Source organism: Balaenoptera borealis (assembly GCF_965194805.1).
Source record: "Balaenoptera borealis genome assembly, chromosome: 10".
Lineage (NCBI taxonomy): Eukaryota > Metazoa > Chordata > Mammalia > Artiodactyla > Balaenopteridae > Balaenoptera > Balaenoptera borealis.
Window position 1 is genome coordinate 54,107,262 of NC_138874.1, and position 576,716 is coordinate 54,683,977.

At 39.0% G+C, this 576,716-nt stretch overlaps 10 protein-coding genes, 3 long non-coding RNA genes and 3 pseudogenes across 68 annotated transcripts in view; 7 read left to right on the forward strand and 9 right to left on the reverse strand.

Annotated features, from left to right (window-relative positions):
• Nucleotides 1-10,610: 10,610 nt before the first annotated feature.
• ATOH7 (atonal bHLH transcription factor 7) lies at nucleotides 10,611-34,029 on the reverse strand. The gene is made up of 2 exons (XM_082408658.1): nucleotides 29,528-34,029; nucleotides 10,611-11,642 (listed from the first exon to the last, which is right to left on the reverse strand). The coding sequence occupies exon 2, from the start codon at nucleotides 11,206-11,208 to the stop codon at nucleotides 10,750-10,752; it is 459 nt and encodes a 152-aa protein (XP_082264784.1). The 5' UTR covers nucleotides 11,209-11,642; nucleotides 29,528-34,029; the 3' UTR covers nucleotides 10,611-10,749.
• PBLD (phenazine biosynthesis like protein domain containing) lies at nucleotides 21,443-76,687 on the reverse strand. 10 transcript variants are annotated; one of them, XR_014249324.1, is made up of 13 exons: nucleotides 71,104-71,224; nucleotides 67,115-67,159; nucleotides 55,489-55,635; nucleotides 45,914-46,013; nucleotides 45,443-45,541; nucleotides 43,536-43,645; nucleotides 43,294-43,323; nucleotides 40,733-40,821; nucleotides 40,319-40,497; nucleotides 38,169-38,231; nucleotides 36,569-36,742; nucleotides 34,024-34,103; nucleotides 21,443-24,598 (listed from the first exon to the last, which is right to left on the reverse strand). XR_014249324.1 is itself a non-coding variant. In XM_082408651.1 (11 exons), the coding sequence occupies exons 3-11, from the start codon at nucleotides 55,570-55,572 to the stop codon at nucleotides 36,630-36,632; spliced, it is 867 nt and encodes a 288-aa protein (XP_082264777.1). In that variant the 5' UTR covers nucleotides 55,573-55,635; nucleotides 67,115-67,159; nucleotides 71,204-71,324; the 3' UTR covers nucleotides 35,929-36,629. The 10 variants fall into 10 exon arrangements, 8 of the variants coding, with proteins under 8 accessions (XP_082264777.1, XP_082264774.1, XP_082264778.1 ...); XR_014249323.1 differs by lacking the exon at nucleotides 34,024-34,103; XM_082408651.1 differs by lacking the exons at nucleotides 21,443-24,598; nucleotides 34,024-34,103 and having other exon boundaries at nucleotides 35,929-36,742; nucleotides 71,204-71,324.
• HNRNPH3 (heterogeneous nuclear ribonucleoprotein H3) lies at nucleotides 71,111-81,992 on the forward strand. Of its 5 annotated transcripts, none has more exons than XM_082408647.1 (10): nucleotides 71,111-71,219; nucleotides 76,694-76,828; nucleotides 77,357-77,495; nucleotides 78,009-78,193; nucleotides 78,650-78,736; nucleotides 79,023-79,138; nucleotides 80,173-80,308; nucleotides 81,046-81,141; nucleotides 81,224-81,316; nucleotides 81,692-81,992. In XM_082408647.1, the coding sequence occupies exons 2-10, from the start codon at nucleotides 76,717-76,719 to the stop codon at nucleotides 81,766-81,768; spliced, it is 1,041 nt and encodes a 346-aa protein (XP_082264773.1). In that variant the 5' UTR covers nucleotides 71,111-71,219; nucleotides 76,694-76,716; the 3' UTR covers nucleotides 81,769-81,992. The 5 variants fall into 5 exon arrangements, with proteins under 5 accessions (XP_082264773.1, XP_082264769.1, XP_082264771.1 ...); XM_082408643.1 differs by lacking the exon at nucleotides 71,111-71,219 and adding an exon at nucleotides 71,263-71,401; XM_082408645.1 differs by lacking the exon at nucleotides 71,111-71,219 and adding an exon at nucleotides 71,445-71,650.
• Nucleotides 81,993-83,232: 1,240 nt separating this feature from the next.
• RUFY2 (RUN and FYVE domain containing 2) lies at nucleotides 83,233-133,441 on the reverse strand. Of its 12 annotated transcripts, none has more exons than XM_082408639.1 (18): nucleotides 133,254-133,333; nucleotides 131,275-131,448; nucleotides 127,257-127,374; nucleotides 122,026-122,127; nucleotides 120,160-120,283; nucleotides 119,905-119,966; nucleotides 119,010-119,075; nucleotides 116,267-116,336; nucleotides 114,161-114,262; nucleotides 113,907-114,023; nucleotides 112,900-113,067; nucleotides 110,987-111,084; nucleotides 108,441-108,560; nucleotides 100,427-100,556; nucleotides 100,024-100,118; nucleotides 91,522-91,570; nucleotides 85,422-85,499; nucleotides 83,233-85,327 (listed from the first exon to the last, which is right to left on the reverse strand). In XM_082408639.1, the coding sequence occupies exons 2-18, from the start codon at nucleotides 131,402-131,404 to the stop codon at nucleotides 85,184-85,186; spliced, it is 1,773 nt and encodes a 590-aa protein (XP_082264765.1). In that variant the 5' UTR covers nucleotides 131,405-131,448; nucleotides 133,254-133,333; the 3' UTR covers nucleotides 83,233-85,183. The 12 variants fall into 12 exon arrangements, 10 of the variants coding, with proteins under 10 accessions (XP_082264765.1, XP_082264761.1, XP_082264762.1 ...); XM_082408635.1 differs by lacking the exon at nucleotides 133,254-133,333 and adding an exon at nucleotides 133,005-133,192; XM_082408636.1 differs by lacking the exon at nucleotides 133,254-133,333 and adding an exon at nucleotides 132,911-133,041 and having other exon boundaries at nucleotides 116,267-116,333.
• Nucleotides 133,442-133,539: 98 nt separating this feature from the next.
• On the forward strand, nucleotides 133,540-163,957 carry LOC309636265. The gene is made up of 3 exons (XR_014249343.1): nucleotides 133,540-133,606; nucleotides 160,446-160,519; nucleotides 163,092-163,957. It is a non-coding gene; the product is annotated as an uncharacterized lncRNA (long non-coding RNA).
• LOC309636230 (solute carrier family 25 member 16) lies at nucleotides 141,807-230,539 on the reverse strand. Of its 7 annotated transcripts, XM_082408582.1 has the most exons (28): nucleotides 230,286-230,539; nucleotides 224,459-224,551; nucleotides 219,755-219,888; nucleotides 218,967-219,030; nucleotides 208,507-208,628; nucleotides 208,192-208,258; nucleotides 203,983-204,145; nucleotides 199,650-199,718; nucleotides 184,070-184,255; nucleotides 182,931-183,114; nucleotides 179,850-179,995; nucleotides 172,132-172,263; nucleotides 167,779-167,998; nucleotides 163,969-164,086; nucleotides 162,353-162,518; nucleotides 160,719-160,913; nucleotides 158,920-159,150; nucleotides 155,945-156,061; nucleotides 155,751-155,860; nucleotides 154,978-155,087; nucleotides 154,122-154,346; nucleotides 147,765-147,958; nucleotides 147,583-147,672; nucleotides 147,294-147,498; nucleotides 145,651-145,740; nucleotides 144,875-145,057; nucleotides 142,647-142,795; nucleotides 141,807-142,009 (listed from the first exon to the last, which is right to left on the reverse strand). In XM_082408582.1, the coding sequence occupies exons 1-28, from the start codon at nucleotides 230,404-230,406 to the stop codon at nucleotides 141,943-141,945; spliced, it is 3,951 nt and encodes a 1,316-aa protein (XP_082264708.1). In that variant the 5' UTR covers nucleotides 230,407-230,539; the 3' UTR covers nucleotides 141,807-141,942. The 7 variants fall into 7 exon arrangements, 6 of the variants coding, with proteins under 6 accessions (XP_082264708.1, XP_082264710.1, XP_082264709.1 ...); XR_014249318.1 differs by lacking the exon at nucleotides 141,807-142,009 and having other exon boundaries at nucleotides 142,656-142,795; nucleotides 144,875-145,013; nucleotides 154,122-154,341; nucleotides 154,973-155,087; nucleotides 230,286-230,538; XM_082408584.1 differs by lacking the exons at nucleotides 141,807-142,009; nucleotides 142,647-142,795; nucleotides 147,294-147,498 and having other exon boundaries at nucleotides 144,878-145,013; nucleotides 154,122-154,341; nucleotides 154,973-155,087; nucleotides 230,286-230,538.
• LOC309636252 (large ribosomal subunit protein eL31 pseudogene) lies at nucleotides 208,636-219,797 on the reverse strand (annotated as a pseudogene). Its single transcript, XR_014249613.1, has 3 exons — nucleotides 219,755-219,797; nucleotides 218,967-219,030; nucleotides 208,636-213,725 (listed from the first exon to the last, which is right to left on the reverse strand). The product of XR_014249613.1 is annotated as a large ribosomal subunit protein eL31 pseudogene (transcript).
• Nucleotides 230,540-230,597: 58 nt separating the features above from the next.
• Nucleotides 230,598-378,579, forward strand: TET1 (tet methylcytosine dioxygenase 1). 10 transcript variants are annotated; one of them, XM_082408575.1, is made up of 14 exons: nucleotides 230,598-231,787; nucleotides 237,354-237,436; nucleotides 255,509-257,538; nucleotides 283,843-283,896; nucleotides 330,955-333,274; nucleotides 336,585-336,675; nucleotides 337,219-337,312; nucleotides 357,039-357,250; nucleotides 361,908-362,058; nucleotides 362,403-362,489; nucleotides 365,940-366,029; nucleotides 367,351-367,488; nucleotides 369,188-369,536; nucleotides 374,868-378,579. In XM_082408575.1, exons 3-14 carry the CDS (start codon nucleotides 255,631-255,633, stop codon nucleotides 375,878-375,880), a joined length of 6,507 nt encoding a protein of 2,168 aa, XP_082264701.1. In that variant the 5' UTR covers nucleotides 230,598-231,787; nucleotides 237,354-237,436; nucleotides 255,509-255,630; the 3' UTR covers nucleotides 375,881-378,579. The 10 variants fall into 10 exon arrangements, with proteins under 10 accessions (XP_082264701.1, XP_082264697.1, XP_082264698.1 ...); XM_082408572.1 differs by lacking the exons at nucleotides 230,598-231,787; nucleotides 237,354-237,436 and adding exons at nucleotides 247,586-248,162; nucleotides 254,469-254,640; XM_082408571.1 differs by having other exon boundaries at nucleotides 230,598-237,436.
• On the reverse strand, nucleotides 247,512-248,970 carry LOC309636269. The gene is made up of 2 exons (XR_014249347.1): nucleotides 248,762-248,970; nucleotides 247,512-247,586 (listed from the first exon to the last, which is right to left on the reverse strand). It is a non-coding gene; the product is annotated as an uncharacterized lncRNA (long non-coding RNA).
• LOC309636257 (large ribosomal subunit protein eL32 pseudogene) lies at nucleotides 320,591-321,129 on the reverse strand (annotated as a pseudogene). Its single transcript has one exon. The product of its transcript is annotated as a large ribosomal subunit protein eL32 pseudogene (transcript).
• An 8,022-nt stretch (nucleotides 378,580-386,601) lies between the features above and the next one.
• Nucleotides 386,602-439,795, forward strand: CCAR1 (cell division cycle and apoptosis regulator 1). 6 transcript variants are annotated; one of them, XM_082408596.1, is made up of 26 exons: nucleotides 386,602-387,026; nucleotides 388,446-388,571; nucleotides 396,735-396,771; nucleotides 399,397-399,569; nucleotides 399,983-400,027; nucleotides 402,375-402,407; nucleotides 404,851-405,044; nucleotides 406,606-406,720; nucleotides 406,823-407,015; nucleotides 409,569-409,698; nucleotides 409,956-410,117; nucleotides 412,734-412,959; nucleotides 413,554-413,667; nucleotides 414,212-414,378; nucleotides 415,112-415,322; nucleotides 416,143-416,226; nucleotides 418,749-418,934; nucleotides 424,148-424,339; nucleotides 427,400-427,639; nucleotides 428,022-428,133; nucleotides 435,584-435,666; nucleotides 436,073-436,219; nucleotides 437,079-437,199; nucleotides 437,431-437,616; nucleotides 438,155-438,360; nucleotides 439,449-439,795. In XM_082408596.1, exons 1-26 carry the CDS (start codon nucleotides 386,802-386,804, stop codon nucleotides 439,506-439,508), a joined length of 3,768 nt encoding a protein of 1,255 aa, XP_082264722.1. In that variant the 5' UTR covers nucleotides 386,602-386,801; the 3' UTR covers nucleotides 439,509-439,795. The 6 variants fall into 6 exon arrangements, with proteins under 6 accessions (XP_082264722.1, XP_082264723.1, XP_082264727.1 ...); XM_082408597.1 differs by lacking the exon at nucleotides 396,735-396,771 and having other exon boundaries at nucleotides 387,008-387,026; XM_082408601.1 differs by lacking the exons at nucleotides 386,602-387,026; nucleotides 396,735-396,771 and adding an exon at nucleotides 387,069-387,123.
• Nucleotides 439,796-440,672: 877 nt separating this feature from the next.
• Nucleotides 440,673-450,214, reverse strand: LOC309636268. The gene is made up of 2 exons (XR_014249346.1): nucleotides 445,142-450,214; nucleotides 440,673-444,797 (listed from the first exon to the last, which is right to left on the reverse strand). It is a non-coding gene; the product is annotated as an uncharacterized lncRNA (long non-coding RNA).
• Nucleotides 450,215-451,338: 1,124 nt separating this feature from the next.
• LOC309636248 (small ubiquitin-related modifier 2 pseudogene) lies at nucleotides 451,339-456,514 on the reverse strand (annotated as a pseudogene). The gene has a single exon. The product of its transcript is annotated as a small ubiquitin-related modifier 2 pseudogene (transcript).
• A 4,766-nt stretch (nucleotides 456,515-461,280) lies between these two features.
• On the forward strand, nucleotides 461,281-513,438 carry STOX1 (storkhead box 1). 4 transcript variants are annotated; one of them, XM_082408611.1, is made up of 4 exons: nucleotides 461,281-461,736; nucleotides 506,429-506,581; nucleotides 507,876-510,267; nucleotides 512,829-513,438. In XM_082408611.1, the coding sequence occupies exons 1-4, from the start codon at nucleotides 461,427-461,429 to the stop codon at nucleotides 512,974-512,976; spliced, it is 3,003 nt and encodes a 1,000-aa protein (XP_082264737.1). In that variant the 5' UTR covers nucleotides 461,281-461,426; the 3' UTR covers nucleotides 512,977-513,438. The 4 variants fall into 4 exon arrangements, with proteins under 4 accessions (XP_082264737.1, XP_082264738.1, XP_082264740.1 ...); XM_082408612.1 differs by having other exon boundaries at nucleotides 461,291-461,736; nucleotides 507,909-510,267; XM_082408613.1 differs by lacking the exon at nucleotides 461,281-461,736 and adding an exon at nucleotides 462,204-470,470.
• A 6,309-nt stretch (nucleotides 513,439-519,747) lies between these two features.
• Nucleotides 519,748-548,105, forward strand: DDX50 (DExD-box helicase 50). 5 transcript variants are annotated; one of them, XM_082408625.1, is made up of 15 exons: nucleotides 519,755-519,984; nucleotides 523,444-523,740; nucleotides 526,068-526,143; nucleotides 526,806-526,984; nucleotides 529,064-529,181; nucleotides 529,286-529,471; nucleotides 529,967-530,112; nucleotides 533,700-533,849; nucleotides 539,096-539,257; nucleotides 540,684-540,803; nucleotides 541,561-541,634; nucleotides 541,858-542,017; nucleotides 543,685-543,819; nucleotides 544,917-544,961; nucleotides 547,642-548,105. In XM_082408625.1, exons 1-15 carry the CDS (start codon nucleotides 519,895-519,897, stop codon nucleotides 547,900-547,902), a joined length of 2,199 nt encoding a protein of 732 aa, XP_082264751.1. In that variant the 5' UTR covers nucleotides 519,755-519,894; the 3' UTR covers nucleotides 547,903-548,105. The 5 variants fall into 5 exon arrangements, with proteins under 5 accessions (XP_082264754.1, XP_082264753.1, XP_082264751.1 ...); XM_082408629.1 differs by having other exon boundaries at nucleotides 519,764-519,984; nucleotides 523,444-523,621; XM_082408626.1 differs by lacking the exon at nucleotides 519,755-519,984 and adding an exon at nucleotides 520,010-520,809.
• Nucleotides 548,106-555,213: 7,108 nt separating this feature from the next.
• The window catches only part of DDX21 (DExD-box helicase 21), a 23,906-nt gene continuing 2,403 nt past the window's right edge, over nucleotides 555,214-576,716 (forward strand). Inside the window, exons 1-16 of one of the 2 annotated variants that reach the window (XM_082408621.1) lie at nucleotides 555,214-555,403; nucleotides 557,310-557,759; nucleotides 558,943-559,018; nucleotides 560,124-560,302; nucleotides 561,578-561,695; nucleotides 564,014-564,199; nucleotides 566,104-566,249; nucleotides 566,956-567,105; nucleotides 567,487-567,648; nucleotides 569,559-569,678; nucleotides 570,842-570,915; nucleotides 572,653-572,812; nucleotides 573,598-573,732; nucleotides 575,927-575,971; nucleotides 576,549-576,666; nucleotides 576,697-576,716. The exon at nucleotides 576,697-576,716 is cut by the window's right edge and continues 2,403 nt beyond it. In XM_082408621.1, coding sequence (XP_082264747.1) covers nucleotides 555,317-555,403; nucleotides 557,310-557,759; nucleotides 558,943-559,018; nucleotides 560,124-560,302; nucleotides 561,578-561,695; nucleotides 564,014-564,199; nucleotides 566,104-566,249; nucleotides 566,956-567,105; nucleotides 567,487-567,648; nucleotides 569,559-569,678; nucleotides 570,842-570,915; nucleotides 572,653-572,812; nucleotides 573,598-573,732; nucleotides 575,927-575,971; nucleotides 576,549-576,666; nucleotides 576,697-576,716 — 2,226 coding nt within the window. In that variant the 5' untranslated portion in view covers nucleotides 555,214-555,316. Of the gene's footprint in view, nucleotides 555,404-557,309; nucleotides 557,760-558,942; nucleotides 559,019-560,123; nucleotides 560,303-561,577; nucleotides 561,696-564,013; nucleotides 564,200-566,103; nucleotides 566,250-566,955; nucleotides 567,106-567,486; nucleotides 567,649-569,558; nucleotides 569,679-570,841; nucleotides 570,916-572,652; nucleotides 572,813-573,597; nucleotides 573,733-575,926; nucleotides 575,972-576,548 lie in introns of both variants that reach the window. The other variant, XM_082408620.1, reaches the window with a different exon arrangement.

Sequence of the window (576,716 nt, forward strand, 5' to 3'; positions counted from 1 at the left end):
GCAGAAAGCTTACAATCTAGTGGGGGAGGTAAGAAAAAAGGCATGTCAAGTGCTGCTTCTTTGGGCAAAAGTCTATTTTTTATGAAAGGGAAGTTTCTAGTACTCTTCATCCTATATTTTTCATGACTCTAAAATCATCTTAATTATTTTCAATCTTTATTTCTTAATTAAATAAAATACCATAAGTTACATCCTTAAGAAATAAAGATTTCGGCCAATTACTTAGCAGAATTATTAGACTTTTTCCTTTCTTATGTATGCAGGAACAATAGTAAAAGTATAGGCAACTGTAATGAAATTGAATGCATTCCATACAGAATGCATCCTGTAAAATATTCTGTTTCTATATTGGCTTCTATTATCAAATCTCTTTATGACCAAAGAGCATTTTCTAACTCCAGGATTGCTTCTCCGCAGTTGGACACCCAACCTCCTCATCACATCTATTAATGTAAACTCTAGACAGTTCTCCTATGAGAGGATATTCTTCATCTCTATATGTATTCACTTTCCGAATATTTTTTATCTGTTGTTTTACAGTGCTTAACACAGAACTATGATAAATATTATATTTGGCCACTAGATGGCACTGTCGAACCTAAAATATAACAAGCTTTAAAATTCCTCGAATTTGAACTTACTGGATTATGTTACAGGAAAGTTTCTGAACCTCAGCACTCTTGACATTTGGGGCCGGATAATTCGTTGTTGTGAGGGACTATCCTGCACGCTGGAGGATGTTTAGCAGCATCCTTGGCTTCTACTCACTGGATGCCAATAGCAGAGCAACCCCTCCCCAAGTTGTGGCCACCCGAAATGTCCCCAGACATTGCCACATGTTCCCCGGGAGGCAGGATCCCCTTTGTTGAGAACTACTGTGTTGAACAAATCCAAATTCTATTGGAATTCAATTACAACGAGGAATACTTATATAAGAAATTTTAGTTCTGCTGGATACGTTTGGACTCAACATATCCAAAATCAGATTCATCATCTTCCCTTTCATAAACCATTCATCATCCTAGTTTAATGATTTCTATTAATGGCACCATCACAGTCCTAGTAATCCAAATAAAGAGTATCCAAGTCATTTTTTGCTTCCTCTAATCAACTGACAAATCATGTTAATTCTAACTCGATTATTTCTTTTATATTCAGGCCTTCCTTTCTGTCCCCCTGTGGTTCCCCAGTTCAGACTTTCATTACTTTCTTAATTTCCCTCAATTTTTCTGACTTCAACCATAATAAGAGACTTCTAATTGGTCTTCCTGCCTCTAGTCCTGCTTTTTCTCCCACTCAAATCTAGCTGAGATCTCAGCATCAGATCATTCTTCCTGAAGTACTGCTCCAATCATATCATTCCCCAATTTTCGAACCCCCAGTGGCTCCCTGGAGCCAACCCAGGCCAGCTGTTCTGTCCTGTGCTATTCAAGCCTTGCTTCAATATGATCCCAAAGCTTTTCATCCATTACTCAGAAAACACACCCAGTGCACCAGCAAAGTTAACACAGGCCTCAGCTTTCCAGCCACATGGCTCTTTTTTGCCTCCCCCTGGAAGGCTTTCTCCCCAATCCCCACCTACAGAAATCTTACCTGTTCCTTAAAAGCCATCTCAAATGCTACTTTACTGCCTCTATGAAATATTTTCTGACCGCCCCCCTCCCCCAGACCCCAGTAAAATATAATTCTACTTTTTTTGAAATCTTATAGCAAGTTTCTTGAGTCTGGAAAAAGAGAAGATTAATTTGTATAGTATTTTATATAAAACACAGCCTCTATATACCTGCCTGTCTCTCCCCTTGCACTAGCCCAGTCTTGCCTGCACTAGATTTTAGCTACTTGTTAGTAAGGATTGTGTCAAAAGTTTGCCTTATACAGAGTAGGCACTCAATAAATATTTATTGACCTAAATTGAACTTTAAAATTCTATGTGAGTCAGTATGTTTCCATATAAAATGAATTGAGTCTAGAGCAGTGGTTTTTAACCTTGGCACACTAGAATCTCCTGGGGAACTTTTAAAAATCCCAATAGCCATGCCACAACCCCAAATCACTAAGTCATAAGTTCTGGGGTTCTGGCATAGGCATCAGTATTTTTAAAGCTTCCCAGGTGATTCCAACGAGCAGGTGAGATTGAGAAAAATCATTTTATTACCATGATTTGATCACAGAACTTACCCTAAGAGGTCCGAAGGGATGCAGATAGCACAGGCTGTAGCGTCGGCGTCAGTGAAGAATGTACTTCCTCCTTGTTGCACGTGCAGTGCATGTCTGGAAAGTAGAAATAAACATGCACTTTGGCCTTATGAGGCCCTGCTATTTTGCACTACACTCGTTGGACATGCAGCATTCATGAAGCCCTCAGAGAAATCTCCAAAACTGCAAAAATGGACTGGCAAAAAGAGGGAAAGTTGGTACAATCCTTCTGGCCCTTTTTTCAAAAAGCTATGGAGATCCCATAAGCACCCTTCTTTCCAAACAAGTGAAGAGCTTTTCATAACTTGGTTAGTCGTGGAAATGGGGATCAGAGGGAAAATGGAGAAAGAAAATGCAGCATGAAAACCAAACCGCCAAGCAGCTAATAGAAGAAAGACTACTTCCTCCTTTTTTGTGTCTACGTGTCCAAGCTACAGTGTCTGTGGTCCTTTCTGCTTCTATCCCCATTCCGTGTTTTTCTCCGAGATGCCCTGTGCCCCATGTTCTATAATCCCCCATGCTGTAACCCATCCCCTCTCACCCCTTCCCCACAACCTGCCAACATGCTTCATGCTCCAAAATGACCTAACTCCTGCTCCATGCATCTTGGCTTAGTGGTCAGAAGAAAGCAGTCCAATTGAACAAATCCTGAATGCCTGAGAGTCTTTTAACTTCACAGAGGAGCTGCGCTTTTAAAAGCAGTTGCTTCCTTACTTCCATCAACTTCTAATAGATGGAACTGCTGGCAAAAGGAAAAAAAAAAAATCAGGCTGGGAGGGGAGGTCTAGAAAACTGAGTCAGGCATCCAAATTATTCTGGTTGATCACAGCCTCCTCCTGTCCTCTTCCTCCCTACACACTCCCAAAGAACCTTCCAAGCTGAGATCCTGGCCTGAGTCTGTTTGTATATGGGCTATTTATAAGTTGGTTGTAAACTCAAAGGCAAATTTACTCATAATGACCTTTATTCAAGGTCCCTTCCGGGGTAACCTGGACTCAAAGTATTTCCACTTAATGGTAGAGTTGAAAATCACTGGGCCTCACCAGGAAGATGAACAGATACTTAGATTGCAATAGAGCTTGTTGAAGTCCTTTTCACCACTGATTGCCTTTTCTTGTTTTAAGTGGATCAGTATTTCAGAAAGTTAATTACTGAAGCATTGCTTGAAGAATGCCAAGCATCTTCTAAACTTTGACAATGCAGTGGTCATCAGTATGCTAAAAAAAAATTGCTACTACCATGTTTTTTAAAAAATCTGTGCGATGCAAAAAAAAAAAATGCATATTTGTTAAAAATATGTTTGCCTCCTTTTTCTGTCTAATTATATTAGTTAGCATACTTGGTGCTATAGAACCATAAACAGGCTGTTTTTTGTTAATATGTAAGTAATGGCCACTTCGAACTCCGAAGAGCAATAGCCTTGAAATTGCAAGAAATAGAGAAAGAACACACTTTTCAATCCTCTGAGAATTGTGCCATAAATGCTGAGAGTAAGCAATAAAGAAAATTGCTGTACTGTAGAGGCATATATGCTAATTTGCTAGAAGATTTAACATACAAGTGAGTAGAAAATGTTTCCCTAATAGTAAAAACTAAAATATTTCAACATTATTTGATAATAAATATTTGACAGTTGACATAAATGGGCATTTTTCTTTAAAATGCAGAAAACAGTGCTAGTTTCCAGGTTTAAAGATTGTTTTTTTGATGATGATTGAACTGATTTTTTAATGTACAGATACATACATTTGATACTTAAAAGAGATTTTTTAAATTATTCAAATTGTAAAAATTACCACATACATTAAAACCTGGTCAGATATCTCTAGAGGAACAGAAAGATAACTGGGTTTTAGTCTTCCTAAAATATCCAGCAAGTCCAATAAACTTCTCATAGAATGTTTTTTACTTTCTAAGATAAAAATTCGTTCTACCTCCTAACTGAAAACAGGGACACATTAAAATGAAACTTAAAGATGGGAAAGATGGGGGTGGCAGGGTGGGGGGTGCTTGACCAGTTTCAATTGTAAATTAATGGAGTTACAAGTATAGTTTTCTTAAAGTAAGAAGTACTTCAATACCCACTAAGAAACATGAATGATTTTCATATAATGTGGTAAGAATGAATTGCTCAATGTTCCAAAATTCCAAAGAACCTAATGTTTCTACACATATTCAGTGAGTTATCTGCAAACTGGAGACAGATTCCTATAATTTCCCCACAATTAGTGGTGCAAGAATCCAGTGAACTACATTCTAGTATTGACCATAGCAGTCACTATCAAAAGATTACTAAATGTATGTGCACACAGTATAAACAGATTTACCGTTTTTTTTTTTTTTTTTTTGGCTGCGTTGGGTCTTCGTTGCTGCGCGCGGGCTTTCTCTAGTTGTGGCAAGCGGGGGCTACTCTTCATTGCGGTGCGCGGGCTTCTCATTGTGGTTGCGGAGCACGGGCTCTAGGAGCACAGGCTTCAGTAGTTGCAGCATGCAGCCTCAGTACTTGTGGCTCACGGGCTCTAGAGCGCAAGCTCAGTAGTTGTGGCGCACAGGCTGAGCTGTTCCGCAGCATGTGGGATCTTCCCAGACCAGGGCTTGAACCCGTGTCCCCTGCATTGTCAGGCGGATTCTTAACCCCTGCACCACCAGGGAAGTCCTGTTTTACTGTATGTTTTAAGGAGAGTTAAAACCCTGAAATAATTCAAATGAGATAATTTGAGTGCAACTGTATTTTTTAACACACACTGGTTAATTAACTTTTACTTTCTCAGTATTTTGATTTCAGAGATAACCATATCCTCTTTTCTGATTAAATTTCACTTATTTTTTCCAAGCTTTAGCATTAAGTTTCATGACCTACTCTTCTCTCTCATTATCTTCCTGTGAAGATAAAAATCTATAAAATATTTAATAGCATTAGGAGAGCTCCTTATGTCTAGGAGTTCTCAGGTGAATTCCTATAGGGATTTTAATCATTCAGATGAATTTCAGATATGTTCTCTAATTTTGCTATAACTCTGGAGTCTCTGTTTCTTTATCTGTGAAATAAACAAAATATCTGAGACTTTCCCAGGATGGAGGGTAGGATAAATAAATACTTATGAAGTTTACTGTAGAGACCCTTTAAAAAAGTGATAGCAGGGGTTTATTCATTCCAAAGAAAATGGTAAAAATATTTTTCTCCAAAGTAAGTAATCTGTTTTAAAAGTTCACATTTCTTCCCGGTCCCACTACTTTGTATTTCCTGAGAAGGGTAGTACACAGTGGGAGAATTTCTTCTTCCAAGATGCTATGTGGTTGAAAAAAATCTGGAGAAAAATTAAATAAATTCAAGAAATATCCTATCTGCTTTCTACAGGCAGATTCCAGGGAAATTTATTTCAACATAGGCAGAATAGCCTAAGGGAACTCAGAGTCCTGCGTCTATGATCGAAGCTAGTGGAATGACTCCGAAGTGCACAGAGAAGTAGTAAGAGAGTCCCTGTATTCCTTTCTGGCTTACGCAGTTCAGGACAACTCCATTGTACTTCTCTAGGCTCTAATGAAGAAACGTTCCATACTAGCATGTCATTAGCCTTATGTTGAAATGAATCAACCTTAGGATAACAGATGGATATGGACCCTCAAAAATGAACATATCCTTTGGTCTCAGTTTTCAAATTCTTAGCTACGTCAAGTCTGAATTTAAACTCCATGATTCATTTCAGCCATGAGAACTGACAAAGTTCTTGTGCCCGAAGGCATGTGCACACACACACCCACACACACACACACACACCCACCCACCCACAGCTAACAATTCAATCATGGTCAAGGGACACATGCTTTTCCTTTCTCTTCCTGCATGAGTTCTTTCCACTTGAAAACACACCAGGCCCCAGAAGGCTCACAGACATGATATGCTTCCATCTCAGGAAGCTAGAGTCAACTTATTTTCTAAAGTACCTTTTTGGTTATTGAAATCCTAATGGAAGAACTATTATAGTAACCATTTTGAAATGTGTGAACTATATAAACTGTATATTTCGTCTCTATTACTAGAAAGCAATTAATGGATCTTGGCTTTTATTCCTTTCCTCTGCATCGTGCATGTTAGATATTCTTTGGAAATGAAAACCAATGATCGCTTAAGCCAAAATGTTTGTGAGCATTTACTGTGTCTTTCTCCAGGAAGTATATGGTATTGTATTCCAGTAGCCCACATCATCTCCATGACACCCGTTGCTGTTTCCTAGTTCTGCTTTCTTAAAGATTTATTGGAGGTTGTGTTTTGTTTGGAAACTTTGCAATTAGAAAAAGAAAAACTAAGAACCAGTATTTAATTCACCAGGATGTTTTAAAACGCAGTTTAGAGGATGTGATGGACTGTTCCTTTATTCATTAAATAAAATTTTATTTATTCTCAGTTAGTTATTGGGTTTGTTTTGTTTTGTGGTTTGGTCCCAGACTTTGTATGTGAGATGGGTAAGTTCTTGCTCTCAGTAGTTTTTTTTCGGCTTGGGTATTTTGGGGATACACTACCAGTTTGAAACAGCAATCCAAAAGTCCTGTGTTAATTCAATGAAACACTCTTTAAAGCTTGCACCATCTAGTATATTCATGATCAGAGAAAGGAATGGATATACATGTGAAAAGGTTGGTCATATATTTATGGTCTTATATGTGCTTTGAAATTTCTTTCACCCACAGGTAGCAAAAAGAGATATCTTTAGTGAAACCTAATCAGAGAGCAGAGCCAAATTCAGTCCAAAATAACACTTTTACTCTAAGATGGCAAAATTTAAGTAGTGAACTGAGCCTTAATTGTTGAATCCTGCAGCACTATTAACCACAACCCAAATACGTTCCCTCTGGCTCATATCCAGCAGAAATTTTAGATCTTCATTAATATAATGGTCAACTCATTAACTAAGAAACTGGGTGTAACTGGATGTTAAGAAAGATACCCTAATCCTTCTTAAGATCTGCAAATACAAAGCCTGTGACATCAATATAATCAGTTTTTGGTAATGACGTTAATGGTGTCATAGTAGATGTTGTTTAATTAAGCAGTTCTCAACCCCATCAGCCAGTTAGAATCACCGGGAGAGTACTGAAAAAATACCTATGCCTAGGCCTCACCTCAGAGCCGTTAAATCAATTCTTGAACTGGGGGCCCCAGATTTGGTATATTTTTCAAGACTCCCTACCTGAGATTCTAATGAGCAGTCTGGGTTGAGAACCACTAGCTTAGATGGCCTTTCCCATCTTGAGAGCCCCATTCATTTGTATAGGGTTCTTCAAGACTTCTGACCCTGGGGTTTGGCCTCAACCTGCAGCTGGCACCTAGGGAGAGCCCACATATAATAACTAATGGGACTCAAACCCTGCCTGTAAGTCGGTCTTCTTCTATTATTTAATATCTCTCTTAGGAGCTCTTATGGCACATATTACCGATACTATACTGTTGAAGCATTCAGCTACACACTGTTCAGGGCTGCTTATTGATTAGTACATGTGTATTCTTCTTGGCTGCCTACACAAGGACAAGGATGATGTTGAAGAAGGCAGGGTATGGGTAGATGCTTGATAACATTTGTTGATTTCTTAAGAAAAGGAAGCCCGAATAAAAGCATATTTTTGAATTTCAATATGTTCTGTTATCAAACTAGAAAGAACACAGATTTTCAAAGGTGAGACAATATAGTATACTGTAGCAACTTTTAGGTTGCTTGGTAATCTAAATTCTATTATGTATAGTAATAAATGAACCTTAACTCCACAAATATTTTACATTTGTTTTATCCAAGCTCCTAATCCATAAACCATAATGGATTCCCCAACATACAGTTTGAGGAGTTTTATCATAGATTGGATTTGATCACTGAGACCCATTTACTTTTCCCTCAAATATCTTTCAGGAAAAAAATAGTACATCAAGTGGGGTGGAAAGCTTAGGAATTTGGTAAGAGCTAAGTTGCTTCCAGAGATTTCCAAACCACGGAAATGGGCAACTAAAAGCATAACAGTTAACAGATTCCCACTCTTTTGGGGGAATGGGGACGGGGGAGAAGAGGCATAGGATTAGAATAGCATCATTTTAATTAAATTGTTTGATTTCATTAAGAAATAGACACAGACGTAGAGAACAAATGTATGGATACCAAGGGGGAAAGGGGGCGGTGGGAGGAACTGGGAGATTGGGATTGACACATATATACTATTGATACTAGGTATAAAATAGATAACTAATGAGAACATTCTGTATAGCATGTTCTCTACTTAATGTTCCCTCTTAGTTCCCTCTACTTACAGGGAACTCTACGTAATGCACTGTGGTGACCTAAATGGGAAGGAAATCCAAAAAAGAGGGGATATATGTATATGTAAAGCTGATTCGTTTTGCTGTACAGTAAAAACTAACACAACATTGTAAAGCAACAATACCCCAATAAAAATTAATTTTAAAAAAAGAAACTGCTGTTAAGTTGATAAGCAAATATATATATTGCATGTTTATCCCTGTATGGTTCTCTTTTGCAAGGTACTTACAGTCCAGAGAGAGGAATGTGCACCCTACCTAAAAAGAGGACTAACCATCTGAATACATCTGTGAGATCCTCTCTGATTAACACATTCTATTTTAGCACTGATTTTATTTCATTCTACAAACTTCAGAAACTTACTGGGGTTACTAATGACGCATTTAAAGTATAAATAAGTAGAGTATTGTGCCCAAATAGTGAGGAAGGCAGGTGCCCTTAGGATTGCCATAGCCCAGAAGGCAGGTGCCCTTAGGGTTGCCATAGCCCCCGTACCCACTGCAGAGCGGAGTAGGACCAGACAGTGGTCTGGGCATCATCACTTCTAGAGCCGTGTTGTCTGCTGGAACTACAATGTCTTCTAAGAGCTGCTGAAGTCAAGAGGTTAAACATTTTATCCTCTAATTTGCACCGAGGAAGGAAAGTCCTGAGCACACCTCAGTTTCTTATTAACAGATATCATTAGGAAAGGGAAATTCAGCGTTAGTCTCTCAATGGATTTCTAGTGATACACTTGTGATTTTGTAAGTTTTAGTTTATGGGGAAGATACTTCCGCTCACTACAAACCAAAAGGATTTTGATAATCAGGCATAATTAAGAAAGTAAAAATTTTGATGAAGACTCTGTGGATAAACGGCAAATAGGTGGCTGTGCCTTGATGTTAGGTGTTGGAACACATAATAAAAGGGTTTGGGAAATGCTGCTTTGGTGACTTGTGACAAGCTCCAAATGCATAGAGCCTTGCTTTTTCCAATTATTAGCAAGACATTCTCTCAAAAGCGTGCAGTGCTGTTGACCAAGTCGTTCTTTACATTAAGGGCTTGGTTTATTCATCCAATGGTTAAGCAAATTTATAAAAAGTAATTCAAACCAATACCACGTATATTATATTGCTCCTTTTTTGATTAGCCTTGATGGTAGTGAAGCCCTCATTGCTCAACTGGTACTGATTAAAAGAAAATCACTTCCAAAAGCCATATATATATATATATATATATATATATATATATATATATATATATATACACACACACACAAATGTATATATGCAAATATATATATTTGGGTACTTGTAAGGAATTAGTAGTTAGTAATTGGCTTAATAAGGAAAATAAAATATTAAGGAACTGTAAATCTAGTTGCTTAAAAGCTAAACATTATTTCAATTAATTTAATCTTTTTAAAAACCTTGAAAAATATATCTATATTTCCAAGTTGACAGAGAAAACTTTCAAATTAATTACTTGTACTCTCATCAGCTTGTCTTTTTTTGATGAAGTATTACAAAACAGCACTTTGCCAATTGGTGGGATTAGATTTAAACGCTCCACATCTTTACTCAGATAAGCACTCAATATCATCACCCCCCCAAACAAACAGGCCTTTAGTGCCATCAGGAAACTAGCAGGGCACTTGGCATGAAAAACAAACCCACGTTTTTATTATATTTTACAAAATCTATACTTTAATAATGTATACACAGTTTTAAAAAATACAGAGCACTCACGCCCATGTACTCTACCAAAAAAAGAAGGAAAGAAAGAAAACTTTCTACTGCTTCATGCATGGACACACAATGCACTAAGCATAACTGCATTTACAAGACAGGAAGGCAGCTCTGTATTAAGTATACACAAGTAATAGATACTGTAACTTCACCCTAACAGGACAAACCTACAAAGTTTAATAAAGTGAGGACTAAACCTGCAGTATAACCTAATCCTATTTTTCTTAAGATTGTTTTCTCTCAAGGTAGTCCAGAAAAGGGGGAGGGGGCATTACTTTCAGCAATCAAAACCATTCCAAGATCCATTAATGAAATCTACAACATACTAAGGAGGAATAAAAGAAAAGCAATAAAGTCATTGCGTCCCTAGGACTGGAGATGCGAATAAAAGTAACCTGGAAATTTGTTAATTTTATTCTAAGAATGCATCCTACGCCACCGATAGCCCGACCAGCTACTTGGGGGAAGGTTACGGCTCCAGAGCGCGGATCACTGGGCGTCTCATTCCGGCAGGGTCGCGCGTCCTAACTGGCCATCTGGAAGGGCTCGGGCTGGAAGCTGAAGAGCCTTTGGCCGTAGGGCTCGCTCTCGCCCGGCAGCTTCGCGCCCGCGAACGGAAGGTAGTGGTCTCGGCCGAAGTGCTCACAGTGGAGATTGACCCAGTCCCGCTCGGAGCCGAATCGCTCTGCCTCGGCCAGGATGCGGGTCAGAGCCATGATGTAGCTCAGCGCCATCTGCAGGGTCTCGTACTTGGACAGTTTTTTATCCTGGCCCCATTGGGGTACCACCCTGCGCAGACGGTCAAAAGCCGTGTTGAGCCCCTGCATGCGGCGGCGCTCGCGCGCGTTGGCCGCTAGGCGCCTGCGCGCCGCGCTCTCCAGCCGCCCCTCCCCGGAGCACGTGCCCGCGCACTCGGCGCCGCCCGCGCACGGGGGCGCGGCACGCGCTCCCGCCGCTGGGTTGCTGGGCTTGCAGGACTTCATTCCCCCGCTGGAAAGAGGGAGGCGCCGAGCTCTCTGGTCCGCTCAGGACCTGTGCGTGGGCTGGTGTATGGAGCCGCTCTGAAACTTGGCTCTTCTTAGCAAATAAGTCATGCACAAAACAACCGTGTGGTTCGAAGTTTGTAGTGGGAGTGCGGGGCCCCGCCTTCTGTCCTATTGGATAGCCAGATTGATGTCTCTTCACTTGCCAAAGTTTAGGGGAAATTGAGATGTGGAAGAGAAAGTCATTTTCCCAACGTGAAGTTGAAAAAGAGAAGGGAACTCTCCTGCAGCAGAATTGGTGTCGCTGGTTCGGGAAATGTCTTTCAAGTCCTCTGGGAAAGCCCGAGACTTCTTTTCTGGAAGACAAAATCTTTCCCCAAGCTCAGGAAAGGAGCGCTTCTTCCGCAGTAGCTGTCGGAGAGTGCTGGATGCACCTTTGAAGGAGGAGAATTTATAGCAGAGCGCTGAAGGAGGGAAACAGGTGGTGGCAGGTGGGCGGGCGTCCCTCGGCTTCCATCTCAGCACCTTCCTACCCTGGGAACTGCAGGGGGGAAGGGGGACGACGCACGGCAAAATCCTGACATTACAGCCTTCGTCTGTTGGAAGTTTCTCCAAAGCTATGTCCAACACTAACACACCATCTGGAGTGGCCGGGCTGTCCCCAAAAGAATAACAAGGTGGGGGTGGGCGGAGGGCTTGGTTCATCCTTTCCCATATCAGCGAGCAGCTTACATTATCAAAAACTGAACCAAGGGTTTTAAATTATTAGAAATCACTTGTGTGAATATGTTGGTCTTGAAATTTTAAGATATATAGACGTTTAGTGCCAGAAAATTTCGCTTTGTCAAGATGTGTGGCAATTTTGCACAATGCTGATTGAATGTATTCAATTGAGTATATTCATTTTATTTTAGCTATTAAGCAAGTTGGGACAAACTAGTAGGTCCTAATATTATTTCAGACCTGAAATTTTACTGTGCAAATAATTTGGCTGTTTTCTGCAGAATAATTTATCACAACATATTAAAAGATATTGATATGCTCACAGACATAGAAAATAAACTTATGGTTACCAAAGGGGATCGGGTGGGGAATAAATTAGGAGTTTGGGATTAACATACACACACTACTATATATAAAATAGATAAACAAGGACCTACTGTATAGCACAGGGAACTATATTCAATATTTTGTAGTAACCTATAATGGAAAAAAATCTGAAAAAGAATATATATATAAACTGAATCACTTTGCTGTACACCTGAAACTAACACAACATTGTAAATTAACTATACTTCAATTTAAAAAATGGTTTTAAAAAGATATTAATGTGTATGTAAAAGATGTATATTATTCTACTATATAATTGGATTGCGTGAGCTTGGATACTTAGGCAAATTCAGAATTTATACTCAATTCCCCCTGACACCGGTTTATAAATGTTTTCGGGACATATATTGAGATGATAATCACTTAATTATTTAATTTGACTTTTAAATCTAATAAAACTAATCATAATGTGCATACATATACAAAATGGGAATATCTAAGTGATTTGTGAGGTTTTAAAAAAATAATTCCTAATGGAAGACTTTTTCCCCCACCTCATAAAGCTATAAATATGTCATACTACTTGGATGTTTCAGTTGTGTCAACTGTCCTCAGGAACAATAATGAAGCATGATTTCCACTATTGATAGTGATGTGCTGATTTATAGAGAAACCATTAACTTGATTCTCTTATCTCAGCTTCTTTCTAGATCTTAAAGAAGAGTAAAGTGGCAAAGAAACCAGTTCCAAATAGATTCAAGCCAGAATCATTTCTGGATTCTTTACTAAGATCAAGTTTGTTCTTTCTCCTTTTGAAATATGGATTATGTAGGCATTATTCTCAGATATTTTTGTTTAATTAAATTATCAACAAGCTCCCACAAATCAGGAGTCTTTTAACTGTGTCTTACTTCCCTTACCATTGCTTGAGACTAAAACCCCATTGTGACTGCCCTGACTCCAAGTCCTGTCTTCCCATAAATAGTTGATTAATCCCCAGCTGAAGCAATGACAATGAAATGAAGTTGAGTAACATGAAGACAATAGAATGCAATTGGACATTAATGATCTCCAGCATGACAGATGTTGAACACAGACTTTTGCATGGAGACACTCAGCTCTATTACTCTGATTCTTAACAGTCTTGGTCAGGAACAGCAGTCCTATGACAGGAGAGACTATGTTTAGTCATCAAAATGTCAAATACATTTTTTTGAGTTTTCACGGAAATCAGCCCTACTAATGCTATTATTTCTCATGTTCATTTATCTCATCTGTTTCCCCCAAGGAGCCTCCTCTGTGCTACCCTTTGGAATATTTCCCTAAAAAACATACTGTTCTGGACACTATTGACCAAAGTGCTAATGAGATGCATGATTTTGCAGGCCATGTATTCAGGGTTGGTGAGATTATAGCCTGTGCACCAAGAGAATTGTAAACACAACTTGAAGAGAAAAAGGAAGCCCAGCAGTGTACACACCACACAGCTATATTAGAACAAACTAGCAGATATCTGTGACATGAAATTGATCCAAGGATAGACAGTATTGCTGCAATAAAGGGCCTTAGAAGGTATATAGTAATTCATTGCCCAAATGTATTCTGAAGGACAATTTATTAGTACTACAAAGATGCTTCTGGGGGAAAAGAATTCCACTGTCAAGTAAATTTGGGAAACACGTCTGCTATTTCCTGCTTAGAGTCATGAAGCAAAATTGGTATAGTAAAGTTTCTGAGAAGTCCTGGAGTAAAGAAACCTTCTGACTCCATAGTTTCCTAGACCTTCCCGAACACAGAACTCTTTCTTCCTAGAAAGGTCTTTTAACAAAGTTCCTTGAAATACACGTTTCCAAACCTGCTCTAATACCTTCCATTTATTTTATAGAGGAGGAGACTGAGATCCAGAGACTAAACATTAGGTTCAAAGGCACTGAACAACTTAGTGACTAAATTAAGAAGTCAAATCTCCTGTAGCCTCTGATTTTAGAGGTTTTAAAATTGAGATCACTTAATACAAGCCCCTCAGTTTATACTGGGACAGCTGAGATCCACTAATGACTTCCCAAAGTCAGCAGAGTCACTAGTAAAAGTTTCAGGAATAGAATTAGAAATTTTGTGCTTAAAGGACAGTGTAATTTATTTCATAACCCTAGTGTCTAGCACAGTGCATAGAAAATAACAAGTAATAAACAACCCAGCCTGAGTGGCTGAAAAAATTGTTACGTAAATGATAGATAAATGCCCATCAGAATGCGTGTATTGCCAGTGAATAACCTTTACAAATAATTTACATTCCCTCACTTTGTAAAGAACATATATTAGATCCACATTTTGAATGCAGAATTGATCCTTTCTTATCAAGAAACACATCTATAGCCATTTGAGCCATAAGAACTTGCATGTCAGACTAATTTCTACCATGTTTCTATACTGAGGGCATGATCCTACCAGGTGAATTGGCAGTTACTATATGTCTAGGGTTGGCCAGAAATCAAAACTGGCAGATGGAGATGGGAGAGAGTAGAAGATAGAAAGAGCTTACACCTGTAGGAGCAGAAAAGTAGGAGAAACATTATTTTAGCGGTTAAAGGTCAATGGCTGGAAATTACTACATTAAATGGATAGTCTAGGTTAAAGGGTAAACGTCTTAATTATCCAAAACTATAATTTTCTAAATAAAAACTCTCCAAAGAAACACACAATTAAAAGAGAGGAGAACACTTGTTCATTCTGAATTTGCAAAAAAATACGGAAAATGAGGAATGGGGTTTGCTTCTGGAGAGCATGGCAATTGGGGGACTCTGAGTACCTGAAAGACATCAGAGGTGAGCCAGCAAAAGACAAAGGAACAATGAAGTTGAGTTCCACTTATATTTCATTAAAGACCAGAAGTGCAAGGTTTTAAACATTCTTGTGATTTTATAATGTGCTATGTGTTACCAAGTGGGGAGAAAACTGCAAAAAGATTTATGTGTTTAGAGAAAGGAAGGAAGAGGCAAAGTCTTGCATCTCTGTCGCCTGCCCCTCAATGATCCAGGGAAGAGAAAACCCAGTGGAGGGAAGAAACTAAGAAGGGACAGAGACTAACAATGGGGCCAAGAGAGAGATGAATAAGACGGGAGGCCCTGTCCTAGGCCCCAGAAATGATCTCTCACCTCCAGAAAATACGGGCTCACTAAAGGGCCCCAGCTGATTCTCCAACCCCCAGCACATGCTGCTTGAGAATTCCGGCTTGGGAGTCTGATTTAGTTTCTAGTGCCAAGAACCAGAATGACTTGTAGGGTTTGGACTCTGGGTGGTAGATCTTAGCCTCCTCTTAGTGTCTGGGCTGAGCAGCATCTTTGAAGCCAGTTTTGAATCCTGGATCTCCTTTCAACTAGCTGTGTACTCTTGCACAAATCACTTCTCTGATTTCTCCATCTGCAAAGTGGAATCATAATACATACCTCGCAGGGCAGTAGTGAGCATTAAATGAGGTTTTATTAAATAAAGACCTCTGCCAGGTCCCTAAGAAAGTCACTCTTTAAATGACATCTAATACTTTACAAGTGATAATGAAAATGAATTCATCATCAGTTTCTGCAGCTTTTGACTTTAATGAATAATTTTTGAACCTTTTACACATAAAGCTACAGTTAAGGGGGAAGGGATAAACTGGGAGATTAGGACTGACATATACACACTACTATATATAAAATAGATAACTAATAAGGACCTACTGTATAGCACAGGGAACTCGACTCAATACTCTGTAATGGCCTATATGGGAAAAGAGTCTAAAAAAGAGTAGATATATGTATATGTGTAACTGATTCACTTTGCTGTACACCTGAAACTAACCACATTGTAATCAACGATATTCCAATTAAAAAAAAAAAAAAAGCTACAGTTAATCGTGATGTGAATTCCAGTTGTGTGACCTTGAGCAATTTACCTAACCTCTCTAAGCCTCTTACCTTATCTGTAAGGAGGGTTAATAATAGATCTTATAGAATTGATATGAGGATTGAGTTAGTTACTCTTTGTAAAGCACTTAGACCTATGCCTGGCATACAATTAAATGCAATACAGGTGCTTGTTTAGATAAACAAAATGACCTGTTGCAATTATCCAGATCATTTTTGTTTTATTTCCTTTCTCTTCAGTGCTTGACCCACAGAGTGAATAGGGACAGGGAGACAAGGTTAAATTCAAAGGAGTTCCTTCTGCCTTTGATACGGGAGCAATCTAAGTTTGAAGTATCAGAGGCTAAAACAACGCAGCTCAGGGCCTTACTGGGTAGCAGATTCGGTGGTTTCACTGTAGTTAGAGGTTCAATCTCACAATGACAGACACATATTTTTAAAGCATTAATTTTCAGGAGATGCTCCACTTTTCCAGTGACTGAAATGTTTGCACTCACCATCCAGGGTCCTTCCCTTCCTAGAACTGAGGTATCTGAGAAGATGAATCAATAATCATGATGTTTCTCAGACGTCCCTGGCGGTACAGAGTGGGTAAGACTCTGCACTCCCAATGTGGGGGGCCTGGGTTTGATCCCTGGTTGGGGAACTAGATCCCGCATGCATGCCGCAACTAAGAAGTCCGTGCTGCAACAAAGGCCCGGTACAGCCTAAATAAATACATTTTTTTAAAAAAAAGTAATAATCATGATGTCTCTTTTCATGAACGTAGATAGATGCATAACAAAGGGAATCAGTCTCAGGGGTGTGCTGGACTGTTCTATGGTAAATCTGGGCTGGGACCTATGTTTTTTAGAATGCCCTTCCCTGTGTGCTTCTGGGTTTGAGTTAGGCAAAAGTGAAGTTGCATGAGCTTGGGAGGCAGAAGTGAAGCCGCCATGGTCTGAAGATCCGTGTAGATTAGAGGCCGGGAGGGACAGATGCAGAGGTGCTGGTAGATTCCAGCTTGTCCTTGCTCTTCCTCAGGCTGCATCCAGTGCTCCCCCCCAACCACCGGCCCTGCTGACCAACAGCGGCCCCAGGCCCACTATCAGATGCTTCACGTGAACGCACAGAGGCGGTGGCCTCAAAGAAGCGGACTTCTGCACCAGTGCCCCCACCCAGTCTTACTCCTGCAGCTGGACATGCTTGGCTTCCAGACTCCCCTGCAAGCTCTGACTCATTCAGCCCAGCCAGGGCTGCTTAGCGACTGTTCTCTCATCCTTCAACAGCCCTTTTTGGAACTTTATGTCCCTAGCTCCTTCCCCAAGTGTGTAAGGACTCATCCTTATAATAAATTCCTTCTTCTATAATACTCACAGTGGCTCTGCTTCCCTGGTTGAACCCTGACTGATACAAGGAATCTTTCACCTGGCCACAGAAAGGCCATAGGACCTATCCCTGCACAGAGACCCTCCACACTAGTGCCCCATGGTCTATGTGTCCGCCAGAATTAGAGCCTTTGTCTCTTGGACAGTAATTACTATTTCCATCTGTTCAGCCCTGTGCCAGGCAACAGCAGGGATAAGACCGCATTTAGCCTAATGGAATTCACCATCTAGTTGTGGAGATAAGATCCAAGACACATCAAAAAAGTTGCCTGAGGGAAATTCCTGGCGGTCCAGTGGTTAGGACTTGGCACTTTCACTGCCGATGCCTCAGGTTCGATCCCTGGTCGGGATCAGGCAAGCCTTGCAGTGCAGCCAAAAAATAATTGTTATAATAATAATAATAAAGAAAAGCTTTAAAAAAAAGAAAAGAAAAAAAAAAGACTAGCCTGAGTAGTAAACCAGGGTCATGGCCCCCAAGAGGTGCACTAGATAGTCCATTAGAGTATGGGAAATGATTAGAAATTTTGCTGATATTTATTTTATCTCATTCTTTTCATTTCTGTCTCAGGGTATGTTTTATAGTGTACAAAATATAAATACATATATTTATACGTGAGTATATACCAATGCTTTTTTTTTTTTTAACTGATAGGAGCACTTGAGCAGAAAAGTTGGGACCACTGTCCTAGGCATGAGGCAGTACATAGTTAGTACAATTAGGAGCTCAGAGCAAGGAGATTTCACTGTGCTCTGGAGGAAGAAGGATTTCGGCTACCTCTCTTACTGCTGCCCGCTCAAAAGGCTACTCCTCCTCCACTGCCCACACTCACCCACAGCTTGGGGCTTCTTCACTGGTTGCTCCCCCAGCCTCAAATGCCATTTCCCCAGATCTTCCCTGGCTGGCTCCGTTGTATCACTCAGCTCCTGCTCTATCTGATGCTGTATGTCCTTAGTTGTTTGTTTAGAAACTCCAGGAATTCAGGGGCTTCCTCTGTACTGTTCCTAGCTATATCTCCAGGATCTAGAATTGTGTCTAGTACATAACAGATGCTCAAGAAATACTGGTTGAAGGAACGAAGGAAAAGAAGGGAGGAGGAAAAGGGAGATGAAAGGACCCCACACACAAAGGGAGAGTAGAAACTGTCCCCCTTAGCAACACAGCTCTTTTTCCTCCTGCTAATAGGACTCTTTAGGGGAAAACTGTGCCCTCCAAAGGCAGGGACCACAGGCCTGCTGCTTCTGTTTCTGCTCTGAAATTGTGATATCTGCTGCTTCACAGTGAGCAGGTGGCTTACTCCCCCAAAGGGTGGCTCTCATTACAATCCAGGTTTCAGGCAGTTACCTGAGTCAGCGCAGAGTAAAAGCCCAGAGGCCTCGTCAGCCCAGGCCAGCCGCTGATGCCAGCTCCCTGCCCCAAGGGGAAGCGGTTTTCTGTTGATTTGAGCTGGTGTTGCTTTTTTGTTTCCTTGTGCAGTTTCAGCAGCTTGGCTGCACAAGTTATTCTAAATGTCCCCAGGTCTTTTAATTCTGAGGTTGTGTCCCTGTCCCTCCTCACCATCGTGTTTGAGTCTTACTTTCCTGCCTCCTACTGACTTCCCCTGAGTGGGGAGCAAAAAAGAAATCATGCCTAGCTGACCAGATATCTGTACCCATCAGATTCCTAGGCTCTGTCTAAGTGGAGTCCGACATTGGTAGTCATAGGAGTATATACTCTTTTCTATTCATTTGGCAACCATATACCAATTTGTTTCATTGTTTCAAACTAATTTTCATTCATTTGTTTATTCAACAAATATGTATTGCACGTACTATGTGCTGGGTACTGTTGTAAGCCCTAGAAATAGTGTTGACCGCACCGCAAAAATCTCTACCCTCATGGATATTTAAAACTTGGTATTGTTGCTATATTCTGATGAATTTATTTTCTGTTTCTCCAGATAGGTTGTAAGTTTTTTTGAGGGAAGGGGCAAATTTTAGATATCTGGGTCTAGAGTGTTCAGTGAATACATATTTGCTGTTGTTGTTGACTGAAGGTCTTACTCAGGCTGATCTTAAGCAAAGGAAACCAATATCATCACCATAAAAAAATTAACACCTACGGGAAACACCAAATGCTTACCAGGTCTTAGTTCCTAGCCTCATCATACCTTTTGAGTAGGGACTGTTACAATCTTCATTTTGTGGCCAAGAAAACTGAGGGCTCTGGTTAAACTGAGCTACACAGCCAGTGACTAGATTTGAAACCCAGTTCTCTTTCTTCCTAGAGCCCATGCTCCGTGTTGCACTGAGTCTTGCCTAGAAGAGCTTTGATGTCAGAGAAAGAGACTTATTCATCACTGGGCCCCCAGTGCCTAGAAGGATGCCTGGCACATAGTAGACCTTCATTAAAGTGCTGTAACATGTTCACAGCACTGTGTCAGTCCCAGCAAGTCTCAGCCCTGCTAAACAGTAGGCAGTGGGGCGGGTAATTGGCAGGCACGATTAGACTATTTCTGCGAACCAAGTCTGAGGTTTCCTTGGAGCACCATCTCCCGCTACTGGTATAGAATTAGTACCTAGTGCTGAGCTTGGTGTCTGATGTGCCTGGGGGTGGATGAGAAGCTTCTAAGGACTCACTGACCTCAGCCTTCCTCTTTGGACCCTTCTGCAGCACCCTCACCCTCCACTTCCCGTCTCCCACTGTGTCACTGTATGCCCCCCTCCTTGGGTTCCTGGAGGCTGTACGACCCTCAGTCTGGTGAGTGGGGTCCCTCATTTACCATGAGCTCTCTTCTCCCAAGAACTGGTCACTTGCTCTTCTCTCAGAAGAGGACAAGGGGCCTGCTTCATCCTACACATTCTTCTGGAGCCCCAGGACCCACCACTTGATCATTTCCACATTTCGCCAAACATAAAGCCTCCTGCTTCTGCATCTCTTCGCACAATCTCAGATCCTCAGAAGTCAGTACCAAAGGAGAGGGAGCCTAAGTTGGCAATACCCCTCTGACACTGGGCTCCTGACCATCCTCCTCGCAGGCCAGTTTCACCACTGAGTCGGCTCTTCCAACTCCAGCCTTCCACTGCTTGCATGTTCACCTCCCCGCCGCTGCCTGCTCTTGAGGCTTCAGTGGACCAGACAACTGAGCACCTGACGCTTTGCCAGTCATAAAACCACTGCTGACTGCAGTGTTCGGAATACAAGTAATGCCCACAACCCTTTCCTTTCAGCTCACTTGTCCTGTTCCCCAGTGGCTAATGCCCAGTTGCCATATAATGTGTCACTCTAGGTCATCTAGGTAACTTAATTCACCCTAGCAAGTTTGCTTTGCGACTAACTGATGAACACTGAATTGGGACCCAGGTTACAGTGGTTCATGCCTCCATGCTCCCTGGTGTCATGCAGGATGCAGGTAAGTCATCTCGGATGGAAGCCAAAAGTTTACTTAACTACTTGATGACTTTAGGCCAAGAAACACCCTGGAACACAAGTTTTCTGCAGAAGCCCACTATAAGAACCTTTTACCAATTCGATCTCCCAAGTGTCTCCATACTCAAATAGGTCAGAGAAATTCCAGAGTGCTGTTTCCAACCTTCAGTGCCCCCTTTCTCCCATGCCTCACTTCACCCAGAAGATCAGCTTTATTTGTTCCCCCAAAGTATGTTTCCCAAAGTGTGTCCTGAAACTCTTACCCTTCAATAAAGAAAAGGAAATTCTGGCTTAAACAAAGGTGCACAGGCTTTACTATGATCATGGTCCTTCTCAGAATGGGAAATGCAGAGTTTCCTAAATTATGTGGCCATGGAAACTCTTCATCTCAGAGGATATCCAGAGAGCAGTACCCACAGAAAACATTTTTGGAAAATGCAACCTGAGTCCACACTCTTACATTAAGGAAAAGGCCGTCTTAAAAATATCTGTGTATTTTAAAAAAAAAAAAAATCTGTATGTCTTTACACTCAAAAGTTTAACTTGCTATTTTGAAATGAAGGAACCAACCTCTTCTCTTCTACATTCTAGGCATTCTTTTGAGTCCTGAAGATTTCTCTTATAAAGTGACTTGTGAGCATGCAGACACTCCAGGTAGTGCTGAGGGTGAGGTGGATGTGCTGGGAGGAGACTGTTGGGGCTGAGAAAACTTTCAGGGCAAAAAACTGGCCGGTGAGCAGGATGGTCAGAGATCACTGCTCAGCTGGCAGCCAGCCCAGAATTTGACCGTACATAAAGGGACCCAGGAAAGGAAGTGCCAACAGAGAGAAGGGCATTGGTGGCAGGGTAAGATTCAAACTCCAGCCTAACCCACAGTTCATTGCCCAAGGCCTGGTGGTAACACATGCCTGTGAATAACCTACCACTGTTATTTGAATGCTTCTAACTATTGTCCAATTAATCCACTAAAAAGAGATAGAAACAGAATCAGACATCGTATGCCTCCTGATGGAAAAACACAGCACCTGGTGTATCTACTAAAAAGTTTAACCTGAATCTTATTAGGCCTCCACCTCGAACAATCAATTTGCATGACCTTCAGGGGACACAGAAACATGTCAAGAGATACCACGTGGGGCGGGGGGGGCACAATCAGCAAAATCCAGAACTGAGAATCTCAGTAGGACAACTGACACATTGATAACAAGTATCCTGCATGAAGAAAAAGTGAAGCGGGAACCTAGGAAATTAGAACAAGAGGCTAGAACCATATCAACCAGGTACAATGTGTGGCTCTTGTTTGAATCCTGACTCAAACCAACTCTAAAAATGTTTATGAGACAATGAGGGAAATTTGCACACTGATTGCACATTCGATAAGGAATTACTGTTAATTATTTTCAGTGTAATAAAAATATCATGGTTACATTAAGTCCTTATATATATATATTTTTTTTAGTATTTATTTATTTGGCTGCGCCGGGTCTTAGTTGCAGCATGCAAGATCTTAGTTCCCTGACCAGGGATCGAACCCGGGCCCCCTGCATTGGGAGCACGGAGTCTTAACTGCTGGACCACCAGGGAAGACGCAAGTCCTTATATTTTAGAGATACATACTGAAATAGTCACAAATGAAATTATATAATGTGTGGGATTTGCTTCAAAATAATCTAGGACAAAGGGAAATGGGTGGAAGTATAGGTAAAACAAAATTGCCTATGAGTTAATAGTTGTTGAAGCTGAGTGATGGAGATATTATGGTTCATTATAACTGGCCTGGAAACAGGGACATAATTCAGGAATTCCCTGGAGGTCCAGTGGTTAGGACTCAGCACTTCCACTGCATGGGGCACAGGTTTGATACCTGGTCTGGGAACTAAAATCCCGCATGCCACCCTGGGGGCCAAAAAAAAAAAAAAGAAATGGGGACATAACTCATAACAGTAGCAGTGTGTGTCTTCAGGTTTCAGGTGCTGGTGGACAGCATCAGTGCCTTGGGGTCAAGGAGGTGACCCAGTTCAACCAAACCACCAAGTCTGCTTCTGAAGCTGATCCAACTCTTTTCTGGTTTTATCCAAGACCTGCCTGGAGACCCACCTAACTGCTTCCCCCTGGTCTGATCCCAGTCCCTTTACCGTGTGGGGAGGAGAGGAAGAGTGGGAGACTTAGAGAGACAAATGGAAGGCCCTAGAGTCCTCAAGCAGGGAGCTCCGTAAGCGAAGGCTCTAACTGCTAACTTATGACGTGGAAACATGAAAATTCCGGGAAGCTGGCGGAAGTTTTGGTGAATTATGTGAAGTCTAATAAGCTAAAGCAAGACCACGGATGCTCCAAGTGGCTCCTGCAGAAGTGAGGATGGGTTGTGCCGAGGGCAGCTATCTGGGTGGAGGCTGGTCATGTCTACAGGGGGAGGATGCACTCCATGGCCAGAAAAGAGCAGGAATTGAACTGGCCCTAAGAGGGATTCGTGTCTTTAGCTTTGTTACAAAGTTACCCACCCCTTGGTGACATCGTATGAAAATCTCCCTATTTGAGGGAGCTAGGAGGGAGACTTTGATCTCTTGCTCAGGGATTTTGCCCAGCTTCAAAGATGTCACTGATAAATGGACCCAACCTCACATTTGGATCCTCAGAGGAAGCCCTTTGCAGAAGATGAGACCAGAGCCTTCCTCGTCTGAATCAGTGCCCGAATGTGGATTAGAAGCATGGATCCTATGGAAGAAGCCATTTCCAGTAATAACTGTAAGAAACCCATGGCTTGCTTCACTGGATGATTCACACAGCCGAGGCTGTTTCAATTAATCACTGAAGGTAATGTTATAATTCATTTTTTTTAAATGTACTTAGCTGTACAAGTTTGTGCAGCTTAGATGAGCCTGGGGCCTTTTTTTTCAGAGATTTTAGCACTTGCAAAATTAACGCTACAGTGTCACCTATACTTGAGGAAGCGCACTTGGTCATTTTGTGTAGGCACAAATTTAAATCCCAGGTTACCAGACATAGATGTAAATCGCTTAGCCAAAGAACAGATCCAGCTGGCTAACCATCTGGCACATGCATCTCCATGCAGCCTTATAGCTCTTGTGGCTGAAGATGCCTTTTGTGGGGGAAATTTTATGTTATGATGATATTCTCAAGGTTGGAGAACCCAAAGATTCTGGATCAAACCACTTGCAAACACCACAAACTTATTGTACAAAACTTATCCCTCTCTGCTTTTTTTTTTTTTAAGTTTTCAGTAGGTAACATCACTTACGGTTCTTGCAGAAGAAAAAAAGAAAATGGAACCAGTCTTTAAGCAAAAAAGGAGATATGGAACGATATGAGGAGTAGCTCACTAAATCAAAGGAAACTTAAACAACCCATTCTCTGGCAGGACGTGAATGAAGGTGACCTGGGACCTTAGCAGCCATTGCTCTTGGCCCTGGAGCATTATCATGAGATGACTCTGCTCCAACTTGCTTGTCTATTCCAGTCAAGTTTTCAAATACCTGGGAGAGAGAAATGGACTGGCCAGCTTGTCAGGCATCTCTAGCTATGGCTAGGAAACAGTCACATGGTCACTGGGGGGCTGGTTGTGAGCTAGAAGCCACTGCAGTTTGTGTCTGTTAGAGAAAGGGGGACCCTTTCATCCTGCCCCAATGATGGGGATCCAGCAGAAACTAGATAAAGAAAAAAAGTAATCAGGCATCTCATGGAAACTGAGATTCTGGCTATAACACAGTTCTCAGCCAACCACTGCTCTCTCTTCATCTGGGAGAAATGGCCCTTCCGCTCCTGTTCTCCTCACCCAGCTCCACTCAGAAGCAGGGCTCCTCACCCCTGTTCCCTTGTTGTCTATTGCAATAAAATTGCCTCTGATGGAGGAGAGGAGAGCTTGGAGTACATGTGGCCAGGCAGGCCCATGCACCATCAGAGTGTCTGGCCCTGAAGAATGCAACCCCATCCTCAGCTACACAAAAGTTTTTCTCCCATGTGAGTAAGCACTTGATCTTGATCTCTCCATATCTCTCCTGGAAATCTTATCCAACTGTCTCCTGGGAATGATCCACCTGAGAAACACAACAGAAGTCCTTGCCATGGCTGTTGCTGAGTTCCCTGGAGTTCTGGTTCTGATAGGACTGGGGACTGGCATGAAGTGCTTCTAAAGCAACAACCCATTCATTGCAGGGTGAATCAAAATATAGTGTTATGCCTGATCTTTATCTCTTTGTTGAAAAATAAGAAAGACTCATGAATGAGAACAAGGGAGAAATGAGCAAGTTAAAGAATTCACATACAATTTTAAGACTGTGGAGTTTGAGGGTAAAATGTTAAAATTTAAGATTTTAAAACCAGCACTGCTCACTCAAGTCTTCTGTTCCTGCCTATTTTAACATGCCTATCTTGTTCATATTTGGCCGGAATTATCATTATCCTTATTGTCATTTTTAATACCCAAGATGTATTAAAAGTACATCCACGTACCAGACACTATACTAAACACTTTCACCATATTATCTTATTCCATTCTCTCAGCAGCCCAGTGAGGTGGGTACAATTATTATCCCCATTTTACAGATGAGGAATGTGAGGCCCAGAGAGGTTAAGAAACTTGCCCCAAGGTCCTTCTGCTGGTGAGTGGTGGAAACTGAATTTGTCTGACCGCAGAACATAACCTCTTAACCACCATAAAATCGGAGTCGGAACACTGATAATGATTCAATATTGCCATAGGCAGAGGAACCCACATGTCTCCCTCAGGCTGTGGTAAAGCTTTGGGGGCTTACATGTACCGCATTTGTGGTCAGACCTTTAGGGAACTGTTGACCGAAACCACCGGCCTTGGCCAGGCCCACGTGCCTGAGTTGTCTCACATCAGGAGGTCCTGATAAGGAACATGGTGCTGCCTCGAAAGCTAACCGGGAGAATTCAGGAGGAGCCAAAAGAGGGAGGAGACGACCAACCTCCCAGAGTCCTTTGCTCTGGAACCCATCTTGGCTGAGAGATGCTCGTGCCACCAGGAAGGACCCTGAGTCAAGACTATGGTCCAAGCAAGATGACTGGCCAGAGACAACCCGGAAACTAACCCCATTACCATAAACCCTGAGACTACGACCATGTAGCAGAGCAGTTCTCCTGGGTTCCCTTACCCTGCTGCTCTCTGTCCAGGCACCCCTTTCCAATAACGTCTCTTGCGTTGTCAGCTCACGTGTCTCCTTGGACAATTCATTTCGGAGTGTTAGACAACAGCCCACTCTCGGGCCCTGGAAGGGTTCCCCCTTCCTGTCACAAGACCTCCAGGTCTTGGATACATCGTGGCCTGACAGCCAGGCCCCAACACTAGCCTCTAGTAAACAGACTCTTTAATTTCGCTTATCGATGGGCAGTGAAGACATCAGACTCCATCGGAGCAATCCTGGGAGGATGCTCTGAGCTCTGCCCTGCCCATTAGGAGCTGTAAGTTTGTACAAACAACCATAAAATTAACCCCACCCGGGGAGGGGACATTGATTTCCAATTGGCATAGTTCACCAGATGCTGTTTGGTCTAAGAATTGCTTGACCTCTACTAGTGACGCCACCTGCCCTTGGCTTTGCAGGGAGTGTTCCCAGCAGGGAAGGCCACTGCACTCCTGCTTGCTGCTGGAACTTGGGCTGTAGGCGTGGCGGGCTCCCCATATGTTGCAGGGGAGAGGCCAGCCACGCCCTGGGATGGATTCGCCCTCTTATCCAACTCTGGGGCTAAAGCTACCCCCAGGAGATTACAGGCGCTCCCAGCCCCAACTAATTAAATAGGTGGCCTCCTGATGCTAAAAGGGAATGAGGGCGGAAAAACAGCCGGACCCAGAAACCACTGATGCGTGCCTAAACGGTCTCTAATGGGTCAGGGTGGTTCTATGCCTGAGACCTGGCGTTCTGTATAGTTTGTAGTTTTCAAATCTTATAGTTCAAAACGTGTGTCATAGAAGCTTTACACATTATTTAAAATAATATTTCCTATTAATGAGTATATCTTACAATTATTATTATTACACACCAATCCTTGTGTTAAAACATTGGAATAAAAGTAACTATTCAAAGACAATATTTTTTCTCATGGCACAACCTGCAGATGATTCTACTATATGATTCTACTATACAACACACACACACACACACACACACAAACACATAAAGAGGCAGCTTCTGGATTCAAAGCTAAGTGTCTGCCTAAATTACCTAAATCTAAATGTTCATGCAATTATAAGTTTAGATGAAAACTAAAATCATGGTTTGGATTAAGGAAAGAAACCTTTAGAGTTTTTCAGGAGTTCAGCCCTCAAGAGAGTTATTATTAGTTGTTCTGCTTTCCACTCTGTTTTTGCTACAAATCATTTAGAAGAGGATCTGAGATGCAAAGAGGAAGACAGTTGCAATAATAGGAAATTGGACTAAATTAAAATGATACTAAGTCACAGCACAACTTGGCCTCTTTGCCACCAACTTTTGACATTCTAATTAGGGTAAATGGTTATGCAAATCTAGTCAGTCACTCATTTCTGCCCCAGCCAGAGCGCATGTGATTGTTTAAGTGAGGACTGTTGATGGCATAATTAAAGCTCTCCTAAAAGTTAACTGGGAATTGGAGGACAGCCTCCAAAGATGCCCTAATTTGTGGGCAGCCCGGCACAGCTGTCCTTTTGTCCAGCCTGCCACCAGGACGCCTCGAGTTTCCCCATCAATATAATAGAATGTGACACTCGAGGTGTTCTCAAGCCTCAGTCCACAGGATGGAGTGGAAGACACAGACCGGCAGGAGTCTGCTGTACCCAGGGTTGCCTCCTGGGCATGTTCAGCTGAGAAAATGGGGTTTCAGGTGACCCCAAACACGAAACACAGAACACCTGGGTTTGGGGGGCATCTATGAAACATAATTAATTGGTTGTGAGTTGATAAACGTTGAAGCTGCATGATGGGTGCAAGGGGTGGGGAGTGGCAGGGAAGAAAGCCAGGAGTAGTAACTATAGTATCAATATTTGCTTTGTTTTTGTGCATGCTTGAAATTGTCCACAATAAAAAAAAATTTTTTTAATGTGTACAATACTGTTAATTAAACAAGGAGGCCGGGCTTCCCTGGTGGCACAGTGGTTGACAATCTGCCTGCCAATGCAGGGGACACGGGTTCGAGCCCTGGTCTGGGAAGATCCCACATGCCGCGGAGCAACTAGGCCCGTGAGCCAGAACTACTGAGCCTGCACGTCTGGAGCCTGTGCTCCCAACAAGAGAGGCCGCGATAGTGAGAGGCCCGCACACCGCGATGAATAGTGGCCCCCGCTAGCCACAACTAGAGAAAGCCCTCGCACAGAAACGAAGACCCAACACAGCCATAAATAAATAAATTAAATAAATAAATAAATAAAATAAAATAAAAAATATAAACAAGGAGGCCTTTCAAAATAAATTTAAAAAATAAATAAACAAGGAGGTCATTAGACTCAGGTGGTTCTCATACTTAGCTACATAAGCAAACCAAAACCTAAGCCCATAAATGCCTCAAGGGTAAAAAGTCAAAACCTAAGGACAACCAAGCACAGACAGCCAACTAGGCTTTCCCAAACGATGTTTGAGCTTAGCCAATCAAATAATATCCTTGCTCTGCTTCAAAGTCTTCTCGATAATAAAGTCTTGCCCCAGCCCCTGTCAGTGACGTGCTCCTAACCACTTCTGGTTTGGCACTGCCTGATTGGAATAGATGTTTGCTCAAATAAACTCTTAAAATTAAAAAATATGCCCCAGTTTATCTTTTTATTTTTAAATAAATTTATATATTTATTTTTGGCTGCATTGGGTCTTCGTTTCTGAACGTGGGCTTTCTCTAGTTGCGGCGAGCGGGGGCTACTCTTCGTTGCGGTGCACGGGCTTCTCATTGCCGTGGCTTCTCGTTACAGAGCACGGGCTCTAGGCGCACAGGCTTCAGTAGTTGTAGCACACGGGCTCAGTAGTTGTGGCTCGTGGGCTCTAGAGCACAGGCTCAGTAGTTGTGGCGCACGGGCTTTGTTGCTCCACGGCATGTGGTATCTTCCCGGACCAGGGCTCGAACCCATGTCCCCCGCATTGGCAGGCGGATTCTTAACCACTGTGTCACCAGGGGAGCCCCTAGTTTATCTTTTAACACTACCAAGAAATAACATTGACCATGAGGAGGAAGTTCTTAGTAGCAAAAGTCAACTTATGGTTATCCTCTTAAAGGAGGAGAGTCATAGAGCACCTACTGGTTAACATGAGTATACTGTTCTATTACTTCTTATCACATTAACAACACACCCCCACATCCCACCCTGACTCTTCCCAGTTAGGCCCCAGCTTGGAATGAAGAGCAAAGACTGAGGAGAGACCAGGAGAGAAATGGGTCCAGGTAAGAGACAGAAGAGGGGAAACCAGCTGAGAGGGTGAGAAGAGTGAGATCCCCAGGTATCCATCCAGAGGATAATTGAGAGTTGACTATGAATTAGTTCTATGTTGTTGTTGGGCTGCACCCTGCAGGCTTGCAAGCCCTGTACTTGCCCAGCTTCAAGAAAGCCTAGAGTCAGCAGCAGAGACATCTATGGTTTGATGGATGGTGGAGCTTACATGTCTGAAGCAAGGTCCTGGAGCAAGACCCCACTGTGTGCGGTGGCTGGCGGGCAAGATGGCAGCAGTCTTGGCTCCTGGGCGGTGGGGCGGGGGAGGGGAAGAGAGATCAGGTTGGCTCATTGGTTACCAGGGAAACTAGCAGAAGGGCACGCCCCTCACCGCCCCTTTGAGAAGCTATCAGGTAAAGATGGTCAGATCTAAAGATTAGAACAATTACTAGCTGGGGTCTGGGGCAAGTACATACATAGGAAGGTCAGTCATGGAAGTAGGTATAGGTGAAGCAGGCACTGGTCGAGGGGATGAACAGAGAGCAAGAGAACAGACACCTTGAGTGGCCTGGGTGGCCTAACCATACAGTAATAAAAAACCAGTACAATCCCATTTGACTTAAAAATAACTTAAGTAAACACTGCTAAATTTAAAAACTAAAAAGTACCTGATAGTCAAGGGGCAGATTCTCTCATGTTTGACAAGCTCCCCTGGCAGCCATGAGTTAAGATGCAATGGGAAAAGAAGTTGGTAGTTTCAGTCCTATGGGTGGAGGTTTTTTAAAGATGGGAGCCCCTTGGCTACAGGAATCACAATGCCAGATAGCTGCAGGCCTTGGAAATCACCTATCTTCCCCAGTGCAGAATGATGCTTTTTCTTTCTTTTAGAATTATCCACGTCTAGGGTGACAGTAATTAATGAGCTAGTAAAAAGCCTCCCCAGTCAGGCTGTGCCCAGGATTTCCTAGCTTTGTTAGGAAAACTTGAGAGAACCAGTGTGGACTAATTAATTGGTCTTCAGGTAGTAACTAAATCAAAGGTGTCTTGGGTACCCTGGGAAACCAGAGTCTCCTCCTTCTTGAGAATCAATCAGCTTAAGATTGATGAAGGGCTGCTAAGGTCAGGCTTAGAAACACAAAACCATCTGCCAATTCTCTAGGGCTGGTACCTGCAGTAGAGCAATTTTAGAAGAACAGGTGTTCACTTTTAACTTACCTTTTCTTTTCTTTTTTGCTGAAATCATGACTTTAGCTACGAAGAGCCTCCAGTTGGTTGATGAAATTCACAAACGGTCCACTGTAACTTAAAATAACCTGGCCCAAAGGTATTGTGATAACCTCAACGGTTCTTGCACAAAGTCATAAACCACTCATCCCGGGACTTCCCTGGTGGTCCAGTGGTTAAGACTCCGTGCTCCCAATGCAGGGGGCCTGGGCTTGATCCCTGGTCAGGGAACTAGATCCCACACGCCGCAACTAAGAGCCTGCATACCGCAACTAAAAAGATCCCGCACGCCAAAACGAAGATCCCGCGTGTGGCCACTAAGACCCGGCGCAGCCACATATATAAATATTAAAAAAAACCCAAAACACTCATCCCCGACAATGGCCACTCTGGCCTCTCTGGAAGAATTTGGCAGCATCAGAAAACAGTAACTACAAGGCATTGCCCCAGAACGGCTGCCATTGCCCCAGAATGGCTGCCATAGACTGAAAGTTTGTGTGTCCCCAAAATTCATATGTTGAAACTGAATCCCCAGTGTGATGGTACGTGGAGGTGGGGCCTTTGGGAAGTGCTTAGGTCATGAGGGTGGAGCCCTCATGAATCAGATTAGTGCCCTTATAAAAACAAGACACCCCAGAGAGATCCCCTGCCCCTTCCACCATGTGAGGACACGACAAGAAGATTGCCATCTATGAACCAGGAAGCAGGCTCTCAACAGACATCAAATCTGCCACTGCCTTGATCTTGGACTGCTACCTTCCAGAACCATGAGATATAAATGTTTATTGTTTATAAGCCACCTAGTCTATGGTATTTTTGTTATAGCAGCCCAAACAGATGAAGGTAAAGACTAAGCCAAGGAACACTGTTTCACTCTGAGTGTGGAACAGATCCAGTCTGGTCCACCTCCTTTGCAGAGTAGGCTTGAGAGCCCACAAAGTCCATAAAACCTGACACTTAAATGTTTCTGGTTCCTTGAAAGTATCTTCAGTAGGCTAAGAACATTTTCATAAGTTTTTGATGATGACCTATAAACACATCCATATGTTTGTTGATGATGGTTCAATGACTATATTTGTTGTTCCTCTACTTAAAAAAAAAAAAGATTCAGGGTTAACACCAAGTTTTCTTCTTTTAAATGGAGGTATTTCTTGTTCTTGCTAACCATTTATGTCTCAAATTTCCCGAGAATATGGGAAATTCCCCAAAACACTCTTGTGGTAGATCGTATTTTTCCAAAGATTGCTGCAGTCAAATATACCCCATCTCATATGCTTTTATTACAATGTGACATTAACAATCCTCCATTAAGAGGTGGGATTTGTGTCCCTGCCCCATGAGCCTGGACAGACCTTCATAAATGCCTCAACCAATAGAACGCGGCAGAAGTAAAATCATGTGACTTCCTGGTGTCATAAAAGGTGAGACAGCTTCCACTTGGCTTTCTTGGGGCCTTGGGAGCCAAGCCTACATGGAGGAAGTCCAGCTCTCCTAAACCCGCCATGGTGGAAACATCACGTGGAGAGATTATGTAGAGATAAATGTGTTCAAGGAGGCCTAACTGGGGACATCCCTGGTGGCGCAGTGGTTAAGACTCCGCACTCCCCATGCAGGGGTCCTGGTCAGGGAACTAGATCCCACATGCCTGCTGCAACTAAGAGTTTGCATGCCACAACTAAGGAGCATATGTGCCGCAACTAAGGAGCCAGCGAGCCACAACTAAGGAGCCCGCCAGCCGCAACCAAGACCTGGCACAACCAAATAAATAAATAAAATAAAATAAAAATTAAAAAAAAAAAAAAAAGGAGGCCTTACTCTTCCAGCTCTCAGCTGTTTCAACTCTCAGCTGTTTCAGCGTCCCCAACTCAGGCTCCAAACGTGTGTAAACAAGCCTTTGATGATCCCAGCCCTGCCTTTGAACCACCCCAGCTGACACCAGGTGGAGTAGAAACAAGCCTGCCCAATATGTCCCATGCAAATTCCTGGGGACCCACAGAATCTCCGAGCATACCTCTAAACTTGGGGGTAACATTATACAGGACAGTAAGCAAAGCAACCCTCTAGGGATATTCCTTGAAGTATAGCAAGGGCACTAGATTTGTAATCACATAGCCTGGTTTTGAATCCAGATCTAATCATCTCACTAGCAGAGTAAACTTAAGCAAGTCAATTTCCTTTCTGAGCATTACTTTCCTCATCTATAAAACAAGGATAATAATGACTGCCTTAATATACATCAAAACATTGGGGAGAATATTTCCACACCTATGACACATAAAAGTTCATAATAAAGAAACTGGTAACAAAATGCAATGGAAAATAAGCAAAATACATGAATAGAGAGTTCAGAGAAGATAAAATATAAGTAGCAAGTTACTGTAACAAAAGATGTTTAACTTTCCTAATCAGGTAAATGCAAAGTAAGTAATACTAAGCTATCACTTATCAGATTAGCAAAATTCTGCTGGTGGGTTGTGGTGAAAAGGATACAGTGCTCTGGCAACATGAACAGCTACAGTCTCTTTTGGAAGGGTATCTGACAATAGCTACTAAAATGAAAAACACACACATTCCTCTTTTTTTTTTGCATGTGAGATCTTATTTCCCCCACCAGGGATCGAACCCATGCCGCCTGCATTGGAAGCGCGGAGTCTTAACCACTGGACTACCAGGGAGGTCCCCCAAAATACACACATTATTCAAACCAGAAATCTCTCTCTCTCAAGTCTATCCTAAAGAAATAAAAGTACCAGGACATAGAAAATAAAATAAAGTTGCTCTCTGCAGTACAGCTTCTAATGGTAAAGCATCTGGAAATAAAATCAAAGGTCTTCAATAGGAGACTGAGGGGGTAATTCCCTGGTGGTCCAGTGGTTAAGACTCCGTGATTCCACTGCAAGGGGCACGGGTTTGATCCCTGGTCGGGGAAATAAGATATTGCATGCCGTGAGGCATAGCCAAAAATAAAAATAAAAAAAATAGGAGACTGAGGGGATTGATTGAGTAAATGGTGGAACAGCTAATAATGTTAGAACAAGCTAGAATGAGCTATAGTATGGATCTCTATAGTATAGGTCTCTAGCCACCTCTACAGTACTGCTTCCCTTGTTCAGGATCCACATTCCCAGGAGATGGTTTCTGATTTGGCTGAGCCCGAGTAGCATGCCTGCCCCCTGAGGTGCAGAGAGAGGTAGCACCTGGCCACCTTGGCTTTCTTGGAGGAAGGTGGCTAGTGCCTCCTTGACTATTCGCAATAATGTTGCATAACTCCAAACAAATAATCATAACAACAAAAAGTCAGGAAACGGCTTTAATCTATCTTGAGCTAAAAATTGAAAACAATTTTCCCATTCTTTAGCTATCCTTGAGTTTACCTGATGCCCCTTCAGCTGGACAGTCTCATTTCTTTCTCTGCTCCAACAGTACAAGGCTGTGACTCCTCTTATTGTGATTCAATACACAGGGTGTTCATGGTCTCCAAGAGTTCAGTCTCGCACTCACCTGATGCTCTCTGACACGAAGGACTGGTTTGTGGTTTTGACTGTCTCTGCTGTAAGTCCCATCCCATCAATCAATGGTCTCTGTTCAGCAAAAGCCATTTTGCATGTGTATAAAAGAGAAAATAGGCTTGAACAATCTTCCCCTTTAGTAGAATCTCACTAGAGTGTTACATACTTTTTGATATAGGGATCAACCCCTGCTGGGAAAGATTACAATATTAACTTGCAGTGAATGATTAACATTGCCAAGCCAACTCCCTAATATTGCATAAAATAAAATGTTTTGGCTCCCCTAAAAATCAGGGTTTATTCTTGCAGGTCTCAGCAACCCAACTTGTTTTGCATATGGTTGCATGTTTAATTAGTGATCCTTCTGTAAGTGTCTGCAACTAGCACCATGATGATTAATAAAATAACTCCTTTAAAGCTCCATTTAGCTAGCAGAACTGCACAATCAGGTGTAATTAATTCATCATTAATAAATCATGGCTGATTAATCTGTATATTACCAACATTTTACTGAACAGCTCCCACCTGAGCACAGCTAATTTTTCTATGCTGAACAGAACTGGAAGCTAAGAGGGAAAAAAAAAAAAACCCAGCTCCTCCAAAACTGCACTAAGCAGCAAGTATATTGGTATGGTCAAGGAGATTTTGAGATAATGCACATTTAAAGTTGTTGAGCTACAAAGGCAATTATCACTTGGGAGGGAAGAAAACAGTGGCTGAATACTAGTAGTTCTCAAACTTAAGTGTACACCCGGATCACCTGGAGAGCTTGTTAAAAACCAGACTTCCGGTCTCCATCTCCAGAGCTTCTGATTCAGTGGGTCTGGGATGGGGCCTGAGAATTTGCTTTTCTAACGAGCTCCTAGGTGGTGCAGATGCTGCTTGTCTAGGTACCACACCTGGAGAACCATAGTTCTCCCTTTCTCATACCCTGGGGATGACTCACAATCGCCATGATTCCTATGTCCTTTCTATAGGTTTTAATAGTTTAAAAAACAACAATAAAAATAGCTTACAGGGGCTTCCCTAGTGGCGCAGTGGTTGAGAATCTGCCTGCCAATGCAGGGGACACGGGTTCGAGCCCTGGTCTGGGAAGATCCCACATGCCGCGGAGAAACTAGGCCCGTGAGCCACAATTACTGAGCCTGCGCGTCTGGAGCCTGTGCTCCGCAACAAGAGACGCCGCGATAATGAGAGGCCCGCGCAACGTGATGAAGAATGGCCCCCACTTGCCATAACTAGAGAAAGCCCTCGCACAGAAACGAAGACCCAACACAGCCATAAATAAATAAATGTAAAAAAAAAAAAGCTTACAGTATTATTTATCTATCCTTGTGTTTACATGCTATCTCTTCAACTGGATTATTAGTTTAATAATTACTTTCTTTTATTTCTCTCAGCCCCCATAGAACCTAACTACTTTCAAGATGTAGAAACTCTAGACAAAACCCAGACATGCCATGTGCATTCATCTCTGAAGCCTTACTCATGCCCCAGTCTTTCGAAGCCCTGTCCTTCAACACTCCCCTGACTACGCCATAGCATTCAGTGTCTGCCATATGTAGACCCTAATCACAGACCAGTGCAAGTGCTCATTATCTTTTCATGAAAGGATGAGCCTGGTTTTCCCAGAGTCCCTTGAGAGCTCTATAAGCTTCCCCTCTAATCTCCTTTGCAGCCTGGCCCCCAGCTCTCCACCCCACCAGCTTCTAGCCCGGTGTCTTATACACAGGAGACAGCAAATTGCTTTTTACCAAGCACGTCAGATTGCTGAGCAGTAGATCTGACACATGGGCTGGGAATTCAGATCCCAGCTGGGCACCTAACTTGCAGAATACATGGGAGCCACAGCAAGGGGAATTCCCACCCCAAAAAGAACTTGGAAAGAGGCAAGATATTACTTTTCATGTTTAATTTTACTACCACTCTATCACACATACATTTTAAAAAATTTCTGGGCTTTTTAGTTATTTAGTTACATGTCCTGATTTTTAGTTATTAAACATGAGTGTGTTCCAATGGAGAAAATAACTTTTTAGGTACATTAAAATTACTCCAATCTTACCCTCCACACGCGAACTCTTTTCACTTTTCTATCTTCATGATCCATCTTTGTCTATATAAATTCGTATTCTCCACAGACACAGCATAACATTGCTAACAGTTTATACTCTACTGTGATTTTCTTTCTTGGTATTGTATCATGAAATTTTTTTTTATATTTCCTCATAGTTATTGGGTCTTTTCAATGGCTGCAAAATAGTCTGTCTGGTACACCTAAGTTTAAATGGTTTGATCTTACTCCTCATAAATTTGTTCCTCATTTTGTGATTGGTGCTCATAATCAAAGGTTACAACATTATTCTTCGTTATTGGTTACTTACATTTCAAATATACTCACAGGTAGAGCCAAAACTCCATTAGTTAATTAGTCAGGAAGCATTATTAAATTTCCATTAATATGTCTTTGTTGTTCTGTGTCTAAGGTGAGGATTAAGTAGACTACTATGCAAACTTTATTCAAAGCAGCCCCTTACATTTCTTTCTACGCGGAAAATGCTTGGTAAGTCAAGATTGCAGCATCGCGCACAAGCGCGTCTAGGCCGTTAGCGTGCCCTCTAAAACAAGAGCAGCACCTCCCTTGATGTCAACTCGTCCATCAGGACGCAGGGAAATCTTCAATTCTCCTCCCCGGCTGGAACACTGAAAGGCTAAAGAAAACATAAAACGAGTCACAAATTAAGATCATTTTCACCCTTTTTAATTAACAGGACATAGTGAGAGACCACTTATTACAAGCTCTAGAATCCTCCCAGGTCAGTTTAAAGAACACATCCCTTCAAACAAACAAAAACAAAATAAATGAACAAACCAAACACAAATACATAGACACAGAGAACAGAGGGTGGTTGCCAGAGGCGAAGGGTCAGGGAGGAGCAGGGAGATCAAAATGGGTAAAGGGGATCAACTGTATGGTGAAAGACGGAAAATAAATTTTTGGTGGTGAGCACGTTGTAGGGTATATAGAAGCAGGAATACAATGTACATGTGAAAATTATATAATGTTATACATCAATGTTACCTTAATAAAAATCAATTAATCTTAAAATTTTTTTTAAATAGAATGCATTCCTTCATCTGTGCATGGTATTGCCCAGCCCACCCCATTCTCCTGAGGACTGAGAGACCACAGACGCAATTCGATCCACAAAATACACCGCTCTACCGCTTCGCTTCCTGAGCCACTTCCTCTATTACTTCCTGTAATGCGCCAGACATACGCCACCCACAGCATCCTCCCTGGCTCTGTCTAGGAGTTAGCAAGCACATGTGAAAAGACAGAGGCTAGGACTAAAAGTCTAAGAAGACAAAGAGGGGTGCTCTTGGCCCTTCTGAAAAGGTCCCACCTTCCGAGGTCTGAATAGGACAAAGGGAGTTCTTTCCTCATTGTGGTTAGCCAGCAACCACACTTGTCAGGCAATCACGAGGCACAGCCTCAGGCTTCCTAAGCTTAGGGGAGTAATTAGGCTCACCAAGGAAAGAGAACAGCCACCGTGCTATGCCCAAATCAGGGTCACAGAGGCTTAACCATCCCACTAAGCAAGAACCTCCATCCTTTAAAGTCAAACTCCTACTTTGATTGTGTAGCCTGTACCACATACAGACTACCAGCTACGTAGTTAGTACTAGCTGTGTAAATTCCACTGGCTGCCATTTATTTTCTCTGCCTCAGGCAATATGTAAATCACTAGGAGACTTGGTTCCAAAGCAGTTTGTTTGATTTAATCTCATAACTAGCAATGGCAGTAAGGAACCTTGGTAATCATCCAGTCTCAACGTGTCTGGGCCAAAGTTATACAGCCAGTTATACAGCCAGTTAACTTTATTCAACAAACATTTATTGGGTACTTACTGTATTAGAAGTGTGTCCTTGTGCTGGGAGAGACAGAGGTGGAAGATGTTTGGGGTGGAGGATGTTTTGAGTAGAAGGTTCAGGGGGAAGGAATTCAAAACCTCTCATTTTCACGTGGTGATAGTTAACATTTTATTACATCTTCAAGTGGATAGTACATATGAGAAGGAATACTAGCTTCAAGTTAAGCAAATTTTTTAAAATTTGAGAAAGAGCTGTCCTACCGTGCATGGCTTTCTTCCCCAGTTGCTGGGACCAGTAGCTGCTGAGAACAGTATGTGCAGACCCTTAAAAGAAGTGAAAAGTTATGGTACAATCCCAAAGAAAACAGGGGCAACTCTGTGCTAAGTTCATAAACAATCAACTATCCAGTTTGACTAAACCTTAGGTGACTTAGTCAGTATGCTGGCCGTGGCCACAGCCAAGTGTGGAATTAAGGATGGAAATAGAAAGGAAGACATAGAATTTATGGATAACTCCTCCAAATGATGTATCCTATGTCTTATACTTTCTGTGTCTTATACTTTCTGAAGGCTGAATTAAACTGTAGCTTTTAATTCTTGTCTTGTCTACCAGTTCATTGTCAGCCCATGGTAGAATCAAGGTCTTCACATAAAACTGTCTACATCTTTCAAGGGAAAAATATCTCCTTCCTCTTAGGACACACATGAAAGAAAAGGTGGGAACTCTGACAAAAGGCTAAATTTCCCACCAAGTCAGCATTCACAGGTTTTCGGTGCCAGAAGAACTTTCTTTTAGTGAGGTATTTTTTCATATGATTGTGCCCTAGGTTTAGATCAGAGAATAGATATTAAAACGAAGAAACAAAATGTAAAGTAATAACTGACAGAAAAGTCTTTGGGAGAAAAAAGGATGGTTTGGAAAAGGTCTCTCCTTCAGGAAAACTTACTAATGTTATGGGGGGTCCACATAGGGTGCCCAAGTATCCCAGTATGCCTGAGACTGTCCTGGCTTTAGCACTGAAGATCCTGTATGCTGAGAAGTCCCTCAGTCTCAAGCAAACTGAAACGGCTGGTCATCGCTGTCCTTCCCACTCTAGTAAAGCATTATTACAGGGGGAAAAACTTGCCCTCTGTGGTAATTAAAATCTTTGGGAAGCAGCTGTGCAAGTGTAAGTCCACTCAGAACTTCTTTTCTATTGGGGAGGGTTGAGTTGGACCAACAGTCGTTGGGCATTTTCCTGAGTCTTTAAAAGTGCTTGCTTGCTGAGCTTTGAATTTCACATATTTTGTTCCTCAGAGTAACTAAGTCAAGGCCCTGAAACCATCCCAGCCCCTGCCACCTTACCAGAACAGGAGGCTCGCAGTCTCTGCTCAGCCTCCTATTACCCTGGCCACTATCCCATCCACCAGCCTCCTCCATCCAGCATCCCCCCTTTTGCGGCTCAGCCCATTCTTCTCAAGGAGGATGAAAGTACGAGGCTTCACTTTCATCCCTCTGCTTCTGTCTGGTAGAAGATCCTGAATACCCACGTTCCTGAACCCATCCCACCCACTTTGTGGGCAGGTCAGGGAAATGAGGAGGGGAGGAAAAAACAAAACCACTATGCTTGTCCCAATTTCCCACCAGCAGTCCAGGGCTTGATCCTTCAAAAACCAAATCTTATCTAGATCAATGATCATGCAGGCTGGTTACTGAAAAGGGACAAAAGGCTTTGGGAATGTAGTGGACATTGGCCACTGGATTTTGCAAATGGCAGCTCTAGAAGTGTTGGCTCAGGGAGCCAGTTTTGTTGTTATTATTAAAATACCTAATAGCTATTGGGCACTTACCATGTGCCAGGCACTGTGTTGGGCACTTAATATGCGTTGTGTTTACATAACCTATGAGGTATTATCCATATTTTATAGCGGGGGAACAAAAGCTTTAAAAAGTTAAGTCAGGACTTCCCTGGTGGTTCAGACTTCACCTTCCAGTGCGGGGGGTGCGGGTTCAATCCCTGGTCGAGGAGCTAAGATCCCACAGGCCTCGCGGCCAAAAAAAAAAAAACTCCAAAACATAAAAATCGAAGCAATACTGTAACAAATTCAATAAAGACTTTTTAAAAAATGGTCCACATCAAAAAAAAATCTAAAAAAAAAAAGTTAAGTCATTTGCCCAAGGTCAGCGGCTAGGAAGCTAGGATGCAAACCCAGGCTGTCTGACACTAGTTTAACCCTGCTGTACTGCCTCCTTAACTCTGTGTTTTTCACATGAGACTTCAGTGGAGGGATGGGGGAGGGGCAGGTAGGGAAACAAAGGCAGCTCAGAAACCGAACAACCTGAAAGGTCACGTGGAAGGCACATAAACAGCTACTTGTTATCCTCCTCCCTCCCCTGTTCAGCCCTCTTCAGGACTCAAGTCAAAGAGTACCTGTTACGGGGTCTTCAGCCACACCAAACCATGGAGTGAAATATCTGGAGTAAAAGTCAAACGCTTGAGTCTGCCCATCAGGCTCTCCCTTGATGGTGAGAATGAGTCCTTTCACCTTCCCCGTGTTTTCCACTTGTGGCAGATTCTGTGTGTTCACTTTCAGGCTCTCCAGAAATGACCTTGTTCATAAACGGGATGGATCAGGACAAAGCCATTCAATAGATTACCCACTACCCAGACTCTGTAAAGCAGGCCAGGATGCAGCTTGCCAAATGGCTCACCAGGAGGGGAACAAAACTCTCGCTGTGTAAATCATGGTTTGACGGAACATGGCACAGCCAGACCAAGCCAGAGCTATAAATCTGGGTGCTCGGCCATCCCCAGGGTGCTGACGAAGCCAAAAATCTTGTTTACCTGTTGTAAGTATCACTGAGCCGGACCAGGAGCTTTCGGGTATCTGGGGAATAGCGGATGTCCTGAACCAGTGTGTCACCTATGGCAGTCTATGGAGACAGACCAAAACCTCCTCAGGAATTTATGAATTTGACCCATGTTTGGAGAGCAACCTCTCATGAGCGTCTGCTCTGTGCCAGGCACACCCAACATCTCCAATCCCAGGAGTTTCAGGTCAGTTTCGGGACTCAAGGTATTGCTCAAGAAAGCCAGTTTCCTGGCAGCCAGAGACCTTGATGGGGGTTGAGTTTACCCTCTGAGTTTAGCCAAAGATAGGCACTGTTCACACGTGTTACTATGTGCCTCAACACACAACTCCTTCAAGTGGGTATTTTCCCCACAGATAAGAAGATGCAGAGAGGCCCAAGGTCACACACACACACACACACACACACACACCTTGACCCAGGTCTGAGGGGCCCTGGAGTCAAAGCTCTGAATTACTACTGTCTACTATCTGTAGAGGTGGGGGCTTCATGCCTGCCTCTTGGAGGTGTTGTGAGGATTAAATGAAATAAAATGTGGAGTTCCTGCAGCAGTAACTAGAAGCTTCCACATGGGAAGGACTCAGGGCCAGCAGTCTGATTGGAAGTGGGAACTAGGGCACTTGTCTCAATGCTGCTCTGCTTGGCAAGCTCGCTGTTCTCACGTAGACTGTATGCTACAGATCAAGAACGTAGCAACATTTTCTAGAGATACCTTGATTCACCCTTTACTGGGCTGCACATAGCCTCGTTCATATCTAGGACACTGTATGTCTGTCTTGTCTTTGCTGGCTTGGGGTGCTGAGGGAGATTATGAGGGGACAAAAGCCCCTCCGAGTCATCCTGTGGCACCACCACCAGCTGCCGGCAGAACAGACAAGAGTTACATGGTAGTTGTCTGGTTGTCACTAGGTGGCTTCAGGTTCTCTAGTCTTCTTTAGGGACTGAGGTGTTCTAGGTCCTATGGCCTAGACTCCCTCTGCCGTGGGTGATGCCTGGAATGTCTGCCTCTGTGACCACTGCTGACCAATGTCCCCCTTCTCTAGAAATGGGAACTCCTACAGCCCGATCCCATCTGCTCTCCGGGGCCTCTCAGTCTCTCTGAAGGGTCATCCAGCCCTTCTCTGCATGGATTCTTATGTCAATTTGAAAGTTTAATTCTCAGCTGAGAATCTTATTGCCAGTTTCTAGGAACACAAAATGACAATACTCACAATAAATAACCCTTCATCATCCTGATTTTACAAATGCCGACCCTGAGGCTTAGAGAGATCAGGTTAAGTTTTTTCTACCACGAACAAGGTCTACCACTGTGAATATTTTCCATTTTCTTGCCAATACGCTTTAAGTAGTTCATTTATGAATTTGGCCTGTCTCCCAAAACTCAAGCCATAGGTAGAGCTGAGTGTAAAATCAGAATCCATGATACTTGCTTATACTCTGAAAACTTGAAGCAAAACACTGAAGAGATTACAAATGCTGAGTTGAAAATTCACTGAGAAATAGCATAATACTCCATTTTGCAGAATAATTTTTCCTCATGGCTGCCCTTGGCCTGGTCCTGACCTGGGCCCTTCCTGCTCTACAGACTAAGCACCTGGCCATGCAGGGCTGCTCTGGCCTTCTGGAATCTCTGGGAGACAACTGTAGTGCCTGCTGCACTGGGTGGCAGTGAGAATTAAATGAGATAATACATTAAAACACTTAGTGCGTGGCACTGCACAGGGGAGACTCAGAAATGTTCGTTGTAATCATCGTCATCATCACCATCATCATCATCAAGCCCCATCCCCACACAGACCCCGTGAGGAGGCCGGTCTATGTATCTTGTCTTCTCTGTCGAGGTTCCCATGCTTTCCGGCTCTCTTCCATCGAAGCACAGCCCTGTCATCTCAGGCGTATTCTCCACTAAAGACATCAGGACACCGACAGCTGCCAAGCAGTTTCCACTCTTTTCTTTCACTCTCAGCCTGACACACGACAGTCTCCCCTCCCCCACCTTTCCACGGAGGCTAATCGGATAATGAAGAGTCAGGGAAAACTGGTCAACCTTCTTACTAAATAGATTCAATATTATTTTTCTTTTTTTTTTTTTTCTGGCTGTGTCAGGTCTTTGTTGCGGCATAAGGGCTTCTCTCTAGTTGTGGCACACGAGCTTCTCTCTAGTTGTGGCGTGTGGGTTTTCCCTCTCTAGTTGTGGCTCTCGGGGTCTGTAGTTTGCGCACTACGGCTCTCTCGTTGAGGCGCACAGGCTTAGTTGCCCCGAGGCATGTGGGATCTTTGTTCCCTAACCAGGGATCAAACACCCGTCCCCTGCATGGTAAGGTGGATTCTTTACCACTGGACCACCAGGGAAGTCCCTAGATTCAATATTAAAATTCAAATCTCAAATGCACAGTGCAGTATTCAACCAAGCTTAGAATGGAACACTTGTACTGGTAGAAGGCCTATGTGTTGAGATCAAATAGTACCGAATCTTTGTTCAAACGATAACAGATGATCAAATCACATGGCTCAGGTTTGATTCTTTTCACCAACCTTTATCAATTCCTCCACTTCATGGAAGTCCTAGATTGGGAAAAAAGACAAAACTACTGTAAAACAGGAAAGCTCTCAGTTTACGGCAATAATTAAAAAGAGCTGGGAATTCCCTGGCAGTCCAGTGGTTAGGACTCCATGCTCTCACTGCCGAGGGCCTGGTTCAATCCCTGGTCGGGGACCTAAGATCCCATAAGCCGTGCAGGGCGGCCAAAAGAAAAAAAAAATTAAAAAGAGCTGACCTGGGGATGGGCTGGATAAAGAGGCAGGTCCAGGACGATACCGTCCTCTTCTCTTCTGGCCTTTAGTTCCCCACTCAGAGTGACAAAGGTTAGGGTGCTATTCATGTTTTCTGGCCAAAAAAAGAATTCTATTTTGTCAACTAGAAAACTTTTTGAAAGGAATCAAGAAATAGGAAAATAAACATTGTTCTATAGTTGCATGTCTGTTTTGATCACTGTTATGTAGTCTCATTAGATTCTCTGGCAGTGTTGTCCTTTCCAGTAAAGGGCTTCCAGGTTTGGGTTACTGGGGTCCTAAGTGGAGAAAACTCTCACTGGATTCTAACCTGAGAACCAAGAACATAACTGATTGGACTTGACATCATGCTGTGCCTTTGAAAAAATTATTTAATCTCCTTAAACCTCAATTTCCTCATTAATAAAATGGGGTAATAATTAAAACTATACTAATTTCATTTTACCAATAAATTGGGGGTAATAATTAAACACAGCTCATAGGGATGCTATAATGTTTTCTAATGCAGATTTTTAACTATCCGCCTATAATACTATAGAGTTATAAACTCTACTAGTTTAAGATAAGCCAAAGGGATGACAAATAGAACATACAGGTTATGTACAACAGTCTGAGATGAACAAATCAAGCTTACAAATAAACAAACCAAACTATACATAAAATCTTGATTTAAAGATTAGATCACCAACCCTGATATAATATCCCTTCACGTTACTGATACAACTTGGGCCACTTATCTCAGTGTGGGTAACATTTTTAGTGAAAACAAAGATTTGTGACTTAATTCTTTTCTCTTCCCTAATATTTCTGTAATACTTAACCATATCTCAAAGGTGAGGAAATTCAGCACTGCTAATTAACTTTCACAGAATAAAATTTACATTCTGAAACCCAAAGTTGAATTCTTCTCATTATAATTGGTGTAAGACATCATTATTTACAAAGCATTTTCTCATCGAACCTTAGGCCCACCCTGTGGAGGACTATCAGGCCTTTCTTTGGTGCTACCACTTTGCAGTTCAACTTCTCCCTGTGTTCAATTCTGCTTTCTTTACTCCCTTAACAATACTGATGTCAAGAACACTGCCCCCAATTCTGGCACACTGGCACACATGCCAGTGTGTCTCAGAGTCTGCTTTCTGGGCAAACTTGACCTATTAACACCTTCCCTTATCAGCCCCATCTAAGTTACTCCCCCAGAGAACTTCTTTTTCCAACACCCTACTCCCCACAGTTACCCCTCTGTCGTATCATCCTGTTTATCTCCTTGTTTAACTTTCTGTTTGTTGTCTACACTTATTCATGGCTGCTTCCATCTCCACTTTTAGGACATTTCCAGGCATCTCTCTGCCCCATTCCCACAAAGCCCTGATCTTTATCTATTATACTAAGTGTAGCTGAGATGGAAACAGGTAGGATTAAGGTGCTGCATCCTCTCTTCACAGGGTAAATGTATACAGCTGGGGCTCATTAATATTTAAAGTTCAGAGTAAAAAAGCTCTTATTGTGAAATGAATTTCAATGTGGGTGGGGACCTATTTGGGGCAAAGTATGTCTTTTGGTTCCCCAATATCATATCATGTTAGACAACTATTCTGCCTTGCAAGCTCTGCTCCTGTGTTTGTCACAGAGACCAGAGAGCTCCTATTTAGAAGAAAATGGCATTCCAGGAAACAATGACCATGGCTTTCCAACATGCATGGCACATACTCTGAAAGATCAAAGTGTTATAGAAGCTTGCTGTTTTTGTTTCTGCATAATAAATCGCATGAAATAAACTTTGCAATGTCTTTATACCAGTCACTTTGGTTCACAGGAAAGAATGTGTGAGAGTTTTTTAAAATATTTGCTATTTGCTAAATGGTAAGTTCATAAAAGAAAATCACGTTACTTATTTTGTGAAACAGCACAGCTGCAGAAGCCAGGGTAGCGTGGCCACAGAGAGGAACCTCACTCACTGGTGTAAACCACCTTAATCCAAAGCAGGAACCTTCAGAGGAGAAAAAACCAAAGATAGACGAGATCATTCCCATACAAGGGGGTCGTAAACTTTTCATTTTCTTATTCTTTTCTAAATATTTCATTAGCATGATTCATCACTGAAACATGTTGTGAAAGGAGGAGCAAAGTCTAGGCAAGCCTCCTAGGGCCCCCGAGTGCTAGATCTGGAGCTGAAACACTCAAATTCACCAACCCCTGCTCCCACAGATGAAATGAGAACCAGATTAGAAGCTCCCCCTCTCCCTCCTATCTGCCTGCAAATAGTACATGGACATTTCCCTTAACTATCATTCCCCCACTGGAAAAGCAGCTTCTCGTGCCATTCAGGAATGGTTTAAAAAAAAAAAAAAAGAGTATTTACTTTGTGTAAAGTTGTCAGTTGGGTGTAGTTTTTGGATAAAAGCAGTTTCAGAGAGATTCATTTCCTTTGCAATTTTTTGATGCATGTCTTCATCCAATTTCTAAATTAGAAACAAAATGTTATTGAGACTCCAGAAACAAAAATCAGACTTCCTTGGACAGCAACTGCCACTAGTAAATAACAGTTTATTAATATTAAAAGTTATATGCCTAAAAGAAAATAATCACCAAGGAATTCAAGGCACTTTTATAAAGATGGTTTTTCAGAAATCCATGCATGCAACCATGTGAAGAGCGGTGGAGGTTAAAAGCTAGAACAGATTCTGAAAACCTACCGGCCTGGGCTACCGTTGTCAGATTATCATCTAGTCTATCTGTGAGCATGTGTTCTCTTCTAAAAATAATTTCTGCAAATGGAAACTCCACAATCTCTCTTTCCTGTTGGATGAAGAGATGTTAGGTGCCCACTCTGAGCAGGCTGGACCACTCTGCCCCCATTTACGCACAGTTCACTCCCTTTCATGAGTCAGGCCTCAGGCCAGAGGTCACCTCCTCCAGAAAGCCTTCCAGACTGCTCTGTCTCTTCCCCCGTGCTTAGACCACCTGAAATTACTTGCTATGTCCTTTTAATGTCTGTTCCCCCCACCTCTGACTCTGGCTCTATGAGAGCACCAACTGTGCTACCTTGTTTTGTCCTGGTTTGGAACAATGCTTTTATTCATCCTGGGATGGAAGGAGGTCAGTAAATATTTGCTGAGTGAATAATTATCCAGTTACCCTTCATTTTAAAAACCCTCAATATAGATATTTTTATCCACTTACAGATAAACAAATTAAACACAGAAAGTTTGTGTAATATCCTAAGAACACAATACGCCTAATAAATGGTAGAGTGATTAAGAATGTGGGCTTTGCAAATGGTAAGAACCAGTGAATCTAGAGGAAAAGTATATAGATGTTCATTCTTGAAATTTTTCTTAAGTTTTTTAATTTTTCAAAATAAAACAATTTTTTTATAGTGGGCTTTGGAAACAGACATAATTGGATTTGTATCCTGGGTCAGCTCCTAGAAACAGTGCAAGAGTGGGCAAGTCATTTCACCTCCTGGAGCCTCAGCTTCTATGCCTTTAAAGTGGGAATAATAGTACTTAGGTCAAAGGGTTATTGTGAAGACACATACATACATATACATGCATACACACACATACACACATTCCTCTTAACTCAAGGGAAAAAAATCGGCTGAAGCATGAATTTTCTTTTTGAGAATGAAAAGCAATTTTTTTTTTTTTTAAAAAGCAATTTTTTAATCAACAAAATGATCACTACTTAGATTTTGAATTCTAAAGAAATCTCAAGACATTAACTATACTCCAATAAAAAGTTATTAAAAAAAAAAGAAATCTCAAGACAAATGTATTTTTGCTTTGGCAAAACTTACTATTCTTGAGCTCCTGAAACCCATAAATAATAATTATACTTTATTCTAATAAATTCATAATTCACTTATCTGAGTTATGTAAGTTAAACACCCTTGTCTTTTAGTTGATTCAAATTCTTTTGAAACACTTTCCATATACTCATATAACATTACAGATATGTTTACCTATTACAGTTTCTGTATTGAAAAAAAAGGCATAAAACAGCCGTTGTGAAAAATCAGTCATGATTTTTAAAATATCAGCTGATGTAAAAATCCTAACAGGAGACTTACTAAGCTTTTCTTAAAGGAGCTCTGTATTAAAAATCTGTAGAGGCTCTGTAGTCCTACAGAAAGAGAAATCACTTAAGACATAGATACTTATTTTCTGAAAAAATAACACAATGGGTTTTTCTGTTTGTTTTTTACTTAACGTTTTTCTTTCAAAAGATTTAATCCAATAATGCATATAAAGTGCTCATCACAGTGCCTGATGCATAGTAAGTACTTGATAAACGTTACCTTTTTGAGTGGTTCAAAGCCAGTGCTTTAACCTGCCGCACTGCACTGCCTCCCCATAACAAGGGAGTTATTATTATCCCTTTAACAGGCTGCAGGCAAGAAAACCAATGTCTATCCGGTAAAATGGACTCCTGAAAGCAGAATCGATCATGGAGTGCCATGCTGGGCCACCAGCATCAGCACCATTCCCAAGGGAATGTGTTAGAAATGGAGAGTCTCAGGCCCTGCCCCAGACCCTTTGAATCAGAATCTCCATCTTAACCAGAAACCAGGTGAGCCGTGCGCACATTAAAGTCTGGGGAGCCCTGGTGTGTAAGATATGGTCCTGTGGTCAAGGGCCTGAGACTCTCAGTGGAGGAGTCGAGATAGATACACAAATTAGCAATGGATTTTGACATTAAGTACTCTAGGACTTTAAAGGTGAAGACTTGATGTGGACCTAGAAAAAGGGAAGATTTTGGTGAGTTGGACAGGAAAATGTGGGCAAAAAGCTTTGTATTGGGGACGCTTCTTGGGCAAATCACTTGACCTCACTTCTTTCTCCTTCTGTTAAATCTTTGACACTCTAGGATTCTGTAAGCTAAGGTAAGGAGAATTAGGATGGTAGGAATGAAGTGGAATGAGCACCTGTCACACCTCTGGGCACCTGTGGGCCTGGGGAGCGAGAAGTCCCACCTGAGTAGAGGAGGGGGTTGGGTGCTGCTGAGGCCAACAAGGCAACAATGTTCAGAAGTGAACTCAAGCGCTTCGCAGTGGCCTGTTGAATGTTCCCCATGGAAACTGGCCCACCTGCCCGTGCATATAACACCTGAGAGAAACTCAGAGCCATTTAATTCCCCAGTGCTGAGTCAGCAGTCACAGGCCTCAAAGGTGATTGATGAAGAAAAGCCTGGATTTGCCTCCTTGACTGCAGGAACCTGCAGTGCCTGCCAGTCCTTCCTGTATCTCATCTGGCCAAACTCCCTATCCTTGTCCTTCCTTTCTTTGCCTCTTGCTTCCCTTGATCTTTGGGACCAGAGTCTCTAAAAGTATTAAAGCATTTCACATTGTAGCCAAGCTCACCATCTATTGGTAATAGATTCCTCTGCAAATGGGCTTTTTTGCACATCAGCCAAAAACACACTTCACTGACCATCAACTCTTTAATCTTCTCTGCTTTGGTATATTTCACCAATTACAATCTGAATTTCTGTAAGTGCAATTTCTGCCCCAGAACACTGAAAATGCACCTGCTATTTGCCTGCGGGGCCAGAGACAATGTAGAAAGTATGACAGTAGCAGCCCTCAATGTGCACCACACGTGGCTGAATTTCTACACTGGAACCAAAGATCAAAATAATGGTGAATCATGAGAAGATTAATATTGCTTCAACTTGGAGAGCTTTAGGAAAAAAAGAATGAGACTACATTCATTCAAAATACTGAATTTTGGTTCCAATAATGTTTCCATTTTACACTACAAGCTTATTTTTAAATGTAACACATAATAGTTTCAAACCAAACCGATAACTGTTAGTTCTCTTGCTTTAATATCCATTTCCTTTTGCCAATTTCACATGAGTCAAGCTTCCAGCAGCAAAATTAGAGCCATGTTTGTTTTTCTGCCTTCCAATGTACTGCGTTGGGACACTGAGATTCCATCACTATACGGCCCGCGAAAGATTAATGATCAGAAAATCAGAGTAAAGTTTTAAAATACTCCCACCTTGTGGCAGTTTAGAAATATGACAGCCTAAACAGGACAGTCCTGCTCTGTTTATTTGTCCCTCTGCTTTCCTTCCAGCAATGGAAAAGCACTTGGATGTAGAAAGTTCTAAATCATCTAGGAAGAAATTCCTTTTGAGGAATTCCTGGCTGTCTACCATAAGCTGGACACTGTGCTAGGATCAAGATTCCTTTCGAGGCACTTGGATTTCCGATTGTAAAGTTATGTCCACACATTGCAGCACTCAAACTGCAGGCCATCTTCAGTTGCTTCCAATGGATCTTATGAATGCTTAGTCTCTCCAGCTCCATCACAAAACCCAAAGCACATACTCACTTTGCATACCCTGCCCACCCCACCCTACCAATGAGAACAAAAGATGAATAATTGTTGGCTAACTAGAACTCGTAGAAGGAAATTTTGCCATAATATCACTGATTATAATATTTTCACTTTCACTCAACAGGTATCTATTTAGTGCCTCCCATGTGCTAGGCCTTGTGTGTTGGAACAAGTCAGAATAGATTAATATCTCATGGAATGTACAGTAGTGAGAGAGACAGGCACTGAATGATTTACAACAAGAGTGATGCATGTTATCAACTGGGAAGGGGTGCCATGGGAGCACATAAAAGGAGGGGACATCTAGTCTAGTATTGAGTACAGTGGGTTAAAAGCATGGGCCCTGGGCTTCCCTGGTGGCGCAGTGGTTGAGAATCTGCCTGCCAATGCAGGGGACACAGGTTCGAGCCCTGGTCTGGGAAGATCCCACATGCTGCGGAGCAACTAGGCCCGTGAGCCACAACTACTGAGCCTTCGCGTCTGGAGCCTGTGCTCCGCAACAAGAGAGGCTGCAATAGTGAGAGGCCCGCGCACCGCGATGAAGAGTAAAAGCATGGGCCCTGCAGTCAGGCAGACCTGGGGTGGGATTCTGAAGTCAGCCATTTAACCTTCTTCTGCCTCCGTTTTCTCATCTGTAAAATGGGGATAATAATAATAAGACCTACTCATAGAGTGGTTGTGAGGGTGAAATGAAAAGAAATAGCACAGTATGCATCTGGCTGAACTTGCCTGAAGTCACTGCCCTCAAAGCTGAGAGTTATGTTCTAGAAGCCAGTGAGGATACTTGGGAAGCAGAAATTCCGACATTAACATTTCCTCTTCCTTTGCGTTGCTCTCTTCCCTCAAATAGCAAAGGAAAACACTTCAACGTCCTAGAAGAATCTTCTCTGCACTTTGCATCATTTTTCTGGGCATAAAAATGAGATATGACGTTGTAACCCTCTAGAAACCCCAGGAGCCTCTGACCCAGTATGGTCACACTGAGCCAGTGATCCTCTCTCTAAGGAAGGGCAGCAAGTTTGGAAACGGCCACTGCACATGAGTTAAAACATGGATTGAACACAGCATTGCTATACACCTGTTTTTCTTTAAATATATAGCCCACCAAGCTGTAAAAGGGGCTTTTGGTCGTCCCTAAATTTAACCAGATAAACCAGAACAGCAAGTACTTTAGGAACTAAAACTAAGCATTCCTCCTTAAAAGTGTGAAGCCAGGGACTTCCCTGGCGGTCCAGTGGTTAAGAGGTCACCTTCCAAAGCAGGGGTTGCGGGTTCGATCCCTGGTTGGGAGCTAAGATTCCCACATACCTCAGGGCCCAAAAAACCAAAACATAAAACAGAAGCAATATTGTAACAGACTCAATAAAAACTTAAAAAAAAAAAAGTGTGAAGCCGATCCTCCTTGCTGTCACTGGAAATGATTAGCAGTGTTTAAAAGAATAGAAACACACATATATGAATATTACATTTGATCCTAGCACAGTGTCCAGCTTATGGTAGACAGCCAGTAACGGCCAGTTGAATTGGGATAAATAAATATACTGGGCACACAACGAAGTTGTTTTTATGGATAATTTAAACAGGAAAACTCCAGGATAAGCCTCTCTTTAGAGAAGGTATCTTCTGAAACAATGGTTTTCAACTGGGGGCGATTTTTGATGGTCATGTCTGGGGGAGGAGGAGAGACTACTGTCATCTAGTGGGTCAAAGCCCAGGATCTGCCCAACATTTTACAATGCACATGACGGCCTCACACAATAAAGAACTTGCCAGTCCAAAATGTCAATAACACTGCTATTGAGAAGCCCTGCCCTAAAAACACACACACACTTACATACACATACATATACACACACACACACACACACACACAAAACAACAACAACAAAAACAAAAACCTTAAGGCTTTGTTAGAATATGAAGGAGAATAAATATGGCTCCTTACCTCTGTTGAGGTTATTTTCACTAAACAGTAAAGATGGTTTACAGAAAAATAAACAAAGTACCACCCCTTTTCACTACCACAGCCCTCTGACCTATTCCAATAGTTGGTCAGGAGTTCCTATAGTTTTTACACAGCTGTCATTGTAATGTATCTATTTCACTTTTTAAAATATTGTTTCTAGGGCTTCCCTGGTGGCGCAGTGGTTGAGAATCTGCCTGCCGATGCAGCGGACACGGGTTCGAGCCCTGGTCTGGGAAGATCCCACATGCCGCGGAGCAACTAGGCCCGTGAGCTACAACTACTGAGCCTGCGCGTCTGGAGCCTGTGCTCCGCAACAAGAGAGGCCGCGATAATGAGAGGCCCGTGCACCGCGATGAAGAGTGGCCCCTGCTTGCCACAACTAGAGAAAGCCCTCGCACAGAAACGAAGACCCAACAGAGCCAAAACTAAATAAATAAATAAATTTATTACAAAAAACAATTGTTTCTATACATTTTCCATGTCTCTACATCATCTTTATTGTAAAATTGTCAGGCATTTGAGAAAACCATCGATTTTTTGAAATTAAAAATTTTTTTTTCAAATGTCTGTTTCATGTTCCATTTAGCCCTTAATCTGTTTTTGCTTTCACCTAATGTACAGTGTTATAAGTTCCTCATGTGAAAATTTTTAAAATGGACTTGTCTAGAAAGGAAAACAAAACTTTAGAATATTCTAGAAGCTCTGGAAATGTTGTTACCCAGAATTTTTTCCTTTCCTTCCAGCAGTCTCTTATCAAGTATTCCACAAGCTCAAAGTACAATTACCTAGTCTTTAGTTTGTCCACCAAGTTTTTCTATAGTTAGTCTCATCTCAGTCAAATTTTAAATAATTTTAAACAAAATGAAAAAGAATATTCCTTTGCAGCCCTGCACTTAAAATCTGAAGCATTTTCTCCCCCATAAAAATCCAATGTTGTTCCATGCTCTGCATCCCCATGGGACCTGGCATGAGTCCCCATGGTACCCGGTACGTGGTCTTTCAGCCTCTGTGGTAACTATGGGAAAATGATCAGGTTTAAAAGTGTATTTCCCCTGCTAGACTCTGAGCACCTCAAGGACAGGCAAACTTACTGATCTCTATACCTCCCGTCCCTACCCTGGAGCCTGGCTCACGGTAGATGTCAACAAATATTTGTAGACTATGTAATGACAGGCTGAACACCTACTGAATTGTGGTCAGCATTATAAGGTTTAGCACTTATCTGTCTATGGTATTTTCCTGAGTTCACTTGTGTTCTCTCTAGGTGTTTCAGGTGTCCACTATCTCCAGCCATGTGTAAAAGAATCCAAGGGTGGAAACAACAGTTTATACCTCCATTTTAATTTTTATTGATTACGCATTGGGGAAAGTGCTAGATTAGCCTCCAGGAGAGCAGGATTCTTGTGTCCACAGGATAGAAAACTAGCAAACTAGTCTTTAGATATCTATTCAGTTGTCCCTGACAGGCCATCAAATTAGCCTGGTCTCACAGGTCTAAGGCACAGAAGTGAATTGAGAGACTCTTCAGAAAGCATCCCCAGATGGATCATAGACTTCATCTTCTTTTTCTTTCTTCCTTTCATACTAAAGCATATTGCTTTGAACTATGCTAAGTTTTTGGTTAAATTTTTATTTCCTAGCTTTTCCAAACATATAAATAACATGCAAAATATATCTTAATGGAGAGATAGAGAGGGGAGAGAGAGAGAGAGATCCTAAGTCTGGAGTTTAGTGACTGTACTGGAGGTAAAAAGGAGTAAATTGAGGAGTAATACTGATTCTTGTCATCTGGTGAAACTGAGTACATAAATCACTCAAAACTTTTCTAAAACTCTTCAAGAATATTACATGGGGACATGGGGCAAATGTATTAAGGCTCTTTTTTAAATTTTTAAATTTAATTTTATTTTTGGCTGCGTTGGGTCTTCGTTGCTGCACGTGGGCTTTCTCTAGTTGTGGCAAGCGGGTCTGTTCTTCGTTGCAGTGCTCGGGCTACTCATTGCGGTGGCTTTTCTTGTTGCGGAGCACAGGCTCCGGGTGCAGGGGCTTCAGTAGTTGTGGCTCGCAGGCTCTAAAGCGCAGGCTCAGTAGGTGCGGCACACGGGCTTAGTTGCTCCGCGGCATGTGGGATCTTCCCGGAGCAAGGCTCAAACCCGTGTCCCCGCATTTGCAGGCGGATTCTTAACCACTGCGCTACCAGGGGAGCCCAAGGTAAGATGAGGACTCTTGATCACCATTTCGCTGCTCCATTTGACGGAGAAAATAGGTATACCAAAGACTCAATTAAGAATATTCAGCTGTCTCAGTAAAACCTCAGCCATTCTCCATCTTGATTTACACTAGAATCACCCGAGGAGCTTTAAAGAACAGTGCTGCTTGGGTCCCACCCCCAGAGATTCTATTGTGATTGGTTGGGCATAGGAATTTTTAAAGCACATCAGGTGATTTTAATCTGCAGCCAGCTTGATGTTTGCACTCAAAGGCCCCAACTTAATAAGACTTTTTTTAATGTGTTATTTTTTTATTGGAGTATAATTGCTTTACAATGTTGTGTTAGTTTCTGCTGTACAGTGAAGTGAACCAGGTATATTTATACATATATCCCCTCCCTCTTGGACCTCCCCCACCTCACATCCCACCCATCTAGGTCATCACAGAGCACAGAGCTGAGCTCCTTGTGCTATACAGCAGGTTCCCACTAGCTATCTATTTTACACATGGTGGTGTATTTATGTCAAACTTAATCTCCCAATTCATCCCACCCTCCCCTTCCCCCCACTCCCCACCGTGTTCGCTACTTCTGCCTTTCTATTCCTGCCCTTTAAGATCATCAGTTGCTTACTGTGTTCCTGAAGTAATTTTTAGAAAATCTACTCTTGTACTAACTGCTCTGAGTGGAAGCGTACCTTGGCTTGTTTCCTAATACCCAGGTAACAACACAAAGCATCTAAGGTCAAAGAAAATTTAACTCTTCTGTTAAAACTTATCCAATTGAAGAGCCATTTTTAAAATGAGACTTTCAGTAAGCTGAGTTCTCCCTATGTTAGAGCTTAATTCCTTCTATCTTTCCACTAAATTACTTAATTCCTTGCAAAATGTCTCATCTTTGGTTCTGAAAAGAATTTCTAATTGTCTGAACTATAGGTAAGGTTAAAAATATCCAGCTAGAATCTTTTAAGCTAAATGTAGTATCAGCCATGTCCAGTCACATAAAACTCATCTAATTTCATTCTCCTCCCCATTTGGTGCTAACTAAATGAAAACACAGAGGCTACAAGGAGCTCGAGTTCTTTTTTTTTTTGGTGGGGGGGAGTCTCAACCACCAGACCACCAGGGAAATCCGCCCCCCCACTTTTTTTTTAATTGGCTCTAGTTCTTCTTTACATTCGAATCTTCATTTCTCTAGACCTAAGCATCTAGGTGTAAGCAGTCTCATCATATGATTTGGTCAAAATCAACTTGCAGACATGAACATCGCTGATACCATTTGACAAAGAACACAAACCAGAGAGGTACACAGCTAGGTGGGTCTGATTTTTTTTTTTTTTTTTTTAGGAAATACTTGGTTCTACAGGAATCTAGGATTTGAGGCACTGCACTTCAAAACAAAATACTACTTACATTTTCTAGGAGGCAAACAGCAGCAGGATTCCCATGAAATGCTTTTGCTGTGAATGCATCTACTATGAAAATAGGGAGCTTCATTTTCCTTGCAAGCTGTTTCTGCAAGCTCTCAAAATTGCTGGTAGCCTGCTTTCATGCTTGTTGCTGCAAAATATCAAAAAGTTAATGTTTTACTTGATGTACAGAAGCAACTAGCATTTTCCAGGTACAAAGTCAAGCAATTATTCTAACACACCTACATTTAAAGTGATCCTCTGATTTTAAGCCTCTAAATTGAATTTGTTTTAAAATACTGGATTAATAGAATATTTTTTTTCATAGTGTATATATACTTAACAACATAATCATATTCTTAGAGTAGCCAAAACTACATTAGGCTATGTTTTTAATGAAGTGCATGAAATTTTCAAGGGGCATATATGTTGCTTATAGTTTCCCAATGAATATTACTGCCCTTTTAAAATAATGCATTTTTTCTAATTATAAAAAATATGCCCATTATTGCTTCCCCGGTGGCGCTGTGGTTGAGAATCCTCCTGCCAATGCAGGGGACACGGGTTCGAGCCCTGGTCCGGGAAGATCCCACACGCCGCGGAGCAACTAAGCCCGTGTGCCACAACTACTGAAGCCCGTGCACCTGGAGCCTGTGCTCTGCATGAAGAGAAACCCGCGCACTGCAAAGAAGAGTAGCCCCCGCTCGCCGCAGCTGGAGAAAGCCCGTGCGCAGCAACAAAGACCCAACGCAGCCAAAAATAAATAAATTTATATATTTTTAAAATGCCCATTTTAAAAAGCTTGGAAAATCCAAAAGTGACTCATAACCATGTAAATCAGCAATAACTTTTTTTGGACTTAACATAGTCAAAGGAGCCTCATGCTTTAATTTTGTGTTATTTTATAAATCTGCAGATGGAAACTTTTTAACTCATGATATAGATTTGTTAAAATAAAGCTTTTCATTATAACACTTTCTCTTTACTGAAAACCTGTAAAATATAGAAAAGCAGGGTGGGGAGGGGATCTCCTGTATTCTCATGCCCTACAGAGAGAAATTCTGTTAAACATTCTCAGTGTTTCCTTTGCTTTACTAGAAAGCATGGGTTTTGTCACAGGCATGGAGGGATTCTTCCCTCCCAAAGTTATAGAACTTTTAAAAAATTCAGCAAATTAGGAGGTGCTTTGTTTAAATCTAAAAGAAATTAACCTATCCTAACATGTATTTCTTGTTCTCAAGATTAAGATAAATAACAGTGGGACGCCTTGCTTGTGGCCACACCTGGCACCAGCCCACTAGGCAGCTCCCAGGCCTACAGGTTTCTTTTTCTTTTCTTTGTGTTTATTATACAAGTGTTTTGCTTAACTTTCTTGCCAAATGCCTAATTTTTTCTGCCTTTTTTTTTTAGATATAATTGATGTATTACTTTCAGGTGTACAACATAATGATCTGATATTTTTATATATTGGGAAATGATCTACCACAATCATTAACTACCTAGTTAATCCATCACCATACAAAGTTACAAAAAAAGGCTTTTTTTGTGTGTGATGAAATTTTGAAGGTCTACTCTCTTAACAGCTTTCAAATATGTAATACATTATTGTTAATTATAGTCACCATGCTGTACATGACATTCCCAGGACTTATTTATTTTACAACTGGAAGTTTGTACCTTTTGACTCCCTTCAGTAACTTCAGTAAGGTTGCACCTTTTGCCCTCCAAGCAATAACATTATTAATATTTTAGATATAGTTTTTAATAATTTTTACCCTTTTAACAGTATAGTATGAGTATAAATGCTTCAAAAACATCGTTTTAATAGATTTACAATAGGCTCATGCATATGTTATAAATTTTTTAACCATTTCCCCTTTGGTGAGTATTTATTTCTAATTTTTCACTTGTAAAGATAATGTAGTGATCAAATTTTTTGACTGTAAATCTTGGCCTGCATTTCTGATTCTTTAATTATAATAGATTCCCAAAAACCAAATCCCTGGGTCAAAGTGTACAGACATCTTAACTTACACATACAGTTAAATTTATCTTCAGAAAGAGTGTATCAACTTAGCATATGAGAATGCCCCACCATTGGTGATCTGATAGATTTAAAAATACCTTGAATTTTCATTTGTGTTTCTTGGATTATTCTAACCAGACTGCAAAGAGCATAAAGTCAGAACCTCTTCTTGTTTTTCTTTGCTACTAAAATCTCAGTTTCTAGAACAGTGCCTGACACAATAAATGTTTATTGAATTAAGTAAATAATATACTGAGCGTGCATCACAACTGAACTTTCATACACTGACTGGCAAATACTTAGGGCTTCTCAACATGGTATCATCTGCCAGCCAACATTTCAGTAGCATCACCATTATTGACAGTACATTGCAGTTTGTTGATGTAATTATTTGGAAATTTTATTATAGATTGCCTTTATTATTTTAGAAAAATTGAATAGAGACCAGAAACAAATTAAAGTTCTGACAATGAAGCATAGTTTTCATAAATAGAATTGACACTGTTTCAGAAATCATAGGTCTGCCAAAAGGAGCAAGTTTTCAGCCTCATTGAACTACAGCCCCGTTGGTCTCAGCCATCAGCTATGTGTTCAATTGGATGAGAAAATTTATATTGAAAAGACTGTCTAACTTTTCTATAGAGATCATAAATTACATGTTTATGTTTTTAAAATGTTTCTTCAGATAGTCTTGTTTTCTTGCTCTAATTTGGTACAGAAAAATAAAATTCTACAACTAAGTACTTTATCAGGCTTCTAGAAATACTGCATTGTTTCTCAAGTGAAAACATTCTTTAAAGGGAAAAATTCTCCAAGACTCTAATATCCAATGTCATTTGCCTGTTTGACAACCACCCCTCTCCACCCCACCCCTCCCACACACATACTTGCACTTCTCTTTTTCTAAAAGAACTCTGGTTTTGTTTGGGGAGGCAATGCACCCGGCCCCATCAATGTATCATAAATGGTCTAAGCCAATCTGTATTATTTCATTCTCCTATGCCAGATGCTCCCTCTTCCAGATCCTCTTGCAGCTAGAGATGGCCATAGGACCCATTTAGAGCAAGATTGCTGGAGAGATTCTAGGGACAATCTTTTGCTTTCTGATAAAAGGGGCAGATGGGAAAGGAAAATGGACAGCCTCTTTTTCCCCCTCCTCTTTTTCCTGTCTTGAATATGTTGCTGATGCCTGGAAATGCAACGATCATCTTTTGACCATGAGGTGACAAATATGAAGAGGAAAAGCTAACAAACTAGGTAAGGAAGAAATAGTATAGGTTCTTTACAATGTAGTTAACCTGCTAAGTCAATGTTACACCCTCCTACTTCCAGACTTAGGTAAACAGCAAATATCCTTAAGGTTCAAACTATTGTCAGTCCATGGAGTAGCCAAAATAATGGCCGAAGTAGCCAAAGGTGTCCACATTCTAATTCCAAGAACTTGTTAATGTGCTATGTTGCATGGCAGCAGGGAATTAAGGTTGCATATGGGATTAAGGTTGCTAATCAACTGATTTTTTTTTTTTTAACATTTGAAGGCAGGACTTTTTTTTTTAATTTTATTTTTATCTTTGGCTGCATTGGGTCTTCCTTGCTACGCACGGGTTTTTTCTAGTTGTGGTGAGTGGGGGCTACTCTTCATTGCGGTGCGCGGGCTTCTCATTGTGGTGGCTTCTCTTGTTGCGGAGCATGGGCTCTAGGTGCACAGGCTTCAGTAGTTGCAGTCTGTAGTTGTGGCGCTCGGGCTCTTGGGCATGCGAGCTTCAGTAGTTGTGGCATGTGGCCTCAGTAGTTGTGGCTTGTGGGCTCTAGAGCACAGGCTCAGTAGTTGTGGCGCACGGGCTTAGTTGCTCCGCAGCACGTGGGATCTTCCCAGACCAGGGATCAAACCCGTGTCCCCTGCATTGGCAGGTGGATTCTTTTTTTATTTTTAATTTATTATTTATGGTTGTGTTGGGTCTTCGTTTCTGGGCAAGGGCTTTCTCTAGTTGTGGCAAGCGGGGCCACCCCTCATCGCGTTGCGCGGGCCTCTCACTATCGCGGCCTCTCCCGTTGCGGAGCACAGGCTCCAGACGTGCAGGCTCAGCAATTGTGGCTCATGGGCCCAGCCGCTCCGCGGCACGTGGGATCCTCCCAGACCAGGGCTCGAACCCGTGTGCCCCGCACTAGCAGGCAGACTCTCAACCACTGCGCCACCAGGGAAGCCCGGCAGGTGGACTCTTAACCACTGCACCACCAGGGAAGTTCCAACTGACCTTAAAATAAGATTATTTTGGATTATCCCAGTGGACTCAATGTCACAGGGGTCTTTAAAAGTGGGAGAGGGAGGCAGAAAAGTTCAAGGCAGTGATTTGAACATGCTGTGCTGCTGGGTTAAAGACAGAGGAAGGAGACACAAGCCAAGAAATATAGGTAGCCTCTAGAAATTGAATAAGGTAGGACTTCCCTGGTGGTCCAGTGGTTAAGAATCCGTGCTCCCAATGTAGGGGGCATGGGTTTGATCCCTGGTCAGGGAAGTTCCCCGACCCCATGCCATGGAGCATGGCCACAAAAAAAAAAAAAAAAAAATTGAACAAGGCAAGGAAACAAATTCTCCCCTAGAACCTCTAGAAGGAACAAATCTGGATTAGTTGAGGATGCCATAACAAACCACAGACTGAGTGGCTTAAACAACAGAATTTCTTTTCTCACAATCTGGAGGCTGGGAAGTCCCAGATCAAGATTGATTTTATCTCAGTGAGGCCTATTTTGGATTTGTGACCTTCAGAATTATAAAATAATAAATTTGTGTTATTGTTACTCACTAAATTTGTGATAATTTGTTATAGCAGCAATAGGAAATGAACACAATCCAGTATTCTGTTACTTGCAGCCCAGCAAAATCCTAACTGCTGCACAAATTTCCAAGAACAATAATAATAAATACTTACTGAGCACTTATTATGTGCTAGACATGGTTCTAAGAGCATTTAATCCTCAGAGCATCTCATGAGATAGATCCTTATTATAATCTCCATTTCCATTTTACAGGTGAATAAACAGAGGCTCAGAAATTTTAAGTAACTTGCCCCAGGTCACACATTTAGGCAATGACTAAATTTGAACCCAAATAGTCTAACTCCAGAGTCCATGTTGTCAACCACCATGCCTTAGAATATATCCCAGGACCAGAATTTGAGGAACTCTTACTTAAGGAACTAAAATCTTAGTTCCATGAAATTGTAAACTACCACTGCATAAGAGAAATTTTGTCTTAAGTGTTAAAATACTTTAGACCATCTTTGAAATGAAAACTCAAGAGTTTAAAAATTCTCTTAGAATTTACAGACACTCAAGAATACAAAGGACCCTGGTACAACAAACACTAAATAACTGTACTATGTATGAAAACTAAACAAGATTTCTGATTAAGTAAAAAGAGTTCTTGGTCAAGTGTGAAAATTTCTTAAGCATTTTTATTTGTTCTAGAACAGTGCTTTTCAGATTTTAGCATTCATCAGAATCACCTGTGGGGATGTATTAAAACACAAATTGCTGGACTCCATGCCCAGAATTTTTTATTTCATAAGTTTGAGGTGGGGCCCAAGAATTTACATTTCTAACAAGTTCCCAGGTAATGCTGATGCCATACTTGGAGATTCACTACAAAAAGAGCATGAAGTTTCTAACACCATAAATGTATTAAAACTGTCTTTCTAAAATGTATTTTATAAATTTAATTTTTATTCTCAAAGGGTAGAAAAAGTATTTTTATTCATTTAATTTAATTGATTAATATTCCTGTTTGTGCTCTATGGTAACCAATTATGCTTAACATAGGGTTCACATTAACAATTTAATTTTCAAAAATTACTGTGTATTTCCTAAACACCAGGCACATGCTAGATTTGGGGGATAAAATGATGAACAAGTCACTAACTCTCTGTCAAGGTATTCTCAGTCAGTGAGGAGACCAATGTAAAAATTATAAAATATAAAAGAAAAAGATATAGATACAATGCTTATGAACACAAGGAGAGAGCAATAACTCTGCCCAGGAGACAGTCAGAGGGCGCTCCAGAGATGAGGTGACATTTGAATGGGTCCAAAAACATACACAAAAAAATGTCCAGCAGTTCCATAGGGTGCGAACAGGCATCTTGGGCAGAGTGCATGGATTAATCCCAAGGTAAGCAATTCAGTATGGAAATAGATGTGGCAAGAGGATAGGAGAGGGTGGAGATAAGGCTATAAAGATCTGCTGGAGCCAATGTTCATGATTTGTTCTTTATCTTTGTGGGTTCAGAAATCCAAAGTTCAGTTCAACAGCTACTGTGTGGCAGGCAGACTCCAATGCTAGGCACCAGAGAGAGAAGAGAATCTCATGAATGAGCCATACACCTCTACCCTGAGGATCTAATCTAGAATTTATCTTTGAAGATGTCCTTTTTCTCTCTCTCTCTCTCTCTCCTTAAAATTAATTTTGGTTTCATTCCTATAAGGAAAAAGCAGGCTTAACGTCCCCCTGAATTGCTGAGAGAAAATTTGAGGCAGGTAAAGTTTGAGCAACTTGCCTTTATTTACCCAGTAAATGGGCTTGCACAAATTTTGGCATCCAGTCAAATGGCTGGTCCTCAGGTGCAGCTATCAGGCAGGGCTCTGAGCAACTATCCAGCACTGTGTTTTTCAAATGATCCAAATAATTTAAATTATCCTTCTCTAGTTTCATTGACATTCCGTTTGGACACCTAGAGTGGCTTTACATGTCCCTCAATAATGCCAAGCAAATATGCTGTTAAAAAGAAATAAATTACCCCCAGAGGGTACAAGCTCATAAACCTAAATTCATATGATTTCGAGACTTCCCTGGTGGCGCAGTGGTTAAGAATCTGCCTGCCAATGCTGGGGACACGGGGTCGATCCCTGGCCGGGGAAGATCCCACATGCTGTGGAGCATCCCATGCACCAGAATTACTGAGCCCGCATGCCACAACTACTGAAGCTCGCGTGCCTAGAGCTCGTGCTCCACAAGAGAAGCCACCGCAATGAGAAGCCCGCGCGCCGCAACGAAGAGTAGCCCCCACTCGCCGCCACTAGAGAACGCCCGCGTGCAGCAACGAAGACCCAACGCAGCCAAAAACAAATACATACATTTATAAATTCATATGATTTCTCAACTATTCATACTTCTCTTTTTTAACTCTTTAGTTTTTAATCATCAAATTAGTATATGAATATAAACTTGTTATAAACAATAAAATAGTACGGAAAAAACTAAAATCCCATTTGACAATTCCCTGTCCCACTACCTTCCCCTGAGTTCCACTGGGTTTGTTTTTGAGAACACAGTAGACACCTTCCTGAATTCTAATCTTGGTTCCATTTACCATGTAAATGTAGGGAAATCATAAACCTCCCTTGTTCAAATAGCTTAGTCATTAAACCTGCCCATGGGTATGCCTGGGAACACTGAGGCTTATTTGTCCCTCTGTAACTGTCTTAGCTTGTTTACAGTCTCCTGTGGCTACAGACAACAGAAAGTTGATTTCTGTTATTCTGTAGCTGTTAGCATAAAAGAATCCACTTAGCTTTTGCTTATGACTACTGCCTCAAAACAAGGATACTCATTAATAAATGCCAGTTTAGTTCTTTGAAAATGTAAATACTTACTAATTGAGCACTGACTGGCGTTCAAAGTGTACTTGAACACTGTCTACTTACTGGTGAAAAGAAAATGAGTATAAAAAAGAGCTACAAATTATAAGTAAAATAAGTTTTTAAATAAAAATTTGGAAGAAAATCTATTTTTAAATTAGTTTCATTTAGCTACTAAGACCATATATATATATATATATATATATATATATATATATATACACACACATACACACATACACACACACACATATATATGGCATTCAGTTACTTTGTGTTTACTTTTACCCATATTTCCTAGACTTAACAGAAGCTCTAAACACTTCCTTTGTTCAAATATTTTTAGACTCGTTCTGATTTCTTCAACTACATTTATGTTTAAATACCCACTGTTTTGGATGGAAATTTTTCACTTTTCTGTTAAAGTTTACATTTCTCATCTTATCATCATCACTTACCATTTATCAACCAAATTATTGTCCCCCCCTTCCTCTCCCCACTGGTAACCACTAGTTTGTTCTCTATATTTGTGAGTCTGATTCTTTTTTGTTATATTCACTAGTTTGTTCTATTTTTTAGATTCCACATATAAGCGATAACTTTGTCTGACTTATTTGTCTTTGTCTGATTTATTTCACTTAGCATAATACCCTCCAAGTCCACCCACATAGTTGCAAATGGCAAAACTTCATTCTTTTTTATGACTGAGTAGTATTCCATTGTATAAATATACCATATCTTCTTTATCCATTCATCTGTTGATGGACACTTAGGTGGCTTCCATATTTTGCCAATTGTAAATAATGCTGCTATGAATGCTGAGGTGCATGTATCTCTTCAAATTAGCATTTTTGGTTTTTTTCAGATACATACCCAGAAGTTGAATTGCTGAGTCATATGGTAGTTCTATTTCTAGTTTTTTGAGAAACCTCCATACTGTTTCCCACAGTGGCTGCACCAATTTACATTCCCACCAACAGTGTATGAGGGTTCCCTTTTCTCCACATCCTTGCCAACATTTGCTATTTGTATTCTTTTTGATAATAGCTATATACATATGTTCTTTATAGATATTCATATTCATATATATATAATATCTAGTTAACACAAAAGCAAGCAGTAATGGAGGAATAGAGAAACAATAAAGACATGACATATAGAAAACAAATAGCAAAATGGCAGACTTAAACCCCACCTTAATTACATTAAATGTAAATGGACTAAATTCACATCAAAGGGATTTTTTTTAAAAGACATGATCTAACTATATGCTTTCTATAAGAGACAAACTTTAAATTCAAAGACACAAATAGGTTGAAAGTAAAAAAATGGGGAAAAGATATGCCATGCAAAGTATAACCAAAAGAGAGCTGGAGTGACTATACTAATAACAAACAAAATAGACTTTAAGACAATATTTGTTACTAGAGACAAAGAATGACATTTTATAATGATAAAAGTATCAATCTATCTGGAATATATGACAGTTATAAACGTATATGCACCTAACAACAGAACCCCAAAACACATGAAGCAAAAACTGACAGAATAGAAGAAATAGACAAATCAACAATAATAGTTGGAGACTTCAATGCCTAGTTTCAATAATGGATAGAACAACTAGACAGAGGATCAACAAGAAGATTTAACAACACTGTAAACCAACTAGACCTATCAGACATCTCTAGTACACCCCACAATAGCAGTAAACAGCACATCCTTCTCAAGTGCACATGAAGCATTCTCCAAAATAGACCATATGTTAGGTAGCCCATAAAACAAGTCTCAATAAATTTAAAGGCCTGGAATCATACAAAGTGTGTCCTTCAACCACAATGGAATAAAATTACATTTTAATAACAAAAGAAAAAGGAAATTTGGGAAATGTGGAAACTAAACAACCTTCTCCAATAATAAAAGGAAGTGAAGCTCCCTGGAGAAATGGCCGATTCTAGGGCCAGGGTAAAGAAAATACCAGATGAGCCTGCAGCATCTTCTAGTACCAGAAAGTAAGGCAGTCTCAAAAAATAAAAAGGATAGGGGCATGTCAAAGGGATATAGAAGCCAATCTGAAAGTGCTCCCAGTGGCCTAAGCAAGAACAATTTGAGCAACAAAATTAGTAATGTAGTAGTAGATTATAACCCAAAGTACAAAATGAATATCCGTGAGTCTGTACTGACATATATAAAAGATGAAAGAATGAAAGAAAGAAAAACCTTACAGAATAATATCAAATAATTTATCTAGCTACTCTCTCTTCCAGGAGATGGAGTTTATTTATTTATATAAATTTATTTATTTATTTTTGGCTGCGTTGGGTCTTCGCTGCTGCACGCAGGCTTTCTCTAGTTGCAGAGAGTGGGGGCTACTCTTGGTCGACGTGCGCGGACTTCTCCTTGCAGTGGCTTCCAGGAGATGGAGTTTAAATACCCCTTTAGTGTGGGTGCACTCAGTGACTTGTTTCCAAAAGAGTAGACCATAGGAAGAGGATAAAAAGCAACTTCACAGTGGAGAAATCTGGCAAACACTACCTCACCCAGGTGATTAAAGGTAACACCATCAGTGATAAGTCATGTTGCCAGCATATACTTTTGATATGGTGTGATGGGAATGGCACTTTACTTCTGTAGTCTTCTTCCCAAGAACACATTACTCTTGTCTAATCATGGCAAAGGTATCAGAGAAATTCCAACTGAAGGATATTCTACAAAGTACTTGACTAGAGGATGCTAAGGAGAATGTTGACTAATGTAATTTAGCATCCCAGATCAGATACTGGAACACAAAAAGGATGTTACAGAAAAACGAGTGAACCCCAAATAAAGTGTGGAGTTTAGTTAATAGCAATGGACCAATGCTGGCTCATTACTTGTGACAAACGTACCATAGAATGTAAGATGTTAACAACAAAGGAAACTGAGTGAGAGGTATACAGGAACTCTTCATACTATCTTTGCAACTTTTTTGTAAACCTACAACTATTCTAAAATTTTTAAATCATTAAAAAAAACCCAAAAAAACTGAGGCCTGCCAATAACCATGTAAGGGCGCTTGGAAGCAGATCTTCCATCAGTTGAGCCTTGAGTAACTGCAGGCCCAGCTGACACTTTTTTTTTTTAAATTTATTTAATTAATTTATTATCTTTGGCCACGTTGGGTCTTCGTTGCTGTGCATGGGCTTTCTCTAGTTGCGGCGAGCGGGGGCTACTCTTCGTTGCAGTGCGTGGGCTTCTCATTGCGGTGGCTTGTCTTGTTACAGAGCACGGGCTCTAGGCGCACAGGCTTCAGTAGTTGTGGCACACAGGCTCAGTAGTTGTGGCTCACGAGCTCTAGAGCACAGGCTCAGTAGTTGTGGCTCAAGGGTTTTGTTGCTCCACGGCATGTGGGATCTTCCCGGACCAGGGCTCAAACCCGTGTCCCCTGCATTGGCAGGCGGATTCTTAACCACTGTGCCACCAGGGAAGCCCCCAGTTGACACTTCTGATTGCAGCTTTATAAGAGACCCTGAGCCAGAGGCACCCATCTAAGCTGCCCTCAGGTTTCAGACCCACAGAAACAATGAAATAATAAAAGTCTGTTGTTTTAAGCTGCTAAGTTTTAGGGTAATTTGTTAACAGCAATACTAAGTAATACAGTATGATTTCTTTTTTTCCCAGTTTTACTGACATATAATTGGCATACATTACTGTGTAAGTTTAAGGTATATAGCATAATAGTTTGACTTACATATATTCTGAGATGATTACTGCAGTAAGTTTAGTTAGCATCCATCACCTCTTATAAATACAATAAAAAGAGAAAGCAAAAAAAGAAAAATGTTTCCTTGTAATGAGAACTCTTAGGATTTACTCTCTTAACAACTTTCATACATCATATAGTAGTGTTAATTATAGCCATCATGCTGTATACTATAGTCATCATGCTGTATACTATAGTCATCATGCTGTATATTACAACCCTAGTACTTACCTTGTAAAGTATAATTTTTTTATATATAATATTCAGAAGCAGCCACTGCAAAACATAGGGACAAGATGCAGTCAATCTGTTTGAATTATATTTCTCATTATTCCTCATTGTAAGTTAATAAGTTCTCATTCCAGTTTTAACAACAGATGCTAGACCAAATTTACCTAGCCTGAGCCTATCTCCCTAAACTATCAGAATGTAAAAGCAAAATATACATTGATGAATGCCAGCTATATATCCTAGCACATATTAATTTCCTACTAGACACATCCACTTGGATTGTGTATGGCACCTCAAAATCCGTATACTCAATAGTCCTGTATTCTCTGTCAGTTACTATCCCCACCAACAAACCCTAAACCAAAAGTAACTCATCCTTGACTTTTTACTCATCCATCCACAGCTTCTCTAATCAATCACTAAATCCTGCTGATAATGGCTCCTAAATATCTCAAAGACATCCTCTTATATCTATCCCAGTACCACTGTTCTAGTTTAAGAGCTCATCATCTCTGCTGGGCCTTCTTTGCTAGACTGTGGTGAAAATTAGTTACTTAAAGTGCCTCCACCCCCGATATAACCATAGTTATTTGTACACTAAGAGGCACAGGTACATATATGAAGAAACATATTTTTATCTACCACTCAGAAGCTTAAAATCATGTGTGGGGGGAGAGGGGAATGGTCTGTTACTCTTAACGGTACAGTGTTTTCTAAGTTATCAATGTGCTTATAAAATATTAAAAGCAGTACAATAGTTTGATTTAAATTCCTTAAGTAGTTATCTTTTGTAGCTGCTTTCCCTGTTCTTCACAGCAATCCACTGGGACAGAAATAATGTTCAACACTTTTAATTATTTTCAAAAATTAGAGAAAGTGTGCTAGGTGCTTTTTTCCTTCTAAGTTGCAATTTGTTTACTTAGTGTATAATTATTCCAATTGGATGAGACCTTTTGGCTTCCCTAATCCCAGAATGAACACTAGGGTGACTTGAAGATACAAAAAAGTATCAAGAATGTAAACTGTAATTAAGTCTTGTCTTGAGAAATAATTTTGAATTATGATGGAGAAGACTACTGCTTTCTAAAGAGAGTAGATATATATGATATAAATCAAAGAACAAGCATTTCACAAAACCTTAGTAAGACAGATTTAGTGTTCAAAAGGCATTAACCACCTTAATTAGACACACTCCTAGAAACTTATTTGTGGGTTTGTTACGTTTTTAGCTTATTTGATTTTCCTGTAGACAAAAATATTGTAATCCAGTTTTTATGTTATTTCAGAATGCCAGTGGGGGTATGTGAACAACTATCTTAGCCAATTTTTAGTTAATATGCCTTCTCTCCCCCAAAAGAGTACAGTCTCTTTCAATTTCTCTTTCTTTTTTTTTCAGGCTCTGCATGGAATTTTCCTGTTCCCTTCATCCTGGTGGTATAATCAGGATCACGTGTTAGCTGTCTTGTTTTCCTCTGGGCCGTGTGGGTACTTCTATTTCCTTCTACTTTTTCATCTCTTCTCTCATTTTGGCCTCTAACAAGACACTCTGCAGGGTCCCTCTGATCTCTGTACTAATAGGAAAGCACTGAAATGACGAAAAGGAAGACAAAGAGGAAAAAAAAAAAAGCAGCTGGGAGTCCTTAGTTTTAACCATCTCTATGGAAACATTTCCACAGAGACCAATCTGGAAACAATTCAGTATGGACCACTGGAGCAATGGTGAGCCAATCTCACCAAGCCTTACAGGACTCAACTTGCAAGTGAGAATAGTTGATAGACATTTTTTTTTTGAGAAAAGTAATAAAATAGGAAGCCAAATAAAAATTAAGTTTACCCCTATATAACGTACTTTTTTTTAAACTCAAAACTTCCTACTTGCTGTAATAATAAAAAAGCCAAAGGAATGCATGTGCTAATTTCAAGTCCTTCCCAAGCATTCACATTGGCAAACAGCAGAATGCCCAATACAAAGAAATGTGGCCAAAAAAACGAAAAAACAAAGAAAGCATTGCAGTTTGGTGGTGAAAAGTCTTAAGAATGATTTTAGGATTATGGCCCGTAACAATAAAAGTATGTGGAGAGAATGCCAAACTCATTCAGGCAGTAAACAGATTGTTTGAATTCACGCAAGGGGTAAAAGGGATTACAGAATTCCATCTACCAAATCAGGTTGAAAGGCAGAAAGGATAAAGTAGTGATGTAATTTGAATCCAGGGAAGAACTCCACCTGAAGCGGGAGCTTGGAGTCTTACTAATATAGCAATTATTAGAGTAAAAAAAAAAAAAAAAAAAAGAAAGCTCCCCCGACCCCCTCACAGTGTCAGACACCAAGATATCAAGTTTCAGTCCTGTTCAAAAGTCTCCAGCCAATAAACCGTTAACTGCAGGTCTCCAGAGATGCTAACTGCAGTGTTAGTTAGAAATAACTCCAATGTGGGGACTTCCCTGGCAGTCAAGTGGTTAAGACTTCGCCTTCCAATACAGGGGGTGCGGGTTCGATCCCTGGTCAGGCAGCTAAGATCCCACGTGACTTGGGGCCAAAAATCCAAAACATAAAACAGAAACAATATTGTAACAAATTCAATACTTTAAAAATGGTCCACATCAAAAAAAAATCTTAAAAAATAGAACTCCAATTTGCCTAAAATGATGTTTGTTCCCTTAAAGGTTATTTACATCTCCAGGTAGGTACATAGTGCTTTAAGACCCTAAGCCCCTGGAGTAAAAACCACTTGGGTTTAAATCCTAGCTTCTGCCACTAGGTGTGTGACCTTGGGCAACTTTTTACATTTCTCTAGAACTCAGGCATACCATCTGTAAAATGGGGATAATAATTATTTTTCAGGGTTATAAAGAGTCAGTGAATTGAGCACAGCACCTAGCTCAAGCAAGCTCTCAATAATTGTGAGCTATCGTTATTACACTATCCAGTTTCGTTTTTCTATCTCTTGTAAATGATGACATTGTCCCTTCCCCCTTTCTCTAAGGGTTATTTTGAGGGAGTGGTCTCAAGAAAGACAGTAGGGCATTATGACCCAGACAATTCTTACTGTCGCACACTTGTCTTACGCAGGTTTGAGGATGAATTAAAGCCACGAAATGGAAGTTTCCATTATATGACGGTAACTGACCTCCTGTCTCCACCCTACACACTGTAAACCTCATGAAGGAAAAATTATTCAAGCTTCTCCACTGCTAATACCCCTTGCGCCCCCTCATCCCACTCTCGACGGGCTTCCTAGTGCCTGTAGTACCAAGTACAAAGTCTTTGGATACTGAAGGTGTACAACTTAGGTTCGTCCACATTTGCAACCTTCGGGAACATCCGTGTACTCGAACTCATTTCCTCCTCTCCCTCGCATTTGACATACGTTCCTTCGTTTGCACTTTAACTTGCATTGATCTCGGTACCAGGACTGCCCTCCACTCTTCTTACAGAAATTAGGCTTGCTTGTTTTTGGGGTTTTGTTTTTGTTTTTCCCTAAAAGCTGTCACTAGGAACCTCGGTGGTATGCGAGCCAGCACAACCAAAAATTATTTATTAGGCGTCACTGGTTCGCTCAATTTTCAAGAATGCAAAGCACTATTCAGAAAACAACCAGAAATCGGGTGCCGCAAGCGGCTGATGGGTCACTGAGATTACAAAATGGGAGACATTAAAAGCAAGAGAGAATGAGAAAGCGAGAAGAGGAAGTGAGGAGTGATCTGCAGGAAAACTTCAATCATGAACATCCCCCCCCCCGCCCCCAACGAGGCTCACGTTGGGGCGGCTGGGCCGGCAGTGCCAAAGCCAGGGGAAGGAGCCCCAGCCCGAGAACCCAAATCAGGGCCTGGTGGACACTCTTGTATCTTCCCAGCTGAGAAGCCCTACTATTTTTACCGCATAATGCAAACATGGTGGACAAGAAAAGCCCTCCCCGCGTTTGGCGGCCAAACCACGTGGCTCCGTTTCCACGCAGGTGACGCTGAGGTAAGGGCGGGGCCTTTACCGAACTTGCTCTTGGTGCGGCAGAGCAGCAGAGAACTTTTCCACACCCGGACGCCACGGTTCCTGCAACACAGGACCACTATTGCCTCTTCACATCCTACCCGAGAGAGCAGAAAGGTGACCTCTGAGGATCTGATAGTTTTATGGGAAGCAAAAAGGTGGAGTTCGCGGCCTCTTTCTTTAACTGGACTAGCTCCGAGCTCCTCTCCACCTCTCTCCCCAACAACCGGGCTTTTCACCAACGCGCAAGCGCACTTCCTGCCGTCCGCGCCAAGGCTGGGCCGACTCTCTTGTCTCGCGTGAGTGGGGCCGGCCGGTCTTCCTTGCTCTCGCTCCACCCCCTCCTCCTCGCTCGCTCTCTCCCATCCCCCCAAGCCAGTCGGTCTGCTGCGCAGCTCCCTTAGCGGTTGCCGCCGCCGGAGACGGTTGGAAGAACCGTTGTGGGAGCGCTGCACGAGGCGGGCGACTTCTCCCTGCTCACGACCGGACCTCGCGAGCACCGGAGTCGGGGTTACTGTCGCCCGACAGGGTATCTGAAGTAAAAGGGGGTAGGTTGGGCTGGTGGTTTCGAGAGCGGAGTCGGGAGAAGGACGAAAGAGCGACCGGGAGGGGGTGGGGCTGCGGGGGGGAAGTGTGGAGGTCGCCGCTCGGGGGCGGCCAGGCTGCGCCTCCCAGGCGATCTCCCACTTCAAGGAGGGCGGCCTGCCGGGGGGAGGATTTACTCAGGTGGAATTCAGTGAACGAAACCGAGCCCCGAAGTGGGGGTCATCCAGCACTTCCTCTCCTTTCCCTGCTGGTTTGGCCTCCGCCATCTTGGGTACGGCGGCGCGGCCACCTCAGCTTCCCGCCCTTCTCCTCTCTTTCTGTTTTTTGCCCCTCAGCTTCCGAAAACTGATTTAGAAGTCCGGGGGATGGTTAAAGGTCCGTGGAAGGGATGAGGGTGGGGAAGGAAGCGAGCAGGGAAAGGCCGGGCACTTGGGTGGCGGGAGGATCTGGGCCGTCGGGCGCGCTCCCGATGGAAATGGCGCCAGATGGGCCTGGCCTCCCACCGCGGCCTCCCTTCCTCCGCAGTCTCGGCTGGGCTACCTGGGCCGGCGGGACTGCGAGTGACTTCTGACGCAGATTCCCAAGATGAGAGAGGCTGGAGCTGGGGGAGGAAAGCCAATGGCGACGAAGGCGCTCAACTCCCAAATCCAGGACAAAGGAGCCAGACGGCCTCCTTTGTAATTCCGCCGCCCGGTGGCGAAGGTTTTTAAGCCAGGCTTGGCTGCCGGGCGGGGAGGGGGGGAAGGGGCGTACTCTCCCTAGCTCTTTGGTCTCTAGGGCAGCTAGATAAACGAAAAGTCTCCGGGGCGGAATAAAGGACGCTTAGCCGGCCCTTATAGTCCAGATTTGGAACTTCGAAAAGAGTACGTACTCATTTTCCAAAGGGTTTTTTTTTTCCACGCTTCTCTTAAACGTCGAAAGACTTTGTGGGTAATTGTTTTGTAAGCAGAAAAGCGGGTGACTTACCAGATAGGAATGTGAAATGGACTTATTTCAAATAGGTCGTCTGGATCCAGTGAACTGTGGAACTAGGCTTTTGGAACCTGTGGGCGGGGGTGGGATGGTTTAGCAATGGTTTTGTGTAGTTTGGCAAATATTGATTGGGTTAGAACTTAAGTAGGAGTTTTATTTTGGGGAAACGGTTGTTAAAACACAACCAGTGATGGCAAAACTGTGTGTATAGCAATTGAATTATTAAATCTCCAAGGGTTGGATTTTGTGCAGAGATTGTTTGGGCATTAAGGCCGTAGAAGTAAGATTCTTCAAAATACAGTTAGGGTTTATTTTCTTTTGGTAGCTAAGCATGTTTTCTATTTGGTGTAGGACTGTAGTAACGTTTTGACCAAGAAAATAAGCCTGCTCAACAGAAAGACAAACTGCAAGTTCAGTCATGTGATGCTGTGATGATTTTCGGTCCTTGGAACAGTCGGAGAACTGGTTCTGTAATTTTCGCTGAAGACCGTACAAAAGGGACAGGCAGCCTATTTTTCCAGCTTTAAAAACAAAAAACTCTTCCTGTTGGTGAAGATGTTTTATGATTCTTGTGGACTTTGAAAAGACAGCCCAGAGTTTCCTATACTAGTTTCCTAGTATGTGATGTAACAGTTTCCCTGATTGGATTACTCTAGAAATCTTTTTTTTCTGCCCTCTTTTTCATCTGCATCATAATCTGGAAATGCATCTAATTGCCTTTATATTTTTAATAACTGTGTTCTTCTGGTGTTCTTGGCTGAGCTGCAGTGGCTGGTAACATTGTTCTAGAGAAGAACTTGATCATTTTAGAGACCTCACCACCTTTAGGTACTAGAGGTGTCTCTAATTTTGTTTTTATTTAAAATTAATGATGGGACTTCCCTAGCGGTCCAGTGGTTAAGACGCCGCGCTCCCAATGCAGGGGGCACGGGTTCCATCTCTGGTCGGGAAACTTAAGATCCCACATGCCTCACGGTGCGGCCAAAAAAATAAAAAATTCAATTAAGGAGCAAGCACAGTGAAAGGGAAATGATGTAAAATTACCTGTTACGAATTTCATCACCACTTATTGACCAAATTTTGAAGTTCCTTCTCATTTTTTAGCAGCAGTGGACTACCATTTAGAAAGTTATTAATGCATCAAACCCTTACTGTATGTATTATACTTCGGAAAATAGTATATGCCTCTGCGTTATAAAGGAATTTTATCTCTTTTGGCCTCTGTTGCTAGATGCTTTTTCTTAACAGCTTTGGGATACAGTTCCCATATCATAGACTTCACCCATTTAAAATCACACAACATGTGGTCTTTTGTGACTGGCTTTGTTCACTTAGCATAATGTTTAGGAAATTATATTTAAAATCTCATATAGAACTGACTAAAGTTATTTTAGTATTTCAACTGCTGGTATTTTAATTGGTGCTAACACTAGGAATTCTTTAAAAAGCATTCTGATTAGCCATGACACTGTTGGAAAGAAAGGTTGAGGTGGATTATCCTGAATAATTAGGGAATGCCATTTAGGTAGTTGCCGAGACAGCTTTATTAAGGTATTAGAGCAGATTGTCTTTTTTTATGTGTTTAGAGTTCGTCTTGGTTTTGTTTTATAAATAGAATTCTAGGTTCAAATTTTGAGTTTTGAAGAGATAATAGAGTATGGCTTTCTTTATTGTGTACTCTTCATACACACGGGGTGGAGAGTCACCCTATAAAATAGTTTGTTTTCCGAATCTGCTTAATTTATCCTGATTTAAAATTGTGTTAACAGCTTGGTATTTTTTTTCTAGGCTATGTTTGTTGTTTTTATATAGGTCTCATTGATACAGGCTGATCCAAAAATCAGAACTAGTTTGCTTGCCTAGTATTTCTTGGAAAGTGCTAATACGATTTATAGTAAAGATAAGTCAGTTTCTGTCTTTTTTTTTTGGTATTTGTTCCTGAAACAGTACCTTTACATTGAAAAAAAGTAATGTTCTAAATGAAATAAAGCCACCACATCTACGGTCTTTTCACAACAGATTAGATTGGCTTTGCAAAGTTCTTAAGTTTTTCATGAGGAAGTTAACATTTGAGGTTAGAGCCTCCCCATTTTTTCCTATTCTGTTCTTAAATTCCCCTTTGTAGAAAACAGTTTTTGCCTGTTTTTGTTAAGAAAATGATAAAGATCTTCAAAATGTCTCAACTTTTTTCTCAAAGCCTACTTTCAGGGTGACTCTAGAACTATTTTTTTAATTGTCTAGCTAATCACATATCCTAGTAAACATTTCCAAAGACCCCTTTTTTTCCTCTCTCTCTCTGCTTTAGACAGTTCCTAAGGACACTTGAAAACTTAAGCCTTTGTTGACTTTGAAAAAGACTTGTAACAGTCCTTATTTCCTTTCAAGATTGAGGATGGTTTCCTCTCCTTTAAGGTTGTTATTTTGTTTGTGGGTTATTTCATTAGTTTTATAGGGCCCCTTAAAATCCAATAACAATGGCCACCATTGAATGATTGCCATGTTGCAGACCAAGCACGGATTCCTTAACAGTCCAGTGAGGTATAAGTAACCACTGCTGCACTTTACAGTTAAAAATGCAGAGGTTAAGTAGTTTGCTTAAATTAAGTAGCAAGTGAGTGGCAGACTAGGGATTCAAACCCAGGGTTTCCTTTCTCTTAAAAGTTCTTCCCACTTATTTGTGTGCATAAGAATTAGTTGTAACGTCAGATAAAAATTTGTATTCCTATTTTGAACATCTGTGTCTAGAGTGGCACTTAGGATGGGGTTTTAAAAAAACAGCGAACCAAGTACCAAATGTGATTCATGTGATTCGTATGCCAGAGGTATTTGCTTAATAACCACATTTGGATAATTTCTACGTTAGCTTATTTTAAATGCGTGGATTCTAGGGAAAAAATTTTACTCTTTTGAGATGCTACCCTTAACAGTTGCACTGATAATTAGATTGTGTGAAATTAAATATTAGTGAATACTGTTTATATGAAATATCCTCAAGCTTAAAGGAATCAAGTGAACAAACTGTTTTGTTTACAGGGGAGGAGGTGGTGAGGGAAAGGTTTGAAATATTCAGGTGAGTAGGATTCCTACAGCTGCATAGTGAAATTTATAAGATCTGGTAAGTTTCTGCAGCTGAAGGACTTCTGCATTAACCTCTTTAAAATGTTTGGGAATTTTAAAAGAAAGGGTGATTGTCTCTTGGGAAGGGAATTTGGTGGATGGGTTATTTTGCGGGGGGGGGGGGAAGGAGGGTGTCTCGTACCGTTTTTAATACTTTTTGAATGTGATTGCATTACTTTTTTAAAAGTTCTGTTTAAAGTAGTGAGTAAACTGGTTTTTAATATTACTATCTTCAATAATTTCCAAACAGGTGGCTTCAAAAAACTGTTTGAAAGCTATTCACTTTTGAGTGCCCTTTTATCTCAATTTTTAAACTCAGCCTGATTAACTCAGTAATTGTAAAACTTGCTTTTGGGGAGTGTTTAAATCAGGTTTAAACACAGATAGGAATTTTTCCCCCTTCGAAAACAATTTGGTGTGTCCAGAATTATAGTGCATCTATTAAGTTGAGACTTTTAATACCATTTTTCCAGCATCAAAGGAGAATACTCATTGTAGTTGTGACTTAGGCTCTTACTGTGAATGAATGATGGTACTATGTACAACTTTTGGGTGATTAAGTTTTAAAGAATTTGCATAACTATTCAAGTGAATAATAAAACCTGGAAAGTTTGAGATGTGAGGAAGAGGCTAGAGTTGACACTAAGATGACAGGGTGAAGAAATAGAGTTTGAAGACTGATGGTGGAATTATGTAAGTTTTCTTAAAATTGGTTAATATATTTGATCCTTAGAAATTCAGTATTTTGGGGGAGGGGGTCAGGTTTCACTGCCTTTTCCGTCTTTTGCCTACCCCCAATAGAAAGGTGTTGTACCGTTGTATTGTGACGCTGTCACTGAAGTCACTGAACCATAGTTAACATTTCCTGTTGTGCACCACTGAGAGGTGTTTCTTCAGTACCTCTGGCAAGAGTGTATTTTGATTGACTGCTTTATGTGCTTGTTTATTTTTTATAGCATTTAAATCAAACGGTATTGAGATGGATTGGGTTATGAAACATAATGGTCCAAATGACGCTAGTGATGGGACAGTACGACTTCGTGGACTGCCATTTGGTTGCAGCAAAGAGGAAATAGTTCAGTTCTTTCAAGGTACCTCTAGTATTAGTCAAAGTTTAGTTGTATTTTAATTTTATATTTCTGTTACTCAGTTTCTAATTTGTAAAACCCATTTGTTTGGGGGACTTTTTGATTTGAGTATATCTGGGTTAATGTGTTCAGTTATGAAATGTGCTCCAGTTAATATTCAATACAGAATGTGTAAAAATATATAAAACCTAACTAATACGCAATAAACTTAATTGAGAGTAATTATATGTGATGAAATGAATCATGAATTAGCATATGGAGCATAGTTAAGTTTGATTTTTTTTTTCCATGTAATATTAGGTGGGCTTTTAGAGTGTGTGTGTAATTTTAAAAGACATTGGTCGCAGAAAAATTTTTATGTAATCCAATAATATTTGAAAAAAATCTTCCTTTTATATTATGGGGTGATGGGAAAACTAAGCTTTTTTGTTTTGTTTTGTTTAGACTTGTTTTAAATATTTGATTCAGATGGGAATGTTTCAGCCTTTAACACTGTTCCCCTTGATGGGGTTATTTGTCCTTGGGTTAAAGGGTTGGAAATCGTGCCAAATGGGATAACATTGACGATGGACTACCAGGGGAGAAGCACAGGGGAGGCCTTCGTGCAGTTTGCTTCAAAGGAGATAGCAGAAAATGCTCTGGGGAAACACAAGGAAAGAATAGGGCACAGGTGGGGATGGAGAGTTTGGGATGGTGTTAAATTTTTATTTTTGGGGGTTGTGGGTCACTATTGCTTAAATGGGGGGGTAACAGTAACATTTTTCTGGGGTAGTTTAAAAGAATTGATAATTATCTAAATTTAACTTGGAAACTACAGATTTGGGTGGGGAATTAATGCTATAATAGTTTGCTTAAATTAAAATTAGATTGTTTCCATTTTTTTGTAGGATGTTGTTGATAAATGCTTTTGTATAATCACCTGTTTTCTCTAAACACCTATTACATACTAAAGGAAACAAGCTTAAAATTATATTTTGTGAATTGTTTTCAAATGATTTGTATGTAAAACTTAAATATTAATTATTTAAGTTTGTAGGTGTAAAAAATGTTAACTTTTGGTGTATTTAGGCAATTTAAATTGGGTTATATCTAGATGTAGAAAAACTTACTGCATTTTGCCCAATATTTTATTTACTCTAGTACGTTTATGCTGAAACCTGTACCTTAAACCATTTTCAAATAGGTATATTGAGATCTTCAGAAGTAGCAGGAGTGAAATCAAAGGATTTTATGATCCACCAAGAAGATTGCTGGGCCAGCGACCGGGACCATATGATAGACCAATAGGAGGAAGAGGGGGTTATTATGGAGCTGGTCGTGGAAGTATGTATGACAGAATGCGACGAGGAGGTGATGGATATGATGGTGGTATGTGTATCTAATGAACAAAGGTTCTGTTGTCATTTTCTTAATGTTCCTGACACTTTGTCAAGAAATACAGAAATGGCAGTAATTCAGTACCTACTAGGTTTTAAAACCTGTTCATGAAAAGATGGATTCCCATGGCCAGCTATGGGACTTGATTGATGCACATATTGGCACCTGGTTTACTTACACAAAAATTTTTAAAAGATTGTTACGTTTTGAAATTTTCTGTTTGGCATCAGGGTGAAAATTAATTTTGATGTCTAAATGTATCCTTTTCATATTTTTAATTTCCACCAAGTGTTAACTGCTTTTTTCATACGCACTAAGTTGGAAGTTGCAAACTTTGGGGGAGGGCAGAGTTGCCAGACTGCTTGCCACAAAACATGCTTTTGTAAACTGGATTATAAAATTTGTCTCTTCAAAGCTTATTCATGTATTTCTCCTTAAATTACACAGGTTATGGAGGTTTTGATGACTATGGTGGCTATAATAATTATGGCTATGGAAATGATGGCTTTGATGACAGAATGAGAGATGGAAGAGGTAAAATAAATATTAAAGACATAGTCATTTTTAGGTGAATTTCAGTATTTGCTTTACATGCACTTAGTGGTAATATAGGTGACTTGTATACAAAAGTCAACTCAGGCATATTTCAGTGCATTCCTGCATAGGGCTTTATACAGATGTATACTTACAGGAAAATTCTCCATTTGATATTTAGAACAACTATAAGTATTAAGATTTCTTGGGATTGTCAAAAAAAAGGGTGTAAATAGGAAAAGGTGTGTATAGGGAAGAAATAATCTTTGGAAATTTTATTCTCTAGGTATGGGAGGACATGGCTATGGTGGAGCTGGTGATGCAAGCTCAGGTTTTCATGGTGGTCATTTTGTACATATGAGGGGATTACCTTTCCGTGCAACTGAAAATGACATTGCTAATGTGAGTAATTTTAGTAATTTATTAGTGACTTTGTGCATAATCATAGTCTCTAAATTTTGAAAATTCTTTAATGTACTCATCTTTGTCTTTTTAGTTTTAATGTCAAAAAACCCTTTAATATGAAAATACATATGTCCTTATCTTCACTAGTTGATGAATATGTGTCCGTTGTGTGCCAGCCTACATAGGACTCAAGCAAGTTAAAAGCTACATTTATAAAGTCCAGTTAATAATTTCGTGAAAGACTGACGAGCAGAGAGGTGATGACTGGAAGATTATTTCCTTGTTGTGTCAAGTTTTGAAAGTGTTGTAAATATGTGACAAGTCAGTAAGTTTTAGTGGTGTGGTTTGGCTTTCTAGGCTTATGTGGTGATCAGAAATTGAACTGAAAATAATGGTAGTAGATGCTATTACTGATTTGAAACTGGTTTGTTTCACATTGGTTAGAGAATCAGCAAATTTCAGTCCGTGGGGCCAAGTCAGTCACTGAGTAGTTGTGATAGAGACCCAGTGGCCTACAAAGCTGAGGGTATTTATTTATCAACTAGCACTTAAAGAAAAATTTTGCTGTTGATCTAACTGGGAACCAATTGGACCAAGTTCCAGGTGCCTTTTGGGGTCACTTAAATCTGGTTAACTTGTGATTAGAACTAAATGATATATTTTGGGAGCTCTGCATATACAGTGGGTAGGTTTATCAAACTCCATTGTTCTGAGTCATTTAACACCCAATTTCTCTGCATATGTCAGTCCCGGGTGACTTTTTTCAAACAATTTTGAAATACCTTTCTTGGGAGTGGGCCAGGGGAGCTTACTCTTCTCCCTCTCAGTATAGTAAGGAAAATATGGCTTTTTCATTTGTTTAAGGTAAACTGTTCTCTAGCTTAGAAATGTTTTTTAAATTTAATATATCCCCTGGCTTACTTTAAAAGAGATCTCTTCTTTGCATTTGTTTTAATATACTTAAAACCAAAGTGTGTGGTAATTGGCTTTCAGTAATCTAAATAGAAAAGTAAAATAAGTGTTTTCTTTAGTTTTTCTCACCACTAAATCCAATCCGAGTGCATATTGATATTGGAGCTGATGGCAGAGCAACAGGAGAAGCAGATGTAGAGTTTGTGACACATGAAGATGCAGTAGCTGCCATGTCTAAAGATAAGAATAACATGCGTAAGTGGTATAACTTTCTCATTTGTAATTCCTCAAATGTAAGAGGTTCTGGGATCTGTAGGTAACTCTTAGTAGTCTGGGGCCTGAAACCTTGTGGCCTCTAATAAGTTCAGACTTCAGTGGCTTTCTAGGGGGCTTTCTATTGAAGTTTACTCAGACTCTTAATACTTGACAGATTATTAGAATTTAAGTTATTAAAGAGAAGAAAAATTCGTATGTTTTTTGTACTTGCCTGAGTTTCTATGCCGTTTGCAAATTCTGTTTCTTAACGTATTTGTTGATAACTTGGGTAAGTTATTCCTGCATGTCATCAAATCTGTTTTTAAGCCATTAAATTTAAACTCCCCTAGTGATTCCCAAATCTGGCCACACATCAGTCACTTGATACCTAATAAGTTGTTCCAGACCCTACCCTCAGGCTACCCTCAATATTCTAATTCAATACTATGAATGGGCCTGGAATATATTTTTAAGACGTATACCAGCAGGTTCTAAAATAATGTCAGCCCTTTTATAGATAAGGAAACTGAGGCGTCAAACACTTGTTACTTGTTCTAGCTTGAACAGTTTGAACAAAACATAGATTTTAGTCATATCTGGCCTTCACTTTGTCACTCCACTAGGAATTTGCAAGCATACTTTTTCAAGTTAATATTAGCCAGTCAACTTTTTCACACTTCTGCTGATAAATTTGATCCATCATTCCTTTCTCCCATATTACTTTTTTTCCCCTAAAGAACATCGATACATTGAACTCTTCTTGAATTCAACTCCTGGAGGCGGCTCTGGAATGGGAGGTTCTGGAATGGGAGCCTATGGCAGAGATGCAATGGGTATGTAAAGTTTTTAAAATAAGCTGACTTAGACACTTAGCAATCAGTCTCAAACTTTTCTTCTTTTTTTTTTTTCTTAAAGATAATCAGGGAGGCTATGGATCTGTTGGAAGAATGGGAATGGGGAACAATTACAGTGGAGGATATGGTACTCCTGATGGCCTGGGTGGTTATGGTAAGTGTCTGGTTACTCTTGATTCAGTTTGTGTTAGTCCCCTTATGTGGTGCAGAGTTAAAGTTCATTTTATTTACTTATTTGGTTGCACTGGGCTTTATTAGTTGCAACAGGCGGGCTCCTTAGTTGTGGTTCACCGGCTCCTTAATTGCAGCATGCATGTGGGATCTAGTTCCCTGACCAGGGATTGAACCTGGGCCCCCTCTATTGGGAGCGTGGAGTTTTACTATGCCACCAGTGAAGTCCCTTTTTGTTTTGTTTTGTTTTGTTTTGTTTTTTAATTGGAGTATAGTTGATTTACAATGTTGTATATATTTTTAATATCTTATGCATTTATATCTTCTAAACGGTTCTTAATGTCTTTTTTTTCCTAAGGCCGTGGTGGTGGAGGCAGTGGTGGTTACTATGGGCAAGGTGGCATGAGTGGAGGTGGATGGCGTGGGATGTACTGAAGCATAACCACCGATACAGAAGTCCTGACAACAGCATCTGGTCTACTAGACTTTCTTACAGATTTAATTTCTTTTGTATTTTAAGAACTTTATAATGACTGAAGGAATGTGTTTTCAAACTATTATTTGGTAAAGCAACAGATTGTGATGGGAAAATCTGTTTTCTGTAGGTTTTATTTGTTGCATACTTTGACTTAAAAAAATAAATTTTTATATTCAAACCACTGATGTTGATACTTTTTATATACTAGCTACTCCTGAGGATGTGCTGCTTTCATAAGATTTGGGTTGATGTATTTTACTATAGCTCTACAAGAAGTAGTTTAGTGTAATCTTAGAGGACAGTGGTTCACCTCTGCATAAACTACAAGTCTTAATAAGCAGACATCTAGAATAGAGCTTGGAAAATAATTAGTGTAACTCTAATTTCTCCTTGACAATACTGTAAATATAAAACCTTAAAGATGAGTTTAGATGGCTTCAGGAGTATAAATTCAGCTAATTAATTCTATATTATTCTTTTTCAAAAGTCATTTATCAGGCATAGCTCTGAAATGTTAATGATCTAAGAGGTATCTGGATATATGAATATTCATAATTGTGTTACCTGCAGATGGGAGTGTTGAAAGTTTAAATTCTAGCCCTAGATTTTAGAATAAATCCCCTCAGCACTTGACTGACGTACCAAAAAAATGTTTCCCAAAAGTGATAGTTTAAGTTCTCAAAATGTATTAGACTAAGTTAAGGTTCTCAGTGACATGAGAATTCAGTGCAAGTACAAAGATATTTACCATGGAGTATAATTAATTCTCACAGATGTATTTTCAGTTTCCAGCCCAATAGTTAAAGCATATGGTTTTTTAATAACTGTATAGATGACTACTTTAAAAAAAATGTAAGACACAAGTCCATGTCTTGAGAGTCTTGCGATTGGATTTTGCATCTGATATGTTTGGAGTTTTAGAGCCATTGTGTTAAAAAATTATATGTAGCAAGGAAAAGGTGCTTTTTTACTTTTTAATCCCTTTGATCAATATGGCTTTTTTCCAAATTGGCTAATGGATCAAAATGAAACCTGTCAATGTGAATTCAGTTACTGAACTTGTTACTTGTTTTTGCTAGAAATGTTATTAATGTAATAAATATCATTGTGGGAGATAAGAGTAATGGCGTCTGTCCTAGAATGCTTTGTGTCAGTTACTGATTATAAATCAAATTGGTAGAAGGTACTATGTCTAATTGAAGATTAGACAGAGTGACTAAGAAATGATTTCTGCTTGTTAGAAAAGGCAGCTTGATAACATATAAGTGGAGCCTATCAACTGGAGCAATGATTCATCTTACTGCCTCTACTCCCTTAATTACCTATTTAAGTACTAGGCTCATACCACTTTTTAAAAAAAGATGACGTGCTTTTATTTCCCCAGGATTACCCTATTAAAACGTACGCCTTCTAAAGTGGGCTAATTTTTCAAATCTTTTATTTGTTATATAAAATTCACATTTTAAAACTGTGTATAGAAGAATTACAATCACAATTCCTTGGCACCATGATAGCATTACTGTGGTAGTACTCCTAGATGAGGGAATGGTATGTGAAGTTCACAAAGTACAAATTGACAGCTGTGTAACAAAAAATCCAAAATTAGTAGAATGGTTTTTAGATAAAAGTCAAAACAAAATGGAGCAACTTGTATTACTGTTGTAAAAGCCTGCCTACAAAAAGCCCAAATCAATGGCGATGACATGAGTTTTGAGTGGCAAAGAATTTAAAGGGGGACTAAAAATCATGGTTTATTTGTTGAATGAAACCAGCCTTGGAATTTAAGAAAATCACATTTTAAATTTAAGCACAGTTATAAAAAACAGTATTTGAAATTTTCATTTTTGCTTATTCTTATTTTCAGCAATCATAAAAATGTTAATCCAATCCCATCAGTACAAAATAGTTCCAAGAATATAATTCATGTCTCAAATATTCCTATCAGAGCATTAAGGACCACCTATAAATCGGTGTGTCGGTTATAACTGAACACCGAAAACTGGATTAGGGAGAAGATAAATCCGAAAGTAAAATAATGGTTTCATACTTTGGCAATTTAGAAAATTAAATAATTTTAAACTTCAATGGAAGAATGTACTCTGAGGAAACAATCCTATAGAATAAGCAACCCTATCCTACCAGAGAGGGAGGTAGCCATGATTCATTAATGCTTTTAGGAGTAACGTAGATACCTATGACATGTTTAAAAGGTTCTCAGACTTAAAGTGCATGATTTAAATTAGGGTTAAAAGTGGAACCCCAAGTGGTGAGGCTGTTCAGATGGTTAATTATACAAGGGTAACTGGATTAAATTCTTGGTATGGCAGGGATTAGTGTTTATTGACGTTCATGCTTGAAATAGTTCAAGTATGAATTTAATGGCAGGGCTGAAACTACATCTTTACTCTAGGCCCTGGCTTGGAGGTGCTCAGTAAATGGTAAATATTTTATTCTGTATATATACTGTAGTAGTAGACTGCTACAGTGTAATGCTTCCTAAAAGTTACTGGAATGGAAACGTAATACAGAATTTTTTTACTCAAGACTGTCATATCAAAAGCAAAGTTTTATTGCATTTTAGATTTCTTCTTAAATGCTTAGGGGAGGATCAAATCAGCCTGTAATCCCTGCTACATTTTTTTCTGGGGAAGGGTTTATGTATGTTTTGACTTTCAAAGGGGGCTGTGAGTCCTCCCTAAGAAATGCATATGGAATTTTAACTTACTTTCAAAACAAAAAGTTGTCAGGCAAAATAATACCTCTGTAACGCACTGTTATCTGAAAGTTATCAGCAAATGTCACATTGACTTTTTTAGAGAAGGAAGGCCTTTTCTAATGCAAAATGGGCAGAGGAAGGCGGAGCAAATAAATATTGTTGAAATCTTACCAAGGTAATGAAAAATGTGTTGAAATATAAATACTTCTAAAATGTGTATCTCCAATCTTTCAGAACTGTGAAGCTTTAAAGTGCATTAAGAAAATTACAGGCACCATCAAATATCAGTTTGACAATCTGGAGAATAAAACAATCTGAAGCCCTATTTTTAAGGTCTTTACAAAATAAGGCAAATGTGTTAGCTATGCTATCTGACCTCTCAATGGCATTAAGAAAAGAGTTACATGATTACTACATCAGGAATTAGGATAAAGTTACTGTAAAGCATGCCCTATCAAATTCTTTCTGAGTTACAGTGGGGAAGGAAATGTCAAATTATACAGTTTATAATTCCCGTGAGTTGAATATGTGGAAAGTAAAACTGGTACCAATGCTGTCTGAAAGCTGCTTAAGAAGGACTGTCTGAATACGCTGTATACACGTTCATACATAACATTCATCGTAGGTACTTTTCATAAGAATTTAGTTCTGGAGTATTATGGCAAGTTAGATGAGCATCTCTGAATCAGTAATGCGTGACAGGAATCACAAACCCGTACTGGCTTTGGTGAAGAAGGCAAAGGCAGTTCGTTGTCAGAGCAAGCATTACAGAAAATTTCCCCACAGTTTCTACAGTGGTGCTATTAAATGGAAAAATCAGAGAAAAAAATTTTGAGTAAAATTAGAAGCCATATTTGCAACATAACTTTTGGACTCACTTCCTATCTCCCTTACCTTTCTCTTAGAGAGTGAGAATTCCTTTTCACAAAGTTTACAATGTGTTGCTTCTTTGTCTTTCAACCAAACCAGTCCCTAGTAGGAAAAATACAAATATTAATGCTCAAGTTGGTAACTAAAAGTTACATGTGAAAATATTTTCAACCAAGAGCATTTTATAGGAATAGATATGTAGATAAACCAAAAATGAGTCCTTTTCTTTGACAGATATACTGAAATAGTTGTAGATTTAACAAGTGTGGAATTTGCTTCAAAATAATCTGGGTGAGGAAGAACGGATGTGGGTTGAATATAAATAAAGCAAGGTTGGCCATATATTGATAAATAGTGAAACTGGGTCATGGTTCATTTTATTCTTTACAACAGAATATTTGAACATTTCCATGACAAATGTTTTTAACAAAAATCTATTATGGATAGTAATTCTCTTTAAGGAAAGAACCCTAGTATACCTACATCGTTGGAAACGCCTCACAGATTCACTGTGTGGTTTCCTTTACTCATAGAACTACCTGTTAGATCTGTGGGAAAGAACTACAAGACAGAGTTGCCAAGTAAACTATGAAAAATGTTAACAGTCAAACTTTTTATCTTAGGTATTGGCATATCCTAATGATCTGTACTGTTCTAGGGTGTGATGGCTTAGGAGTGAATATGATTTGAACCTAATACATTTTTAGAGGGTGTCAAATTCAGAATCAGGCAGAGCCATCTCCTGACCCTAAACATGGTCCTAAAGTAAATCGCTTGAGGAAATTGGATCCCAGAGATTACAGGTGGGGAATTTTGAAGTGTGTCCATATTTCACTGGAGATCAAAGAAGCCTAACTAAAAGAATTGTGGGCTGACTCACATGATAACTTCTTTTTGAGAGGGCTATTTTATCTTGAAGATTATGAGTTTGGAGGAACTAAGGTGATTGGCAGTGAAAAGAATCAGAACATGTGAAATTCCTTAAAATTTATTGACTTAAGTAACTTTGTGTTACACATAATTAAAAAAAAGAACGCTTTACACTTAAAAAAAGGAAAGAACCCTAAAGAATATCCAGTCCAAAAACACTTAAGGATAAATTTTCATTATGTGAAATGCATGAGTCTGGCATTATGTATATATATACCTTATATACAGCAAATCCACAAAATTTGAAGAGATTTTGGAAATCAGATGACTGAGTTCGTTATTTTAGGTAAGACTTCACCTTAAATTCAGTTCTACACTGCTATTAATTTCCCTCACCTCTGTAACTCACAAATTTAATAGTTACTATGTAAACTTTAGTGGCAAATATAAGTAGTGTTGAACAGGTGGAAGTTAACTTGATACCTAAAATTTCTAACTTGACCCATTCTTTCTTTGTTGTTGTTGTTGATTTAAACTGAAGACAATTATTGAATTTGGAGGGAAATTTTTGACCCATTCTTAACTAACCAAGCTCTTGGCTAGAAAAAGCATTTTTCTCCCTATGAAAGCAACTTTGTTAGGTGGTGCCCATTTTATTTCGAGAAGACCTAAGTGAAAGAGGAGTCCTCTGCTTCTGATTAATCTCATCACATCTCCCTTTCAGAAACAGCCCAGGCTAAGCTACATTGCCACTGCTTCCAAAGAACCAAGTATATCTGATTACCACTTGGGAGATGGAACAAGTGCCACTTAACAACAGTGTACCTCTAAGGCATAAGACCTTTACCAGCTAATGAGAGAAAAATCTTCCAAGCAGAAGAGCCAACAGACATTATTTCTCAAAAGCCTGAGTTGTCTTGAAAGCCTTTTCTACCTGACAGAATTCTTTGAAGAAAGTGAGACGAGGACTAAGTATTCACAGATCAAGGTCACAAGGTTAATATCAGCTGTTTTTATTTCACAGTCTTAATAACCAGCAGCTGTTATCTGATATAGCAGAGGTAAGACAAATGGTGTTGGGTTACTGCACTTCAGGCAGTCTAAGGCTCCTTAGAACACAGGATTGTAAGAAGTGAAGGTTTAAAAAAAAAAAAAGAAAGAAAGAAAAGAAAAGGGAAAACCTGAACAGCTCATATCAGACACAACAGCAGAGTCATATGACTTGAATCGTGGAATTTTTTTTTAAAGCAAGATGGGGCCGTAAAGATAATTCAGTCCAACTTGAAGATCACCATAAAAAGGAAAGTGATTTGCCAAATGTCCCAAAGCCACCTAGTGGAAGCAACTTTGCTTCCTGCCCAGCTATATTTGTAAGGGATGGAGAGCCTGATGTGAAGCAGATTTCCAAGCAGTATCATTTGGTTCAGAAGTAACCTTCTGACATCAGGGTTGAGCTTCCAACTTTATTTCCAGACTTATTTTAATTTTAATTTGACTGAACTTACCCTGCCCCTCTCCCAAAGAGAAAAGCTGTACACTGTAGGTTAAGCCTAGTGTATTAGCTGGACGGGACCTCAGAGATCAGCACCTTCAAGCTTTCATTTTACAGATAAGAAAACTTGAGACCCAGAGAGCTGAAGTAGCTTCATCAACGAAACAAAGCTGTTTACAAGCAGAGCCAAAACTAGAAGGGGGCAAGCTATTGCTCGGCAAACAAATGGCTATTTTTCTCTGCCCAGTTCCAGAATGTCAACCACCCAGCTTAAATCCTCCGAACAGGATATTAGAGGATCCTTCTCTAGAGAACGTCAACTGCCCCAGAGAGGAGTCTTGTAGGTACTAACATTGAGAAAGGATACCATCAGTTCAGTAGTTAACAGATTTCTCTATGCTTGAGGCCTACCAGTCTATTACAACCCACCCCCATCCACCTAACCAACACACACAGGGCTTCCAAGATTTTTTTTGTGCTTTTTATTGAAATTGGGAGATTATCCAACATTTGAGGAATGATTGGGGCATGAGGTACTCCAACCAAAGAACAAACCCAAGAATGGAATTCAGAAGAAACAGAAAGGCAGTAGCAAAAGAAAACTTTAAAGAAACTATAATGAATATCCCCAGAGATAAAATAACAGGATGCTATTTTAAAAAGGAAAAATGAGTGAATAAAAGCCTGCTGAGGGACTTCCCTGGTGGCACAGTGGTTAAGAATCCACCTACCAATGCAGGGGACACAGGTTCGATCCCTGGTCCGGGAAGATCCCACATGCCACGGAGCAACTAAGCCTGTGCGCCACAACTACTGAGCCTGCGCTCTAGAGCCCGTGAGCCACAACTAAGCCCGCATGCCATAACTACCGAAGCCCGTGTGCGCCTAGAGCCCGTGCTCTGCAACAAGACAAGCCACCGCAATAAGACTGCGCACCACAACTAAGAGTAGCCCCCGCTTGCCGCAACTAGAGAAAGCCCGCACACAGCAACAAAGACCCAACAGAGCCAAAAATTAATAAATTAATTAAAAAAAAAAGAGCCTGCTGAATATTTAAAATATGGTAGCAGAAATAAAAAAGTCTCACAGAAGGCTGAACCTGAATCCAACCAAGCCTTTCGATTTAATTTCCAGTTTACAGGCTTAAAAGGGGATAGAGTAACAAATTTAAGACTACTATGAACAAGCAATCAGATAAAATCTGAAATGTGAGAAACTGTAGGACAGCTGTTCCAGACCCATCAACTGGACAATAGCAAGGACCAAAAAAAAAAAAAAAAAAAAAAAAGTCACATATAAATCCATTTTCATACATATAAAAACAGGGAAGGGACTTCCCTGGTGGCGCAGTGGTTGGGAGTCCACCTGCCAATGCAGAGGACACGGGTTCGAGCCCGGGTCGGGGAAGGTCCCACATGCTGCAGAGCAGCTGGGCCCGTCTGCCACAGCTGCTGAGCCTGTGCTCTGGAGCCCGCGAGCCACAACTACTGAGCCCACGTGCTGCAACTACTGAAGCTCGTGTGCCTGGAGCCCGTGCTCCGCAACAAGAGAGGCCGCTGCAGGGAGAGGCCCACGCACTGCAATGGGGAGTGGCCCTCGCTCGCCGCGACCGGAGGGAGCCTGTGTGCAGCAACGAAGACCCAACGCAGCCATAAATAAATAAATTAATTAATTAATTTTTAAAAAAACCAACGGAAATCTGGATAATATTTTGTTAAAGCTAGACATGAATGATAAAACTATAAGAAAAACAACATAATGATTAACGAAAAATAGAGGACTGTTACTATAGGGAGGGGAATGCAATCAGGGAGCACACATGTTCTATTATAAGCTAAAACAGAGTATGCCAGTGTTTTTAAGTTATACTATATGTGTCCTCTTTTGCATATATAATATATATTTAACAGAGAAAAAATTTTACAGAGTTTAAAAAATGACAGTTGGGCAGACATCCCTACGTATCTCCTAAAAAAAGTGTGAAAGCAGAATAAAGGCATACAGATTCATAAAATCTTTATCTTCATTCACCATTTTCTAGGAGGCTACTAAAGGAAGCATTGCCTAGTGGGGATTCCCTGGCAGTCCAGTGGTCAGGACTCCGTGCTCTCACTGCAGAGGGCCAGGGTTCAATCCCTAGTCGGGGAACTAAAATCCCACAAGCCGTGTGACGTGGCCAAAAACAACCCAAAAACAGCTGAAAGAACGAATGGCAGCAAAGGGAAATGCCAGGACAAGAGTGACCAGACCAGGGACTTCCTTGGTGGCGCAGTGGTTAAGAATCTGTCTGCCAATTCAGGGGACACGAATTCAATCCCTGGTCTGGGAAGATCCCACATGCCGCGGAACAACTAAGCCCATGCGCCACAACTACTGGAGCCTGCATGCCTAGAGCCCCTGCTCCACAACAAGAGAAGCCACCGCAATGAGAAGCCCGCGCACCGCAACAAAGAGTAGCCCCCACTAGCGGCAACTAGAGAAAGCCCACGCGCAGCAACAAAGACCCAACGCAGCCAAAAATAAATAAATAAAATAAATAAATTTATTTAAAAAAAAAAAAAGAAAAAGGGTGATCAGACAAGACAGGAGCAGTAAAGCAGAGACTCCAGGAGGGATGACTCCGACAGAAAAAGAAAACTAACCAGTTACCCGATTCATTTTACCATGTGAAAACCTTTTATCAAGAAGCACTTTACAGAATTGTTTGAAAGTATAAGAAAAGTCTGATGCTCAAATACAACAAAACTTAAAGGGGCAGGTAGGGGGAGAGTAAATATTAACTCCAGAGGAAATAAAAAGTAGTTCAAGAAAGAAAATATAATTGCAATATACTACCTGGCCCAGCAAGGAACAATATTTAAATAGTCATAATAAAGAATACACAGTAAATAAATGTCACAAAAACTTTTACTTAATTATACTGGGAGGGCAGTGAAGAGAAGACAGACCAGGGTGAGAGTGAACAAAACTCCTCATCCACCATGCTGATGAGGCAATAGATAGGTCTGAATAGTACTTAAGAAATAGGGGAATAAATACAAGAAACAACTAAAGGAATTAAAAGTAACCCCCTTCTGGTGGCAGGAGCTGGGGTGGATAAGGGACAAGAGGGTGAAAACAAGAGACTGCTTCCATTTTTTTTTTTGAAGTCTTCCTAGTACAATTTGACTTTTTAAATTACTTTCATGTAACATTTTGATAAACCAAATGCGTAGCTTGTGTAGTAGGAAGCCATCTGTCACTGAAGTACTCACACAGGGACTGTATTTTCTCCTGTGTTGTAAAGAGATTCTTGCATCCAGATACATTCAGAACCATATACTAATAAACTGTACCAAATCACTTTCACATACATTAACCTACTCAATATTCAAAGCAACCCTATGCAAAATCATAAGCCAATTTCAGAAGACAAAACTGAGACTCCATGGGGATATGTGACTTGATGAAGGTCAAAAACTTTTAAGTAATAGACTAGCACAGGAATTTAAGGATTATCAAATTCAAAGGCAATTTCACTCTATCATGCCACACTTTGTAGGAAAGTGGACAAAATTATTTCCAAGGTCATTTCCAACATGAGGAATTTTAATAATGTGTTCTAGAGGTATAGGGAAGAGATGGACCCCCATCATACAAGCTCCCCATTCACTTCTTCTGCCTCTATATATCCCAGGATTCAATAATAGTACACAGGGCCTTACCTTTATTGGAGACTTTCACATATATCCATACCTTCCTACTTGAGGAAAATACACTCACCTGCAATGCTTTGTTGGCTTCTTTTATATCTTCTATTTTAAGTTTTGATCTAAAAAGATTATAAATAGGTCCAAATTTCAGTACACATTTTAAAATATAGAACATCTAGTAATTCATTAGAAAGGTATTGAATTTTCATAGGATATAAAATGGTATATACTATATTATTCTAATGATCTTCTTTGGCTAGTAGGATTATATTTAATATTTTCCTATATTTCCAAAATGTCCTAAAGCAAAAATAGTTTTGAGATTTAAAATTTGCTTTTTTAAAGAAAGAACATTGGGCTTCCCTGGTGGCGTGGTGGTTAAGAATCCGCCTGACAATGCAGGGGACACGGGTTCGAGCCCTGGTCCGGGAAGATCCCACATGCCACGGAGCAACTAAGCCTGTGAGCCACAACTACTGAGCCTGCGCACCTAGAGCCTGTGCTCCGCAACAAGAGAAGCCACCGCAATGAGAAGCCCGGGCACCGCAACAAAGGGTAGCCCCCGCTCGCCACAACTAGAGAAAGCCTGCACACAGCAACGAAGACCCAATGCAGCCAAAAATAAATAAATTTATAGGGGCTTCCCTGGTGGCGCAGTGGTTGAGAATCTGCCTGCTAATGCAGGGGACACGGGTTCGAGCCCTGGTCTGGGAAGATCCCACATGCCACGGAGCAACTAGGCCCGTGAGCCACAACGACTGAGCCTGCGCATCTGGAGCCTGTGCTCCGCAACAAGAGAAGCCACGATAGTGAGAGGCCCGCGCACCGCGATGAAGAGTGGCCCCCGCTTGCCGCAACTAGAGAAAGCCCTCGCACAGAAACGAAGACCCAACATAGCAATCAATCAATCAATCAATCAATCAAAAAAAAAAAAGCTCATTTCCTCCTCTTCCCCTTTAAAATAAATAAATAAATAAATAAATAAATTTATAAATTAAAAAAAAAAGAAAGAATATTGGTGTTTTCATGTGGTTATGACTACTAATGACAGCTATCATTTATTGTAGGCTTATGATGTACCAGACACTATGCTATAAACTTTGCATGCATAATGTCATTTAGTCTTCAAAAACACTTATAAAGATGAAAAAAGTGAGGCCTGCTGAAGTTCAGGTGGTAACTGGGGAAGCCAGAATTCAAACCCTGGTCCTCTGAGACCCCAAAGCCGACAGGTTAACCATTATGAACACTATTTCTCTAGCAGATGCAAAAGAGTGGTAAGTGAGAGTGACAGTGGAAATATTAAGGAAGATATAATTGTGATAGTTTTTCACCTCTTGAAAATACATGTTAACATACAGACTATAAGTAACAATATTTAATTATCTGTGATCCCACTACCCAGAGATGATAATCTCTAAATATCAATGAGTATGTGTATTTCAAATGGAAAAATTATTTACAGTTTCCTACATGACTTAACAATATATCCTGAAAGGATTAGAGCTACTGACTTGTTATTAACTATCTGCCACATCATTATATTAAATGGTTACATGGTATACCATGAAAAAGAATATGAAGTATGTAGTTTATATAATTATCCAGTGCTGAACTTTCAACCTGTTTCAAATTTCTTTACCACAAAATTGTTCATTAAAGTTGAAATGACCAAAACATTTGTATTACTTTTCTTAGGATAACAACTTAGAAATGAAATTACTGGATCAAAAGGTACATAACATACTAAAGTCTCTGCTACTGAAGCAGAACATTAGGAAACTTGCTTTGCCCTACAAATGCTCTTTGTTCCAAGACATAGAAACAAAGTGTTAGTCTTTTATCTGGCGCGTAATGACTCTTACAGTGGGAATAATCAATGTAAAATTACACAGTATAAAAATATTAACAGAGTAATCAAATTTTCTTGGCTGAATTCACATCTACAAAATGTATCCAAGGAAAATTGATGCTGGTGGGAATTTTGGCCAAAACAGTAACTGCTATATAGAAAAACTGAGTAAGGAATAAAGGAGCTTACTTAATGGCATTCACTACAGAAATACTTTCTATATGAAAATTTACTGGTGTTGATATATTTCTGGTTAAAATGCCTCTATTCACAAATATGGACTCTAAAAAGCTTGCCCCCTTCTGATGCAAATTGCCAAAGTACCTAAAGAAAAAGAGTATCAGTTACAGTTCCAATAAACACAATGTACAAGAACACCTTTTCCTTGTCCTAGACAAGGAACAGATGTCTATATTATTCATTTTAATTAAATTCTATTCAGAAATATGTATTTAAGTTTGTGAAAGTATTTGACCACAGCATGAAAACAGCATAGAGAAGGGTCAAAATAAAACATGAGAATGTAATAAATGTGATACAATTATGACACTATAGGAAAACATCCATAAATTATACAAGCCTCTGATAATCCTGAAACCCCTCCTTTGAGGGAAAAAAAATCTGTAAGTCTCTTTATATGGAAAGAATAGCATTTACAGAATACTACATTTGGAAGAGTCCTGGTAATTTCCTTTTTAAACTAAAAGTTTTTCTCCTTGGAATTTAAGCCTCAATGAGGATAAGGGAAAAGCTGGTTTTCCTCCTTCAGGTATTCTAAACTGTCAGTCATTATGACACAGATTAGTCTAGATTTTCTTACTTGAATATTTCATCCTAATATTTCATATGTTACATGTTTTCTTCAAATATGAATAGTTCAAGTTTATTTCATTTCTTTAATCCTCAAATTAGATAGTCTATCTACTACAATTATAACTTATTCAGAATAATAATTAACATTTAAAGCCTTTTAAGGGACTTCCCTGGTGGCGCAGTGGTTAAGAATCTGCCTGCCAATTCTTGGGACATGGGTTAAAGACCTGGTCCGGGAAGATCCCACATGCCACGGAGCAACTAAGCCTGTGAGCCACAACTACTGAGCCTGTGCTCTAGAGCCTGCGCGCCGCAACTACTGAAGCCCGTGCGCCTAGAGCCCGTGCTCCACAACAACAGAAGCCACTGCAATGAGAAGCCCACGCACAGCAATGAAGAGCAGACCCCGCTTGATGCAACTAGAGAAAGCCCGTGCAGAGCAACGAAGACCCAACGGAACCAAAAAAAAAAAAGTGCTCTTATAAAAAAATAAAATAAAAAAATAAAGCCTTTTAAAATCTACCAAAATTTCTCTTTGTAAGAATCCTTCAATAAGAAACCAATTAAGAGTAAATATTATTAAAAGTATTTTTCTAATTAAAATTAATCATTTACATTTAAAATTGCTGGTTCAGAAAGTAAGCACGGGAAAGTAACTTTCAGATCCATCCTGCTCATCTTACAGACACAAAAACTGATATTCTGCTTGCGATGAGGAAAGGCACTGTGCTAGGTGCCTTCCCATACTTATTCTGTTAATCAGAAAAAGAACCCTACATGGATTTTATAACTCTCCAATTTACAAATGGAGAAATGGGCCTAAAGTGGTTAAATAAACAGCCCTAAGTCACACAGCTGATAAACCGTAGGAGGGATACTTTATCCTGTGAGTGATATTAATGAATACTAATTTTTAAATTTAGTCACAGATTTTTTAAAAATATTTGTTTTATTTATTAATTTTATTTATTTCGTTGTGCCAGGCCTTGGTTGCAGCACATGTGCTCCTTAGTTGTGGCCAGCAGGCTCCTTAGTTGTGGCATGCGAAATCTCAGTTGTGGCATGCAGGTGGGATCTAGTTCCCCAACCAGGGATCGAACCTGAGCCCCCTGCATTGGGAGTGCCGAGTCTTAACCACTGCACCACCATGGAAGTTCCTAGTCATTGCTTGAAAATACAGATCTTGAATGGTAAGCTTAAAAACTATTTTCTGAAATATTAGTTTTCCCTTTTAACAAAATTAAATGTTTCATATTATTCTGTATGACCTTCCCCCTCCCAACCCCATTTTATTAAAAAAAAATTTTTTTTTTGACTGCACCGTGTGGCACGCAGGATCTTATTTCCCTGACCAGGGATGGAACCCGTGCCCACAGCAGTGGAAATGTGGAGTCCTAACCACTGGACCACCAGGAAATTCCAACCCCATTTTAAATAACACCCAAATGGTCTACATAAAGCCAATTCTGGTAAATTAGGAGCAAAGGTTGAAGTATTGGTCCAAACTCTGTCCCTCATCATCAACAAATTTTTCTTTTTTATTCTTGTCTGAAGGTGACTCACAGCAATGGCTAAATTAGTCATGCTGCTAATTTACCTCCAAAGGTTTATTTAGCACCTCAGAAATATCTTTTCTCTTGACATAAAGAAAAAAGACAATGAAATGTGCACACAACAAATTTTTAAAGAGATCATCAGGGAATTCCCTGGGAGTGGTCCAGTGGTTAAGACTCTGCGCTTCCACTTCAGGGGGGTGCGGGTTCGATCCCTGGTCAGGGAACTAAGATCCCACATGCGGCCGTGTGGCAAAAAAATTAAAGAGAACATCATTCTGTGTATTAGGGAAGAATTTGTTTTTGCTTAATTTCAACCTGATAACAGTCATAGGAGTAGGAGGATAAAGAGGAAGGCCAAAAGTGTTTCAGCAGATAAGCAGGTACAAATACTCTTAGGGGCCAATAGTCTCTTCTCCAGCCCTGATTAAATTCTTATCACAACAGAAGAGAACCAGAGTTGAGGAAGGATAAAATACGTTCTGACTCAAAAGTGGCCCTATCCATGTCTTAGAGACTATGGTTTCAGAAACAGTAAAGGAAAGCTAATAAATCTGAAACATAAAAATTCAAACATCAGCAAGGAAAAAACATACGTATCAAAAATGAAACTAGGGCTTCCCTGATGGCACAGTGGTTAAGAATCTGCCTGCCAATTCAGGGGACATGGGTTTGAGCCCTGGTCCAGGAAGATCCCACATGCCGTGGAGCAACTAAGCCCATGTGCAACAACTACTGAGCCTGCAGTCTAGAGCCTGCAAACCACAACTACTGAAGCCCACGCACCTAGAGCCCATGCTCCGCAACAAGAGAAGCCACCACAATGAGAAGCCCGCGCACCACAACGATGAGTAGCCCCCACTCGCTGCAACTAGAGAAAGCCCGCACGCAGCAACGAAGACCCAACGCAGCCAAAAAATAAATTAATTAATTTAAAAATATATATATATATATAAATGAAGCTAAAAGACAACAGACAAACTGGGAAAAAAAGATGTACACCTAAATAATTTACAAAGACCCCATAAGAAAAAGATGAACAATCAACCAAAAACAAAAAATGTGCAAAGGATACGAACAGGCACTTTACAGAAAATAAAATACAAATACAAATGGAACACAAATTTAGATGCTTAACCCTGTTCATAGTTAAAGAAATACAAATCAAAACACTTAAGATTTTCACCTGTCAGACTGGCAAAAACAGGCACTCTCTCCTACTACTGGAGGGGGTCTAACATCAGAGACGGTAGGTAATCTGGCACTAACAAAATCTTTTTTAATTAATTAATTTATTTTTAAAAAATAAATTTATTTATTTATTTATTTATGGCTGCATTGGGTCTTTGTTGCTGTGCGCGGCTTTCTCCAGTTGCGGTGCGCGGGCTTCTCATTGCGGTGGCTTCTCTTGTTGTGGAGCACAGGCTCTAGGCGCGCGGGCTTCAGTAGCTGTGGCTCATGGGCTCTAGAGCGCAGGCTCAGTAGTTGTGGCATACAGGCTTAGTTGCTCCATGGCATGTAGGATCTTCCAGGACCAGGGCTTGAACCTGTGTCTACTGCATTGGCAGGCGGATTCTTAACCACTACGCCATCAGGGAAGCCCCTTTTTAAATTTATTTTTATGTTTTTATTATGTAAGTCTCAGGTATATAGCATTATATTTCAAAACCTGTACACACTCCAGAGTGATCACCACCAAAAGTCTAGTTACCATCCATCGCTATAATCAAAAAATCTAAATTCTTTTGGCCAGCGATCACCTCTAGGAACTTACTCTTCAGATATACACATTAAAGTATATCAAGGGACTTCCCTGGTGGTCCAGTGGTTAGGAATCCGCCTTCCAATGCAGGGGACATGGGTTCAATCCCTGGTCGGGGAACTAAGATCCCACATGCTGTGGGGCAACTAAGCCCTCACGACGCAACTACTGAGCACGTGGGCCACAACTAGAGAGCCCACATGCTGCAACTACAGAGCCCACACGCTCTGAAGCCTGCACGCCACAACTAGAGAGCCTGTGCACTGCAACTACTGAGACCATGTGCCACAACTAGAGAGAAGCCCGCATGCTGCAATGAGGAGCCCATGCACCACAGCAGAGTATCCCGCATGCCGCAACGAAGATCCCGCCTGCCGCAACTAAGACCCAACACAGACAAAAATAAAATAAATAAATAAATATTTTAAAAAAGAAGGTATATCAAGATATATCAACACACACGTACAAGGACACAGAAGCATGTTATAAAAGAAAAAAATTATAAACAATGTCAATTAAAGCACATTCATCCTATGGAATATCTTTATGTAATGATATGAAAAAACCTCTAACTCATTCTTTTTTTTTAACTCATATTCTTAAGTAAAAAAAAAACAAACAAAAAGAACCTACCACACACACACACACACACACACACACACACACACACACACACACAGACACACACACAAACCAGCAAACTTCAAAAGAATATGCATACAGTGCAGTTACACAGGGATTAGGTATGCAGTCAGTATACAAGGGAAAAATTTAGTAGTCAAAAAAACCCTTGAAAATTACTGCTCAAAATAACATTGAGCAGTAATTTTCATGCAAACTATAATTTGAGAATCAATGAACCAGAATAAAGGAAAAAGGAAAACAACGAAATTCTGAATTCAGCTATCTGGACATCTAAATGATCATGCCTTTAACACAACTATAAAGTCTCTAGTATTGAGTGGGAGATGGGTGAAAAGTAATACACATTCCTTGTTTTACTATTCTAACCTGTTTTAATATTAAACCTTTATGATCTTAAATAAATGTACATATATTTTTTGTCGTGGGGATTGTTCACTGTTGAGTCCCTAGCACTTAGAATAGTGCCTGGCACATAGTATTTGTCGGATGAATAAATGGAAAATGAGCACCTGGTCTGGCTCAAAATGATCAATGAATGGATGCCAGATTAGAATAAAAATCTTGCTTATTGATATCACAATGCAAATTGTGCTTTGTAGAAACAAAAACATCTTTTATCTTTTTGAGAGCTGGTATTTCCTTTTTGTGGTTTTAGGGAACTACTCTTTTTTTTTTTTTTGGCTGCGCCTCACAGCACGCGGGATCTTAGTCCCCTGACCAGGGATCATACCCATGTCCCCTGCATTGGAAGCACAGAGTCTTAACCACTGGACTACCAGGGAAGTCCTAGGGAACTACTCTTTACTATGCCCTTGGTAATTGTTCTCAAGACTTCCTAATGGAATCCCAACTTTAGCAATTAAGTCTCCATTCCAGTATGATTTCTATTCAGTTTAATGATTACAAAAGATATATATGACATATATATACAGCTAATCATATCCATATATATAATGATATCCTTATATATAGATTTGTTCTGAGGTTAGCTAACTTTGGGGATTGATACTTGGGAGGAGGGAGGCAAATGTTTATTTTATACCTTTTGGTGCTCTTTGTCTTTTTTTGGCCGCGCCGCTCATGGCATGCGGGATCTTAGTTCCCTGACCAGGGATCGTACCCGCGTCCCCTGCATTGGAAGCACAGAGTCTTAACCACTGGACCGCCAGGGAAGTCCCCTTTTGGTGCTCTTTGAATTTTCTAACCATATAAAACATCAAAGGGATTTATATAGGTGATAGGCTTATGGGTCATTGTGGCTTTCTTTTACTTTTCTGTATTAAAAAAAATGACACTATTTTTTTTTTAATGTGACAGTGGTACATTCAATACTAAATTAAACCCTCCAGCGTTTACCCTAGATAGTTGACAATATGTTCAATCAGGGCACAAAGATGAAGCTAATCCAAAACACAGACCATGTGGAACAAGGAGGAAAATGTGAGAAAGACAGAACGCCGTTTCTCCTTCTTGTCTTCATAGAAACCCAGTAACACTTCATTGTGACAGAACTAACCACACTGTATGAAGTCAAGCCTCAACTCCAGACGGCATCAAACACCATTCACTTTTCACAATGCTGGCTCCTTCTCAGAACAGTCTGAAAAAGATCTCTCCAGATATTTCGAAAATTTGACTTTTGTTCTGAGAAAAATATATTAAATGAACTTCTGAATTCTCTGATTGGAAGAAATTAAACAAGAGTCTTAGATTTCATCTACTGGAAAATGTTTAGAGCTAACACTTACTATAATGAACATAACTTTAAAAAAAATCTCTCCAATCCACACCCTTATTTGTTAATCTTTAAAGTTTTTGTTTGGCTTTGTTTTTAATAGTTCATATCTTTCTATTTTATATTTAAACTTTTCTGTCTACTTGGTTTGGCACACTCATAACTTAATAAGAGTCAATGACTACTTAGTTGGAGGAAAAAAGAGAAATTACTCGCTAAGTTTGTTGCCAAGTTCTTGAAGAGCTTGCTCCTGTTCGTGATATATTTTTTTCAACTGGTGATTTTCATCCTGGAGGTGAAGGAACTCCTTCAAAACAATAAAAGACAGAAAATGCAATTTAAAAGAAACAAACTCCACACTGCATACATGCAATTAAAGGATAGGAATGTATCCTTCAGCTTTTCATAAAAAATAGCTGCTCTAAAAAAAAACAAAAAGCTGCTCTATCAACTATCAGCTATTTTCCATTCATTTAATCTCCTTACTGATATTTTTAAAGATGACCAGTATACTCTGTTTCCTTGGTATAAATGTAAATTATTATTTGATTCTCTTTTTAAATAACTTAACTGTCATCAAGATAGAATTTTTAAAGTTTTACCACCATTATTTACTTTTTTAAGACTAATGATTTGTTGGGTCTCATTTCTAAGATGAGATAAGGTGTCCTTCTCCTTTTGAAGATCTTCTTGCAAAGTTTGCCTCCATTCCTTCTCAATCTTCAGATCGGTTTCCAGTTGCACCCTTGAATGACAAATAATACAGAGAAGTTCAGTGTTATTTCTCACATGACGGTTGTATGCATTCTTCATTAACAGCATCTCTTTGGTTGATTACTTTCACCTTTGTAATGCAATTCTTCAGGTAGTTTCTTTCACAAATAGTTTTTAGAAAACAAGTTCAGTAGCACAGGGTTTTCAGATCTCAAAGTCTCAGTTAATTTGTCAATCACAAAAACCTCTTGCTAAATGACAATTTGTCATTTATTAACTCTGTATACATAAATGCTGTATAAGCATGGAAAATGCCTGGAAGGGCACACCATACTAGTAAGACCGGTTATATCTTAGAAATGGAACCATGTTCTGGGCCATGAGAAAATTTTTACCACAAACTAATGAAAAGTATTGTTCTGATATAAGGATTACAGCAACCACGAAATCAATTCAACATCAGAAACAGAAAAATCAGCCCTGGTGCCAAGTGCTACTTTGCAGATTACTGTTGGAAGCTGACCCATTACAGTACAGAGCTAAGACCAGGGAGACACTAGAGGAAAATCCACACTGCCTGAAAATGCCAGCTCACATCTGGAAGCTCTATTTCATCATTCAAACAACAGGTGCTAGCTGGAAAAACAAAAGTAGTCAACTTCTTACATTTTAGGAAACTCCCCCAAAATAATTCCAATAATTATTGCTCATAAGTAGTTGTAACAGGTGAGGTATATACTAATAATGCAATAGTTCCTAATACTATATATTTTAAATTATAATGTTATGTTATAATATTGAGAATATCACCGTATTACATTATATTAATTTTTTGTTAATGATTACTTTTGTTTCCTCATAAAGTTAGCATTTCCATCTACAGCCAAATTATTTTCAGTGAAGCAATTTTAGATTTTATAATTAAGGTTGAAGAGACAAGATACCTCAAAATGGAATTTACAAATTGTTGATAAATACCATTTCACCACAAATTTAAAAGGGATACAGAGGGACAGGTATATGCTACTAACACTGAAGTAAGCAAAGTACAGAGTGAGTGCATTGTTGAGTGGCTGCATCATCCAGAATCAGAAAAAACTGAGTGAAAAAGCAAAGGAAAAATTTTGTTTTTAAGTTATTTTAAATATATTGTCAAAACACATGTTGACCACCAAGGGCAGAAACCATGAAGGGGAAAAAAAAGGGAAAACAGAACTATATAAAAATGTAAAACGCCTAAATGAAAAAAACCACTATGAACAAAGTTTAAAAATAAACTATAGGGGCTTCCCTGGTGGCGCAGTGGTTGAGAGTCTGCCTGCCAACGCAGGGGACACGGGTTCGAGCCCTGGTCTGGGAAGATCCCGCATGCCGCGGAGCGGACTAGGCCCGTGAGCCACAACTACTGAGCCTGCGCGTCTGGAGCCTGTGCTCCGCAATGGGAGGGGCCGCGGTGGTGAGAGGCCTGCGCACCGTGATGAAGAGTGGCCCCCACTTGCCGCAACTGGAGAAAGCCCTCACACAGAAACGAAGACCCAACACAGCCATAAATAAATAAATAAATAAATAAATAAAATTAAAAAAAAAAATAAAAAATAAAAAAAAAATAAACTATAGGGCTTCCCTGGTGGCGCAGTGGTTAAGAATCCGCCTGCCAATACAAGGGACACGGGTTCAAGCCTTGGTCCGGGAAGATCCCACATGCTGCGGAGCAACTAAGCCCGTGCGCCACAACTATTGAGCCTGCGCTCTAGAGCCCGCGAGCCACAACTACTGAAGCCTGCGCGCCTAGAGCCCGTGCTCCACAACAAGAGAAGCCACCGCAATGAGAAGCCCGCACACCGCAAAGAGGAGTAGCCCCCACTAGCCACAACTAGAGAAAGCCCGTGAGCAGCAACTAAGACCCAACGCAGCCAAAAATAAATTAATTAATTTTTTAAAAACACACACAAAAAAACTATAAACTTAGAAAACATTTTCACTGTATGTGAAAAACCCACAGTAAACACATAAAGAGCTCTTATATAAATAAATATTAAGAAACTGAACACCACAGAGGAAAAACTAGAGGCTATGAACTGGCAATTCACAAAATAAAGAAATACAAAAGGCTATTACTAGTAATCAAAGATATGCAAACTCAAACAATAAAGCACAATTTTTCAGGCTAAATGATTCCTTTAGGTTAACTGAGATACGATACTGTAGACCTACAGTAACTGATATGATACAATGTCCATAATGTAGTAAATACAATAAACAAGATACTAAAGAGCATGTAGCATGATCCTCTTTCTACTGATAAAAAGCAAAAAATATCTATGCATACCCAAAAAGAGTGTTCATCAAAATGTTAGAAAAAGGTATATCCAGGGAATTCCCTGGCGGTCCAGTGGTTAGGACACCGTGCTTCCACTGCAGGGGGCTTGGGTTTGATCCCTGGTTGGGGAACCAAGGTTCCCTCATGCCACGAGCGCAGTCAAAAAAAAAAAAAGGTATATCCCATTTTTATTTTCTGCACTTTTCCCCATATTTTCTTACGTTTGGTCAACAGGATGTAATGTTTTCATAATCAGAAACCAAAAAAAGTTATTTCCATTTTAGGTGAAAAAATGGAATTTGTTTTTCTTGAACAAAGTCCCAATTGCCTATTTCTACAGAAACAGTTCCAATTTTTCTGAGACATCAGGGATCCCCTTGATCTCCAAATTGTTAACATGTTTATGCTCTACTAAAATGGCACCCGATGAGAAATGAAATTACTTTCACAGTTTCAGCAGGGACAAACATCTTCTCTCCACATCTGTACCCAAGACCTACTGAGTAGGTTAGCCCTACAGGGAAGGACCAGGTCCCTGGAGCATTATTTGGGTCATCCTTTGGGCAGGGATCAAATAAAGGCAACATTGTAGAATTAATATCAGACTTGCCTTACCTACCCTTTTGTCAAACTCTAGAAAAGTGATTCAGTAACACGGAGTACTGAAGTTTCAAGATTGTGTTCTATTGACTGGCAAAGTGTCCCAGTCTTGCTTTTCACATTTTTCCATTTCGCAGGGTACAGGGACTTAAACAACAAAACCCTTGGCACCATTAATAAACTTGATGACTTAAATGTTCTTTGTGATTTCTGTTGCCAAGGGAGTCCTGAAAGCACTTCTGTGAAAGTCTTTAAGAGAAAATGTTTGTTTGCCGAGTGGTGGGTTTTTTCTGGGGGGGGGGGGAGTGGGTGAGGGGGCATGTGTGAGTTTTAGTTTCACAATTTACAAATGACGTAAGTTTCCAACCAAGGTAATACTCCCTGGCCTAAAGCCTTATTCTATATACCAATTTCTCAAAATGTTATTTTTGTGGCAGATTTAAAAGGAACTTAATTCGGTTCTGAACAAGGTGGAGTAAACACATTTCTACCTATCCCTCCAACTAAGTACAGTTAAAATCCCTAGACATTATATATAAACAAACATAAGAATATTCTGAAAGGGGGAGAGAAGAAAGCAGACCAGCTAGGAATGCCAGAATTCAAGGAATAACATGGTGATGAGTTCCCTGAGGCTTCTTTTTGCCTTCTTTATAGCTCCAACTGGATGTTGAAGAAGCCCACAACCCACAAACAGCAATGGGCACAGACAAAAAAAGCCCCAAGAAAAGCCTACTCTCTCCTGTCAAAGAGCTAGGAAGAAGCAGCCTAGCGTGATAGAAACCTTTTCAACGATAAATGCCCTATTCCAAAAAAAAACACCAGAGGAAAAAACCATGCCCGCCCCAACCACTGTCAGCAAAAGCCAAACAGGGAGCCTAGTTTCTACCCTCACCTGGCAATAATGAGGCATGCCTCCCAATTCCCACTGTTGTAGTATCAGAGAAAGAGCCAAGTGCGGAGCCTGGACTTTTTTTACCACCACCCAGCAGTAATGAGGTATCTCTCCCCACCACCTCTACGGTATTAGTGGAAGTCACATGGAGAGCCTGGACCTTTATCCTTATGCATCAGTAACAAGGCATTTCTCACCCTCCCCACAGTGTCAGCAAACACCAAGTGGGGAGCCTAGATTTCTACCCTGGCCTGGGGTTAGTGAGGTACCTCTCTCACTCCCCTCCAAGATGGTGTCAGCAGAGACCAAGAGGGAAGCATGGACTCCACTCCCACTTGATGGTAACAAGGCACCACTCTCCCTCTCCACAGTGTCAATGGAGACTGAGTGGAAAGCACAGATTTCAATCCCTGCCCACTAGTTAGGCACCCTTCTCCATTCCATCCAGGATGGTCCTGGGCTTCTACCCCTACTTGGTATGAAGAGTCAGTGTCCACGTTCCCCTGCTGGTGTGGTTTCAGTAGAGGACTGCTAAAACATAAGATTTAAGTAAGACGCAGTCTCATAACATAGTTCCCAAAATGTCCAGAATGCAACTGAAAAATATCTGTCATACCAAGACCCAGGAAAAATCAACAGATTCCAACAGATTCCAAGTCAACAGATTCCAGGAAAAATCAACAGATGGCAACATGTCAGATAATTCAAGATGCTGGATTTAACTAACAAGAATTTTAAAGCAGCCATCATAAAAATGTTCCCATGACCAATTAAGAAAATGCTTGAGGAACCCTCCTACACTGTTGGTGGGTATGTAAATTGGTAAAACCACTATGGAGAACAGTACGGAGGTTCCTTTAAAAACTAAAAATAGAGCTACCATACGATCCTGCAATCCCACTCCTGGGCATACACCTGCAGAAAACAGTAATCCGAAAAGATACATGCACCCCAATGTTCACTGTAGCACTATTTACAATAGCCAAGACATGGAAGCAACCTAAATGTCCATCGACAGATGACTAAATAAAGATGTGTTATATTTATACAATGGAATATCAGTCAGCCATAAAATGCCATTTGCAGCAACACGGACGGACCTAGAGATTATCATACTAAGTGAAGTAAGTCAGACAGAGAAAGACAAATACCATATGATATCACTTACATGTAGAATCTAAAAAAAAATGAGATAAATGAACTTATTTACAAAACGGAAATAGAGCCACAGACATAGAAAACAAACTTATGGTTACCAAAGGGGAAAGGGGGGAGTTTGGGATTAACATATACACACTACTATACATAAAATAGATAACCAACAGGTCCCACTGTCTAGCACAGGGAAGTATACTCAATATTTTGTAATAACCTATAAGGGAAAATAATCTGAAAAAATATATAGATGTATGTATAACTGAATCACTTTGCTGTACCCCTGAAACTAACACAACACTGTAAATCAACTATAGTTCAATTAAAACAACAAAACAAAAAACTCCCAAAATGTCATTTCCTCTACCTGGAAATTCCCTCTCCTGCCCAGATAGTGACTTAGACTCCTGGGTATCATTTAAAATACAGTTTATATTTTACTTCCTCTGAAAAAAAAAGAATATGCTTGAAACAAATTAATGAATAGGAAGTTTTGAAAGGAAGAAAGGAAATTTTGGAAGGGAAGAAGAGTCAAACGGAAATCTTAGAACTGAAAAATAAAATAATCTCACTGAATGGTCTCAATAGGAGAATGAAGATGATGAGGAAAGAATGCATGAATTTCAAAACAGAACAACAGAGATTACCTGATCTGAACAACAGAAAGAAAACTGACCGAAAAAAAAAAAATAGTGTCAGGGTCCTGTGGGACTATTAAAAAAAAGATCTAACATTCATTATATCAGAGTCCCAGAAGGAGAGGAGAAAGCAGGTGGAACTGAAAAAAAATATCTGAAGAAATAATGGCTGAAATTTTTCCAGATTTGGCAAAGATAAGCCTAATGATCCAAGAAGCTGACCAAAGGCAAAAAAGGATAAATCCAAAGAAAGAATCTTGAGGGTAACTAGAGGAACAATGATTCAAATGACAGTTTACCTTTCATCAGAAACTACGAAGACCAAAAGAAAGTGGCACAACACTTTTCAAATGCTAAAAGAAAATACTGTCAACTCAGAATTTTAAGGATATTCTGAAAATATCCTTCAGAAATAAAGGTGAAATCAAGACATGAAAGAGAACTAAGGGAATTTGTTGCCAACAGACCTACCTTAGAAGAATGGCTAAATGAAGTTCTTCAGACACAAAAAAGGAAACTTGGAGCATCAGGAATGAAGAAAGAACAATAGAGAGTTTTCTAAATTATGTTTAATGGTTGAAGCACAAACTATATCATTGATGTGCTTCTCAATATTACATAGAGGAAATATTTAAGCAAATTATATTGTAAAAAAGAGAACGTAAAAAGACCTAAGTGGAGGTAAGACTTCCACACTTCCCTCAATATAGTAAAATGTTGATACCAGTGGTGAAAAGTTGCAGATATATGATACAATGTCTAGAGTAACCACTTTTAAAAATCTATACAAAGAGATACACTAAAAAATACTACAGATAAATCAAAAGCGAATTCTAAATAATGTTCAAGTAACCCATGAGAAGACAGGAAAAATAGAATAGAGGAATGAAAATACATAAAACAGCAGATTTAAGCTCTAATATATCAACAATTACACTAAATGTAAATAGGCTAAATACATCCTTAAAAGAGAGATTGGCAGAATGGATAAAAAACATGCACTATAGGAAACTTACTTCAAATATAATGATACAGATTAGGCTGAAATTAAAAAGATAGAAAATGTAAACATTAATCTTTTGTTTACTACATGAAAACATTAATCAGAAGAAAGCAGGAGTGGCTATGTTAATATGAGATAAAATAGACTTCAGAGCAAATAAAACTACCAAAGACAAAAGGCACATTATATAATGATAGAAAGGTCAATACACCAAGAAGACACAGCAATCTTAAATGTGTAGGCACCAAACAACAGAACTCAGAATACAAGAAGCAAAAACTGATAGAACTAAAAGTAGAAATATACAAATCCACAATTATAGTTGGGATATTTCAACAAATCCTCTCTTGATAACTGATAGAACTACTAGACAGAAAATCATCAAGAATAGAAAAGAACTTAAAAACACCTCAATGGATTTAAAGGTAGCTTAGCAAGTTACACATCATACATGGTATGTGATCTTGTTAATGATCTGTTAAACATAATATTGGGTTGGCCAAAAAGTTCGTTCGGGTTTTTCTGGAACATCTTACAGAAAAACACGAATGAACTTTTTGGCCAACCCAATATATAACTCTTTATTTTCTATTGTTGTTTTGCTGTTTTCTTTAATAACAAAGTGGTACATATTTATTGGGGAAAAAAATACTGATGTTTATAAAGTAAAAAGTAAAATACCCCTGTCAATTTACCATCACTCCCTTGAGATAATCATTTTCCAGAATCTGTATTCTTTAAACTCTTTTCTATGTATATGTAAATACACACATATACAGTTTTAATTTTATAAAAAATGGGATAATACTTAGCATACTGTCTGCAACTTGCTTTTTTCAACTCAGTGACATATACTGACATCTTTCCTAGCTGGTAATATATAGATCTATCATATGAAGTACTAATAAAAATGTTCTCAGAAAATATCACTTTCTTTGATAACGTAAGTTCCTTTGCGTTACAAAGGCCTATAATACTCAGTATCTAGAAACATAATGGCCATCAGATTAATGCTGAACAACAGCAAAAAGAATAAAACTCTCCTTGAGCAAGAAGATAGCAAGACAGTTGAAAGTACTCTATAAACAATAAAGGGAGCAAAAACATAAGTTTTATCACAATTATGCTTTCTAGTTTTCTTTTTTTTCTTTTTTCTTTTTTTTTTTTGGAAGGAGAACTCCACAACCTAGCCAGCATCGTTAAATAAATAAAAATATAGGTTGTCTACCATTATGTGCCAAAAAATGGGGGGGGAAGAGGGGGAAATTATGTTAATACAGGTATTTATTTCCAAATATACTCACAGCTGTTTCTCCTTTTGGGAGATTTGTTTCTGCAGACCGTCGAATTTACTCTGGCATTCTTGTAGATATTTCTTGTCCTCATCTTCAGTGTCCATTTGCGCCTTCTCTGCTTGCTGCAATCTGGTGTAATTCAAATCAACTTTGGGTAAAACTGAGGCTAGAACTAGGGTGTAAAAGGGTGAAGAAGACAAATAAAAGAAAAATGGGGAAATAGAAACATTTCTAAATGAAAACAAAGTTTGGGGGAAAACTCACAAACTCAAACGTGAAAGAGCCACACAATGTCTAGAAATTGTTTTGTGATTTTTTTCAATATAACGCATAATATACCCAGAATACTATCTTCAAATGTGCTTTATTTCTTGTTCATAATTAACAATGCAAAGCAATATAGCCTTTACCACTTATGTAAAGCATAATGAGTTAACTTTCAAAGTATGTGTGTTACTGCCTTTTTACGAAACCATGAAAAGTATAGTACTTATGTCTACACTAGGTGAAGAAGCCACATTGTTATATATTATGCTAGGATGTGTATGCTAGGAATCAAGTGTGCTACAAGGCCAAGAGCAAAGACCTGCAATTACTTCAAATAACAGTCAAGTCCTCCCTATAGAATCTTTATACATTTACTAAATTATGCCAATGTTCTGTGAGTGTGTATATGTGTGTTTTAAGATTCAAAAGAATTTATTACTAGTTGGCAACATTCTCTAGAGATCATTTTTGTTCCTCATCACTGAATTTTTTAAAGTAGCTTAAAATGTGAATTTCTTTCTTTCTGCTTTTATTTGTAAGTCATTGCTTCTCCCTGTGCTTAGCTCCACTCCCTGCCTCCTATGGCCATCTAGGATTTCTTAGATTTAACGTCACTACTTTTATAAGAAAACATCTCCCAAGTATTCAAGGGACATTAAGTCCTTGTAGGGAATCAAAAGAGAAATTTCTATTCAACTAACCAAAAAAATTACCTCTTCTTTTCTTCCTTAAAACCATGCCAATGGGGCAACCCTCACACATTTCAAAAGTATAAAGGCCACTTCCAAAAAAAAGAGAGTAAGTGTAACATTCAAGTTATCTCTAAATCTAAATTTAAATTTAAAATATTAAGATGGAGAGATGGGAGACCCAAGCTTTTCTCTAAGGGTACAGAAATGAAAATAAAAGTCAGAGTGAGGTAGGCCTTGAAGTTGTGCTATCACAGAAGAGGGCTAAGGGGAACTGGAAAATCAAGGCGCTAAAGCATAAGATGATGGCCAATCTGGGTTATAAACTATTTTAAAACATAGTAAAAAATCAGTAAAGGAGCTAGTAGGCAAAGAGTGGGCCAATGGGGAAAAAAGTGTGTGCCAACACATTGTGAAACCAAAGATTAACTTATTATTAAACAATTTTTATATTTTCCATCAAAAAGTAGCTAAAAAGGTAAAACTGCATTCGAAAATTCTGACCTTCAAAGGGTCAATACTCAAATAAGCCCTTGAGCACAAGGTATGAGGAATTTTTGGAAATCCAAGTGCACCCACTCTGCTTTATGGCAGTGTATTACCACAGCAGCTGATCAAGAAGTGTACAGGGTTCCTAATACCCTTTCAGAATACATAATAGCATAAATTCTTTTTCAGTTTAATACATTATAAAATTGTTGGTTCTCTTTTAGTCTGTTTGAATACAAGTGGTTTTCAGAAAGATATATCTTTGACCAGCTTGTACTGGTCCTGAGTGTCACTGCTGGCACATTTCACCAATGACATTGCAATTGTTCTAGTTTGAGTTAACAAATCATTGTCACTTCATAATGGAATGGACAGAAATCAAAGACAGAAAAAGGTAATAAAGATGTCCAAAATGTAAAAATGGGGATAAAGAAAACAAAAAAGAAAAAAGAAGAAAGAGGATGTCAATAAAAGAATATTCATGTCAATAAAGCATTAATAGTTATGTTTTTCATAAGTAGATTCAAAGAAAGCAATGATAAGACATATGTTGACACCAACATGACAGGTCAATGGAAATACATTACACTTTCCAACAATAAAAGTGAAAAATGCCAATATAAAACAATTCAATTTAAACAAAATTATTTCCTGGGTTAGGTTGAGGGTCCTAGCTCAAAAAAACACAACTAAACTGCCAACTCAGAAAGCTTGATTTCACATAAAGAGATGGTGAATGACAAGGGATATGACAATCAATATGCATGGAAATCAATCAGGGATAATTCCACCATGGATTTTGTTCGTTTTTCACTTTTTCAAGGCTTTTGTTTGTGTATTTGTTTTATGTAATACATTGCACCAAATGAAACTGCCGATATTAGGCCTTTCTAAAAAATCTACAAAATGGCAAGTTCAAATGAATCAGGCTAATATAAAGCAACTTGATTCCATGCAACAACCGAAACAAAAAAGGCAAAATTCTGCTGGGCTTTAAAAAAAATTCCTAATCTAAATTTTCCTAATGGTCTTTGTGGCAGGTGTCAGAGTTGAATAAAGAAAAGGGGGGTAAAGAAAGGAAAAAAGAAACTAAGACTGGAAATGCTGTACCTTTGTTCCAGCTGCCTCATGGCTGCAGTAATTTTATTGGTTTTTTCTTCTAGTCGGGCAGTTATTTCATTTTTTTCTTTCAAATCAGCTTCAGAACCCTATTTAGAAAAACATAAAAGCTACAGTGGTTTTGATTTTTAAACCTGAATATCTATAAGCTTTGTATACCATTTTGCTATGGGATTGTTACTTTGAAATGAGCAGAGTTTATTTGTAGATTAAAATACTCCTAGATGCACCCCTATGTTCATAGCAGCACTATTCACAATAGCCAAGACATGGAAACAACCTAAATGTCCATCAACAGATGAATGGATAAGGAATATGTGGTACATATATACAATGGAATACTACTCAGCCATAAAAAAGAAAGAAATAATGCCATTTGCAGCAACATGGCTGCAACCAGAGATTATCATACTAAGTGAAGTAAGCCAGAAAGAGAAAGACAAATACCATATGATATCTCTTATATGTGGAATCTAAAATATAGCACAAATGAAACTAACTACGAAACAGAAACAGACTCACATACAGAGAACAGACCTGTTGTTGCCGAGGAGGGAGGGGGAGTGGGGGAGGGATAGACTGGGAGTTTGGGGTTAGTAGATGCAACATATTACGTATAGAATGGATAAACAACAAGGTCCTACTGTATAGCACAGGGAACTATGTTCAATATCCTGGGATAAACCATAATGGAAAAAAATATAAAAAAGAATGTATATGTGTGTATAACTGAGTCACTCTGCTATACAGCAGAAATTAACACAACATTGTAAATCAACTATACTCTAATAAAAAATAAATTAAAAATAAAATAAAATAAAATACTCCTAGATATAAAGCAGTACTACTACAACTAGTCTTCATTTAAAATGTAATAAAGGGAAAATTCCCTGGTGGTCCAGTGGTTAAGACTCTGAGCTTTCACTGCCGAGGGCGCTGGTTCAATCCCTGGTTGGGAAACTAAGCTCCCACAAGCTGTGCAGCAAGGTCAAAAAAAAAAAAAGTAATAAAGGAAAAAAAAACCTCAGCCTTCAATATTTTCAGAAGATGACGGAATAAACTCGTGTAAAATATGCTATTTTTTCAAATTAAATTGTAAAGGGCTTTTGGCAACAAGTCTACTTAACAGCAATGTCACTTTATTAGACAATTTGTAACAATTATAGTAAAGCATTTCAATCAAAATTAAATCTCTTAGGACTATACTGTGTAAAGAAGTTTACAAAAATGTCTTGCACATTTTGACTGAATTTTCCCAAAAGATTTACGCTTCATCTGTTAATCTGTCAGCATTAAGAAACAAACTCAGATAGGTAATTTTTTTGTTTGTTCTTTGACATTGCTACATTTCTTCAGCTTCCATTTAGGAAAAATGTCACTGGTTTTTACTACCGACATGGCACAATTAAAATGGGCTCATCTCTTAAAAACCGAATCTTTCATACAAACATTCATTTTCAATTTATTTATTTATCTTTATTTATTTTTTTGTCTGCATCAGGTCTTAGTTGTGGCACATGGGATCTTTCGTTGTGGCACACGGGATCTTTTGTTGCGGCACACGGGATCTTTCGTTGCAGCACGCGGGATCTTTCGTTGCAGCACGTGGGCTTCTCTCTAGTTGTGGGGTACAGGTTTTCTCTTCTCTAGTTGTGACGTGCAGGCTCCAGGGCGGATGGGCTCTGCAGTTTGCGGCACACAGGCTCTTTAGTTGAGGTGCGTTAAGTATTTGTGGCGCAAGGGCTTAGCTGCCCCACTGCATGTGGGAACCTAGTTCCCCAACCAGGGAGGGAACTGCATCTCCTGCATTGGAAGGTGGATTCTTTACTACTGGACCACCAGGGAAGTCCCTCATTTTCAATTTATATAACAAGAAGTTCCAAGAATTTAAGAACATTCCTTACCTGCAGCTTTTGATACATCTCTATGTTAATTGCTTTAACTTCCTCTAGCTGTTGTCGAAGGCCTATCAGAGTATCTTGTTTCTCATGGATATCTTTCTCTAACAACTTCATGGCAAGTTCAATCTCATGTTTCATACTAACTTGTACCGCCAGCTCATTCTCCACATCCTGCAATTCAATACAGCCTCAATTCACACACTGCTTCAGGATGTCAAAGTCAGATACACAACAGTTAATGACAACAAGAAAGTTACCATTTATTATGCAGACTACTCCTTTTGAGTTATAAGCCCCACTAAAGGGAATCAACTAGGCCCTATAAGAACATTCTAAATATTTTCAAATGCACGTTTTGTTAAATGAAAGCATTTTCCACATTATGTTGACTATCACTATTTTAATGGCTAGAGAATTATGTATTCTTATGCCTCATAAACTCAGTATTAATTTTCCTTAAAGAAATGAAGTAGTCCATATCAGTAAAGGCCAAAGATAAATCAAAAATCCCATTTCACAAACAGTTTTAATTTCTTCTCTTCAAGAATTTTACATCAGAAGGATCCTAACATTAAAGACAAAGAGCAAAAGGGATGGAAAGGCTGGCAATACTCTCTTCTTGACCTGGATTGGCTACACAGGTATTTATGTTATAATCCATCAAGCTACATATTTGTATTTTTCTGTCAGTATTTCATAATTTAGACAGGTTAAAAAATAAGTTAATTTTAAATATGACTTTACTATTTGAATATTGATATCCGAATACATCATTCTATTCTATTTTTTGTAATGCTGGTCACAATCTACTCACTTCACAAACACAGACTGTAACACAGTTTAAAAACACTGTTTAAAAAACACTGACACAATGGGAGTTTAAAGAATTTGAAGGGACTAAGGGGATCAGATCGCTATCCCACACCAAGGAAGATAAGGCTGATAGAGATTTTAAGTGGTGCTTAAGGGTAAATTATCATTTTTACTAACGTAACTGTAATGTAACCTACTTGTCTTAACTGAGATTCATCTCGAAGCTGCCTTCTGGCTTCATTGTACATTTCATCTAGCCCCTGCCTAGAATGCTTATATGTTTGAAGCTCAGTTTCCACATCTACTTTGGTAACCTAGGAAGAAAACATAAAACTTGTTATTCTATAATCACTACTATTAATTAATACAGCACAGATATATCCAGTCTATGCAAAAGTCCCCAAAAGGGCTATTTCTGATGCAAGACAATCTGTCTGCAATCTATACTTACTTCTAGGTGCTGCTGTGTTTTCATTAAAATCAATTTATTTTCACTTCGTAATTGATGATTTTCTTCTTGGAGTTTAATGATATTATTCTTTGCTATTGCTAACTAAAAATAAAACAGGGGCAAGAAAAAAAGATTTTAAACATCTTTATTTATACTTGCTTTACAGGTTATGTTCATGACTATAACAACAGAAAATAAAATTCGAAAACTTGTAAAATGTCTCTCACATCTACAGAAATTTTCATAAGAAAAATGTGCTCCTATTATCCCAAGATACCAATTAAAGAAATTATACTCTTATTTCTATTTCCTTTTGTTAGCCAGGCAAATCGTATGTTAGTAGAACCATATTGCTTATCTGATTTATAATGTCCTGAATACAAAGTGCATGAGTAAGCATATGAAGAATTATATGGTAAACAGTAAGACTGTAAAGACTTGTGTAAAGACAAAAACATCTATAAGGCAAGTTCTGCTATTACTGAAAATGTAACACAGACATTCACGATAATCAAATAGGACACCCTTGTGAAATCTGGGCATGCTGAGTAACTGACGATCACAAATACGAGACAGCTCTCACCTTCAGAGTTAAATATGAATGACTAAGTGACTTGGCTCTGAAGCCTAGAATGAAAAGAGGGATCCTAGGAAAGGAAAGCAGGAACTACTCCCCAATGTTGGCTTGCAAATAAATTCATGAACACTTGGTCAGAAATGCAACTCGAACTTCACAGTGCGCCTATTATGGTCAAGAAGAGGCACAAACTAGTGAGGAGCTCTCTTTAATGGTCCCAATCTATCAAACTATCAAATGGTCCTAAACTATCAAAATGAAAATGCAGTCATGCAAACAGTCATGTGCTTCCTGGTTTGGGAAAATTAGGCCAGTTCTAAAAGAAATATGAATTTTAATTAACATGTAAAGTAGGGTTCATAGCACTAAAACAGATTTCTTCCTCTAGCCTAAATAATTCTGAAAATGGAAAGCAATAATTCTTTTTTTTTAAATTTATTTATTTTATTTTTATTATTTATTTTTGGCTGCATTGGGTCTTCGTTGCTGCGCCGGCTTTCTCTAGTTTCGGCGAGCAGGGGCTACTCTTTGTTGTGGTGCGCGGGCTTCTCACTGCGGTGGCTTCTCTTGCTGAGGAGGACGGGCTCTAGGCTCAGGGGCTCTAGAGCGCAGGCTCAGTAGTTGTGGCGCACGGGCTTAGTTGCTCCGCGGCATGTGGGATCTTCCTGGACCAGGGCTCGAACCCGTGTCCCCTGCATGGCAGGCAGACTCTTAACCACTGAGCCACCAAGGAAGTCCGGAAAGCAATAATTCTATGGTTAGATAGATTTAAAAAAAAAAAAAAAAAAAAAAAAAAACTTATCTCAAAAGCAACTTTACAAATAGTATTAAAAAGAGATCTGAAGGAGTTCCCTGGTGGCCTAGAGGTTAGGATTCGGCACTGTCACGGCTGTGGCCCGAGTTCCATCCCTGGCTGGGGAACTGAGATCCCACAAGCTGTGCGGCGTGGCCAAAATATTTTTTTTGAAGTTTTTTTAAAAAGTTAAAAAAAAAAGAGAGCTGAGATAAATTTCTGGTTCTGCAACCACCAGACAACTACTTCGACAATGCAGGAAACCAGAGCACATGGGAGGAGTTTTACAGATGGGAGGGTGGAGAAAGAGCATACATGATCATGGAGTGATGCTTGTAAGGAAAAGTAATCTGAATAGGAGAACACGGGGGACAGGATCATTTTAATGGTAATTTCTAACTATAGGTGATACAGGTCATCCAGATTAAAAAAAGAGACTCATGGTTTATTTACAGAAGAGTTGTATGCATTTCATCTTTGGGGCTCATTTCCAGAAGTTGAGTATCTCAAACAATTCACAGATTCACCTAAGAATTTGCCGGAGAATACACGGTTTCTTTAGAACTTATGATCATCAATTACAACTATACTATAAGTATTCCATCATAATGATGAAAATGTGTTTGTGTGTGTGTGTGTGTGTGCGTGCACGCTTAATGCATTCATACTTAAAATGGAAAAGGATCACCAATACTAGGTCCATGAAAGGCAATTATCCATGGCTAGGTGACAATACCTCTTCAATCAGCTTAGTATTTGACTTTTCTAAAGAGTCAACTCTTGAATGGAGACTGCTGACTGTGCTGCTGAAATTAATAAAGAAAAAACACATTCAGAATCACACAAACTCACAACGGCAAGAAAAAGTATGTTATCCTGGACTCATCATGTTGACTGACATGCACCAACTGCCCTGTCTGAATTTTTGATTGTGGGAAATTTCATTAAGTTGGAGAACTTGATCTGACTAACAGAGCAATAAAATCTGTAGCAAAAGAATAAAATTTTCTATTAAAATTCCATTTGATACTGCTCATTATATTTTTCTGTCTTCTTAGGGTCCTTCTTACATTTAACTTATAACATTTAGGAACTAAAATTCCACACAAAGATTACTAAATATTGTTAAAACTAAATTTAAAATTATTTTAGATTTAGGATGAATTTTAAATGTCCACTTTATAATTAAGTGGCTTAATGAAGCTTGTAAATAGTGGTCTTCAACACAAGCTCCATCTGTTCGCCCTCTCCACTTTCATAATAACTTAAAGACCTCCAAAGTCACCCATGGTTTGGGAAATGTGAATATGAGACACCCAGCATCAGGTATCCAATCAGCCTGCAGCTAAGCAATCACGCGTCTTTCAAGGATAGAGTCAAAAGTCAGGTTACAGTATATGAACAAATTTGTTCTGTGCATTTTTACTTAAATCGATCAAGACTGGACATTATTGTACATTTTACTGAGTCGTTTTTCAAGGCCTGCTTGATTCTACCATCTCAAACTTTCTCTAATAAAATGAAATATGCTGTATACGTTACAGTAAAATCTATAATAGATTCAACAAATTTTATACTAGCCTCAGAAATAAGTAATGGCATATTAGTTTAACTGATGAAAAAAGAAAAATGTTTTTCTACTCATATTAAATCATTTTTAAAATACAATCATTCTTAGGTAAACAACTTGAATTTTTCACAAACAGCGCAAGGGTATCCTGATGGTGATACATAATAAGTACAGGACTAGGAGATGGAAGACCAAGTTTATAGTCCCTGCTTTTCTACTTTCTAATTGTGTCACCTTCAAAGTTGTAAAACCTTTCTGAGCTTCAGTTTCCTTATCTATAAAATCAGACAATGATATTTGCCCTACTTTTATGTGAGAATCAATAAAATAATAATCAAAAAGCACTTTTAAAAACAATAAACCCTCAACAGTTGTTTTCTTTAAGTGAAGGATAATAAGTGAGTTCTATTTTTTCTGTTTTCTATACTTTTGAAATATTCTAAATGTACAAGAACTACTTTCTAAAGAGACAAACAATAAAAAATTTAATACATAAAACATACAAAAGTAAGGTACCAGTACTGCTGTAACTCAATAATACACATAATTGAAAAGGGAATGAGAAAGCTCTTCTTAACTGAATGAAATAAACTCTATAAAGATAAACAGTTGAGTAAGAATAGTAAAGAACAGACTAGTGTAAAAAGTATGCTACCCTATGTATCTCTGGAGGCATACACAAGAACCTAGTGTATTAATTACTCCCAAAGAGGGAAACCAGATGGTTGGAGATCAGGAAGGATGGAAATTTTTCATTTTATGTTCCTTTTGAAGTTCGAACCATGTGAATATATTACCTATTCCCAAATAGTGAATAAAAATTTAAAAGTAAATAAATAAGCAGTACAAGGTTGCATTCAGATATACAATCCCAGAAATACAAATTACAAAATACACATATATATGCATATATTTCCTATGATACCAATTAAAACTCCATGATAAAAAAAAAAAAAGACACTGATAAAAGATCTTTCTTCTCTAACTTCAGAGAGAAAGCAAGAGCTACAACTTATTAGTTTCTTTTTCTAAAATGGGAAAATGTTTAACTGTATTTTCTGATTGTAATGCATGTTTATTGAGTGAAACTCAGAAAATACAGAAAAGTATAAAGAAATTTAAAAATTATTCATAATATCACCCAGAGATAGCCATTTTTGAATTATTCATCTTAGTTAATGAGAACAGTCTGTTTCTAACAATGTAGTAAATATTATTCACTATACCTGTGCTATCTGGTATGGCAGCCATAAGCCACATGTGGCTTCTCTGAATTGAAATGTGCTGTAAGTGTAAAATGCACATTGAATTTTGAAGACAGTACAACAAAATATATAAAATATCTCATATTTCATGTTTTTTATTTTTTTAATGTGGTTACTAGAAATTTTAAATTACCTTTGTGACTCACATTATATTTCTACTAGACAGAACTATACTATACTATTTTACACACAGATCTCAGAAATTCTTCCCAGATAGAGTATTCACTAACAGCTTCAATGACCAGGTGACATTGTAAGGAGAAAACTTCCACCATGGAAGATGACAGTCACACTGACACGTGAAGTCCTTTGAAGTAGGAAAAATGAATTTTTGAACCACCAAAATGATACAAACTTTCACCCTATCTAGCCTTTTTTTCTCAAGGGTAGAGGGATAAGTCTGAAATTCTATTTTTAAATGTCTCTGAAGATTCTATTTAAAAATATGACTCTCATTTTCTGCTGAAAATCAATTATTTCCAATAATTCTCTGTATTCTCAATTTCCATTCACTCTCTACCCCTCAACCCCTTTTCAAAGATGTTTAGAAAAAAGGAATTAGGGTTAAGATGACCTGAAGGGGGGGGGGAACCCTAAGACAGCATCCAAAATGTACTAAGTATCCATGTGTCCATAATACTTACTTCAGTTGTCTATTTAATTCTTCAACATAATTCTTCTGGTCTAATATGGCAGCAATTTGAACATTCCTAGAGGAGGGGAAAAAGTAGCTTTGTGCTGATTGGAAAGGTATTTACTGGGTGACCAAAAACAAAAAGAAAACACAAAAGATCTAAATCATCTAAAATTGCTGTTAAACCATAATGGTAAAACAACATTATCTTGCCTTTAAAATAAAATTCAAGAATCTTTATAATCATATAGCAGCAAGCTGTGTACTAAATAACTGTAACTTTTGTTAAATAAATTACTTGCTAATATTAAACAATACCATTAGTATGTTTTTAAATTTTTCTGCATTTATTTTTTTAAGAAATATATTTGACATATAACATTGTGTAAATTTAAGGTGTACATGTTAATATAATACATTTAATATTGTGATATGATTGCCATTATGTCTTAAAATAAACTAGCATTTGTAAGCTTATGAATAATAAGCTTTCATTTCTTTTTATCACAGAAACAGAGCTGACTATTAAAATGGGTCTCCGGGGAATTCCCTGGCAGTCCAGTGGTTAGGACTCCACACTCTCAGTGCCAAGGGTCCAGGTTTGATCCCTGGTCAGGGAACTAAAATCCCATAAGCCGTGCAGCACAACCAAAAAATAAATAAATAAAAAATAAAATGGGTCTCCGAACTACTGGTATGACCAAAAGTCATACTTCAGATTAAAACCTCCTTCTAAGTGATTTTTGCTTTGTAACCCTTGTAAATGGAAGTGAAAACAAAACAAAGCAGGAACTACACAGAATAAAAGGAAATAAAAACCACATTGCAAATAGATGGACCTCATACTGATTTGTAAAGAGCTACATATAAAATACAACATGTGAAATAACTTACGAAAATCATACCTTTCTTTATTTCCAATATCTTCTTCATTCTTTAAATACATGGAAAAATCAATCACTCCAACCTAAAGTAAATAAAGTTATTCTTATTTAGAGGGTTGAAATTCTAGAAGTACCTTTAACATACAACTGACTTTCATCCCTAATTTTTCTCTAGTGTTTAACAGCACTGTTTACAACTTAGACTAATACCTGGATCAAAGAGGAACAGTACAAACTGAAAACACTCTGCATTTGGCACTAATCATTCTCACTTACTTGTGAGTCTAAATCCTCTCCCTTTACACACAGATTAGCGTCTATCACATTCAGGCCAACCAGCAGCCCAACAATTACTGCTCCTTCTTCTTCCATCATTAGTGCATGATACTCATAGAATTCACTGTGAAAATTAAAATAATAAAAATCTTAAATTACAAATTTATTTCGAAAACTAAATTTTAAAATCTCAATACCTTATTACAAGCATGGAACCAATATAAATTAGTTTATATTGGTTGAAATTAACCTTTCTATACGCAAATAACTTAAAATTTTTGAGATTTAAATGTCTATAAAGAAAACGTAAAAGAAACAGACTGAAGGAGATTAAAGAGGAAAAGGAGTTTTGAGAGACAGAAAAGAGAAGCAAACAGAGATTTAAAAAAAAAAAAAAAAGGGGCATCATTGAGGCCTGGAATGTTTGTGACTCTCAAAAGATACAGTGACTGCTGCTGATCTGATTACGATACTTTTTAGTACAGTTGAATTTTCATCCCAGGATTTATTAAGACGCTTAGGATAAAGACTAATGTGGGGAAACGAACATAAGAAACATTTCAAGTCCATTTTCAAGTCAATGCATTTGGTATATCTACTGCAAGTGCTCTTAATAGATAAGCATTAAAGATATTTATGGATATCTAGATCCCAAAAAATGTTCAAACAAGAGACTTGTGAAAGAAATAGGACAGCCTAAAAACTAAGACTTGACAACTAATACTCAGAAAACTATTTATCACTGTCTCATGCCTTCTTCAAGAAGTCCCATGTATATTACTTAATCACCTTAATTAACCTTCAGAAGAATATCGTTGAGAAATTGAAGGTATTTAAAGCATGGTCATTCTCATTTAACAAATGGGAAAACCAAGATGTACAACTGGAGTCACAAGTAAAATAAAAAACGACCACGGACTTCCCTGGTGGTCCAGTGGTAAAGAATCCGCCTTTCAGTGCAGGGGATGAGGGTTTGATCCCTGGTCGCGGAACTAAGATCCCACGTGCCGAGGGGCAACTAAGCCCACAGGCCACAACTACTAAGCCCATGTGCCTCAACTAGAGAGCCCGCGTGCTGCAAACTACAGAGCCCACGCGCTCTGGAGCCTGCACACCACAACTACAGAGCCCACATGCTCTGGAGCTCGCATGCCATAACTACAGAGAGAAAACCCACACGCCACAACTAGAGAGAAGCCCACGCGTTGCAACAAAGAGCCTAAGCACCGCAACAAAAAAGATCCCGCATTCCACAACGAAGACCCGATGGAGCCAAAAATAAAAATAAATAAATAAATTTAAAAAAAGAAAACATCAAAAAAAAAAAAAAAAGACCAGATTCTCCAAAATATCACAGAGGCACTCTAAGAGAACAAGGGCGAATAGAGGGGCTGCCATGGGCCCACTCCCTTTGAGAACTGATATCCTTGCTTTGAAAAGTCTGTCTTAAACATTTGGCCTTCAATTTAAACTGACAGTTTAACAAGCGCCCACAATACAGTCAAAGCAGTAGTTTGGACATTCAAGATCTAAAAAGAAACCTCCTGAATTAAAGCCCCAAATTCCAATACAAATTTTTATTCATAGAATTAACTGTAATTTAGGAAAAAATGAAAACTTAGAAATATGACATATAAATTTCCACCTTGTCAGCCAATAAAAATCTTACAGTATTCATTTTTTAGGCTAGTTCTTGATCCACGTTATGTCCCCACCATGCTTTTCTATCTCATTTTGCTCCTCCTTTTATTTTATGCCATCGTAATGTATTTTACATATCCTTTCATACTATATCTTCAATCCTTTTTGGGAAACAGTATATAAATGAAATAAAAAATGAAAATGAACATGATTTAATGGTAATACCTCAAGAGATCCCTTTGAATAATTAAGCAACGCAGGTAGTCAGCCATTTTTTTTTGCATGAGGGCTAATCGAAGCCACGCTCTTGCACGACCCAGGGGGGTCCTGAAAAGCAAAACCCAACAGTCAGAAAAGAGCCTCAGTGCAAAGATTATAGACTACATCTTCTACCTTTGTTGAAGTACACATTGATAAAGAAAAAAGGCAATTTATCATGGTTTTATCTTAGTTTCTAGAGCTTCAAGTCAGCTCTTTGAGCATGCAAACCAATCCCTGGGAGCTTTTTAAGTCTCTAAGATAAATCTGCACCTACAGGACATCTAGGTATCATTTTATGCCTTGGAAAAAATGACTCTCTAAATAGTGAGGATATTTCCACAAGAAATATTTTATCAGAATAGGCTTAGCCCTCTAAATATGATTCTACAAAATGCATCAATAAAGGCAATATAATGCTCTCAAAAAATAACTGATATTATATCTGAATTTTAAAAATCATGACAAAGCTAAGAAGGTATCTAGATGCTAATTAGAAAGAATCACTGCTTGCTATTTTTCAAATGTTTCTTTTATCCAGTTGTCGTTTAAAACATTAAATCTCCTCTTTAATGTGGAGGCCTGATGGGAACAGAACTTTTAAAACGAATTTGTCTGAAAGGCTGTGAACCAGGCCATTTTGCTGGATATTAGCAGTGTCTCTGGGACAGAGGGAGCACACAGCTCTTCTTAAAACTGAAGGTATCCTGCAACCTTACCAAATACATTGATTAGTTCTAGTAGTTTTCTGGTGGCATCTTTAGGATTTTCTATGTATAGTATCATGTCATCAGCAAACAGTGACAGTTTTACTTCTTCTTTTCCAATTCGTATTCCTTTTATATCTCTTCCTTCTCTGATTGCTGTGGCTAGGACTTCCAAAACTATGTTGAATAAGAGTGGTGAGAGTGGACATCCTTGTCTTGTTACTGATCTTAGAGGAAATGCTTTCAGTTTTTCACCATTGAGAATTATGTTTACCGTGGGTTTGTCGTATATGGTTTTTATTATGTTGAGGTAGGTTCCTTCTATGCCCACTTTCTGGAGAGTTTTTATCATAAATGGGTGTTGAATTCTGTCAAAAGCTTTTTCTGCATCTATCGAGATGATCTTATGGTTAACAATGAAAGATCAGAAAGAGAAACTAAGGAAACAATAAAAGAATAAAATGCCTAGGAATAAACCTACCTAAGGAGGCAAAAGACCTGTACTCAGAAAACTATAAAACACTAATGAAAGAAATCAAAGATAACATAAACAGATGGAGAGATATACCATTCTGCTAGATTGGAAGAATCAATATTGTGAAAATGACTATACTACCCAAAGCAATCTACAGGTTCAATGCAATCCCTATCAAATTACCAATGGCATTTTTCACAGAACTAGAACAAAAAATTTTACAACTTGTATGGAAACACAAAAGACCCCGACTGGCCAAAGCAATCTTGAGACAGAAAACTGGAGCTGGAGGAATCAAGCTCCCTGACTTCAGACTACACTACAAAGCTACAGTAATCAAGACAGTATGGTACTGGCACCAGAACAGAAATATAGATCAATGGAATAGGATAGAAAGCCCAGAGATAAATCCACGCACATATGGTCACTTTATCTTTGATAAAGGAGGCAAGAATATACAATGGAGAAAGGACAGCCTCTTCAATAAGTGCTGCTGGGAAAAACGGATAGATACATGTAAAAGAATGAAATTAGAACACACCATTAACACCATACGCAAAAATAAACTTAAAATGGATTAAAGAACTAAATGTAAGGCCAGACACTATAAAACTTTTAGAGGAAAACATAGGCAGAACACTCTATGACATACATCACAGCAAGATCCTTTTTGACCCACCTCCTAGAGTAAGGGAAATAAAAACAAAAATAAACAAATGGGACCTAATGAAACTTCAAAGCTTTTGCACAGCAAAGGAAACCATAAACAAGATGCAAAGACAACCCTCAGAATGGGAGAAAATATTTGCAAATGAAGCAACTGACAAAGGATTAATCTCCAAAATATACAAGCAGCTCACACAGCTCAATATCACAAAAAACAAACAATCCAATCCAAAAATGGGCAGAAGACCTAAATAGACATTTCTCCAAAGAAGCTATACAGATGGCCAGCAAATACATGAAAAGATGCTCAACATCACTAATCATGAGAGAAATGCAAATCAAAACCACAATGAGGTATTACCTCACACCGGTCAGAATGGCCATCATCAAAAAGTCTACAAACAATAAATGCTGGAAAGGGTGTGGAGAAAAGGGAACCCTCCTGCACTCTTGGTGGGAATGTAAATTGATACAGCCACTATGGAGAACAGTATGGAGGCTCCTTAAAAAAATAAAAATAGAACTACCATATGACCCAGCAATCCCACTAATGGGCATATACCCTGAGAAAACCATAATTCAAAAAGAGGCAGGTACCACAATGTTCACTGCAGCACTATTTACAATAGCCAGGACATGGAAGCAACCTAAATGTCCATCAACAGATGAAAAGATAAAGAAGATGTGGCACATATATACAATGGAATATTACTCAGCCATAAAAAGGAACGAAATTGAGTTTTTGTAGTGAGGTGGATGGACCTAGAATTTGTCATACAGAGTGAAGTAAGTCAGAAAGAGAAAACCAAACACCGTATGCTAACGCATGTATATGGAATTTTAAAAAGCAGTACGGATGAACCTAGTGGCAGGGCAGGAATAAAGATGCAGATGTAGAGAACAGACTTGAGGGCACAGAGGGGAAGGGGAAGCTGGGACAAAGTGAGAGAGTACCACTGACATATATACACTACCAAATGTAAAATGGATGGCTAGTGGGAAGCTGCTGCATAGCACAGGAAGATCAGCTGGATGCTTTGTGACCACCTAGAGGGGTGGGATAGGGAGGGTGGGAGGGAGACACAAGAGGGAGGGGATATGTGGATATATGTATACATATAGCTGATTCACTTTGTTGTACAGCAGAAACTAACACAACATTGTAAAGCATTTATACTCTAATAAAGATGTAAAAAAAAACCTGAAGGTGTTTGTGCTCAAGATGAAAACTGATTCTGTCTAGGCAAGAGATGTGCTGATGTGTACAAAGCAAAAAACAACACAGTAACTCCTTGTGGCAAACTGAACAAAACCAGCCATCTGGGGAAAGGTGACCTGTGCTCATGGTAACAGTGGCATGGTTTGCACCAAATTCTGAAGCAACCTTCCTGCTAAGGTCATTGGACACAGAATCCGTGTGATGCTATACCCCTCAAGGATTTAAACTTATTGAAAAGTAAATAAATAAAAGTGTGGATTTGTTCTCTTGCTAAAAAAAATTTAATCTCATATCTCTCTTATCCAAATTCTTATCATTAGTAAAAATAAAACCAAGTTTTACAGAATATGTATGACTTTTTTAAAGAGAAATATATCATTCACACTTTTATGTTTTCTTATGCAGAGAACATTTTGTCAGGTAATGTGGGAGGAAACTTAATCTTCACTTCAAACAGCTAACAAATTTCTTATGGCTTAGCATTTTATTTTATTTTATTTTATTTATTTATTTATTTTTATCACCCACCCACCTCAGGCTTAGCATTTTAATGAATACTATTTTTCAGAAAACATTTTTTACTTTTGTAGAGTTTGGCTTTTTAAAAACAATATGAACATGTATTTTCATATTAAAATGAAACCAAATCTTATATTTCTCTTTTTGAGAGTTAAATTCCCCTTTTCCTCTCTTTGTTAAAAATTGCTACACCTTATATACCATTATAAGAAATATGAAGTGTGAACATCACTTGCCGTTTAATTCTTAAAACTGGGTTTAAATCCTGGCTCTGCCACTTATTAACTGTAACTTCTTTGATCTTTACTTTTCACATCTATACAATTATCATGATAATAATCTCTACCCTAAGGTTGATTTAAGCGCTAAATGAGATAATTCATGTAAAACAATTATCCTGTTACCCTGATACAGTACTCAATGAATAGTAGCTATTTACTTTTATCACTCAATTAAGTACAACTTGCAAACATTTGGATGTTGTGATAACAGAAAACACTACCATATTCCCTATAACATACAAAACCCTAAATTGTAAAGCTAAGAGAAAGCAAACTGATAATCTGACAAAAAATGGTAAGCATAAAAAAAAAAGTTATCTCATTCACAAGAACTAAGATAAACCAAAGTAAGCTCTTCTATCTTAATCACACCCTGAAGAACATAAGACCTTAGCCTTAACAGCAAAAAACCTGCAAAAAATTTTCAACACTCATGAGTCACTAGCTAGAACATAAAGCTTTTAAGACATTTCGTATACAGTTTTTCCTCAGTATTTGTGGGCGATTGGTTCCAGGGCCCCCTCAGATACCAAAATCCATGGATACTCAAGTCCCTTATATAAATTGGCATAGTATTTTGCATATAACCTATGTGCATCCTCCCATACACTTTAAATCATCTCTAGATGACTTATAATACCTAATACAAAGTAAATACTATGTAAATAGCTGCCAGGGTGTGGCAAATTCAAGTTTTGCTTTTTGAAACCTTCTGAAAAAAATTTTTTTGAATATTTTTGATCCAAAGTTGGTTGTATCTGCAGATGCAAAACCCACAGATATTGAGGGCCGGCTGCACCTTCATCTAGTCAAACAGGCAGATGACAATATAGATCCCAATTTTAAGAATAAAAAAAAGTAATTTGCACAAGTCCTGTGGTACATAAATGGCTTATCAGAGAACTCAAATCTCCCGAGCCTTTGCCCTGGATTTAGCTTAAATCAGTCTTCAAATAGTACAACTGCCTACTACTGCAAACTAGCATAATACTCAGGAAACAGAAATGCATAATTGATACATCCTATCTTAAAAGAACTTGCCTATTTCCTGCAATACAATTCAGAATTTAAGTAAGTGATATAAGAGTGACTATAATGATAGCAGTATAAAAGAAACAGCACTTAATTCTTATTGAAGGGGCTAAGAAAAATTTCATAAAGGAAATGAAATTTGAGCTGAGCCATAAAGAATAAACAGAATTTTATTAGAAGAGAATGCAAGAAGGCTACATAAGGCTGCGAGAAGATAATAAACTAGACAGTGAGGTACTTCTAAGGAACAGTAAATATACTTCTACGGTGAGGGAAGAACAAGTAATAAGATTACTTACTTAAGACCAGGTAAATCCCGGACACTAGCTCCTATTTCCTCTGCTTCTGGGTACAGCTTCTCCACCAGTTCCAAAGGGCCCCATATAGTTTTGTTATAACTCAAAAATGATTTTCTTACTTTAAAAAGAAAATATAATGCATGTAACTTCAATTTACAAAACTGCAGTAACCTCATGTTAAATACTTAGTTTCAACATTTCTAACTTAACATACAATTATTCAGAGACCTTTCCTCTCTTATCACTACACAGCCCTGTTGATCAGGAGCCTTTCATCAGGATTCTGATATTCTCCCTATCAGAAATATGCACCTTGGTCATTTTTCCATATCAGAAATATGCAAGTAGGTAATTAAAGTAGAAGAACAACTAAGCTCATTCTTTTTTTTTTTTAAACTTTCTTTTTTTTTATAGATATTTATTTATTTTATTTTGCGCAGGCTTCTCGATAGCTGTGGCGCACAGGCTCAGTAGTTGCAGCGCATGGGCTCTGTAGTTGGTGGCGCGAGGGCTCCAGAGCACACGGGCTCTCTAATTGTGGTGTGCAGGCTCAGCAGTTGCAGTGCATGGGCTTAGCTGCCCTGCGGCATGTGGGATCTTAGTTCCCCGACCAGGGATTGAACCGGAGTCCCCTGCATTGCAAGACCGATTCTTAACCACTGGACCACCAGGGAAGTCCCATAGGCTCATTCTTTACCAGTACAAAAATAAGACTGGTGGCCCTAGCAGGCTGATCTTTACCGGTTTATTCAATAAACCAAGGACAAATAGTTATTTTACTTTTAAACACAAAAAATTGTGACTTTATTTTTCCTTTTATTTGAATGTGAGATTTGGGTAATATAAAACCATGAAATCACTATTTTTCCTTCTAATACTGACCAGATCTCCTGTAGATCCAGTGTGCCTATCATATGCACAACCCAAAAGCCAGCAAGATAGGCAATTTTTCCCTGGGGGAGAAAAATCAATCAGCACAACGTAGCTTTATAATGGTTGATCAAGATAGGTATTTGACTGTTAGGATATGCCTCATGATATTTTGGGAAGTAAAGGAAAATATATTCAGAAAATAGTTTAAAATGTAACTATCGTGGCCATCATTTGGCAAATTCCATTTCAGCAGGCTGGGGGAAAATAAAGACCTATGTCACTGCTATTATTTTTTTTTTAATAAAAAGGAAGTTTTTCAAAAAGCAAATTAAAACTAAAGGCCTGAGATAAGACTGTTGACTTCCTGATGTATTAAAAGAAGTATTCAGAGACTGAGAATATCAAGAGTAGGCAAAAATGTGGGGAAACAAACACATTCACTGTTGTTTGATTCATCAGTGAAGCCTTTACAGACATCAGTTGCCTATATCCTTTTACCCAATAATTCTACTCCTAGGAATTCTAAAGAAATCATAGCATGTGTGTACAAACATATATATCCAAAGATGTCCTTACAGCATAATTTTAATAATAAAAAACTGGAAACACCTTAGTGTACATTAAGAGGAAAGTAGTTAAATAAGTCATGGTATACATATACTATGAAATATTTTACAGCCATTAAAAATGTGATAAAGAAAAAAAAAATGCGATAAAGACCTCTATGTAAATGGCAAAATCTCCAAACCATACCATTGTTTTGTTTTGTTTTTTAAATAGGGAAAAAAAGAAAGTCACAGAATAATACAGCATGATTTTATTTAGAGTAAAAGAAAAAATCACCTATAATTCAATTAAAAAAAGAAAGAAAGAAAAACAGAAAAGAGCTGGAAGAATGACAAAGATTCCTTTAGAGAGATGAATGGAAGGGAATGAAGGGAAATTATGTTTTTGCTCCATGTGCTTCTATGTTGTTTGATTCATGTACAAAAAGAACATATTTCACTATTATATATAATTTTTAAAATTAGTTTAACTCTAATTAAAGAAAAAGTGGAATCTGAAAAAACAAAAACAAAAAAACCAAACTCATAGATACACAGAACAGATTGGTGGTTGCCAGGGTTGGAGGGTGGGAATGGATGAAATGAGTAAAGATGGTCAAAAGGTACAAACTTCTAGTTATAAAAGAAGTCCTGGGGATGTAATGTACATAATGACTACAGTTATTGTATTGTAGATTGTATTGTATATTAGAAAGCTGCTAAGAATAAATCTTAAAAGTTCTCATCACAAGAAAAAAAATCTTGTAACTATGTGTGGTAATGGCTGTTAACTAGGTTTATTGTGGTGATCATTTCACAATATATAAAAATATTGAATCGTGTTGTACCCATTAAACTAATATGTTATATGTCAATTATATCTCAATAAATATAAACAAATTTTAATTTTAAAATGAATACATTAATAACATCACATATAGGGTTTCTCAAATTTCAATGCCAAGGCTCCTTCTCAGTTTAAAGTACATTTTATTAAAACCATGTTTAGGTAAATCTCTTCTTTTGCTTTTTACATTTACCCTTACTCTCATGTGCCACAGTCAGAAACTCCCCCTAAGTGTGCATCAGCAGATGCATGGATAAAGAAGATGTGGTATATATACACAATGGAATATTTGCCTTAAAAAAGAATGGAATAATACCATTTGCAGCAACACGGATGGACCTAGAGATCATCATACTAAGTGAAGTAGTCAGTCAGAGAAAGACAAGTATCATATGATATCACTTATATGTGGAATCTAAAAAAATGATACAAGTGAACTTACTTACAAAAGGGAAATAGACTCAGAGACATAGAAAACAAATTTATGGTTACCAAAGGGGAAAGGGGGGGGGGGATAAATTAGGAGTTTGGGATTAAAATATACACAGTACTATACATAAAATAGATAACCAATAAGGACCTACTGTATAGCACAGGGAACTATACTCAATATCTTGTAATAACCTATAATGGAAAAGAATCTAAAGAAGAATATAGATATATAAAATATACATATATATAATATATATATAAAACTGAATCACTTTGCTGTACACCTGAAACTAACACAATATTGTAAATCAACTATATTTCAATAAAAATTTTTTTAAAAAAAGAACTTTCCAACTTACCCAGGTTTCTGGTATACCAACATAAAAGCAAGCTTCTCTTCCTTTTTAATAGTCACCTTAGTACACAACTCTTACATAGCCCTCTACACAGCTCTGATCATATGAACCAGAGATCAAAGTAGTTACTATAAGTAAAAGAACAGTAATATAATACAAACACATAAAAATAATTCAATATGAAATGTATAGATGAATACAATATCCACTGTTATCATCATTTTCAGGGAGCACTCACATTTCTACAATAACCCAATCCAGAAGACAATTTTTCTAGATATGTTTCCATGCACTAAGGAGGTTCATATTTCAACAATCAACTATTTTAATGTATTTGTTCAAGAGAGCTCAAACTAGTAATTATAGTTCATACCAGAATCACCAAGCTTAAAATTTTCTATATAACTCTATAGTTGTCCTAGAAAATGGAAATCAGCTCAGAGTATGTTGAAAACGTTTTTAAATCAAATACACTTTCTACAGGGACTTCCCTGGTTGTCTAGTGGTTAAGAATCCACCTTCCAACACAGGGGACATGGGCTCAATCCCTGGTCGGGGAGCTAAGATCTCACATGCCACAGGGCAACTAAGCCGGCGTGCCGCGACTACTGAGCCTGAGTATTCTGGAGCCCGCTCACCGCAACTAGAGAAGCCTGTGCACCGCAACAAAGAGCCGGCATGCTGCAACTAAGACCCGATGCAGCCAAATAAATAAATAAATAGTTTTTTTTTTAAACAAGAGTATACAAATACCCTTTTTACAAAACACTAACAACTAAGGATTTTCTGAAGACCACCAATTAGAAAACATAAAGTAGTAGGGTATTTTCTCCTAAAACCAACCCACCCAGTATTTTTAAAGTAACAGTAATTATGGCCTCAAAAAAAATCACATTTTCAAGGATATTTAAGATGGGAGGGGGGAGGTTCTATAGTTGGTTTTTTTAAAAAAAATCTCACAATACCTTTAAGACCATGTTTCAGACAATGTTCCATAACAACGAAGAACTGCTGCAAGGGGGGATAATCAGAATCCAAAGTGCGGCCAAAGCTTAGAGCAGATTCAATGAGTCCTTTAATACTGAGTTTAGCCATGTTTAACAAGTTTGCTCTCTCTACAGCTGTAGGGTCTTTTGTAGCTGAAAGCACAAGAAAGGAGTCCAACATCACTTGCAAGAACTGACATTGTAAACTATACAGACCCTTTCCTTCCCCTGTAAAACCAACAGTGGTTTGTTTTTCCTTGGTGGACAAGTAAGTCTTCCTAACATACACCCCTAGTTAACTTCTTTTTATGTCTCTCATGCATACCATAGAACAATGCTCACTCCAGCCAAAGTTTATGAATTATTCTCAAGATCCTGCAAATTGGCTATTCTAGGGTATTTATTTTACTTTTGTGGTACCTCTTCAGGGAGAATGAGTTTTTTTAAATCTCTCTGGAGATAAGAGTAACAGACAACATGTTTAAGGGTCTCATGCAAAGGCAGACAGCAGGAACCATCAAAGATGAATTCAAAAGCAAAAAAATGTTCAGAATAAACTGGCAATAAAATAAAAGGTAGTTAAAATTCTAAGATTCCAATATCACCCATAACAAACATGACAGGTAAATAAAATAGGGGGACACAAGAGAAGCCATTCAACTCTCACTCATTTTAACCCTCTTTCTATCTTGTCTCTTTTCATTGCAATTGTAGCTCCGTATTGCAGGACTCCTTTATATTCCCAGAGGAAATTAAAGCAGGGTCCAGTTTCACCTTAAAGTTCCCTGACCTTCCACACAGCTGATCCAGTTGAATATCAAGGTAATAGATACATTTTTTTAAAACTGATTTTACCTGATACTTTCAATTCACAAAAATTTTTCTTTCCCACAAATTTTATTCTCAGTTTTCTTATAAATTCAGATACTTCCCCATACTCTCATCACTGTTGTGACTGGCAGAAATATTTTCAGCAAACACAGATGCCAAAATGAAGTGTAAAAAAATAAAGCACTTAGTATACTGTCTTATAATCCCTGACAATTTACTAGTCCAAGTAAACCAAATGTCCGTTTTTCCTTCACTGGACAAAAAGTCCAGGGTTCCCAATGATCTAGTATTTTACTTCTGGTCACAGATAGCCAGGCGTGAAGCGTGACACTGAATCCTAAGCAACTTAAAATGCAAACAGTCACAACTGCTACGACCAAGCTAGCTAGTGGAGAATCTCCACACAAGACATCATTTCTTCAAATGTGCATCGTGGTATGACTCCCTCTTTTTTCGGGGACGAAACCAGTCGATGTTTCATAATCTGCAGCAATTCTCATTTTTCTTAACAGTGCCCATCACAATCCGTAATGTACGATGCGACAACCAGACAAAGGGCGCCTTTATAACTGCTCGAAGGTAGGTCCTGGTGGGCACCGGCAGCTCCCGAGTAGAGGAGCGTTTGCACCCCAGCCGCGCCCCGCCCGGGCTGCGGCCCCCGCACGCGCCCAAGGGCCGGTTCCCGCATCTTTCCTGTAGAACCCCTTCCCTGCCTCCCTTCCTCCCAGCCAGCAAGGCTGCCCAAGGGCTCGGGGCGCCCCCAACACCCTCACGGAGGGCTCACCCGGGGTCCTGCGAGGCATCGCTGCCCTTCTCCCGCCCTCGGCGTCTTGAACCCAAGCCCAAACCTGAGACGCTTCCCTCCGCCACCCCCAAACCTGAAAAGTCATCGCCCGTCCCCGACCCGGGAGCTGCACCCCAGCCGGCCCTGTCCTCGCTCCCTGTAAGCCGACGGACCACCAAACCTCTGCCATTAGGCCCCTGAACGGGGAAGGGGGCGGGGGGGAACGAGGGGCGGCCGCGCGTTGCCATGGCGACCGCGGGCGCCCCTGCGTCCCCGGCTGCCCCCGCCCAGGCCCAAACCCGGGTTCGGACCCCAGTCCCGACCCCGAGGCCTCCATGCCCACACCACCAGTCCTCCTGGCCTGGCCGAGCCCTCTGCCCAGCACGGAGGGCCGGGCGTCCGCTCTCGGCCTGCTCCCCTTACCCATGGCGGCGGCGGAGGCGGCGGCGGCGGCGCGGTCTCGGGCGGGGACTCCCTGGGCCCAGCCAGCAGCTCCCTTCAGGCGAGCGGCGGCCGCCACGGCGTCTGCGACCAGGCCCGCTGCGGCCCACAGCGCTCCCGGCGGCGGGAGGACGGCTGGGCGGTCCCGCGGAGCCCGAGTAGGGCGGGGGGCCGCGGAGCCTGCAGGCGGCAGGGGAGAAACCCGCCCTCTCTGAGCCACTTCGGGTCCAGCCGGAGCGGAAAGAGAAGGAAAAGGTGTGTGAGGGGGACCTCGCGTTGAGGAGAATCTCGCGTTGAGGAGGACCTTGCGTTGAGGAACAGGGGGGCGGACCCTGGTCTCACCCTGGGGGCCTCGCCGGAACGCTAGGGCTGCATTTCCAAGGGGATGCGAGTCACGTGTAAACGTTTTCCTCCACTGGGTCCAGCTGGGTTTAATCGAACACACCTGACCCCTTCCCTTCTTCACCAAGTAACTCGCAGGGGACCAAAAGAGTGTAGAAAATCTGAAGCAATTAACAGTAGGCAGAAATCTACTAAAACTGTTAGCCCAAATCACGATATTTAAACCAGTGAATCCACTGGTTTATAAAAAGCAACGAGGAATGGTCTCAGTAATTGAGGGAAAGGTGCAGAGATACAGCCAGCGTTTTCTCAGTTCAGGGAGTAAAAACTCTCGTGGTCAGATGACACTAGGTTTAAGTTATATCAATTTGGGGAAACTGAGCTATTACCTAGTTAGATCAGCAATTGTTTTGTTTTGTTTTTTTAAAGAATTTTTAAAATTTATTTAATTTATTTATTTTATTTTTTATTTTTGGCTGTGTTGGGTCTTCGTTGTTGTACGCGGGCTTTCTCTAGTTGCGGCGAGCGGGGGCCTACTCTTCGTTGTGGTGCATGGGCTTCTTATTGCTAGTGGCTTCTCTTGTTGCGGAGCACGAGCTCTAGGCATGTAGGCTTCAGTAGTTTTGGTGCACGGGCTTCAGTAGTTGTGGCGCGCAGGCTCTAGAGTGCTGGCTCAGTAGTTGTGGCTCACTGGCTTAGTTGCTCCGCGGCATGTGGGATCTTCCCGGACCAGGGCTTGAACCCGTGTCCCCTGCATTGGCAGGCGGATTCTTAACCACTGCGCCACCAGGGAAGCCCAGCAATTGTTAAAACGGTGGCCAAGTTAGAAATAGACTGATATTTCGAGAAAATGGAGCGATGTTTATCTCTTCATCATATTGGCCAGCATACAGTTCTATTACGTTTCTTTACTTCTTTTGGTTTTAAATTTTCTTTATTGTGAGATAATCATACATGGATAAAAATGTATAAAGCATATATGCATTTAAAGAATCATAAAGTGAACAGCTGGGAAAACACCACCAGATCAAGAGAGCATAGGACAGAAGAGTCATCTTCCCTGGGAGAAAGGCCTTTAGCCACAATCCCCCTAGAAGTATTAATAAATACGATTCTGACTTCTATGACAATTGTTTCCGTGCTTTTCTGCATGTTATTACCACGTAAGTATGTGCCCCTAATCAATGTAGTTTATTTTTGCCTGTTTATAAACTTTTCACAAGTGGAATAACATTACGAACATTACTTGTTTCTTTTGTTCAACATCATCCATGTCCATGAGGAGTTTCCAGGTTAGGGTGTTTTCAGGTTTACATACTTCCTGGTCCCTATGTGCAGGAGAGCCTCTAGGGCATATAAATAAGAATACAATTACTAGAAATCAGGTATGCCTTTCTTTAAATTTACTAGATAATGCCAAACTGTTTTCAAAATTTCTCATAATTTACACTCCTTTCAGCAGTGTCGTTTTTCTGTTGCTGTGTCCATTCTAATGCTTAGAATTTTGAGGATTTCTTCATTTTTTGCGTCTTGTGGGCAGGTGATTGCATGGCAGGTTTGTTTTTTATTTACCTCATTACTGATGACATTGAGCACTTTACCTATGTTTACTATTTGGAATTTCACTTTTGCAAAGAAATGGTGCCTGTTTTTCTATTGACTTACCTTTTTCTTATTGGCTTGTGCAAGTTACTTAATATTCTACATACTAATTTGATGTCAGTTATGTGTTGCCACTATCTTCTGGTTAATTTTTTTTCTCTCCTTATGGCAACCGTTGATTAAATGTAAGTTCTTAATTTTCTTGTAGTGAATTTATAGTTTATGCCTCAGTGTCTTAAGAAATCCTCCTTATTCCAAGGTCATGAAGATACTCTCTTTTAAGAATTACATAGTTTGGGGGACTTCCCTGGTGCTCCAGTGGTAAAGAATCCGCCTTCCAATGCAGGGGACGCAGGTTCGATCCCCGGTTGGGAAACTAAGATCCCACATGCCGCGGGGCAACTAAGCCCACGCACCACAACTACTGAGCTTGCACGCCTCAACTAGAGAGCCTGAGTGCCACAAACTACAGAGCCCACATGCCACAACTACAGAGCCCACACGCCCTGGAGCCCGCATGCCACAACTAGAGAAGAGAAAACCCTCACACCACAACTAGGGAGAAGCCCACGCGACCAAACGAGCACCGCAACGAGAGATCCCACATGCCACAACGAGGACCCGATGCAACCAAATAAATATTAAAAAAAAAAAATTACATAGTTTTGCCTTTAATATTTAGGCCTGTTAGTGCACCCAGAATTAATTTTAGTGATGATGTGAGATAGGGTCAAATTTCATTTCTTCAACTATCCCATCACCCTTTCCCCATTCATCTTCCATGCCCATGATCATGGAAGTGAAGGTCAGTGAGCATGTATGTGAAGGTCAGTTCCTAGGCCAAAACCTCATTTGATCTTCAGAACCACCCCATGAGGAATGAGTTATTTACCTCTTTTACAGATGAAACTAACCTCAAAGATTAAATAACTTGCCCAAAGTCACAGTACTATTAAGGAACAGAGCCAGAATCTGAACCAGTACAAAAGTAGCCTCCATTTTCATAATGTCAAAATACATCTGTGGTTTTTATAGTGTTTGAAGGAGCCTAAAACTGATGACAAGTCTAACCCCTTCCACCACCTTGCTGTTAAACACTGAAATGACTGACTTGTTCATTTTTCTCTTCTCCAAATGATGAGTAAAAAAGGAGGGATTTGTGTTCCAAGTGCATTTAGAAAAGCAAATAATATTAAGTATATATTTATTTATTTTATAAAACCATGAGAACAAAGGAAAAGAGCTTTATTTTCTGGATTGCTTTCCCTCCAGTGACTTCATAGGTAACATGTAGGAAAGAAATTTAGTTCAGTAACAGACCAGCTTTATTTAAAGCAAAAAATATTTCTTCCTTTGAGGAAGATGTTCTTAAACTCCAAAATACATATTTGCTGGATACTCTAGCCACCTTGGATTGAACAGAATTGGAATTAGTGTGTATGTTTAAAACCTATTACACTTAATAGGTTTTTTTTTTTAACATCTTTATTGGAGTATAATTGCTTTACAATGGTGTGTTAGTTTCTGCTTTATAACAAAGTGAATCAGTTATACATATACATATGTTCCCATATCTCTTCCCTCTTGCATCTCCCTCCCTCCCACCCTCCCTATCCCACCCCTCTAGGTGGTCACAAAGCACCGAGCTGATCTCCCTGTGCTATGCGGCTGCTTCCCACTAGCTATTTTACGTTTGGTAGTGTATGTATGTCCATGCCACTCTCTCACTTTGTCACAGCTTACCCTTCCCCCTCCCCGCATCCTCAAGTCCATTCTCTAGTAGGTCTGTGTCTTTATTCCCATCTTGCCACTAGGTTCTTCATGACTTTTTTTTTTTTTCCTTAGATTCCATATATATGTGTTAGCATACTGTATTTGTTTTTCTTTCTGACTTAACTTCACTCTGTATGACAGACTCTAACTCCATCCACCTCACTACAAATAACTCAATTTCATTTCTTTTTATGGCTGAGTAATATTCCATTGTATATATGTGCCACATCTTCTTTATCCATTCATCTGTTGATGGACGCTTAGGTTGCTTCCATGTCCTGGCTATTGTAAATAGAGCTGCAATGAACATTTTGGTGCATGACTCTTTTTGAATTATGGTTTTCTCAGGGTATATGCCCATTAATGGGATTGCTGGGTTGTATGGTAGTTCTATTTGTAGTTTTTTAAGGAACCTCCATACTGTTCTCCATAGTGGCTGTATCAATTTACATTCCCACCAACAGTGCAAGAGTGTTCCCTTTTCTCCACACCCTCTCCAGCATTTATTGTTTCTAGATTTTTTTGATGATGGCCATTCTGACCGGTGTGAGATGATATCTCATTGTAGTTTTGATTTGCATTTCTCTAATGATTAATGATGTTGAGCATTCTTTCATGTGTTTGTTGGCAATACTTAATAGGTTTAAACTAGAATATTAATCTGTTCTGAGCTCTTGATGTACTAAGAATCTAGGTTTTTAAACGTACAGATATAATCATGTAACAAAATACTGTTTTTTAAAAACTTATCACATACTGAAATACAGGGATGAAACTGAATGATGTCTAAAATTTGCTTTAAAACATGTCAGCAAAGAAAAAAAGGTTGAAGAAAATTGCTGCAAAATCTAACTGTTGAATATGGATGATGGGTGTATAGGAGTTCATGATACTACTTTTGTGTGTGTTTTTAAAAGTTTTATAATAATGTTTTAAAGTTCATCATAAAAAGTAAGCTAGTTAAAGCCTTAAAAATAATTTTTATGTAAAAATCTTTCATAATAAGCCAAAGCAGTATCTATACAAGAGCTGAGAGTCAGGAAAGGCAGACTTCACCCCCTGGGTCCATCTTGGTTCATACTTTCCAGGATCATGAGTCCCAATCATCCAAGGGTTAGTGGTGACTTGAGTGAAGTTGGATGGGCCTATCCTCTTAGCTACAAGCAGTCTTTTTAATGAGCAAAGCTGTCCATTGAATCTACATAGACCAGCTTGTCAAATCATGCCACAAGGTTTCCAGCTGGCCTGAGATGTGATTTGCTTACAGTAACAATTGTAATGCTTTTTTTTTTTTTTTTTGGCTGCACTGTGCGGCTTGTGGGATCTTTGTTCCCTGACCAGGGATTGAACCCCAGCCCTTGGCAGTGAAAGCGCGGAGTCCTAACCACTGGACTGCCAGGGAATTCCCAACAATTGTAATGCTTCTAAACATTTGTATAGCACCTGGAAAATGTACACAACACTGAATGGGAAACACATAGTACCTGGGAAAATGGCTGAATTACTAATCAGAACATCTGGGTTCTAACAATGACTTGCCCAGAGCCATATGCTAACGTGAAATATCTATGCTAGGTACTCTGCAGGGTTTAATTCAATTGAGAGAATATCTATGAAAATTATAAAGCATACTACATATTATTACCACTGCTAAAAAAAGCAGTAAGTGGTATAAAGCTACATATAAAGATGGAAATAATTCTTTTTGGAAGGAAAAAATATCAGGAAAGGTTTTTTGGAGAAGGTAGCGTACTAGTCTTTCAGTCTGGGTGAAGTTGCATAAATGGTATTGGAGAAATAGACAAATATAGATAGAGGATACAACAAACAAGAAAAAAGACATGTATAGGGAAGAGCAAAAATAGTATATTAGGGAATTCCCTGGCAATCCAGTGGTTAGGACTCTGCACTTTCACTGCCATGGGCCCAGGCTGGATCCCTGGTCAGGGAATTAGGATCCCACAAGCTGTGCAGTGCGGCCAGAGGAAAAAAAAAAAAAAAAAGTACATTAGAACAAATATGCAAAGAAATATTGGAGAATGACCTCCATTACAAACCACACGTTCCAAACTATTAGTGGGATATGAAAGAATGTTAGTAGGTTGCAACCAGCTTTGTTTTTTTAAATTAATTAATTATTTTTGGCTGCATTGGGTCTTCGTTGCTGCGCGCGGGCTTTCTCTAGTTGTGGCAAGCGGGAGCTACTCTTTGTTGTGGCGTGCGGGCCTCTTCATAGCGGTGGCTTCTCTTGCTGCGGAGCACGGGCTCTAGGTGCGCGGGATTCAGTAGTTGTGGCACGCGGGCTCTATAGAGCACAGACTCAGTAGTTGCGGTGCACGGGCTCAGCAGTTGTGGCTTGCGGGCTCTAGAGCACAGGTTCAGTAGTTGTGGTGCACGGGCTTAGTTGCTCCGTGGCATGTGGGATCTTCCCAGACCAGGGCTCAAACCCGTGTCCCCTGCACTGGCAGGCAGATTCTTAACCACTGCACCACCAGGGAAGGCCTGCAACCAGCTTTGTTTTTAATGGAATAGTGTAAAATATTAGGGTATATCACATATAAAAAGGGTAAATATTTTGTTAAAGTACTGTTTAAGGTGCATGCACATACATATGTTCATGCTGAGTCATGATGCAAAATGTGTTTCTCGTTGTGGGTTGTGGCAATTTTTATTCTTAAGCACCAGTCCAGATTATCATACACCAAACTACCAGTAGTTATAACTAAATGATAAGATTACAAAGAAGTTTAATTTTCTAAAATTTGTAGTGTTTGAAATTCTCACTAAAATCATGTACTACTCTATAATTAGACAGGAAAAAAAATGTAAAGAAAGAAAATTATGCCAAGACTTTTAAACTCAGAAAATGTGAGGTAGATGGTGTCCTTGACAGAAATAGAGATTACAGAGGAAGGCATTAGATGAAGATGGAAATTTACATTTTGTATGTGCTGACTCGGAAGTGCTCACAGAACTGACTCTGAAGGCAGGAGCTGGAACACAGATATAACTAGAATTCAGAAGACGTGGCGGGGTATACAGATTTGGTAAACAGCTACATAGGTGATGGTTGGAGCCAGTGACTGTCCAAGGAGGGAGAACAGGACCAGACCAAACATAGAGCTCTGGGAAAGATCTGTCTCTAGAGAGTGAGAGACGAGGAAGAAAAGAAAGGAATCAGAGGAGGCAGCAAGAGAGGTAAGGAGGCAGGAACTCTGAACTGATTTTCAGGAATGGGGCCACTGGAATGGCTACACTGTCATCACATCCTGGCTTCACACTATAAGGAAGACCTTGTCTAGGCTAATGGTGCTTTTGATCTGGACCTGCACAAAGTGACTGCCCAATAACATTAGAGACTGGTAGCCACTGCTGTCTTAGTCCTTGGCATGGATGTCATACTTAAACTGCACTATTAGCAATTTGATGGCCCAGTCTGGGTTTAACTTACAGCTCACCCCAAGCCTCCAACTCACAGCATCTTATATATAAAAGACGAATCCTAACTCTTTCAACTAAGTGGCTAGACTCTTGTAATCAAGACAGAGTCCCAAATGACAAGAAACACGGAACCCGTCCCTGGGTTCTTCTTCCACAGAGCTCTGCAGGCCACACAAATCTGTAAAGCAACCACTGATTGAACCAAAAGAATTTACATTATTCATCTCACTCCCAGGAACTGAAATTATCTTCAGTTCCTTCCTGTTATATAACTTCATGATATCTAACCAATATTTAAGCCTTATCTCTGTAAACTTCCTAGTTTTTCCTGTCTAATCCATAGTATCTCCATGATCAACTCCATCCTGTGTGTCCTTCATAAATCTCTTTATAATGTCAACACTCCTTGGTTTCAGCTTTAGAGCATTATCAGTATTTCAGTTCTCAATACTGGAAAAAATGGTGGACAACCCTGAACTTAATTATTATTTAGTATTAATAATTGACACAGTAAGATCTAACAGTAAGAAAACAATTTATTTAATAAAATCTTCAAGTAATAATTTTTTAAAAACATGTGAGGTAGAGGCAGCAATTTTTAACACACTTAACGTTCATTAAAAAGAAAAAATTTGAGAGAAATGAGAGATTTCCCTGCCAAAGATGGATACATTAAGGTTAAAATTGGTCACAATATAAGTAATCAAACACTTTGAGGCAATTGTTTTACAAAACATTTTTATACCAAAAGAGAAAATTGAGAAATGCCCTAAAACAAAGGGGCATATGAACATGAATAAGTGAAAATAGGAATACACCTTTTTAATTTGTCATCAATTCAGCAAACAAAATTTCTTCTCAAAAGAACAGTAGGAATTATTTTCTTTTACTAGAATACTGAAAAGTGAAAATAACAAGTGGGAGAGTAAGGAGAATCAGAAATTAACTAGAAATAATATATTTATCAGTGATAATTTAAAAGACTAGGTTTAAAGTGAAAACATCTCTGATAAAAAATCTAAAAGATCAAATTAATCTTGAAAATTTAGACTTAAAGATTTAAACCTCAGATTGAAAAATTCACCCCATCTTTAAAAGGTGGTAGAAATTTATCAAACTCTGGATCATACAAAAACACATTTATAATACCTATAAATTTAGACTTTTCAGTTTTGGTACACCTGTACTAAAAAAATACTATGTTAAATTTTATATGGTAATAGAACTTTATGTTTAACAAGGTTATACCAAAAAATAAATAAAACAAAAAAACTGGAACTCTGAAAGAGTATATTTACATCATTTCTTACCCTTGGGATAAAAGTTATCTTCACAGTGTAACCAGGCACTGATTTTACAGCATATCCAAATTATAAATAGGCAACAGTTGGAGAAGATCATGATGGTTTGGAAAAAGCAAGGAAAACAGTGCTTTATCTTCTTTGAAAATCACCCAATATATGACAAAGACTTTCATGTTCTCCTGATGGAAGATCAATGATGTAAAATAAATTAAGGAAGATATATTTAACACAATGTGGGATTACATAAAAACATATATGACATTATTATCTAACATTCTGTAATTTGGTTTACAGGGCTGCTAAAAAAATTTAAAGATTTTTATGGCATTCTATGGATAATAATATACTTAAGCAATATGGTTTACATATCTTAGCCTGAGACTTACATATAATTTTTTAAAGAGATGATCTATTTTTAAAATAATCTATTAATACAATATGACAAGTAATAATCTCCATTTTTAAATATAATACTTTGTCCTAGATTTTTTTTTAAAAAGGTTGTAAATTGAGGGGAGAGGAACCAGAAGGGATAACCAGTTTTCCTAGATGTATTCTAGGAAACATGCACCCTGTTCCTAGGGCAAAAAATCAAGTCCCTTTTTTTCCCCTTTCTCATTTCACAAACTATCCTTCTCCACCACCTTCATTATTTCACTTTTTGCTTAAAATTACTTCCTGTGAATTGTTTTCTCTCTTTCCTTTGCAGAATCAGATCTTTTGAAATATGCCCATGGGAAACACGAGACACTGAGTTTTAGTTTATACAAATACATAAATGAAGTACTCACAATAGCACAATCAAATGTGACCATATATAAAACAAAAAGGATATTAATTTTTCTGAGTTTAGATGATAAAGTAGTTTCCCCAAAGGAGGATAGCGGTTTAGTGAGGGCACACATCCCAGGAGAATCAGCTTATGTTTGGCTCTGGTTATAGCAACATTAAGACGTCGCCAATCTTTCAACAGTTCACCAAGCTGAAAGAAATTGTAATTTTCGTTCTTTGAGTTTTCTTATTTATTCGAGTTTTTTGAGTTTTCAAAAACGTATACTGCAAAAAAGATTCATCAACACATTTAAAATCCAGACAGTTGGAAAAACTTGCCCACAGTGCCAACTTCAAGTATCTTATCGTGGGTATGATATCCTAGCCATAATTTTAAATTATTAAATACATACAATAAAAATATATTAAAAGTTTTAAAATATTAAATATATATAATAAAGAATTGAAGTTAGGACTTCCCTGGTGGACCAGTGGTTAAGACTCCGTGCTCCCAATGCTGGGGGCCCGGGTTCGATCCCTGGTCAGGGAACTAGATCCCGCATGCCACAACTAGGAGCCCACATGCCGCAACTAAAGATCCCGCACGCAGCAACGAAGATCCCACGTGCCACAACTAAGACCCAGCACCGCCAAATAAATAAATATTTTTTTAAAAAAAAAGAATTGAAGTTATCTCCACTCAGTGTAGCATTGTTTTTTTTTTTTTAATCTATGAAACAAGCTCTCCGTTTCTTTTTTTTTTTAATTATTTTTCTTTTTTTTAAAATAGATTTTATTTATTTATTTACTTATTGGCTGCGTTGAGTCTTCCGTTGCTGTGCGCGGGCTTTCTCTAGTTGCGGCGAGTGGGGGCTACTCTTTGTTGCGGTGTGAGGGCTTCCCATTGTGGTGGCTTCTCTTGTTGCAGAGCACAGGCTCTAGGCACGCAGGCTTCAGTAGTTGTGGCACACGGGCTTAGTTGCTCCACGGCATGTGGGATCTTCCCAGACCAGGGCTCAAACCCGTGGTCCCCTGCATTGGCAGGCGGATTCTTAACCACCGCGCCACCAGGGAAGCCCCAGTGTAGCATTGTTTTTAACAGTAATAGAAACTTGGCATAGTAGAAGATTCAGAGGAGTGGTTAAATATACCGTGACCCATATATACAGTGGAAATCTATGCATCTGTAAGAACAGAATGAAATCTCTGTGTAATGACATGGAAAGATCTCCAAGCTGTTAAGTGGAAAAAGCAAAGTCCAGAATAGTGTATATATTACCTTTTGTGCAAAAAAGGAGGGAAATATGAATACTGATTCATATCTGCTTGCATATGCTTAAGGAAACCTAGACGGTTACCAAAAAACAAAACCAAACCAAAAAACCAAACGTGATTATCTGTGAGGGTAAGAACTGAGTAGAGGAACAGGGAAGAAGGGAGACTTTCTACTATGTGTATTTTATTTTATTTATTTATTTTTGGCTGCGCAGCGTGGCATGTGGGATCTTAGTTCCCTGACCAGGGATCAAACCCGCAGCCCCTGCATTGGAAGTGTGGAGTCTTAACCACTGGATGACGAGGGAAGTCCCTCTACTACGTGTATCTTAAAAACCATATGAAGGTATCGCATAGTCAAGAAAAATGAGTCAAGGAGAGATAAAAACGCAAAAAAAAAAACGAAGCCTGGAATTATCTATAAATTTGAAAGTATATCTAGGGAAGCCTATATGTTTAAAATGCTCCAAACACAATAACCAAGAGGTAGAAGCAACCCAAACGTCCACTGATGGATAAATGGATAAACAAAATGTGGTATATACATGCAGTGGAATAATATTCAGCCTTTCAAAGGAAGGAAATTCTGACACATGCTACAACATGGATGAACCCTGAGGACATTATGATAAGTGAAATAAGCCACTTACAAAAGGACAAATACCGTATGATTACACTTATATGGAAAATTCACAGAATTCATAAAATTCTGTCAAATTCTTTGTCACAGAGACAGAAAGTGATTGCCAGGGAAAGGAGAGAGTGGGAATTAGGGAATTGTTCATGGGTATAGAATTTGTTTTGCAAAATGAAAACGTTCTGGAGATGTGTTGCACACACTGTAAATATACTTAATACTTGTGAATTGTACACTAAAAGATAGTTAAGAAGGTGAATTTTATGTTATGTGTTTTTTACAATTAAAAAAGAGGAAAAAAAAAAGAGAGGTAAATAATGTCCCAAACAAATATAAAATACAAATCAGACAACAAAGCAGAAAATACAATTAACTCACAGTTCCATCTTTACTACTTCTAACAAAAGATACTAGAATGATACTTTTGTCTCTTCCTTGGTATTTGTCTACTGTATTAACTTCGACCATCCCAAGAGAAGAATGTGCCAATAAATCATTGATGACTTTTAACTGTTGCCTGTATGGTGCAATGATACCAATATCAGAGGGATTACAACCAGCCTAAACAGAAAAGAACACAATTTAAAGTGAAAAAATCCTGACTTTTGTTATTTAAGCTTTACTAAATTTATTAAATGTTTACATAATGTGCCCAATTGACGTTTACAATACATGTTCCTATCACAAGGAGTAAATACAATTATTGAATTCACTCTAAGGCTACATCCACATTTCCTGAAATGAAATAATTTCCTCAAACATTGTTCCCTTGATATTTAGAAGTTCATGGCAGTATAATGGTTTGTATGCCACCAAAACAGTGTTGCCATACCAAAAAAAGTACTTTCACTTTCTGCTATCCCTTACAACAGATGTTTCCAATTGCCAATCATACTGACTTCAGCACTAAATTGACACAATCAGAATTATCTGATGTTACAAAAAGTTATCCTAAATGGAAACTCAAAATGCCATTACTGTATAAAAAATTACATGTCTTAGATAAATGTTCTCAAAATAAAAACAATCAGGCTTCATTCCTCTTTATCTTAATAAACAAAAGTTAACTTTAGATCTAAAGTTCCTTGCATTCTAATATTCTATTACTCTGTACCTTAATATTAATTAGCCCTCAAAATTAAATTCTATGTTACCTTAATAAAAATTGAGGTCAGGAAAACAACAAGTTTGGCTTCTGTTATATTGCTGACACCTCCCTTTTCAACTTGTTCTGGTGCTGGAACCTAAATAGAAAAAATATGCATCCTGCTTGCAAAACAATCTCTGAAGTTAAGAGTACTGTCAGTACACAGGTGGCCATAGAGATGGTACTACCACATGTGGAAACAGATGAAAAATATCTTCATCTTAAAGTTGAAGGTAAAAGAATTAACAAAAATGAATGATATTAGTCACTTTCAGAAAGCCACCCAGAGGCAACCCATCTTAAACATGCTACATAGAGTTCATACTAAAATCTCTATGAAAGCCGACCATACACTGGGCTTCACAAACTTTACTGTGTTATCCCCCATTTTATAGGACTCAAAGGTCAGAAGAGATGAGTAGCCTGCCCAAGCTTCACAATAAATCGTGGCACTAGGATTCAAACTTAGATCTGGCTCTTATATCTGTGCCCTTTCCATTTTCTTGTTGATTTTTATACAAATAATGGAGCGATAAGTTTCCCCAGGTTCTACCATACCTAGTAGAACTTTCAAAGGATTGTTTTGCTCCTACATCATTCCTAAGTAACCTTGATTAATTTTATTTGGAATAAATGAAACTTATTTATTTGGAATAAATATTATTTGGAATCCTGATGCCAAGAAAGAGGAAATGTGAGTAGCAAAAAAGAATCTAAACAATCACTGGTGAGGTTAAAAAATGGTAAATTATAACTAATAAATTAGAGTTGTGGTTTATAAAAGCAGTCATTTGTGAGATCAGTTTATGTGACTAAATATCCCAGAGCCTGCCTGCCCCTAGGTGTTAATTCTTCACCCTGAAACACTAAGGCAATTTCCAAGAGAATGAAAATTCCACCATGGTACACACATGGTAAGGCCCTATTTTTAACAACCAGCTGGCTCCACCCATCTTGAATAACAAGAGATATAACTATTTTAGAATAACATGCATACATATAATTGGTCATTATATTTTTATTTGAACTTACATAGACTTCCAGATCAATAATGAGAAGCACTATATAAAACAAACTGTGCGAACATAGGGTCAAAAATTTGTTCTTAGTTCTTAGAAATAAGACTCAAGTCATTTAAAGTCCTTGTGCAGATTTTTTGTTTAATGACAGATTTGCAAAAAGATCTTTAGGTGCATACGGTGGGGGGAGGAGATATATGGGAAATCTCTGTACTTTTAGCTCAGTTTTGCTGTGGAACTAAAACTGCTCTAGAAAATAAAGTCTATTTTTTTAAAAAAGGTCTTCAAAAGGACATCAATTTATTGTATCTGCTGTCCATTTGTAAACCCAGACCTTTGACAATATCAATGCCAATTTCTTTTCGAGGAAATGTAATTATACAGTTGAGTTCACTTTCTAGCTTTCTTACTTCAAAAGTCAATTTTGACATCTATCAATCACCAGAATAAACCTCCTCCCAAAGACAGTGAGTCTATAGAAAGAAAAGATTCTTTTGTGTTAAAGTACAAGAAGTACACTAGTTTTAACTGATAAGCTCTAAGGAAGCAATCGCTACTGAAAACTGAGGAATACAAATAATAGAGCAAAAGGAGAAAAACTAAAGAAAATGTTTGTTTTTTTGTTTTTTACCTTGTCTGTGTTAAGAAAACAAACAGGATTTTTTGGCTCAAAAACTTCAACCAGCCAAGGATTTTCAGAATAATCAGCATAAAACTCCAGTTCCAGCTTTACATCTTTAAAGTTAGGTAGGTTTATCACTGCATTGGCCACTTTGTCTGATCCACACTCCAGCTTTCCTTCGTATGTCAGTTTATTACTTAAGGACATAATTTTACTAAGGGAATTACAAAATAATTTTAGTTTTAGTGATGAACACAAATACAAAAATCACTCGTAGCTGACACTGTTACACAAATACCTGTTCATTCTGTACTGCACGGTTAACTGTACGACAGCATTCTTATTCTGTTCCAGCCTCTTGAATAAGCTTTCACTCATGCCAAGAGCTCTGTCAACAAATCCAGTTCAAGCTTATCAGTGTACTGAAACTGTCCCTTAAAAAGAATCTAGTTTAAAATTGAAACCTCAACGTCTGCTTACCTTGCTTCGCAGTTCAGTACCAGGGGAGGAAGCTGCTGATGATCCCCGACCAACACAAATCTCCGTGAAAAAAAAAGTGGCCCTAGGCAAATTGGTTGGCTAATTTGAGAGGCTTCATCCACTATACAAAAATCAAAAGTTTTACGGGAAAATATGGGATGGTTTACTCCCATACATGTTGTTGCAACTATAAGCTAAAAACAAATAGGGAAAATAGATCAGTTGTTTAATATGTCTAAGAAATACACCTTGTTTTTCCCATTTTTGAAATTAAAAGATCAAAAAAGAACTCTTTGCCCCCCAAAACAGGAATCCCCCAATATTACTGCAGAAACACTTATAGCATGCAAAAAATTTTAATTTTTTACTATAAATTTTTTAAAATCAAGTTAATTTTCCAGACACTATAACAGTGCTCAAATTTTGATATTTCAAAATGGAAATCTGAAACATTCAAGAGGCAGTAAGTTAATGAATTTATTTTTATAATGTCAACCAAGACTTTACTTCTGGGAAGATGGAGTACTTTTCCCTACTCCTCCCACAAAGTACAATGAAAAACCCTGGACATTATATAAATATAAAACTATAAACATAAAGACTGAAAGGTGAAGAAAAGGTAGACCAGCTAGGAACCTTGGGACACGAGGAACACGACAGTTCCCTGGGTTTTCCTTTTGCCTCACTTATCCCAGATTTGGAGCTGATAAGACTAGGAACACAGGAATGCCAATGCATGCAGACCAAAAGAAGCTCCAACAAAAGCCAAAGGAACAGGAAAGGGATAGCCTAGCAGACAGAAAACTTATACAATAATCACTCAACTCTAGCCAAACACCACATAAAAAACCATGGCCTCAATAGAAATAAAAAAACAAAAATAAACGGGACCTAATCAAACTTATAAGCTTTTGTACAGCACAGAAAACCATAAATAAAACAAAAAGACAACCTACAGACGGGGAGAAAATATCTGCAAATGATGAGAACAACAAGGGCTTAATTTCTAAAATATACAAACAGCTTATACAACTCAATAACAAAAAAACAAACAACTCAATCAAAAAATGGGCAGAAGGAACTTCCCCGGTGGTCCAGTGGTAAAGAATCCGCCTTTCAATGCAGGGGACACTGCATTGATCCCGGGTCAGGGAACTAAGATCCCACATGCCGAGGGGCAACTAAGCCCGCACACTACAACTACTGAGCCCACGTGCCTCAACTGGAGAGCCTGCATGCCACAACTAGAAAGAAGACTGAGCGCGGCAACTAGAGAGAAGCCCACACACCACAACAAAGAGCCTGTGCGCCACAACGAAAGATCCCACATGCTGCAACAAAGATCCTGCATGTCACAACTAAGACCTGACACAGCCAAAAATAAATAAATTAATTTATTAATTTAATTTTTTAAAAAAAGAACTACATCTCCTTTATTAAAAAAAAAAAAAAAGTGGGCAGAAGACCTAAATAGACATATCTCTAAAGAAGACACAGATGGCCAACAGGCACATGAAAAGATGCTCAACATTGCTAATTATTAGAGAAACACAAATCAAAACTACAACAAGGTACCACTTCACACAGATCAGAATAGACATCATTAAAAAGTCTACAAATAACAAATAATAAATGCTAGAGAGGGTGTGGAGAAAAGGAAACCCCCCTACACCGTTGGTGGGAATGTAAATTGGTGCAGCCACTGTGGAGAACAGTATGGAGGTTCCTTTAAAAACTAAAAATAGAGTAACCATATGATCCAGCAATCCCACTCCTGGGCATATATCTGGAGAAAACTCTAATTTGAAAACATACATGTACCCCTATGTTCATCGCAGCACTATTTACAATAACCAAGACATGGAAACAACCTAAATATCCATCGAGAGATGAATGGATAAAGATGTGGTATATGTATACAATGGAATATTACTCAGCCATAAAAAAAATGAAATAATGCCATTTGCAGCAACATGGATGGATCTAGATTTCATACTAAGTGAAGTAAGCCAGAAAGAGAGAAAGACAAATATCATATGATATCATTTACATGTGGAATCTAAAAAAATGATACAAATGAAATGATTTACAAAACAGAAACAGACTCACAGACATAGAAAATAAACTTACGGTTACCAAAGGGGAAAGGGTGGCTGGAGGGATAAATTAGGAGTGTAGGATTAACAGATACGCACTACTATATATAAAACAGAGAAATAACAAGGTCCTACTGTATGCACAGGGAACTATATACAACATCCTGTAATAAACCATAAAGGAAAAGAAAAAAATAATAAAAATTTTAAAAAAACACATGTTCAATCTAATAAAAATTTTAGAAAATCTAAAAGAACAAAAACAAAAAATTATGACCTCGCCCCCCTACCAATGCCAGCAAATGTCAAGGGGGATCCTAGACTTCCACCTGCCTGAGGCTGGAATAAGGCACTCCAATACCTTACTGGGGTGGTGTCACAGAAGGTCAAGCCAGGATTTTCATCCCTCTTGGCTGGTAGTAACCCTCACCCGGCAATGTAATGGAGACCACGTGGGGAGCCTAGACTTCCTTCCACCCCTATCCAACAGTAATGAGAAGCCCGTCACCTTCTGCATTAAAAGAGGCCAAGTAGGGATCCTGGACTTCAGCTCCCAGCTGGCATACCCTCTTGCCCTACCAGGGTAGTGTTAGAGAAGCCAGCTAAAACAGAAGTTTTAAATAACACAATACAAAAATGTTCAGATTTCATCAAAAATCACTCATTATATACAGAACCAGAAATATCTCAAACTGAATGAATATAAGACAATCAATAGATGACAGTCATGTTAGAATTATATGACAAAGATTTTAAAGCAGCCATGATAAAAATGTTTCAGTGAACAATTATGAACACACTTGAATGAAAAGAAAAAGATATAAAATCTCAAGAAAATAAAAGTCTTGGCAAAGAAACAGAAGGTAAAAAGAAGAACCAAATAGAAATTTTAGAACTGAAACTAGAATAACTAGAATTTTAAAATCATGGAATAGGCTCAATAGCAAGGGACAGAGAAAAGAATCAGTGAACAAAGACATAGAAAAATAGAAATTATACAGTCTGAATAACAGACAGAAAGTAGACTGAAAAAACAAAAACTAAACAGAGGCTCATGGACCTGCAGGACATAAAGGATCCACCATTCGTGTCTTCACAGTCCTAGCAGAAAAGAAAGAGGGAGGGGCTGAAAAAGCACTAGAAGAAATCATGGCTAAAAATGTCCCAGGTTTGGCAAGAGACATTAAATCTATAGATTCAATAAGCTGGGAAAACTCCAAACATGATAGAAAAAAATCTACTACAAGACATATCATAATTAAAATTCTAAAAAGTAAAGAAAAGAAAAAATTCTGAAAAGCAGCCCAGGTAAACACCACCTTGCTATAAGGAAAAACATTCCAATTCAAAGGTCAGCGTATTTCTCATCAGAAACCATGGAAGCCAGAAGAAAGTGACAGAATATTTTCCCAGTATAAAAGAAAAGAATTACATATTTACTCAGAACTAGCAAAACTATCCTTCAGGAATGAAGGGGAAGTTGAGACATTCTCACACTGTATATCACTATACACCTATCAGAATGGCCAAGATGAAAAATAGTAACACCACCAAATGCTGACAAGAATCACTCACACTTTGCTGGTGGGAATGTAAAATGTTATAGCTTCTTTGGAAAACAGTTTGGTAGATTTTTTTAAAACTAAACATGCAACTACCAAATGACTCAGACACTGCACCCCTGAGCATTTATCCCAGAGATATGAAGACTTATGTTCACACAAAACCCTATACATGAATGTCTATAGCAGCTTTATTTGTAAGAGCCAAAAAATGGAAACAATCCAGATGTTTTCCAATGGGTGAATGGTTAAACAAATTGTGGCACATCCATACTATGGAACAATACTCACCAATAAAAAGGAGCAAACTACTGATTGATACATGTAATAATCTGAATCTACAGAGCATTAGGCTAAGTAAAAAACACCAATCCCAAAAGATTACATACTGTATGTGAAACCAAGCAGGACCTTGTGGGGCCCTCCTAGGAACAAAAGCCTTTCCGGATCCCCCATTTCTTATTTGTAGGATAAAGGCTTCAGCCTCCTCGATCTTCCCAGGGTTCCAAAGGGCATATTCAAACAGCTACTAATCAGGGAAATAGGGGATGCAGAAACAAAGGAGGAACAATCAAGAAACTATAGTGCAGGGATTAAAGAAGGATCCTGGTTCTTCCTCAAGGAATATATGTTACAAATATCTTTGAGTTCTTTTTTTTTGAAAATTTTTAGTGGAGTATAGTTGATTTACAAATGTTGTGTTAGTTTCTGCTGTATAGCAAAGTGAATCAGTTATACATATATCCACTGTTTTTTAGATTCTTTTCCCATATAGGTCATTACGAGTATTGGGTTCCCTGTGCTATACAGTAGGTCCTTATTAGTTACCTATTTTATATGTAGTAGTATGTATATGTCAATCCCATCTCCCAATTTATCCCTCCCCCGCTCCCTTGAGGTCTTCTGCAGGAAATAAGGCCGGCACCCAGGTGGAGGATGGTAACTTCAGGCTGAGCACAAGATTCCTGGAGCACCGCCCTGTTACCTCACCACCAACCAACCAGAAGAAAGATACACACCCTGCAGCCCTCACCCCAAATTTTGCCTATAAAAACTTCTCCCTGGAAAGAGTTTGAGGTTTTTGAGCACGAGCTGCCTGGTCTCCCTTCTTGGCCCTGCAATAAACATTTCTCTGCTCCAAACTCTGACGTTTCAGTTTGTTTGGCCTCACTGTGTGTCCGGCACACGAACTTTTGTTTGATAACATATATTTCCACTTATATAACATTCTTGAAGTGACAAAACTGTAGAAATGGAAAACAGAAAAGTGGTTATCAGGGGTCAAGGAATGAGTAGGCAGGAAAGAAGTGGGCATCGTTATAAAAGTGCAACGAGAGTGATCCTTGTGGTAATGGAACTATTCTGTATGTAGACTGTATCACTGTCAATATCCTTGTTGTGATATTTCACTTTAGTTTTGCAAAATGTTACTACTGGGCAAAGGGTATACATGATCTCCCTGTATTATTTCTGACAACTGTATGTGAATCTATAATTATCTCAAAATAAAAACTTTAATTAAAAAAAGTAAATCAGGGCTTCCCTGGTGGCACAGTGGTTGAGAGTCTGCCTGCTAATGCAGGGGACACGGGTTCGAGCCCTGGTCTGGGAAGATCCCACATGCCGCGGAGCAGCTGGGCCCGTAAGCCACAACTACTGAGCCTGTGCATCTGGAGCCTGTGCTCCGCAACAAGAGAGGCCGCGATAGTGAGAGGCCCGCGCACCGCGATGAAGAGTGGCCCCCGCTTGCCGCAACTAGAGAAAGCCCTCGCACAGAAACGAAGACCCAACACAGCCAAAAATAAAAAAAATAAAAACGTACATCAGACATACATCTTAGCCACTTCAAAATTTTTCAATAATTGGGATAGATATTAGACAAAAGAGTTGTAAGACAGTCTATTAAAATCTATTTTAGATAATTTTTAAGACAAAAATATCAGTTAGGACTTCCCAGTAAAAATATATACAGACATTAAATAAAAATTAGGTTCTATATCAAAGCCTAAAAATACCTATCACAAGACTATTCATATACCATTACTTCTAATTCAAACTCACTAAAAAATCCTGATTATTAGTTTTCTAGGTGTGACACTATAATATAATAAGACATACACATTTGGTCTTCCTTCTGCTTCTTGACACAGAGCTCCTAAAACCCTTGGAATTTCCTGATTGATGGGGTGAGAGGAACATCTTTCGTTATTCATAAGTCCCTTTTCATCATACCTGAGTTTATGCTAATGAACTGACTTTCTTGAGTTCTGTGAGCCATTCTAGCAAATTATAGAAAACAAGGAGGAGGACACAGGAACCCCCAGGCTGGGCACAGGAGGCTTGAACTCGCAATTGAGAACTGAAGTAGGGGGCAGTCTTGTGGGACTGAGTCCTTAACCTGTGGAGTCTGCACTAACTCCACAAAGTCAGTGTCAGAAGTGTGAGTAGACAGAAACAGAGTTTTCCTTTACTAGGATATTTTAAGCTAGAAGATGGGAGCCCTGAAGAATAAACCAGAAACCTTATTTCAGTTCAGAAGCAAAGAACAAACTATAAACTCATAAACTGGTCCTGTGGTTTATATAAATTAATCACGTGCAAATTTGGTCAATGCGATTAAATTTCCCAAAGTACCATTTCTCCCCTCATTCTGGCTACAAAAATTACTGTCAATATTATTATACAATAATTGTACTTACTTGACTATTGTAGAGTTCTTCTAGAAGAGCTAAGGATCTAATGGATTTTGATCTGCAAATATCCTCCTCTGTAAATTTCTGGATATCTGGATGTACCTTCTGAGTCTGACCCAAGCGCAAAAATCCAATTTTAAACTTTGCTAACTTCAAAAGAATATTGTCAACAGCCGAGTGTGTATAGCTGGTCAACAAAACACTAAAACCACAGGCATAGAGAATTCTTACCTAATAATGAATAAAAGAAAGGAAAACAGCATTACTTTTAACTCCCGATAATTTTTAACATCTATATTTTTTGAATAGAGTTAGAAAACTTAATAGGAAGCATATCTAAGAGCTGAGCCAAGTAACTTGTTAGAAAACTATATAGCCAAAATGTTTTATGAAAATAACATGGCATTATTATCATGTTATTAATGATATGTTAATAATATGTCATAATAGAATTGAATACAAATACACTTTGACTAGTGCCTGGCAGAGTATCAGTCAATAAATATTTGCTGCCATCATTATGATTATTCTAAGACTGCTCAGTAATTTACTGACATGAAAAAAAAATTCAAGAAAACTCTATTTCAACCGCCTCTGTACAACTTATCATTTTTAAAGGGAAGGAAAACATACATATAACAACAACAGAACGAGATTTTAGACAATCTTACATGCAAGATATCTACAAGGTGATTACAACTATTGGTAATTTAGGTTTTCTATTTCTCATGTCACTTTTAGTTTGAAATAAAGGCATTTTGACTTAAAATTCAGCCCTTTTGATATCCAGTATCACATTCTCTGAACCGAGGAGACGCTGATTTAAATATTCAGTTTCTAAGCAAAAGAATAATAACCTTACAAGAGTACATATTGTAGTTGTTTTTCCTGTTCCAGGCATACCCACGATGAGGGTGTAGTCTTTTGAAAGAAGTACCTTTTTCATGGCTTGCCTTTGAGGCTTATTCAAACCTACATTTAAATTTAAAAATAACAGGAAAAAGAGTGTTGAATTTCACTGAGCACCTTAACTATTTTACAAGAAAAGCTGACTCTATTCTAGTCTGTTCTTCAATACGTCTTTTCAAAGTAAGGAAATGTCATGGTGACAGTAAAGGTCACAGGTAAACTAATTCCAAAGAGATGCTGTCTAAAAACTGTAATTACAAGTTTATAAATTATTAAAGGACTTCCCTGGTGGCGCAGTGGTTAACAATCTGCCTGCCAATGCGGGGGACACGGGTTCAAGCCCTGGTCCGGGAAGATCCCACATGACGCCGAGCAACTAAGCCCATGCGCCACAGCTACTGACCCTGTGCTCTAGAGCTCACGAGCCACAGCTACTGAGCCCGTGTGCCACAGCTACTGAAGCCCGGGCACCTAGAGCCCATGCTCCGCAACAAGAGAAGACACAGCAATGAGAAGCCCATGCACCGCAACAAAGAGTAGCCCCCAGCTAGCCGCAGCTAGAGAAAGCCTGTGCGCAGCAACAATAGACCCAACTCAGCCAAAAATAAATAAATAAATAAATTTATTTTTTAAAAAAATTATTAAAATACTAGACTATAATATAGATTAAATTATAAATAGAACCAAGAAAAATTAATGGATGCAGACACGCTGATTATAACATACCTTTTAGAATGCAGGCAACTGTGTCCTTTGCATCATGTGGAAGAACAGAACTGAGGTAGGATATAAACTGCGGTTCGCGAAAGTCAATGATTAAATCTCGAAGTTTTTGGCTGAAAAGAAAAAAAAACTTTTTTTTTTACTCCACGTTCCTTAGGAAAGTGGAGCAAAATTCAGATTCATTTATTGTTACAAACCTGGCATAAGTATTTTCCATCAGTTTAGAAAGATTTCCTAATGGGGTATCTATATCACAATGTTTTTCTTCCTGGTCCAATCTGAACAAAGTTGATTCTGGGAGTCCTGACAAGTTCCTAAAACAGCAAACAGATGTACATGAATGTTTTTCATTTAACATAGTCAGTGGGTCCGTATAAGAAATATGCTGCTTTCTGCTAAAAGAGTAAATGATCCAGAATTGCTATTAAAATGGCTACCAGCCCCTAATACATACTTGCCAACCAAAGACAGGATGAGGCCCTGGATTGGTGGGAAAAGGGAGAAGGGGAAGGCACAAGGCACCAAAGTCAAAGCAGTTTAATAATCGGGAACCTACAACATTTGCTAACAACTCACCTGGACCTGGGCAAGTTCGACCTGGGCAATTCAGCCTGGGCTCACCACCCCAGAAGGATCCTGAGCATATGGCTCCTCCCTCCCCCAGCCTGGAGTACAGGTCTCTTTCCCGACAGCTTCTCCCACTCCTCTGTCAGCCCCTAAACCATGATGTTCCCTAGGTCCCCTCCCTGGTTCTGTGTACTCTTCTTTCTTGTCATTTTCCCTCTGGTCCCATGCCCCCACGTGGGTCTAAATCCCAACTCTACATCTTCAGGCCTGACCTCACATTCCTCTCCCACCCTGTTTCTCACCCAGGCTTCAGGTTTGGATATCCAGCAAGCAGCAAGATATTTATTTGCACTTAGTTAAAACCCAGGCTACGAAAGTTCAGTTTTTCAGAACTGAACAACTCTTTATCCCTGCTGAACCCGATCCTTCTTCTGTGGTCCTGACCTCAGTTAATGGCTCTTGCACCTACACAGCTGTCTTGATCCTTCCCTCTCCCTCACTCTCTTCCAACCCTGCATACTCGAGCAGGATCCCATGTCAGACAGTTTCACTTTCTAAATACTTCTCAAAGCCATTCCACCTTCTCTGTCAAAACTACCCTGCCCTCAATCCCCTCAAGCCTGGGCCACTACAACAGGTGCCTGACTTCTCGGCTTTCAGTTTTGCCTCCATTAATTAACTCTATGCTCCGCAGTGCGTCCACAGAAAAATGCAAATCTGATTATTATCATTCTTCTGTTTAAAACTCTTCAGTACATCTGAAAAAGTAAAGTCAAAACTTCTTAATATGGTATATAAGACCTTCTATGACCTGACCTCTCCAATCATTCCCTTCTTTATCTTTTACATTCCAGAAACTAATTATTACCTGTACTTTCCTGAACACTCCACTTCACACCATCAGGTCTTTCCACACCCTGTTCCCTCTGTTTGATATACTCCTCTCACACTGCTTCATCAGGCTAACTTATTCACCCACAGGGTGAAGATCTGGAATGACCTTTTTCACAAAGCCTTCCCTGAGCCTCCTAAAACTGGGTTAAATGCCTCTCCTCTGTGTTCCCATCAATTCAAACACTTGTCATATTAGACCAAAAACATATTTATTTATTTGTTACCCACAAGACTATGAGTTCCTCAAGGGTTTACAAAGCACCTAATACATGTTAGGTGCCAAATAAATACCTCAAAGGACTGACTGCAGGGATTCCTAAGAAACAACAGAAATATCACAGCTGATACTCCAATATCATGAAACCTAGGCTAGGACTGGTTAAGGCTTAACTAGGATTACTGATTAGCAGAGAGCAAGCCTGGACATTTCCACTGCATCCCAATTACTGATCTCCACCCACTAAGAAACGTGACGCATGCCGGCACTTAAATGCAAGAAAGGCTGGGGGTCCAGGAAGAAGGGAATATGGATATTAACGAACATGGATATTAGTTTCTACCACAAATTTTCATACCGACTTTTCTATTTACTTAATATTATTCTTTAAATTAACTCACTTTGTTTTAAGTTATACTTTATAAGTATGAAGTATTTACAACTATAAATGGAAAAAAGCATCTTCTTTAGAAAAAGGAGGGCTTCCCTGGTGGCGCAGTGGTTAAGAATCCACCTGCCAACACAGGGGACACGGGTTCGATCCTTGATCTGGGAAGATCCCACATGCCGCGAAGCAACTAAGCCCGTGCGCCACAACTACTGAGCCTGCACTCTAGAGCCCGCAAGCCACAACTGCTTAGCCCGCGTGCCACAACTACTGAAGCCTGCACACCTAGAGCCCGTGCTTCGCAACAAGAGAAGCCACCGCAATGAGAAGCCCGCACACCACAACGAAGAGTAGCCCCGGCTCGCCGCAACTAGAGAAAGCCCACACGCAGCAACAAAGACCCAACGCAGACAAAAAATAATAAAAATAATAACAATAATAATAAAATTATAAAAAATAAAATATTTTTTAAAAAAGGAGAGAATGAAATGGTGAGTGCCCGGAGTACTAAGAAGGAGAAATAAGCTTTACAGCCAACACAGGGCGTCTGTCCTGCCTGCTGTACACATGGTTGTGAGAATCTGATAAGATTAAGTCCACATTAGCACTATGGAATGGAATGTACTAAACAAAAGTTTAGCAGTTGGATAATTGCTAAATGCCACTGAACTCTACGTTTAAAATGGTTAATGGTTAATTTCATGTTATGTGAATTTTATCTAAATTTTTTTTAAAAGGCATGGAGTACTGGTACATGCCACTACATGAAGATGAACCTCAAAAACAGTATGCTAAGTGAAAAAAGCCAGTCACAAAAGACTACATATTGTATGATCCCATTTATGTGAAATGTTCAGAAGAGGCAAATCTCTAAAGACAGAAAGGGAATTGGTGGTTGCCTAGGGCAGGGGGAGTGACTACAGGATACAGGGAGTCTTTTGGGGGTGATGAATAAGCTCTAAAATTGATTTTAGTGCTGACTGCACAGCTCTGTGAATATACTAAACATCACTGAATTATACACTTTAAATGGATGAACCGTATGGTATAGGTTTACATATCAATAAAGCTTTACCCCCCCACCCAAAAAGGGAACATTTCATTACCTGTCTAATAAACAGGTTACAGTTGTCATGTTAATCTCCTTCATGTACCCCCTAGACAAAGCAAACAATGTTCTCTCTTCTCCACTTAAAATAATTCTGTCACCTGCCATTAGATTTGTGATAGGCATGGCACCATGTTTATGTTGGAAATTATGTAAATATTGTCCATCACAAACTGTCTTTACATGTTCTGTTCTAATCAGGTTCCTAATGCAGCTGCCACTCTCCTCCCTATGAAAGAGAAAGAAAAAGAGAAATTAGTTTTAAAATAATCTCTCAGGACTTCCCTGGCAGTCCAGTGGTTAAGACTCGTGCTTCCACTGTAGGGGGCACAGGTTTGATCCCTGGTCGGGGAACTAAGATCCTGCATGCATGCGACAAGGCCAAAAAAAAAAAAAAAAAAATCTCTCATCACCAGGTCTCTAGACAGGTGCGAGGGAGCACCTCCCTTGTTGCACCCACAGTCTGGGATTTGTTTTTGTTAAATATTTATTTATTTATTTAGCTGCATCAGGTCTTAATTGCGGCCTGCGGGCTTCTCTCTAGTTGTGGCGTGCGGGCTCTAGAGCACTCGGGCTTAGTTGTCCTGAGGCATGTGGGATCTTAGTTCCCAGACCAGGGATTGAACCCAAATCCCCTGCATTGGAAGGCGAATTCTTAACCACTGGACCACCAGGGAAGTCCCTGAGATTTCTGAACAACATGCATATCAGCACTGTGATTCTTGACTGACACCCCACCTCCTGTGCTGATACACATGTAACACTACAGAAGACAAATCGTAATAACCTGACTCTGAACCTGAAGTGAAGAAAGTAGTTAATGTATTTCTTTAGTGTTTACAAGAGAATTTATAATTATTGCTACTAAAACAATGGCAAGCAAATTGATAAGTCCACTGCCTCTTAGAAGTAAGCATTAAGCATTTACAATCTCTCAGGCATTACTATTATACTACAGAAGCTTCCTGGCGCGTACACTGGACGTATTGACTGTACTTATGTAGTCTATTGAAAACGACTTAAACTTTCTCCACTGTAATGGTGCCTTGTGTTAAAGTCTAGTATTAAGGAAATAACAATCTAAGGTCTAAAGTCACATTATTATCAATATTCATTCTGGAAAGAAAGAAATGGATCAAAAGCAACTAAATATTACATAAAGAAATATACTATGCAAAGATATACAAAGTTATAACTTCACAAGTAACTTGTAAAAAAACGGATCTCACAAAATACAATATTGACCCACTTTAGAAAATGTGAATCTCTACCAAAACTTACAAAAATAAAGACTTTCAAAATGCTAGTATTTAAAATATTAAGTAAAACTTCATTAATTTCCACTGTACCAATATGCTAAAATTCACCTTATGATATACTCAAGTTTATAGTCTTTTCACTGATGAAAAAGGATTTAATTTCACTAGTAATTTTTTAAGTAAGATTTCTTGAGGTTTATTTATTTACCTATTTGTGTATTTATTTATCTATTTTGGCCGTGCCACATGGCATGCGGGATCTCAGTCGTCCGCCCGACCCACCCCCCAAGGAGTGGAAGCGCAGAGTCTTAACCGCTGGACCGCCAGAGAAGTCCCGAGGTATATTTAATCTACTGAAAATAACAATGGTGCTCTACTTAGAAACAATTCACTGACAGCCATCTGGAGTTGGCATGAATATATGAAACTGCATGGCTTTAACATGCTACATAACCTGTGTTTGTCATGAATTACAAATTTCATACCGCTGGCTAATCCAAATTAGTGAAGTTTTACTGTTATTAAATGGACCACTTACATATCTGAAGCAGGCGTTAACCATATAGTTTGGTAATTTTTTGTATTATGCTTTGACTGTGACTCCAGGGTTAACATTAGACACCAAAGGCTGAAATACTCTAAGTGTTTAAGTTTTAGATGCTGGGTTTCTTCTTTTATTTTGGGCTGCATGCTGGTCGGGACTGAACTGTCATCCATCTGTTGTTCAACCGCTCTAAAGATAAAGCTCCAAGTTAGAGATGCATATGAAACATTTCACTGACTGGTTATGAAATGAGGTATTTCTAAAATAAACACACATATATGATAATCATCATAACTTATAACCACAGCCCCTAATTTTCTTTAAAAGTGATTTCAACATTTCATAAGCCAAATGGCTTTTTACAAAACAAAATGCACTAGAAACTCAATACTGCATTATTTTGCCTTGAATGACTGTTCCCCTAACAAGTGCTGACGTTTCGTTATAGTCCAGTATTCATTCCTATATGTAGCAAGTTTCGGCTTTTTGTAGGACTGCATTTCTCAAAATCCCAATATTTGTACATCCAGCTGTGTGCCACTAAGAAAGTCAACATAAAAACATGGAGAACCAGGCGGAGTATCAATTTTGCTTAATATTAATTTTGAATTTTTATATAGAAACAAATACATTATAGGATAGCATACAAAACATGGAGAGTAAAACTTAAGAGTTCAAAAATATGTGCTTGTACTATAGGCCCAGATTTCCCACAGTTCACGGTCTCTGCCATTAAGAGATCTTTTGATACGATACAGTTGACCCTTGAACAACATGGGACTGAACTCTATGGGTCCACTTATACGTGGACTTTTTTCAATAGTAAATACTACAGTACTAAATGATCTGAGGTTGGCTAAATACAGGAATGTGGAGGAACCTTGTACATGGAGGGCCACCTATAAGTTATTCTAAGATTTTCAACTGCAGGGAGGGTTGCCACCCCCAACCCCAGTGTTGTTCAAGGGTCAACTGTACTTTTAAAACTCCTTTATGTGAATTTTCAGGCTGATTTAGAACTTTGGTTCTGATTTGATCTTGTTTCCTAGTCTGAATTTACATCTAACTACCTTCTTGTTTCCTCCAAAATTCTCACTGGCTATGAAGGTGTAAATACATATGATTGCTCACAAGAAAGCTAATAAACTTCCCATATGTAGAAAAATAGACATATATAAATAAGACAAGTCTAATGAATCATATCAAAGTGTCTGGAAGAACAAATTTCCCTATTTTGAACTACAAAAGGTTTGAAATTAAAACATCAACTAGGAAAGGGAAGATTTCTTGAAATATCATTTAAGAAAAGCTGTATTCACAATGCCTATACTACATTTTTCTTAAATAGGTTCCATAAGTTCTACAATTATTTCATTTCCCCAGAAACTATATGCAGCAAGATGAAAATATTCACTTTTGGAAAAAGTTTTAAAAGCATTCTATTTCTCCAAGGAAATAGGTTTGTTATATAATATGAACTAGCTGTGTTTGTTTTTTTTTTTCTATTCCCTTTGTTTTAAATAACCAAAATGAAACCATCAATGCCAGACCAGCCAACAATGTTAAATCATTCTGAGTTGAATACTTACTTAACTGGAATTAATACTTTTGGAAGACAGTGTGTTTACCTGCTATAAAGAGCACAGTTGCCCATCTGTGAACAATATTTACAGGTCTGCTGTTCCTCAATTATTTGTGGCAAAGGAGCAAGCTTTGTCTTCTCCTCTCCAGTAGCAGATTTGTTAATACGATGAAACAAAGAAAATGCCATCTGGTTTCTTAGCCTTAATAATTCTATAAGGGAAAAAAGGATGGGTGTTTTTAAAGAATTAAGTAAAGTTTATTATATATCTTTTCCATTATATATAACTTTTAGATTCAAAAACATAAAAAAGGAAAGAACAACATTCATATTTCCCACTATACTAAAATAACCACTGATAACATTTTGGTATATCTCCTTCAATTTTTGTTCACTTGATAAGTTCTTTGATTAACCATGAATCTCATAAGTAGTAAATATTGTGAAGCTCGTGTCTTATTGGCTGAATGCTAAGGACAAATACAGCTATCCAGAGTGTCTTGAATGTAAGACAGCAAGTTTAAAATAAAGTTTTATATAGTAAAATATTTTTAATTTATTTTTTTAATGTATAGTTGATTTACAATGTTGTGTTAATTTCCACTGTACAGCAAAATGATTCAGTTATACATATATATACATTCTTTTTCATATTCTTTTCCATTATGGTTTATCACAGGATACTGAATATAGTTCCCTGTGCCATACAGTAGGACCTTATTGTTTATCCATTCTATATATAATACTTTGCATCTGCTAATCCCAAACTAAATGTCCATTGACAGATGACTACATAAAGAAGATGCGGGGCTTCCCTGGTGGCGCAGTGGTTAAGAATCCACCTGCCAATGCACGGGACACCCTGGTCCGGGAAGATCCCACATGCCGCGGAGCAACTAAGCCCGTGTGCCACAACTACTGAGCCTGCACTCTAGAGCCCACAAGCCACAACTACTGAGCCTGTGTGCCACAACTACTGAAGCCCGCGTGCCTACAGCCCATGCTCCACAACAAGAGAAGCCACTGCAATGAGAAGCCCGTGCACCACAACGAAGAGTAGCCCCCGCTCGCCACAACCAGAGAAAAGCCGGCGCACAGCAACAAAGACCCAACACAACCAAAAATAAAATAAATAAAATTAAAGAAGATGTGATACACACACACACACATTGAATACTACTCAGCCGTAAAAAAAGAATGAAATAATGCCATTTGCAGCAATGTGGATGGACCTAGAAATTATCATACTAAGTGAAGTGAGTCAGACAGAGAAAGACCAATACCATATGATATCACTTACTATGGAATCTAAAATATGACCTAAATGAGCTTATGTAGTAAAAAGGTTAATAGTGTTTTCAACTATACAGTATATTGTTCAAATTCTTTTTTTTTTTTTGGCCACGCCGCACGGCTTCCAGGATCCCAGTTTCCCGATGAGGGATTGAACCCAGGCCCTCAGCAGTGCAAGCAGGGAGCTCTAACCACTAAACTACCAGGGAGTTCCCTAAAATTCTTTTTTTTAAAAAAGTACCACAACTTACCAATTACAACCTGTTTAGGCCTAGCAATTGTCAGGTATCAATGTGTGTCACCAAAAATTGAAGGAAAAAACAAACCAACAAAACCCAGAGAAGTAAAATTGAGAGAAAACAGCTCAACCTCTTTTATCGAGATGGTTGGCAGGTACAGGATACATCTGGCCGGTCTTCAGGTAGAGAAGCAGGCCAGCCTCTGGATCAGCTCTCCTCTCTTGGCTTAGCAGTGTGTACAGAACAAGCTGTGAAAACATGGTATATTTCATCAAATAAAACTTTAACTTTCTATATTTCCATACATGTTTTTCAATCAATACATACTGTAATTTTAAAATCAAAAGGTGAATCAAGCTATTTCCATTTTGAAAATAACATGATCCAAATTTAGTAAAGGTAATACAATAAATTCAAAGTCAAATATTTAATTTCCACAAAACATAGTATATGCTTCTCAGTTTTACACAGACAAAAAAGAAATATTTAGAATTTTTCTTAGACGGTAAATAATCTCCAATAAGTTAAAGAGGGAAACTAATCAAGCTATGTTTTACATTTTGAAGTTGTCTTCAGACACTATTTTCCCTGTTTAAAATAAGTGGATTAAACACTAAAATGCATATTATTTATGTCATAGTTACTGTGACAACTAAATGAGACTAACTCTACTAACAGTTTACTGGTTTTTTTCCAGAGCAGAAGGGAGCATTAAGTGCTTTAAGTTTATGTGGCGCTCTTCAGAGAAACCATCTAAGACAAGTTAGAAGTAGCTCCTTTAGTTCATGGAAACACCTTAGCAGAAACATTTGAGCCTATGTAGCATGTGTTGGGATGTCTTCTTCTAAGCACTCCATTTGTGTTGCCTGATACAGCATAAGTAACCAAATAAAACTTTTAAAAATTAAAATGAACTCATAAATGACAGGGTGGAGCCTTGGGGCTGTGGGCCAAGAAAGTCAACCCAAACTAATGGCCATCTATGTTAAGTTTTTCCCTTCACGGGCACTGAGGCAGAAAGAGGAGGATTCTGCTTCTGGGACTTATTAAAAGGAAAAAATATCTGAAATGAAATTCCCTTCATATTATGATAAAAGGAAGACAGACTGAAATTTTACAACACTGTTATAATCCAACTATATCACAAGTGAAATAGGTTTCTGTGAGCTGGTTTAGAGATCACAGCTCCATATAATATTTTTCCTTTAGAAAATGTGTTTCAGAGGGACTTCCCTGGTGGTCCACTGGTTAAGACTCCACACTCCCAATGCAAGGGGCACCGGTTTGATCCCTGATCAGGGAACAGAGATCCCACATGCCACACAGCACAGCCAAAAAAAAAAAAAAACAAGAAAATGTTTCTAATGTCACATTACTGACTTAGAAATGAATTTTTAGAACACAATCCATTTATAAAATAAAGATCTTCCTTAACTGAAGTTAGTTTATAACATAAGCTTTTTCTGTATTACCAAAGTGAGAAGTCAAATCTCCTAAAAGGTATATGTATACATATAGCTGATTCACTTTGTTATACAGCAGAAACTAACACAACAATGTAAAGCAATTATACTACAATAAAGATGTTAAAAAATATACATATACATAACAAAAAAAAGGAAGTGATTTAAAACCTTTAATGAAAAATTATACCTGGATTTAATATTCTTTTGCTTATGCACTAGTAATTATATTCATTAAAGTTTTAATTTGAAGCAAAAAAAAAAAAAATTTCCTAAAAGGGGAAATTTATGTCTTTCCTCATCCATAATATCTATCTATCTATCTATATATCTCAATGAATGACTATAATTATTCTTTCAATATCTCCTTGTTTCTTGCACAATGAATATGCAATATGCACTCTAATATATTTGTTTGAGCCTTGCCCAAATCATTTTTCCTGTTTTTAAATATGATAAACACCACTGTATTCTTAAAAGTTCTTCTTGCAGCTTCTCTTCTTGCAAAGATAAAAGTTCCAACTGAACAAAATTAAATACAGTAATATTCTTTGCCTTGAAGGCACTATAATTTAGAGCAGTGGCCTTAGAAGAAAGGTCTTTAAATCTAGACCACTTTAGATGCTGAAATGCTTTTGTATTTCTCTTCCTTTTAGCACTCAGAAGTGATTTCAAACAAACTTGTCCTTAAAAACACAAGTAAAAATTTTCAGCCTCATGTACACAAAACACATTTCTTCAAATCTTTGACTTCAAAAATGGCTTTTCTTGGGCTTCCCTGGTGGCGCAGCGGTTAAGAATCCGCCTGCCAATTCAGGGGACATGGGTTCGAGCCCTGGTCCGGGAAGATCCCACATGCTGCAGAGCAACTAAGCCCAGGCACTACAACTACTGAGCCTGCATTCTAGGGCCCGCGAGCCACAGCTACTGAGCCCATGCACCACAACTACTGAAGCCTGCGTGCCTAGAGCCCGTGCTCCACAACAAGAGAAGCCACTGCAATGAGAAGCCTGTCGACGCAACTAGAGAAAGCCGGCGCGCAGCAATGAAGACCCAATGCAGCCAAAAATAAATAAATAAAATAAAAAATTTAAAAAATAGATTTTCTTCTATCTAGGCATGATTTTCCTTTCTCAAGAAGGCTTTAATCTAGCCAAGTCTTTGTTCATAACTTCAGCCATTTCTGTTTTACCAAAGTGAAAAATTCAAGTCTTCTGATAGGGGAAGCCTAATTTTTCCTCTACCTCCAGTATCTGTAAAACCCAATGATAGGTGAAACAACAAGGTTACCCTATTTTTCATTCCCAAATGGAAAAGCTTTTGTGAGAACCTTTGGTGTTTGGTACACAATTAAGAATGGCAAGAAAGATTTAATAAGGGAAGATCTTGTTAATCCCTGATTATACGATTCAGTACTTTGAATCTGAACCTATTTTACATAAAGTCTGCTGAAATAAAGTGTGAAATTCCATGGGCAAAAGGAAATTTAAGTTATATTACAAATGCTATGTTATTTGTTATATTATTTATTCCTTTAATACTTATTATACCATAAAAATACAATAATGTTACTACTTTTAGTTTTATCTTTGCTTATTTAAAAGTGTCTAGGGGACTTCCCTCGTGGTCCAGTGGTTGAGACACCACGCTTCCACTGCAGGGGGCTCAGGTTTGAGCCCTGGTGTGGGAACTAAGATCCCACGTGCCACGGGTACAGCCAAAATAAAATAAAATAAATTAAAAAAAAAAAATAAAAGTGTCTAGAACATACCATAGACTGCCAATGTGGAGGTTGGCAGAGGGAATGGAAATAATTAGAAAAAATAGAACTTTATGTTAATTACTTTGTTAACGCACTATAATTAATATAAATTTCAGGTCATTTTGAAGGACAACAGAAGACATATTTACCAAGGAGAAGATGATTAAGAAAACTTGAATTTAACTTAATGGTAAGATACAGTTCTATATTTCATTTTAAATAAAAATCAATATATTGGGACTTCCCTGGTGGTCCAGTGGGTAAGACTCCGCGCTCCCAACAAAGGGGGCCCAGGTTCAATCCCTGGTCGGGGAACTAGATGCCACATGTATGCCACAACTAGGAAGCCCGCATGCCGCAACTAGACATGCTGCAATGAAGATCCCACGTGCCGCAACTAAGACCCAGTGCAGCCAAAATAAATAAATAAATTTTTTTTTTAAAAAAGAACAATGGGACCTTTAAAAGAAAAATCAACATAATCGGATTAAAGGTCAGAAGTAAAAGAATAAATTTACACTGCTGTTTCCTAAAGAGTATCCTATGTAGATGTTACATGAAAACAGTAGCTCTGTGGTAAATTAGGTTTAGGAAATGCTGGGTTAAATTAAAAATTACCTGAATTAAATCAAAATATATAAAGCAACTACTTTTCAAACATATTAAAAAAATTTAAATTATTACACACTCATAATTTTCTTATTAATATTTATACCTGACTACGGTGTTCAATAGAATTTGATTCTTTGCCAGTTTTAAGTTCCAGTGGCATTATCTTATATTTCGTTTTACATCCTCGATGTATCTTCACGCCAACTGTAACATCTATTTTGCCCTTCAATCCAAACCTAGGAGACCAAATGCTTTCTTCAATATCCAGTGAGTTTATAACTTCGATATTACATGTTGAATTACCGTTACTACCATCACTTGGCCTAAAAAACAAAACATAAGAATATTTAATTAATTAGAAATATTTAACTAAAATACTTAATTGAATTGAATTAGAACACTTAGCTCATTTCTTATATGCTGGCATTGACTCTCTACTGCACGCACGGAATGTGGGGATGGGAAAGAGTCTACAGACATTTATGGCAGTGATTCTCAAAGTATGCTTCCTGGATGAGTAGCATCAGTACCACCCAGGGAATCTGCCATAAATGCAAATTCTCAGGCCCCATTCCAGACCAACAGGTGAGGCCCAGAATTTGTTTAACAAACTCTCCAAGTGATTCTGATGCACAGTCAAGTTTGAATCCTATCAGTTCTAACTCATAATTTATTTATTTATTTATTATTAATTTTTACTGGAGTATCGTTGCTTTACAATGCTGTGCTAGCCTCCACTGCACAACAAAATGAATCATCCATATACATACAGATATCCCCTCCCTTTTGGACTTCTTTCCCATTTCGGTTACCACGTGCATTAGGTGGAGTTCCCTGTGCTATACAGTATGTTCCCATCAGTTGTCTATTTTATACACAGTATGAATAATGTATATGTGTTAATCCCAGTCTCCCAATTCCTCCCACCCCACCCCTTTCCCCCTTGGTGTCCATACATTTCTTCTCTACGTCTGTGGCTCTATTTCTGCTTTGCATATAAGATCATCTGTACCATTTTTCTAGATTCCACATGTATGCGTTAATATACAATATTTGTTTTTCTCTTTCTGACTTACTTCACTCTGTATGACACTCTCTAGGTCCATCCACGTCTCTACAAATGACCCAATTTCATTCCTTTTTGTGGCTGCTAACTCATATAATTTAAATTTTCTTAATATTTATCGTCTGTCCCTTTCAGTTCATTCCCACAATAATCTTCCTAACTCAGGCCTTTATTTCCTCAAGTCTGTCTATATTACTGCAAAAGTCTCACTCCTTGGACTGCTGGAGCCACTATGACAGTCTGAATATTCTGATGTACAATTATAACACAGATTAACATATAATGGCTTGCACGTGGTTGCACCCTCGGTAACAAGGGATGTGTTTCTCCATGTAACACCATATTAACCTGAGTAAGAACGAGCTGTCTCTTCCCACTATCTATGCTGTGTGGGCCCTGATCACCCAGCGCTTCATCCCTACCCCCAACCCCACGACAACCCTCAGAGAAGCTCAGGTGCTCCTGCACTTACTCATTGTATCCTTTACTTAATCATTAAATGAATCCATCTCTGCCACTATCAATATTTAAAACTAAGTACTCAACATTGTTTTATATTACAAAAGAGGTTCTGGGCTTCCCTGGTGGCGCAGTGGTTAAGAATCCACCTGCTAATGCAGGGGACACGGGTTCGAGCCCTGGTCCGGGAAGATCCCACATTAAAAAAAAAAAAAAAAAAAAAAAGAGGTTCTGATTTTAGTATCTTACCTGTTAAATAAGCCAAGAGCACAGGAAGGAGGAAAAAAGGAATTTATGAATGTCAAAGGAGTTAGAAGAGATGAAAATAACTTTTAAAGCCTCTTGCACTTCTCTTATCTAAGATTTACTCATTTTCAAAGCAGTAAGTTATTCTGCAGAAGAAAGGTCAGATAGGAACAGTCTTTTATTTATTAATCCTATTTTATACTCAAAGCCATATAAAATACTAAATGTAATGTAAATCTTAAATGAAAAGGATAAATTTTCTAGTAATAAAACATTTTATACCATATAAAAATCAAGATTCAAAAAGTATAAGAATTCTGGCTGTCAGAATACATGATTTAGTTGACTTGTTTTGCTAATTTCATGTTATTTAGATCAGCAGCTATTTCTTAACAAATGAGAATATTTTCTAAGAAGAAGAATGCTATCTTTGGTAATTTTTTAAAAACTTTTTCAGGATGCTTCAAATATAATCTCCAGGAATATACATATACTTCTGCAATCTTTGAAGAGGACAATAGAGGAATTCAGGGAAGCCACAACTTATCAGAAATTTCTTAAATATTAATCTGTTTTCTCTGATGGATGTTATCTTATCATGACATGTATTTAAATATATGAAATAAAGCAAACTTCATTAAATATGTCAGATGTATACTTAGAAGATAGGTAATGAAACTTCTAACATTACTATTAAAATTCTTTCCCCTAGAAATAGAAGTAATGTGGTTTTAGACTTAGATCTGTAGAACAAATGACAGGTACTTTAACTTCTATGATTTTCATCAACATAATGCTGTAAAACTCCTTTGAGAGTCACCTGATAGAGAATATAAGAGGTCATGAAGATTAAGAAAATACACATTTACTACTTATGGGTGAGAAAGGTTCTGTCTTTAAATGGCTTTTAAAGGTCTCATTCTCTGCTCTAAAGTCTAAAGTTTTGTTGTTTCTTTTAAAGACTAGCTATAGGCTGCTGGGGAAACGATGCAAAGTAAAGTACAGAGAAGCGCCTCCTGCACAGACAGACACATAAAACCCCATCAGAAATAACTGAAACAAAGAAGAGTCTTACACCAAGCTACAGAGGTGAGAACACCAAGCTGGAAATCAAGAAATTCCTTATTCTAGACTCTGCTCTACCACCGGTTTTTCACATAAAACCTGGACAAGTCACACCACCTCACTGGACCTCAATTTCCTTACTGGAAATCTAAGACTGAAATCTCAAAAATCCCCTTCAGGTCAAAGATGATTCTGAATCCCAGACTTTCCTAGGCTTCCATGATAACTTCTTCCAAGCTACCAAATCCCTTGCTGGTCCACTCCAAGCCTCCTTCAATGGATTCCACCCTCTCCCTCTGTCCTTAGACACGGTTACCTCCCAGGGTTCTATGCCTCTTCTGCTGCCCTCAGCAGATTGCTGTTCTCTCTCAGCAATCCCCTCCACTTCTACATTTTCAACTACCACCAATACAATGAGTTCCTGGAGGGTTTTAGTCTCCCTGTAACACCTAGAACAATCCTGGGCACAGATGCAGCATGTAATACATGTTTGCTGAATAGATAAGTCCATAAGTTTGTGAGAATATGGCAGCTTATTAACTGCAAAAACAATAAGTAAATTTTAGCCAAAAGAGAAAATCATGCAAACAAAATGCTAAAACAACAGTGAAAGAAAAGCTAGTATCTAAAACAACCATAAGGAATTCCCTGGTGGTCCAGTGGTTAGGACTTGGCGCATTCATTGCTGTGGCCCCGGGTTCAATCCCTGGCCAGGGAACTAAGATCCCGCAAGCCATGGGCAAGACAAAAAAAAAAAAAAAAGATAAAACAAGCACAGAAATGGATATCCACAATTTTAAATCTCAAGCAAATTTAAATGACTCCAAAAGAAATAATAAGGGAGGAAAGAAAGGTAGGGAGGGAAGGTAAACAAGGATAAAGAAATAATTAGGGGGACTTCCCTGGTGGCGCAGTGGTTAGAATCCGCCTGCCAATGCAGGGACACGGGTTCAAGCGCTGGCCCTGGAAGATCCCATATTCCGCGGAGCAACTAAGCCCGTGAGCCACAACTACTGAGCCTGAGCTCTAGAGCCCGCAAGCCACAACTACTGAGCCCACGTGCCACAACTATTGAAGCTTGCACGCCTAGAGCCCATGCTCCGCAACAAGAGAAGCCACGACAATGAGAAGCCCACACACCACAACGGAGAGTAGCCCCCGCTCACTGCAACTAGAGAAAGCCCGCGCACAGCAACGAAGACCCAACACAGCCAAAAATAAATAAATAAATAAATAAATTTAAAATAAATAAATAAAAATAAATAAACATACAGCACAAATCCATGGCAATCAACACATGAGACAGTCCATATGATAGTAACACAGAGAAATATATATGAAATTAGGACAGCCCCCCCGAATATTTATAAACAGAAGATTTTATTAAAAAACCATATCTACATCCAAAAATTTTAAATTTTACTATAGTGAAAATAGAATTTTCTAACCATTAGATTTTTTTTTTTGTCCAAGAATTATACTCCGGACTGTAATTTATAAAGTAAGCAAATAAAAAGGCTAGCTGTCATAACTTGACCTCTAAAAAGCTTTAATTCAACATCTTGAATAAGATCCTGGTCTAAAGATACGAACACCATGTAAACAAAATGGGTTTCTTACAGAGAGAGCTGCATCTGAGGGAAGTCAGTTGAAGTATGTTTATGCATGAAATCTCCAGCCCATTTAGAAAATGAAGGAAGATACTCCTCTACTTCTTGTTTTATTTCATCTTGATTCAGATTTAGGCGGTACCTACCAAAGTAAGAGATATTAAATATGAAAGCTTAAATATGAAAAAAGTAAACAAGGAAAAAAACATTCAAATAAGCAACCCAAGTGGCCATCAACTAATGAATGGATAAATAAAATTTGGTATATACAATGGAATATTATTCAGCCTTGGAAAGGAAGGAAATTCTGATACATGCTACAACACAGATGAACCTTGAGGACATCAGACTAAATAAGCCAACAACAAAAGGACAAATACTGCATGACCGCTTACGTGAGGTACCTAGAATAGTCAAATTCATGGAGACAGAAAGAATGGTGACTGCCAGGGACTGAGGGAAGGGGGAGTTGTTTAATGGATATAAAGTTTCAGTCTGGGAAGATAAAAAAAGTTCTGGAGGTGGATGATGGTAGTGTTTGCACAACAATGTCAATGTACTTAATGTCACTTAACTGTACCCTTAAAAGTGGTTAAGATTGTGATTTTAATGCTATGTGTATTTTACCACACACAAAAAAATCCAAATAAGTGACATGACATCAAATTTCAGATCTGCTCCAATTCCTATCATCTCAGGTCTAATAGGTCTCAAGTTACACTTTTGGGATAAAAAAGAAACCGTAGAAGATGTTGCTCTTGAAACCCATCAATGGAAAGTAGAAAAGTAAGAGGAAAAAAGACTGTAGGAACAGAAAAGTCACATCAGCCTTACCGAATCAAAGGACAATCTATAGGAATGTTAACTTCAGTCAGAAGTCAGCAAAGACTACCAGAATCTAGTCTCAGTTTTTCAGGGTGCCCACAAGGTCAAAACTATGTCATAATAATACTACAACATTACTTGCCTTTTTTGCTCTTGTTTTCTCATGAGTACACAGTGGAGATTTCTGAGTCCACATACACACATACAATATAGCAATATAGAGAATGAAGAAGCAGATATAAGAAACCAGATGCCTTTTTTTTTTTTTTATTGGAGTATAGTTGATTTACAATGCTGTGTTAGTTTCAGGTGTACAGCAAAGTGAATCAGTTATACATATACATATATCTACTCTTTTTAGATTCTTTTCCCATATAGGCCATTACAGAGTATTGAGGAGAGTTCCCTGTGCTGTATAGTAGGTCCTTATTAGTTATCTATTTTATATATACAGGTGTCTTGTATTAAGTGATAAAATTAAAACATCTGCAGAAATGTAAAACAATGCCACTTGTCTCATTACATATTTTTTCAAAAACAGTTATTTTTCATTAGACTGTTGTTTATGTTAACATGGAATGGATTGTTACTGTTATTTTAAAATTAACCAATAAACATTTTAAAATTGTCTCAATTTTCATTTCTAGTACAGTAATTATCTATAGATATAACCCACATAAACAAAAGCTCCTTAGGGTCCTCAATAATTTTTTTAGTGTAACATGGTCCTGAGACCAAAAAGTTTTGAAAACTGCTGTCCCCTTCCCAGGATGGTTCTCCCAGCTCCTTCTGCATGTTTAAGCATCACAATCTTAATAACTACTCTGGGGTGTTAAGAGCACACGTGTTTCTGTCAGATCACACCTAGGTTTGAATCCTAACTCTTTATTAGATGTGTAACTTTGGGCGATTCACTGTTAACTGAGCCTCAGTTTCCTCATCTGTAAGGTGAGTTGATAACTACCACACAGTTAATTTGATGATTAAGTAAAACAGCCTATGTAAAGTATTAGTACTTGGCTTATGATAAGAACTCAATAAGGTATGAAGATAATAACAGTGAATACTCATATAATGCTGACTCTAGGCCAGGTACTATTCTAGGTGCTTAACATGAACACTTTCAACCCTCATTACATCTCTATGAGATACTATTATTGCCACCCCACTTTAGAGCTGAGGAAACTGAAGCTCAGAAGTTACTTCCAAAGGACACATAGCTCTAGCTTGGGAACCTAAGTTCTTAATCCCTATGCTCCCTTCTACACTGTGTTTTAATAATTTACTGCCATAATTTTCTCCCTGCAGGCCTGAGTTCACCTGAGTACTGGTATAGCCTCCAACAATCTGCAAACTCCTTTCAAAAAACACAACTTACCATTTTTCTCACCTTCTGAAGATAGCACAATATTCAACAACATATTCATCAAAATCTGAGGCTCCAGAACACTACAGATTTACCATATAATAACTCTGTAACATTTCTAATACCAAATTTAATAAGCTCCTACTTTCCTAGGTTTCTGCTACCTCTGGCTTATCAGAACTAAGAAAGCAGAGCCCTATCAGTCCTCTAGGAGAGCCAGTTCAGCAGGGAAGACAAAATTAGCAACCCTAGCTCTGCCAAAATTGCTTGTCCTGAGCAATAAACAACTTCAGGTTGAAGGCAAAGCTGAAGTATCTCAAACCAGGGAGCAACTGCTGACACCAAAGTGCCCCGAATGACCTACAGAAACACAATCAGCCCACATAAGGCAAAGGGTGTTTGTCTGAAAAAGGCTGTTTGAAATCTGGAAAACTTCCAGTGGATGAAAGATGATATAGGTGAGGACGTGGGGGAAACAAGGACCTATATATTGCCTACAGAAATGCAAAATGAATTCTGCAATATACACACATATTATATCATTAAGTTGTATACCTTAAACTAATACAATGTTATATGTCAATGATATCTCAACAAAACTGGAAAACAATGAATGGAAGAAAGAAACAGGACAATGTCTACATAGAGCAATTTGACAATATATATCAAAACTTTAAATGTATCCAGACCGTATCCTGTCCTGGAGGGAAAGAAATGCTACAAAGAACATTACTGGACAAAACTGAAATGTGGACAGTAGATCAGACACAAGTATTATAACAATGTTAAATTTCCTGAAGTTGATAACTGTTCTGTGGTTACATAAGAGAAAATCCTTATTCTTAGGAAATACACATTTAAGTATTTAAAGGTCAAAAAAACACATATACAACTTAATCTCCAGCGGTTTAGAAAAACACACACACAACAGGTAAATCTGAGTAAAGACTGTACGGATGTTCTTTGTACTACTCTTGCAACTTTTCTCTAAATTTAAAATTATTTTCAAATAAAAAGATTTTTTAACAAAAAGATACACCCCTATGTTCATAGCAGCACTACTCACAATAGCCAAGACATGAAAACAACCTAAATGTCCATCGACAGATGAATGGATAAAGATGTGGTACATATATACAATGGAATACTACTCAGCCATAAAAAAGAATGAAATAATGCCATTTGCGGCAACATGGATGCAACTAGAGATTATCATACTAAGAGAGGTAAATCAGAAAGAGACAAATGCCATATGATATCGCTTATAAGTGGAATCTAAATTATGACATAAATGAACCTATCTACAAAACAGAAACAAACTCACAAACATAGAGAATAGACTTGTGGTTGCCAAGGGGAGCAGGTTGGGGGAAGGATGGAGTGGGAGGTTGACGTAAACTCTTATAAAATGGATAAACAACAAGGTCCAACTGTATAGTACTATATTCGATATCCTGTGATAAACCATAATGGAAAAGGATATAAAAAAATATATATATATGTATAACTGAGTCACTTTGCTGTACAGCAGAAAATAATACAACATTGTAAATCAACTATACTTCAATAAAAAAATTTTTTTTAAAGATTTTTAAAATGTTTAAATGTAAATATCCTCTGGTCCGACAATTCCACTTCTAAGTATTGAGCCCAGATATATGCCTGCACAGCCATTAAAATTAAAATGTACAAAGGTATTTATTACAGCGTTGCTAATAAAAGCAAAGACTGAAATGCCAGGGGCTCTTAAATAAATTATTGTACATCCATACAATGAAACATTTTGCCACTCTTAATTCAAAATGACATAGCTCAATCAGTACTAATATGGAATAATCACCAAGTTTTTTTTTTTTTTGCCCACGTTGCCCGACTTGTAGAATCTTAGTTCCTTGACCAGGGACTGAACCCGGGTCCATGGCAGTGAAAGCACTGAATCCTAACCACTGGACCACCAGGGAACTCCCAAGATTTAATATTTATATACAATAATGTGTATGGTATGCTACCATTTATATAACAAATAATATATAAACATAAATAATCACACACACAATCACATGTAAATATTTGAAATCTCTGTGGAAGGACATACAAGAAACTGATAACAGAAGTTGCCTCTGGAGCTAGGTAGTGACTGACCAGGGATGCAGGGGTAGAAAGGACTTAATATCACTGTATACCCTCTTGTACTATTACAACAACACATGGTGTATGTGAATTTATAACCTATTTAGAAATAATAATTTACTATTAAAAAAAAAAACCCTGCACAACTGGGTAATCTTTTTCCTAAATAACCTTCGCGAACCATCCTGGAACCATTCTTCATTGTCACCATCTCCTTAGGCAGATTCTTCCTAGTGTTTTACTTTTTACAGACCAGGACTCTTCTAAGTTTCCAAACCAGTCCACACTGGTTATTTAAAGTCTTCTGCATTTAAATTCTGCCTTTTTAATTTCGAGCCAAATCACAGCAAAATGACATGTAACCACCTGCTCTTTCCTGAGACTCCAGAGATACTTAGGGTTTGGCATCTTCAAGCCTAGACTTTTATAGATATAATGAGAGGACAGAGCATGAACAGGTAAAAATCTGTTCTAAGATCTGTAATAAAGTAGAAGGGCCTATGAGAGAGGGCAGGAAAGAACTTTGGATCTGTTATTTTTAGGCTCTGGGAATTTTAAAAGGATCCTTTTGAACAGGTTTGGACAAGATTCATGAGAGAATTAGTATTTTCATAACTGAAATGAAACACATATTTTCCCTTAATGACTTAGGATATCATGATAAAAAAAAAAATAATGCAGCAAAATGGATGGAGATTACCATACTAAGTGAAGTCAGAGAAAGACAACTATCATATGATATCACTTATATGTGGAATCTAAAATATGATAGAAATGAACTTATTTAGAAAACAGAGACTCACAAACGTAGAAAACAAACTTATGATTACCAAAGGGGAAGCGGGGGCAGGGGGGCGGGGATAAATTAGAAGTTTGGATTTAGCAGATACAAACTATTATATATAAAATAGATAAACAAGGTCCTACTGTATAGCACAGGGAACTCTATTCACTATCCTGTAATAAACCATAATGGAAAAGAATATGAAAAAGAATATATAGGGACTTCCCTAGTGGCTCAGTGGTTAAGAATCCGCCTGCCAATGCAGGGGACACAGGTTCGAGCCCTGGTCTGGGAAGATCCCACATGCCACGGAGCAACTAAGCCCGTGAGCCACAACTACTGAGCCCACGTGCCACAACTACTGAAGCCTGCGTGCCTACAGCCCCCGCTCGCTGCAACTAGAGAAAGCCCACGCGCAGCAAGGAAGACCCAACGCAGCCAAAAATAAAAATTAATTAGTTAACTAATTAAAAAAAAGAATATATATGTATGTATATGTATAAATAACTGAATCACTTTGCTATACACCAGAAACTAACACAACATTGTAAATCAACTATATTTCAAAAAATATATATATATAATTCAGTGATACCCAAGGATCTGCTAAGAATACATTCCTGACACAACACTGTAAAGCAACTATACTCCAATAAAAATTAATTAAAGGGACTTCCCTGGTGGTCCAGTGGTTAAGACTCTGTGCTTCCACTGCAGGGGGCATGGGTTCGATCCCTGGTCAGGGAACTAAGTTTCCTGAAGCCGTGCTGTGCGGCCAAAAAAAAAAAAAAAAAAACAACAAAATAAAATTCTGACCTTCATAGTTCTTATATTTTTTAAAACTTTCTCCTTTCCTATACAGTAATGAAGCTATCAGCTCTCCTATTATATGACTATGAAGGTACCTTTCTCCCGCATCTTAGAAACCAGATAAGACTGTTAGATATTAATGAAAAATAACAGATGCTGAGGGCATAAGAGACATTCCATTACGTAACATGCACAAGGTTTAATACAAGGACATGAATTCTGAGCAAAGCTGCTCAAAATCCTTGTTTTCTTTCATCCTTATATTCACGTTGGGTTCTGGACTGATCAGGTTACCTGATACCTGAATACCTGTGGTGGTTTAAAATATGTCCACAAATCCTTTGACACCCCCTTCAAAAGATGGTACCTAATTCTTCTACCGTTAAGGGAGAGCTAGACTTAGTGATGAGTACTTAATGAATAAAAAAAGCAGAAGTGACATCGTAGCAATCAGAGACTAGGTTATAAAAGGCACTGTGGCTTCCTGCTCTCTTTCTTGGACCCTTCAATCTGAAGGAAGCAGATTGTGTCCCAGGACACACCAGCCAGCCCCCTAGAGAAACCCATGTGGCAAGGAACTGAGGCCTCCTGCCAACAGCCAGCTAGGAACTGAGTCCTCGCCACAACAGACATGTGAGCGAGTCATCACGGAAGCAGATGCTCCTGCCCGGGTCATGCCTTCAGATGCAGCCCACATGGGAGACCCTGAGCCAGAGCCACCCAGCTGAACTATTTCCAAATTCCTGACTGACAAAAACTATGAGATAACAGGTTAGATGCTTGTCATTTTAAGGCACTAAGTTTTGATGTGTTTTGTTTCAGGGCAATGATCCACACAATACACAACAGATCCTGGTTAGGGTGTGACAAAAAATTTTTTTTTAATTTGAAAACCAAAGTGGCAACTAAAGCAATAAGTAGAACTCTTAAGCAAAAACTTTATTATATCTATTCATATTCTGAACGCCATGCTGTGTGGTTGTGACCAAGTGACAACTTCTCTGTGCTTCCATTTCTTCCTTTATAACAGGTTGCTATCAGATTATATAAGATAGCTAAAAAGCACTTAACACAGTGCCTGACATAGGGCAGGGTTCTAAAATGTTTTTAAGACAATAGATTGTATGTCATTAGTAAATAAGTGTAGAATTATGGAACACATTTTCTCATTTAAACAGTGAAATGTAGAATTATATCTGGGAAAAGTAGGTTTGTATCAACTAGTCTGGAAAGCAAAATCACCACTAATAAAAAAATTTCTGTGAAAAAAAGATGGACTGCAGAAGGAGTCAAGAAAGAAATCGAGAGAGAGTATGCCAATCCCTCTGCAGGTAGCCACTCATAAAACGCCAATGACTAGCCATTTGTGGGTTTACATACATTATCTCCATTGTCACAAAACATCTGCAAAATAGGTATTATCACCCTTTTCAGAATCTTTCAGTAACTAGTTCAATCATAAAATTGGCAAAGCTAGAATTTGAAAGGAGGTTCATCTGACTCCCAACCCCATACAATTTTCAGGATGTCACACTGTTTCTAGAAGTAAAACAAAAAGTTCACACTCTCTGAGCGCAGCTGTGGAGTCTATTACACGTATAGAGAATATTTAGATATTTTTAGCCAGAGAATTCCTGTTCTGCAATTTCAGAAGCTCTTCACAGAATTGCAGTGGGATACTACAACCCTGAAATCTGCATTCTAGTATTATACTGATCTATATTTAATAGTCGAATAGCCAAATACCTTATAGATGCTAGGAAAGAAGTTATATAACAAAACTGTATCTATAGTTCCTCTCGTAACTACTTACATTTCCTTGAGATGCCTTATTTCTTGAACAGTTTGAAAAGCAAGTTCTTGTAGCTTTTCTGGGGCAAAACTATCACTTATTGCTTTTTGAAATACTTCATGGAGAACCGTACCAATCAGCATTTGGCGTGTGGCTGGATCAGAGCTCTACCAAAAAAAACAAAAATTATACGAACATCTTATTTCACAACGTATCAACAGATGTGATCGTACATTTATTACCTAACCTATTGAACCACCATAGCCAAAGTACACTGGTGAGACAAATGCCAAAATATGAAACAACTTTTTTTTCTGGCGAGTGAAATTATAGATGACTTTGACTCTCTTCAATTTAGAATTACCTGAATTATTTTACAAGTTATTTTTTTCAAATCAGTATATTTCCATTTTGAAAAAAATTAAAATAACTTATATGAAAAAGTTCAATGCAGTCTCAAATATTTAACATATTCATCTCTAATTTCACTTTATAATGAACCCACATAGAAAAGTCAATAAACACATAGATCATAAAGTCATGTGAGTAAAATACTCAAACATGAAACAAACTTACAGCAGAGTTTTTTTTTTTTTGGCTGCCCCACACACCTGTGGGATCTTAGTTCCCCAACCAGGGACTGAACCCAGGCCCCGGCAGTTAAAGCGCTGAGTCCTAACCACTGGACAGCCAGGGAATTCTCTACAGCAGAGATTTTTTTTTTTCAAATTTATTTTTTTTAATTAATTAATTTATTTATTTATTTTTGGCTGTGTTGGGTCTTCGTTGTTGCGCGTGGGCTTTCTCTAGTTGCTGCAAGCGGGGGCTATTATTCGTTGCAGTACGTGCGCTCCTCATTGCGGGGGCTTCTCTTGTTGCGGAGCACGGGCTCTAGGCGCACAGGCTTCAGTAGCTGTGGCTCGCGGGCTCTAGAGCACAGGCTCAGTAGTTGTGACGCACGGGTTTAGTTGCTCCGCAGCATGTGGGATCCGCCCGGACCAGGGTTCGAACCCGTGTCCCTTGCATTGGCAGGTGGATTCTTAACCACTGTGCCACCAGGGAAGTCCCCAGCAGAGATTTTTGACAAACTCTCGCCACTCAAAAAGAAACAGTAGTTTTCAATTAACTCTTTTATTAGTCTGGACTGTCCCCTTGAAACTATCAAAAAACAAGAAAAAGTCCACCAAGACACCCATCAGGAATTTTAAAAATTAATTTACAGGGAACTCTCTGTACTTTTTTTATAAGTTCTATGTGAGTCTAAAATTATTTCAAAATAAGGTTTTTAAAATATTAATATTCAGGTCTGCTTTATAACATGTGGTTAAAAGAGAAGTTAATAGTATCCCCACAATTGAAGAAAAAAGCTGATTTTAAAAAAAAAAAACTATAAATAAGTGATAACTAAGACTATTAGAAAATCTACTTAGGTATTTTTCCTTCTTTTACTCTTCTTGCTTAGCTGCATTTTTTTTTTTTTTTTTTTTTGGCTGCACTGGGTCTTCATTGCTATGCACGGGACCTCTCTAGTTGCAGCGAGCGGGGGCTACGCTTCGTTGCGGGGCGCAGGCTTCTCATTGCGGTGGCTTCTCTTGTTGCGGAGCACAGGCTCTAGGCGCGCGGGCTTCAGTAGTCGTGGCATGCAGACTCAGTAGTTGTGGCTCAAGGGCTCTAGAGCGCAGGCTCAGTAGTTGTAGCGCACGGGCTTAGTTGCTCCACGGCATGTGGGATCCTCCCGGCCCAGGGCCTGAACCCCTGTCCCCTGCATTGGCAGGCAGATTCCTAACCACTGCGCCACCAGGGAAGCCCTTAGCTGTATTTTTTGGTTTTCTACATACATAGAGACTAATTGTAGAATTAAAAGAATACCCTGGGAGGAAGAGGAAACAACAAATAAAACTCACGTTCTTCAAAAATAAATGGCATTGGGGGCTTCCCTGGTGGCGCAGTGGTTGAGAATCTGCCTGCCAATGCAGGGGACACGGGTTCGAGCCCTGGTCTGGGAAGATCCCACATGCCGCGGAGCAACTAGGCCCGTGAGCCACAACTACTGAGCCTGCGTGTCTGGAGCCTGTGCTCCGCAACAAGAGAGGCCGCGATAGTGAGAGGCCCGCGCACCGCGATGAAGAGTGGCCCCCGCTCGCCGCAACTAGAGAGAGCCCTCGCACAGAAACGAAGACCCAACACAGCCAAAAATAAATACATAAATAATTCTTTTAAAAAAATAATAAATAAATAAATAAATAAATGGCATTGGGAATTCCTTGGCGGTCCAGTGGTTAGGACTCCGTGCTCTCACTGCTGAGGGCCTGTGTTCAATCCCTGGTCAGAGAACTAAGATCCTACAAGCCGTGCAGTGCAACCAAAAGATAAAAAAGAAATGGCACTGAAACAAAGGGAGTGGGTGTAAGGCAGAATACAGATTAAAAGAAACTATGAGACATATCAACCAAACATAATATTGTTTGGATATTGATGCTAACAAACGAACTGAATAAAAAAAATATTTGATAAAAGACATTAGAGATAAAACTATTAGATTAATTTAAGGAATTACTGTTCATTTTATTGTGTATGATAAAGATACTGTGTTTATATATTTTTTTAAATCCTCAGCTTTCATTTAGTTGCAAAATAATACAATGTCTGGGAACAGCAAAATGGGTACATGGGAGTTTATTATAATCATCTCTTTGCGTATGTTTGAAACTTGCCATAATAATGTTTTTAAAAGAGACCCTCACATTTACTTTTAGTTCACTGGGAATCACATGAAGCCAAGTTTGGAAATGCCCAGATATATTAAATTAAAATTTTTATCACTTAAATTAATTATATTATTATTAGCATTAATTATTTTACAAAATGTTGAATAAGATTCAAAGGATCTTAGGGCACCTGGCCTTGAATCCCAACACTGCCACTTACTAGCTACAGTAACTTTGGGCAAGTCACTTAACTTCCTGATTTTCCCCATCAGTAAAATGCAGTTGATTAATACCACCTACTTCACAGGATTGTTGGGAGGATTAAGTAAGAGTGTAAAAGTGCTCTGTAAACTCTTAAGACCCTGTGGAAACACTGGCTGTTAATACTGTTCACCTTAAATGTTTCACTCAGGACAGCTCTTCTCATGCATCGAATACTACTGGCTATGCTTGTGCCAGAAATCAGCATGTCTGGATACAGAATCAAATATCCAAAATCTTCATCTATTATCCAAGTATCGGATATGCAGTCTCCCTCCAAATGAATGATGTCCCCTGCCTCTACTGGTACAGAGCACCTAAAAATAAAGCAAAATTAAAGTATACATAGTTTAGATTCCTACATTTAAACATATTAAGGAGGCTTCAAAAATAACTGGAGGGACTTCCCTGGTGGACCAGTGGTTAAGACTCTGTGCTCCTAATGCAGGGGGCCCGGGTTCGATTCCTGGCCAGGGAACTAGATCCCGCATACCGCAACTAAGAGCCCGCACATGGCAACGAAGATCCCACGTGCCGCAACTAAGACCCGGCGCAGCCAAATAAATAAATAAATAAATAAATATTTTAAAAAAATAAACAAATAACTGGATATCTTATGTAAAGAAATAAGTATTTCTAAATTTCTGGGTCTTGCATCATCTACTGCAAAAGCTATCAAATTATTAACAGTGTATAGCTTCAATTATGGATGAGGTTGTTCTAATAATAATTCTCTCATTCTTAAGACTTATACCTACAGCATCTATAAGCCTTGAGGCATGAAGCCAAACACAATGTACCAAGAACAAAATCTTATTTATCTAGTTCAAACCATCCAACTTGCAGCCTAGACAAAGTTAGACCTCCACCTTCTCTGCATCTCCCCTTCACCCCTCACATACCACACAATGCTTGAGAAGCAACAGCTAGAGTCTAAGGATGTTCTTATGCTGTGATTAGTTTTCCTCTTAGTGAGAACTAAATGAGTTTTAAGCTGCAGTCCCAGAAAGCACTGGGAAATAGGAAGTAGTGATTTAATAAGTCCCCTTGTACTTGATTTTCAAATGACAATAAAAATCAAGTTTTGGAATAAGGGACTTGAGATGCTGGTGTAATAGGCACAATCTTTATGCAGAATTAACTCAGGTTCATATCTACTCTCTTTATTAACAATTAAATTATTGCAACAGCCACACAAGCCCATGTGATAGTTTGTAAGACGGCACCCTTAAGACTCTGCCAGATCAACACCCAAAGTCACACAAAAATTACCAGTCATTCCTAAGGATACACAGTTCTTTATATTCTAGCGACTGCGAAGCAGTGATGATTAGGTGCTTTTCATGGTTTCCTTCTTCATTCTGTACAATATTGACTGCTAATACCAGGTACCGGTTATCCAATCCTCGGCTCAGAACTGTTTTAGAAAAGGAAGCTTCCACCTTCTTCTTCTGAAATCTAAAGCATACACATACAAAACTACTGTAGCACAAGCATGAAATAAGAAGTCATCCAATCTCTTTTATCTACAAACCAACCTTCTAGTTTTCTAGGTTTGTTTCTTCCGGAAAGCTTATCACAAGACCATTGGCTAAAAGAGGTAAAGAGAGAGAGAGCAAGGGCATAGCAGAATTCCTATTATAAAAACTTCCCAGAAGCAATGCCATTTAAAACATGCTTATGATATGGATTTTTCCAAATATAAGCTCTATGAGGAGCTCTTTGGGACATCTATGATTATGAGAACAAATGGTAAATTGAAAAATATTAGACAACAAATTCCTACCACTGGTGCAAACCTTCCCAAAGTACAAGTGAAAGGAAATGTCTAGGACACTATCCTTTTGTAAATAAAAGATGTTTGTTATGGAAAAATATAGTGTGGGTGGTTTGCTGGAAGTCTACTGTGAGCTTCATTATTATATTAATCTTTCAATTAGGAGAGTACTTAGAAATCACCTAGTCCAACCTACTACTTAATGCAGGAAATCATTCTATAAAACCTCATTGGGGATCAACTAGCCTATGCTTTGTAGAGAAAGCAAGATTAATACCTGTCACCTTAACCATTCCTTCATAGAGTAACTCAGAAATTTCTTATTTATAATGGGCAAGTCGATTTCACAATTCTTTTATCCACTGATCCTAGCCGCCTGAAAACTGCAAAATACTCTAATCTCTCCTCTAGAAAACATTAAGTCCCTCTTAAATCTTTCCAGTTTGACTGCAGTCTTTATCAGTGACAGTCCAAAGTCATCATCTCTCCAGTTATTACCCTAAAACTGTCTTTGTCACCCAACCTTTGTAACCCACCTAGGTTATATTCCTCATTCACCTACCCCACGTAGCCTCAGGCCATGAATTTCCCAAGGTCAGCTGGGACGCTTTAAGGATCTCCCAAAAGGTACTGCTGATCAAAACTCAAAGCGCAAAGATCTGTCAACAATAATTAGCCTCAATATCATTACTAATGACAATTCTACACTATGCTTGCGGGTCATTTTCCCAGATCATTTAAGTCGCTCTGAGGGTACAGATTTCTCCCTGGGATAACTTTCTCCAATTAAACATCAAGAAAAGCATCTAGCAGTTGCAATTTCCTTTTATGAAGACATTTAAGGTGGCTAGGACTACCCAAATTCAGGAAAGTGGTGATATCAAGGTTAAGAATGAACTGCTGGGTGAGGGAGAGTATTCAAGCTCTGGCCCAGGCTTGGCCCCAAAGAGAACCCTGGGAAACAGACCCCAGCTCCGGAGGCTCGTCGGGCGCCCCGAGACCTGAGCCCGGTCACTCTGCCCCAGCCCCGGTCCGCGGAGGCGCGGGTGCGGCCTCTCCCGCTCCCTTCTTTTCAAATCTCCCGCTTTGCTCCCAGACCCTTCCCCCGCTCCGCTCACAGCTCCGCCGGCGGCGCAGCCTTATCTCCGAAACTCTTCTCCATTAGCAGCTCCAGTTCGTCCACCTGCTCCATCCCGAGCACAGAGACCTCAAACTGCCGCCAGGTAAAATCAGGGGAACCTGGAGCCACACACCGGGGGAAAAGGAGCGCGAGGCCGCGTGGCGCCGCGCGCATGCGCCGACCAGCCGAGATCCCAAGTGACCTGCGCGGGCAGTCCCTCCCGCGCCCTGCGCGTAAGGCGCTTTTGCTCCTTCGCCTTGGGGTTTGGAAAACAAGGAGTCTTCGTAATCTGGCCCAGACTAAATGCTCCGGCTCGTCTGTCTCTCTCTGTCTCTGTCTCTCCCCCTCCCCCCTTCCCCTCCCTCCCTCTCTCTCGACACGCCGACCCATGTCCGACACAGCACTTAGTATGAACAAAACTGCAGTTGCCCAAAGCAAGGCGTCCCTTGTTAGCTTCTGGAATTTTTCACTCTTTGGAAAACAACCTCTCCTTTTTTTCTGGCTCAACTGAGAAAATGGAAGCTGTCAGAAAAGAACTTCCTCATCATGCCACGACTAAATCTACAAAACCACTAATATCTCCTCCCCGTTTTATAACCTCTTCCCACTTTTTCCAGCAGTGGACAAAGCGTTCCTCCTATCAATGGGCAATCCCTCTACTTCTACTTGGGATCCCAGGGCCTCCTGCATTCTCAAGGGCATTGCTTCTTCTGTTATTCCCTCATTCTCTACTATCATCAATCTGGCCCTCATTATTGGATCGCTCCCTGGCTTGTAATGCGTCCCAGTATCTCTCATCTTGAAATGATGTTACCTTGATGGAACCTTTTCTCTCTTGGCCACCCTCCTGAGGAAAACTTCTTTAAAGAATTTTTTTCAAGGCTATATCCATTTTCAACTCCTATTCACTCTCCTTTTGCTTTTAGTTTTTTGAATTAAAAATCAATTTTTTTACATACACAGAATATTAAAAACCACCTTTAAAAATAATATGCTACAGAATATTTAAAATATACAGAAATGTGGGACCTCCCTGGTGGTCCAGTGGGTAAGACTCCGAGCTCCCAATGCAGGGGGCCCAGGTTTGATCCCTGGTGGGGGAACTAGATCCCACCTGCAGGCCACAACTAAGAAGTCCTCATGCCGCAACTAATCATGCCACAACTAAACATGCAGCAACGAAGATCCCGCATGCGGCAACTAAGACCCGGAGCAGGCAAAATAAATAAATAAATAAATATTTTTTAAAATACAGAAATGTGTAAAAAATAGTGATCACTTCCTAAGGGTTTGACCCAAATTAAAAATAATCGTTATCAAAAGTTATCTTTCACATTCATGTTTATTCATATAAAATTATGAAGAAGTTATGAGCAACTTCCTGGGAAAAAAAGAATGGAAAACCCTTGCCTGTAGTAGATACAGATTTTGTACCTGTGATGCCACAATCAACTGGTTTTCCTCCAACATCACAGGCACTCCTCAATCTCCTTTACTGTCTCTTCATTTTTCTGCCCAATCTCTAAATGTTGAAAGTCCTCAGAATCTAGTTCTGAAAATTTTATTTGTCTACTAGCTCCCTAGGTTATTTCATACATTTTCATGGCTTTAAATACCATGTCTATCCTGCCAATTCTCAAATTCATTTTTACAGGCAAGGCTTTTCCTCCAAATTCAAGAGTCCAACTGCCTGCTTGACATCTATACTTGGGGGGGGGGGAGGGGGAAACTTCTTTAACATGGCCCAAATGGAAAAAAAATTTCTTTTTTTGGCCACGAGGCTTGCGGGAATCTTAGTTCCCCAAACCCAGGCCACCTGCAGTGGAAGCGCAGAGGCCTAACCACTGGACTGCCAGGGAATTCCCTGAAATAGAACTTTATATTTCCCCAAAAAACCTATTATTCTTCTCAGTAATAGCACTAACCACCCAGCAGATAAGGCCAGAAACCCAGAAATCATCCTTGATTCCTCTCTGTTACTACCCACATCCAATCCATAGGCAGACCCGTAGATTCTGCCTCTAAAACTATCTTAAATCTCTTCGTTCCTTTCCATCTCCACTGCCACTACCTAATCATTATCTCTCACATGTGCTTCCATTCTTGTCTCCCTGCAATTTATTCTTTTCCCTTTCCTAATATTTTATCATAAAAACTTTCAAATGTACAGAAAAGTTAAAAGAATTATATCATGAACACCATATACCTATCACCTAAATTTTACAATTAACATTTGCTATCTTTAGCAAATGTTATCATTCATTATCACAATGTATATCTATCTATCCATCCCTCTATCCATCCATGAATTCAAGTTTTCTTTTTAAATGCATTTCAAAATAGCAGACATCAGTGCATTTCACCCCTGAACACTTTAGCATGCACACCATTAGCTAGAGTTCAATATTTTGTCTGTGGTACTTTAAATGTTTTATGTAAATTTCATATGTGAATCGTAGAATTTACATAAAATGAAATGCACAAATCTTGTGTGTACCATTTGATGAATTTTGACAAACGTGTTTGACACCAATCCTTATTAAGATACAGAATGTTATCATCACCCCCAGAAAGTTCTCTCATACCCCTTCCCAGGCAATTCCCACATCCATCCCTATTGGAAACCCAACCACTAACCTGATTTTTTTTCACCAGAGATCTGATTTGTCTATTCTACAACTTCATATAATGAAAATCACATGGTATGTACTATTTTGTATCTGGCTTCTTTCACTCAGTATAATGTTTTTGAGATTCATCCATTTTGTTACATAAACCAGTAGTTTGTTCCTTTTTATTGCTGAATAGTACTCTACTTGGTCAGTCTCCAGTTGACAAACACCTAGATTACTTACAGTATTTTGCTATCTTGAATAAAGTGGCTACAAATATTCTTGTATACATTTTTTCACGGATGTGTGCTTCTGTTTCTCTTGAGTAAATACCTTGGGGTGATATTTCTGGGCCATGGGTAGGTTTATATTTAGGTTTAACATAAGAAACTGCCAGACCTTTATGCAAGTGGTTGTAACATTTTACACTATCACCGACGATGTTTCAGAATTCCAGTTTCTGCATATACTTGACAATATTTGATGTTATCAGTATTTTCAGTCTTAATTTGCACATCCCCATCACTAATGAAATTACTTTATCATGTGCTCAGTCATTTGTATATGCTCCTTTGTAAATGTCTGTTCGGATCCTTTGCCCAGGGATTTCCCTGGTGGTCCAGTGGTGAAGAATCCGCCTTGCAATGCAGGGGATGCGGGTTTGATTCCCGGTTAGGGAACTAAGATCCCACATGCCGCGGGGCAACTAAGCCCACGCGCTGCAACTACTGAGCTCGCGCACCTCAACTAGAGCCCACGTGCCGCAAACTACAGAGCCCACGCGCCCTGGAGCCCGCGCCACAACTAGAGAGAGAAAACCCACACGCCACAACTAGAGAGAAGCCAGAGCACCACAACGAAGAGCCCGCGTACCACAAGGAAAGATCCCGCGTGCCTCAACGAAGATCCTGCATGCCGCAACTAAGACCCGACGCAGCCAAAAATAAATAAAATAAATAAATAATAAATAGGGCTTCCTTGGTGGCGCAGTGGTTGAGAATCCACCTGCCAATGCAGGGGACACGTATTCGAGCCCTGGTCCGGGAAGATCCCACATGCCGTGGAGCAACTAAGCCCGTGTGCCACAACTACTGAGCCTGTGCTCTAGAGCCCGTGAGCCACAACTGCTGAAGCCCACGCGCCTGGAGCCCGTGCTCCGCAACAGGAGAAGCCACCACAATGAGAAGCCCATGCACCGCAATGAACAGTAGCCCCCGCTCGCGGCAACTAGAGAAAGCCTGAGCACAGCAACAAAGACCTAATGCAGCCAAAAATAAATAAAATAAAATTTAAAATAATAATAATAATAATAAATAAATCTTTAAAAAAAATCCTTTGCCCATTTTTTTCTTAACTGCATTGTCCTTTTATTATTGAGTTACAAAAAAATTTTTTTTCTTTTTCAGCTGTGCCAAACGGCATGGGATCTTAAGTCCCCGACCAGGGACTGAACTCAGGACCTCGGCAGTGAGAGCTCGAAGTCTTAACCACTGGACCACAGGGAATTCCCCAGGAATTCTTTACATAATTCTTAATAAAAGACTTGTCAGATAGGTTTTGTGAGTATTTTCTCCCCATCTGTGGCTTGCCTATTCATCTTCTTAACAAGATTGTAACCCAGCAGGACCCTATGGGGCCTTCCCCATATCCTCTGCTTTAGCTCCTCTCTGAAGTCCCTAGATAATAGTATCTGATACACATTTCCTGAGTAGTTCTATAGATGTGAAAACCCCCCACCAAATGGAAGATGTTTGTTTTGTTTTTTGGCCGCACCATGCAGCTTGTGGGATCTCAGTTCCCCGACCAGGGATTGAACCTGGGCCACAGTAGGGAAAGCCCGGCATCCTAACCACCAGACCACCAGGGAACTCCCTGGAAGGTGTTAACTACTTGATGATCACGAGCACATAGCCCCCAGGCCTGCTGGAGCCTGATTGATGATGTTAACCCCCGTGACGCCGCCCTGTTACCTCACAAGCTGATCACATACCCTGCGACCCCACCCCCTCACCAGGCCTTTAAAAATGCTTTGCTGAAACCCTTCGGGGAGTTTGGGGTTTTTAGAGCATGAGCCCTCCATCCTTCTTGTATTGGCGCCTTATAGTAAATGCTGCACTTTCCTTCATCACAACCCAGTGTCAGTAGCTTTACTGCAGTGGTGAGCAGACCCAAGTTTGGTTCGGTAACAAGATCTTTAGATATGCGTAAGTTGTAATCCTTATGAAGTCTAATTTACCCATTTTTCTTCTATGCTTTTCGCTTTCTGTGACCTGTGGAATCCTTGCCGACCCCTAGGAAGTAGAGATATTCTCCTTTGTTTTCTTCTTGAAGTTTATTGTTTTTTCATTTAGGTTTATGATCCATCTAAAATTAATTTTTGTGTGTGGTATGAGGTGGAGAATGAGTCGTGTTCCCCCCTCCCCATCCCCCCAACCATGTGCATATCCAGTTTTTCCAGTAGCACCTGTAGAAAAGACTACCCTTCCCCCATGGGATTGCTTTGGCACCTTGTTAAAAAAAATCAAATGACTATATAAGTATAGGTCCATTTCTGGCTCTCTATTCTGTTTGTGACTCCTTATGCCAGTATCACATTGTCATGATTACTACATCTTTATAGTAAGTCATACAGACAGGTACTGTATGTCTTTGTTCTTTTTAAAGACTGCTTTGGGTATTCTAGGTCCTTCACATTTCTATATAAATTTTAGAATCAGGTTGTGAATTTCTACAAAGAGCCTGTTGAAATTATGATTGAGATTACATTAGACCTAAAATCAATTTGAGAAGTATTGATTTCTTTAAAATATAGAGACTTCTAATGCATTAACCTGGTTTATCTCTCCATTTATATAGATTTTCTTTAATGTCTCTCAGCAACATTTTGTAATTGTCAGTGTAAAGCTCTTGCATAGATTTTGTTAAATTTAAGTATATATATATTTTTTATAAGTTTTTTTTAAATTTATTTATTTTATTTGCTTATTTTTTGGCTGCGTTGGGTCTTCATTGCTGCGCATGGGCTTTCTCTTGTTGTGGCGAGGGGGGCTACTCTTCTTTGCGGTGCGCGGGCTTCTCATTGTGGTGGCTTCTCTTGTTACGGAGCACGGGCTTTAGGTGCGTGGGCTTCAGTAGTTGTGGCTCACGGGCTCTAGAGCACAGGCTCAGTAGTTGTGGCGCACGGGCTTAGTTGCTCCGCGGCATGTGGGATCGTCCCGGACCAGGGCTCGAATCCGTGTCCCCTGCATTGGCAGGCGGATTCTTAACCACTGCAGCACCAGGGAAGCCCTAAGTATATTTTTTGATGCTATTTTAAATGAAATTGTTTTTCAATTGCTTCCTGCTAGTATATAGAAATACAATCTTTAAAGTTTACCTTAGGACTTTCCTGGTGGTCCAGTGGTTAAGATGCCACGCTTCCAATGCAGGGGGCACAGGTTTGATCCCTAGTCAGGGAACTAAGATCCCACATGGCACGTGGTGCGGCCAAAAAGATAAGATAAATAAAATTTACCTTATATCCTGAGACTTTGCCAGTAGTTGTTTTGTAGATTCATTAAGACTTTCTATGTAAATAATCATGTCATCTACAAATAGAGGCAGTTTTACTTCTTCCTTTCTGATCTTTATGCTCTTTATTTCACTTTCTTTCTTAAGTTCACTGGTTAAATAGAAGTTCTGACACTGGGCATCCTTGCCTTCTACTGATCTTAGCGGGAAAGCATTCAATATTTCACTATTAAATATGATGCTAGCTGTAGGTTTTTCATGAATATTTGCTATGGTTATCTAATCTATGTAAAAAACAAAAACAAACCTCCAAAACTTAGTGTCTTTAAACAACAATCTTTTTTTAATTAATTAATTTATTTATTTTTGTGGCATGTGGGATCTTAGTTCCCGAACCAGTGATCAAACCTGCGCCCCCTGCAGTGGAAGCGAGGAGCCCTAACCACTGGATCGCCAGGGAAGTCCCCAACGATAATTTTTATTGGCTTATGAATTTTCATTTTGGGCAGGGCTCTGTGAGGAAAGCTTTTCTCTGTCCATGAAGCATCAGCTGGAAGCTGGAGGATCCACTTTGAAGATGGCTTACTCAAATGGCTGGCAAGTGGAGGCTGGCTGACAGTTTCTCTACAGGGGCTGCCTGGCTTCCTCACAGCATGTTGTGAGGATTCCAAGAGCGAGCATTCCAAAAGACCAGATGGAAGCTGTTTCAGCTTTACAACGTAACTTCAGAAGTGGCACAGCATCACTTCCACCGTAGACACAAGCCCACTCAACCAGATGTAAGGGGAGGGAATGGTCTCTACCTCTTGATGGGAAGAGTGTCAATGACACGAGAAGAACATGTGAGATGAGATGTACGGTTGGAAAATTAATCTGACAAAATGCTCTATCAGATTGAGGAATGTGATTAATGTGATTAATCACATTATCCCTGATGTGATTAATTTTTTTTTTAAATGTTAGCCACTATTGATTAGCTTTTTCCTCCTAACGACATTTATTCTTTTTTAATTAATTTTTTATTTTATTTATGGCTGTGTTGGGTCTTCGTTTCTGTGCTAGGGCTTTCTCTAGTTGCGGCAAGCAGGGGCCACTCTTCATCGCGGTGCGCGGGCCTCTCACTATCGCGGCCTCTCTCGTTGCGGAGCACAGGCTCCAGACGCGCAGGCTCAGTAGTTGTGGCTCACGGGCCTAGTTGCTCCGCGGCATGTGGGATCTTCCCAGACCAGGGCTCGAACCTGTGTCCCCTGCATTGGCAGGCAGACTCTCAACCACTGCGCCACCAGGGAAGCCCGATTAATTTTTATAATGTATCAATTTTGAATTTTGCCAAGTGCTTTTTCTGCATCTATTGAAGAATCATGTGTTTTTCTCCTTTATTCTGTGAGTACAGGAAATTACACTATTGACTTAAGATTGTGAAACAACTTGGCGTTCCTAGGATAAACCCAATTTCGTCATGATACAATAAACTTTTTATGTATTGCTGGATTTGATTTGCTAATATGCTGTTAAAGATTTTTCCATCTTTGTTCCTGAAGGATACTGTTGGTAATTTTATTTTTCTGTAACAACTTGGTCAGGTTTGGGCATCAAGGTTATAGTGGCATCATAAAAGTGCTGTCTTCTGATTTCTGAAAGTTTGTATAAAATTCTTTCTTTCTTAGATGTCCAACAGAATTCACAATCTGAGCCTGGAGTTTTCTTTGTGGAAGGATTTTTGATAAATTCAGTTTCTTTAATTGGTTATGCAGATTTTGTTTCACCTACATCAGTTTTGGTTGTGATTTTCAAAGCCTCTGTCCATTTCATCTAAGTCATCAAATTCCTTAGCAAAGAGTTATTTAGAAATCCCGTATTATCTTTTTAATATCCATAGGATCCATAGTAATGTCATCTTTTTCATTATTTTTGTTTTGGCCACGCTGCATGGCTTGTGGGATCTTAGTTCCTCAACCAGGGATTGAACCCGGGCCTTCGGCAGTGAAAGCGTGGAGTCCTAACCACTGGACCACCAGGGAATTCCCCATTCTTGATACTGGTAATTTATGTTCCTTTTTAGTTATCAGTCTAGCTAAGGGGCTTACCAATTTTGTTGATCTCTTCAAAAAACCAATTTTGGGGTTTGTTATTTTCTCTATTGTCTGTTTTTAATTTTGTTGATTTCTGTTGTTGTTTTTTATTTTTTTGTTTTGTTTGTTTGTTTTGGCTGCACCGGCATGTGGAATCTTAGTTTCCCAACCGGGGATCAAACCCACGCCCCCTGCATTGGAAGCACAGAGTCAACCATTGGACAACCAGGGAATTCCCTGATTTCTGTTTTAAGTGCATATAATTGTTGATAAAGCAGAGTGATCTTTGTAAAAATATAATCAGGCAATTTTACTCCCCTACTGAAAACCTTCAAGGCTTCCCATTGCATTTAGAATAAAAGACAAAATTATTACTATATCCTATAGAGCCCTAAATACATTGATCTGCCCTTTGTCTACTTCTCCAACCTATTTATTGCTACTCCCTCACTCAGGGAGCTTCATTCACACTGGGCTTAGATCCACCACTTATTGTGTGAACCTGGGCAAGTTACTTGATATCCCTGGGTCTCAATTATCCCAACTGTAAAAAAGGAATATTTAACAGTGCCTATCTTATAGTACTGTTATAGAGTTAAGGCATCAAATAACGATATCTGACATACTTGTATAGTAATTGTATACTTAAACACTTACATCAATTCTTTGAATATGACATTGTTACAAACTAGAAATCAATGACGAACAATAAGTCATGTATATTTCCTGAGGATTTACTATGTTCCATTCCTTATTTTAAGCACTTTTGATGCCTTTGTCTATTTCTCCAACCTATTTATTGCTACTCCCTCACTCAGGGAGCTTCACTGACACTGGGCTTCTGACAATTCCTGTGTCAAACTAAACTTTTTCCTGTTTCAGAGTTTTTGTACTGTGCTGTTCCCTTCATCTGGGCCATTCTTCCCCCACAGCTCTTTGCACGACTACTTCCTTTTCATGTGTAGGCTTAAAGTTTAGCACATCAAAGAAACTTTTCCCTGACCATTCTAAAGTAGCACTCTGATCCTTACACACAACAATTATTCTCTATCATGTAATCTATTTACTTCCTTAATAAGCACTTTCCAGGAATTCCCTGGTAGTCTCATGGTTAGGGCTCTGTGCTTTCACTGTCAAGGGCTCTGCACTCAATCCCTATTCAGGGAACTAAGATCCCGCAACCCTCTTGCTGGGGGGGAGGGGGGCCGGGGAGGGGGAGCAAAAAAAAATTTCTAAAGCACTTTCCAAAAACTGTAATCATTCTATTAATTGGTTTGTATTTATTACATATTAGAGCTTTATGTGAATAGGAAGGATACTACTGTGTTGAAGTATAGCATCATGGCTAGTAGACTAGGCTGTAGGCTGAATCTTAGATCCACCACTTATTGTGTGAACCTGGGCAAGTTACTTGATATCCCTGGGTCTCAGTTATCCCAACCGTAAAAAAGGAACATTTAATAGTGCCTATCTTATAGTACTGTTATAGAGTTAAGGCATCAAAAGTGCTTAAAATAAGGAATGGAACATAGTAAATCCTCAGGAAATATACATGACTTATTATTTGTCATTGATTTCTAGTTTGTAACAATGTCATATTCAAAGAATTGATGTAAGTGTTTAAGTATACAGTTGCTATACAAGTATGTCAGATATCATTGGCCCACTCTGCAAGGCAACGCATACTGATATAATATAGGTATTATTATTTGCCATTCATCCTGGCTCAAATTAGCAACAAGACATTTCTGTCAAGAAAAAACAAATAACTTTCTTCCTAAATTGCTCTTTCCCTGAACTATTTGTGCCTCGTTTCTCTCTACCAGAACATTTTCTCCAAAAACAGGGACCAAACCTTCCTTCTGCCCATCAGTAAACATCATTGAGCAACTATTATGATGCCATACCCTGTTCTCCTTAAAGAGGATGAAGGTATGACTCTGCCCATGAAAGAACCAATTGGGAGGACAAGTAAACATGCAGTAACTAAAAAGTATGGTACATACCCTGTTAGAGAAATACCCAGTGATAGATGCTATAGGGAATCCAAATCAGACTGCAAGTACAGTTAACAGACCTCTCAAGGTATGCCCCCATAATGCCGATATAATCCGTGGCACACAATGGGTGCTGCATAAATGGATGTTGAGTAATCTGGGGGAAAATGTTGTAAGATATTATTATATATACCCACTAACCTTTCCATCTCCATACAGGCCACCATTAACAGCTAGGAATGGTACCTCACTCATCAATCCCTAAACAAAATCACTGCCCCATTCTATAGATCAGAGGGCTGTACCCAATAAAAGGCAAGGAAAGTATTACAATGGAGATCAAAACGTAAACAGTCAATATTCAAATGGAAGATAATCTGTCAAGATTCACTTTGCGTTATCAATCTGAAATAAATCAGATAAAAATACTGTCATTATTTTAAGTATTCTTCCATTATGTTTAATATTTGTGCTTCAATAATGTAAATAGTTAAAAGAGAGGAATAATTGTTGAAATATGAATAAAATTTATTTTTAATAACCTATGTATTCTGTAACATAGAATGCAAATTTTTATTTAAAAAAATATTTGCAGTCCTCTTTTATTGATAACATAACTGAGATACTTATTTTATACATTTAAATTATCTTGAGATTTGATAGCAGTATTTAGCTACAGTGTAGCTGAGAAATGAAAATATACAAAATAGTTTTAGGAACACATGTATTTTTACCTGTGGGTACACTTATAAATCATACAAAGATACACATTTATTTTAAAATAAAGACTTTGAAAATGAAACCAGTTCATATAATTTTTACCAAGTTATGACAAGAAATCTTTTATGCAAAAAAATAAAAATTGAAGCAGAAATAACACTTTCAATTTAGTTTTCTAATGTCTTAAAAATCACATCAATTCTACAAATTGCTATTTCTGAGGACAGAACTATTAACTGTTCCCCTCCCATTTTTGTCATGCTTATAATAAAACATAAAAACTACTCTAAACATAATAACTGGAATTCTTACATTTTAAACCATTTTAATATAAATGATAGCAATTCAGATCATGTTTTACATCTCTACTTAAGTTTATATTGCACTAAAATTATTTTACGTGGAAGAACTAGTTGCTGTGTCATAACATAATATCTTGGAAACATTCTTTGACATTCACATCTATATTAATGGATATTTCACAGTCCACTTAAATAAATTTTCTAGTATACATCAAATCATCTAACAAAAACAAATCTATAATGCTAACTTGTTTTGAGAGCAAAGATATTCAGTATTTACTATTACTGCCTTTGGGAAATACATTGACTTTTAAAAACACATTTAAATCACTCAGAAACTGGTAATAACATTTGAGCAATACCTGAAAATTCTTGACTTACTGATGAGTCTCTACATGGTTACTTTTTGAATACAATATTTATCAAAAAATGAAGAGAAAAAGTGTTTGTCCTTTTATCCAGCGGAGCAGAATTATGAGAAGGGAAATATTAAGAATAATACTTCAATGCTGGCTTCTAACCTATGTTTTATATAACTTAAAATTTCAGCTCTCATCATTCTGCTGCAATATAACCAAGACTGTTAATAATAATAATAACAATAACAGCAACCAACATTAGAGTCTTTGAAAATCATGATTACAATTAAAAACTTGGAATAGCATGATAAAACTAATGGCAACCTTTTGAATCCCATTTTAAGTTAGTTCTATCCAAATAAAACTTTAAAATGGTTTCAAATAACCTTACCGATTAGCCAGCATCAGCTTAGGATTTTTTTGCAATGTTCTAAGATATAACTTTTGGCGTAAAAAGTATAGTAAGCACTTTTGATTTGTGATGAATAGAAAAATCAAGTACTAAAATACCAGTGGTTCCTGTGACAGGGTAAATATCCCCCTTCAAGTAATGTTCTCCCCAAATTAAATTAACATTTTATTTTTCCCTCTGAGAGTTTAAGGAAAAGAAATAACGATATTTTTTAATTGAGGTGAAAAAACTGCTTCATAAGTTCATATGTTGTAAAAGCCACTGCCTGAGAAGGAACGCAGCGAATGTAATTAAGAGATAAACCACGATATAATCCTTTTCGAATTCCATGGTGTCCATAGACATACTTCATAGTCTCCCGCATGGTACTGAAAGAGAATGGTTAAATGATGACACCTTTATGCCCAGTCACGAAGAGACAATTTCAGGATCCATAATAGCATTTTTACAAGAAGCTAAAAATGCCATCTGAGTAGCTTTTGGAAGGCAAGTGTTAAAACAAGCTAAAGGACTTCCCTGGTGGCACAGTGGTTAAGAATCCGCCTGCCAATGCAGGGGACATGGGTTCAATCCCTGGTCTGGAAGATACCACATGCTGCGGAACAACTAAGCCCGTGCACCACAACTACTGAGCCTGCGCTCTAGAGCCCGAGAGCCACAACTACTGAAGCCCACGCACCTAGAGCCCATGCTCCGCAACAAGAGAAGCCACCGCAATGAGAAGCCCGCACACTGCAACGAAGAGTAGCCCCTGCTCGCCACAACTAGAGAAAGCCCGTGCACAGTAACAAAGAGCCAACGCAGCCAAAAATAAATAAATTAATTAATTAATTTAAAAAAAAAAAACCAAGCTAAAAATTCATAATAAAAGAGCAATTCATTCCAAACAAGTACAAGCATTATGCATAGGATTCCGGGGCTCATTAATACCATATATTTTGTTTGCATTATGTCTGTGACATTTACTAGCAACACTATTTCATAATAATATTTGAAATATTGATGTAGTCTTTTTAAAGGATATATGAGCAGTTGCCCTTTAAACTCTCAAGTTTCTGCTCACGTTCTATGCTACAATGAGCAGATGGTTATAGAACTAAAGCTTGAAGGACTATCTTTCAGATTTCATCAATAAAGACTTTCTTGTTTCAGTGTTCTTTCCTTTCAAACCAACATTTTGGGCTTTGTCTTTCTCTTTCAATATGCAATGTAGACTGAAATATTCAAAAAATCTTTTGGGTGAATGAAGGCAATTCATGGTCCTGAATAAACATTCTGCTCTTCCCCTGAGGAACAACACATCACCAATCAAACAGAATGATTCGAAATTTCTACAGATTATAGAAAACTCTAGAGCTGGGCTATGCAATAGTGGTAGCCACTAGCCACATGTGGCTACTGAGTACATGAAATGTGGAAAGTCCAAAATTGAGATGTGCTGTGAGTGTAAGATACACCCTGGATTTCAAACACTTAGTATTTTTTTTAAAAGGATGTAAAATACTGAAATGTTGAAGTGATAAATTTTAAATATATTGGTTTAAATAAAATATTTTAAAACAATTTCATCTGTTTCTTTTTATACTTTTTTAATGTGGTTAGGTTACCAGAAAATTTTAAATTACATATGTGGCTCACATCATATTTTTATTTAAAAGAGCTGCTCTAAAATTAAATTTGCTTTTTTTTTTGGCCGCAAGGCTTGTGGGATCTTAGTTCCCTGATCAAGGATCGAACCCTGGCCCCCACAGTGAAAGCACCGAGTCCTAACCACTGGACCACCAGGGAATTTCCTAAAATGAAAATTTTAATAGGAGGATTAGGACCTCATTAAATTCAGTTTACCAAAGAATACTATGGGAGATAAAATGAAAGCTCTAGACTACTAGTGAGATCACAGTCCTATCTCCCTACTTACTATACACATTACATTTCCTAAAGAAATTGAACAATGACAAATGAAGAACTTACAGGCACTTTTCAAATTCTGGAAGAACAGTTCCTAACTGCATTCGCCGACGTGTTACATCAAATGGGTAGCTAAAAAAAGAAAAAGAAGGACTTAAAAATGATTTTTAGTTTTCTACTCAGCAATTATTGAATACAAAGCCCTATGTATGCTAGGAAATAATGTGTTCCTATTCTCTTACTGTTTTGTCTAATCTGGGAGTCAGGATATAGGCATATGAATAAAATCAAATAACAATACAGAGGTCTCCTTGCCTTTGCCTAAGTGGTTCCCTTGGGTTAAATGATTCTTCTCTTTCATCACCCAATATCAAGTTCTATTTATTCCCCCAAACCAAATTAAATGCCACTTCCTGAGGAAATAGACGGGGTGCTTTCCATTGTTGTAACCCTAAGACAGGGTTTCTTAACTTTGGCACTATTGCCATTTTGGGTTGGATAATTCTTAGTTGTGGGAGCTGTCCTGGGCATTGTAGGGTGTTTAGGTAAATCCCTGGCTTCCACCCACTAGATGCCAGTAGCACACCCCCAGTTGTAACAACCAAAAATGTCTCCAGACATTAATAAACGTCCGCTAGCGGCGAAACCACCCCAGTTAAGAACCACTACCCTAAGAGTATTCAGCAAGTGCCCCTGTATACAGTAGGCCAACAAAAAATTCTCCTTAAGGGCTAAAATTAACAATACAGATAATTGCATTTAGAGGATAGAGAAAATTCTATGTGAAAAGATTGCCTCATTCTGCAACTATGTATGGTGACGAATGTTAACTAGACTTATTGTCATGGTCATTTTACCATATATACAAATATCAAATCATTATGTTATATACCAGAAACTAATATAATATTGTACATTAATTATACCTCAATTTAAAAAAAATTTTAAAGATTGCCTAAAATGAAATATACAAAAGTAATCTCTTAGGAGTGGGACCCCAGGTGATTTTTTTTTTAATTACTTTTTTGGGGCTAATGTTGACTGCTTATGTTAGGTCCTGTGCTAAGCAATTTATGTACGTTATCTCATTCCATCTTTACAACAATTGTGTGAAGTAGGTACTGTTATCTCAATATTAAGATAAGAAAATTGAGTCTTAGAGACATTTTCCATGTCATAAAGCTGCTTTCTACTTCCCTATTCAAAGCTCTTGTTTATACATATATATATACATACACACATATGTATATATACATACATATATATAATATATACATAAGTGATATGACGAAAATAATTATATACTTTTATATACATTTAAATTTACTATGAAATAATTATAATAAAAAAACCACCCATGTACCAACCAAACAGCTTAAGAAATAACATTAGTAATAGATGAAGAGCTCTATGCATCTAAGCAGCATCTCCATGAATTACCTTTTTTTTTTTTTTGGCCCTGCCTCACGGCTTGCAGGATCTTATCTCCCCAACCAAGGATCCAACACATGCCCCCCGCAGTGAAAGTGCGGGGTCCTAACCACTGGACCACCAGGGAATTCCCCTCCATGAATTATCTTTTTTCAAATTTTTAAAATATTTATTTATTTATTTTTGGCTGTGTGGGGTCTTCGTTGCTGCACGCGGGCTTTCTCTAGTTGCAGCGAGTGGGGGCTACTCTTCGTTGTGGTATACGTGCTTCTCATTGTGGTGGCTTCTCTTGTTGTGAAGCATGGGCTCTAGGTGCGTGGGCTTCAGTAGCTGTGGCACGTGGGCTCAGTAGTTGTGGCGCACAGGCTTAGTTGCTCCGCAGCATGTGGGATCTTCCCGGACCAGGGCTCGAACCCGTGTCCCCTGCATTGGCAGGCGGATTCTTAACCACTGCGCCACCAGGGAAGTCCTGAATTATCTTTTAATGGGAGGTAGAGAGAGGAAAAAACTTTATGGGGAATAAAGGGACCAAAACCCCAACCTGAAGGATTCAGTTTCCAAGCAGGAAAAGATGTGTCTGGGTGGAAGGAATTGATTAATAAAGAGAAAGTAAGAAGACAAAGTACAAGGATCAGAACTAGGGAAATAACAATGGGAAAGAAAGAAAATAACATTCTAGGTAATGTTTTTAAGCAAAAAAATGACAAAAATATTTGGATATGTACAATGTGAAAAATGATCTCAAGGTATTACCAGGACTAGAAGATTAATGGTGATCAGTAACAAATAGGAAAGTTGGGGGCCGAGGACAGACACGAAAAAGAAGACAGGAAAGCAGTATATGAATTACAGAGCTTGAACTGAGGACAGAAGTCCAGGTAGAAACATCCAAGAGCTTGCTAGAGAAGTAATGAGAGTGAGCAATGAAGATTTAAATAGAATTAGTTATCTGTACAGAGGTGACCACTGAAACCATAAAGATAGGTCAGCTATTCTGGATGTTTACGGGAAGAGCAGAGGCCCAAAGTCTGGCTAGGCCTTACAAAAATCAGCACAGATAGGTAGGAGGAGGAAGACATGAATCAGCAAGATACCTGAAAAGGGAAAGTTGCCGCAACTAAGAGTTCGCATGTCACAACTAAAGATCCCACATGCAGCACCAAAGATCCCGTGTGCCCGCAACTAAGACCCAGCGCAGCCAAATAAATAAATAAATATTAAAAACAAAAAGGAGTCAGTGGGTGTAGAATATAGCTTATGAAGTAAGTGGAAAAGAGAAGACAGATTTTAAAGATCTAAATTGGAAGTAAATAATAAAGAAAAGGGGCAGTAAAACCAAGAAGAGAATCAGAATAGCTAGAGGTGATCATGTCTCTGCAAATGAACAAGGTTCCGCAGCCATGTTTCTAAAAGTAAACTACACACTTTTTTTTTTTTTTTTAATATTTATTGATTTATTTGGCTGTGTCAGGTCTTAGTTGCGGCATGCGGGATCACTGTTGCCGCGTGCGGGATCTTTTAGTTGTGGCATTCGGAATCTTTAGCTGCAGCATGCGAACTCTTAGTTGCGGCATGTGGGATCTAGTTCCCAAACCAGGGATTGAACCCGGGCCCCCTGCATTGGGAGCACGGAGTCTTAGGCACTGGACCACCAGGGAAGTCCCTACACCTTTTTTCCTTTACTTTCAGTCTAGTATGATCTGCTCCCACACACAAGTATACTGAATCTGTCTTCACAAAAGTAATCCTTCATTGTGAAATCCGATGAATACCTTACTTTTCATTACCCATCTTACTTTGAATTTTCTTTTTCCATTGGATACTCTTTTTTGAGCCTTTGTGACACTACTATTTCCTGTTGTCTTCCTGTTTTTCAGGATACTCCTCAGTCACAGAGAGCTTCCCTTCTTCCTGTTCCTGAAAAGTTCCTGCTTCTTAGTATTCCAGCCTTTTTTTATCTCATCTATCCAATCTCTCTTGGTCTACAGAAATTCTCTAAAGCCAACTTTCCAATTACACTTTCCACCTAGTTTATCTATGTCCCTAATACACTTATATTAATATAAAACTCCCTTGCATTGCTACTGTCTTAAGAGTATAGGCTCCTTGGGACTTCCCTGGTGGCACAGCGGTTGAGAATCCGCCTGCCAATGCGGGGACACGGGTTCAAGCCCTGGTCTGGAAAGATCCCACATGCTGCGGAGCAACTAAGCCCATGTGCCACAACTACTGAGCCAGCACTCTAGAGCCTGCACGCCACAACTACTGAAGCCCGTGCACCAAAACTACTGAAGCCCATGCGCCACAACTACTGAAGCCTGAGAGCCTAGTGCCTGTGCTCCGCAACAAGAGAAGCCACCACAATGAGAAGCCCCTGCACCGCAACAAAGAGTAGCCCCGACTCGCTGCAACTAGAGAAAGCCTGCACGCAGCAACGAAGACCCAAGGCAGCCAAAAAAAAAAAAAAAAAAAAAGGAGTATAGGCTTCTTGAGGCAATACTTTTGTTTTTCCTTCAGTGAAACTCCCAATGCCTAGCATACTGACTGGCACAAAGTAGGTCTTCAAGATTTACTGCAAGAGAAGTTGTACCTACACACACACACACACACACAAACACACACACACTAAATGGCTCAAATTTCAGAAAACTCATACAGGCAAATTCATGAGGAAATATGGATGAAAACTATAGTGTTTCTTTCTAGCTTTCTTTTTCCTTTCTTTCTTTTAAAATCCACAGAAATTGAGTAGGTTCAAACTAATTTGGTCAATTTGGCACGAAGTTATTTATAATATGCTTAAAGTGCAGGCACGTTGGAAAAAATGTATTAAATTAATATTTATATTTTGCAAGGGATCCTGTGTTTTAATAATCTATTAGAAAAAATAAGACAACTAACCAATGCTAAAAATCAGTACTGGATAAATGTAATTTGATTTAATTAATTTGATGAAGAAACTTACGATATTGTCTGTGCTATTGCTCCAGCAACACCACCACAAAGTAAGTTTATGTGAGTTTTCAAAACTAAGACATTAGGATTGTCTGATGAAGGTCTGCCAAGAAGGGTAGGAGCATGGGAAAGCCCAACACTCTTTAAGGTACCAAAAGTAAAAAATGAAACACCTGAAAAACAAAATATAAATTCACCACGATGCTTAACAGAATGTGAGCTGTGAGAAGACACCATTCTTACATAATAACCAATTAACTCAAGGGACTAACTATGCATTTCCTGATTTCCAATGTTTGGCTTAATCTAAGATAAAAAGATTTAATTAATGTTTACAAATAACCTAAAGATAACAAAATTACCACCTATAAAAAATTATACATTGGTTTTTCACACCCTAACATAATGTTCAGTTCACTGAATAAAGGTAGTAGTTGAGTATAATGCCACCTTATACATGAATAGAATTGAACAGTTTTCCAAGGTTTTCCATAAGTAAAAGTTAAATTAATGATTAGTAATCTTAAGTAAATGTGACATATTTACAATAACAATGATGGTGATAATGTAAGGTAGAAGCAAGAAATTCAAAAGTGATAAAGCATTGTTATTTCAATTCAGTGTCTAATGTTGTCTTCGAGGAAGAGTTATGACAATGAGAGACTCACCAGACACATGGAATCTAATGAATATTGAATTAAGTTATTGATAATGTGCAGTTGGTGCTGGCTGAATATTTACACGATTTTATAATAAAAGGATTAAAGTCATACATTAAAAAAATTAACAGAACTCAAGTATACCTATCAACTAAACATTACTCAAGACATCTTGATATCTACTGAATTTTTAAAACATATTGAAAAAGATACTTGATTCTTAAAAACAAATAAGCACTAACAAAAATTCAGTCTAGGATAACACCTCAATATATGCATTTATTCTTTATATAAAATTCTTATGATCTTATAGTATTTTATAATGATGCTATACAACTTTAGAATATTCATAAACTTTTTTTTAAAGAAGTGGTTTTTATTTTTTAATTTTTAATTTTATTTTTATTTATTTATTTTTGGTTGCATTGGGTCTTCGTCGTTGCACGCGGGCCTTCTCTAGATGCAGCGAGTGGGGGCTACTCTTTGTCGTGGTGCGCAGGCTTCTCATCGCGCTGGCTTCTCCTGTTGCGGAGCACGGGCTCTAGGCACGCGAGCCTCAGCAGTTGTGGCACATGGGCTAAGTAGTTGTGGCTCGCGGGCTCTAGAGCACAGGCTCAGTAGTTGTGGCACACGGGCTTAGCTGCTCCACGGCATGTGGGATCCTCCCAGAGCAGGGCTCGAACCCGTGTCCCCTGCATTGGCAGGCAGATTCCCAACCACTGAGCCACCAGGGAAGTCCCCATACACTTTTATATATGGGAAATCTATTCTATAGACTTAAATACAGAAATCTTAACCACAGGAAAAGCTCACAACAAGGAAATTCATAGCAAATTAAACACAAGTAGAAAAAAAATAGAAATACCTTAATTATGCGGAATGGTATTCACTGCAATATGACACAATTAATAAAAATGTGAATAGTATTCAGAAATTTGAAAACCATTTGGGAAATGGGAAAAAATTAAGAAACAAAATTATATACATACTATAACTATGTAAAAAATGTATTTCAAAAACAAAACAAAAAAAATTAGAAAGAGAAAAAAATATAGTAAAAAAACTAAAGAGTTCTGATTCCAGCATAATGGCAGTCTAGGTACTCTGAGGAACTCTGTCATTGCAGAGCAACTGTATCCATTGCTGGGCTTACAAAAAGGAAGAGAAGGTTTCCAAGAATCCCTAGCAGCACCACCTTCCAAACATATAATATGAGGCCCACTTGGGAATTGTGGCCCATGAGAGAGGTGGAGTGACTCTACATTTTGATGGCAATAGCAGCCAGGCCATTGAGACAGATCCTGCCATTGGGCCTACAGAAGATGAAATCACTGGGTCAGAAACTCAGGGGTTAAAATCAAGTAATGGACTCATAATTAAAGACCACTCAAAAAAAGCCACAAGAAATAAAACAAACAACAAACTAACTAAATAAATAAAGACCATCAAGCATAGGAGGAAGCAAATAAACTTATATATTTATAAAATATTGGGGGGGGGGGGGTAAGGATTCAGAAAAATAAGCAAACACGAAAGGAATAAAAAGAAACGTAAAAAGAAAAACAGGGCTTCCCTGGTGGTACAGTGGTTAAGAATCCGCCTGCCAATGCAGGGGACACGGGTTCGAGCCCTGGTCCTGGAAGATCCCACACGCTGCGGAGCAGCTAAGCCCGTGCACCACAACTACTGAGCCTGCACTCTTGAGCCCGTGAACCACAACTACTGAGCCTGCGTGCCACAACTACTGAAGCCTGTGCGCCTAGAGCCCGTGCTCCACAACAAAAGAAGCCACCGCAATGAGAAGCCTGCACACTGCAAGGAAGAGTAGCCCCCGCTCGCCCCAACTAGAGAAAGCCTGCGTGTAGCAACGAAGGCCCAGTGCAGACAAAAATAAATAAATAAAACAAATAAATTTATTAAAAAGAATATAAAAAAGAAAAACAAGTGGAAATCAATAGCAAGGTAAAGAAACAAGTCCAAATATATCAATAATCACAATAACCATTAAGTATACTAACCGGCAATTAAAAGATTTTACTGACCAGATTAAAGAAATACCCAGCTATATATATATAATGATTACAAAATAAATACCTAAAACAAAAACATGACAAAGTAGAAAATGAAAGGATGAAAAAAGATATCCCAGGCAAATATTAACTTGGATCTGGGCAAAAAAAAATTATGAATGGGGGGAATTTGAACAATGACAATATACTAGATGATATTAAGAAAGTTTCATAATGGTAAGACAAATACCATATCACTTATATGTGGAATCTAAAATATGACACAAATGAACCTATCTATGAAACAGAAACAGAATCTTGGACATAGAGAACAGACTGGTGGTTGCCAAGGGGGAGGGGGCTGGGGGAGGGATGGAGCGGGAGGTTGGGGTGAGCAGATGTAAGCTTTTATATATAGAATGGATAAACAAGGTCCTACTGTCTAGCACAGAGAACTATATTCAATATCCTGTGATAAACCACAATGGAAAAGAATATATATATATAAAAAAAGAATGTTGGGCTTCCCTAGTGGTGCAGTGGTTAAGGGTCCGCCTGCCAATGCAGGGGACACGGGTTCGAGCTCTGGTCCAGGAAGATCCCACATGCCGCGGAGCAACTAAGCCCGTACGCCACAACTACTGAGCCTGCACTCTAGAGCCTGCGAGCCTCAACTACTGAAGCCCGTGCGCCTAGAGCCCGTGCTCTGTAACAAGAGAAGCCACCACAATGAGAAGCCCACGCACCGCAACGAAGAGTAGCCCCTGCTCACCGCAACTAGAGAAACCCACATGCAGCAATGAAGACCCAATGCAGCCAAAAATAAATAAATAAAATAAATAAATTTATAAAATCAGTAACGAGCCAAAATGCCAAGTATCATCACTTTTATTGACTGCTGCACTGTAGGTCCTTAGCTGGTACAGTAAGATAAGAAAAAAATAAATAGACAAATAAGGATTTGAACAGAAGTAAGAAAAATGTTGTTATTTGCACAGGATGTAATGGTCCACACAGAAAATCCAAAGCATTTACAAGTAACATGGTAGCTGGCTATCATATCAACAAGTAGAATAATGGCTAGCTATAAAATCATATAAAAATTAAATCAAGCAATAAACTGAAAATGTAATTTTCTAAAAGACACAACAAAACTTATAAGGTGTCTATGAATATATCTAACAAAAATGTCCAAGATCTGTATGCAATTTCATTCAGAATTCCAACGAGGATTTTTGTGCAACATCAAAAAATGATTCTAAAATGCACATGGAATAGCAAAATATCTACAGTCCTTACATTCCTGAAAAAAAGGAGCAAGGGACTTGTCCTACCAAATATAAAGACTTACCATAAAACTGCATTCTATTATTGTTTTAAGAAGTAGCACTACAGATCACTGGGGAAAGGAGAAATTAATCAATGACTATCTTTAGGGAGGAAAAAAAGTAATTCTGGACAGATTAGGGGCTTAAATATAAAATGCTAAACTTTAAAATCACTCCTACAAGAAAATGAAAAAACCAAGATTTTGCCAAATTTAAAACATACCTGCATATGGAGCCATTCCTAATATAGTAGGCATCAAGCCTCTGTAAAATCCAAGGAAACCACCTTCCTTTTGAGTGAAGAAAAATTAGAAGTGAAATTACACTGGGCTCATTATGATAAATGCAAAAGAACAAAAGCATACATTATACAGGAAAAATTATTCTGGACCCACACTGAAACACAGATGTGTTTTCACAATTATGATTAGTATCAGTAATTATAAGTAAAACAATAACTTTCAAAACAATGACATTCAAAACATTTGCCTAAATATAAAAGGACATGTTATAGACAAGAAAAGTAAAAATGAAATACCTTTGCATAAATTGTTTTGAATGCATGAATAATTCCCGTATAAGTGTGTTCCCCTTTCACCTGGAATGCTAGGCGTACTCTAACCATATCAAGAGGGTAAGTACAGATAACTGCTGTCATACCTGAAAAGAAAGCAGAAACTTAAATGTATAAGAATCATATATTATGTATACATATATATATATACCTTTCCTATCATTAGTAATGCTCTCAAATTATACAGTAATGATGAAAACCCAATGAAATCAAAGGTAATATTACTGACAGAATTATATCATAATATTATCAGTTGAAAAACTTGTAAGTAAAAGGGTCAGTTTGTAAAATCTTTTCAAGTTCTTCCCACTGTGAAGTTATAATAATGTTAGCACCAAAATAGTACAGTGTTAGTGGATCATGTTAGTATTTTTAAAATTCTATTACTTGTCTATTCACAGGTAAGATATCAGAAAAGAAAAACTATCTCCAAGGCACTAGGCAGGATATTTGACTTTTTCCTTATTTTCTCTAATCCTGAAATGGAGAGATGCTTAACCTACCTAAGGAATTCTTTTAAAAATAAAATAAAGGCATTTTTTAAAAAAATTCAAAGCATGGTCACTATTTTCTTTTTAAAATTTAGGTAAGGGTAATTCCCTGGTGGTCCAGTGGTTAGGACTCCGTGCTCTCACTGTCAAGGGCCTGGGTTCAATCCCTGGTCGGGGAACTAAGATCCTGCCAGCAGAGCAGCTAGGCCAAAAAAAACCCAAAACATACAGGAATTCTGAAAAATAAATAAATAAATAAAATTTACATAAATTTGTTACAGACTAAACATAATAAAAATATAAATGTCCAAGGTCATAGAAACAATTTATTTTAGGAATAAAATCTCCTGATAAACAAATTTAGTATTAAGTTCTAGATTTTCATCAATATATGATTTCAAATTCCATAAACTATCCAGGTGATTTTTTTAAAAAAATATTTATTTATTTATTTACTTATTTTTGGCTGCGTTGGGTATTCGTTGCTGCGTGCGGGCTTTCTCCAGTTGCGGTGAGCGGGACTACTCTTCGTTGCGGTGCACGGGCTTCTCATTGTGGTGGCTTCTCTTGTTGCAGAGCGTGGGCTCTAGGCGCCTGGGCTTCAGTAGTTGTGGCACATGGGCTCACTAGTTGTGGCTCGTGGGCTCTAGTGCACAGGCTCAGTAGTTGTGGCGCCTGGGCTTAGTTGCTCTGCAGCATGGGGGATCTTCCCGGACCAGGGCTCGAACCCGTGTCCCCTGCACTGGCAGGCAGATTCTCAACCACTGCGCCACCAGGGAAGTCTCCCAGCTGAATTTTTATTTGTATCTTTTTTACTGAGGTATAGTTATGTATCAGTTATGTTTAAAATTAAAAATAATCTTCTATTTTTGTAAAGTACAAAAGAAATAAATGCTCAAGGTAAAAAAATTAGAAAATATAGACAATCAAAAATTTTTAAATATATATATTCATCCCCCAGTAATAACCACCTAAATATATAATATTACAAACCTTTTATACAGGGGCATTTACACACATCTAAACACATACATACATTTAAAACATGACAATGTGTTTCCCTGGTGGCACAATGGTTAAGAATCCACCTGCCAATGCAGGGGACACTGGTTTGAGCCCTGGTCCGGGAAGATCCCACTTGCTGCAGAGCAACTAAGCCCGTGCGCCACAACTACTGAGCCTGCGCTCTTGAGCCCGTGAGCCGAACTGCTGAGCCTGTGTGCCACAACTACTGAGGCCCGCATGCCTAGAGTCCATGCTCTGCAACAACAGAAGCCACCACAATGAGAAGCCTGCACACCACAATGAAGAGTAGCCCCTGCTCGCCGCAACCACAGAAAAGCCCACGTGCAGCAACGAAGACCCAACGCAGCCAAAAATAAAATAAATAAAATAAAATAAATTTATTAAAAAAACCCCCACAATAATGGTGTAATTCTATTTCGTAGTCAATTTTTCCTGCTTTACATTATATTGTGAACATCTTTCTATGTGAGAAAAACATTACCTGGATGTACTATAATTTATTTAAACAATCCTCTTAGACATTTAGGTTGTCTCCATTATTTGCTACATGATATTTTAATAGTAAACAGTGCTTTGATGAATGTCCTTATAACTAAATATTTCATTATGGATAAATTCCTAAAATAGAATTATTAGGACAATGCATAAGGCTTTTAATAGAAATTGCCTTCCAGAATGATTGTGCTGATTTATAATGTCATCTGTTAGAATATAAGTCCTATTCCTCTAACTTATCAGAAGTATTAGATAATTATTAGACAAGTAGAATATTCAATTATTAGATAATTTTTCCAACACTGGATGGGCAAAAAAACACTCTGTGTTATTTTGGTTTCTCATATGACATTCTTTTTCTTTTTTTTTTTTTTTGGGGGGGGGGCAGTTTTATAACTTTCTTTGACAATCAGTGGTCAGTTCCCTTCCACATCAACTGTGTAGATTTCTGAAAGTGGTGACAGATTTTTGAAAGTGGTTACCTCCTTGGTACATAGGTAACCAACATATAGAGCTTGTTTGGTGAATCTTCATCATCATTATGTTTTCTGGACAACCGCACACAGATATGGTAGGGGATATTCCTCATATCTTTGGCCCAGACAGCTTTGTTAGGCATAGTGTCAATGAGCACATTGGGAGTTCTCATCTCCTTGCTGGCCAATTTCTGGATCTCTTTGAGTACCTGAGGGGCACACTCTTGAAGTCCACTCCAGGGATGTGCTTGTGAATGTTAATGGTGTATTCCCTGGTCATGACCTGGTTGGTGAGCAGATAGACGCTTCGTCTCACCACCCTTCTTTGCAGGAGCCATCCTGCCAGGCCCAGGTTGGAAAGGAAGAGCTTGAGGTATTGTCATGACTTTCTTTTTCTCTGTAGGCTTTTAACATGATAATTTCATCTTTTTATTAGTCTTACCAAATGAAAATATAATTTTTTTTGCCACAACTTTGGCCTACAATAGCATACTAGTCATATAAAAGTGGCAATTTAAGTGATTTCTGTATTCTTAACCTAATTTAACTTTTTAGTTTTAATTTTTTTTGACATTGTATTATTATTACTATCATTATTATTATTATTATTATTATTTTGGCTGTACCACATGGCTTGCGGGATCTTAGTTCCCTCTCCAGGGATCGAACCTGTGCCCCCTGCAGTGGAAGCACAGAGTCCTAACCACTGGACTGCCAAGGAATACCCAGTGTTAAATTTTTAGTATTTGTTTAATATTATTTAAATAGACCTGAGATACCTTACCCCATTTACTGAGCAAATGCTACTGTAACTTGCATCCATTTTTATTAGCCCAAACTTAAATCTATACTAATTTTCAGAGCTTCTGCCACTCTCCCAAAAATCTAAATCAGTTCGCCACTCCTTATACATGGATTAGAAAACAATGTTCTTTATGTTATTATCTAGGTATCTCTCATGGCATCTCTACCTGGGTGATTATAACATTATCTCTGAGCTAAAAATATACACAGCTAATATACTGTTAATACTTTTTTTTTTTTTAAAGATTTATTTATTGATTCATTGATTGCTATGTTGGGTCTTCGTTTCTGTGCTAGGGCTTTCTCTAGTTGTGGCAGGCGGGGGTCACTCTTCATCGCGGTGCGCGGGCCTCTCACTATCGCGGCCTCTCTTGTTGCGGAGCACAGGCTCCAGACGTGCAGGCTCAGTAGTTGTGGCTCACGGGCCTAGTTGCTCCGCGGCATGTGGGATCTTCCCAGACCAGGGCTCGAACCAGTGTCCCCTGCATTGGCAGGCAGATTCTCAACCACTGCACCACCAGGGAAGCCCACTGTTAATACTTTAATGCAAACACATGCAACCCTTCGTTCTCTTTTTCCCCCCTTAGTTCTCTCTTGAGAATGACGAAGACTCAATTCCTTTAGACAATGAGCAGAAAGTCAGTTTGAATATGTTTAATTTTAAAAGCAAGCAATACTTTGTATCAAGATTAGCCTAATGGTACTCAGAACAGGTTAGACTCATAGAAGAAATGCTGATTTACGATTAACTTATCTGTGATTTAGCTGTAAGTGATATTTTAAACCTTCCTTTTTTTAGTTTGCACATAACAATAAAGACTGTCTACTATGTGCCAAGCACACCATACCAGACACTTTACAAACACCACCTCTAATCCTCACATACCAAATACCACCAACAATACTACAAGGTAGAAAATTGAGGCTCAAAGTAGTTATGTGAGTTGACCAAATTCACAGTTTCTGTATCACAGAGTAGAATTTGAGACTAAGTTTTCTGGCTCATATCACAACATATATTGCCTTCCCTGTAATCTTCTTTTCTCAAACATTTAATTAGTACTTTCTAAACTTAAATTTTTAGTTCAGAAATTCCATCAGTTCAGTGATTAGAAATGTCAGTCCCTCATTTCAACCAATTTGATTTTGAGCTGCTCATCTGAGCCATTTGTTTTCAAGCTATTCATTTTCAAACTATTTAACTTGTTTTTTATCTATTGGTATTCAAACCAGCCATGTCTGGCAGCCAAGGCAGTGACTCTTCTAAATGGCCTCTTTGAAGCTGAATCTAAACTAATACAGTACAAATGTGATGTTCCTAAGACAAGGTTTGGCAATAATATCACATTTAAGTCACAGCAAATACCTTATTATCCAGATATTTATAAAACTACATATTTCGCAGCTTGGTTTAATTTTTTGCAGCTTGTGCTAAATATTTTGCAAGGGAAAATTTTACAAAATAAAATGAGGAGAGATTATCTATAAACTAGTTCCATGTTTATTGAAAATGGCTCATATTAAGGAGTTTAACAAATATAGAAAAGAATAAAAAGGCTGACCATTTTAAGGCTTGATCATCCCGACACAATTTGGTTGAACATCAGATTTTGCAAGGATTTGCCCAGATCATCACTATTCATTTTATTTCTTTATGCTTCTGTAAATTTTTACAACTCCCATATTTTTTTTCTACTCCCTATCTGGATCACTTTCGTCTTGCCTCTCCTATTTGTTCTCCCTGACTCCATTTATTTCTTCTTTCCTTCTCACATGCTCCAAGCCTTCTCATTGTCTTCTTACTGGTTTCAAGTGGTTTAACATGAAATAACTGAATTAACAAAGTGATTAAAACGGTAAATTGGTAGAAAATGAGGACATCCAGAAATTCCTAAAGGTAAAGGAGGCATTAGTTTAAAATCTGTAAGACCATGAGTCAGGCTGAGGAACTGGCATAACCTAATTGTACATCAGAGAATGGTAAAAATAATGCCAATGATTACTACAACGCCAAACTGATGATCTAGTTTTACAATTTTTCGGCCAGTTTACTTCACCATGTTTTTATATGGTATATTTCTTTTGAATTTGAGTAATCAAATCTTCCTAAAGAAAAACAAAACCTTTTAACCAGGATGTTTGAAACTTACAAAGTTTTTTGTTGTTGCTGTTGTTCACTATTTCTAAAAGCAACTCAGTGATTTAAATGTAACTTTAAACTTCAGAATTTAGCAAGAAGATTTTTAATAATTTTGTACTCTGATAAATCTTGAAAACTCCTTAAGATTTTAAATGTTTATTTATCCTTGGAATAAGTGGGAGGTGAGAACTATTCTTCTGATAGTCATATTTTACCCTTCACTCTAAGTATAAAATTATGAAGCCCTCTACAGGCTGGATTTAGACTTTCAGAAGCCGTAAAAGTCTAAAAGCCCTAAATACAGAAAAGATTATGACATCTTATATTGTTCAAACGAAAAACAATACTGCACTGTAAAGTAAGTTTGGGGATATCCAACTAAGTTTTTTTTTTAAACATTTATTTATTTATTTGGCTGCGCTAGGTCTTAGTTGCAGCACGCGGGATCTTTTAGTTGCAGCATGTGGGTTCTTTAGTTGCAGCATGTGGGATCTAGTTCCCTGACCAGGAATCAAACCCGGGCCCCCTGCATTGAGAGCACAGAGTTTTAGCCACTGGACCACCAGGGAAGTCCCTCCAACTAAGTTCTGATTCACTTCATGATGACTCTGTCAATGCTTTTTAAAACTACCACATCATTAAGTTCCTTTTTCTCCACACTCTCTCCAGAATTTATTATTTGTAGACTTTTTGATAATAGCCATTCTGACTGGTGTGAGGTGACACCTCATTGGGGTTTTGATTTGCATTTCTCTAATAATTAGCGATGTTCAGCATCTTTTCATTTGCCTGTTGGCCATCTGGATATCTTCTTTGGAGAAATGTCTATTTAGGTCTTCTGCCCATTTTTTTTTTTTTTAATTATTAGCATCTTTAATTAATTATTTATTTATTTATTTATTTGACTGTGTTGGGTCTTCGTTTCTGTGCGAGGGCTTCCTCTAGTTGCGGCAAGCAGGGGCCACTCTTCATCACGGTGCGCGGGCCTCTCAGTATCGCGGCCTCTCTTGTTGCGGAGCACAGGCTCCAGACGCGCAGGCTCAGTAGTTGTGGCTCATGGGCCCAGTTGCTCCGCGGCATGTGGGATCTTCCCGGACCAGGGCTCGAACCCGTGTCCCCTGCATTAGCAGGCAGATTCTCAACCACTGTGCCACCAGGGAAGCCCTGCCCATTTTTTGATTGGGTTGTTCGTTTTCTGAGGAATAAGGAATTCAAGTGGCTGGCTCAAGAAATGTAACAGGCCGCTGGCATGGAAGGTTTAATAACATTCCCCCATACTTATGGAGGACCTCAGATCTTTCAGAATGTTTTCACAGAATTCTCTACTCTGACCCTCAGAACAATTAAGAAAGAAAGAGAGTTGGGCAATCATAAGTTCTACTTTAACAAATGGATAAATGAATTATGGAAGGCTCAGATGATCTGCCCATAGTCAAAGGACATGTATGTAATGGAGGCCAGCCACGATCCCAGGCAGTAAGTGTTCTGTCCATTTGACCTCCCAGCCTTAGGCCCAGCTCTAAACTAGAGTAGACCAGAAACGGCCACAAGCAGAACTCAGCTCATTGCTTCTGGTTTCTGACAACTTCCTTCTTTTTCCTCTTCTCTATCCTGTCACTCTTAGTTTCATAGGAACTGGCAGATCAAGATTTATTTCAAACAAGTGAAACATACAGAAAGAAAGGAGAAGGCCTTCCTTAAATATACAAACCTTGATTCTCAGTCTCTAGTTTTTCCTTTTTGAATGACTGAGATTCAACATGTACTGGATTGTAGTTGTAGGATGAGGGAAAAGGTTGAAGTTCAAAAAAGCTTTAAAATAAGCTCTGTTGAAATGATCATGAAAAACATACCATTTTTAATTTTGGCAAATATAAAATTTCCAAACTTATGTTCAAAGACCACCAAAGGTACAGAAGCAAAGATACCAGATATAAATAAAATTAAGCAGAACATTTATTTCAACTGTTTAAAATCATAAAAGCAAAATGTAAATTATAATTACTTAAACATGATAATAAGAAGAGAAATATTGGTTAATGGAAGCACTAGTCTTATCTATAATAGCTAGAATTTTTTAAAACTCTTTTCTTTAAAAATTAAAATTTATACTTGAAGTTCCTTTGGTTTATTATTATTTTCTAGTGTATATTGAAACCTTGATGTTAACATGTCTTTCATTTCAGAAATATGAAGCTAAAAGCACCATTTGAACATGCTAGTCAAGAAATAATCAAGTGCACAAAAAGGAAATAATACAAAGTCTTTAGGATTTTACTCATATTCATAATCCTACTTCATCTTTCCTACAACCCTAAAAGAAAGAATTTGACCTGTCACTTATAAAATCAAATTTAAGAGACAAAAAAATTTTAAAGTGATGTAAGAAATCATAAATTTTAAGATTTGGAAACTTTACTAAAATTTTCCTTCTGTAAAATGAGAGATAATCATAGCACTTTCCTCACAGTATCTTTCTGTGACCTACATGTCAAGTACTCAAAGATTACATGGCAAGTGCTCAGGTCTGTGAAGGGTACAAAGCAAGTGAACAATACATGCTAGCTAATGTTACTCACCAGCACTGCCATGCCAGTGTAAAATACTAAAATATTTCTATAGCAGTTGACAAATAGCTGTTGCTCCAGCTTCCAAGATCTCCCGCATCATGACTCTGGTAGCCTCTCCCTCAACCAGAGCTCCCACCACCACCACATACCGTCTCCTGATCCAGCCATGAAAAAGTTAGTTGGAGGCTTTCAGAGCCTGTCCTATTTGTTAGTACCTCTACGGTTGGTTTGCTAAATATTTTAGATACTATTCCTGGTTATTTTTAATACTTATTGATCTTGGGTCAGTCTGCCAGAAGTCAAAAAGAGTTAAATAAACATTGCGTAAGGCAAAACCATGGATAAGGTAGGTCAGGTTGGACATTATAAATCTAGGTCCAAAAAAATCAACTGAAATCCTACAAACCTTGTGATAACCACATAGTTAAGATTTTGATATACCACCTTCCAATGGTCTTATTTCCATTAGCAGAAATAAAAACTGTTAACATGTTGGTTTATAACCTTGCAGATGTTTTTTTAATGAATATTTACATATGTATTTACTTTTTAAAAACCAAAATATGATATAGCATATTAAACATTCTCTTTTGTAACTTCCTTTCTTTCTACATATGATGTAAACATCCTTCTCTGTCAATAAATACAATTCTACAAATGTACAAAAAAAATCTAGTACTGGAAGTATAGAATTCTGACATGGATTTTTTTTAACCACTCTTCTATTGCTACATACTTAAATTACCTTTTGGTGTGAGAAACAAAAAAACAATGAAAATCTAACATAAAAAAAAATCAATATAAAAAAAAGTTTTAGTGGAAAACATGAATAAATGTTTTTATCTTAGAATGGGGAAGGCATTTCTCAACACAATTCAAAAAATTTTGAAGCCACAGAGGAAAAGACTAACCCATTTGGCTATGTAATACTTCTATATGGGGGGGAACTTTTGGATGATTTTTCCAAAAAAATCACAAATAAGGTTAAAAGACAAATCTAGAACTGGGAAATAAAATAATAGCAATATTTGACAGAAAAAAAAATAATGTCTTAATTCCCAAACTCATAAAAATGAATATTTAAAGAATAGAAACAATTCAAGGCTGAAAGTAAGAAATACAAATGGTCAATAAACATTTGAAAAGCTGATCAACCTTACTCATAATTAATTGCCAAATACTAAAAATTTAATAAGGCCCAGTGTTGATATGGTATGTAGGGGAAAGGGCTACTGAAAGCATTATGGAGATCAGTTGTTTGGAAAGGTTTATCAAAAATTAAATACACATATCCTCTGATAAAGTAATTTCCCTTCTGAACATTATTCTACAGATATATTCACACAAGTACAATGTGTTATTTGCAAAACAAAAATTTTAAATATCCCAAACGTCAATCAATAGGGGACTGAGTAAATAAATAATGGGCCATTTTTACCTTAGAATATAACACAGTTCTTCACAAAATTAAGAAAGATCTATGTACTGATACAGAAGAGAGTCCTAAGATAACTATAAAAGCTCTAATCCTATAGAATAGTATTGGAAAAAAGCACACGTAAGGGCTTCCCTGGTGGCGCAGTGGTTGAGAATCCACCTGCCAATGCAGGGCACATGGGTTCGAGCCCTGGTCTGGGAAGATCCCACGTGCCGCGGAGCAACTGGGCCCGTGAGCCACAACTACTGAGCCTGCGTGTCTGGAGCCTGTGCTCCGCAACGGGAGAGGCCGCGACAGTGAGAGGGCCCGCGCACCGCGATGAAGAGTGGCCCCCGCTTGCCATAACTAGAGAAAGCCCTCGCACAGAAACGAAGACCCAACACAGCCATAAATAAATAAATAAATAAATAAAAAGAATTAAATCTTAAAAAAAAAAAAAAAAAAAGCACACGTAAGAAACTGCTAATAGTGATTGCTTCTAGGGAGCAGAACTATTTTCATTGTATAGGAATATGTATTACTATAGTCATTATAATTTTTAAAAATTTTTTGAAAGAAAAAAATAAACATTTCCAGAAGGAGAACTGTCAAAGGGAACATATGATTTTCACATAGCTGTAAGTTTAGACTGCTCCTTACATCTCCTACTGTAAAACACTCTGAGTTGGGATATTAATGATTTCTTGCATAATTGAGCATAGGAAGATAACAAATGTGTGCCACTTAATCAATGTCACACATATTACCTAAAGCAAATTAAGTATTTTAATAGAAAATTAATTTGCAGAAATAAAATATACCCACGCCTGTATAGCACAGGGAACTACATTCAGTATCCTGTGATAAACCATAATGGAAAAGAATATAAAAAAAAGAATGTCTCTATGTGTATAACTGAGTCACTTTGCTGTACAGCAGAGATGGCACAACATTGTGAATCAACTCTACTTCAGTTAAAAACAAAAAATTACCCACTCCTCTTACCTGCCATGGACCCAGCCATTAATCTGTGTACATGACCAGAAACTCCCAGTTTTGTAGTAATTAACTAGAAACCAAAAACATCAAATTATGCACTTTTACAGAAGCAATCTTGCCAAATGTACTATATTACACATTGATGACCACAAATACTTAAAGTGTGAATGGGAGTAGTAGGAATAAAATGCTACTATAGACAGTGAAGTCTTGATACTGCTTACTTTTCATTTTAAGATACCCTATGATAATTTAAAAAAAATTATTCTTAAGATACCCTATGAAATTTAATTCATTAAACTCCTTTCTGTGTTAAGATGTTTGAGAGAATAAACTTTCAGTCAGCCAGAAAAGAGAAACTTAGTATGATGGGAAAAGCTGTTAACTTACAGCATTACTCAAAAACAGACTTTCACAATATGGTCTCACTAGTTTATTTAATAAGAAAATCCAAAGTTGCAATGTTCCTCTCCTACAACTGAGAAACAAAAAGCATATCAAAAAGCTATTAATATTTTATGGATTTATTATTAGCTACTTGAAGGATACTTTGGCTCTTCTTCATAAGTATGAACATAAACAATTTACTCAAAAATGACTAACAATCCTGGAACAGATAACTCCAAAACCAAGTTATATTTAAAAACTTAAACTATCACAAGCCTTAGTCTTTCAAAAAGGCATTACTTTATCCATTCATCCAAAGTAACTTTAAAGGTCAAAGCAAATGCCTTGTCAATTAAGTACGATATTCAAAGACACAAAAGAGGAAAACAAGATAAAGGTTCAAGTACCGTTTTATAATGCTCAAATGCCATAAACTGGATTGCACCATAAGGAAAAATTCGAATCATCATTGCACCATTCCCTTTATACAATCCAAGGTATCCCTCCTTTTGGGGAACAGCACGCAATGCAGAAAATACTCCTATTTTTAAAAAGATTTTTAGAAGAAAAATACTATTAAAACAGAGAAAACTACCTAAATTCAAATTTTCATGACAATCACAGATAAAAATTACTATGCCATCATTCATGATATAATTTTGCTTGAGGAATTACATGAATAGTAATTTCTGTATAACAGTTAAAGCTACTTAAAATACATCATATGTCCAAATTATGTAACTATTCCTCATGTAAAAATATAAAACATACTATAGCAAGAACAGCTACGAATTATAGTAAATTATATTTATAATTATTGTAAATTATATTAATCCCTAGCAACCTAAAAGAATATTAATAGAAATATATTCAACATCCAGATAATGCACTGCGGATGAGTATCTGGAAGGACGAAGGAAGGTTTCCCAGACTGACCCAGATACCTGTGTGGTTTGTTTACGAAAGAAGCTGCTAAATAAAAGAAACAAATAAAAAACCTACCAATTAAAAAACTATTTAAATTGGGGGGCAAATTTTCATTAGTAGTATACTTTAATTAGGAATACAGATAAACAAAGGCCTGAGTTCTGATCCGATATACTGATATGTTTATTATTCTAATAATGTCAATCACTAATCCTATTTGCAGTACAGACTTCTACATTCCATTATTAAACTATTTAAATTCCAATATTAAACTATTTAAATTCAGGTTCCTTTCCAAATTTTTCAAACAAAAATTAGATCAAACATGAAAGTAAATCACTGGGCTCATTTCGAAGTTTAGAATTCAAGTAACCTTTTGATCCCTTCGCAGAAATTAAAACTGTAGGTACTTACTAACATCTAAGAAAAGATATACTCTAAAAGCATTTTTAATAAGCAGATATCTAAGTGGACTAATAATGTATTAAAAAGAATTCTATTTGGGGAGTTCCCTGGTGGCCTAGTAATTAGGATTCCAGGCTTCCACTGCTGTGGTCCGGGGTCAATCCCTGGTCGGGGAACTGAGATGTCGCAAGCCATGTGGCGCGGCCAGGGGAAAAAAAAAAAAAATAGAATTCTACTAGATATATATATATATATATATATATATATATATATACATATATACACATACAGCTATATGTATAATATAATGTTCTTCCAAAATACATGAATAATACAACTAAATATATTCACCCCTCTCTAAAAAAATTCTATCAAAGACATCCTCTTGCTGGAAGAGAAGACTAATGATAAGCCCAGTTTAATTTTATTCAGATGTGTTTGTAATAATTTAAGGGTAATCAAACTTAGAACAGTGGCCACCTAGCAGGAACAGGAAGGCTGACGATGAGAGAGAGTACAGAGGAGGTTTCAACTGTACTGATGATGTTTATTTCTGAAGTTCTGTGCAGCTCCACATATGTTTATTATATTATTCTCTAAAACTCTTTGATTGTTACAAATATTTAAAGAGAAATCATTAGTAGAAGTGAAATAAAGTTATTTCAAAAAAAGGAAATCCAGGGACTTCCGTGGCGGTCCAGTGGTTAAGACTGCGCTTCCAGTGCAGGGGAGCACAGGTTCGATCCCTGGGCGGGGGGGGGGGAGGAACTAGGATCCCACATGCCATGGGGCCAATAAATAAATAAAATTTTTTTTAAAAAAAGGAAATCCAGGAAACAAGGAGCAGGGGAGGGGGGAGGGGGGCTGGGGAGGATACAAGAAAAGCACAATGAACAGAAAACATAAATCTATGATTGAAAAAAAAAATCTAAAACATATAAATCCTTCTATTAAAAGCCAAAGACTCTCAAATTCTGTTAAAAGGCAATGTCTAACCAAATGCTTTGCACAAAAATCTCACCTAAAACAAAATAACACAGAAAGACAAACAGAGGAAGACTGGATGTTGAATGTTTTCGAATGGCATTTAAATATCCATTGAGATAATGACGTTATTTTTCTCCTTCAACCTATAGTCTGTACTATTTTTACTTTGGGAAATTGAAATTTTCTTTATGGCATAACACTGAACCAATTTTTGCATGTGTTACAAGCATATTTGGAAAGAATATGTATTCTCCGCAGGGTGCAAAGTCCTCTTGTCTATGTTATATCAAACTTGTGTGTTATTTAGATCCTTTTCTGTATCTTTATTTTGTCAACATAGGATTACAAGGAACTAACAGTTGGTAAAATATAAGCATATGCTTGTGTATATATACATAAGCTCTGAAGGAAAATGGAAGAAAACTGTAGATGCTTGATTCTAATGAGGGGACAAGGAGGAAGACGTTTGCTTTTGTACTTTTTGAATTATGAACTTGTGAAAATATTATACATTCAAAAAATAAAAATAAATAAAATGTAAAAATAACAAAATTTAAAGGATTTTTAAAGAATCCTATTATGATTCATCTACCTGTTTTTATATCACATTGACTGTAAAAAGTTAAATGGAGTTCAAAGATTTTTAATATATTACAGGAAAAAATTCTTTACACTTGGTGCAAATCGGGGAAGAAGAAATTCTAATTATACCCCTTCCTTTTCATTTGGCCACAATAATTTTGATTCAAAATAAAAAGTAGTTTTTGATGCCTTGGAAATAACGCCATACACGTTTTAAAAGAAGCTAAAGTAAAAGTTTTATTCAGTAGCATATCTTTATCATCTTTGACTGTGAAAAATCATGTTTTTAAATTTAAGCAAAACTGAAAAACTATCTTATGCACGTAAAAAGGGAGGCACCTAGAATAAAATGCCCAACAATATTTTTAAAATAAATTAATAAGCCACTAATACTTTTCTTTTGGCTTGTATATTTTAAAGATACAGGAAACTCCATACACTACACCAATAGTTCATTGTTGCACTACAGGAATTCTGTTTCAAATTTTGCATGCCTTGTAGGGTACACTGTAACCCGTGGCATGCAGCCCTGTAGAGCGTGAAATCTAATGTGAATATGTAAACTAACGATTACAAATCAGGAAACAAAACAACATACATCAGCATGGGGAGAAGTTTAAAAGAATAAAACAATACTGCTCAGACATTCATATGCTGGGTCACTGTCAAACACCACGAGATATTGGGTAATATAATTCATCTCCTTTTCACCCTCAATTTAGACTACAAAAGAAAATCATTTCCTTCCTTTCCAGTTTTATATAATCTCTCAATAAGTTCAAAGGTCTGATTCTTTCTATACATGAGCAGTACTCTGTGAAGATATAGAATTCATTTCTGGACACTAAGATATTAGCAAAATTTTTCTTTCAATTTAAAGAATAGACTTACTTTGTATTAAAAATATTGACAGGAAAATGAGACAATAAATATAAAATCACATTTTAAAAACTCAATTGTTAAAATAATTGATTCTTATTCACTCTGTTAAATATCTTTCTCAAAAATGATGCATAGATCATGCAGAGCACACATCATTCCCATTACTGAAGCATGAAACTGTAAAGCAATGGAGTGGTATGAGTTAGTTGCCTTGACCTAACTTCTTTCTTGGTCTCTATCCACATTAAATTTTTTCTTTTAAATCTTTTTCCCTCTAATTGAAAATTTAATATATGTTCAACATGTATTACAAATTAGCTTAGAGGAAAAAAAATACCTATAATCTCACCATTGAAAATTAACCACTTAATGTTCATATTTCTCCTTCTAGCCTTTTGTCTAAACATGTTTACTTAGATAAAATGCAATATGATTAAACCATTTGCAATATTTTTTCATTTAACTAATATATTATGAACATTCTTCCTAGTCAATTAATATTCTTTTACAATTTTTTATGATTGCAAAATAGTCTATAATATGGACTTATTTATTTAAGTAATACTTATTATTTAACTTAGCCAATTCCCTATTATTAAACATTTTGGTTGGCTCTTTTTTTTTTTTTTAACCAATATAAATAATGCTTTGATTCTTGTATATACATATTTGAGCATATTTCTGATTACTTCCTTGAAACAACCTCCTAGAACTAGAATTGCAAGGCCAAAGAATATGTATCTTTTCAAGACTTTTGATGCATATTACCAAAATGCCCTCCAAAAAGGCTACAAAAAATCCTTACTCCCACCAATGATATATTAGAGTGTCCATGTTAATTATAATAGCTGATTTTTATGTTTACAAGGAACAACTAAGGGCTCGATATTTTTTTAACAATGCAAGTTTATCCATATATACTAATTGCATTGGATTCTGCTTGCCCTAAGATATCTACAACACATGCTTAAGTGTTTAAAGGAATAAACCTTATCTCTATCACTAGTTGGATTTTTTTTTTTAAATCAAGCTGAGCTATTATGTGTGTCTGTTAAGGATGTGATTTGTTAATCTCAATAAACAAATATGTAGTACTTACTTCAATGATTCAAAGATTTTAGAGTACATTAGTACCCTAAAATGATAAACATATATAACCACTATTGCAAATGAAACGATTAAAATGGATAAGAGATACATCCCTCGTAAAATCTGCCCCCAAACTTGAACTCCTTTTTGTGTCCTCTTTCCACTATAATTCACAACTAGAAACGAAGACAGCAGATGGATAACATTTTCATTTTTCTCTTTAGCATCCATTAACTCACCCAAGTGTTTGTAATGGTGATTGTGAGCTTGTAATAAAACCTTCACTCGATCCAAAGGAGCAACTGTTGTTTTGGCACAGCATCCAGCAATACCTAAAAAATTTGAAAAGATCAGGAAGAAATTCCATACCATTTCTTTCCAGATGGAAATCATTATTTAGAGGCTAGCACACCCTCTAATCTCTAATTTGATCTCCATGGGTAGAACTGCCCAGTAGCAGGGATATGTAGATGATGGGCACCCATTCTCTACAATTTAATTATTGAGCACGTCAGACTTAATAAGTTTGAAGAGTGTAAATCTGCCCCCTAATTCCTGATGAACACTGGAATCTTGCTAAATGTGGTTATGGAGACAGACACTTGGAGGGATTTACCCACCTATAAGCCTCTGTTTGAAATAACATCTTCTTCTTCTGGATGACTTCTCACTGAAATAATCAAATTTCACCCGTAAAATTCAGTCATTCATTTATCCACTCAGCAATTATGTATTTGGTCCCTACCACATGCCACTGTGCAGACATGTGGATGACAGTAAAGTGCATACATGGGCTTTAGCATAAATCAGAACCCAGGTGAGCCCTAATAGCTTGGTATGCTTTTAAGGTGACAATATATAAAGATTTTTTGCTACAGACTGTCTGTGTCCCCCCAAAGTTCATATGTTGAAAACTAATTCCTAGTGATGATATTTAGAGGTGGGAGGTGGTATTAGAGGAGGTGATTAGGACCCTCATGAACGGAATTAATGCCCTTATAAAAGAGGCCCCAGAGGGACTTCCCTGGAGGTCCAGTGGTTAAGGCTCTGTGCTTCCACTGCAGGGGGGCACGGGTTCGATCCCTGGTTGGGGAACTAGGATTCCGCAGGACGTGCGGTGCGGCCAAAAAAAAAAAAAGAGGCCCCAGAGAGATCCCTGGCCCCTTCCACCATGTAGAAACACCAGCTATGAGGAAGCAGGTCCTCCCCAGATATTTGCTGGCACCATGACCTTGGACTTCCCAGTTTCCAGAACTATGAGAAAGAAGTTTGTTGTTTATAAGTCACCCAGATTACAGTATTTTTGTTATAGTAGCCTGAACCATCTAAGACACTTTTGTAAAGTACCTTACATGTAGTAAGCACTCAACCAAATGAGTTGTTACTATTATAAAAAGGTGGACAAAAAAGTCCTTGGTGTCTTTTTTATGGTTATGTTAAGCTCTTCATCATTGCATGTTTGTTAAGGAAGGTACAAGAGGACTGGGATATTGTGAGTCTCTTTACTACTGCATCCCCAGAGACCAGTTCAGGGCCTGGCACCTAACAGGTACTCAATACCTGTTTATTGAATGAATGAAGAGTCTTACTTTACAAACTTTTAAAAATATAACACAAAATCACTCAAAATCCACACACATTTACTTAATAGCTCAGCATGTAACTGATGCTAAAATGCGTATTCTGAAATACCCAAAAATAAAATGCCTATTTATACTCAAATATTAAATCCACATATAAGTTTCTATATCAAGCTTCTCTTATCTGAACTAATGGAAATAACAGTCATGGCCACTCAAAACTGAGGATAAGCTAAAAATAATTTTCACTCGGGTACATTTGGTTTCAGAATAGTTTTTTATATTATTATCTTCCCATTCATTATGAAATAACCATATAAAAATTATTTAGAATCTGTTGAATAAGTAGGTTCCTTTAATAATATCTTTACTTGCTTATCACATCACTTTATAGCTCAATTAATCATCACAAAAGTCCACTGAGTAAGGTCAAGTAGCCTTTATCTTCATTTTGAACAGCTGAACTTAAGATATTTGCCAAAGAGGACTTCTCTGGTGGCACAGTGGTTAAGAATCCGCCTGCCAATGCAGGAGACACGGGTTCAAGCCCTGGTCCGGGAAGATCCTGCATGCTGCGGAGCAACGAAGCCCATGCGCCACAACTACTGAGCCTGCGCTCTAGAGCCCACAAGCCACAACTACTGAACCCGTATGCCGCAACTACTGAAGCCCATACGCCTAGAGCCAGTGCTCCGCAACAAGAGAAGCCACGGCAATGAGAAGACTGTGCACCACAACGAAGAGTAGCCCCCGCTCACCACAACTAGAGAAAGCCCGCATGCAGCAATGAAGACCCATTGCAGCCAAAAATAAATTAATTAATTAATTTATTTAAAAAAAAAAAAGATATTTGCCAAAGACCATTGCTAATTACCAATAAAAAACACGTATGGTTTCCTTTGTACTAGGTACTAGGCTAAGAGATTCAACTGCAGGCACTGTGCCAAGGCTTTTACAGGTACTTTCTCGTTTAATCATTACAATTACATTCTCAGGTAGGTACTCTTATTTTCCCATTTAAAGGATGGGGAAACTGAGGCAAAGGGAGGTTAAGTAACTTGCCCAATGGTATTTTCTCATATCACTTGGACTAGGAGCGCCTATAACGGTTATAAAAATCTGTGTGCAACTTTTTATACTCATTTTATCCAAACAACAAAAAACTAGAAAACCAAGCGAATTTTCACAATAGATGAAACTGGTAAATCCATACAATGCAATACTACTACTCAGTAACAAAAAGGAGCACGTTACTGATACATACACATGGATGCAACTTAAATGCATTTTGCTAAGTGAAGGAAGCCAGACTCAGAAAACTACATGTTGTATGATTACATTTATATAACATTCTGGGAAAGGCAAGACTACAGAGACAGAAAACAGATCAGTGGCTGCCAGGGGTTGGAGATGAGAGGAAAGGCATGAGTACAAAGGAAAGTGGAAATAATTGGGGGTTATGGAACTATTCTATATCTTGACTGTGGTGGTCATTACAAAACACATTTGTCAAAACTCATTCAACTGTACACACGAAAAAGGGTGAACTTTACTGTATATAAATTATACTTTAATTAACCTGATGTTTAAAAAAACTATAAAAACAAACAAAAATATTGTGCAAGGTTCTAAAAAGTACACAGCTTAATCAAGATTCCATTGCAGAGTTTCCTATACTTGCTGTCTCCAATTTCTTTCTTCCTCTTAATAGATTTTGTGTAGTAAAGTGTAAGATACATAGAGAAAAGTGCACAAATCACAAGTATGCCACTTAATGAATTACAGTAAGGTGAATACACCCACATAAAGACCACTCAGCTGGTAAATTCATTACCAGCCTCTCAGAAGTCCCTCTCCTCAAATCACTATTTGCTCCTTCTCAGAGACAACCAATCAGCCTTCTGAGTTCTAACAACATGGATTTAGTTTTGGCTGTTTTTGAACTTTATACAAATAAAATCACACAGTATACACTATATCTGGCTTCTTCTGTTCATCATTATGCTTGTGAGATTCATACACATTGTTGGTGTCGCGGGAATTTACTCATTTTCAGTGCTGCACAGTATTTCACTGTATGATTATACCATATTTTGTTGGACATTCTTTTTTTTAAAAAAAATTATTAATTTATTTATTTTTGGCTGCATTGGGTCTTAGTTGCAGCACATAGGCTCTTCGCTGCAGTGTGCAGGCTTCTCTCTAGTTGTGGCCAGAGCACGTGGGCTCTGTAGTTGCATCACGCGGGCTCTCTAGTTGTGGCGCACGGGCTCAGTAGTTGTGGAGCACGGGCTTAGTTACCCCACAGGTGGGATCCTAGTTCCCCGACCAGGGACTGAACCTGTGTCCCCTGCACTGGAAGGTGGATTCTTAACCACTGGATCACCAGAGAAGTCCCTTGTTATACATTCTAACATTGATGGACATTTGGGTTGATTCTGCTTTGGGGATATTATGAATATCACAGATAAGAGCAGAAATAGATGGGAACATATGTATATGTATAACTGATTCACTTTGTTATAAAGCAGAAACTAACACACCATTGTAAAGCAATTATACTCCAATAAAGATGTTAAAAAAAAAAAAAGAGCAGAAATAGATATGTTGGGTATATACCTAGGAGTGGAACTGCTGGATCATACAACTGCTAGATCAAGTGCAGGTATACAAATGTTCAGCTTCATAACTACCCAGCCAGTTCTCCAAAGAGGTTGTACCAATTTGCATTACCTGGTTGCTAACCTTGCCTACACATTACCAAGACTCTACTCCAATGTCTAGTCAACATCACAAAATGTAACGTGTCCAAAACTGAATTCCTGATCTCCCCCAACAACCATCATGAACGTTGTCCCAACTACAGGCTTCCCATTTCAGTCAATGACAACTTCATCCTTTCAGCTGCTCAAACCAAAATAAGTCCCCCTTGACTTCTCTTCTTTACCCATATCTAATCTGTCAGAAAATCATTTATTTTATCTATATCCAGATTATCACAATTTTTCACCACCTCCCCTGCTACTAACCTGATCCAAGCTACCATCATCTATCATCTGAATTACTGCAATAACCACCAAACTGGTCTCCCTGCTTCCATATTTACATCCCTGCAGTTATTCTCCACAGAACAGCCCAAGTAATCCTTTGGAAACATGTCATATCATGTCACTTCTCTACTAAAGACCTGCAATGGCTCCCTACTTCACTCCAAGTAAAAGTTAGAATCTTTACAGTGGTTTACAAGACCCTTCATTTCCTGCCCCCTTTAACTTTCCAATCTCCTTCCCCCATCAGCACCACCTGGCTCCAGCCACATAGGTCTCACAGCTGTTCTTTGAACCGATAAGGTCCTCCCTGACTTTGAAGACTTTGCTTTAGCTTTTCTCCCCACCTGGAAGGCTCCTTCTTAGACATCAACTTGCTAAACTCCCTCACTTTTTTAAGTTTGCTCAAGTGTGATCCTCCCAATGAGACTTATCACAAATTATCCTATTTAATACTGTACCCACGTAGCCTCTCCATTTCCTTGCCCCATTCTCCTTTTTCCTTCTTCCCATTCCATTCGTCATGTTCTAATATACTATATAACTTATTTTTTCATTTTGCTTATTGCCTTTCTCACAACAAGTCCCCAACCAATGTAAACTCTAGGATCTTTGTTTTATTCCCTAATGTACACTGAGCATGTAGCAGACACTCAAATATTCCTTGTATAAATAAATGAATGTCCCTTTTATCAGCAGAACAAAATAATTCTTAATACTATTGCAGCGTACAGATATCTTTCTACAAGTCCTCATAATGTGGAATTTTAAAAATTCCCAGCCTTTACAAATAATTAAGTGATGACAACCCAGACAGTCAACTAAGAGAGGGTAGAGACTGAAACACCTCTATATGGGAAAGCAGAAATTTCTGAGAGACAATATGAAACTTCTGGCCCGACAGTCACCCCAATAGTAGGGCTGCACCAGCTACCTGTCAAGTACCTGTGGCACAGTTTTCTAGAATCACCGGAACCAGTTTTGGTTGTAGACAGTTTTGCACAATTTCCCCGTCATCCTTAAAAAGCTGACCTCCAATGTTTATTTTCTTTTAAGCAAACAGCAAAATCCAATTCTACTCTCGGTCGTGCACAGTCTTTTTAAAAGAAAGGAGTGCCCAGCATGTTGCACTGAAACCCTGACGTCCTTTAAGGGACTCCCCTCTTTTTCCTGCTCTCCAACCCTGAAGAACTGGTGCCTGGTTCAGCCTTTCCAAGGCTCCAGCCGCTCCTCGACAGCGTGAGGCCCTTCCTCCCCAGGATCCTGCTGTCATTAGTCAAGGGATTCTTAGAGGTTACAGCGGGTCCGGGCAAACACCTGGCAGGGCGTTGGAGCAGCCAGAGTCCAAGAATGTCATCGCGGCCGCATACACCCGACCTGCCCCGGATCCCGCCCCGGGCCACTCCGTGCGCGGCCAGGTGCTCCCGGCGGAAACCCACCTCCGGCCAGGAAGGAGCGCAGCCAGTAGAAATCTCTGCGGGCAGCTGGCCCTCCGGCTCCTGCCGCCTGCGGCATCGCGGGAGGTGGCTCGGCCGCTGCCAGGGCCGCCGCCGCCGCCATCAGGACCAGGGCCGCGTTGGGAGCTTCGGTCGCCAATTTACAACCCAAGGGCCCTCGCCATGGCCAGAGCAGGCGGTGACAGGGCACCGACCGCCGCACGGCGGGACGGAACACCACGGGCGGCGCGGCGCTGGCTGATGGCGTAGGCCAGGGGCGGGGCCTGGGTCAAGGCCCGAAGCGGGAGTCGCCGGGGCTGGACGCCTCCCCCATCTCCCCAGCCTCGCCCCACATCTCTACTTCTGGCCTCGCTGTGCAGGCGTCTTCTGTTACAGGCGGAAGAAGGGAAGCATGGCCAGCGAGAAGGTCCTTCCAAAACCCACCACCTCAGAAATCTCTCCCCCATCCATCAACCCATATTGATCATCGATCGACATGTAACCGTCCATCGGGCTGCCTTCTGACCTCCCCAAAATGAACCCTTTCCAGAACCAACCTTTGGTTCCTCACTCTTTCCAGGAACTTCTGAAATTACACTGTCTCCCACCTGATCAGCTCTGCCTTCTCAGATCTTCTCGCTGAACCTCACATTCTGCCTCCCTAAACACCCCCCCCCCAACTAAGCTTCTATTCCACTCCCAACCCCTCTGCCAAAGAAATAATTGCTAAAGCAAGTTCTTCTTTCTTTGGGGCCCTATGAATTACACAAATACTTCTGCCTTGCCAGGACTTTCTGAATCTGTGCTTTGTGCTTAGCTCTCAAATTCCACCGCTTTACTCCCCACCAACTCCTAAACTCTCAGGAACCTCCCAGTTTCTTCTCCCTGACCCCGCTGTATTACAAGACTATTTTTTTCAAACCACCCCTTACCCAGCACTATTCTCTTACTGTGCGTCCCTCATCACCTCCAGCTTGAGCAAAATTCATTCCTATTCTTTGTGACCAAAGTTGTTCTGAACTTTTATCTTCTTTTTCAGAAATTACCTATTATAATTTTCGTTAATACTTACTCCAATCTTCCCTATTATTGACACTGGTCCCCACTTTCTCCTTCTATGGATATGCCTCTGCAAGGTGTTTCTAGCCGACATTTATCATTAATGATGAGTCCAGATTTCAAATTTATTTTTTCCCATGTTCCCAATATTCAATTTCTACCAGAAAATACAGACCTATATAATAATATCATTATTAATAATTTGCATGTCTAATGTGAAGAATTGAAAGCTCCCAAAAGTGGGGATGGTTGCACAACATTGTGAATGTAATTAATACTACTGAATTGTACACTTAAAAATGGTTAAAAGAAAAAAAAAATGGTTAAAAGAGTAATTTTATTTTTTATTATTATTTTTTTTTGGCCGTGCGGCTTGCGGAGTGACCGGGGATTGAACCCGTGCCCCCTGTAGTGGAAGTGCAGAGTCGTAACCACTGGACTGCCAGGTAATCCCTGAAGTATGTTTTATTACAATAAAAAAGTACAAGAACAACCTCCCTAAGGTTTTTTGTTTGTTTGTTTGTTTATTTATTTTTGGCTGAGTTGGGTCTTTTTTGCTGTGCATGGGCTTTCTCTAGTTGTGGCGAGCAGAGGCTACTCTTTGCTGTGGTGCACAGGCTTCTTGTTGCAGAGCTCAGGCTCTAGGCGCGCGGGCTTCAGTAGTTGTGGCTCACAGGCTCTAGAGCGCAGGCTCATAATTGTGGCACACGGGCTTAGTTGCTCCGCGGCATGTGGGATCTTTCCAGACCAGGGCTCGAACCTGTGTCCCCTGCATTGGCAGGCGGATTCTTAACCACTGCGCCACCAGGGAAGTCCCCAGGTTTTTTTTATGTAACAAAAAAAAGAGAAAGGTCTATGCTTTCATATTACGTAACTAGCAAAGCTGTCCCAGCTCCTAGTGCTAATGTGTATTTTTCCCCTGTCCTGTAAGCTGTACTGGTATCTCTTCTAATCCATTTCTGTTTCAAATGAGATGCACCTTACAGATTTAATTTATCACGTAATGGCCCTCAACTCCAAAACTCAATCCAGACCTAGGATGGAAAGTTTATATACATGATAACCGACAAGTCTAGTGACTTAAACATCCAATTATTTCTTCTCTACTCAGCTGGTTACAGCTAAACTACTCAACCTACAGATGTTATTACACTCACTCTCAGAGATCTTACCCAACCTCTGACTTTTAAATACCATTTATATGTAGTCATTGGGATGACTTCTAATCTCCAGCCCTTCCCACCCACTCTCCAAATCTATTGATCCATATTTCCCACATCTCCACCTGTATATCTAACTGGCATCTATTTATCATATCCAAAACAAAATTCCTCATCTTCTTTCCCAAACATACTACTCCTGCAACCTTTCCTCATTTCATTAAATCACAACTCCAACCTCAGTCCATAAACCTTGAGTAATTTCCTAATTAATCTCCCTGCTTTCTCTTGCTTCCTACTTTCGTTCCTAATATGGCAGCCAAAGCAATTCTTTAAAACCTAAAACAAATCTTGTCACACCTTATCCCCAAACCCTTCAATGGCTTCCCATATCACTTGGGGGAATTCTTAAAATGGTCTACTGGTTTCCTGTTATATCTCTGGCCTCAACTCCTAGAACTTCCTTCAGTCACACTGGCTTCTTTGTTCCTCATAAATACCTGGCATGATTCCCTCAGGGCCTCTGCACCTGCTGTTCTTTCCACCTGTACTACTTTTCCCCTAGATATTCCATGTAACTTCTTCTTTCTATACCCTTCTTCAGGTTTTCCACAAATGTAAGCTTCTCAAGGAGGCCTTTTCTGGCTGTAATATTTAAAATTACTACCCACTCCACCCTCACCCCTACCGAAACTCACTATCTCTTTTCTCTCCTTTAATTTTTTCCACAGCATTTACCAGTGCTTATAACATATATAAAATGTTTTTATTATTAGTTTCCCCCCACTAGAATGTAAGCTCCATGAAGGTAGGAATTATCTGTTTTGTTCATTTGATATGTCACTTGACTCTGAATAGATGATATACAATGGTGGCTCTACTTAAAGACCAAGCCTTTCTATGTCTGTCTTTCACTGCTAGAATAGATAGCAACTAGTGGCCAGAGGCTAAAGAAATGGAGAAAAATGAATCCCTTCCCTCAGTGAATGTACTATTTCATGGAATGAATGTGAACCTAATAGTAAAATAAATAACATACACGAATAAAAAGTAGGGATGCAGAAGAAAGACCATGTTTGTCAGAGATCATGAGGGAAGGAGGTAATTGAACAGGCTTTTGACACAGCCAAGCATGGGCCAGGGCAAACACACATACATGTATACACATGCATGCACAGGTGCACATACACACAAACACACACACACACACACACACACACACACACACAAATAAGGAAACTCAGCTTGGTCAAAGAACAAAGAATTGTCCAGTTTGCCTGTCTTAAGATTCTTGACCCCCTCTCCTTGACTCCCCAACACTTGTATGGCAGACCACTGACCAATAACATTAGAGAAATAGGTCAAGGTTATATCATGAACAGTTTCAATCTTGGGCTAAAGAGTTTAGACTTAATTTAGTGGCTAATAAGAAACTGGTGACAGCTATGTTTTGGAAGAATTAATCAGGGAGAGATGAATACAATAATTGGGAAGACAGTCACTGACAGATCTGACAGTAAAGAAGCCAGTTAGGAAGCTTTTGCAATAATCCAGGCAAGAGAGTTGGTGAGAGCATGAAAACATAATCAGAAAGAAAATGGATGGAGGAGATAGCACCTTCTGGGCTTGCTAAGGAATTAAATATGGAAGGCAAGGAATAGGATAAGTCAAAACTGATGCAAAGTTTTTTGCTAAGGTGGTTAAAAGACTTGATGGACCATTAACAGAAGAGGGAAAACAGAAAGAGGGACTGGTTTGGGACTTCCCTGGTGGTGCAGTGGTTGAGAATCTGCCTGCAAATGAAGGGAACACGGGTTCGAGCCCTGGTCCAGGAAGATCCCACATGCCACGGAGCAACTAAGCCCGTGAGCCACAACTACTGAAGCCTGTGCGCCTAGAGCCTGAGCTCTGCAACAAGAGAAGCCACCGCAATGAGGAGCATGCGCACCGCAACAAAGAGTAGCCCCCGCTCGCCGCAACCAGAGAAAGCCCACGCGCAGCAACGAAGACCCAATGCAGGCATAAATAAATAAATAAATTTTTTTTTAAAGTCTTCATTGAATTTGTTACAATACTTCTTCTGTTTTTTGTTGTTCTTTTTTTTATATAAATTTATTTATTTATTTTGGCTGCGTTGGGTCTTTGTTTCTGCGCGCAGGCTTTCTCTGTTTACGGCGAGCGGGGGCTACTCTTCGTGGCGGTGCGCAGGCTTCCCTTATTGCAGAGCACGGGCTCTAGGCACGCGGGCTTCAGTAGTTGCGGCTCACAGGCCCTAGAGCGCAGGCTCAGTAGTTGTGGCGCACGGGCTCGGTTGCTCCGCGGCATGTAGGATCTTGCCGGACGAGGGCTCGGACCCGTGTCCCCTGCATTGACAGGCGGATTCTTAACCACTGCGCCACCAGGGAAGCCCCTGCTTCTGTTTTATGTTTTGGTTTTTTGACCATGAGGCATGTGGGATCTTACCTCTCTGACCAGGGATTGAACCCGCACCCCCTGCAGTGGAAGGCGAAGTCTTAACCACGGGACCACCAGGGATGTCCCAGGCAGTTTTTTTTAAAATATGGGCAATACATGAATACCATAAAGACTGGATATAGCAATAACTACCTAAAAAGCCTTCTTTGGGGACTTGCCTGGCAATCCAGTGGTTAAGACTCCACACTCCTAATGCAGAGGGCACAGGTTCTTTCCCTGGTAGGGGAACTAAGATCCCACATGCCGTAGGGCGCGGCTTAAATAAATAAATAAATAAGTAAATGTAAAAAGCCTTCTTTGAAAGTTTCACCCAACCCCACACATACCCCGACATTTCATGAAACAGGAGTAAATCAATGTGCCTTTTATTATTATTGTTGTTGTTGTTGTTGTTGTTGTTCGCGATAGAAAAGTTTTTTTTTTTTTAATTTTTATTTATTTATGGCTGCGTTGGGTCTTCCTTTCTGTGCGAGGGCTTTCTCTAGTTGTGGCGAGCGGGGGCCACCCTTCATCGCGGTGCGCGGGCCTCTCACTATCGCGACCTCTCTTGTTGCGGAGCACAGGCTCCAGATGCACAGGCTCAGTAGTTGTGGCTCACGGGCTCAGTTGCTCCGCAGCATGTGGGATCTTCCCGGACCAGGGCTCAAACCCGCGTCCCCTGCATTGGCAGGCAGATTCTCAACCACTGCGCCACCAGGGAAGCCCAGAAAAGTCTTTTATTATATTAGTCAGGCCCCACCTGGCCTGGCCTAGACCTGGGCGCAGGAGTAGCTGAGAAGAGCCCTTCCCCCTCCCTACTATTCCAGCTTCTCTTTGTCCTGCTTCTGCTCCTCCTCCAGCACCAGGGTTCGTTCTCGCTCTTTCACCCGCTGGACACCCCAGTAGGTGACAAACAGGATGGCCAGTGTGGTCTGGGGGAACCCTGTGAGTAGCAGGCACTGGGCGACCAGCTCTGTGAACTCAAGGCTGCTCAGGCTTACAAGGTTGTACATGATGATGGCCCAGAAGTTCATGGCCCCAAAGATGGCTGAGACCCTGCGGGACATCTGCTCCCACAGAGAGGCCTCAATTTGCGCTAGGGACCCCCACTCTGCCAGTTTCTGTACCCAGAGCTCAAAGTTGAGGCCAAAGCAGTTAAGACATGACCACAGGTAGGCATTATCACAAGGCCCAAGCCACAGAGGGGTGATGGCAAATGTGGCCACATTGGCCCCCAACGCTGCAATTACCGCAGAGTGCTCCCCACCAGTGTGGTCATACATGTACCTGCAAAGCCAGTTGTTGATGCCACTGTCAAAGTGCGATTCCACGAAGACATAGAGCTGTGATGCACTTGGGAGGCTGGGGAGGGTCCAAGTGGTTGCAACGGTGTTGACGATGCTGAAGAAGATGGCCGCCTTCACCCACTCATATACCAGGTTTGAGTAGGCTAGGCCAGCCGGAGACAGGGGGTCATCCCTGCCGGGGGGGCATTACACCTCCCCCCAACCCCCACTCCGACCTGGGCCTCCCCAAATCAAGGGGAGGCTCCATTTTAATAAACATTGTCATGGACCTTAGCTATCTTTATTTTATTTTATTTATTTATTTATTTATTTATTTATTTATTTATTTATTTATTTTTGGCCACACTGTGTGGCTTGCAGGATCTTAGTTTCCCGACCAGGGATCTAGCCCGTGCCCCCTGTCATGGAAGCCCAGAGTCCTAACCACTGGACCACCAGGGAATTTCCTTAGCTATCTTTAAGTTAGGCTAGGTAGTCTCTTTTAGACCACAGATCATTAACGTTTATTTACTTATATTTACCAGGAATAAGCATCATATATCACAGATGCCTTATAATTTAAATAATTTTGGAGTCATATATAATTTATCCAATATGTAACACATGATCTTTGCTCCTTTAGTAGCATTTGTACACTCTTTTATATGGTTTGATTTTTTTTTTTTTTTTTTTTTTGGCGGAGCTTCACAGCTTGTGGGATCTCAGTTCCCCAACCAGGGATTGAACCTGGGCCACGGCAGTGAAAGCCTGGAATCCTAACCAGTAGGCCACCAGGGAACTCCCTGATTTTTTTTAAAAGCATACTTTGGTTATGTTTTGACCTTAGGTAATTAAATCTTAAGAAATTGCATAAGATAAAGATGATTCTTATTATTTTTGACTCTAGAAATAATATTAGATATGCTTAAGTTGTGCCCTCAGCTTTCCATGGCTAGTGTACAGTTGAAAAAGTTTGTGAACATGAGGTAAAGTTTAATCAGGAAAGCAGGGATTTTAGGAAACAGCTTCAGGTTTCTTTTTTATTACGGCATTAGTAATCTGGTATTCAAAAAATGAAAAGTGACATTTTTTAATCAAATCTTTTTCTACAGTCCTCCAAAGCTGTACATTAAGTTCTAACAGAGTATAGTGAAAAAGAACAGAAACATTGAATGTCTGTTTCTCTACTTAGTAGGTAAGTGATATTTTTTTCTAAATTTTATTTATTTTTTGGCTGCCTTGGATCTGCGTTGCTGTGCATGGGCTTTCTCTAGTTGCAGTGAGCGGGGGCTACTCTTCATTGTGGTGCACCGGCTTCTCATTGAGGTGGCTTCTCTTGTTGCGGAGCACGGGCTCTAGGTGCGTGGGCTTCAGTAGTTGCAGCACACGGGCTCAGTAGTTGTGGCTTGTGGGCTCTAGAGCGCGAGCTCAGCAGTTATGGCGCAGCATGGGCTTAGTTGCTCCGCAGCATGTGGGATCTTCCCAGACCAGGGCTTGAACCCGTGTCCCCTGCATTGGCAGGCAGATTCTTAAACACTGCTCCACCAGGGAGGTCCTGTAAGTGATCTTAAAGACAATAAATACCTGATATTCAGTTTCTAACCTGTAAAAATATGGGTGATCCCCCAGATATGATATGGATATCAAATAAAATCATTTAGACAAAGGACCTACCACAGTGCACAGCATATAATATGTGCTATATTCCTTTCACTTCCTTAGTATGTGCACCCCTAGACCTGCAGAACAGATCATTATTCTTTCAATCCATACATATTTACTGTCCACCTACTGTGCGCCAGGTGTTATGTTAGATGGTCAAGCTATGAAAATAAGATAAAATTCCTACAAAGACTTTTGTAAGAGAGCAAGCAGTTACAAAAAAGTAAGTATAATTTGTCAGTATCTGTCCAGTATTAGGGGTATGCATAGAGTACTATAAGGAGCAAAGAGGGAAGAGACCAGTTCTCTTGGGGTGGGGTTGTGGGGGGAAATTAAGAAGACCTAGAGAGTTGAGCTGAGCCTTGAAAAATGAGTAAGAGTTTTCTGAATTTTTCAGAAGAGGAACTACATCATCTCAGTGTAGTTACAATTAGATATAGCAATGAACTGGAAATTATTTAGAGAACTGATCTAATTTATTTTTGTTGTGGTTCATCACGTATTTCTTGTACAGGTGCTAGGCATCAAATATACAATAGTAAATAAAAACTTGGTTCCTGCACTTCAGGGAGCTTATATTCTAGTGGGAAAGAGATCTTAATCAAGTAACCACAGAAATTTATGTAAAATTTAAACTGGAATAAGTCCTTTGGGGAACTAAGTTCCCACATGCTGCACAGCGCGGCCAAAAAAAAAAAAAAAAGACCATAAAACAGGGATTGACCTAAACCAGTTTAGAGAAGCCTTCCTTAAGGAAATGATGCTTGAACCCAAAGGTGAAGAATGACTAGGGCTTAACTGAGGAAGGGAAAAAGAAAAAGCATTACAGAAAAAAGAAACAGAGCTTATGGTGGAAGAGTTTGGTGTCTTCAAGGGTCTGATCACAACTTCAAATACATTACCATGCTATGTCCTTCCAGGCTTCAGGCAGGTCACTCACATTGACAAATGTGTAAGACAATAGAGGGAGCTGCTAGACTGAAGAACTGTAAAGTGCTTGCTTTGCCTAAAATGAAACTTTTCTGCAAATGAAATTTACTGGTTTACAAGAGTGGAATTATTGGTTTGTAATTACAGAAGAAAGCCACATGAGGCTGGAGTGAGAAGAACTAGGATGTTTATCATATAAGATGAGATAGAGAAATAGGTCAAGTCTTACAGCCACTGGCAGCCTTGTAGCCCCTGTAGGAGTCTTGACATTATCCTAAAGCAATATGAAGCCAGTATTAAGCTGTGGCTTACATGGTGAGGTGTGTATTTCAAAATGATCATTCTGCTCATGGCTTGGACAATGGAATAAGGACAAAAGTGGACGTGAGCACACTATTGCAAGATATGGCAATTGGTCTAGAGTACAGGCCATGGGAGTGGAGGGAAGAAGGTGGATTTGAGACACACTGAAGTGATGAAATGGACAGAACTTGGTGATGGATTCAATTAGGGGGTGAGGAAAGGGAGATAAAGATAATTCCTAGGTTCCTGGTTTACATGACTGGATGGGGAATTCCCTGGCAGTCCAGTGGTTAGGACTCCGTGCTTCCACTGCAGGGGGCATGGGTTCGATCCCTGGTCAGGGAACTAAGATCCCACAAGCCACGTGGCGCGGCCAAAAAGAAACCCACAAAAAACACGACTGGATGGACTCACTGAGGCAGGAATCACTGGAAGAGGATCAGTTTGTTGTTGCTTTAGGGCAAAGCGGAAGGACAGGGGAGAGGATGAGTTGCTTGGTTGGGACACACTGAGTATGCGGAGGCCTCAGAGACATCCAAGAGGAAATATTAAAGAGTAGAATATATAAGGAGCAGCCCGGGCTGAAGATTTAATATTAGTAAGTCAAGCCTAAAGAGAGAGAGTGAGAACCTAGAACTCAGCCTTGAGTAACTGCAACACCTAATGGCCAGTTGGAGAATGATGAGGCGGTAAAGGAGATAGAGGGGTAGCTAGAGATGTGTGTGGGTGAGGGGATGGGGGGGTAGGATAGAAGCCAATGGAAAGGAGTGTTTTAAGAGTAATGTAGTATTGGAAACGTTGAGTTTAAGATGTCTATGAAGGATCTAAGCTGAAATATTCTGGGAATTCCCTGGCTGTCCAGTGGTTAGGACTCCGCACTTCCACTGCAAGGGGCACGGGTTCAACCCCTGGTCGGGGAACTAAAATCCCGCAGGCGCGTCCAAAAAAAAAGAAACGTCTGGAGCAATGGGATTCAGTCTAGAGAGGTAAATTTGGAAGTTTGGGGCATTTACGTTACAACTTAAAGCCATGTTTATTTAGAAAGCATAGTATAATGTGTAAAGACATTACTCAATCAACGGTAGCAATTGTTATTCACACACTTGAGCAATAATAACACTGATGGGGCTTCCCTGGTGGCGCAGTGGTTGAGAATCTGCCTGCCAATGCAGAGGACACGGGTTCGAGCCTTGGTCTGGGAAGATCCCACATGCCGCGGAGCAACTGGGCCCGTGAGCCACAACTACTGAGCCTGCGCGTCTGGAGCTTGTGCTCCGCAACAAGGGAGGCTGCGACAGTGAGGGGCCCGCGCACCGCGATGAAGAGTGGCCCCCGCTCGCCACAGCTAGAGAAAGCCCTCGCACAGAAACGAAGACCCAACACAACCAAAAATAAATAAATAAATAAACAAACTAACAAAATTAAAAAAAAAAAAAAGATTAAGAACCATTAACTTATTAATTCTCCGGATACACAATATATTAAAATAGTTCTACTTAAAAAAAAAAAAATAATAATAATAATAATAACACTGATGGATTTACTTAGTGTTTTTCTCTGAGAAGATAAAAACACTTTGGAGATATTATCCAATTGCTTCTGTCAGTCAGTATTTGACCTGTCAGCGATATTTATTGAGGGTATTATAGTACTAGGTCCTATAAAAAGATAAGACACAAAAGAAATAGAAGATATGAGTCTTACTCTTAAGCTTTCACATAGTTGGGGGAACAAAATGTTGACATATGCATTACTAATGAGCAGAGTCAAAATTACATAATCAGTGAGTACAAATTAATAAAGTTCAACACTATTCTTCATGAATGCTGAGGAGAGGTGATAATTCAGAGGTTATCTGTGTTTCGTGGGGTTGTTTAAGAACAATTTCCTGGAGGAACTGAGTTGTCAGTGGATTTTAAATAATAGAATTCTACAGATGATGAAGGCCTTAGAAACCTTTAAGACAATGATAACTATTTTTGAAATGCCTCTTATATATAAGAGGAGGGAATGGGAAAGGGACCCACAGAGTCCCAGCTTTGTGTGAGCCTGTAGTAGGTGCTTTCCATTTTCTGCCAGGTTTAAGGTATTGTGACACTGTGAAGTTTATCAAGAAATTAGCCTCATTTGTGCAAATATATAGAATTACATAATCGCAGTCACAGAGTTTAAAAAGGACCTCTGAGAGGCATTTATTTATTTATTTTTAAAATTTTTGGCTGCGTTGGGTCTTCGTTGCTGCGCATGGGCTTTCTCTAGTTGTGGCGAGCAGCGGCTACTCTTCATTGTGGCATGCAGGCTCAGTAGCTGTGGCGCACGGGCTTCGTTGCTCCGCGGCATGTGGGATCTTCCAGAACCAGGGCTCGAACCCGTGTCCCCTGCATTGGCAGGTGGATTCTCACCAACTGTGCCACCAGGGAAGTCCTCTGAGAGGCATTTAACAAAGTTTCTTGAGCTATTGGGTATCTGCTTTGTGCTAAGTCCTGAGCTAGCACTGGGAATATAAAAAAAGGAAGATAAGTCCTTTGAGAGACATACGGTTTGGTAACTGGAGTGGAGTGTGTCAGAAGTGCTATGACAGAGGTCTGGGGCTGCTGCAGAAGCAGTGTGGAGAGAGCTATGAAGCTCCTAATTCCGCCTGGGTTATTACATGAGGCTTCACAGACAAGGAGTTTTGTGAGCTGGGTTTTGAGGGATGAAGATAAGTTTGCCAGGTTGGCAAGAATGAGAATAATGTAGAGGAAGGAGAGGATGGAACCGGAGGGAGAAGGACATTCCAGGCAGACCTGTATCTGTCCCAACTTTTTCATCCCCTCTATTCACAGAGCTGGAGAAAGTATGTTTGTTAGAACAGACTCACCAGATAATCAAGACAGCTTTAAATGAATTCTCAGAGGGGAGGAAGAAAACATTCAGGAATAATTCAGTCAGTTGTTTTTAATGTGCCTACTATGTAGAGGTCACGATGTATGAAGCAACGAGAAGGAAGAATCAGCGGAGCAGGTCCCAGAATGTCTCAGGTGAAAAATGCAAAAAAAGAGTTCAGGAACACAGCACAGTTCTTCAGGGGTTAGAGATAATGGGCTGCAGTTACAGAGCAAAACCTTCAGGGCTGGGGACTTCCCTGGCGGTCCAGTGGTTAAGACTCCGTGCTTCCAATGCAGGGGGCACAAGTTGGATCCCTGGTCGGGACACTAAGATCCCACATGCCACGGGGTGAGGCCAAAAAGTTAAAACAAAACAAAACCAAAAAAAACCCCATTCATTCATGGCTGGAGAGTCAGCTTTGGAAGTCTTCGGCTGGACCAGGAGTCTCGAAGTGTTTGCAGTGCCAAGAGAGGTCTGAAGAAGGAAGCATCCAGAGAAAGAAGATGGTGAAGGCATTTTGGTTGGACTTATAGGAGGAGAACCAGGATGGCCTATAGGTGTCACAGAATTCCAGGACTGAGGAATTTCAAAATGTAGGGGGAAAAAAAGAGAATGAAGCTGTGTTGTGAATGTAATGTCAGGAGAGTAGGTCAGTGGACTCAGAAATAAACAGATGTTATAGGAACAAGAAACAGCAAGAAACAGAATTTGTCATGGAGAGAAATAGGGCTAAAGGTAGATGGGAGAGCAAGGTCAAGCAAAGGCATGACCTGGGCATGATAAACATGGACAACCCCTAGACAGCAGAGAAGAAGGTGCTAATGAAGAAGAGACTGAAGATGCTAGAAGGAAGGGCTCATTAATGTAGTAAAAACTGCTTAAATAAAGTAGCATGGAGGGACTTCCCTGGTAGTCCAGTGGTTAAAACTCTGCACTCTCAATGCAAGGGGCCCGGGTTCGATCACTTGTTGGGGAACCAAGATCCCACCTACCACAACTAAGCCTGCATGCCACAACTACTGAGCCCGGGCACTGCAACTAGAGAAGCCCGCGCATTGCAGTGAAGACCCAGCACAGCCTAAAAAAAAAAAAAAAAAAAAAGTAGCATGGAGACTAAGCTAAAGGGCACAAGATAATGAACAGCCCCATAACAGGGAAGAAACTTCAGGTAAGGAAGGAAATTGTGCTGTTGAGCAAGGGAGGGAAAGGTTAATAAGAAATCTATTGTGATCATCTTGTAATGTATAGAAATACTGTGCACCAGGAACTAACATAGTGTTGTAGGTCAATTACACTTCAAAAACAAACAAACAAACTCATAGAAAAGGAGATCAGATTTGTGGTTACCAGAAGTGGGGAGTGGGGGGAGGGGGGAGGGGGAATTGGGTGAAGGTGGTCAAAAGGTACAAACTTCCAGTTATAAGATAAATAAGTACTGGAGATATAATGTACAACATGATAAATATAACACTGCTGTACATCAAATATAAAAGTTGTTAGGAGAGTATATCTTAAGAGTTTTCATCACAAGGAAAAAATATTGTTTTTTCTTTTATTTTGTATCTATATGAGATAAAGGTTCACTAAACTTATTGTGGTCATCATTTCATGATGTATGTAAATCAAATCATTATGCTGTACACCTTAAACTTACACAGTGCTGTATGTCATTTATATTTCAATAAAACTGAAGAAGAAAAAAAGAAACCTATTTCTTGAGGACCTTTTTTTTTTTTGGCCGCAGCACTTGGCATGTGAGATCTTAGTTTCTTAGTTTCTTATTTCCCTGACCCCTGCAGTGGAAGGGCAGAGTCTTAGCCAGTGGACCGCCAGGAAAGTCCCTTGAGGGCCTCTCTTGACAGCCTGGGCTATGGGCAGCTTTGGAGGTGAGGCATAGGAAGGCTTAGAACAGGTCCCATGGCAGGAGGATACTCAAAATCTTCCAAAATAGGGATTGCTGAGGAGAAATAAAGACCTCAGGCAGATTTAGGTCTTAAGATTTCAAAGCTGGCTAAGGCTCCCACAGAATTCTGCCGCTTGCAAGCAGCAGAGAACATGAATGATGGGGATATAGAAGTCAAGTCAGGGTGCTTCCAGGTTGAGTTTGGGAGAGGTTAAGTGGACAAATGAATTAGTGGGTTGGAAAGCTTACCATTAAAGTTGCTGGACAAGGCATAAATGGAGAAAATGGCCTATCTTGTCATAGGAAGTAGGGAAGGAGTTTTCACCAAAACCATACTTGATCACACTCAAGTTCTTGATTTGATATACGGTCCTTTTGGAAGCTGACTATATTATAAAAGATCCTGTTTCATTATCATAACTAGACTATATCTTCATGCTCTACAGTTACTACGAAGGTATGCTAATTTTTCCAATTCCTTCCGAAACCAATTCTGGCAATCCCAATTTTTTTTTCTCCCTCACAGTATCAATTTGATTTCCTCTTCCACCTACTCTACTGAGGTGTCTTTTGGTTTGTACCTACCATGTATTGTATGTGTCCTGTGTATTCTTGACAATCTTTGGATTCAATTTAGAAGCTTGAGTGAGAAAAAGACCTTAAGTCTGTGTCTGCCAGTGAACTGACCAGTAAATACCAATTCCTGCAAACCTGCTCCGTGCAAATTCTCTGAGAATTCCCTTGGGTCTTTTCTACTTTAAGTTTTCCTTGCTCTCTTGGACTCCTAGCAGAATTGACTGCATTGTATCTTTTTCAATGCTGAGCTATTTTTGCAGGTTTATCTTGCCCAGCCTCCCCTGCTCTTCCAGGACCTTGTAGATTGTAGTGTCCCAGATCACCAAGAGACTATTAACGTTTTCCTACCTACTATTATATTATTTATCTATCCCTGCTCTCTTTATAGAGAATCATAAGTTTGCCTTTCTTATTTGTTTGTACCATTTATACTACTAGGAATGTGTAAGAGTTCCTCATCAACACTTAGTATTGCCAATTTAAGAAATTTTTCCAATGGAATAAAAAAGTTTTTTTTTTTGTCAGTGGAGATTATATTCCTTAGGAAAGAAACCGTGTGTGTGTGTGTGTTTGTGTGTGTGTGTGTGTGTGTGTGTGTGTGTTTGAGGGGAGTATATATTTTTCCCTAGGACACTGCCTAAGGTAATTAGTAAGCAGGGCAGCTAAGATGAAAGTACAGTTATGTATTTAGGAAGCTATATAAGCACAGTTCCAATACTCACCTTATGTGTATTTTCACATCTCTTTCCTAGAGAGGTGTTTGGAAATAAGACAGGAATTCTTGTTTTGTTATTAAGAAAGAATAGATAAGGATAGTGGGAAATTGCTTAAACATGTATTCTTTGATATTGAGGACTGGAAACAATTGCATTTTCTTTTTTTCTCCTTGGGTAGACACCTCATATTATTGTTTAGCTTCCCATGACTTGTTCAACCTTTTAGTTTCTGTTATAATTATCAGACCCCTTTTCTAACAGGTTCAGAGGGACATGACGTTGCTAGGTGCTATGTTTAAGTCTCAGATGCCAAGGTGGCTTTCAATGTCATCTACATGCTGATGACTTCCAAATTTGTTTTTCCAAGCTAAACTTCTTTTCCAAACTAAAAATTGTCTCAGACTTGGTCAGTGGGAGTTATCTATTTTTTTTTTTTTTATGGGCACTTACAGTTTCCAATTTTTTTTACCATTGTGAAATACAGTGAAATTGTTGTGTTGCCACAGACACAAACCTACCTTCAGGGCCTTTGCACTTGCTCCTTCCTAAGCATAAAATCTTCCCCGGTTTCCTTCCTTAAACTCTTTCAGATCTATTCCATGAGCTGTTCGTTGTATTTAAAATTGCAGCCTTCCCGAGCACTCCCTGTCCCCTTCTCTGCTTTTCTTCCTCTCCCTCTGACCATCACCATCTGACACACTATATGTATTCTGCTTTCTAGCCTTTTTTATTCTCCTGGCCCCGTTCCGTGATTGAATGCAAGCACCACAAGAGCAGAGGTTTCATTTTGCTCACTGCTGTTTCCCCAAAGTATGGAACTGTGCCTGGCACATGGTATGGACTCAACTAATATTTATGGAATGAAGAGAATAAACATTGCCATGGTCATTTTTTTTTTAAATTTATTTTATTTATTTCTGGCTGTGCCTGGTCTTAGTTGCGGCACATGGGATCCTCGTTGAGGCATGTGGGATCTTTCATTGTGGCGCACAGGCTTCTCTCCAGTTGTGGTGTGCAGGTTTTCTCTTCTCTAGTTGTGGCGCGCAGGCTCCAGGGCACGTGGGCTCTATAGTTTGCGGCATGCGGGCTCTATAGTTTGTGGCATACGGGCTCTCTAGTTGAGGCCCACGAGCTTAGTGGCGTGAGGGCTTACTTGCCCCAGGGCATGTGGGATCTTAGTTCCTTGCCCAGGGATCGCACCCGCGTCCCCTGCATTGTAAGGCGGATTCTTTACCACTGGACCACCAGGGAAGTCCCACCATGGACATTTTTCTACATCTTTGTGTGATTTTCCCATTTCAATACTTTTTTAAGTTAATCATTTCAATTAATTGACAAAAGCCAGGATATTGCTATTACATGATAGTCTTTCTCCTTTTGTTCTTTAAGAAAATCAAGTTTTGAGTCAAACTCTGACAAGATATTAGCAATTAGCCTTTTGGAAACATTGACTGAGAAGAGTCCCTTTTTTCAGATAAGATTTATTTTAAACACCACATTTCAAAAAAAAAACAAAAACCACATTTCTTTCTCCAATCAATGTATTTATCTGACTGTAGCACTGAAAACACTGTAGTGCAGCCATTAGTTTGTTCTGCTTGCAAACCCAGAATGTGTTCCTCCTGGGTAGGAAGCAAATTGCATTTAACTCTGTAGGCCTAGCTTCTAACTCAATAATAAGTTTGAATGAATCGATCAGTGAGAAAGGTTGAAAGTTTAGGAATCTTTCTCAAAAGAACAATCTGGTTATGCTTATTAATGCAGGTATAACAAAGAATAAAAATTATGTGCAGAATGGGGGTAGAATGGTGTGGAAGGCAATGATAGAAGGAGTCTTTCCCTTCCATTGAAGTTTGACCTGGGAGGAATGATTGTTCCATGAACAGCATTTTCCTTACCACTGTGACTCCATTGAAGATCTGGATTCCCAGATCTGTTTAATAACTGACTGCTGGAAGAAGCAACAGCCATCAAACACTTAAGGAGAAATTCAGATGCCCCAGTCAGTCTTAATTTTGGCATAATGCTACTGGTTATTGCTCCTAATGATAAAAACTTACTTCTTCCTGTGCCTTCATTTCTTCATCCATAAAGTGAATACCGCCAAAGTACGGGGGCAAATAACTAACAAAAATGTTATGACGACCTTTGCAGACATCAAGCTCTGAGTCAAGGGAACACAACCCTCCTCTGGCTTCTCTCTACGGTGTTGAGGGCAGTTTTCCATTGCTCGCGACTCAGATATGCCTCAATGGTGTCATCTCTGACCTGGCGTCCCATTAATGTACCTATAAACATTAAGTTGAGAGACCCTCAGCCCGAGAGTCCCTCGGAGAAAAGATAATGACAAGAAAACGTTGACAACGCTCTCCCTCTTCAATACTCTCCTTTGACCTCAAAAAAAAAAAAAAAAAAAAAAAAAGTCAAGAGAGAGGAGGGCCAAGGGGAGGGGTAAGGGTCGAGAGAGGAGTCCAGCTCCAGTTTGGGGAAATCCAGCTCGCGTTTTGCCGCTCGCTCAGTAGTGCAGGGTCCAGGGAAGGCAGAGCCCCAGCTTCGCTCCCTGAGGTCTGTCCTGGGGAGACAGTGCTGCTCCGGGGGGCTGACCTGGCGGGGAGTGGCAGCGCAGTCCGCTCCCGCGCCGCTTTGTGCGCGCAGCCGCTGGGCCCTCAGCTCCCGGGTCTGCCCCCCGGGACGCCCCCCTGCCCCGCCCCAGTCATGCAACTCTACCTGCCTTTCCGCTGTGGACCTTTGGGAAGCAGTCGCCCACCCCGGGGGCTCGGGCCCTGACCCTGCCAGGAGCCGGTAGGTGTTCGCCCGGGGCCCGCCCGCGCCCCTCGCGCCCGCCGGGACCCCGGGCTCCGAAGTTGTGGGGACGAGCGCAAGTTGGAAAGTTCGCCCGAGGGCTGGTGCAGGCTTGGAGCCGGGTGGACGCGCGCAGCCCTCGGAGCCTGAGGGGGCCAGTGGTGAGTTGGGGTTGGGGCAGAGGGCAGGGGTCCGGGGAGCCACACGCGGAGGCCGGAAGGCGTTGCGAGGGACAGTGCACCGCTGAGGCTGGACGTGGGCCGGGGCTCGGCGTCCGCGGGGCCGCCGGGGCCGCGGGGGTGGGCCCGCTCCCCGCGGCGACCCCCCCACCCAGGGCTGCTTGGGGCGCTTTTGTTGCGGGTGGTAAACAATGTCCCCCGGCCGGAGGACGCGGCTGCGGCGCCGGGTGGGGAGAGCTGGAGCGCCTCGAGGTAGGACCCCGGGCTCCGCTGGAAACTGGATTGGGGGGGGAGGGCAAGTGCGGCCTGGGGGGGGGGGGGATGCCTGACTGGGCCGGCGATTGATGCGCCTCGGGCTGAGGAGAGGGAAGAGTCATAGGGCAAGTTGCGGGTAGGGAACCCTGGCTGTCCCACGCTCAAGCGTACCCCCGAACAAGTTTTCTCCTTCCCCTAGGCTGATATAGGGGGCCGGTTCCCTGAGAAAACATTTGGCACTTGCCTCCTTGAGCTTTCCCGGGAGGGGGCTTCAGGGGCGTAGCTTTTGGGGTGGAGGTAGTAGGAGAGTCTTGCCAGAGGCTGACCTGGAGTTACGCTAATCCGGGAAGAAGGGAGTGGAGTAATAGAACAGTGCTCTGTCAAAATGGCCTTCTAAAAACTCTTAGGAGCGCCACTCGGTCGCCGAACGCGCTGGCTTGCCGTCGCATCAGTCCCACTAGGGCGGAATCCCGGAGCGGGCCCCAAGGGTGAGAGGTCCGCAGAGCCGGGTGCCGGGGACCGGCCGGGCGGCACGTGAGGGGCCGGGGCTGGGCTAGGTCTCTTGCCGTCTCCCCCTCACCCCTCTCTTCTCTTCCTCCCCTCCCCTCCCTCCCTCCCTCCCTCTCACCCACACTCCCAAACGATTCAGCTACTAGGGGCTACAGAAAGTGGTCGGGAAGTTGCTGGCCTGCCCCAGTACACTTTCCGCGGTAATGGAGAACACAGATTGGGCTTTTCTGACCCAATAAAAATTAATGTATCAACAAGAGAACAGATATTGCTTGAACTAGGAGTCTTTTCCCCCGCCGGCAACTCGTCCTCCTCCCAAATTAACCAGGTCGCTCCAGTGCCTCTTTCTCTCCTCGCCCGTAACACTCTCGGGCACACAATGAGCTGCATGATATATCATAGTAAGGATCAGTTTATAAAGACATGTTTGAAAAGTGTTTCAAGACCCTGAGCGAGGAAAAGATTAGGTGCACAGCCTAGTGTCGGCAGGGTGCGCTGAGCGCTGCACCCACATGAGTTGAAGGGCGGCGCTACAGGGTAGCAACCCCAGGTCCGCCCTGAACCGAAAAAGGACCATCCTTCTCCCCATCTCAACGTTAAAGAGTAAAATAAAAACGTTGGCTTCTTCCGTCCTCACTCAGGATGCCACAATGAGTATGGAAAAGGTGTTTGTGAACCAGTTAGGGCGAGAGCTTTTTAAGGCATATTAGGAATTTTGTCTACAATTAAACAAGGCGGGTGTGTAGATAAGGAGATGTTTGGGGATTGGTCAGCGTTGTTTCTAAGATCTAAAAGTCTCAGGTAACGTGACGTTGGGTGCGCTTCCTGATTTTATTGGTTTTATTGGTTTGTATTAGTTACACAGGTTAAAGCCCAAGTCCCTTGCCTCCCCAATTAAGAGATCTTAATTAGGTTGGTTGTCAATGTATGACAGTGTTTAAAACAATGTTATGATTTCAATTAAACTTCCGAATCAAGTACGAAAGTTATTAGTATACACTGTATCTCTGCAAAGATTGGTAGCTCAGATTAAGAACTCCTGGATCACCGCTTACCATTTTAATGAGGGTTAACTATGGCTCCCAGCTCTGGTCTTCCAGAATTGATCGGTTGGAGGTTTGGATCACCTCTGTCCCTGCCCTTTGTTTCTCTTCCTCCTCCAATCTTCTTTATCTTGTTCGTCCCTCCCCTCCCCCACCCTATTCTTTGCCTCTGTATTTTTCCTTCTCTGTACACTTAAGTTTCTCTTTTTCCACTCCCTCCATCTTTCTACCTTTAGTCTTCAGCATTTTGATCCCAGTTGTCTTTTTATATTCTAGCTTTATTACTATATAGTCCTTCCCCTTCCTCTACTTTTTTGCTTTTTTTTTTTTTTTCCATTTTAGACATTTTCTTTCTTCTGCTTTTTCCTCTTTTCCCAACGTGTTTTATGCTTTTCTTGTTTTTGGAATGATCATTCCATCTCCATTTAACTTGTCCCTTCCCTTTTCTGTGGCCCTTTTTGGCCTTTTTTTCTTCGCTCTCTGCAGGGCAGCAGGGGTGTTTTACATATGGAAGGAGCCTTTGACTAAATCTGCTGGCATTCTAGTGAGTTTCCCTCCACAGCCTTTCCATGTGCCGAAGGCTCTCACACTTCCTGTGGTACAAAACTATCTAGGAACAGCAAGCAGCCCGCCCACCTCCTCTTCCTTTAGAACTTAGTTGCTGGAGGAAACTAAGCCAGGTGGTGCCTTTTAAAAAGAAATGTTTTAAGTCTTGTATTTCTCAGTCAAGTGCAGTAGCCTTTAAATTCTAAGGAGCTGAATGGAGTGACTATTAAATCAGAGTTTCTTTTGCAACTAGCTCTATGTATGCAAATACCACTTTTTTGGCCACTGCTGGTGGTGGGAAGGATTGCAGTATAATTTTAAATTGACATGTGGGCTGGATGGTTACATCAGTTCAGCCACTTCCTGCCCAGGGGACTTTGGGAGATCCAGAAGGAGGAGGGGGGATGTAAGTGGGAGAGAATTTTTCTGACACGGTATTGTCGATATTGTCCTTTACAGACAACTGATACAGTTTAGGAAGTCAGCTTTTCAGTTTCTAGGCAAGGTGATCACATCAAATAATTGCTTTTTTCTTTTCTTTTTTTTCTTTTTTAAGACTCTTTAGGGAAAGGCTGACTACTTAGTAAGCTCAGATAATATTGAGGCAAAAGTCTGATCCTGTTTGTTGACCAATTTGGTTAGGTATGTTTAAATTATGTGTGAATAATTAGCAGATCCTTTCAAAGGCCCTGGGGCCTGATCTTGCCACTTCTCCACTTTCTCTGTAATCTTATATTTTCTTCTTTGGGCTGGCATCTCTTTTCATGTTTCAAATTATGAGTTGGCCCTTATCTCCTGGACAGTAATATTTGGATCTCATACACTACTCCAGTCCCCTATATCACAGGACATCTTAGGAAAAAAAAAATTTTTTTTTTTATTGTGGGTTAGGGGTCTTGGTGCCCTCTGGTGAAAAGACTAGTTAAGTAATGTTTTGCATCCCACAGTTGTTGGGAATTTTGTTTGTTTGTTTGTTTCACTTTGTTTTCTCTTCTAGGAAAACAAAAACTCACAGGATAGTGTCAATTGCATGTGGTTCCCCCTCCGGGGCCTGCTATATATGTTTGATAACAGGGACATTATTCTCTTATTTTCTCTCCAATCATGTTATCCTGTAGCAACCTCAGTAGCACTCAGACCCTTGAATATACTCTAGAGTAGAATAAAACTGATTTTGAGAAATATTGAAATGTCAGTTTTCATCAGAAATGAAAAACAGAAGTGGAATTAGTATTTAATTGTAAATGTATTTTTCTATGACTTAAACACTCTGTAGTAAATAAAAGCACAAAACAAGGAAATAAAGCATTTAATAATGTTTACAAATTAATAAGGAAAATAAATTTCATAAGATCTGTGCAGATAATTCCATGTTTAAATGTGGATCTATATAATAGAATGGACTCCTTCCCCCCTCCAGCCCCCACCCCCACCCCAGCCCTGGGGATAATTTAGTTTATTTACAAAAGGGGGTTACATTTCATCAGTGGAGCCAAGTAAAATTAAGATCTTGTGGGAGTCCTTATTTTGTTTCTGATTGTTTTTTTGGCTGGGTGGTACCCAGTGGTTTCTTCCCTGCATTTGGGTTTTTCAGGGGTCATTGGCCTCTTTCACGATCTCATAAAAAGGCTGTTACCATTCAAAGAGGCCACATCTTTCCAATCCATGTTGCTCATACCTTTTCCATTTCCTTGACAGGCTCTTTTTCAAGAGATAAGGTTTGAATAGTAAACATTATCTTAATTACAAGTCTGGATTTCTAAAGCACTTCCATTTAAAAATATAAAAGAATATATGAGACAGAGATCAATTTATAAACTACTTTCAAAAGCAGATCCCGTGACACCCTCTGGCATATTCAGATTACTTGCAACATATATGAATTTTAATTTTTATGACTAATTGCAATATTTAGATTATATGCTCTTAATAATTTTTTAGCAAGGTAATCCTGATATAAGCGATAAAGCATGTTTAGACAGATATTGTTGAATTTCTAGAGAATGGAATGGATTGTTTTTTGTTATCCGAAAAAACATCCTTATAAAGATTGCTGACTTTCTGGAGATTAGAATTGGAATGTCTTTTGTTTTCTAAAAATGCTGGTACAAAAAGCAGTGGTCTTTGGAGAAAATATCCTACAGCTTTTCACAGCCAAAGAGGTAGTGCAGCCAAACTTTTTTTTCTTTTTTTAAGAAAAGGGGGAAAGCCATAAGCTTAGATGCCAAGAACTCAAGTGGAGTATTCTCTGGCCTAGTATTTGTATTCAGCACAGGTTTATCAAAATGTTATTTTTCTTGTGGTTAATGTTATCACTAATGTCTATTTTAAAAGTCTTTCTTAAAGGCTCAATGCTTTGCCTCTAAATGTTGTTCTCTGAGATCTTTTATTATAGTGTGTGGCCTACAGCGTGTTAGATGGGAACAGAAACAAAAGAACTAGATCTTGTTTTGCAGGATATGACAGACTGAGGATTAAACTTGTTCTACAATAATGATAACTACCATTAAGCTTATGGCTAGTAATGTTTCTGATCTGGAAATTGAACCCACGTCTACCTAATTCCAAACTCCTTCTTACCTCAGATATCACAAGGATGAAACCACTACCACTAGGTTTTCCTCAGAGGAGCCCATTGATATCTCAAAACAACCTCATTTCAGATGCAGAAAACTTGACCTCCTGTTAAGCAGTTTGCTGAAGGACACAGCTGGTGACCACAGATTCAGATTCAGGGTTTTCTGATGTGACACCATCTCTAGCCACTAAAGCAACTAGTGCATCCCAGGATTACCAGGATCAGATGAGTACAACAAAAACAAAACCAAAATTTGAGAATTGGTAGAGGGCTGTCACATTTTTACTTTGCCAAGTAATAACATTAAATAAATAAGCCTATCTCCACCTTTTCACAAAAAAAGGACTTTTATTACTTTATTTATTTATTTGGCTGAGCCTTGCAGCTTGTGGAATCTTAGTTCTCCAGCCAGGGATCGAACCTGTGCCCTTTGCAGTGGAAGTGCGGAATCCTAACCACTGGACTGCCAGGGAATTCTCCACGTTTTTTAGAAAGGACATTTTAATGAGAGAAAACAGGAAAGCATGATTAAATAATAATAAATTCAACCTTATGAAAAACTTTATACGGCCTCATTTTTTTTTTTTTAATAGAAGTGTAGTTGATTTACAGTGTTGTGTTAGTTTCAGGTGTACTCAGCCTATTTTTTTTTTTTTTCTCATTTCGCCACAGACTGGTGATCACTTGGTTGCAAACTAGTTTTTGGTAACCATTCTCCTACACCAGATTTTCTTACAAATCCAGCAACCTGTCAACTGTTAAAGAATCCTCATCCAGTTTGTTGTCACACTCTTGATTCCATGATCTTTAGGAAGTCTACTGATATATATATATATATTTAATTTTATTTATTTATTTATTTATTTATGGCTGTGTTGGGTCTTCATTTCTGTGCGAGGGCTTTCTCTAGTTGCGGCAAGTGGGGGCCACTCTTCATCGCGGTGCACGGGCCTCTCACTATCGTGGCCTCTCTTGTTGCGGAGCACAGGCTCCAGACGCTCAGGCTCAGTAGTTGTGGTGCACGGGCTTAGTTGCTCCGCGGCATGTGGGATCTTCCCAGACCAGGGCTCGAACCCGTGTGCCCTGCATTGGCAGGCAGATTGTCAACCACTGCGCCACCAGGGAAGTCCTACTGATATATTTTGTATGGTGAGCTTCACTCTTCCTCATAGCTTGGTCTTATTTGGGGTCAGGGTAGGCAATCTGAGGAGACAAAAATGCAACTGATGATGACTCTTAGTCAGTCCCCTTTCATTTTCTCCTCTTTTCTTACTTTTCAAATAATAGTTGCTTATCTAGTATGCTTTACTGTTCTAATTATCTCATTTTCTCTTTATTTCCAATTTCTTTGCCTAGTCATTTATCATGAGACTTTTGGGACCTTTGGTAGAAGGGAGTTTAGAACCATCAGTCTTTGGATTAAGTTGGGTGAAAGAGGAAGGAGGGACATCATTTCTGGGTGTGGGCAGTGCCCGCCACAATGCATTCCTTATACAGAGGAGGTACTCAACAGATATTTGTTGGACCTGTGAGTCTTATTTGTAACCTAATCTGTAAATACTAACTCCCAAGAGTTTATGCTACTTTTTTTTTTTTTTTTTTTTTTATGCTACTTTTGTGTGAATGTATAAAACTCAAAATCTGTGGATGGTTAATTGGAATATGGTATTAATGTTACTGGATCTCCAAAGAGTAGAGTTTCTTGGATAATACAAGCCTCTTCTTCCTCTGGCTTTACCAGCTTTACTGTCCAACAGATGATACCTCTGCCTGTATGGTGATGTGCTTAGGAAAGAGTTTAAGAGATAACTTTTTAAGTATCCAAATTTGTAAAGATTAGGATTTGAGCTTTAAACTACATGTAACTACGATAGTTGTGGTTTCTTTTTTTTTGGTTGCATTGGGTCTTCTCTGCTGCGCGTGGGCTTTCTCTAGTTTTGGCGAGCAGGGGCTACTCTTCGTTGCGGTGCACGGGCTTCTCATTGCGGTGGCTTCTCTTGTTGTGGAGCACGGGCTCAGTTGCTCTGCAGCATGTGGGATCTTCCCAGACCAGGGCTCGAACCCGTGTCCCCTGCATTGGCAGGCGGATTCTTAGCCACTGCGCCACCAGGGAAGTCCATAATTGCGGTTTCTAATGTAAAGAAACTCCCATGCTTAGCTTATTCAAAGAACTTCATCAACTTAATCAGTTGTCACAGGAATTAAAGGAGTTTTATTTGTGAATCCAGGATTTATAGGATACTTTAGTATGTTTTATGTCTATTATATTTTTCTTTTGCAGTCAATATTCTCAGTTCCTTAATTTTAATTAATAATTGCTAGTAAATATTCTATTTCAAATGAGGGATTGCATAGGAAGAAGACTCACTCCCAATGTTTTGTCATTGTTATTTCAGACCAAAACCTCCTGCGACTGAGCACAACCATGGTGCATCCGGATTCTCCTCAGAAGTGAGACTTTCCAAAGGACCAATGACTCTGTTCCTCATGCCCTTTCAGTTTTTCCTACTCCGTAGCTATGTCTCGATCTCGCCATGCAAGGCCTTCCAAATTAGTCAGGAGGGAAGATCTAAACAAAAAGAAAAACAGCCAACTGAAGAAGGGATCTAAGCCAGCCAACAAAAATGTGGTGACAGTCAAGACTGTGAGCCCTGGAAAATTAAAGCAATTAATTCAAGAAAGAGGTGTTAAGAAAAAAACAGAACCCAAACTGCCTATGCCAGTCAGAAGCCTTCTGACAAGAGCTGGAGCAGCACGAATGAATTTGGATAGGACTGAGGTTCTTTTTCAGAACCCAGAGTCCTTAACTTGCAATGGGTTTACAATGGCTCTCCGAAGCACCTCTCTTAGCAGACGACTCTCCCAACCCCCAGCGGTCATAGCCAAACCCAAGAAAGTTCCACCTCCTAAGAATCTAGGAAAGCAACATGAGTGTGATTATAAGGTACTTACTGACATGGGAGTAAAGCATGCAGAAAGTGATTCAGTCCCAGTGCAAGACCCCTCAATCCTTCCTGATATAGAGAATCTAATTGGCATACAAAATGCATCATTAATAAAAGATGAGAGCCAAGAGACAACCCAGTCTTGGTCCCAAAGTGTGGAGGATTCCAAAATAAATCGCTCTACTCATAGTGGCCCTGCAGCAGAGGTTCTTTCTGGGTCATTGGAAGGGACACGTGGTGGTGAAGGACTATTCTCTAGAGAGACATTGAATGATATCAGTGATTCCCCTAGAATGTTTGCTCAGGACACTCTCTGTGTTCCTTTGCTCCAAAAAGCAGCCCTCAGGGTTACCTCTGAAGGAAACCCCAGCATTCAGTTAGAAGATTTGGGTTCACGAGTAGAATCTCTTAAGCTATCTGATTCTTACCTGGATCCCATCAAAAGTGAACATGATTGCTGCCCCACCTCCAGCTTTAATAAGGTTGTACCTGAATTGGACCTTAGAAACTGTTTGACTATTGGTGGGTCAATATATCCTACCTCATTAATAAAACTCCTCTTGGCAGGTTCAGAACAAGAAACCCTTGGTGCTAAACCAGATCATCAAGAGGTACTCAAATCTACCCCAGATGAACAGGAAGTTCTTGATACCACCCCTGTCCTAGGACAGGCCTTTAGTGCTGTCCCACATCAATGGGAAGTTCCTGGTGATAACCCAGTTCATGGAGAGCCTCTGGGTGAGACCCCAGACCCACCAGAGATTCCTGGTGCTATTCCAGTCCAAGGAGAGGTCTTTGGTGCTATATTAAATCAACAAGTCCTCGGTATGGGTGGTGGTACTGCCTCAGACCCCAATATCTTTCTTCCTGCTCCTCTTAACCCAATTGCTACCTGTAATGCTCTCCCAGAATGGCCTGAGCCCCAGAGCACTGTTTCATCTGGGCTTGAGGTCCAGGGCACTCTGCAGATTTTGCCTTCGGGCTTAGGTCACACTCCTCAACCATCATCAAACTCAGAGATAAGTTCGGTACCTCCCGCAATGGCTATAAACAATATAGAAAATAAGAAGAAGGTTCATATAAGCTTTCTGCCAGCTAACACTCAGGGGTTCACAATAGCCCCTGAGAGAGGACTCCACCATGCTTCACAGGGCATTGTCCACCTCTCCCAGGCCAGTCCCAGCAAATTGGAAGGAGGGAGCTCCCAGATCAGTGCCACCAGCATGGTTGACATCAACACCACAGTGGTGTCTAGGCCAGTGTCACTTGTCAGTACCTCCTCTTCTCCTTCCTACACAACTTTGCTACCTACTTTGGAAAAGAAGAAACGAAAGCGATGTGGGGTCTGTGAGCCCTGCCAGCAGAAGACCAATTGTGGTGAATGTACCTACTGCAAGAATAGAAAGAACAGCCATCAGATCTGTAAGAAGAGGAAATGTGAGGAACTGAAAAAGAAGCCATCCATCATTGTGCCTTTGGAGGTAAGTAAATACCCAAGGGGCTGGGGACACCTGTGAGACTTAGTAGTGTGATTTGTGTGGAGACAATTTGCTTCTGTATTACATCCTTTTGCTTTGGTAAAATGTTGCTTTAAGTTGCCTATAGGAATTTGTGGACCTACCTGAAGTATGTCTTGTTCACTGAGTGATACATGAGCTTATTTTTAGAATTTGTCTCAGAAAACTAGAACATAAAGATTTTCCATTATAAGTTTTGATGGAGAATAGGGAAATTGTCTGAAATGTGGTTTTGGAAAGATTTCCACTGTGCCTCATTTTGGCTAGTTGTGTGTCTTTTTTTGGGAGTTACAGATTTAAAAATTAGGAGAACAAAGTCACTAACTGTCTTGCAGCCTGAGAAACCAGAGGAATTAAACTTCTTTTCTTTTGAAAGAATAAAACTGTCTCTATCTTTAATCTTGAAACTTTGCCTTGGAGGTATAGTAATGATAAAGCTTTCGTCTCAACTTTTGGCTTGTGATTTTCACCTGCTCACAGGATTGTTGAGATTCAATGGTAATCAGAAATTGAAAATGGTTTTTAAACTCCAAAGTGACATACAAACATTTGTACTTATTATTACAGTTATGAAACTAAGGTAGTAAAAATATTGGTTGACTTAGACTTCGTTTAAAGGATTTTATGGAGGTTGGTTAATACTCAAACTTGCTTTAATTAGAATACCTGTCAGCTATGGTGTTTTATGATTTTTAGATTACTCACTTGAAGTTATATTTATTTTGAGTCTACTATGAATATGGGTGTAGTAGAATAGATTAATTTAAAGTATTATGAACTTAATTTCAGTCAACCTTTTTTCTATTTCATTCTGGACTTAAATTATCTGTCCAAAAATGCTGACTTCCTATTTGACTGACACATTGCAAATAAGAGATCAGACATTTAGCCAATCATGTATTGATGACATTTAAGGTATTTCTAAAATATTTTGTTATTATAAATCTTACTGCAATGAACTATCTTCTTTACTCAAGTCACTTCACACATGCGGGAGTAGATCAAAATGTGGCCAGTAACTTAATAGTCTACATACTTAACATCTAAAACACTTAGTAGCAATATTTTTATAACAGAGTGATCTCCCTGGTAAGCTCCTGATTTGTAACATTGCCAAAAGACATTGTTGCCAAAGGTACTCTATCTCTAATAGGTATAAACAAGTTTGTTCTCTTCTTTTCTAAACTGGCTCCTCCTCTTGCATTACATTTTTTTTTTTTTGTGGCTCACGGGCTCTAGAGCACAGGTTCAGTAGTTGTGGAACAGGGGCTTAGTTGCTCCGAGGCATGTGGGATCTTCCCGGACTGGGGATCAAACCCGTGTGCCCTGCATTGGCAGGCGGATTCTTTTTTTAAAAAAATTATTTATTTATTTATGGCTGTGTTGGGTCTTCGTTTCTGTGCGAGGGCTTTCTCTAGTTGCGGCAAGCGGGGGCCACTCTTCATCGCGGTGCGCGGGCCTCTCACTATCGCGGCCTCTCTTGTTGCGGAGCACAGGCTCCAGACGCGCAGGCTCAGTAGTTGTGGCTCACGGGCCTAGTTGCTCCGCGGCATGTGGGATCTTCCCAGACCAGGGCTCGAACCCGTGTCCCCTGCATTGGCAGGCGGATTCTCAACCACTGCGCCACCAGGGAAGCCCCCAAGATTTTTTTTTAAAATATTTATTTATTTATTTATTTATTTATTTACTTATTATTTTTTATTTTTTGGCTGTGTTGGGTCTTGCAGCACGTGGGCTTCTCTCTAGTTGTAGCGTGCGGGTTTTCTCTCTCTAGCTGTGGTGTGTGGGCTCCAGAGGGCATGGGCTCTGTAGTTTGCAGCACGTGGGCTCTCTAGTTTAGGCACGCAGGCTCAGTAGTTGTGGCATGTGGGCTTAGTTGCCCCGCAGCATGTGGAATCCTAGTTCCCCGACCAGGGATCAAACCCGGGTCCCCTGCATTGGAAGGTGGATTCTTTATCACTGGACCACTGGGAAGGTGCCAATATTCAAGTTCTTGGCATGACTGATCTCCTCTGTCTTGTTTGCTGTCACTTCTCACATTATACTTGAAGTTTCAGCTGTATCCAGCTACTTAGATTTCCCCAAGCTCACCGTGCATGATCCTGCCTCAGTGTCCTTGCTCATGGTACATATTCTTCCTTTCCCTATCTGACAAGACTCCATCCATTCACTCACCCTTCCCTGTGCCACACCTGTATCTGTGCATGTTCCCCTGGTTTCATTCCAGGGGACTTTGTTTTTCTAGTGCCTATCTAACCTTGGTACAGTGATAGGTGCTAAATAAACACTTGTTAGTTAAATGAAAAGAATATATTTGTAACTCAAATAATCAGGTTTAGAAATTTAGATGTTGGCATGTGGTTTATTTCTGTAAACTTGCTCTGGCAAGCCAGTGTGGCCACTGTTGTCAAGGTCCATCCGTGTGAGAAAAACCAGTATTTGTTAATGAATGAATGAATACCTTGGCTATTGCTCACAATCTCCTAAGCACCACATTCTTTATTAAAAACAAAACAATAAACTCTTTTATTTTGACATAATTCAGTTTTATAGAAATATTGCAAGAGTAGTATGGAGAATTTGGTTTATCTTTCAGCCAAATGATAACATTTTATCATATTACTTTATTACTTTATCTCTGTTTAGCTTCTCCCCATATGTATATTTTTTTCTGAACCAACTGAGAGTAAGTTTTTCATAGACATGATATCCCTTTATCCTTACATACTAGAGAATGTATTTCCTAAAAACAACGATATTCTCTCCTATTATTATCAAAATTAGCAAATTAACATTGAACCATTATTATTATCTAGCCCACAGACTTTATTCATATTTTTCCTATAAGAAAATATCCTTTTGACTTCCTTTAATTTGGAATAGTTCCTCAAACTTTTAAAACAACTTTACTGAGGTATAATTGACATATAATAAACTGCACATATTTAAAGAGTACAGTTTGATAAGTCTGACAGATGTATACACTGTGTGAACATTACCACAGTCAAAATTCATTACTCCCCAAAATTTCTTTGTACCCCTTCATAGTCTCTACTCTCCTACCTGCACCCTTTCTCCTCAGGAAAACACTCTTTCCATCACTATACATTAGTTTGCATTTTCTAGAGTTTGATACAAATGGAATCATATAACATGTACTTTTTTTTTTTTTTTTTTGGTTTAGCATACATAGTTCCTCAATATTTGTTTTTAATGACATTGCTTCTTTTGCAAAGTGCAGATTACTTATTTTGTCCCTCACTTTGGGCTTGTCTAATGCTTCCTCATGCCTAGATTTGGATTATACATTTTTGTATGAATACCTTCTTACAGGAGGGACATGATGTCCATTTGTCCGACTATTCATGATCTTAATTTTGATCACTCGGTTAAAGGTAGTGTCTTACAGATTTCTCCATTGTAAAATCAGTATTTTTTACTTTGTATTTAATAAATATCTTACAGGGAGATCAAGACATGTAAGACTGCTATCCCTCAAACTTTCACTCCCCAATTTTAAAGTTCATCAGTGATTTTTGCCTGATAGTTGCCAAATAGTGGTTCTGTTTCCATTGTTTCTTCTAAATCTGTTAATTAGTTTTAAACTCCAAGGAAGAGCTTTTTCTTCTTATTTGTTTCAGTGTGAACCTGTAGATTTTTGTTATATTCAGTAAGTTTTACTCCTTTATTATCATTACTTATTTTGATGCTCAAATTTCCCCAAATTTGGCCAGGGAGCACCTTCAACCATTGTTTGAATAATTCTTTATTTTCTGGGACAAGTGTTCTAAGGTTTTCTATTTTCCATCCTGCCCCAGACCAGATGACCAGCTGTTTATCCAAGGAAACTTGGTTCTTTTTGGTGGAGAATGATACTTAGAAACCAAGATCTTGGTAATAGGTATTATCGTTGTTGCTGAAATGTCAGTGGTATGTTCAAAAGTTAGACTATGCATATGTTGAATTAGTTCTCTCTCTCTTTCACACACACACACACACACACACACACACACACACCCCACCCTCATGCTTCAATGTAGTTATGTTGTTCATTTGAAATACAATTTTAATTAGTTTGTTTATTTTCTATTTCAAAGGTCCCCTATAGTTTATGATATTCATATTCTCTTGCTCTCCCTTGCTTTCCCCCTCTCCCAAAAGATCGCCCTTACCCCTGACAAAGCTGATTCTGAAGAATGTATTGTGTTGTCCTCATACTGAACTCTGACAGTAGAGAGACCTACTCATCCAACAATGCGTGGAGAGGCAGAGGAGAACATAGGGAACACTTCTCTGAGGAATTTCATTCTGAGAGAGCAAGGAACAGTTGTACACTCATTTGTTTCTGTCTTCTTTTGCTAAATATTATGTTTATGAGATTTGCCAATAATGTTGCTTATAATTATAGTTGTTCATTCTTGTTGCAGTGTAGTATTCTATTGTATGTATATATCACAATACCTGTATCCATTCTGTTGTTAATGGGAAGTGAAATGTTACAGTACAGTGCAGAACAGAACAGTAGAATGAACATAGCAGTGCTACTATGGATTTTTTTTGGGGGAGGGGGGTGGGCTGGCCATGCAGCTTGTGGGATCTTAGTTTCCTGACCAGGGATCAAACTTGCCCCCTGCAGTGGAAGCACAGAGTCCTAACCACTGGACCTCCAGGGAATTCCCTGGACATTTTTTTTTCTATGTTAAAGTCTCTATAGTATTTTTTTTTTAAACGGAACTTTATTTTCATTTATTTATTTATTTATTTATTTATGGCTGCGTTGGGTCTGTTGCTGTGTGTGGGCTTTCTTTAGTTGCGGCAAGTGGGGTCTACTCTTGTGGTGTGCGGGCTTCTCATTGCAGTGGCTTCTCTTGTTGTGGAGCACGGGCTCTAAGCACGTGGGCTTCAGTAGTTGTGGCACAGCAGGCTCAGTAGTTGTGGCGCACCGGCTTAGTTGCTCCGTGGCATGTGGGATCTTCCCGGACCAGGGCTCGAACCCGTGTCCCCTGCATTGGCACGCGGATTCTTAACCACTGCGCCACCAGGGAAGCCCCCTGGACATTTTTATAAAAGTCTTTTGGTGACTATATGCATGCATTCTATTGAGTGTATTCCTAGCAGTGGAATTGCTGGGTCATAGAATATGCGTATGTTTAGCTTCCATAAATATTACCAAACTGCTGTGGTTGTTCCAATTAAGACTCTCATCAGTAGTGTATGAAAGTTCCACTTGCTCCACATCCTTGCCAACACTGGATATTTTCTGTTTTTTTAAAAAAATATTTATTTTCTTTATTTTTTTGGCTGCATTGGGTCTTTGTTGCGGCGCGTGTGCTTCTCTCTGGTTGTGGTGCACAGGCTTTCTCTAGTTGCGGCGAGCAGGGCCTACTCTTCATTGTGGTGCGTGGGCTTCTCACTGCAGGGGCTTCTCTTGTTGTGGAGCATGGGCTCTAGGTGTGCAGGCTTCAGTAGTTGCAGCACGCGGGCTCATTGGTTGTGGTTCGTGGGCTCTAGAGCGCAGGCTCAGTAGTTGTGGCACACAGACTTAGTTGCTCTGTGGCATGTGGGATCTTCCTGGAGCAGGGCTCGAACCCGTGTCCCCTGCATTGGCAGGCAGATTCTTAACCATTGTGCCACCAGGGAAGTCCCAATTGTGCTTTTTAATGAACAGAAATTCTTAACTTTAATGTAGTCCAGTTTACCAATCCTCTCCTTTATGATAACTTTTTATTTCCTGTTTAAGAAAATTTTGTTGCACTTCCCTGGTGGCACAGTGGTTAAGAATCCGCATGCCAATGCAGGGGACACGGGTTCAAGCCCTGGTCTGGGAAGGTCCCACATGCCGCGGAGCAACTAAGCCCGTGCGCCACAAATACTGAGCCTGTGTGCCACAACTACTGAAGCCCATGCACCTAGAGCCCGTGCTCCGCAACAAGAGAAGCCACCGCAGTGAGAGGATGGAGCACCACAATGAAGAGTAGGCCCTGCTCGCCACAACTAGAGAAAGCCCGTGCACAGCAACAAAGACCCAACGCAGCAAAAATAAAATATAAAATGAATAAATAAATAAATCTTTAAAAAAAAGAAAATTTTGTCTGTTTTTTGCAAATTCCAAGGTCATGAAGATGTTCTCTTTTGTTTTCTTCTTAAAAAGTTACTTTTTTAAACCTTTCACATTTAGATGTACAAACTGGAATTGACTTTTGTGTATCACATGAGATAGGAGTCAAGACTCATTCTTTTTCATATGGATATCTACTTGACAAGCACCATTACTGAAATGACTGTCCTTTCCCCACTACTACAACATCAACTTTGTCACAAATCAAGTGATTGATTAGTTCTCAATCTGTTTCTAGACTGTTTCATTGGCCTTTTGTCTATTTTTCTGTCTGAACTCTCATTACTAGGCTTTACAACTAACTAGTCTTGCTAACTGGTAGTATAAGTCCTTCAGTTTTGTTTTCAGTATTTATTTGGGCTATTTTTTTGGTTCTTCGCATTTTCATCAAAAAAAGATTTTTTAATATATGTATTTATTTATTTATTTGGCTGCACTGGGTCTTAGTTGCCACGTGTGTGTGGGATCTTTGTTGCTGCATGCGGAGTCTTTTTAGTTGCGGCATGTGAACTCTTAGTTGTGGCATGTGGGATCCAGCTCCCTGACCAGGGATCGAACCCAGGCCCCCTGCATTGGGAGTTCGGAGTCTTAGCCACAGGACCACCAGGGAAATCCCTTCATCAAAATTTTTGAATCAGCTTGTAAGTTTCCACCAAAAACCCTGTTGGAATTTTTATTGTTTGTGTTGAATCTATACATCCATTTGCAGTCAAATGCTCTACCACTGAGCTATACCCCCTCTCATCAGTTTGAAGAGATTGACATTTTTACAATATTGAATCTTCCAGTTCATGACCATAGTATATCTTTATTTATGACTTACTTTCTTTCAATAACATTTTGTAGTTTTCAATATAGAGTTATCTAGTTTGTTTTATTTTTAGGTATTTGATATCAAAAAGTTTTTATATTTATTTTACACACATCAATGATTGAAACCCATTTACTTTGATAAGTAAGAATATTGGTAAGCAAATATATTTCATGTATTTGTTTGTTCCTCACATCAGAATTATTTTACTTATTATTGAGAGTTGGAGTGAGAAAGAGAAAATACATTTACAGTTTTTAAATGTTAATATTTTTATTATTAGAATATTTATTTTATTATTTATTTATAATAATATTTTATTATATGAAACAAATGTACATTTTAAAAACAGAACTGTTAGAATACTTTTCTTCTAAAATATACTTAGCCCCCAAAGGCATATGCCATTTCTCAGAATGTTAACTACTAATGTCTGGGAGAAGTAAAAATAATTTTGATCTACTCTTTTTGATCATAGATTATATTTTTGTCTCCCAATTGTTTCTTTTAATTGAACAACAAGGTGATTAGATAGTCTTCCCAGTGATCTCTTTGGCCAAGAGATAAAATGTTATTTTTTGCCAAGTTTAGTTCAGCTTAGTGTTCTCCATATTCAGAAATACAGTTAATTAAAACCATTAACTTTATAACTCGTAGTCATCTAGGAATTTGCTCCTGGCTAGGTATTCCTCATTTTGCATTTGTAATTTAGCATACTGAGACATATGCATTATTCTATTTATTGAATAGTGAGTGATGTTAAAAGGGGGGGAGAGGTGCTTTTTAGGGACTTAAAGGGTAGGTGCTTTGGCCAGGCTACACTTTCACACACCTTTTAGTATGCTCAAAAACAACAACAACAAAACACAGTTGTTTGTAGGTATGCTTCTGAGGGCAGGGTTTTGAATTATTTATCTATAGCTTGATGATTTGGTATAGTATCACACATTTAATTAACATGAATTGAATGACTAAGCAGTTTGTGAGTTGGTTGCCAAAGTGAAATAGTCTCTTAATATTTACTCCAATTAATATTTTTTGTTTCTTGGGTTTTTTTGTTTGTTTGTTTGTTTGTTTTAAAAAATTATTTATTTATTTATTTATTTATGGCTGTGTTGGGTCTTCGCTTCTGTGTGAGGGCTTTCTCTAGTTGTGGCAAGTGGGCACCACTCTTCATCGCGGTGCGTGGGCCTCTCACTGTCGCGGCCTCTCTCGTTGCGGAGCACAGGCTCCAGATGCGCAGGCTCAGCGATTGTGGCTCACGGGCCCAGTTGCTCCGCGGCATGCGGGATCTTCCCAGACCAGGGCTCGAACCCGTGTCCCCTGCATTGGCAGGCGGATTCTCAACCACTGCGCCACCAGGGCAGCCCTGTTTTTGTTTTTGTTTTGCCATGCCAGGCAGCTTGTGGGATCTTAGTTCCGGGACTAGGGATTGAACCTGGACCATGGCTGTGAAAGCTCCATGTGCTAATCACTGGACCAACAGGGAATTCCCTACTCCAGTTAATATTGATTTTTTTTCCTCCAAATATTAAAGGGTTATTCTATGCTTGGTAAGATTAATAGCAGTATATTAAATAACACTGTAAAATGTGCTATTTATTACCATGCTACCTTCTTAGCTAATAGAAATTACACCTGGAAAAACAGCAATACCTATATAGTTTGTGCTTGAAAAGCTAAAAGTTAAGTAGTATTATATGATACAAATTGAACCACTGACTGTTCACTATTCTGTGGGTAGTGTGATAACAGTCTAGTTCCGGAGATGTCCCTTCAGAATTGGTTGACATACTTGTTTAATTTTATTTTATCCACTTTAGTGGGAGTTGCGTGGGACAGGCCTCTTCTGGCCACTGCTTTTCTCAGTGTTTTCAAACAGCCAGATTTCATTTTGGCATATGTTATATATGGCATATGGAACAAATTTTTGCTACCAACTCTTGCAATTGAGGGCAGATGTTATATGTCCCTAAATATGCCTTTAAGGAATCTCTTTGGATCACTACTGAGACTTCAGTAGCATACCTCACCACAGAGCTGACCATAGGAAACAAAGCCTGTGGCGTCTAGGATCTTTGCATGTTTAGAATATGTATATACATGTATAACTGAACCATTTTGCTACACACCAGAAATGAATACGACATTGTAAATCAAGTATACTTCAATTAAATAAATAAATAAATAAATAAAAAGAAACCCCAAGCATGTCAACAAAGCCATGCTGATCTTGATTGATTATGACTGGTGGGTGTTAGTTTCTGCAATCTTGTCAGTATGGTTCAAGTCTTACCTTGCCATTTTGTGTAGACCATCTTATCCAGAAAGTAAAATGTGTGAAACTGATTTAACACCTTCATCTAGTATCAGTATAATCCAAGTTATACTATCACTTACTAGTGAGCACTCTAGTTTGGTACATGTTTATTTTGCTACAGAGCTTATCTCCCCGTGTCTTTGTTGGTCAGCTTCTTGATATTTTTGTTCCAGAGTAATATTTCAAGAGTTGATGGTTTCAAAACTGCAAAAGTCGTTCTCCCTATAAAGTAGCCAGTCACTGTAGTACTATGATGGATGTGGCACTAGTGTAACCAGCTAGGAGAGAAGGTGGGATCATATATTTTTGTACTGTTATCATATTAAAATAAGACACAGCTAACAAATGAATCAGACTAATCTAAGCAATTCAGGTCATTACCTTGATAATGAGACTCAGTGCTCAAGTCATGATTATCCAGAAAGTCTTGGCTAATTATCGTCAGCTCTTCGTGTCTGCTAGTAAGCAACAAGAGAAATCTTGCTCTTTTCTGATTTATTTATGTCCTGTTAACACTGCTACAGTTTTAAAAAGAGGACATGGTGAGAAAGCAGTGATTAGAAGTGAGATGTTTAAATTACTTCTAAAGCCCAAGCTCAGGCTATAGAGGGTGCTAGCACATCATAGGTGCTCAATAAATGTTTGCTGAACAAATGATTCAATGAATGAATGAAATCTCATCAAAAATGTAAGATTCAGCCTATCTCACATACCAATGTCTCTTAAAAAAAAAAAGTGCACTGTAAACCATTATATCCCATGTGTACTTAATATATCATCTCAGCAGCTAGTACCTCAAAACATTTTGGGGTTTATTCTATATATGTCATTTTCAAGTACCAAAGATATTAGAATCATGGGATATCTGTAGCAGAAATTCAAGTAGAGGACTTGAGAAAAAAGTTTATAGGAAGTACACAGTGCTTTAAAAATATGTTTAAAAAGCAGCTGCTTGTGTTGTTTAAAATTACTGCTATGTCCATTTGTGATTATGAGTTATACCAAGATGCAAAGTTTGGACACCTCAAAGTTCTAAAGGGAAAAGGACCGTGAAAGCTCAAAATCATGTTTTTCTAATTGTAAATGGAGTTTAGAAAAACAATTCTAGAAGGATACAGACCTACCAAACCAAACTGTTGGAAGTGTTTACCTCTGAGGACTGGAGTTTTTGGATGGAGGATGGGTGTATTAGAAAATAAGTGACTTTAAATTTTGCTTAAATTTTTCTACATGGTTTGAATTTCTACATAAACAGTTTGTGTTACTTTAAAAAGTAATAAAATCAAAGTAGTGTAATTTGCATTTGGAAAGCTTAGAAGCAGGAAAAAGACAAACTTTAATTCTACTACCTAGATGCAACCACGATGCATATTTGCTTCCAGTATTTTTTCTGCATTTATTTTCTTTTAAAGATTTTTTTGATGTGGACCATTTTTAAAGTCTTTATTGAATTTGTTACAATATTGCTTCTGTTTTATGTTTTGGTTTTTTGGCCCTGAGGCATGTGGGATCTTAGCTCCCAACCAGGAATCGCACACTCACCTCCCTGCATTGGAAGGCGAAGGTTTGACCACTGGACCACCAGGGACGTCCCTGCATTTGAAAAATAACAGAGTTTAAAAATTTTTTCTTTTTGTTTCACTGGAAAGATGATGCTCAGTTGTAAACGTTAGAAGTATACAAATTGTGGGCTTCTTTGGTGGTGCAGTGGTTAAGAATCCGCCTGCCAATGCAGGGGACACAGGTTCGATGCCTGGTCTGGGAAGATCCCACGTGCCGTGGAGCAACTAAGCCCGTGCGCCACAACTACTGAGCCTGCGTGCCACAACTACTGAAGCCCGGGCACCTAGAGCCTGTGCCACCACAATAAGAAGCCCACGCACCGCACAAAGAGTAGCACCTGCTCGCTGCAACTAAAGAAAGCCCGCGCAGCAACGAAGGCCCAACGCGGACAAAAAAAAAAAGTATACAAATTGCTTTGTTACAATAAAACTAACCGTGTATACACACACACAGAAGAAAATAAATAACATCTTTAAAGTTGAATGGGGTAAAATTTTTTCTTCTTTTTTTAACTCAGTATATCATCAACATTTCCCTTGTAAGTAAAAATTTGTAAAGATTTAAAAAGTATGTGTATAATATTCCTTTGGGTAAATGAACATAACCTACTAAATTGCTTTTCATGACTGGATGAATTATTTTGGGTCCCATTTCAAATTATGTTCTTTTTTTTTTTTTTTTGGCTGCGTCAGGTCTTAGTTGCGGCATGCGGGATCTTTTGTTGCAGTGCGGGCTCTTTGTTGTGGTGTGTGGGCTTCTCTCTAGTTGTGGCGTGCGGGTTTTCTCTCTCTAGTTGTGGCACACAGGCTCCAGAGCGCGTGGGCCCTGTAGTTTGTGGCAGGCCAGCTCTAGTTGAGGCGCGAGAGCTCAGTAGTTGTGGCATGCGGGCTTAGTTGCCCCAGGGCATGTGGGATCTTAGTGCCCTGACCAGGGATCCAACCCGCGTCCCCTGCATTGCAAGGAGGTTTCTTTACCACTGGACCACCAGCGAAGTCCCCTCAAATTATGTTCTTGACACTGGAATCTACTAGTCCTGTATTTCAAGCTAGAAGTATTAGCATAACCAAAATATTTAGTATTTTGTTAGTGATTTATTATTGCCTAATGGTTTCTAAATCTTTACCACTTTCGGAAACCTAAAGTTTGTAGTACAGGTATTTTTTGGAAAGTCAGGTCTATTTCATTCTCTCAGAAAGAGAAACTAAAGTTTCTTTTACCTTTTTTCTGGTAAACACATCTTCATGCCCTCTCAAAGATGGGGGTTGAGCCAGCATTTAAGCATATCTCATTAGTGTAGCTAAATGACTGGACACTAGCCAGATCAGATTAGGTACTTGGTGTATTTTTAGCTACCATGGAAAAAACCAGAATTTTAAAATTATTATTATTATATTAGTGCTTTAGTCTCACTAAATTTTCCACGTTTTTTGGTTGCTAGACAAGAGTTCCTAAGACTAATTTGATCCTGGTTTAAATGATCCCAACACTTGTCTTTCATATGATGTTTCAAAAATCATAAAGTTAGAACTTCTACATCAGAGGTTTTTAATCTGGATGGGCTTCAGTGCTCTGTGATCCCATCCCCTCAAAATTATATGTAGGGACTCCCCTGGTGGCGAAGTGGTTAAGAATCCGCCTGCTAATGCAGGGGACACGGGTTCAATCCCTGGTCCGGGAAGATCCCACATGCCACGGAGCAACTAAGCCCATGCACCACAGCTACTGAGCCTGCGCTCTAGAACCCGCAAGCCACAACTACTGAGCCCATGCGCCGCAACTGCTGAAGCCCACGTGCCTAGAGTCCGTGCTCGGCAACAAGAGAAGCCACTGCAATGAGAAGCCCGCACACAGCAACGAAGAGTAGCCCCCGCTCGCCGCAACTAGAGAAAGCCCGTGCACAGCAACATAGACCCAACGCAGCCAAAAATAAATACATAAAATAAATAAATTTATAAAAAAGAATTATATGTAACATATTGTTTTATATGCATTTTTCTGGAGAGATGGTCTTTAGCTTTCATTAGATTTCACAGAAATATAAATCATGTCTCCTACTCCCCAAAGTAAAAACAAGTAAGGGGATCACACCAATCTTTTAAGACTTTGAAGGAGTGAAATTGACAACTGTTATTCTGGTTAAGTTATACTAAGATCCTATATTCCCACCATGTGGTCCTCAGTGTGAGAATGGATCTATTTGTAACATTGTGATAGAGCCCTGAAGCAGGGATGCCTGAGGAGCAGAAGTGATGTCTACAAAGGGTCTGGCAGAGTCCCTGCTACATAGTAGGTGCTTAATGTGGTGGTTATTGTTTTATCCTTGAAGAGATTTGCCTATTCATTTCATTACTTTCACCCATTTCCCTCTTGCTGCTTGACTCACGTTACTTAGAGGAAAGTAACTAAAGTCCTCAGAAGTAGCCAGTACACGCCATTCACAGTATCTGCACATGCATTTTTCCTGCAAGAGGATTAGGATTATGAATGAATTGGTTTCACTGTTCCCATGTGATGCAGAATTATAGCTGTGGTTTCCGGCGAGACGATGCCACAGTTATTTTCTTGTCCTTGTATAATGAGAGGGTTTTGGTGTTTCTGCCATATTCTAGACATTTACACTACACAGCTCATTTTCGTATCATATTTCATATGGAACACCATTTTGTGGTGAGTTTTCTGTTAAAGGGCAAAAGTAGGATCAAGACAGGAGGAAGTGGGAGGACAAGACAGTGGAAGCCCACAGTTGATCCAAGCCATGGACTTTTGGAGGGAGCTGATCCAGTTTAGATTTAGAGAGAAAAGTGTGTGTGTGTGTGTGTGTGTGTGTGTGTGTGTGTGTGTGTGTGGGTTAGTTTCCTCCACTCTTGCAGGAGTAAGTAACTTGTTTAGGAATTAACACAGACTTGCAGGGAGATTTGTCTACTAGGCAACATAAAATTAAATTACCTTCTTTATTCACCTACTTCCATTTTCTAGGGACATTTCTGGTACACTATGAGATGTCAAAACAAACAAAAATCAATAAAACAAGGAAAACAAAACAAAGTAGTGTTTAACTTATTTCTTTTAAAAAAGTCAGTAACCAGGGAACTTTGTCTTCATTGATAATTAGGTATGTAAGATTTTAACAAAATTTAAACTTCTTTGACTTGCAGTGCAGGAAACTGGCAAAGGAAAGGAAAAAGGGGAAAATTACCATTTATTGAGAGTCTACTATGGGCCAGACACTGTGCTAGAAGGCTTAATGTTACCATATTTGATCCTGACAGTAACCCATGAAGTGTTAAGTATTAGGACTCTCATTTAGCAGACTAGGAAATGGAAACCCACTTTAAAAAATGTATTAATTTCCCCTGGCTAGCAAGTAGTAGAGGCACTCTTTCCATTATGATAAAGGAGAATCAAATAATTTCTTCTTTTTAAAAAACTGAGATCTAATTCATGTATCATAAAATTCACTCTTTTGAAAGTGTACAATAGTGCAATAGTGGTATATATATTGGCTGCAGAGCTTGCAGGATCTTAGTTCCCCAACCAGACATCGAACCAGTGCCCCCTGCAGTGCACTCACAGAGTCCTAACCACTGGACTGCCAAGGAATTCCTGGTCTTTAGTATATTTACAAAGTTGTGCAACCTTTACCACAATCTAATTCTAGAACACGTTCATCACCCCAAAAAAGAAACTCAGTATAATTAAGCAGTGACTCCCCATTCTTCTCTCCCTCAGCTCCTGGTAACCACTAATTTGCTTTTTGTCTTTATGGATTTGCCTATTCTGGGCATTTCATGTAAGTGGAACCATACAATATTTGGTCTTTTGTATCTGGCTTCTTTTACTTTAGCATAAAGTTTTCAAGTTTCATCCATGTCATAGCATTTATCAGTACTTCGTTCCCTTTTATGACCGAATAATATTTCATTGCATGAATAAACCACATTTTGTATAAACATTCATCAGTTGATGGACTTCTGAGTTGTTTCTACTTTTTGGCTACTATGAATAATGCATTTACAAACATTTGTGTGCAGGTTTTTTTTGTGGACATGTGTTTTCAGTTATTATGGGTATATCCCTAGGATTGGAACTGCTGGGTCATATGGTTACTCTTTGTTTAACTTTAAGGAATTGCCAAACTGTTTTCCAAAGCAGCTGTACCATTTTAGATTCAACCATCCTCAACAAAACTTGTTATCTGACTTTCTGATTATTACCTTCCTAGTCGGTGTGAAGTGGTATTCCAGCATGGGTTTGATTTGCATTTCTCTAATGATTAATGATATCAAGCATCTTTTCATGTCCTTATTGACCACTTGTATATCTTTTTTGGAGAAGTGTCTATTCAAGTCTGTCTTAGTCATTTTGGGCTGCTATAACAAAATACTGCAGACGGGGTGGCTTATATACAGCAGAAATTTATTGCTCATAGTTCTGGAGAAGGCACCAGCATGGTTGAATTCTGGTGAAGGCCCACTTCCTGGTTCATGGTTTGTGCCTTCTCACTGTGTCCTCACATGGTGGAAGAGGCTAGGGAACTCTCTGGAGCTTCTTTTAGAAGGCACTAATCCCATTCATGAGGGTTCTACCCTCATGACTTAAGCATCTCCCAAAGGCCCCATCTTCTAATATCATTATATTGGGCTTTAGGATTTCAAAAAATGAATTTTGGGGGGACACAAACATTGTGTAATGCTTGTCATTTGGTAGCCACTAAACAAATGTTGGTTGAATTAAATGATACTAGTCATAGACGTGGAACTGGTATGTAGTAAACAATGATATCTGAAGGGGTTAATAACAACTATTATATATTAAGTACTTACTAAGTGCCTGGTACTGTATTAAGCACTGACATGCTCATTATCTCATGTAATCCTTGTAATAATCCTCTGAAACATACATTCTTCCCCCAATGTATGAAGTAAGACACCGAGGCTTAGACAGGCCAAGTAACTTGTCTAAGACTACACAGTTGATCTTGGATTAGAGCCCTTGGCTTGGATGGTAAGTGCTCATTTAAAGCACCATGTTCCCGGGAATTTCCTGGAGGTCCATTAGTTAGGACTCAACACTTCAGCTACTGAGGACCAGGGTTCGATCCCTGGTCAGGGAACTAAAATCCCACAAGCGGCGTGGCATGGCCAAAATAATAAATAAATAAATAAAATTAACCACCATGTTTCTGAGCAAGGGCAACAAGCCAAATATGAAGAACCTGGAAGATAGAGAGAAGTGGGACCAAAATGTGTACTGGTTGAGGATAGCCCTGCTAAGGTGATTGCTGCTGTCTTTTAGACTTTTGAAACTTTGAAAGACATGTTGTGTAAGAATGTTATACTAGGTTCATGTTAACAAGGAAACTATATAGCACAGGAAACTATATTCAGTATCTTGTAATAACCTATAATGGGAAAGAATCTGAAAAAGAATATATATATGTGCATATATATATGTAACTGAATCATTTTGCTGTACACTAGAAACTAACACACCAAAAAAAAAAAAAAAAAAAGTTCCCTAGGGACTTCCCTGGATGGTCCAGTGGTTAAGACTCCGTGCTCCCAATGCAGGGGGCACAGGGTGGGGGAACTAAGATCTTGCATACCACACGGCACAGCCAAAAAAAAAAAGAGAGAAACTAATACAACATTGTAAGTCAACTATACTTCAATAAAAATTAAAAAAAAAAAAACTTAAAGGTTCATTTTGCAAAAATATAATTTTTTGACATAAATCAACTATTTAAACTCTTTGAGTTTGCCAATTCCACTGCTTCTGTATTTTATTTTATTTTATTTATTTATTTTTAAAATAAATTTATTTATTTATTCATTTAATTTTTGGCTGCATTGGGTCTTCGCTGTTGCACGCGGGCTTTCTCTAGTTGCAGTGAGCGGGGGCTACTCTTTGTTGTGGGGCGCAGGCTTCTCATTGTGGTGGTTTCTCTTGTTGCAGAGCACAGGCTCTAGGCACGTGGGCTTCAGTAGTTGTGGCACATGGGCTTCAGTAGTTGTGGCTTGTGGGCTCTAGAGCGCAGGCTCAGTAGTTGTGGCGCACGGGCTTAGTTGCTCCGTGGCATGTGGGATCTTCCCGGACCAGGGCTTGAACCCGTGTCCCCTGCATTGGCAGGTGGATTCTTAACCACTGTGCCACCAGGGAAGCCCTGCTTCTGTATTTTAATTTCAAGGTTACACTTCTCTTTAACAATCTTTTTAGCTTTTTTTCTCCATTTTTAATTTTTACCTAAGAAAATTTTACCCTCCCTGGACCTCATTACCCTCTGAATCCTGGGATGGTAATTAATTCTACACTATGGTGTAAATTTTTTCACTCTCCTATGCCTCCAAGGAGATGTTTTTTTATTTTGTGTAGTTTTTCTAATTGTCTTCAGCTGGCGGGTTGTTTCAAATTATCAATTTTGTTATCACTGGAAGTGAAAGTTTCATATTCTTTTCTAACTAATAAATGTAAGATTATGTTATAATGGTATGGTGAAATTAGCACGCCCTAACTCTAGCAGAAATCTTGTTAATACTAGACTTATCTGGGAGAGGTTCCAATGCCCCAAAATATTATTTGCTTGAATATCTCCATTTTTATATTAAATGAGTTTTAATTGCTTAATACCTTGTTTATTTGTACATGTTCATGTGACAGCCATCATTCTCCGTTGCTGTAGTGGAACCACCTGCAAGTCAGCTGCCATACCAGAAGCTTTTTTCATAGCCATTACAGCATTTAACCCTAAAGTCAGCTTTGTCCCTCACTGAGTCTATGGGAGGTTAACTTACTCTGGGTCCCATAGTTAATAAGCATCATTGGGATTTGGATCCCACCAAGGACGTACTGATCTTGTATAAGATATTTTGATATTGTATGATATAACATCTTAAGGTGGACAAGCCATGAAGAAATAATACTTTCTTTTCAAAAAATCTAAATTAATTTTCTTTTATCACATACATAGTTATGATTAAGAGAATTGTTAGGTATAGTGGTCCTTCATCCCCACCACCCCCTCCCCAAACCCACTAATGCTTCATTTATTATGATGATTAGCAAAAGTAGCCTTATAAAAATATGGTATATATTCATAAAGTTGGAAACAATCACAGCATCAATGAATGCAGTTTGACTTATTCTCAAATGATGTGCATGAAAGAACTGTTGTTATGAGCAAGGAAAATACCAATTCACAGGTTATAAATATCTAGTAAAAACATTAAGAACCATTTATTTTATTTTAAACAGCAAGAGCTAATGTACACTTTGAATAAGTGTTCGGAAGTCAGGTAAATCAAACAGATTTGGGGGGAAATTGCATTTTCTTAACTAGTCATTAAGAGTTATCTATGGAAATGCCATTATAATCGTTTAGGCTAAAGCATTCCTGATAAAGATAGGCAAGTTTTTCATTTAAATCTGCACAGTTAACATGGGTATAACCTTGAGCTCCATACTTGTTGATTTCTAAGGTGGACTGTGGGGAAAATAACTTTTTTGTTTTCTTGCTATGACAAATATATCTCCTCTTGATCCCACAAGTTATTCCTAAAGGGCTTTACATTGCAGAAGCTCAAAAGGATCCCCTCAGACAGCGAAATGGTAATCTCAAGTTAGAAGAAATGTCTCTAGGACTTCCCTGGCGGTCCAGTGGTTAAGACTCTGTGCTTCCGCTGCAGGGGGCATGGGTTTCATCCCTGGGTCGACCCCTGGTTGGGGAACTAAGATCCCACATGCTCTGCGGCCAAAAAAAAAAAAAAGCCTCCGGTAAGAATATCAAGGACTGTTTATTTATTTTAGTTTCAACAAGAGCTAATGTGCCCACTGAATAAGTATTTGGATATCAAGAAAGTCAAACAGACTTTAGAAAAAATTAATTTTAGGCATTCTATAATTATAAATATTGTGGGCTCCATGTCAAGTTTTTTGTTTTTTCTCTCTACCTGAGTTAAGCTCAATGGAAAAGTTATTCATTGTCAGAGATTCCACAGGTGTTAAGCAGTGCCTCGAATATAGCTGGTGTTCTCTGTTCTATTTCTGGAATGAACAAAGGAAGGGCATCCCTTTCTCCAAACATCAGAAGCATCTCTCCAGTACAACCAGAGTTACCCAGCTGAAAGAGTAACATTTCTTGGCAGGCAAATCTTGCTTCTCCATAGATTGTGTGGGACTCGAGTAAATTAGTTCAAAAACTAAAGGGGTTAACCCTTCCTGAGTTACTGATCTCATCTCAACAAAAACCTACATACACTTATTCTCAAAATATTGCTTTACTCTGATTAGGAGACTTAGTTACATGAGGGGTTTTTCTAGCTAAAATACGAAGGTTTCAGACCTAGGATAAACCAGTCACCTCTCCTTAGTTCTCTTGAAAAGGTAGCTGTTTGTTTGTGATGAACAACTTAACAGGGGTATCATTGTTGTCTTTTGAAAGGACCAATTATGGAAAGTTGAAGGATGGAACAGAAATATTTCAAACCAGAATGGTAGAGAATTAAGGCTGATTACATCTCTTCATATGCATTCTCAATGACCAGCATTAATGCCCATGTTGTAGCGTATCTATTTATATGCATTTGTCCCCATAGTGTGACTGTCAATAGCCACAGTGCTCCCAGTGTCCTTGTACATGTTGTTACCTCCATCTGGGGCATATACTTTTATTCTGTCCCTCTATGTTAAACCAACTCCTACTTACAGTGGAAATAAATGTCACTTCCTCTGGGAAGCCTTCTCTGGTCTTGCATAGATTTCTGGGCTCATCCCCATTCTATACTACTTCATAATAATTATCTGTTTGTGTCTCTCCTGAGATGGTACGTTCCAGGGGGGGAGCGGGGAGCCCAGCACCATGTCTGCATATTGAAAGTGCCCAACACTTGTTTTAAAACAACACTATTGTTTTAACGGTTTTTGGTTATTAAATGGGGGAATTTCATTGTAAAAACATGAATTAACAAATTGGCTTGATTTTGCTAAACTTAGGAGACACCTAGGTCTAACTTTCTCAGAAAGAAGTTGTATGTGTGTAAATGCTTTGAGCTTCTCCGTGAAACAAGACAGTTTTAGGATTTTGCTATTAGATCAAAAACTGAGGGTATTGGACTTCCCTGGTGGTGCAGTGGTTAAGAATCTGCCTGCCATTGCAGGGGACACAGGTTCGAGCCCTGGTCCGGGAAGATCCCACATGCTGTGGAGCAACTAAGCCCGTACACCACAGTGACTGAGCCTGCGCTCTAGAGCCTGGGAGCCACAACTACTGAGCCCGCATGCCACAACTACTGAAGCCTGCGCACCTAGAGCCCATGCTCTGCAGCAAGAGAAGCCACCACAACGAAGAGTAGCCCCCACTCGCCGCAACGAGAGAAAGCCCGTGTGCAGCAATGAAGACCCAACGCAGCCAAAAATAAAAAATAATAAATAAATAAATAAATAAAACAAAAAAAAAACCTGAGGGTACAATGCTCTCTAGAGTCAGCTCTCTTGCATGAATAACATAGAGAGGGAGCCCGAAGGTACAGAACTTCCTTTAAAAAAAAAAAGAATAACATTAATTATAAAATACACAGGACAGACTAGGAATAATAAGAAGCATTCAATATATCATTCACAAAAGGGGAAAATTTTCTAAATTGCAGCATCCTTTGTGATTTGTTTTTGACAAAAAGCCATAGATGCTGTTATTGGATTTCGCTGTTCAAATTATGGATCTAGACTGTAATAGAGGGAGTAGACTTGTCAGTTTCAAGTTAGTACTGCGAATTGCTGAGAAGAAATTGGGGAGAGGTGATATTTTAGCCCCATTTAGTCTCTGGCATTATCTATGGTTCACCTCATTGTCAACTGTTCTCACTTGGCAGCTGCTGAAGATCACTGCTTGCTTACTTGTTCCTTAGTTCTTGCTATTGAAGAGCAGTTATTTTTACCAGCAGTAAGCAGGACTGCTAGAGAGAATGGAGTTGGATACTTGGTAGACCAGGCCCCTTAGAGGGAAAAAGCATTACTGCAGATAAGCCTCAGGGAAGGAAGTGGGGGAGGGAAGCCAGGGAAAAGCTGTGCCAGGGGATCGACTCAATCACTCACTATTAAAAACTGAGATCTCCAGTGTTAGCCTTTCAGGTTCCTATGTCTCACATGACATAAAATCAAACTAACTTTAAGATCTCCATTAGAATTGTTAAAGTATGAGCTGCCTTTTTTTTGTTATTCATATTGATTGGAAGTTTACAAAAGGTGGTACTTGGAATATCTTAACCAAGTATCACAGCAAAAGCTATGTCTCCAACAGTAAATAAGAAGAGACATATAGGAGGATTTCATGGGAGACCAGAGTGTGGCTAATATTGGAAGGATTTTGTGCTGCACAGGTGTCAATTTTGAGGAATAGTAAATAACTCGAGATTAATTTAGAAGAAGACTCCTCCTAGGCAGTGGTTTGTATGTCTAGTTTCTTGTGGGTACAGAATTGTTTATGTTTAGAAAGAGAAGTAGGATTTTGAAATTATTCATAAATTTATCTCTGAGGGCACACAATATTATCTTTTAAAAAATACACTTAGGGCTTCCCTGGTGGCGCAGTGGTTGGGAATCCGCCTGCCAATGCAGGGGGCACGGGTTCAAGCCCTGGTCCAGCGAGATCCCACATGTCACGGAGCAACTAAGCCCATGTGCCACAACTGCTGAGACGGCGCTCTAGAGCCTGCGAGCCACAACTACTGAAGCCTGTGCGCCTAGAGCCTGTGCTCTGCAACAAGAGAAGCCACTGCAATGAGAAGCCTGCACACCGCAACAAAGAGTAGCCCCCGCTTGCTGCAACTAGAGAAAGCCCACGCGCAGCAACGAAGACCCAACACAGCCAAAAATATATATTAATTAATTAATTAATTTAAAAAAATACTAATCTTCTTTGGACTTCACTGGTGGTCCAGTGGCTAAGACTCCTCGCTCCAGGCCCGGGTTCCATCCCCGGTCAGGGAACTAGATCCCACGTGCCACAGCTAAAGATCCTGCATGCCGCAACGCCCACATGCCGCAAGTAGGACCCGGTGCAGCCAAATAAATAAATAAACAAATATTAGGAAAAAAATACTAATCTTCTTGAGCTGCTGTTCTAGCCTAAAAACGATGCATGTGAGGGGGTTTTTTTTGGAAGTATTGTTGATTTACAGTATTAGTTTCAGGTGTACAACATAGTGATTCAATATTTTTATAACTAAGGGTGTGGTTTTGAAGTGTTTTTTGTTTTTGTTTTGTTTTTGGCCGCATCACACGGCATGTGGGATCTTAGTTCCCGACCAGGGACTGAACCCGTGCCCCCTGCAGTAGATGCGTGGAGTCTTAACCACTGGACCGCCAAGGAAGTCCCTTTTTTTGTGTGTGAAGATGGTTCTTTTGGGATATTTGCAAATTCTATTGTTGAGTAATGAAGAGGAATTATAGAGAGAGCAGTGTAAATGGTTAGATTCAGGCTCAAGTTCAGGTTTTAACTTGCTGTGTAACCTGAGTTAAGTAATTTTACCTCTTTGGGCCTCAGTTTATCTATGACCTAAATTTTCTCTAATGTTCTTTTTTTAGCTCTGTAATCATGTGACTTTTAAGAGAAAAGAGATAGATCTCATTTTGTAATATTTGAAAAAACCTAATACACTTGAGTTATTACAAAATTAAGTAACTCATGCAACTTAATAGTGGTTCCTTGTGGGAAAAACAAATAGATTTAAGTGACAAAAATAAGTTCTGAATAGGTTGGACTACAACACAATGTGTCTTAGTTTCTCAACTTGTCATTCATTCAACTGGATCTAGTTGTATGCATTTTGCCCTAAATAATAAGATAATGGGAATGGCTCTCGACCTCCACTTTCTCTGCTAGTAATTTCTGATTATTTTCTCCATCAAAGTTCATGTCACCTAAGCCTTGAGCTGAGATGGACAAATCGCTAGGTATAGGATTTAGAACAGATGGTCACAACTAATTGATGTTACCAATCTACTCTGTGTCCAAACAAGTATAGATCTTCATGGTGTAGTATCAGTTGGATATTTGGAGTTAATGTTAGTTCTGGTCACTTCCATTAACCCTCATTTAGCTGGGATGAGCTTTGGCTTTATTATTAACTCATTTTACAGAACACTAAACATAGACCTTCGATGTTTGCTTAGGTTGCCAAGTGCGATGTTGTGTGGTTTCATGAGTATCCCATACAGTGAAAACGCCTGTCCATGGGGCTGTAAAAAATGGACCTCTCACCAGTGTGGATATTCAGTAGACCTAACACTCTGATCCTGATTTTATTTTACTGAGGCAAACATATGGATCACACAGGTAATAAAATGATTTAAAATATATAATTATATCTTTTTTATTTTTTCGCCACACGGCACATGGGATCATAGTTCCCCAACCAGAGATCGAACCCGCGTCCTCTGCACTGGAAGCGCGGAGTCTTAACTGCTTAACGGCCAGGGAAGTCCCCTATAATTATAGCTTAATATATCATGGCCATTTTACTAAATAGTGAGCAATCAACCTGGGAAAATGTTGATGCTTTTTAAAAATGTTATTCGGCCATTCAAGGGGAGAGGCGTAATCTGTAATTGAAATGGAAGACACTTTAAGAAATGTAGGGCTACCCTTGTATGCATTGCTGATGGGAATGTAAAATGGTAAAAAATAGTTTGGCTGCAGAAAATGGTGGTTTTTTGGTGGTTCCTCAAAAAATTAAACAGAATTGTCATATGATCCAGCAGTTCTACTCCCATGTATATACTCAAATGAATTGAATGCAGGGACTCAAATAGATACTTGTATACCCATGTTCATAGCAGTATTATTCACAATAGTCAAAAGGGAGAAATGACCCAAAAGTGTATCAACAGAAGAATGGGTAACAAAATGTTGTTATTCAGCCTTAAAAAGGAATGAAATTCTTAATACATCTTACAACATGGATGAACCTTGAAAACATTATGCTAAGTGAAATAAGCCAGATGTAAAAGAACAAATATTGTGTGGTACTACTTATATGAGGTACCTAGAGCAGGCAAATTCATAGACTCAGAAAGTAGAACAGAAGTTAGCACGGGAGCGGGGAGTTACTGTTTAATGGGTACAGAGTTTCTGTTTGGAATGATGAAAAAGTTCTGGAAATGGAAAGTGGTGATACTTGCACAACATTGTGAATATACTTAATGCTACTAAATTGTACACTTTAAAATGGTTAAAATGGAAAATTTTATGTTATGTATATTTTACCACACACACAAAAATCTCCAAAGAGAAAGAAATGTAGGGTTAAAAGGTTTTGCACTCATTTTCAAATCTTGTATTTGGTCCTGTTTTTCTACCCATTCATTTCACGGTTGCTTCATTCCCCACAGAGAGCTTTTTAGCGTGGGCTCAGTATGCTTAAAGTTGCCGTGGTGGACGTGGTTAGGTCAAAATCCACTGGTTTTGCTTGCTGCTTACATTTGTTAAAAATTTTGAAAGTGGGTGGGTGAGGGAGAGGTAGTTTAAAGTGGGGAAACAATGCATGTTGGACTTCCCATTCCAACAAGAAAAGCGTGCTTTTGTGGCAGACTGAAAGGCTAGGAATCAAGGGTGATGAAATACAGGCTTTCCGGCCCTCTCTCTGTTCCCGATTTCTGGTTGTGGGAATCTGTTCTGAATCCAACTGCAAGTGGAAAACCCATCTTTGGCTGAGCAGCCAGTGAGGCCCTCCTGCCAATCCCCCAAATGTGCTGCTGAAACTTTGGCCCTGTGAGGATGGAGCTGAGGCTGTCTTCCCAAGATCTGTGCAGCTGTCAAGGTGGCTGTGATGGGACTTTGACTGGCCTCTGCACTGCATTTTGGCAGTGACCTTGAGACCTGCCAGCTCAAACAGCTGTCCTGGTTCTTCGTCTGCTGCCACTGTTACATGTCCGGGAGGCTGAAGGGAGGGGCTAAACTCCTCTGGCTCTGTCATTCCCAGGGTCTGGCAAGTTCTAACTGTGGTGCCCAGCTCTCCCAGTGCTTACCACCCACTGGGCATGGGGGCAGTTCAGGTGTATTGAGTGTGGCTGGTTGCTTGTTCCACCTCTGGCTCAGCTCCCAATCCCTGGGAAGTAAGTGGCTGTGTCTGTCCATCAGCCCGTGCACAGACAGGCTCCACGTGGGGACTTGCTTGGCAGCTCTGCGGAGAGATGCTCGGTGACAGTTGATGATCTTGGGAGGCAGAGGAGCCAGAGGTGCTTCTTCTGTCCCAAAGTTATGAATCCGCCTTCTGGAAGGGATGGATTTCTTTGGGAAATGAAGGTCATCAGAAATGTCCAGAGCAAGAGAGAGAAATCTTTTTGAAATCTCCAGCCACTCAGAGTGGCAAGTGTATTTTGAAAACTCCTCCCCCTCTCCTTGTCCTCATCCTGTCCTTTCCCTTTTAAGTGGCTTTATTATTATTTTTTAATCCGCCTTTATCATTGGACATTTATTGACAGAAATCAAATTGCTGTGTTTCTGGGCAAAGCGCCTGCTGCAGAGAGGTGTGGTTCCCGAGGAATGAGACACGCAGCCCAACAGCTGAGCCTACACTGTCCTCACATAACCTCCCTGCCTTAAATATCGCCAATATTTAGCCTTGCCTTATAAAGTAAAAATGCACAATACCTTCCAGAGTTTCAGCAAGCCCAAATGCCCCCCTCAGCTCAGTTATATCTCCTGTACGTTAAAGGCAGGACCGCGCACCCCTCCCCCCGCGCAGACCTGCCCTCGGAGCCGCCAAGAGGTTACTAATCAGGGAGAATCCGCCATCGATCCGATGGTGGAGACCTGGGGGATTTGTGTGCATTGTGTTTTTGCTGAAGCCTCCTGTGATTTCGGCGCGACCAGATCCTCTGCAGCGAACTCCATGTCGCAGCTTGTGGCTGCCTGTGTCCTGTGGTGAGAGCGGAGCCGCACAGGAGATCCTTTGTCTAGGAAGGCTAGGCAGAGAAGATCACTTTGGAGTTGCTAAGCTCTGCATTGCCATTGGCTGCACTCTTTGTGGGGCTGTTTTTGCAAAAGGCATGCCCAGCACGTCTACAGTGCTGGCAGGCCAGGGCTGCCTTTAAACACCATGATAATAATACCAAAAAGCAGTTTGCAGAACTGTTCAACTGTAGAGGCTTCCTCTGCAGAAGCGAGCAAGATGGCTACCTCGTGGGCTTCGCTGTGAAGAATGCAGAGGCTAATTAAGACAGACTTTAAGGGGAAAAAAGGGTATTTCCCTACTTCATCTTTATGCAAGGCTTTTTTTCAGTGACTTTTGAAGTATACATTTTACATAAGCTCTTTAGGTTCTGTCTAGCAAACATGTTGATGATTTTAGATGGTATAAGTAGTTTTATAGAGAATAGCCAAAAATTTTTGGGGGGGGGGAGGTGGGAGCTAATTTTTTTTCTCTTATACGGAGGCTCATTTTGCAATTTGATTTTTTTTAGGTTATAAAGGAAAACAAGAGGCCCCAGAGGGAAAAGAAGCCCAAAGTTTTAAAGGTAATCAGCTATTGATTAACTCATATTTAATATTTTTCCATTTCATATAGTATTTTTCTGTCACTTAGGGGTAAATTTGGAGTACAGTGGATGTAAATTCTCCCAGATTTTCAGTAGATAAATGAATTTTCACTCAACTAAAGTGTTTTCTCTCTCTTTCTCTCTCTCTCTCCCTCTCTCTCTTTTTTTTTTGATATGCTGCATAATATGCATATTAGCATCCTTTATTTTCAACTCCACACGAGTCTGCAGAAAGAAAACTTTATATGCAAGTGTCGTGAATAAAATTTGTGGCTTTTTTTTGTAGCTCCCTTTGTAGCATCTGCATTTGTGGTGTTGCACCAGTGTGTAAACTTCAGCTCTTAAGGAGAAAGACACTATTTAAAGTTGACAGCTATGATCCATTGTGATTTTAATGGACCTTCCATTAGACACTATTTTAAAATGTGTGATTTTTCCAAAGGAAAAGGTGCCTAGAGGTTCTAGTTCAGCTTAAAATGTGTAAGCCATTGAGGTTTTACAGCCAAATTACAATTGCTTAATCCCAAATTCTCATTATATCATCTTGAATTTGGGCATTCATGGAGGGGTAGGAATGTGTATGTTTTCTTTATTTTCAGTAGTTTGCCTAATGAGTATTCAGTAGTTACCTAATTCAGTTATAAGCTAGCAGTCTGTGTTATGAGCTTTGTACAGTATTTAAAATGGTTAATTTAAAAGCATATGACATTACTAAAAGTTCAAGACTAGCTTTAGCAAATAGGTGCTTATGTGTTAAAGGTTTCAAGTGGTATATTGCTATTATGAATGTAAGTATCCTGAGCAGTCAACCTTTTTAATTCAAGAAGGCATATTAAACAATAAAATGACTGGTCTTTAACATTATATTGTGTATATATAATTGAAAATATCTTACCTTAATCTTAGCTTTTCTTTTTGCAAATAAAGTTTTGGCACTCATAGAGGAACAACATGTTTGAACTATAGATATAGCATATTTTAAAATCTCATTTGTTTCCTCAGTCGTGTACCTTGAAAATGCTATTGACATGCAGAACCAAACCTTGCATTGCTTTCTAATCTGTCTGACCACTTTAAGTTTCTGTTTCCTGTGTGTACACAGCATTGCCATGTATATTTTTCATCAACCAACAAGTATTTATTTAATATTTACCACACAGTCATCAATGTGCCAGGCACTGTGAAATGAATGAAATTGCTTGGCACAAATTCTCACTGGGCCTGGACAAATAGAATACTGGTTATTTTCAAGGTAAATTCGACCCTTCTCTGTGTTTCTCCTGCATATTGATCCACCTGCCCCCTTTTAATCCTTTCCCCTCCCCCAATTATAGAAGAATATCCTTAAAATCCCCAAGTATATTTCTTAATCTCTTTTTACACTTTCTGTGTTGGGTGTATCCATCTCAGGTGTTTTGTCTTAAAATCTTCAAGTGAGAAATAGTTTTAGTCCTGCTGTTATAAATGGCTCTCAAATTTGTGTGGTGGGGGGTAGCGTGGGGTGGGAAAGAGCATGGAAGAAAGGGATGGAGACTGCATGGACAAACTAACATGGACTAATCTTGGTAGCTAAATCATCACCTGCCTTTCCTACAAGGTAGAATTGGACTTTGGGAATACTATTTAATTCTATGTTTATTTTGTTAGTCTGTGGGTGTCCTGTCACCTGAAATAAATTTCAGAAGTAAATATACTGTGTATTGCTTTTTTGAATCATGGCAGTGGACCCTGACTTTTAAAAAGAAATAAGTGCCTGTGGATGGCTGGAATTCATGTGCCACAGCAAGCAGAACCAAACTGTTGCTCACTTCCTCTGTAGTTATCAGTTGTTGTACAAGAGTAGAGAAATGCTCTAAAAGGAAAAAATTAATTTTTTTCCTGATGTTAGCATTTTTAAATGTTTTCTTTAATTTTCTGTTGGGCATGATTTTTTTTTGTTCTTTTTCAAAGAAAGCTTTGTTTCTCTGCCCCACAGTAGAAATGCTCAAATACTTTCAGATTTTAGCTTGATATGTGTAAAATATAGTTAGAGCAAGTGTAGAATATTATATAACCCTGAAGGAGATGTTAAGAAAATGAAATCCAACTTCTGGGAGGGAGGGTGGAGGAAAAGTAAAACTTTCCATTTAGGATTTTATGGGTGAGAACTTAACATTCCAGCTGGCTGCTACCCAGGGGATCAGTCACGGGAATCTACAGGTTAAAACTTGGTTTCCTTTCATAATTCTTTCTTTGCTTTTGGCATTGTGCCAGAGATCTACTCTTCTTCCTTTGACTCTGGCCTCTTAAGTCTTCACATCTCCTGGGTCCCTTGCTCTTAGTCAGGGTGGCTGCTACCCATAGGTATCCTGACTCATTTTCATCTTCATCTATTGGGAGGTAGTTGGATAAATGAAGAGTCTGACTAAGGAAATTGGGAATAGAATTGAAGCTTGTCTCATCCTACTCTGAACCTGCTAACTAAATACTGAATCCAGTTGTGGGGCTGAAATTGCCTGGTGTGTCTCACACCTCTCATCTTTAAACAATCTATTATCTATTATCTATATCAAAAACATGTATGCATTCTATTACAATTCAAAATTTAAAACTATACATAGTGATCTCAAATCCCAGACTATAGAGAGCATTTTCCTCGAGCTGAAATGACAGTTTCTGTCCAAAGCACTCTAATGGCCAGAATGGGTACCAAATGATGGGGGTGAGGGTGGGGGAGCTCAGCACAAACTCCTGCCCCCACTGGGGCTGAAGGACCAGGTTCCTGCTCAGGCGCTCTTGTTGATCACTGGAGTTGATCTGTCTTCATAGATGGCAGCAGGTTAGCTGTGCTATAATTGTTTGCTTGACTCTTGAGTAAGGTGAAGGTGTGAGATGATTTCAGGCCTTGATTCATGAACTTGTACTTGTGAGTGGCATGGTTTGGAACTCCTCTCGGTCGAAACATTTATGTAAATAATCACTATTTTGTGTTTCGGGGTGGGAGAAAGTCAATATCACTTTGGTTAGGTTGTCAGTCCCTGTCCCTAGAGAAAATCAGATTACACAGTCAGTTGGGAGTATTGGGGAGAATTTAATAAAGGGATTGTTTAAAAGGTGTGGGCAGGGTTCAGAAAAATCTAGGGATGGCAGAGCATCCCAGGACTAATGACAGCAGAGAGATATTGCCACTCCTAGGCCTGAAGGGGCAGGGGCTTTTGTGTGGCCTTTGATAATGGGATCTTTCTTGAAGAGAAAGTCATGGGGAGGTGGGTATGGAAATAAATACTCTGCCATCCAGTTTCCTGCTGCTTTCATTGGTTGATGCCAATCAGAAGCCAAAAGGAAAAAGGGAGCCTACTGATGATGAAATGTATCTTGTTCCACCTCCCTTGTCATGTAAGAGGGTGTAGAAGTTGGAGTGGGGACCTGAAGGGCAAAGCAAACATACATTCAGCATCACTACTGACCACAGGGTCAGTATGGTAGGGTCAAAAATAGTACCAGAATCATGATTATGTAAGAAAGTAACACTCGACAGGGTTGGGTGAAGTTTATATAAGAACTCTATACTATTTTTGCAACTTACCTGAAAATCTAAAATCATGTCAAAATAAAAAGTGTGGGTATCCCTGAGAATGAACTGCATTTATACATTCTGTAATTTCTTGTCTGGTAAGGGACATTTTTCTAGCTATTTGATTATAAAATATCATCAAAGTATTATTTGGAAGAACTGGGTGAACAAATATAAAGAAATGTCAGTGGATATTAAACCAGGAAACTGTCTACAAATGATTTAGAAATGAAAAAAAAAAGAAAAAAGAAAACTAAGTGATCTTCCTGCTAGCTTCTCTGCTGGCAGCCCTGTTCTTCACTGTTTCCTTCCTTCCTTGATGATGCTGATAAAAGTAGAACGAGTGGTTGTTGGGGGGGCAGGGGGTGGGATGGGGGTAAATAAGACATGTTTCACGGGGAGAGAAGGACATGACACTGACGTGTAGCTATAGTGATAAGTCTTTTAGAAACGTTTTAAAAGGAGAATCAAATCGTAAATGAATCACATTCATATGTGGTCTTGATTTACATGACAGTGTTATTCAAAATATTTAGTACCATCATTGCCTGGCACACAGTTAATGCTCAATATGTGTTGTTTCTTGAACAACAGTATTATTAACATTCGATAAATACTTTTTTAGCCCATACTAAATGCTGGGCTACAATGGTGTGTAAAACCAAACTGATTTCAGCCCTCAAGGAGATTAAATGTTGCTGAGGAAAGGCCAAAAAAAATTAAAGACAAATTAATAAATTACAAATTGTGGCATATACTTTGAAGGAAACAAAGAAACAAAAAAAAATTTGCCAAGACAGGGGAAAACACCCCCTAGGGAAATTTACTTGGTATCTTTGAGAACTATTCCCTTCATTTGTAAATTGTTACATACACTAGTGAGGGTTTAAAACTACCAAATTAGATACAATTGAGTTACCCTGTTTATCTTAAAAATTCATTAAGCTATAAGAAATGAAAGATAACAGGGTTACTAAAGATTTTTTTTCTGTGCACACTTATCTACAACTTTGTTTCAGTTAGTTAAAGAAATCATTGGTAAAATGATAAACTTTTCTTAACTCTAGTTATAAAGTAACATTCCATGACTTATAGCAGCAACATGTTACAAATTTTAGTGACATCCTATACTGAGCTTGATGGTTGTTCAGGGGGGAAAAAAGCCATTTGATAGTCTTTTTTTTTGGCTGCACTATGCGGCATGCGGATCTTAATTGCCTGACCAGGGATCAAAACTGCACCCCCTGCAGTGGAAGCATGGAGTCTTAACCACTGGACCGCCAGGGAAGTCCCTTAGTCTTACATAGTCCCAGGCAAAGAATCCCAGACTTCTGAATATAACAGACCATGGGGGCAGTGGGAGGGCGAGGGGGGGCAGGGGGGCGGGGCAGGGGAGATTCAGAGTGGTGAGAGCATCCACAAAGGGATACCAGCTTTATAAACAAAGCAAGCAAGCAAACAAAACAATAACAACAAAAAAACCCCACAAACATATAAATTGGAAGAAGATAATCTCAGAATATAGGGTGGTCATATAAAATTTAATAATTTAGCCTTATGATTCAACACATGGTCCTTATTTTCCTCATGTCATAAGCTGGCAAAAACTATCAAAGACTAGTGCTTATCCATCAGTGTTTATTCACACGCTCAAAGGCACACATGGGGCTTCTGGTTTGCATACCCAGAAATTGTAACATAGCATTTTGACCAGGGACGATGAGACTGAGTTCAGGCTGAGAACTCAGACTCAGGGCTGAGTTCTCACTAAGTCAGCTCACACACAGTCAAATCATTCATTTATCATCGGAGCACGAACATTTCCAGTGATTCAAAATTCATGTCCATTTTGTAATTTCTAGGAATGATCCCAAACAGAGAATCAGAGTGAATAGAAGCCAAGTGGGGTGAATAGGCTTGAAGAAAATTTCATTCAGGCTACAAAAAAAGTCTGTTGAATTCTTCCTAGCTTAGAAAAGAACATATGCTTTGTGTCTTGAATCCTTATGCTCATCTGATAATGTGTTTGTGTTTTGAGAGTGCTAGATTCATACTGTTTTCTGAGGTCTGCCTTCCTTATTGTATAGCTCTCCATCTATTGGCTAGAATATCATCTCAATACACAGGTAAAAAGAGCCAAATAAGAACTGTTAAATTTTTGTTAAAACCTCACGAGTATCTTAAGTCATTTTCAAGTTATAATTAATTTTATAATGGAATGCCTTTCAATATTCAAAATGTGTCATAAAAATAATGTTTTTAAAGATGTGATGGCAAGGGAACTTCCCTGGTGGTGCAGTGGTTAAGAATCCACCTGCCAATGCAGGGGACACGGGTTCAAGCCCTGGGCTGGGAAGATCCCACATGCTGCGGCACAGCTAGGCCCATGTGCCACAACTACTGAGCCTGCGCTCTAGAGCCCATTAGCCACAACTACTGAAGCCCCGGTGCCTAGAGCCCGTGCTCTGCAACAAGAGAAACCACTTCAGTGAGAAGCCCATGCACCGAAATGAAGAGCAGCCCCCGCTTGCTGTAACTAGAGAAAGCCCACGCACAGCAACAAAGACCCAACATAGCCTAAATAAATAAATAAATAGATAAATAAATAAAACATCATTTAAAAACCTTTGGTAAAAAGAAGATGTGATGGCAAGATTTATCCACCACAGTGGCCTATTCAAGAGAATGAAGATTACAGTGTCATTCTTTAACCTGTTCTGATGCTTCGTAGTTTGAAATACTGTTTTAGTCCTTTTTGAGCTAAAAACAGGACTTTCTGCACATGAAAAATTTTAAGGGAAGAGATGTTACAGTTTTATTATCTATGTTTACAATTAATGATAATATGAATTTGATTAAAGCATAGGTTCTTTTCATGGTTTTAGGGAACCAGATGTTAAACAGTAAACTTATTTTAGCAACTGAGTTATTTTTAAGTAAATTATTTATTTTAAGCATTATATTGTGTGTTTAATTTTAAATATAGTATACAAAAATACACACTCATAAAATACACACTCATAGGATCATAAGATTGTTATAGACTTAAGTGAATTATTTAATACATGTTACATTGCCTAGGACAGCTTGACATATAGTAATTTCTCAATTAGTGGTATTATTACATCTAAAGGTATAATTTATCCTACTAAAAATATTAAGTGAGCCTTTAAGAAAATGTGTATTTTCTTAGCAATATGTTCCCTTGCCTTATTTGAGAAATATAAACCTGTATTACAAAAAGCCTTTTCTTTCCTTTTAAAAATGTCACTTCTGCCTTTTGTAAAAAGAATTATCAGAAAGGAGTCTTTAAACCTTGAATATATTAAATTTCTCTCTTTCCTGTTTTATTTATATGTATATATTTTATAGAATCAATAATTCTATAATAAAGACTAGAATATCATCACTATGAAAAATAATCTCACAGCTGATGTTTAGTTTCAATTATAGAATTCAGCTGCAAAGAAAAACTCGGACTAGGATGAAGACATTTGAAACAGGATATAAGTTATAGGGATGTTTGCAAGTTCTGTACCTTAAGCATGATTTCTTCCAGATAAGAATCACATAAGAAAGTTCTCACTAAATTATCACAAAATTTATCTTAGATATCTGAATATATCTTTTTCTTAGAAAAAAATGTTTTTCTTAATATCTTGTGTATTCATTCTACTTTAGAAAGGGAAAAAAATCTAATAACTGTGTATTCCACTTCTTGAAGTAAGTTTAATGTTATTTTAGACATAACTTCTGTGAAAATAGAAAACACAAATCTGAAATTTTCTGAGTATTTAATTTTTTCTTTTGCTGCTTGGCGTGTGGGATCTTAGTTTTCTGACCAGGGATCTAACCCATGCCCTCTGCATTGGAAGTGCGGAGTCTTAACCACTGGACCACCAGGGAAGTCCCCGAGTATTTAATTTTGATATCATAGGTATTTAGGGCTTTTGATTACTTTTATTAATTAATTAATTTATTTATTTATTTATTTATGGCTGTGTTGGGTCTTCGTTTCTGTGCAAGGGCTTCCTCTAGTTGCGGCAAGTGGGGGCCACTCTTCATCGCGGTGCGCGGGCCTCTCACTATCACGGCCTCTCTTGTTGCGGAGCACAGGCTCCAGACGCGCAGGCTCAGTAGTTGTGGCTCACGGACCTAGTTGCTCCGCGGCATGTGGGATCTTCCCAGACCAGGGCTCGAACCTGTGTCCCCTGCATTGGCAGGCAGACTCTCAACCACTGCGCCACCAGGGAAGCCCTGGATTACTCTTTTTAAAAAAATTAATTAATTTATTTATTTATGGCTGCGTTGGGTCTTCGTTGCTGCGTGCAGGCTTTCTTTAATTGCGGCGAGCGGGGGCTACTCTTGTGGTGCGCAGGCTTCTCATTGAGGTGGCTTTTTTTGTTGCAGAGCATGGTCTCTAGGCATGTGGACTTCAGTAGTTGTGGCATGTGGGCTCAGTAGTTGTGGCTCACGGGCTGTAGAGTGCAGGCTCAGTAGTTGTGGCGCATGGGATTAGTTGCTCTGTGGCACGTGGGATCTTCTGAGACCAGGGCTCGAACCCGTGTCCCCTGCGTTGGCAGGTGGGTTCTTAACCACTGAGCCACCAGGGAAGCCCTATTTTCATTACCTTTAAAAGGGGAACAGTAACTAATCCACACTGTTGTTTAGCATATTACATAATTTTAAATTTACTGAATTTATCCCATCCAGAGTGGATGTTCAATAAATGATAGCTATCATCATCATGATTGTTTTTGTTATGGTTGTTAATATAAAATAAAATCCTTTATAGAATATTGATGTGTTTAGATTTTTTTTTTTTTTTTTTTTTTTTTTTTTTTTTTTTTTTTTTTTTTGGCTGTGTTGGGTCCTCGTTTCCGTGCGAGGGCTCTCTCTAGCTGTGGCAAGCGGGGACCACTCCTCATCGCGGCGCGCAGGCCTCCCACCATCGCGGCCCCTCCCGCTGCGGAGCACAGGCTCCAGACGCGCAGGCTCAGTATTTGTGGCTCACGGGCCCAGTTGCTCCGCGGCACGCGGGATCCTCCCAGACTAGAGCCCGAACCCGCGTCCCCTGCATCGGCAGGCAGACTCTCAGCCACTGCGCCACCAGGGAAGCCCCTAGATTTTTAGTTGCTTTCATTATTCGTTAAACTAGATTGTAAACCTCTTAAGCTTAGAGCAGCATTCAACTTTGTGTCTGCAGTCTTAATGTAATATCTTGTGCCTACAACTCAATAAATGTTGGTTTAATGAGTGATTGAATTAATGCATTTCATAGCCTAACCTTATTTAGTCAGTTAGGTCTGAAGTGTAGAAATTATTATAGTGACATCTGGGTATACAAGGGAAACTGTACTTTCTGAAATCATCAGGCCAGCCTTGAATAGTGTTGATAATGAATTGCTATGGAAATCAGGATATATATCTAATATCTTTATTTTAATTTGATTAATTGTTCTGTAAGTTTTATTTGAAAAACTCAAACCTACAGAAAAGTTGAAAGAATAACACATTGTACATCAATATTTTTTTTTTTTTTGCTGGATCATGCGACATTTTACCTATAAATGCTTCAGCATGCCTCTCCTTAACTGCAGTACAGTGATCACACTGAGGATAGTTAATGATTCAGAAGGTACTGTCCAGGGCTTCCCTGGTGGCGCAGTGGTTGAGAATCTGCCTGCCAATGCAGGGGACACGGGTTCGAGCCCTGGTCTGGGAGGATCCCACGTGCCGCGGAGCAACTGGGCCCGTGAGCCACAACTACCGAGCCTACGCATCTGGAGCCTGTGCTCCGCAACAAGACAGGCCGCGACAGTGAGAGGCCCGCGCACCGCGATGAAGAGTGGCCCCCGCTTGCCACAACTAGAGAAAGCCCTCGCACGGAAATGAAGACCCAACACAGCCAAAAATAAATACATAAATTTATAAAAAAAAAAAAAAAAAAGAAGGTACTGTCCATTTAAAAAATCTTTTCCATCGTTCCCCCCTCTACCCCCCGCCCCAAATCCTTTTTAGCTGTTTCCTCCTGATCTAGCCTCTAATCTTAAATCATGTCTTGGATTTGGTTGTCTTGTCTCTTTGTTCTCCTTTTATTTGGTCTTACTATCATTTTGAGTGTGTGTGTGTGTTTATATAAATTTATTTATTTATTTATTTTCAGCTGCGTTGGGTCTTCTTTGCTGTGCGCAGGCTTTCTTTAGTTGCGTTGAGCGGGGGCTACTCTTCGTTGCAGTGCGCGGGCTTCTCGTTGTGGCGGCTTCTCTTGTTGCGGAGCTCGGGCTCTAGGCGTTCGTGTTTCAGTAGTTGTGTCACGTGCGCTCTAGAGCACAGGCTCAGTAGTTGTGGCACACGGGCTTAGTTGCTCCGCGGTATGTGGGATCTTCCCGGACCAGGGCTTGAACCTGTGTCCCCTGCATTGGAAGGCAGATTCTTAACCATTGCACCACCAGGGAAGCCCGTGTGTGTGTTTCTTGATTGGTGATTTTGAACACTACTTCTCTTTTATTACATTTTTATAAAATGTTTTGATTTGAAGATCAAGCAATCTGGGTAAATTACAATAAATTTCAGGTGTCAGGTAGGTTGTACAATCTACATTTAACTGTTGGGGTCTTTGTCAGAGATTGTCCAATGCTTCCTGGATTGTATCCTAAATTCTTAATTAGAGGAGAGTAGCAGATTGAAAAAATAAATGTAGTTGGCTAAACTCAGAGATTAAATTGACCTGCCCCATCTGTACCAGATAGTAGCAGGGAGTGGAAGAGAAAATGGATACCTTAATTATGGTTTCACTGAAATAAAGAAATGAAAAACAAATGAAGTAGGGGTGGGGAAGCACTTTCAGTACTATTGGCTTGAAGTCAGGGTATTGATGAACCTTATAAAAATCTGAATGTTATTTGCTGATTAAAATAAATAGAAGCTATTTCAAAATGTTGATTTTTGTCACTCTACATCCATGAAATCTAGTTTATGCCCTCACTTAATGGACAGGATAAAATAGCTGCAGTTTAGAATATTTCATCAGAAGTTTAATCCAGCTGTCCAGGGTTTACTTAAAGCCTCTGATATTTGATCACTTCATTAAAACAAGTTAGGAGGGCTTCCCTGGTGGCGCAGTGGTTAAGAATCCACCTGTCAATGCAGGGGACATGGGTTCGAGCCCTGGTCGGGAAGGTCTCACATGCCACGGACCAACTAAGCCTGTGCGCCACAACTACTGAGCCTGCGCTCTAGAGCCCGCGTTCCACAACTATTGAAGTCCGCTCACCTAGAGCCCGTGCTCCGCAACAAGAGAAGCCACCGCAAAGAGAAGCCTGCGTACTGCAACGAAGAGTAGCCCTTGCTCCCTGCAACTAGAGAAAGCCCGCGCGCAGCAAAAAAGACCCAACGCAGCCAAAAAAAAATAAAACCAAAAAAAACCCCAAACAAACAAGTTAGGACCATCAGAAAACTGAGTTATCTGGGCCACATTTCCTAAGATACTATGCATCATGACATACCATAGTTATATAAGGGACAGGCTAACTTTTGCTCAGTATAATTTCTAGTGAAAAATTGTCAAGATTAATTTATGTGCTGCCCATGGTCAGAAAAAAAGACAATATAAACAATGTGTTTTTCTATTTTGATTTTTGAGTCAGAAAACTCAAATTTGTTGGTCAAGCAGTGTAATATGCTCAACTACTAAATGAGAAAGCATCTTGTCTTCCTGCTTCATTCTTGTTAGCTTCATTAAAATTAAAAAAAAATACTTTGACATAATTTCAAACAACAGAAAAGCTACAAGAGTAGTGCCAAGTATTCTCATATATCCCTCACCCAGTTTACCCATGTTAATATTTTATCATATTTGCTTTATCTCTCTCTCCTCATATGTAAATTTTTCCCCTTGAATTATTTGAGAGTAATTTCAGACCTGAGTTCTCTTTACCCATAAGTACTAAAGTGTCTATTTCCTACAAGCAAGGACCTCTTCTTGCATAACTATAGTACAATGATCAAAATCAGGAAATTATCATTGACACAATACTATTATTATCTACTGATCGGAATTCACTATTTGTCCTTAATAATGTAGAGCACATCAAAAGATAATCTCAGATTATGAATTTCATTCAGTTGTTCTGTCTCTTTAGTCTTATCAGTCTGACATTTTTCACAGAGTACAGGTCAGTTAGAATGTCTCTTAATTTGGGTTTATTTGATGTTTGCTCATGATTAGATTCACGTTATGCATTTTTAACAAGAATGCCACAGAAGGGAGTTAGTGGGGTTTTGTTTTCCAGTGAATCATATCTGGAGGCACGTGATGTCAGTTTGTTCCATTATTACGATCTTTACATTGAAAACTTGGTTAATGTGGCATCTGCCAGGTTTCTCCTAAGTTACTCTTTTACCTTTTGCAGTTAATATCTCCTGTGGAGATACTTTAAAACTGTGTAAGCATTCTGTTACTTCTCATTGGTTTTTAGTATCCATCCATGTTTCTTGTCTGATGTAATTATGATGGACTCCATTTTAAGCTAAACATTTTATTTTGTATTTTGCTACCTTTAAGGCATCTTGACTTTCCTTTGGGCATAGAAATGGCACATATTTTAAGTTTTAGAGATTAAATGAATAAAACTTTTAAGTAATAATGAAAAGTGCCTATAACTCTATTTAATGTCCTATTGCACAGTGTAGCCAAATGGTTAATTTTGGTTGAGAAAGTTGGTCACTGTGTGATAAAGTGGGTATAGTAAGGATCTGGGATGTTGAAAAAATGCAGGTATGAGGATGATGAGGCTAACTAGGCATAGAATTCCAAGAGAATGTGACTTAGACCTCATTCCTTCTTTATCTTGTCCTTTCCACTTTTATCTTCCTGGCAACCCTATCTTACCAAGAACTCAATGCAAAAGAAAGAAGCCTAACTCCGAGGAACTCAATGGAGACAAAGTAAAATAGAAGATAACCAGTCAAGCAGTGACAGCCTAATCCCTCCGTCTAGGACAAAGTAGCATTAAAGACAAGGAAAAAGATTTGTGTATGAGCCAGATAGGAAACAAATTACATTAAACATCTTTCAGGGTGTATATAAGTAACAAAACTCACAAAATTAACTCCAGGTGGCCTTTATAGGTTATCAGAATAGCAGCAAAAGCATACTAAAAATCCTGTGTACAACTAGTGATCTGAGACAAACATCAAAGTGTAGTCAAAATTTTGTTGAGGAAGAAAATGCAAACATCAGTATGATTTAAGAGGAAATCCAATGAACTCATTTAAAAATAGTTTTAAATTACAAAAAAAAAAAAAGAATAATCTTGAAAGGAATTCAAACAGAAGTGTATGAAGGAAAGGAAAAATGTTCTCCTTTATACTCATTGTCCCTCCCTTCGTTCATCCTCCTTATTCTCACATCTGAGGGGTATAACCTCTGAGTAGTTTTGTGGGTATTCTTCCAGATAAAGTCTGTATACATACCAGTGTAGCTATAGTTACATATATGTCATGTATATATACAACTGCATCAACTCATTCTTTTTAAACAACAGCCTTATTTTTTGAAATGTACTTTATATACAGTGAAATATCCAGGTCTTAAATATATAACTCAACCAGTTTTCATGAATGCACAGAAAGACACCAATCTTTTCTGTCATCTCAGCCCCTCTTCCTAGTCAACCTGCTCCCCCGCCAGGCAACTACTGATTTGATTTCTATCACTTTAGGTTGGTTTTGCCTTTTCTGTAATTTTTTACATATGGAATTTTATAGAATATACTTTTGGGGGGATTCGGCTTCTTTGACTCAGGACTAGGTAGGTAGGTGGTTTTGAACATCCTTAGTTTTTTTTTTTTTTTTTAATTTATTTATTTTTAGCTGCATTGGGTCTTCGTTGCTGTGCGCAGTCTTTCTCTAGTTGTGTCGAGTGGGGGCTACTCTTTGTTGTGGCGCGCTGGCTTCTCATTGTGGTGGCTTCTCTTGTTGCAGAGCCCGGGCTCTAGGCGCGCAGGCTTCAGTAGTTGTGGTACACAGGCTCAATAGTTGTGGCTCGCAGGCTCTAGAGCACAGGCTCAGTAGTTGTGGCGCACAGGCTTAGTTGCTCCACGGCATGTGGGATCTTCCCAGACCAAGGCTCGAACCCGTGTGCCCTGCATTGGCAGGCGGATTCTTAGCCACTGCGCCACCAGGGTAGCCCCATCCTTAGTTTTTGTTTTTGTTGGGTTTTTTTAATAGCCTTATTGAGATATAATCTTATACTACCCAATTCACTTATTTAAAGTATACAATTCAGTGGCTTTTAGTATATTCACAGTCGTGCATGGATCACCACAATCAATTTTAGAACCTTTTCATTATCCCCCGAAATAACCTATTTCATAGAAATAGGATCATATAAAACGTGGTACTTTGTCAAGAGGCTTTTTTCATTTAACAATGTTTTCAAGATTCATCCATGTTGCAGCATGTGTTCTTCCTTCCTTCTTTCCTTCATTCCTTCCTTCTTTCCTGAATAATATTCCATTGCATGTATACAGCACATTTTACTTACCCAGTCACCATTTGATGGCCATTTGTGTTGTTTCCACTTTTTGGCTCTTGTGAATAATGCTGATATAGTCATTAACATACAAGTTTTTTTGTGTAGACATGTTTTAATTTCTCTTGGGTATATGCCTAGGAGTGGATTGCTGGGCCATATATTAACTCTGTGTTTAACTCTTAGAGGAACTGCCAGTGTATGAGAGGTCCAATTTCTCTACATTCTGACCAACACATTCTTATACAAGTGCTTTTCCTGGGTGTGAACATATATTTTTCATTTATCTTGGATAAATAGGAATTGAATTGCCTGTAGGGTAGGTGTATGTTTAATATTTTAACAATCTTCCAGTGAAATTAAGGGAATATTAGTTGCTCCACATCTTCTCCAACATTTGGTGTGTCAATTGTTTCATTTAGTCATTCTAATGATAGCTTTGTTCTTGTTAATTGTTACCCATTAAATGGCTCTATAATAACTGCTTTAACTTATTTTTATTTTTTAAAAATTTTTATTTATTTATTTATTTTAAACTTTTATTTATTTATTTATTTACGTCTGTGTTAGGTCTTCATTTCTGTGCGAGGGCTTTCTCTAGTTGTGGCAAGTGGGGGCCACTCTTCATCGCAGTGCGTGGGCCTCTCACCATCGCGCTCTCTCGTTGCGGAGCACAGGCTCCAGACACGCAGGCTCAGTAATTGTGGCTCACGGGCCTAGCTGCTCCGTGGCATGTGGGATCTTCCCAGACCAGGGCTTGAACCCGTGTGCCCTGCATTGGCAGGCAGACTCTCAACCACTGCGCCACCAGGGAAGCCCCTTTTAACTTATTTTTGAATAATATTCTATATATTACCTAAAATAGTAGCATTATCAATTAGAATAACATTTTCAGGAAAATACTATTGTTCAGGAGAATTAATTGGCTTCTAGTTTTTCATCATTATAATTATTGCTAAAGTAAACATACTGGACTGAACACAGATTTTTTAAAAATATTATATAATCTCTGAGCATGTCATATAACATTAAGCCTATAATAACAATATGAAGAAGAATAAAGTTAAAAGTGAGGTGAGATTTTTTTTTTATTCTAAGGGTTTGTGTTTAATTTTGGTAACTGTAGAGAGGAAATAGAATTTATCTTGTAGTTTGCCATTTATTTGCCTTTAATCTTTAGATTAAAGCATAGATAGAACATAGAGAAGAGGAATTAAAGTTCAGGATGTTTCATGATAGCATAAAAACTTCATACTTGGACAAACGATGACGTCTGATGGGAAAAAGAAAAAACAAAACAAAGCAAAACAAAGCAAAACAAAGCGTCATACTTTGTCTAAAAAGAGTTCAGATTTCTAATTAAGGTAGATGACATCCTATAATACTGACAGTAGTTGGAAATAAGAGCACCTAAATACCATCGGTGAGGTTTATGATGTCCTGGAGAATGAAGGAGGTGCCCGGAAGTTTAAGATAAAGGAAAAAACTTACTAAGTGATCAGCTTCACAAAAGAAGAAATATAAATGTCCAAGAAATAATTTTTAAATGGTCAGCCTCTATAATAATTTGAAAAACATACATTATTATAAGATATCTTTTTTTCCCGTATGAATTTGGAAAGGTAAAAGAACACAATTAGCAAATAAGGAAAATGTGAGTTGAAATGGGACAATCTTGGAACTCTGTGAGAAAATAAATTGGTACTGTCTTTCTGGAGAGCAGTTTGGATAGTTTTGAAAGTGTGAGTGCCTACTTCAGTCTAAAGAAAGGTAGAGAGCTTCAACAATGTATTTTTCAAGTGAAAAAAATTAGGTTACAAAATGACATATGGTGTAGATCTCATTTTTGTTTTAAAAATATAGTGCATCAAATATAATATATTTATATACATAAAAAGGAATCTGGCAGACTACATACTAGTTTTTCCTGGGTAGATGATATGGAGACTTTCCTCTGGTTTTCCTTATCTATGTCTGCTGGGTTTTGTTTGTTTGTTTGTTTGTTTTCTGTTCTGAGAATGTAATAAAGGCAAATAAATTTCTAATTAAAATTTAAAAACACCCTAGGAAATATAAAAAATATAAAAAAAGAGGGGATATATGTATATGTATAACTGATTCACTTTGCTATACGGCAGAAACTAACACAACATTGTAAAGCAACTATACGCCAATAAAAATTAAAACAGAAAACAAAAAAAAACCCCCCCAAAAAAACACAAACCCTAATATTATGATTAAAAAGCAGAGTGATCAGCACAGTGAACATTGTGAAAGCCATTCCTTCTGTGTGAAAGTTCCAATTAAGCTTTGAGAGGGGACAGGGATCTTTGGGAAAGGGGAATGGGCTCTAGACTATGATAGGTATATATTTTTTGACTTTTTATTTGGATATCATTTTTAATTTATAAAAACATTGCAAAAATAGTACAAGAATTTCATTTTATCCTTTACCCAACATTCCCAAATGTTAACATCTTATATCACCATAGTTCCGTGATCAAAACCGTATCATTGGACTTCCCTGGCGGTCCAGTGGTTAGGGCTCCGCGCTTCCACTGCAGGGGGCATGGGTTTGATCACTGGCCGGGGAATGAAGATCCCGCATGCCGGGCAGCATGACCAAAAAACCCAAAAACAAACTAGGTCATGAACATTGACACAATACTACTACCAATTCTAAAGACCTATTTCAAATTTGGCCAATTTCCCCACTAATGTTCTTTTTTCAGTGCAGGATTTAATTTTGATCCCTCACTGCATTTAGTTGTCAGGTCTCTTTAGTCTCCAAACTGTAGTAGTTCCTCAGTATTTTGAAGTCTTTTATGACTTTGGCACTTTTGAAGAATTCTGGTCAGTTATTGTGTAGGATGTTCCTCAAGTTGGGTTTGTTTGATGCTCCCTCATGATTAAATTTAGGATATGTACTTTTGGCAAAAATCTACAGAAGCAGTGTACCTTTCTCAGATATCTTATCAGGTGTCATATTTGAGTTAACATTGTTCACTTGCCTTAACTGCAAATATCCTGTTTTCCATCATGTTTTTACCCACTAATTTTAACATCCATAAGTAATTCTTTTTCTTTCTTTCTTATTTTCTTTTTCTTTCTTTCTTTTTCTTTCTTTCTCTTTCTTTCTTCCTTCCTTCCTTCCTTCCTTCCTTCCTTTCTTTCTTTCTTTCTTTCTTTCTTTCTTTCTTTCTTTCTTTCTTTCTTTCTTTCTTTTCTTCCTTCCTTTCTTCCTTCCTTCTTTCCTCCCTCCCTCCCTCCCTCCCTTCCTTCCTTCTTTCTTTCTTTCCTTATTTCTTTCTTGCTGGCTGTGCCGAGTGGTATGCGGGATCTTAGTTCCCCAACCAGGGATGGAACCCATGCCCCTGAATTGGGAGCTCAGAGTCTTAACCACTGGACCACCAAGGAAGTGCCCCATGGATAATTATTGCCTCCAACAATTATTAATATTGTGCTTACCAAGTGGTCATTTTCTATTTCCACAATTCCTCTCCATCTATTAATGGGAACTCCACTGCAAAGAAGCACTGTCCCTCTTCTCCAACTTATTTATTCATTCAATTATTTATTACATCAATATGGACTCACACTGTTTATTTTATTCTGTGGACTATAATCCATCACTGCTAGATAAATGAAGGATTAAGGGAGACTTGCCCTGTTGGATTCCAAGGAAAAAGTGGGACAGATGGGTGAGGGGTGGGACAAAACAGCACACTGGACTGTTTGCAGGTAGTTTCTTGTTACTTTGAGTACTTAAGCAGAGGTTGATGGATTGCTTAACAGAGGTAATGCAGAGATAGTTCATGCCTGGCATCACTCCATGCCCTTGAAGGTCTCTTCTAACCTTGAGATCCTCTCAGCAGCTTAAGCAGAAAACACAGATGGCCACTTTATAACTTACTTAGCCACTAAGCTTGTGCAGTAAGGGTTTTATATCAGAGCATGTTTAGCCCTGGTGTATCTGTCCCATAATTAATAAAACCCAGCCAGCACCGCAGGCAAAGGGTAAGGTGTATAGAACTTCAGTGTAAATAATCTAAAAATGCCAGACCTGACAGATTCCACTATTTTTTTGTAGCTCAATTCTCACTTCTTAGAACTAAACATTATGATGTGTAAGTTTATTTCAAGGTGACCTCTTCTTGGGATGTGTAAAGGAGATTATTGCATTTGCTGGTATAGTTGTGTTTCCTAGTACCAAGTACATTGCTTTATGATTTGTTGCCTAATGCCACTTCAAATCCTTTTTCATCACTTCTTCAGAATTTCAGCTTTGGATTTATTCCCCTCCAGAGATTTCCATATTTATCCGATGAATTCTATACTTGTCTTTATTTCCATGATACTTCCTTGAAGCAACATAATTATTCTAGCAAAATTATTTTTCTTATTTTGTATTTATTTATTTATTTTACTAAAATCAAACTTTATTTTGATTGAAACATTTTTAAAAATTATTTTTTTCCATTCTTCATTGAGGTATAATTGACACATAACACTGTATAAGGTTAAGGTGTACACTGTGATGATTTGATATATGTCTTTTTTTTTTTTTTTAATTTATGACTGTGTTGGGTCTTCCTTGCTGTGCGTGGGCTTTCTCTAGTTGTGTCGAATGGGGGCTACTCTTCGTTGCGGTGCGCAGGCCTCTCATTGCGGTGGCTTCTCTTGCTGTGGAGCATGGGCTCTAGGTGCGAAGGCTTCAGTAGTTGTGGCCTGTGGGCTCAGTAGTTGTGGCTCCCGGGCTCTAGAGCACAGGCTCAGTAGTTGTGGCACATGGGCTTAGTTGTTCCGCGGCTTCTGGGATCTTGCCAGACCAGGGCTCCAACCCATGTCTCCTGCATTGGCAGGCAGATTCTTAACCACTGCGCCACCAGGGAAGTCCTTGATATATGTGTATGTTGTGAAATGATGATCACATTTTTATGTTCTTTTGGAATGTCACTGAAATTTTCTTCCCTTTTAGTCGCTTGTAGCATTAGTCTCATTTATTACTGGCCCACATTTTGCTTTTTGCTGTGTTTTTAAATTAATTGTTAGTTAAAAGGTCTTAGATATTATTTGAATCTCTACTAGCCAAGTACTGCTCACCCCTGGCAAGGGTCCTTTGTTTACCATATTTAATCCAGCTTTTAGTCCCTCTGATTGCTCATCCCCAAGCTGATTGGTTTGAATCAGTTTTGCAAGTAAAATACCAAGAGACCTTGTTGGAATTGCTTCATTATCAATGCCCAAATGTATAACATCTGCTGAGTTTTTTTCCTGCCTGGAGTCTTGTGTTCTCAAAACTCTTACTAGTTTCCACGGTTGTCATCTCATTTGTTAGCAAGCATCAAAGTGGTTTAGGAACAGGCCACAAAAGTCTAGCTCGCAGCTTTCCAGAGAGGTGCAGAATAGAGGTAATTTAGGGTCAGGTTGTAACTTTGTAATTTTTAAAAGAGAGGTGAGAAAAATTCAGTGTTAGCAAAAAGCCCTCAGTGTTCACAGACTAGGAAACCATTTTGTTGCTATTTTTGTTTATTTTTATTAAAAGCCTTACACTCAGCTGTCAGTCTTTACAACCAAATTCAGTGTATGATATTAAAATTCAATGATATCCTATTTTATTATATAACACCAGTCTTTTGGGAACTGTGAAATTCAGAATCTTCTTTCTGATTTATGACTTTATTTTTGTCATCCTTTTCCTTTATTTGATTTATATTCCATGATGTTTAAGATGTTTGTGAGGAATTAAAAAGTAATGGAGGCCCAGATTTGAATTTGTCTGTTTATAATTGTTAAAGAAATACTTAAAAGGAAGGGGGAAAATGCAGTGCCCTCCTCTGTATGATTATAATGACTTCTAATTTTTTTTTTTTTTGGTAATGCCTACATATTTTTTGTAATGCCTTCATTTTCATCTGTGGCATTTTGTTTGCACTATGAAGTACATGAAACAATGGTGGCAACTCATGTGCTGGTGTTTTATTTCAAATAATGTGAGTCCAAGCAGATGATATTCTAGACACTTACTAAGTATCTTTTCCTTTAATTGTAAATTTATTTATTGTGGACTGTTAGCCTGCTCCAACTCACCCAGCTGGACAGTATTAACAGTTGTCTAATATTCTTTCAGATCTTTTTTAAAAAATATATTTATTTATTTATTTGGTTGTGCTGTGTCTTAGTTGTGCAGGCGGGCTCCTTAGTTGCGGCTCATGGGCTCCTTAGTTGTGGCACGTGGGCTCCTTAGTTGTGGCATGTGAACTCTTAGTTGTGGCATGCATGTGCAATCTAGTTCCCTGACCAGGGATCAAACCCGGGCCCCCCTATATTGGGAGCTTGGAATCTTAACCACTGTGCCACCGGGGAAGTCCCTTTCAGATCTCCTTTGTTACATATATAAGTACATAAAGAGAATGGTATCATACTATAATATATTTTGCCATATACTTTTAAAAACTTTTTTTTGAGTTCTGAAGTAATACATACAGAGTGTGTGTAAGATGTTTGTGTAGTTCAGAATTATTACAGGAACACTCAATCACCAGTCAAGTGGTTAAGAAATAGAATATTGCCAATACTGCAACCATCTGTGCATATCCTTCTACCATCTCATCATCCTACCAACCCCCAAGAGGAAATTTCTCTCCTGCCCTTAGGATAATCATTTCTTTGTTCTTCTATATAAAGTTTTATCATTCCTGTATTCATCTTCGATAGTATAGTTCTTAAGGGTAAATTTCTATAGGATAAATACCTAGGAGGGAGGTGGCATGTAGTTAAAGCAATTTTTTTTTCTCTTGCTTAAAATTTTTAATTTTTTCTCATTACAAAAACAATCATGTTTATTATAAAGTTATTTGACATCATTATACAAATTAAACACTACAGAAATGTATGATATAAAAAAATGAAAGTAACCAGTAACTAATCCCATACCAAATAATATACATTTGGTTTATGTTCCTATGACTACACTAACATTTATTATTATTTTATAAAAATTAGATTGTATTATATTACTTTTTTGAGGCTTCATTCTTTTCATATTAACTTTACGTACTTCTTTTCGGGTCCCGGTAAGTAGATTTCTATCATAATTTTAATAGATTGAGAAATATGGATTTAAGAGTACTATTTAAAGACATAAAGGGAATCAGTCATAAAATTAGAGTGTATGTCTTTTAAATTAATAGAGGAAAAGAGAAAAAAAAAGAAAAATAACCCATTTAGCAAAAAACCTGCCTGCACCAAACATGTATTATTACAATAAATGCTTATGAAATATAGTCCCCATCTAAAAGAAATGCCACAGATTGTATAAATAAAACAAAATTTAAATTAAATGATATATTGTCCACAAGAGACACTCCTAAAAGCAACGTGAATTGAAACGCAAAGGATGGGCAAAAAATATACCAGAGAAATGTAAACAAAAATAGAATGTACTTCTAGGTGTAAATTGAAAATTTGTGATAGTTATTGCCCTCTAAATTTAAACTTGAACCAAGAGCATCAAGTTTATCACCTCTAAATATTATCAATCTTTATTCTTTGTCAGTCTGACATTTTTAAGTGATTACGTTATTTTCATTTTAAGATTATTACTGAGATTTTTTTTCAGCCTTATTGAGGTATAATTGACAAATAGAGGGAATTCCCTGGCGGTCCAGTGGTTAGGACTCTGTGCTTCCACTGCCGGGGGCGCAGGTTCAATCCCTGGTCAGTGAACTAGGATCCCACAAGCCATGCAGCCGGGCCCCAAAAAAAAAAAAAAAATTGACAAATAGATTTGTAAGCTATTTAAAGTGTACATTGTGAACGTATTCCCTACATTGAGTTAATTAGCACATCCATAACCTCACAGATTTACCTTTCTTAGTGAGAACATTTAAGTTATACTGTCTTATCAAATTTCAATTATACAGTACAGTGTTATCAACTAGAGTTACCATGTTATGCATTAGAACCTCAGACCTTATTCATCCTATAACTGAAAGTTTGCACCCTTTTACCCACCGCTCCCTATTTCCCTCACCGCCCCCAGCTCCTGGCAATCACTTTTTTACTCTCTGTTTCTGTTAGTTTGCCTTTTTGTTGTTTTTTTTTTAGATTCCACATATATGTGATACCATGCAATGTTTATCTTTCTCTGTCTAATGTATTTCACTTAGCATAATGGCATTAGGTTGATCCATGTTGTTGCAAATGACAGGATTTCCTTCTTTTTAAAGACAATAAAATCCCATTGTATATATATCCCACATTTTCTTTACCCAGTACCCATTCATCAGTGGACAGACACTTAGGTTGTTTCCTTACCTTGGCTATTGTAAAGAATGCTGCTACTTCATTTGAGGCGCTATCTCATTGTGGTTTTTTTTTTTTTTTTTGGCTGTGTTGGGTCTTTGTTGCTGCACATGGGCTTTCTCTAGTTGCGGTGAGAGGGGCTACTCTTCATTGTGGTGCACGGGCTTCTCATTGCGGTGGCTTCTCCTGTTGTCGAGCACGGGCTCTAGGCGCGTGGGCTTCAGTAGTTGCAGCTCGAGGGCTCTAGAGCGCAGGCTCAGTAGTTGTGGCACACGGGCTTAGTTGCTCTGCGGCATGTGGGATCTTCCCGGACCAGGGCTCGAACCCGTGTCCCCTGCATTGGCAGGTGGATTCTTAACCACTACGCCACCACGGATGTCCTCATTGTGGTTTTGATTTGTATTTCCTTAATGATTAATGATCAAGGCACATTTTCATGTACCTGTTGGCCATCTGTATGTCTTCTTGGGGAAAATGTCCATTTAGGTCCTTAATTTTTATTTCTTTATTATTAATGGGAGGAACTTTTTTTTCATAGAAAGTTTATTAATACTGAAATTTGGTAGATTTGGTTTTCTGAATTTTATTTCAATTTTTTGTGTAATTAGAATTTTTTCAACCTTTATAATAAAGGTAACAGGTGCTGGTTGAAAAAAATAATAAAATAGCAAAGTGCTGAAAGATAAACGTTCTCTGTTTTCTTTGTACCCTCCTATCTCATACTTCACAGCAGTAACCTCATGACTAGGTTGTGTATTTTTTCAGATGTTTTAAATCTACACTTACATAGATACCTCTCTCCAGCACTCCCCACATACACATGGAGGACTGTATCACATGTAATTTTTCAGCTGTTCTTTTAATGCTATGTTTTGAACCTTTCGCCATTTCAGTGCATGCTATTTTAATGGCTACCTAGAATTCCATTGTATAGACATATCATACCATACTTGATTCACCCAGTCCTGTATTCTTTTGAAATATTTCTAATGATGCAGCTCAATCAAGCCTTACATAAATATTCTCATATTTTTTTACTCTTAGTAAAGAAAAATCTAAAAACATTTTTAAATTATTACTTTTAATAAAAAGGGAAAGATAAAGAGAAATTTCCATCATTGTAAATTATCTACAGGAATAAGAGGAAAAAAGGACAACTCATGATGGGAATTTTGATTAGTGTGTAGTACCTCTTAGCTTCATGACTCTGCCTGTAAGTGCTTATCTTGGTTTCTCTTCCTGACTTTCCAAAACTGAGTCATGCATTAAGAGAGGAATTAGATGGAAAAAGACCAGAGCTGTGGTTAAGGAGAAGGGTGTTGTATCCAGACTCAGTGGTGGGTGACAAAGTCGATGCTAGATCCTGGAGACTGTTTTGCAAGAGGCAAGAAAAGAGTAGAACAAGGACATCTAAAACAGCTTTTCCTAACCAATCCTGCTATTTAATGTGTCTGGTTCCAAAAGAGCCACATTCTGAAAAGAAGTATTGGAAAAGTTGACATTTAGAAAAGAGAAGGACTCTATTCCTTTATTCTAAAATAATATTTACAAATGCAGAGTTGGCAAATCTCCCCAGATTAAGCCACTGTGCAATACCTGTTTCTTCTTTATTTTAAAATCATTTGTGCATTTGGGCTTCTCATCTCTGTGGCTTCTCTTGTTGCAGAGCACGGGCTCTAGGCACACGGGCTTCAGTAGTTGTGGCACGCAGGCTCAGTAGTTGTGGTACATGGGCTTAGTTGCTCCGTGGCATGTGGGATCTTCCTGGACCAGGGCTCAAACCCATGTCCCCTGCATTGGCAGGAGGATTCTTAACCACTGTGCCATCAGGGAAGTCCCAACATCCAACTTTTTAAATGAAAATTTTCAAGCATAAAACAAGTTGAGAGGATAATGCAATGAACACCACAGTACCCATTATCTCAATTCAATAATTGTCTTTTGGTATGTGTATTAACCATTGGAAAGTTGTAGGTATCATCCTTAAGGTTAAATCTCTTAAGAACATTGTGCACAATCATACCGTTATTACCATTTCCTAGTATTATCTAATATCTAGCCTATATTTTGATTTCTTCCCAAAATAAACCACACATATTTGAGTCTAGAGGACAGCCACCGAGATCTGTCCTCTGGGACTAAAGTCCAAAATGAGGAGACAGCATTGCAAACAAATGAGTAAGTGCAATCAATTGATGTGATAAATATCTGTGCAGAGATAGTACAGAAAGGAGTATTCAGTTTTATCTGAGTGAGGCAGAAGGATAAGAAATACTTGATTCTACCAGCTGGGGGATTGTTAAGAAATACTTGATTCCACTGCTCACCTTTCCTCTAGTTCTCTAGAGGTGAATTGGCGCTTTAGAGGCAAATTGGATGGGGGAGGGTTGAATGACCAAAGAGCTTTCTATGTTGAAGCTGCTACTTGAGAAAAGACGAAGCTGCTTAAAATAGCCTAGAGGAAGCAGGGCCGGGGGTAGGGCTGGTGTGGGGAATACTGTTGTACAAGATGGTCTGTAAACTTTGGCCAGGGCTAGAACTGGAGGCCTTGCTTTGCTTGCTGGACTGAAAAATGTGAATTTTGCTCTTGGGATTAGTGGTTCCCACTTTCCTTTACCAGGCTACTCTCTGAATATTTATGGGGTTTTTAGCTTCAGACCTAAGGGAGCCATGCAGGGGTTAGTTTAGAATCTGTGGTTTTCTAAAACCCACTTGGGTGATGTTGATGTTTAGCCAGGTGGTGTGGAATACAGCCTAAAGCAATGAGATTTGCATTTAAAATGAATTCCATAAATAACTGCATTGTCTAATAACTCGAAATTTGGATAGGACAACTGAGAAACTGACTTTGTGATTTTATTTTAATTAATTTCAAATTTAAAACTGAAGCAAAGTGAAATATTTTCCCATTAAATACAACTTTATTTTGGTACCACTACATTTTACTTTAACCATTGAATATTTAGCACTGAATTGTGATTCATTAAGTATAAAATATACACTAAATTTCATAGGTTTTATATAAAAAAGTAAAATATCTGATGATTTTTATATTAATTCCATGTTGAAATAATGTGTTTGATATGGTGGCTTTAATAGAAATATATTATAATTTATTTCACGTGCTTCTTTGTACCTAAAGAAAATACCTCCTAAAAACTTTAAAATGATTTCTGTAGTCCACATTGTATTTCCATTGGACAGTGCTTCCTTAGCAGAATATGAAGGTTTGGGAGTGCTACATTCTGGAAGCCAATCCCAATTCTGAGATTTATCTACTAAGGGTACAAGATGAAAGATTAGGTTCTGAAAATGTTTGTTATCTAACACCCATTAGAATGTGAAGCCACTGCAATGAGAAAGAAGCTCACGGTGCAGCAACGAAAACCCAATGCAGCCAAAAATAAATAAAAATTAAAAAAAAAAAAAGAGTTGGTGCCTTTTCTCTCCTATTAACCATACCTAAAGCATGTTATGGGTACTCCATAAATGTGTTGAATGAATATACTGAGGCAGGGCAGTAGGAATGGGGAACGCAGGGATAAATGGAAGAGATTTTTAAGTAATAAGATCCATCGAACTTTGTGGCTGAATTTGGGTCTTGAACTAGGAGGCTTCTTAGAAGACTCATGGATCATTAGGTGGATTTGGGGGTTAAAGCAGGCCCCAAGGACAAGGTAATTCATTAACTTTTAGATGCGCTTCCATTTTTGTTTTAAAGGTTAGTTTCTTTTTTTTTTAATTTATACATTTTATTTATTCATTTTTGGCTGCGTTGGGTCTTAGTTGCGTGCGGGCTTTCTCTAGTTGCGGCGAGCGAGGGCTACTCTTCATTGCGGTGCATGGGCTTCGTATTGCGGTGGCTTCTCTTGTTGCGGAGCACGGGCTCTAGGCACGTGGGCTTCAGTAGTTGTGGCACACAGGCTCAGGAACTGTGGCTCACAGGCTTAGTTGCTCTGCAGCATGTGGGATCTTCCCAGACCAGAGTTTGAACCCATGTCCCCTGCAGGCGGATTCTTAACCACTGTGCCACCAGGAAAGCCCCAAGATGTGGTTCAGTTTTAATTGCCAGGTGAAGAAGTCCAGTTGGTGGATGACTGAATTTGACATTCAGGAGAAATATCTTGTCTTGTTGTGAGAATTAACAGCAAATAAGCGTAGACTGAAGGGCAAGTATGTGGATAAATGGGCAATTGGAGATGAGGCAAAGGGAGACACTATTGTTTATTAGTGGGCAGAGAAGCCAGCCAGGGAGACTGAAATGATGGACAGAGAATTGAAGGGACGATCTTAAGTGAGAAATGGTATCAAAAGATATTCTGCAAGTCCACTGAATTTGGTATTGGACTACACTGGTGAATCTTGGGTAGTTTCAGTGAGGTGGTGGGTGCAGAAGCCTAATTACAATGGGATGAAGAGTGCAGGATAGATAGCGTGATTGCAGTTTGGAGGAGTTCTTTGTAAAACAGGACAGTGAGGTAGGGTGGGAGCTAAATATTTCTGGAGGATTTCGTTTTCTTAAAATAGAAAATATTTAAATTTGTTATAGCCTGTGGGGAAGGAGGTAGATGGGAAAGATTTACAGATCTTTGGCTCCAGAATGCTCTCTGATTTTTCTGTTAGGAATGTGTAAATACCTCTGTGCAAATCATCACCAGCTAAGTGCTGAATAAATACTCAGTATTCTTGAAGATTATATTCTTATTGTTAGAAAGTCTAAACTGAAATAGATATATTTTCTTCAGAGGAACACCTTGGAGGAAGGGAGTAGAGACCCAAAGCCACATGGGCGATGTGGAAAGAACTAAAAGCTGAAACCTGTCTTGGTGCCTTGTAGGATCATGAATTAACTAGTTATCTGATGGCCTTCTGGAGGGAGTTAGGTGAGGCATGGTCCTTGAATATTATCTTTGATTGAGGGAGCATTCCAGGTGGGGTGACTTGATAGAAGCCAAACCCTAATGGAAAACAGGATTACAAATCTCCTGAAATCCTGAGGAGCATTTAAGTGCCATTAACAAAAAAAAAAAAAAAAGAGAGAGAGAAAGAAAAAAAAAGTGCATGTAAACTGCATTTGTAAAGAACTAATGTGATTGGATTAAATAATCTGTAATTTGTATGTCATTCTTTTGTTTTTTAAATTAATATGGCAATTCATATTGGGGTACTATTTAATACCAAGAAGTTTTCAACGAATTTTAGTCTCCTAATTATATGAAACTAACAATTTTTTAAAACTACTTTAAGTTAATTTCTTTTTTTTTTAACATTTTTATTGGAGTATAATTGCTTTACAATGGTGTGTTAGTTTCTGTTGTATAACAAAGTGAATCAGCTATACATATACATATATCGTCATACCTCCTCTCTCTTGCGTCTGCCTCCCACCCTCCCTATCCCACCCCTCTAGGTGAACACAAAGCACGGAGCTGATCTCCCTGTGCTATGCAGCTACTTCCCACTAGCTATCTATTTTACATTTGGTAGTGTATATATGTCCATGCCACTCTCTCACTTCGTCCCAGCTTACCCTTCCCCCTTCCCGTGTCCTCATGTCCATTCTCTGCATCTGTGTCTTTATTCCTGTCTTGCCCCTAGGTTCTTCAGAACCTTTTTTTTTTTTTTAAGATTCCATATATATGTGTTAGCTTACGGTATTTGTTTTTCTCTTTCTGACTTACTTCACTGTGTATGACAATCTCTAGGTCCATCCACTTCACTACAATTAACTCAATTTCATTTCTTTTTATGGCTAACATTCCATTGTATACATGTGCCACATCTTGTTTATCCATTCATCTGTCGATGGACACTTAGGTTGATTCCATGTCCTGGCTATTGTAAATAGAGCTGCAATGAACATTGTGGAACATGACTCTTTGAATTATGGTTTTCTCAGGGTATATGCCCAGTAGTGGGATTGCTGGGTTGTATGGTAGTACTATTTTTAGTTTTTTAAGGAACCTCCATACTGTTCTCCATAGTGGCTGTATCAATTTACATTCCCGTCAACAGTGCAAGAGGGTTTCCTTTTCTCCACACCCTCTCCAGCATTTATTGTTTGTAGATTTTTTGATGATGGCCATTCTGACTGGTGTGAGGTGATACCTCATTGCAGTTTTGATTTGCATTTCTCTAATGATTAGTGATGTTGAGCATCCTTTCATGTGTTTGTTGGCAGTCTGTATATCTTCTTTGGAGAAATGTCTATTTAGGTCTTCTGCCCATTTTTTGATTGGTTTGTTTGTTTTTTTTGATATTGCGCTTCATGAGCTGCTTGTATATTTTGGAGATTAATCCTTTGTCAGTTGATTCATTTGCAAATATTTTCTCCCATTCTGAGGGTTGTCTTTTCATCTTGTTTATGGTTTCCTTTGCTGTGCAAAGCTTTTAAGTTTCATTAGGTCCCATTTGTTTATTTTTGTTTTTATTTCCATTTCTCTAGGAGGTGGGTCAAAAAGGATCTTGCTGTGATTTATGTCATTGAGTGTTCCGCCTACATTTTCCTCTAAGAGTTTTATAGTGTCTGGCCTTATATTTAGGACTTTAATCCATTTTGAGTTTATTTTTGTGTATGGTGTTAGGGAGTGTTCTAATTTCATTTTTTTACATGTATCTGTCCAGTTTTCCCAGCACCACTTATTGAAGAGGCTGTCTTTTCTCCATTGTATAGTCTTGCCTCCTTTATCAAAGATAAGGTGACCATATGTGTGTGGGTTTATCTCTGGGCTTTCTATCCTGTTCCATTGATCTATATTTCTGTTTTTGTGCCAGTACCATACTGTCTTGATTACTGTAGCTTTGTAGTATAGTCTGAAGTCAGGGACCCTGGTTCCTCCAGCTCCGTTTTTCTTTCTCAAGATTGCCTTGGTTATTTGGGGTCTTTTGTGTTTCCATGCAAATTGTGAAATTTTCTGTTCTAGTTCTGTGAAAAATGCCATTGGTAGTTTGATAGGGATTCCGCTGAGTCTGTAGATTGCTTTGGGTAGTATAGTCATTTTCACAATGTTGATTCTTCCAATCCAAGAACATGGTATATCTCGCCATCTGTTTGTATCATCTTTAATTCCTTTCATCAGTGTCTTACAGTTTTCTGCATACAGGTCTTTTGTCTCCTTAGGTAGGTTTATTCCTAGGTATTTTATTCTTTTTGTTGCAATGGTAAATGGGAGTGTTTCCTTAATTTCTCCTTCAGATTTTTCATCATTAGTGTATAGGAATGCAAGAGATTTCTGTGCATTAATTTTGTATCCTGATGCTTTACCAAATTCATTGATTAGCTCAAGTAGTTTTTGGCAGCATCTTTAGGATTCTCTATGTATAGTATCATGTCATCTACAAACAGTGACAATTTTCCTTCTTTTCTGATTCGGATTTCTTTTATTTCTTTTTCTTTTCCGATTGCTGTGGCTAATACTTCCAAAACTATGTTGAATAATAGTGGTGAGAGTGGCAACCTTGTCTTTTTCCTCATCTTAGTGGAAATGGTTTCAGTTTTTCACTATTGAGAATGATGTTCGCTGTGGGTTTGTCATATATGGTCTTTATTATGTTGAGGTAAGTTCCCTCTATGCCTACTTTCTGGAGGGTTTTTATCATAAATGGGTGTTGAATTTTGTCAAAAGCTTTTTCTGCATCTATTGAGATGATCATATTGTTTTTCTCCTTCAATTTGTTAATATGGTTTATCACGTTGATTGATTTGCATATATTGAAGAATCCTTGCATTCCTGGGATAAACCCCACTTGATCCTGGTGTATGATCCTTTTAATGTGCTGTTGGATTCTGTTTGCTATTATTTTGTTGAGGATTTTTTCATCTTTGTTCATCAGTGATATTAGCCTGTAGTTTTCTTTTTTTGTGACATCTTTGTCTGGTTTTGGTATCAGGGTGATGGTGGCCTCGTAGAATGAGTTTGGGAGTGTTCCTCCCTCTGCTATATTTTGGAAGAGATTGAGAAGGATAGGTGTTAGCTTTTCTCTCAGTGTTTGATAGAATTTGCCTGTGAAGCCATCTGGTCCTGGGCTTTTGTTTGTTGGAAGATTTTTAATCACAGTTTCAATTTCAGTGCTTGTGATTGGTCTGTTTATATTCTCTCTTTCTTCCTGGTGCAGTCTCAGAAGGTTGTGCTTGTCTAAGAACTTGTCCATTTCTTCCAGGTTGTCCATTTTATTGGCATACAGTTGCTTGTAGTAACCTCTCATGATCCTTTGTATTTCTGTAGTGTCAGAAACTAACAATTTTGAGGAAAAAGTTATGCTAGAAGGTAAAACATCTCAGGGTTATCCAGAAGTAAAGAGGGATATAAGCCAAGGAACATTTGCAGGAGGAAATAGACAGTGACCTCCGACTGCTTCCTTAAGAACTAGATTCTAAATTGTGTTCCAATTTTACTCCTTTCCGTAATAACTTTGCGTGGACCCAGTGTGCATATACTGAATTTGGAGATTAAGTTATGATATTTTGAATAACAATGCTGTACTGCTACAACTCACAAACAGATGAATAAAAGTAGGCCTAAGAGAAAAACAGATACTGTATGCTAATGAATATATATGGAAGTTTAAAAATTGGTATTGATTAACCTAGTGGCAGGGCAGGAATAAAGACACCGATGTAGAGAACAGAATTGAGGGCACAGGGAGGGAAGGGGGAGCTGGGATGAAGTGAGAGTAGCATTGACATATATACACTACCAAATGTAAAATGGGTGGCTAGTGGGAAACTGCTGCATAGCACAAGGAGATCAACTCGATGCTTTGTGAGGACCTAGAGGGATGGGATAGGGAGGGTGGGAGGGAGGCTCAAGAGGGAGGGCATATGGGGATATATGTATACATATAGCTGATTCACTTTGTTATACAGCAGAAACTAAGACAACATTGTAAAGCAATTATACTCCAATAAAGATGTGAAGAAAAAAAAAAAAAAGTAGGCCAGTCAGTTCAGAAAGATAATTCCCACAATCTAACAAAGGAAACTTCCATAGGAACCGTGTTGTTCTTTTTAGTTCTAAGCATCTATGGCAATCTTAGTTCAGTAAGCATTAGTAAATATTAGTAAGTAAAGGGATTTGTTTTAAATGTTAATACTTGCTTGCTGCTGACACGATTATTTTTAGGACAGTGCATTTGGTTAAACACTAGGACCTTGTGACTAACACTAGGACCTCTCTAAAGAGACATTTGGTTTGAATTTTGGCTCAGAGCATTGATCTGACTTTGGCTAGTGACTTAACCTTATCAGAACCTTCCTTGTTAGAAGACTGGAGAAGTGAATACTTTTTTTTTTTTTGGCTGCGCCACACAGCTTGTGGGATCTCAGTTCCCCAGCCAGGAATTGAACCTGGCCCCTGGCAGTGAGAGCACAGTGAGTCCTGAGCACTGTACCGCCAGGGAATTCCTGTAAATACATTTATCTCAGTAGGAAAAGTAAATGAGATAATTCATATAAAGTACTTATAATGATGACTGGCAAGCAGTACATGCTCAATACATAAGTAATAGCTATTAATAAATATTCTTTTCTTAATTGTGGATTTGAGACTGGAATTACTGAGTTTTTGCCGTATATTGAAGGACATGTAGAAAAAGAACTACCTAATATGTATTTTTCCCTTAAATAGTTCGTTTCTACACATAAGATCCAACACTTATAAATGTGTATAAATAAGTTGTTTGATTTAATCCCCACAATAAACCTTTTCAGTAAGTGCTATTACTAGTCTTGATTTATCTTTTTTAAATTTATTTTTTATTGAAGTAGAGTTGAATTACAATGTTGTGTTAATTACTGTGTACAGCAGAGTGACTCAGTTATACATATATATACATTCGTTTTCATATTCTTTTCCATTACAGTTTATCACAAGGTATTGAATATAACTCCCTGTGCTATACAGTAGGGATTTATCTTTTTTTAAATAATTTTTTTAAATCCTGAGAAATTATTATTATTATTATTTTTAAATTGAAGTATAGTTGATTTATAATATCGTGTTACTTTTAGGTATATAGCACAGCAATTCAGGTATATATATATATATAACACACACACATATTCTTTTTCAGATTCTTTTGCCTTATAGGTTATTAAAAAATATTGAGTATAATTCCGTGTGCTATATAGTAGGTCCTTGTTGGTTATCTATTTTATGTATAGTAGTGTGTATAAGTTAATCCCATAGTCTTGATTTATCTTAAGGAAACTGAGGCTCGAAGAGCAAGGACTCGCTCTATGCCATGTGGTTGGTAAGCAGTGGGAGAGTCACCAGTTTGATTCCAGTAAAGCTCACATTATGAAAAATGTATGAAACAGTTAAGGTACATAAAAAGTGTAAAGAATAATAACTGGGGACTTCCCTGGAGGTCCAGTGGTTAAAACTCCGCACTTTCAATGCAGGGGGCGTGAGTTTGATCCCTGGTCAGGGAACTGTGATCCCACATGCCGTGAGGTGTGGCCAAAAAAAAAAAAAAAATACACTGAACATGAGAGTTGGTTATTAACTTTAAGCATGGATAGGATTGTTCATGAAAAGTGTGAAGAACAAAAAGACAGTGGGTTTTGACTTAGAATCCTCTAAGGAATGGGCTCAGGGGGACACACCCACAACCAAGGGACAGACACGCGGGAGTGAGGCTCCAGGGGAGACCTAGATTATAGTTTCAGTTGAGAATCTCCTTGGGGATCCACAAAAGAGCAGGTTAGGTCTATAATATTTAAGGAATGATTGGATTTGGCAGTTGAGAACTCTATAAATGAGTTATAACCTTGGGGGATAACTACTTAAGATATTTGAATCAGGAGGGAATTTGACGGGATGATAGCTTGAGGCAGATTTGGGGTCTGACAGGCTTTTTGTCTTTTGTTGTTACATGAATTAACCCATTTATTGTAGGCTAGCAATGTTACAGATGGTGGACCTTCCACTGGTCTTACAGTTCCTTCAGTCAGATTTTATAGCGATGGTAAGAGCGGTACTGTAGATCTAGGCATCACCTGCAAGCTTTTCAGGAACCACGGCACCATATCCCCAAAGCTCATCTCTTCATTTTGGTTTTGCCACCAGAGAAGCAAGTGTGCTTGGCGTGCTGGCTGATTTCAGTTTTCTTCACCATCTTCCTGAGGGAGGCAGCATAATGGGCCCGTATTTACCAACAATCCTGACCTTAGTGCTTTTAGCATTGTCACCACAAACTAGGTCTGAGCCCAGAGAGTGGGTTTTTATCTTTTTGACTGGGAATAAATTATACTGGCTCTTAGCTCCAGAGGAAGAGGTCTAGGACAAGGTCATCTGTGACTAGAGAGGTTTAGCTCTTAGGTCAGTTTTGTATACATTTGGAACTAATCTGCAATTAAGTTGGTTTTTGATTAAATAGAAGTTGTCTCTCCCTTTAGTAACTCTCCTCCTTTGCCCCACCCCCAAGTTTAAAGGAATTACTTTGGATACTAAGACCCTGTGGCCAAATGAGGGTGGAGTTTTTGTTTGCGGATAAGAATAAAAACATTAGAAAAGCTGTCTGGATCTGACTGAGAGAATTGAGAAACATCTGAAGTTTCTGCCATGGCTCCTATTCGGCACAAGCTTGGAAAAGCCGTAAGGCGGTATGGCAATGAGGTAGGGCAGGTGGGGACGCGTGCTGACCTAGTTCCTTAGACTCCCCCTCTCCTGGCTGACCCAGCCCTGCCTTTCTATGGCCTTTGAACCCCTCACTGGCTGGCTCTAGGCAACCTGGAGAAACAGATATTAGAGGCAAAGCTCAGAGAATGTTAGGGCTACAAAACTTGGTCGGGCAGGTATTCCCTTTTTATGCCTAAAAAAAGGAAAAAGAGAGCTTAATGGCTGGGATTCTGGAGTAGGTAATTTCACTGCTATAGGAAAATAAGGTAGCTTTTTGCAGGTCCCCTTTGAAGGAGGATATTTTTGGTGTATGTGTGTTAAATGTTTATTTTAGACTCTCCTTAGGCGGATCTTTGATGAGTAGCTGGTTTATCTTTACTTTTGACTTAAATTTGGTTTTGTTATCAAGCGTTGTGGTGAGCATTGTATGGTGGTAGGTTGCAGAGCAGGGCTGACCTCCATGCTTCTTTTTAGGGAATGTGGGAGGGAAAATACAGTATCAGGCATGATTGTGTCATCTTAAAGTCAAAATTAATGGAGGCCCCAGCGGTTCTCCCTCAAAATTTTCTCCAAGCTCTCAATTTTTCAGGTTGAGAACGTAGATTTTGAAGGTGTCACTTCTGATTAGGAATAAATGCGCTGTGGGCTGCTCCTCCTGTTATACATGTTTTTAAAATTGTTTTTTACTCTGAGGGGGTTTATATTGGTAGTGGGGCGGGGTGAAAAAATCTTAGATATTACAAGGGGGCCACAGTACGTAAACAGATACCCACAATATGTGTGGTATTAAGATCTCACGGGGAGGGCTATTAGGGAAAAAAATGTCTTAAAAGACTCCTGCAGGGACTTCCCTGGCCGTCCAGTGATTATAAGACTCAGCGCTTCCACTGCAGGGCAGGGGTGGGGTGGGGTGGGGGGCGTGTTAGATCCCTGGTTGGGGAACTAAGATCCCACATGCCCACGGGGCGGCCAAAAAATAAAAAAAAACTAAGACTCCTGCAGTAAGGGATGAAAAACAATGAAAAGAAAGTTGAGAAACACACTGATCTACCTGTGTAGTAAAGGTCGTAGTCTTGTAGGACCACGTCTCTGAACATGCTTCGAAAGTCTTTATTTTTTCATGTGATCTGGGTACCTGTTTCTTTTTTTTTTAATTAATTAATTAATTAATTTGTTTTATTTTTGGCTGTATTGGGCCTTTATTGCGGTGCGTGGGCTTCTCATTGCAGTGGCTTCTCTCGTTGTGGAGCACGGGCTCTAGGCGCGAGGGCCTCAGTAGTTGTGGCGCACGGGCTCAGTTGCTCCGTGGCATGTGGGATCTTCCCGGCCAGGGCTTGAACCCATGTCCCCTGCATTGGCAGGCGGATTCTTAACCACTGCGCCACTAGGGAAGCCCCCTGGGCACCTGTTTCTTGATACAGGACATGCAGCATGTAAGGAATGTGAGTGTGTGCTGGGAGGAGCTACAGTCAGATCTGGTCCATAGGGCAGGGTCATTTCAGAATAAAATACCCCTTTGCTCAGTGTCATTTGAGCTCCTTCAAGAGTGGGTGTAAGAGTATCCTGATGATAGGAATGTGGAAAAATGACAAAATGGAGGGGGCCTGGGAACTATTGGACCCAGATCTGATCTAAGGAGTTCAACATTCCTGTTAGTTCAGAGTGCAAACAACCTATAATCTTGAAATGGGTATAGAGTGGAAGACAGACAACTAGGGGACTTTTAATCACTTACTGTCTTGTAAACTGTACCCTTGGGCCCTTTTGGAGTAGCAGAGGACAGCAGTGCGACCGGAGGGGGAGGGGGTTGGAGGAGGAGGAGAAGAGACACAAACACAGGTGGGTAGGTGGCATGAGTTTGGTGTCCCCAGAGTGTACATGAAACTCGCAGGGATAAAACAGCCACCATTCCAATATTCTTGAAACACTTCACTTCCTTCAGAGAGTTGGCTTCTCTTTAGAGATAGATGTTAACAATAATAATTTGAGATTCAAGATGGATATTCAGGAAATACACTATACCTAAGCAGATTAAATGTCAATAAAATCTTCATTAAAAAAATGTAGCCACTGGGGCCTGTTTCGAGTAGTATTTTGGATTAGTGCTCTCAGTGGTGTCATGGAGACAGCTCCTTCCAGCTCACTAAATGTGTGCATTTCTTCCCAACTCTTGCTCAGGTGGGCACACTGATAGTTTACAATCTACCGTGGTGGGTGTATTTACACCACAAAAATTGGCCAACCCTACAAAACAGGGCTTCCTCCCCACCACTTCCCAAGTTGATTGTTAAACATTTAACAGAATACCACTGAGTACAGTTTCTATAACACAAATGTTGACAGTTGTATGTACCCTTCCTGAAATATCTTAAACAAATATTAGCAAATACATATGTACTCTGCACTCTTCCTTTTGCTCTAATTTGTTTGTAATTTGATACTACATAAACTATTCTGCATTTAGGTTTTTTCACTTAACTGTACTCTAGAAATCTTTCCATAGAGTGCTTTGTCAATTTTGGTTTAATTTTAAAGGAAACACATTAAAAAGTCAAAACAGTATTTAATCAGATCTGGGTCTAAATAGTTCCCAGGCCCCCTTGCTGTTTTCTCACTGTTAGGTATTGCTTCTAAACTCTTCCTATTCAGCATTAGTTTCTTTTGTATTCTTCCATACTTTCTTTTTTTTTGGCCGAGTTTTATGGTTTTATTAACACAAACAAAATGTGCACATGAGCTGTCTATTCATTTTCTTTGCTGAGCACCCTGGCGTTGGGATTGGTGATTCTGATGGCCAGCTGGGCTGCTCTTTCCACAATGGCTTTTTGGTTCTTGGAGGAGAGGTTGTGAGCAATCTCAGCATAGTAAGCTTTGTTGCACATCAGCCTCACTTCAAGCTCCTTGACCAGGTGGACCAGGAACTTCCGGAAGCTGCTGGGCAGCATGTGCTTTGTTTTCTTGTTGCTCCCGTTACTGATGTTGGGCATCAAGATCTGGCCCTTGAATCTCCTGCGCACCCTGTTGTCAATGCCTCTGGGTTTCCACCAGTTCTGCTTAATTTTGACATATTGGTCTGACTGGTGCCGGATGAATTTCTTGGTCCTCTTTTTGATGATCTTGGGCTTCACGGGGGGTCTGAGGGCAGCCATGATGCCGAGTTGGAGACGGCTGCCACCTCCGAAGGCAGCGCTGAGGAAGAGCTGTATTCTTCCAGAGTTTCTTTATGCAAATATGAATGTGTATATTATTTCTTTTCATACAAAAAGAAATATTTCATATACAAGTCCTATATATTTTTTTAAATTAATTAATTAATTTTTATTTTTGGCTGGTTTTTTTGGGTCTTTGTTGCTGTGTGCAGGCTTTCTCCAGTTGCGGTGAGCAAGGGCTACTCTTCGTTGCGGTGCGGGGGCTTCTCACTGTGGGTGCTTCTCTTGTTGCGGAGCACGGGCTCTAGGTGTGCGGGCTTCAGTAGTTGTGGCACACGGGCTCAGTAGTTGTGGTTCGTGGGCTGTAGAGCGCAGGCTCAGTAGTTGTGGCCCACAGGCTTAGTTGCTCCGCGGCATGTGGGATCTTCCCAGACCAGGGCTGGAACCCCTGTCCCCTGCATTGGCAGGCGGATTCTTAACCACTGCGCCACCAGGGAAGTCCCTATCATCCTTTTTTATAGTTGCAAGGCATTATATAGCTGTATCACAATTGAATTAGTCTGCTACAGATGGACACTGGGATATTTTCAGCTATTTGTTAAAATATACAAAGCTGTTAAAAAGTAATTATATGCAGGTATAACTAAGGTAAATTTCAGACTGCTGTATTAAAGTTGCACTTAATTTTGATAATTAATTATTGCCAAATTGCCCTAGGAGCAATTGCATAGGGGTTGCACCATTTTGTACTTCCACCAACATTATATGAAAGTTTATCTCCCTACAGCTTGCCCAAGGGTCTAGGTGGTCAAACTTTTTCATTGTTATTCTGATAAATGAAAAATGTTATCTGTGTCATTTTAATTTGCATTTCTTTTAATGTTGAGCACCTTTTCACAGTGTCTTCATCAGGGTTGTATGAAGATTAAGTGAGTTATTGCAAGTAAGGAATATATTAGAATACAGCTAACTTTTTTTGAATTATAACTATTGTAATGAAATTGTGCTCTCTCAGTGATAGCTCATCATCACTGTGCTCTTGAGTCATTATCTCATCTAATTCCCATCACAATCATATATGATCTCTTAGAAGGAAGAAATTATAGTTTAGGCTAAGTAGCGTCTCCTGGCTCACACAATTCCTAAGGATTGCTCTCTTCCCCATCTTAGTGTTCAAGATTAACCAGTAATAGCACATAGGTTAGTTTCTTTTCAACACTTTTATTTAAAAACAAACCTATGTATAGTTTGTTTAGATGTATGTATACTTTATTTAGATGTATCTATTTAAATAAGTTGATTTTATGTATTTTTAAAAATTGAGGTATAGTTTATTTAAAATATTATATATTATAGTTATATATAAAATATTATATAATTGTATGTTATGGTTTCAGGTATACAACATAGTGATTCAAAATTTTTATATAGATTATATACTCCATTTAAAGTTATTATAAAATATTGGTTCCATTCCCTGTGCTGTACACTAGATCCTTATAACGTATTTATTTTATACATAGTAGTTGATACGTCTTAATTCCCTACCCCTATCTTGACCCTTCCCCCTTTCCTCTCCCCACTGATAACCACTGGTTTATTCTCTACATCTGGGATTCTGTTTCTGTTTTGTTATATTCATTCATTTGTTTTATTTTTCAGATATCACATGTAAGTGATATCATACAGTATTTGTCTTTCTCTGTCTGACTTATTTCACTAAGAATAATATTCTCCAAGTCCATCCATGTTGTTGCAAATGGCAAAATTTCATTCCTTTTTATGGTTGAGTAGTATTCCATCGTATATAATATACCACATCTTCTTTATCCATTCATCTGTTGATGAACACTTAGTTTGCCTCCATATCTTGGCTATTTAAATAATCCTGCTGTGAACATTTGGGTACATGTATCTTTTTGAATTAGTGTTTTCATTTTCTTTAGATATACCTAGGAGTGGAATCACTGAATCATATGGTAGTTCTATTTTTAGTTTGTTGAGGAACCTCCATACTGTTTTCCACAGTGGCTGCACCAATTTATATTCCTATCAACAGTGTACGAGGGTTCCCTTTTCTCCACATCCTCACCAACATTTGTTACATGTGGTCATCTTGATGATAGCCATTCTGATGTGAGGTGATATCTTGTTGTGGTTTTGATTTGCATTTCTCTGAAGATTAGTGATGTTGAACATCTTTTCATGTGCCTTTTAGCCATCATACATCTTCAGAAAAATGTCCGTTCAAATCTTCTCAGCATTTTTTAATTGCCTGCTTTTTTTTTATATTGAGTTGTATGAGCTGTTTATGTATTTTGAATACTAACCCTTTATTGGTCATGTCATTTGCAAATATTTTCTCCCATTTAGTAGGTTGTCTTTTCATTCTGTTGATGGTTTCATTTGCTGTGCAAAGCTTTTAAATTTAATTAGATTCCATTTGTTTATTTTTACTTTTGTTTGTTTTGTTTTAGGAGACAGATCCAAAAAATAATGCTGTGACTTATTTCAAAGGGTGTCTGCCTATGTTTTCTTCTAGGAGTTTTATGGTTTCAGGTCTTACATTTTGTTCTTTAATCCACTTTGTGTTCATTTTTATATGTGGTGTCAGAAAATTTCTAATTTCATTCTTTTACATGTAGCTGTCCAGCTTTCCCAAGCACCACCTATTGAAGAGACTATCTTTTCCCCATTGTATATTCCTGCCTTCTTTGTTGTAGATTGACCATAAGTACATGGGTTTATTTCTGGACTCTCTATTCTGTTCCATTGATCTGTGGATCTATTTTTGTGCCAGTACTATACTCTTTTGATTACTGTAGCTATATAGTATAGTCTAAAGTTAGGCAGTATGATACGTCTAGTTCTGTTCTTTGTTCTCAAGATTGTTTGGGCTATTCAGGGTCCTTTGTGTTTTCATACAAAAAATTATTTGGTAATTTTGATTTGGTATTTTGATAGGGATTGCATTGAATCCGTAGATTGCCTTGGATAGTATGGTCATTTAATTATTTTTATTTATTTATTTTTGTCTGTGTTGGGTCTTCGTTTCTGCGCGAGGGCTTTCTCCAGTTGCGGCAAGCGGGGGCCACTCTTCATCGCGATGCGCGGGCCTCTCACTCTCGCGGCCTCTCTTGTTGCGGAGCACAGGCTCCAGACGCGCAGGCTCAGTAGTTGTGGCTCACGGGCCTAGTTGCTCCGTGGCATGTGGGATCTTCCCAGACCAGGGGTTGAACCCGTGTTCCCTGCATTGGCAGGCAGATTCTCAACCACTGCGCCACCAGGGAAGCCCCAGTATGGTCATTTAAAAAATATTAATTCTTCCAATCCGTGAACGTGGTATATCTTTCCCTATGTTTGTGTCAGCTTCAATTTCTTTCATTAATGTCTTATAGTTTTCTGAGTACAGGTCTTTTAGTTAGAGTTATTAGTTAGAGTTATTCCTAGGTATTTTATTCTTTTTGATGGTATTGTTTCCTTAATTTCTCTTTCTGATGGTTTGTTGTTAGTGTATAGATATGCAAGAGATTTCTGTATATTAATTTTCTGTCCTGCAACTTTACCAAGTTCATTGATGAGCTCTTATAGTTTCTGGTAATTTTTTAGAATTTTCTATGTATGGTATCATGTCATCTGCAAGCAGTGACAGTTTTACTACTTCTTTTCCAATTTGGATTGCTTTTATTTCTTCTTCTTGTCTTATTGCTATGACTAGGACTTCCAATACTATGTTGAATAAAAGTAGCAAGAGGGGCATCCTTGTCTTGTTCCTGATCTTACAGGAAATGCTTTCAGCTTTTCACCATTGAGTATGATGTTAGCTGTGGGCTTATGGCTTATCATAATGGCCTTTATTATTTTGAGGTGTGTTCCCTCTATACCCACGTTGTGGTGAGTACATTATTTGGATGTATCTATTTTTTTTGTTTGTTTTTTGACCGTGCTGCACAGCTTGAGGCATCTTAGTTACCTAAACCTGGGGCCCTGGCAGTGAAAGCGCCGAGTCCTATCCACTGGACTGCCAGGGAATTCCATATTTTCTTAAAGTTTAGTTTTATAGTTAGCAGAGTGTAGGACATGTTTTCATGTATTTATAAACTTGTGATACCCAGTGTTTTTTAAAAACTACATGAGATATAACTTAATAATAAAAGTCAATTTTTTTTCTAATATGTATACCAAGTATGTTCTATTACCTGCTTTGTCTTTGAAAAATGCAGGAGATCAAAGAATAAAACTATTGAAACAGCAGTCCAAGGGATCTAGATTGAGTAGGAAAACAAGAAAATCAGAAGATGCAAAATGAACTGTGAATAGGTAGGGTGGTCTGGAAACTAGAAGGTACCATAAAGTAAAGATCTTTAGCGCTATCAGAATTCTTGGAAGCACATTTTTATTTTTATCTTATTTTATTTTATATATATATATATTTTATATCTTTATTGGAGTATAATTGCTTTACAATGTTGAGCTAGTTTCTGCTGTACAACAAAGTGAATCAGCTATATGTATACATATATCCCCATATCCCCTCCCTCTTGAGCCTCCCTCCCACCCTCCCTATCCCACCCCTCTAGGTGATCACAAAGCATCCAGCCAATCTCCCTGTGCTATGCAGCAGCTTCCCAATAGCCATCCACTTTACATTTGGTAGTGTATATGTGTCAATGCTATATTCCCTTACTTCGTCCCAGCTTCCCCTTCTGCTCATGTCCTCAAGTCCATTCTCTACGTCTGTGTCTTAATTCCTGCCCTGCCACTAGGTTCATCAGTACCGTTTTTTTTAGATTCCATATATGTGCTTTGGCATACAGTATTTTTCTTTCTTTTTCTGACTTACTTCACTCTGTATGACAGACTCTAGGTCCATCCACCTCATTACAAATAACTCACTTTCGTTCCTTTTCATGGCTGAGTGGTATTCAATTGTATATAAGTGCCACATCTTCTTTATTCATTCATCTGGCAATGGACATTTAGGTTGGAAGCACATTTTAAAAAATTGAAGTTTAGCTGATTTACAATTTGTGTTAGTTACAGGTGTCCAGCAAAGTGATTCAGTTATACATATTTATATACATATTCCTTTTCAGATTCTTTTCCATTATAGGTTATTACAAGATATTGAATATAGTTCCCTGTGCTATACAGTAGGTCCTTGTTGTTTATCTATTTTATATATAGTAATGTGTATCCGTTAATCCTGAACTCCTAATTTTTCCCTCCCCCCCTTTCCCGTTTGGTAACCATAAGTTTGTTTTCTGTGTTGGTCAGTTGCTTTTAAATTAAGCTCATTAATTAATGAGACTGTCTTATGCTTTTAGTACATAAATTTTAAAAGGACCTCAAGATCGTCTCTGTAGGGGAATGTATAGTCCAGTGTGTTTAGATATGCATACCTATAAAATTAAAAGCTTCAAGTAAAAAAAAATAAAATTCCCCTTTACTTTAATTCTATTTCACAGTGGTAACTATTATTAACATTTTAGGTTTATACTACCCCCTTTTTTTCTGTGCTAGACCAATTTGTGTGTGTGTGTGTGTGTGTGTGTGTGTGTTTGGCTGTGCTGCAAGGCTTGTGGGTTGTTAGTTCCCAGAGCAGGTATCAAACCCCGGCCACAGGAGTGAAAGTGCTGAGTCCTAACCACTGCACTGCCAGGGAATTCCCAGTGTTCATGTGTTTTAAATGAAAAGGGATGATAATGTCACATGTGCGTCTTATTTTGGTTAATGATATACTAAGAATATTGATGCATAGAGTAATGGCTGCACATTTTTCACATTATGATTATATGAGTTTATTTCATACTTTCTCTACTATAAATGTTATGTTGTATTATGATTTGTTTACACACATTTCTACTTTTTTAGTTTTGCAATTTGGATGGATAAAAACATGACATTTATTTTCATTTGCTTGTCTTCTAGTAAAGTTGAGCAGCTTTTGATCCTTTTGATTTCCACCTAAGTGAATTGCATATGCCTATTCTTTCCTCACTAATCTATTGAGTCATTTTCCTTCTTAATTTGTTGGAGCTCTTTTTCATTAAGAATGGTAACTCTTTATATGTATTACGAATATTTTCCCAGTCTGTCACTTGACTTTTCAATTTATTTTTGGCAATATTTCTTCTACCTTTATAAGTAGGTATGCATATCAGGAAATAAATACATTTTACATCACGATTCAATGCACAAACACATACATAAAAATTTATATAATAATACTTATCTTTACTAAATGTAGTGTACACATTTTTCTTTAATATTCCATTAAAAAACACTTGTCACAAAGCATGATATTGGTATGGGGACTCATAGGTTGTGATCAGCAATTTGAAAAACATATTATGGTGTCTTTGCCTTTAAGATTGTTAATATCATATGTAGTCAAAGAATTCTATCTTTTCTTCTATGGCTTATCACTTTTTGCTCTTGCTTTGGAAGATTTTTCCTACTTTCTAAATTTTCTTATTCTTACATCTTTTTATATTTACATTATTAATGTATCTGGAATTTTTTTTGCATATTATGAGATAGGAATCAAACTTCCCTCATCATTATTAAGAAATTAAGGGACTTCCCTGGTGGCGCAGTGGTTAAGAATCCGCCTGCCACTGCAGGAGACACGGGTTCGAGCCCTGGTCCGGGAAGATCCCACATGCCGTGGAGCAGCTAAGCCCGTGCGCTACAACTACTGAGCCTGCACTCTGGAGCCCGTGAGCCACAACTACTGAGCCTGCGTGCCACAACTACTGAAGTCCGTGTGCCTGGAGCCCATGCTCCGCAACAAGAGAAGCCACTGCAATGAGAAGCCTGCGCACCACAACAAAGAGTAGCCCCCACTCGCAGCAACTAGAGAAAGCCCGCACGCAGCAACAAAGACCCAACGCAGCCAAAAATAAATAAATGAATAATAAATAAATTTTTAAAAAAAGATTAAAAAAAAGAAAGAAATTAATACTTTCTCTACTGCTTATAAATGCCAGCGTTTTAATAATAAATTATTAAAATATTTTTAAATTTAGTCTGTTAATTTGTTTAGCTACCCTGCATGTTAAACTTATTGTTCCTTTTAATATTAAAAATATTATAATATTGCTCTTTTTTAAAAAATCAGCTATTATTTCATTTAGTTTTACAAAGTTGTTATTTAAATGTAATATAGAAAAATGTGTATATGATAATTATATATTTTGATGACTTTTTTTTTTTTTAATTTATTTATTTATTTAATTTTTTTTTTGGGTTATGTTGGGTCTTCGTTTCTGTGCGAGGGCTTTCTCTAGTTGCGGCGAGCGGGGGCCACTCTTCATCGCCGTGCGCGGGCCTCTCACCATCGCAGCCTCTCTTGTTGCTGAGCACAGGCTCCAGACGCGCAGGCTCAGTAATTGCGGCTCACGGGCCCAGTTGCTCCGCGGCATGTGGGATCTTCCCAGACCAGGGCTCGAACCCATGTCCCCTGCATTGGCAGGCAGATTCTCAACCACTGCGCCACCAGGGAAGCCCCTATTTTGATGACTTTTGACAAACTGAACATAGCCTATGTAACCTATACCCTGATTAAGAAATTAGGGGACTTCCCTAGTGGTCTAGTGGTAATGCGCCTTACAATGCAGGGACATGGGTTCGATCCTTGGTGAGGGAACTAAGATCACACATGCTGCAGGGCAACTAAGCCTGCATGCTGCAACTACTGAGCTCGTGCACTCACTCTGGAGCCTGTGCGCCACAACTAGAGAAGAGAAAACCCCCACGCCACAGCTAGAGAGAAGCCCGCACACCACAATGAAGAGCCCCAGCGCTGCATCAAAAGATCCTGCATGCCTCGGCGAAGATCCCGCATGCCACAACTAAGCCCCGATGCAGCCAAAAATAAAAATAAGTAAATAAATAATAAATCTTTTTAAAAAGCCACAGTGAAAAAAAAAAGGAATTAGATATGGCCCTTCTGAAATCTGATTCTCTTTTTTAGTCGATACTCCTGGTTTTTCTTTGGAGTCAGTTACATAATCATCATTCAGTAGCAAGTCTCCTAATTTTTTATATTTAGATTTTACTGTCTTCAAGGCATTGACTAGAGCATCCAGAGTGATGTTAAATATTATAGAGGTTATTTTCTATTTGCTCCTGACCAAAATGTCCCCTATTGTCTCCTCCTGTGGTATAATTTTGGATGAGCTGTTTCAAGGTTTAAAAAAATAGGGATTAGAGGGGGGAATAATGATTCCTTAATGGGTACAGTGTTTCTATTAGGGGTGATGACAATGTTCTGGAATTAGAGGTGATTGTTGCACAACACTGTGAATAAAATCAGAATTACACAATTTCAAATGGCAAAATGATGAATTTTATTTTATGGGAACTTCATCTCAAGAAATTATTTTTTATTTTTTTTATTTTTATAAATTTATTTATTTATTTTTGGCTGTGTTGGGTCTTCGTTTCTGTGCGAGGGCTTTCTCTAGTTGTGGCGAGCGGGGGCCAATCTTCATGGCAGTGCGCGGGCCTCTCACTGTCGCGGCCTCTCTTGTTGCGGAGCACAGGCTCCAGACGCACAGGCTCAGTAGCTGTGGCTCACGGACCTAGTTGCTCCGCGGCATGTGGGATCCTCCCAGACCAGGGCTCGAACCCATGAACCCTGCATTGGCAGGCAGATTCTTAACCACTGCGCCACCAGGGAAACCCCCCCAAAAATTTTTAAATAGGGGTGTCACTACCCACTCACCAGAATGGCTGATGTGTAAAGACAGAAAATACTAATTGTTAATAAGAATGTGAGCTAATTGTTAATAAAAATTGAAACTCATAATTTCTGGTGGGAGTGTGTATTGACAACCAGTGTAGAAAATGATTTGGCCTATCTCCTAAAGTACATGCATATATACACACACTGAATGACTGAGCACTTCCACTCCACGCAATGTTGTACAAGTTCAAGTTCACCAAAATATAACAGTAATATGTTATAGCAGTGTTCTTTGTTACAGCCAAAAACTAAAAATAAATGTCCATTTACAGTAGAATAGAGATATACATTGTAGTGTATTCAGTCAATGAGTTACTGTATAGCAGTAAGAATGAATGGATTACAGTTAAACTTTACAACGTGGATGACTCTCAGAAATATAATTTTGAGTAAAAGGAAGTCAGCTGTATAAAGTTGGGAAATAAGCCAAAGAAATCTATGATAGATGTGATAGCAGTAGCTACCCTTTGACAGTGGAGTGATGACTAGATGTGTTTTTTTTTAATTAAAAAAATTTTTTTGTTTTTTTTATTGAAGTATAGTTGATTTACAATGTTGTATTAATTACCGCTGTACAGCAAAGTGATTCAGTTATACATATATATACACATTCTTTTTTATATTCTTTTCCTTTATAGATTATCATAGAATATTGAATATAGTTCTCTGTGATATACAGTAGGACCTTATTATTTATTAGATGTAAGTTTCTTGGTTGGGATCTGGGTATATAGGTGTTCATTCTGTGAAAATTCAACAAGCTATATATTTATGATTTATATGTTTTTTTTGTGTGTGTGTTCTACTTCAATACAGTTTGCATTGAAATAATAAGTATTGTTCATTGAATGGCATCAATGTAAAAATATTTTAAAATTTTATTTTGGAAAAAAATGAATATACCAAAATATTAACAGTCATGGGAATATGATGGTTTCCACCTCTCTTTTTTTTCTTTCCCCCTTTTTGGTATTTTATAACTTCTAAAAATGTAAAAAGTGAAAATAAAATGTTTTCAGGGACTTCCCATTTAGTTGCTTTTAAATTGTAAAGTTCTTACAGCTCTTACTCAGATATTTGAGCAGATTATAAGAGTAATTTCTCTGTTTATTTTATAGGCAGATTTTGACAACAAACCAGTAAATGGCCCCAAGTCAGAATCCATGGAATACAGTAGTTGTGGTCATGAGGAAGAACAAAGATTGGAATTAAATTCATGTCCCTTAGAAAATGTAACTAAAAATGAAGAAAGTATGACAGGTATTGAAGTGGAAAAGTGGACACAAAACAAGAAATCACACTTAAATGATCATGTTAAAGGAGAATTTAATACAATTAAAACAGAAGCTGAAAATCTGAAAAGCTCTGAAGATGACAGGAAAAAAATCCTACTTACTGACCTCCTTGAACCTCAAAAATTGTTTGCACAAACTGTAAGAAACGGCATTAAAAATGTACACTATTTGCCAACTGAAACAAATTTGTCTTTTAAAAAAATCAACATTGAAGAACTTGGCAAGGCATTTGAAAACAATCCTTATAAATTCCTGAAAGACACTGCAAACCATAACAATGCCATGAGCGCCATTGCTACTAGTGCGAGCTGTGATCATCTCAAGGGGAGAAGTAATGTTTTGGTCATTCAGAAGCCTGGCTTTAACTGTAAGTCTTTTCCAGATCCTGCAAACTGCAACTTAAATAGTCATACTAGTATACACAATGAAAGTGATCAACCAAAATCCCTAGAAATTATAACAAATAGAGAACTAAAAGAAGGATCAACGCTTCAACCAAGTCTTCTATCCCTAATGAAAGATAGGAGATTAACGCTAGAACAAGTAGTGGCCATAGAAGCTCTTACACAACTTTCAGAAGCCCCATCAGAAAATTCCTCACCATCGAAGTCAGAGAAGGATGAAGAAACAGAACAGAGAACAGCTAGTTTGCTTAATAGCTGTAAAGCTATCCTGTATTCTGTAAGAAAAGACCTCCAAGACCCAAATTTACAAGGGGGGCCGCAAAGCCTTCATCACTGTCCATCTCTGGAAAAGCAAAGTTCACGCAACACATTGGTGTTCAATGGACAAAATATTTCTAAGTCACACAACAGCTCACCTAGTGACCAAGCATCCACAAAGGTACAGGAATACTCAACAGTCACAAATTCAGTATCTGTTTTTATACCAAATTCAAATTCATCTAAAACCGATACCAATAAAAATGTTGCTCAAGGTAGAATTGCTCTTGACAGTTCCAGAAATTTGCATCAGTTGACAACAACAACTAATAAATCGGAGTATTGTAACCAGTCACTGGACAGCAGCATCAAGTTGGACTCAAAGGATGATCCCTCATGTCAAGATACAGTTCATAGTAAGATAGAAGAAGATGTTGCTGCACAGTTAACACAACTTGCATCAATAATTAAATTCAATTGTATAAAACCAGAGGACAAAAAAGTTGAAAGTACACCAACAAGCCTTGTTGCATGTAATGTACAGCAAAACTATAGCCAGGAGAAGGGCACAATAGAGCATAAACCACCTTCCAGTGCACAAAATAATCAAGGACCTTCAGTAACAAAGCAAAAGAACACAATCCAGAAAAAGACAAAATCTATCCCATCAAGAGATAGACGGAAAAAGAAGCCTGTGATCATAAGTTGTCAAGAAAATGACCAGAAAAAACAGGAACAGTTGGCATATGAATATAGTAAGTTACATGACATTTGGATAGCATCTAAATTTCAAAGATTTGGTCAATTTGGTCCACATGACTTTCCTATTCTATTGGGAAAAATCCCTCCCCTAACCAAAGTATGGAAACCACTGACTCAAAGGAGCTCAGCATTAGAACACAAAAAATTATTTCCTCCACTCACTCAAATAAAATTTGAGCGATATTATCCTGAATTAGCACAGGAAAAGATGAAGGTTGAACCCTTGGATTCTCTCCCCATAATCCAGTTAAAAACAGAATCCAACGGACAGGCGTTTACAGAAAATGGATATGCTCAGGTACAGCCAACAGTGAATGTCAATCAGAAAGCTCATCCTTTACTCCAGCCATCCTCTCCAACTAACCAGTGTGCTAATGTGATGGCTGGCAATGACCAAACACAGTTCCAACAGGATGTTAAAGACCAAGTCACACATCAGAGGCTGCCAACATTGCCTGGTATCTCTCATGAGACCCCTTTACCGGACCCAGCACAAATTCTCAGGAACCTAAATGTAGTATGTTCAGGTGGAATTACAGTGGTTTCTACCAAAAGTGAAGAGGACGTCTGTTCATCTAGTGTTGGAGCATCAGAATTTTCCCCAATAGACAGTGCACAGAAAAGTTTTAATGATTATGCAATGAACTTCTTTACTAATCCTACGAAAACCCTGGTGTCCACAACAAAAGATTCTGAATTGCCTACCTGCAACTGTCTTGGTAAGTGAGTTTCTTCATTTTCTTGCATTAATGGCCTCAAGTTGTGACTGAATCAAGTTTGTTTTACCTTTTATATATGACATTTTTGCCCCATTCATATTCTAGCTAGGATGAGCTAAATAATTCTATACCCATTTTTCTGTGGGACCTTTATTGATGCTGCTCAGATAAATGGGAAATCCAACTGGTAATTTGGAAACTTTCTTAAGTGGAAAATTTGATTTCTCTCAAGCTAGATGTCTCTCAAGTTGTTTACTGTGCATATCATAAGAATGAAGTCCCGTAATACGTTATCACAGTTTATTCTTCCTATATTCAAAAGAATTTCAACCTTTAAGCCTTTTGTTTAAAAATATATATTTTTAAATTGTGCAGTATAACATGCATACAGAGAACATAAAATATATGTACAACTTAACAAATAACTATAAAAAAAAGTATCTGTGTAATTGCTAACCCAATCAAGAAGCAGATGGTTCATTAGTATATTCCAGAATGGGTGGGTGGTTAAAGGATTGATTGAAAGGATAAAGTAAGTATATCATTCTGATATTTTTGTAACCACAATAGAAAAAATAGTGAAGTGTAGCAATGACTTTTAGTTCTTGATTTTTCAAAGTGCATTTGATATTCTGAAATGAATCCTTCCATTTCTCTGCTCATCATTCAACACTCAGTTTTGACAGCTTACCACATACCAGGCACCAAAGATAGGCTCCTCTGAGAATGAAGAGCCCCCAGGGAGGAGGGTCTGACAATCTGGAAGGGGTGGCAATGCTGTCTGAGTGGGGTCGATTTGGCAGAATGAGAGATTCTTGGACCAAGGACAGAAGATTGTAATAATGATAATGGCTCCTATTCCAGATCTTTTACTGCAAGTCTGATAACTGTCCTACACCCTTGACTTCTTATATTCACAGCAACCCACCAAAGGGAATGCTTATTATCCCCATTTTACAAGTGAGGAGACTGAGTCAGAGAAGTTCACAGCTAGTAAATGATTCAACTGGAATTCAAAGACAGGCAGTCCCAGCTCCATCGGCTGTATTTGTAACTTCCATCCTCTGTTGCTTCAAAAATCTTAAGTGAAAAAGAGACTATTTCTCTGAATATCATTAAAAATGGAAAAAAGGTCTTTAATTTAAAATGCCAGTAAGATTTATATACCTGAGCTCGTCTAATTTGACTGCATACATAAATTTCAATAGGATGATTGTCTAGTTTCAAGACCCTTTCCTTATACATACTACCTTATCACAGTGTCAGAGTCAAGACAGCCAGGCATTCAAAGTTCATTCAGGGGCTTCCCTGGTGGCGCAGTGGTTGAGAATCTGCCTGCCAATGCAGAGGACACGGGTTCGAGCCCTGGTCTGGGAAGATCCCACATGCTGCGGAGCAACTAGGCCCATGAGCCACAATTACTGAGCCTGCGCGTCTGGAGCCTGTGCTCCGCAACAAGAGAGGCCGCGATAGTGAGAGGCCCGCGCACCGCGATGAAGAGTGGCCCCCGCTTGCCGCAACTAGAGAAAGCCCTCGCACAGAAACGAAGACCCAACACAGCCAAAAGAAATTAATTAATTAATTAATTAAAAAAAAAAAAGTTCATTCAGTATCTGCAGTGGACCTGGAACTGTTGAATACACTTGTCAGTTACATGTTTTCCTTTAATTGTTACATTTGAGGTTATTATGCTCATTGTGTAGAAATCGAAACTTAAAAAGAGAAACAAAAAAGTAACTTCAGAAATCATCCCAAGTGGGCTTCCCTGGTGGCGCAGTGGTTGAGAATCTGCCTGCCAATGCAGGGCACACAGCTTCCAGCCCTGGTCTGGGAAGATCCCACATGCCGCGGAGCAACTGGGCCCGTGAGCCACAGCTGCTGAGCCTGCGCGTCTGGAGCCCGTGCTCCGCAACAAGAGAGGCCGCGACAGTGAAAGGCCCGCGCACCGCAATGAAGAGTGGCCCCCACTTGCCACAACTAGAGAAAGCCCTCACACAGAAACGAAGACCCAACACAGCTAAAAATAAAAAAAATTAAAAAAAAAGTCCACTTCTCTCTAAAAGTGTATAGAAATATGCAATTAAAGAAAATTAAAAAAAAAAAAAAAGAAATCATCCCAAGTGAGAGTAAAGGATCCCCATCATATCTGAGGGTAAAGGATTTCTGTGAAAGTGTTATTATGTTCTAGCAAAATTAGAGTAATTAACCTTTAGATCAAGGTTCCTCAAATTTAGCACTATTGGCATTTTAGGTGGGATAATTCTTGGTTGTAGGGGGACCACCTTATCTATTGTAGACTGTTTAGTGGCATCCCTGGCCTCTACTCACTAGTGATACACACACACACACACACGGGTGTGCGTTTGCAGTTGTCACAACCCGAAATATTGCCAAATGTCCCCTTTGGCAAAAATACCCCTGATTAAAAACCACTGCTCTAGATTACCAATAAGTTAAAAATTATTCACCGTATCTTGCTTAAGTAGCCACAGAAATAATCCTATGGTATATTTGATGTCCAATTAAAATGGTAAGTAGTGATCTTTTGGTGTAGGTAGACATGCATTTCCCAGTGATTCTAGTTAGACGTGAATCTCAGAGGCCAAGTTTTAAAATACCATTTTCTAAGAACTCTGTAATTTACACAAAAATTCAAATGGTACAGAAATATGGTGCAAATGTCTTTTTCTAGAGAAAAACGGCTGTTATATTTTTTCTATATAAATTAACATTATTAGTGATTTTAATTTTGTTTCCAGTTTTACAAAATTTAAGCCTTTTAAAACATACTATTTAACTCTTACCTCATTGAAAGATGTTAAGAGTGTTTCTCTTTTTTAATATTAGGTACAATTGTAACAAGGAATATTCTTGTATACATGTGTATTATAAATACATAATTGTGCGCATGTGTAATAGAATAAAATCTTAGCAGTGCAATTGTCGGGCTCAATTTTAATAGGATTTTGAGGCCAAGCTTTTAAGATGTATTGCTGTTGGGTAGCTTAATTTTGTACCTCAATTTTTATAGAATTTTTTTAAAGCAGGAGATCTGAGAATAAATATGAACCACAACTTAAAATATGTTTTTCCTCCTCTGATTCTTAGAGAAAGAGTGGATTAATTAGGAGCAGAAAGAAAGGGATAAGTTAAATTCCAGGGCCTATTGTCCTAGACTTTAATTACTAAAGCTTACCAAAATCTTGTCAAGATTCATTGTTCTGAATTGGAAAAAAAAAAAAAATAGCTCTTCCTTGCCCCTATGCAATTCTGTAAAGTTTTGGGTCTAATAATCTTATTCCTTCCACAGATCGAGTTATACAAAAAGACAAAGGCCCATATTATACACACCTTGGGGCAGGACCAAGTGTTGCTGCTGTCAGGGAAATCATGGAGAATAGGTGAGGAAATATGCTTCCCTGTTAAAATCATTCATTATTGGGGATCTGACTCAATGCAGAGAAATCATCTCTGGGAACAAACTTGAGGTGAATGGAAAACTTTCAGGAGCATGAGTTTGATGTTTCTTAGGGCCCAGGAAAAGCATAGAGTCCTGGTGTCCCTGCTGAGTCACTCACATGAGCCATTGGGCACTCAATAAGACCTTCACAGAGCAAGGCTATCTTTGTTAAATGCGGACATACTTATTTTTTATATTATTGTATAATGGTAGAAATAGTTAAAATTACCTCTGTCAACACTGCATTCACATTCCTTTTGCTTGTCTTGGAGCCAGGCCATTTTTTAAACGAGTGATCCTTAAGGACAAGTAAACAGAACTGGATAACAAATAAAAATATCTGCCACACGAAAGTAAATTTTTAACAAAGTTATAATTATGAGGAGTGTTTGAATTTTGTACTTCCGTAAATCTATATCTTATGCACATGAAGATGTTAAAAGTGTATTGCAATTACTTTCCCTTCACTGTGTTTCATACTCAGGTATGGTCAAAAAGGAAACGCAATAAGGATAGAAATAGTAGTGTACACGGGGAAAGAAGGAAAAAGCTCTAATGGGTGTCCAGTTGCTAAGTGGGTAAGTATTTTGCGTTTATACATTTTTCAAAATGGATATATTCCACATATAAACTAAATCAATTTTTTTCCATGAAGATGTGGACTAGAAAAATACCCACCCCCATTATTCCCAGGGAAAAAAGGGAGCTATTTTGTCTTAGCCTGGGCTTTTTATGTTAACGAACAAAAGGGTATGGCCATTCTCAGTTGGTATCTTGTGATATAGGGTCATTAGTCTTAGAGTTTTTTGTTACTTTTAGAGAGCATTCAGTGCATTTATAATTAGACAGCATAAATAAATGGTACTAAATTATATATATTGTTTCCTATATCTTATTTTTTTTTTGCACATTCTTTTTCATATTCTTTTTCATTATGGTTTATCATAGGATATTGAATATAGTTCTCTGTGCTAGACAGTAGGACCTTGTTGTTTATCCATTCTAGATGTAAAAGCTTACATCTGCTCGCCCCAACCTCCCGCTCCATTCCTCCCCCAGCCCCCTCCCCCTTGGCGACCACCAGTCTGTTCTCTATGTCCCTGATTTTGTTTCTGTTTCATAGGTAGGTTCATTTGTGTCATATTTTAGATTTCACATATAAGTGATATCATATGGTATTTGTCTTTCTCTTTCTGACTTACTTCACTTAGTACGATAATCTCTAGTTGCATGTATATCTAACTTTTATCAGTTATTTTGAAATTCTTTCTAATTCATTGTCTCATAGGGCCACCTTAATGAAGATCATACAATATTGAAAACAAAACCAAACTTCTTACAACATATTTCCAAAATTGTTTCTATGACTACTTTGAGTTTTCTAAATTTGCGGAGCTATAAGAAGTAAGAACTGGATTTAGCTTCTTTAGGAAGTTCTCAACTGAGAAACAGTATCATATCAGGAGGATGTTCACATCCACAAGGATATTGACCAGTTTATTTGGAATTCTTGACCAAAGGATCATTTGAGATGCTGTCCTGTCATTTGTCAATAATGATGATGACTATAATAATGATAATAAAATAATAAGAACTACCTCTCATTAAATATCAGGAACCATATTAAGAACCTGACATACAGTGCCTCATAAATCCCTATAGAGGGACTCATGATTTTGGAAAAGGGAAAAGTCATTGTTTTTATGCCCATTTCAGAAGAATAAAAAACATTAAATGCAAAATGGAGATAGGGTTGGAACCACGCTATTCCTAAAGCGAGACATTACCAAATCCTTATGTGTTCCAGCAGACTGTATGTCTTGGTTATTTATTTATTTATTTTTGGCTGCGCCGCACGGCATGCGGGATCTTAGTTCCCCAACCAGGGATTGAACCCATACCCCCTGCAGTGGAAGAGTGGAGTCTTAACCACTGGACCGCCAGGGAAGTCTCTCTGGTAGGGTTTTGATTAGAATTGTATCAAATCAATTTGGGAGAATCCTAACCATTGGACTGCCAGGGAATTCCCTGTCTTGGTTACTTTTCAGCCTTTGGAGGGTGACAGCAGTGATGAGAGCAAGAGCTGGGCACTGAACACTAAATATGTTAGAGTATTTCAGTTTCTTCAATCTGTTTGGAGTGCATAGTCTTGTCAAAATATAAATGAACATATCAAGGAATTCTCCATATGTATAACACTACCCAGATAGTGATATAAATCTTTCTAGCACCCCAGAAGCCTCCCTTTGGCCCCTCCCAGTTGGTAACTCCATGCAAAGATAACCACTATATAACCACTTCATTACTATACAGGTCTTTTTCATGATTTCTATGCAACTAGAGTCATATAGAATGTACTCTTTTGTGTCTGTCTCCTTTCCCTAAACATTTATAGAACGTGGGTTTAATGGCTGAAGCTCCAACAGCCGACTGGAACCATGAATTGACTTGATAATAGAAGATGTGTACTAGGATGGGGAGAAGAAAGACAGGAGCCCGAGTCCCTGATGATACCAATAGAAGCGCTGTACCAACCTTAGGCTTCTTAAACCTGGATTTCTGTAACATGAGAGAATTTTTTTTCACTTCTAAAACCTGTTACTAGGCAGTCTTCTGTTACATTAAAAAGAATCGAATCCCAAATAAGATACCTGCCTTCAATTTGCTCAATTTCCACAAAACATTCACCCACACAAGTCAGTCCCCACATGTAAGAGTTTTGGTGAAGATATATCTAAACAGTAGTCAGAGTGATCTTTATTTTTATTTTTATATTTTATTCACTCTTGAGAAAGTTAAGATGGTCGATCCAAAACATTTTAAAGTAGGAAATAATACAAAAGGGCCGTTTTTTCTATTGGGTTATTAGGCTTCTATTGATTTTTATAGAAGATCCTTTAGAAAATTGACTGTGATAAGTAGCAAATATATTTTCTCTTTGTCTTGTTTTTTTGGCCGTGCTGCACAGCATGCGGAATCTTAGCTCCCAGACCTGGGATTGAACCCACGCCCCTTGCAGTGGAAGGGTGGAGTCTTAACCACTGGACCACCAAGGAAGTCCTTGTTTGTCATATTTTTTAACATACAGATTTTTTTAAATGAAATGAAATTTAAAAAAATTTTTTTTTAAATTTCTGGCTGCGTTGGGTCTTCGTTGCTGCATGCAGGCTTTCTCTAGTTGTGGTGAGCAGGAGCTACTCTTTGTTGCGGTGCGCAGGCTTCTCACTATGGTGGCTTCTCTTGTTGCGGAGCACGGGCTCTAGGTGTGCGGGCTTCAGTAGTTGTGGCACCTCTGTCTCAGTAGTTGTGGCTCATAGGCTCAGTAGTTGTGGCACCTCTGTCTCAGTAGTTGTGGCTCACAGGCTCAGTAGTTGTGGCACATGGGCTTATTGGCTTTACAGCATGTGGGATCTTCCCAGACCAGGGCTTGAACCCATGTCCTCTGCATTGGCAGGCGGATTCTTAACCACTGTGCCACCAGGGAAGTCCCCAATGAGATGAAATGTTAAGTTAAATTTTTAATGGAAAACTTTGCTTTTATGGTTTCAGTGTATCTTAATTAGAAAAATCTTTACCACTTCTACCTTATAAATCTCGAATTTTCTTTTTATAATATTTTAATGATTTCATTTTTTCTACACTTAACTGTTTTATTCATCTCGTGTGTAGAATGTTAGTCACAACTTAAGTTTTTTCAACTGGCTACCCAGCTATCCAATACCACTTAATTGTCTTTCTTCTCCCTACTGATTTGTATTTGTTTATATTAGTAGATTTTCTGTTCTGTCACATCATGTTATGTATCAGCATCAAATTACTCTAATTATTTGGGTTTAAAAATATGTTTTAATATCTGATAGAGCTAATTCTTCAGAAATTTCCTGAATATTCTTGCCTTGTTTTTTTTTTCCGTATGAGTTTATGATCGCCTTGTCTATTTGCAAGAAATACCTTGTCGATTTTGGGGGGTTTTTTTGTTTAAGATTTATTTTATTATTTATTTTTGGCTGCGTCAGGTCTTAGTTGCGGCTCGCGGGATCTTGGTTGAGGCATGCGGAATCTTTCTTTTGTTGTGGTGCGTGGGATCTTTCGCCGCAGCGTGCAGGCTTAGTTGTGGCATGCAGGTTATCTCTCTCTAGTTGTGGCATGCAGGCTCCAGGGCACGTGGGCTTAGTTTCCCCGAGCCATGTGGGATCTTAGTTCCCTGACCAGGGATCGAACCCACGTCCCCTCCATTGTAAGGCAGATTCTTTACCACTGGACCACCAGGGAGGTCCCTCGATTTTGGTATTTTTGTTGGAATCATATTACAGAGAGAATTTGGAGAATTTACATTTTTGATGTTTAGTCTTCCTATCCTAAATGCTATACCTTTCCATTTGTTGATGCCTTCTTTTGTCCTTCAGGAGTGTTCTAAAGTTTTGTTCCCATAGAGTTTACATGCTTCTTGTTTTCCAGTTTATTTCTCTTATGTATTTCAGATGTACAATCATAATCTCTAATGACAAATTTATATTCTCTAGTTTATAAATTTAAACTAGTAATTTCTTTTTTTCATTTAATACAGTTAGTCTAACATACTAACTCCAGGTTTATATTGCTTTAAATATGGTCTCATCTTTTTCCTCTCTTTAGTGGGAACCTTCCAGGGTTTTCTTCTTATGAATGGGTCATCAGGGAAGACCTCACTGGGGAGAGAACTTTTAAGCTGAGGACTACTGAGTGACAAAAAGGAGCTGAGCATGCAAAGAATACCCCCAAGAATGCAAGGAAGAACATTCCTAGGCAGAGAAAACAGCAAGTACAAAGGTCAGGGAAGAGAGTACATTCTTTAATAATCTAAGAGGAGTCTAGTGAAGTTGAGGAGGTAGAGAATGGAAATCGGAGAAGGTAAAAAGGTAGGCAGAAGCCAGAGCATGAATGGTTTTGTAGGCCATAGTGAATTTTAGTCCATGAACAACATGAAGCCTTTGAAGTATTTTAATTAGGGATGTGTTCTCTATCTGGTTTATGTTTTATAAAGAGCATTCTAAGTAATTACTTGATAAGCTCAGTATTATTTCTCTGTTGCTGCTTTACAAATTACCCAAGTTTAGTAGCTTTGAACAAAACACATTTATTATCTAATCACTTTCGTGAGTCAGTAATCTGTGGGTAACTTAGGAGGGTGCTTCCAGCAGAGGTCTTTATCATCTCAAACGTGACTGGGGAGGAGGGTGCTGGAGGGTCCACTTCCCATGTCATTTGCAGGAGGCTTTAGTTCCTTGATAGCTGTTCACTAGAGGACTCACTTTCTTATCACAGGATTTCTTAAGTGTTTTCTCATGTCATAGCAGCTTGTTTTCCCCCAGAGTGAGTCAGTCAAAATATAATAAGGAAGAAGCCACAATGTCTTTTATGACATTAACCTTGGAAGTTGCTACATTACTGAGCCTTATTTAGTGTAGGAGGGGACTATGCAGGGGCATAAATACCAGGTGGTGGTGATGATTGGGGGCATCTTGGAGACTGGCTATTACAAAGTTCAATATCTCTTCTTCACTAAAAATATCAACATGTTAAGGATACTACACTGACGTTGTAAAATACAGCTATCTTAGCCCTATCCGATATATTTAATATATAATACATCTAATCTAATCTATCTTCCTTAGCCCTATCATCTCTAAAGGCGAAAAACTTTAATTTGTGAATCTTTATTCACAAAATAATGCTCGTAAGCATCAACATTGTTCGTTACGGAATATATCAAAAAAAAAGTTTGTAAAATATAAAGGTAGAGTTGACCTATGATTATAAATTGACCACTCATCAAGCAACTACCCAGGTGAAAAATACAATTTTTCTAGGTTCCCAGAAGCCCCGAGAACCCCTCCATCCTAACTTTTGTGGTAATAATTTTCCTGCTTCCCCCCCGCCCCCCTTATGTATTTCTTAATGGTATGGTTACTGTTCTTTTGTGTTTTCCCCCACATACGACCTTGCATATTTGCTGAAATAAGTAGTAGGGATTGGTTCCCAATATTTGGCACTGATAGTTTACATAGGTTTGTTAATCTGTATCTGTTAGATATTTCTGAATATTTTACTTATTTGCCTTTAAATAGCAAAGGGTGAAAATATGCTTATGGCAGCTGGCTTCCTCTTGAGTAAGTGACCCAAAAGAGCAAGGTGGCTGGGTTAAGTGGTAGAATTTTGGATGATTCTTCCCACCGTTCAAACCTTCTCTAGCATAATAATAATTACACTGATAGAATTTTGATATATATCAATACTTCTATTTTTTTTATGAAGACAAATATGAAATCTGCAGCTTAAAGATTTTGGCAGCAACTTTCTGTTAAAGTCCTATTAATGGCTTAAGTCTTCTTAAGGGTTGCTAGGTATGTAAAAGATATATAGCATTTTCCATGAAGCAGCTATAGCAAAATTATTTTCTTACGTTACCTTTTGCAATTTTTCTTTCAGAATCTGGCTCTTTTCACAAATACAAAAACAATTCAGAGACAAGACTGAAATAAAGCATAGTTGCTAAGAACTTATGCAAATTTTGATATCTACTAATGACAATGCAAAAGAATCATCTTTTTTTTAAATTAATTTATTTATTTTTGGTTGCGTTGGGTCTTCATTGCTGCACACGGGCTTTCTTTAGTTGCGTTAACCTGGGGCTACTCTTCGTTGGGTGTGCGGGCTTCTCATTGCAGTGGCTTCTCTTGTTGTGGAGCACGGGCTCTAGGCACGCAGCCTTCAGTAGTTGTGGCACACGAGCTTAGTTGCTCTGCGGCATGTGGGATCTTCCCGGACCGGGGCTCGAACCCCCGTCCCCTGCATTGGCAGGCAGATTCTTAATCACTGCGCAACCAGGGAAGCCCCATCTTTTTATGTTTGTTTGTTTGTTTATTTATTTATTTATTTATGCAGGATCTTTAGTTGCGGCATTTGGGATCTAGTTCCTTGACCAGGGATCGAACCCAGGCCCGCTGCATTGGGAGTGTGGAGTGTTAGCCACTGGACCCCCAAGGAAGTCCGGCAAAAGAATAATCTTGATAACAAAACCAAGAATTAATTCTGTGTATCTGTGAAAAAAATAGCCTCATAAATGATTATATATGTTAGAAAAATCGTAATGTTAATCAAAGTTTATTTTTTGCAAAATTTCCAAGTTATGTTGCTTGTGTCTGGAGCAATGCCCAGCACATATTCAGAACTCAATAAATTTTTGTTGAGTAAATGAATATAGAGCTTAAATAAGACTGTTATTGAATATTTTCAATTGGAATTGATATCGTGAAATAGTATTGCTCTGGTATACATTATTAGCTCTTTCCCTCAGGAAAGAGGGAGACATGGGCCATTTTAAGTATTAGAACTAATAGTCTGCTAAAGTTGTCCAACCCAAATTTGAGCTCTTGAGGTTAAATAAAAAATAGAGTGAAATGGTTAGGTTTCTCTATAGTCTACATTGTTTTTAGGACTTTATTATTTTGAATGACACTAGCACAATCAAGTCTTATATGGAGGGACTTCCCTGATGGTGCAGTGGTTTAAGAATTCGCCTGCCAAGGCAGGGGACACGGGTCCGATCTCTGGTCTGGGAAGATCCCACATGCCGTGGAGCAACTAAGCCCGTGCGCCACAACTACTGAGCCTGCACTCTAGAGCTTGTGAGCCACAACTACTGAGCCCGTGTGCCACACTACTGAAGCCCGTGCACCTAGAGCCCATGCTCCGCAACAAGAGAAGCCACAATGAGAAGCCTGCGTGCAGCAATGAAGACACAACGCAGCCAAAAATAAATAAATTTATTTAAAAAAAAAAAAAAGCTGTGCTCTCCATTTAAAAAAGAAAAAAGCGTCTTATATGGATACTTAATGCAGGAATGAAGAAAAAGGAGAGAGAGGAAATGAAGGTCAATCATTTTAAACTAAGGAATCTAATAAACCTTCAACTGGTAGATTGTATTGCTCCAAACTTACTTTTCATCTTGCATAGTTTACATTTGTCCTGTATTTGATATTAAACATTAACGTAAATCAAGCATCTTGTGATTTTATGTACATTTTCTCATCTGTGTGTGCAGACTTATGTGTAGAAATAGTGGTTGAATTCTATCCTACTTTTTTAAAATTAATTAATTAATTAATTTTTGGCTGCATTGGGTCTTCGTTGCTGTGCATGGGCTTTTCTCTAGTTGCGGTGAGTGGGGGTTACTCTTTTTTTTTTTTTTTTTTATAAATTTATTTATTTATTTATTTATTTTTGGCTGTGTTGGGTCTTCGTTTCTGTGCGAGGGCTTTCTCCAGTTGCGGTGAGCGGGGGCCACTCTTCATCGTGGTGCGCGGGCCTCTCACTATTGCGGCCTCTCTTGTTGCGGAGCACAGGCTCCAGACGCGCAGGCTCAGTAGTTGTGGCTCACGGGCCTAGTTGCTCCGCGGCATGTGGGATCCTCCCGGACCGGGGCACGAACCCGTGTCCCCTGCATTGGCAGCGGATTCTCAACCACTGCGCCACCAGGGAAGCCCGGGGTTACTCTTTGTTGTGGTGTGTGGGCTTCTCATTGCGGTGGCTTCTCTTGTTGCGGAGCATGGGCTCTAGGCGCGCAGGCTTCACTAGTTGTGGCGCACGGGCTTAGTTGCTCCGCGGCATGTGGGAACTTCCTGGACCAGGGATCGAATCTGTGTTGCCTGCATTGGCAGGCGGATTCTTAACCGCTGTGCCACCAGGGAAGTCCCTCTATCTTATTTTTATCATGCTGCCCTTGCCTCCTTTTCTTGAAGGGAGGTGTTAGGGTTAGGTCACATACAGAAAGCCTAACAACAAATTATAACTGGGTAGCACAGCTTTCTAAGCCAGTTTCACAATGTTTTGCCTTTGTTCTTAACACTTTTAATCTTGGAAATGTTTCTTTGCCAGGTGGTCATTAACACTCCTCCTTAATTGTTAGCCTTTGACAGACATTTGTGACTTTTCTCTGCTGTCACTTTGGATCTGGTCAGGGAGTGGTTACCTTGTTATTCAGTAGATCTTGGTGGAAAGGGTGATGTAGTTTCTTGGATACAGTAGGCTCTATTAACTCCCTATACTACCCACCTCCATCCCCCCCACCCCGCCCCAACTGAGCCTTTGAGATGATGACTGGAGTTGGGAGAAGAATTCAAACAGCAAGCTTCCCCAGATGGTTCAAGTGCTGAGTAATTCACACCAGGCCCCCAGTTCACGGGTTCCCCTATGTAAGATTTTTTATTAGTCAATAGAGCAGGTGTGGCAATGAGTATGTACAAGTGAATGTTTTATTGCCTATTTAGGTGTGATGTGACCAGAGTTTTTGGGGTGAGGTGTAAACCAAGCTGAAGTAGCTAAAAGTTTTAAAACCATCTAACCTGGATTTATACATTTATATAATCTTCAAAGACTTCCCTTTTTTTATTCCTTTGTTCCAAGTTTCTGCCTAGTATCTGCCTTGGTTGTCTTCACCCTATACCATGGTACTGCTTATTTCTGTGCCCAAATCAGGCACCTCTTTGTGTATTACCATGTCAACATAATAAAGGGGTAGTTGGTGTCCTGGGCTACTTGTTTGCTGTCTGCAAAATCTTGCTAATGTGAAAAAAACCATTTTATACTTCAATGATCAAAATTAGGCAAAAGCTGAGAGGTTGATGCTATCAGTTGATGTTAAACTGACTTACATTTTTCACTGTCCTTGCTTTTCTTTTGTTATAAAACATTTTTCTTCACTTAATCCTACTGTCCACTAATGTACCATTAGAACTACTTTTATGTTAGCTTGCTTGCTTATAGAGTTCTTTTTTTTTTTTGGCTGCATGTGGGCTTTCTCTAGTTGTGGTGAGTGGGCTTCTCATTGCGGTGGCTTCTCTTGTTGTGGAGCATGGGCTCTAGGTGCACGGGCTTCAGTAGTTGTGGCTCTCAGGCTCTAGAGCGCAGGCTTAGTAGTTGTGGCGCATGGGCTTAGTTGCTCCGCGGCATGTGGGATCTTCCTGGATCAGGGCTTGAACTTGTGTCCCCTGCATTGGCAGGCAGATTCTTAACCTCTGCACCACCAGGGAAGTCCCATAGAGTTCATTTTTTAAGGAAACTTTTTATTGAACTGTAATATACACAAAGAAAGTACACAAGTCACAAGTGTGTAGCACATTGAAGTTTTACAAAGTCAAACCATCCAGATCAAGAAATAAATTATATCACCACCACCCCAGAACACCCTGCATGCGCCTAATCATCACCACCACCACCCCCAAAGGTTGAAGTTCATTAGCTATGATATATAGGCGGATTTAAATGGATGATTTTGGTTTTATGGGGTGGGGTGGCCACCATCATTTTGTTTTGAAAATTTAACCCTAATTTTCTCTCACATGGGTTATGGATAAGCTCAAAAGTGATCTCTCTTTGGTAATATACCCGACACTTGACATAAACGTTGCTCCTAGCTGTGATTCTAGCCGAGTCCTTCTGTGGAGCCCAGATTTTTATTGGAGCTGATGTAGGACCCTAGTCACTGCTGCATCTTTAGAGCTAAGATTGTATTACAACGATTATTTTATTTGTTCTTTTTTTTAAGTAACATAGTTCTGTAATGTTTATACAATTATTAAATTTAAATTTTAAACTAAAATTAAATTCAGTGTTAATTTGAAGTATCCAATCAGAAAATTAAAGTTCCATATGAAATTAAAATTAAATTTTAAAAGTCTATTATTTTCAAAATTTAAAACACATCTTAGTTTTACCCTCTGAGATGATAATTAGCAATTTTGGGTATACCCAAACTAAGAGCTAGGGTGTTAAAAATTGCAATTAAAAATTATGGACAAATGCTGAAGCATGTTAAGCAGAAGAGTGACAGTCAGTAAAACTTCTGGTAAAAACTTTTTATTCTACAACTTCCTAAATTTGAAGAAAGTTTGATTAAATGAACATAGGATTGTTTTCGAGCACAGGCTACTCAAGAGTTTTTGATTCTCTTTGCATACTGAAATAGAATATATAGCTCAATTCTTCATGGGTTGTTTGAATGCAGTATTAGAAATTATAAAAAAGCCTTCAAAGAAATTGCTTAATGTAAAAAAAGGCTGGGGCTTCCCTGGTGGCGCAGTGGTTGAGAGTCTGCCTGCTAATGCGGGGGACACGGGTTCGAGCCCTGGTCTGGGAGGATCCCGCATGCCGCGGAGCGGCTGGGCCCGTGAGCCACAAATGCTGAGCCTGCACGTCTGGAGCCTGTGCTCTGCAGCGGGAGAGGCCGCGATAGTGAGAGGCCCGTGCACCGCGATGAGGAGTGGCCCCCGCTTGCCGCAGCTGGAGGAAGCCCTCGCACAGGGGTGAAGACCCAACACAGCCAAAATAAATAAATAAATAATAAAGGTGCTAATAATTTAAAAAAAAAAAAAAAAAAAAAAAAAGGCTGAAAAAGGATGGATTCTTCCCAAATTCTTAATTTATAACTTAGTAAAGAATAAATATTTTTCTTGTTGTTAAAAACGTTTTTACTATAAAAAAATTAATCTACTGGTGAAATTTATTTTGTCATTGTTTACCTAGTAAGTAAAAAGTCAATATCTCGGGACTTCCCTGGTGGCGCAGTGGTTAAGAATCCGCCTGCCAATGCAGGGGACATGGGTTCGAGCCCTGGTCCAGGAAGATCCCACATGCCATGGAGCAACTAAGCCTGTGTACTGCAACTACTGAGCCCACATGCCACGAGTCCGTGCTCCACAACAAAAGAAGCCACGACAACGAGAGGCCCACACACCGCGACAGAGTAGCCCCTGCTCACTGCAACTAGAGAAAGCCCACAAGCAGCAACGAAAACCCAACGCAGCCACAAAAAAAAAAAAAAAAATTCCCCTTCATTTTCCACGTGTCCTTTTTTTTCCCCCTTAAATATTTATATATTTATCTGCTTGCACCCAGTCTTAGTTGTGGCAGGCGGGCTCCTTAGTGCAGCATGCATGTGGAATCTAGTTCCCTGACCAGGGATCGAACCCCGGTACCCTGCATTGGGAGCTCGGAGTCTTAACCACCACACCACCAGGGAAGTTCCATGTGTGTGTCCATTTTTGTTGACATTGTTCATTGGCCCATTAGGTTAGACCATTGCTGGGCTGCTACTGCATTTTTTGCTATAGTTTTGTAGAAAAGTTTTAAATTTAGAAGGACATTTCCCTCTCAGTTGTTTAAAAAATCTTTTTCATGACTTAATGTTCATTTAATCTTTCATATGAATTTTAGAAACAAGCTAAATATATCTTAGAATGGGGAGTAGATTAGTGGCTAGAATTAAAATCTTTTAATGTCTAACCTTCCAGCTAGGAACAGCTTAATTAAGATTTATTTACATGCATTTCCCTTATGATAATCCTTACAGCTATGCTTAATTTGAGCTGTAAACCAGACTTCTATTTGGTTATTGCTGGTATATATTAAAGTTGTTGAGTCCTCAACAGTTATAAGGAGCCACCTGTTTTACTCTCTTTAAAAATCCAGTAGAGTTTTCTTTGATTCTCTTGAATTTTCTAGAAAGAATTTTCTGTAAAAAAAAAATTGTCTTCCAATTATAATACCACTTGTTTCTTTTTATTTTTTTTTTATCACATTGTCTATTTGATCTAAATTCTCACCTTTAATCCTAGTTTTCAGAAGTAATAGTTTGATTAGCCTTTGTATGTTCAAATATCTGCAGGTACCAGCAAATGTAGTAGTAATTCTGATCCAACAAACAAAATGCTGTGTTTCCAAAATAACAATTACAAAGTCTATATACCAGTAAGGGAAATGAGTGATTACAGTGGAAGATAATTAGATGTCAGTGTACCATTCATTGACATTATGAATATTTTTTTGTTTTGTACAAAGCAAGAATGTATATATCTAATGTTCTCTGGATTTTGGAGGCAGGGGAATTAAAAAGCTACTTTACTTTTTCTGTTACCTATATAAATATACTATGGCTAGAAGCTGAGTTTGCCTGCTATAGTGGAAACTGCTCTTGGTCTTTGAGACCCTTCTTTCTATGCCCTAAGAATATAAAAATATTGTTACAGTGTAGGAGGGTTCCTTTTTTCTACACCGTCTCCATCATTTATTATTTGTAGACTTTTTAATGATGGCCATTCTGACTGGTGTGTAGTGGTACCTCATTGTAGTCTTGATTTGCATTTCTTTAATAATTTGCAAGGTTGAGCATCTTTTCATGTGCCTGTTGGCCATCTGTGTTCTATTTTGGAGAAATGTCTTTAGCTCTTCTGCCCATTTTGTGATTGGCGTGTTTGGGTTTTTTTGTTGTTGTTATTGAGCTGTATGAGCTGTTTGTACATTTTGGAGATTAATCCCTTGTCGGTCACATCGTTTGCAAATACCTTCCATTCCGTATATTGTCTTTTCATCTTATTTATGGTTTCCTTTGCTGTGCAAAAGCTTATAAGTTTGATTAGGCTCTTTAGAAACTTACTGTTCATTATCAGCTACTTTTCAAAATTGAGAGCATAAGGTCTTCATTTCCTTCTCCAAATTAGTTTGCACCAGTATTTTTTCCTTGATAGTTGCTTTTGATGTTAATTTCTCTAGAAATTATAGGAGGATTTGATTAGACACAGCTTTAATAGCTACCCAGAACTCTTTTGCTCAAATAATTTTGATGATAATTTAGAGAAAATAGAAAATGCAGGATTTAAACTCAGGAGAGAAATAATGATAACAATACAATGGATTTTAAATACTAATTTTAATCAGAAAAGTTGTATTTAATACATTAATTAATGAGAATGGCTTTTTCTGTGGAAATCCTACTTCAGTTTTCTCTGTGATACAAAGTATTGAAATGTAGTGGTCACAGGGATAAATACTAAGTATGGGAATAAATTCTCAGAGCATACCAATCTCCAATCACTGGTCATTTTGATTTCAGCTGCTGTTTACTTTCTCAGCATCATCTCTAAATGTATGAGTGTCCTATCTTAAGTTAACAGTAAAATATGTTAGAGTAGCCAGAACAATCTTGAGAAAGAAGAGCAAAGTTGGAAGGCTCACACTTCCATATGGCCAGGCAATTCCACTCCTAGGTATATACCCAAGAGAAATGAAAATGTGTCTATATAAAAACTTGTTACATGAATGTTGATAGCAGCATCAATCATAATAGCAAAAGTTGAAACAATCCAAATGGCAACCAATGAATGGATAAACATAAAGTTGAATATCCATGCAATGGAATATTATTTGGCAATAAAAAGGAATGAGGTACTGATAAATACTATAAACATGAATGAGCATTATGCTAAGTAAAAGAAGCCAGAAACAAAAGGTCACATGTTAGAGGATTCCATTTATATGAAATGTCCCAAATAAGCAAAACTTACAGAAATACAAAGTAGAGTAATGGTGGCCAAGAAAAGAGAGAAATTTGGCATGAGTGCTAATGGGGTTCTTTTCAGAGAATGAAAATGTTCTAAAATTATATATTGATGGTAATGGTTGGCCAACTCTGAATGTACTAATAACCATTGAATTGCATACTTTAAAAGGATGAATTTCGTGATATTTAAATTAACGTTTCAATAAAGTGATATCAAAAGACAAGTGGATGGTGGGACTTTCCTGGTGGCGCAGTGGTTAAGACTCTGCACTCCCAATGCTGGGGGCCTGGGTTTGATCCCTGGTCGGGAACTAGATCCCACATGCGAGCCGAAACTAAGGAGCCCACCTGCCACAACTAAGAAGCTGGTGGGCCGCAACTAAGGAGCCCGCCTGCCACTAAGACCTGATGCAACCAAATAAATAAATACATATTAAAAAAAAAAAAAAAGACAAGTGGATGGTATTTACAAAAGCCATTTATTTAAAACATTCTTCATTCCAACATTATTCAATTTGGGTTATGATTTTAGCACAAGTCCTAAAAGAATGTGTGATGTTTCACAGATATAACAATTGCATAGCATGTAATATAAGAATATTAAAAAGTGACAGGACAGTAGTCATGATCATTACATTACTCAGATGTTTGGGTGCATCATTTACCATCTAAAGTGAGTGTCAGGCTTCCCTGGTGGCACAGTGGTTAAGAATCCGCCTGCCAATGCAGGGCCCTGGTCCAGGAAGATCCCACGTGCCGCAGAGCAACTAAGCCCGTTCATGCGCTCTAGAGCCCGTGAGCCACAACTACGGAGCCCGTGTGCCTAGAGCCCGTGCTCCGAAACAAAGAGAAGCCACTGCAATGAGAAGCCCACGCACCGCAACGAAGAGTAGCCCCAACTCGCCGCAAGTAGAGAAAGTAAGCGCTCAGCAATGAAGACCCAACGCAGCCAAAAATAAAATAAAATAAATAAATTTATAAAGTGAGTCTGTCATGAGGCCCCAGCTTCAATAGCTTGCCAATCAATACTTTGTTCCAGTTACAAAAAAATGTGGTTATCTCCAAAAGTTTTAAAATTTAGACTATTCATATCACTTAAAATCTGTTTCTGAAATGAGAGTTTCCGTCTTATTAATAGTATCACTTGTTTTTGAAATTTTCATAAAATGCAACCACATTGGGTTTTGTGGGTTTTAACCATTCGTTCAACAAATATTTGATGAGAGCCTCCCATGAGCTGAGTTCTGTGCTCAGGAGCCAAGTATGCAGTAATAAAGCAAAGAGACAAAATAGTGGGTAATATTTATTAGATCCGAGGTCTGTGCTACTATAGAAAGGTTAATAAAATTGCTACAATGTCCTGAGCCAGTAAATGACTAAGCAGTTTCTGTTTTTTGTTTTAAATTTAGGTTAAGATACACTTTTAATTTTAGTGTGATATACATGCAGAAGACTTCAGAAATCCCTAAGGTCACAGAATTTTTCTGAAGTGTACACACTGGTGTAACCAGCAGTCAATATTACTTGCCCCTCAGAAGTACTCTTGCCCCCTCCCAGTCACTAGCTACTCCCTAAAGAGTAACCACTCTCCTGCCTTCTAACATTATTGATTAATCTTGCCTGATTTGAACTTTATGAAAATGCAGTCTTGTAATATGTATTCTTCTGCATATGTCTTCTGTCGTCTTCCTCACGGCATTATAATTGTGAGATTAAGCCATGTTGCTTGTAACTGTAGATCATTCTCATCTCATTGAGCCATTCTTCTGGTGATTAACATTTGGGTTTTTACCAGTTTTGGGTTGTCATCAATAGTGGTGTTATCTTTAGGAAATATAAGGATACATTTCTGTTTGTTATATACCTAGAAGTGGAATTGCTGAGGGGGCGGAATATGCATATGTGCAGCTTTGGTTGATACTATCACATAGTTTTCCAAAGTGGTTATCATTTTTTTACATTCTCATATGAGTAATGTACCAGTGTTCCAGTTGCTCTACATTCTTATCAACACTTGACATTTCCTATCTTTTTCATTTTAGACAATCTCCTGGGTCTGTAGTGCTTTTTTTAAAAAAAATATTTATTTATGGCTGTGTTGGGTCTTCGTTTCTGTGAGAGGGCTTTCTCTAGTTGCGGCAAGTGAGGGCCACTCTTCATCGCGGTGCGCGGGTCTCTCACTATCGTGGCCTCTCTTGTTGCGGAGCAAAGGCTCCAGACGCGCAGGCTCAGCAATTGTGGCTCACGGGCCCAGCCGCTCCGCGGCATGTGGGATCTTCCCAGACCAGGGCTCGAACCCGTGTCCCCTGCATTGGCAGGCAGATTCTCAACCACTGCGCCACCAGGGAAGCCCTGTAGTGCTTTTTTAAAGAAGACTTTCCTCTCTTTTTTTGTGTGGTAAAATAACACATAATGTAAAATTTACCATCTTAACCATTTTTAAGTGTACAGTTCAGTAGTATTATGTATATTCACATTGTTGTGAAACAGATCTCCAGAACATTTTCATGTTGCAAATCTGAAACCCTATACTCCTTAAACAGCTCCCTATTTTTCTATGACCCTAGCCCCTAACACCATTCTACTTTATGTTTCTATGAATTTGAATATGATTTGTAAGTAAAATCATGAATGTTTGTCTTTTCATGACGGGCTTATTTCACTTTGAATTATGTCCTCAAGGTTCATCCATTTGCCACATGACAGGATTTCCTTACTTTTTAAGTCTGAATAATATTCCTTTGTGTGATTCAATGAACATGGGTTTGCAAATATTTGTTTCAGACCTTACTTTCAGTTCTTTTGGATATATATTCAGAAGTGGGATTGCTTGGTCATATGGTAGTTCTATTTTTAATTTTTTGAGGAACTTCATACTGTTTTCCATGGCAGTTACACCATTTTATAACCCCACCCACATATGTAGTCCTTTTAAGTTTTTTTACTTTGCTAGATGACTAATAATGTTGAGCATATTTTCATATGCTCAACATCTGTTTGGATATTGTCTTGTGTTGAGCTTATTTAATTTTTTCAGCCAGTTTTCTACTTTGCTTTTATTACTCATTTGAGGAAGTTCTTTATATATTTTGGGTAAGAATAATTTGTCGATTATATATATTGCAGCTATGTCTCCCACTGTATTGATTGCCTTTATACTTAATCTTTTGTTAGTTAATGCTTTTGATAAACAGAAGTTCTTAATTTTAATATATTCCCGTTTCTTAACTTTTTCCTTTAGGATTATTAAATTTGGTAATCTATTTTAAAATATTATACATATTCCAGGTCTTGAAGGTGTTTTCTTCTAAAAACTTAATGATTATCTTTCATAGTTAGATCTACAACATAACTTGTCACTCGTGTGAAGTAGGCATCAAGATTCTTTTCTTTTTCCCATATGGATGTCTATCCAGTACCATTTATTGAAAGACTGCTTTTTTGCATTTCACTGCAGTGTCAACTTCGTTATACGTCAGGTGACCATATTTATATGGATCTCCTGCACTCTGTTTTGTTCCATTGATCTCCTTATCTGTCATTGCACTGATACTAGAGTATCTTAATTACTATAACTTTACAGTAGATCTTGATACCTGATAAATCACTTTCTCTGTCTTTGTTCCTTGTCACTTCTTGGTCCTTTGCATTTCCATATAAACTTTGCAACAAGTTTGTCAATTCCACCCCCAAACAAAACTAATTCTGGTAGGGTTTATATATATATATATATATATATATATATATACACACACATATACACACATGAATTTATTTATTTATTTATTTTTGGCTGTGTTGGGTCTTCGTTGCTGCGTGGGCTTTCTCTAGTTGCGGTGAGCGGGGGCTACTCTTCGATATGGTGCCCAGGCGTCTCATTGTGGTGGCTTCTCTTGTTGCGGAGCACAGGCTCTAGACGCATGGGCTCAGTAGCTGTGGCACACGGGCTTAGTTGCTCTGTGGCACGTGGGATCTTCCTGGACCAGGGATCGATGCCGTATCCACTGCATTGGCAGGTGGTTTCTTAACCACTGCGCCACCAGGGAAGTCCCTCTGGAAGGGTTTTGATTGGAATTGTATCAAATCTAGAAACCAATTTCGGGGAAATTGATGTCATTATAATAATTACTCTTTCATGAAAATGGTATCTCTCTTCATTTATTTAGGTCTTCTTTAATTTCTTTCAATAATATTTTTATAGTTTTCAAAGGTCTTATACAGGTTTAATACTTGTCTTACTCCTTTTAGACTGCTATGAGAAAATATCAGACTGGGTGGCTTATAAACAACAGAAATTTATATCTCACAGTTCTGGGGTTTGGAACTTGAAGATCAGGGTGCCAGCATGATTGGTGGTCCCTCCTCTCTTTGTGTCTTCATGTGGTAAAAGGGGCTGCATAGCTCTGTGGGGTCTCTTTTATAAGAACACTAATCCCACTCATGAGAGCTTCCCCCTCATGACCTAATCACCTCCCCAAGGCTCCACCTATTAATACCATTGTTGGGATTTGGGATTTATTTTATGAATTGGGGGTGGACATAAATACCCATACCATAGCAATACTTAAGCAGCTTATTAAACCTATATCTGACTTTAAAGACTCATTATGTTTAATTTTCCATTATTCACTGAAGGAAATATGGAAGATCTGGCAAAGGCACAGATACAATGAATACATAGCATTTTAGCATTTCCCACACAAAGACTGGATCACTATAACTTTGTTGGTTTGACAACATGAAGATTTATCTGGTGTAATTTTGTTTGATACAATATATCATTTTGCGTTTGAGCTTATTTGAAAGCAAATGTATTCTTATTTGGCTGTTAAAGGACATATAAATATAGAAAAAAATTTTAATATACGTAATTGTGTTTAGGGGGAAGGTCCTAAAGCCAACTCTACTCAAGGGATGCCTTGGTAGCAATGATTGTTAACCATCTGGAGTGACAGAAGAAAGTGATATTGGGTAACTAACATCTTAAGAAGTTTCATCTCAAGTTTTTGTAATATTATAGCAACAAAAATGGAATATTAATTATGCTATTGGGTGCTCCATTCTCGTCACAGGGGTGGGCAGTTTCATCATTTACTGATTATGTACTGATTAATGTGATCAGTCTCACTGTAAATTTGTGATATATGGAGGGACTTTTAAACATAGTTGGATGGTTTTACATGATGTCAATATTTTAATGTAATTAAAAAAATAAACACTAGGATAAACACTAGGACCACTGGGCAGTATTTTAAATACTCAGGAATCCTTTTTTAGCAACTCATGGTTATGATGCAGTGTCAGATAAAAGGATAAATATTCAAAATGAATTGTTATAATTTGCATTCTCCATGTCAGGTAGACCACCTTAATCTTATGATAAGATAGGTATGATAAATCCCTGTGATAGCATGGAAAAAAATCACAGGAATTGCAGGAGTATTGCTTTATGTATTAGTTATTCTATATGGCAAAACCATGTGCCCAAGGAAAACATCAATAACTTTCCTCAGATGCTAAATACAGTGCTCAGAGTTTATTTTTAATGCTGGGAGTACTAGGTTATTTCTATCTAGCTAGATTTGTCCTGTTGTGGCAATTATGGAAGAGCAGATGAGTTAATTAGGCTCTTTTCCATGGGATCCTCTGTTGTCTGTTTTGCAATACTGTATCAACAGTGAGATAAAATACAGACTGTTTCCACAGATTTCTGCCTGTTGTTTGTTAGTCAAGTAACCTTGGATACCCTGCGATGAGTTGTATGGGGGCAGCTAGTCTAACACCTGAAGGTCCTATAGGCTTCAACCCTTTAAGAAATAGTAATTTTTTAAAAATTAGAATGTAATGATGCAGAGCTTTAAAAACAATATCCACTGCATTCGACATTAGGTTTCTTGTTTTCCATAAATGTATGCATTCTGCTTTGGCAGGTTTTAAGAAGAAGCAGCGATGAAGAGAAAGTTCTTTGTCTCGTTCGACAGCGTGCAGGCCACCACTGTCCAACCGCTGTAATGGTGGTACTCATCATGGTATGGGACGGCATCCCTCTTCCAATGGCTGACAAATTGTACTCGCAGCTTACGGAAAGTCTAAAGTCATACAATGGTCATCCCACAGACCGAAGATGCACTCTCAATGAAAAGTAATCAAATCTGTTTTGTACTGTTTTGCCATTCAGTCTATTATATCATGTTAAATTAACTACCAACTACATATGTTATATGGGAGAACAGAATTTTAGGTATTGTTCAGCTAAAGAGTGAACATATCTTTAAAGAGAGACTTGGTTTCATAGTGGGTTAAGACCCATTTTAGAATATTCTCCTTTAGAATATTCTTTTCTTGCTTCTCTCTTTGGTACCTGATCCTTCTCACCCCTGGAGTCTGGAGGAGAGAGGTTTTTCTATAAAGGCACAGCTCCTCCATAAGGAATTGTACAATTTTGCATTTCCTATAGCACTATAAGAGAATATCTGTTTTTCTACAGTTTTCCAATGTTGTCAAACTTGAGTTTTTGCCCATCTAATAGGGGATAAATGTCATCAGTTTACGTTGATTTGAATTTTTCATATTATGAATAAGAGTATTTTTTCATATGGTTAAGAGCATTTGCCATTTGTTTGTTTTTTATTTTTTAAATTTTGTTGAAGCATAATTGATTTACAATGTTGTGTTTAATTTCTGCTGTACAGCAAAGTGACTCAGTATATATATATGTATATATATACATATTCTTTTCCATTTATGGTTTACCACAGGATATTGAATATAGTTCCCTGTGCTATGCAGGAGGACCTTGTTGTTTATCTAGCCTATATTATAACAGTTTGCGTCTGCGAATCCCAAACTCCCAGTTCTTCCCTCCCCCACCCCTTGGCAACCACAAGTCTGTTCTCTATATTTGTGAGACTGTTTTTGTTTTGTAGGTTTATTCATTTGTGTCGTATTTTAGATTCCATATGTAAGTGATATCATATGGTATTTGCCTTTTTCTTTCTGTCTTACTTCACTTAGTATGATAATCTCTAGTTGTATCCATGTTGCTACAAATGGCATTATTTTGTCCTTTTTTACGGTGAGCCATCTGTTAATTATTCTACCCCCTATTTCAAAAGGAGTATTCATTTTTTTCTCTCCCTTTGTGATTTAATTTCTAAATGCTTTTGCCACTTTGATATTTGTCTTTTTACTTCTGCTATGTCACCTTTTGCACAAGTTTTCTTTTTAATGTAATTTATTGTATCTATCTTTCCCCTTATTGTGTCTGAATTTTGAGTGGTATTTGAGAACATTTTTCTCTCACATGAGTTATAGAATAATTCACCCATGTTTTCTTTTATTGTTGAAATTGGAAATTTTTAAAATGTAAATCTCTGATGCATTTCAAATTTATGCTGGACAGAAGTGGGAAGAGGAGATCCATTTCTATTCTTTTTTCCATTTATCCCAATACTACTTACTAAAGAGTACTTCTTTTCCTCTTGATCTGAAATACTACCTTATACAAAAACTGTATATAATGGAGCCCTCTCTTTTATATGAATTCTGTATCACTGTCTGGTCTTTTCACGTACTAGTACCACATTTTTTAAGTTATAGAGGCATTATAATATATTTTAATATTTGGTAAGGCTAGCTCACTATTCTTGCTCTTTTTCAAGGCTTTCTTTGTTATTTTATGTTTGTGCTTCCAAATGAACTTTATAATCAATTTGTCTAGTTTTAAGATAAATCTAATGATATTTTTAATGGGATTGCATTAAATTAACTTAGAATAAACTGACATTGTTATGATATTGAATCTTCCAGTCCTATAATATGATTTATCTTTCCATTTGGTAAAGTTTACTTTTGTGTTCTTCAAGAGTGTTTTGTGTAGTTTTCCTCATAAAGTTCTTTCTTTTTTAAAAGAAATGTCATTATACAAATTATAAACAAAATATATATCATTCACTCTCTAACCTCCACACAAGATTATTTGTGTACCTTCCAGAACATTCCTTTATGTTTAAAATCATTTCATTATATTTTTGTTAATCTTCCTAATCCCAAGTATGTATACGTCATTTAATTTTTGAATTTTTGAATTTTATTTTGTTTTTTATACAGCAGTTTCTTATTACTTACCTATTTTATACATATTAGTTGTATACATCATTTTTAATGTCTCTATTTTGTTATGTGGATTCACAATAATAATAATACCTCTTGTATAGAGAAACAGTTCTAAATGATATACATATAAACTTATTTTTCCCAAGAATTCATAAATAGTTTTATTCTACTTCACTCAATGTAGATCCAGCCTATCGCTTTTTAAAAATTTTATATTTACAGAAATGATGCAAGAATATTTCAGTGAACTCTTATATACCCCTTACCTAGATTCCACAAATGTTAATGGTTTGTTACATTTACACTTATACACATGGTCACACATAAACACAAGCTTACATGTTATTATCATTATTGATTTTCTATACTTTCTTTCGGAATAATTTGTGAACTAGTTGCAAACTTTGTGACTTTTCCCCCTAAATAATACTTCAGAGGGTGTTTTCTAAGAATGAGGACATTCTCTTAACACCAGTACAATTATCAAAACCAGGAAGTTTCACTTAGATAAAATACTATTCTCTAATTCAACTATCATCTATTCTCCAGTAATACTTCATACTAATCTTCCCCTACCCATGATTTGATGGATTGAGTTGTTTTGTCTTTTGGGTCTTTTAATCCTTTTATCTCAGTCTTTTTTTGTGTTTCATGGCATTTCCTTTTTGAAAAGGACAGGCTAATTTTATAGACTGTTGCTCAATTTTGGATTGTAGGATTGTTTCTTCCTGATTTAATTCAATTCAGGAATTATTGGCAGGCCATAATATTAGGAGCTATTTTAAGTCTATTTGTCTCATCATTGGTGATGTTGACTGTTTAATAGAAACTTTTAGGTCTCACAGTTAAGAGTTAAACTACATTTTTCTACTTGTTTGGCAACTTCTTTGAAATTCTGCCATTTCAAATTTACCTTCTTTGATCCTATTTATATCCTATTTTTCTTCCTTTTCAAGTTATTGTAATCTTTTTCCCCTTTAAAAGCATATATTCCATCTTAGTGGAGGTTAGAATATTTGAACTATTCCTCCTTCCTTTTTTTCCTTCACAGTGTCTTAAATGATCCTTTTTATATTCAAATATATCAGACATTTTCCTGACTTTCACAACTAAAAATGCTTAGTTTTTTTTTTTTTAAGATTTTATTTATTTAATTTATTTTTGGCTGTGTCGGGTATTAGTTGCAGCACACGGGATCTTCTTTGAGGCGTGCGGGATCTGTCGTTGTGCCACGCGGGCTCTTCCTTGTGGTTCTCAGGCTTCTCTCTAGTTGTGGCATGCGGGTCTTCTCTTCTGTAGTTGTGGCGCACAGGTTCCAGAGCACGTGGGCTCTGTAGTTTGCGGCACGCCGGCTCCAGTTAAGGTGTGTGAGCTCAGTAGTTGTGGCACTCAGGCTTAGCTGCCCCGCAGCATGTGGGATCTTAGTTTCCTGACCAGGGATCAAACCCACATCCCCTGCATTGTAAGGCGGATTCTTTACCACTGGACCACCAGGGGGAGTCCAAAAATACTTACAGTTTTGATCTCTAAATTTCTATATTCTTTTTACTCACTGTTTTTTAAAAATGTGTTTTTTTTAATTGTATTTTTTTATTTAAGTAATTTTATTTATTTATTTATTTATTTATTTTTGTCTGCACTCGGTCTTCGTTGCTCCGTGCGGGCTTTCTCTAGTTGTGGCGAGCAGGGGCTGCTCTTCGTTGCAGTGCACGGGCTTCTCATTGCGGTGGCTTCTCTTGTTGTGGAGCACGGGCTCTAGGCTCGCAGGCTTCAGTAGTTGTGGCATGTGGGCTCAGTAGTTGTGGCTCGTGGGCTCTAGAGCACAGGCTCAGTAGTTGTGGCACACGGGCTTAGTTGCTCCACGGCATGTGGGATCTTCCTGGACCAGGGATTGAACCCGTGTCCCCTGCATTGGCAGGCAGATTCTTAACCACTGCGCCACCAGGGAAGTCCCTGTTTGTATTTTTAAGTCATATAAGTACTAATTCCATACTATTAGAAGTTTCAAGCATTATGCAAATAGGAACCACAAGGATGTACATTCCTTCTTTGGTTTCACATCTTTGTATGTATGTTCTTATCATTGTCATCCTTAGTATAGAGTCGTTTTGGGGTTTCAGAAATGCCCCCAAGGTTATAAAATTGCTCAGTCACTGAACAAAACGAGCTTCCTCCTCAATTTTTTCTCATGACATTTATAAAGGCTTTCTTTAAAATTGACAAAGTGATTTCACAGACAACACATATTATCCTTAATCAGTCCTCACAGGAGTATATCAATGTCATTTTACAAAGCAAGGATGAAGTCCAAAGAGATAATGAGATGCTTTAATTTTCACTTCTGACAGGAAACCAATCTAGGATTAAAATCCCGGCCCTTTATTTCCCTTCCTTGGACATCTCCAAATCAAACAAGTTACGGATATATCAGATCTGTATAGTTTGTTGCCTTTTATTTGGATTTACAATCTTGAACAAACATTTCAATTGAAGATTTAGTTATATTCAAGTACAGTTAGCCTTGTGTTGTTAACATAGCACTACTTTAAATAAGTAATAAAATAGATGTGTTAAAATCATTTCATTATCCATCTATACTTCTATAGTTATATGAACCTGAAATGTTCTATTTGAGGTATTGTCCTACTTTATCAGTTCATTCCCTTGCAATTACCATCTTACAGTCGTACCTGTACATGTCAAGGAATTGATCCAGAGACTTGCGGAGCTTCCTTCTCTTTTGGCTGTTCTTGGAGTATGTATTTCAATGGCTGCAAATTTGGTAGAAGCCCAAGTCCTAGAAGATTTAGAATTGATCCAAGTTCTCCCTTACACGTAAGTGTCCTTTTTACTTATGAATTGCACAGTGAATATATAAGTACATTCCTTTAAAAAATTTTTTTAATTGTAAAAAAATTAAATATTAACAAGTAGTGACAAAATAGTAACTATATGTATATATATATATGAAAATAGTTTAAAATTATAAATAATTTAGGTAAAGTCTTTAACTATCAACCCAAATTCCAATTGTCCCTGGCTCCCTCCTTCTTCTCCCCTAACCCCAAAGAGAATCACTGTTTAAAAAAAATCTAGAATTTTATACCCAGCCAAAGTAGGAAGAATAAATAAAGCTATTTGCCAACATTTCAAAGACTCAGTAAGTTTACTACCCACAGCACTACTATGAAAGAATTACTAAAGGACGTAATCCAGAAAGAAGATATATGAAACCGGAACCAATCTGTCCGGAACACGAGGCCATGGTGAGCAAAGAAATTAGTCAACCTTACTGTTAAGTTTAAATAAGTTGAGTACTTACATTTTTTAATTGAAATAACAATAAGTATAATTCAATACTCTTATCAAATCAGGGGTGGGTAGGTAGTGGGAGGGGGTGGGGCACCTATATAAACTAAGTGTGGTAATGTTTTGTGCTTGTTTGGAGTTGGGAGGATTTAGATACTGATTAACTCCAAGATCAGTGTTTTTCAAACTTTGTGCTGTGACCACGAGTAAAAAACATTTTATATTACAAACAACTATACAGACATATATATATTCAAGTAAATAAATAGAACTATCACAAAACAATACTTCACCTTATTATATGTAACAAAGATAATATTTAGATATTAAAAAGCTAATATATCCTATATAGTTATTGCTGAGGATCACTATGATTCAGTAAAATATTTTTTATGAAATTTCATTTCTCTTTTAAATGCTAGTTTTGACCTACTAAACTGATTTCATGGCCCACTAAAGAGTCATGACCCACAGCTTGGAAAACACTGCTCTAGATATTGTCAGAAAAACATATTTGAAAAGTGTATGTTTAAAAATTTTTTAGATGAATACGAATAGAATTTATAACATTTGAACTAGTGGTGGAAAAAAAATCCATTCATCAGTCAGCAAAGTTAGTTTAAAAAATCATTAGGATACAGGATAAATAGGAATTGATAAAACAGCAGGAATTAATCTAATTGTATCTATAATACAAGGAATATAATATACAAGGAAAGCTCAGAATAAATAAATAATCCCTTTAAAGAGGCAATCAAAATTATTTGGTTTTTCTAGAGTTCCCATTTACTGTAATAAACGAAGGAAATGACTCTAGACGGAGAACTATCTTTTGCAGATAAAGTACCTTAGAAGAAATCTAACAAGAAGTTTATCAGAACTTTAGGGAGAAAACTATAAAAATTACTAAAAGGACATATAAAATACCTGATAATGAGAAGGTACCATGTTCAAAGGTCAGAACACTTGATAATGAGATGTGAATTCTCCCTTAAAATTAACCAGTTTTTTTTTTCCAAATAAGTATCTGATAAAGCTGTTAGTATACAAATATATTATTTATATTGACATGACTGTTAAATTTTTATTCTATAACAAATAACTCTGTTATATAATGAATGTAAGATCAGTTTTTGCTTATGGTTATTATTAACAATGAGTAACGTTTATGTAGTGTTTATAATACAGGAAGAAGCATTCCTCTTTCCAGGAACTGACAAATGGCCAGTGAAGCACAGCAGGCAAGGGAAAGTGAGGTGCATAAAGCGACCTTGTAAACCATGTCAAGAATTTTGGAAGATCATTGAAGAATTTTAAGGCGGAGAGTGATATAGTTAAACTTTTCTTTTTAAAAAGGGATCTTTCTGGCTGCTCTGTGGATTGGAGTTGGCCAAAAGTTGGTATAGCAAGATGGGCTAGCTATGAGAACAGTCCAGGGAAGGAATAGTAGTGACTTAGAATATGGCTGTGACAGAAGAAATGATAAGCAGTGGTTGTTCTGGAAAGATTTTTTTTAATTAGGTACTATTCCTTGACATAGGATATGCTGAAACAGGACCAGGTTTATAGAAGGCAGATTATTAATTCAGTTTGGATGCATTGGCTTGGAGATTCCTAAGAGAAATCCAAGTGAGGCTGTCAGGTCATTAATAAGAACCTGAAGCTCAAGGGGTGGTCTGTGGGCCAGGTGGTAATTGTAGGCATTGATATGGAGAAGATGGTCCTAGAGATGAAGTACAGGGTGAGAAGGGCAGAGGGATGTAGGTGTGAGCCCCATTAGGTAAAGATCTGATAAGAAATCTCTATCCGACGTACTCATTCATTTTAATGAAACCATTAGAAAGTCAGGATTTTTACAATATGAATAAAGAACCTACATTCAAAAATGATACTAATAATCATCTATTTAAGTTTTATTTAATTAGCTTCTATTTGCCTACTTCATTTCATTTCCACATAATAAATGAGATATTCCATAAGATGACAAATTGCCCAGTCTGACTTGTGACACTGAATGATTCTTAATATTCTATTAGCAGTAAAACACAATTACCCCACCCAATATTCCAAGTGTTACAAAATATAATAGTCTTTTTAATAGGCATTTAAATAATAATTCCTAAGTTTTCCTCAAATTTATAATTAATGTGTGAGTATAGCTAGGAAGTATTTTTAAAGTAGGGGTCTGACCTCTCTGACTATATTTATTAAGCTACATTGAGTAACAAATACATAATTAGGCAGATGAATGGAACAGAGCAATCTAGATATAGACCCTATATACATGAATATCCTTTTCAATGAAAGCACCAACATAAATGAGTAGGAAACCAAAAGGTTTATCACTGATGCTTTGCAGTTGCCAAGACTGAGGCTTGTTAAAAAGCACTCAAGAATTAACTTCCTATGTCTACATTGGCTTTGGTTTTTATAATAGTCTGCTTCATACCAGAGGTGAACTGGTCCACACGAAGTCTTCCTTCCTGAGTTCTAGGCATCCATCAGATCTCAAATGAGGCAGAAGCCTTCAAACCTTCTTAAGTCCTTCATTCATCCTTGCTGTCAGTTCTCCATCACTTGTCTTCCTTAGATGTGACTGATCATTTATCAAGTCTCTGACTTGATTTAGGATATAATCATCTCTGAAAAACTACCGCAATGGTTTTCCAACTATTGTTGCCAAAGGCTCCTTTCTCTCCTTCGAACCTCATGCTGTCATCAGTGACATTTTTAATATTCTTGTCATGACGGTTTTCCTTTGAAAAAATCTTACATGTTTCTACTGTCATTAGAATCTAGAATCTTGAAATGGTGTTAAGGCTTCTCCACAGTTCTATCAAATCTTCCTCAATTTATAGCCATTCCTGTGTAGAAAAGAAAACACTGGTTTTAGACAGCCCATTGCCTACTTATTACGTTTGAAGCTCTTAACACAGGATCTGATACACAGTATGTGCCTTATGTGTGTTGCTCTCCCATCTCTGTTATAGAAACTTGTTTCACTGTCAGAATTCTTCCAAGTCTCCACTTGTTAGCAGGAAAATTGTCTTGATTTACTTCAAGTGCCCTGTACTATTGAATAGATATGAAATATGGTTCTTGTTTTTAACAACATGAGCAGTTTTGCAACTTACCTCTAACACCAGTTAGATTTCTCATTAGCTGATAACATAGACTTTTAATTTCAAAAGACTAAATTCAAGCATAACAATGACTAATAGTTTAGATTTTACGAAAACAATCCATATCATTTTCTATGGTAGCTCTTTTATCTGGGTAAGTATGAACCGTGCATCAACCACACATCAGCAATGATGTATAATTCATTTTCATACGTTATATAATAAACTCATCACTCTTCTTAATGTTATTATGAAACAACTTTTATGGACTGTCTCTTCCTTTAGGAAAAAAACCTTGAAGATAATTTACAGAGTTTGGCTACAGAATTAGCTCCAATTTATAAGCAGTATGCTCCAGTTGCTTACCAAAACCAGGTATGTTTTGGTTCCTTATACAGTACTCTTAAACATGGTTGAAATTTATATCTAAACAATGTCATTGTTAATAGAAAATTTTTTCAAATCTGAACTTAATGTAGATCTTTTATTAGACAGCTTAAAAAATTGTCTAGTGTTTTTTAAAAAGTCTATTATGGCAATTGAATTAAATCTCCAGAGTGACAAAGTTATGATTGTTTCTAGGAATAAAACTTATAAAAGCAGAAATGCATCATCAAGAAAGTAATTGGGAAGTGGTGGAGATGGGGAGATGTTGGTCAAGGGGTACAAACTCCCACCTATAAGATAAATACAACCTGGGGATCTGGTGCACAGCTTGGTGGCTATAATTAACAATACTGTATTATATACTTAAATGTTTTAAAGACATCCTAAATGTTACTTCTACACACCAAATAATCGTAATTATGTGAACGGATTGCAATGTTCACTAACCTTATTGTGGTAATCATTTTGTAATACATACATGTATCTAATCATCACATTGTACACCTTAATCTTACATATGTTGTATGTCAGGAATACCTCAATAAAACTGAGTTGGCGGAACACATTGTTTTAAAAAAGAAAATGAAAAGACAACCACAGATTGGGAGAAAATAATTGCAAATTATATATCAGAGAAAGGAGAAAATAAGTGTGTAAAATACCTAATTTTAAACATAATCAGGGAATTCCCTGGCAGTCCAGTGGTTAGGACTCTGCACTTTCACTGCCGAGGGCCTTGGTTCAATCCCTGGTTGGTGAGCTAAGATCCTGCAAGCAGAGTGGCGCAACCAAAAACAAAAACAGAAACATAACCAGAAGTCCATATTTTAAAAATATTTAATAAAAATTAAAATATTTATTTGTATTATCATGAATAACAAGCTCTCTGTTAAATTCCAACCTTTCATTTAAAAAAGTTATTAACTTACTTTCTGTACTGGTTCATGAATATATATGTACATCTACTTTTTATAGGCATTGAAAACTGGATAAATGATCAAAGCACTGTATTTTTCTTTCTTCCTAATGAAATATTTCAGGCTACTGTTCTTGTTTATCCACCACCAGCAGGTATTAATGCCCTCACCTTGCCTTCAGTAATTATCATTTTAATCCATGTAGTCTCAAATTCTTTACCCTGAATATTACTAAACTAGACAATCACTAAAATAATATACTGTAGTGTCAGATATCTCTGAAATTATAAAGTGTAATTAACTCATAAACTTTGTCAGAAAGTGAGTTTTACTCTTTGTTGAAGGTGATTCTTTCTATCTCTTAAAACCGTGGGTCATACTTTATTTTTCAGGTGGCGCTTGAACACGTTGCTCAAGAATGTCGGCTTGGCAAGAAAGAAGGTCGTCCTTTCTCTGGGGTCACTGCTTGCCTAGACTTCTGTGCCCACCCCCACAGGGATATTCACAACATGAATAATGGGAGCACGGTGGTATGTACCTGGGTGGCTTTTGATTCTAAAGGCTCCATCACTGTACGCTCAAGCTGAGGTCCTTAAGGATGATTATTGTGACAAATCCTATTTTATGTCTGTTCCACATAGTATATATCGATAGTGCTCCCAAAAAGTTACAGAACCAGCCTGAAATACTTTGTTGAAAGTCTTGAATTATACATTTAATTGTGGTAGGTTTGTTGGGTTGTAGAACTACATGATTATTCGAAGCAACCATTCTGTGCTATCAAACTGGTAGGTAGGAAGTTAAGCAACTTAATGTTTCTTGCCATCTGTACTTCAGGTTTTTTGTGAGGGAACTGTGCCAAATTTACCATCCTTTTTATTAATATTGGTTCTTAGTACTAGTTTGTAGAAATATTTAGAAGAAATATTTGCACGTATATGTGCATACTATGTTTATAGCCATGAAAAGAATCACATGCCCATAGCAAGAAGTCAATCAAGATAGTCTTAAATTAAGGAGAAGACCTCAGGAAAAATCATGCAATAGTCCTTTTATAAGGGAAATGAGTTTGCTTCAAGTAGTTATCTTCTTACCTAGTAAAACAGATTAACAGAGAGTGATTGCCTCTATTTCTGCACTACACCATTTTGGCCTCTTAGAAGACATAGCTATGATTATTACATTTTGATTGGAAGTGTACAGTCTGATCCATCAAAAGGCAGCCTTCCTTCCTTATTTGCTCAGTGAGGTCTATCAGTAACAGATTAAGGAGCCAAAACAACTTTTTGCCTATCACACCTTTTCACTGATGTTGACTATGGTCTCTGAGACCAATGTTATTTCCAAATGCTGAAATTTTATAAATCCATCCAGATGAATCTTAGCCGAAGAGTGATTCAACATCATGCTTGGCTAGTACATTTTATATGAGTTGCTTCATTAGAGAATATTAGTGATCAGGTTAGATTAGGTTCAAAGTTAAACTAAATTTTAGTTCCTCTTCTCACGTTTTTGTTTTTTGTTTTTAATTATTTATTTATTTTTGGCTGTGTTGGGTCTTTGTTGCTGCGCGAGGGCTACTCTTCGTTGCGGTGTGCGGGCTTCTCATTGCGGTGGCTTCTCTTGTTGTGGAGCATGGGCTCTAGGCGCGCAGGCTTCAGTAGTTGTGGCACACAGGATCGGTAGTTGTGGCACACGGGCTTAGTTGCTCCGCGGCACGTGGGACCTTCCCGGACCAGGGCTCGAACCCGTGTCCCCTGCATTGGCAGGTGGATACTTAACCACTGTGCCACCAGGGAAGTCCACATTATTTAAATATTAAGAAATAGTGTGATTTATAAGCTAAAGTAATATCTTTTTATTAGTTAATATTTAATATGAAGGTAGTGAACAATTTAGTGACTGTTCCTTAACTTAGGCAATGAAATACGATGGAATGTAACAAAGAAGGCAATCTAAAATATTATAAAATGCATAAACATGTATAATATGTACTTACAAAATCAACTCAACATTATACTGGTCTGCTTACAAACAGTTGATAAGTTATGCAAATTGAAAAGCATTGAGTGGCTTGATATATAAAATATTTTTCCAAAATGAATGAATATACCAGCAGTAACCAACTGAAAACAGTTCCCTTTCACAATGGCAACAATAAGAAGGTAGGAATAACTATTATGAATGTGCAGGATCTCTAGTTCCCATTTCATGTTTTCTTCCTATCAGGTCTGCACTTTAACACGAGAAGATAACCGCTCATTTGGTGTTATTCCTCAAGATGAGCAGCTGCATGTACTTCCTCTTTATAAACTTTCAGACACAGATGAGTTTGGCTCAAGGGACGGAATGGAAGCCAAGATCAAATCTGGGGCCATCATGGTCCTCGCACCCCACCGCAGAAAAAGAACACGATTTACTCAGCCAGTTCCTCGTTCTGGGAAGAAGAGAGCAGCAATGATGACAGAGGTTCTCGCACATAAGATAAGGGCTGTGGAAAAGAAATTTATTCCTCGAATCAAGCGGAAGAATAATTCAATGACAAACAACAGTAAGGCTTCATCGCTGCCACTTTTAGGTAAGGCTTATTGAGCCTGCTAATTTTCTGTGCACAACTTTCACTGGCAGTTCGGTTTGCACTTGTCTTTGCATCTTATTTTTCTTTTTTATCTTTGCTACTCTCTTAGGAGAGAGGCATTATGAAAAGAAAAACTTTAGATCAGATATCTACCCATCAAGTTCGCTAATTATTTTTATATAGTTTGTTTAGAGTTTAAACTAAGACAGTGAATATATTTCTACGTACTTGCCAAAATTAAAAGCCAACAAAAAGGTGACCCATCAGTATTTCTTGGTATTTTTTTTCTCTATTTATATTCTTTTTTTTAAAAAAAAGCAAAAACAAAACATGTTCTTATTGTTTGTTCCCCAGCTATTTTGAAGCAAAGCCCCTTCTCAGCATACATAAAATGACATCACTTCCTTGAAGTCTTACTTCATCAGCTTTTTTTTTTCTTCATCAGCTTTAGCATCAGTTTAAGTAGTCCATTCAACAAATATTACTGCGCACTACTTTGAACTGTTCTAGGTATCGGAAATGTAGCAGTGAATAAGAGGGGACATAGTGCTGTGAAAGAATTCCATTTGAATAGGGTTGTCAAAAAAGGATTCACTGAGAATGAGGCATTTGAGTAAAGTCCTAAAGGAAATGAGGATCAGCAATATTTTTATTTGGAGAAATAGCATTCCAGGTAGAAGAAGTGGCAAGTGCAAAGTTCAGGAGACAGGAATTTACCTTGAATACTTGATGTAAGCAAAGAGGCCAGTATGGTTGGAGCACAGTGTGAAATGGGGAGAATTGTAGGATGTGAGATCAGAGAGATAAGAGGGGCATCTGAGCAATTCATCTTGGGCTTTGTAGATTGCTGTCAAGACTTTGGCCTATATTTGAGTGAGAAATAGAGAAGGGCTATGATCTGACTCAAACCTAACATCCCAGTTACTGGATTGAAACTAGAGTCAAGTGGGGTAGAGAATAGAATAGTAGGGTGATCATAAACAGGCTATCCTAACAACTCAAGAAAGAGATGATGGAGCTTGGACCAGAGTGGCTAATGAGGAGGACAGGAGAAATGTCTGATTCTGGATGTTTTTAAGGTAGAGTCAATGGGATTTCTTTTCTTTTTTTTTTTTAATTACTGTATTTTATTTATTTATTTTTGGCTGTGTTGGGTCTCCGTTTCTGCGCACAGGCTTTCTCTAGTTGCGGGGAGTGGGGGCTACTCTTCGTTGCAGTGAGTGTGCTTCTCACTGTGGTGGCTTCTCGTTGCAGAGCACAGGCTCTAGGCACATGGGCTTCAGTAGTTGTGGCACTTGGGCTCAGTAGTTGTGGCTTGCAGGCTCTACAGTGCAGGCTCAGTAGTTGTGGTACACGGGCTTCATTGCTCCGTGGCATGTGGGATCTTCCTGAACTAGGGATCGATGCTGTGTCCCCTGCATTGGCAGGTGGATTCTTAACCACTGCGCCACCAGGGAAGTCCTGGGGATTTCTGACAGATTTAAGTCTGGAGTGTGGACCAAAAAAAGTGTCAAGATTTACCCTGATGTTATTGGCTAGAAGAAACTGGAAGGATGGTTAAACCACCAACTATCATGAGGAAAGGAGGGAGAAGAACAGATTTGGCAAGATAAAGAGGGAAATCAGAGGCCCACTTTTGGACATGGTAAAAGTTCGAGACACCTGTAGACATTCAAGTCTAGATGTTAGGTAAGCAGTTGAATAAGAGTGTAATTCAGAGAACAGGTTCAGACTGGAGATAAAATTTAAGAGGTCAACTGGATAGAGATGGTATTTGAAGCCTTGAGTGTGAATGAAATCACAGAGAAGGAGGTGAAAAAGAAACTTGATCGAGGACAAATCCTGGGAATTTTCAATTTGTAGAGGTTTCAGAGATGTGGACGAACGAGCAAGAGAGGCTTAGACTGGGAAGGTGTGGTGTGGTAGGTGTGAAACCACAGAGAGGAGTGATCAGCCCTGTCAAATGCTGCTCCTGTGGCAATTGAGAGGAAAACTGAGATTTTATCATTACATTTGAAGACGACTGCTAGAGCAGAGTCTGCAGAACAGTGGTGAGAATGAAGGAAGTAGGTTTATAGGGAAATGGGAGAGAAATGGAAGACATGCATGTTGGCTATAAAGGGGGTCAACTGAATGGAGTGAAGGTTATAGAGTTGAGGTTTTTTTTCTTAAATGGAAATTTTAAAAAATGTACAAAGTGAATGAATTACATAATGAATTCCACTTCCCTCATAGGCTCCTAGTTTAAAAGTTTTTCAATACATAGCCATTCTATGTCATCTATACCATTACCCAGACCACATGGGTATGAAAATATAAAGATATGACTTGTGCAGTTTTTTGGTGTTTTTTTTTTTTTTTTTTTTTGGTAACAAAGTCATATCTTACCCACTGAATCATCTTTTATGTGTCACTAAAAGAGAAGGAATCTTTATACCCACAATACCTAAAACAAACAAAAATCAGATAACGTCTTAATACCAATCAGTGTTCAAATTGCTCCACTTGTCTCCTAATTGATTTTTTGTTTTTTACATTTGGTTTGCTTAAATCAGTATCCAAACGAGGTCACACATTATATTTAGTTGATATGTCTCCTATACCTTTTTTTTTTAATTTAAAGCTTGCTTTTCCTCTTTTCCCTTGTTTTTTCACTTTTCATTATAGCAGAAACCATTGTCCATAGAGGCAAATTCAACTTCAATTAAAAAAAAAAATTACTATGGCCAGAACAATATCTGTGATTTATATACTCCTATTTCTTCACATCAGGAAGTACATAGTATTTGGTGTGTCTTTTGTGATGTTTAGACTAGGCCAGGGGACTTCCTCAGAGGTCCAGTGGTTAAGACTCAGCACTTCCACTGCAAGTGGTGCGGGTTCGATCCCTGGTAGGGGAACTAAGATCCCACATGCCGCATGACACAGCCTGACACAGCCGAAAGAAAAAAGACTAGGTCAGGTGTTGTTAACCTAATTCACTGATTATAATGTTCCCTAACAGCTTTCTACCTAATGGCTTTAGAAACACTTATGGTCATAATACATATTCTTTATTTCATTAGGACTTTGTCATTCTTTTTCCACTTTTAAAATCTTCTTTTAAAAAGAAATTGTCCTTGTAATAACTTGTTAATTCTGAGGTATGGGTGATTAAAGAAATCAGAATAAATGCTTAGCTATTTGCCTTTATTCACCAGTGTTAACAATACAAGTTACTTCCCAAGCATCTTCCAGTGTGATCAATTGTTTTTCTTTTTTTTTTAATTTAGTATCATTTTGAACTTATGTTTTTTTTAACATAGTTTATATTTCAATGCATATTAAGAAGGTTTTTTTTTCACTGTATTTGAAAATGCTTTAAAAAGCTTCAAATTCATATGCTTTTATTCAAATTCCTGTCTTGGATCAGTAGAAACACTTCAAGGTGGCTTCTGATTCTTTTGTCATGACCCCGATTGTCTTTGATAACTTCCTTAGTTTCTGTTCTGACAAGATGTTCCAGGTTCCTCTTATGTAATCCTGCCCCATATCTAAAATCAGCCATTCCTCCAAGGAGCCTAAAAAATAAAAAAACACTATGAATTTAAACTGACATTCAAACTAAGAATTACAGTGTATTCTTTAACTTCATTGATTTTTATATTTTTAAGAGAAGTTGTTTGTTTAAGATGAGACAACTGACAGTGCAGACATTTATATAACACTGAGAAAGATTCAATAGAGATAGTGAAGAGGTAAGGCAAGGGACAATTATCATTCCTTTTTGCTTGTAGTTCCACTTTACAGATAATTAATTTAGGTTTATTTTAAGATTCACATATCTGGTTCCATGCTGCTTGTTAACAGCAGTCATAAAATTTTCATCTTTGTGTCATTCCCCAATAACATCTTTACATGCTCTACTTTTATATATATATATATATACCCTATTAGTAGCCAAATGCACAATATTTGGCCTAAAACTTCTTGTCCTTTTGTAATATTACCCATGAAAGCTTTTTTACAGGTTTTTCTAATTCAATAAAAGACTCATCATATTTTATTTTATTTTATTTTTTTTTTTCACACACACACACTGTATTTTATTTTTACAAGAGATAAATCGACTGACACCAAGCATTGTACATGGATGACCACAACAAAAGCAACAATGATTGCAATTACCAAACATGAAACACACTCATACTATGTCATAGTATTGACATTCAGTCCAGTAATCCTCCACTGTAACAGCTCCTTTACTTTGCAGTGAAAATTGATTTGTATATTCTTTGCCTCTGAAGGACTCATCATATTTTAAATCTTTCCTTCCTGTGAGTTGTACTTTGTTGACAACTTAACCTCTATAATAGTAGATGCAGCCACAGATAGTAGCACAGATTTCTTGACATACCACTCCTTGGGTCCTGTATGTAAGTTCTCTTTAGACATGAGAATTATTGTGTCTCCAGGTTGTATTATCTGAGGGAAAATTGCAGATCTTCTGAATTAGATAAATGTTTACTATTAAATTAATTATTTTAAAACAAGACAACTTTACTTTTGCTATTTCTTGGTGCTTAAAATCTACTGCTTTTGCCTTGCAAACATTTTATTAGAACATCAAAACAGGGAGCATGTCCTCAAGGAAAATGTTTCCATTTGATGTTAGGTTTCTGTGGATATGTCAGAGTAGACGGCCCACCTTTTGTCCAATGTCATAATAATGATCTACCTACTTTGTGAGAAAGAAACAGAGCTTAAATGCACTTGTTCTGAGGGGTAGGAATAGCTTATTTATGTGACTTTTCTTTGCCTAATAATTAACTTTGCCAGTTATGATGCTTTCATTACTCAGAAATCTTTATAAACTGTTACTTTCTTTAACATTTTCAAAAATGAGATCATGCAATACCTAAAATGTATCTAAACAGCTCTTTGGGTAGTGAAATATTGCTCTTGGTCACCATATTATCACTTGCACTGTATTCTGATGTATGGTTTTAATATTTACTTCATAGCCAATTGGGTCATTTCCAATATCTTACCATTTTAGACAATGGATATCCTTCTGGCTAAATTTGTGACCTTATTTATGATTATTTCCAAAGTAAATAGTTCTTTAAGAAAAAAATATTGGGTGAAAAAGCATACCTAAACTACCTACGATTTTTAACGTGTGCATATGTCAGGCTTAAAGTAAATAGAACAAAGCTGGCCAACATTGCCATCATCAGTGTTTTGTTCTATTATTCTTTGTACTTCTCTTTAAAAATACTGTTTAAAGACAACAACTACCAAAAGTAGTTTGTATTTATCTTCACATTTGGTGTCCTTTTCTCTGTTTAGGGAATAAAACAGAGACTGTGCAACCTGAAATAAAAAGTGAAACTGAACCCCACCTTATCTTCAAAGGTTCGGACAACACTAAAACCTACTCACCGACCCCATCCATTCCTCACCCAGTGAAAGAGGCAAACTTAGCTCCAGGCTTCTCCTGGTCCCCTAAGACTGCTTCGGTCACAACAGTTCCTTTTAAGAACGATGCATCAGTTTCGTACGGGTTTTCAGAAAGAGGTAGCAATCCCCACTGCACAATGCCTTCTGCGAGACACAGTGGTGCTAATGTAGCTGCTGGGGAATGTGCTGAAATTGCACAGCCTGGTGAAATGGTTCCTCTTTCCACCTTGTCTACTCCCATGACAGATTCCCTGGGTTATTCTGAGCCTCCCACTGGTCCATCTGAGCAGCTAACTTGTAATCAGCCAAACCAGCAGCCCCCATTCATCCCTTCTCCTCATGAACTTGCTTCTTCTCTGGCGGAAGAAGACGAGCAGCATTCTGAAGCAGATGAGCCTCCATCAGATGACCCCCTATCAGACGACCCCCTGTCACCTGCTGAGGAGAAACTGCCCCACATTGTTGAGTATTGGTCAGACAGTGAGCACATCTTCCTGGATGCCAGTGTTGGTGGGGTGGCCATAGCGCCCGCCCACGGCTCTGTTCTGATCGAGTGCGCCAGGCGAGAGCTTCACGCCACGACTCCTGTCGAACACCCCAACCGGAATCACCCTACACGCCTCTCTCTTGTCTTCTACCAGCACAAAAACCTGAATAAGCCCCAACACGGTTTCGAACTAAACAAGATTAAGTTCGAGGCGAAAGAAGCAAAGAATAAGAAAACTAAAGCCTCCGAGCAGAAAGACCAGGCAGCTAACGAGGGTCCTGAACTGTCCACTGAAGTTAATGAATTTAACCAGATTCCTTCCCACAAAGCGTTGACATTAACCCATGACAATGTTGTCACCGTGTCCCCTTATGCTCTCACACATGTTGCGGGGCCCTATAACCATTGGGTCTGAAGGCTTTTCTCCCCTTCTTAATGCCTTTGCGAGTGCAGTGTATTTTTTCAAGGTGCTCTTAAAAGAAAGTCATGTTGTCGTTTACTATATCTTCATCTCACCCATTTGAAGGCTGAGGTAAAACAAAAAAAAAATGGGGGGTGGGTATTTCTTAACTGTGACTATATTTTGACAATTGGTAGAAGGTGCACATTTTAAGCAAAAATAAAAGTTTTATAGTTTTAAATACATAAAGAGATGTTTTGGTTAGGTGTTAACCTTGGTAGAATCACTCAGTTTGGTGCTTTAAATTGTTTACTATGAAACGAGTCATTTTTAGAGGATTTTAACAGGTTCATGTGCTATGATGTAAAATTAAGACATGCAGTGTTAACTCTACACAGCTTCTGGTGCTTAACCACATCGACACAAAAATAAGCTGAATTATTATTTCATGGTGCCATTGTTCTAACATCTTCCAATCATTGCTAGAAACTCGGCATATTCCTTTGAAATAAACCAATGAAATGTTTTCTCTCTTAAAATCTCTCTCCTGTATAAAATAATTCATTATTGTTGGTGATGGTTGGAGGCTGTTCATAAATTGTAAATATATATTTTAAAAGCACTTTCTATTTTTAAAAGTAACTTGAAATAGTATAGTATAAGAATCCTATTGTCTGTTGTTTGTGCATATTTGCATACAAGAGAAATCATTTATTCTTGCTGTGTAGAGTTCCATCTTGTTACCTGCAATATGTATTCTAATCATGTATATGGTTTGTGTTTAAATGAGTCCTTTCTCATTCAAAGATTAGCTACTTATATAAAATAGTTAGGTCATGTAAAAATGATTAATTCTCTCTAAAATTGGAATTAGGAAGCATATTACCAATATTGATTAACTTTTCTTTGGAACTAAATAAGAATGGTCTCTTCTGATTTATTGAACAACAATGGCCCTAATTTACTTTCACCCCAGCTTTCTCAATATAATCCATGAAAGGTGTTTCCAAAAGGAGATGAGACATAATAGGATTCTGAAGAGTCAAATGCTTCTAAAGTTTCAAGGTGATAAAATACAAAAATTAAGTAGCAAGAACCTTATCTACCCCAAATTGCCTTATTCATTCTGAAAGTCATTCTGGTCCAGAATAAGAATAAATTTCCTGTAGAAATCTTTTGAAAATAAATTCCCTATCATCGTCATCACACCCCCCCACACACTGTAAACAAACAGTAGGAATGGTATTATAAGCATGGTTTGTCCATTAAGAGCTAATCCAAAGTAGTTCATCTAAGTATATTGTTCTGGGGAAATGTTAACTCATGTTCTTCTAGGTAATGGGAAAATAGGCATTCCATTTACTTTAGTCCCCCCCCCCATTATTTTTTCCCATTACTTTATTGACTCATTTTATAGCAAAACAAAAGTAATTGCCCAAAAAAATGTTTAGAACAAGAAGAAATTTCAATGAAATACTTGATTCTGTTAAAATGCAGAGGTGCTATAACATTCAAAGTGTCAGATTCCTTGGGAGTATGGAAAACCTACTGGTGCTTCTCCCTTGGAAATGCCATAGGAAGCCCACAACCGCTAACACTCACAATTCTGGTGCAAAAGCAAAAGTTCCAACAAGCTCTCTAAAGGAAAACTCATTGTAACTTATATTAAAATAATATATGGTGCAAAGTATCAGTTTCAAGCTTTTGACTAATTTTGAATAAAGGAATATGAAGGGATTGTAAATAACAAAATGTCCATTGATAGACTATCATCTTGTTAAGTAGATTTCTGCTTCTTGAATATGTAAAATAGAGTAATTCATTGACTTGTTTTAGTATTTTGTGTGCCTTAGATTTGTTTTAAAACATGTATATTTTTGTGAGCCTAAGGTTACTTATACATATAAGTATATAAATAAGTGATTGTTTATTGTTTCAGCTGCTTCAATAAGATATTACTAGTATTAGACTATCAGGAATACACCCTTGTGATATTTTGTTTTAGAATTTAGGCCTTAGCTCCCACTAGAAATTATTTCCTCACCAGATTTAATGGATAAAGTTATAAGACCCTTTATCCATCCACCCATCTATCCATTCTTCCATTCAATTTTTATTGACTGTCCCCCAAATTTAAGTATTAGCTTTTGTTTTTCTTTGTCACCACCCATGACATAGTAAACTTGAAGAATTAAAATCCTAAAAGATAATCTAACACATATTTTTCAAAAATAGCAAATTTCCTTCAAAACAATCCATTGTGATAACATCTGCAGCAATTCAAATCAGTTTGTCACCAACTTTAAATAAATTCCTGAACAATCTAAACTTGAAGCACCAATGTTGACCTAGGGGAATATTTGGATTTGTGAAGTTAGTTGCAATTTACCAAAACAAGTACATGAAAATACCCTATCTCAACTAAAATATTTCCATTCTGTTATTGTAAGTAACACCATGAATGGCCTGCCTCAACTGATAACCCCTTGGTGGGACCCACATATGATTCCTTCCTTGTTGAACTCTATTTCCTAAATTACACAGTGTACCATCCCGTTGTTTGCCCTGTGACTTTTTTTTTTTTTTTTCAAAGCTCATGCTTATTCAGTGTCCTGCAGCATTGTGATTGTATGCTGGCTATACTGTTTTTAGAATGCTCTTTCTCATGAAGCAAGGAAATAAATTTGTTTGAAATGACATTTTCACTCAGAAAACTGGTCATCTAACATTATTTCTACACTTCTGTTATGTTTTACTGTACTATCACCTTTTGTTTTACCCCTTTTATAGCACTCGTTGGGTTTTCAATCTTCTGCCTTTGTTCATGGTATGATAATTGAATTCATTGATACTTGACTCCCAAGTTAGCCCAACCTGTTCATAGTAGTTACAAAGTTACCAACTGTAATGAAAGAATAATTCCTACCTGTTGTAGAATCCTACAAAATGTCATGCTGCCCTTCAAAATCCTGCTTCTAATGGATCTCAGGCCATCGATGAAAAGTTTTTCTTGTGCTTGTCAGCCTCACCTACATCTTTCCAATTCATCCACCAAGTACCAATACATCATGTCATAAACCTGATTGAAATATATTATTGGAAAGTGAGGCTAGCTGAAAATGTTTAACTATAGGTAAATTTTTGCAACATGTTAGCAAAATGTTTGCATCTTAAATAACCTTCCACAACTTTATTATGCAATCTGCATGTGGATGAAACAATTTCATTTGTTAAATATAGAATTTCAACTAGATGAGATTCATAAGCAATTAGACATAACCCCACTGCATAGTTAATTGAATGCATACCCCTGTGTAAATGAGATACTGGCTTAATTCATATGAAGTAACCTACTTTCTAATGTTACTACTTCGGTGGACTCCTACTGATTATCATTTATTTCACAATAGCATGTATGAAAATCACCCCAATCTATTTAAATTAGTCTTCTTAAAACAAATTATATCTTTTATCTGGAACAAACTTTTGACATTGCATGACAACTTCCACTGAATATGGGCACAACGTTTCCTTTGAATGTGCCAAGTAAATCAGTAGCTGTATGTGACCTTTAATATATAGCTACCTTCTATTTCACAACTTCTTGATGCATGGAAATCTTTTTTGTCTAGATTTAGTACAACTGGGAATTTTGATCTTTTGTAGAAATTTTTGATGAGAATTGTGAAATAAGGTAATATAGAGGCCTCTCACAGCCCTGGAAGACACCTTAGAAGACATACAATTCAATCACTGGAGCCCAGACAGCAGATGTGAGTGTCAATGTGCAATTATGTTTGTAATTAAAATTTAAACAGTCAAATGAAGGCCACTTTGTGGTTAGGAGGACTGTAGGAAAACAGACTTGATCTGCTCACCCACAGGGGATTTTATCGCTGCGAAGTAACCTTAGTTTTGGTACAAGTCAAAAATAAAATGGCTTTGAGTTTTTTTCTGAGTGGTTCAGGGAAAGAATTTAAGTGACATTGGATCAAGATTTCCCTGCCTGCAGAGTTTTGTGGGCATTGTGTGGGAAATCTAGATAACTTTTACCTATGAAGCTGTCCTGTTAATTCATCTCACAAAATGTAGCAATAGTCCTATTTGCTATTTCAATAAACAAATATCAAGTACTGATAGAGTAAAGGTTTTTATTTCCCCTCGAACAAGTGTTTGGCATATATAAGGAGTTAGAAAAGACTGAATGGTTGGAATAATAGGGGAAAGTATATTTCTATTGTACATACTCCCTAGCCATAGTTGTACAGTCTATTCACACTCTTGCCTAGTTGGCCTCACAACTAAGTCCCAGCATAGTTTATTTTGATGGGACTATCTATGAGTATTAGAATAGTTTTGTTGTGCACAGCTCCTAAACTTGCCCATAAATGTATCGAACTTGTGTAACTTCAATGTCAGTGGTTGTGGCACACTTAACCAAGTGATAGAATCAGTGCTCTGATTTCTGAAGAAGTCTGGATTTATCTAAATCAAATTATGCTCCATGTTGAGCTTTCTTCTAACAGGTTTAGAAAATGATGCCAGGAGCAGTCCCTCAGAACTATCTGAGAGATTACCTCCTGGGCTTGAATTCCTCAGAAAGTCCTCTGAATAAAACACAATTCTCAACTTAAAAAAAAAAAAAAAGATGCCATCCACGGCTCTGGAATACAGTTTGGAAAGAATCAGTATGTCCTTTATCAGAAGTGCAATTTGTGTATTTTCTTAAAATGTTTTGAGAATCATTGGGATCTTTGCTTTTCTCTAGTGTATAAAATAAGAGTGTAAGTTCCTCTGTTAATTTTGGAGATGGTGGAGCTCGCTTTTATGCAGGACATCACTTTTCTTGTCCACAGTGAACTCTACAAACTTTTAATTCTCTGCGTTCCAGGACCTGAATGACTTTGTTTCAATGCCAGTTTCTTCTGGGCACCCAATCAAATACCATTGTTCGCTTCAAAGGGCATGTGTTTTGTTCCTTCAAGTAATCCAAATGTATTTCTAATTTTGCCACTCCTCATTTTCCCTTCTTCTGTAAGGGCACCAAAATGTGTTTCTCTTTGGCTAGTATACAATGTTTAATATTTCCAGCTTTAAAAGTCTAACATTAATCTTTTCTTTGTTGGTTGTACTCCTTTCCCATCCCTACTGTGATGTCTGTGACCCTGCCTGGGTCATAAATTTTCTTCTAGTTTGTTCAGCCATAGATGTCCCTTAAATTAAAGCAAAACTTAGTCTAAGGTGGAAATGTTATATATTAGTCGATTTAACCCATTTATGTGTGAGTGCAACTTTGGAAACCCTGGGGTAACAGTATAAACCTAGTTTTCCTAAAAATTAAAAAAAAAAAAAATTTCCTAGCAGCTGTTATGAAAGGCATTCTCTTGTCTCATTCATCAGGAAAAAAATCTCGCAACTGTCAGAAACATTTTCATTTTTGGAGAAACTATATTGAAAAGTAAATTGGTTTCTTCTCCATTTGGCTAGGCATAAACTTATCATCTTTGACTAGAAACTCTGCTTGTTATTATTTTTCTTTTCTCATTTTACTGAAACTACAATGTCACTAAGTGTACTTTCATTCTTTTTACAGTTTTTAATCCTCTTTAATTTTCTTTAAATTAAAACTATTGCTTCCACCCTCTCTGTTCTCTCTCCATCCCCCATGTCCCCTACACAAACACACAGGGTTCATTTTAAGGATAGCAGTGATCTGGCTCAGGTTGTCTTTTCCTGTCTTTTAAAATTGTTTCACCAATCCTTTTTGGAATAATACCAAAAAGAATTAAAAGCTTTTATTCAGCCCTTTCAGTTAGAGGCAAATTCAGTTTTTAGGAACCCCAGGTTAGCATCAAGTGTTCCCCTTACCTATCCCAGCAATGTTTGACCCTCAACTTATTTATTAGTGTTTGAGTGTTTTACAAAAAGTTGTGTAAGAAGTTATATATTCTAGCACTCTGTTTGGCTCTGCTATTTCTGTATAACGCATCATACTAATTATCAATTGTCTGACTGGTGACTTTGAATTATCAGGTGTGATCTATAGCAGCGGTCCCCAACCTTTTTGGCACCAGGGACCGGCTTCATGGAAGACAATTTTTCCACGGGGGGTGGGTTGGGAGGGGATGGTTCAGGCGGTGATGCGAGCGACGGGTGTGCTGGGGTGGGTGTGATGGGGAGCGGCAGATGAAGCTTCGCTCGCCTGCTGTGCGGCCCCGGGGTTGGGGACCCCTGATGTATAGAATAGAAAGTTGTTTTTTGTTTGTTTTTTTTTTTTTGCGTGTTTTCCTCCTTATCTCCCAGCTCAATTTTGTGGATGGTTTCTATTTTCTAATGTAAATTTACCCCTTTGGAATTTGGTTGTTGTCAATAATAGGAACTGTTTTATGATCTGGGCGAGAAAGTTAAAAAAATGGACAGAAAGAAATCCGAACAGTTCTTATATAAATCAGTCATCAGAAGCTCTTTTGAGTGCACTAGGGGGACGTTAAGGGGCAGAAAAGAGGGAGAATTTTGTTCCTATAAGCAGCCTGCAGGTTCACCTACCAGCTCAAAAGCAAGTTGTAATGTTTCTACTCCCCACTCCATACCAGTTTCTTCTGAAAAATAGCAGCTCAAAATGAGGAACAAATATGGAAGTAAGAAGAATTATAATCCTTGTACTTTATAATCCTTGTACTTGTATAATCCTTGTACTTTATAATGTTTTAGGCTATCAAACTGCTTTCCTATGTGCTGCTTTTTTCTCCCCAACACTGACGGTTGGACAGAACAATGTTCCCATCTCACAGGTGAGGAAGCTGCAGATTGGCAAGAATAGCAAATGGCTTGCTTCAAATCACACAGCAAGTCAACCCATGTGAAACTAAAACAGGTAATATCTGCAGACTGCTGAACACATTTCTGTGCCATAAACTATGACTTAGAGAGTGTTATTGAGTGGAAATTTTGTCAGACCTAATCTAAGAATAATACAAAATCTACTTATTGTAGAGAAAATATGCTTCTGAGGTATTTTGTCTCCACTATTTATTTTAGCCAGCTATTTTCTTATTCATACGTTGGAAGGTCTGCCCAAATTCCTAGGACTTCTGCGTTAGGGCTTAGATTAATGAAGTTTTATTTTTTCCCCTGTAAAAAATTTTTTTTCTTTGTTGTTTAAAGAATGTCCCTGTACTACTGAAACACAGGGAAACCTCCTAAATAATATTTTTAAAGACCAAGGTCAGCAATTCATAATCGAAGTTTAATGTTTTTGTAAATTGAAATGCGATTTTCTTGAAAGGAATGTGCTGGGTAAACTGATTATTTTAGTTCCCAGGCACTCATGGTAAAAATGTAAAATTTTTGGCATCTCTAAGAGATAGCTCTGTCTCCCACTTATTTGAAATTGTTTTGTTTTTTTGTTCCACTTTTCCAGCCACATAAAATCTCTGGGTCAAAGATTAAACATACCTTGGCCCAGAGAGTTAAGAAAAATAATGAGATGTATTAGTAAAGTTTTTAGTAAGCTCTTTATAAATATAAAGAGGTAGGAAAGTTGGCCTATTTCATCAGTAGATTATGGGTTACTAACAAAAAACATAGGCCAGACTGCCCTAAATAGTCAAATAACGTTTTTGGTGATTCAGTTCAGTAACTGCCTAGCCTCACTAACGCCTCTTTGTGACATTGTAAAATAAATGGCTGATGACATAGAACTTTACAAAACGAGCTCTTAAAAAAACACAAAGATATATGGCCTTTAAAAAAAAAAAAAAACTTTTATGAGATAACATTGTGATAGGTGCTTTGAGAGAATTATTCTTCCAGAATGGTTTTGTGGTAAAAATAAAGGGCAGCTTTTGCATTGTTACATATGAGTGGATGGTCCTCTTTGGGTTACTAAGAAATCACGAAGTGGTCCCTAAAGAGAAGGTCGAAAGACTACTCAGCAGAAAGAAAAGCATTGGTTTCCGGTTTCTTCATTTTCTCTTATGATACGTGGTGACCTACCAAATAGATTCACATGCATATCAATATCCCGTTTTGAAGGAGAAGACATTATATTCATCATTAGTGGGAGTAAAATATTCAGATTCTTCACCATGGTGAAGTAGAGTAGTACTAAATTCCCAATAGAGAATTATCAATTTCACAAAATAATATTCCTGTCTCTAGATGACTTTTTCTCTCTTTGGGGTGTATTTACTATTTATTTTGTACCTTTGGTTTTTTCCTTTGGAGGATTTTACCTATTGCCGTCCTACTGTATTAAATATCCCACACATTGAAATAGGTTAGTAAGGAAAAGATTTTCAAACCCCACATATATCCGTTTTTGGTTCTTAACGTAAGGGGGAAACAGTTTAAAGAGAAAGCACTTCAACGTGTAGAAGGGAAAGAGATAATCTTAATTATGATGATTTCAATTCAGGATCAATATGTAGTGCTCTGCATACAAGGGAACACTTACTAGCAGTACTTGAAGACTTGTGAGTTGGAATTGCATGTTACTTGAAAGACCTAATTAAGCTAAATTTTGGTGCACAGCAGTTGTACATGATTTCATGTTTATGTAGCAAAATGCTTTGAAATGTACTAGTTTTGAAACATACATGTAAGATAGTTGTGAAAAGTGTCTATTATATTTTCCTGTGTGTCTCATTTATTTAGAGCATAAAGTTTCTTTTTTTTTTTTTGATTGTTCTAACTGAATAAGGCTAAATGAATACTGTAATTGAAATTATATTTTAAATCTTTGTCATGAGTTTTTAAAAAAACTATTGCAAATTGTATCATTCCTGATTACACAGAAATTTGTGGGTCGTTTTAAATAAATTTTATACTTCTATTTTGCACCTGGTGGTCTAATTTTTCTTTCCTCTTCAAAATCACATTTTTAAAGTTTAATATCCAATAAAATTCACACATTTTTAACTACAAAGGACTATAAGATTTAATATTTGGAGATGACCAAATGTATGGATTGGGTTCAACACAAAATCAAGATGGCTACACTTATGGAATTCTTATTATGAGGCAGAAACCTTGCATTTTATGTAAACTATTTATCCCCACAGTGATGCTATTAAGTAAGGGCTCTTATCAGCCCCACTTTACAGATCAATTCAGGAGCTTAAAGTGGTTAAGCTCACACCCCTAGTTTTTAGCAAAGCTGTTAATCAACTTGGTTCTAGATTGACTCATGCCCTCCCTTGGATGTATCATTATTTTAATAAAACTTAATCCTGAACACAGTATGCCAACAGTATTTTAAAGTTGACATCCTAAAGTATTTATTGAAACCTGAAATGAAAAAGTATATTGACAATAGGTGTTTAGTGATATTCCAGCAAATATCAGAAAAATAAGTTACTTTAAATTCATCTAGTTTGAAGCCTACTTCTCTGTAGCACCCTGGTAGTCCTCTTCTTCCTTCTAGTGATAGAAACAACTCCATTCCCCTCCACCTCCCCTTCCCCACCTCCTCCCCAGGTTTAGCTGGGCAGCTAGAGACTACATTTTCCACGTTCTTCCTGACTGGTTAAAAGGGTGACATGTGAGATGCTGAATATACAAACAGACCTGGGCAACACCCTAGGGAATGAAAGAATAAACAGCTCAACTAATATCCTTTATCTATATCTTATTTCCCCCACCAGGGACTAGGGACCAGGGATTGAACCCAGGCAGTGAAAGCGCTAAGTCCTAACCACTGGACCGCCAGGAAATTCCTGCCTTTATCTTTTAGATGCTCTTTAGACAACAGCTTGAGTAATATTTTATTTTTTATTTTTTAAAAAATATTTATTGAGACTTCCCTGGTGGTGCAGTGGTTAAGACTCCGCACTCCCAATGCAGGGGTCCCAAATTCCACCCCTGATCAGGGAACTAGATCCCACATGCATGCTGCAACTAAGGAGCCTGCATGCCGCAAACCAAATAAATATTTAAAACATTTATTTATTTGTCTGCATCAGGGTCTTAGTTGCAACATGCACGATCTGCGTTGCCGTGTGTGGGATCTTTAGTTTCAGCATGTGAACTCTTAGTTGCAGCATGTGGGATCTAGTTCCCTGACCAGGGACCAAACCTGGGCCAAGTCCCATGAGTGATCTTTTAAAACAGTAATCTTTTAAAAACAGATCTTGGGGGGAATTCCCTGGCCATCCAGTGGTTACAACTCTACGCTTCCACTGGCAGGGCCAGTTCAATCCCCCATCTGGGAACTAAGATCCCACAGACTGTGGTGTGGCCAGGAAAAAGAGATGTGAGAAATTCAATACGTAATACATGTTGAAAGAAATTTAAAAAGACCTAAAAAAATGGAAAGATATTCCATATTCATAGAATGGATACTTTATGTTGTTAACCCTGGGAATGTAAACTGGTGTAGTCACTGTGAAAACAGGTTCGCAGTTCCTCAAAAAGTTAAGTATAGAATTTACCAGGTAACCCAGAATTCCACTCCTAGGTATAAACCCCAAGAGAATTGAAAACAGGAGTTCAAACAAATACTTGTATGTGAATGTTCATAGCAGCTTTATTCATAATAGCCCCAAAGTGGAGACAACCCAAAAGATCAACTGACAAATGGATAAACAAAATGTGGTATTATCCATTAAAAGTAATCATTTTAGCTATAAAATCCAATGAAGTACTGATGCCTGCTACAACATGAACCTTGGGACACAATATAGTAAATTACAAAAGCTAGCCACGAAAGGCCGTATGTTGTATGATTCTATTAATATGAAATGTCTAGGACAGGTAAATCCATAGAGAGAAAGCCGATTAGCGGCTGCCTGGGGCTGGAGGGAGCAGGGATTAAGCAGTGACTATTTAATGGGTAGGGGTTTGTCTCAAGGGAGCAGGCGATGGTGGTTGCTTTTCGTATGAAGATACTAAAAGCCCCTGAATTGTACAACATAAAATACTTAGAGCAGTGAATTATATGTTAAGTGAATTTCATCTCAATTTTTTAAAAAAGTTAGCAGATGCCACTGGATATATCCAGTCTTCCAAATACTTGTACAAGAAAAAAAAAAGCGAAAACACACAAAATGGCGGAAGGCTTGTCGGATCACGTGACTGCCGATTCTTTTCCTTCCCACACTCAGGGAAGCCTTTTCCTTTGAGCTTGCGCAGAGACACAGCCTCATTATTATGCGAGGCCAAGGTAACCCTTCTTAGGCGCGCTCTAGTTCTAGCTGCGTAGTACGAGGGGTGAGCGCCTTGAAGGCTTGCTGGGAAGCGCGCACGTAGAACGCAGGCCCGTAAGCGCCGTTCCTCGGAGAGATGGGGAGGAGGGGAGAGGCGCGGAGGAAAAGGGGGAAGTTGGCGCATGCGCGTAAGGCTGACGGGTTTGAAATGGCTTCGGTGTTAGCCGGGACCGGATTCAGGTGAAGGTCTGGTCCTCGCGGTTGGAGCGGCCGGCGGCTGAGCCGGAGTTCTTAAGGTCCAGTCGGATCCGCGGAAGGGCTGAGGGCGACCGTTTTGGTAGCACGGCGTCCGTAGGCCGGCGACGGTGGGGCTCTCGTGGGACTGGGACGGGAGGGACACGGTCCCTTTTGTGCGGGTCGGAGCAGGCCCCGCGCGGCCGGCCCCTCCCCCACCGCCTCGCTTTTTTCCGGCGGCCCCTCGGGTGTCCCCGGCGACCATCAGCCTCAGCCTCGGCCTGGCGGGCTCGAAGGGACTGCTGACCGCCGTCCCTAGCTCTCGAGCCGCTGAGGCTTTAGCCTCCTGGGCTGCGGTCCGGGACGTCGGGGCCGCTCACGGCGGCACGGCTTTTGGGGGATGGAGGCCTTCTCCGCCCCGCCGGGGGCTTAAGGGGGTCAGGGCTCTCGGTATTCCCCTCTTGGCGTTCGCCTAGTCTCGTGGGACAGAGAATTCCGCCTCCCCTGGTGTGCGGCCCCCGAGGAGCTAGGGCTGGAGGAAGATGGATGGCAGAGCTCTGGCCCCTCCGAGGAGTGGGGGGAAAGGGAGTGCGCGGGCTGAGATCTTCACCTCTTCTGGCTTGATTCTGGGGGGAGGGGTCTTCGCGATGGTTCTTTAAGGGGCATCCGTTATTTCAACTGTCTTTCCCCTCGAGGGAGGGGAGAGAAAAGGAGCCCCCCAGTTCCTCCCCTGCTCTAGAAAGTACGGAGATGTTCGTTATTTAAAAGATATTCTTGAATCCCTTTATTCGGTGTCTCGTCCCAGCTTCCGTTATTGGTTTCTCCACTTTCAGTCCCCAGCTCATTGCCAAAAGAAACACGCAGGCTATATTTCTTTTGAACGTAAGGCTGTGTACTTTTTATTGTTAAGAATTGGATAGAAAACAACAGATGGTCTTCTCTTTAAATGTGACAGTTTGTAGTCGCAGAAGGAAGTGCCTTTCTTGTAAGTCTACCCCAAATGTCATATATTGAAATTGGGTACTTTTGGTGAACTACTTGATGTGAAATGTTTTTGCTGCATATCGGACGTTCATATGCCCCTTGTTACTTATACTTGGCCTACGAAGATGTCCTTGACAAATTGAACATTTCTTTAAAATAATACTTTTGTGATATTTGTAGTTTGGTTTAACTTTAACCTGTGGATCCTTTCTTAATAGATCGCTGCTATAGAAGACAAACAAGTGAAGGTTTTCTCCCTCCCCCTTTTATCATGGCTCAGTTTGGAGGACAGAAGAATCCGCCATGGGCTACTCAGTTTACAGCCACTGCGGTATCTCAGCCAGGTCAGGCTTCTTCTGAACACATGTACTGTAGATGTATGTCGGGTTGGAGATATAACTATGTGAATTAGGCTATGCATAATATTGTAAAAAAGTTTGCAAATGCTGTATGTTTTAAGCTTATCTGTGAAGCTTCTTTTAAAAATTCATGGACCAACTAGCAAAATATCTGTTTTACACAGCAGTTTGGACAGTTATATATAGTTTTTCAAACATTAAATTGATTAATTGGTTTAATTATGTTAGAGGTTCCTCATTTGTCATGTTAAGGTGTCAGTATTCATAAGTTATATTTTTAAAAAAATGTATTAATCCATACTTTATAAAAACTATACATGACTGGTTTTCAATTATTTGAATTTAAAGTAGAAACACCAGCTCTAAAGAATTTATCAAGCAAAGGAAAATGATAAATAGATGTAAAAGGAGCAAATGAATATTTACATTTTCAAAATAAAGTCAACAAAAAGTCATTTTCAAAATAAAGTAACAAAATATGTCATTGAAAGTGTTTGTTTCAATATTTCTTCCCATTGCTCTTAGGAAGACTTTTTTTTTTTTTTTTTTTTACTGTTTCTTGACTTATGGTTTGAAAAATTAAAGCAAGTTTCCTAAGGAGTTTACAGAATGAAATTTTGGGTTTCTTTGAGTACCCAGAAAAGTTTCACCTTATTCTGTTAATTTGAATATATTTTTATTTATGACATACCTGATACTAGTTCTTTGCTGCATTTTACTTAAAATTTTGTTATTTGAGGTCAGTTGCAGAGACAATGTGATCGTCTAATTTCGGTCCTCTAAGTATGATGGACATGATTATCTTGTTATATAAGTGACCTTTCTCCTTTTTTAAAAACTAATTAATTTTTGGCTGCGTTGGGTCTTCGTTGCTGCGCACAGGCTTTCTCTAGTTGTGGCAAGCAGGGGCTACTCTTCGTTGTGGTGTGCGGGCATCTCATTGTGGTGGCTTCTCTTGTTGCGGAGCACGGGCTCTAGGCACACGGGCTTCAGTAGTTGTGGCTTGCGGGCTCTAGAGTGCGGGCTCAGTAGATGTGTTGCACGGGCTTATTTGCTCCGCAGCATGTGGGATCTTCCTGGACCAGGGCTCAAACCAGTGTCCTCTGCATTGGCAGGCGGATTCTTAACCACTGTGCCACCAGGGAAGTCCCGGTGACCTTTCTCTTTAAGGAAATGGGTACATTAGGGTTTTTATTTTAATTACTCTTGATTTGGGGGGTTAAATGATCAACAGTTACTTCTGCAGACAACTGAAAATAATATGAAATAATAGCTAAAGATTATGTTAATTCAGATCCATGTATTTCTCCTCTGTGTTAAATAGTGGGGAACCTGATAATGACTTAGTTTTCTTTATAAATTTATTTATTTATTAATTTATTTATTTTTTGGCTGCATTGGGTCTTCGTTGCTGTGCGTGGACTTTCTCTAGTTGCGGCGAGCGGGGACTACTCTTCGTTGCGGTGTGTGGGCTTCTCATTGTGGTGGCTTCTCTTGTTGCGGAGTATGGGCTCTAGGCGCGTGGGCTTCAGTAGTTGCAGCATTTGGGCTCAGTAGTTGTGGCTCGCGGGCTCTAGAGCGCAGGCTCAATAGTTGTGGCACACTTGCTTAGTTGCTCCGCGGCATATGGGATCTTCCCAGGCCAGGGCTCAAACCCATGTCTCCTGCATTGGCAGGAGGATTCTTAACCACTGCGGCACCAGGAAAGTCCCAATGACTTAGTTTTGTTGAAACAGGAATTATTAGCAGCTACTTTGTGTCCAGAAACAAGTGCTGTGTACTGGTATTTTGGTAAACTAAGCATGTTGACATGTTTTTTTCTGCATATAATTTGTTTTAATTTCATACCTGTATTCCAGTAGAATAGCTGTTATGGTGGAATTCTATTGTCTGTAGCTCTTAACATTTGTATTGTAATTACTTAAATGGGCGCTATACTCTTTGTTTTCATTTTAAAACTGAGCAAAGGAGACACCAAAGGTTTAAAAACTAGTCAAAGTCAGTAGTAAATATAGGTCTCCTTTCATATTTGACAATAGAGTTTCCAAATGTAAATGATGGAATTTGTGTAAACAGTTTCTATTTTTTTTTTTTTTAATAAATTTATTTATTTATTTTTGGCTGAGTTGGGTCCTTGTTGCTGTGCACGGGCTTTCTCTAGTTGGAGCAAGCGCGGGTTACTCTTCGTTGTGGTGCGCGGGCTTCTCATTGCCATGTCTTCTCTTGTTGTGGAGCATGGGCTCTAGGCACACGGGCTCCAGTAGTTGTGGCTCGCGGGCTCTGGAGCGCAGGCTCAGTAGTTGTGGCACACGGGCTTAGTTGCTCCGCAGCATGTGGGATCTTCCTGGACCAGGGGTCGAACCTGTGTCCCCTGCATTGGCAGGCGGATTCTTAACCGCTGCACCACCATGGAAGCCCAACAGTTTGTATTTGTGCTGTAGGAAATTATTTATGGATTTTCTGGGACCTGTCATTAATCACAGTTTTTCAAAATCTGATACTTTATTGATACATTATGACTTAAGTAACTAGGCAAGTGTTTTGTTAGCATCTGTGCTTAGTTTTCTTACAAAAATCCTGGAGTAGGTTCTAAGTGGAACTCTAGTGACAATGTTTTTATTAAAATACTTAATTTTTAGGTGCTATATTTTGAGCTGTTTCCTGAAAGCCTGTTATAATATTTTCTAGTCTTCATTTTCAAGTCTTTGTGACTAATCATTATCTTATTAGAGTTGATTCTCAGAGCCAAGCTAATTTCTATCAAAGTTGAATTTTTTTCAACCCTAAGGCAATTAGAATTTTATTTACACCTTAAAAACCTTATAGTTTTATTTACACCTCATTTCAATGGAGAACATTTTAGCCTAAGTATATAACGCCTTAAGTTTTCTCCTGGCAGCTTCAACTACAATTTGAGAAAAAATTTCAGCAAAGGGCATTAAAAGGACTTAATCTGGGTAATAGTATAGCTACCTGTTTTATTCTAGTTAAAAAAAAGTATATATATATATATATATATGCATGCCAGATATATTAGTATCAGAGGTCAATGTCATAAATCAAATAATCACGCAACAGAAAAAGGTTAACTGAATAATTCAGTTCAAATGAAATATTTTGATCTTTGTGGCTATGTATCTGACTCATTTTCTCCTGAAAGCAATATAAAAAATTACTACTGTTTCCTTTTTGTATATAACTTAAGGTGGTTTTGTTCAGCTAATGGCTTTGCTATTCCATTTGCTAGCAAGGTTATCTTGCATTTGTACTAACTCTGAAAATTCTCAGCTAACAGTGATTTGAAAATTTCAGTGCATTCACACAGATGACGTATTTAAAATAAGATTAAAAACTTCAGTAAAAGCATGCACACTAGCACTTTATTGCTGAAATCTGTCGTAAGGTCCAAGATTAGTATTTGAATTGTTTCTGATTAATTTTAATGCTGAGTCTGTTCCATTAAGGAGTTAGTAATTTCTACGTGTCTGTCATCTTTAATTTTCTTTTCCTTTATTCCCCATATTCAAGCATATATCAAACCTTGACTTTTTTCCCCCTTGAAAATGCCTCAGATATATTCCTCTATTTTACATTTAGGCCCTCGGCACTTTACATGTGGATAACTGCATCAGCTTTCTCTTGCTTGCAGATCCTATGCCAAAGTCTCTCACCTAACTTTCAGGCCCTTCCATACCTTTCCCAAAGCTTTATATCCTAATCTGTAATGCTTACCGTAAATCATTCACTTAAGTCAGGCTACTCTTTTCCCCATGTGTCACTTAGTCGTACTCTATATTTATTATCCTTTATTAAGTTCTAACTGCTTTTATTTGCTTTCCTCTTTTACTGGATATGCTGCTTATTATTTCTCCCCCAGATCCAGTGTGTCTGTCAGATGTGATATTCCTAAAGCATAATTTCTATCTAAATTACTGAATTTTCCAAAGCTGAATGGGCCCTGAACTAGATTCTCTCTCAACTCGTTTTTCTAACAGATGAAGAATTTGAGGCCCAGAAAAGTGAAGAAATTTGTTTATCAACAGAAGGTCACAGAAGAGTCCAATGTTAGGACCTCAAAATTGTGCTTATTGTTTCTTCCATTACTCTCTTCTTTTATTCATCCTCAAAAATATCTTCAAGGACTTTTAGAATACAGTTCAAACTCCTTGAGATGGTATTCAAGATCTTCTGTATTTCCAACCTCATTTCTCATATCTCCTACACTGAAATACTTCTTTTTAAATATTTACCCTCTTTTCTATCTCCTAGCTGAAGTGCTGTGTCACATATTCAGTGACAGTCATAATTGGGACCAGAGCTTTTAGGTTTGAAAGCTTAACAATTTTCTGTTGTGTAAAGGGACATTGAGAGAGAGAGCTGGCAAATCACTGACTGAATCTTTAAATATCCCTTAGATTAATTATAGTGACTTAGGAGTATCTTCAGTATATTTGACTCAAAATATTTGCATGTGTATATGTACATAATTGCAACAGTATTAAAATGTTTGGGTGGATTTAGCCAATTCAGACCTATTTTCTCACCCATTTCTTTGACCATTTGTAAGATGACTACATTCTGGCTATAGACAAAAAATGAACCAGTTCAGGAGTTAAGATCATAGTGCTATGTGGTACTTTAACACAGGTGACTGAGACTAATACAATTGTTTTAAATGTGACTTCATTTAAAATTGTTTTATACAAGTTTTATTTTATTTTATTAGTTAATTTATTTATTTTGGCTGTGCCATGCGACTTGAGGGATCTTAGTTCCTTGACCAGGGATCGAACTCGGGCCCTGACAGTGAAAGCACCGAGTACTAACCTGGACTGCCAGGGAATTCCCTATACAAATTTTATTTTATTTTTTAAATTAAAAAATTTTATTTATTTATTTATTTTTGGCTGCGCCATGCAGCACGTGGGATCTTAGTTCCCTGACCAGGGATGGAACCTGCACCCCCTGCATTGGAAGCATGGAGTCTTAACCACTGGACTGCCAGGGAAGTCTCCCCTGTACAAATTTTAAAGGTCACACTTCATTTAAAGTTATTACAAAATATTGGCTATATTTATTGTGCTGTACTGTATGTCCTTGTTAGCTTATCTTACACTCAGTAGTTTGTACCTCCCACTCCCCCACCCCAATCTTACCCATCCCTGCCTTCTCCCCTCTAGTAACCACTAGTTTGTTCCCTGTATCTGTGAATCTGCTTTTTTGTTATAATCACTAGTTTGTTGTATTTTTTTAGATTTCACATATAAGTGATATCATACAGTATTTGTCCTTCTGTCTGACTTACTTCACTTAGCATAATGCCTTCCAAGTCCATCCATATTGCTGCATATGGTAAGATTTCATTCATTTTTATGGCTGAGGAGTATTCTATTATATATGTATACCCCATATATTCTTTATCCATTCATCTGTTGATGAACACTAAAGATGCTTCCATAAAATATGACTTCATTTTTTCTACCTCTTTAATCTGGCCCAGTGGTTGTCTTTTAAAACCCCTATCTCTTGAGTCAGAAGCTCAAATTGTTAAACTGCAAGATTCATGATCTTTTTCAAACAAATAATAGCTGATGTACTATGTATACTTACATTAGTTACCTCTTGATAGAGCTGGATATTTCAACTCATTTGGTAGAAAAAGAAGATTGCAGGAATTCCCTGGCTGTCCAGTGGTTAGGATGCGGCGCTTTGCCCACTTTCATTGCCAGGGCCCAGGTTTGATCCCTGGTAGGGGAACTAAGATCCTGCAAGCCAGCATGGCCAAAAAGAAGATTGCTACTGGTGTGGGCTTAACTCTTTTTAAACACTACTAGTGCTATGTAACAAGAAACTGTCTCCAAAACATTGTTCTAAGAGTAAAAAAAAAAAAATGCACAGAAATCTGTTAAGGCTCATTGTTAGTACATATTTTTTCCCTTATCCTCTGAGCATGCCTTATTTGTGCTCTCATCCAGTGAGAGCTGCATCAACATACCAAAGTACACACCAGTGAGTGCCCCGTCTCTCTCTGCTTAGTTGAGTGTGCAACTCATGTTTATGCATTTGTGGCTTCTCTTGCACTATGTTTTATGATCTGGGAAATAATTTTGGTCTATTATAGCTGAAAATGTATTGGAAGTAACCTTGAAAGTTGGAATATTAACTTTGGGTGATACAAAACTCGTTGAAAGAAATGGAGTTGAAAACTAGATAAATATCTGAGGCATTCAAGGATGGAAGAAATCATGACATTACAAATGGTGTCTTCAACTTCCTGGGAGGGTTGACCAATGTACTTGAGTAATAGCTAGAAGAGACTATGGCCAGGATCACTAGTCATCACTTCGATGGGACTTCAAGAGAGTCGAAGAGCTGTTGTCTGCTAAGCTATTAATCTTTATAGAGACTCCCATATAACACTGACTTATTTAAGGCTTTGCCTCTTCTTTATAAAACAGTTCTCGCCACTAAGTAGAATTTTCTGTGATGATGAATATATTCTGTGTCTTCATTATCTAATATGGTAGCCACTAGCCACATGTAGCTCTTGAGCCCTTGAAATGTGGTTAATGTGACTGAGGGACTGAATTTCTAATTTTATTTACTTTTCACTAATTTAAATTGAAATAGCCATATATGGCTGGTGGCTAGTGTATTGAACAATGTGGTTAGTATAGAAGATTACAACATTTAGAATATGTTATATTTAAAGTACTATTTTGTGCCTTAATTTTTTTTAATATGCCTGTGACTTATTTATTTTGTAACTGGAAGTTTGTACCTTTGACTCCCTTAATTTCTTATTCTTAATGCCTTAATTTCTAATTCTTAAAAGGTAATGAGTATTTCCAGTTATTTGGGTACATTATGGGCTTAGAAAAAAAAGCAACAGCAATGCCTTGACCAGTGAGTTGTCTGATTGGAAGAAAGTTATCTGTGCATGAGGGCATCAAAAGTTTTGAATTTCTGTGAAATCTAATCTTTAAAGATCACTTCTTAGGAAGGATGTTGGGTTAAAGATGACACTTAGGAGACTTGTTCACTTGATTTAAAACTTGGGTTTATACGTGTTTTAGTAAATCCACAAGTTATAAAGAGAATCCCCCACATCTTTATGTTGTTTTTCTTTCCATACAGTGTAAGATTGCTTTTGAACATATATTGATACATGGAAATTTCGAAGGATAAAGCATTGCTTGACCAGTGCCTTAAAAAAATTTTGCAAAAGATGAAAACAATGAAGTTTCTTGGGTTAGCTTGAGGTTTTTTGTTTTTTTATTTTATTTGTTTTTATTTTTTATGTATTTATATAAATTTATTTATTTTTGGCTGCGTTGGGTCTTCGTTGCTGTGCGTGGGCTTTCTCTGGTTGCAGCGAGCAGGGGTTACTCTTGGTTTTGGTGCGTGGGCTTCTCATTGTGGTGCCTTCCCTTCTTGCGGAGTACGGGCTCTAGGCGTGCGGGCTCAGTAGTTGCAGCACGCAGGCTCTAGAGCACAGGCTCAGTAGTTGTGGCGCACAGGCTTAGTTGCTCCGCAGCACGTGGGATCTTCCCGGACCAGGGCTCGAACCGTGTCCCCTGCATTGCCAGGCGGATTCTTAACCACTGCGCCACCAGGGAAGTCCCAGAGATTTTTTGTTTTTTTAGTCTAAGGTTGCTTCTAAGTAGTTTTTTTTTAATTGAAGTATAGTTAATTTACAGTGTTGTGTTAGTTTCAGGTGTACAGCAAAGTGATTCAGTTGTGCATATGTGTATATATATATGAGGTTTTGTATTTTATTATTTCAGAAGGATGACCCATCTTAGTAAAGATAGGTATAAGGGTAATAAGGATTTTTAAATTTGTGAGTTTGATAAGATCAAGGGACAACAGACAGGGGACATGTTTCTGTTATGTGTTTTAATGGTGTGTTCACTGGTATTCAGTATATGATAACTACTAGTATGTCATAAAATGAATGCTTCAGTCATATGAAACTGATTTTACATTTTAGAAAATAATATATTTTACATTTGTCTTTAAAGCTTTAAGGAAACTTACCCCTTAGATTTACTTATTCACCTCTGGTAGCCTTTGGTCCTTTAGGGCTCATTTCATAGGTTTGTCTGTGGAAGTATTGATACATAGTTATAAGTATATCTGTTTCAGATGGGCCATGAGACCTTCAACAATCATATTGAATCAGGTAAAGATAAATGAACAGACTGTTCCAATGTGGGTAATTGGAAAAAAATCTCCAACTGATAAGTGTTAGGCCACTTATGGAGAGAGAAAGATTAAGTCAGAGATTCATACCTTTGTACTTTGTAAGTATAGAATTATCTTACAGAATGTTGATTATAGTAATTCATAAGAGTAGAGAATGCTATAAACAGGTATTCAAGGATACCTTCTTAGATAGCCACAAAAAAGAGGAGCATTAATAAATTTTAATGAAATGTACTTTATCGAGGTTAAAATCGCAAAGGTAAATGACTTTAAAGAGAGCTACATTATACAGACGTGTAAAAGCCACAACCACATGCACAGTGATTTCACAAAATTTGAATTAACTAGCTAGTAGTGTGCAGCAACTACTAGAATGTCAATTTCCTTCCCATAAAGTTCTCCTAGCAGTTGAGCCTTTCAGTACCAATCAGTCTGCTTTGTAGTTTCTAATTCATCACATTGACTGTCAGCCGTGGAAAAGAGATTGTGGATATCAGCTATCATCCCACTTACTAAATGCTGTGTAGGAAAAAAAGAGCCCTTTCTGAGATATTAGCTCTGAGCCCTTCTGTGGCAGCTATCAGTACTTTCCAGTGTTCTGGAAATTGGTACCAGCAGATCTGAGGTCAGAGCTCAGGTGGGTGAAGGAGATGCATGCGGGTATGATACTTGAATCACAAGATGTTACTTTCTCAAGTGCAGAACATCCCAATCTAAGAATTTTAAATACTAATAATTTTTCCTAGATTCTTTCCCTGTCTTGTGTTTACAAGAGAATTTTGCTTCTGTTATCCTAAAACAGTAATTCTTAACCTTTTTTGGGTCCGTTATCCTTTTGAAAATCTAATGAAAGCTTTGGACTTTCTTGTCTGTAATTTTATATACAATTTCAGAAGGTTAACAGGAACTACTGGTTAGAACCTGTGCCCTAGTTTCAGTACCTTTATCTCCATTCTCACTGCAGTTAACTTCATTTTGAATTTACATTGGTGTTAAGACATTCCTCACTTCTTTCTATTTAAATTAACTTTGTTAGTCCTGGTTTCTCTGACTTACCTTAAAAACAAGAGAGATCTAGAAAAATGATACAGATGAACTTATTTGCAAAGCAGAAATAGAGACACAGAGGTAGAGAACAGACATATCGGGGCAGGGGGATTGGGATGAATTGGGATATTGGGATTGACATATATGTAGTACTACGTATAAAATAGGTAACTAATGAGAACCTACTGTAGCTCAGAGAATTCTACTGAGTGCTCTGTGGTGACCTAAATGGGAAGGAAATCCAAAAAAGAGGGGACATATGTATACGTATAGCTGATTCACTTTACTGTACAGCAGAAACTAACACATTGTAAAGCAACTATACTCCAATAAAAATTTAAAAAACAAAAATAAGGGAATAAGAGATTAATGTTGTAAGGGTCTAGAATTGTGTATTCAGGACATTCAGTAGGTTTTTTTCCCCATCTTAGATTCTTTTTTTTTTTTTCTCAACCTTTTTTAATTTTTAAAAATCAATGTTTTAGCAGGGGATAATTTGTAATTTATATGAATTCCAAACCTGATTTCTGGGATTTGTTTGTTTTTGCATAAGTTTATTGTTGGTTTGTTTTACTTTTGAGTAGAATTAACCTGGACTCTTAAACAACTGATTGATGATGAACCTCACACTTCTAAAGATTTTCTGGTAGATTCTAGACTAGGTGCTTTGGTTAATTCATTAATGATTTCTATTCTTTTCCTGTAAGGCACAATATTGTTCTTTCTATAGGGTTATTAACTTAGTAGCTATAGAGCAGCATTTTTTTTAGTTATTCTCAGATATAAGCAAGATGCTTCAGAAAATGGAGTGTTACATGAGCAAATATTGCTTTTATGGCAGCCTCTTTGAGATTCACAATGCTTAGTGGCATATTAAAGGTTCTGAGGATTCCTGCAGTAAAAATATGTGCTTAATTCACTGTCTTCTAAACTTTTTAAACCTTGAACCCCTTTTTCCCAAACTTTAATGTCCCAGGGAGCTAGTCATTACTCTAGGAGATACAGTTTTGGGAAGTGCAGTGCTAGACTGCTATTTAACTTTGTGTTTTTAAACTGTTCCTATTGTCTGTTTCCTAGTTTTACAGTTCTTTAATAGAGTAGAAGTACATGAAAATTCTGTCCAGTAGGATGTTTTAAGGGTGGATCACTTCCAGCAACGCTGTCCTTAATGTATGATTCTAATCTGCTTGAAGATAATACATTCTAGATTAGTAAAATAAGATAATTTATTTTCTGCTTTTCTTACTAAAAATATTGCTCAAGGGTACTTTAGCCACTTGGTCTAGGTAAGGTTGGTTGGGTTCATTCTGTAGTTTAATTTTATAGATTAATGTTTTCTTATATCTATCATGACTTGAGCATATATTTAATATAAAGCCATTGGAATCTGAGGTGGGGCATGAATCATTTAAATTCAACAAGCATTAGTAAAATTTTTCTTTAGGTTTTTACTAAGCAGTGACAGACTAATGCATTACTAAGCACGCATTGAAAATTCCTGGAAAGGATCCAAATAATCTTGATTTTTTTTCCCCCCTTTCTAATCTCATTTTAGCTGCATTGGGTGTTCAGCAGCCATCACTCCTTGGAGCATCTCCTACCATTTACACACAGCAAACTGCATTGGCAGCAGCAGGCCTTACTACACAAACCCCAGCAAACTATCAGTTAACTCAAACTGCAGCATTGCAGCAACAAGCCGCAGCTGCAGCAGCTGCATTGCAACAGGTGAATCTTTAATGGGTTTTAATACGTGACATGCAAAACTTTCAAATCTGAGTAGCTAGGGTAGGTACCTTCACATTTTAAAGAATGAATAGTTGTGGGGTTCTGTTATGCCTGTTGTTTTATTCTGGTGATAAAAATTCTTTATGCCCAGGACATACAGAGAGATGTAGTTGCATAGTCAAAATTCTTAAGTTCTTGTATCTTAATTATTTGAGTAAAATTCCATTCTTGATGAATCCCAAAATATAAGTAATCATTATTTTGTTTATTTTAGATGAAGTGTAGATGTTCCAGAAAATTTCTTTTTAGTTTAATTCTGGTTATGTATTTGAATATATATATATATATATATGGCTTTTTGAGAATGACTAAAACTGATATCCATATTTTTCTTTAAAAAATCTTTTTTCCAGCAATATTCACAACCTCAGCAGGCCTTGTATAGTGTGCAACAGCAGGTTAGTTTATATTTTCCATGTTAAAAACTGATTTTTAAGAAGTCATTTGTTTCAACTAAATTTTTGTAGATTTTATTTCCCATCAGTAGCCTTAATGTGTGATTTGAATTCTTTTGGGGTGGAGTAAATGTGGTAGGTAAAAAGGAATGTCTCCAAGGGAGAAGAAGACAGGAGAGAGGTCCTGAAGACTCAAATCCTCATCTAGTAGCCAGTCTTTGTCACATGTTTCTAAGAAAGCATGCAGAAGATAATCTGGAAAGAATCACTCTTATTAATGAGTCTTTGGCCCAGTACTCTTGTTTGAAACCTCTAGCCCTACTGTGCTGTACTGGACCACATGTGGAAATGAAAAGCTCCTTTTTCCCATTTGAAGCTACACTGTAGACAGACCTTTGGCTTTCAGCCTTTATTTATTTAAAGCAATGGAACCTCTGCCCTTTTTTCCCCTAATGAAATTGTGTATTGAAACCTAATATATAAAACATAAAAATAGTGTTGAAAATGGGAGGAAGCCTCCCCTTGTAGTTCTCACCCCTATTCCCAAGGCACATTTGAACAATTTGAAAACTCCTTACTTAGACTAAACAAAGTTTCTTTGGCTCCTTTTCCCTAAGCTTATACTCTAATCATATTCTTCAAGGGTTATTATATCTGTGATGGTAGAAAGAGGTAACAAAGTGAACCCAAGGAGAAGCATATCAAGCAAAGAAGAGTTTGACTTGCTCAAATCTAGATAGGTTCTAGTCTAAGCACCCATTCTAGGTTTTCCAGGGTTAAGAGGTACTCTTCGTCCCTTCTCAGTGCCATTAAGGAAGCTTCAGGAAAGTATAGCAGTCAGGAGAGGAAAAGGGGATACAAGAGACAAGGACCAAAAACTTGGATCCAGAGACACTGTGGAGAAACAAGAGGCTTCTCAGTCCATTAACACTTGTTCCTAGATCCATGCCCCAATTTCGTCCTTGCCTTTTGGGTTTCAGAAGCATTTCATTTGCCCTGAAGATTATAGTATCCCACAATAATTGCTTTAAACTTCTAAAAAATTGATAAGAGATTGGTGTCCAAGTTGGCTATCTTGTTTTCAAATACCCTTAGACTTATTTTAGTACTGTTAGGAAATACATTATTAAAGCCTGTGTTTTATTTTGAACCACATGAAAATGGCAATACTCAAATGTTCTTGTCCTAAAAAAATGCCATTATTCATCCATTCTTAACTTACAGAAAAATGGAAATTTGATAGATTTAACCTTTAATACATGTCAACCTAGGTAAACTGAGTGTTTTGAATTAGAATGTCATATAGATTGTTTTCTCCTAGCTTATTTTTAAGTCTGGCAAGGATTTATTAGGAAGCTTATTAGTCATAGTGAATAAAAAGTCATGAACAGAAGAACTGTGATCTTCAGATTCTGCCATTGGGCTTAAAACACTAGTTAGAAGCTGATAAGCATTAAGGATGTCCCAAGGGAAATCTTACCTAAGTCCAAATCTTACCGTGACCAGGATATCCACAAACAGAGAAATGATGCCCATGTTCTCCTCAGACTGCTTACCTGGGCAGTAGGAAAAGAGACCTTTTCCTCAAGCTATTAAGCATCATCAGGAGATTCCTGCTCTTCTAGCTGTAACCATGGGACACTAGTGCATGATAGACAACTCCAAGCTGGGCAGCTTGACAAGAATGCTGAAGGACGACAGGGAGCGAGCAGGGATAAGTATTTCTTTGGAGACCCTCCTGATGGTTAATACAAACACAGTTCTGAGGCTTCAGAAAGTTTACTTCTGTTACAGAGTTTTAAAATTTCCCCCTTTCCACCAATTCCTTTTGCTTTCTGGTAATGTTATACTTTGCTATTGCCAGAAAAACTATATATGTCAGAGTGTGTGGTCCTTTATGGTCCCCATACCTTTGGCAAGTCTGACTGTTAAGGACTGCTTCTCATTTTAGGGAGATATATATGAATTGGACAGCCAGTAATATTTTTGATACAGGTAGCATACGGATGATATTGAATCATTTCTGTAGCATGGTAATTAATATGGGGCAGAAGTAGAAATTTACCCCAGTAGGGACTTGTGGGGTTTTTTGGTGGGTGTTATTCCTCTGAAATAACAAAAAAAAATTTCTTTATCGTTATTGAATGAGTTAGTTATATTTAAGGTCTGCAGTTGTTAAAAATAGTTGTAGGAAACCTTATACTTAATGACTTCTGTTACTTTTCACATATTTCTTAATTAGAGATAAAGTACTTATTTAATAGGAATTTTTCCTTTTGTAAAACATCTGTGAAACAGCAGTTCTGATTGATTCTTTTATCTTTCCTGTTTTTGTTTTTCCTGTTTTTAGTTGCAGCAACCTCAGCAGACCCTGTTAACACAGGTTAGTTTGTCATTACTTTATTTCTTTTGAATATCTGAATGAAAAGTAGACCAAAGTTTTATTCCTATTCTAGGTTTTCTTTCAGGGTTTTTTTAAAAATTTTTATTTCTTTATTTATTTATCTGGCTGTGCTGGGTCTTAGTTGCAACATGCCGCGTGCGGTATCTTCGTTGCAACATGAGGGATCTTTAGTTGCGGCATGCGGGCTCTTAGTTGCGGCATATGGGATCTAGTTTCCTGACAGGGATCGAACCCTGGGCCCCCTGCATTGGGAGCACAGAGTCTTAACCAGTGGACCACCAGGGAAGTCCCTCTTTCAGGGTTTAAAGATGAATATTTGTTGGATTCACATAATAGTTTTAGCAATATAATGTTAAATAAAGATGGAAAACATGTTTTTGTTTTTTCTTTTATGCTGTTTGATTGCTGTTCCAGCTGTGATCTAGTTTGAATAAATATGAGGTCTTATTTTAAATTTAGTAGTGATTTTGGCTTTTACATTTTCTTTGTAGCTAGTATTTTTAAGAATTTTTTTGTACATGTTATATCTTTTTTAGTTTGACCTTAGGAAGTGACTTATTGTGTTGCATTATCAGTTTGATTTTTCAGCAACATTAAAAAGTTTGTCAACTTTTGATATGTAATGCTACTTTAGGCTTTGGGGACCACTTACAGTCTATGTTGCATTTTTTTTTCTTTTTATACAATTCTTTAAAATTGTAAACACTGGGAATTCCCTGGTATGACAGTGGTTAGGACTCTGCGCTTTCACTGCCAAGGGCCTGGGTTCGATCCCTGGTCGGGGGACTAAGATCCCGCAAGCCACACGCCGCAACCTAAAAAGAAAAAAAAAGTGTAAAAACGACCCTTGGCTTGTAAGTTTGTGTAAAGATCATAAGCTGTGGGCTGGATTTGGCCCGTGGGTTGTGGTTCACTGACCCCTGGTGTATGCAACTGTTAAAAAGAAAGCAGAACTTCTAATAATAACTGGAAACAGTGATTGCCCCATGGATAGGGAACTAGGTAGCTAAGGAACAGGAATAGGTGAGAAGCTTTTTACTGTATAACCTTTTGTACCTTTATAGTCTTGAACCTGTTAGTTACTTTTAAAAAATAAAGTATACTTCAATTGAGAAATAAACCTCACTTTGTATTTATTAAAGAACTAAAATTGGCGCTTCGCTGGCGGTCCAGTGGTTAAGACTCCGTGCTTCCGCTGCAAGGGGTGTGAGTTTGATCTCTGGTCAGGGAGCTAAGATCCCACATGCTGCACAACCAAAAAAAAAGGAACTAAAATTGATGAACACCTGTGTCCTATTTTCAATCTCCAATAGTAGGATTTTCAGACTGAGTAGAAAAGCTGTAAAAGTTAGTGTTTTCTTAGAATAACATTTCCCGAAGTGTGCCCATAAAGCATTAGTGTCTTGTCTTAGGATGTTAAAGAAACTTTGTGAGAAAATTTTGTGGCTATAGTTTAAGAAATGCTGAGTTCCTTTACATATATAGGACTTAGCTTTTTTTTTTTTTTTTAATTGTAGAACTTAGAGACTCGCTTTATTGGGCAGGTGTAAAACGAATTATGGAATTCGTTTGAGTTGAAGAATCAGATGATTGTTCCTTTCTTTTTAATGGTTTTATTTCTGTTTACATACAGAAGTTTTAATCAGTAATATGTTGTTATTCATGATTGATTGTGTCAGAAAAGACCAATGAAAGTGTTACCTTTTCCTCCCAGTTTGAGATATAATTGACATATAACACTGTATTAGTATAAGGTGTACAGCATGATTTAATAATACATATATATTGTGAAATGATTTCCACAGTCAGTTTAGTTAACGTGCATCACCTCACGTAAGTGAATTTCTTTTTTCTTCTGATGAGAACTTTCAAGGTCTACTCTCTTAGTAAGTTTCAAATGTAGGATACAGTATTATTAACCATAATCACCACCCTGTACATTACATCCCCACTGGAAGTTTGTACTTTTCGACCACCTTCACCCATTTCCCCCACCAAACCGCCTCCTCTGGCAGCCACCAATCTGTTTTCTGTTTTTATGAATTCTTTGGCTTTTTTAGGATCCACATGTAAGTGAGATCATATATATATTTGTCTTTCTCTGACTTATTTCACTTATCTAGGACTTTCCTGAGTCTTTGTTATGCCATTATGGATTTTGAATTTCTAAGAGGGGGCTAGAGTATGCGGTGTTTTTTTAACTCATTGCACTGTGGTGACTTTTTTTTTCCTGAAACTTCCTGTGGAAACTTTCATCTGAGGGAACTTAATCATGAAATCGATCAAAAGTAACGTAATTTTTCAGACTTGATTTTCATCTTCAAGGTTGTTTTAGCATTTTGAGTTATTTTTAAGTAGTCAGTTTTAATTTCTAGACTGCTTCATATCATTACCTTAATTTGATGTTGATTTTGTTTTATAGCCAGCTGTTGGACTGCCTACAAGCCTTAGCTTGTCAACTCCTCAACCAGCAGCTCAGATAACTGTATCATATCCAACACCAAGGTCCAGTCAGCAACAGACACAACCTCAGAAACAGCGTGTTTTTACAGGGGTGGTTACAAAACTACACGATACATTTGGATTTGTGGATGAAGATGTATTCTTTCAGCTTAGGTAAACTTCATTAGGTGTTGACACATGCCTTCTTGTATTTAGCATTAAGTAATTTGATAAGACACCTACTTAACTGTGGCATGGAATTATGGTTTAGCTCTAATTTTCTGCTTTAATCATTCAACCTGTACCTGTGACATTTTTTTAAAATTAATTAATTAATTAATTTAGGCTACGTTGGGTCTTCGTTGCTGCACACGGGCCTTCTCTAGTTGTGGTGAGCGGGGGGCTACTCTTCGTTGTGCGCGGGCTTCTCATTGCGGTGGCTTCTCTTGATGTGGAGCACAGGCTCTAGGCACGCAGGCTCAGTAGTTGTGGCTCGTGGGCTCTAGAGCACAGGCACAGTAGCTGTGGCGCACGGGCTTAGTTGCTCTGTGGCATGTGGGATCTTCCCAGACCAAGGCTCGAACCCATGTCACCTGCACTGGCAGGCGGATTCTTAACCACTGTGCCAGGAGGGAAGTCCCCTGTGACATTTTTTGATGGAGAATGTGACTGAACATATCTTTTTATTATTGAACAAAGTAGTCATCATGAATTCTTTATAAATGTTTTGTAGGAGTGAGTTTACATTTCTAGCTATTCATGAGCAGACTTACAGTGAGATTAAAAATTGAAATAGTTATATGCCTTTTAAAATTTAATCTTCTGTTTGACATATCTAATGACGTGTATGTAAAATGTTTTAGTTGAAAAAATGATAGGATTAAATGACTTGGGCTTCCCTGGTGGCACAGCGGTTAAGAATCCACCTGCCAATGCAGGGGACACGGGTTCGAGCCCTGGTCCACGGAGCCATTAAGCCCACGCGCCACAACTACTGAGCCTGTGCTCTAGAGCCCGCAAGCCACAACTACTGAGCCCCCGTGCCACAACTACTGAAGCCTGCACACCTGGAGCCCATGCTCTGCAATAAGAGAAGCCACGACAATGAGAAGCCCGCGCACAGCAACGAAGAGTAGCCCCCGCTCACCGCAACTAGAGAAACCCCGCACGCAGCAACAAAGACCCAACGCAGCCAAAAATAAAATAAATAAATTAAATAAATAAATTTATTTTAAAAAACAGAATAAATGACTGATTAATGGATTTGAAATAGTATTTTGTTAATGTTGTGGTGGTTGCAGGAAATATATATTTCTTTAGTTACTTCAAATGTATTTCTAATGAGCTTCCTTAGAAATACTTTGGGAAATTAATTACTATATAAGATTTCTCTGTATAAGTGGGTCTCCTGTTTTCCATCTTTTCTGCATTTCTCTCATCTTTCCAAAGCCCAAGGCAAATCTTACTCTTGGGTTATAAAAGAAAGTGCTTTAGAGGGAGGGACACAGTATTAGGAGGATAGAGGGCAGAAAATTATTTCTTACACTTGAAACTGTTTATAAAGCGAAGTTGAAACATCAGTTCTAAAAATAAGTCTAGGAGGTATGTCTACTTTTTAAAAGAGCTTTTTAGGCTTCCATTTCTGGTATAGTTTACTTTAAAATGCTAAATATATAAATCTTTTTTGGAGGAATCTCTTCTAATTGTGTTCGTATTTAACTTAATTTTTTTTTAGTGCTGTCAAAGGGAAAACCCCCCAAGTGGGTGACAGAGTATTGGTTGAAGCTACGTATAATCCCAATATGCCTTTTAAATGGAATGCACAAAGAATTCAAACACTACCAAATCAGGTATATAAAATAGTATTAGGTATTATGAAAACTTGGTGGTTGGGTCTTCCAATTTACAAAGATTTTTCTTTTTAAAAATTTGTTTTCTTTATTTTTGTTAAGAATCAGTCGCAAACCCAACCTTTACTGAAGACTCCTCCTGCCGTACTTCAGCCAATTGCACCACAGACGACATTTGGTGTTCAGGCTCAGCCCCAGCCCCAGTCACTGCTGCAGGCACAGATTTCAGCAGCCTCTATTACGCCACTATTGCAGACGCAGCCCCAGCCTTTATTACAGCAGCCACAGCAGAAAGGTATTACATGCAATATATCTTTTCCTTTTAGGGTTCAGACTAACACACAAATGTTCGGTTATTAAAATAATGAGAGTATGCTATTAATTACAGAAAAGGCAGGAACTTCCAGAATACTTGCAACTTAAATATCTTGTGTTGAGCACTTCTACTTGTATAGCGATTTGGAAGTGTTTTATTTTATTTCTCTTATTCAAAGACATACTCTTTGTGAACTTAAATATCGAAACTAATAATCCCCTGTCCCCCTATTGGCATCTTATCATTTATAGAAGAAAATGTTTTGAGCCTTATTTCTTAATGAACATAACATTTTATATACACGTAGAGTCTGGCGGCAGCACTTTACTCATTGAACCATAGGGCATCAAATAAATGAGCTGTGTTTTATTTTTTTTCTTTTCTTTTTTTTTTTTTAAAATAAATTTATTTATTTATTTATGGCTGCGTTGGGTCTTCATTGCTGCCCACGGGCTTTCTGTAGTTGCGGAGAGCGGGGGCCACTCTTCTTTGCGGTGCGCGGGTTTCTTATCGTGGTGGCTTCTCTTTGTTGCGGAGCACGGGCTCTAGGCACATGGGCTTCAGTAGTTGGGGCTTGTGGGCTCTAGAGTGCAGGCTCAGTAGTTGTGGCGCACGAGCTTAGTTGCTCCGCAGCATGTGGGATCTTTCCAGACCAGGTGTCCCCTGCATTGGCAGGCGGATTCTTAGCCACTGCGCCACCAGGGAAGTCCCTGAGCTGTGTGGGGTTTTTTTGTTGTTGTTGTTTTTAATTTATTTATTTTTGGCTGCACTGGGTCTTCGTTGCTGCACACGGGTTTCTCCCTAGGTGTGGCGAGCAGGGGCTACTCTTCATTGCGGTGCACGGGCTTCTCATTGCATTTGCTTCTCTTGTTACAGAGCACGGGCTCTAGGCATGCAGGCTTCAGTAGTTGTGGCACGTGGGCTTAGCTGCTGCATGGCATGTGGGATCTTCTCAGACCAGGGTTCAAACCCATTTCCCCTGCATTGGCAGATTGATTCTTAACCACTGCACCACCAGGGAAGCTCTGAGCTATGTTTTAAATTTTCTTTTGCAAATTGATAATTTGAAACTCTATACGTTTTCTTATCAAAACAATATTAAAAATGATAGCCTTGACTTTAGCAGAAGTCTACGTAATTGTGGCATTTTCTCTTTTATCGTAAATTGACACAAATATAGCAAAGTTATAAAACATTTCAGTGTAATGAGCTATTAAAATGAACACCCGTGTAATCACTACTTGTTAACTCTTTTTCTTTTTTAATAGTTTTACTCTAAGTATGCATGCTCATAAATATACTTTAGCTTTGTCTGTTTTTGAATTTTACATAGTGTGTGATTCCATCTATATAATCTTTTGTGTAAGACTTTTGTTCAACATTATGTTTTAAAGTTTTTCATACTTATTTATTCCATGTGGCTCTAGTTTCTTTGTTTTCATTATTGCACAATATTCCATTGTATGACTATTGTACAATATTCCATTGTATGAATATTGTACAATATTCCATTGTATGAATATTGTACAATTTATATGTTTTTCTTTGCTAAAGTTTGGATTGTTTCTAGTTTTTGTTTTCTGAAAACACTGCTGTAAGTGATCATAATGCAAGCATTATGACATTTCACCCCTGTTTACATTAAGCATGCCTTTCCTAGAAGAGAATCTTTTCCTATATTACCAGAATCTACTGTGACTTCTAAGAAAAAGCATTTAGATATCCTATTTATATTCAGACCTCCCCAGTTGTCTCCCAAATGTCTTTTAAAAAGGTTGTTTTTTGTTTCCTAGACGAAAAAGTAGTCAGGTTTCATGTGTTGTATTTGGTTATGTTGCTTTAGTCTTTTTTATTCCAAAATAGTTTCCCACTTTTTGTTTCTTCATTTATAACATTGACTTTTTAAGAAATTGGTCTAGTTGACTTGTAGATTCTTTTGGAATGTTGTGTTCTGGATTTGTCTTGATTCCCTGTGATATTTTCACCTTGTTTCTCATTCTGCCATATAAACTATAAACTAGAAGTTAAGTCTAAAGGCTTTTGGCAAGACTACATTATAGGTGATGTTTTCTAATTCATACTGCATCATACTAGAAGGCACATGTAGTTAGATTCTTCTACTGTTATTGATGTTAAATATGATACTTGGTCAAGTGGTGGCCGTAGATCTCTCCATTATAAAGGTTCTTGTTCTTTGTGTGCATAATGTCTGGATGATACTTTGGTGCTCTGCGAATGTCTTGTTGTATAGCGGTCTTTGGTTTAATGCCTGTAGGTCGGAGATTGGCAAACTACAGCTCTTGGATTTGGTCTGTGGCCTGGTTTTGTATGGTCCCTGAGCTAAAAATGGTTTTTACATTTTTAAACAATTATTTTAAAATATACAAATATGCAGATGGTCTCTACCATTTACCCTTTATGGGTCACAAAACCGAAAATATTAGCCAAATTTTTCTATATAAAATTTAACCAAGTAATGCTTTTGAACTTCATTTAAATAAATTAAAACATCTTCTTCTGTGTCTTTTAAAGCTGGTTTATTGCAACCTCCTGTCCGTATAGTTTCACAGCCACAACCAGCACGAAGGTTAGATCCACCATCCAGATTTTCAGGAAGAAATGACAGAGGGGATCAAGTGCCCAACAGAAAAGATGACCGAAGGTATGTTTTTAAAAGTATACTTTTGATGGTGGTGATGGTTGCACAGTGTGAATGCACTTAATGCCACTGAACTGTATACTTCAAAATGGTTAAAATGGTAAGTTTATTATATTATTTATATTTTACCACAATTTTCAAAAAGTTACTAAAAATGTATACTGTGGATTCTTGCTTGTATTACCTATGACATTTATTTCATTAAAGAACTCTTCAGTAATGCCAGAAATAATAGTAATTTTAGAAAAATTTGCTTTAAGTCGTGAAAGGGAGAGAGAAAGACGTAGATCCAGAGAAAGATCTCCTCAGAGGAAACGTTCCCGGGAGAGATCTCCTCGAAGAGAGAGAGAGCGGTCACCTCGGAGAGTTCGACGTGTTGTTCCACGTTACACAGTTCAGTTTTCAAAGTTTTCTTTAGATTGGTAAGTTCCCCATTGTTTTCTGAAATTACTAATTTCATAGTTTTGTGTAATTTGGAGGAATGTGATACATTGAGAGATATTTTTCTTACATTTTTCTTACAACTTTCATTTCCTGACATTTGGTGCTCTTAGTTATATAAGGGCAGAAATGCATTTGAAGTAGCACTTCAGTTCTTTGCAAGAGTGCATTATTTTCATACACTCATTAAAGATACCAGCTACTGAAAAAGGCAGCCCCTCTGTAATGGAGTAGTTCATTAAAGGTAAAATTATTTAAGATTCAGATTTATTAATAACTTTATTAAGGTCATACATAGTTCATTGTGTATGATGAAGTAATGATACAGTAGTGACCAATTATTTCAAGTTAGCTGTGGCCATGTAGTATCATAGAAACACAGGTCTACATATATACTCACAAGATACGTAACGTATACACATATGTGTGTATACATCAATACATTTTTTAGCCTTTGAAATCAGAGGTAAGTGGAAAGTTACCAAGAATTTCTGAGCTTCATTTGTGAAATGCAAGTTATATCAACTAGCAGAATTATTGTGAGGTTGAGTTGATTTCATGTATCTAAAGCACTTAACCCAGTGTATGGCAGTTGGAGATACTCAGTGGTGGTTGGGATGTGGTGGCCAACTAGGTAATAGCTGCAAAATTGTAATTCATATAGAGGCAAATTGGTAAATGGCTAATTTGCTCTAATGGAAAGGAAGAATCATCTAAAGGCCTTGGGGCTGGCAATTGTGTGTAAGATAAATTAATAGATGGGAAAAAAAATTTACAGTAAAATAAGAAAAATGAATCAATAGTGTTTAAAGCTGTTCAGCATAGGAACAAATAACTGTGCGCAGTGTCTTAAGAGGGTATTGCTGCATTTCAACAAAGTATAATAATTAATATTCATAATACTGGCCTACAAAAGTTAAAATTTCTATTTATTCAGTTCTAGATTCAGTAAACCAGTGTAGTATTTAAGCTACTCAGTGCCCCAAAAAATCTTGCTTGATGACTTTGCTTAATTGTTAATGTAGTAGGTGTTCATTTACTTTTGCATGTGGTCAAATCATCAACTATTCTTAATTTTTACTAGTCTTCTTGTTACCCCTATTTACTTGTGTGCTTAAAAAATATCTTGTCTGCATATTTCAGAGAAATTCATTGGAAACAAAACCACTTCTCCAGCCCCAGAAATATTAACTAGAGCAGCTCTGCTTTTAAACTTATCTGTTCCCAGTCTAGAATGCTATTCTGGGAGGAGTTGATACTTAGGATATAAATTGAGCAGCTGTCTTTCTCCTTCCAAGTTAAATCTTCACAGTTTCACTTCATTACTTTGAAGTAAATCCCCAGAACATCAGATGAACACATTATAAGTAAAAGTGATTTTAAAGTTTCCATATCTCTTATCATCTATAGTTGTGGAAATCAAGATTTTCTTATAGTAATATGATTATAGGAGACTATATGCCAAGAAGTGATGTTTTGTTTATTTATAGATTTTTCTCCTACGGGATAAAACATGACTTCAAAAACTTAGGAAACTATTACACATACTTTCTGTTTGTAGCACTTCTTTAAAAAACAATTAACAAAACTCAGATAGCTGTTTTTAACATTTTTATTTTGGCAGCAAAATTTTATCCATATAAATATAATTATGTCAACAACCTTAACTGACAAGTTTATCATTCTATATTTCTTATTTTTAGGTTTCACATAAAAAGACATCCCTATAGATACATTAGTTCATATTTCGTACTCTTGCCTTTAGTTGTCATTTGAAAGGATGGTGTAGTTATCTTTTCATCTTACAGACTATTGGTGTTTTCCACTTTTCATTATGCTTTTAACAGAAATCTCTTGGCCTATTACCAGATTGATTTACTTTTGAGTTTCTTTCCTTTAAAAGCTCTGTTTCTTAGGAAAAAGTAAATCATCCTTTAAAAAAAAAATCATTATGCCAGATTTAAAAGGCAAGAAACTTATCCTCTCTTTACATAGTAAATAATCAGGTATGGATCTTAATCATTAGATAGAGAGGTATGGAGATGTGGATAATCCCAAAAACGTTTGGATTTTGTTTTCATGTAGACTTTTATATTTAATTTTAAATTAACTATGCCTGATCTGGGATCTTACTGTAGAATAAAGGTTGTATTTTTTCCAACACTGTATAAACCTGATTGAGGAGCACTCATACTAATTCTTTTTCCTTTTTTATATGCATTCTGTATGAATCATAATTTTCTCAAAAATGCAGCTTCAACTGAGGCAGAATTGCTTTTGTTCAGATCTTTTCTGGAGCTTGAAGTTATTTCAAAGGGTCTTGTCTAAATGAATTTTAAGCTACACACAAAAAATAAAGAAATAACGGTAACACGTAGATACTAGTTATTTATTCAAAACTGTAAGTAAACATATTTGAAAATGACATTTTCATGTACTTCTATGTAAATCTATAGTGCATTCATTAACAGTGACTGTTCATTTTCAGCTGGCTGTTAACTGTATCAGATTATATATTTAGCTTTAGAATTGAATGAATCTTTGCATAGTATTTGGTGTTAAAGGCTCTTTATTCACTACTTATGTCTGTTTTTCAGTCCTAGTTGTGACATGATGGAACTAAGGCGCCGTTATCAGAATTTATATATACCTAGTGACTTTTTTGATGCTCAGTTTACATGGGTGGATGCTTTCCCTTTGTCAAGACCATTTCAGCTGGGAAATTACTGCAATTTCTATGTAATGCACAGAGAAGTAGAGTCCTTAGAGAAAAATATGGCCGTTCTTGATCCACCAGATGCTGATCACTTGTACAGTGCAAAGGTTTGTATTCTGTGATACACAGCTAAAAGTTCTGAGTAGTTATTCATACTAAGAGTGTATGTGGAATTAATCTTCAGAAAGTGGTTATTACGTTTAAGACCTGAATGCCTGTGTTTTCTTCTTGTCTGCCAGATTCTGTTTTGGTTATTTAAGTTATTTAATTTAACCTCTTTTTGCCTTAACTCTTGAGCTGTAAAAATGTTGTTATTGCTTTAACATTTTGAACCTTATAAAAATGTGAAGATGAAGTTCATTTTATTGAGCTTTTTGGAATGTTCTGTGACTTCTGGTAGCCCCAGATAAAAATGTAATGTTGGGTGAATGCAGTATATGTGAGTCTTCAGGGTAACATTCAGTATATTGTTTATGATCAGTAGTTTTCTGCTATTTGAAAAGCATTGATCAAAAAGCATTCCTTGAAAAGTTAAAACTATATAATTATAAGGTATCTAATACCATTTCTGCTATAGCGTTTTACTTTCCATTTTTATAAAAAACTTCAGATAACTATTATGTAAGGATAATTAGTAGTGCTTCTCATTTTTTTACATTACTTTAGACTTTTGACAGGATTGAATTATTTGACTATAATAGGTAATGCTGATGGCTAGCCCTAGTATGGAAGATTTGTATCATAAGTCATGTGCTCTTGCTGAAGACCCACAAGAACTTCGAGATGGATTTCAACATCCTGCTAGACTTGTTAAGGTAAAGTGAAACATTTATTTTAACTTTAGGTGTATATTTGCTTTGCTTAGTTCTAACTGTATATATATAGAATTTAAAAATACTACCATTTAAATTTTGTTGATTTGTTTTATATTTAATTTTAATATAGTTACGGCACTCAATGATGTAGATGTTTTTCTCATTGCAGATTAACGGCTATATCTTATTTGTATGTCACTAGTTCAACTGTCGTTTTGATGTTTTATATTTGAAGCATAGTAAAATCTTAGTGACAATGGATTTAGTGTATCGGGATGCTCTTAAACTTTGAATTATAGCTTGTTTCTTTAAAAGAACTTTTTATCTGAGGAAATATTTTAGAAGGATGAGTTATGATGTATAAGTCCTATTCCATTGCTGAAATGCAGTGTGGAACTCGATGAACTGAACTCTTCCTTGACTGACAGATACCCGAGGTAGTAAAAATGATATTGGAAAGGTTTGTTCCTTTCCTTTTCAAGTATTTCATTTGTAATTTGACAAGTTGCATAATATATGTAAATGATTCTTTGTTTTAAATTAGTTTTTAGTGGGCATGAAAGGCAAGGATGAAGCCATGGCCATTGGAGGCCACTGGTCTCCTTCGTTGGATGGACCAGACCCAGAAAAAGACCCCTCTGTGTTGATTAAGACTGCTATTCGTTGTTGTAAGGCTCTGACAGGCATTGATCTAAGTGTATGCACACAATGGTAAGTACCAATTCATTTCTTGATTAGAAATGTTTTTCTAATAGTTACATAGATGTTCTTGTCTATCAGCCTTCCCCCCCACCCCTTATTTTAGCAATCTTGAACATTCAGGTAATCTCAAAGGAAAATACTAATTTTAGCAAAAGTTTATTTGGTGCCAAAAATGTTTGGGGGAAAAGGATTAAGAACTAATCAAAATAAATTGAAAATTTTAATGTTTTGTTATGCTGAACTTTGGAAGTTGGATGTATGTTGAAAATATTTTTCATTTCATGCATAGCTGGAGAAGATCGTCAAGAGAGAACTTCATTTCATTATAATTCTTTTGTTATAAAATGATGTAGTTGCTGATTATTTTTGTTCAGCCATATTTTCTCTTGAGGCTTATTTGTCCTGTGTATTTTAGTATATTTCTTGTGACTTAATTGAGAATATTCTTTTTTTAGCACATGAAATCTGAACAGCTATCCAGCTTCTTCAGGTATTCTCTAAAATATGGGTAGCTCTGTAATCAAACTTTGAAAATGCCTTGGGGAACATATTCTTCTTTTAACCATAAAATATTGTACAAATGTACCAAAAGAGGAACTATGGCTTCTATAATTTTTTTTTCTTTAGACCAACCTCAAGTTCTTGCAGCAAAATTTCTTTACTTGATGTGCTACAAGTGAACTAGGGTCTTTAAAATGTATTTTAGAATTTTTTTTCCAACATGCTTCTTCCCTTGCAACAGGTACCGTTTTGCAGAGATTCGCTACCATCGCCCTGAGGAGACCCACAAGGGGCGTACAGTTCCAGCTCATGTGGAGACAGTGGTTTTATTTTTCCCGGATGTTTGGCATTGCCTTCCCACCCGCTCAGAGTGGGAAACCCTCTCCCGAGGATACAAGCAGCAGCTGGTCGAGAAGCTTCAGGGTGAACGCAAGGAGGCTGATGGAGAACAGGCACTGAACGCTAATCCCTTTTTCTATTTCCGCTTCTCACAGGCACAGGAACACAGGCACAAATGCACACCACACACTACATAACAAACACACATGGAGGAACATAACTGGTAACAGCGACTGGTAATCCAGCTTTCAGCAGTATAGTTGTATGTTCTTTTCTCTTAAAAAAAAAAAACTGTCTATTATGCTAACTTTAAGAGTGCTGAGACCTCAAAGGAAAATAAGTTGTGCTTAAATTGCACAGAATTTTGTTTTTATCATAGGTCTAGTTGCTGGAATCTGGGACCAGTTGTTGAGCAAGATTCAGTATTAAGCCATTTTAAACATTTTGCCATTTTCTAAAAATTTAAAAAATTTTCTCTTTCACGGTCATCAGTTCTAGTCATGGATATTTGAAATTGGACAACCACAAGTCTGAGAGATTTGAAATTTCAGGCTATGTGGCATCGTCTTTGGTACATTTGAAAGGTCTGACTAAATCAGTCTTAACTTTGGGTGGCTTGAAAATTGGGGCAAGATCACACACTGTTTGGTTAGTGGAGATCGGCAGTGTTTGTGCATCCCTGATATCCTTTGTGTTGTAATTTATCACCCTTTTGTGTTTCACAGATCTGGCTTTGATTGGCTGATGAGTGTCTTTGTGATCAGTTAAAAGTGATAGAATGTATGTACGTGGACTTGCCTAAATAATAACTTTAGGAGAAGACAATCTGAAACATTTGTGACCTTGCACAGATCAGCAACAGACTTTTAAAAGTAAATTACCTTTACTTTAAGGTTTCAGAATAGTAATTCTGTTCTTTACTTTGTATATCAGGATGAAGAAGAGAAGGATGATGGTGAAGCTAAAGAAATTTCCACTCCTACCCATTGGTCTAAACTTGATCCAAAGACAATGAAGGTAACTTTGAAAGTAATGGTATTTAATTTGAAATCTTTGAACAGGAATAGAGGATGTTGTGGACAGTAGTTTTTCAGATATAAGCCATTAGAAATGAAGTCCACTGGTTTTATATAAATGTTTTTTGTTGTTTGTGTGTGTGTGTGTGTGTGTGTGTGTGTAAAAATTAAAAGGTGACTTCATACATCAGTTCAGCCACTGTCTGTCGAATGTAATATACATGTGCCTATAGTATGAACAATATTTGCTTTTTTGATTTGGGAACTGACCAAGAGGCGGAATTTCTGCACTTAATTAACTTAAATTCAAGGAGAAGGAATGAAACATAGGAAAAAGATTATCCAGTTTTTAAATAAAATTTTAAAATAAAATGTGGATTGATATACATCTGAAGTAGGAAGAAGATAATTTAAGAGCCTTTTTTGAAAATCTTTGATTAACCCATCATAACTAGTTTTTTTTTGCTCCCCAGCACCTCTGGACCTATTATCTTTTTGCAGTTTTGTATCTCTGGGCCTATATTGTGAATGTAGATCCATAGATTCTACATACATAAATTCTACATAGATCAGAAGATCAGAAGCTGGCTTGCTTTTGCAACTTCCTGTTTAACACATAAAAGCTGACCTTTTTATTAACTTCTGTCCTCAGCAAAATACAGGGTTTTTTTTTAATGAAAGTGTAGTTTTTAAACCAACATTGCTTTTTTAGTAGAGAATGTGTATCATAAGAATGTTTGCCCTTCTTACACTACTCCAGGTTATTTTCCTCAACATCAGGTTTCATATAGAGTCCTATAGATTCAGAAAATTAGATTAAGCCTGCACTCCAAGGACTTTTTGTCAAACTGATGGCTTTGCTATTTTTTCTTATTTAAAGTTTGTATTCCTTTTCTTTTTTTTATGAAAGAAATTTATTATTTGTAAAGCACATTTCCAATAAAATTGGGATAATTTTCAGTATCTCTCCCTTAATAAAGAAAAATTTTAGTAAACAAGATGACAAATTATCCGTATTATCTCGAGAAATTCTTTTTTCTTTTTTAACATCTTTATTGGAGTATAATCGCTTTACAATGCTGTGTTAGTTTCTGCTTATAACAAAGTGAATCAGCTATATGTATACATATATCCTAGTATCCCCTCCCTCTTGCATCTCCCTATCCCACCCCTCTAGGTGGTCACAGAGCACTGAGCTGAGCTCCCCGTGCAATGCAGCTGCTTCCCACTAGCTATCTATTTTACATTTGGTAGTGTATATATGTCAGTGCTACTCTCACTTCGTCCCAGCTTACCCTTCCCCCTCCCCATGTCCTCAAGTCCATTCTCTACGTCTGCATCTTTATTGCTGTCCTGCCCCTAGGTTCATCAGAACCTTTTTTTTTTTTTTTAAGATTCCATATATGTGTGTTAGCATACAGTATTTGTTTTTCTCTTTCTGACTTACTTCACTCTGTATGACAGACTCTAGGTCCATCCACCTCACTACAAATAACTCAATTTTGTTTCTTTTTATGGCTGAATAATATTCCATTGTATATATGTGCCACATCTTCTTTATCCATTCATCTGTCGATGGACACTTAGGTTGCTTCCATGTCCTGGCTATTGTAAATAGAGCTGCAATGAACATTGTGGTACATGACTTTTTTTGAATTACGGTTTTCTCAGGGTATATGCCCAGTAGTGGGATTGCTGGGTCGTATGGTAGTTCTGTTTTTAGCTTTTTAAGGAAGCTCCATACTGTTCTCCATAGTGGCTGTATCAATTTACATTTCCACCAACAGTGCAAGAGGGTTCCCTTTTCTCCACACCCTCTCCAGCATTTATTGTTTGTAGGTTTTTTGATGAAAACTTGTATTCCTTTTGATTATAAATATAAGGCATGCTTATTTTAAAAATTGGTGTATGCATAAAAAATTGAAGAAAAAAAATTTCTCAAGCCTGTCATTCAAACACAACATTTCTTAAAAATTCTTTGTATTATCTTCCATTATTTTTTCTGGGTACAAGCTGGTTGGTTGGTTGGTTGGTTGGTTCTAATCATGTTGTGTAAAAAAGTTGTTGTTGTTTTCAATTAATAATAATGTTTCCCATGTAATTATTTTTAGATGTTCTATACTGTTCCATCTAGTTGATGTACTGCTTTTTTTTCTTTGGTATTACCGTTTTATTGGATATTTAGATTCTTCACTTTTTTGGAGGGAGGGATTATGACAAGGAATGTATCGATATAAAAAGTTTTTTTCTTGTGTTTAGGTTATTTCCTTAGGGTAAATTCCCAGAAATTAGAATTTCTGGGTCAAAGAGCATTAACTTCTTTTTAAAAGCATCTTAAAACATGTTGCAAATTATTTTTGAAAAATACTCTGTCGGTTTGCATTTTCACAGACATTTTATGAGCTGTACAACTGTCCCTTTCACCAAAATTAAAAAAAAAAAATCATACAAAAGATCATTGCACAGTTACCTATTTCACTATCCTGTTTTCCTTTTCTGTGTTTTTATGGTGTGTATATTTAGGTAAATGATCTCCGAAAAGAATTAGAAAGTCGAGCTCTTAGTTCCAAAGGGTTAAAATCCCAGTTAATAGCCCGACTGACAAAACAGCTTAAAGTAGAAGAGCAAAAAGAAGAACAAAAGGAATTAGAGAAATCTGAGAAAGAAGAAGAAGAAGAGGATGATAGGAAATCTGAAGATGATAAAGAGGTATATACTAAATCATTTAAATACTATTAAACATAATATGGGTTTATAGGGTTCTTGGAATATGTATGTATTAAGGTATAGTTTACAGAATAGAAAAATTCAATCTTTTAGTGAACAGTTGTGCAAGTTTTGACACATGCATATAGTCGTGTAACCACCACCACCACAGTCATGATATAAAACAGGTCTTTCACCTCCTAAAAATACCCTGTACCCCTTTGTAAGCATTTTCTTCTCCCACCCCGTCAGCCGCTGGAAGCCACTGATCTGTTTTCCTATAGTTTGTCTTTTCCAATATATCATGTAAATGGAATTACATAACCTTTTTAGTCTGACCTCTTTAACTTAGCATGATGCATTGGAGATTCACCCATTTTATTGTGTTTCCATAGTTTGTTCCTTTTCATTTCTGAATAGTATTCCATAGTATCAGTGTATCATAGTTTGTTTATTCATTCTCCACTGGAGACACAGTTGAATGATTTCCAAGTCACGTATTTTTAATCCTCCCTCTTAAAAATGAATAATAATGTTTTAGATATAAAAAATGAAATGAAATTTGGTTGACAAAGCCACTAGTTCAGAGATGGAGTTCTAGTGAAGTGCTTCTCTGAGAATTGTGCTGCTTTAAAGCTGTGTGTTTGATTGCATTTCAGTCCTTAAGACTCAGAGGCTGTTTATTCACTCCCATTTATGCCTCAATCTTATGCCCAGAAGAGTAACTTATGGATGTTTTCTGAATTTGAAACATGGGGAAATCAGAAGTGTGTTACAACACCAGTAATTGGATAAACCGACATTATGTGTTTCGCAGTGGAATGCATTGTGAAGTATACGTCGTTATTTATGAAGTATTCCTGCCGAAAATGTTTTACCTTAATCTAATTGTAAGAAAACAGATAAATTTAAAATGTACGAAATTCTACAAAGCAGCTTGTCTGAACTTTTCAAAAAATGTCCATGTAATGAAAGAAGAAAAATGGTTTAGATTAAAGAAGGTTAACAAGACATGACAACTGAATGCACTGAGCAAAACTTGACTGAATCCCGGATAGAGGGGAAAAAGCCATAAAGAGTAATTGTGGGGTAATTGGAGAAATTTGATTATGGATGTGATATTAGATAATAGTGAAGAACTGTTAAATTTCTTGGATGTGATAATGATTTTGTAATTATGTAGGAAAATTACCTTGTTCTGAAGAGATGCATGATTTCTTATTTTACTATGTAAGTTATATTTATTTTTATAGTGAAATTGTCTCAGAGTTGGCCAGCAGGAGGCCTTTCAAGTTGTCTTCTGTGTTCTTGGAAATGTCCTTGTCATTTTCTGAGGACTTTCTTATTTTGCAGCACAGTACAGTGTTTTAGTCTCACCGTGTACTATCCCTGCCCTATTACTGAAATCAGCCATTTCCCCAGCAAGTCCTGGTATCTTTTAGTGAAGAATGGTACATCATATTTACTACAATAAAGTCATAAGTTTGTACTGATATCTCCAATTCTACTCCAGCATCACAGAGTTCATTCTAGTTTTCTCTCTTTCCATGTATCTTAACTCCTTTCTCCAATAATGAGAAACATACCTTCTATTACACTTAATATATTTGCTTACTTTCTCAGTTGTCCATCACGCTCCCTCTCCAATTTGAATATCCTCACTCTGCTCTCATTCCCTGCCCTGTGCTTTCTCTGTATGGATACCCTTCTTGCTTCATTTGGGTTTCAATTCCTGGTAACTGAGCAGCTCATCTGCTCTGGGCCATTGTAGCACTCCTTCCTCACAGCCTCCATCCCCTGTATAGACACCTGCTTTGCTTGTAGGAATTGCTTTAGAACTGAATTGTTCAGGACAGGAAGAGCAGAAAAAGAAGGCAGAGAGTTGATTTTCACTTTTTGATGTTAGCGGCCATTGGTGCTCAAATCCTAGATCCACTGATATATTGGGGTTCAATAATGGTGATATCATAATTCTTATTTTGTGTTCACATATTCTCTTCACCTGCTGTTTGGTTACCCAGGTGGTACAGGTTTGCCTTTTGGTAAATTCATATAGAAGAAGGCAGGATCAATACTTGATTCTTTTCTTTCTTTCTTTTTAAAATATAGAATATTAGGACTTCCCTGGTGGTCCAGTGGTTAAGACTCTGCACTTCCACTGCAGGGGGTGTAGGTTCAATCCTTGGTTGGGGAACTAAGATCCCACATACCGCCTGATGTGGCCAAAAAATATATGTGTGTGTGTGTGTGTGTGTGTTGCTAAATCAAGCACTATTTTTTGTTGTTGTTTATCCAGCTTTCATGAAAATGCATTGGTTCCCTGCCATCTTCAGGTGGTTACCTGTTTGTTTTTATTTTTTATTTTAATTAATTAATTTCTTTTTTTTAGCTGCATTGGGTCTTCGTTGCTGCACACGGGCTTTCTCTAGTTGCAGTGAGCGGGGGCTACTCTTCGTTGCGGTGTGCGGGCTCTAGGTGCGCAGGCTTCAGTAGTTGTGGCACGTGGGCTTGGTAGTTGTAGCTCGTGGGCTCTAGAGTGCAGGCTTAGTAGTTGTGGCACACGGGCTTAGTTGCTCCACAGCATGTGAGATCTTCCTGGAACAGGGCTGTAACCTGTGTCCCCTGCATTGGCAGGCGGATTCTTACCCACTGTGCTACCAGGGAAGTCCAGTAATAGTTTTTTATTTGTTCGTTCCCTTGCTTTTGTTTTCTTTAAGGAATTCTGATGTCTTGTATTGACCTTGTTTGCTTCCTCAATATTGGTCACTTTTTCTTGAATACTTTTCATTTCTTTTTGATTTTTAAGATTTCCACATTACCTGTTCTCTTAAGGCATTATCTCTTGAGTTTATTTGCTTTTTTATTCCTTCTAGTTTATTTTTAAATTTCTGAAACTATCTTTTCTGATTGTTCCCTAAATTCTGTCACCTCATTTTCTTTTTTTTTTTTTAATATATTTCTTTATTTATTTATGGCTGCATTGGGTCTTCGTTGCTGCGCATGGGCTTTCTCTAGTTGCGGCGAGTGGCGGCTTCGCTTCATTGCAGTGCGGTGGCTTCTCTTGTTGCAGAGCACGGGCTCTAGGCATGTGGGCTCAGTAGTTGTGGCTCACAGGCTCTAGAGCGCAGGCTCAGTAGTTGTGGTGCATGGGCTTAGTTGCTCCGCGGCATGTGGAATCTTCCCGGACCAGGGCTCGAACCCGTGTCCCCTGCATTGGCAGGTGGATTCTTAACCACTGCGCCACCAGGGAAGCCCTGGACCATTTTTAAAGTCTTTATTGAATTTGTTATAATATTGCTTCTTTTTTTTTTTTTTTTTTATGTTTTGGTTTTTTGGCTGCAAGGCATGTGGGATCTTAGCTCCCTGACCAGGGATTGAACCCGAACTCCCTGCATTGGAAGGCAAAGTCTTAACCACTGGACTGCCAGGGAAGTCCCTGTCACCTCATTTTCTACTTTTAAAATTCTTATTCATGTTGTTCTTTCATATCATGTAACATTTTCTTTTCCTTTTTTAAATATTTATTTACTTATTTATTTGGTTGTGTCTGGTCTTAGTTGTGGCAGGCGGGATCCTTAGTTGCAGCCTACCAGCTCCTTAGTTGTGACATGTGAACTCTTAGTTGTGGCCTGTATGTGGGATCTAGTTCCCTGACCAGGGATCGAATCCGGGCCCCCTGCATTGGGAGCACGGGGTCTTAACCACTTTGCCACCAGGAGGTCCCTGTAACATTTTCTTAATGTCTTTTAGCACACTTTAAAATAGTAAGTTAAGATTTTTATCTGCCTTTTGGCCATGGCTTTCTGCCCCACTTTCATTGTCTGCCAGAGATGTGATTCTGCTCCTTGTTCTTTTTTTTTCCTAATAAAAACTTTGGGGGGCTTCCCTGGTGGCGCAGTGGTTGAGAACCTGCCTGCCAATGCAGGGGACACGGGTTCGAGCCCTGGTCTGGGAAGATCCCACATGCCGCGGAGCAACTGGGCCCGTGAGCCACAACTACTGAGCCTGAGCGTCTGGAGCCTCTGCTCCGCAACAAGAGAGGCCGCGATAGTGAGAGGCCCGCGCACCGCGATGAAGAGTGGCCCCCACTCGCCGCAACTGGAGAAAGCCCTCACACAGAAACGAAGACCCAACACAGCCAAAAATAAACATAATAAATAAATAATAAATAAAAATTAAAAAACAAAAACAAAACTTTGGGATTTGACCTCAGTACTTTTCTACTGCTCATGTTTATGTGAATGTAGTTTGCCTAAAGTTTATTAGGAGATTGCTTCAGATAGCTTTTCTAACTTCACAGAGCTCTGTGTTCTGTTATTTTCTTGTTCTGTCAAAAAATATGGTGGCTTGCTGAGATTTCGATCTTTATTGCCCTCTATCACTTTTTATCTGGACCTTCTCCTCCCTTGTCTCTGTTGTCTCTGTTGTCCCTGTCTGGCTCACTATTGATTCTGCTCTCAGAAGTTTCTCCTCATTGTGGGGGCCCTGTGCTGGAAGGATGCCCTGGTAATTGAGCTTTGCAAGTTCATAGGTGGGGCTAGAATATCTGGGCCCTTTCAGATCTTAACACTGACCCCTTGTATACCCTCACTCACCTTTCCCTATTTTCAGCTGCTATTCTTAAATTTACCTGCTGTGCTCTCCATTGCCTGATTATTTTATGGTTTTCCTGTTCTTAGATCCAACAGGCAACCTCGTTGCTTCCTTCTGCTTTCCCCCCACACAGATGTCAGTAACACATAGCTGTTTGGGGTCTTGTGACTTTTTCCTACTTACTTGTATATTGGGGTTTGTGGGGATACCTTATCACCTCGTTTTGTGGTGCATAGACATGGATTTTGGTTTTGGTATCTAGATTATTCTGTCTTTTTTTTAAATGTGGGGATTCAGGTAGACCCACAAACTATGTTACCATGACTATTTTCCCAGAATCTCCTGATTTATATGATGTTAATATAGGTTTGTGGGGTTTCTTTCCTCTTTAGAAGGCAGTTTCTTACTCTGGGAAATTGAAAAGAAAGCGAATTAGGAGCCATAAAAGCTGCTGTCCTCTTTATTAAATTTGAACTTTGCTCCCTTCTTAGCCCTTAAGGTTGGTATTATCATTGTATGGTGTCATAGAAATTTGCCCTTTTTCTTTACATATGGTGTACATTTGGTATGTATACATAATGTACATGCAGGTTTAACCATTACTTAAAATTTCAAATTTGTAGGAAGAAGAAAGAAAACGTCAAGAGGAACTAGAACGCCAGCGTCGGGAAAGAAGATATATTTTGCCTGATGAGCCAGCCATCGTTGTACATCCAAACTGGGCTGCAAAAAGTGGCAAGTTTGATTGTAGCATCATGTCTTTGAGTGTTCTTTTGGACTACAGATTAGAGGATAATAAAGAACATTCATTTGAGGTAATGTTTTAAGTTTGAATTGGGATCCAAATAAGGTTCACACATTGGTCAGTATATCTCTTAAATCTCTTTTGAGTGCCTCTTTCATTGTTTTTGTTTTTTGTATTTTCCTTACAATGTATTTTTTTTGGGAAAAAACAACCAGATAATGTTCCCTACAGACTCACTTTTGCTGATTGCATTCCTGTGATATGGTTTAAGTGTTCTTCTGGCCTCTCTATTTCCCATAAATTGATAGTTGGACCTAAAGTCTCAATCCGGTTCAGGTTCAATTATTTATTTCCCAAGACTACATCACAAGTAGTGGTGTAGTGGTGTGTTCTTTTATCAGGATATTGGGAGACATATGATACAATAATCTCTAACTGCCTCTCTTGGGAATGTGGTAGCACTTTATTATTTACTCTAGAATTAAAATACCATTTAGTGGGATTGAAACTTTTACTTGTGATTGATTTAGGTGTAAGATAAAATAATTGATGTTTATATTTTCAACATGAATCTGTTTCTTTGTACCATTACTTTAGAGTAGCTTTACAACAAACAGTTCATGTCATTTTTCAAAACAGTTGAAATGCACTTTCATCCCTAAGTAAGTGATTGCTTCATTCTTTAAACAAAACAATGTAAAATATCCCCAAATATCAGTTTTGTAAATAGCCTGTACAAAATTATAATTGTGTTCAATTATTGTGTCTTATTAAGATATCTCACATTGTGTTATTTGATAAATTATATTGGAAAAATCAATCATACCTACTTGACCCAGGAGGTCATTGTTCACCAGATGGTAAGATAAAAATGAAGTGCTTAGACCAGAGACATTTGCAAACAAATATAGAGGACTACTGAGGCAGTTAATAAACATGAAATGCATGTTTATTGGTCTTGAAATAAACTATGTTACAATATTAACATATTTACATTTTTTGAAACATTGATAATTCCAGTAAGCCAGTGTCCTTAAACATTATATACAATGTGATTTTATTTTTATTACCAATTGCCATAAATTTAACTCTTAATAGTGCCTATCATGTAGTAATCATTCAAGAAGTAAATAAATAAATTTAAAAAATAGTCTTTGGTATTACTTACTGCTTATAAAGTATATACTGTATACCTAACGGATGCTGTAAGAGGATGTCAAATTAATGCTGCTCGGTGGAAACAAGGTGATTTAGGAACAGCCCTCTGCTAGCAGAATGATCCTTTATTTTTCTTCCTTTCCACCTAACATACCCCCTTGGTTAGTTTCCTTTTAATCTATCATTAGAATGTAAGTCATTTTGGTATATGAATTTAAAAGAAATTATTCTGTAACTAAGAAAAACCGTATATCAATAATAAATAGATTTTTGACTGATTTAATTTTAATGCTAGGTGTACCTTTGTCTTTTCACTGCTTGTAGATGAAAAGATATGTAGAATTAATACTGATATTCTAGTTACTGCTCTAGGTTTCTTCCAAGCTAACACATTTTAATTGCTTTTTTTTTGTTTGTTTTTTGTTTATTTATTTATTTTTGGCTGTGTTGGGTTTTCATTGGTGCGCACAGGCTTTCTCTAGTTGTGGTGAGCGGGGGCTTCTCGTTGCCGTGGCTTCTCTTGTTGCGGAGCACGGGCTCTAGGCACGCGGGCTTCAGTAGTTGTGGCACGCAGGCTAAGTAGTTGTGGCTTGTGGGCTCTAGAGCGCAGGCTCAGTAGTTGTGGCTCACGGGCCTAGTTGCTCCGCGGCATGTGGGATCTTCCCGGACCAAGGCTCGAACCCATGTGCCCTGCATTGGCAGGTGGATTCTTAACGACTGCGCCACCAGGGAAGTCCCTTAATTGCTTTTTATTTGAGTAATAGAAGATAGAAGAATCTAAGAAAAATATATGACTCTTGCTATTTACCTACACAAATGGAGATTTTATTTAATTTTTACATTAATGATTAAGAGAAAAGAATTCTCAACATCTTAATGGTCATTTTACTGATAATAGATTTCTTTTTATTTAAAACGTATGAAGACGGCATGAATGAAAGAAAAATAGATTGTAAGATCAATTATAGTTTTAATACATTGTATATTTCTTTATGATCTGGAAAATAGTCTTATTGAAGTGTTTTACCAATTATACTGAACACATTGCCAAAGATTACGTATTTTAGAACTGTTGTAACTATTTCAAGTTCTAGACCCTTTTAATCTGTTGAATGCAATTGCCTTAGATATATTTACATAGGGAATTCCCTGGCAGTCCAGTGGTTAGGACTCAGTGCTTTCACTGCCTGGGTCCAGGTTCAGTCCCTGGTCGGGGAGTTAAGATATCCTACAAGCCATGCGTCATGGCCAAAAGAAAGAAAAAAAAAAAGATATATTTACATAGGATATTTAGTATATAATTTTAGATTCATGAATATATTAAAGGTCATTTTCCCTGGATCCTTACATAGTAATAATGCTTACTCCCTACTCAGAGTTTTGATTTGGTTTCCCCTGCATGGAATGCTCTTCTGGGTATCTATGCAATGGCTCATTCCCTTGCTGCCCTCACATCACTTTTCAAACGTCACTTGATCAGAAAGGCCATCTCTGGCTACGCTCCCTTGTTACTCTCTGTGCTCTTATCCTGCTTGTTTTTCTTATAATTTAATGTTGATTTGATTATTCCATACTTTGTCCCACTAGATTGTTAGCTTATGAGAGTTGGGATTTTTACCTGCTTTCTTCACTGCTGTATCCCCAGTGCCACGAACAGTCCCTGGAACATAGTAGGCATTTCATAAAAACTTGCTGAGTACACCTCATGATAAATGTACATGATAAAGTAATGCAGTTATTATTTTTTGTAATATTTGGCCCAAAGTATACCAAACATAGTATTTATAGCTTCAGGAGAGTTTTTGAGGATTTTGAGACTACTCAGCATCATTGACATCAATTATTATAATTTTATTGTTAGTGCACATTAATTGTCAGATGTGATAGATTATCATTTGATAAGTTACTGATTTGCTGGATTTGTTCAATATTTCTATTAAAGTTGGCTGGGTTACTCTTTGTCTTTTTATAGGTTTCATTATTTGCAGAGCTTTTCAATGAAATGCTTCAAAGAGATTTTGGCGTCAGAATATATAAATCATTATTGTCTCTTCCTGAGAAAGAGGATAAAAAAGAAAAGGAAAAGAAAAGCAAAAAAGATGAGAGAAAAGATAAAAAAGAAGAAAGAGATGATGAAACTGATGAGCCAAAACCCAAAAGGAGAAAATCAGGAGATGATAAAGATAAAAAAGAAGATAGAGATGAAAGGAAGGTCTGTAAATATTTCCAGGACCAGCAACCAGGTTTAGTTTCTAATTAGTCTTCTGGAGTGTAACACATGACAATGAATTCCATCAGAATAGTAAAATGTAAAGGCCAAACTAAAAAATTTTAGTGTATTATTAGAAATTTAAGTCTTTGAATTAAGCCTATTTAAGCATCTATAACGAGTGTTGTGATAGTTTATTCTTTAAGGTATATAGCATGATGGTCTGATTTATGTATATTGCGAATGGTAGTTTATTCTTAAAGTATATTATTGTTACAAGATATTTATAATGTGATACTATTTCAAGTAAATTTAGTCAATTTAATGTTTTTCTTTTAGTTGTTTGGTGAGATCTTGCTGAATTTTAAGACATTTTAAATTACAGAAAGAAGATAAAAGAAAAGATGATTCTAAAGATGATGATGAAACTGAAGAAGATAATAATCAAGATGAATATGATCCAATGGAGGCAGAGGAAGCTGAGGATGAAGAAGATGGTATGATTCAAATTTATTTTCCCTTAAGATGAAAAATACAATTTTTGTTTGGGGACTTTGTATCACTGAAATCTATAATTGTAATATTTTTTAGGGTAGGAACAGTAAAATATTCTCTAGTGAAAATATGTTAAGTATTGTTTTACTAATTTTTAGGTGAGAGGATTGTTTTAAGAAATGTTTATTTTTAACTATCATATGTTCCATATATAATTCTAACAACTTGAGGGAAAAAAAATTTCCCAAACGTGGTGTTAAACTGTGTCATGAAAAGGTATAATAGTCTTTCTTGTTTCACAGAATATAATCTTCTTTAGAAAACTAATTAATTATAAAGACTATGATACAAGCAAAAGAGTACATACAGCATATAGAGTTTAAAGACTAATAATAATAAGCACCTGTATACCTACCACCCATGTTTTTTTTTTAATTATTTTTTATTTTTTTTTAAGAATTCAGTCTTTGTTTTATGGGAGAATTTTTATTTTTTTATTTTTATTTTTTTTAAAGATTTATTGATTGATTGATTGCTATGTTGGGTCTTCGTTTCTGTGCTAGGGCTTTCTCTAGTTGTGGCAAGCGGGGGCCACTCTTCATCGCGGTGCGCGGGCCTCTCACTATCGTGGCCTCTCTTGTTGCGGAGCACAGGCTCCAGAGGCGCAGGCTCAGTAGTTGTGGCTCACGGGCCTAGTTGCTCCGCGGCATGTGGGATCTTCCCAGACCAGGGCTCGAACCCGTGTCCCCTACATTAGCAGGCAGATTCTCAACCACTGCTCCACCAGGGAAGCCCCCACCCATGTTTTAAATAACAAACTTTTACCAGTAGTAATGATATTCAAAATACTTTACTAGTCATAGATGCCAGCCCTAAAGTACTTATGGAGTACCACTGAGTACCTGTCAGTTTCCATGTAGATTTGGGACTTTTTACAAAAATTTTTTTTTGAGATGAGAAAATCGTAAGAGTTTTTTTGTTTTGGTAGTACATATCTTTGAGGATTATTACTACTTAAGGTGTTCTTGGTTTGCCTCTACATTTTTTCTTTCTACCGCAGCATTTTATTTTTCTTCTAATTGATGAAAATATTCAAACATAAAAGAAGTTGAAAGAATAGTGCATTGAATACCCTATATCCCACAGTTGATTCAGTAGTTAATATTTTATCTTACTTGTGTTGTCTGTGTGTTTGCATGTGTATGTTTCTGACCCATTTGAAAGTAGGAATTCTTCAGCTTGCCTAAGAAAAGACATTCTCTTAACCACAATTCCATAATCACCCCTAAGAAAATTAACAATAATGTCATACACCATCTATTGATGCCATCTAATGTGTAGTCTTAATTGTTCTAATAATTCAGTAGCAATGATATAATATGCATATATCAGTATTTCTTTTATCTTCATTACCTGCTCTGCTCAGTGAAGATTAGCCCTTTTTTCTTTTTTTTTTGGCTGTGTTGGGTCTTGGTTGCTGTGCGCGGGCTTTTTCTAGTTGTGGCGAGCAGAGGCTACTCTTCATTGCGGTGCACGGGCTTCTCATTGTGGTGGCTTCTCCTGTTGTGGAGCACGGGCTCTAGGCGCATGGGCTTCAGTAGTTGCAGCACGTGGGCTCAGTAGTTGTGGCTCGAGGGCTCTAGAGCGCACGCTCAGTAGTTGTGACACACGGGTTTAGTTGCTCTGAGGCATGTGAGATCTTCCCGGACCAAGGCTCAAACCCGAGTCCCTGCATTGGCAGGCGAATTCTTAACCACTGCGCCACCAGGGAAGTCCCAAGATTAGCCTTTTTTACAGTCCCATTTTCTCTCCTCCATCCTCCCAGTATTGTTTTATCACTGCTTTTGTTAAATCACTAAACAGTGTTCTCATTATTTTGTTTATGTCAGAATGTCCTAGCTCTCATCCCTTAGTTGTCTTCTTTATTCCTTTTCTGCCATATAACTCCCTTGGTGGTGTTCTCTTCCATTCTCCCAACTTTAAGTACAATTTGCATGTACTGACAATTCTCAAATTTATATCTCAAGTCAGACTTCTCTTATTCTTCTATATCAGCTGCCTATTTGTCATCTCCACTTAAGTTATCTGACATTTCAAACTAAACATGTCTAAGACTGAACTCTTGCTTTTCCTTTTCACCATAAAGAAAACAAACAAAAAAATCCTCTACCTTCTGCCTTCCGCACCTCTTTTGATGGCAATCCCATCCTTAGAGTTGCTCAAGCTAAAATCTAGGAGTCATCCTTGACACACACTCTCTCTCTCTCTGTCATATTCCATTTCCAGTCTATCAGGAGGTCATATTGCCTCTGTCTTCAAAATATACCCAGAATCAGACCATTTCTCACCAGCGTCACTGATCTAACCTTAATCCAACCCATGTTGTTTCTTGCCTGGATTATTTTAATAGTCCCTTATACTGGTTTCCCTGCCTATCCCCTTCCTCTAAAGTCTCTTTACAATAAGTTGCCAGAATAACCTTTGTATAAGTCATTTATTTGTTCAAATTCTTACAGTCGCTCTCCATTTCACTCTATGAAAAAAGCCACAGTGTTTACAATGACCTGTAAGACCCTACCATATCAAGTCTTTTTTTTTTTAAAAAAGATTTTATTGATTGATTGATTGATTGATTGCTATGTTGGGTCTTCGTTTCTGTGCTAGGGCTTTCTCTAGTTGCGGCAAGCGGGGGCCACTCTTCATTGTGGTGTGCGGGCCTCTTACTATCGTGGCCTCTCTTGTTGCGGAGCACAGGCTCCAGACGCGCAGGCTCAGTAGTTGCGGCTCACGGGCCTAGTTGCTCCGCGGCATGAGGGATCTTCCCAGACCAGGGCTCGAACCCATGTCCCCTGCATTAGCAGGCAGATTCTCAACCACTGCGCCACCAGGGAAGCCCCCATATCAAGTCTTTAATTTTGTCTCTTACAACTCTTTCCACTTGCTCATTGCACCTCAGTCACTGGGACCTCCTTGAACTCATTATACATGCTCCTGTGTTAAGACCTTTGCATTGGCAGTTCCTTCTGCCTGCACGCTCTCGTAGAGACCCACCTTGCTGACTCCCCCAACACCTTCAGTCTCTGTTGAGCTATCGCTTTCTCAGTGAGGTCTACTCTGCACCCTACGCTATTTAAAATTGCAGTCTCCTCCCCACCCCCACCAAAGTACACATTCCTGATGCCTCCTTACCCCGTTCTACTTATAGAATTTATAACCTAGTCTACTATACTGTTTACTTGGTTTACTTATTGTCTGTCTTCTTTCCACTTGAATATAAGCTCTTAATAAGAAAAAGAGAGATTTTTCTTTATTTTCTTTGCTGATGTATATTGGAAGTTCCTAGAACAGCCTAAATATCCAAATAGGCTCTAAATAGATACTTGTTGAACTAATATCATAAACTGCAAAGCCAAATAGGGTGGTATGATTATAGTTTTGGGGTTTTTTTGGTTTCCTTGGTATTTCTAATTGATGCTTGCTTATGTTATCATTTTTCCCCATACTTTGCATCTCATTATCCAATCAGGTTTCCAGAAGACCACTTTTTTCCCCATGGAAAATTAGAATTTGTGGTTAAAAAAAAATATATATATATATATATATATTTGTGTGTGTGTGTGTATATAGTACCAGTTAATGTCTAAAATGGTGTTGAATCTTCTTAGTAATCAGAGGAGCAAATAACAGTGAGGGTCTAATTTTTACCTGTCAAATTGATGAAACTTAAGTTTCTAATAAAAGGTAACATCAGTTTAACAGGGGTAGAGAGAAGACTACTTTCACTCTTGGGGTGAGTTTAAATTGTTGCACCTTCTCTGGACAGAAATTTGGAAATGTTAATTAACCATATCCTTTCAAATACCAACACGAATATTTATTTCATAATTATTTATAAAACAAAAAACTAGAATCAGTCTTAATATTCAACAATAGGGAATTATTTAAATGCATTTTGACATAGACATGCAATTAAATTCTGTGCAGTCATTGAAAAAGAAGTTAGAGGATAGTGAATTGGAAAAAGATGACCAAATGGTTTTTATAGACACAGACAGCATGTTCCAAGATGAGCAAGGATTACTTGGATTTTTTTTTTCAGCCGTGCTGTGTGGCATGTGGGATCTTAGTTCCTCGACCAGGGATCAAACCCGTGCCCCCTGCATTGGGAGCATGGAGTCTTAACTACTGGACCACCAGGGAAGTCCCTGGATTTTTTAAAAAATACTTTAAAAATATAGGTTTCAGGAGAGATGGTTTCAAAAGTGACACCTTTCAAGTTAAATACTCAAAATAAGGTGGGTTATGTCTGTAAAATGTGAATAAATGAAAGGAGAGGTTACTTAACCATTTCATAACTGAGGAATCTGAGGCTCCTAGCAGTAAATCAATTTACCCATGATAATAAAACTATAAAGCAGCTGAACCACTCTGTACTGTATTTTATATATATATGAAATAATTAGGTTCCAAGGACATATTATCTCTCTTTCTTTAAAACAGTTTATTTCGGTTCCAATACATATCACAAACTCACCCATTTTAAGTGTATATAATTTAGTTTAATAATTTAACAATTTAATAATTTGTAGTAACTTCATAGAATTGTGAAACCATCACTACAATCCAGTTTTAGAACATTTGTCTATTTCCTTTTTTTAATAACAACTTGAGATATAATTTACGTATCATCCAGTTCACCCATTTAAAAGTATACAACTGGGGGCTTCCCTGGTGGCGCAGTGGTTGAGAATCTGCCTGCTAATGCAGGGGACGCAGGTTTGAGCCCTGGTCTGGGAAGATCCCACATGCCGCGGAGCAACTGGGCCCATGAGCCACAATTACTGAGCCTGCACGTCTGGAGCCTGTGCTCCGCAACAAGAGAGGCCGCGATAGTGAGAGGCCTGCGCACTGCAATGAAGAGTGGCCCCCGCTTGCCGCCACTAGAGAAAACCCTTGCACAGAAACGAAGACCCAACACAGCCAAAAATAAATAAATAAATTAATTAAAAAAAAAAAAAAAAAAAAAAGTATACAACTCAGTTTTTTTTGTTTCTGTTTTGTTTTAATATGTATTTGGGTGGTACGCCAGGTCTGAGGTGCGGCACGTGGGATCTTCGTTGCCGCGTGCAGGATCTTTTAGTTGCAGCTTGAGAACTCTTAGTTGCGGCATGTGGGATCTAGTTCCCTGACCAGGGATCGAACCCAGGCCCCCTGCATTGGGAGCGTGGAGTCTTAGCCACTGAACCACCAGGGAAGTCCCAGCTCAGTGGTTTTTAATATATCCATCCGTCACCACAGTCAATTTTAGAACATTTTCATTTCCACATAAAGAAATCCTGTACTCATTAGCAGTCAGTCCCATTTCCCCCCCATCTCCTCAGCCCTAGGCAAGCATTAGTCAGCTTTCCATCTCTATAGATATTCTGGACATTTCATATATATAAATAGAATCATGCAGTATGCAATCTTTTGTGACTGGCTTCTTTTCACTTAGCATAATGTTATCAAGGTTCATGTGTGTTTTAGCATGTATATTCTATCTAATATAAAGTTTTCTCTATATTGTTACTATTCGCGTACAACTTCTCACCTAAAGCAGTCTTTCTCAGAGTGTTCCAAAATATTAACAGGTATTAAGGTTAATAAAGTATACTGGGGTCAAATAAATTTGGGAAACTTGGGCTAAGTGAAGGTCTGCATGTTTTAGTACAGAATTTCTTAGCTGCTTATGTATGTTGTGGATGTTCAAGAAGAGAATATAGTGTGAAATATTATAAATTTATGCTGTGTAATATCTCAAGGACTAATTAACTCCTAGTGTTTACTGTATCTCCTATTTTATCAGCACACCCTTTGTTACTCTGGGCTTTCTGATGGAGATCCATTTGAGAGATCCAGAAGCCTCTAGAAACAAAATTTCTCTTAAAATTGTTGACAGATCATTAAATATCAGCAAAAAAGCTCTTTAGTTGTATATAATTCATGAAAGGATGATGTATTAGTTCACTAGGGCTACCATGAAAGGTACCTCAAACTGTTGAGCTCAAACAATAGAAATTTACTGTCTTCACAGTTCTGAAGGCCAAGTCTGAGATGAAGGAGTTAGCAGGGTTGGTTTCTTCTGAGGGCTGTGAGGAAGGATCTGTTCCAAGCAGCTCTCCTCAGCTGCTTGTAGATGGCCATCTTTTCCCTGTATTGTCACATCATCTTCTATCTGCATGTGTCTGTGTCTAAATTTCCCCTTTCTGTAAAGACACCAGTCATTGGATTAGAGCTCACTCTAATAAACTCATTTTAACTTGATTATCTCTGTATAGATAGACCCTTTCTCCAAATAAGGCAACATTCTGACCTACTAGGGGCTTAGGTCCTCAGCTTCGGAATTTTAGGGGATAACAGTTGAACCCATAACAGATTTATTCTTCAGTATTAGTTGAATAACGAGCTGTTAATGGTGCTTGACCTGAGGGCGATGGCTGAGGTCTTTGTGAGCTGGGTAGCTTATGGATAGGTAAGAGAAAGGAGTTTACTTTTTGTCAGTTTTCTGTTTATTTATTAAGAATAATTTATCGAATTTCCTATCTTTTTTTTTAAATTTATTTTATTTATTTTTGGCTGCACTGGGTCTTCATTGCTGTGCGCAGACTTTCTCTAGTCGCGGCGAGCAGGGGCTACTCTTTGCGGTGCGCGGGCTTCTCATTGCAGTGGCTTCTCTTGTTGCAGAGCGCGGGCTCTAGGCGTGCAGGCTTCAGTAGTTGTGGCACGTGGGCTCAGTAGTTGTGGCTCATGGGCTCCAGAGCGCAGGCTCAGTAGTTGTGGCGCACGGGCTTAGTTGCTCCGTGGCATGTGGGATCTTCCTGGACCAGGGCTCGAAGCCATGTCCCCTGCATTAGCAGGCGGCTTCTGAACCACTGCGCCACCAGGGAAGCCCAAATTTCCTATCTTTTATCATAGGACACATACATTAGTGTCAGCAAATCTGGGTATTAATACTGTTAGGTCTTCTTTATTAAGAACATTTCAATTCTCATATGTAGTTTTATTTTGCAATAATCCATCTGCAGTTAGTTTTAGTATATTGGCTGTTTTTCCTTTTATCTTGTAGAAAATATACTCTGCCCTGTTTTGTTTAAATTTATGTTTCAATTTTTTGTATAAAATTCATTCATGTTTGGGAACTAATTCCCCCAAATATTTATTGAATTAAGTCCTTGTATTTGAATCAGTAAAGTCCATTTTTTTCTTCCCTGTAGTCTCTTTATAAATTTCTTCCTGTTCTTATTCTTTATAATTGTTTCTTATAAAATCCAAACTGTTTTTAGTCATATAATATTTCTTTGTTCTTTTATCTTTTGAAAACTGATCAGCAATAGAAAAGTATTTTCAATCTGTACAGTAGTTGAAAATTTATCTATTAATGAGTCTTTTGCTGCTGTTGTATTTATTTTATAGATCGGGATGAGGAAGAAATAAACAAACGAGATGACAAAAGAGATATTAATAGATACTGCAAGGAGAGGCCCTCTAAAGATAAGGTATGTATTAAATACTGAAGTATGTTTGACATACATTATGTTTAATGTGTACAACACAGTGATTTGACATTTCTGTATAATACTATATTTTTTATAATATGATAATTTCCATTTCTTACATAATCCAGACTTATTAAACGTAACTAAGTGATGAACTTTATTGATCCTTGTATATCTATATATTACCACTCATCAGAATTCAGTCGGTTGTATTTTGGTATTTGTGGTTTTGTCAGATAATCAGTATGTCTTACTTCTTTCTTCTATACACATAAATCAGATCAATTCATTTTAGCTAAGATGAGGTAAAGGTGTTTGCAGATTTTTGGTATTATATGGACACAGTCTAATTTTCTCACTTATCAGGGGTAAAAATTATGTACTGTATCTTCTGCATTTTCTTTAGGACAAAGAAAAGACGCAGATGATCACAATTAACAGAGATCTATTAATGGCATTTGTTTATTTTGATCAAAGCCATTGTGGTTACCTTCTTGAAAAGGATTTGGAAGAAATACTTTATACTCTTGGACTACATCTTTCTCGGGCTCAGGTAATCTATCTCGTGAATATTGAAAATGAAAAGCATGTTTAAGTAACTTTGTCTTTTTAGTACCTTTGACTTTTTGAAATATAAAAGCAATACAGGGACTTCCCTGGTGGTCCAGTGGCTAAGACTCTGTGCTCCCAATGCAGGGGGCCCAAGTTTGATCCCTGGTCAGGGAACTAGATCCCACATGCCACAACTAAGACCTGGTGATGCAAAATAAATAAATAAATTAAAAAGAAAAAAAAAAAGCAATACAGGCTTATAGTAATACAGTTAAGCAATACTGAAATAAATAAAGTAAAAGAAGTTAAAAGTCTCTTCTCCCTCTAGTTCCACTCCTCTGGCCTAATATATAAACTTCTAGATCCTTTTGTAAGCAACTCATATGTATATATATATGATAGTTCCAGTTTTATAAACAACACATGAAATCATTCTAAACATACAGATGGACAACTTTTTTTCATTTAATAATATATCATGGGCATTCTACCATGAAAATGGAGACCCATTTTGTTCTTTTTATTACTGCCTAGAATTCCATGGTATAGATGTGCCTTTATTGCCTTAACTAGTCCCAGTTGCTAAATGGCTTTCATTTTTTAGAATTACAAACTATGCTTTAATAAACGTGTTTGTACGTATATTTTATGTATTGACGTTTCTATCAGACTTTTTTTTGACAATTTTTTTCAAGTGATAATTTGATTTTAGGTTTATGGAGAAGACAGTTAAAAGCATAAGTGCTCTGATTGAGTGGTAGTGGATACCTGAGATGCCATTGATGTTTATCATATGTGAAAATTAGAACACTGATGTTCAAGGAGAATCAAAAACTTATTTTCATCTTTTTAAATAACAGGTAAAGAAGCTTCTTAATAAAGTAGTACTCCGTGAATCTTGCTTTTACCGAAAATTAACGGACACCTCAAAAGATGAAGAAAACCATGAAGAATCTGAAGCATTGCAGGAAGATATGCTAGGTTTGAGTATATTATTTTAAGATCATGCCATTTTATAACCATATTATTAATTAAAGAAGAAAATAACATAATAAAATATGGTATCTTTTAGGGACTTCTTCCCTGGCGGTCCAGTGGTTAAGACTCCGTGCTTCCACTGCAGGAGGCACGGGTTCGATCCCTGGTCAGGGAACTAAGATCCCACATGCTGTGTGGCGTGGCCAAAAGAATATGGTATCTTTTATATTATAGGAAACAGATTGTTACTTCCAACACCGATAGTAAAACAGGAATCAAAGGATGTGGAAGAAAATGTTGGCCTTATTGTGTATAATGGTGCAATGGTCGATGTAGGAAGCCTCTTGCAAAAATTGGAAAAGAGTGAAAAAGTACGAGCTGAAGTGGAACAGAAGCTGCAGTTACTAGAAGAAAAGACAGGTAAGGAAAAGCATTGGATATGAGGTACTTTTAACACTCTATTGGGATATATATGTGTACACACATATGTACATACCTATACTTGTGCATATCCATACCTTGTTTTAGTCTAGACACATAATGTAAGTTTACTTTTCACCATTTCTGTTAAAGGTTATAAAATTGCTTAGCTTTATAAGAATTAATCTTAGATCTTCATGTGCATTCTCAGGTTCGATTGTTGTTCTGTTGCATCCTTTTAATCCTCCCCTAGTTCCACTTAGTCTTCATCAGTTTCTGCTACTTTCTCTAGTCTGTACAATTATCTTAAAATGGAACTTGGGTTTAGAAGTAATACTTAGCTAAAACTTAATTTAAATGAAATGAGTTATTACAGTGTGCTTTATAACTATTAAAATTGACACTTGTGGCCAGTTTAAAGAATTATATATACACTTTTTATTCTCCTAGCTTAAGTATTTTTAACCTCAGAGTTAAATTGGAAATTTTAAGGGGTAAGATGGTGAATTTGGTTTTGTTTTGTTTTGTCTTTTGACAGATGAAGATGAAAAAACCATATTAAATTTGGAGAATTCCAACAAAACCCTCTCTGGTGAACTCAGAGAAGTTAAAAAGGACCTTAGTCAGTTACAAGAAAACTTAAAGATTTCAGAAAACATGAATTTGCAATTTGAAAACCAGCTGAATAAGACAATCAGAAACTTATCCACAGTAATGGATGAGATCCACACTGTTCTTAAGAAGGTTAGCTGTTTTGTACCTTCAACATTTTCATAGTTTATTCCTTTTCTAAAAAGTCTATTTCTGGCAAATTTAATATTATTAAGCTCTTAGTGGCTTTTCTAACAGAAAATAGTGGTAGCATTCTGTCCTTCATTAGATTAGTCAAAAGCAATTCCCCAGAGATGGTATTTTCCTAGAACTTACTTCAGATGTCAACATGATTTATGTGTGCAGACTTTTTTTTTTTAATCTATTTTTGGCCGCATTGGGTCTTCATTCCTGCGCGTGGGCTTTCTCTAGTTGTGGCGAGCGGGGGCTACTCTTCGTTGTGGTGTGGTGGCTTCTCTTATTGCGGAACATGGGCCCTAGGCGCGCGGGGTTCAGTAGTTGCAGCACGCAGGCTCAGTAGTTGCAGCACGCGGGCCCTACAGCACATGGACTTCAGTAGTTGTGCACGGGCTAAGTTGCTCCGCAGCATGTGGGATCTTCCCAGACGGGGTATCAAACCTGTGTCCTCTGCATTAGCAGGCGGATTCTTAACCACTATGCAACCAGGGAAGTCCTTGTGTGCAGACTTCTTAAAAAGCAAGTTTTACTTGCGTTTCTTTTAGAATCAGAGATTGAGTTTGAACTTGAGGAAGAAAAGCCATTCACTTCTTTTTTAAACCCATTTATTGGGCAGAGTTGAGAAACTTTTTGACACTATCAGAATTAATTTATTAGTATTCTTTGTCTCAAAAATATCTCATAACTCAGTGCCCTTGTAAACTAACTTCAGTAATTGAGAGACCTTCCACCTCCTGGGTCTCACTCAGAGAACAAGAAGACAAAAAAAAAACTACAGTGCAAGGAATATACTGCTGTTAGTAATACAGTCCTAAGAACCTCTAATTTCTTAGGATTTAGATGGCTTTCTCAAATACTAGAAGTCATTCTGCACAAAACTGAGAGATTTCTTTCATACTCTCCCCTTCCCCCCACCCGGTTCAATTTTCCATAGATGGTGAAATGGGCTATCTGCAGTATCTCTGTTTACTAATGTTTGTTATTTTTAAAGTTACATTTAAGAGAATTTAATAAAATATACTTATCCTTTGTGTATTTTATAGGATAATGTGAAGAATGAAGATAAAGATCAGAAATCCAAGGAGAATGGTGCAAGTGTATGATAAAATACATGTAGTGATGAAGAATGGTGATAAGTAATGTAATATATAAAATCATGATACAAAAATGTTTGAAAGTGATGCATGTTTGATTTTAGTAGTATAAATATCTGTTAGTTCAAATGATGTATAAAGTTTTATGAATGTGAGAGTCTTTGCTTTTGAAAATTGCTTGTAATTCCTGGCATCCAAATTATTAAACACTCCTTGAGTGAAATAATTTTGCATTGCAAAATGTTTTAGGATGAACTTTGTTATAGTTTTAACCCCAATAAAGTTCATCAATTTAATTGACGGTAGTGTTTAATTACAAATGTCTTTTACTAAAAACCTAGACAGTTGTAATTTTATTTATAGAATTATCATTACTAGTTTTTTTTTTAAAAATTTAGCCTTTTAAAATTTCAGTATGGGGCTTCCCTGGTGGCGCAGTGGTTAAGAATCTGCCTGCCAATGCAGGAGAGACAGGTTTGAGCCCTGGTCCGGGAAGATCCCACAGGCCGCAGAGCAGCTAAGCCCGTGCGCCACAACTGCTGAGCCTGCGCTCTAGAGCCTGCGAGCCAGAACTAGTGAAGCCCGCATGCCTAGAGCCCATGCTCCGCAACAAGAGAAGCCACCACAATGAGAAGCCCGCACACCGCAGCGAAGACTAGCCCCCACTGAACGCAACTAGAGAAAGCCCGCGGGCAGCAACGAAGATGCAATGCAGACAAAAATAAATTAAAAAAAAAAAAATTTCAGTATGAATCATAACATAGGATTCTGCTTAAATTTTGCAAGTTTTTTGGACCACACTTTTTTTTTTTAACTTGTCCTAAAATCCTCTCCAATTTTCAGTCTCTAAAAACATTTATTAAAAATTTAACTCATCCAGGGCTTCCCTGGTGGCGCAGTGGTTGAGAATCTGCCTGCCAATGCAGGGGACACGGGTTCGAGCCCTGGTCTGGGAAGATCTCACATGCTGCGGAGCAACTAGGCCCGTGAGCCACAACTGCTGAGGCTGCGCGACTGGAGCCTGTGCCCCGCAACAAGAGAGGCCGCGATAGTGAGAGGCCCGTGCACCGTGAAGAAGAGTGGCCCCCGCTTGCCACAACTAGAGAAAGCCCTCGCACAGAAACGAAGACCCAACACAGCCAAAAAATAAATAAATAATAAAAGTGTTTTAAAAAAAAAAAAAAATTTAACTCAGCCAAACAACAGTACATCAAAAACTAAGAAAATAATTGTTAATTGCCATTGTTATTATATATGTTAGGCTTTACATAAAACACATAGTTTTAATGTTAACTGCTTTCAATTAACTGTTCTATTTTCCCAAAATAGCAGCTATATTACTTTTAATTTTGAGGGGTTTTTTTTTTTTAATGCAGTATATGTCAAATGTACGGTCTAGTTCCAAGCCAGTAGATGTCAGTATGATGCCTTAAGTTAAACCTTCCTTAATTAAAAATAGTTTGTTTTATTAGTCTGTGTACTTCCTTCAGAATTTTAGATACATAATAGTTTATTAACTATTGAGTGAAAAGGTAGGAAATGCGACATACTCTAAAGCAGTGGTTCTCAACAGGGGGTGCATTAGCCCCCAGAAGACGTTTAGCAGTGTCTGGAGACATCTATACCCGTCCCACCGAGGTGAGTGCCACTGGCATGTAGGTGGTCGAGGCCAAGGACTTGGCTGAATCACCTGCTTTGCATGGGACGGCCCCCCGCAACAAAAGGTTGCCAAGCCCTGTATGTCAGTAGTGCCCCGCTGGAAAAACTCTGGTCTAAAGGAGTATAGGGTTAAAAACGACATGTCTTTGAAATAACACTAGTGAAAGCTGAATTGCATCTGTAGCAAATATCAGGTTTTCTGTATGTAAATAACCCTCCCTGGAACGTTTCACTGTCAGAGAATTATACAGTATATTAGGGTTTTTATATTTTATTTTGCTAGAATAATGATTTGGTGTTCCAAACGGTTAATATGAGAATGTAAGTGCCCTGTTACATGTGTCTTAAGCTGAATGGAATCCATGTAGCTCTTACTAAGAAATAGATTAAAATACCTAAAATTCTTTCAAACCAATTTTTTTTCTTTTTACCTTAAGTTGCTCTTTCTGATTGTAATGGTTTGTTGAACTTCTCTGAGGTTGAATTACTGATTGATCCATAATTTTACAGTTACTGTATAAATGTTTCTCTATCTTTTAGGTAAGATAAATCATTATAGGGTAGTTAGAAAGTTTTTTTCTCAGAGGAAAATCCTGGAGACAATCGTTTAACTAAAAGTCAGTGAAGAATATAGTTCTTTAATACAGTATGATTTTGAATGAGAAAAATCATTATAAAGTCTACCTGTCAGACTTATTTTTCCCAGAGATAGTTAAATGAGAATAATATTGGGAGAATGGAGAAAAAATATAAATCTTTCCATTATATTATTACTTAGAGGTAAATTAGAAGTGGAAAATGAGATGACTAAGCTAGGGGGAAAAAATTACATATAGAATAATTGGTTTTAGTGAAAATGAGGTAAAGAGAACCTGTTTTTGTCTTTCTAAACTGTTTTGGATTTTTATTCAGAAGTAAACATGCAGTCTGTTCTTATATTCTATCAACTGACATTGACCAAACCAAAAAAACTTAATCAGATAACAAAGTAGGTCTATGATAACATTTAATTTTGTTTTCCCATCTTTTTTATGTTCTGGTTGCCTGTTTCTGTATTTCTAATGCTCATTTAAGTCATTTTAAGACAATGAAATTTTAAGATTTTAATATTTCTTTCTGAATATTGCCTAAGTTGTAGAAAATTACTCCTCAAAAATATAACAGCACAAAAAATCCTTTTTAAAGAGAATTACAGTGACACTTAGACTTTATATGTGTACAACTTTTCACTCTCAAAAGAAACATGTGAAGACCCTGAACTGGGTGGGCTGGGGTAGGTGGGACAGACTAGCTGATGCTGTTTTCATCTATCCTTTCTATGCACCCTAAAGGCTCAGAGCACACTTCACGTGTTACATACAACTGCACCTCACCCCTTGCACAAGTGCATGATGTGCGGGGAACAGTCCATCCATTGTGTACCCCTGGGCAACTCATTCTCTCTTTATACCCTAAGAGTGGCCAGGATATGGAGTTGCACCTTTGCTAAGGGGTCAAGCTTTGGGGACTTTTGTCAAAGGTGGACTCAGGAGGAAGGACACTTGCAGATGCTTTTACATTGGTAAATCTTAGTATCCATCTTCAGCACCAGTGGAGACATGAACTTGGACACAGGACCAAAGACCATGACAATCCCAAGGGTCTCAGCTCTCAGGTACCTTCCCTATGCTTCAACTGAGGGGAAAATCTCAGGTGCCTTTGTTTTGTGGGCCACAGGGTCTTAGCTGAGATCACGGGGACAAACAGCAGGGATTTGTGCCACAGTGACAGTTGTGCCTTAATACAAAGGCAGTCACTTTCTGATCAGAAAAGCAGTATTTGTTAGAGGGCAAGAAAAAAAAAAGCTTGGAAATTTCTAATTTTCTGCTGAAGAAAGGCATTTGGAATACGTTAAACATGGATGAGTTTGCTTATTAAAATATGGGTGAGGACTTGCCTGGTGGCACAGTGGTTGAGAATCCGCCTGCCAATGCAGGGGACACGGGTTTGAGCCGTGGTCCGGGAAGACCCCACATGCTGCAGAGCAACTAAGCCCATGCGCCACAACTTCTGAGCCTGCGCTCTAGAGCCCACGAGCCACAACTGCTAAGCCCGCGTGCTTAGAGCCTGTGCTCCACAACAAGAGAAGCCTGCTCGCCGCAACTAGAGAAAGCCCACGTGCAGCAACAAGACACAATGCAGCCAAAAAATAAGGAAAGGAAGGAAGGGAGGGAGGAAGGAAAGAAAAATATTAGTTTCAGGAAGATGTAATAGACATACTTTTCTGTATTCTTCCCATTTAACTAAAAAACCCTGGGAGATGTCTACACACCCATGTTCATCGCAGCATTATCTGTATTAGCTATAATAGGAAAGTTGTTAAAAGAGTAAATCCTAAGAGTTCTCATCACAAGGAATAAAACTTTTTTTTATCCATATGAGATGAAGAATGATAAGTTAAATTGCGGTAATTTCACAATATATGCAAGTCATTATGCTGTACACAAACTAATACAGTGCTGTATGTCAATAATATGTTAATAAAACTGGGGGAAATTTTTAAAATATATATATTAACAGGAATAAAAAACTCGATGAGAGCAATTCCACTCCTAGGTATATACCCAAGATAAATCAAAAGATATGTCCACACAAAAACTTGTTACATGAATGTTCACGGTAGCATTATTCATCATAGCCAGATTGACTGGTTCTCTTCCAGAAACAGTATCTCAAAGGTTAAAAATTCATCTCCTAGAAACATTTCCAACAGCCAGGTGAATGCCTCCTGAGTTTGCAAAGCTGGTAAAAACCCAGGGATTAAATAACAGATGGATTTGGGAAATGGCATAAGTGCAGCCCAAGGCTAGTGTACTTTGTGCTTTAAGGAAGAATGGTTCAAAGTAGGTTTTAATTAAATATTTATGTTATAGCCAGAAATAGCAAGTGGTCTTTGTGTGGTCAGGGACTGGCTTTCAAAAGGTCTATCTATCTAAGAAAGAAAATGAATGGGCATTAAATATTTATTCTTTATATGTTAGAAGTAGACTCTGTTCTTTCCATGCCTGAAGGAAGATAAAAAGGCTAGAGATAACCAGTGAGCTGCATTTGGAAATACAATCTTATAAAGACTAGGAGGCTAGGTTCAACTATTAAGTGGATATGAGGTTCTACTGAGGCCAAATAATGTGAAATATTAAACCCTTTACCATTTAGCTGGGGACCACGAGGGAATAACTTTCCATTGTTTTTGGCTGAATTTTTTCACCTTTAGAATGGGAAAAATAACATGACAAATTTCTTTGCTGAAGCATAGGCTACTAACTGCTATATTAATTTTCCAAACCCTTATATGACCCTTGCAAAGGAGAATTTATCATAGCAAACTAAACCCAAGACAAGTTTATGTTTTTGATTTATCTTGAATCTGAAAATTTAGAATGATCATAAACCACACAGCGTGCAAATTCCTCATATTTTGTCTCTTTAGATGTGAGAAAGTTTTGAACTCCAAGATCAGTGTTGTAATAACTCTATATAACAGCTTACTAGAGATCACATTTAAACTTGTACCCTGCTCTTTATGATGCTTCATCTGCCTGAATTGCTAGAGCAATAGCACAGTATCAGTTGTTGTTGGACCAATGGTAAAATTTGCACCTGAGGCGGCTTCCCTGGTGGCGCAGTGGTTAAGAATCTGCCTGCCAATGCAGGGGACACGGGTTCGAGCCCTGGTCTGGGAAGATCCCACATGCCGCGGAGCAACTAAGCCCGTGAGCCACAACTACTGAGCCTGCGCGTCTGGAGCCTGTGCTCCGCAACGGGAGAGGCCACGACAGTGAGAGGCCCGCGCACCGCGATGAAGAGTGGCCCCCGCTCTCCGCAACTGGAGAAAGCCCTCGCACAGAAACGAAGACCCAACACAGCCAAAAATAAATATAAATAAAGAAAAGGACTGGAGAATAAATGTACCTTTAAAAAAAAAAAAAAAAAAAAATTTGCACCTGATTTAGTAGCCCAGAGAATTTTTAGGGCAAAAGCCATGAAAACACAAATGCTAATTTTAAAGTGTTTGGAAAAAGTTCAATTCTGAAGTTAAATTAATCCCCCAAATTTGAGAATCCAGAACAAACTTCATGTGAAGAGGCACCATCTTAACCACATGTTAACAATAATGAAACTGCAGTATTGCAATAAAGGAGAAAAATTAAAGTGATTACATAGCATTCTTCGACGTTAGGTGCAGGGCACTTGGGTTCTAAAACTGGTGAATTGGAAAGCCATCTGCCCTCAAGAGCAGATGTAAAACAATGCCAAGATCCAAATATTTAAAAGATTATTGAAATATCTAAACCTGGACTTCAAAATATTTTTAAAGTTTTTAAATAACTTAGTAAAGCTTAGCATAACTTAGTAAATATCCACTTAGAAAATACAAGGGGGGAAAATCCAATGAGAGATAACCCAGAAACTACCCCAGCAATGCCCACCATAAGATTTTTGTTACCCTTAGAAGGAAGCTCTCCTAACAGATTCATACACTTTATATGAACAAAATCTCAATGCACAGTTTCACAACAGCTTAGGATCTCCTGTAGAAAACACAAGGACTCTTTTAAAAAAGCATTGGTTTTGCTTCCCGTCTTGAGTTTACTTTTAAGCAAGAGTACTGCTGGAGCAATGCTGAATGTCTGGGAAAGCAAGAAGCTTGTGGATCATAGCTTTTACCTCCAGAGGCTTCAGTTTCCTAAGGTGGTCTTTATCTGCAGACTGCTAGAGTTCCCAGGCAACCAAGAGCTAAACATGACCAAGCTCTAAAACAGAAAAAATTAACTGTGGAGTTGAAGGCTAAGCTTTAGAATGGCAGGGTTCTTATTTCATTCCAAATTCAGATTTACCCTGGATTTGATTTCATTCAGTTTGAAATTAGGATGGCTCACACTAAAAAAATATTAAATACATGAAAATGCTTAGATATTTTTGATTAATAAACATCTGTAAAACCACCTGAGGCAGTTAAGCCTGCATGTCAGCCCTGCCTAGCTATAAGTTTCAGATATCTTTAAACTGTAGATTTAGGCGCACCAGGTTTCTGATCTAATCCAAACTGCCTGACATGTTTTGAGGCGTTATACCGCTAGGTAGGATTTATCACTTTCATTGTCTTTAAATGTGGTGTGGACCCAAATGCCACCACCCTCACCAAACTCTAGTCTTCAATTAAAATCTGTGTAGATGAGCTTCTATCTGGCTCCTGACTTCCGCCTTCTTTGCTGAACCTGAGGCCCCAGCTCTGAATCCTGCCTCTATGGTTGGGATCCTGACAGTCTGCAAAATGCTCTCTTATTTAGGGGCTGGACTCTGTATTCACGAGCTTGACACTGGTTGAAGTCTAATTCTAACTGATCAATTTCCCCTGGAACTAAGATTATAATCTGCCTGATTTTCAGTAATACTGACAAAGCCTGGAAGATTACCATCTTCGCACCCCCTTTACTCTCCTACCCACCAGACTGAACTTTGGACAGTGAAGTCAGTCATTCCACATTAGTTAGATTATGTTCAGTATCTGATACCTCACAAAGGAATTATACAGTCACGTCAGCTTGAGGATGAGAAGTGAAAAAAAAAAAACAACTATAAAGACTGATTTAATTCAGTTGCTTAAGCAGTTGTGACCCTTCCCATACACTATTTCTAAGTATACAGCTTCTCACAGTGACTACCCTGCAGGTTCCCGGACTTGCTTTCAGTCATTCAACAAATATTTCAGTGTCTACTCTATCCATTGTAAAAATATTTACCAATGGATTAACATTTACCCCTACAGAGAAAGCCCAAAATGCTCAGAGATAGTATCTCCAAGACAACCGCTACTTTTCTTGGAGTTTTAAAAATCACATATCAGCACTTTGTTATAAAGCAGAAAAAAACACACCATTGTAAAGCAATTATACTCCAATAAAGATGTTAAAAAAAAAATCACATATCAGTAGGAAAAACTGCTCTCTGTGTATACCTTAGTTCAGAGGTTCTCCAAGCATGTTAACCTAGAAAGGCAGCAGCAGTACCCGGGAACTTGTTAGAAATGCAAGTTCTTGAGCCCTACCCCAGACTCTCTCAATCAGAAATTCTGGGGATGGGACCCAGCTATCTGTGTTTTAACAAGACTCCCAGGTGATTCTGATGCTTACTAGTCTAAGAACCACTGCCTTAGTTTAGGCCGAGTGATCACATTCAGATTCCACCATTAACGGGGCTGAAACAGGGAGGTGACTCTGACTTAAGTAGTACCCTATCTGAATACCTGACATAGTATGTCCTCTCTACAACAAGAAAAACCAAGTGTATAATTTATGGTCAAAAATATTTGGGGACTTAACCTTCATTCATGTATAAGCCTGCGGCTTGTTTTTTATATTTATTTATTTTTTAAACCCAGCAGTTCTTTTTTTTGGGGGGGGGGCTGCGTTGGATCTTTGTTGCTGTGCGCGGGCTTTCCTAGTTGTGGCGAGCGGGGGCTACTCCTCGTTGTAGTGTGCAGGCTTCTCGCTGCGGTGGCTTCTCTTGTTGCAGAGCATGGGCTCTAGGTGTGGGACTTCAGTAGTTGTGGTGCACGGGCTCAGTAATTGTGGCTCACAGGCTTAGTTGCTCCGCGGCATGTGGGATCTTCCCAGACCAAGGATGGAACCTGTGTCCCCTGCATTGGCAGGCGGATTCTTAACCTCTGGACCACCAGGGAAGTTCCCTGAGGCTTGTTTTTATTTTATTTTATTTTTATAAATTAATTTATTTTTGGCTGCGTTGGGTCTTTGTTGCTGCGCACGGGTTTTCTCTAGTTGCGGCGAGCGGGGCTACTCTTCGTTGCGGTGCGCGGACTTCTCATTGCAGTGGCTTCTCTTGTTGCAGAGCACGGGCTCTAGGTGCGCAGGCTTCAGTAGTTGCAGCACACAGGCTCAGTAGTTGTGGCTCGCGGGCTCTAGAGCACAGGCTCAGTAGCTGTGGTGCATGGGCTCAGTTGCTCCACGGCATGTGGGATCCTCCCGGACCAGGGCTTGAACCTGTGTCCCCTGCATTGGCAGGCGGATTCTTAACTACCGCGCCACCAGGGAAGCCCCAAAACTAATATTTCTAATTTAAAATGTGATATAGACTATGATTCCATTTTTCTAAACTTCTTTCTTTCTATATTTACCTAGAAAGATGTTCACCTTGTTAAAGATAATAATTTCTGGGTGGTAGAATTTCAAGTGAATTTTTTTCTTTTTGTACTTAAGATTTTTAGTAATGAAATAATAATGATGTATCATTTTTCGGAAATGATAGAGGCATTCTAATCTTTATTTTTTGGCTGTGCGCATGGCATGCAGGATCTTAGTTCCCTGACCAGGGATTGCACCCGCGCCCCCTGCATTGGAAGCATGGGGTCTTAACCACTGGACTGCCAGGGAAGTCCCGAGAGGCATTCTAAAAAAAAAAGTGTGTGGTTTGGGGGAAGATTGGGAGATATTAATGTCCCCAAAGAAATGTCTACAATCTAGAAAACCTAGTAGATCTCCTTTCTGAGTGGTCGTAATCAGTTTATAAGAATTTTCTTTTCCTGTTGTCCACTAGTGTGATTTACCTCTCATCACCATTTGGCAATTTGAAAATCCAAGAGGGACAGTTTATTGGTTTAAAAAACAATTCTTGACTTCAAATTCATTTGAGAAACATGGACAGTATGGGTGTATGTGCCCTCTTAACAGTCAAAATATAAATATTAATATATAATACTATTATAAATATTATGAATAATATAAATATAAAAGGCTGCATTGACATAAAAAACAAACCATGACATTGGAATGTACTGACTGCCACTGAATTGTTCATGTTATTTTATTTATTTATTTTTGGGTGCGTTGGGTCTTCGTTGAGGTGCATGGGCTTCTCATTGTGGTGCCTTCTCTTGTTGCGGAGCGCAGGCTCTGGGCGCGTGGGCTTCAGTAGTTGTGGCATGCGGGCTCAGTAGTTGTGGCATGCGGGCTTAGTTGCTCTGTGGCATGTGTGATCTTCCCGGACCAAGGATTAAACCTGCGTCCCCTGCATTAGCAGGCGGATTCTTAACCACCGTGCTGCCAGGGAGGTCCCTGAATTGTTCATTTTAGAATAAACAATTTGATTTATTTAGAATAAGAAATTTATATTATGTGACTAGCACATCAATTTTTAAAAATCATGAATTACTTTGAATAACAAACTATGCACTCTCCAGGAACAAAAGTTTTATCTTTGTTTTATGAGATGATCCACCAAAGGGTTTAAGAAGTAAGCTCTGCTCATCTTATTAAAATATTGCAATATGCACATAAAAATTTATTTACAGTAAATTTTTAGGCTATCTAGTACAAAACAAAGTTGCCTATCAAAATATTTTCACTTGTAAGAAATGGATTTTGAGAACTCACTGGCCCTTGGAGGTGGGTCTTTGATTTCCTAAAAAATTCAGAACTCTGAAGCAGAGGGCCTAGTGCTCTTGAATTGAATTCCAAGGAAGCTGATTACTACACATGGCTCTAATAAAGTTTTGCCATAAACATCTGTGGGAAATCTGAGAGTAATCTTGTGGAGGGATATTAAGTTTGCAGCACCTGTTGCTGTTTACCCCTGAAGTGTTAGGTCCCCTTGTGGTAAATGAGGTGAATTCTTTGACACTTTTTCCTAAGGCGTCCAGAAAGCTCTAGGGATTGGTAAGAGGGCTGCCTTTCACTTTTTAAGCCCTGGTTTGAATCTAACCAGGTTAACCTTGTGACCTTGAATTGTTTGTGTGAAATGAGGTGGTGATCTCAGCTCTGCCTTAAGGAAATGCCTTTCACGTAGAAATTGGCACTAATTGGCCTCCCTGTTGACAGGGTTAGCTGAGAGGCTCATGATTGAATGGGCAGTGAGAACAGAAACTAAATCACCCCAGCTCAGCTCAGCATGTTGGCTGGAGGACACGCAGGGCAGCTACCAGTTCTCCCCTCTTCCAGCAGCATCCAACACTCAAAGCACCTGGGTTGAACCAGGAGGCCCAGAAGGCCTACGATTTGTGCATTAAGGATACTTTCTATATGTCTGGCCCTGTTCTGTAAAGCAATCTTGACACGAATAGGGCTCTGGACCAGGATTCTGCAAACTTTTTCTGTAAAGGGCCAGAGAGGAAATGTTTTAGGCTTTGCAGACCATACAGTCTCTGTTGCAACCACTCAACTCTGCTGACAAGAGTAGCCATAGAGAACGCATACATGAAAGAGTGTGCCGGTGTTCCAGTAAAACTTAATGGACAGCACAACATTGTAAATCAGCTATACTCCAATAAAAATTAATTTTAAAAAACTTAATGGACACTGAAATTTGAATTTCATATAATCTTCACATATCAAGAAATATTATTTTTCTTTTGATATTTTTTCTCCAACTTTAAAAATGTAAACACCATTCTTAGCTTGCAGGCCATACTAAAACAAGCAGTGGGCCGGCTTTGGCCCACCATCCTTAGTTTGGCCATCTCTGCTCTAGACTGAGTGTCGGAGGGACTTTCCCTCACTCTCCCTCACTTTCACTCCTGGCTCAAATACTAACTAGCTATGGACCCAGGGCACTTTAACTTCTGTGGCCCTCAGTTTCTTCATGAAGTATGTTTGACAGAACAGATGAAACGAAGTTCCTTTTAGCCATAATATTAAATTTCCTGATTCCATTATAGGAGCAGAAGTCAACCCAAGCAATGTTATGTATGCGAAATGGAAATTAGTTTACTTAAAGGAAACAAATCTTAATATCCTCAATGTGAATCTTTGTCCTTCTGTGAGGAGCAATGTCACAACTCTGATAGCAAGATCAAAATTTGTAGCCTCATAGATGATTCACTTTGTTATAAAGCAGAAACTAACACACCATTGTAAAGCAATTATTCTCCAATAAAGATGTTAAAGAAAAAAAAAATTGTAGCCTCCTAACTCCATTCAAAGGCTCATTCATACCACTTCTTTCTATTTCCCCAGTGCTATTCTTCTTCTTTCCTGTTGTTTTTTTGGTTTGTTTTTGTTTTTGGTGAGTGAAGAAAACACAGTGCCAGAGATTATTGGAAAACATTTTTCTCCTTCAAAGATGTTATTTAAAAATGTTAATGTTTTTGTGTCTTATTGGCAAGTATATTTTACAAGCACTCTGCTACCTAGGTGTACCTTATTGTTAGAGGTGATGACTGAGGGTTAGTAATCATTTTTACTGAAGAGCAGAAAAGAAAATCACCAAACAATTTATTCAAAACATTGATATATATATTTAAAGGTGAAGGTATTTTAAGAGCATATTTATTTCTTCATAGATCACGTTTCATGTAACCCTTCATTTTTCCTTTTGTTCTTTATATCAGATATCCAGTGAATGTTCGCATTTCTCATAAATTGGGTTTTTTTTTTCATTTTTAACAAGAAGTTTATTTAAACAACAAGGTGCTTGACTTGAAAGGAAAACTATCTAAGATTCATTTCTTTTAGAGTAATTTATCCCTACTTAAAGATGGATTGCCCTACATGTAACAGCTATGTACAAAGAAGTTATAAAATTGTCCTCGGTTTTACAATGATAAATGAAGAACATTAAAATTCTCCAATCGAACAAGGTATGCAAGAATTTTTATGTTGTTCTTTTTGTGTTAAACAGGAGAGCAAAATAACTTACCGGAATATAAAGATAAGAGCGGATGAGGATGCCACTAATGGAGAAAAGGGGGTATTTTCACAGAGCCAGTATTCTTCCCCATCCCATCTCCATTTGATGTCGATCAAAACATACCATTGGCCATTTAGTTAAAAAAAAAAAAATGCAGTATGCTTGTGCACATACACCAGTTACTTTATGTACAATAAAGGAATGGGGAACGGGAATATGAAAGAATAGAGAAACTGTACTGTAGTAGTCAGGGTGTGGTGGAACCAAATTGCGGTTTTCTAATTGAGAATGTCTTCTTGGTCTGGAGGAAGAGAATTCTGGAGTAAACTAGCAGGTTTCCTTTTTAGTAGACACCCCCTGTCTGCTGCTGGAACACATCAACTGTATCTTCAGCCTCCATTTCCAACTGTGCAGGTGTGTCTGTTTCATTGATTGGCTGCCCGAGAAATCGGAATCTGATCAGCCTCATTGACAAGCCCTGTCGTTCACAATAGGCTTTCTGAGTTTACTAAGTGGTGTATGCCTCTTAATCTTAAACAGCACCACGGAACCATCCTGCTCCGCCACCTTCAAATTAATATGATCGTTGTTCTCAGTCTTGACTCCTTCCTTGGGCTTTTCCTCGGCCGTGGCGAGCGCCGCAGTCCCTTCAGCTGCCGCTTCACAGGAGAGGAACGAGATCCGCACGGAAGGAGCACGCAGGCAGCACCCGAGCAGCAGAAGAGGGAGGCGGCAACGGTGGAGAAGGAAGAGGGTGCCTCTCATAAGCTGTTTTACGTTCGGTTTGTTCAAAGTGTTCAGTGACCCAAAGGAGGCCCCACACTTTGCATTGCGTCCGTTGGCATGTCTCTTAGTCTCTCTTAAGTTATATTCTCTCCTCCCCTGCTTTGTTTTTCTTGTCATGAAGGCTTTGAGGTTTTGAAAAACATTAGATTGTAAACTACTTGAAATAATGGAAGTGTATCCTTTATCTTTGTATCTTCCTCTTTGTTACCCAAGGCAGTCCCTGGAATTCAGCAGGCTTGGTATTTGTTCTTGTATTATAGGTACTTCTACAAAGCCTCATGTTTTATTCAGATCCTCTGTAGAATGTCGAGGGAACTGCATCTGTTTAGGCCTAAACCAGGGCTGGTTGGTACTGACTTGAACACCTAGTCCTCCTGTCCCACATTTTTGTTCTTTATCATCTTATTCAGGGAACCATTTCCTTGCTTTTGAGCAGCACTGTGGCGGCGTTCTAGAGGACACATAGATGAATAAAAGGTAATCCTGGATCCCTGCCTGTGAGAAGCTTAAACAACTGGTAACAGGTAGATTGTCAGAAGGGGGAAAGCAACACTTTGTTTCACAATCCAGGATGATTTCAGTGTGTGAAGGAGATGCCTTACTATCTTTTTTCCCCTCCCCCCATAATAAAGCAGAGAAGAGAGACTTGAACCTAGAAGGTACAGGCCTCACTGGAAACAGAGTTCCTTTGAGATCTGGGCACCTGGAGTAGGGCCAACTCATTTTTGGTCAGATCTGCATGTAAATAGTGAGACATGAGGCCCAGCTTTTTACCCTCTGCTGTAACAAAGCCGGGTAAACCCTGAAACTGGATTTGGCATCTCGTCTCAGGCCTCCATACTTTATTTGTTGGTATCAGGGAAAGACTTAATCTCATTTTCCATGTTTCAAATAATAGGAATTTTGCTGACTTGCTCTGGCTGCAGGGCACTTAGTTGCACACCTTCTTGACAGGCTGCTGCTCCAGCTTTCTTTCTAGAAGTAATATTTTCCAGCTGAGACCTGCCCTCTGACCCTGAGTTTAATGGGGAGGTGGAGTGATGTGTCTGCTCATTTTGGTTAGAAAACTTACTGGCTTTGATGGCCCCAGTGCGGAAGAGCCAGCTGCCTTTACTTCCTTTAGCTCAAAAATTACTGGGGCCACTTTTTAATTGTAGAATATTTGGAAAGTATAGAAAAGCTCAAAGAAAGAAATAAAAATTGCTTGTAATCCCACTATCTAGAAATAACTTTTGTTAACATAATCATAATTATTCCAGTTTTCTTCTCCCCAAACAAAAATGGGATTATGGGGTATTTTATTTTAAATTATTTATTTATTTATTTAAAAAATGTATTTATTTATTTTATTTTTGGCCTCATTGGGTCTTTGTTGCTGCGCACGGGCTTTCTCTAGTTGCGTTGAGCAGGGGCTACTCTTTGTTGCGGTGCACGGGCTTCTCATTGTGGTGGCTTCTCTTGTTGTGGAGCACGGGCTCTAGGCGCACGGCCTTCAGTAGTTGTGGCACACGGGCTCAGTAGTTGTGGCTCATGGGCTCAGTAGTTGTGGCTTGGGGACTCTAGAGCGCAGGCTCAGTTGTTGTGGCTTGTGGGCTCTAGAGCACAGCCTCAGTAGTTGTGGCGCACGGGCTTAGTTGTTTCGTGACATGTGGGATCTTCCCGGACCAGGGCTCAAACCCGTGTCCCTGACACCGGCAGGCGGATTCTTAACCACTGCGCCAACAGGGAAGCCCTAAAGGCTGTTTTAAATGCTTTATGGATATTAATTCCTTTAATGAAGTAAGGAGGGGCAGAGTGATGGGAAGTTTGTACTGGCTCCTTGACCAAACTATATAGTCAGCTGCTTACGAGAACTCTTTTTAAAATTTTATTTATTTGTATTATTTTTATTTATTTATTTATTTTTATTGAGGTATAGTTGATTGACGATATTGTGTTAGTTTCAGGTGTACAGCATAGTGATTCAGTTATATATATATATTCTTTTCCATTATATGTTATTACAAGACATTGAATAAGTTCCCTGTCCTATACAGTAGGTTTTTTGTTTTTTTTTTAAAGGTTAGGAGAAGCAGCTGAGATGACAGCTAACCTGACAGCCCTGCTTCTTTTTATTTATTTATTTATTTATTTATTTTAGGCTGTGTTGGGTCTTCGTTTCTGTGCAAGGGCTTTCTCTAGTTGTGGCAAGCGGGGGCCACTCTTCATCGCGGTGTGCGGGCCTCTCACTGTCGCGGCCCCTCTTGTTGTGGAGCACAGGCTCCAGACGCACAGGCTCAGTAGTTGTGGCTCACGGGCCCAGTTGCTCCGCGGCATGTGGGATCCTCCCGGACCACGGCTCGAACCCGTGTCCCCTGCATTGGCAGGCAGACTCTCAAACTCTGCGCCACCAGGGAAGCCCCTACAGTAGGTTTTTGTTGTTTATTTTCTGAACCCTCTTTTTGACTAGGCCTCCACATTGGGCCTCATCCTATCTTCTGCCTGCCCTGCCCAAGAATATTGCTAAATCAGTTTAGTGCATATCCTTAAATCTTGAAACTGATCAAGTTCTGCATCCCCCCACCCTTGATGTATAAATCCTTGAGGTGACTTTAGCAAGGACCCTCTTAGGTCAGTTTAGCAAGAATCCCCCTATCCTTGATGTCTCCTATCAGTAATTTTCTATCCACTGACTTCCTCACTCGTCCCTTGGCAAAAATCCCCAGTTTCTTTGCTGTCTTTGCTTTACAGCTATCTTTGCTGTCTAGACTTTGCAATAGTCTTGAACAAAATCTTCCTTACCATTTTAACAAGTGTCAGAATTATTTTTAAAAAATTTTTATTGGAGTACATCTGGTTTGCAATGTTGTGTTAGTTTCTGCTGTACAGAATAATTTTTTTTATCACTTCTCACATCAGAATCATGGGGTTTCTTTTTTTTTTTATATCTTTATTGGAGTATAATTGCTTTACAATGTTGTGCTAGTTTCTGCTGTATAACAAAGTGAATCAGATATACGTATACATATATCCCCATATCTCCTTCCTCTTGCGTCTCCCTCCCGCACCCCCTATCCCACCCCTCTAGGTGGTCACAAAGCACCGAGCTGATCTCCCTGTGCTATGCAGCTGCTTCCCACTAGCTATCTATTTTACATCTGGTAGTGTATATATGTCCATACCACTCTCTCACTTCGTCCCAGCTTACCCTTCCCCCTCCCCGTGTCCTCAAGTCCATTCTCTACATCTGCGTATTTATTCCTGTCCTGCCCCTAGGTTCATCAGAACCGTTTCTGGTATTCTTAGCCTCTTAGTGTTCCAAGCTAAGGACTTTTTTTCTTCAATGTTTATTTTCTTTTTTGGCCCCTTACCATTGAGAAGATAAAGAAGTGAAATGTTTAAAGGCAAATCAGAATTAGCTTTGGGGATATCTGGCTCTCAGGCTCTGATTTTGCATCTCTTAGGACATCACTGGGCTCAATGATTACTGAAACTGCATTAGGGTTCCTACCGCTGGGAGTGAAGGTGGAGCTGTAGAATCATGAAGCTGGAAGGGATCCTAAGAAATCCTTCAGGTCAGCCAAGTATTTTTACTCCCATTTTACAGATTAAGCTACTGTGGTCCAGAGTCTTGTCTAAGTTAAGCAGCTAGAATAAAGAAGGTAATGTTTTTTTCTTTAAAAAGAAATGGCATTGTGACTTCCCTGGTGGTCCAGTGGTTAAGATTCTGTGCTCCCATTGCAGGTGGCACGGGTTTGATCCCTGGTCAGGGAACTAAGATCTCACATGTCATGTGGCACGGCCAAAAGAAAAATAAAAATAAAGTATGCTGCTGCTGACTTCTTTAAAGAAAAAAAGAAAGAAAGAAAAAAGAAGTGGCATTAAATGTCCTTCCTTTTTAAAGTGGCATTAAATGTCCTTCCTTTTTAAAGTGGCATTAAATGCTCCCACCTCCTTTTCTCTGTCCCTTGAGTCAACACAGTTGCTTAGGAAAGCCTCACATTTCTCTTTGATAAATAGAAACAAAAGTCTCTACAGCTTTTTTTTTTTTTCCCCCTGATAAAGGGAAGAAATGTGCTGTAGAAGCAGAAATGGTCATAATAAAGAGAACCCATGTATAAAATGCTTTCTAAATCAGCCTTAAGTGTCAAGGCTTGATTTTCTGAGTTAAGGGGAAAGAACTTCAACCTGATGAATTTTGGTGTGGAAAAAATTTTGAGGTGGTTAATTCTGAGTATAACATGAGTCTATAAACAGACTCCAGAGAAACCACTGAACTTCAGATGCCTGGGTAGGTGAGGCCTGGGTGTGCCTGTTCCTTGAGGCTCTGCCCTGGGCATTGACTGTTGGACACCAAGGTCTTCCTGTGATTCACCCTCAAACCAAAAATGTTTCTGTGAATGGTGACACCAGGCTAGCAAGAAAGCAAGAAAAACAGGGTTATCGTGGATCAAGCACTAGTTAAATTAGATTTGATTCAGGTGGAACAAATCTATGGCCCAGGTACTGGGCTACATGCTGGGTCACAGAGATGAATCAGGCAGAAGCCTGGCCCTTAATGAATCTCAGTTTGCCTGATGAGACAGGTAACTAAATATTACAGCCTTTAACGCACATGTGTTATAAGAGAGTTAATGAGGTGCTCCAAGAACAGATCTAATCTTCCTGGATGTGTCACAGGTTTTACAAGCTGGCCTTTGTAGTATAGCACCTCATGGGAAGGGGAAAGGCCTTCTAGGCAGAGGGAATAGTGTAAGCAAAGATGTGGGAGCATGTTTGGGAAGGTGTGTAATTTTGAGTAGCTGGAGCATAAGATCCTTGGTGTGGATTGGAGGAGGAGGGCAAGGATGGAAATGGAGATGAGGCTGGAAAGACAGGCTGGAGTAAGTGTATGAAGAGCACTGAATGCTCTCCTTAGGACAGACATCAGGCAGATGTGAGCATCAAATGATCCAGTTTATCTTCTCTAACAACTATAGTGTAGCAAGAATGAATTTGTTCCCCTTCAGGTCCAGTTTTCTAAACCAAATAAAATCAAACTCCAAGTTCCATTTGCCAGAGTTGGCCATGTCTTGGCATGTTTTGGGAAGTCCACGCCTCGGAATTGTCAAAAAAAACTTGGGGGTTTACATGATACCCAGAAAATGGGGGCCTGATCTTTTTCCTGGGGTGCTCATTATAGTTACCTTGGTACCTGCTGCCACACAGTACTGATGTCAAGGGCTGCTCCTCCCCTTCCACTGACCACCAAGTTCCAAAGCTGTGTTGGCTCAGAGAGGCTCCTGCAATGGTCCTGACTGCCTTGCCTCAGAGACCCTTTCACTGTGGTTCTCAAGGCTGATGCCTTGGAGTTTACTCTCCACAAGTATCAAGTGTCCCTCCATACGGGGTACTCTTGGGAAAGGCATCTCCCAGTAGTGTCACTCTCTCAATTCAGTCAAAGGTATTAGCTTCCCTTTCCCTGCTCTCTAGGACAAGCCATCTTAATCTTCCTCAGTGGTCTTGAAGCCCAAAGCTCTTTACCGATCCTGTGTCCTTTCCCATGAAAGACCACTGTAGTTTTGAAGTCAACAGCAAATTGGATGAGCTAAATAAGTCTTCACAAAAAGTGATAATGGGAGAAGCAATGCATGTGCCCTTAATGGTGACTTTGGAGACATAGTCTTCTCTAAGGTGGGATTGTCTGGGCAGGAATTTCAGGTCTGATAAGGTGGCCGAGAGAGATCATCTGGAAATAGGAGAGGGGAAAAGTGAAGTCAATTGTTGGCAATCATTTACTCTGGAAGGAATAAATTGGACAGTTGTTATCATATTTCTCAAAATGACCAGAGCTAATGTCTTGATGTTCTGATATACGTTTTTGAGAGCATTTTTTGAACAAGTATTTGCACATGGTAAACACAGTGGAAAATCAGCCTCCCTTTTACCCTGTCCCCTGTTCCTTTCTCTGGAGGTAACCACTGTTATCACCAGCTTCTTATGTACCCTTCCAGAGATCTTCCAGCCACACATGAATATGTGTGCCCTTTTTCCTTTTTCTTTCTTTCTTTCCTTCTTTCTCTTTCTTTCCTTCTTTCTTTCTCTTTCTTAGTTTCTTAATTTCTTTCTTTTCTTTCTTTTTTTAAAAATCATACTAGACCTATTTAGTTTTCTTTTTTACTTAGAGTATATATATGGGATATTGTCTTGTATCAGTATATAAAGTTTTGTCTTATCCTTAATGACTGCATTGCATGCCATTTGGATTTGTATATAATGTTAGAATTACTTTGTCCTGTCTCAGGCATAGAGTCCACTGGGGGGGGAAAAGCCTTCCATCTTGAGACTTTCTAGTTTTTAGTTTGACTATTCTGTGCCTCTTTAAGTGGAGAATGATAACAAATCCGTCTTCTAAAATGTTTGTGTCTGGTCTGCAGAGACCCCAAAGATGGAAGGCCCTTGAGAAGTTCCAGTTTCTCTAGTTTTGCCATGTAATACAGGCCATTCAGGTTGGAGGCCTACAGTTTTCCTCTTAACTTTTAAGACATGTTCCATTTTGTAGGAGTTTGGAAATATCTGGATGGTAGCTGATCCTTTCGGAAAATAAGTGACTATGTAGTTGACTGTAGTTTAAAAGTTTCCCCCTCACATTCTTTCTCCCTTCTTTTGTTAATTGGACTAGCTTAAATAAAATGATAGGACAAATTTCACACATCTGAACAAAAGTTTCCACAGTTTAAGGCAGCTCTACCTCATAATTTCAGGCCATGAAACCTCATAGCTGGGTCTACCTGCCAGTAGCCTTGCAGCTACAGGCCTTGCTAGTAAGGGCCTGACTTGTCTCTGTTTATTTCCAGTTCAAATTCTTGGGACAGAGACTCAAGCTCAGGACAACTTTTCACAGCAGACCACAGGCCCAATGAGTCAGGGTGATGGTCTCCTGCTTCCCCCTCTAGCCAGCTGTGTGGGCAAGGAGACACTGGGATCTCTGCTTCACCACCAGCAGATTTGTCCTCATGGGCAAGCTGCCTAAACTCTCTTTTGTTTTTCTTGTGGAAGATGGGCCTCAATATTACCCCTTTCAGAGGGTTAATTTTGAGGATAAAATTAGATCACACATGTAAAACTTAGTACAGTTATAGGCAGAGAGCAAGCTGAGAGTAAATGGGAATTATCATTATCATTATTATGGAAAAGACACTGTCGTAGATGCTAGAGATACAGAGATAAAAGTCATAATTCCCCAGGTTGGGGAACACAGGAAAGTCATCTTTATCGTGACGGAGAGGGGGAGCTTGGCCCTCCCTGTGTAGGCTATACAGACATAGACATTTAGTTCATTTGGGCTCTCTGCTGTATTTACCCATCCATCCATCCATCCATCTCAGAGTCAGACTTCAGATGTGAGATGGTTGTCTCAGGTTTGCATGCTTATTTGAACTGAAAATTGTGTCAGACTTATTTGTCATAGGGAACCCTGACTTGGCGGTTGTCTGACTCCATTTCTTACTGTGTGACTGGGAAATACTTCTTAATCCAACCTATCTTCAGTTACCTCATCTGTTAAAAAAAAAAAAAAAAAAGATAGAGATACTAATAGAAGCTAACACAGAGTTGTGAAATTAAGGCCCCCAGCATACAGTGTTCAATACATGTTAGCAATGGTTATTAACATCACCTATCATTTACTGTGATAAGTGACTCACTAGGGGCAGAGTGCAGATTATCTCGAATTATTGTAGTTGTTATTGATGCCTGGAATCAATCTGGAACGACCCCCATGTCTCATCAAGTCCCTCTACTCCCTCTTAGAGTACTGATTGTACTAAGAATGTCCTTCCTCTTCTTTTCCGGAGAAGCCCTCACCCAGTGCAACAATAAGGGTTCCAGCCTTTCTGTCCCTCAGCTTCTGAATTGTACCTCATGCTCCGAGGTGCTGGCTAGAGTCCGCTGTGACAGATCACAAGTCCCTCTCCCTTCACTCCTGGGGATTCTTCTCGGAATCCCCATCCCAACCCAGGCCTGAATCCCAGGGATCTCAGCACTGCGCCTCGCCAGCCATTGGGGGTGGGACCTCTGGATCACTTTCCGTCCCTTACACTTTAACTCTGCTGGATAACCCAGAAGCGAGACCAGACCCCAGAACCTCAGAAGGTCATGAAAAAGGTCCTTAGAATTGAGTCCCAACTCCTGATTTTACAAGACAGTAAACTGAGGGCAGAGAGGGAAAGAAACTTATGCAAACTGATTAGCAGACGGAGACTCAAACCTGGGTCTCCTGCTCCCGACCCGAGCGAGTCTGCCCCTCGTGGCCTCTCTCCCTGGGGGCGATCCCAAGGCCAGGGCGACGGCGGCCATCCTGGTCCTCCCAGCTCTGAGGAACCCTGGCCGTACCGTTCGCGCCGCAGTTGGAGGCGGCTCGGCTCCCCGGGGACTGCGGGGCTACCCTAAGGCTTGGAAAAGCCCCAGCGAGCGCCCATCGGGGGAAGAGGAGCTCCGGACTGCCGGGGAGCAGAGAAGTGAAGGGAGTCGCCCGGGGTGGGAGTTTGGGGACTGGGTGGGCAGAGACCTGGCTGGGGTGTGGAGAATGACCTGGGAACTTAGCGCCTGGAAACCCCTGTTGGGCGCCTGCTGGGGGGGGAAGCGGTGGCCGTCCCAGCCTGCGAGTCCCGCCCCTCCCCCGACCTGGCGCGTACATCGGCCCCGCCCCCTGGAGTCCCGTTCTCCCGGCTGCCGGCGCCGAGCGCAGTAAGCTGATCCCTCCCGCTGGCGGCAGCCACCGGTGCAGCGCGGTTGCCGAGCCCGGCGATGCGTTAGGCTGCGGGCCTTGGCCGCCGAGGCAGCATGGCCCGGCCCGTGCAACTGGCGCCGGGCTCCTTGGCGCTCGTGCTCTGCAGGCTGGAGGCGCAGGAGGCGGCGGGGGGCGCTGAGGAGCCGGGCGGGCGTGCGGTGTTTCGCGCCTTCTGCCGCGCCAACGCACGCTGCTTCTGGAACTCGCGGCTGGCGCGCGCCGCCTCGCGGCTGGCCTTCCAGGGCTGGTTGCGGCGCGGGGTGCTGCTGGTGCACGCGCCTCCGGCCAGCCTGCAGGTGCTGCGCGACGCTTGGTGCCGTCGGGCGCTGCGCCCGCCGCGCGGCTTCCGCATCCGGGCGGTGGGTGAGTGCGGGGCCCAGAGGGGAGGGCGCTCCGCGCGAGCTGCGGGACCGAGCCCAGGCCACCGGGTTGCGTGCGCCCGAGGCTCAACGCTGAGGAGCGGGAGGTGGCGGTGGGGGCCGAGGGGTTGGGAGGACAGACTGAGTGGCTGGAGGAGGGCCGTCCTCCTCAGACTTTCCCTCTTGCTGGCACACAGGAGCTTCGGCCTCTGAGATATGCCTGGGCGCTGCCCTGAGCCGACTCCAGTGTGACTCCATTCCTCAACTCTTGCAGCCAGTGGAGTGCACAGGGTCCTGGTCGAAGGAACTTTCTACTTGCAAAAGTGATGCTCTAGGGAGAGAGGTTTTGGGCCCGGGGAGCCAGAGTTGTGGTCAGGAGACAGGGGCTCTGTCTCGGCTCCACGGGGGGTGCTTAGGAAGAGTGCACCAGGGGCTGGCCAGATTCTACCGATTGTGAACTGGCTTTTTAAAATAATTAATTAATTAATTAATTAATTTTTGGCTGCGTTGGGTCTTCATTGCTGCGTGCAGGCTTTCTCTAGTTGTGGCGAGCGGGGCCTACTCTTCATTGCGGTGCGCGGGCTTCTCATTGCGGTGGCTTCGCGTTGCGGAGCACAGGCTCTAGGCGCGCAGCCTTCAGTAGTTGTGGCACACGGGCTTAGTTCCTCAGCAGCATGTGGGATCTTCCCAGACCAGCCCGAACCCATGTTCCCTGCGTTGGCAGGCAGTTCTCAACCACTGCGCCACCCGGGAAGTCCATTTGTTTGTTTGTTTCAAATTACAGACTGGGAGCGGACTACAGGCTGTGGTTTTCATGGCCTGCTGTACTGGATGCTGTGGTGGTCTTGGATCAGGGCCTAGCGGAAGGTTTGGGGTTGTGAACTGCTAGGGAAGAAGTTATAACAAATGGCGCTGTGGACACATCCCATCCCATTACCTAAATAGAGAGAATTCCTCCTTTCCAGTCTTTTCAGAGAGCCCGTTTGTTAGGAGACAGACAGCAGCTTTTTGCTTGTATAAAATAGCTTCTCATTTGAGAACTTAAACCACTGCACCGCCGAGTGGTCTCTGTTACCTACTAAACTCAGGTGGGTGTCAGCTCCTTGTCACAGGCTGGTTCTGTCTGCATTTAGTGGGGTTGTGAGGACCATTTGATGGTGTGCTGTTGACAAGTCACCAGTTGTTCCAGCCCCAAATTTTGACTCCTACCAAGCAACCCCACTCTGTCTCAGTCCATAAATCATCCTAGGAGGAGGAGGAGAAGGAACAGCAAATAGAAAACATTTGTTTTAGTCCCCAGGTGTAAAGCAGCAGGGTCACATGAGGTACTTGATGCTGTGTATCATCTAGTCAGAGATGATGTCTCCACATCCCAGGCCAGTGAGGTTAATTAAACCTTGGCTTCTCACCTCCATGCATCCAGTTCTGTGTGGTACCTCTGCCCCCGACCCCCACTTTTCTTCCCTTAAGCGCAAAAAAGAGTTCAGCTGCAAAGCCACATACACACATTTCATTTCCTTTTATTTGCAGGAGTGAGTGAAGAAAATAGGTTTCTGGCGTTGACAGCAGTGAGCCAAGTAGCCAAGCCAAAATTCTTAAAGGGGAAGGGGTCTTTCAGACAGACTGGATGAAAAACTCTTTTCAGTTCTGTGTCCTCGGGTTTTTCTGGTTTGAATTAGTGGTTGCATTCTCTGGTTCCCCCACCCCCTTTCAAAGGGTGAGCATAGAGTACATTGCAGAGAGGGAGTGGATGGAGTTGGGGTCTGGATCTGAGGGTGAAATAGAGAGGGGCTGTGCTTAGCCAGAGGCAGCCGTGATGCCGCTACCTGGGGTCCAGCCAGCAGTGGTGAATGCTGGTTCCTGGGTTGGCCCTGTGTTCTGCCATCTGAAAGATGCAGTGGACAAAGTGAACGTATTAACAAGTACTCTGATTCTCCACCCACTAGGTAATGCTGCCTCATTGCACAATTCAGGATGTGATGAACACTGTGGTCTGTGGAGTGTGCAATACAGTGGTCTTTACACTGGCTCATCTCCCCTGATGTGGGGCTCTTGGCAGGAATGATTTTGAGGCTTTTAACAGAGTCCTGATAAGAATTTGGACATTGAGCTGTAATTTGTACAAAACCAACCATTAGGACATTTTGAGGAGCAAAACGGGGAAAGATCTTATTTGATGCTCGTCAGTGGATGCACATGGGGAGGGAGGTTTGTTTTGAATAGAGTTGCTAATTACTACTCTAACTTGGGGGGTCCTTGGGTCAGATCAAAGGAGAGGAGGCATCAATGCAGCTCTTGGGCCATCTTAAGAGTTCCAGAAGGTGGTGAAGGCAGGAGGAGCTGACTTCTCCCAAAGAAACTGGAAGTTTAAGTCTGCTTGCTTTCCCAAATCTGGCATCACTGGCTTCCAGAGGCTAAAATGGGCTTCCAGGAAGGCAAGGAAGAGCAGCTGAGAACTATTGCAGGTTCTCATTCCACTCTTGCTGTTACTTTGTGGGAAAGAGCGAAATTCTAGAAAAAGACAAAAGAATCAATTTGGTCAGATCAATTTGGTCTCTTTGCTATAGATTTTTTTGTTGTTTTGTTTTTTAAGACTCACATACTCCTACATAAGAGCATTTGGGTGTAGGGAATGTTGCTTATCAGCTCAGAGAGAATGCAGGGAGGGGAGGTGGGGTGGTCATCAGCTTTATAAACCCACTGTGCTCCACGGGTCCTTCTCCTGGGCTTCTGGACCTGGGGCTCATGGAGGCCTCATAAGATATGAGGAAGGAGCGCCATGACCAAGCAGACAGGAGCATCCTGAGCCCCAGGGACAGACCTGAATTTAAGGTCTGCAGGACTTTATGTTTTCTCCATGTTTTGTGCCTCTTCTTTCCCTCTTCACTTTCCCTACCTCAACTTTACTCTGATGAGAAAAATAGTTTCCAGGCTGACAGCATTCCCCTAAAAAGGGGACAAAGGATCTTTAGCAGGATAACCAGGAGCTAACTCTTCTTTTGTGCTCTAGTCCTCAAGTGTTTTCTGTTTCTCTTTTTTTTTTTTTTAAATTAGCAAATGACCTTAACAAATGAAAGGGTTGAGCTCTGGAAGCTGGAGGGAGTCCTCTGCTTCCCACGCTGAGCCACTGCAGGTGGTACAGGTGGGGGACACCTGTGTTTGTTTGGGTGAATCAGCTCTTGCTAGAGGACCACACCCACTGGGGAGTTGAAAGGTTAACGATGGCCTCCTGGGGTAAGGGAGGGATGGCTACTTGGCCAAAGTAGTTTGTTCCTCAAAATTTATAGCTGAGGTATCCCTACTCTTTTAGATGAAAGGCCCTGTGTGGCCTTTCATCTTTTTTCATTGAAAGAAAATAAAAATAAAAATGCCTGTGGGGAGTTCCCTGGTGGCCTAGTGGTTAGGATTCTGGGCTTTCACTGCCGTGGCCTGGGTTCAGTCCCGGGTCGAGGAACGGAGATCCTGCAAGCCATACAGCAGGGCCAAAAAAAAAAAAAAGAAAAAAGCCTGTGGCTTTTTCAAAATACTTGCTTCATGAATGTATTCATATGCTAGGTACTGTTCTAGTTTTTTTCTATGTTTTAATGTATCTTTCAATTAGAGTTGCATGTGTTCTCGGAGAAAACAGAGTCAGCCTGTTTATTTCATATTCAGTTCAAGAGGGGATAGTTGAGGGGCTTCCCTCGCCATCCAGTGGTTAAGAGTCCGTGCTCTCACTGCATGGGGCACGGGTTTGATCCCTGGTCAGGGAACTAAGATCCCACATGCCACACGGTGCTGCAAAAACAAAAACAAAAACAAGTGCCCAGGAAGAGTAGAGGCCAATCACTCTTTTATACTAGGTATATATTTCAGAATCTATTCTGGGATCTTGTTTGGGAGAAGAACAGCCCAAGGGTACCTGGTGCCTGATGGTACAAGAGTTGGGCAAAGGACTTATCCTTATCTGATTTGCGGAGTGTCCAGGGGGAGTGTGTAGAGATGCTGAGGAGAGGGAATGGTCCAACTCCTATTCTTCCTTGTTTCTGAAGTCCTATCATGAATTGGCAGTAGAGCATTCTGTTGGGTTTAGTAGCTAATGGAATTTTTAAAGTGAAATTTGCGTTTAGTGAAATGCACAAATCATAAGTGTAGCATTTTATGCATTTTTCAAGTAATATACATGAGTGTAGCCCAAGTTTCCAGCAGGATTTAGAACATTACCATTACCCTAGAAAGTTCCCTCTTGCCCCTTCCCAGTCAGCTCTTCCCCCACCCTCAGAAGTAACCACTATTCTGATTTTTTAAACCATAAATTAATTTTGCTTGTTCAAGAGCTTCAAGTAAATGGAATCATATACTATGTACTCTTTTGTGTGAGGATTCTTTCACTCAGCTTCATGTTTCTGAGATTCATCTCTGTTGCATTACTAATTTGTTCCTTTTTATTGCTGAGTAGAATTCCATTCTATTAATATACCACCGTTTATTCATTTACCCTTAGATGAACTCCTGGGATGTTTCCAGTATGGCTGTTATGAAAAAGCTTTTATTAATATTTATGTACACATTTTTTAAGCTTTTATTTCTTTTGGGTCCTTACTTAGGAGAAGAATTGCTGACTCATTGAGTAGGTTATGTTTAGTTTTATGACACCTCTTTCCAAAGTGGTTGTACCATTTTACACTCCTACCCATGAAATGAGACATTTTGGTTGCTCCACATCTTTGTCAACACTTGATGTTGTCAGTCTTTCTAATTTTGGCTATTCTGGGGGTTTATAGTGGTATCTTATAGTTTTAATTTGCACGCCCCAAAGATTTTCTCCTGTGTTTTCTTCTAGAAGTTTTATAGTTTTATGGTTTTACATTTAGGTCTATGATCCATTCGAGTTATTTGTGTGAATGGTATCAATTGTAGTTTGAAGTTTTTGGGGTTTTTTTTGTCATATGGGTGTCCAATTGTTCGTGACAGTTTGTTGAAAAGACTAGCCTTTCCCATTGAATTCCCTTTGTAATTTTGTTGAAAATCAATTTACTATATATGTGAGGGTCTATTTCCATTCATCTTGAGTCTATCCTTTCACCCAATACTGTACTTACTGTACTTTTTAGTAAGACTTGAAATCAGATATTGTGAGTCCTCCAACTTTGTTCTTCCTCAAAATTGTTTTGGCTACTCTAGGTTCTTTGTTTTTCCACATAAATTTTGGAATCAGCTTGTCAATTTCTAAAAAAAAAAAAAAATACAGCTGAGATTTTAATTGGGATTGTATTGAAACAATAGGTCAATTTGAAGTTAGATGAGAAATTCATCCTGGTTTTCCCCAAACTGCCCTGGTTTTAGAAATGATATTCTTGCATCTTGGGAACCCCCTCAATCCCAGGCAGACTGGGATGATTGGTCACCCTTATTTGGGGAGAATTGACATCTTAACAACTCATGAACATGGTATAACTCTGCTTGAGTGTTCTTAATTTCTCTTGGCAATGGTTTGTACTTCTAAGTGTACAGGTCTTGAATATATATTTTATTTATTTATTTATTTATTTATTTATTTATTTATTTATTTATTTATTTATTTATGGCTGCATTGGGTCTCCTTTGCTGCGTGCGGGCTTTCTCTAGTTGCGGCGAGCAGGGGCTACTCTTCATTGTGGTGGACAGTCTTCTCATTGCAGTGGCTTCTCTTGTTGCGGAGCACGGGCTCTAGGCACATGGGCTTCAGTAGTTGTGGCACATGGGCTCAGTAGTTGTGGCACACGGACTTAGTTGCTCCATGGCATGTGGGATCTTCCCGGACCAGGGCTCGAACCCATGTCCCCTGCACTGGCAGGAGGATTCTTAACCACTGCGCCACCAGAGAAGTCCCTTGAATATATTTTAAAATTTATGTTCCTAAGAATGTTTTTGGATGCTATTATATATAGAATTACTTTAAAATAAACTTATAATTTTGGAATTATTCTATTCTATTCTATTCTATTCTATTCTATTCTATTCTATTCTATTCTATTCTATTCTATTCTATGCCACAAGGCATGTGGGATCTTAGTTTCCTGACCAGGGATCCAACCTGTGCCCCCTGCATTGGGAGCGCAGAGTCTTAGCCACTGGACCGCGAGGGAAGTCCCTGGAATAATTTTATATTTACAGAAAAATTGCAAAGATAGTACAGAGTTTTATATTCATCACCCAGTTTCCCATAATGTTTTTTACCTTACCTTTTAATTCACATATAAAATTAACCATTTTAAGGTATACAATTCATTGGGTTTTAGTATATTCAGAATGTTGTGCATTCATCCCCATTATCTAATTCCAGAACATTTTCATTACCCCCAAAAGAAACACTGTACCCACTAGCAATTTCTCCCCATTCTCCCCTCCACTGAGCCCCTGCCAACCACGAATCTACCTTCTGTCTTTATGAGTTTGCCTATTCTGGACATTTCATGTAAATGGAGTCACATGCATGTAAATGTGGTCTTTTGTATCTGGTATATTTCACTTAGCATAATGTTTTCAAGGTTCATTTATGTTGTATCATATGTACTTCATGCATTTTTATGGCTGAATAATATTCCATTGTATGGATATAGCACGTTTTGCTTATCTGTTCATCAGTGGATGGTTATTTGGGTTGGTTCCACTTTTTGGCCACTATGAATAATGCTGCTATGAACATATGCTGCAAGTCTGTGTGTGGACATATATTTTTATTCTTGGGTAGATCCCATTTGGTTTTTTTTTTTTTTTTTTTTTGGTTATTTTTTTAATAATTTGTTTCTCTGATGAGATTTCTAATTTGTTCATTACAAGTATGTTTTCTTTTTAAAATCTTTCAGCATAGTTATACCAGCTTCTACAAAAATCCTTGTCATTCTAACATCTCAGTCGTCTCAGGGTCAGTCTCATTGGTTGCCTTTTCTTTTGAATGGGTCGCATTTTCCTGTTTCTGTGTTGCTTAGTACTGTGGATTGTATCTCTGACATTATGAGTGATGTGTTGTAGAGACTCTGGATTGTTATGTTCCTCTGTAGAGTTTGATTTTTTTCTTTATCAGGCAGTTAATGTGGCTGGGCTCAAATCTCTGAACTCTATTTCCCCTGTAGTAGATGGCAGCTAAAATCTCTTAAAGTAGGCTGGTTGTGCCCTCTGCATGCATAGTTCATAGTTCAGCCATAGAGTCAGACTGAGTTTATATGCAGACTTTGGGGTTCCACCTCCTTGGCTCAGTCCTTCCCAGCATCACTTTCTTGCTGTTGTAGCTGCTCCAAAGTGGCCTTAGATTCTTTAAGCCAGTAAGACTGGCTTTTGGGTTTCTACCAAAGTTTTAGCCTCCTGGCCTGGCTCCTAATGGAGCCTGCCTTTAAGTGAAGAGCTATAAAAAGAAATGGGAAACTTATCCATTGCCATTTCCTTCCAAGAGGACCACCCCTCCAGTTTCTACCTGATTTTGTTTGCTTTTCAGTACCTTCAGATAAAAGCTTTTATATTTTGTCCAAAGGTTATGGTTGTTATTTTCAAGAGGGTTGGTCTAGTAACATCTTGTCCACTGTTATTAGAAACAAAACCTTATTAATGAATGTTTTTAGGTCCTGTCTTTTCCTCTTTTAAAATGTCATGACCATGGGACTTCCCTGTTGGTGCAATGGTTAAGAATCTGCCTGCCAATGCAGGGGACACGGGTTCAATCCCTGGTCCGGGAAGATCCCACATGCTGCGGAGCAGCTAAGCCCACGCACCACCACTACTGCGCCTGTGCTCTAGAGCCCGCGAGCCACAACTGCTGAGCCCGCATGCCACAACTACTGAAGCCCGTGCGCCTAGAGCCCGTGCTCCGCAACAAGAGAAGCCACCGCAATGAGAAGCCCACGCACCATAACGAAGAGTAGCCCCTGCTCGCTGCAACTAGAGAAAGCCTGTGCACAGCAGTGAAGACCCAATGCAGCCAAAAATAAATAATAAACAATAATTAAAAAAAAAATATCATGACCATAAAGAAACTAATGGTCATGACAAGATCATTTAGCCAGTCACTAAAACAAATGCCTCCATCTGTTCCTTCTCCCAGACAGACCTTGGTATTTTTCCAAGTCTTTTCTAGCTTGATTATCCCTTTTCTCCTGTTTGGTGGTAAGTGGAATAACTCTGCCCATTTTGCAGACAGGAAATGGAATCAAAGCTGTGACGTGGGTGGTGTTGCTTGGGTTTCTTGTCTTCCTCTCTGTTCACCACCAGTTCTCCCAGGGTTCCTGTGGAAGCTCTGATATTTTTCACCAGCCAGAGCCACAGCACTCACTCTCCCCCTGAGGCTATCAGATTCCCACCGGGCCTTTGGTCTACTCCAAGGTCTGGGAAATGGCAGAAACAGCTGCTCTGACCATGCCCCTGCTCTCACCTCCCTCCTTCCTACCCAGGATCTTTCCAGCCATGTTTTTCTGGCTTTGTTCTGCCAGATGTTGCCTTTTACCTTATTCTGCACAGGGGCAGCTGAAGGATTCAGTCTAAAATAGCCAAAGGGCTCACAACAGGGTGTCTTGCAGGCATATTCTTGTTATCAAGCTGGATGATCTGTATGTAGCATCTGGGTAGTTAATGAGTGTCGTTGGCTTCATGTTTTGATTTGGCAGCTGGTGCATGAGAGACGACACCTCTAGTTTCTGCCATGTAGCGTCGAGGTCCAGTGGGATGAAAAGCGCCATCAACCTGAAAATCAGCTTGGAGTCCTCTTCCCTCTCCCTCATCCCCAGCCAGTAGGTCACCAAGTTCTACGAGGCTTAACTCCTCAGTTTTCCTGTTTCTCTCAAACCCACCCCTTTCTCTCCATTTCCACTGCTAGACCTTTGTCCAACCAAGATCTCACCATTTCCTACCTGAATTATGGCTCCAGCTTCCTCCCTCTGTGTGGTGCCACTTCCTGTCTTGCCCTGTATACTCCAGTTCATTCGCCATCCTACAGGCAGACAGACTCACAGCATCTAAAATGCAGATCTGATTCTGCTCTTCATCTGCTCGAATCCCTTCTGCTTCTCCCCTTATCTTCTCAGGAAAAGTCCAGAGCCCTTTAACATGCACTGCAGGGCTCTCTAATCCAAGTCCAGCTTGAGCTTCCCCTTTATCCCCACCTTCTGAGACTTGCCTGTCTTCCTATATCAGTTAGGGATCAATGAGAGAAACAGAACCGGTGTGAGATATATATTGAGAGATTTATTACAAGGAATTGGCTTTGCATGATTGTGAGGGCTGGCAAGGCAAGTCCCAAATCTGTAGGTCTGGCCATCAGGAGGGGCAGGCTGGGATTCACAGGCACAAGCCAAGGCTGCTGGGCATACGTGGAGTTTCTTCTTTTGGGGAGCCTCAGTTCTGCTCTTAAGCCCTTCCAACTGATGGAAGCGTAGATTAAATCTCTCCTATTTAAGTTAATTGATTATAGCCTTTAATCACATCTATAAAATAGCTTTACAGCAAAACCTGGGTTAGCATTTGATTGAATAACGGGAGCTGTAGCTTAGCCAGGCTGACATATAAGACTGACCATCACACTTCCCTTCAGCCAGACCTGGGTGCTGTGTTCTGAACAAACTGGGCTCTCACAGAGGCTGTCTTTGCATGCTGTTCCCTCTACTGGGTGCCTGAGATGGGTGCTCTTCGGTTTCTCCCATGTCTGCCATGAGTGGAGTCTCCAGCACTGGGTATATTTACATGTCTGTTGCTCTCCAAGGGAAAGCAAACTATTGAGTCATCCTTGAGTTTCAGACACTTCCATTCTTACCTCTGCTGCTGGCTGAGGGATGAATGTCCCAGAAAGTTTGGTGGTCAGCTCCAGACTGTTTGTTTTAAAACATGGTCATCTTCCTTCTTTCATTGTACCATGCATTGAGCCTCTTAAATAACCCTGTGGATCTCACATGAATTACTACTGAAGAACACCAGCACAAAATTATCTTCAATTGCAGACAGCAAAATTGAGACTTGAAGAGTCACTGAAAGCTGTGGTTTAAAGTTTCCTGATCACCCAAAGCCACTTTGCTTAGTAGAGAAAACTCAGGTTCAAATTCCTGCCCTGCCACTTACTAGCTCTGTGACCTTGAGCTAAATACTTACCCCTCTCAGCTCTGTTGTCTTCATGGGTACAAATGAGGATCTAATAGCTGCTTTGCAGGTTATTTTGAAGATAAGGTACCTGAGGCATTCAGCCTGTGCCTTGTCCAGAGTCAAAGTCAGGAAAGCAACAAACACACGGGAATCTTTAGCACGGGAAGAAAATGTGTGTCTGGATTCTCATTCTCTCAATAGCCTATCTCCGCTGGGACCTGTGCTGATTATTGCTGGTCTGGCACATGTTTATGGTCAAGATCTCTGTCTGTCCTTTTGTCGTGTGCTTCCTGTCCTTTGTAAGACCCTTGGTGCCGGTCAGGTCCACAGCCCTTTGAGCCTTACCTCAGATCCAAAGGGTGCCTGGTGCTGTAGAGAGAGCCCTGAACTGGGATTCCGATGCCTGAGTTTGGAACTAACCCTACTGCTAAGTTGCAGGGAGCCTTCAGGTCAGTCACCTCATTTCTCTGGGCCGCTGGGTCTTCAGCAGTCCACTGCTCAGTTTGGCTTTGTTGACTGGCTCAGGTTTCCCAACCCCTGGCTTGGCACTAACCTGTGGCTAGATCAGCCTGCCAGTCACCTGTGTCAGGAGGCCCAGCGAAGAACAGACAAAAGCTCACATTGAAGTTGCTTAAGATATTTTCCACCATCAGGGAAGTTGCACCTTCCCCTTATTCCTTCCCAGACATCCTGATTCTTCCATAGCATCCCGCTTTGCGAAGCGTCTGAAGTCGCGAGGCTGTTGGAGCGCTCCATGCTGGGCCTCCGTGCTCGCACAGTCATTTGTTAGGTATGCGTTGAGCCTTTACTGTGTGCCTGGCCCTGTGCACACACGATTCAGAGGGACAAAAGGCTCATGCCCTGACCTCAAGGAGCTCATAGACTAGGGGTCAGATGGACAAGTAAGTGATACAGAATCGTATGGAGCAATAGAAGGACAGCTGACCAAGAGTCCCATGCATGTGTGCACGCGTGCATGTGTTTCCAGGAGAAAGTGATGCCTGAACTAAGATGGAAAGAATAAGTAGATGTTAGCTTGATGAGAAGCACATTTTAAGAAGAGGTGGGGAGAGGGCATTTGTCCCTGGGCATGGCCCACATGAGGAACCACAAGCAGCCGAGCACAGCCAGAGCATGGAATGGGAGGTAGGCAGTGACATGAAGGGCCTGGAGAGGGGCTGGCCTGTGACAGGCCTTGACTGCTATACTGAGGAATAGGAATGTGGATTTAAGCCTGAGGCCACTGAAGAGTATCAAGCAGTAGAGTACATGTATGTGTGTGTGATTACTTTCATAATCCTATTTAAAATGATACAATGTAGATGTTTCCCAGCCTTATGTGTGTATTATCTTCCATAGAGACTGTTGCCTGCACTGGCGGTGCCTTTGACGGGGTTACATAACCCCTGTGGTCCACTGCAGTTTATGCCGTTGGTGCTCATTAAGTGGTTACTCTGTCATCTGAGTAAGGCCGTAGAAAGAGCCCAGAGGCCATGCAGGACACCCAAGATCTAACCCTCTGTCACTAATCTGATGAATAACCAGCTTCTCATCCAGTCCTCTTGGGGCCTCGGTTGCCTTGTCTGTTGGCAAGCCTTCTACCTTCCCGTTCTACTTCACAGCATTGGCATCAGGCTCAAATGAGATACTATTGTGAAAATACTTTGTAAAGTACAAAGTACAAGCACCAAGCTATGTTTCCATTTATTTCTTATCTTTCATCAATGTTTTCAGTGTACAAGTCTCTCACATCCTTAGTTAAATTTATTCCTAAGAATTATATTCTTTTGGTACTATTGCAAATGGAATTATTTTCTTAATTTCCTTCTCAGATAGTTCCTTGTTAGTAAATAGAAAGGCAACTAATTTTTGCATGTCGATTTATATCCTGCAACTTTACTAAATTTGTTGATTCATTTTAACAGTTTTTTTGTGGGGTTTTTAGAGTTTTCTTCATATTTGATCATGTCATCTGCAAATAGATAATTATACTTCTTCCTTTCCAATTTGGCTGACTTTTATTTCTTTTTCTTGCCTAATTGCTCTGGCTAGGAGTTCCAGGACTATGTTGAATAGAAGTGGTGAGAGTGGGCACCCTTGTCTTGTTTCTGATCTTAGAGGAAAAGCTTTCAGTTTTTTCCCATTGATTATGATATGAGCTGTGGGCTTTTCTTGTATGGCCTTTATTATGTTAATTTAATTAAGGTTAATTTAAGGTAATGTTCATGGAATGGAGAACTTAATATTTTTTAAATGTCTATGCCACCCAAAGTGATCTACAGATTCAGTGCGTTCCCTATCAAGGTCTCAATGACAACCCTGAATAGCCAAGACAATCTTGAGAAAGAAGAACAAACTGGAGGTATCACACTCCCCAATTTCAAACTATATTACAAAGTTACAGTAATCAAAATGGTATAGTACTGGCACAAAAACAGACACATAGATCAATGGAGCAGAATAGAGAGCCCAGAAATACGCTTATATGATCATTTAATCTCTGACAAAGGAGGCAAGAATATACAATGGGGAAAAGACAGTCTTTTCAATAAATGGTGTTGAGAAAACTGAACAGCTACAGGCACGAGAATCAAACTAGACTACTTTCTCACACCATTTACAAAAATAAACTCGAGGGATTTCCCTGGTGGTCCAGTGGTTAAGACTCTGCGCTTTCACTGCAGGGGGCACGGGTTTGATCCCTGGTCAAGGAACTAAGCTCCCACATGATGTGTGGTACAGCTAAAAAAAAAAAAAAAAAAAGAAAGAAAAAGAAATGACAAAAATAAACTCAAAATGGGTTAAAGACTTAAATGTAAGACCTGAAACCATAAAACTCCTAGAAGAAAACATAGGCAGTACACTCTTTGATATCAGTCAAAGAGCATTATTTTTTTGAATATGTCTCCTTAGGCAAGGGAAACAAACTACATCAAACTACTAAGCTTTTGCACAGCAAAGGAAACTATCAACAAAATAAAGAGGCAGCCTACTGAATGGGAGAATATACTTGCAAATGATATATCTGATGAGGGGTAATATCCAAAATATACAAAGAACTCATACAACTCAACATCAAAAAAAAACAACTCAATTAAAAAATGGACAGAGGACCTGAATAGACATTTTTCTAAAGAAGACATACAGATGGCCAACAGACACATTCAAAGATGTTCAACATCACTAATCATCAGGGAAATGCAACCAAAACCACAGTGAGATATCACCTCACACCTGTCAGAATGGCTATTATCAAAAAGACAACAATGGGAATTCCCTGGCGGTCTGGTGGTTGGGACTCAGTGCTTTCACTGCTGGGGCCCGGGTTCGATCTCTGGTTGGGGAACTAAGATCCCACATGCCATGCGGTGCGGCCAAATTAAAAAAAACCAAAAAACAAGTGTTGACGAGGATATGGAGAAAAGGGTACCTTGTGCACTGTTGCTGAGAATGTAAATTGATACAGCTACTATGAAAAACAGTAGGGAGGTTCCTCAAAAAATTAAAAACAGAACAGCCATACCCTCCAGCAATTCCACTTCTGGGTATTTATTCGAAGAAAACAAAAGCACTAATTAAAAAAAACACTAATGTTCATTGCAGCAGCATTTACAATAGCCAAGATATGGAAGCAAACTAAGTGTCCATTAATAAATGAATAAATGAATGAATAAAGAAGATGTGTATATATATATATATATATATATATATACACACACACACACACACACACATATATTCACAATGCAATTTTACTCAGCCATAAAAAAGAATGAAATCTTGCCATTTGTGACAACATGGGTGGACCTAGGAGATATTATGCTAAGTGAAATAAGTCAGACAGAGAAAGACAAATACTGTATGATTTCACTTACATGTGGAATCTAAAAAACAAAAAAATTGGGAATTCCCTGGCGGTCCAGTGGTTAGTACTCTGTGCTTTCACTGCCAAGGACACGAGTTCAATCCCTGGTCGGGGAACTAGCATCCCACAAACCGTGCTGCATGGCAAAACAAAACAAAACAAAAAATTAACAAGCGTCACAAAACAGAAGTAGACTCATAGATACAGAAAACAAACAGATTGTTGCCAGAGGGCAGGGGGTTTGGGGGAATGAATGAAATAAGTGAGGGAGACTGAGGTACAAATTTCCAGTTACAAAATAAATGAGTCACAGGGATGAAATGTACAGCGTAAGGAACATAGTCAATAATATTGTAATAACTTTTTTTTTTTTAAGGGAACTTTATTTATTTATTTATGGCTGCGTTGGGTCTTCGTTGCTACACGAGCTTTCTTTAGTTGCAGCGAGCAGGGGCTACTCTTCATTGCGGTGCGTGGGATTCTCATTGCCGTGGATTCTCTTGTTGTGGAGCACGGGCTCTAGGCACATGGGCTTCAGTAGTTGTGGCACGAGGAGGGCTCAGTAGTTGTGGCTCGCGGGCTGTAGAGCGCAGGCTCAGTAGTTGTGGCACACGGGCTTAGTTGCTCTGTGGCATGTGGGATTTTCCCGGACGAGGGCTCGAACCCGTGTCCCCTGCATTGGCAGGCGGATTCTTAACCTCTGTGCCACCAGGGAAGCCCTAATATTGTAATAACTTTCGTGACAGATGGTAACTAGACTTTGGTGCTGATCATTCTGTAATGTACAGAAATATTGAATCACTGTGTTGTGCACCTGGAACTAACACAGTGTTGTAGGTCAATTATACTTCAATAAAAATATAAATAAATTGGGACTCCCCTGGTGCTTCTACTGAAGGGGGTGCAGATTTGATCCCTGGTTGGGGAACTAAGATCCCACATGCCATGTGGCACGGCCAAAAAATGAAAAAAAAATTTTAAAAATAAATAAATAAATTTTAAAAACTTTAAAAAACTCAATGGCATTTTTTTAAAGAAATGAACAAACAAAAATTCTAAAATTTGTATGGAATCACAAAGGACTCTGAATAGCCAAAACAGCCTTGAATGGGAAAAACAAACCTGGAGGCATCACACTTTCTGATTCTAATGTTATGAAACTACAGTAATTAAAACAGTATGGAACTAGCATGATGGCAGACATAAATACCTGGAACAGAACAGAAAGCCCAGAAATAAACCCACACATATATATAGTCAGCTGATTTTTGACAGGTGTTCTAAGAATACAAAATGGGGAAAGGATAGTCTCGTCAACAAATGGTGTTGGGAAAACTGGATATCCACGTGGGAAAGAATGAAGTTGGACTCTTTCCTTACACCATGCACAGAAATCAACTCAAAATGGATTAAAGGCTTAAATATAAGACCTGAAAGTGTAAAACTCCTAAAAAAATAGAGAAAAACCTTCATGACAGAGGCCTTGTAATGATTTCTTGAATATGACTCCAAAAGCACAGGCAGCAAAAGCGAAAATAGACAAGTCGGACTAAAGCACAAACACCAAATATTAACAGTTGCTTTGTTATCTTTGGTGTTGATCGTGGCTGGGGTGTTTGTGTGTGTGTGTGTGCACACATGCACTTGTGAATGTTTTTATATTTTTAAAGTATTACTTTTTTTTAAAGTAGCTGTTATTTTAATTTGATTTTAACTTAATGGGTTGCTTAGGTAAGCACTACATGTAGATATGTCCTTCCTGATTTTTACATAAATGTTAGCATATTACATGTATCTTTTTTTCTTGGAAAGAAAAGATTTCTAAAAAGGTCATTATAAAAAGTGAAAGTGTAAATGCAAAGATGTTAATCACGTTGGTCTAAGTGTGTGCAGAAACACTAACTCTGTGACTTGTAAATAAGTATTATGTGAAAGAGAGTTTCCCAGCCAAGTTAGTTTGGAAACCACGTTTAAACAGGTTTCATTACTGCAAAGACTTCTGGGAGACCTTGGTATGCTGACTGTGTACATCCAGGAGGCAGGAGAAAAGTCTAAGTGCTCCAAGTTTATTCTACCGTGGAAACTTCTTTTGCCTATTTCCTTCTGGTGGAGATGTTTGAGGCGTTCTTGGGAGACTCTGGGTTCCTATGAAGCATCTCCCTGTGGAAGTAGTTGATCAGCTTATTGAGTAGGTCCAGAGGCCTGTCCTACAGAGGGCCACTGTGTGTGAGCAGCAGTGATGGGGGGATAGAGAGAGACAAAGTAAAAACTGCCAAAGCATCCCTCCCCTAGGCAGGTATGAGTATTGAGGATGGAGGATGGGGCTGGGCCATGGGGAGCCATTTGAAGAATATTAATCATGTGACCTGGGGCAGAGTTTTCCCAGCACTCTGATCCTGCAGTCCTTTCCTTATAAATGTCGGTCACCATGCTTGCCTTGCTCCGAAGTTGTTGTGGGATTTGGATGCGGAAATGCCCTATCCAGGAGATGTTATACCCTTCCAATGCCCCCCCGCCCCCCCACACACGATGGAGGTTTCTAGAAGGGGTAGAGTTTGCCTTTCTTGAGTTCACAGGTTTCCTGGATCAGAGGGCGTTCAGTGGCCCCCTGGAGGTTCAGCTAAATTATGCTGGTAGGAAAGTCAGACTTTAAGCTTTTACAATGCAGAGAACTCTTTAGATCAGCTAAGTTTTTACAGATGAGGAAACAGAAACTGCTTGCCCAAGATCATTTGCAATATTAAGCTTGTTACATGATAATTGACTTCAAAAATTCATCTGTTGGGGAAAAAATGTGCAAAATGATCCCCTTCTTGTTGATATAAGGTACCTACCTAAGGCTCTGCACCATTTCTTTAACAGTTAACTAAGGATAGGAATTCCCTTGTGAGATTCTTTAAAAATTACAACAGCTCTTGTCCCCTCCAAGTCTAAGACCATCAGTTTTAACTATTCATTTGATGGAAGGGTCTAGCTATACAGAATTTTCCATGGCTGATTAGTCTTGCATAAGTGCAGTTACTTATAAATTATATTTATTTATTTAAAATTATTTATTTATTTATTTATTGGCTGTGTTACGTCTTCGTTGCTGCACGTGGGCTTTCTCTAGTTGAGGCGAGCGGGGGCTACTCTTAGTTGTGGTGCGCAGGCTGTTCATTGCGGTGGCTTCTCTTGTTGCGGAGCACGGGCTCTAGGTACTTGGGCTTCAGTAGTTGCAGCACACGGGCTCAGTAGTTGTGGCTCGCGGGCTCTAGAGCACAGGCTCAGTAGTTGTGGCGCACGGGCCTAGTTGCTCCGCGGCATGTGGGATCTTCCAGGTACAGGGCTCGAACCCGTGTCCCCTGCATTGGCAGGCAGATTCTTAACCACTGCGCCACCAGGGAAGCCCTATAAATTATATTTAAAAAATGAAATATTTGCCTTCTTTTCTGGGGGTTCAGTGAGGTGTAATTTACATACAGAAAAATGAACCTTTTTAGGTGTACAGGTCTGAGTTTTGACAAATATAAACAGTTTGTAATCACCACCACAATTAAGATATAGAATATTTCCATCACCACCCAAATTCCCTGATGACCCTTTGTAATCAATCCCATCCTTCTACCCCTGACTGTTGGCATGTGCTGATCTGATTTCTGTCTCTGTAGGTTTGCCTTTTCTGGAATGTCATAAATGAATCATACAGTGTGTAGCCTTTGTGTCTGGCTTCTTGCACTTTGGATAATGCTTTTGAGGTTCATCAATGTGTGTATCGTTAATTCATCCCTTTTTGTTGCTGAGTAGTATTCCATCACATAGATGTTCCACAACATGTCCTAGATGATGGACATTTAGGTTTGCTTACAGATTTTAGTGATTATGAATAAAGCTGCAATAAACATTTGCTGACAGGTCTTGGTGCGGCTGTATGTTTTCATTTTTCTTGGGTAGGTACCTAGGCATGGGATTAGAGGGCTGTTTTCCAAAGTGACTGTACCATTTTGTATTCTCAACAGCAACGTATGAGTATTCCGTTTCAGCTTTGATATTGTATTTGATTTGGTTTGATTATTTTTGGCTATTCTAATAGGTGGATAGTGGTATTTCATTGTGTTTTTACTTTGTATTTCCCTAATGCATCTCTTCATGTGCTTATTTGCCATTTGTATCTTCGATGAAGTGTGTGTTAAAATCTTTTGCCCACTTAGCAAAAAAAAGTTTGTTTTTTTCCCTTATTGAATTGTAGGAGTTCTTCATACATTTTGGATATGTCTTTTATCAGATACGTGTTTTGCAAATGTTTTCTCCCAGTCTGTGGCTTGTCTTATTATTATTTCTTTTTACCAGAGTCTTGGGAAGAACAGAAATTTTTAATAAAATCCTATTTATCAATTTTTAAAAATTGTGTGTTTGTTGTGACCTATCTAAGAAATCTTCGCCTAACTGAAATCACAAATATTATTGTCCTATGTTTTCTTTTAGAAATTTTATACTTTTAGGTTCATGTTTAGATCTATGGTTGCATTTCATGTAAATTTTTGTATACAGTGTGAGTTATGGATCAAGGCTTATCTTTTTTTTTTGCATATGTATGTCCAATTTTTCAAGAATCATTTATTGAAAAGGCTGTCCTTTCTCCGTTGAATAACCTTGGCCCTTTGTCACATATCGGTTGACCATGTGTGTTGGTCTATTTCTGGACTGTATTCTGTTCTTTTGATCTATATGCTTATCCTTGCACTAATGCTACACCATCTGGATTACTGTAGCTATGTAGTAAAACTTGAAATCCGATATTGTCAGACTTCCAACTTTGTTTCTTTTTGTTTTGGCTATTTTAGGTCCTTCCCCTTTTCCATATACATTTTAGACTCATCTTGTCAATTTCTACAAAAAAAAAAAATCCTGCTAGGATTTTTATTAGGATCGTGTTAAATCCATGGATCAATTTGAGGAGAATCCACATCTTAACAATATTGGGTCTTCTGCTGTATGGACACAGTATATCTCTTTATTAAATCTTCTTTGTGCCTGACTGTTACAAATGTCAATTTTGACCTTTGACTTATGGAGTCTTTGAAAGCCTTCTGTGAAACCAAATGGCTTCTAGATACCAAGGAGTAAGCAGTGCAGGTACATGAGGTTCTGGAAACCCCAGAAGACCCATTTAAATTCTCGAGGGGCACAGAGGCACTGAGGATCAAAAAGGGACAAATCCCTTGGGAAGAATTAGAAAATTCATATCAACTGAAAGGAAAAATATTTTGAAAGGCAACAAAGGATGACCCCAGTTTAACATTTAAGAGCATTAGCAGATACATGTTTGTTGTGGTGGCTTGGGTTGTTGGGGAATCTGTTGTGTCAGGTCTGGGGTGGGTTTGGGGATTGGAGGGTAGACATATTCTCAAGTCTTCTTTTCCTCTGCCTGTATCCTCCCTGGAATTGATCAAGACCTTTCCTTTAGTTGTTTATCAAGGACCATGCTAGGGCAGCTCTGACCTGGGTGTCAGGCAGGGAGGGCACAGTGAAGGGTGATGAGTCTCCTTGCCCCAGGAGCATAGGCTGAGCAGCATTTCCTGCACTGGAAAAGATATCTGTCATTTTTCTTTTTTCTTTCTTTCTTTTTTTTTTTGAGAATTTTATTTTGTTTTATTTATTCTCTGGTGGCACAGTGGTTAAGACTTAATGCTCCCAATGCAGGGGGCCCAGGTTCGATCCCTGGTCAGGGAAATAGATCCCACATGCATGCCGCAACTAAGAGTTTGCATGCCACAACTAAGGAGCCCGCAAGCCGCAACTAAGGAGCCCTTGAGCTGCAACTAAGGAGCCCGTCTGCCGCCACTAAAGACCCAGTGCAACCAAATTAAAAAAAAAAAAAAAAAAGTTTAAAAACAAAATTTTTGGCCACGCAGCATGCAGGATCTGAGTTCCCTGACCAGTGATGAAACCTGCACCGCCTGCATTTGAAGCGCAGAGTCTTAACCACTGGACCACCAGGGAAGTCCCGTCTGTCATTTTTCTACTCATATCTCCTGCAGGGCAGAGGCAAGGAGCCCACCCCTATTCCCTACTAATCGACCATAACTGAAAGGTGCTAATTCCAGCCAGACTGCAGCCAGGTCAGGCGCAACCCAGCTTTACTTCCCCTTTCCCCTAAGACCAAGTAAAAGGATCAGACTGAAGAGAACCGGGGCACTCAAGGCATGTCCCCACCTTGTTTTTGGGTGTGTGAGGCCTGTCCCATCTGATTGGGCTGTACTCAGAAACAGAAAGCTAATTAGGGTGGAAGCTTAGCAGGATGAGGTAGGTATGTTTGTCCCTAGAATTTGTTTCATGATTGTTTTTTCATCACTGTTCTCCAGATTTTGATTCCTACTGGAATACAGGTTGAAAAATTACCAGCAAGGAGCAGTTTTGATGTTTGCTTTATTTTGTATGTTTGTTTTTTTATTTGTCACAGCCTTCGCCAGAATCTGTTTCTCTTAAACTTCCCATCATCTGACTCTCCACAATGCTAAGAAAAGAGAATAAAGAAATGGTGTGCCCTTTCAGTGGTAATTGTGTGTCACATAAAATGGTCCATCTCTGGAGAGCAATAGCATTTGGTGATGGTGCTTTTCAGAAATCCCAGGGCTGTGTTTTGTCCTTAAAACTGAGCTTAATTGTCTAGACCTGCAGTTGCCCATAGTTACATTAACTGGTTGAAAGCCCTGGTAATAAAAATAACTTTTTTTTTAGTATTCTGTTATAACTGAATCAAAGCGCTGTAGAGATTAGTGGTTACTTGTGCCTTTATAAAGAAAGTTGAAAACAGTCTTTTCAAAAGGAAGCCTGGTTCTCGAACCCAGGGCACTTCACAGGTGGTGCCTTCTGTTTCTGGTCTTACCCTTTCATCCCACACAGTGGATTAGGCCATTATTTTAGGGCATTGTTTTCCAAAGTGTGGCATGTATAGCGTTGGTTGTGGTAACAGAATTTGATATAGATAGACATTTAAACATTAAACATTTTTTTAATGAACTAAGGCATACCTTCTACTTAACAAATGGCACCGATTTTCTACTTAAAGTAGGAACAGAAAGTTTCCCCAGTAATTATAGTAATACAGTTGATTTGGAGATAAATATTATATATGTGGATAGGTCCCAAATCTCAAAGGGGACCCAAATGATTTATCTCTAGGAAACAATGGACACTAGGGTTTCTAAGACACTTAACTTTTCTTTTTTAAAATTAATTAATTAATTAATTAATTTTTAGCTGTGTTGGGTCTTCGTTGCTGCGCGTGGGCTTTCTCTAGCTGCGGCAAGTGGGGGCCACTCTTCATTGCCGTGTGGTGGCTTCTCTTGTTGCAGAGCATGGGCTCTAGGCGTGCGGGCTTCAGTAATTGTGGCACGTGGGCTCAGTAGTTGTGGCGCACGGGCTTAGTTGCTCCGCGGCATGTGGGATCCTCCCGGACCAGGGATCGACCCTGTGTCCCCTGCATTGGCAGGCGGATTCTTAACCACTGCACCACCAGGGAGGTCCCGACACTAACTTTTCAGCTTCACTAAACTGTAGGGAAACCCCTCATGGGTTTTGTGTTGCACAAGTTCCTTTGGAGTTCAATTCTGTGTTACACACTCATTTTAAAGTTGACACTTTATCAGTAGCTGAGATTCCATGACATCTTGTTTATTTATACTTAGACTTTTATGTTGTTTTTCCAGTTACACAGGTTGGAGGCATAGAGAATGAGGGGAAAGCAGGAAGGGTGAGAGGTGTTTTTTCCTTCTGACACCTACTAATTCTCGGATTCTCTGCAGATGCCAACTGGGTGTTGTGCAATTAGCTCTGGGTAGTTACTGTCAGATTCCACAGGTTTCAGTGTTCAGTCCCACAAGACTGTCCCCACTTCAGACGCCAGTTGAAAGTATTAGGTTCCCAGGTTACCAGCACTTCTGTCCAACTTGGCTACAAAGTCAAGAGTTCCTACCACCACCCTCCCCAGGCTCAATAATTTGCTAGAACAACTTAGAACTCAGGAAAGTGCTTTACTTACTGTTACCAGTGTATTATAAAAGACACAACTCAGGAACAGCCAAATGGAAGAGTTGCATAGGAGGTATAGGAGAGGGGTTCAGAGCTTCATGCCCTCTAGAGCACCAACCCAGAAGCTCTCTTAACTCTGTTGTGTAGGAGTTTTTATGGAGGTTTCATTACATAGATATGATTTGTTAAATTATTGGCCATTGGTGATCAATGCAGTCTCCAGCTCTTTACCCACCCCCAGAGGTTGGGGAGGGGGGCTGAAAGTTCCAGGCTTCTAATCAGGGCATGGTCTTCCTGACAACCAGCCTCCATCCTGAGGCTATCTAGGGGCCTGCCAATTACCTTTATCACTCAGGAATTTCCACAGGTTGTAGGAGCTCTGTGCCAGGAACTGGGGACAGAGACCAAATATCTTTCTGGGATATGATAAGGGGGAACAGGTTTCCACACGAAGTCAAACGCAACTCCATCCTCATCCTTGCAAAAAGGATGGAAGAGGGAGCCTCAACATTCTAGGACCTTTGACCGCACCATTAGTAAACTTAATCATGTGGGTCTTGACTCACTTTCTAATGTAATTGTCCTCCAACTGTGGCAGTAAAAAGTCATTAAATTTTAAAATCTTTTGATTAGAGCATTGTTGGTTTTTTAATATCCATCTTTATTAATTTTATCTAGAATGCACACATGTGGTATTCTGGGTCAAAGACAGATTATTCTTTCATCACTTTAAATATGTTATCACACTGCTTTCTGGCCTATATTGTTTCTGGTGAGAAGTCAACTGTTAATCTGTTTGGGGCTCCCTTGTATGTGATGGATTTTTTTTTTCTCGTTGCTTTCATGATTTTGTTTTTGTCTTTGGCTTTCAGTGTTTTCTTTCTGATGTGTCTATGTGTAGAATTATCCTACTTGAAGTTCTTTGAGCTTCTTGGATGTATAGATTATTTCTCAGCAAATTTGGGAAGATTTTACTACTACTCAAATATTTTTTTTCTGCCCCTTTCTTTTTCTCCTATCCTTCTGGTATTCCTCCTTACACATAGTCTGATGCCTTTAAAGGGGTCTTACATTTCTCTGAGCCTCTGTTCATTTTTCTTCATTTTGTTTTCTGTTTTAGGAATGTTTATGTAATCTCTGTTGATCTAACCTCAGGTTCACTGATTCTTCTGCCAGTTCAAATATACTATTGAGCTCCTCTAATGAATTTAAAATTTTGATTATTGTACTTTTAAAATTAATTAATTAATTAATTATTTTTGGGCTGCGTTGGGTCTTTGTTGCTGCGTGTGGGCTTTCTCTAGTTGTGGCGAGCGGGGGCTACTCTTTGTTGCGGTGCGCGGGCTTATTGCGGTGGCTTCTCTTGCTGAGGAGCACGGGCTCTAGGCACGTAGGCTTCGGTAGTTGCGGCACGCAGGCTCAGTAGTTGTGGCTCACGGGCTCTAGAGCGCAGGCTCAGTAGTTGTGGCGCATGGGCTTAGTTCCTCTGCAGCATGTAGGATCTTCCCTGACCAGGGCTCGAACTCGTGTCCCCTGCATTGGCAGGTGGATTCTTAACCACTGTGCCACCAGGGAAGTCCCAATTATTGTACTTTTTAACTCCAGGATTTTCATTTAGTTTTTAGTTTCTCTTTATCAACAGTCTCTATTCAGCAAGACATTGTCTTCATACTTTATTTCTTTAAGCATGGTTTCCTTTAGTTCTTAGAACATATAATGGCTACTTTGACATCTTTAATTTGACATCTGGTTGCTTTCATAGGCAGTTTCTGTTTCTACTTTTTGCTTGCATATGGGTCATGGGTTCCTGGTTCTTGGCATGTCTTGTGATGTTGAAAACTGGACCTTTTAGGTAATATAGCAACTCAGGATACAGATTCCTCTTTCCCCTCTCCTGGACTTGTGTTTGCTTTTGTGACTTGACTAGGCTATATTAGTGATGTCTGTTTCCCCTGCAGCATGAAGCCTTTGATATTGCTTCTCAGAGAGTGCAGCCTTGGTCATGCACATAGTCCCCCTGGGATGACAGTGGTTTTAGCAGGGCTCTGTTTGTCTTTTGTCCTGATCTCTTAGTTGTCTGCTTCATTTGGTATTACACCACTCTTTTTTTTTGGCTGTGCCATGTGGCATGTGGGATCTTAGTTCCCCAACCAGGGATCGAACCGATACCCCCTGCAGTGGCACTGTGGAGTCTTTTTTTTTTTTTAATGTTATTTATTTATTTATTTATTTATTTTTGGCTGTGTTGGGTCTTCGTTGCTGCGCGCGGGCTTTCTCTAATTGTGGCGAGCGGGGGCTACTCTTCGTTGCGGTGCACAGGCTTCTCATTGCGGTGGCTTGTCTTGCTGCAGAGCATGGGCTCTAGGTGGGCAGGCTTCAATAGTTGTGGCACACGGGCTCAGTATTTGTGGCTCGCGGGCTCTAGAGCACAGGCTCAGTAGCTGTGGCGCATAGGCTTAGTTGTTCCGAGGCATGTGGGATCTTCCCGGACCAGGGCACGAACCCACGTTCCCTGCATTGGCAGGTGGATTCTTAACCACTGCGCCACCAGGGAAGCCCTAGCTCATTATTCTTTTTTTTTTTTTTTAATGTTTTTTTTTTTTTAAATTTATCTATTTTTGGCTGTGTTGGGTCTTCGTTGCTGCACGCGGGCTTTCTCTAGTTGCGGCGAGTGGGGGTTACTCTTCGTTGCGGTGTGCGGGCTTCTCATTGCGGTGGCTTCTCTTGTCACGGAGCACGGGCTCTAGAGCGCAGGCTCAGTAGTTGTGGCGCGTGGGCTTAGTTGCTCCATGGCATGTGGGATCTTCCCGGACCAGGGCTCGAACCCGTGTCCCCTGCATTGGCAGGCGGATTCTTAACCACTGCACCACCAGAGAAGACCCCTAGCTCATTATTCTTAAGAGGAGCTGTCTTTAGGAGTGCCTTTAGGCTTGAACTTTCCTACACACTTTTCAAATAAGGTCCGTTCCTTTGGGAAGTGCTTTGAAACTTTTTCTTATGGACTGCCTCTCCCTCCTGGGCAAAATGAGCCACTGCTCTGGGTGCTGGGCACAAGGAGAAGACCAGCTTGCTTTCCCAGGGTGGAACCTATGCCCTGTGAGTGAGCTGGGGTGAGCGTGGTTGGAGTCCCAGAATTCTTGGGCTGCTGTTCCTGGGATGGAGTCAGGACGGGGTGGGTAGAGACTGGGTAGAGGAAGGGAACCCCAAATCTCTCAGCCACACTCACCAGGAATTTAAATTTAGCCTCTTTGGCTTGGAGTTGGAGGGGATGGAAAATGCTGGCAGCTTACCCCTTCCAGCGAGATATGGTAAACCTTGATTGGGAGCTGAAGAGAGGGAGCCCTGACTTCTTGGCCATATTTGCCTGAAGTGGGACTTTCATCAAACTGAGCTGAAGTGGAGGGACACATGGGGGAGGGAGAAGGTGGTGGTCCAATTGCCACAGACTCTCAATTCTCTTACCAAGTTTTACTAGATTTTCTTGAATGAATGTTTCCTTGTTTGGTGCATGCCCTTAGAAGAATTTCCAGAGACTTTGAATAGTGTTTTATGGTTTCCACCAGCTTTGTTTTGCTAGGAAGTGGTCCATGGAGTTCTTCACACTGACATCCCGAAGTGGAACCAGGTTAATTATTACTTACATAACAACTACATCAGTCCTGGGGCAGCTCCATGAGAAGCAGTTGGAAAAACCTCCCACACAAGTGGCTGCACATTCCATAGGTGTGGGAGTGAGAAAAATTGATTTTCCCTGCTTATACACAGAAGTTAATTGCCCCTCCTTCCCTTCCTGAAAGGAGAAAAACCTTTGCTATTTGGAGACAGGATGGAAAGCACTCTGGGTTCTCTAACTTTTTGCAATGTAAACACATCTTTCCAGGAGTCAGATAAGCTCCAGTTTTTTGACCTAGAGATGTCTCCAAGGTCCTGGGCCTCATTTTCCCTTGAAATATAAACACATACCTCCAGAGTTGGGTGAGTCTGTGGAGTTCACTGTCTGTATAGTTGCAAATTAATTTTCTAAGACTTGCTCTTAGCCCAGGATCCCAAGTTTTCAGAAAATTTATTTAAAAAACCCCAACTCTGCAGAAACACAAAACTATTTTCTCTCTACCCCACGTTTCCACCTCTGGTGTTTCTCCAGAGTTGGCTACTGGTAAATTGTCCCATACCATGCCACTCCATTGGTCATTTTGTTTTAATCTGACCAGTGGGAGCTAGGACTAAATCCATCGGGTTTGTCTTATATAACTTTATTTTTGGCTGTGTTGGGTCTTCGTTGCTGTGCGCGGCCTTTCTCTAGTTGTGGCGAGCGGGGGGCTACTCTTCGTTGCGGTGCGCGGGCTTCTCATTGCGGTGGCGTCCACTGCACCACCAGGGAAGTCCCTGGGTTTGTCTTAAACAGCACTTACCCAGCAGAACTCCCAAGGGCAGAATGAGGTCAGTCCCATTGTATTGGTCTTAGTTTCAGCCTCCAAGGCTCCTCCTGGTTTTAGTCAGTTGAATGCATCTCATTTACCATAAAGGTCTACCTTAGAATGTGTGGTGGCTTCCTCAGGTTTCTGTACTAACGTTGCCTACCTGGCCCAAGGCACACACCCAGGTAGAGCAGGATATATTAATACTTAGCACAGACTTTGCCATGACCTGCAAGAAAGAAATCTGTGGCAAATTCTGTCATCCATATCACTGGCCCCCGTGAGTTGCAGCTGCCCTGAATGCCTTTGAGGCTGAGGCAGGGTCATGAATCACATCAGCTAAAGTGAGGATAAATTTCATACCATTTTTCTAACGGAACAACTCACATTGGAGGTAAGCTTCCCACAGAGTACATATCTGAGGGCTACTTGGTCTACCTGGGGTATTTCCTTAAAGAGCATCTTTTGTGGTTTTTCTTTGGCCACGTGGCATGTGGGAACTTAGTTCCTCGAACAGGGATCAAACCCACGCCCTCTGCATTGGAAAGGAGGAGTCTTAACTACTGGACCTCCAGGGAAGTCCCTGGGGTATTTCCTTAAACCCTTGAAAGTTTCTGATAACCATCTCCAAATGTAAGTCAGTGTTTTTACCAGAGATAAGTTAATGCCTGCATTTCATGCATACAGCCCCAGAGGGCACACAGGGCACCCCTGGAAACAAAGAGTTTACAATTATTAGGGCCCCCAAGTGAGACTATACATCAGTTAGGCAGCACAAGTGGGCAGGATGCCTACTGGGGCCTCCGACCTCCCACCAGTTGATAAGTTTGGGCACTCTGCACTTCAGCCCAAATAATTCAGCTCAGTTCAGTTTTCAGTGCAGTTTCAAGCAGTCCTGCTTGCTCGTGCCACCAGTGCATCTGTTCCTGCGGTGCAGGTGACATCTGGAGGTGTTCTTCACGTAAGCACAGGAGCCGGGCCCGTCCCCTCCTGTCTGGTCAGTGTCAGGCAGCGGTCAGCTGGAATTTGGGAGTGTTCATAGCAGCAAGGAGGGTGGGTAGGAAGGGGGGCGCAGGGCAGCTGGTCGGGAGAGCAGCGAGGGGCGGCCTCCTTCCGGGAGGAGGGCTCCAGGAGCAGATTCTGAAAAACAGAGATTGGTCATCCCTGCCCCCACCGTGCATCTCCCCGGGTCTGAAGTTTTCCCTTCCCTTGCTTTTTTTTTTTTTTTTTTTTTCCCTTCCACTGTTACAAAATCTGTGTGTCTCATTACTGTAATTTCACAGGTTTCTTCCATCCTCCTCCTCTCTCACCCAGACCTTTCCTCCAGGAGGGTGGGTGCAAGAGAGGCAGAAAGCCTCCCCACAGAACGTTTTCACACAATTTAAACAGACTTAATTATTAAATCTAAATCTTCTAAGACCCTTTTCAGGCAAGCTGATCTGGGGTTATTGTTAGGGGACAGGGAAGAAGATACATTATGTCCAGAAGAATGGTCGGGGCAGAATTTTGAATTAAAAAAATTTTTGAAATAGATCTATACACGGCCCCTGCCCTTAGAGGGAGGATCAGCCCTCCCTGGTGAAGGCTGCATTGAAGAGTCAAGCTGCCGTACTGAGGTGTAAGGTGAAAGGTGAGTCAGACCAGCAGCTGATTGGTAGTGACCACTGCCCGAACCAGAAAAGGCACAAATCACCCCGACAGCAAAAATCAGAAAGACCGAACCCAAAAAGCCAACAGCAGTGAGATCTTCCCAAGGGGGTGGATGGGCCACGCTTCTTGTGGTTTGACCTTCCTCGTCTTGCAGCTTCCCTAGGAGTCCCACCAGGAAAGAGTCAGGCTTTCCTGATCGGCAGTGACCTCTTCAGAGGACAGGCCTTTCCATAGGCTTCTGTGTGCTGTGCAGACAGGTCCACAAGCATTCATGGTCCATTTCCACAGCTCACAGCCCCACAAGAGGGTGTCTTTCTTCCAACAGTTTCAGAGTCCGAGTTCAGCTCACGGAGCAGGGAGACCACACTTCTTTTCAGCTTAGCAGAGCGTGAAACCACAACAGGCTTCATTCAGTGAGCCTGGCCCAGGCAATTGAGGGAAACCTTGTGAATCCATGATTCCCTCTGACCCCTCCCCAAACCAGCAGCTTTTCCTTGCTTGGGGCAGCAGAGGGGATAGCTGCCCCTTTCTTGTGCAAAGCTAAAACGCTGCTTGGCTAGCAGGGCTTTTCTTGCAAGGACTTTTTTTTAAAGCTCCTTTCACCTGTCAGTCACAGAGTTGACCCACAACTTCATGATACACAAATGGGTGATCTGATTTCCGCAAGAGCTCACGAGCAAGCTTAAAAGCCACTTTTCAAACAGGCATGTATCTAGGAACCATTAAGTGTACCTTAATCTGGAAACTGTCTCCCTTCTCCTACTCTCTTGGTGTACTCCCTTTCCTAAAGCAAACATCGTAGCCAAAATCCAGTACAGGGACTTGTTCTGTCTGCCACACCTAGAGTCCATTAAGATTTCAGACCTCCAATTTGATGGTAAGAAGCCAGCAGCTTTCTCCTCACTGCCAGAACCTCTGGGTTAAGAGGAGATGATCCCTCTCAAGCACTTATGACAAGCATATAACATCCAGATCAATTTCTGCCATACAGTTAGAGGCTGCGGCAAAGAAACCAATGCAAAGCCATTTTTAAACTCTTTTTTCCCCACTGCAAAGTTTTGCACAAACTCCTAAACGTTAAAGTCAGCATTTACAGGGATAAAAGTCACAGCTGCAGGGAGAAGCTGTTTCCTCACAGCTAGTGGGGAATGCAGAAGGGAGGCAAACTGCAAGCTGCAGGGTGGCATTTTATTTATTTATTTATTTGGCTGCATTGGGTCTTAGTTATGGCACGCAGGCTCTTCGTTGCGGTGCATGGGCTTCTCTCTAGCGCATGGGCTCTCTAGTTGTGGCGCACGGGCTTAGTTGCTCCGTGGCATGTGGGATCTTAGTTCCCCGACCAGGGCTCGAACCCTCATCCCCTGCATTGGAAGGCAGATTCTTAACCACTGGACCACCAGGGAAGTCCCAGGGTGGCATTTTAGAACAGTGCTCTCCTTTTGCCCCTTTGGCCTATGTGAGAAGGCTCCAGGACTTTTCTGCTCACTCACCGAGGTTTTGCTCTGTATTCCTCAGTATCTCCATTCACCCCATGTCCCATGTCCCCTCCCCACATGGCTCCATGGTGCTGGTATCCAATAGAGCTCTCAATATTCCAGTCTCCCATCCACTCCCATCTCCCCCTGTGTAAAGGGACTCGTGTAGTGTCTTCTGAAACAGGAAGATCAGCTGGGGTAGAAAAGGAGCTAAGGATCGGAGGGGAGCAGAGAAGTGTCTTCAAGATAGCAATGCAGACTCTGTCCCTGCGGTACTGGGCAGCTTAGCTGTGTGGTCCTCCTAGACTTGCTCTGGCTGTGGAGCTAATTACCTCCCTCCTCTCCCCCTGTGGGAGAGAGCAGCCTAAGCTTCTCCTGTCCCACCTAGAGTCCACCTTTAAGAATTTCAGGGTCCAGTCAGAGGAGAGAGCAAAATCCCAAAGTGCCATTAGGCTGCCGTTTTTCAAGCCTATCTCCTAACACCCGGCTAACAAACTTCCTAATCCTTTCAACAGACCTGCTTCTGGTTCCCATGGATCTTCTTCAAATCCTGCTAACCAGCCTCAGGGCTCTCATCTATCTCTCCCAGTAAACCATGAGACACACAGGATCCCATCATCCTTGCTACCAGAATTGTTGGGCCTTTACTATTCATTTTTATTAATTTCATTCTCAATGCACATAGATATTCTAGATCAGACAGGTTAGATAATTATTTATGCAATAATTTAAAAATAATAATATTATGTAAGTAATTATAACTGCATCAGTACCCCTTGCCCCAGTGCTTATCTGGGCGATGCGATGAAAGCCAGATGGAAAAATCTCCAGCAGGGGTGTCAGACACTACATGGGTGAGGGGTGGAGAAAAGTGAATTTTCTTTGCTTATGTGCAGGAGAAAGAGGCACCCGCTTCCTTCTCTCCCAGAAAGAGGGAGAAAAACCTTTGTTGCATGGAGACAGGATGGAAGGATCCTGGGTTCTTCCTCTAACCTTCTGGAATATAAATACATCTCTGCAGGAGCCAGAACAACCCTGGTGACTCCAGTTTTTATGACTTAGAGCTGACTCCAAGGTCTTGGGCCTCATTTTCCCTTGAAATGTAAACACACCATCAGAGTTAGGTAAATCTCTCTAGAGTCATCTCACTATACAGTTGTAAGTTAACCTTGCTGAGGATCCCAAGTTTTCAGCATCGTTTATCCAGAAAGCCCCAACTCTTCAAAGTCAGAGATTCAGCTTGTCTTGCTAACAGTTTGCTCCACTGGACCACATTGGGAGCAGGAAGGATGCACCACTCCCAAGACCCAGCGGTTTGTGCCGCTCCAGGCAATTCCACAAGAACTGGCTTTGCTCTCCTGCCATGTGAGCTTCAGCACCATGCATTGGGCTGCCAGGCTAAAGCGTGAGGCGGCAGCGAGAAAGGGAGGAGGCAGCTTGGGCAAGAGGGTCGGTGAGTGAGCAGGCGTTGAGGAAACCTTCCGCATGTGGGTAGTGGGAGTACTTTGTGTGCAGCGCTCGGGGGAGAGGATATGTCTTGCGTAAATAGAGAACGTCAGTGTTAGAGTCCTAAAAAGGAAGATGAGGGGGCTAGGGAAGCAATAAGCTAGGAAGCAAGTGTATTTAAAAGGTATGTTGATAAAAGCTACTTCCTCTGGAGAGAAGAGGGAGGAAGAATCTGTTCCTTCCAGAGGCTGGGGAGGGAGGGGCCGGCCTGATGCCAGGAGCTACAAATACCATCCCCCAGGACGCCTCCCTCTCCCAGGGGCCCAGGGGGACCCAGGAGGACCCGGGCTCGAGGTGGCATGTGCTACTGCTGGTAACTGGCTGAGCTCTGGCTCCCTCCTGTCCCCCTCCCACCCTCAGTTTCCTCCCCCTCTGATCAGAAAGCCCGAAGGGTCCAGAGGTCCTGAAAGTTGCCAGGAGCCTCCTGATTGGGGTCTTTGCTGGAGTGAGGTCCTGGATCCCTGGCCGATGGGTTGCGGAGGGGTGGGGCTTCCGAGGCTGGGAGCCGGGCACACACACACAAAAATAAATAAATAAAATCAAAAATAAAAGGTATGTTGGAGCCCCTTTTCTGGGCTGAAACCCAAGAGAGCGAGGAAGAGGGAGCATGTGCATTTGTTCTGCTTGGGGTTAGGGGGCCATGCCTGTATGGAAGGCAAAGGGGGGGTCGGGTAACCTCTGCAGATGGACCCTAGCGGCTTCTGCCTGGACAGCCTCACCACACAACGTGCACGAGGCCACACTCTTTCTCCCAGAACGTAATCTGAGAAACCGTCTGGCTGCCTTGGGTCAAAGGTGCAGTAATGGATGGCTTAGTGAGAAGTAGGTGGTCAGCTCCTAGAAGCAGTGACCAGATGACCCTCACATGTAAAGATCATAGTGAGCAAGACCTACGGCCTCTTTTAAGATTTCTCAGGGTGGTGGCCTTTACATTTCATTCCTAAGGCAATGACCTTGTAGAAATATGCTAAAGTCCTGCTGAAGTACAGTCCCATCTGCCCAGATGTAAGATGAAGCTTTCCTGTGCTGAAGAAAAGGAAATTCACAATCTTAAAAAGTTTATGTCTTTTCAAGTTTCTAACAGCCTAGAAATGCTTCTTAGTAGAATACATTTATGTGAGTTGTATCCCCGGAGTGGCTTTTATCTTTTAAAAGTTAATATTTCAGGGGGCCAAAAGATAGTCTGTAGTCAACTTGAAAGCAGGTGGAGCATAGCAGACAGTCTGGGAGAAGTGAAAGAGAGTGTTGATGCAGAAACTCAGTGATGCTTTCCAGGTTTGGTGGGAGAGAGGGTGGCTGACCCAGGCAGAGCAGCCTGCTGGGGGGCCTGGCGAAGCACCTGTGGACCCTGATAAGCCTCCCTGGCTTCTGGGCAGATCCTGTTCATTTTTCTGAGTCACCCAACCCTCACCTCCTTCAGTAGGAGAGGAGCAGGTAAGGCTGCGGTGTTTGTGATGCTTTTTTGTAACGTGTGTGTGGGGGGTAGAAGGTAGCATGGTGTGTATTTATCTCATGTTGCAAAGTAGAGCCCTGTCCCAGCTCCCTTCACACCACAGAATCCAGTCCTCTTTGGAGCGGGAGGCCTCTGCTGGGCTTAATCCACCACCACGCGGACCCACATGCAGAGACTTGGGGCCTGGGTGGGTCCAGGCACTTTCAGGAGTGAAGACAACTTTTCTTCAACAAATGACAGGGATTACTCACCCCTCAAATATAAGTGGGGGTTATTCATTATTTGCCTCTTTAAATCTTGAGTTAATCTTACATTGATGTTAACGGTGATTTTTTTTTTTAATGAATTTATTTATTTATTTTTGGCTGCATTGGGTCTCCGTTGCGGTGCGTGGGCTTCTCATTGCAGTGGCTTCTCTTGTTGTGGAGCACGGGCTCTAGGCGCACGGGCTTCAGTAGTTGTGGCGCGTGGGCTCAATAGTTGTGGCTCGCGGGCTCTAAAGCACAGGCTCAGTAGTTGTGGTGCATGGGCTTAGTTGCTCCGCTGCATGTGGGATCTTCCTGGACCAGGGCTCGAACCCATGTCCCCTGCACTGGCAGGCAGATTCTTAACCACTGCACCACCGGGGAAGTCCTAACGGTGATATTGACTTACTGGATCTATTTCACAAGACTTCCTTTCAGGAGAGATTGAAAGGCATCCCGTTCTTAGGGCTATAACTGTAGATACCCATTTTGAGATCGAGCTGTAACAGCTGTGACAGTTCTTATCTTCCTCTCTGTGATTTCTACATGCAAAAAGGATATCCTTTCTCATCTAGAGGAGAGTGCCACTGTAACCTTTTTAGTACAGATTTCCCCAGTTAAAAATTAGCAAAACTAGCTAAAGCTTCTGCTTCTCTTTCTTCTCATGGCATGCCCCTGACCTGACGTGATAAGGGAAAAGCAGCAGGGGCCCTGACACCTTTTTCTGTAAATATCCATCAGTGTGACATTCTAGCTTCACAGCAGTTAAGCTGTTGAAATAAAAGCATCCGTCTGGTATAAAATCCAGAAGCTTAATCAGGCCCTCGGCAAGACAAACATTTTGCACACAGCAGAAAATATGAGGAGGAGATGAATGTCTCTCTCAATACTTGACTAAGTATATTGGTTAGACATGTGTTGCAGATTATAGAAAACCCTCTAGAAATAGCATGAACAAATAAGGGGTAGATTTGCGTCATCACAAGAAGTTTGGAGGTAGGCAGCCCCTGGGGGCCAGCACAGTCGCTCAGCAAGGCTGTCAGACACCAGGGCTCTTTCTTTCTTTCTGCTTTGACTTCCTTAGTGGGTGGTCTTTTGACATCATGCTTGTCACCTCATGGTCACAAGGTGGCTGCAATCTCTTCAGAATCCAGGCTGGAAGAAAGAGTCAAGAATGAAAAGGTAAAATACGAGGGAAGGGCCTTTTCTTCATGAGGCCTCTTCTTCTGGCACTGGTAGCTGGCTGCCTGTATCTCGTTGACCACCATGATGATGTCACATGCCCACTAGTTTTAAGTGAGGCTGGGAAATTAAGTAGTATGCTTTCCTGCCTCCGCACTAGAGGAAGGCAAAGAAAAAGATGACTGGGAATGTGGGTTGAATGTGCCAACCTACAGTTTCTGCCACAAGGGGTCACAGTAAAGTACTACTGAATGGAAGAAAACAAGGCTAGCTGTAGGCCTTACCTACATAAATTGTTTTCTCCCAGGTGGGGAGAAGGTCATGGTCAGGACTGGTGTCTGATCAAATAGGCTATGGAAGTTGGGAAGAGAAGAGTCAGGATTGGCTAAGAAATCCATCCATGTGCAGAACTAGCACCCTACAAGAAGCTCTCCAAGTACTAATAATGACATGGAATGAGGGACGATCAACTTTAATATCCCTAATTTGGGAAGAGATGTTAAAGAGTGCTAATATCGGTAGGACTGATGTGTGTCAAATCTTATTCCAGGTACTTATGGATGTTTTCCCACAATAACATTTGAACCAAATGCTGTTGTTCATGTTGAACAGTCACTAATGAATACTCGAAGAGGGTACACAGTCAGTAAGTGGAAGTGGAGGGTTTGAGCCCAGGTCTGCCCGACCAATTCCAGGACTCTCTTTCTTATCCCATGTGGCCTTAGGTACCCCGAGGCCCCACAGGGACAAGTCTGGTTCACCTTCCTTATGATGATTGTGCCCAGGCATCCACGAACTTTTGAGTGGGACCAGGAATACTGAGTCCCAGTCCTACCAATTATAGCCCTCATACTGGGTTACGATTGCCTCCAACCACTGCTCTTCCTCTAGAACGGGAGCCCCCCTGAGGGGGAGGACTGTGGCATGTTCACTGTCGTATCCCCACTAGCTGGCATAGAGTAGGTGCTCAATAAATATTTGCTGGATAAGGAATGATTGAAGGACTGTGCCATTACAGTATCTGTATTATGAGTGCCTGATGCTACGCTGTGGTAGCCACTCGTTAAATTTTCCTTAAGTGGTCCATGTAGGAAGGAGACTGTATCTCCAACTGACGGGATTAGAGAACAATTCATGGGAGAGTCAGTCAGCATTGAGCCTGTCTTCGTGACAGGAGTTTGAAACACTGACGTGCGGGGAAGAGTGCTTTAGGTGGACGAAGTGGGGACAAGGTCGTAGAGATGGGAAAGTACAGACTATTCAGGGAGAGGCCAGTCTGAATGGAGAGAAGTCACAGCTGAAGGGTAATAACAGGTATCGGAGAAAAGGGATTGTTGCCAAATATGACTGGGAAACATTGGGTTAAATAAGCTAGGTTTTCTGTTACAATACTCAGAGCCTTTAACAATGCCCCTGTGACTCCAAGCCTCATTTCTCAAACATTTGGCCTTTGGGGCCCTTTTCTTGCAGAGCATTTCATGGAATGAATTTTCCACAGAACGCATTTTAGGAAATGTTGATCTAGTTCAGCTCCACATTTATAGACAAGGAAACTGAGACCCGAAGAAGAGAGGTGGCTTGTTCAGAGCCACATAGCAGAACTTGGATTAGAACCCAGATCAGATCACTTGACCTCCAGTATAATGCTCATTTGTAATGTGAAGACTATGTGTATATAAAGGACAGCTTCTTCCTTACAGGGAACTTTTATTTATCTGTTATTCAAACAACAACCTTGGTGCTAAAATTTCCCCCAGTTTTGTACAGTGGTATTTTATATTCATCACCATGATGCTGAGCAGAGATGAGAGCTGCTGTCATTGCCTGTGCAGCCTCCAGAATCTTGGGAAGAAGGTTCGTCTTAAATCAGCCCCATGTTTGCCTGGAGGGCAAAGAAAAGATGCTTTTTCTGTACAGCCATTTTTAAGGGGATACAGGGACTGCAGAAGTTTACAACCTGTGCTTCTCTCCTCAGCTTTTTCTTGTCCCCAGCCTGCTGTGGTAGGCAGAATGGGCCCCCAAAGATGTCCACATCCGAATCCCTGGAACCTAATATGTTACCTAATATGGCAAAAGGGACTTTGCAGATGTAATTAGGTTATGGACTTTAGGGAGATTATCCTGGATTATATGGGTAGGCCCAATCTAATCACATGAGCCCTTAAAAGCAGAGAACTTTCTCTGGCTGGAAGCAGAAGCAAAGCAACAGAAGGGCAAGTCAGAGAGAAATGAAGTATAAAAAAGACTCCATGCTGTCTTGAAGATGAAGGGGGCAACATGACAAGAAATGCCGGTGGCTTTAAGTTGCTGAGAGAGGCGCCATCAAAGGAACAGGGACCCCAGTCCTCAGTCCTACAACCACAAGGAACTGAATTCTGCCAAAAACCTGAATAAGCATGGAAGCAGATTCTCCCCTCCAATCAGAGCCTAGGCCCTGAGTCCCGGAGCAGAGGAACCAGTGGAGCCCATCAGACTTCTGACCTCTAGGCTGTGAGATAATAAATTTATGTTGTTTTAAGCCGCTTGTTTATTTTGACAGCCTTAGAAAACTAACACACCTGAGTAAAGTCATTAACATATCCAAAGTGGAAGCTGTGAAGGGAATAGAGGTTAGGAAGGGGCACCACTGGGCTGAGGGCTTTGGGGCTGTGTGTGAATTAGTTTTTAGCATTTTAAAAAAGATCAGTTGATTTGAGTCATTCACATCCTCCCCTCCCAGCCAGGCATCCCTGTATCTCTCTGGGAAGAGGCTGCTGGAGGCTCAAAGGGCTCTCTGATAGGGCCAACTACGTGTCTTTTCAAGCATATCTATGCGCTGTGACAACCAGATTCTGAGGTCTCCTTCATAAATGGCCCAAGACCTTTGCAACTCAACTGCTGGCCAATATTAGTGGATATATCACTTGAAATAAAGGGGCCTCTCATTTACTAATCCTGACAGGTTGAAGTGCTGTTATTAAAGATAGCACTAAGGGCTCCTGCTGGTGAACAGCCCAGCCTTCTCTGGGAAGCCTGTAGCTTTTCAACAGAGGGCATTTCCCAGAAGGGGAGCCATTTGTCTGGGGCTCCAAAATAAACATCACCATGCTGGAGAAGGAATTTCAGCTTCCATGGTAGATAACCCGACTACCCTTAGATCTACAGCCAGCTTCTGAGTCTTGGTACTCTTTTGTTTCTAAATGTGGAGGAAAGTGTTTGCATTCTTTTATTTTACTAAAATAAAAGGGAGACATGGAGAGGGGCTTGGCTTTGCTGGCCTGAAACCTTTCTTCTTTTTGTTCCCATTTTGTTTGATTTTCTGAACCTATTTAAGGTTTTAACACAATAGATCTAATTATTTAAAGTCATGGAAATTTTTGCACAGCATCTAATCTCGGATGAGACACATTGTTACAGAGTACTTTTCATTTTTTAAAAGCTCAGGATTAATTTTAATGTTAAAGAAATTTGGAAATTCTGTACTGGATAAAAGTGCAGTTTAAAATCAGGGAAGCTTCTTGGATTACTTAGGACAAAACATCCTTTTCTATTAAACTTGACTGTATCTGCAGGCTGTTTTATTCATGCTCTATTGTCATCTCTAAAGCGCGTAGAAGATGCTTTTCCCACAGTGTGATTCAATACAGGCGCCCAAAAAGATGCTCTCAGATTTCATGTGTCTGGGTAATTAGCTGAGTTTGAACGGCTCAGTTAAACCATTTGAAGGTCAATAATGCATGAATTTCTGGCAGACTGCCTAGAAGAGTCCATAAACACACTTGTGTAGGGACTAAACATGTTTATTTTGTGTTTTAAATATGAAATAATGTTAGGATTAGTTTTGCCTAGAATTTAATTTTATGGCAGATTCATGTTTTAGTGTGACACAGGAAAGTTCTGATGTGAATCCTGTCCAAATTTCCAAAGAAATATTTCCTCTCTTTTGCATATTTGGTAGCACAGTTTCTTATGGACCTTAAAATCAAATTCAAGCACCCCAAATTAAAATGTCAGAGTTTAGATTCCATGAGGAGGCCCTCTTGGAATTTGTTTAGGTGCCTTAATTAAAAGCATAAGTGTAAATACTGCACGGTAGTTAATTTTTTTCCCCTAAAGATAAAGTGTTTATGAAAAACTAATTTTGTCCCTAAAATTTAACTAGAGCATTCAGATATCAAAATAAATACATTCGATTTTGATACAGATGCTTTTACTTCAGAGATTTTTTTCAGTGAACAAAGCAAATGCAGGTTTGGGACCAGCAGCTTGTATCTTGATTTTGGTTCTGCCTTTTTCACTTGGAAAGTGCAAAGTTTAGGCTTGTTTTAAGTTTATTAAAACTTCCAACTGATTATCTGTAACTGGCAGATTTAGGAGTCCTGTGTCCCTGGTTGAAGACTTCTCCAGTACTGTAGCTCCTGGGGAGGGTTTGCTTGTTCTACTCCAGCTGCCTTATCTGGGTCTGGTGAAAGGCAATCTTGCTGTGTCCATATTTGTCATGAATGTACCTCTTGCTATTTTTACACTGGGGCATGAGTATTCATGCCTCGTGAATTGTCCAGGAAATAGCTCTTTCAGCCACTTTGCTGTTAGAAAACAGCCAGGAGAGGGTATTCTAGAGGCCTTCAACCTGAGGCCTATGGTGGAGGCCTTTGTGTCCTGACATTAAGAAACCACCTCCTTGTCAGAATTTTGATGAGGTTTTTGATTGCAGTGGATTTTATTGCTGAGCTATTGTCACCAACTCCAGGAACAAGCCACACTCCCAGGGTTCTGCTCCTAATGGCCAGGGGCTTTCTAGACCACTGTCATTAGGCACCAGGGAGCAGGAATTGATTGCCTGGGGTTATATGAATTTATGTCCATCACACAGGAAGCTGATTCTAGTCACAGTTTTAGGATCCCAAGCCATAAGGAGCCTGCTCCAGACTTTACTGGATGTCATCTGCTTTTATTTATTTATTTATTTATTTATTTACGGCTGTGTTGGGTCTTCGTTTCTGTGCGAGGACTTTCTCAAGTTGCGGCGAGCAGGGGCCACTCTTCATTGCGGTGCGCGGGCCTCTCACTGTCGCGGCCTCTCTTGTTGCGGAGCACAGGCTCCAGACGCGCAGGCTCAGTAGTTGTGGCTCACGGGCCCAGTTGCTCCGCGGCGTATGGGATCTTCCCAGACCAGGGCTCGAACCCGTGTCTCCTGCATTGGCAGGCGGATTCTCAACCACTGCGCCACCAGGGAAGCCCTGTCATCTGCTTCTGATAGTTGAGAGCTCCATATTTTCATTTTATCTACATGCTACATACATTTAATTTGCCTTGCATTTTTTTCTTCCCTAAAAAAGTGGACTTTTAAAGAATAATTGTTTTAAAACTCATAATTTGCCTCATTATTATAACTCGGAAATTTTTTTTTTATATACCAACTAAATCCTTTGGGAATACAACAAGGTGGCAATAAAAATGTCCTTTGCAGAAAAGGTAGCATTAAATGTAGCAGGTGCTAATCTGTATGGTTCTACTTTGTTGGTTATTTTTTGTGAAACCAGCCTTTCGACTAAACACTTCTCCCACTTCCGCAGCACCCAAGAGTACAAGGCTGTGTAAACAGAGAGAACATTGTTGTGAACTGTTTACTCTGGCCCACAGGCTCTCCTAGCCTTCTGATCCCTGCTCCAGCTCAGGGGTCAGAGGTCCACAGCAGGCCTGGACTTAAGGGTGCCTTCAGTTACTCTGAGGTAGCTGAGGGTAAAGCCAAAGGGCTGGCCTTCTCTTATTGTGAAATCTAATTACATCTATAAGAGGGGTCTTCTACACAGGAAGTTACTTTTTGATGGAAAACTCTGTAAGAGTCATTGCATTCCAGAAACCCAAGTGCAAGAGTAAGTGAAGCAAACTGTGGCTGCAGCTGGAAAATGATTCCTGCATCTGTCACAAATGTTCCTGTGTCAGGGTTCACTCTGCTTTCCTGCACAAAAAACTCTTGATGATTTATGCACCTGAAGACGTATCTTAGCAACAGCTGTGAAGGAAACGTACTGAGAAACTTTCTCTAGCCTTTGTCTAGAGGGAGCTCCATAGCAGAGGTTACATGCGATTTAACATGCTCTCTAAAAGGCAGTTGACATATGATTGTATTAGTTTTAAAAAGAAAAAGGCAGGGACTTCCCTGGTGGCGCAGTGGTTAAGAATCCGCCTGCCAATGCAGGGGACACGGGTTTGAGCCCTGGTCCAAGAAGATCCCACGTGCCGCGGAGCAACTAAGCCCGTGCGCCACAGCTACTGAGCCTGCTACTAAGCTTAAGGATTGAACTAGAAAATGGGCTGTTTTAGGTCTGACCCAAAGGCAGAGTGGGTCTAGACCCCTTACTGGACCCTAGTACAGCTTCCTTGTTTCATTTGCACAGAAATGGGCAGCCACTGGCAGGGGGCACAGCAGGGACATCAGACATGTACTGACTTTCTAGCCACTCATCTCTTTATGTTAATGTCTCTGTTCCACACACACCCCCGGCCACCTCCCCTCCCCGAACCCCGGACTGCACGCCAATCTCAAAGTTCAAAGTTCAAAGTGACTGGGTTTATTAGGCCAGGTATGCGGTGAGGCTTGAGTGTGTATTGTGTGGTTGAGCAAATCCTTTTTAGGTTTTGCTCTCTACTTCTCCAATACTCTAGCCCTTATCTTTCTAGGAGAGAAGAACTTTTCCCTCCTTTTTGAATTAAGGACTTCTAAGTCCATATGAAGTGGGGCAGGTAATCAATTTAAGATCACATACAAGAATAAAGTCACTTAGACTGTCTTGGAAGATGGGGAAGAGAGTTATATAAGTTTGTTATAAATTAAACACATAGAGTTATGTTTAAGAAGCATAAAAATACGTGAAATTGTACTTTAATTCTATATTTTGTCAGGTTGAGGAGGGAGATGAAAGAGAAGAAAGTAAATCTCAGATGCGGAGGGTAAAAAGAAAAGCAAAGAGGGAATGAAGATAGGGAGAAAGGCTTATTACCCGTAGCTCAGAGGTGGAGTTTCCAGGAGGATTTTGAGTTTTAGGTCAGTTAACGTTCCCCTTGGACATTAAGTTTCATAGCATCACCCCTTATCACCGCCCTTTGAAATGCTAATTGATTAGTCATTCATGCTAGTTTCTCAGAATGCTGTAGGTATCTTAGCATCACCCAATGGGACAGCAGCAAGCAGGCCAAGAGGAGATCCTTCCCTTGGCTGACAAAGCAGACAGCAGTTCTGCCCTGTGTTGTGACCGTCCAAGGTCAAAAATGCCCCAGCCTGCCAAATAGAGAAGCTTAAGTAAACAAGGGCACAGACCAACATGATCTTTGACAGCAAACTGCTGATCAGTTTCCTGATGGCAGTCCTTTATCCTTCATGCAGATACAAGAAGTACTGTGAGCCACTTACCAGCTTTGGCTACAACCCTTTACCCCTGGCCAGTCCTCATCACCTTCCTTCCTCCTTAACAGCCAGTGCAATGTATTGGTTTCCTCACTGTCACAGGAGAGTCAGATGCAGGGTATAGCCAAGTTTTCTAAATTCTTTGGCTTGCCTCTGGCTACAGTTGACTAACCATGCAGCCCCAGGACCATATTTATTTGTTCAGTGGTTAGCTACTTTAACACTGCTGTCATTAACACCCTAACGTCTCCAAAGAGCGGTCCTCAGACCTGCAGCATGAACATCACCTGGGAGGTTGTTAGAAATGCAGAATCATAGGCTCATTTTCAGATCTTCTGAGTCAGAATCTGCACACTACCACAATCGCCCGGTGATTCTCACATGCACATTAAAGTTTTAGCCCTGCTGGCCTCCCTGACGCCCATCTTTTCAATTCCAGATTGCTTCATCTGCCAGAAACCACACTTAAGTGACCTTGAGACTCAGGGCTCCTTCGTAATCTTTGTGCTCATTTTAAAATTTCCTAGGGTTCTCTGAGAATGACCCCTCAAACTCCCTTTCTACTCTTCACCTCCTCATTCCCATTTTTTCTCCTCCCATTGCTATTTTCTTTCTCCCTGTCTAACTTTACAGAGATCAGATGACTTTGCTGTGCTAATATTTTTTTCCTTCTATGCCTCAATATATTTCTGGTCTTCTGCCACCCTCTATTTTCTCAAGTTTCAGATGAAGTTATATCCTTCTCATTTCTAACGATAGTTCTTTTACCAGTGCCTTTTATTTATTTTTTAATTAATTAATTAATTAACTTTTGGCTGAGTTGGGTCTTCGTTGCTGCACTCGGGCTTTCTCTAGTTGCAGCGAGCGGAGCAGGGGCTACTCTTCGTTGCAGTGCACGGGCTCCTCATTGCGGTGGCTTCTCTTGTTGCGGAGCACGGGCTCTAGGCACGCGGGCTCAGTAGTTGTGGCACGCGGGCTTAGTTGCTCCGCGGCACGTGGGATCTTCCTGGTCCAGGGCTCGAACCCATGTCCCCCTGCATTGGCAGGTGGATTCTTAACCACTGTGCCACCAGGGAAGTCCCTACCTGTTCCTTTTATACACTTTCCTTTTCCCTTCCTTTAGGATCTTGCTGTCTTACTGGTCTTCCTTCTCACAGAATCATTTCCATCATCTCCACTAAACCCTTCCTTTTTGTATCCAAATTTGCAAACATGTTCTTTTAAGAAAATCACAGCATACACATTCACATTCACTTGATCCTACTTTTTTCTAGTTTGTGTTCTGTTTCTCCTCTTTCACAATCAGATTTTTCCAACAAATGGTCTAGAACCATGGTTTACAATTGGGGCAATTTTGACCCCCAACCCCTTCCTTTCAGGGACATTTGGCAATATCTGGAGACATTTTTGGTTGCTGCAACGGTGGGAGATGTTCCTGGCATCTGGAGGCCAAGGATGCTACTGAACATCGTGCAGTGCACAAGACAGCCCTCACGACAAATAATTCTCTGGCTATGGGGACCAACCATCCCGGGTTGCCTTCAACTTTCTGGTTATAGCACTGAAAATCCTGTGTCCCAGGAAACCCCTCATTCCTGGGCATACTGGGATGGTTGGTCACCCTATATCTGGCCCCAAACGTCACAAGTACCAAAGAGGGCAAACCCTGCTCTAGAAGGAAGACCCATTAACTTCACTTTTTTCTCACCAACTCCCTTCCCTTCAATCTGACTTTTTTTTTTTTTTTTGACTGCACTCCACGTGGCTTGTGGGATCTTAGTTCCCCGACCAGGGATTGAACCCGCACCCTCGGCAGTGAAAGCACAGAGTCCTAACCACTGGACCGCCAGGGAATTCCCCAATCTGATATTTAATTCCTGTTCCTTCCCATGAAAACAGTTCTCTTGAAAGTCACCAATGGTCACCTTGTTCCAGTCAAGTAATCCAATTGCCTCTTCTCCCCTCAACCTTTTTGATCTCTTTCAAGCATTTGACACTGTTAATTTGCTCCTCATTTTTAAAAATATTTTTTATTATTTATTTGGCTGCGCTGACTCCTAGTTGTGGCACGTGGGACCTTCGTTGCAGCGTGTAGGGTCTTTAGTTGTAGCATGCAAACTCTTAGTTGCGGCATGCATGTGGGATCTAGTTCCCTGACCAGTGATTGAACCCGGGCCCCCTGCATTGGGACCACAGAGTCTTAACCACTGGACCACCAGGGAAATCCCTGCTATTCATTTTGAAGTCTTTTTTCCTCATAATCTTGCTTCTCTCCCTCCTACCCTCATCACCGTGCCATCTCTCTTTTGTGGGTTCTTATTTCTACTACATCTTAAACGTAGGTAGTCTCTCAGTTAAGTGTTCCTTGGCTCTCTTCTTTACTCTCCTAATAAAAGAATTAATTTCACTGCTTATCTTTTTTTATTTTTTGGCTGTGCTGTGCAGCTTGTGATCTTAGTTCTCCGACCAGGGATTGAACCTGGGCCCTCGGCAGTGAGAGCATGGAGTCCTAACCACTGGACTACCAGGGAATTACCTAATTTCACTCCTTATCTTCAGCTCTCATCTTTATTGGTTGATTCCCAAATCACTTTCCTGACTCCTAGTCCTTCATTTCCAATTAATTGAGGGGTTCCCTTGGATACCCAGCAGAATCTAAAACTCAACCTGATTAATGGCAGGTTAAGAACAATTTTATATGTTGGCAAAGAGGAAAGATAATACAGTCTAGCTTCCATTTCCAGTCTCCTATTTTGGTCTGATATAACCCTTAAACTCTACCCAACCAGGATAACTCTCTCCATGCTCTTATATATCTTGTGATTCCCTCCTTCCATGATTTTGTTCCATGTATTCTTGAAAACTGGAAATCACTTCTGCCTTTTCCTTCTTCAAATCTTCCTAACCATTTCAATAAGGAAAGTGTGGAATGACAGAAATACTGGATTAGGAGTCAGAAGACCTATTTCTGTCACTTTACTTTCTTTTAGGATTGGGACAATTACTTGAACTTTCTATGGCTATATATATTTTAAATAAAGAAATAATAATCCTATCTGTGCCTATCTCAGGTAGCGAATATGAAAAAATGCTTTGAAAGATGGGAATTGCCATATAAGCATTGTCTGACTTGAAGTCCAATAGCACTTTGAGCCTTTCATATAGAAACTTACTATCTCTTGCTTATAAAGTAGTGACAAATATTAGACTTCTTAAAAGTAGAGATCATAAACTAAGCCTTTTTCTTCTGTAGTTTCTATCATTGTGCATGTAATGTTAGCAGATTGAGTAAAGACTGGTGAAAGAAAAGCAGTTCCACCTGATATTCAGTCTTTATAACTTTTTGATTCACTAATTCCAAATATTTTATACTGTATCAAATTTATCACCCTTTTTTTTTTTTCCCCAAATCTCCAATTTAGGTGATGTCTTTCCAGTGCAAATGAATCCAATAGCTCAATCTCAGTTTATACCTTTGGCTGAAGTTCTTTGCTGTGCTGTATCTGATATGAATGCCACTCAGATTGTAGTAACACAGGAATCACTATTGGAACATTTGGTGAAACATTACCCAGGTAGAGTAACAAGTTTTTTCTCTATTAGTTCATTGTATGTGTTTGGTTTCTATTTATAAGTCGTCTTAAACACATAAACTGGGCAATATCTAATTTTTTTTCTATTATAGAACCTTGTATTAGAGCCCCGGTGGAAAAAGGTCTGCATCAGCAAGTTTATGAGTATTTCTTTTATTTTCCAGATGAACTTTTTCAAAAATAATGTTTATGGTAATAATTAAGTCAGACTCTGTAGAAAGGAGTGCAAAGGAAAAAATGAAGATTCAGTTTCTCCCCCGCCATCTTAGCTCCCCAACCAGGGATTAAACCCGTGCCCCCTGCAGTGGAAGCCCCCCTGCAGTGGAAGTGTGCGAGTCTTAACCACTGGACCACCAGGGAAGTCCCTGCCTCCTATTCTTAAATTGCCACTTCCCAGAGGTGACATCTTCTCTCGTTTATAGTTTCTCATGGACACTTTCATAAGTTGTATTTGAATATATGTATCCTTTTAAAATAAGTTGGACCATTCCATACATTCTCTCTGCACCTTTCCTTTTTTTAGCTTAAAGACATGTTTTTGAGATCTTTCCGTATAAGCATATATCGATCTATCTCATTCTTTTCATAGCTGCATGATATCCCAGTGCATGAATGTAGAAGAGTATTTTTTATTTTTCCCATTATAAGATATGCTTATTGTAGAAAAATCCAGAAAATATAGAAAAGTAATCACTTATAGTACCACTACTCAAAGGAAACCAGTATTAACATATTGATGTATTTTCTTTCAGTGTTACACATTTTTAACATTGTTTTCATAATATGAATATAATTTTGAACCCTGCTATTCCGAAAGGGAATTTCTTTTAAAATTGTTACCTTCTCAGTTTGAAAAACCACCATAATCCAGATGTTAGGTAGTTTGCCCTCACCCAAGCACAGACTGTTTTTCATTTTCTCTTTAGATTCTTACTAAGGTTTAAGCCATGAGACTGTGGTTTTTGAAAACTTCCATGTTTGCTCTCAAGAAGGCTTTCCTTGGTCAAAATTTAAATTTATAATGAGGTTGTATAACTTGGTGTTTGTGTTTGAGTGAACAGATTATTTTCTCTGCTTAACCGGTAACCTAGCCATATGTCTTTGTGTAGACGAAATTATATTCCTATTATTCAATTGAATTATGATTATTGTTAATGCTTCTTTGACATTTTAATTATATATATTAATTGTGTTACAATTAGCTCTGGGTTCATCAAGCAAATGTGTGGTCATTTCTGAGTTACTGATTTCACTCATTAAAATGTTTCTTATTCAGAACGTACCAGTGTAAAGTGCTTATTTGTTTTAGGCATTGCAATTCCATCTCAAGATATTCTCTATACCACTCTGGGAACTCTCATTAAAGAAAGGAAGATTTATCACACTGGAGAAGGATACTTCATAGTTACTCCTCAGACTTACTTCATTACAAATACAACCCCCCAAGAAAATAAGAGAATCCTATCAGATGAAAGTCCCTGGATGCCAACTTCCATTACCTACCTGGTGAACGTGGAAAGCTGTGCAGACTTAACCAAAGAAAATGCGACCCCCATATCCCATTGTCATTCTTGCCAGTGTTTCCATGATGTGTGCACTCAGGATATACAGAAACCACCAGCTACTGCAGAAGTGACTAGAAAATGCCAGAAAGGTCTTGGGGAATCCAAACCTTTGGTACAGAATCGAACAGTTTCAGTGTGTGAGGAGAATCACGTCTGTGACAGCGCCAAACCTTTACCATTCACAAAAGACAGAGAAAAAGCCAAGAAATTTGGCTTTAGCCTCTTCTGGCGCAGTATATCCAGAAAGGAGAAGTCCAGAACAGAGCACAGCAGTTTCTCTGCTCAGTTCCCACCAGAAGAATGGCCCGTCCGAGATGAAGATAACTTGGACAATATCCCTCGAGACATTGAACATGAGATAATCAAACGAATTAATCCCATTTTGACTGTTGACAACTTAATCAAACATACTGTCATAATGCAAAAATACGAAGAACAGAAAAAATGTAATAGCCAGGGCACTTCCACTTATATGCTGACACTCAGGCATAAGTATCCTTCAAAAGTGGGAGTTAAGAAAAGTCAGGGCCGGTTTGTAAAGCCTCGAAGGCGGGACCATTCACATAGAGATAGAGACAAAGCCAGGAGTCAGGGAAGTGGGCCTCAGCCAGGAAGCATTAGGCTGGAGAAACACCCCAAGCTCCCTGCTACACAGCCCACCCCCGGAATTAAAAGCCCAAATGAAGTAGAACTTCAGAAACCACTTGGTGAGAATCCTTCAGTGCTAGGTTCCCATTTGATTTACAAAAAGCAAATCAGTAATCCTTTCCAGGGTTTCTCTCACCGAAGGAGCCCAATAACCAAAGAGCACAACGTCCAGAAGACCAGTGATCTGAAAACCAGTCAGATTGGACCAAAGGGAAAGCCTTTCCAAAGGTCAGGGTCTTTGGATTCCTCAAGAATCTTTGAGAGTGAAGCCAAACAGTCATACAGTGAACAATGTAATGATAAACTGAGAGCAGAATCCATTTATGTGAATCACTCTACTGTCAAACCTATCGGTGATGACTTTAGAGATTACCTCTTCAGTTACTCTCAATGTGGTGTTTTGCAAAATGATAGTAAATGCTGTTCCTTCAGGGAAAGCACGTTGAGATGTGATGTGTATGGTGGAGAAAATGAGGCAATCCCTGAAGTCTCGAGGAAAAGTTACTCTCATTTTGACACATTAGAAGAGACAAAAGAAACACAGCATGTCCTGCCATCACGAGGTTCCTCTTCTTTAGACCAGGCGTCCTCTGCTTGTAGATTAGTTGATGAAACAATACACCAGTTCCAAAATCTTGGTCTTTTGGATTACCCAGTTGGTGCAAACCATTTGAGACAACCTGAGAGACAAGACAGAGACTCAGAGGAAACTCTGATGAGAAAGGCATTTATCCAGGAAGCAGAGACTGTGAGTCTAGAAAATGAAGGACTTTCTGATGATGACCAGGCCTTGTATCAGAATGAAGCCGATGATGAGGATGGGGCCTGCAGTTCATTGTATCTAGATGAGGATGACTTTTCTGAGAATGACGACTTAATTCAAATGCTGCCTGGCCACATTCAGTTTTCCTTTCCAGGGGGAAACAAGTGGAATCATTTAGGAAAACAAAAGGTGACCGAGAGGTCTCTGACTGAGTACAATAGCAACATACAGAGGTTTGAGCCTCTGGTGCTTAAAGGAAATGAACATTACAAGCCCACTGGGTTGCTTACTAACCCCGGTGAAGGCCAAGAACCTAATCTCTCTGCTGAAAACTGTGTCCTCAATTTAGGGATCCAGTCTGGTTTTGACTATGAAAAGGAGCCCAGTGTAGCTAAATGTGTACAGGCCTCAGCACCTGCTGATGGAAGTATATTTGATTACTACAGCACAAGGAAAGCTGCTTCGGAGGCTGAAACCCTACAAGACCCTGTTGGTGACACAGGAAAGAAACCAGCCACCTGGAGTCAGAGTGCTCAGAATCAGGAAATGAGAAAACAGTTCACACACAAGTTAGAACTGTTCAACACTTTGCATATGCCAGCGTTGGCTCAGGACGTCCAACCTGAACATAGTCACTTGGAAGGAACAGAAAATCAGAGCATGGCAGGAGATAGTGGAATAGATTCTCCACGGTAAGTGCACATAAAAGTGATTGGCCACTATCCCACAGGAATTATTAAAATCAAGGGCATATTGAGTTACCTTGTGGGAGACTGCTGAATAAATTTTTTATAATGATACAAGTCTACCAGCCTTTACTGAATAAATTGTATGAAGTTACAATGAAATCTCTTATATAATAGGATAGAGTTCATTTTTAATGTGAACCAAGATTTGACTGTTCCACTACTACTAAATCTTGAATTATTTCTAAAAATAGGAAGGGACTACCATAAACCAAGCACTTCCTGAACTGAAGGTTGGAAAGTTTTCACTTATATTCCTGGTTCTACACAGGTTGAGATAGAGATGTGGCTACTTTCCACTAATATTTTCCATGCCAGTTTGTTTAAATAACATTGTTCAGAATATAAAAGTAACTTGGTCGTAATAGAACATTTAAGAAGTACTGAAAAGTAGTTTTTTAAAAACATCTAATCACCCTAGATCTAGATATTTTTAAAAATCCTTTTATATTTGGTGTATTTATAATACTTTGGTCTGAACATATTGAATCTATATATTTTGTCTGTTGAACTCATACTGTAGTTACTATTTTGCATGTTGCTTTTTTCAATAGAATATAATGAACATTCCCCCATGTTATTAAATAGTTTTCTAAAAAGTCATCTTAAAATTTGGCATATATCTTCATTAGTTTTTTTATTATATAAAATTATTGTGTACCTCTTTTTTAAACAGTAATATAGAAATGTAAAAAGTAAAACTGGTAGTCTCCATTCCCTAGCCTTTTCCATTCCTATTCCGTAGAGGTGACCTAAATATTGTTAACAGTTTGGCATATATTCTTTCAGGCTTTTTCCCTTGCATTTATAAATATAATTATTTTCTGACAACAGAGCATACAGAGCTGTGGCTTTCTTTTTCACCTAACTTATCATGGATATCCTGCAATCAGTACATATATATCCTGCTTTTTTGGGGGGGGCACTGTGCTGTGCAGCTTGCAGGATCTTTGTTCCCCGACCAGGAATTGAACCTGGGTCCTCAGCAGTGAAAGCTCAAGAGTCCTAACCACTGGACCACCAGGGAATTCCCTCCAGCTTTTTTTTTTTTTTTTTTTTTTCTGCTGTGCCATGCAGCATGCACGTGGGATCTTAGTTCCCTGACCAGGGATCGAACCCGTGCCCCCTGCAGTGGAAGCGTGGAGTCTTAACCACTGGACCGCCAGGGAAGTCCCTCATTTTTTAAAATGGCTACTTAGTATTCCATTATGTGGACCCTGTTACTTACATAACCATTATTTTCCTTCCTTTGACATTTAGATTATTCCCAGTTTTTTTGCTATAATAAATCAATCTGCAGTGAATTGTTATTACATAAATGTTTGTAGACATTCCTAATTATTTATAACTTAGGCTAAATTCCTGGAAGTCTGCATTTTTTAAACACATCTACTTTATTGGGGAACAAGATTTTTTTGCCTGAAACAGTAGTTTAATTCATATTAAGTCATTGAAGTATCAAAACATGTTGTCTTTGAGGTAAACAACAGTGTAAACCAATAAGCCATGGGCTCCCTTTTTTTCCTCTCTGGCAAAAACAAAACCAAAACCAAAAACAAACCCAAAACATATAAGAGAAATTGACATGAATTGAGAATTTAAATTTGAGAAATCTTGAGAAATTTAATTTTTAAAAATCGCTTATAATATGGTTTTCTTGAAAGATTATAACTATAATCATTAAAGACATTTATAGGAGAAGGGAGGGGAGATAACATTTGGACATCAACTATGTGCCATAATTGGATTAGGATTAGGGAGACAGATGAACAAGATGTTGTTGCTACCTATAGGAAGCTTACAATTTAGCTTAGTTTAGTTGAGGAGACCAACAAACAATAAACAAATTGAACTCAACAACAAAGCATAAACTCTTAATTTCACATCTCTTTGGCAGTTATGAAGAGTGATGGGCTGTGTGGGAAAGATTTATGGAGGACACATTTTTGAGACATCTCTTGATGTAATGGACAGGTGAGGGAGAGGAGGCAAGGTGGGAGAAGGGGAATGTCAAAAACAAAATGCCCAACCAGTAATGTGAGTTGGCTGAAGCAAGGCAGATGTGTTGGATAAGGGACTAACATCGCTTACAGCTCCTAGGAAAGGAACACTGTCAATATGAAAAATATTATAGTTGGCTTTTCCTTTCCCTATGTTTACTCAAAAAAGAAACAAATTATACAAGAAGATATTGGTCATTTTAGTTGTATAGAAGAGTTTTTCATGGAGCTTATTGTTTCTGCCTAGAATATACTTGATATTGGATCTGAGAACAGATGTTCAGAGAATATGAACTTCTTAGAAAGCAGCTGTCAAATAATTGAGTTGCTATTGGGAATCCTTTAAAATGTAAAGAGCACTTTAGATTTTTAAAGGTTAACTTATTTGATAAGTTAGTTCCTGTTAGTAAATGTACGCTTCAAAGTAACAAATGAAGGTATTATGCCTTGGTTAGAAATCCAGGCCCTTTTTGAAGGCAATAATTTTGTTATTTTTAATATCTTTAGGACACAGAGTCTGGCATCTAATAATTCAGTCATTTTGGATGGACTAAAAAGAAGACAGAATTTTCTGCAGAATTTTGAAGGCACAAAAAGCAGTCAAACTCTCACGTCCAATTCCTTACTACAGCTAACTCCAGTCATAAATGTTTAATTCTTTCTTTTTTTTAAGATTTTTTTTTCGATGTGGACCATTTTTAAAGTGTTTTATTGAATTTGTTACAACATTGCTTCTGTTGCATGTTTTTGGTTTTTTGGCTTTGAGGCATGTGGGATCTTAGCTCACTGAACAGGGATCTAACCCGTGCCCCCTGCATTGTAAGGTGAAGTCTTAACCACTGGACCTCCAGGGAAGTCCCAAAATGTTTAATTCTTATTTTTCTTTTGGAAACTTTTTTTTTTTGTAAAAATGTACAGCATTAATATAGAATGTTTTAATCAACTGAGTTTGTAAGAATTCTCTAAGGCCAAGCATATATGTTACTAACCTCATTACATATTTTGTTGTAGTTACTGGTTTTTTTCCTTTTTTGACATTGGCTTTTTTAAAGCTTATTTTACTATAAATTTATTGGGAATATATAGATTGTTTACAATAAAAAACATGGAATCATTGGTCTTCTTCCAATTAAATGTAATTTAACTTGAATCATCGGACGGACATTCATTAGTTTCTCAAATACGTAGGAAACTAATTTACTACCCAGTAGTGAATTTTTGTACCCACATCAATACCAAGTTCTTATGGTAAGTGGATCTCACCAGATTTCAACACAGAACCCCAGAAAATAGTGTTTTAGGGTTGCATAGATACGTTGTTTGCAACTTAAGTCTTCTATCATCAGAAAGAATTTATATAGATGTGTTGGGTACTTTGCAACAAGCATTCCTTCTATCCAGTCATTGCTGCCAAGGATATCGTTTGTGACCAGCTGGAACATGAACAAATGGCTCCACACTATGATTGACTGACAATGTCCAAAATACCCATGGCAGTAGACATATGGCTCAACTGTTTGGTTCCTCCCCACGTTTGAGGCTCTCTCTATAAAATGGCTTTGAGAAGTCAGGATGTTCTCAGATGGTGGAGATAGAAGGGAAGCAGAATGGTTGCAGGATGGCTGTGAGTGAAAGGGAGGTTCTGAATTAGAGATTTAGAGGAAAGATGGAAGATGGCTGATAGACAATTTTTCTACATTTGATCCACTTCTGTTCATGATAAGACCTCCGTAGCCTTGCCAGAATTTTTTCTGGCAGGACTTTTCAGACCAAGTAGTGGAATGGTCAGTTCTCTTGGGTTTGGGGAACATGGAGCAGTCAAGAGTGGTTTCAGCATGTTGGATAGATGCTAATGCTGATTTCTGGTTGAGGGGATGTTTCTACTAAGAGGTTTCTAAGGATTATCAAAGCCTTAGAGCTCAAGGATGATTGAATAGAGAGTGCCTCTTTCCAGCTCTCACCATCCAGATAACAGTGAAGGCCAGAATGAAGCTCAGCAGTGTGGAGAGCTGACTCCAGGCCCTGTGGGAGTGCAGAGGAGGGGAGATCAGATGCGCTGCTCTGTTTCATTGTGGTTGCACCACTCACTTCTGACTGTTGGTTTTCAGTGGCTCTGACCAACCTACCGTGGCATTCCAAGATTATCTGTGGTTGCAGGGGGCAAAGTACCAAGAAGAGTAATCTGGATAGAACAGCCTTGTGGGGGAGGCATTGGTTTAGGGGGCCTTACAGCTTGGAATCAGCATCAGTGAATGGAAGTTAGGAGAAAGAAATTTCAGCTCAATATGAAGAACTTCCCATTAGACAAAACTATCTGAAGATGAAATAGGCGGCTTTGTAAACAAATGAACTTCCCGCTATTTAGGACATTCAAGCAGAGGCTTGGTGATCCCTTGACGGGTATGTTGCAGAGGTATTTCCAGTACTTTTCTTAAAAGGATGACTGAACTAGATGATTTTGAAGATTCCTTCCAACTGTAAGGTTCTGTGCTTATAAAACTCAGTGAAGGTTATATGTCAAATATATCCAATTAAAAAAAAAGGAAAAAAAAGATTCATTGAGGATCCTGTGAAATACTGAACTCACTCAAGATTCCCAAGTTGCTTCCATTTCTTCATTTCTGCGCCTATCCCTACCAATCCTTGGAAAAAGGAGTACCAGCAACTCTTCTATCTTTGATCTTGGACCTGGACAATTTTCTTAATAGAGTAAGGAATCCAAAGTCTTTTGTGACTCTATCCACCTCTAGGGACCAATGAAATCCATCTAATTTTGCCACCAGGTGCATTATGACACTCTCTAAATGTATTAAATGAAGCCTATTATGAAACCAATAAACCTCCCTTCTACAAAACACAACATATGACCACAGGTATTAAAGATGAGTGTGCGTGTTATTGTTGTTTTGGGAGATTATTCTCTACAATGGGTGACTTGAATTTTTTCCCACTATTAATTTTTGTGTGTGGAAATTTTACTTATTCTCTTTCCCATTGCAGTCTGTTTGCTAAGAGAAAACTGTTCTCTTGAAACAGCATGGTGACCTGAGCTTCGGAGTCAGATAAGTTTAAATCCCAATTCCAATCCTTGGTAGCTGTGTGATGGAGAAAGTTACCAAGCTTATCTAATTCATTTTTTTCATCTGTAAAGGATATCTACTTTATAGGATTGTTGTAAGATTTGAGGATAATCTATTGAAAGTGCCCAATGGAGGAGGCACCTAATATTGTTACAAACATATGTGTGTATATTTTTATATATTGATTCACAAAACTTGTCTAATACATGGCCTACTATACAGGTACCGTGTTTTTGCCAGGTTGTCTGGAATTCCTCCATTTAGAGAGTCCTTTAGGTTAAGATTATAGAAAAGTATCATTAATCAAAATCCAGATATGCCTGGGGGAGGTATTATGCTTTTGGCTAACAAGTTTTCAGTTAATACCTCATGCTATAAATAGGATAAAGTATGCAAAGCATGGGCTTATTGTGGCTACTCATATAATGTGAGATCATGTTCATCCTCTTTCGTCTGGGATCTCAGACCCCTAGGAATCCTCAGAATAGCTGGCTTCTGCAAACTATTTTCAATATTTCAAAAATCCTAATAGAAATTGTACATTCCCTTTGCTTAACTCCTTGCTACTAAAACATCAGTTTCTTTGCCAATGACTGAAATTACACCTGCTCAGTAATGCAACACTATTACATGCTGGTGTGACATTGTTAAGCTTCATTTGTATCTTATTCATATATTAGAAGAATGATCATGAATCAATTATTATTAAATGCAATTTAGCAGACAGAATGTTTCAAAGTGTCAGAGCCATGAGGAAAAAACAGAAGAAAGAGCCGTAGCAGTGAAAAAATTTGGGATCAACTGTATTTTGAGTACCCATCCTACAGCTACGTGAGAAGGCTTTTAAGGAATGGGGAAGACAGACTAGTGCCTAAAGGGAGTGTGGAAGAGAGACATGAGAGTCATGAAACAAGAATGGCGAGGGGATAAATCAAAAACAAACTCATGACTATCTTTCTGGCCTCTACAGCTCTTTCTCTCACTTGAAATCTTAGACACATGTTCCATTTTTAGCAGTTGAGCAGATTCTATTTCTTGGGGAATGGTGCCCTCTTCTGGAGTAACTGATGTGACTATTCCCTTCCACCACTTGATTGAAAGCATCTACAAAGTAATTGATTAGAGAAACAGACCTCCTCCCTCCATTTAAAAAGCTTTCCCAAATAATTTGAATTAGGAGCTAGATACATACATCAGTATACATATGCTAAATATGTTCAAAGCTGTCTCCTCACCAACACTGTCAAAACCTGGAGCTAAAAGTAGAAATATAAGTACCTCTGTACATCATCTCTGCTGTACTGTTATGTCAGGGGATTCCCCCAATTTCCCTGAACTATCAGCAGGGAAGGCATTTTTGCCCCCCCCCCCACTTTACTAACAAAAAAACAGGTTTTCGAGTTTAGTTGGCCAAGGTCATGTGGCTAGCAATGGCAGAAACATCCTTCCTGGTCCCTCTTTCATTTTCTTCTTACTTCTTAGTACTCTCCTAACTCTCTGCCTCCAGTATCTCTTGATCGATTTATAGCTGACCCTTAAACTATTTCCGTCTCATAACATTTAAAAATGATAGTTCAATTCCTCTTGTCATATAAGATTGACATGCAGATGCAAAATTATGGTTCTTTTTACCTTCTACTCTCTATGGAATAAAAATTAAAATCTAGCCCTCTAGGTTTGAGAATGACCAGAGAGAGGCAAGTTTATAAAAAGTCATCTTGTTTTTACAGAGTTTAATGAGCCAAAGTGAAAGGCAAGGGAAATCTTTATAGAATGTTGCAACAGACCATCAGATGAGGCACCCCAACTGTCAAATTTTGAGAAAGAAATTATATCAGTGGCTCTGGCAAGATATTTGGAAAACAAAGATGTTCTAATAAGATTACATTTTGAGTTACTTGTACATTTTAATTATTCATGCTACCCCTTCATGTTCCCCCCAATAAATTTTTTTTAATAAATTTATTTTTATTTATTATTTTTGGCTGTGTTGGGTCTTCGTTGCTGCGCACGGGCTTTCTCTAGTTGCAGCGAGCAGGAACTACTCTTCATTGCGGTGCGCGGGCTTCTCATTGCGGAGCACGGCCTTTAGGCACACGGGCTTCAGTAGTTGTGGCTCGCAGGCTCTAGAGTGCAGGCTTAGTAGTTGTGGCGCACTGGCTTAGTTGCTCCGAGGCATGTGGGATCTTCCCGGATCAGGGCTCAAACCCATGTCCCCTGCATTGGCAGGTGGATTCTTAACCACTGTGCCACCAGGGAAGGCCCCCCCCCAATAAATTTCATCATCAGTATAAATCTCTTGAGACTTATAGGGACCAAATATGAAAAAAAGAATTATTCCCTCATCCCCATTTCCAAGTTTTCTAGTTGATGCCCACTGAGAACACATTTGTAGTGGTACCCCAATTTTTTCAGCTAAGCCACAGTTTGGTCAAGTTACTTATGACTTGGTTTAATTTACACACAGTTGCCCTTTCCACCTGACATAGACAGCAGCCAGAGTTTTGATTACATGAGTTTGGTGCTCAGAAAAGTAGGGTTTATAGAGTGTCCCAAATCACAGAAGGTCATTTAAAAAACACTAATATACTTATTAGTCTCTTGCGTCTCCAACAGTCTAGTCCTTTCCTTTTTCAGACCTGCTGTATGACCTCCGACATAAAAATGAATGCCAAAAATAGTCTTGAGGAGCTAAAACTTCATCTGTGTTTAATTTTCAACCACAACATACTAACATCTATTCCTATTATCCCAATTTTATACCTGTGACATTCTTAGCCACACCCACTCCTGCTTCCATGCACATCATACCCTGTTGTAGGGCTACAAAGACTTCACAGTGGTAGAATTGGGAGTGGGTGTGAGAGAGTGGGACAAAAAGGTTTTAGAAAAGACCAATCTAGCGATGCATAGCTAGTCCCATAATCTAGGGAGAGAGATGCATTTTTTCACCATCAACACCTGAACACTCCATTTGTTCACAGTATTGAATCCATAAGGTAACATTTAGATAAACATATAGCCCCTGACTTTGGGCCAATCCACACTTATGCAGGAGGCCTGTAGCAATCACAGATTTATCATTTGTGGTTTCAGCTATTCAGGACCAATCCCCAAACTCCAGGACTTGTAGCAATCTGAAATTTTGGTAAGACATAAGTTTGATGCTCAGGTTACAAGGCTGGTGTGCTAGACATTGTCAAGTGGTTTGTGAAGTGCCCCTGCTTCTACATAGCAGTTTGGTTTCTTGTTCTCAAGAGTAGGTTGAAGAGATCATGAAGAGTTAGAAGGAAATGGCTCTGAAAAGAAAGCCAATCAGCTAGCACCAGTGATGTAAGAAAAGAAAGGTACATGCTCAGGAGTTAGTCCTCTGTATTATCAAAAGGTTTCCAGTTTTGTTCAAGGCTGTAATTCAGGGCCAGTTAATCCCCATAACTAATATCCTTTTATCCACTGCAAATACATAATCTGTCAAAGACATTTAGGCTTGTTTTTTCTCTAGGTTTCTCCAGATTTTCCTAACATTATTCATTCTATGTTTCATAGGAGCATCTTCCCCCCAAACGCTTTGGTAAGCTCAAAGCTTTAAGGTTGGTGTGGCAGAGAAAGCACTGATCTCGGATTCAGGAGTTGAGTTTTCTAGTCCTGACTGTGTGCCACGAACTGTGTGACTTCAGACAAGTAAATCCCTCTTTTAGGGGGTTAGTTTCCTCTAATGTCAAATGGGGAGGGTGGGAAGGACCTAAACTAAACTAAGGACCAACTTCATGACTAAAACCTAAGACTTGAGGGAAGACTGTCCGGCCCTAGTCTTCACCTCAAGCCCACCTAGCCCACTCCAGACCCCAAGACGCCCCTTCCCACCAACTCAGGGCCGCTGGCCTCGGGCGAAGCTGTTAGACGTTAACGCCTCACCCCGCAACGGGCGGGGTCGAGGCCCGCAGCTTCCGGCGTCGAAAGGCGACGCGGCGCGTGACGCTCCCATCGACCCCCGCCCCCCGCCAACGGGCAGGTTCTCCTGCCAGTCCGCCGCGCGCGCGGCCGCTGTCCGCCGCTGTTGAGAGGCTTCCTAGCCCCAGCAGTGAATGCTGGGAAGCCCCGAAACATCTCCGCTGTGGCAAAGAGAAATGTTCGGAGTCGGGGAGGGGGAGAGGGAGAAGGAGAAAAAAAATCCGAACATTTTATGCTAATCAGTTCGCGTCTCCTTTATGGGGATTGGTCAGGGTTTTACTCTAGAAGCCAATCATTTCAGAAGAAGGGTGAGCCAATCGAGACTCCTCGCATTCATTGGCTGGGAGACTGAGTCGCAAGGAAAGAGTTTAAACGGAGAGTATCCGGGATTATTTTCCCCCTCAGTGCGGTGCGTGTCCCGGAAGTGACGCACGGCCTTGGCCGGGAGGCCGCCCTGCCCCCGCTTCCTTTCATCCTGTCGCTACTCATAGGTGGTTGTGGCCGCCGTTCCCAGAGGGAGGCGGCGGCAGCGGTGGCGGCGAATGATGCCTGGGAAACTCCTCTGGGGGGACATTATGGAGCTGGAGGCACCTTTGGAGGAGACCGAGAGCCAGAGGAAGGAGAGGCAAAAGGTGCGCTGAGGATGGGCCGCGCCTCCTTTTGGGCTGCGCCGGCTTGGGCGGGGAGGGGAGTCTTGTCTACCTGATGGCCTGTCACAACCCGGCCGGAGCATCCGAGGGCCTCTCCTCGCGCCACCCTCGTCCCCGGGAGGTCGCTCCGGGACCATTACTACCTCCACACCCCTAACCTGGAGAAGGGCAGCACTGGGCTTGGGCCCGGCCTCCCGTGGTCCCCGTCCTTCCCGTCGGCGCCTACGAGATGGGCAGACTCAAGTTCTCATCGCGGAATCTGTTCTTTCTGTCCTCTTCTTAAGCAGCGAGGCCTGTCATTTGGTTCTCGTTGGCCGTCTTAGAAGATGATTAAGAAAAAAGATTGCCTTGAATATGTGTAACTTCTCCGTCATTCTGTCCTGTATGCGAGAATCTTGGGGAAAGCGATCTTAGATTTACAAACCTCGATAACGGGTCAGTAGAGGATTGAGGAAAAGTGTCACAGCCAAAATTGCCAGGATTTGGCTGTGATGGAGATCGCGTGGGTTGTATTAGTAATAGACTTTTCTGTTAGTATTTTCATTCAATTCACAAATGTTTGTGGAGCCTAATTTATGCCAGACTCTTTGCTGGGCACCAAGAAGGTCCTTGCCCTCAAGGAGCCTGTTAGAAGAGTTGTAGAGACTTCCTGCCCCATCCCTCAAAAGAAGAAAGAGACTTAGAGAAAAGAAAACAGAGCTTGGAGAGTAAGGAAGCAGTGTTTGAAGGCTGACATTTGACAAAAGAATGAAAATATTCTCTGTAGTCCCAGAGAGCAGAACCTACCCTTCTGACCTTATCACCAAGGTAAACTTGCCATTTTAGCCAAGCAGTTATTATTTTTTATTGTGGTAAAATACACATACCATAAAATTTACCATTTTAACCATTTTAAAGTATACATTTTTGTAGCATTAAGTACACTCACATTGGTCTGCAGACATCATATTCATTCATCTCCAGAACTTTTCATTCTCCCAGACTGAAGCTCTGTGCCCATTAAACACCAACTCCTCGGTTGCCCTCTCTCCCCAGCCCCTGGCAACTACCATTCTCCTTTCTGTCTCTATGAATTTGACTGCTGTAGATAACTCATGTAAGTGGAATCACCAAGCAGTTATGTTAATTTTTGCTCCTTCTAAAATACTTGTTCCTCCTTCTGCATCCATATCCTATACATCTGTCAAGGTTTAGTTTATGCCTTTTATAACCACTCCAGTGTACACATACAGTAATCTCATTCCCCCTTGAAGTCTTGTTCGAGTGCTATCTTTATCATTTGATTGGCATTTATTATGCCCTTCCATGTAAAGTTAGCTCATTCTTCCTGAGTGTATCTTTCCCAAGTATTTCCCAAAGATCCTTGAGGGAAATGACCATATCTTTGTCCATGCTTGCATTTCACTATATCCTTGTGAATTAGTGGCTTTCACGTTAGTTTCTCCAGAGGTACTTGTTGATTTTCCTTTCATTATGAAAGATAACTAAAGATTTGGAAACAGATTGGAGTACCAACTAATAGAAATAGAGCATTCAAATAGTGGTCTGGCATCCAGATGAAGGTAACTGGTTTTGGATGTGTTAAGATATGAAGCTGGGCCTTAGGTTCTCAGAACTGGAGTGCAGGTTAGGAAGGAAGCCTGGAAGTGTATGTTGAAGCCATGAAAATGGTATGAAAGTGTACATAGAGAACAGAGACTTAAGGAGCATCCACAGAAGGAGAAGGGAGAGGAGACATCAAAGAAGACAGAGGTAAGAGGGTAAGGAGGGAATATAGTGTGCTGTGGAAGCCAAGAAGGTAGAGAGTGTCCAGCACTGTGGATCTGATATGCAACAATGTATTTCATCACCTTGGGTTATTGCTGGGCTTGAACCTAGAGGTCTCATTTTACCTTGCTTCATCTCCCTGAAGTGCAGGGCCCAGGAGCAATTCAAACCCTGAGGCTTGCTGTATAAATAATCTTGTTTTTCTATAGAAAACTCTATTGGTTTGGGGAGATGTGGGATAGTTCAGTTAACTAAAGATCAAATGGTGTAACATATAACTATAACTTATATTAATGTAAAACTCTAATGTTTACAAAGCATTTTCAAATATGTTATTCAGTTTTCATAGCAACTCTTATTTCATGGATGAGAAAATTGTATGTGAAAGTATTCTGTAGAAACTGTGTAAATCATGGTGAAAATTTTGGTGCTGGTAGTTCTTACCAAGACTAGTCACTACCATCTAATTTATTTTGAACACTTCCATCTAACTTATTTTGAACATTTGACCAAGTAATTTTGAAGTGCTAAATTTCCAAATCATTTCTTGCTGTCTGCAAATATTAAAACAAAAGTTGGCATTTCAAAACTAAAGTTGCAGAAAGCCACCCCCTCCCCCCTTTTTTAAGTTCTATTAACTAAATTTTTAAAACTTTAAAGAATTTTCTGGGATTACTAATATAGTTGTCCTTCCATAGGAGTATAACAATTGGGCTTTTCTTTAACCTGTTTATCAAAGTTCAGGGAGGAAGCATGATGTGAAAAGAGCATGGGTTTTCAAGTCAAACAGGGCTTGATTTCTAGCACTTTCACTTGCAAGAAATCCCATATGTGGGTCTTTGGCAAGTTACTTATCTCTAAGAACTTGTTTCCTCGTCTGTAAAATGGCAAAGGTGATACAGGTTCGCTATCCCTTATCCAAAATCCTTGGGGCTAGATATGTTGTCGAATTCAAAATTCTGGGGATTTTTAAAAGGGTAACACCCTTGTAGGGTTTGGGGCCCCGAACCTATAATCAAACACCTTAACGTTAAATGTGAATATTCATACTAAGTGGAATAAATAAAGATTACAGTAGTCTCACATTAGTTGAAGTCAAATTTTGCCACGAAATGAGTTCAGGTCAGGTAAGGTTTTGTCTCCAAATAAGTTACAAAAAAACTTTAGGTTTTCAGAGCTTTATGAATATTGGAGTTTTGGATAAGGGATTATGCACCTGTACTTCCCTTATAGGGTTGTTATGAAGATTTAAACAAGATAAGCCGAAAACATATTACACAATGCTGGGTAGGTACTCAATAAAATATTAATTTTTTTCTTGGAGATATTAGAAGTTTTTGCTTGTTTTTTAATTTATAAATCTTGAGTTCTCATTCTTTTACTGAAAAGAAGCTATTTCAGTTTCCCTTAAATGTTATAATGGGATTAGAGAGGGACTAGAGGCCAGGTCTTAAGAGTGCAAGATTTGGGTTGAGAAAGAAAGCAATAGGTAAAGCTTAGGCTTGGCATTAGCAACCAGTCTGGATTTCTACCAGGTACCTTTTCAAGATTACGGTAGATTGAGCTTTGCTGGTTGAGGGAGTCATACTCTAACTTCTCTAGAGTCTTAAAAGCAAAGCAAACCTTGTGACCCTCTTGTCACCCTCTTGTCACTGCTTCTTTGTTTTTCCACAGAGTGATAGAAGGAAGTCAAGGCACCATTATGACTCAGATGAGAAATCAGAAACAAGAGAAAATGGTGTTGCAGATGACCTGGATGCTTCCAAACCCAAAAAAGCTAAAATGAAAGAGAAACTAAATGGTGACACTGAGGAAGGATGTCATAGACTTCCAGATGAATTTTCTAAATCTCGTAAGTCAAGAAGAAAAGATCTGTCAAATGGAGATATTGATGAATATGAAAAAAAATCAAAGCGAGTGTCATCCTTAGATAGTTCTACTCATAAATCAAGTGATAATAAACTAGAAGAGGTATGGATACTTTTTGTTTTGCATTTGACATTATCCTTGAAATACAGGATAATTTGATTTTTTAGACTAATTAGAATTGATTCTATAATATTTCCTGCTTAGTGTCCAATACTCTCAGTTGGACTGGGGAGTCTGTACAGCTGAAACCTGAGCCTTTTCCCCTTTGTCTCTTGTTTCTTTCATTATATTGCCTTTTTCTTGGTGCAGAGGTTGGTGCGGGGGGGACTTGGTCAAGTTTAAACCTTTCGTGTACATTTGGGTTCCTAAATAGATTTTCCAAATTGCTTATTGATGGTCACCTACTTGCCTTTCTTATGGTTATTTCAGTCCTCATCATTACTCATGAATTAAATTCTGACTTTCTGAAACAGGGTACATAAAGGCCTCTTGATTTTGTATATTTTGCCTTCTGTTTCTTGTACTTCTGTAACAATAGCAACTTTCAATGATTTTTAGGTCTTACTGTAACTCAATCTTAAAGCTGTTTGCTTTTTTAAAACAGAAATGAAACATATAAAAATGATCTGAAGAAATTTGTTCTCCTGGGTATTAATTTTTGGGGAGGTATAGAAAACATGCTTAGTATAGAATCTTCATTCCTGGACTCATTACTTTTGCCAGTATCTGTTAGAGTAGGTATATTTTTGCACAGAATTTACTCAATTTGTTCTTGCACTTTTCCTCTAGCAGAGTTCATAGGTTTATCTGGGCATTACAAATTGTCATTAAATTACTCAGCTCTTAAGCAAAAAACAACTTTGATATTCTTAATAACTCTTGGTATTTAATAATTCTTTACATTTAAAAAATCTGATAGTTGCTGTTAAATACATTTGAGCTTAATTTAATGTGTAATCTTTGGGGAACTTTGAGAAAAAATGTTGAATCCTTGCTTTACAATATGGTGTTTTTTAATTTGTGAGTTTGCTATTTGTCAGGAAGCACATATGTTAGAGAGTTGTTCTAAATAAGGCCCTACAAATCTGTATTGCTGAGCAGCAGAGTGTACTTGCTCTGTTGGGATTTTGCCTGCTATAGTGCTCTGTATTGTAATAAGCTTAACTGTTTATTATTTTGTTTAGATTACGTTAGGGTTCAGGAGTTCTACTTCTAGGAATTTATCCTCCTAAGGAGATTATCACGAGGTGTGCAGAGGTGTATGAATCAGTATCTTATCACAGTGATGTTGGTAATAGCGAAAAATTTAAACATCCTAAATGTCTGATAGTAGGCAATTGGTTTGATAAAATATGCTATACCTATGTAATAGAATGCATTGATCTTAAAGGACATAGATATGTTAGAAAGGTATTCAGTCTATCTTATTAAATGAAAAAAAAAAAAAAAGATTACAAAATAGTATATACATATGATTTTATTTCATTTAAAAATGTATATGTGCCTAGATCAGTGTGTGTTTCAAATGTGTCTTTAGCTGATTGGATTGTAGATAATTTTACAATTTCTTTCTTTTAATATGTGGTTTCTAAAATTTCTGCAGTGAAAATGTGTACTTTTCTAATAAAATTTTTTTCTTTTAATCTTAAAAAGATAACATTGAGGTTTGCTTAAATGGATTAAATTTGAATTTGATGTTATGTCTTTTATCTGGTTCTTAGTTTGAAACTTGTTATGGTGTGTGGTTTTGGAACTACCTTCTTTAAACAACCAATAATAAAGTTTTTAAGTAGATACATTGTCTTTGTTCTATATATGCATTGACGAGTACACAAAGTTTTCAATAGATGTTAAATGACAATGTCATGCTAACCTCTATATATGTTTGAGAAATTTTCAAGCTTACAGGAACTTCTCCTTGTATTAGTGACCTAAAAAATGCTTTTTAGATTCATAGAACAACTTATTTAACTTAGTTTTAGAAACAATTTACTTTCCTCATTGCTTAGCTTCTTTTGGGGCGGGTTTATAGGCTTGTGTTAATCTTCGTAATTAATATTATCTATATCTGTGAATATGATTTAGATTTTTGAATACCTCTTTTGTAATACCTTCAGTCAAGTGGAATTATATTTTGATCTATGTAGTAAATGTATTTCTAAAGAGTTTTATGTGTGAATTAATCATTTTTAAATGTATTATGGGAAAGTGTATTAAGTAAGCTTGTTATTTAAAGAGGTACTTTTGAAATTAAAAGAATTTCCCACTAATTTATCTTGTAAGTTCATCTATACAGTTTTTGCAAATACTAACTAAAGTTGATTTGTTAGCTCATTTAGTAGAACTAAAAGCAGTAAATGAGTGAAAGATTCTAAATACCTGGTCGGATATGAACTATATCAGTTAGATCTTTGACTTCATTTTGACAGACCCTAACACGTGAACAGAAAGAAGGAGCCTTCTCCAATTTCCCTATTTCTGAAGAGACTATAAAGCTTCTGAAAGGTACAATGAATTTTAATGGATATGCAATTGAAAATCTAAAACTAGATTTTAGAAAACTCTTGTGCCTTTTCTGACCACAAGGAGAATATACAAAGCATAGGGAAATAGCTTTTATAATTGCAGTTATTTCTACATCATTTTTTTGGTATTCGGTTCGGTTTTTAACTTTAAAGAATTATATGTATTTTTCAAAAGTTCAGGCCAATTTTTTTTTTTAATAAATTTATTTATTTTTGGCTGTGTTGGGTCTTTGTTGATGCATGCGGGTGTGCCGGCTTCTCATTGTGGTGGCTTCTCTTGTTGCAGAGCACGGGCTCTAGGCGCGTGGGCTTCAGTGGTTGTGGCTCGTGGGCCCTAGACCGCAGGCTCAGTAGTTGTGGCGCACAGGCTTAGTTGCTCCGCGGCATGTGGGATCTTCCGGACCAGGGCTCGAATCCGTGTCCCCTGCATTGGCAGGCGGATTCTTAACCACTGCGCCACCAGGGAAGTCCCTCAGACCAATTTTTAAATAATTCCTCTTCGGGGTAGGAATAACTATAAATGTTGTTAGGTGATGTATCTTTAGGCACACGTTGATGAATCAGGAATGTTATTTTCAAATAAATGTATTTTTTCCTAATGCTGATCTTAGGTAAATATTTCAATGAAATCTCATTTTACAGGTCGAGGGGTAACATATCTCTTTCCTATTCAAGTTAAGACTTTTGGTCCTGTATATGAAGGAAAAGATTTAATTGCTCAAGCACGGACAGGAACAGGAAAGACATTCTCTTTTGCCATCCCCTTGATTGAAAGACTCCAAAGAAATCAAGAGACAATTAAAAAAAGCCGCTCACCAAAGGTAACCATTATAGGGAGTAAAAGGTTTAAACATTACTCTAATGGAAAGAGAAAGAAAGAGTATACTGGTCTTGGGAATGCCCTGGTGGTCCAGTGGTTAGGACTCGGCGCTTTCACTGCCGTGGCCTGGGTTCAATCTCCAAGCAGGGATTGAATCTGGGAACTAAGATCCTGCAAGCTGCACAGTGTGACCAAAAAAATAAAAAAACAAACCACAATATACTGGTCTTAAGTTCAAGTACCCCAAAGATAGAAAAGTTAGTCAGTCCTGGGGCATAAAGTAAAAATTTGGGTCCTAAAGCAAAAATTTGATTTTTAAGATAAATCTCAAGTAAAGCTAAAGTGAGTTATTGCATATGAATGTAATGTGTATGGATCCATAGATGTCTTTGATAACTGTATATTATGAAGCCAGCATATCTAATTTTAGGAGTATTTACGGTTAGTATATTTAGTGACCTTTTTCTTCTCTTTTTTCAGTTCTGACCTTTGCTTTTAAACAGTGATTTTGCTGAAGAGGTATTTATTTATTTGGTCATTCAGTAAATAATATTTATTTTACTGATTGACTTTAAGAGTATTATAGAAATGATACTGCTACTCCCTGTGTTGTTGGAGTACTGGAGATCTGTCTTAATTTATCAATAGTAAAGAACAGAGAGGACCTAGTGAAATTTTAGCCTTAAATTTGACCCTTTTAGAACCTATGTTCACTTTCAGGTTCATAAACGTGAAGAAGAAAAAAATCAGTATTGGGACTTGCCTGGTGGTCCAGTGGTTAAGACTCCACACTTCCACTGCAGGGGGCGCAGGTTCCATCCCTGGTTGTGGAACTAAGATCCCGCATGCTGTGCAGTGCGGCCAAAAACAAGAAAGAATCAGTATCAAAATTTGAACAGATATGTGGCTAAAAGTAATTTGTTCTTTGAGACTCCTAAATATTATTACAGTGTGAAAGTAAATTCACCTGTATGAATGTAATTAAATGATAGTGGTCTTGGAATAGGACAGATCTTTTTTAGAGAGTTCTGTTTCTTAGGTGAAATTAGGAATTCTGAAAGTAATAGAAATAGGACACAGTCCCAACGCTGCCTTTAAAAAGCTTTTATGCTAGAAGGACATTACTGGAGATTCCAGCTCCACCACTTCTAGCTACTTGATCTTGGGCAAGACTCAACTTCTTTAAGACTCATGTTCCTCATTTGTAAAATTGGGAAAATAATGCCACCTCATTGGGTTTTTGTGAGGATCAAATTAAATAATTCGTGTAAAGCACTATTGTTGTTTGCAGAGTTATAATCGGCATTGTACATAGAAAGTTTATGGCTACCTTTTGTTAAATCTGCACTTTCTAAATATCAAAAAAAGAGAAATAGAGGTAAATCAATTTTTGTATAACCTGTTTGAAACATGAGTTTTATTTGCTTAATAAGGGGCTTTGCCCCTTTTTGGTAAGTCTCTTGGGATCCTGTGTAGAAGAAGCTGCTCTCATTAAACACCAAACAGTTAAGTCCATTCTCTGATACTAGCTACAAATTCAGTTTCATATTCTACTTAACAAATAAATTGAACTATTTCTTTTTAAAAAAATGGCACATATTGGGCATTCATTCGTTCATTCACTTATTCAACAAATATTTTTTGAGTATCTATTCTGTGCCAGGCACTGTTTGAAGTTCAGGGAATATATTGAATAGTAACTCAAACAGTCATAAATCCCTGTCTTCATGGAGCTTACATTTTAGTGGGTGAGGCAGACAATGAGCAAATCAGTAGAATATAAATATTTTATATGGTATAAGTGCTAAGGAGAAACAGTTAAGCATGGTTGGGAGGATATGAAAAGAGGGTTAGGAACTTCATTGAGAAAGTGACTTTTGAAGAGAGACCTTAAGGAAGTAAGGGAGGATATAATAAACATAAGCTGTTCTTGTTGTTGTTATTTGTGCTCTGTCTTTAAATACTATGACATTAATGATGAGATTCCTAGTTTTAAATGCACCTTAAAAAATAGTCTTCTCAGTTTGAACTTAAAGATCTACAGAAACTTATCTTTTTGTTTTTTAAAACTTTTGCTCAGGTACTTGTTTTGGCTCCTACAAGGGAACTGGCAAACCAAGTAGCCAAAGACTTCAAAGATATAACTAGGAAGCTCAGTGTGGCGTGTTTTTATGGTGGAACATCATATCAAAGCCAAAGTGAGTAAATATGTATGATGGCAGCACAAAGATCTATTTGCTACTCAAATCTAAAATCTACATTTGAATTTTTACGTATTATTGATATTTCTCTCCTCTCACAGTTAATCATATTCGAAATGGTATTGACATCTTGGTTGGGACCCCTGGCCGTATCAAAGATCATCTGCAGAGTGGCCGATTAGATCTTTCTAAACTGCGCCACGTTGTGCTGGATGAAGTGGATCAAATGTTAGATTTAGGTTTTGCTGAACAAGTTGAAGATATTATCCACGAATCCTACAAAACTGGTATATCCTAATTCAGAATAAGCACATTAGCAACTGTTTTCTTATCTAAAAGCTTATGAATTTTTTATTTTATGATTTTTAATACATTGTCCCCAGTGTTCTAACAAAACTAAAGGTATTTGGTATCTGTTTTCTTCCTGAACAAGAAAGTACAATAGCATACTTTAACCATTTTCTTAGCTTTCTGTGCTTTCTTCCATGTATTATTTTATAGTAAGTAGTTTTACTAACTCATTTTACTGATTTCTTTGCTCATTGTTACTTCTTAAATTCTCATCTTCCTTCTAGGTTCAGTTTTCTTCATATTGATACTTTCCCTCAGTTTTGAAAGTTGAAAGTTTTGATAATTGCAGTAAAGTTTATATGTTCAAAACTCACCCCAAGTTTTGAATTTTTCATTATTTCTTTGAAGTTCGGGGGGATTTTTAAGAGCTGACTACATTGTGGGATATTAAGAAATTAAGAAAGCATTTGAATTCTTTTTGTTTATTTAAGATTCTGAAGACAATCCTCAGACTTTACTTTTTTCTGCAACTTGCCCACAGTGGGTATACAAAGTTGCAAAAAAATACATGAAATCCAGATATGAACAGGTTGACCTTGTTGGGAAAATGACTCAAAAGGCTGCAACTACTGTGGAAGTAAGTAGCTTTCCAGTGTGATAGATTTTAGCTTTTAGTTGATTTTTTGAAATTTGTTGAAGCTAAACTTATGTTTTGGGTACCAGTTCAGGCCAAATATCTCTTTTTTGCCCTTAGTCAATGAGATACCTATGTATTTCTATAGTCTGAGACTCAGGAGCAGAATAAAATAAATAGGGGGAAGAAAGTTTGTGAACAAGCAAGTCCTAACAGGAGATACACAGGCATCCATAGAGACAGACTTAAAGTATGTAGAATGTGAAAAACGAAGTAATTCATCTCAATTTGCTGGTGTTGGGATAATTTGTTAAAGCTTAGGTGGAAGAAAGATCCTCATTTCATACCGTATACCAAAAATACTCCCAAAGATTTAAAAAAATTAAGCCATAAAATAATTTACAGCAGATTGTAGGTCAACAGTTATTTGATTTGAGGAAAGGGAAGGCTTTTCTAAACATAAAGACAGAAGAAGGCACCATAAAGGAAAAGGTTTATAATTTTGACTCCATGAAAATTTAAACATATAGTATTTTTTTTAAAAAAAGAAAGGTAGTATTTGCATTATTTTGACAGGTATGTACCATATATGTCACTTTTACATTTGACAGATGTACATATATGTGTATGTAAATAAAAATAGTCCAGATGAACAAGAGTATAATCTATAAATACAATGTAATGGTTAAAAAGAATGTATTTGACTGATAAAAACCAGATTATAAAATGATAAGTACCGAATCATACTATTTTAAAAAATACACAAATAATCCTAAATGGATTCTTTAGGTATTTATGTACAAAGATAGGTGGGAAGGATAAACATCAAACTAATAATAATGATTACTTCTGGGAAAGAGGACTTTTATAGTATGGATGGGCAAAGGAAGCTTTTGTATATTTTATAATGGCTGCAAGTTTTACATTAAGAACATAAAATGTATCAGTGAAGAAAAGTTTATTAATGGGACTTCACTGGTAGTCCGGTGGGTAAGATTGTGCACTCCCAATGCAGGGGGCTTGGGTTCGATCCCTGGTCGGGGAACTAGATCCCGCATGCATGCAGCAACTAAGAGCCCGCATGTTGCAACGAAGATCCCGCATGCCGCAACTAAGACCTAGTGCAGCCAAAATAAATTAAAAAAAGAAAAGAAAAGAAAGAGAAAAGTTTATTAAGGACACTTTCAAACACGTACAAAAGTTGAATAGTACAAAGGATCTGATGTGCCCATCACCAGGCTTTAACACTGATCTTTTCTATACCCCCATACATTCTTTAATCCCTACATTTGAAGCAGTCCAGTCATCATTTCATTTTCGTATAATTATATATATTTTTAAAAGAACAAGTGCTCTTTAAAAACAAACAAAAAACCACAAAGTTACCATCATAGTAAAAAAAAACAATTTTTTAATATCTTTAAATATCTAGTGTTCACATTACCCTAGTTGTCTTTTTTTTGTAAATAGGTTGTTTGAATATGGATTCAAATAAGATCCTTATATTGCTACTAATTTATATGTCTTAAGTCTTTTTTTATCCATGTGTTGAACGTTTATTCACCATCTTTTTTTTAATTGAAATATAGTTGACGTACACTATTTTGTTAGTTTCAGGTGTACTGCATAGTGATTTGATATTTGCATATATTGTGAAATGATCACCACAATAAGTCTAATAACCATCTGTTCCCATACAAAGTTGTTGCAATATTTTTGTCCATATTCCTTATGCTGTATATTGCATCCCCGTGGCGTATTTTATAACTAGAAGTTTGTACCTGTCAATCTCCTTTACCTGTTTCAGGTCCCCGCCTCCCCCGCCTGCACTTTGGCAACCACCATTTTGTACTCTGTATCTGTGTGTCAGTTTTCATTTTGTTTTGTTTTTTAGGATTCCACATATAAGTGAGATCATACAGTATTTGTCTTTCTCTGTCTGGCTTACTTTCTAGATTCATCCATGTAGTCAAAAATGGCAAGGTTTCATTTTCTTATTGATGGCTGAGTAATATTCCATTGTATGTATACCCCACATTTTCTTTATCCATTCATCTGTTAAATCCTTTAAAATACAGGTTCCTCTTTCCCTTTTTTTCTTTGCAATTTTTTATTGAAAAGAACTGATCATTTGTCTTACAAGTTTCCCATAGTCTCAATTTTGCTGATTTGCAACGCTGTGATGTTAGTTAACATGTTCCTCTGTTTTCATTTTCCTGTGAGTTGATGGTAGATTGTGAGGCTCGATCAGATTCAGGATCTTTTTTATTTTTATTTTTGAGAGGTGGGGAGGAAGAAGCAAGACTTCGACATAGCTGGTACAAATGATTCTTAGTTTTCTTCTTTGTGCTTATCTCTGTTTTCCATGTGTTATGTAATTAATTGTTTTAAACAATGTTATTGAGATATAATATGTTAAAATGCACAGATTTAAAATGTTACAGTATACTTTTTCCCCAACATTTTATCATGAAGATTTCAAACACGCTGAAAAGTTGAGAGAATTTTACAGTGAACACGCATATACCCACCAGCTAGATTCTGCCATTAATATTTTGCTATATTTGCTTTATTGCATATCTACTCATCCCTATATCCATCTTATTTTTTTATTTATTTCAAATTGCAGAAATCAGTATAATTCCCCATAAGTATTTTAGTGTGCATATCTTTAGCTAGAGTTCAATATTTACAATTTTTTTATTGAAGTAAAGTTCACATAACTAAAATTAACCACTTTGAAGTGTACAATTCAGTGTCATTTAGTTCATTCACAGCGTTATACAACCATTGCGTCTATCTACTTCCAAAACGCTTCATTACCCGAAAAGGAAATCTTGTAATTATTAAGCATTTACTCCCTATTCCCCCCTTCTCCTAGCCCCTGGCAACCATCATTCTGCTTTCTGTCTCGATGGATTTACCTCTTCTGGTTATTTCATATAAATGTAATCATTACAACATGTGGCTTTTTTGTGTTGGGCTTCTTTCATGTAGCATAATGTTTGCAAGGTTCATCCACCTAATATTTACAATTTTTGAGATAAGATTTACATACAACAGAATGCAAAATTTTAAGTGTGCATTTGCTTCGTTTTGACAAATTCATACATGTGTGTAACCCAAACCCCTATCAAAACAAAGAATATTACCATGATCACAGAAAGTTCACCCGTGCCCCTGCCCAGTCCCCGTTCAGAGGCAACTACTGTTCTGCTTTTTTTCCATCATAGATTATAGATTAGTTTTGCCTGTTTTAGAGCTTCAGACAAATGGAATCATATTGTGTATACTCTTTTTCTGTAAGGCTTCATTCACCTAGCATATGTTTTGAGATTCATCCATATTGTTGCATAGATCAGTAGTTGGTTCCTTTTAATCACTGAACAGTATTCCACTGTATAAGTATACTACAATTTGCTTATCCTTTCACCTACTGATGGCTGTTTTCAAATGGGGTTGGGGAGAATCGTTGTCTTATTGTCTTCCAGGAAGGCCAATTCTTGAACAAATAGAAAAAAAAATGTCCAAGAGAAATCTTTTTCAATAATTTTAATGAAGCAGATATTTGATATTTTCTTTCTTCAAAGCATCTGGCCATCCAGTGCCATTGGTCTCAGAGGCCAGCAGTTATTGGAGATGTCCTTCAAGTCTACAGTGGGTCTGAAGGAAGGGCTATTATCTTCTGTGAGACGAAAAAGAATGTAACTGAAATGGCCATGAATCCACACATAAAACAGGTACGTCTTTTTTCATGCTTTCTCTAATTGAGATTATAGGTATGAATCACTGAGCAAAAAAAAAATCATGTCCTTTGTGGACTAGGTTTGATAGTCATTCTTGGAATTGAGTCTCATTCAGAAAGAATTTATAGCCAGCCTCTCATGATCTGTTAAGTCAGGATAGAATTCTATCCGTTTTCATCAGAAGTTTTCTTAAAACTTTGCAAATGTGATCTTGAAAATACAAAGAGTGAAACAAAATGAGTTTCTGTGGGTAAGAGTGGTAATATTTTAGAGTTGTGTATAAGAAGAATCACAAATATTTATTGAATGAATGGATCAGAACACTAAATCCATGTTTTTTTTTCTGTTAACTTTTTATAGTAGAAAATTTCAAACTTATACAAGACGTACACAGAAGTTGACAGTGTAATGATGTGTTCATTTTCCAGCTGCAACAATTATTTTATTTCATCCAAATGCCCACTCACTTCTTGCTCCTGAATTATCCTGATGCAAACCCTAGATAACATGTTATTATGCCCATAAATATTTGGGTACATATCTCTAAAGGAAAAGGATTATTATTGTTTTTTTTTTTTAAATAAATTTATTTATTTATTTTTATTTTTAGCTGCACTGGATCTTCGTTGCTGTGCACAGGCTTTCTCTAGTTGCGTCAAGTGGGGGCTACTGGCTTCTCATTGCGGTGGCTTCTGTTGTTGTGGAGCACCGGCTCTAGGCACGCAGGTTTCAGTAGTTGCAGCACGCAGGCTCAGTAGTTGTGGCTCACAGGCGCTAGAACGCAGGCTCAGTAGTTGTGGCGCACAGGCTTAGTTGCTCCGCAGCATGTGGGATCTTCCTGGACCAGGGCTCAAACCTCTGTCCCTTGCACTGGCAGGTGGATTCTTAACCACTGCACCACCAGGGAAGTCCCTTACTTGTACTTTAAATATTGGCGTTCCTCAGAGTTCTAACCTCTGTAATTGTTTCTTCTCACTTAACGTATTCTTTCTGAGCATAGTGATTAGTTGCACTTTGGAGTCTGACAGATCAAGATTTTTTTTTCTTTTAACTCTTTTTTTTTTAATATTTATCTATTTATTTGGCTGCACTGGGTCTTACTTGTGGCATGCAGGATCTTTTTTAGTTGTAGCATGTGAACTCTTAGTTGCGGCGTGCGGGATCTAGTTCCCCGACCAGGGATCGAACCTGAGCCCCCTGCATTGGGAGCGCGGAGTCTTAGCTGCTGGACCACCGGGGACGTTCCCAGATCTGGATTTAAATCCCAGTTGTGTTACTTACTAGCTGTATAACCTTGGGCAAATAACTTCCTATTTCAGTGCCCATGTTTCCTCTTTAAAAAGTGGTATTAGGGACTTCCCTGGTGGTCCAGTGGTAAAGAATTCGCCTTCCAGTGCAGGGGACACAGGTTCCATCCCTGGTCAGGGAACTAAGATCACACATGCTGCAGGGCAGCTAAGCCCACGCGCCTCAATTACTGAGCTCGCATGCCTCAACTAGAGAGCCTGCACACCGCAAACTACAGAGCCCACGCGCTCTGGAACCCACGTGCCCTGGAACTCACGTGCCACAACTAGAGAGAGGCCCGTGTGCCGCAACGAAAGATCCCACATGCTTCAACGGAGATCCTGCCTGCTGTGACTAAGACCCGACGCAGCCATAAATAAATAAATAAATAAATAAATAAATAAATAAATAAATAAATAATAAATCTTTTAAAAAAAGTGGTATTAAAAATTTTTTTATACCTTTAAGACTTAAATAAAATCATTTAAAGTATTTAGTATAGTGCTTTTATAATAAGCAGTCAATAAGTGTAGAAATATAGAAGTATAGAGATGTGTATAGATAAATATATCTAATCACTCCTGTGGTTCCAGTCATTGTGTATATGCTGATGATGTCCAAATCTTTTTCCAGGTTAGCTCTGTCTCCAGAATCTAGACTTGTGTTTATCATACTGGCCACAGACACCCCAACCCACTGTGTACCTAAAATTGAGTTCATTCTCTTTTATACACTTATACCCACTCTGTCTCCAGCATTCCCTGTTGTTGAATGATACCCATAGTTCGAGCCAGAAATCTACATATCACCCTTGACTTCTTTTCCTTCCTTTTGCCATCCAGGTAACTACAAAGTATTTTAGATTCTATTTCCTATGGTTTAAAATGGTCCATTTCTTCCCTACTTCTGTTGCAGGAGCTCAAAATCTGGGAGTCATATATATGGTTCTTTCCCTTATACCTCATTTCCACTCCCTTCACCAAGTCCTCCCAATTTCATATACTAATATTTATTTTTTTCTTTTTTCTTTTTTTTGGCTGTGTTGGGTCTTTGTTGCTGTGCACAGGCTTTCTCTAGTTGCGGCAAGCAGGGGCTACTCTTTGTGGTGGTGTGCGGGCTTCTCATTGCGGTGGCTTCTCTTGTTTTGGAGCATGGGTTCTAGGCACGCAGGCTTCAGTAGTTGCGGCACGTGGGCTCAGTAGTTGTGGCGCATGGGCTCTAGGGCGCGTGGGCTTCAGTAGTTGTGGTGCATGGGCTTAGTTGCTCTGCAGCATGTGGGATCTTCCTGGACCAGGGATTGAACCTGTGTCCCCTGCATTGGCAGGTGGATTCTTAACCACTGTGCCACCAGGGAAGTCCCTGCTAATAGTTCTTGAATTCATTTACTGCCTAGCCCCCACTTACCTTTCCAGCCTCATCTTATCACACTTTTCCCTTATTTTTGCACTCTCACCATACCTGCTATGTTTCCTGTCACCACAGGGCTCTTGTACTTGTAGTCTGTCTTGCCTAGCAGCTCCCATCCTTCAGATATCAGTCCAGAGTACTTTTCTATAAATTCTTCCTTGCCCCAAACTAGGTCAGGTTGTCCTCTTCTGAACGCCCTTTGCCTCTTAGACCCATGCATCTTGAGTTACACCTCTTGGCTAAATTTATTTGTGTGCCTAATTACTTGATTAATGCCCATTTCCTCGACCGGAGTATCAAGATGATGAGGATAGAGAAAGTTTTAATTTTTGTTTGCCATTTTATCCCTAGTACCTGATGTGTAGATTACCACATATTTGTTAAATGAATAAATGGTCGTTGCCACTGCCTCAATGAGGCCACTGATATCTCTCCTGAATTTCTACAACAGTCTGCTATCTGAGTCTCCCTAGCTTTTGCCTTGCCCTTGTCTAATATATTCTATACATTGTAGCCAGAATATTCCCTCTAGAATACAAGTATGTTCATGAAAATTTTCTGCTTACAATCATTTAATTGTCCCATATTGTCCTCAGGATAAAATTCGTATTCCTTTTCAGTCTCATCTCTCACCACTTCTCCTTTTAACTCTGTGCTTCAGCAATGCTCAAATATTTGTAGTTCCCCAGAAACATTAATTATATGTGATATTTCTTCTTCCTGGAACTCCCTAACCTCCTCCTTTTTTTTTTCTTTTTTTTCTTTTTTTAACCTGACTACTAGTTCCTTGTTATCTGTCAGGTCTCAGCTTCAGTGCTGCCTTCCCTTCAAACTAGAGTGAGTTAGGTTCCCCTCTTAGGTATTTCTATAGCACCCTGCACCTTCTTATAGCACATATCATACTGTATTGAAAATACTTGTCAACTTCTCTGTCCCAGGGTCGTTTCTTTATGATTGTTCCAGAACCTGGCATAGTACCTGGAGCATAGCAAGCGCTCAGTGAATTCACTCATGAATGCGTTATGCTTAGATGCTGCAGTTTAGATACTGTTGGGGTTAAATCATTGTTATGAACTTTTAACTTTTCATAGTGGCTAAGAATACTAGGAAATTTATTTGTAATACTAGGAAATTATTTGCAGCATACATGGAAGATCAACCCAGTATAAATGGTTCGCCTTCACTGAAAATTACAGAAATGTAAATTAGAACAACATTGGGAAATCATTTTTGCCTATTAGATTTACAAGGATTATAATGATTCATAGTATACAGGTGGGCGGTATATATATATTTTATATATATATATATATATATATATATATATATATATATATATATATATATATATATATATATATATATAGGGGTAAGATGAAATAAACACTCATAGAATGTTGAAGAGTAAATGGGCACAATTTCTTTTTAAATTGAAGTATAGTTGATTTACAATATTGTGTTAATTTCTGCTGTACAGCAAAGTGACTCAGTTATACATGTATATACGTTCTTTTTTATATTCTTTTCCATTTTGGTTTATCCCGGGACATTGAATATAGTTCCCTGTGCTATGCAGTAGGACCTTTTTGTCCATCCATTCTATATGAAATAGTTTGCATCTACTAACCCCAACCTCCCAATCCATCCCTCCCCCACCCCCCCTTCCCCTTGGCAACCACAAGTCTGTTCTTTATGTCTGTGAGTCTGGTTTCTGTTTGTTTGTTTACAACTTCTTTTTATAATACAGTTTTAATTTAATAGCAATAGCTATTAAAATGTTAAATGTTTATAATTTTTGACCCAGAAATTCAACTTCTAGATATGTAACCTACTGAAATATACTAAGGGGTCTGCAGTTGTAAGTACAAGGTTATTCGTTGTAGCATTGTTTCTGAAGATGAAAGTTTGGATCCTACCCAAATCAGTAGGGTACTGCTAAAATAAATGATACTGGGAACTCCCTGGCAGTCCAATGGTTAGGACTTGGCGCTTTCACTGCCAGGGCCCAGGTTCAATCCCTGGTCAGGGAACTAAGATCCTGCAAGCTGTGTGGCATGGCCAAAAAAAAGATACTGCAGCCATATGAAGAAATCATGTATAGTTTTAAAAAATTAAGTAGCTGTATATATATAGATGTAGAAGAATGGCTAAGATATAAAAAATTTATAAAACAGGTTGTAAAACAGTACATATATAGTAAGATCCCATTTTTATAGGTGAATACATAAAATTATATGCTAGGATTTGTGAGGGGTCTGTGTGTGTGTATGTATTTAAAAAATAATATGCGGAGGAATATTCACCAAACTGTTAGCAGTTAATTATTAGGAGGCTGATATTAAGGGAAGCTTTTGCATTTTATGTTAAATGTTTTTCTGTAATGTTTGATTTTTTAAAAACAATAAGCATGTATCTTTATAATTATCAGAAGGTAAGATTTAAAAACAACAGCAACAAAAAAGAGCACAGACTGTATGGTGTTTGGTGCTATGAATTGCAAGTATGTGCTATACACTTACTTTTCCTTTTTTTTTTTTTTCAAATAGAATGCCCAGTGTTTACATGGCGATATCGCACAGTCACAAAGAGAAATTACACTGAAAGGCTTCAGAGAGGGTAGTTTTAAAGTTTTGGTGGCAACCAATGTGGCTGCCCGTGGTTTGGACATTCCTGAGGTTGACCTGGTGATTCAGAGTTCACCTCCACAGGTAGGAAAGGAGATTATTTCCCCCCAGTTTTATTGAAAAATAATTGACATACATCCCTGTATAAGTTTAAGCCATACAGCATGATGGTTTGATTTACATATGTTGTGAATTGATTGCCACAATAGCTTCAGCTAATATCCCTCTCGTCGTGTAGGTATAAAAGAAGAAAAGAAAAAAGTAAAAAAAAGCGTTCTCTCTTTGTGAGGAGAACTCTTGCGCTACTCTCTTCACAACTTTCCTATACTATATCATATAGCAGTGTTAGCTATAGTCATCATGTTGTACATTACACCCATAGTACTTATTGTTTAACTGGACGTTTGTATCTTTTGACCACCTTCCTTCATTTCTCCCTCCCCCCACCCTCTGCTTCTGGTAACCACAAGTCTGATCTCTGTTTCTATGAGTTTAGTTTTTTGTTTGTTGTTGTTGGGTTTTTTTTAGATTCCATATATAAGTGAGATCATACAGTATTTGTCTTTCTCTGATTTATTTCACTTAGCATAATGCCTTCAAGGTCTAGCCATGTTGTCACAAATGGTAGGATTTCTTCTTTTTTTATGGCTGAATAATATTCCATATGTATATGGTATATATATACACATATATACCATAACTTTTTTATTCATTCATCTGTTGATGGACACGTAGGTTGTTTCCGTGTCTTGACTATTGTAAATAATGCTGCTGTGAACATGGGGGTGCAGATATCTTTTTGAATTAGTGTTTTTGTTTCCTTTGGATATATACGCAGAAGTGGAATTGCTGGATCATGTGGTAGTTCTATTTTTAATTTTTTGAGGATCCTCCATACTGTTTTCCATAGTGACTGTACCAATTTACAAGCCCACCAACAGTGCCCAAAGTTATCTTTTCTCCACTTCCACAGCAGCATTTGTTATCTTTTGTCTTCTTGATGATGACCATTCTAACAGGAATACCGTGATACCTCATTGTGTTTTTAATTTTCAAGGAAATGAGATTTGATTTTGAGAAAATAAGAGCAGCTATATAAATTGCTGTTTTATTTTTAAGACGTTGCTTATATATGAAAAATATGTTATCTTTTCTTGCTCTTAGCCATTTTTTGTTAGTGTGATGTTAAATTGATCAGAATCTGGTGCCTTTGCACATGGTTAACCTCTTTATTTGGATTTGAGGCATGGAATCATGCAAGGGTATTATAAAAAGTTGCCATGTAAAGAACCCTGGGATGGAGTGGGTAAAAAGGTTTTAAATCCTATCCCCTTTATTGCAGAATTCAAGCATAAAAATTCTTTGGGACGTTGAAGAGAGCAACAGGATTGAAATAAAAATGTTATTATTGATAGTAGTAGTCTTGTTATTTTTCTTATTATTATTTGGATGCTGGAATGACTGTTTAATTTGCCAGATTTTTAAGAAGAGTTACCTCTTTTATTTCTAGGATGTTGAGTCCTATATTCATCGCTCTGGACGCACAGGTAGAGCTGGCCGGACAGGGATTTGCATATGTTTTTATCAACCAAGAGAAAGAGGTCAACTAAGATATGTGGAACAAAAAGCAGTAAGTGGAGTTAAATTATTTCAGGCTTATTATCTGAATGGTGCCTTAGAAAAGAGATCTTTTTGTATTTGTTCTCACAATTAGATCTTTATAACTTTTCTCAGTTTAAGCTGCATTTGGATGTGAAGCATGTGGAGAGCTAAATTTATATTAGCTGCAAGACTTTGTTTTAATACAGCTTTTATTGTGAAGACAGAAGAGCTGACTTTCTCATTTTTCCCTTGAACCTCTCCCTTGATACTAAAATCAGAAGTGCATTGTGATTTCAGTACCTCTTAGTCCCGTATTGTAAACGGATGATTGTGACATTGTCTTGGTGTAATAGTTAAGATTATATCGAGTAATGGTACACTAACCAGTTTCTATAAGAAATTACACATTTTTTGTGGTCTGGAGTTTTTGTGGTATTTCACATTTTTCCTATTTTTATGATGTGTGTTTTCATACACTATTTCATATATTTTGTAAAATGAGGATAATAAGAAAAAAGTTGATTGATATAAACAGCATCCTTTTCTTTTCTTTAAATCAGCTTTATTTTGCAACTGAAATTCCATGATTGTAACTAAGAGACAATTCAAAAACATTTTTTTTCTCTTTCTAGAATTTGTAATTGATGATTTATTAGAAAATCTTTTGGTCTGCTAGGGCTTGGAAATCTTTAAGTCCAAGAAATGGAAATTCAGCAAACTAGATTAATTTAGGAATTAAGTGTAAAGACTTCCATTTTTCTTTAATGTAATTCTTTCATTTTCAGGGAATTACTTTTAAACGTGTAGGTGTTCCTTCTACAATGGATTTAGTTAAATCTAAAAGCATGGATGCCATCAGGTATGCTTTCTGACCTTGCTGAATGATTTTTTTCTTTTGTATTAGGCTATACATCTTTAAGCTCTCCTAGTTCACATATCAGAAAATTTAATCACCAGTTTTACCAGCAGACATTTAATTATATTAAAATATGAAAACGTTTCTCTCTTTTCCCATTCATTCTCTTATCTTTAATTTTTCCCCTTTGTCTTGACCAAGAAAATTTACTATTTTTAAACCATAGGTCTCTGGCTTCCGTTTCTTACGCTGCTGTTGATTTTTTCCGACCATCAGCTGAGAGACTGATAGAAGAGAAAGGGGCAGTGGATGCACTGGCTGCAGCATTAGCCCACATCTCTGGCGCATCAAGTTTTGAACCACGTTCTTTGATCACCTCTGATAAGGTAGAAATCTGTGAGAAAATTGCATGTGGTTGAGAAGGATTAAAATTGAACCATAGATATCTCTCTATCTGGAGGGAAATATAGGATATCTTCACTTTGCACAGTACTTTGTCAACTGAAACTTGCATACCAGAACCTGTTCCTCATTTTGTTTGCCATGAAGCCATGCAAATCGAGAAGTAGACTCTGTGCAGCTAACACAACACCATGCAAAGTAAGGATTGCTTGTATATGTGGAGGGTGTCTGTGTGTGTGTGTGTGTGTGTGTGTAAAAAACACCATCTGACCTGTCCCCCCTGCCGGGTCAGTATCAGATGTCAAAACAAACCATACCCAGAGCCATATATTCCCATTATAAAGGTATATTTTGCTCTCTGTAATTAGTAAGTAATCTGTGGGGTGATACTTTAGCACTGAGCAAACACCCTATCCCTAATAACCCACCAGGTACTTCTCAAGAAAACATTTAAACCATACTTCTTAAGCAAATATGAAGATAGACTTTTAAAGCTAAGAAGTATGTGAGAGGTAATTTAATCCCAACTTTATCTAATAAAAGAATCCCTCTTTGGCAGATGGGTGATCTATCCTCTGACTAAATATCTTAGCAACAGGGTGTTAGTGGTTTGATATTTCTTCTATGGGTTAAACCAAAATCCACAGTCTTTACCATGAATGTCCTGTAGGGTCTTCCCTTGCTACCTCTTTGGCCTCATCTCCTATCACTCTCCCCTTGCTTGTTTTCAGCTACCCTAACCTACTTGCTGATACTCAAACATAAACTTAATCCCTCAAAAGGCCTTTACACTTATTTGTGCTGTTTTGAACGTTCTTTCCTTTTAATAACCTTGGCTCTCTCCTTCATTTCATTCAGGTTTCTACTCAGATACCACCGTATCAGAGAAGTCTTTCCTCATCATACTGTCTAAGATAGCTTACCCCTCCCTTTACTCTCTATTTTCATTTTCTTCCCCTGCTTTCTTTTTTTTTCATGATTCTTATTGCTATCTGACATTATATTTATTTCCTTATTTCTTTACTGTCTCCTCTCCCACCATTATCCACTGCCGCCACGCCAACCCCCTGCCACACACACACTAGAATGTAACCTCCGTGAGACAAAGGACTATTTACTGCTGAATCTCTAGCACCTAGAGCATCTCTGGCACATACATAGGGGGCACTCAAATATTTGTTAGATGACTGCCTCCCTGTATCTTCTTCATGTTGATCCTTTTGTTGTCCAGTGAAGTTCTACAGAACAAGTAATTTTTGCTTATGTAATAATCCTTCAGAAGTTTAAAGAGGTTTATGTCCTCTTGTTTTTCCACTCAAAGCCAACTTTGATTCCTTCAGCATTTCCTTAATTCTCCACTACCTTATCTTTTCTCTGATGCTCTAGTTTGTTTAATTTCCTCTTAAAGCATGATGGTTAGAATTAAATGTAGTCTTTACAGCAATGTATAGAAGAATGGTACTTTCAGTTATCTATAAACATTAGTCTTCTATTAATATAGTTTCAAAGAAGTTATTTTTTTAGCAGTCATGTTATACTGTTGGCTCATAAGAAGTGCATGGTTAAGTCAAAAAGGGCTGTCAAGTTAGAATGTCATTGTCCTGCTGCTGCTGCTTTTTTCCCAAACATAATGTGACTTTTATTCCTTAAGGGGTTTGTGACCATGACTCTGGAAAGCCCAGAAGAAATACAGGATGTTAGCTGTGCTTGGAAAGAACTTAACAGAAAGCTGAGTAGTAATGCCGTGTCCCAAGTTACCAGAATGTGCCTCCTAAAAGGAAATATGGTAGGCTTTTCTAGACAACTGCCGTACACGATTATAAACACTAGCAGATTCTTTCTTTTTTTTGAAGCCTAATGGGATGTTCTCCATGTGTTAGTATGTTTCCACTTGTAAATTTGGGGAGTTATTTAAGTAACCCATTCCTCTAGAAAGCTGTAAAGTCATTCTGCTTAATTTGACTAATATCCGAGTTTTCTAAGTTTCTGCCTTTGTATACATATTACATGTGGTTATGTGTGTTTATTTTCTAAGATTAAGTAACTTATAATGGCAACAGCTAAACAGCTCTATTTTTTGGAGAATACACAATATTGGTTTTTAAGTGGCCTGCTATTGATTGTTAATGAGGATAATAAAGTGAATTAAGTATTTTCATACAATTATGAAATAGCAAAGTTAAGACCATCTGTAATATAAGTGACTGATTTCTTCTAATGGTTTTGAGAAAAGATGTCATATTTATTCATCTCACTTGGCAACATAGGTTCATTCTAGTCTATAATTTATTAGCTCATTTATTGGAAATAGTTATCTTTCTCAAATTTAATATTACTTACTTTCAAAAAAGATCTGTGGCAAGTATGAGACAAATATGTACATTCAGAAAAAATGTGGAGGGGAAGGAAAATATACCAAGGTCCTTAGTGCAAAGCTATACTTGAATATTAAATTAACTTCCAACTTATCAGCAACCAAAACCAAAGAGGAAGCATCTTAGGTTACTTCATTCTCAGTATCTGATAAACATTTCAGCTCTTTACGAGAGAAAGTTTCTGGCACTAAATTTTTAAAGGAATTTATTAGACGGGTCATTTTACAAGGGACATGGAACATTATAGTGTCTACAAAAACTTTTCTAGAGAATACTGTAGATTCTCAGTAGTAGTCAGTTCTTATTAGATACTGGTCTACTTTTAGATTTAGGAAGTACGATTAGCAGCCATTCTGTGTCATGCATTATTATATATTAGCTGGTTTAATCCTATAGGCAATCATGGGACAAGCTTAATCTTTTCTTAGCTAATGTAAGATTACAAGCAGATATTTTAAAAAATCAACTCATATGCATCTAAATAAAAATGTTTTCATTTTGCTTTTAGGGTGTTTGCTTTGATGTTCCCACAACTGAGTCAGAAAGGTTACAGGTATTTTAAAAAAAAATTTTTTTTTAATAAATTATTTATTTTATTTTTGGCTGCATTGGGTCTTTTTTTTTTTTTAATTTATTTTTGGCTGTGTTGGGTCCTTGTTGCTGCACGCGGGCTTTCTCTAGTTGCGGCGAGTGGAGGCTGCACTTTGTAGCAGTACGTGGGCTTCTCATTGCAGTGGCTTCTCTTGTTGCAGAGCATGGGCTCGAGGGCGCGCGGGCTTCAGTAGTTGTGGCTCGCGGGCTCTAGAGCGCAGGCTCAGTAGTTGTGGTGCACGGGCTTAGTTGCTCCACGGCATGTGGGATCTTCCCGGACCAGGGCTCAAACCGTGTCCCTTGCATTGGCAGGCGGATTCTTAACCAGTGTGCCACCAGGGAAGCCTGGTATTTAAATAGTTAATAGTTAATAGTTAATAGTTGAGTATGTTTCTTAATAGTTGAGTATGTTTCTCTAAAAGATAGGGGTTAAAAATAACATAGTCATAATATCATTATGATATTGATTTAGGCTAAATACCTAAATCAGTTAACAATTCCTTAATAAAATAATAATAAATAATAACTATCCAGTCTGTATCATAACTTAAAACATTTAAAAATTATGAATAATTTCAAATGTGAAAAAATAGAATTGCATACTGAATCCTCATGTACCCATCACCCAGCTTCCGCACTTATCAACTCATGGCCAATTGTGTTTCATGTCTACTTCCATCCACTTCCCCACTCTCTCCTGTATTCTTTTGAAACAAATTCTAGGAAGTCTATCATTTCAACCATAAATATCTCTATATACCTAAAATACTAAAAACACTTTCAAAAAACACAATCATAATACCATAACTAAACCCCCCAAAATAATAGTTCCTCAATATTATCCAATTTTCTATTTAAATTTTCCCTCTGTCTCCTACATATTTTTAAATATAAGAAGGTCCATAAGGTTCATACATTGTAATTTGATGTTTGTCTCGTTTTCTTTATAGGTTCTCCTTCCTTTCTCTCTTTCTTTAAAAAAATTTCCCTTGTATTTTATCTGTTGAAGAAAGAGATTGTCCACTAGATTCCTACACTGTGGAATTTGTCTATTACATCCCTGTGCATATTTATATACATATTTTGAAACAAAAATGGGATTATTTGGTTTTTAAAGTCTTTTTACAAATTCAGAATATATTGTAAACACATTTCTTTGTCAACTGTACAGTTACTTGTTTTTATTGGCTCCCTGGCATTTGGCCACCTGGGTGGCCAACTGAATCAATGTCCTATTTTCTGACATTTAGATTATTTATAATACTAATATTCTGTTATAAACAGGTAAGCCTTAAATGTTGGCATTTAAGGTCAGCCTTAAATGTTGGCATAGCTAACTCTTTATACATTGCCATGTTTGTCTCTTTAAGATGAACTTCTTAAGATGTCTGCCTGGCCAAAAGGTGTGTGTATTTTTAAGACTTTGGTCATATATTGCCACCGGTGGTGTGTGTGGCTGTTTGTCTCTGCTCACTCTTACCTGTAAGGTATTTTAATATTAACTTGCCTTGGCAACTTATGATCACAATGAAAAACAGTTAATGTAGCAGGATATGACATACCAATGTTTTTATGAGCTGCAATGATTTTTATATCTTGAGTTGTTTACCCCGATACCAAATTGTTTCCAATGGCTACATTTTTTAGTCCCTGGCTGGTGTTGACAGATTTTTAATCTCAGCTCACACTCCTTGCTTCTGTCAATATATCTGCTGAAAACAATGTACTACTTATTAGTGACTTACTCGTTTTGTGCTGAGAAACCGGTGCTCTCTTTTAAAATGTATAAACTGAGTAGGAATTTAGAGTCCCAAAATCAGCCTGAAAATTTCTCCTGAGACTAAAACTTAGCTTTTAGAAACTTTTTTTTTGGGGGGTGGGGGCATTGGGGAGGGGAACCAAGCTTTGTATTGTTATGTTAAATTTGAGATTTAAATTTTACCAGGATCGATTTTTTTCATTTTTAATGACATTTATTTTCTTTCTAATTTTACAAGCAGTACACGTTTATCGCAGACAACTAGAAACACATGAAAGCATAAAGTAAAAAATAACAAGCACTCATAATCCTCACCCCCCAGAGATAACCACTATTAGCATTTTGAAGCATTTCTTCCCATTGTCTGCATTTTTTAAAAAATTGAAGTATAATTGACCTACAAAACTGTGTTAGTTCCAGGTACACAATAGAGTGATTCAGTATTTCTATATTTTACAAAACGATCGCTGTGATAAGTCTAGTTACTGTCACTGTTCAAAGATACTACAATATAATTGACTATGTTCCCCATGCTGTACATTTCATCCTTGTGATTCATTTATTTTGTAACTGGAAGTTTGTACCTCTTGATCTCTCTTACGTGTTTCACTCATCCCCCCACCTCCCTCTCCTCTGGCAGCCACCTGTTTGTTCTCTGTATCTGAGTCTGTTTCTGTTTTGTTTGTTCATAAAACTTAGAAACTTTAGTGAATGAGCTTTGAATATGTTTTTGTTTTCTGGTCTTCAGTTTTGTTCTAGATACTTTGAACTTAATGGCTAGATGGCCTTTAGCTAATGGATATGAAAAGAGTCTCCTGTATTCACGTGTTTGCTTATGGTTTCTATTTTGCATTTATATTAATCCTGTAAATTATCCCAACAGGCAGAGTGGCATGATTCAGACTGGGTACTCTCAGTGCCAGCCAAGTTGCCTGAAATTGAAGAATATTATGATGGAAACACATCTTCTAATTCCAGACAGAGGAGTGGCTGGTCAAGTGGCCGGTCAGGTGGTCGACCTGGTGGCCGGTCAGGTAGACAGAGTCGACAGGGGAGTCGGTCAGGAAGTCGACAAGATGGTAGAAGACGAAGTGGGAACAGAAATCGATCAAGAAGCGGGGGCCACAAACGGAGTTTTGACTGAGATAGTTAATCTTCCAGTGTGAGCTTGCCTGTTTCTGCCTAATCATGTACATTATCCACCAAAAATTAGGTCATCATAGTTGAGGTCTGTGTCTGCTTTTGGCAAAGAAGTTGGTTGTATTTTTTTAAAAAGTATTTCACAAGAATGGTTGTAAACAAATCTACTTATCCAGTTATACCTTTGAATAAAAAAACTTCCTCTTATTGTCTCTTTTCACTGTGCGTTAAGAATTTTCTCAATGTAATCTTTTAAAATTTCTTCTAAAATGTGGCAGTTAAGTCAATCTTAAGGTTACTTGCATTTTACAAAATGTGGTGTGTCTGTATTCAGATCACTCCTTCCATAGGATATATGGTAGAAAATAAGAAATCCCTTCTACATTAAAGGGCTGTATAGGCTGGTGACATGATTGGTTAGATGTAACATTTTAAATTTTAGATAAAGTTAATTAAAAGGTATGCAAGCAGTGCATACTCAATAATCTATTCAACAGGTATTGGTTGAATGTCTACTATGTGCCCATCACTATCCTAGTCCCTATGGACATAGTAGTGAATAAGGCATGGTCACCATCTTCAAGGAACTTATAGTCTAAAGAAGCAATTATGGTTGAGATTAACACCTAATATTTAGGATGAAAGTAGGTATGGAATGCTAAGGATCTAGTTGGGGTGCACCTCACCAGCCTTAGGAGTTAGGCTTTTAGAAGAAGTGATACCCAAAAGGAGATGTGAAGCAGAAGTATAAGTTAACCTAGCCAGTTTAGTAGGGAGAGAGGGTTTGCAGTCAGAACAGTACAGGCACACCTTGTTTTATTGCATTTCGCAGATACTGTATATTTTACAAATGGAAGATTTGTGGCAATCCTGCGTTGAACAAGTCTATTGGTCCCATTTTTCTGACAGCATTATTTTTTTAATTAAGGTATGTACATTGTTCTTTTAGAGATAATGCTATTATACACTTAATAGACTCTAGTATTGTGTAATCATAACTTTTATATGCACTGGGAAGCCAGAAAATTTGTGTGACTCACTTTATTGCAGTATTTGCTTTATTGTGGTGGTCTGGAACTGAACCTGCAATATTTCCAAGGGATGCCTGTATATGCGGAGGCCCAGAGGCAAAGAATAGCACCGTTAAGTCTGACGATCGCCAAATAGTTCAGTATGGCTTGCATGTGATAGAGGACAGGAATAAGGGAAGGAATTGGGCACCAGATTTTAAAGGTCCTGTGTGCATTTTTAAGGGGTTGAAATGTTTTCTTGAAGGCAATGGGGAATCATTAAAGAGTTTACAGTAAGGAGTAACATGATGAGATTTGTGTTTTAGAAAGATTACTGACTACACTGAGGAGATTGGATTGCAGAAGGGCCAGACTGGAGACTAGTAGCCCTCTTAAGATGCTGTCAGGGTAATCCAAGGTAGAGGTGATGGTGGTCTGCACTAATGATAGGTAACATATTTTGAGTAATGAGAACTGAGGCACTTGAGAAGTTGTTGCTTATGTGGAATCACACAGCTGGAAAATATATAGTGGAGTGAAGATTTGAACGAAGTCTAGCTTCTGAACCAGTGCTCTTAACCACTGTGCTAGACAGTGTCAGTGGACTTTGAGGAACATGGATAGATTTCAGAGGTTTTTAGGAAATGGAATTGTTAGGACTTACTGCTTTGAATTGGAAGATAAGAGGCAGAAGAATAAAACCTAGGCTTTGTCACTGAGATAGGTACTAGAACAAAGCAAGAAAAGTTATGTGGGGAGAGAGTAGGAATATGATTAGTTCAGGATTAGATGTATTTTAATATTGAGTAGTCCATGAGATATGGCAGAGGAGATAAACAGTAGGCAGTTGGATTTATAGGTCTGAAGCAGGAGAGAGATCTGTTCTAAAGATTTGGGAATAATAAACAAAAAATGGTAATTGTAGTTAAGTTAGTAGATGAGATGATCCAGGGAAAGTATAGTAAGGAAAGAGGGCTGAAAAGAACCCAGAGGCACACCAACGTACTTAACTGCATAGCAGAGGAAAGGGGATCCCACTGAGAAGGGATGACAAGAAGAGGGCATAAAGCCCAGAAATACAAGGCTTTCAAAGGAACCAGAAGACAAGTCTGAAATGACCCTTGGATTTGGCAAAAAGACATTGACATGGGGAGCAACCATATTAATAAGAGTATTGAGAGTAGAAGCTATTTAACTGTGGCTTAAGCAGGAAATGGGAGATAAAGCAGTAGGGACAACAAACATGAACATGTCTTACAGAAATTTGGCTGTGAATTCAAGGGAAGAATAAGCTAAAGCTGGGCGTAGAAGAAAGGACATGGGATTGTAGTGAGAATTTTGTGTGGTTGGGGTGGAGAGATGAGGGAAGTTTGAGCATGTTGAAATACTAATATGGGAGGGAGCCAGAAAGGAGGGAGGAGGAGACAGAATGAATGTATGATGGAGCAAAATCCCTATGAGGACCCAGACGGATGAGCTCAAGCACACTGGAGATTTTAGCCTTAGATGGTAGAAGCACATCTCTAACATTTTGTCAGAGGAAAGTATGATTATCATGTAGGTGTGTTTGCAGGTATTAAGGTAAAAAGTTGAGGGAGTGCCTGCCTGATGTCTTCTGTTTTTTTTTTTTCCCTGTGGTATTTTTGCATGGTCATCCACTGAAGGTGAAGAGGGAAGTAGTAGGCTAGGAGATTTGAGGAAAGTGGAGAAATGCTCAGGTACTGACTACAGAGCGTGATGAAGAACTCCTCAGGCAAACTGGGGGTCACAGGCAGCTTTGAGGGTCCAGCTGAGATGAGAGACTGAATTTGTAGTGGCATTAGTCAGAGTGATTATGTGATTTCCTATGACAACACTCAGCATCGAGTTGTAGTAGTGGAGGTGGGAGACAGTTGATTGAGGATTGGGGTTTTGCTCTGTAAGATGAAAGGATGACAAGGTGAAGATGTTAAGGACTCAGCAAATGTGATTAGAGTAATGGTCCAAGGAGTCTAGACTGCTGAGGGATTGAAGTGGAGATGGGGTTGATAGCAGGGAGGACGTAGAAGGGGCACGGGAGTGAAGGTCAGTGAGGGCTGACTGAATTTGAGATTTCAAGAGTGGAGCAGTTGAGAAGACAGTTGCAGAGTATGGTAGTAGGCCTGTTGGGGGCAAAGGTTATTTCAGTTGAGGTGGTCAAGGAACTGAGAAGCCAGTGTCACGTGGGTGGTTTTCATGGACAGTGAAGTCCTCTCGAATGAAGACAAACAAGGACTGAGGAGGGAGAGGAAGACTAATCCAGGTGCCAAAATACCAGTAAGTGGTGGAGGTTGGTAAATTACCTGAATTAACAGGGGGAAAAGGTGAGATTACCACAGATTTTCAAAGGGACCAGGGCGTTTATGTGAAAGTCAAGGACTAATAATCAGGAAACTTTGAGGAAGAGAGGAGGACACCAGTGTACATTGAATGTGAGGGAATAAGCAACATATGTATAAGAAAGCTATGTGGGAGTATTTCCCAGTAAGAGCCAGATTTCAGTTAAACCAAGGAGGGAAGAAGGACTCTCAGTGCTGGATTGAGAAAGGGGGAAGTTTTGATTATAGGCAATGGGATTCCAGATAGCTATGACTGGGAGGAGGGGATCTCAGTTGCCTCTGCATCTGAGTAAGTGTGAGCTCTGTATTTATACCCAAGATGGAATAGGGGCTCCATTCCTACTGAGGTGCTTGGTTCTTCAGCACCTACTGCAGGTGCTGTGTACCTGCGAGGTCCCAGGCACTATGTTTGGGATATAAAAGTGAATAAGGAGTGCTCAGTCTCTGCCCTTGAGAGCTCACAATCTAGTGAAATAGATGGACACATAAACCTAGGTCCATGGCAGTGACTAAGTGTGATGATTTGAGAGCTCTGAACAAGGAAGCCTTGCTCAGCCCAGGAATGGCGGTGGGAGTTCAGAGAAAGCTTTTGGGCCATGATGACTGAATGTGAATTAAGTGAGGTAAAAGAAACGGAAGTGGGAATGTGCATCCAGGCAAAGGCACAGAATAGCTAATAAAACACAGCCTATGTATGGCGAACTGTAAGTAGCTCTTGTTGCCAGGATCTTAACTATGAGGAAAGCAGTGGTGAGAACACGACAAGTGTCATATCTTGTTGTTGTGTGTTTTTTTTTTAAGTGTCATATCTTGGAAGGCTTCATAGGCCTTGTTTTGGACAGCCACTGAAGGGTTTCAGGGAGGACAGTGAAAAAGATAAGCATGTAGGTAAATGCCAGCAAGGGGGAGGATGGATTTAAGGGGTCCTCTTGCTAAAGGCTGGCTTCCCTATTAGCAAGGAAAGGGGGACAGATCCTAAGAAGATAAAATACCTTTCCATGTCTTCTGAAAGAAGGAGGGGGCAGGGCAAATTCCTCACCAAATTCTCAGCTTTGGGCTGCATTCAGCCACTTATCTTTACTCTGCTCCTTCTTCACAGAGCCCAGCAAATTCATGGCTCCACCTTTTGGCTATTCAGAGCCTTCCGTTTGGTACTCTGTACTCTAATGTTGTGGTCCCTTAATATCTACTTGAACTTGAATCTATTACCCTGATCTTCAGCTTTTGAATTTGTAAATAATATGTTTTATTCCCTTCAGCATTATAAATTTGAAAAATAAATTCACATTTAGGTGTGAATGTCTGAGAGCCTTCTCTCACATTATTTTTGTTTTGTATAATTTGGGAGTAGTGCTTAATAGTCATTTAAAAAAAACTATATTCCTTTTTTTTTTTTAATTTTTATTTATTTATTTTTGGCTGCATTGGGTCTTTGTTGCTGCACGTGGGCTTTCTCTAGTTATGGCGAGCAGGGGCTACTCTTCGTTGTGGTGCGTGGGCTTCTCATTGAGGTGGCTTCTCTTGTTGCGGAGCACGGGCTCTAGGCATGTGGGCTTCAGTAGTTGTGGCACGCGGGCTCAGTAGTTGTGGCTCACGGGCTCTAGAGCACAGGCTCAGTAGTTGTGGCTCGCGGGCTCTAGAGTGCAGGCTCAGTAGTTGTGGTGCATGGGCTTAGTTGCTCCACGGCATGTCAGATCTTCCGGGACCAGGGATCGAACCCATGTGCCCTGCATTGGCAGGCGGATTCTTAACCACTGCGCCACCGGGGAAGTCCCAAAACTATTATACCTTTTAAAAAATATTATAATAGTAATATATGTCCATTGTTGAAAATTTGAAAAAATAGAGAAGCAAATGGAAGAAAATTAAAACCACCTATAATACCTCTCTCAGAGATAATTACTGCTAACATTTTGTGGTATAGACTTTTGAATTCACTGTGTGTGTGCGTGTGTGTATACAAACTGAATTAGAAATTCTCCCAATTTTATGAAAACATTTTACATCATCTACATCAGAGGAAACTGGTCCGGCAGAATCAATATTCAAGAAGTACTTCCCGTTTCCTATCAAATGGATATAAGTCCCATATATTCTACTTGTTACTGAATTTTGTACTGATGATTAGATTAAATACAGTAATTTGGCCACCTTTGAGCCAGAAAGGGCCTTTTGCATGTTTCCTCTTAGAATTTTGGCCTTGTGCCTATGTGCAGCTATGTTACAAAGGAATTTATATACTTTATAAGCCTTGACAAAAATTTTCCATTTAGTGTCATTTTGGGCTTACTCTGTTGCTGAACATCTGTTGGTAATAAAAATGTCCGTGCACTGTGTACAGCCGTATCATATACTGCAGTATCACATAATTTTGTGGTTTATTAACCAGACTGCAGGTTCCTAACTGCTTTCCTGCCTGGCCATACAACTAAAATTTATTTCAAAGGGTTTCTTCCTTATCCCACTACTAGTGGTAGGCTACTGTGTGCCAGGCATTGTCCAAAATCTTAAGGATACAAAGATAAAGAAATCAAAGCTCCTGGCTCAAGGATATCACAGTGTAAGTGAAAGCATCGTTGTATATTTACATAAATTTATCTTCTAAAAAATTGACACTGTGAAACATGAAAAATTTCCCTTAAACTGTCAGATTAAAAAATGTGCAGTAAAAACTAATCTTATGAAATACAGAAATAGAACTTCCAGCATTTTCCTTTGTCATAAAATGATGACATTTTGAATTGTCTTTCTAAAAACCTTGACGTACCTATGAGGTTTTTTTTTCCCCATGGTTTTATTTTATTTTTTTATTGAAGTATAGTTGATTTACAATGTTGTGTTTAGGTTAGTGATTCAGTTATACATCTATATGTATTTTTTTTTTCAGATTCTTTTCTCTTATAGGTTATTACAAAGTGTTGAGTATAGTTCTCCCTATGAGTTTTAATAGCTCTTATTTATTGTGCTCCGTGTGCCAGGCAATGCTAAACCTTTTTCATTCATTATCTTACTTAATTCTGTCAACTGATGAAGTAGGTTTTCTTATCCCCATTACGCATGAGAAACTCAGGTTCAGGTTAAGAAATACATTTGTGATGTGTCCAAAATCACAGAGCAAATGGTGCAGGTTTTCAAAGCCAGGCAAGATTTCAACCCATTTTTAAAACCGATTTTATAATGCACTGGCTCCCAATTCTTTGCCTCACTTGTTCTTCACAGAAAGTTTAGCGATATTGTCACACATCATTCAACGAACCACTTTCCCTCAACCGCTTGAATGAGTATATGTCCAAATTCTGCAGGACTAAGAGCCCCTGTATTTTCTAATAGAGGTCTACGTGGTTTGGGGATCCTTTCTACAGGTCCCAAGGCCGGCTTAGGTGCCTCTCCGTGCCTTCAAAACAACTGACACTCGTCCGTCTCCCACCAGCCCATAAAGCTTATTGAAGACAGGCTTCTGTGCTGAATCCTAACCTTGTTTCTCACACCTGACACGGTGAATGCGCAGGAGATGTGTGTTGAGTGCACGCATGAATGAATGACCAGACCCGCCCGACCTCTAGCTCTCACCCAGGCTTGTGAGTCTGGGTGTCTCCTTTCAAGTGTCGACGTCTCCCCAAGATGATCAAGAACACACATCTCGCGAGTCTGCGCGTGAAAGGACCTTACAAACGAGAGCAATCTAATATAAAGCACTGAAGAGGCGCTACTCAAAAGCAACTACAAATCTTCATTTATCAGGCCGGGGCCGGCGAGAATCTGGGCAGAGTGTGAACGAGAATAATGCCAGCCTCTGGGTTTCCTACCCTTCTGTAGGTGCCTTCTAGTTCAGGCGCCTTACTCATCTAATTCAGTGAGTCCAGCCACCTTGAGCAGCAGCGGCTGTGGAGCTACCACGTGCGCCCCCGCCTCTCGGCGGTTTCCGCTTCCGCAGGATGCACTTTGCTACCGGAAGTGACGAAAGCTGGGTCGGCTAAAGAGAAAGCTGGGCGTTCTCTTCCTTTCCACGCGGTAGACGAGAGCGGTCGGCCTGTTCTGCTTGTCCTGAGTGATGCCGGGGAAACTTCTTAGTGAGGCGGATTTGGAGTCGGACACGGCCATGGCGAAAGTGGAGATGCCGCGAAAGCAAAATGAGAAGGTACCGCCGGGGGCCGAGGGACTTGGGGCAAGACAGGACGGGGGGCCGGCCGCTAAGTGGAGGGGCCCGGGCTGGGGGCGCGTGGCGCGCCGCGCGGACCCGGCTCGTCCCGAGACCCGCGTGAGTTTCGGCCAAGGGGCGCCCGGGGGTGGTCGGTGCTCTCCGCGGCCGATGGGCGCGCTGCCCAGAGGTCTCGGCGGATCGGAACTGGAGAGCGGGCCGGGTGTCCCACGTGGTCCCTGAATCTGGGCGTCCCGCACCCGGTGCACAGAGTAGGACCGTCATGGTTAGGCCCCACGTTTTGGCCCAGACTCAGACCTACTGGCTTTCGACTAAACTGGCGAGACCATAAGGCCATCCGCACACGTGGGCGGCGTCCGCGGTGACATTTTTTTTACCCTAGTAGTGGGAGTACAGTTTTCTGGGAAGCGGCCCTTAGACGATAAAGTAGTTCAATTCCTCTTAAGGTTTATTGGTCGTATTTCCCGTGGAAATGTAGACAGGTTGTGGTGATAACTGCACACCATATTTTTTATATAGGCCGCCAGTGTGCGGTAGTCTTAACTTACCTCGATAGCTGTCTGCCTCCTTGCTGTTACTTCCGTAGATAGAGACTTAACTTGTGACTGAGTCTGTGTTCTGAGATAAGGTCAGTGAGAACAAAGATTGTCCCTGAACTTGTGTTATACGGGACTTAGAATTTTCTTTCCTTGCTGTTTCTGGCAAGGAATATTTTGCTGTTGTAGGAAGCCGAGGTAGCACAGACTTGTCCCCACAGGTGGGGAGGAAGTGGTCTTGGTTTTACCTGCCTTGCATTAGTCAACGTGTTCGGTTGTGAGATGCTGAAATTAGAAGGGACATGCCCAACATACTCCATTGTATTCCAAAGGAGACCACCGGGATTGGAAATCCACTCATTGGTGGAACCAAGGGATGAAAGAATTGAAGTCGTGGGATGGGGTGGACCAGATTGTTTTTCAGATGTCTGAAGGATGGGTCATATGGGAGAGATTATCGTTCATCCATGATTTTAAGAGCAGAGGCCAGGCCTGAAGTTTCATGGAGGCAGACTGTAATAGTAGCTCAATGTAATAGTCCCCATACTTCAGGAATTGGCCTGAGGCTCTGCCACAGAGGTCTTAACAGAGGGTAAAACACGTTTTCAGTAATATTAAGTTTTCAGAAATATGAAAAATTGGAGAGGGTCAGACATTTCAAGTAGGAGCCGTAATCTGGTTTGGTTTTGAGGTTTCACCCATTCCGTTTTCTTGTAACTTGTGCTCTTTGTTTTTCCCTTTAAATTAGGTACACCATTTTTACAGATGGGGTGATAGACTGTGGGTTTTTATAACTTTTTGGTTCATAACATGTCTTTATGTAAATTTATTTGCGTTTGTGAGATTAACAAGGCAGAGATTATGAATTCCTGTCTTACTTGTAGAGGAATTCTAGCAGAGAAAGAAATCTGCTTAACACCATCTGTCTGTGGGTATACATGGTCTTATTACTCTACCAGAATTAAGTTAAATTGTTCTTGATCACTTCCTATAGTGTGTGTAGTTTACAATATGTTGGAGCATCCCGTGAGCCACTCCAAGTCCCATGTGAAAAATTGACTTTACAACTTGTTCGACCACCATGAATTGAATAGTTACCAAGAAGCGCGTTCTTTTCCAAGCTAATGAAGTTATTGATATATTCTTCTTTCCATACAGCCAAGAAATGGTATTAAAAAACATACCGTTTGATTTTTGCCTTACTGCAAGATGAAAGTACACATGTTGAAAAATGCCCCCAAATTGTATTCTTCATAATTATGTGATCTTGAATTAATGCAGAATCGATATATTATACAAGTGTATCAATGTTTTGTTCATTGTTTGTATTGTCTTTATTAATTTTTTAGAAAGGTAAAAAAGAGAAGCCAAAATCTAATAAGACTGAAGAGGCAGCAGAAGAAAAGGAAGAAACGATTTCCCCCAAAGCTAAAAAGGTTAAAAAGAAAGCAGGGCCTTCTGAGGCTGACATGAGTTCTCCTAAATCCAAAAAGGCAAAAAAGAAAGAGGAGCCATCTCAAGATGACATTATATCTCCTAAAACCAAAAGGGCAAAAAAATCAAAGGAGCCCTGTGAAAAGACAGTTGTTTCTCCTAAAACCAAAAAACTAATAAAAAATGAGGAGCCTTCTGAGGACGACTTGGGTGCGCCTAAGTCCAAGAAGATGAAGAAAGAAAAAGAAATGAATGGAGAAATTGGAGAGAAAAGCCCCAACCTGAAGAATGGATTCCCTCATTCTGGACCTGACTCCGACTCCAAGGAAGCTGCCAGTGAAGAAAGTAACAGTGAGTTAGAGCAGGTAAAGTGACATTTTAATATGTAGAATGTATCTTTCGATGTTGTTTCAGGTAAATAAGTACGTAATTATTAAACGAATTATTTAATAATGGGAGGAAATTTGATGTGTCAGCACTGCATTGAGCTGCAGGGTGAGACTTCATCTTAAAAACTGCAGTGTTAGAATGCCTCCTTTGCAACTGAGCAGATCTGTTTAAGTTTTGAGAAAGTCTTCTCTCCACACACGGTCTGCTTATTTGCAAGTCAGAAATCAACAGGAGGGATATGGTTCTGCAAATATGCTCCAGTTTCCGTCTGAGGGGTTTCACCTAATAAATCATGATTAAGTGGAACCACTGAAAAAGTGCTTGCTTGATTGCATAAGTCTTTTTGTACAGGCCATAAACTAACTTGAGTTGAATAAGATACTTAAATGTCCCTTTGGAAGCTATTACTGCTGTCTTTCAGAAACTCAGTCATCAAAGAAAAATCCTAAATCTAATAAATAATTTTCTCTTTGCTGTAGGTCATGATCAGCATTTAAAAATTTTTCCTGATTATAAAAAATATATACAGCTTTCTTAAAAATCAGATTACGATTGTACTATATGCAATATTGTAGTTTGCCTTTTCCTATCTTGCCTATATTTTTATATAGGCATTTTTCCCACTTTTAAATATTAAATATTTTAAATGGTTACATAATACATCATATAAATGTTTAGAAATTCACTTAATTATTCCTCTGTTGAGCATTCAGATTGTTTACAATCAAATAGTGCCAATGTGATCATCTTGTCATAAATATTTGTTCCTTATTTTCTATGGATGTATATATGAAAGATGTTGCTATGGGAAGGGGTTAATAACCTGTTCAACAGTGTATTGTTCGTTTGGAATGATTGTGGAAAAGTTCTTAGTTGAGACTGAATCTGCTTTCACTAGCTACACATGGTATATATGTGCTCTATGTATTTGCTACAAACTTTTTTTCTGTTAGGGTTTTACATATTACTCTGATCTGTTTCCTTTTCAGATCTTGATTTACCTACCAAAGTTTTTGTGTCTTTTTGGTTGATTTAGAAGAGATGTTTTAGAATTGATTTAGAAGAGATATTTTAGAATAGTTTTTCTCAAAAGGCTTTCTGTATTTAGCTTGTAGGGGTAAAGTTATTGATTTCTTTCTGTGGCCCTTTACTTGACAGGAGATAACTGTGGAGCAAAAAGAAGGAGCTTTCTCTAATTTTCCCATATCTGAAGAAACTATTAAACTTCTCAAAGGTAATGTTCTTGGAAATATTGTATAATGTTAGAACATATTATTTGGAAGCACTCCACTGTTTGTTGTTGAAATGAACTGGGACATGTTCTTATTGGAGGATGATATATGCAACCATATAATGAAGTAGATCTGTATATTTGGTATAGGACTAAACTAGTGATGATGGCCTTTGCTGCCTCTTAGAGTGATTAAAATTTATTCAATACAATATGTATATTCAGAAGTGTAATGACTCATAGTGCTGGTGAAATTAAACAATTGATACCATGTTGGTATTTTTTTTTTTTTTTAATTCTTTTTTTTTTTAATTTGTTTTTTACGATTTTTTTTGGCTGTGTTGGGTCTTCCTTGCTGCGCCTGGGCTTTCTCTAGTTGTGGCGAGCGGGGGCTACTCTTCATTGCGGTGCGCGGGCTTCTCATTGTTGTGGCTTCTCTTGCTGCGGAGCACGGGCTCTAGGCGCACAGGCTTCACTAGTTGTGGCACGTGGGTTCAGTAGTTGTGGCTTGCGGGCTCTAGAGTGCAGGCTCAGTAGTTGTGGCTCTCGGGCCTAGTTGCTCTGCGGCATGTGGGATCTTCCCAGGCCAGGGCTCGAACCCGTGTCTCCTGCATTGGCAGGTGGATTCTTAACCACTGTGCCACCAGGGAAGCCCGGTATTTTCTTTTTTACCTTCTTCCACTTCTTGAGGCATCTCTAGGTTAATGATACCAGCCTGACTCAGAACTCATCTTAGCATAGTGCCTGTGAACCAGGTAGGAAGTCACAGATGCTCAACTTAGGTGTTTTCTGAATCAGGTGTGGCAGTCAGACAACAAAGCACCTGATTTTCAGGTTTATACTGGCCTTTGGATGAGATTTTGTGACAAGGGGCTTAATCTCTTAAGATAATAAGTATTTACTATAATTTGGTGCTTTACAGTTTATTGATATCTTTTCTTCAAGCAGATTCTTGCCAGAATATATTTGAACTTGACTTTGTAGATGTGACCAGAATGTAGAATTCCATAATTCTGCAGGACCAGAAGCGCGGCTATGCTTTCATTCTCCAGTATGGCTGGGACTTTAAGAATTGCAGTGTCAGATAACATGCTTCATTTGTTCACAGCCCGTGGGGTGACCTTCCTGTTTCCTATACAAGCAAAGACATTTCACCACGTCTATAGTGGGAAGGACTTGATCGCACAGGCACGGACAGGAACTGGGAAGACATTCTCCTTTGCTATCCCTTTGGTTGAGAGACTTCAGGGAGAGCTGCAAGACCGGAAGAGAGGCCGTGCCCCTCAGGTAAATATCTTTAAGCCGTCCTTAGGGGTTCCAGATCTGCACAGGAAGAGTCATTGTTTGAGCATCGTTTACATACCCTATTGTTTTTTATTGGGTTCTCCTTAAGGCCTTTTTCTGGTATTTACTGGAGATCTTTATCTGAAGGTAAACCAGGATAATTCTTTTAAGACTGTTGACCACAAACCTTATATATTTAAATATTGTAATCTGCCCCCATGGTTGTGATCACCTGTATTATTAATGCTCGCATGTTTCTTTCAGACTCTTAGATGTCCCTGGGGCTCACAGGTTTGGTCAGGTTTTGCCTAAAATGGAGAAAGCATTTTTAATAGAGATGTCTGAATAGGAGGGGTATCAGAGGTGACGAGGCGAGGCCATGTTGTCCTAATTAATAGATTTGTTAACTGTTGTATTTATCTACAGTTACAACAGCAGTAAACAAACGAATTATTCTAGCACCTGGAATAGTGCCTGGCACATAGTGGATGTTCACTTCAGTAAATATCTGTTGGATGGATATACTAAGTTGTTCTTAAATCATATTTGTTTCATGTTGTTAGACTATTTGAGGATCTGTAGTGGTTGTGTGTTGTGTGTCCTGTTAACTGCTGTAGGATTCAAAGCCCCTCACCATGTTGGCCCTGCCTTACTCTTCTGACTTCCATTCTACTTCAGATTCACTGTAGTGCAGAGGTTCAGACTCTAGGTTTTGTAGCCTGGCTACCCGCATTTAAATCCAGGCTTGCCTTTTGGTTTTAGAGAGCTGTTGTATGTTATTGTAGGTATTATAATACAATTGTACAGTGCAGTTGTAGGTAACTTGTTGTGAGAATTAAATAAAAATAATGCATATTAAGCATTTAGTAGCCCCTGACACATAGTAAAAGCTCAAATATTAGCTGATATTATCATCAGCAGTATTACTCCTCGCTCAAGTTGTTCTTTTCTTGGAACGCTGTTCCTTAAGTACTAGCAGCTCCATGAAACTTATCCCAATTCCTCCAGCTTGCTGTGTGCAACCATCCTAGAGCACCATAAATTTGAGTACCAATTTCTCTTTTGATTGGTAAGATCACAAGCTTTTCTAGTGGGTAGATTTGTCAGAAACCATATTATATTTACTATTCTCCCACACCACAGTATATTGCAATGCACATAATAGATGTTTTGAAAATAATTATTAGGATGAGTTGAACCTCCTGGTGCATTCCAGATTTGTTAAGAAACAAATACTTCATAATACTTAGGATTCCATTATTAGTTTTTCCTTTTCAGGTACTGGTTCTTACACCCACAAGGGAGTTGGCAAGTCAAGTAAGCAGAGACTTCAGTGACGTCACAAAAAAGCTGGCAGTGGCTTGTTTTTATGGTGGAACTCCCTACGGAGGACAAAGTAAGTAAATCCACTGTGAGGGAAGGAAAATGCCATCTACTGTTGGATGCCCTGATAGGATTTCTTCTGACCTTGACATCTGGCTTTACCTACCTGATCTAGTCATTTATGGTGGTTTTCTTTTGTCATTATTGTTTAAAGATGGTCAAGTACATGGTCCTACATGATGATGTATCAAATCCTGTATGCGGTTCTTAGGACTTTTGTATTATTTATCTGCGTTTATCTAAAGGCTGCAATGGTACTTTACTGAGCCCAAGAGGACAGAGTCCAGGAACTACAAAGTCAGAATTCAAGGTTATTCTTTTATCTGTCAAGGACCTTGGGTGTCTGCCTCTTTTTACTGTAGACAGGCTTTCTTTTCTCTGGTCCTGAGGGCCAAATCTTGTAGCACCTGCTGTACTATTCCATTACTTCCCAGTTCAAGACCTTGAAGCTTTATTTTGTAGATTAGATATGTAATTGGGGAAGGGATTTAAGCATTTTAAAAGCCTTAGCATTGGACAGATGAATGGGTAAAGAAGATGTGGATATATACAATGGAATACTACTCAGCCATAAAAAAGAATGAATGCCGTTTGCAGCAACATGGATGCAACTAGAGATTATCATACTAAGTGAAGTAAGACAGACAAAGACAAATATCACATGATATCACTTATATATGGAATCTTAAAAAATGATACAAATGAAACTTATTTACAAAACAGAAACAGACTCCCAGACAGAAAACAAACTTATGGTTTCCAAAGGGGAAAGGTAGGGGGGTGAATAAATCAGGAGGTTGGGATTAACATGTACACACTACTATATATAAAATAGATAATCAATAAGAACCTACTATATAGCACAGGGAACTCTACTCAATACTCTATAATAACCTATATGGAAAAAGAATCTGAAAAAGAATAGATATATGTATATGTATAACTGAATCACTTTGCTATACACCTGATACTAAAACATTGTAAATCAACTATACTCCAATATAAAATAAAAATTAAAAAATAATATGAAAAGATAAAAATAGAAGTCTTAATATTGGCACACAAGGCTTGTGATTATCTCTTTTCAGCTTTGGTGGAACTAACATAGGCTTTGACATCAGAACGGCCTGGGTGTGAATCTAAACTCTGCTCACAGAGTAACTGATTTTTCAGTTCAAGTTGCTTGATTTTTTTGCACTTTAGTTTTGTTCATGTATAAAATAGGCTTGCTAAACTCACCCTGCAGTGGTGTTGTGAGGATGAAACTGGGTAAGTAGAGTGCCTAGCAGTAGATCTCTCTTTTTTTTTTATTATAAAAAACTTTTATTATAAAAAGTGTATATTATTTAAAAATTTAGCTCATGGTGTGTCAAAGTATTACTTGCTTTATTCTTGCCTTTTCTTATTAAATCCAGTATGTGGTGAATGGGCTATTTCCTTTTTATTCTTAGGTTTTATAATAATATGTAAAGTTACTATTCCATTTGTTCTTTCTGCTCTATATAATACATAGGTCTGGAAACAATAATTTCTTTTAAACTTTTAAACGATTTCATTTCTTTTTATGGTAAAGAGCGGTAATTAGGTTCCCTGATTTAAATTGTTCTAATTTATACTTAAATTGTAATCCTTATACAAACAAACTCTTTTTTTTTTTTTTTTTTGCTCACAACTCACACACACATACACACTGTATATTATTTTTACAAGAGATAAATAAACTGACACCAAGCATTGTAAATGGATGACCACAACAAAAGCAACAATGATTGCAATTACCAAACACGAAACACACTCATACTATGTCATAATATTGACATTCAGTCCAGTAATCCTCCCTAGCAGTAGATTTCTTGACTGCAGTAGCAACCCAATAGAAAGTTGTATCATTACCATCTCATCCTAGTTATATTGAACTCCATTTTTCTGAACATCTCTGTACCTTCTTGGAATTTTTGCCCTTCTATCTTGTCATTCTCCCTATACCTGCTTACCTTATAGAAAGTTCCCATTTCTTTTAAGATTCTTATTTTCACTTTGTGAAATCTTGATACCTTCCTCCAGCAAAGGAAATCAATTCTTTCCTGGTGCTACCATCCCCCACTGGTGCATTTTTCTGTTTTGTCATGTAATACACTGGACTGTCACTTCTTACATGTTTCCCCAGTAGGTCAAGGAGTGCCTCGAGCGTCTTTATCTTCAGTAGTTAACATATTACCTTGTACTTGTAGTTAATAAATATTTTAGAATAAAAATATATCTAATTTGGTATCCCAGATTAATAAAAGGAATTAAAAATCCAACATATTTTATCATTGGTGTTCTTTATAGTTGAACGCATGCGGAATGGGATTGATATCCTGGTTGGGACACCAGGTCGTATCAAAGACCACCTGCAGAACGGCAAGCTAGATCTCACCAAACTTAAGCATGTTGTCCTGGATGAAGTTGACCAGATGTTGGACATGGGCTTTGCTGATCAGGTGGAAGAGATTTTATGTGTGGCATACAAGAAAGGTAAACTCCACATTCAAGAACTGGTATAAGGGATTGGAGGAAGGGTGGTGATTAACTATCTCCTGAAAGTTAAATGAAGCCTTAGGAAGTTGGCAGGTGGCTTATTTTATTCAGGAAAACTTAAATTAAAAAAAATTACCGGGACTTCCCTGGTGGTCCAGTGGTTAAGACTGCGCTTCCAATGCAGGGGACATGGGTTTGATCCCTGGTCGGGGAACTACGATCCCATATGCCGCTCAGCGCAGCCAAAAAAAAATTTTTTTTCCCATCAACTGCATATAATTACAATAGGGAAAATAAAAGAACCCAGGTTAGTATACTTTGCTTTTGGTTTATTTCTTCCTGATTTGTGCTATTGTGTCATGTGTGTGTGTTAACTGTAATCTTACTGTGCATATGAAACTCTGAACTGTTTGTGCCATGAATTAATCCATCTACATATTTTAAGTTTTACATAATATAAATCTGCTTGCAGACATTTTTATGTAGACAGCTTTCTTCAAACATCAGCATTTGGGGGCTTCCCTGGTGGTGCAGTGGTTAAGAATCCACCTGCCAATGCAGGGGACACGGATTCGAGCCCTGGCTCGGGAAGAGCCCATATGCTGTGGAGCAACTAAGCCCGTGCGCCACAACTACTGATCCTGCGCTCTAGAGCTCGCGTGCCACAACTACTGAGCCCATGTGCCACAACTTCTGAAGCCCACGCACCTAGAGCCTATGTTCCGCAACAAGGGAAGCCACTGCAATGAGAGCCGCGCAGCAGAGAAGAGTAGCCCCTGCTTGCTGCAACCAGAGGAAGCCCACACATAGCAACGAAGACCCAAAGCAGCCAAAAATAAAAATAAAAAATAAATTTATAAAAAAACAAAAAAAAAAATCAGTATTTGGCATCAGTTCTTAAGGATAGATTTCCAGAATTGAAATTACTGAATTGAAAGGTATAAATAGTTCATGTTCTTCAATATACTTTGTCAGCTTGCTCTCCAGAAGGGTTCTGTCAGTTACGCTGCCATTTGAAATATATGAAAATGCAATGGTATTCTAAGAGCAAACTAAAAAAAAATTGGGGTTGGGGAGCTATTTTTAGTACCTGACCTCAAAGGATGAATAGACTAGAATTCTAACCTTAAAGTGTTGAGGAAATGCTAGGGAATATAGATGAGTATAAAATCTGTTCCGGTGTTTATTATAGATTATTTATTTAGTGATTTAAAGTGGTTACTGGGCTTGATTAATTGTTTTCCACTTACTAGGTCTCGTAAAGGACAGATGTCCCTCATGGTTCATATAGGCCAATGGTTAGAGAGCAAAACAACTTGAGAAAGTACTCTGGGTATTTCAAGGATCCTTTACATAAATTATTTAGGCAGCATTTCTTTGCCCATTGGGTACCTCCGTGTCTTGCTTTTTTTTTTTTAAAATTTATTTATTTATTTTTGGCTGTGTTGGATCTTTGTTGCTGTGTGTGGGCTTTCTCTAGTTATGGCGAGTGGGGCTACTCTTCATTGTGGTGCGCGGCTTCTCATTGCAGTGGCTTCTCTTGTAGAGCACGGGCTCTAGGCACGCAGGCTTCAGTAGTCGTGACATGCGGGCTCAGTAGTTGTGGCTCGTGGGCTCTAGAGCACAGGCTCAGTAGTTGTGGCGCACGGGCTTAGTTGCTCCGCGGCATGTGGGATCTTCCCGGACCAGGGATCTGACCCATGTCCCCTGCATTGGCAGGCGGATTCTTAACCACTGCGCCACCAGGGAAGCCCGTGTCTTGCATTTTTGTGTCCTCGATGCCTCGCTTGGCCTCAAGTGTTTTCTGTAGAATGCTGATGGACCCTGGAAGAATTGGGTGAGGTGAAATACTGTGTAGGCTTGTTTGACTTATTCATACTGACTTTTTTTTTCCTGCAAAGATTCAGAAGACAATCCCCAAACATTGCTTTTTTCTGCAACTTGCCCTCATTGGGTTTATAATGTTGCTAAGAAATACATGAAATCTACATATGAACAAGTGGACCTGATTGGTAAAAAGACCCAGAAAACGGCAATAACTGTAGAGGTAAATGATTCATTCAGTTGCTGGCATTAGTAATAAATTGTATATAATTTTTTTTACCTGTCGGATAGTATTAAGACTGGCAAGAACAAACTTCTTTTCCAAATAAATACTAAATCCATGTGAAAAGCCATGTGAAGTTATATTTCTGTTTGAGTTGTATATGGTGTCTGTGTTTTCTAAATTTCATCATCTGGTAGCCTGATTGCAGAATCTTTTGAAACCTAAATCTGTCTGAATTAGTAAGCAGAGTAACGACATCTAGAGTTTATACACTAGAGGGCAGCAGAGAATCCTAGTGTTTATGTTGAAGCTGTTTTTATCTTAGGGTCTGGTACCTAGATGAATTCGTTGCACCCAAGGAATAGACCTGTACGGAAACTGACTACTGACTGCATTTTTAAGTGGGTGAAAGGACAAAACACAGAGGCTTTTCTCCTGTCAGTTATTTGGTTTCCTGTAGCAATCTAGGGAATGGTATTTCTTTTCCTACATTACCTGTATTAGGTCAGAAAATGGAAGAAGCCAGATACTCTTTGGAGAAAGGGGAAGGGCTCTCTTCTTTAGTGGTTTAGTTTTTTCCTCTAAACAGTGGTGGCAGAACTTTGTCAGGCTTAAACAATTGCTTCTAGTATCATTAGGGTTGAGCAGGTGAGTTTAGATTCCAGCTAGGCTTTACTAAATAATCTTTTTTTCCTTCTTTCCTAAGCATCTGGCTGTCAAGTGCCACTGGACTCAAAGGGCAGCAGTTATTGGGGACGTGATCCGAGTGTACAGTGGTTACCAAGGGCGCACTATCATCTTCTGTGAAACCAAGAAAGAAGCCCAGGAGTTGTCACAGAATGTGTCCATAAGGCAGGTTGGTCCTTCCCCTCTCTTCCCTTTTAGGGAGAAAGCATCTTTCAATTAATAGAGTATACCTCTTAGCTCTCATCCAATCTGCCCATCTCATCTCACAGATGAAGAAAGGGTAGCTTAAACCCAACGTTACCCTGACAAAGTAGGTTTGATCACTCATATTTGGTGTTCTTTATCTTGTAAGTATAGTTGGATACAGTTGATTTCATGACCAAGGGTTGGAAATTTAAGCCTTGTCCATGTAAGGCACCTTTTCCCCTTTGTACTATTTTTAGCAGAAGTGTCACCAAAATATGAATGTCTTTATAGGCCTAATTGGTGATTTTAAAAGTACCTGTATTGTAGGATCTGGTATTCTTAAATGAGCTTATTTCTTTGGCAGGATGCCCAGTCATTACACGGAGACATTCCACAGAAGCAAAGGGAAATCACCCTGAAGGGTTTTAGAAATGGTGATTTTGGAGTTTTGGTTGCAACCAATGTTGCTGCACGTGGGTTAGACATCCCCGAGGTTGATCTGGTTGTACAGAGTTCTCCACCAAAGGTAAGTGCTTTACACTTAGATTTTATTTTGTTGTTTCTTTTGGGTGCTAAAACAAATTGGAAGTTATATCTCTTCCTTTCCCGTGATTAGTAATAGCTTTCTCTTGGGTGTTATGTTGCTAAGGGTGATTTTAAAATGAACCTCCTGGGGCTTTCCTGGTGGCACAGTGGTTGAAAGTCTGCCTGCCAATGCAGGAGACGGGTTCGAGCCCTGGTCTGGGAGGATCCCATGTGCCAGGAGCAACTGGGCCCGTGAGCCACAACTGCTGAGCCTGTGCTCTGGAGCCCGTGAGCCATAACTGCTGAAGCCCGTACGCCTGGAGCCCATGCTGTGCAACAAGAGAAGCCACAGCAGTAAGCCTGCACACCACAGTGAAGAGTAGCCCCCGCTCGCCGCAACTAGAGAAAAGCCTACGCAGCAACGAAGACCAATCGCAGCTAAAAATTAAATGAATGAATAAATAAATAAAATAAAATAAAATAAAATAAAATAAATAAATAAAATGAACCTCCTCAGAACTGACAGTTGAGGGGAAGTGCGGTGAGTGGCCAGAGGTTGGCAAGATAGTTTCTGGTCAGAGGGAGTCCTGAAAGGCTGCATGGGTGGGGGTAGTGCAATTTTGAACTGGACTTTGAAGATAGGTAAGACTTAGACGGGGTGGTGGTAGGGTAGATAAACTTGTGAGCTAGAGGACAGAGAAGGGAGAAAAGGCCTGTAGTTAACAGCCTCTGTAGTTAAGACTGCTTGGGTCTGTATATGATGGGAACTGCCCAAAGAGGGCCCTGAAGCATAGTTTATATGGTGTGGACAATGCTTCACTTACATATAAGTTAGTCTGAGGGAACTTGTTCCCGTCACTTCAAGCGTGAATACCCCATTACCCCCAAATTTGGCAAATCCCTCAGGATTAACGTTGTTCACAGTGATGGAAAAATACATTACTGCGAAGCCACTGTTTCTTGTAAAGGAAGTCCCGTATGTGTGTGCCATCAACTTGTTTAAATAGCCTGTATACCTGTGTTGTCCAGTATGGTGGCCACAGCCACATGGGGCTGTTCAGCACTTGAAAGGCAGCTCGTCTGAATTGACGTGTGTGCTGTTAAGTATAAAATATACAGTGGAGTTTTAAAAATTTCAAACTTTATTATGCACGGTGGATTTTGAAGACTTACGGAAAAAGAACGTGTAATATTTCATTGATAACTTGTTTTGTAGAGGTAGCATACTGAAATGATAAACTTTTGGATATATTGGGTTAATAATAAAATTTTTAAAACTTTTTAGTGTGATTATTAGAAAGTTGACTATTAAAATTACATATATGGTTCTGTTGGACAGCACTATTTAGATAATGCTTTTTGCAGATTTACCCACAGGATAGGGACCACTCTTCTAGAGGTTTTTAAAAATTTTTTATAGTTCTTTAATTAATTAATTTATATTTTTGGCTGCGTTGGGTCTTCGTTGCTGCACACAGGCTTTTCTCTAGTTGTGGCGAGCGGGGGCTACTCTTCCTTGCGGTGCGCAGGCTGCTCATTGCGGTGGCTTCTCTTGTTGTGGAGCACGGGCTCTAGGCGTATGGGCTTCAGTAGTTGTGGCATGTGGGCTCAGTAGTTGTGGCTCGTGGGCTCTAGAGTGCAGGCTCAGTAGTTGTGGCACACAGGCTTAGTTGCTCCACGGCATGTGGGATTTTCCTGGACCAGGGCTCGAACCCATGTCCCCTGCATTGGCAGGCGGATTCTTAACCACTGCGCCACCAGGAAGTCCCTACGGTTCTTTAATTTAAATTGAAGTGCTTGGGAGCCTCACCCAGCCCTGGTCTATAACCACCACGCTTGCCTCTGCCTAGGCTACTCAGGTCTATGTCTCTCTTTGTTGTTCACTGTCACTGACGTATTTCACTTCAATAGGATGTGGAGTCCTACATTCATCGTTCTGGGCGAACAGGCAGAGCCGGAAGGACTGGGATTTGCATCTGCTTTTATCAGCACAAGGAAGAGTATCAGTTAGCCCAAGTGGAGCAGAAAGCGGTAAAACTGTTTTCTAAGCCTTCACTCAGCAAACGTTGAGTTTTAAAGTCAGTCTTTGGTCTCTTTATTCAGTTTTTATTAACTTGAAATTATTTTTATTTCTAGCACATGGCCATGACTGAAAGCTTGTTGTTAGATATGTGTTTTATATATTGTCCTATGATATACAGCCCATTTTAAATACTTTGCATTTGAAAGCAATGGTTTTGTCTTCATATTTATAATGACAAGAGGTCTTTTTTATGTTTGAGAGGCGGTTTTCAGACAGTTTTCAGATACACTGTGAACGCACCAGAAATACTTAAGTGTAGATTTAGGGGGGTATAGAATTGCTTGAAAACCAAGAAGATGAGAATATGTTAAAAGGATAAATTTTTAAATGGGAAAGAAGACATTGATTTTCTTTACAGAAGAATTTTGTAAGGGAATTCTTATGCTGGTACTTCCTCTGGGAGGTGGAGCTTAATCTCCCCGCTTCACCGTCAGTGGACGGTACTTAGTGACTTGCTTGCAAAGAGCGGAGTAGGGTCATGGGGGAGGACTTTCCAGGGCAGAAAGCAGGTGAACACTACCTGGCCAGGTGATCATGGTCAACATCAGGGATAAGCAGGTGCCCCTGATATGATGTAATGAAACCAGTCATCTTCCCCCCAAATCCATAACCGCAGTCTAAGGATGTAAAAAACTGATGTTCACAAATTGAGGGGCATTCTACAGAATACCTGACCAGCACACCTTAAAACCATCAAGGTCTTGAAAACCAAGGAAAGACAGATTACCACAGATTAGACTAAGAAGACATGTTGACTAAATGTAATGTGGTGTCCTGGGTCAAATATCAATAGGAAAAGGATATTAGTGGAAAAACTAGTGAAATTCTAATGAACTCTGGAGTTCAGTTAATAGTAATGTAGCAATGTTGGTTTCTTAACTATGACAAATGTACCAAAGTAATAACAAAGTAATAGGTGCAGGTAGACAAGAACTCTGTGCTATCTTTGCAACTTTTCTATAAATTTAAAACCTTTCTAAGATAAAAAGTTTATCTTTTAAGTATGTAACAAATATGTTTGGTAAATATTAAAAAATTGGGGGAATACTAATCTCAATGGAAACAATTGATGGCCTCGTTGTACGTTAAGTTATGGTTCATTTTCTTATAGGGAATTAAATTTAAGCGAATAGGTGTTCCTTCTGCAACAGAGATAATAAAAGCTTCTAGCAAAGATGCCATCAGGTATGTTCCCTACCACTGCTATGGTCTGTTTTAGTGCTTGGTCTATTTATTACATGTTTTTGTGCAATAATGAGATTTAGCCTTTTAAAATTTGTTTTATTTATTCATTGTTTTAAAAATTGATAACCTGCTTGTTAAAAAAATAGGCTGTGCTTAGAAAACAAAAACTCTTGTTTCTACTCATTCCTACCCAATCCTGTTCACCAGAGGAAACCACTATTAATAGTTTGGTTTGTCTTGGGCATTTTAAGTAACTGTACCTTACGTATCGTGTAGGAAAAAGTTATGGTAAATGTCTAGATGGTGAGGATTAGATTAAGAGTGTCATTGGAGGTGCTACTGGCATGGGGGCAAGAAAATTATTTTGTGCAATTGTCCTACAAGTTGAAGAATATTTAATTATTTTATTTTTTATTGAACTATAGTTGATTTACAATATTGTATTAGTTTCGGGTATATAGCAAAGTGATTCAGTTTTGTGTGTGTGTGTGTATAATTTTGCAGATTTCTTTTCCATTACAGGTTATTACAAGACATTGAACATAGTTCCCGTGCCATAGAGCAAATCTTTGTTGTTTATTTTATGTATAGTAGTAGGTATCTGTTAATTCCATACCCCTAGTTTATTCTTTCTACCCCTCACTCCCCACCCCCAGCCTTCCCCTTTGGTAACCATGTTTGTTTTCTATGTCTGTGAGTCTATTTCTGTTTTGTAAATAGGTTCATTTGCATTACTTTTTAGATTCCACATATAAGTGATATATGATATTTGTCTTTGTGTGGCTTAATTTGTATGATAATCTCTGGGTCTGTTCACGTTGCTGCAAATGGCAATATTTCATTCTTTTTTATGGCTGAGTGAAATTCCATTTATGTATGTACCACATCTTTATCCAGTCATCTGTTGCTGGACACTTAGCTTGTTTCCATGTCTTGGCTATTGTGAATAGTGCTGCTATGAACATTAGGCTGCATGTATCTTTTTGAATTAGAGTTTTCTCCAGATATATGCCCAGCAGTGGGAACTATCATATGGTACTTCTATTGTTAGTTTTTTAAGGAGCCTTTGTACTGTTTTCCACAGTGGCTGTACCAATTTACATTCCCACGAACAGTGTAGGAGGGTACCCTTTTCTCCACACCCTCTCCAGCATTTATTGTTTATAGACTTTTTGATGATGGCCCTTCTGACCACTGTGAGGTGATACCTCATTGTAGTTTTGATTTGCATTTCTCTAGTAATTGGCAGTGTTGAGCATTTGTTCATGTGCCTGTTGGCCATGCATATGCCTTCTGTGGAGAAGTGTCTATTTAGGTCTTCTGCCCATTTTTTTGATTTGCAAGGATATTTAGCTGTTTAGCATCCCTGGTTGTGCAGTGTATTCCTGGGAGGTGAGTGACGTTGGTATTACGAAAACCAAAAAGGTTCCGACTGTTTTCCAAATGTTTCCAGGTGGTGAGCTACATCCCCTGCTTCAGAACCAGAGTCTGAGAAACATTTTTAGAGTGCTTTCCACAATTACTATTATAAATATGTGAGATGCTTATTTAAAAAATAGACAGGGAGGGTTCATGATCAAAAGAAATGCTAAGTATTATACACTGCATCAAAATGATGTTAGACATATGCAAGATTTGGTTTCAAAGATACTGATTTATCTTGAGATGATGTTGTCTTGAAAATGAAATCTGTCCACTTCTGTCGTTTCTCCTAATAAATATATTCTCAAACCACAGGCTTTTGGATTCTGTGCCTCCCACTGCGATTGGTCACTTCAAGCAGTCAGCTGAGAAGCTGATCGAGGAGAAGGGAGCCGTGGAAGCCCTGGCAGCAGCCCTGGCCCATATTTCAGGTGCCACGGCAGTCGACCAGCGCTCCTTGATCAACTCAGATGTGGTAAGGGTCCCTGTCAAATTCCTGACACTTTATAATTTAGAGTTTGAGCAGGATTCACAAGTGTTCCGTTGAAACTTCCCAGGTGTTTTAACTTTTTCATGAAAGTTGAGATATATACATAAAAACACGAATCCGTAGGGACAGAAAGTAGATTAGTGGTTGCAGTTGCAGTGTCTCCTTAGAGGAGGGAATGGCAGTGACTGCTAACGGGGATGTGGGTTTTTGTGTTTGGGGGGGTGTGGATAGTGACATGTTCTGGAATTTAAGATAGTGGTGATGATTGCAAATCTTGTGAATATACTAAAAACCCCTGAATCGTATACATTAAAATGGCAAATTTTATGGTATGTGAATTATATGTCAAGTTTTTTCATCCTAAAAAAACCCAATCATGTGGACACATAAGTTCATATGATACATTTAGCCAGCATACCTAGAAACTTAAGAAGGTGGTGCTTTTCTTTTTTAAGTTGAAATTTTTGAGATAATTGTAGGTTCATATGCAGTTTTAAGAGTTAATACAGAGAGATTCCTTGTACACTTTGCCGGTTTCCCCCAGTGGTGACATTTTGCAGACGTGTACTATCACAGTCTGGATACCAACACTAGCACAGTCCACCAGTCTTACTCAGAGTTCCCCAGTTTTACTGGTACTAAAATGGTGGGGTGGGAGGGGTATGCTTTTAGGAAGAGCTTTCCCATAAATATTTCAGAAACATGAGGACAAGTGCTTATCACTTATGTTTGTTTCTGAGACTTTAATTTTGTTCCCCTTTCTTCCATAGGGCTTTGTGACCATGATCTTGCAGTGCTCAATTGAAATGCCAAATATTAGTTATGCTTGGAAAGAACTTAAAGAGCAACTGGGTGAGGGTATTGATTCCAAAGTGAAGGGAATGGTCTTTCTCAAAGGAAAGCAGGTAAGGCTGGGGCTTCTTTTGTGACCTCGCCTTGGTTCATTAGCTTCATGCTGGCAATAAAACACTGTACGGTAGCTTCTCCCTGTTCTATGGGGATGCTGCACGTTTTCACTCTATATCTAGTCTTCTCTGGGCATTGTCGTCCATGACCCTCAGTTGCCGCTTAGTCATTGACCGCTACCCTCTGTGTAGCTGTAACCTGAACCATCTGCATGAAGTGCCAGACATGAAGATCCAGCTGCTTCCCTGACATCGCCACCCAGATCGGGATTATTAAGCACCTTAATACAAACTTATTCAAAATTGAATTCAAAATTTAAAATCTTGACTTCCAAACCTGGTGTTCTTTCTTCTGACTCCTGCTCTCAGTTAACGGCATAGACTAGCACAGAAATTCTCAAACATTTTGGTCTTAGGACCTCTTTACATTCTTAACAAATGTTGGGGACACCAAAAAGCTTTTGTTTAGATGGGTTATATCTATTGATATTTAGAGTATTAGAAATTAAGACTGAAATTCTAATAAAGCGTAAGAATATCATTTTCTGTTAGTCATCAGAGCAATATCACGTGTAATGTAGTGTCTGGTAAACTCCTCTCTACCCTTAAAGAGAGTGAAAAGGACAGAACATTTTAGTATTATAAAAATATTTTTGACTTTGTGGAACCTCCCCTCCCAAAAAAAATCTCATGGTTCCAGGGGTGCATGGACTATACTTGGAGAACTACTGGCTTGTGAACCGTATCAGGTTTATCTTCAGCTCATTGCTTGTCTGACCATGTTGTTCACCTCCTTAAGCAACTCCACATAATCTATGGGATAAAGTCCCAACTTTCACATGGAGCTGGCTTCTGTCCTCCTGACCAACTTCATCTCTGTCTCCTCACCACCAGTGCCCTCCACTCCCAACAATGCCCAAGTACATCTTGCTTTCTTTCATCCTTATGCTCAATCCACTGTTTCTATAGTATTTCTTATCTCCATGGTATCCTTCATGAATTGGTCTTAAGTCTTTTTTTTTTTTTTTAACATCTTTATTGGAGTATTATTGCTTTACAATGGTGTGTTAGTTTCTGCTTTATAACAAAGTGAATCAGTTATACATATGGTCTTAAGTCTTTTTGAAGCTTCCCCTGGCCGAATGGCAGAGTTGGGGGCACCTCTACATCTACTTCACAGTTCTTAAGGCATAGCTTTATTCATGTAAGTTTTGCCTTGCTGTGCTTGCTTACTGACTAACAGCCTCAGGAACACTGTGGCTGAGTCAAGGGCCAAAACTGTTTTCTAGACGTCTCTGTACTGCAATGAGTGCCTGGTATTGAGTACTTAGTAAATATGTGAATGAAGATTCCCACGAATGGCATCAGTACCTGATGCTACCTGTGGTTATAATTGGGTAAATTGTTGGGTGGAAGGGATGTTCCTCAAAATGTTGTAATTAAAGACAGCCAGGGGAGAGGAGTGCCTGTGTCAGTTGCCGGGGGAGTTCGATTATTTTGTGGACGCCAAGAAACAGGAGGATTTTTTTTTTTTTTTTTGTCTGCACCCCGCAACTTGCAGGATCTTAGTTCCCCGACCAGATATTGAGGACTTTATTGGAGATGATGGCACTGCTTGTTATTGAAGCTAGTGTCCTGTAAAGTATTTAATTTTTAAACTCTTTTCATAGGAGGCTGAATTATAAACATAGAAAACAATATAAGATCATTTATTTTTCTGCTTTTAGTTAGGTCATCCTTACTAGTTCAGTCTTTCTGATGGAAGGCAGTGTATTTTAATGTTTTTAGACCATAGGTTTTATTTAAGAGCCATACTGACCAGACTTTTAAAAGCTGCTCTTACCAGCTGTGGGGCCTTAGACAAGTGAGTTAGCCTCTCCAAGCCTCTGTTTCCTCAGCTATAAAATGTAGCTAATAGCTCCATGAGGATTAGCACAGTGTGAAAGCCAAGAATGATCTCTAGTCAGTTCTAAGTAGTTTTGAGTCCTTTTTTTTAATATCCCTGGCTTTTCATTATTGTGCTTTGGGGAGGTATTATGTGTTGGGGCTTGGTCTAAAGTTTATCTAAAATGGATACCTGGTTTGTTTGGGTTGTTTTTTTTACATAATACCTGGTCTTTTGGAGTATCATTTAAGGTGCATTTTATAATTCTTGTCAAAGTGTGGATTAACTGGCATTTGTTTTGATTTCTAGGGTGTTTGCTTTGATATCCCTACTGCATCAGTAACAGAAGTACAGGTATTTTTTTTTTTCTCTTAGATTTTGAAGTTAACATATCTAAACGGTAAAATATTTATTTAAAATGTAGAATAATAGAAAGGAAAACAATAGCTCTAGTCCCTTTACTAAAAATAATTAAGAATTATATTTTAGTATTTTTTTTCTCCTACCCTCTTTATACTAATATTTTTCTTATTCAGCCAGCCTGTTTTCCTTTTTTCCTTTCTACAGCATTGTGAACAATATCCAGCTTTTTTCACAAACCCCGTGTATGTTACATGGGGTTTATATAGACATTTTTAATTGCTATATCATTATTCTGTACTGCTGTGAGAAATGCGTTTGCAAGTGGTATATTTATATGTTTTACTACCTGACAGCTGTGGATACCCTGTAGTAATTGAATTGAATAAATGATGAGGGTATGTCTCATAGTGAAACTTATTTTATTTTTGACCAGTGATCTTTTAAGTACTTAGGTTATCAGTCAAGTTTTTCTTTAGAAAAAAGGAAAAAATGTTATCTTTCTCATGCCTTTTTAAACCGAATTCAGTAAAAATCAAAGCAGGTAAAAACGAAACCATCTCTCAAACAGGAAAAATGGCATGATTCACGGCGCTGGCAGCTTTCTGTGGCCACAGAGCAACCAGAGCTAGAAGGACCGCGGGAAGGATATCGAAGCTTCAGGGGACAGCGGGAAGGAAACAGAAGCTTCAGGGGACAGCGGGAAGGCAATCGAGGTCTCAGGGGACAGCGGGAAAGA

Bases quoted from the DNA above. Each gene is read 5' to 3' on its own strand.
- ATOH7 (XM_082408658.1), bottom strand. From the start codon at position 11,208: ATGAAGTCCTGCAAGCCCAGCAACCCAGCGGCGGGAGCGCGTGCCGCG.
- PBLD (XM_082408653.1), bottom strand. From the start codon at position 55,572: ATGAAGCTCCCTATTTTCATAGTAGATGCATTCACAGCAAAAGCATTT. The intron at 43,646-45,442 runs GTAACGTGATTT...TTTTTTGGCCAG, and splicing joins TGTGCTGTTTCACAAAATAA to AAAACATGAATAGCACCCTA. The intron at 43,324-43,535 runs GTCAGCTCTTTT...TTCCCAATCTAG, and splicing joins TTTATCCAGCCCATCCCCAG to GACTTCCATGAAGTGGAGGA.
- HNRNPH3 (XM_082408647.1), top strand. From the start codon at position 76,717: ATGGATTGGGTTATGAAACATAATGGTCCAAATGACGCTAGTGATGGG. The intron at 78,194-78,649 runs GTATGTGTATCT...TAAATTACACAG, and splicing joins AGGTGATGGATATGATGGTG to GTTATGGAGGTTTTGATGAC. The intron at 81,142-81,223 runs GTATGTAAAGTT...TTTTTCTTAAAG, and splicing joins CTATGGCAGAGATGCAATGG to ATAATCAGGGAGGCTATGGA.
- RUFY2 (XM_082408635.1), bottom strand. From the start codon at position 133,158: ATGGCAACGCGCGGCCGCCCCTCGTTCCCCCCCGCCCCCTTCCCCGTT. The intron at 114,024-114,160 runs GTAAGTATAGAT...TTTTCTTCCTAG, and splicing joins AAACACAGCAGCACCTAGAA to GTTACCAAAGTAGATGTGGA. The intron at 113,068-113,906 runs GTAGGTTACATT...ATTGAATTGCAG, and splicing joins ATGAATCTCAGTTAAGACAA to GATGTGGAGAATGAGCTGGC.
- LOC309636230 (XM_082408582.1), bottom strand. From the start codon at position 230,406: ATGGCGGCGGCGGCGGCCCTGGCAGCGGCCGAGCCACCTCCCGCGATG. The intron at 204,146-208,191 runs GTATGTTTTAAA...TTTGTTTTTCAG, and splicing joins AGGAATGGCTCCATATGCAG to GTGTTTCATTTTTTACTTTT. The intron at 156,062-158,919 runs GTAATGAAATGT...TTGCTGTTTTAG, and splicing joins GTAACCTGTTTATTAGACAG to GAACTTGTCAGGACTCCCAG.
- TET1 (XM_082408571.1), top strand. From the start codon at position 255,631: ATGTCTCGATCTCGCCATGCAAGGCCTTCCAAATTAGTCAGGAGGGAA. The intron at 283,897-330,954 runs GTAATCAGCTAT...TTTATTTTATAG, and splicing joins AGAAGCCCAAAGTTTTAAAG to GCAGATTTTGACAACAAACC. The intron at 362,059-362,402 runs GTAAGTGTCCTT...TACTACCCACAG, and splicing joins ATCCAAGTTCTCCCTTACAC to CACTACTATGAAAGAATTAC.
- CCAR1 (XM_082408596.1), top strand. From the start codon at position 386,802: ATGTTAAGTGAATTTCATCTCAATTTTTTAAAAAAGTTAGCAGATGCC. The intron at 410,118-412,733 runs GTAAGTTCCCCA...TCTGTTTTTCAG, and splicing joins TCAAAGTTTTCTTTAGATTG to TCCTAGTTGTGACATGATGG. The intron at 436,220-437,078 runs GTAATCTATCTC...TTTAAATAACAG, and splicing joins TACATCTTTCTCGGGCTCAG to GTAAAGAAGCTTCTTAATAA.
- STOX1 (XM_082408611.1), top strand. From the start codon at position 461,427: ATGGCCCGGCCCGTGCAACTGGCGCCGGGCTCCTTGGCGCTCGTGCTC. The intron at 461,737-506,428 runs GTGAGTGCGGGG...TCTCCAATTTAG, and splicing joins CTTCCGCATCCGGGCGGTGG to GTGATGTCTTTCCAGTGCAA. The intron at 510,268-512,828 runs GTAAGTGCACAT...TAATATCTTTAG, and splicing joins AGTGGAATAGATTCTCCACG to GACACAGAGTCTGGCATCTA.
- DDX50 (XM_082408625.1), top strand. From the start codon at position 519,895: ATGATGCCTGGGAAACTCCTCTGGGGGGACATTATGGAGCTGGAGGCA. The intron at 526,985-529,063 runs GTAACCATTATA...ACTTTTGCTCAG, and splicing joins AAAAAAGCCGCTCACCAAAG to GTACTTGTTTTGGCTCCTAC. The intron at 544,962-547,641 runs GTATTTTAAAAA...TTATCCCAACAG, and splicing joins CTGAGTCAGAAAGGTTACAG to GCAGAGTGGCATGATTCAGA.